The 507,556-nt window shown below is 41.7% G+C and overlaps 6 protein-coding genes across 13 annotated transcripts; 4 read left to right on the top strand and 2 right to left on the bottom strand.

The window, feature by feature from the left end:
• Positions 1–22,993: 22,993 nt before the first annotated feature.
• On the top strand, positions 22,994–61,967 carry ITIH2 (inter-alpha-trypsin inhibitor heavy chain 2). Its single transcript, XM_007167431.2, has 21 exons — positions 22,994–23,221; positions 25,925–25,999; positions 28,908–28,940; positions 30,494–30,663; positions 33,770–33,874; positions 36,144–36,306; positions 38,244–38,351; positions 39,172–39,300; positions 40,697–40,813; positions 43,065–43,233; positions 44,200–44,325; positions 46,037–46,218; positions 47,099–47,284; positions 47,658–47,797; positions 49,619–49,788; positions 51,685–51,822; positions 56,883–56,996; positions 57,438–57,636; positions 58,196–58,368; positions 59,619–59,730; positions 61,661–61,967. Exons 1-21 carry the CDS (start codon positions 23,138–23,140, stop codon positions 61,806–61,808), a joined length of 2,841 nt encoding a protein of 946 aa, XP_007167493.1. The 5' UTR covers positions 22,994–23,137; the 3' UTR covers positions 61,809–61,967.
• A 7,206-nt stretch (positions 61,968–69,173) lies between these two features.
• KIN (Kin17 DNA and RNA binding protein) lies at positions 69,174–104,862 on the bottom strand. The gene is made up of 13 exons (XM_007167427.3): positions 104,692–104,862; positions 100,822–100,916; positions 98,790–98,833; positions 98,583–98,705; positions 97,581–97,762; positions 95,110–95,158; positions 94,097–94,154; positions 82,297–82,426; positions 80,301–80,351; positions 75,743–75,811; positions 74,498–74,597; positions 72,936–73,036; positions 69,174–69,428 (listed from the first exon to the last, which is right to left on the bottom strand). Exons 1-13 carry the CDS (start codon positions 104,803–104,805, stop codon positions 69,366–69,368), a joined length of 1,179 nt encoding a protein of 392 aa, XP_007167489.1. The 5' UTR covers positions 104,806–104,862; the 3' UTR covers positions 69,174–69,365.
• A 144-nt stretch (positions 104,863–105,006) lies between these two features.
• ATP5F1C (ATP synthase F1 subunit gamma) lies at positions 105,007–122,973 on the top strand. 3 transcript variants are annotated; one of them, XM_007167424.3, is made up of 10 exons: positions 105,007–105,135; positions 112,078–112,112; positions 112,625–112,756; positions 115,849–116,053; positions 116,650–116,793; positions 116,918–116,982; positions 118,602–118,757; positions 119,171–119,267; positions 122,030–122,066; positions 122,832–122,973. In XM_007167424.3, exons 1-9 carry the CDS (start codon positions 105,080–105,082, stop codon positions 122,034–122,036), a joined length of 897 nt encoding a protein of 298 aa, XP_007167486.1. In that variant the 5' UTR covers positions 105,007–105,079; the 3' UTR covers positions 122,037–122,066; positions 122,832–122,973. The 3 variants fall into 3 exon arrangements, with proteins under 3 accessions (XP_007167486.1, XP_007167487.1, XP_007167488.1); XM_007167425.3 differs by lacking the exon at positions 122,030–122,066; XM_007167426.3 differs by lacking the exons at positions 122,030–122,066; positions 122,832–122,973 and having other exon boundaries at positions 119,171–119,271.
• Positions 122,974–130,497: 7,524 nt separating this feature from the next.
• Positions 130,498–283,072, top strand: TAF3 (TATA-box binding protein associated factor 3). The gene is made up of 7 exons (XM_007167423.2): positions 130,498–130,859; positions 135,476–135,718; positions 243,462–245,272; positions 256,122–256,204; positions 277,698–277,953; positions 280,921–281,027; positions 281,839–283,072. Exons 1-7 carry the CDS (start codon positions 130,694–130,696, stop codon positions 281,951–281,953), a joined length of 2,781 nt encoding a protein of 926 aa, XP_007167485.1. The 5' UTR covers positions 130,498–130,693; the 3' UTR covers positions 281,954–283,072.
• Positions 283,073–307,512: 24,440 nt separating this feature from the next.
• Positions 307,513–337,768, top strand: GATA3 (GATA binding protein 3). 3 transcript variants are annotated; one of them, XM_007167421.3, is made up of 6 exons: positions 307,513–307,711; positions 317,496–318,126; positions 320,544–321,080; positions 326,183–326,328; positions 331,358–331,483; positions 336,621–337,768. In XM_007167421.3, the coding sequence occupies exons 2-6, from the start codon at positions 317,886–317,888 to the stop codon at positions 336,903–336,905; spliced, it is 1,335 nt and encodes a 444-aa protein (XP_007167483.1). In that variant the 5' UTR covers positions 307,513–307,711; positions 317,496–317,885; the 3' UTR covers positions 336,906–337,768. The 3 variants fall into 3 exon arrangements, with proteins under 3 accessions (XP_007167483.1, XP_057400204.1, XP_057400203.1); XM_057544221.1 differs by lacking the exon at positions 307,513–307,711 and adding an exon at positions 316,805–317,058 and having other exon boundaries at positions 326,186–326,328; XM_057544220.1 differs by lacking the exon at positions 307,513–307,711 and adding an exon at positions 316,805–317,058.
• On the bottom strand, positions 309,311–314,073 carry LOC130707704 (sterile alpha motif domain-containing protein 1-like). 4 transcript variants are annotated; one of them, XM_057544222.1, is made up of 4 exons: positions 313,621–314,073; positions 313,043–313,308; positions 311,006–311,195; positions 309,311–310,774 (listed from the first exon to the last, which is right to left on the bottom strand). In XM_057544222.1, the coding sequence occupies exons 1-4, from the start codon at positions 313,713–313,715 to the stop codon at positions 310,669–310,671; spliced, it is 657 nt and encodes a 218-aa protein (XP_057400205.1). In that variant the 5' UTR covers positions 313,716–314,073; the 3' UTR covers positions 309,311–310,668. The 4 variants fall into 4 exon arrangements, 3 of the variants coding, with proteins under 3 accessions (XP_057400205.1, XP_057400206.1, XP_057400207.1); XM_057544223.1 differs by having other exon boundaries at positions 309,311–310,685; XM_057544224.1 differs by having other exon boundaries at positions 309,311–310,617.
• Positions 337,769–507,556: the final 169,788 nt, after the last annotated feature.

The following is a 507,556-nucleotide window of genomic DNA, read 5'->3' as shown; positions in this document are numbered from 1 at the left end:
CCCCCGCCGTCCAGAGCGCACAGCTCGCACCCCCTCCCTTGTCCCCTTCCCCACCACCCATAAGCCCCGCCCCTCCCTCGGCTTCTTTGCCTCCCTTCTCCATCCAGCCTGTGGCACCTGCCTCCACCTCCAGGCCCCCAACCCTCTCTTCCTCTCCTGCTTCTTCATGGACTGGCTTCATTCCTGTCGCAGGAGAACACGGTAAGGGCCAGCCTGACCCTCGGTACACAGCCCACCCCTTCACCTGCTGTATATACCCCCCCATATATACCACCCTCCCACTGCTAATATATACCACCCCCTCACCTACTGTATGTACCACCACCATTCCCCCACCTGCCAGCCTAAAGGCAACAAGAGACCTTCTGCCTTCTTCCGAGAGAACAGCGCATTCCCCTTGGCATCCAACTCTGACGCTCACAGGCCCAATGAAGGGTGCTAATTTGTAGTCTAATGCAGAATGGCATTAGCAATGTGGTCCCGTTTTATGTGGCTCTGGCATAAGGGAACAGAAAAGAGGAAGCTAGGATTGGCACCATGTCGTAGTATTTCTGATTTTTTGGTTGTTAATCATGAAAGTGAATGTCATTGTTATCACAGTTACAAACTATCGGTGATGTTTCTGTCCTGTCATAGATAGAATAATTATCTGGCAACCACTCACCCACTGACTGGCCTTTTAGAGTCTGGGCTCCATCTTTGTACCTGGTAGACACACAATGAGCTGGAGCTGTTTGTGTCCTCTTCCAAAAGACAGACACCTCAAAGACATTTTTTATGTCTCTGTAAAAATTGCATCTAAGTCAATACACTGAGTAATAGAAGTTGGCATCAATCTCAGTGGCCAAGAACAGGGAAATGGTTAACTCAAATGATGGAACGTCCATCCTGTGGAATATTATGCAGCTATTAAATAATAATAACGAGGTCTATGGAAACGGAAAATGTTTACAGCATAATCTAAAGGAAAAAGATCACATGACGTATCGAGAGTATGAGTGTAATTAGGTAAAAATACATATGCATGGACATCAGAAGCAGGGAAAAATGAAAACAGTCGGTGTGTTAGCTTATGGTGATATCTCTTTTTAAAATATTTTATTTACTCTTGTTGAAATGCTGATTGTTTAAACAAAGACATTAAGAGAGGGGGAAATGTTGCTATGGTAAAATAAATGAAAGGAAAATCATCGTCATTAGCAGTTGAACATTTAATAGCCTAACCACTGACTAATTTTTTTAAATGCCACCAACACGAAGTGACAGTAGCTGGTCCAGCGGGGTTTCTGCAACAAAAACACTGGTAAAGGAGAAGGAAGTCAAAGGATTTTTATTTTTAGTTCTTTACTAACTGTGAGTTACAGATGTATCCCAGGCGCACTTAGAAACTTTGCAGCGTACAAAGCCTGCCTACCCACCTCCTCATTTTAAAACTAAGGAGGAGAGCCCCAAATCTGGAATCAAGGTTTGCCTATTCCCCCCACCACCTCCTCACCGCCAAAGGGAAATACCTACTGGTGAAATGAAAGTTGAATTTGGACAAAGCCGGGTTATTTGAAAGGAAACAATAACAGCTACTGTTATTTCCATCAATCCTCCAACAGGACTGGGACCGGTCTTGGTCTTTCTACCATCCCTGTCCTACTGGACTCTATTTTTGACCTTATATCTGCTCTTTGTCCCAATTTGTCCCAGCTGGTTTCAGCAGAGGTCAAACAGTCAAGAGAAGAGTTTTATTTTCTTCATCTGGTAGGACTCTCCAATTCTACTCTAGGCTGTGGTGCTAGTGCGTTGGTACATTGTTTTGTGGCCCCTTTGACCAAATGGATCCCACCTTCCCTGAGGGCAAGCATCTTCCACAACTTGTAACACTGTGCTGAGGGTATAGTTAGCATTGAAGAAGCATTCCATGAATGGAATTAGGAGACTGGAGGCCTGGGGGTGCCCCCAACCCCTGCCGCCGAGCTGGCTGTGCTGGGGCAGAGGAGGCCTGGGCTGTATTCACTTTCTAGCTATGTGACTTGAGAGAGTTTCTAAACTTCCCAGTATTTGCAGACTGTAGTAGCCTAGGCTTCTGTGTGATGTCAGAGCGTCTGCATGACCAGATAGGGATGATCTTTTAAAACTAGATAGTGTGATACAAATAAAACCCAGTGAGACTTCTCTGGCGGTCCAGTGTTTAAGACTTTACCTTCCAATGCAGGGGGTGCAGGTTAGATCCCTGGTCGGGGAGCTAAGATCCCACATGCCTCGCTGCCAAAAAAACCCACAAAAAAACCCAAAATAACCCTGTGAAAGGTTTATAAAACTCTTGAAAAGCGTAGATAATTATTTATATTGACCTTATAAATATGGATGAAGAAAAATTAACTGTCCTCCCCCAAAAGGGGCTGAGGTATCCCCACGCATGTGTCCTTTGATGCCAGGAGTTGATGACTTTGCAGTTTGAGACCACAAAGCTTCTAGAACCTCAAAGCCAAAACCCTATCCTGACTTTTCCAAGGAGACACGTCAGGGGCTTACCAGGCCCACACTCCAGTTAGGCACAAATCTCCAGCCAGGACCCAGGTGCTCTTTGACAGAATCTGGGTCTAGGGCTCAGCAGCAAGGGCTTCGTAGTGCAAGAACGAAGAGGAGCTGCCGGTCAGAGAGGCCCCCGTGCCGGCTCTTGCCAGGAAATGGCTGCCCTGTGTAACTGAAGAATGGGCCAGGGATTCCAAAATTTTAGAATCAGACTCATTAGGGTTAGGGACTTTCCCCTGGTCCCCCACTTGAGACCACCAATTGATGGGCCCAGCTGGCATAGCCAGGGCAGAGACTGAAGAGAGAAGGCAGGCTGTCCATTTGGTTTCTTTTCTTCTCCCTTGAACTTACCCCCGATGGTCACCCCCTGGTCCCTCTATCCAGCTGCTCTGAGATTCAAGCCCTTCCTCCGGCCCCCACCCTCAGTCCCTCCCTCGCCTGTGCTCCTTTCTGAGTGTTTGCAAGGCCACTGTTCTATTCTGGGCCAGCTCTTTCTCACCTCCTTGGTCTCACCTTTTTATCTACTTACATGGCCTTGTGTTTCTCCTGGACCCCTGACAACTTTGCATAATCCTGACAGTTTCTTACAACTTGCCTTTTTTTTTTTTTTAATCAAAAAGACTGGGGAGGAAACGGATTCCTTTTGGCTTTGGCTCACGGTTTCTCAGGAGCCCTTGATATCTTGGGAGTCTAGTTATACCCACTGTTCACCTAGTTTACAGACAGTGAGTTTTACCCAGACAGAAGATTTGTGAAACTGGAGGCAGAGAATACAGTTTTCCAATTTCTTCTGATTGATGATTTGCTAAATTTATCAACTATTCACAAAGTGTAACACATCATATTTTATTTTAATTATCTGCTTACAGATTTGAGACCCTAATTAGACTTGATTTGCTCATGGGCAAGGATTGTCTCATGCTCATTTTTATATTCCCAGTCTGCCTGGAATAGAGTCGACATGCAGTGTGTTTGATGGATGGTTGAAAGAATGTGTTTCTGTCTTTATGATGCCCTGTGCTAGCTATGTTATAACAGGAGTTTTAGACACGGTCCACAACCTGGAAGAATTTACCATTTAGATATGAAGGTGGAACTAACAGATAGCATAATTTGAGCTCAGTGGTGAGATGCTAAGTGGAGAGGAGGGTGAGATTGTGATTGTGGTCTAGAATAATTAGAAAAGGCTTCGGGGAAGAAGTGGAAATTATTCTTTGCCTGAATCAGATTTGATTCCAGGTGGAGAAGACAGGGCATTAAGGAGACAGGGGAAGGAGAAGGTGCAAGAGTGGAAAAGGCTTTGACATCGGGGAAAAGAACACAGAATGCTGGGGGAAAGGCCCAAGTTTGGGGAGTTACCTGTAGAGTGTTCCTGAGCTAACAGGTGGGAAAGGAGATCGCAGTAGTCCCCAAGGGCAAACCTGCAGACCAGTGCAGGCTTGTGACAATGTTTTGTCCAGCCCCTTGCAAAAGGAGATAAGTAAATGGAGGCATTATGGTATATTTTTTTCATCAAGCTAATTTTTTTTAAAGAACTGTCCTTGACTTCAAGGTTTTTGTCACCCTTATTAGTGATAGTGTCTCACTGGGGGTCCTTGGGGTGGGAGGGTGAGAAGAATATGTCCCTGGGGGTGGTGCGGTGGAGGGGGTGGTGAACCAGAGCCTCAGGAAGGCGTTGGGGGGAAAACATGCCATTTGGGAAATCTCCCAGATGATTCTGAAATCCCGCCCACACCCTCCACAAATGGTACCGTATACCTAGGTGTTATAAAAATTATTACTGTTGCAGTGACCCATGCTTGCTGCCATTATTAATACTATAAAGAGAGTAGTTAAATATATATTTTTTTGCTTTTTTGAATAAACCTTTCATGCTAATGAAACTTTAAAAAATACATTTTTACTTGATAAACATGTGGTCTAACCTTCTCATGTAAGGAAAAAGTACAATTGCAAATCAAATAAACTTGACATTTCAGTACAGCCACGTGAAAGTGAGCAACCAGTTGTAAATCAAGTAAGTTGTTCTTAGTAAACCATTAAAGTTAAATTAAATGGCTCATTGCCACATGCTGTATTGATAGGTTATGTTGTTTAGGAATCTGACAGAGACATTTACACAGCCTCCAAAGCTCTCAGTGTAAATTAGGCTCAATAAACATTTCATGTGATGCATTATGCATTTGAAAGAGCACACATACTTTTTTAAAAATTTATTTTATTGAAGTATAGTTGATTTACAATGTGTTAATTTCTACTGTACAGCAAAGTGAGTCAGTTATACATATATATACATTCTTTTTCATATTCTTTTCCATTATGGTTTATCACAGGATATTGAATATAGTTCCCTGTGCTATACAGTAGGACCTCATTGTTTATCCATTCTGTATGTGACAGTTTGCATCTGCTAATCCCAAACTCCCAATCCACCCCTCCCCCACCCACCCCCTCCTTGGCAACGACAAGTCTTGAGAAGAACACACATGCCTTTTAAGGACACCCATGCTGTGGACTCCCCACCTAGGATTCATCTGGGCTAAGTGACTGTGACGCCAGTCTATAGTAACATATATGTAGAACTCTCTCTAGATTTACGTGGTAGGCCCACTAATGAAAAGCCAAAGAAACGTAACCCTCTGGCAGCAATCTCTACCAGATCTGGACATCCATCTACTCTTTGACCCATCAATCCCACTTTGGGGGATTTATCATACAAATAAACCTGCTCACATATAAAATGGTGTAGGTACAAGGTTATTCATCACAGCATTGTTTGTAATGCCCAGAAATTGGAAAGAATCCAAACGTTCATTAACAGGAGTCTGGTTAAATATAACATGATAGCATGAAGCTGGAAGAAAGGATGAGGCAGCTTTCTCCGTGTTGCTATAGAAAGATACCCAATATATTATAAAATTAAGAAAAAAGAGCAAGTGTAGTGTGTGCCGTCTTTAGTGTTAGAAAGGAAGAAGATAAGAAAGCATATTCATAATCCCTTGTATTTGCACAGAGAAATTCTAGGAAACATAAACATAGAAGAAGTGTGTTTGGGGAAGGCAGAATGGTGAGAGGGTGGGAACAGGTCAGAATCCAGGAGAAGAAGGGAGGAATTTTGTTTTTACACATAATATTTGATTTTTTTACTTTTGAACACTGTGAATATATTACCTGTTCGGACTTAATTAATCAATTAATTTAAAATTGTAGCTGCAACAAAACAACAATAATAATGGAAAAGCTGACTCCTGAGGGTTCTCTCACATCAGACTTGATCTCGCTTGGGCTTGTTGGGTTAATGCTAGCCTCAGTAGCACACATGGGAGGGACCTGTACGCCCCAAAACACAGACACACATACACACACACACACACACCATACTCAATGACTTCTGGTTTCCTATACACGCTCTTGTTCTGTCTTTCTTCCTTGCTTTGCATGGATTCATCTCTTTGCTGGAATGCATTCCACTGACTCATCAGGTTGGTGAGTGCGGTTTACGCCTCTAGTAGAGACCTCATCTCTTTGTTTACACGTCTTTCTTACTAAACCAAGACCCAGTGGAGGGCAGGCTCTGTGTTCTGTTCATCTTCGTATGCTTCGTCAGCCCCCAGCATGTCCTCCAAGCTTGAGAAATATTTCTTGACTCAGTAAGGAAGACTCAGAATGGCCTGCTCTGCATGGTGTGCCTTTCATTGGGAATTTCTACCGCACCAGCCTGCATGGCCATAAGACCTTAGACAAAGTGTTTACCTCTCTGGGGGTGAATATTTTCCAAGAAAAAGCAGAATATTGACTTTCAATGGCTGAAAATGTTTTTAGCCCACAATTATCTCTCTTTATTATTTATTCATCTTTGTGAGAGTTATAATTAAAAGAACAGGGGAAAGACAACTGAATTTGACCCTCAATATAACATTCTATCCGATGTTTAATCTTCTCTGAGAGGATTAGATCCTGATAGGCTTGAGTTCTCATGGTGAGAGAAGCGAGTTCTAATCTGTCACTTTCCCCACTCCTACCTCTATTTTTCTATGCTGGAGACCCTTGCCCCTTCAAGGATCCCCCCAAAAAATCTGCTCTCAGAAATTGCTATCATCTTTCTGCAAACATACAGACTAAGATCATCGCCTTCCCTTGAAAAATTTTAAGGATTATATGTAGTAATATATTTTTATTATTCCCGAGGTCATCAGAAGGCACAACTAGCATGAATTTGGCCTTATTTCCTGAAATGCACACACACACAAAAAATCAAAGCCAGTTCCTCACTCTTCGGTATTAGCTGTGGATGGCTGTCTTTACTTTTCTGCATCTGTGTTAAAGAGTAATTCAAAGCCAGGCAAATCATTCTGAAGAAATACTTGTTCGTTGAGCAATGGTTTATCTCTGTAGAAGTGCTCACTAAACACCGAACAAGCTCAGTGCAAAGTTAGGAATTAATCTTATCTTTTGGAAGGATGCCTAGGGCCCCGAGAGGTGTCCTGGTTTTCTGGGATTTAACCTGGGACCACAGAAGACTTGAAATAGCACAGAGACTTTGCTGATGCTACAACAGGGACGGAGGATCAGTTCAACCTGCCTCAGTGCCCAACGTGAATGCCCCACCAGGCTTTTTCTTTCTCTCTGAGGCACTGAAGATGGAGAAGCCAGCAAAACTTGGAGTTCATCCACAGCGTGAGTTTTCTCCCTGATGACCTGCTGGATCCTTTCCAGACAGATGTTGGGAGATGTCCAGAGAACTTCACTGAAAGCCACAGGTATGTCTTTGGAAGGGTTTTGACTAAAGCAAAACAGTGTTGGGTTTGTGGTTGATGCCAAGAGATAGATCGCACTCTCTGAAATCAAGACTTAACAACAGAGCTGTCATCGAGTTTTTCTTCCGGTGCTCACAGGCTTGCTGCCTGGCTGGTGAAGGAGAAATTCTCTTGTCTCTGGAACACATGCAGCAGGTTTGAATCTCACGGGTGCAGACTCGCTGAACCAAAATATGTAATCCTTTTTCCCCTGTATCTCAAGGTTTTCTCCATGCTGAGTTCCCATCCTCCTGTGTAGAATGAACTTTACACTTGCCTATTCATGATAAACCATCCATATGCATCTTTTAAAAATCAAATTACTGTTTTCTTAGTCAATTTAGTGTTCTTTGCCTTCCTTCCTCTCCGTTGGATGGGTCCTAAGTTCCATCAAGTCATTAGGGAATGGATTGGGGGTATAAGGAAGAGTCCACTGGTCCTCAGTCATCACCTGTGTTATAGACTGAATGTTTGTGTCCACCTAAAATTCGTATGTTGGAGCCCTAACCCCCAATGTGATGGTATTTGGAGGTGGGGCCTTTGGGAGGTGATTAGGGTGAGATGAGGTCATAAGGGTGGGGTCTCCTCCTTATAAGAAGAGGAGGAGACACCAGAGCTCTCTCTCTCTCCACTGTATGAGGACACAGTGAGAAGGTGGCCGTCTTGAAGCCAGAAAGAGAGCTCTCACCAGGAACCAAATTCGCCGGCACCTTGATCTTGGACTTCCAGCCTTCAGAACTTGAGAAATAAATGTCTGTTGTTTAAGCCCCCAGTCTGTGGAACTTTGTTACAGCAGCCTGAGCTGACTAACACACCCATTAATGTTGGCACGTGCATCATCCCATCTGGTTGCCAGGGTCTAGGGATGCAGGGAAGGGCTGAGCGATGGAGGGATTGGGTGTAACTATAAAGGAGTAACAATTCAAGGGACATCTTTGTGGTGATGAAACAGCCCTGTATTGACTGTGGTGGTCATTACACACGTCTACATGCGTGATATAATTGTAAAGAACTAATCCCCCTTCTCTCACACACACACACACACACACACACACGTGTATATAAAACTGGTGAAATCTAAGTCTGTGGATCAGACCAATGACAATTTCCCTGATTTTGATCTTGTACTGTAATTATGTGAGATGTTACCAACAGGGAAGTCGAGTTAAGGGTATGTGGGACTCCACTCCCAGGGTACCCGCCTTAGGATACTGGCATATAGAAAGTATTCAGTAAATGTGCCTTGCTCGACTGGCTGATTAGTTTACAGTAAGTAATTATCCATATCTTCTGTTTTCTAAGTGCAGCTCCTGAATAAGACTTAGAAGTGAATCTCTCTTGGGTATTTATGAGTTTTATGTGTTGTATGTCAGGATCAGTATTTTTTTTTTTTTTTAAGGACACCAATTGTACTTGAACATTTGTTACTTTTTTTAAAAAAATTATTTATTTATTTTTGGCTGTGTTGGGCCTTCGTTTCTGTGCAAGGGCTTTCTCTAGTTGCGGCGAGCGGGGGCCACTCTTCATCGCGGTGCACGGGCCTTTCACTGTCATGACCTCTCTTGTTGCGGGGCACAGGCTCCAGAAGCGCAGGCTCAGTAGTTGTGGCTCACGGGCCTAGTTGCTCTGTGGCATGTGGGATCTTCCCAGACCAGGGCTCGAACCCGTGTCCCCTGCATTGGCAGGCAGATTCTCAACCACTGCGCCACCAGGGAAGCCCAGGATCAATAATTTTAATACATGACGATGCCAGCGTTTTTGGAGGGAACACTGCATGGTTGACTGGTGATATTAAGCGTGTGCTTATGCAGTGCCACTACAGTAGAGCTCCTATGATTATTCTAGAATGACACGGGAGTTCGTTTCCACCCACTGCCTGGTCAATGCTTTACTGTTCTTGGTCTCTATTTTGCCCAAGGGCCTTTGGATCACCTCAAAATAGGTGAGCACCTTGCGCCATCTAGTGGAGACACATATGAAAACATTTCCGGTTATTTACTGGCTGAGATTTGCAGATCCACACCTTCCAAAAGCCACTTTGGTTAGACTTAGGAATCGCGGTAAAAACAGAAACTTCGAATAAAACTAAAATCTTTTCCCCAGTAAGCAGGAGCTCTAAAATCATTCTTCCAGACTCTGCCAGACTGTTCTTCCTGATTTCGCACAGCAGCTTCCTACTGAAAACACCCCCTATGTGTCCTAGAAGAGACCACTTTGCTGATCATTTGACCCCAAAGATTTCTTTCCTTCACAGTGTGGTGAAGGGGCTCCTGGCAAAGTCAGCAGTGCTGCTGGGTGCCCAAGGGCGGGCTGCAGGGTGTGATAGGAAGCGCCAATTCCTGATTCCTGGTCACCCCTTGTCAGCTACTCACCTTTGCTGATTGAATGTGCTGTTCCATGCTTGATGGGAAGTTCAAGGGCCTCCCCAAATTTCTGCAAATTCTGGGCCTTATTCTTAGGTTAGTATCTACTTTTTATTCTGCTGAACCCCCAGTCTCAGTTCTAGCTTTCCTCTGCTGGTAGGCATTATTCTATACCAAAACCCAGCTTCCTTCTACTTCCAGGCATAAGGAAAGACTACAGTTCCCTGCCCCACTGAAATTAAGCCTAGCCATGTGCCTTCCTCTGGCCAGTGAACTATGGATGGAAATGACGTGTGTCACTTCCAGATAGAAACATCTGAACAATGTACTCCTCCTCACTTTTTCATTCTCCCTACCATTCCTCTTTCAGCAGGTTGTCTGAGTGAGGCAACAGGGAGCAGAGCCCTCTGCCCACCTGCAGTGAACAGGTAGTGAGTGTATCCATGAAGCACGCAAGATTTTGTTGCTTTAAGCTACAGAGATTTGGGGCTTGTTTGTTACCAAAACATAGCTTAGCCTATACTGACTAATACACTCCCCAAGCAATTCTCTCTCTTCTTCTCACTCTCTTTCTCTCTCTCTCTCCTTCTCTTCTGTACTGATCTATTCATGGAATATGTCTCCCTCTCTTTTTTAAAATTCACCAAAATGCCACTTATTAAAACCTTCCATGAGTATAGGGAACTTTTTAAAATAAAGCGTTATATATTCTTGTTATTAAGGATTCTGTGTCCACTCTGTGGTGACCTAAATGGGAAGGAAGTCCAAAAAAGAGGGGAGATATGTATACGTATAGCGGATTCATTTTGCTGTACAGTAGAAACTAACACAACATTGTAAAGCAACTATACGCCAGTAAAAATTAATTTTAAAAAGGGAATCAGGAAAAATTTTTTAAAAAAGATTCTGTGTCCACACTCCCATCACTAGAACCATCCTTCCACCTTTTTCTCTTCTCCCCTCAACTCGTGCTGCACACACAGCACTTCAGCAATTCCTGTGTCTGTCTCCTTCTAAACCAATGGTTCTCAACTCTGGCAGATCCAGTATTCTGTCCTTTATAATAAACATTTTTAACACTCCCTTTATTATCTTGAAACAAAATTCATAGCTAATATAGCTTACCTACACACATGATTTTTAAAATTCAATATAAACTCTTCCCTGTAATAGAAGAGAGAAATAATCCATAATAAAATATGATTTTCAGTAAGTTCATGCTCAGAACCAACCACAGGAGAAGGTGTGAGGAAGGAGTCAGATGCTTGCACGCATATTGGTCACTGTGACCTTCACACTACGGAGTCAGGCTGATAAAGATACAGATTCCATAAGCACCATTGTCATCAATGATGCTGTTTTCCAAAATGGTGCAGACTTCTTGGTTCAAAGTACAGTCATTCATTAATTTGCCCAGTAGTTGCATTCCCACAAATTCAATTACATTAAAACATTTTTAAACTATCGCATGAAATAGAATTAGGTTGGAAGACCAAATAATTTTAAACATGCTTTTCACTTACACAAATGTCTGGTGGGGCATTCAAATGCCCTGTGGCCCTCACTGTCCTGTGCAAAGCAGGACACTTGTTATTCTTGACCTCACCCACCAATTGCTAGCAGCACCTTGCAATCATTAAGACAACCAAAAAGTGCCCCCATAAACTCCCAAAGTAGCCCCTGGTGGAGGCCCACTTCATGGTTCTAAAACATTCCAAAGGGGGCCCCATTTTTTACCATAAAGCAAACTATTGTGTACATGTGTATGTGTGTACATATTTATTTTTATTTTCATATTTACACACACAGAGGTGGTCCTCACTTTGCAATGTGAGACCATAAACATGACCCTAGATGCTGATACTGTGCAAACCAATCAATAATAAATGGGAAAAATGATGATTATTCCTTGACCTTTAAAATTTTTTTGTCAAAACATTAAAAACTCTCTTACTGTTGGTTACAAACGCATAGGAAAATTTAAAAAGAGTAAAACTAGTATTTATTGAATACACCATAAGTTCAGACATCAAAAACATTGAGAAAGTGTTTCACTTTTTGGTAAAAACTTACCAATAGTAGTTGAACAGTGCTGGCTTTCTTTTTCCCGCTGTGTAACTTCTGACATTAAGTGAGCATCTTCTCTATGCCTCGGGGAATTGCCCTACCTCTTTCTAAGTTTGGGTTCGCTTCCAAAATTTCTTCCTTTGAGCTTTCAGTGCTGTGAAACACCTCCAAGGGTTTCTTTAAGTGTGTTTTTTTGGCAGTGTCACTTTCTCTAAGAGACATCCTTCTTTCCATCACGACTGCTTTCCTCATTTATGCAATAAATTCACCTTCACAGAATTTCTCTGGCTGCCCAGCTAGAATGTCCACATCCCCCATGTCAGCTTTTCGTTGTGACTCCATTTACGTTCAAATCCAAATTCCGCTCCCAGCATGATTGCTTTTCATTTTCTTCCTGCACTTTCATCTTTTGGGCCAATTCTCTCTTTCGATCATCCATGTTTGTAAAATGTCACATGGGTTTATCACCGGGAGACAAGGAGGAAACACAAGTACATGCTTTGCTGTCTGTGTTTGAACCCAATAACAGACGCTTAGCAGCCAATCACAGAAAGACTGTGAAAGAAGTGACGTGATTGATCATTGATTATGATGCACCTGCTGTTTACAGAGTGGAATTCTTTCCCTTGAATCTGGGGAGCCTGGAGACTCTCTTGACCCAGTAAAATGCAGCGGAAGTGTGACTGTGCAACTTCCATGGACGGGCCTTACGCATCTACAGCTCCCACTGTCACACACCAGGAATACTCCTGTGGAAGCCGCGCAGCCATGCAGGGAGAAGTGCAGGTCACGTGGGGAGGCCACAGAGAAGAGAGTCAAAACGCTCTGGTCAACAGCCCCAGCTAAGCTCCAGCCAGCCGCCAGCGCTGCCTGCCAGCCGTGTGATGATCTGTTGTGGATGTCATAGCCCAGCTGAGCCCCAGTCGACCGCAGCCCCAGCCAACACCGCATGGGGCAGAGTCCGCCCATCAGAGCCCCGTCAACCCACAGACTCAGGAGAAAGGTTAAACCCATGTGCTAAAGCACTGGAACATTCCAGGTTCTGCCCTCTGGGAAGACAGTGATTCATCCATCTCCACAGGGCAGTTAGGTCCAGTTTGCCACCAGCAGAACCTTGTCCTGGCCCAATGAGTCCTGCTGAACGGCGCCTCCAGGGAACGTGCCCACAGGCGCTCAGTGGTCTTGGGGTCAGTTCCAGAATGGCCTAGCTCCATCCACTTGACCCTGCCTCTGCCCACAGCCTCCCTGGGGCAAGGTTGGTCTTGCTCATTCTCCTGCCCCAGAGATCGGCCACCTGCCCAGCTCCTTCCAGTTTGTTAATTCTTTTCCTGGGTTCTGAATTTTTCTCTCCATCTGGCATGGCATCTCCGTAGAACAATAGCCGCATGAATGAACCTCCTCTCTGGCCAGCAGGCTTCAAACTTGGCAGCTGTCATATCCATGCCTTCGCCTCATTTTTGAGCAGCTCTTTTCCTAAATGATGTATAACATCAAGCTCTCTTGTGACACAGTTTTCAAATCTCTAACAATCCTGACTACCTTCCAGTGGTTTACCTTCCAATTTATTAGAATCCCTCATAATATTTCATTCAGAATTGAATGCAATATTCCAGGTAGAGTCTACATTGGTGAATGCACTGAGTCTTCACTGCTTCTGGAATTTATTTTGGCCTATCAAGATGTCTTTGAATTCTCGATCTGTCCTCCAGAATATTAGGCATTCTTTCCAACAACCTGTCATCTGAAATTTTGTCCAGTGTTTCATTCAAGTCTACTTCAAATATATCTTATTTGAACAAGTTCTGTGAGTTTTTTGTTTTTTGTTTTTTGTTATATTTATTTATTTATTTTTGGCTGCGTTGGGTCTTTGTTGCTGCCCACTGGCTTTCTCTAGTTGTAGTGAGCGGGGGCTACTCTTCGTTGCGGTGCGCGGGCTTCTCATTGCGGTGGCTTCTCTTGTTGCAGAGCACGGGCTCTAGGCGCGCGGGCTTCAGTAGTTGTGGCACACGGGCTTAGTTGCTCTGAGGCATGTGGGATCTTCCCGGACCAGGGCTTGAACTTGTGTCCCCTGCATTGGCAGGCAGATTCTTAACCACTGTGCCACGAGGGAAGTCCTTCTGTGAGTTTTAGAATGCTGTTTCTCACCACAAAATCCATTTCTTCAATTTAACATCAATCTCTTCATCAAAGCTCTTCTGCTTGGATATGTTCAAACAACGGGTTCTGTAATTAAGCAGTTGAAAGCTCATTCGTTTTCATTTTCCACCTCATCCATGATAAGCACATTGGAAACCATCTGTGCTTATAAGAAGTCTGGGTCTCTAGCGTAGAAACACTGGGGTTAAAAAAAAGTGAAATTAGTTCAGTCAAGCACTGCATAATCACTGATCCTTTAGGCAGGAAATGGCCCTTTGCCATTCACAAGCTCACAAATCAAGGGGAAGAATTAGGCTATGATGCATGGTACGAGCATGTTAATGGATTATGTGTGTGTGTTACCAGCCCCTGACTCTGCTGACAAATTAGTTTGCATCTCAGTGCTGGACTAGGCTTGGGCCCATGCCTCGGGTCTCAACTCCAGCCAACATCAGCACGCACCTGAAGGTGGCTGGTTCCTCCTGCTTCCTGACCCTTGAGAAGTTCTTTACAGTACTCTTGCACCTTCCCGTGGTTTTCAGACTCCCCTTCTGCCTCCTGGGTGCCCACCTCCCAGGACTTCAGAGCCCAGGCTGTCTTCCTCTGCCATCTCTGGTCCATCTACCCCCAGATCTCACATTGATTCCTCCCACTTTATTCCTGTCCCATAAAATCTAGCGAGCCTTAGTCACCAAACCCCTTCTGCACACATGACTTTGTCAAAATGCTTCCTTTTCAAGAGTTCTCAAACCCTCTTTTGAATGGTTTCATTCATTCATACTTTTTCTAAAAAAAATAAAGTCAACCTCAAGCTCCCCAACCTATAATTTATAGAATCTAAATGGCTTCCTTTTTGGAAATTGAAGGAGCCAAATGAGCATCATTTACAAGCTCTTTCTCCAGAACTTCTTTTGGTTCCCTGGCATGTAATTAGTCTTGGGCCGAAACACGATTAATTTGAATTAGTTCAGTGCAGCCTTATTACCGGTACATTCCTCCTGGGTTTTACCCATTGCTCATGCTACACCTTCCAGTTGATGATCCTGTTCCAAGGAAAAACCAAGCTAAATAAACTCCCAGTTAACATTACCCCTTCTTTCCCCGGCTGTAGGCCTGGTATTGTTCTTCATTGTCCCCCACACGCTCCAAACACAGTTGTTTTTTTGTTTTTGTTTTTGTTTTTTAACATCTTTATTGGAGTATAATTGCTTTACAATGGTGTGTCAGTTTCTGCTTTATAACAAAGTGAATCAGTTATACATATACATATATCCCCATATCTCTTCCCTCTTGCATCTCCCTCCCTCCCACCCTCCCTATCCCACCCCTCTAGGTGGTCACAAAGCACCAAGCTGATCTCCCTGTGCTATGCAGCTGCTTCCCACTAGCTATTCCAAACACAGTTTTAAAGGTGCATTTTGGTGTTGGTATCTCTCACACATCTATTTATTCTTTTAGACTTCCCAGCACTGCTTTCAAAAGTGTGCTGGTCCTCTTGACCCCTTCATTCCACCTCTCCTTCCAAGTTCCTTTCACCTTCCATCTCATTAGAAAAGAGGGTGAGAGTTTATCCTGTTGCCCCGACACCAAACTGCAAGAAGTACGTTAGGGATGAGAGTGAGGGAGGCTCATGAGGCCCCTCCTTGATGCAAGGCTAACAGGACAGCCTTTCTCCTTGGCTGTGTTTATTCCATTTGAAATACCCTTGAGACACCCTTGAGGAGACAAGAGATGTAACATGAAGTGGAAAAAAAGCACCGAGTACTTACCTGGAGATCAGAATTCCTTGGATTAAATGTGCTTTGATATCACTACTAATCATCGCTGACATTAACTGAGCACTTAATGTGTTGCAGGCACTGTTCTAGGCCCTTTATACATGCTCAGAGATGAGTACTATTTCTTATCCCCATTTTTCAGATGAGAACATGGAGGCATGCAGAGAATTGCCCAAAGTCATGAAGACAGCTGGTGAGTTAGCAGGCTAGGGTTGGGGTTGGAAATGAGGAACTAGTCTGCCCAGTTCAGACACCGTTGCCACTACTAGTCTGTTCCCCACCCTATATCACTCCTCTGTCCATGACCAGCTTGTATCACTCTAGCCCCGGACTTAGCTTCTCAAGCCTCACTTTCATCATCTTTTAAATTAGACTCTCAGCTAGATGACTTTGAGCATCCCTTGTGGCTCAGATACCCACATACTCCTTGCCCTATTTACACCTCAGAGGCAACCACAATAACTCATAAGGAGGTGCTTCCCAACCTGGGACAGCAATACCAGCTGTCAGTGTCATAGTGAGAGCAGCTTCCAGATGTGGTCCCTTCCCCGCCATAAACACCCAGATTCCCTGGGAGGGATGCAGGAAGCCGCTACACTGGAATTGACCTATAACGGCTGGTCAGTCCCCAGGCACCCATGGACCCAACTGTCTCCTTTCTGGCAATGGGTTTGAATGCAAACTTCTGAGACAGGGAACACAGAGCGGAAAATAATGGGAACGACTCAACGGCAAAGCCAAGTTTTCGTGGCTCAAGAATTAACGAGGAATAGAAAACCATAATTTGAAAACATCATATGCACCCCAATGTTCATTGCAGCACTATTTACAATAGCCAAGACATGGAAGCAACCTAAAGGTCCATCAACAGATGAATGGATAAAGAAGATGTGGTACATATATACAATGAACTATTACTCAGCCATAAAAAGAGAATGAACTAGGACTTCCCTAGTGGCACAGTGGTTAAGAATCCGCCTGTCAATGCCTGGGACAAGGGTTCGAGCCCTGGTCCGGGAAGACCTCACGTGCCTTGGAGCAACTAAGCCCATGAGCCACAACTACTGAGCCCACGTGCCACAACTACTGAACCCCACGTGCCTAAAGCCCGTGCTCTGCAACAAGAGAAGCCACCGCAATGAGAAGCCCGTGCACCACAACAGAGAGTAGCCCTCGCTCACCGCCAACTAGAGAAAGCCTGCGCACAGCAACAAAGACCCAACGCAGCCAAAAATTTTTTAAAAAAAGAGATAAAATGAAATAATGCCATTTGCAGCAAACATGATGGACCTAGAGATGATCATACGAAGTGAAGTAAGTCAGACAAAGACAAACATCATATGATATCACTTATATATGGAATCTAAAAAAAAATGACATAAGCGAACTTATTTACAAAACGGAAACAGACTCACAGACTTAGAAGACAAACTTATGGTTACCAGAGGGGAAGGGTGGGGGGTAGAGATAAATTAGGAGTTTGGGATTAACATATACACACTACTATATAGAAAATAGATAATCAACAAAGACCTACTGTATAGCACTGAGAACTCTACTCAATACTCTGTAATAACCTATATGGGAAGAGCATCTGAATCTGTATATATACATATATATGTATATATATATATGACTGAATCACTTTGCTGTACACCTGAAACTAACACAGCATTGTAAATCAACTATCCTCCAATATAAAATAAACAATTTTTTAAAAAGAATGAACAAGGAAATCAGCCCCCCACACTCTAACTTTGTGTTTTTGGCTCATGAAACCTCTACCCAATGTCTAACATTTTTCTTCTGAAATCTCTTTGTGTTCTGGTCCCAAATTACAGCAGCCCACACCTACACCTAAGAGAGAGGAAAAAAGATGTGACAGAATAATGGAGTATCATCTTGAGAAATTAAAACAAATAATCTTTGAAGAACCTAAGACAGAACATCTTAACCTGACTACTCGAAGGAAGGTGTGAGAGTTCAAATACGTGTAGACAACAGACCTCCATATCACGCCCCATCTGAACTCGCGAAACAAGCAGGTAAGGGTCAGATACAGCTATTTGTACGTTAGCTCACCTTTGACTTTGGACTTTTAAAAATAGACTCTTTCACAATGGTAGAACTAGAACTGGATTTTGTAAATGTGCGATAGTTACCGCCTCACCGTTATCTAAGCCACCATGCCTTACACCCAGAGCCACAAATCCCAAGGGTATTGATATTCCTGAGAATTCTCATTGGGCACGAAATGAGTTGTTCTTTTATTTAAACATTATGAAGTGTACTGAAATTTTTTTTCTCTTAGATTCCTACTGATTCTCACATCTATGAAAGTGAATATTCTGGCAGCATTTGTGGTAGCGATTTCCATGCTGTAAATCGGGAGAATGTAAGTACCAACCGATACTTTCCATTCACCAGTGACAGCTGCCCAGGGCCAAGGCTGGTGGAAGGGCCCCAGGTGCAGGACCCCGTGACCTGAATACACACCTGCCCTGATAGGGAGCCTGGCGCTTCTGGACAGCAGGAGAGATCAAACGTGGTGGGTTTTTTCCCAAGACCTTGGAGTTTGGAGATAGCCTATCAGCATAAAAAGAGAAGCGTGACCCAGGCTGCCCTTAGCTTGGCTTGTCCTGAGGTCATTCCAAATATCAGATAATAGTCATCAGAGATGAAATGACCAATGGAAGGGGCCAGAATATTGGAAATCATCCTTATATTTGCAAAACATGCCATAAGGTCTTTTTTTTTTTATTAGACCAACAAAAATGTTCCACATTATCCTTGCCCACAGCCAACCACCGCCAACACACTAGAAATCTCAGAAAACAGCAAAATGTGCTAAGTAACTTTCTTTTAGACCATGTTAATTTTACTTTCTCAACTTCAGTATCCACAGTATACTATGGAATTTATTTCAACATTAATAACTGTTAAAGATATCCAGCGAGAGATTATCTTAGACCTCTTAGTTGAGAAAAAAAAAGTTGTGAATGGTTTTGTTCAAATTTTGGAGATTCTGTTTGGTACTCAACCCATAAGGTCTTAATTGTCTTTATCTCAGCAGAGAATGCAAAGCTGTGACAGGGTTTTTCTGTGAGGGCTAGGCTGAGGCACCCACTGGGCTGGGAACTCCCCCAGCTCGTCCTACACAAGGGAGGGGAGGGGTGGTTTTCCCACTTCCGGTATCCAGAAGATACATTTTTCCAGAAGGTATAGCGCTGTGCAATTTCAAAGGCTGAAGGGAAAACTTAGGCAGAAAAATAGAGACAACTCTCAGTTATATGCCCCTTGATTCTGTTTTACATTCCAAGCTGGTTTTCTTTTGCTGTTTAGAACAGTGACAGTAATGATACAAACACAGAACAGCCACTAGATTTGCACCAGGCACCTATCTCGTTCTTCACTTACTCTTCCTCACAGCCGCCCTATGACGTGGATGGTATAGCCCCATCTTACAAGTGAAGAAACTGATTTACAGAGAGATAAAGTAACCTGCTGCAGTCACTAATCTAGTAAGAGGTAGACACTAGATTTTGAAGATGGCATTGAATATTATGTTCCATTATTGGGAGCTAAATAGCTCGATGTGAACATATTTTGAAAAGGACAATGTATGAAAGGAAAGAATTATTACTCTTGGGCCCAGGTCACCTTCCAACAGTGATTCAAGTCACTGTTGATACTTAAGGGCCAGTTGTGTTCAAAGGCACTGTGGTGAGTACTGTCCACAGTGCTGGGCACATTGTAGGCTGTCTATAAAGAGTGGGTTTTTTAGTTTATTTTATTGACGTATAGTTGATTTACAATGTTGTGTTAGTTTCTGATGTACAGCAAAGTGATTCAGTTATACATATATGCATTCTTTTTTAAAATATTCTTTTCCATTATGGTTTATCATAGGATATTGAATATAGTTCCCTGTGCTATACAGTAGGGCCTTGTTGTTTATCCATTCTATATATAATAGTTTGCATCTGCTAATCCCAAACTCTGAATCCTTCTCTCTCCCACCCCCCTCCCCCTTGGCAACCACAAGTATGTTCTCTATGTCTGTGAGTCTGTTTCTGTTTTGTAGATAAGTTCATTTGTGTCATATTTTAGATTCTACACATAAGTGATATCATATGGTATTTGTCTTCCTCTATAAAGAGCGTTGAATGAAGGAGTGTGTGGTCTCTACACTGGAGAAAATGTAGCAAGGCATGGAGGTGTGTGTTGCAATTATGCCCCCAAATGACATGAATGATGAGTGTCAGCCAGAGGAATCTGCAAAATGTTGGTGACGGAAGTCGCAACTAAGACGGGCTTTGAAAGAGGGATGTGGTTTTAATAGAGAGACATTGGAGGAAAAGGTTGGAATTCCAGACAAGGGGAACTGTGTCAGGGAAAGCACTTGGTTGAAAGGTTTGGAGGTGAGCCAGTAATCTGGCTTTGTGGTGTGAAGGCTGGAGCTCAGGCTGAAAAGGTAGAGCACTGACCACCATGAAAATCAGTCTTGGCCGGATCCTCTATAGAAAGAGAGTGAAAACTTTGGAGCAGGGAGTAAGCGCTTCACAGCTGCATTTGGACGCTGCTTCAGCCGTGGTGTGATGGATTCAGAAACAGCAGCCAAGACGTCTCTGGAAAACATCGCTATTATTCCAGAAAAATTCATGAGAGTAGTGACAGTGGAAATGGAGAGAAAGTGCAATCCATATCGGTTGGTATGTCCCCAGAAATGCTTACCACGTTCACTCTTAGCTGAGACCAAGCATTTGGGGGGGGGGGGAGGGGCGTGTAAATTCAGTACCCAAATCATGCAGTACACACTTAACAAAACCAAATCAACGTACATGATCCGAACCCACGTCATCTTCATTCGTAGCAAACGCCGCTCTACCTTCAGCTAATAGATTTATTTGTTTAGCTTAGATCTCTATTCTATTTAAACAAAATTAGGTGGCACGTAAAACAAGGGATTTTCTTTATTCCACCAAGTTTACCTTTATTGCTTGCTGAAAATATTTTTAACTGATTTGAAACTGATTTTTATTTGCTCTTTAAATTGTGTTTAAAATGTTTAGTTATGAAGTATTTCAGAGAAAAGTTTAAAAATACACTTGTTTAACAAACGCAGCCTAAGTGTCCATAGCAGGATGAATGGATAAAGAAAATGTGATATATACGTATGATAGACTATTATATTTAGCCTTAAATAAAGAAGGAAGTCCTGACAGGCGTTAACATGGATCGACCATGAGGACGTTATGCTAAGTGAAATAAGCCAGTCACAAAAGGACAAATACTGGATGATTCCACTTATGTGATGTATGTAAAGTAATCATACTCATAGAAAAAGAAAATAGAATGCTGGTTGCCAGGAGCTGGGGGAAGGCAGAACGGGGAATTATTGTTTAATGGGGAAAGGGTTTTAGTTTTGCAAGATGAACAATTTCTAGAGAGGTACTTCACAGCAATGTGCATACAATTAATAATCTTAGATTTAATTCTCTCTTCTGACTTTCTTTTTACTATTATTTGCTATGACATCTATTTTAACCCGATACCAACTTTGTAACCCCCATTTTCAAGTATTTGAAATAAATAAGATAGATTTTAATGCTATCTCAACTTTCAGTCTGTTTTTGTCTCTTGGAGATAAAGTGTAATTGTTAGAAACAGCATACAGTTGAACACTTTTTAAAAAATCATCAGTAACCTTTCATAATCTTACAGATAAATTTAATCTATTTGCATTTTATATTACATTTGAACCAGCACTTCCAGTTATTTGGGGCATGTGCCTGGATTTAACAAATAAATTTGTAGTTTTTTAAAGATCATTTTGCATATTTTAATGTCAGTTTATCTTTTTTGGCATGGTTTTTGATTTCCTCTTTTCACTTGCATTGTTTCTGAAATAAACTTTAAACCGTGTCCCTTTGACCAAAATCAGAGGGCAATCTCAGAGAAGTGACCTATTTGTCCTGGGTTCACTGTAATCCTCAAGATGAGTGTCTGAGATCCACAGAAACTAGCTGAGTCTGGTCGGCACGGATCTGGTGGAAACAGCCCTACATCACCAGGTTTCAAAGGCCATCGCAGACTTCCTGTTTGCATGTGGGTGCAAGTTCCCCTGTGGGAGTGATCTTTGAGAAAGTAGAGGTTTTTTCAGCAGCAAGACCCGGACCAGGTGATGGATCAGGGAACCTCGGGCAGGAAGCCGTAGTTCCATCCTGGCAAAGGAAACTGCCAGAAAAGACATGGGAGCTGGCCAAATTGGGGTCCACAGTATGGCCCTGTTCAAGCAGATGTCTGGAGTAGAGGCTCAAGAAAAAGTTTCATCAAGTACACTGGCCACCCAGCTTGGGAACTACAGGTAATTGTTAGTCTAAATTCACGCTTGGAACACTGATCCCAGAGATGGACCCCAGGCTGCCTCTCCTGGACGTGGTCATGAACAACAAAGGATTCGAGGTCAGGCTGACCTTGAATTAAGTCTCCACGTGCTAACTATGAAATGCGGAATCAGTGATTGTTACTTAACCTTACTTTCCTCCATTGTGAATGAAGATAAATGTAGTACACGTCTCACATGGCTCTTTTATAGCTGAAAAGAAAACAGGGGGTTAAAGTTAATGTAGGTAAAAGTGCATGACACCACAAAGGGCTCAATACATCCTAGTTAACATTGTTATTAGGATTCATGACCATGAGCGGGAAGGGATTCCAGGCTGGGCTGTCTCTGGTTCTGGGATGGGGAGAACTGATTTTCCACTGACCTGAGTGAGGCTGACCAGGGGCAGTGGGAACAGACTCTGTTCTCTTAATCAAAGAGGTTCCTGAAACTTCCTTGCTGAAGGGGTGCCTAACCTCCCACACTGCTGCTTGCCCAGTTCTCTTATGAAATAGGTTCTCGGTTTTCGAAGGAAGAGGGAGAAACACTGCCAGTGAGTGCTTTGCTCAGAAAACCGTGGGGTTTCTTCTCCCACTTTTCCTAAATTCCTCCTGCTTTCAATCAAACCAAAGGATTTTGTTTCCAGAAGCTTTTCACTTTAGCTTTTTCCTCTCTGACTCGATTTCTCAGTCACGTGCCTCACCTGGTCTTTCAAAGAAGATGATGCTGATCTTTAGGTCTCTCTGATTTTAAGATGAACAGAAATCAGCAAAAGGAAAAAAAAAAAAGCACTGCATATCTGTCCGACCCTGCCTTGCTCTCACAGCCCAGGGACGGCCCCCAGCTCTGCTGTTTGAATAACCTCTGGGTGTGTGATCCACCCCCCCAACCCCAGCTTAAGTTTGAACTCCAGAACAAATATTTGTCCTGTTTTGGAGCAAAGTTTGAGAGCTCTCTTCTTCTCTTTTCTCTCAATTCTCTTTTTGAAAACCAACTGTACGGCTCTGTTGTCCCTCTGATCGTGGCTCAGGGAACAGTGGGCTCCTTCCAGACCCGGTGCTGGAGAGCTGGGCAGAGCAGCCTAGCACAATGAAGGGGCTCATGTGCTTTCTTGTCTGCTTCCTCCTTTCTGAATCACAGGGCTTCGAAATCCCCACCAACGGACTCTCAGAAGTAAGTACTTCCAGAAGACTTCCTTGCTGTCGGCCCCATATGTTAGCTTGGTAAATAACCTGTTACCTGTTGCTATTCAAGGACGGTATTCTGTGTGGAATGGAAATTCATGATAAAATTGATCTGAGTAGACGTGTTCACTATTATAATTACTGGAACCTGTATTTACCCTTTTTCTGATTCAATATTTGTATATATTGGAAAATGACCACCACAATGTCTTTAATATCTCTCACCATACATAGTTACAGTGTTTTCCCCTTGTGATAAGGATTTTTAACTTTTTATTTTATATGGAGTATAGTTGATTACCAGTGTTGTGATAGTTTCAAGCAAACATCAAAGTGATTCAATTATACATGTATCTATTCTTTTCCAAATTCTTTTCCCATTTAGGTTGTTGTATAATATTGAGCAGAGTTCCCTATGCTATACAGTAGGTCCCTGTTGGTTATCTGTTTTAAATATAGCCATGTGTACATGTCAGTCCCAAACTCCCTAACTATCCCTTCCCCCCTCCCTTCCCCCTGGTAACCATAAGTTCTGGAACATATATTTACCCTTTAAAGCATTAACAGGTTTTGCATGAGAACCAAGTTCATAACCCGGCCCCATAGTGTACCGTTTACGAAGTACAGCTGCCCCCTCCTTATCTAAAAAATTGGGGATAATAATTGATCTAACCCAAAGGGTTGTTATAAGAATTAAGTGACATATGTAAACTACCCAGCACAGTGCAACCTGAGGAAGAACTTAATAATAATTAGCTCTCATAACTACTATTCTGAAATATCATTATCACTCTTTTACTTAAGAGTATATAGAAAAGTCATTTTCAAAGCACTTTGTTTGTCATACCTAAGTGAAAATGATTTCCAAATTAAGGACACTTAATATTCCTGTTAAAGGGGAAGATTGGGCAAATGGACGGGCAGAGTGTAGGAATTACTCCTGGGGAGCTCAAGGTCTTCACTTCAGACCCTTGATCATCCCCAACGTATTGAAAGTCTTGGACTGAAAGTCATACAAGAGCTTTTTTTTTTTTTAAATAAATTTATTTATTTATTTTTGGCTGCGTTGGGTCTTTGTTGCTGCACGCGGGCTTTCTCTAGTTGCGGGGAGCGGGAGCTATTCTTCGTTGCGGTACGTGGGCTTCTCATTGCGGTGGCTTCTCTTGTTGCGGAGCACGGGCTCTAGGCATGCGGGCTTCAGTAGTTGTGGCTCGCGGGCTCTAGAGTACAGGCTCAGTATTTGTGGCTCATGGGCTTTGTTGCTCCGCGGGTTGGGTGGGGTCTTCCCGGACCAGGGTTCAAACCCATGTCCCCTGCATTGGCAGGGGGATTCTTAACCACTGCGCCACCAGGGAAGCCCCAAGAGCTATTTTGATGCCAGAAAAGCAGCATGTATTCTGGGAATATCCTAGAAGGCGCAGCGGCTTGTGATACTTACAGAGTGGATTACCTACAAAGATGCCAAAGAACACGATGGCATATTTGCAAGAAAAAAAAAAATCACCCTGTCTGCCTAGAAACCATCATATTTTCTAACACTTAAAAAACTACCAGAGTATGTTGGAAATCTCATTGACGAAGCCAGGAGTTGGAGGCAAGATATCCAAATGTGTTTGTGCTTTTTCAGTCACTTACTGGCATTCCTTTCACATCGCCATTTCTAACTCAATGGATAATGGTCCACATTTACCTAGTAAGACATCTCTGATGCCCCCAAGATCTACCCAGTACTTCTGCCAGGCACCTACCTGATCACTGGGCTACTGTAACCCCTACTTGGATATCCCATCATCTTCAGGCAAACTCAGAAATGAACTCCTGCATCCAGCAAATTTGGAGATACTAACTCTCATTTACTCACCTCTGAGATGTAACTAGCAAACAAATATATTAAAGAAATCATTGTAGGGACCTCCCCTGGTGGCGCAGTGGTTAAGAATCCGCCTGCCAATGCAGGGGACACGGGTTCGAGCCCTGGTCCGGGAAGATCCCACATGCCACGGAGCAACTAAACCCGTGCACCACAACTACTGAGCCTGTGCTCTAGAGCCAGCGAGCCACAACTACTGAGCCCGTGTGCCACAACTACTGAAGCCCGAGTGCTATAGGCCCGCATGCTGCAACTAGTGAGCCCATGTACTGCAACTACTGAAGCCTGCATGCCTAGAGCCTGTGCTCCGCAATAAGAGAAGCCACCGCAATTAGAAGCCCGCACACTGCAATGAAGGGTAGCCCCTGCTCTCCACACTAGAGAGAAAAAAAAAAAAAAGAAATCATTGTAACAGACACAGAAAACAATAGTTCCAAAGGGAAAAGGGGGGAAGGATAAATTAGGGATTTGGGATTAGCAGATACACACTACTATATATAAAATAGATAAATGGCAAGGACCTACTGTATATATAGCACAGGGAACTCTACTCAATACTCTGTAATAACCTGTATGGGAAAAGATAGTGAAAAAGAATAGATTATATGTATATGTATAGCTGAATCACTTTGCTGTACACCTGAAACATTGTAAATCAACTATACTTCAATTTAAAAAAAAGAAATCATTGTATGAAAAAATGAGATTGCCCAGAGATATAGAAAACAAGACAAAATAATATATTGAATACAGTACCTTATGCCTGTCACCAGCTCCCTGTTTTTTGTTGATAGAAATAAACATCCTAAATTCTTTTTTAAGTTTGCAGAATATGGAGACCTTGTGGAACTGGCCCCAGGCAAATTTCAATTTGTGCCAGAGAACCGGAGGTACCAGGTACAGTAAACCTCAGTTGCAAAAGGGAAAATAAGTGAAAGAGATCATGATTGAAGAAATAAGAACAGGATTGAGGTGATTTTTGCTACATGTTCTCAAGAGCATGTTTTTTTAGCAGCAAAGAGTCGGGTGGTTTTACACCCAGGGGAAACACTGTCCAGCTGAAATAAAGGGAAACCTCCACATGGCTGTCTGTTCATCTTCAAACTGTAATGGTCACCTTGGTCCCTTAGAGAATACATGGCTACGTGTTTTCTTCAAAGTTTAAGATTATGGGATAGTTTTACTGCCTTGTATGGAAGAGTTTCCTCTTAGGACACTTCCTATTGGGGCCGCACATGCTCTCCTACCAGTCTGGGTCACTACTGTCTCGGGGAGTTGCTCAGAGAGCACAGGGGACCTGACCATGCTGGCGGTCTCCTCCCGCATGCCAGCAACAGCACAGACAAAATGCTCTAACTCATGGGGTGAGTTCTCCAGGGGGCCAAGAAGGGTTTGGCTTCTCCCATGTAGAGCCCAGGTGCTAAAAAAGGAGGTATTTGTGGAAGCAACTCTAAGCTGACCTATGACATCTTTTGTGCGGGTACGAATTTTTGACCTGCTGCAAGTCCAGGCTTTTTGTAGACTGATAATATTAAAACCCAGTAGGCAAGTCCTCACGTCAGGGTCTTCATCTAAAAGGGAAAACTTCATTGTTGGGAATTGCATTCAAAAAGTCCAAAAGACCCACAGACATAGAAAACAAATTTAGGATTACCAAAGGGGAAAGGGGGAGAGGGATAAATTAGGAAGTTGATTAACAGATACACACTACTATATATAAAACAGATAACCAGGACATCCCTGGTGGTCCGGTGGTTAGTACTGCACGCTTCCACTGCAGGGGGACAGGTTCGATCCCTGGTTGGGGAACTAAGATCGTGCAAGCCGCGCAGCACGGCCAAAAAATAAATAAAATTAAATAGATAACCAACAAGGACTTACTGTATAGCACAGAGAACTATACTCAGTATTTTGTAATAAGCTATAAGGGAAAAGTATCTGAAAAAGAATAGTTATATATGTAGGTATAACCGAATCACTTTGCTGTACACCTGAAACTAAACTACCACTGCTTCCCTGGTGGTGCAGTGGTTAAGAATCCACCTGCCAATGCAGGGGACACAGGTTCGAGCCCTGGTCCCAGAAGATCCCACATACCGCGGAGCAGCTAAGCCCGTGTGCCACAGCTACTGAGCCTGGGCTCTAGAGCCCGTGAGCCACAACTACTGAAACCAGCAAACCACAACTACTGAAACCCGCGCACCTAGAGCCAGTGCTCCGCAACAAGAGAAGCCACCACAATGAGAAGCCTGCGTGCAGCAACGAAGACCCAATGCAGCCAAAAATAAATAAATAAACTATGCTTCAATTAAAAAAAAGTCTAGAAGAAGGCAGTCGTTGGCCTCACTATGTCACATAATACCCCCTAAAATTTCAACTCACCCCAAATCAGGCAAGCTAAGCTAATATCCCACACCTTAATTATTACTTTAAAATCCATCCGACATTAAAGGTTCACCCATCACTCTAAAGCCAGTCAGTTTTCCATGCCCACAGGACAGTCATTCATGTGGATACAGTAAGTCCCCTACATACGAATGAGTTCCGTTCCGAGAGCACGTTGGGCAAGTCCAATTTGTTCGTAAGCGTGACAAAGTTAGCCTAGGTACCCAACTAACACAATCGGCTATAAACCTACTGTAATAGGTTTATAATACTTCTCACACAAATAATGCATAAAAAACAAACACATAAAACTTTTAAAATAATTTTTTTAATTTTAATTTTTTAAATCAATTTATTTATTACTTTTGGCTGCGTTGGGTCTTCATTGTGGTGCGTAGGCTTCTCATTGCCGTGACTTCTCTTGTGGAGCACGGGCTCTAGGTGCGCGGGCTTCAGTAGTTGTGGCACATGGGCTCAGTAGTTGTGGCTCGTGGGCTCTAGAGCACAGGCTCAGTAGTTGTGGCACACGGGCTTAGTTGCTCCACGGCATGTGGGATGCTCCCAGACCAGGGCTTGAACCCATGTCCCCTGCACTGGCAGGCGGACTCCCAACCACTGCACCACCAGGAAGTCCCAAGAAAACATTTTTAATCTTACAGTACAGTACCTTGAAAAGTACAGTAGTACAGTACAACAGCTGGCATACAGGGGATGGCATCGAGTGAACAGGTAAGAAGAGTTACTGCCTGGAGGAGGGAGAGGAGGTGGGAGATGGTAGAGCTGAAGGATCGTCAGAAGTAGGAGACGGAGGGCAAGCTGCGATTTCACTTATGCCTGATGTTGATGGAATGCACGTTCGCATCTTCAGAAGTTCGCAACTTGAAGGTTCGTATGTAGGGGACTTACTGTACTTCTTTAGCATAGCGGTTAGAGTACAGAATTTTCCACCGTGCTTGACTCAGGGGCTACACGAAGGAGGAAATGCATCCAAGTCTCTGCTCCCATGTAGCTTCATCTAGTGGAAGAGACAGACACGCCTTCCCGCTGCCTGGCTTTGAGGAAAGACTCTGCTGCTGAGAAAACAATCAGTCAGACAAATAGGATAAAGGTGATCTGTGCTACTCAGCTTAAGTTTGGTTGAACATTTTCATTTGAAAACATAGGTTTTAGCATTGTATCAAAGGATGATGGGCATGCAACCAAAAAGTGACTGAGACATTTGTTCACAGAAACACACCAGTGGGAAAATAGCATTCAAGAATATTTGATAATTATGTCTTGGTTCCAGTGAATGAGTTATAGCTCAGCACTGAAGGAAAAAAATATCTTTTGAGAAAGTATATTTTGAGAAAACAGTTTTTGCCCTCAAGGTAATAAGCAACACGCTTCTGAAGAATGATTATCCAACTTCCTTTCACAGAGGAGTGTTTCTGGAGAATCTGGAGAAATTATGGTAAGTTTACTTTGATTTTGTTAAAAATTGATGTCTGAATGACTTTTCTGTTACCTATTATCGAGAAATCAATACGGGTGCCTCCTTTGTCTTCATCACTGAGAACGTTTACCTGACTTTCGAAATACCCTCTTGCCCCGTTCTGTTTGGAAGTGTGTCTAAAATTCAGCATGAAAGGGTGCAGTTTGTATGCAGCCGGGAGAGCTGTCCCCAGGAGCTGAAAATGTCCCTTCTCTTTACTTTCGCAAGTTTTGCCAACAGTGTAGGTGTTTTTGGAATAAAAACTGTTGTATTTATTCCAACAGAACAGTTTTGATTTAAAATAGGACACCTAACAGCTTTGGAGGGTAAAGCCGTGAGTGTGGAAAAAGCACTCAAACATGAAATGGCCCCATTCCCTGAGATGTTCGGAGTAGAGCTTCCTGTGGCAAGAAAACATCAAGAGGAAGGGGTTCCCTGGGCTTCCTGCTCTGAACTGACAACAACTGTGAGAAGCTCTGGGTTAAGGGGGAAGAAGGACAAACAATGTAGCCTGGGTTTTATCTCAGCTTGAGGTGGGCTGGATGTTAATGTGTTGAAAGGTTTAATCTTGGATGACAAAGTTTAGGGATATGACACCTAGTATTGAAATAAGCAAAACCTTTCGGAGAAAAAAGCAAAACCTAGTGGGTCACATCACTGCCATAATCCTGACAGTTTAGAGTCACCTCCTAAAAGATGTGCGTTTGCAGTACTTTGTCTTTGAGCATACGGATACTGGAACTGCCTTAAATCAGTAGAGAAGGTTTGGGATTAGGGGTCCAGAGTACTGGACTGCATCAAAACAACCTCTGCAAGATATTCTGTTCTTTGCTCACATCCATCAGCATTCTCATGTTTTGTTTTAATTTGGGAAGGGACAAGAGGACTTCGAGAAGGTGAAATTACAATAGATAAGGTTGAAGAAGGTAGGTGGCACTGTGGGACTTTGGGGACCACATGTGTCTTCCACCCCACCGTACCCCTGGAAGTGCCCAGGTCCCCTTCCAACGCTGCAGTCCTGCATCCTTCCTTCCCTCTGGCCCTGCATTCGAAGTTATTTCCTGCACTTTCGTAGTCCAATCTTGCTTCCCCACAACCATTTTCTCCTCGTATTCTAACCTTTAAAATCATTTTTAATAGACTCATAGCGCTTGAAAGGCACTCAAGATATCTCAGGCCTTTTGTTATTAAATTTTATTTATTTTAATTTCATTTTTCCTCTGACTTTTAAATTTTTATTGTTGTTGATATTTATTTAATTTATGACTTTGCTTTTTTAATCTTTGATCTGTTTGGTTCTGAAAAGGGCACATTAAAGTTTACTAATGACAAAACAAAAAAAAAGATATCTCAGGCTTCTGCCTGAGGGGTATTCCAAGAAGTTGGGAGAATGCTTAGTAATACCTGAGTTATATGCTTAACGATGCCTTAGAATTGTTTGTAATAAAATGGACCAATGTTAGCATTGAATACGTAGTGAAGTTCTGTGTCATTTTTCTCTGAGTACAGTTGTATTTTCTTGCCAATTACAGGAAGATGTTGATCAAGTGACTCTTTATAGCTATAAAGTCCGTTCTACTATCACTTCCCGAATGGCCAACACTGTCATCCAGACCAAAGTGGTGAACCATTCCCCACAGCCTCAGAATGTCGTGTTCGATGTGCAGATTCCCAAAGGAGCCTTCATCTCCAACTTCTCCATGTGAGTAACTCCTGTGCAGAACCAGAAACTGGATATGCTCTGCTCACAGAATCGAACCCCGTCGCAGTTAGGATGGACCTTAATGGCCACCTATTCCAGTGGTTCTCGCTTTCAGAGCTGTGGACCCACTGGACATCAAGAGTCATCTTGGGGTGGGTCCCAGTATTTTGCTTCTGTTCAGAGTAACAGAATTTGTGAAGCATTTGCTTTTCTTTTCTAATAAATTAAAGCATCCTTAAGCTATCTCTGTGGTAACAACCTCCCACTTACTTGGGGAGAGAAAAATATATGGAGTTGCCCTGGGTTACAGGAAACCATATATGAGTGTGTAGGAGGTGGCAGGTCAGCATCATCTATCACATGTTTCTTTATGGGGAAGAAAAAGTGGAGAACCGCTGATTAAATCCAGTCACGTGTCCAGCGCTTGAATTCCTCTGTGTAGCCGCTGACAAGTGAATTATCCAGGCTTGACTTGAATATCTCCTTAATGATAAACTCACTACTTTCCAAGGCAGTTCGCTCAGTGGTTGGCAGCGCTTAGAATTATTTCTGCCACTTAATTGAAATCCATTCCATTTCCTACTCGATGACTCTAGTTCTATTCACAAAAGAATTCTTAAAAAATTCCCTACAAAATGCATACTGAAGTGTTCAAGGATGAGATGGTCAGCTATCTGAGATTGGCTTCAGAATAAATGAGGTGGAAGGAGGGGGTATAGACAATGGAGGTTGGCTGAGTATTGATAATGGTGTAACTCAGTGATGGTTTCATGGAGGTGTCTTACATTATTGTTTTTTTGTTTGCTTAAAGATTGCCATAATAAAAAAATTTTAAACCACCCCAATGTCTTTCAAATAGTGAAGGCCAGTTATTTTGTTCCCACCCTGAGGCTTCATTCATCAAGGGTAAACTTTCCCTGTTCTGCCAATAGAGGAATAAATAAAATAAAAGGTTCAAATACCAAGCACTTTGGCTTCTAAAAATGACAGAGCCATTTTAATTACATTTTCTAAACAAAACAAAGCTTCTAAACAAAACAAAGGTTAGGGGGAAAAAAGGCAATTTGTGACTTGGAATTGGACTTATTGGAATTGGAATTCATGGATTTTGAATCCTTTGAATTGTCTGAGAAATTTATTTCCAAAAAATATTTTTAGTCAGCCTTTTCTAAAAAGCAAATGTAGAAGGAAAAGCTTTTATGTAGTGGTATTATATGACACTGTCTAAAAAATTATATTAAAACTAGTTTAATAAATTCTTATTTTTAAACTCTATGACTAGATATTCCAGGTATCTCATCTTTCCGTTTTCCTTCATTCTTTCAATTCGTCCCCATGTCATTCCTTAGAAGATTTGAGGTGATGAAAGACAGAATTGTGAAATATATGTTTAATTTGATCTCTCTGTACTCCCGGCTGAATGTATAAGATCAGAGAAGATAGCTCCTTACATCACCACAATTTAACATGAACTGCACAGACCTCCATCTCCAGTCAAAAAACTTCTCCTGCCTATTTATCAAGGTTCCGAATATTCCACCATTAGAGATTATTTCCTTTTGTCATCGAACCTTAGCATGATTTGATGGAAATAGTGCCGACCTGGGCACATGGGGTCCAGTTCTAGCTCTGCCTCTGAACAAGTGTGTGACCTCAAGCAAGTCGCTTGTCTCCTTGGCTCTTATTTCTCTCACCTACAGAGGTGAACCAAGCGTGCTCGACAAGCGTGCTGTTGGCATTTGGGACAGGAAACTCTATACCTCACGTTGCAGAATGTCTAGCACTCTTGGGGTCGTCCCATAATGCCAGTAGCCCTTCTCAGTCATCAGAACAGCCAAAAACTTCTCCACGCACTTCTAAATACCTCCTTGGGGAGAGATACTGCCCATTTGAAGGCCAGATGTTCCATTTTGCTTCTAAAATCCTGTCATTCGACTGCTCCAACTAATCATTATTGGGACAGATTAGGTGACGGCCAGCTAAGAGACAGAGGTGACATGAGCACACAGAGGTCCCTGAGGGAGATGTTGGAGAGATAAACACAAACTTTGCAAAGAGATTGACAAGCACCTATCTTCATCTTTCTTTGCTCTTTTCCACCCTCACAGGAGAGCGTAATGCCCCCAGGCCACCCCAGATCCTTAACACACGGGAGAATGATCTTATAAACCAAAAGTCAGCCAGATAACTAGTGACTTATCAGTCACCAATCCTAGGCACATTTGTCATTCCAAAGGGATGCACAAGAGAACAACCCTTAATCTGAAGGGTAAAACTGGAAAATGAAGAAAAAAAAATTTTTATATTGGAGTATAGTTGATTTACAATGTTGTGTTAATTTCAGGTGTACTGCCAAGTGATTCAGTATTCAGAATTTTTCAAATTCTTTTCCCATTTAGGTTATTACAGAATATTGAGTAGAGTTCCCTGTACTATACAGTAGGTCCTTGTTGGTTATCTATTTATATGCAGTAGTGTGTATATGATAATCCCAGTCTCCTAATGTACCTCTCCCCCTTCCACGTTTCCCCTTTGGTAACCATCGGTTTGTTCTTTAAGTCGGTGAGTTTCTTTCTGTTTTGTAAATAAGTTCATTTGTATCATTTTCTTTAAATTCCACATATGAGCGATATCATATGATATTTGTCTTTCTCTGTCCAACTTACTTCACTTAGTATGATCATCTGTAGGTCCACCCATGTTGCTGCAAATGGCATTATTTTATTCTTTTTTTATGCTGAGTAGTATTCCATTGTATATATGTACCGCATCTTGTTGATCCATTCCTCTGTCGATGGACACTTAGGTTGCTTCCATGTCTTGGCCGTTGTAAATAGTGCTGCTATGAACGTTAGGAAGAAACATTTTAAACACTACAATATGCGAGAGGAAGCTTTTAGGACGGGAGCCCACCTCACCTCTCTTAATCACACCATCAGATAAAGGGACTCCTGTGAAATATGCAAACGTCTCCGTGTTTCCTGCAGGTTCAGAATGATAATTCAATAATTCATTAAGTCCACCTGGTTGGGTTGTTGGCTTGTTGTTTGTTTGTTGTGCTAAGACTACTGTTCGGACCAACTGTAGGCCCTGTGTCATTTTTTAGGACTGTGGATGGCACGACATTTACTAGTTCTGTTAAGGAGAAAACGGTGGGCCGGGCCCTCTACTCGCAGGCCAGAGCAAAAGGCAAAATGGCTGGATTGGTGAGGTAAGGGGGGGGGGGGGTCCTCATCCACTGCTGCCCCCGCTCAACCCCAAAACCAGCCTCCAGGAAGGCACAGAACCTCACCCTCAGGGGGCAGAGTTAGGTATCGCCATTCCTGTTTCCCTAAGGCCTCCTGCAACACATGAGTTTTGGATGATCTCACACGTGTTAGCCTTACATAGCTTGCCTTGCATGTAGATGGCTGTCCTGTCACTAAACACTGATTCCCAGCAGAGTACAGAGAGAAACTACAGAAATATTGGTGATCTTGTTACAGCACTGACCACATGCACAGAAAGAAAGGTTTGGAATTTGTCTTAATGATTTCCTTGGCCTATTTTTATGGGGTGGCACCTTTTTCAGCACCAGCTACTTAGTTTAGATTCTGTTTATTTTTTTCCCCTTATGGTCTGAAATAAGACACTGGAAATGCCACGCCACCCTCAAAGAGGCAGCCTCTCCCACCAGAAATGTCAGAGGAACGTTCACTGATCCCACACTGTGTATCTAAGCTGCTCTCAGATCCTGCCATCTTTTTTTCTTCATCTCCTCCTCCTCCTCCTCCATACGCCCAGATTTCCCCTTAGTTGAAGTTCTTTTCATTTCATTCATATGTCCATTCACTCAAAAAAATGCACTGAATGTTAACACTGTACCCAGCTCTGTCAAAGGTGACAGCAGCGCTGCAACAAACACCGTCAGGCCAGTGGAGGAGATGGCCACGGAACCGACAGTGTATAGGTGACTATAACATTTAGGTGACCATAACATATGTAGCATATAGGTGACTATAATATATATATCATACGGGTGACTGTAATATGTATAATATTTAGGTGACTATAATACATATAACATACAGGTGACTATAATATATGTAACAGATGACTGTAATATATATAACAGGCGACTAATATATATAATATATAGGTGACTATAACATATATACCATATAGGTGACTACAGTATATATATTATATAGGTACGTGTAATATATATAATATATAATGGGGTAATATAGAATGGTATAATGCACTAATGTAGAGATGGTACAAAGCCCTATGGGAGTTCCAAGTACCAAGTGAACAGTTCTGCCCGGGGGTCCAGAAGATCATCACAGAAGACTCGATGTTTGAGCTGAGCCCAAAGAGATTAATAGAATTCAGCCAGGAGAAAGGACAGGAGAAATTCCAAGCCAGGGGAACATCTCCAGCATGCATCCAGGTTAATAAGTGCTTTAAGTATCATTTTGCCGTCTTTACCCATCACTTTGACCACATCATCCATCCATTTATTATTTCTTAATTCCACAAATATTTCTTTACAGCAGAAACTCCTCCAGGTACTGCAGATACAGCAGAGAACACGGAGCTCGCATTGTAGCCTGCCCCCCCCCCACCCAGATACATCAGGCCTCTCACCCCACGCTCTACTCCTAAGCTCTGTACCCGGCCGTGCTCGTCTTTTTCTTCAGCTGCCCTGTATCCCAAGCTCACTTCTTCATGGTACTTCCCTGATCCCAAACGATCCGATTATGCATGGTCTCACCTTGCTTATTTAGCTGTTTAATTTTATTTTTAAATCACCCATTGTTTCTCCTAATGCTCAAATCTCCTTCATTTGACAATCCTGCTGTTTTCTCTTTAAAACCATAAACACCTCAAGATTAATGATCACATTGGACTTGGTGGGTATGGGACTAAATAAGGCATTAGTGCTGGAAATACACATTCAATCTGATGAAATAAAAGATGTCTTCTTTCTGAAGACTTTCAAAATATAAAGAATCTCTAGAACGAGTCTCAAAAGCAGTAGAGGAAAGGCGTGCTGTCTTTGGAATCATCTAAACTTGGGTTTGAGTTCCTACCATACAATTGACTCACCGTGTGGTCTGGAGCGTTTACTTACCCTTTGTGAGCCTCATCTGTCATCATTTGATAACTGAGGGTTTTGGGATCCAGCTTGCAGAGCTGCTATAATAGCAATGATATGTGTGTCCAGTTCCTGGCACATAATAGGTGATCAATAACTAGTAGCCCTTTGCAGATGACACTCAAATCTGTAAGAAGCTCTGGAAGAAAAAGATCAGGTAGGAGAGGAGAAGAAAATTCCAGGCTGGTGGAATGAAATTTATCTAGAAGTTGCAGTTACCTCTACTGTACCTACCGTTCATTCTTCCGAACATTGAGCAGGTTGCTAGCTCAGGGAAGCCCGGCTGCCCTCTGCGTAGCTTCTGCCTGTGATGACACACGTGGGGGGTTCGCACCTTTAGGAGCAGAGCCCTTGATATGGAGAACTTCAAAACCGAAGTGAACATCGCCCCCGGAGCAAAGGTGCAGTTTGAACTTCATTACCAGGAAGTGAAGTGGAGGAAGCTGGGGTCCTACGAGCACAGGCTCCACCTGCAGCCGGGACGACTGGCCAAGCACCTGGAGGTGAGCCCATCCTCCTACGGCTCTGTCCCTCATCTGTGCTTTCTGCCTGTCCCCACTCCTTGTGGTGTTCCATGCCACTCGGCACTGCCGGTCAGGGTGGCGTGCAGAAAGGATTCTGGGTTTAGAGTCAAGCAGGCCACTTCCTTGCGGATTTCAGTGCCAGCTCATCTCCTTATTAGCTGTGTCAGCTTCCTGTGGCCTGCTGTAACAAATGACCACACACTGGGTGGCTGAGAGCAACAGAAACGTCTTCTCACACAGTTCTGGAGGACGGAAGTCTGAAATCAACGTGTTGGCAGGGCTACGCGCCTAAAGGCTGCCAGGGAGACTCTGTCCTTGCTTCTCCTGGTATCTGGAAGCTGCTGGCATTCCTTGACTTGTGGCCACATCGCTCTAATCTCTGCCCCCCTGGTCACATCACCAGGGTGTGACCTCTTCTGAGTGTCTCGAGTCTCCCTCTGCCTTGCTCTTATAAGAACACTTGTCGTTGGCTTTAGGGCCCATTGGGTAGTACAGGATGATCTCATCTCAAGATCCTTTATTGCATCTGCAAAGACCCTTTTTCCAAATCAGGTAGTAGTCACAGCTTCCAGGGATTTGATGTAGACATGTCTTTGGGGGGGGGGCTCCATTTAACCCACTACACTGACCTTCCAACATGGGACAAGTTATCCTGAGCCTCAATATTCTCACCTGTGAAAAGGGTACTACAACGTTCTTAGATTCCTTGGTTACAAGTGAGATGAGCTTATGGAAGTAGGTGGCAAATAATAGGAGTCAGTGAAGGTTGAGGTAGTCGTCTTCATCTGCTCCACGTTCCCCACATTGCACCCCAGCTCTCTTCACCTCGAGAGCAATGCCTGTGGCAGGGCATTGGCTACCGATTTGAACTCTCCTCTGCTGTAATCTTCACCTCTTGCCTTGAGAACTGAGCTGCTCTTTTCTTGGCTCGATTCTTATTGACATCACGTGAACACTTGTGTAAGAGGCAGAGCAGAACTGGAAGAAACCCAGGGAAGTGCACAGTTCAACCTGCTCTGCATTTGACGCATAGGAAGGTGAAGCAGACAGGTTGTAATTTGCCCATTGATGTAGAAGATTCAAGGGGATGAATGAATGGATCATGGTAAAATTCTCATTCCATTCTTGTTTCTAAATAAGAATAGAATGGGGATCCCCCTGGTGGTCCAACGGTTAAGACTCTGCGCTCCCAATGCAGGGGGCCCGGGTTCGATCCCTGGTCAGGAAACTAGATCCCACATGCCACAACTAAAAGATCCCGCATGCCGCAACTAAGACCTGGTGCAGCCAAATAAATAAATATTTTTTAAAAAATAAATAAGAGGGCTTCCCTGGTGGCGCAGTGGTTGAGAATCTGCCTGCCGGTGCAGGGCACACGGGTTCGAGCCCTGGTCTGGGAGGATCCCACATGCCGCGGAGCAGCTAGGCCCGTGAGCCACAATTACTGAGCCTGCGCGTCTGGAGCCTGTGCTCTGCAACAAGAGAGGCCGCGATAATGAGAGGCCCGCGCACCACGATGAAGAGTGGCCCCCAAACTTGCCGCAACTAGAGAAAGCCCTCACACAGAAACGAAGACCAAACACAGCCATAAATAAATAAATAAATAAATAAATAAGTTAAAAAAAAAATAAATAAGAATGGAATGGAATAGAGTAGACGAAAGGGAATTAAATCCCAGAGAAATGAAGCAATAGAAGGGGAATACTAGGTTGCCCAAAAGGTCTTCAGCCTACATGGTGAGATGCATTGTGTCACACAGAATTTAAAGAACTTGCAGAAGTGATGGTGGAGCCATGCTGGGTCATCTTTGGGAAATCCTGAGGATGAGAAGAGCAGCAGAGGACTTAGTAAGTGTGCTTCTTGCTCAATCTTTAAAGATATTTTAATGCTTTGAGTAATTTCTTTCCCACCTCTAGGTAGATGTGTGGATTATTGAACCTCAGGGAATGAGATTTCTTCATGTTCTGGACACATTTGATGGGCATTTTGATGGAGTTCCCGTCGTATCTAAAGGACACCAGAAGGTACCGCAAGCGTTGATGTTACAGAGTCTAAGAGGCCACTGGCTCCTGGGTTCTGCTCTCCTCCTCTGCTCTGGGGGATAGAAAAGCCATCAGGTGCTGAGCTGAGGGAAGTATGTGAAGGAACAGTGATCCCTGAGCAAAGTCTAGGGTCTCCCACAGGATATACAGAATAATATTACCGATTGTTTCATTGCATTTTGACCAGAGTCTGTCCCTTTTGGAGGTCCTGTCCCATTTCCCCCAGGTAATTTCACTTGACCAGTAGCTAAAAGACAGTTTTCACAGGGACTTCAAAACCACTGGTCCAGTGGTTAAGACTCTACGCTTCCACTGCAGGGGGCGCGGGTTCGATCCCTGGTTGGGGAACTAAGATCCTGCATGCCGCGCGGCGCAGCCAAAAAAAGACAGTTTTCACATAATACACAGTGGATTTTCATTAATCACAGCAAGAAATACTCAGCCTAATTCTCTCTGCCTTAATGGCCAATAGTAACCACCTTTGGAGGGATCGAAGTCCTCTAAGAACCTTTCACCAACTCTTTCTAGAGCTGGTGGCTGTTTCTTCCTTGGGGGGAAAGGGAGGAATTCTTTGAATCTCTTATGAAGGACTGAAACCAGGCCAACAGCACCGCAGGCTGTTGGATGCCCCCTCACATGCTTTGGCACCATCCCTTCCATCAACAACGAGACCACCGATGCTGCCCGGATGCAGAATGGCCCTGGACCTCCACCTGTGTGCACGAGAAGGTGCAGCTGTCAACTCCTCACCTGGAGAGGGAGGGGGGCCGAGACCGGGCTGTGACACTACTGTTCTTTCCAGGCACACGTCACCTTCAAGCCCACGGTAGCACAGCAAAGAAAATGCTCCAACTGCTCTGAGACTGCGGTCGATGGTGAGCTCGTGGTGATGTACGATGTGAACAGAGAGGAGAAAGTCGGTGAGCTTCAGGTGGGTGAAAACAGACTCTGGGAGACTGGCCCCGCCAAAGCCTAAGAACTGTTTTTTGTTGAATAATCCCCCCTCATCCCCCCCCGGAATAAACCTTGCCAGCCTCTGGTTAGTTCCCAGCTGCCCAGGCGAGTGTCAAGGCTGCAGACAAGGGACTAAAAGCATATTTCTCTAAGTGTTGCTGAGCATTTTATGTCAAGATAACTGAATAAAGGTCATTGGGTCTCATGCCTTTGTACCAGGAAGGTACGTCTAGACCTCGAATGAAGAACCATAGGAAATCACAAAATGGGAATTTTCTATAACCTTCCAAGGCCCTTTGCAATGAGATGATCAAAGAAAGCACAGAGATTATGTTCCTTGTGAGATTTCTTGAGCATTTCCCTTTCCTCTTTTGTCATGTCTTAGATGTGTGTGCATATTTCCCTGTGCTAAAGTAATGAGGCCTTAGTAGCCAAGAGCCTCTCTCTTGGGATGAGAGAAGCACTTGAGCCAAGTGCTTCTCTCCAGGGATGGGGGGGCGGGTTGGGAAGTGTCCACAGCTACACACCTGAGAGCTGGACACTGTAATGTCCTGGGGGAAGCAACCAAAGGGCAGTGGAAAGAGAATGAGGTGAGCCAGTCTTTAGCACCTACAAGAGAAGACAGAGGCGGGGATCAGGAATCCAGCTCCTCCCATTAACTTCTAGAACAACCCAGACTCCCCGGGGTGCACATCAAGGTCATTCATGGTCTGCCCAGTGGGTTCTCTGCCCTAACTCCTTGAATTCATCGTGCTGAACCACTTATAGAGCCCTAAGTGTGCCAAGGGCTACCCTGTCTGGAAGTCTCTTCCCCGGCCTGGCCCCCACCCCCCAGCTCAGTCCAACCCCGACGCTGGCAGCCTAACTGCAAACTCACGAACCCACGTTCAAGTCCAGCGTAGTTGCCCTTTCCCTGGGGAAGACTCCCCTGTCTGACTTAGATGCACCGCCACTGGGGGTGTTCTCGGAGCCTTTTATTTTTCCTGATCACGGACTTAACACCCTGTGCTGCAAATTGCCTCTTTATTTGTCTGGGTCCTTCATCGCCCGCGAGCCTCAGGAGAGCAGGGACTCTTCCTGATCCACCTTCGGTTAGCAGGGTGCCTGGGACGGAGGCTCTCGATGAAGACTGGGTGGGGTGGCAGGAGTGGAGGGAAAGACCCTAGGAGGTGAACTGCTGAGAAGGCTCAGACCTTCGCAGGGAAGGACAGAGTGGGAGCAGGAAGGAGAAAGGAGAAGCAGGTGGACACCAAGCCTCTGTCCTCTCCTGCTCCCTGTGACCACCCTTCTCCTCTCTCAGTCCCCTGACCCTCGTCTTCCTACATTCCGAACATTGGTAATGGTTTGGCTCACAGATGTGTTCTGGTTTCCAGGTGTTTAATGGATATTTTGTCCACTTCTTTGCTCCTGAGAACATGGACCCAATTCCAAAAAACATCCTCTTTGTCATCGACGTTAGTGGCTCAATGTGGGGAATAAAAATGAAACAGGTAAGTACCCATGGTGGGCAATGGTACCCGGGGCTCCCTACCTTTTCTCATCCTCTCCTGATGATGCAATTGTTCGAGGCCCCTTCCCCCCAGGGCTTGTCTCAGCTCAGGCTGCTAACGAAGTCACACAGACTGGGTGGCTTCTGAACAGCAGAGATTTATTCAAAACTCACCTTTTTGAAAACTTTCATCTCAGTGTAACCTCTTCTCTGCTCACTCTTCTGCTTCATATTCTTTTGGTTGTTCTGCATATAACCCTTTAATACCTTGCCATTGTTCATGAATAACTTTGACATCACTATATGCATATATTTTCTAATTATGCTGTAATTCCTTGAGGGTGGCCATCCTGTCTCACGTCTTCCAGTTCAGAGTTCAACATAGGCTTATTCAGGGTTAATGGTATAGATGCAATTCTAAACAAACAAGGAAATTTCTTATTTGATTCATCAATCCATCCAGTCAACCAATTTGAACCACCAACTAACCATTCATTCATTCAACAACCATTTCTGACCACCCAAGTGTTCACTACTGTTCTAGGATCCAAAAGACGGAAAAGACATGGCCCTGCCCGCTGTGCTTCTACCCCGGTACCCGGGTCTCCACAGTGGCGTTTTTGACAGTTTGGGCTGGCTGATCCTTTGCTGTGGGGACCACGCTATATGTTGTAAGATGTTTAGCAGCATCCCTGGCCTCTATCCACTAGATGCCAGTGGCACCCACCCTCCCAGTCATGACAATCGAAAATGTCTTCAGACATTGTCAAATATCCCCTGGGGAGAAAATTACCCTCAGTTGAGAACCACTGCTCTAATACAAGAGTTTTTTCACCCCTCCCTCCCTCCCTTCCTTCCTTCCTTCCCTCATTTAACAAGTATTTATTAAGCACCCACTATGTGTCAGGCACTTAGTTCATCACCGAAGTCTGAGATGACTATTACACACCCAAGTGAACACGTTAAGCAGGCTGTTGGCTCTACAGATCTGGTGCTCAGAGGTGAGATATTGAGATAGACACTTAGGAGCCACGAGTATGTAGAAGGTATTCACCGCCATGAGACCAGGTGAAAACATCAAGGAGTAAGTGTAGATAAGAGAAGAAAACCAAGAGTCAAACTTACACTATTCCAGTAATTAGAATTATCTGAGGAGAAGACGAGGAACCAGCAAAGAAGACTAAGAAAAAGTAGCGAATGAAAGAAGAAGAAAACCAAGAGTGTCCAAGGCTCTGGAAGAAGACGAGGAAGTTATATTAGGAGAGAGATGTGACCAGTTGGTCCAAACGCTGCCCAGATTGAGTCTGATGAGGTGAGAATAGTCCACCGGATTTCACAACAACCTTGACGAGCGACGTTTCAGTGGAGGGATGATGGGGAAAACCTGAATGGAATGTGTTTCAGAAAGAATAGGAAAAGAAGATTTGGAGACAGTATGTTTAGACAGTTCCTTCAAGGAATTTTATTGCAAAGGGAAGTTGAGAAATGGGGCAAGTGGGTACATTATGAGGTTTTTAAAGGAATGAGAAGTGATAGCATGTTACTCTGTTTATTGAAAGGTACCAACAGAGGGAAATTCAAGATGCAGGAGAGGCAAAGAGCAGTTGCTAGAGCCATGTCCTTCAGTAGACGAGAGAGAATGCAATCTAGGTCACAGGTGGATGGATTTGCATTAGGCGGAAATACAACTACTGGTTCTTCTACATTACCAGGCGGGAAGGAAAAGTTTATGGGTACACGTACTGGCAGGTGGGATTTTATAGCGGTGGGAGTTGTGGAAATTTTCTTCTGATTGCCTCCATTTCTCAGTGAAGTAGGAATCCAGGTCATCAGCTGAGACAGGAGAGGCGGGTGTTGGTGGTTTGAAGGGGAAGGAGATGGGAAGCAGTAATTACGTGGTAGTGGATGAGAAGGCTGCGTAGATGCACTTGAGAAATACATTTGATTTTCAGGCACCACAGAGGGGACACCTGAAGCTCATAATCCTCAACTTAAAGTCAAGCTAGTGAGACTGGTCATGCATGACAAAATAAGACAGTAAAAGTTTAAGTATCAAAATACAGACAATACATGTTCAGAATACAGGAGAGGTAGATCTGTGTTGACTCAAGTGGATTTATATGGTTTTCTGGAAAAATTATAGCTTGAGCCAGTACTTGAAAGATGACTAGGATGAATTATTGGTCTTCCTCATTTCATCTTAGGCTTAGAGCTTATGTATTAAGACCCTTCTCTATTCTCTCTCAAAACAGACAGTGGAAGCGATGAAGACCATATTGGATGATCTACGCGCTGAAGACCATTTCTCCATGGTTGATTTCAACCACAATGTTCGAACCTGGAGAAACGATTTAGTCCCAGCTACTAAAACACAGATTGCAGATGCCAAGAATTACATTCACAAAATCCAGCCCAGTGGAGGTGAGTAGGTTTAGCCCACAGCCCAGTGAGAAACTTCCATAGGATTCAAATCTTGGTTCACTTAAGAAATACGATTCCCTACCCCAGTGGTCTTTGCCCAGTCTGCAGTGGTCTGCTTTAAATAATACATTTATTATTAAACAATGAATACTATGGTCGTGGTGAAAGCATAATCCATACCCCATCCCACACACATTTTTAACCATTCCATCCTCAGAAAAGGGTGTCAGTAAGTGATACTAGCCTTCTTATGACTCGCATAGCAAGAGAAAGACAAATACCATATGATATCACTAAGATATGACACAAATGAACTTATCTATGAAACAGAAACAGACTCACAGACATAGAGAACAGGCTTGTGGTTACCAAGGGCGACAGGGACGTGGGGGAGGGATGGATGAGGAGTTTGGGATTAGCAGATGCAAACTATTATATACAGGATGGATAAACAACAAGGTCCTACTGTATAGCACAGGGAACTATATTCAATATCCTGAGATAAACCATCATGGAAAAGAATATAAAAAAGGAATGTATATATATGTATAACTGAATCACTTTGCTGTAAAGCAGAAATTAGCACAACATTGTAAATCAACTAAACTTCAATTAAAAAAAGAGAAAAAAATCACATGTCATAACACATAATTGTTTACAGAACAGTGTCCAAGTATGTCAGCAAGGCTGAATTAGGTGACTTCAGTTTGGTGGTTAACAAAATGACTGTTGCTTTGAAAGGGTTAATTCATCTCTAAGGGAACCATTTACTACAAAGTGAATATTTTATTCCACTGGGGGATCTGGACCAGCCTGGTCAAAATTTGGAAAGCAATCAAATGATTTGGGTACTGAATAAACTATACATGAGTCATCACCAGACAGATGAACCTGAACCCAAGACGTGATTGTTTCTGTGGAAAGTAAGAGTATGTAACAGAACAGCACATTCTATGGCTTTCACAGGGACAAATATCAACGAAGCACTCCTGCGGGCCATCTTTATTTTGAATCAAGCCAATAACTTGGGACTGTTGGACCCCAACGCGGTCTCGCTGATCATTTTGGTGTCTGACGGCGATCCGACAGTAGGCGAGTATCATTTACATTTTTAGTGATAAATATTTTTACTCTCGTTGCTTGGGAACGTGATTTGCTCAAAATGGGAACTCAGGGGCTTCCCTGGTGGCGCAGTGGTTGAGAATCCGCCTGCCAATGCAGGGGACACGGGCTCGAGCCCTGGTCTGGGAAGATCCCACATGCTGCGGAGCGACTGGGCCCGTGAGCCACAACTACTGAGCCTGCGTGCCTGTAGCCTGTGCTCCGCAACGAGAGGCCGCGATAGTGAGAGGCCCGCACACCGCGATGAAGAGTGGCCCCCGCTTGCCGCAACTAGAGAAAGCCCTCGTGCAGAAACGAGGACCCAACACAGCCAAAAATAAATAAATAAATATTAAAAAAAAAAAAAAATGGGAACTCAAATGGCATTTGCCTGAGTGTCTAAACCATTTTAAAGCCATGCTTCCTAAAAGAAGGATTCTTTTGACCCTGAAGCATTCACTCCACTTAAAGCAGTCCCCAGACGTTTGGGGGCAGGATGCTCTTGAATGCCTCAGTTTCCCCTCCACAATGTGGGAAAACTTGCATTCGAATTTGAGTCATATGCTATGAGGATTGCTGATACATACTAGTGTAGTGTGTTTATTTCCTAAGCGTAAGGTGTGTGAGGTGGTGTGTGGAGTGTGTGGGTTGAGGATGTATCCTCTGAGTCTGCAGTGACCTGTTCTCCCACTGTTCTCCAAATTTCCCCCATGTACTCACTGCACCTGGGCAGATTACTTCTCTCTGATGCATCCTGTGTGTTTTCTTATCCACACAATGGCTCGCCATCTCCCTGCTTCTATTACATATGCTGTTATTTTCATTTGCTTCATTTGCATCTTTACACGGACAAGCATCAGTGAGAGTGAATGCTAGATTGCGCTGCAGTCCGTCTTGTAGACAAGGTTGTACCTAACTGTGCCTGACACAGCTCAGTGGAAGGAGGACCAGTGGTGCAATCCTGACAATGTACCAGAGTTCTAGAAAGAGGGAGGGAGAGGCAGAATGGCAGTCGTTGTGTATTTGTCATAGATTCAGTGCTTGGATCAGATGACTTTTAAAATTCAATTTTAGAATAAAATCCTAAGGAAAAAAAGGAAATAAGCTTAAAAAATTGTCAGTTTCTTACTCCTGACCCTCAACCATCCATTTCCTGTCCCGGGAGACAGTCACTGGTTACCAGTTTCTTGTGTATCTTTCCAGAGATATTCTGTGTGTATCTGTATACTGTATATACATGTACACACAAATATATGAAAATACATACACACACACATATATACATGTATACAAATGCATCCTGCATACACTGACCTTCACCTTGTTTTTCTCCCCTTTAAAAATGTGCCTTTGAGATCATTCAGTATAAACACATAAAGAGTTGCCGTGTTCTTTTTTATAACTGCATAGTATTTCACAGTTTGAATATACCATAATTTAACCCATCTCCTTTATCGGTGTACATTTAAGTTGTTTCTAATGTGTTGCTATTCCCAATAACGTTGCTATATACCACTGCCCGTCCTTCATTTCAACATGTATGAGGGCATCTCTAGGGAAAATTCCTAGAAGTTGAGTGACTGAGTCAAAGCATAGGCGCCTTTTGAATTTGGACAAATTTTGCTAAACTGCCCTCCATGGGTTTTCCCAAATCTTGATAGCATTGCCTCCTCACTCCTTTCCTTCCTGTCATCATCTTTAGGGGAATTGAAATTGTCAAAAATTCAGAAAAACGTGAAGCAGAACATACGAGAAAACATCTCCTTGTTCAGTTTGGGGATAGGATTTGATGTTGACTATGATTTTTTGAAGAGACTCTCCAACGAAAACCGTGGGATCGCGCAAAGGATTTATGGAAACCAGGACACTTCTGCCCAGCTCAAGGTAACTTTTTTTTCTGTTCTTTTTTTTTTTTCTTCACTTGAAATCATTCAACTAGCAATATCTGATGCCCAAAAGAATATGGCTGAATTTAAGTAAAAATTGTCATTATGTCAGCTATATTAGGTCACAAGAATCGGGGAAAGTGTTCTATTCCTTTCTCATGCACCCCACCCCCACTTGTACACCTGCAGTAACAGTGAGATGAGAGGCGGTAAGGTGATGGATACCAAGTTCCCTACTCCCTGAACAGGTCTTGGGAGACACCATCACGGCTTCCTGTGTCTCTCCAGTCCCGCTAAGCCGTCAGTCCTCCTAATCGCCATGGGCACTGTTCTCCCTTTAAAGGACATTGGCATCTTGGAAATCAACTTTCTATAATGCAACACAAATCAAACTATAGCCTGTACATTTCCTTAAATATAAAGGATATCAATTACTTGTTTATTTTGACTAAATGGACAAGAAAAAATGAAGGAGAAGAAGAATATACTTTACTCCACCCTCTGTCAGTACCAGGTACCATCTATCAGTAGCAGGCACCATATTCAAACCTGGGGACAGGTAAGAGACAGGTTCTAATTTGGGGATATCCACCCATCTGACTTATTATGAGAGTCCCTGAGCTTTTCATTCTCGTCATAACAGAAAGAAAATATGCTGAACTCTTAAATCAAGAGTAATATTCTTAACAAAGTCCTGATTGTCTCTGTTTCAGTTCATTGAATAACTATGAGAATTTTCCATAGCTTTCCACAGAGCTCCTGGGAGAATAAATTGAGCGATGTCTGCTAAGCACTTGAAGAATCTCAGAGAAAAATGCTTTAGATCTATAAAGTGATATGAAAATAATGATTTCTCTGTTTTTTTCTATGAATTGTAGAAATTCTACAACCAGGTCTCGACTCCCTTGCTCCGGAATGTTCAGTTCAACTATCCCCAAACACCAGTAACAGATGTCACTCAAAACAGTTTCCATAACTATTTTGGAGGCTCAGAGATCGTGGTGGCAGGAAAAGTTGACCCTGATAAATTGGAGCAGTTACAGAGTATTATCACTGCAACTTCGGTACTTCTACTTATCTGCTTATTCTAAAAATACTAGTTGTCCCCTTAGTATACAAGAGACATCTTGCATATTAACAGGCTGATACTCTGAATTCCAAGAATCATGTGGGTAAGATAAAAGCAAAAAGTGAAAGGGAAGGCCTGAGAATATCTGTACCATCTTCCCAACTATTGTGTAAATCCTTACCTTTTTCATCCCAAACTCTAGAGGTTGGCACTTACTTCCTCTTGTGTATTCTTTTGGATTATTTTGCATTCCCCTTCAAGTTGCCTGCTACCCTGATTCACTCACAGTAGATCCTTTGGAAAATGTGAATTGATTAACTACAATTCTGCCCCACTGGTGTCTTTCAACTGAACCTTCCATTGTCCAGGCTAATGCAGAGTTAGTCTTGGAAACCCTGGCCGAGATGGATGGCTTGGAGGATTTTCTATCCAAAGACAAGCATGCAGATCCTGATTTCACCAAGAAACTGTGGGCCTATCTGACCATCAACCAACTTCTGGCTGAACGGTAAGAAGACCGTACACCACAGGGATTTGCAAACGCAAAAGACTTGCCTTGGATACTTGACATAATAGACAAAAAAAAAAAGGGTTTGGAACCAAGAAAGGCAGCAAATTATTACAGGGTTTGGAGTACTCATTTCCACTGGTTTCAGGCAGTTTTAACTCAAGCTGGGTTCACTCTTTTTGTCTTTTTTCTTGACATGTAACATGCATACAATAAAGCATGTGAAGTGCATTCATTTTAAATGTACGGTTTAATGAATTTTTATGCACATCACCCACGTAATCTGCACCCAATCCAGACACGGAACAGTTCTTCCATTTCTGAAGTCTCCTTCATTCTCTTTTCCACTCAACACCCACCTCCCACCTCGAGTAGAAATCACTATTTTGACATCTGTCACTATCAATTAGTTTTGTCTATGATGAAATTTCATATAATGATACAAACTGTATTTTTTGTTTCTGGCTTCTTTCACTCAATGTGATGCCCATGAGATTCATCCATCTCATTGCTATGGGTATCAGGAATTCATTTGCATTTACTCCTGAAAATAGATTATTGTCCAAAGAGAAATTTACGATTATGCAATTCTGATATCACATAAGGAAGGGCTTCCTATAGGTACCTATTTCATCTCTGGCTTCTCAGCTGACTGGTATTTAAATGCTCCAATATAAAAACTATATTTCTAGAGTAATGTATGGTTCTTTGATCATGTGTATCAGAATTACAGGGGGGTGTTTGGATAAGAAAATTACTGTTCCCCAGCCCGCCTCCACCTATTCAATCAGATTCTGAGGAAGAGGGAGCAGGGTGGTGTGCACGGGGCTGGGAAAAATGAAATACGGCTGTATAACTGTGCTCAGAGAGAAAATCCTTAATGTCAGTAAGATTATAAAACAGACACAAGATTGTAAGCTGTGGCTTTAGAGTGAGTGGGAACTGTTCCTGCATCTTTACAGAGGCAACTGGGTGCATGTAAAGGTATATAGCAAATTGCTGCAGACGTTAAATATTGATTTTTAAGAAAGAATCCCTGTAAAGTGGATCAGTGTTTGCCATTGAGCAGTGGGTGGAAAGGATGAACAGGCAGAGCACAGGGCATTTCTCAGGGCAGTGAAACTACTCTGTATGACGCTATAATGATGGATACCTGCCATTATACATTTGTCCAGACCCATAGCATGTACAGCACAAAAGTGAACCCTGGGTGATGGTGATGTGTAGATGTAGGTGTATCGATTGTAACAGATGTACCACTTCTAGTGGGAGATGTCGATAATGGGGGAGGTTGTCGGGTGGGGAAGGGGCAGGGAGTATACGGAAAAGCTCTACTTTCTGCTCAGTTTTGCTGTGAACCTAAAACTGCTCTCAAAAATAACTTGTGTAGACTTGTTGTTTCCAAGGGGGAGGGGGTCGGGGGAGGGGTGGAGTAGGAGGTTGGGGTGAGCAGATGTGAGCTATTACATCTGCTGAACAACAAGGTCCTACTGTAGAGCACAGGGAACTATATTCAGTATCCTGGGATAAACCATCATGGAAAAGAATATGAAAAAGAATGTATATATATGTATAACTGAGTCACTTTGCTGTACAGCAGTAATTAACACACAGAACACTGTAAATCAACTATACTTCAGTTAAAAAATAATAATAATCTGTTTAAAAATTCCTTAGGACTGCATGGATAGACAAAATACTAAGCTCCATGAAGCCAGTTAATTCTGTTTTACCTCGTAGTCCCCAGGGTCCCAGTTGGACCCAGAAGTGGTGGAGTTAAATCTAGTGATGCTGTCCAATGTCTCTGTTTCCTGAGTACAGGAGCCTGGCTCCTACAGCTGCTGTGAAAAGGAAAATTACAAAAACAATCCTGCAGATGTCTCTGGATCACCATATAGTGACCCCCCTCACATCCATGGTGATAGAGAATGACGCCGGGGATGAACGCATGCTGGCAGACTCCCCTCCACAAGACCATTCTTGCTGTTCAGGTGAGTCTGCCTACCTGGTGGAGAAATTTTTCATAAGACGTTACGGAAAAACCCAAATGAACTTTTTGGCCAACCCAATATTTTTTTATAAGCCTAAGTCCTGATAAGCCTTGTTGACATACATAAAAGTAAACAGGAATGGAAAGAACTTGGTTATAGCAGTGGCACTCACTTATCTGAACTTCTTTGCAGTCATATACAAAACTCATATAGAATCTAGTACTCCAAAAAGTATTTTTAATGGTCTATCAGATGACAGGTCAGGCCCTACTCCAATCCTGTTGAAAGCAAAGAATTGAAAACTGTCTGACTTACAAATAGATTTGTTTCCTAGACATTGGAGTTATTCCATTTTGGGGCACTACACCGATTTTCAAATGGACACTTAGTTCCCGGGAGGTTTTTGGTGAGGTAGGCAGGAAAAAGGTGTGCCTTCCATTTCTAAACTAGGAGAAAGGGGTTTTCTTGGGAAAAATATATATGGAAGCTAAGAAGCTCAAAATTGCCATAAAAGCTATCCATGATCTCTGTGTCTTGTGGAATGTCCCAAGGTACACCCAAGGGCATGTGTGCCCACATTTAGAAGAGCTTGGTTTACTCATCTTCTTCCTTCCTCCCTTTCTTAGGGACTGTCTTCCTTCCTCCCTTTCTTAGGGACTGGTCCTGTTATAACAATCTTGAGAATGACCAGCATTCACCGGAGGGATCATTTTCTGCATTTTTTTTTTTTAATTTTTATTTATTTATTTATTTCTTTATTTTTGGCTGTGCTGGGTCTTCGGTTCGTGCGAGGGCTTTCTCTAGTTGCGGCAAGTGGGGGCCACTCTTCATCGCGGTGCGGGGACCGCTCTTCATCGCGGTGCGCGGGCCTTTCACTATCGCGGCCCCTCCCGTTGCGGGGCACAGGCTCCAGACGCGCAGGCTCAGCAGCTGTGGCTCACGGGCCCAGCTGCTCCGTGGCATGTGGGATCTTCCCAGACCAGGGCTCGAACCCGTGTCTCCTGCATTAGCAGGCAGATTCTCAACCACTGCGCCACCAGGGAAGCCCCCTGCATTTTTAATTCTGTTCAAGTGAGATGCCAACTTTATGACAGTGGTCTAGGCTTCAAGAAACTCTTACTTCTGACTTCCAGTTACAATAGCCTGGAGCCTCACAGCTAAATTTATGCAGGGAGAAACTCACGCTAGATGACCTGGCATTTATAGGTGATTTTATATTCCCTGGATAAAATGCCTAGGTGAACTGGCATTTTTTCTCAGAGACAAGGAGCTGACTGCATATCAGAAAGCCAAATGAATTTTTTGCAACCAGTAGGGGATATTGGTTGGTTGGGAAACTAAATCGTTCAGATTGTTTTGTTTTGTTTTCTTTTTTATTGAAGTATAGTTGATTTACAATATGGTGTTAGTTTCAGGTGTATGGCAAAATGATTCCATTTTATATATATATATGTATTTTCAGATTATTTTCCATTATAGGTTATTACAAGATATTGAATATCATGTTATACAGTAAATCCTTGTTGCTTTCTGATTGTCGTTTGGTGAGTAGATAGGAATAGATCCAAGAAGATGCCGTCCAGAGTCTGGCTGGACCTCATCTCCCCAGTTTATGGTGAAGGCACAAGGTCCTTCCCCAACCTCTGAGGGCTGGTTCCTCCTACTACTGACCCTAGCCCGGGACCCAGACTCTGCAGAGAAGCCTACAGCAGGCCCTCACAGCATGATGACAGAAGGAGCTGGAAGATAGAGAACTCAGGAATAAAAATAATGGGAGAAAACCGTAGCTGAGAACCTCTGGGGGTCTGTCTGCATAAAACAGATTCTTGATATTGTAAGCAATGTCCATGGAAAAGTAAACCCGGAAGCTAATGGATATAGTTTTTTTCTATGCAGGTACCCTGTATTATGGCAACAGAGTTGCTCCAAATTCATTCCCACCTTGGGTGAACCCTTCACCGACACAAATGGTCCCAATGCCTGCGGTTGGCGCTCCAGTGCTTGAGACAACCCCTCCTCCACACGTGATGAGAGGTAAGGGAACTTCCACAATGCTTCTACATCCCAGATCTCAATTGGACCATAATGCCATGGAGCATTTGTATACGTTTAAAAAATCCTGGTAAAACTGGGAGCCTTTTATAGGCATCGTTGCCTTCCATGGAAAGAAGATGACCCCGTGTATTAGTCAGCTTGGGCCACCAAAACAAAATACCATAGATGGGGTGGTTTAAGCAACAGAAGTTTATTTCTCACAGTTCTGGAGGCTGGGAAGTCCAAGATCAAGGTGCCAGCAAGGTACATTTCATTTTCTTCGTTTGTAGGCAGCACCTGTCTTCCTGCGTGTTCACATGGCCCCTTTGTGTATGCACTGGAGAGAGAGAGAGAGGGCAGGCTCTCCAGTGTCTCTTTTATAAGGGCGCAAATCCCATCATAAGGGTCCCACCCTCATGACCTTGTCTAACCTTCATCAGCTCCCAAGGCCCCACCTCTAAACACCATCATGTTGGTGGTTACAGCTTCAACATATGAATTTGGGGGGGACAACGCATTCCATAGCACCCCATTTCCAACTGTACGAGGCAAACCCTCTGGGATGGAAGAGATGCACCTCTCGTTTGGGGAGGGCCAATGGGTATCAATGGAAAGGACATCTTCTTTGGAGATTGTTAATGACACTCATTTGAACTTAAGTTACTTAACATTTCTGCACTTCACTTCCTTCATTTTGAAAAGAGGCATCATGATACTTACGTAGCTGTAAGTACGTAAGTATCATGATGTAAGCTACTTACATAGCTGTCAATTAAATGTGTAACCATCTTTAAAGAGCTGGCATGTTATAGTCACTCAATAAATAGGTGTTTTGTTTGTTTGTTTTTGGCCGCACCGTGCAGTATGTGGGATCTTAGTTCCCCCGACCAGGGATCAAACCTGTGCCCCCTCCAGTGAAATCGCAGAGTCTTAACCACTGGGCCACCAGGAAAGTCCCTAAATAAGTGTTATTATCAATTTTATAATCAAAAATACTTGAATGTTGTTTCCTATATAACTGCATTATCATACATTATTTTGTGGGGTTGTTTGTTAATTTGCTTACTTGATTTTAATCAACAGCATATTTGAAAATCCTAGTTTTGCTCAGCATTTAAAAATCTTTCTACCAGTGGTTTCAGTGGCAGGCATGGGTAGCAGATGCAATCGTGTGAAAGCCAGGAAAACGAATTTCCTCGTGAGAGTCCTGCCAGCTGCAGCTGGCTTCCTTGTGCAGATTCTTTCTTTGCCTTCTGGTTGTCAACCTCTGCAGGGTCTTATTTCTCAACCAGAGAGAGGAGCTGCCTGGGGGAAATAGGAAACTATCTTCTCTTCTGTTCCTGGTCTGCACTATGCCTTTCAGTGAAAGGGATTTCCACTGCCTACCCATTGGCTGGTCCCATGTAGAAAGCTTGTGCCCCTTTTCTGCCTTTTACTTAGGAGTAAATTTCAACATTCAAAGAAGGAGCACATCCCTCTCCCTCTTGGAAGTTCCAAAGTACCAGCTTAACTCAGGTGGTTTGCAGTTTAAATATCAGAGTAGCTTCTGGTGTAGCTTCTTAGAAATGTGCTGCTTTTCTAGACTGCTTGGAATGTAAGACTCTTCTATTCAGAAATCCTCAGAACTGATTTCTCAGGACTGTACACCTACCACTCACCCGACATCGAATTATAACAGAGAGAACACAGCAAGGACTTTTGAGTCGATATTTATGATATCTTTAAATATCTTTAATAAGTATCTTGATAGAGATATTTTAAAACATCTCACCTCTACGACTTAGCTCTGAAATTGTTATTTGTAGGCCCAAAGTGATCTTCTTCACGCTTTCATTGGTGGTGATGCTTCAGACAGAGGTCCCTCCACTCCCCTCCCACATCACCTCCAACTATGGAGCTTTGGTGAAGGGCTCTGCACGTGACTCTCAGAAGTGACAGCCTCGTAAAGTGGCACATGAGGAGGGAATCTATGTGTCCAAGGTTGCTGTGCTTGCACAACAGCCATTTTTACTATGTGTTTCCAACGAGCGGCTTCTGAGAGCAAGACCTGATTGCAGTGACAAGTTCATGAGTCACTTAAACTGTTCCTTTGCAAAATAAAACTTTTCGTAGAAACATGTAGAGCCCGAGCCAATTTATTTTGAAGTGTTCTTCTCAGTAAGAATGCAGTGCTTGCTCTGAGTTTCTTGTCTCTGCTGTATGAGGCAACCAAAAAGACAAGGTCTTGAGAGTCAGACAGTTCTGGGGTCAAACTCTGCCCCCATGACCTTGGCCTGGACACTGAAACATCTATAGGTCTCAGCCCACCTTCAAAATGGGGATGATAATAACCTGCAAGGTGGTTCTAAAGTAGGTTCCTGGTTCCTAGGAGAAGCTCAGTAAATGCTGGCTAGTCTTACACCCATTAACCCCAGGTCCTCAATCTCCCTCCAACCTGATCAGAATGGAAGGCTGCACAGACTAACTTCAGTATGATCCTTTGTTTCTGGTAGACGTCTATCAACTCATTACGGCAGTACTGATTCACTGCTGCTCACCAAAAGGTCTGATGGATGGGATTTAGGTTCATCAAAATGGCAAAACCCATCATTATCTTTAATGAAAGCAATTTCCTTCAAGCCAAGTTATCTCAAAACACCCTATTTGTGTAGAGGAAAGAAGAGGCTATCATAATAAAATGATTTTTTTGATTAAAAAAACAAAGAGCTGGGAACCTTTGTTGCGTGTTTTAATGATGCCCTCTCCTGCCCAGCTCCTACACAAAATCAATTAACCAAGTATTTATTGACTACAGAGCATGAGCTCGGTGGTGTGAGGGGTGCAAAGAAGTACAAGATTTTGTTCCAGTTCTGGATGAGTTTATCCTCCATTTCGAGTTCCCAAACACACACTTGAAGGGGCATATCAGGATGGTTGGGAGAATGGGCATGTAATCAGACGGCGTGGCTTTGCGTCATAACTCTGCCACTTATTAACTCTGTGATGTGACCTCGGGCAGGTCACCTGTCCTCTGCAGGACTGCGGTGAGAATTAGTTAATATTTGCAAAGAGCTTTGTGATAGCATCTAGAAAATAGCGACCTCTCACTGGATGGTAGCCCACTCTTCCAATTTTATTCTGGAAAACACAACCACTGCAGGTCTTAAGTCAAACCTTCCTCTTCAGTTTCTTCAATTCTGAGGCTAGAAGCCTGGAAGTGCTAAATGACTCCTCTCCACTCGGTTACCAGATACTGTGGATTCTACCAGATGACTCTTGAATTTCCCCTCTCTCGCCAAACCCATTCACCCACCATGCTGGGTTTTGCATTTAACATTTCTTGCTTGAATTACTGCTGCCTTAGCTGCTAAATGATCTTCCTATGTCTACTTTCTGATCCTTAATTCATACTGCGACCAGTAATTTTCCTAAAATGAGGGTCAAATCATATCACATTTTTCTCCAAAACCTTCAATAGCTCTCCAACAGAATAAAGGTCCGTTCTGTGGCCTGGTGGTCCACGGTTCCCTACGACCTACATTCTTAGTCTTATCTAAGACTTCGCAAAAACCCATCCTCTAGTCATCTTGAGTTACTTTCTTAACAAATCATCAACTTCTCTCCCTCCATGCCTTTCCTCATTCTGTCCACTCAGAATAAAATATCTCTCTCCTGTGTCTTTTATCTACCTGTGTTTTCCTACCTTCAGGACTTAGTTCAAAAGCCAACCCTTTTATAAAGCCTTTCTCCGCTTGCCTGGGTGGAATTGATCATCCTTCCATCTTCATTCCCAGAGTAGTGTGCTTGGGCCATTTTTCAATCATATACTTTAGTCCATCTCACATTAGTGGTTGTGTCTGCCTTCATGAAAGAAAAAATGATATTCTGTTAAAGGAAAAAATTATTCATGACATTTGTTAAAGCACGGTAAGGAACAATTTATTCATGATAGGTGTAGGGACCACTGCATTGGGGTATTGCAGTGCAGGAGGGAGATTAGACTCAACTCTGAACACACCATGGGAAAGTGGGAATTTACAGACAAAAACCAGGCTGGGGTCAGTAAATGGAAGATTACTAAGAGGAAACATCAGTGGAAAGGGGGGGTTCTGGTTAAACGAACCTAACAAGATTCTTGCTGAAGGCAGGCCAGGTAATCAGACCTTACTTGAGGATGGTGGGGGGAGGAGGAACCTGAATAGATATCAAGGGTGATCAGATTTGGAGGGTGGGGGATTCTAGCTAAACCTACTTAGTAGGATTTTTGCTAAAATTAGACAATGCAGAGAGGAACATGGAAGTCCAAAAGTTGAGGTCAAACTTGGAGAGTTCAGGGAAGCCTGAGTAGAGTTAGTCCCAGGAGAGTCTTTGTCACTCCTTCATTAAATTGTTTCTCTCTTGAAGGTAAAGACCATGACTTATTTATAGCTACACCAAGCATTGCCTAATTCAGAGTTTTGCACAGTTTGGGTTTTTTTCTTACCAAATATTTGTTGAATGGGTAAACAAACAAACAAAAAAGATCAGCCGGAATAACGGTGTCTAGTAACAAAGGAGTACTTTCTTGGGAATAGCTTGATCCTTCATTGCTCTTGGAATTGATCAATATTAATCTGTATGCCAAAAGGTAATATTATGTCTTTTTTATTTTTATGCACTGTATATGACTACTTAAAAATACAGGTATTTTACCTATCTATACACACAGTCACTGTATATACACATATGTAGTGCATTTGTAGTATATATTATATATATATAGTGTGTATGCTTGTGTTTCTTATTCCTTATGTCTTTCTTATTCATTTTTTTCTCTCTAGCCTAGAATATATGTGATAGCTACAAAACGAGTATACACTATATTTGTAAGATAACCTAGAACTCTGATGGCAGCTCCATGAGGAAGGGACAGCGCTTGGACCACTGGGTCCCTGGTGCCTAGAACAGTACCTAGCATATAGTAGGAGCACAGTAAACATTTGTTGTTGTGAAATTAAAGATGTTCGGGAATAAAATACTGTTCAAATTAACCTTCCTTTCTATGATTTTGTTTGTTTTCATTTTCTTTGTATATTTTCCAGTTGAAAATGACCCACACTTCATCATCTACCTACCAAAAAGCCAAAAGAATATTTGTTTCAATATTGACTCAGAACCTGGAAAAATCCTCAATCTTGTTTCTGATCCAGAATTAGGTAAAATAAAAAGATATTATATTAGAATTGGACTACTAGATCATGGTCATTCTTCACTGTCACTACCTGGGATTTCTTTCTTTTCTACCTTAATAAAATCTCATATATATATTTCAAACTACTCTTTTCAAACTCTGATAGTGAGAAATGAATAATAAATATATTCCTAACTATTTGAACTATTATAGATAAAATGCTCTGAGTATGAACTAGCAGAACTTGTTGTGATATGATTAATTTAAACCATAATAAAATAGTTATAAAATGAGAATTACAGAGGAAAAAAATGTTATGTAAATCCTGAAGCTAAATAAAAAAATAATTTTCCCATACTGTCAGGTTTTATAAATTTGAATTATGGTGCCCATATGTGCAAAAAAAAAAAAAGAAAGAAAGAAAATGAGCGCACAAGAAAGAAAAAACCATTTTTTTTCCTTGCAGGGATTTTGGTCAATGGACAGCTCATGGGTGCCAAGAAACCCAAGAATGAAAAACTAAGCACCTATTTTGGGAAACTGGGATTTTATTTCCAACGTGAGGGCCTGAAAATAGAAATCAGCACCGAGACCATCTCCCTGAGCAGGGGCTCTCGAACATCCGTCTTGTCCTGGTCCGACACGGCCCACGTCCTTAACCAGAGGCAAGTACAGTTACATCCGAATTCAGGTGTATCCTTGACACGTGACTACATCAACAAATCCAGACATGCGTGACACAAACATAAAATTCAAAATCATCATTTTAAATGTGAAGAAGTCAAGGTTCAGAAAAAATTTTGTTACTTCCTGCCCTGCTCCTGGCAGTAGAGTCTATGTGTTTTGGTCACGGTGTGTCTCAGTGCTAGCCTGGCGCCTGGCATACAGTAAGTACTCAATAAGTACATGTTGGACATGTGAATGAATCCATCAACTGAAATCCAGCCCAGTGTGTCAGAGTGCTCAGAAACACTATGATTTTGTCCTATGAGTAATATCTTCCCATTAGTATCTGTTCATTGTTGATACGGAAATGTATATACATTGACAGAATTTCAGCGCTGGGAGATAAATCAACATTCTGTGGCCAAAATGTTGTAAGGCTCTTAGAAAACTGGGGGGATTGTACGGGGCAGAGTGAAGTCATATTAGGGGTGGGAGAGGAATGACATTCTAAAACGAGTGTGTTCTGGAATCGTTAATTCCTTTTTGACTTCCCACCAGGGTGCTTGTCTCGGTGAAGAAAGAGAAAACTGTGACTATCGCCCTGGATAAAGAGATGTCCTTCTCTGTTTTACTTCATCGCGTTTGGAAGAAGCATCCAATCAATGTCGACTTTTTGGGGATCTACATCCCCCCCACAAACAAGTTTTCTCCTCATGTACACGGGTTGATAGGTAAAGTGTCCGTGGACCATCTGGCAGGTGTGGGACTGACCATCCTAGGTCTTGAGCAACTTTGGCTCAAGGTTAGAACATTTGGTTAGAATGTGGGAAAGTGACAGGTATGGACTCAAGGGTTCAGGGAGGACCCACACTCTGTGCCCTGGTCTTAATTTATGAAGGTGCCTGAGTGGCACACGAAGAGGTCAGTGTCACTGAGAAAGTGTAACATTTACTGTTGCTCACGGTTTCCATAGAAACATGAGACACATCTCACCATGCAGGGCCATGGGGAGGCCAGGTTTGGGTCAGGAACCAGAAGCAGAAGCAAGAGGTAGGCCCAGGCCAGAGCCTTTATTGGGGTTTCTGTGGCAAAGACAGGACAGAGCAGGATAGTTTGGGGTTGGCTAGCTTAATAATTTCAGTGGGCATTGGGCTACAGGGTGGTCGTTCCTTGCCTGGCACCTGGCCCTGGAATGATTCCTTCTGGGGCTCCCAGGCCAGGGAGAGGAGGTCCGGCTCTGGCTTGGTTCGTTTGCAGATCCCCACCATGCTCCCGGCTGAGTCCTTTGCTCTCCTTCAGAATTGGCTTTCCCAGGGAGGCGCAGTCTCTCCCCAGCCAGACGGAGTTTTTAGGATGTCAAAACATCATAATACACAGAGAATAAAAAACATGATTCCTACAACCCAACACAGCAGTGCAGGGCGACTCGTAATGCTGTAGCTGGGACTATTTGCTGCTCCAGACAAAGTTTCCCAGGGCTGGGATTTCATCACATACTGGGCAAATTAAGAGAAGGGATGGATACATTGTAAGTTTTGTGCTGAAGATTTTTTTCTCACTGAAGGGAAGTGAACTGGTTTAGGAAGTCTGTGACAACAAGCAGGGCGTCCAGGTCAGCCTTCCCTCCTTTTTGAAGAACGGTGGCCATTTAAGCCTACTGTATAGCATCACAAACCAAACGTGTTTTCTAGATTTGAGCTGTACTCTCAGGCGCTGACCTTTACCCCCACCATCAGGGTGTTCGATTTTACTTAGGGTCCAGTCGATCAGACTCATATGTCAAATGACATATGAGTGAGCAGCATGGATTTGCCCTCAGGAAGAACCCATCCCCATCTGCATCCTTTTCCTCTCAATACATCTGCCTACCCCAGAAAGTCTAGATGGGGGGACCAAAATGCAGCTTGGATCACATGACCAGGCTGTCCTTCTGTCTTCCTTTGAGTTACATGTAAATAAACGTCTGGACTTTGTTTCATAGGCCAGTTCATGTATGAGCCAAAGATACGTATCTTCAATGAGCGACCAGGAAAGGACCCTGAGAAGCCAGAGGCAAACATGGAAGTGAAGGGACAAAAGCTGATTGTCACCAGGTATGTCTCAGATGCATACTACAGGAACAAAAAGGGCTCCTGTTAGGATTGGACTCACACAGCCAAATAGAAGAACAAGAAAAGTCATTTCAAGCTTTACCTGTGTCACACTAAACAATTCACCAGGAAGAGACACATACATGGCATTGGCGTAAGGACACTGCAGAGAGTTCATCCAAAATGCAAAAAATGACCAGGTACATAAGTACGTACCATCAAATGCCAAGATTAATTAATCTACTATTCTCACCTTCGTACATTAGAAGCCATATGGCCACAAGCTGGATAATTGAAAAAGCAGATCAGAGGAAGAAATCATAAAAATATCTATGCGCCTTAGTGCTAGCGAAAGAATGTGTAGATTTTTACGTAAGCCTAGAGCTTTCTTTTTGAATATTTATCCACTGAATGCATGTTTGTGTTTGAATCTACTGAATACGTCTTGGTGTAGCTTTTCTTACACAAACCGGATCCATATGTTTCATTTTGAAGTGAAAACATAGATACCTGTAAAGCATCCTGAGTGTAAAATTTTTATACGTCTTTTTCATTTTTCCCAGTTTTTTACAGTTGTCTCACCCAGGCCTAATTTGGTATCATATTAAAGAATTCAGGGCCTTTTTAGAGTTTTTACAAAGCAGCCAACTTTGCTCGATGAGAAATGACTCTTTTGGCACACGGATGTCATTGGCTTCCATGAACTTCATTAAACCATAAAATTACAACAATTAAGCCATAGAATTACAACAGTAAAATAAAATTACCACAGAAATAGATTTGTGAACTGAAACAATGGGCTCTTAGTACACTACTCAACTAGTATGGGTTTACCAGAGATCAGTGAGTTACCACTGGGCGTCAGTAAGCATGTTTCGTAGAAGCAACGCAGAGCACAGTTGATCACAGTAATAAGTTATCTGAGGTTGGTAAACACACATCTACTCTACGCTAATGACCAAAGGTGAAGGCTGGGCCCCATTTTCATCTACTGCCAGCACCTCGTGACGCACAGCGGAAACTAACTCGACCCGTGGGCCACGCGCAAAGATGTATGTTTTAAAGCTCATTAATGGCAATATACCGTGTAACTTCTTTACCCTTAAAACAAAAGACATGAATGTCTCAGGAACAGCCGGCGTCGCCCCTAAGTAGAACAGTCACCCCTGCAGTCAAGGTGAGAGGCACCTCAGATTCTTCCTGCAGGGAACCTGCGAGCTGGAGCTTCGTTTCCACCTTCTTTCCATTTCCGCCCCGCAGCCTCCCTGCAGTAGCCTCAGCTCCCCAGAGAGCACGATGGCTGGATCCTCTTCCAGCCTCACCAGATAAACACAAGACACCCAGGAAATTGTGAATTTCAGATACTTGAGACATAACTTCTGCTGAAACATGAGTGGTGTTTATCTGAAATTCAAATTTAACTGGCATCCTGCGTTGTTATCTGCTAAATCTGGCAGCTTCTTCCTTGCTCTGTGCTAATTTGGAGACTATACCAGCCCTAGGCAACCTTGAGGACACAGCCCCCAGCCAGTTCCCACTGCCCCCTTGTCCCTTTCCCCATGTCCAGAAAGAGGACTGCCTCTGAATACATGGGCCTCCCCTCCGCTAAGGCGGCAGGGAAAAAATAGAAAAGGAAAGTTAATTTGCACTCTTTACCTTCTCGGAAAAGTCCATATTGGTCAATCTCTAGACAGGTTATTTGAATTTCTAAGGACACAGTGCTTATTGTCTGTCTTTCTAAACCAAGCCCCAGACTCTGGTGCTTTGTATGACTAGGGGAAGACTTGGGGAATGGGGATGGGGCACGGGGGTGTGCAGATACGGTGCTAGAAGGGGGCAGAAAACAGAGAGGGAGAGTGTGTCTTCTTTCTGGATACACAGGCTGGCCACGCCCCAGTCTGTGTCCTAACCACGCCTATCGTTCTCCTTGCAGAGGCCTGCAGAAGGACTACCGGACAGACAGAGTGTTTGGGACCGACGTCGCTTGTTGGTTTGTGCACAACAGTGGGAAAGGCTTCATCGACGGACATTACAAGGATTACTTTGTGCCTCAGCTCTACAGCTTTCTCAAATGGCCTTGAAAAGTTTATAGTTGGGGAAATTCTATGTATAAATATACATTTTTTTCCTGCCACCTTTGTAGTCATTTTTGAGTTTGAATAATTAAAAACTAACCAGATATCATGGTGGGTTATAAAACCTGTTAACACACCTGAAGAAAATAAATACTTTGCAAAGGAGTTTTAGGATGTTGTTGCGTTTTCAGATGGGAAGGTGTGTTAATCGAGGTCGTGCAGAGGAGGGCTGCATTGGTGAGTGAAGCTGCCGTCCAGACGGAGTCCTGGGTTTGGCATTTACAGTAAGGACTTCACTGTTTTCAGTGTCAGGTCGTCAACCTTGCAACTGAATACATTGTTAGGTTGTCAGTTACATGGGAAATTCAATTATGCGGTTATTTGGTGAACTTGGAATAAGAACAGGGGAAGTCACTTAATTGTTTTGTAGTTATATATATATGTATATAAAGCCCTGTCACCTTCTGTAGGGATAACCTTGCCAAGGTACCTATGATGCCCATGATGCTTTGCCAAAATTCCCTCCTTAGTGTTGGCCTCAGAGACACTTTTTAGTCCAAGAAGCCTGTATTAGTCAGGGTTCTCCTGAGAAAGAGAACTAGTAGGATAGCTATATCATATATACACACATATATAAACGTACACACATATACAGTTGGCCCTTGAACAATGTGGGGCTTAGGGCTGCCAAAATCCCACACAGTCGAAAATCAACAAACTTTTATCTATGTCTCAAAAACAAAGGAATTGATAGATGACTCACCCAAGGGCAGGAAACTGAAACAGTATAGAACAGATCAGGACTCAAACCCTAGTTTTTTTGTTTGTTTGTTTTATAAATTTATTTTTTATTTATATTATTTATTTTTGGCCGTGTTGGGTCTTTGTTGCTGCGCACGGGCTTTCTCTACTTGCGGTGAGCAGGGGCTACTCTTCATTGCGGTGCGCGGACTTCTCATTATGGTGGCTTCTCTTGTTGCAGAGCACAGGCTCTAGGCGCATGGGCTTCAGCAGTTGTGGCACGTGGGCTCAGTAGTTGTGGCTCACAGGCCCTAGAGCACAGGCTCAGTAGTTGTGGTGCATGGGCTTAGTTGCTCTGTGGCATGTGGGATCTTCCTGGACCAGGTCTCAGACCCGTGTCCCCTGCATTGGCACGTGGATTCTTAACCACTGAACCACCAGGGAAGTCCTCAAACCCTAGTTTTTTGATTCCACATACTGTGATCTCTAATTAAACACAAACTTTTCCCCATACTTAATTTTAGAGATCTGTAAAATGAAACAACAGGTGCTGTATTTGTTTTTTAAAAATCCACATACAAGTGGTCCCATGCAGTTCAAACCCACGTTGTTCAGGGGTCAATGGTATGTGTGTGTATATATATATATATATATATATATATATATATATATATATATATATATATGAAGAGATCTATTATAAGGAATTGGCTTACGTGATTATGGAGGCTGGTGCAAGTCTGATCCATTATCATTCTTTGCTTTCTTTTGTTTATAACTTTCCTTTAAATCTATTCTGAAAATGGATATATGTTCAAAGGCCAAAGTGATGAAATTGCACTTAAAAAAATTTTTTAAGGTACATTTTTATGAAGCTTTCTCTCCATAATTTGGTAAAAAACATTTTTCATTTTAGAAAGTAGACAAAACTACCTCTTTTTGGACATACCCAACCAATATTTGAGAAAGCAAGTGATCATCTTTTGATATAATTGCAAAATATTAAACGTGATTATTTCTACAATTTCAAGATAACCTCAGTGCTGAAGAGGTAAATAGCATTGCCTTTTAGTTTCATTCCTCTATAAAAATTCGTCATCTATGGCACCTATGATTTTTTTAAAAATCTATTGCATCTTTTCTATCCCTATTTCAAAAATACTAATCTTAAAATGCTAATATTCAACACAAACTTCAAAAGTGGGTTCTTATACTGGTTACTTTGTAAAAAATTTTGACCTTAAAACTGCTACCTTTAGCTATATGAGGTTAGTTCTATTCCTAGTATTTTACATGTGCTCAGTAGTTTTAAAAATAATGATGAAAATCTTGGGGTGTAAATTTACATGCAGAGTATGGAGCAACATAGTCCTAGCAAAAGAAACTAGATTTAAAATCAAACCCATGTTATTCAAATTATCAAAACTTTTATTAATAGCTGGTGTTTTAAAATTCATTTCCTGTAAAAATAACCTTATTAATACTGTTCACATGTGTCCCTCTTGAGACCAGAAAATTGCCTTCTCTATATAATTAATTTTGAATTATAAGTGAATAATCAATTTTGAATTTCAAATGAAGAAACCAAATTAATGGGAATCATTGGAAAAGAAGGAACTATTCCACTGTCTACCTCTTGATTAGTTCTGAAAGTATTATGCTCTCAGTGATGAAGAAAAACAAGTTGACAATTATCTATGTTTATTCGTTGAAGCACCTTGGAACCCATTGGTAATTGATCAATATTTAATTTCGTATAAAGATGGGGTATTACAGGGCTGGTATTTGTCAAACATATTCCTCTTTAGGGCAAAAGTAGCCTATCGTCAAAGCTTTTTGTAAGTATCAATCTAAACAGTTCCCATTAAACCAATTAGATATGTATGTCTTATTGTCAGAACTGTCAGGAAAATAAGACACTTTGTTTGAGAAACAAGACTGCATTCAGATCATACTTCTGTCCTAAGTTTGTTTGTTTGTGTTTTTAAATACCTGAAAATTAAACAAGGCTTCTTAGAGTTGGAAAATTGGCAATCCAAAGAAATAAGTTAAAAAAAGGGAATTAGAGAGTGTCTCTATGTGTAGTAGAAATGAACTATGAATCAGCAGTTATTTTAGTACCTAATGGTATGAGGTCTTATGCAAATCATTCTACTTGCTTTAAAGGATCACTTAATACCATAAGGAGGAGCATCTTCTCTGCAGCCTTATCCCAATCGAAAGAGATGTAAGACTCCAAAGACCCAGTAAGATGAAAGTAGAAATTACCTGGCTGCCTAGATACATAAAAATGCTTATATGCTGTAATAATTTAGTAGTCTTACTCCTTTCTTAACACTTCTTTTTCAGGGAATTCCCTGGCAGTCCAGTGGTTAGGGCTCAGCAGCCGTGGTCTGGGTTCGAACCCTGGTCAGGAAAGTAAGATCCCGCAAGCGGCAAGCATGAGGCATGGCCAAACAAACAAAAAAACACTTTTTCACACTGGCAAAGTCTACATGGGTGACTTTTTCTGAAATATCCATGTGAGAGAAAGAAAAATCAAGGATGCCTCCTTTTAATGGTACAGTGATTCAATTACCCAGTTAACGTTTCTGGAGTCACTTCAGTCAACCTAATGACGAACTTACAACGAAGGCTGAGCCATATTCTAATCCTGTGATCCCATTTCACCGGAGTGGGAACTGAGGTATATACGGGTAACAGTAAAGGTCTCTCACTGCAGTACGTCAAAATCAGGGCAGGGTTTTTTTTTTTTTTTTGGCTGCACCAGGTCTTAGTTGCGGCATGTGGGATCTAAATTCCTGACCAGGGATGGAACCCGGGCCCCCTGCATTGGGAGCAAAGAGACTTCACCACTGGACCGCCAGGGAAGTCCCAGGGTGGGTTTTTAAGTAGCTACTCCAAATTAGCTAATTTCTCTTTATCGGTTAATCATTTCATTTGAATATCAATTCACTGAACATTTCAATTCCTACACGACACCCATCGTGGGCCTACACCTGCTTCTCACCGTTTTATCTCCAGCACCTCCTGCAATCGTTTACTTATGGGAGGCGCTTTAGTAAATGTTTGTTGAATAAATTCACTCAAACGTGTCAGCAAAAACTGATAGGCAGTTAGAAGTACACAAGGGGAAAAAGAGCAAATAAGGCAATGGGATCTGACGGCATTCCTAATGAAGAAAACTCAAGGAATCTGGTTTCCTAAGATATCAATGCCAATAATTTGATATGACCTCAAGCAAGCTGGTGAAAACGAATAGCTTTCCAAAAACTGAGAAGCCACAGACTGAGAGAAAATATTTGCAAAAGACATTATCTAAGACTATCAATCATCCAAAATATACAAAGAACTCTTAAAACTCAACAGTAAGGAAGTGAATGACCCAATTTAAAAATGGCAAAAGACTTGAATAGGCACGATATACAGATGGCAAATAAACATATGGAAAGATGCTCAACATCATATGTCATTAGGGATTGCAAATTAAGACAAGGAGATACTACTACACACCTAGCAGAATGCCAAAATGAAGACAATACTAAATGCTGGCGAGGATGTGGAGCAACAGGAACTCTCATGCACTGCTTGCAGGAATACAGAAAAGAACAGCCACTTTGGAAGTCAATCTTACCATTCAATCCAGGAACCACGCTCTTTGGTATTTCCCCAAATGAGCTGAACACTTAGGCCTACACAAAAATCTACACACGTAGGTTTATAGCAGCTTTATTCATAGTCGACAAAACTTGGAAGCAACGAAGATGTCCCTCAGTAGGTGAATGGATAAATACACTGTGGTATATACAGATAAGGTGGTATTATTCAGAACTTAAAAAAAAAAAAGAGCCATCAAGCCACGAGAAGACGCGTGGAGGAAACAGATGCATATTACCAAGTAAAAGAAGCCAGTCTGAAAAGGCTACATACTGTATGAGTCCAACTATCAGACATTCTGGGGAAGGCAAAACTATGTAGACAGTAAAAAGATCAGTGGTTGATGGAGGCAGGCAGGGGAGGGGGGCTGAGCAGGTGGACGTTTAGACTGATGAACCTATTTTGCATGACACCATAATGGTGAATATATTTCATTATAAATTAGTCCAAGCCCATAGAACGTACAATCCCAAGAGTGAACCCTGACGTCAGCCACGGACGCTGGGTGAGGATGTGTCCATGCAGGGTCACCAGTTATAACAGATGCACCATCTGGTGGGAATGCTGATGGTAGGGGGGCTGTGGCTCGGGGGGCAGGGGGCACGTGGGAAATCTCTACACGTTCTGCTTAATTTTGCTGTGAACTTAAAATTGCTCTAAAAAATAAAGTATTTTTTTTTTTAAAAAAAGAATAGCTTACAATGCTTTAAAAAGAAAAAAAAAAAAAAAGTCAGGGAATTCCCTGGCGGTCCAGTGGTTAGGCCTCTGCGCTTCTACTGCAGGGGACCCGGGTTCAATCCCTGGTCGGGGAACTAAGATCCTGCAAGCCGTGTGGCTCGGCCAAAAAAATAAAAAGAAAGAAAGAAAAGAAAATAGAGAAAAAAGTCTACATAAGACTTGATTTTAGGTGTCTGCAGTCACTCTGCTTAACATAACCATATTGGCCTCTAAAAACTTACAGGAAAAAAGGTTCTACAGTCTAGCATCATATTTTTGTGCTTCAGACTTTTTCAATTTAAGTTGACCTTCAATAATGCTACTGTATTTTATTCTGTGATAATTTCAGGAAGATGCTGGAGAAAAGAATTAAACGTGGGCGGTAGGGATGAAACATGGTTTTCTAAGAAGAAAACCACTGAGTTGATTCCAAACTTACAGATTTGGGGGAGGCCTATGAAATTTGTCATGTTTCATTTCTCCACTATAATCAGGGAGAACCATTCCCCTTATGGAAATTCCTCAGGTCACAAACGCTCGCCCTCATTTACTGACACTACTGCTTACTTCCGTTTATCAAACACCTACTAAGTGCTGGGCTTTACGTCTGACACCCCACATGCATTTTCTGTAGTTCTCACAACAACCCTGCCGGGACACACTATTTTTGACAATTTATACATTAAAAGCATTGAAATTCAAGAACATTAACTTTCCTGAGATGACTTAGCTAGTGAATAGAACAGCCAAAATTCAACCTAAAGTCTGCCCAACTCCAAAACCCAGCTCCTTTCCCCAGTACGATGCTGTCCAGCTATTTCAGAAACGCTTTAATTCATCCCAGAACATTTTCTGTAAAGCTACTGACATCATCCTATTACTATTTCTTTCGCTGCCTCCTCTGTCTCTGTTCACCAGCAAATATTCTCCCGCCTTCTGATAATAGATTTATCACCCCTCCCCTAAGGGTGGAGTTCAAGAGGGATGGCCCATGGGTTGGAATACAATCCAAGTCTGGCCAGTCGGTAGTATTCCAATCCTTTTACTTGGAATGATCTGTCCCGGTGTGGATCCGTAAGACTCAATCCCAGGTTTTTTGCTGGAACTGTGACAGAAGGGTAAGATGTAAACCTGGAGGCTGGAGACGCTGGCAGTCATCTTGCTGTTCTGAAAAGTACCTGCGAATGAACCCAACACAGAAGCCAGAGATGACAGGGACCCAGCCCTGAATCTGGACTGCTTGCACCCTGAATCTCACTTGAATCGAGGGTCTGCTCCTTTGCAGTAATATGAACTATAAACTTCCTTTTTTTTTTTTCCATAAGCAACTGTGAGGTGGGTTTCCTGTCTTTTGTATCCCTTCATAATATGCTGCCCTACTTATTTAAAAATGGATAGCTCACCATTGCTGGTGGGATTGTAAAATGGTGTGGCCACTTTGGAACACAGCCTGGCAGCTCTTCAAATGTTAAACATGGTATAACATGAGTAAGTTACAGTATGACTCTGACTCCAATCCTAAGATCTGAAAACGTACGTTCACACAAAATCTTGTACACGAATGTTCACAGCAGCATTATTCATAATTGCCTCAAAGCGGAAACAACCCAAATCCAGCAACTGATGAATAGTTTTTTAAAAATGTGGTATACCCATATGATGGATAATTGTTCAATGAAAAGGAATGAGATAGTGATCCGTGCTACAACGTGGATAACCCTTGAAAACATGCTGTATGAAAGAAGCTGGTCATAAAAGACCGCATATCGTATGATTCCATTTATATGAAATGTCCAAAACAGACAAATACACAGAGATGGAAAGTAGATTAGCAGTTGCCAGGGGCTGGGGAGAGAGGGGGAGTTAGGAGTGACTATGGATACAGGGTTACTTTCGGGGGTGATGAAAATGTTTCAAATTAGATAGTGGTGGTGCTTGCACAACTTTGTAAGTATTCTAAAAACCACTGAAATGTCCACTTTAAATGGGTGAAATTGTATGGTGTGTGAATTATATCTCAATAAAGCTGCTATTCTATTTATAGTTTGACTCTTTAAAATGCAATTATATTTACAGTTCAACTTTACTACTTTACTGATGAAAATAGAAATTTAGAGTATATGAAGGATTTCCTCTAACTATATGATTCTAAATTGTCCTATATAAAACACTTTACAATAATGTTCTTTTAATGAAGATAAAAAATCATCAAGGAAATATTACAAAGGAAAAAAAAATAACAAAGACAAAATTACATAATTTTGATACTTCATGAGATATAATTAGATTTTTCTATAAGTTTAGCTAAACAACTATACAGTAATATTTAAATAAATCCTTTTGTTTCATACAAAAGAAACACCCTAACACAGTAGAGTCTTGTAATGCCTTCGTAAACACCAATTTGATGCTTTAAGATTTTAATGTGCTGTTAACAAGTTTTCAAACTCAGGCAAGTTTAGAAATGTCTTCGTATTGAATTCCTTCAACTCTGCGTCCTTTTAAAGGGCCCTACAAATTAAAATAATTGAAGAAGAGGTTAAGAATACACATGTACTTACAAGACAAGAAAAGGACACACACTTCTGGATCCAAATTTGCCTTTTTCACATCCCTAAGATACCATTAAGGTAGCTAACAGTTCCACACATCTGTGAATTTTAAAAGTATTCTAAAGTATTCTACGGCATCCTCATCAAGAACTGGCCATATTTTCTTCAGTGCTATGTGGCATGTGTTATCTCTAGACCCTGTGGCAGAGCCTGGCTAGCTGGTCAGTATCTCCTCTGCTTCCTGGATAAAGTCACACTTCCTGGCTCCTCCTGTGGTCACGTATGGCCGTGAGATGGAGCTCCGGCCCAAGGAAGGGAACAGAAGTGACGCGGGCCACTTCCAGGCCCAGGCCATGCTCCCCTCCACAGGCAACCCGTCACGCTCCCCGCGGCCTGCCTGAAGCACACAGACATGGCAGCTGTCAAAGCCCCGGCTGAAGGTGGTAGAGCCACAAGTCAGAAGGACCCTGGGCTCACAAATCACCCCTAAGAAAAGAGCCATTCCCTGATTCAGAAGACCTGTTCTGGACTTCAAAATGAGAAGTTAATGTCTATCATGTTTGTGCCATTATCAGTTGGCTTTTTTTTAAAATAACAAATATTATTTTAAGCAATACAAATCCTCATACTCAAACATATTTGTCTAGTTTAGCTGTGACAGGCTGGTCTTATTGCAGAAAATGAGTCTAATCTGAAATATATTTTCTTCTTCCCTTCATATCCAACAAAAAGGGAAAGGGGAAAGAAAACTGGATTAATGAAAGATGATACCTGTCATAAAAGCTGATACAGCCTGGGAACACAGAGGCTAAGAATATGAGCTCTGGACCCAGACTGCCCAAGTTCAAACCCCACCCTCAGCAGGTGACAAAACCCCTCAGTGCCCCATTATCCCCTAGTGGGGAACAGTAACAGTACCTACATTACTGGCTTGCTGAGAAATATAAATGAGTTAGTGCATAAAAAGTGCTCAGAATAACATCTGGAACATAATATGCATATGAGCTCAATAACTCTTAACTCTTATTATTAAATCTTTCGGTTAAAGTTTAAAAGTTGCTCGTCTCCACTGCGAAATAGAAAATGACGACGAAGACTCTACCCCTGGGCTGAGATTTCAGCATTTCTTAGATTCCTTTAAAAAATGCTTTTAAAATGTCTTCCTTTTAATGTACTATAATGATTACATATAAAGGAAATAAGTTCCCAGATAAAGCATGACCCAGCTTGACTCTTTCATTATCAAGTTTAAAGGTCGAAGGTCAATCACATTTCTGTGATAAGAAGGCCAAGCAAGGGATAAAGAAGGGGGGCCAGACTTGGGTTAACTAGGCAAGTAGCTAAAAAGCTGCGGCTGGTTTTGAACAATTTGTGAGCTATTTAAAAAATCTGCTTAATAAATGTGTAAATTTCAAATCTTATGATACTGATACTAAAATTTAAGATGCCACAAATAATAAAAAAAGGAGAAACCACTCGAAAAGTTCATGTTTTTCAGGGCATTGACTTGGAGAAAACATGCGGACGTAGAGACAAGCTGACCGACATGCACAAACCAACACAGATATTTTTAATGGAGGCAGGCTGCAAAAGAAGAAAAAAACAAAAAATTTGCATGTGGGTTTCCTCTCCCAAGAGTACACGCTGCTTTGCAATCAACCAGAAAGGCTTCCCCTGCGATCACCTCCGAGGTTCTATCTCGGTCCGGCTCTGAGAGCAATGAAAGCATTAGAGGGGAAGATGGAGCTATGGGTTCACAGCAAGGCCGGGAAGAAAGCAGCTCTCGAAAATCATACAGACTGGAAACCAAAGGTGTGGATGGAACCTAGAATATCCTCAACAGTACTGAGTCGTTCTGTTTCCCGTAGATGAAAACGTGAAGCAAGATCTAAGTTGGATAGTATTAGGAAACTAGAAAGTGGAGGAGATTCAACCTGACAAGGAAATATGAGAGTTTCCACGATCTTATGCTGATTGAATCAGGAAAAAAAAAAAACTGATTTAAAAAAGAGCTTCAATCTGTTCATGTAGTCAGATTAATAAATTCCCTACTGACAGGTGACATTCCCTGTTCCTTTTTTTCCCCTTAGAGTTTATGTTAGTTGGTGATTAGGTTAGTATTTTCAAGGACAGGGAAAAAATGCTTAATTTACTGAAATGTGATTTCTTTCAAATAAGAACCTAAATGGTTTTTCTAGAAAGCTTTCCTGAAACACATATTCTCAAACCAGTTCATAGGTGGGCTCAGGGGACCTAAGAACTCCTTAAAGGGAACACATAAAATTTGGCAGTTTATGTGCAGTTTCTTGCAGAGAGCCCAAAACTTTCATCAGACTCTTCAGGAAGTTGATTATTCTCCCAAACACTAAAACTTCCTGTACTGGAGATGAAAAAGCCTCTCGTTTAGAGATAAAGATACACGGTGCAGTAGCGCAGGGATCTAAAAAGAATCAGGCAGTTAGGAAAAAACATGTTTCAGACCCTTCCTTCTGAAGGCAGCTCAGGTCTCACTCAGCCTCATGCGCAGACCTGTCAGTGGATCATCAGTTCTAAGTCAACGAGCAATTTTACTTAAATGTCAGATTTCTTAAAATTAATTACTTTATTGATCTCTCCTACCTTAAATCCTTTATGAAAGAAAGAAGGACATTAAAAAATATTATTGAACTCTGTGGCTTTTCCCCCATTAACTCTGACTATACATTCCCCACTAATCACACTACTACGGCAGATTGAATTTTATGTTAGATGTGGGGGAAAAAAACTGGGATACAAAACTATGTGTAATATATACAATTTTATAAAATACAAAGACTGAAAAAAACAGACCAAAATATTAATGGAGGTTATCATTTGCCTGGAGGTTTATGGGCAATTTTAAAAATTATTTATATTAAATTGTATTTTTCAGCTTTTATCCAAGAGAGCTGCTAGAGACTGAATGTTTGTGTCCCTGTCAAAATTCATTCAATACATTCAAAATGTGATGGTATTAGGAGGTGGGGTCTTTGGGAAGTGATTAGGTCACGAGGGCAGAGCCCTTGAGAATGGATTAGTGCCCTTAAAAAGGGATCCCAGAGAGCTCTCTTTCCCCTCACACCATGTGAGGACACATTAACCAGGAAACAGGCCTTCAGCAGACACCGAATCTGCCTGGGCCTTGATCTTGGACTTCCAGCCTCCACAAATGTGAGAAGTAAATTTCTGTTGTTTCTAAAGCCACCCCAGTCTATGGTATTTTGTTATAGCAGCCTGAACAGATTAAGACACATAAGGAATTTCTTTTGTAATCAGAAAATAAAATGCTTTAGTAATGTCAGTCATTAGAGAAAATAAGCTTACAGATTTCCAAATAGGAGAGAAGGCAAACAGAAAACCCAAACTTAAAACACCAATCCAATTAAAAAAACCATAGCACATTTTAAAAGCATTTTGAAATTTCTGTCTTTGTGTAAACTATACTTACGGTTTCAATGACTATAGTAGCTGAAAAAGTCTTCTCATTGATGGATTCTAGGGTACCTTCATTTCCTCTGTAGCCTCCATTTAAAACGAGAATTCTTTTTCCTATAACAGAAAAGGGTTAACACTTAATACAAAGAAAATGGCCACTTTCTTCTACTTTCTTACAGCCAAATGCAATTACACTGAATCAACACAGTAGAAAACAAAACTATTCTCTTAGAAGTTCTTAATCATTTAATATCTGTATGATTCTAAAGTGCAGTTTATAGATACTTTGATTACTATAACATTACAAGACTCCTCATTTTTTCTACTTATTTGTCAAGGGATGTTTTAATTTTATACCAAGGAGTATAAGGTTCTTGGAGGAGATGCCCAGAGCCCAGAAGTAATCAGAAAAAATTCAGCTTACTTTTCTCTCTTTTTAAAATCGTAAGATGGTTGCTAGTTTCATAAAAGCGTAAATATATGCCTGCTATTTGGTTGAGCCATTCTATCTCTGAGAATTTTCTCAACAGAAATCATATATCCATACAAAGATCTGTATGTGAATGTTCATATAGCAGTTTTGTTTGTAATGGCCAAGAGCTGTAAACAGCCCCAATGTCCATCAGTAAGTGACTGGATAAAGAAACTGGAACATCCACATAATGAAATACTTGGCAATAAAAAGGAATAAAGTATAGATGCACACAACAACGTGAATGAATCCAAAATGATGCACTTAGTGAAAGAAGCCAGACAGAGACACAGGACACGTGGTATGATTTTATTTATATAAAATTGTAGGAAAATATGAGCTAATCTATAGTCACAGAAAGCAGATTGGTGGTTGCGTGGGGGACACGGGAGACAGAGCAGGGAGCGAAGGATTATAAAGGAAACAGAGGAAACTTTGGGGGGTGATGGACACATTTGCTAACTTGATTGTAAGGATGGTTTTCATGGGAGTATGCATGTGTTGAAAACATCAAATTATATACTTTATACAGATGCAGTTTATGTCAATTACATCTTACTGAAGCTGAAAAAAAAGTCCACAATTTCTAATCCATAAAATGAATTTTATTTTAGGGAGAAAGAATACAGGAGACTAGAGACTAACATTATCACTGTGCCAGCAATGATACCACCATGAAGAGTCTGGGTCAGAGGCAAACAACCTAACTACAGAAGCATTTATACTAAATATGTGTAAGAAATTAAGGAAAAGAAAATGCAAAATAATACTGACTTTTACTCTACCATCTCAAATAGCTAAACAAGTATATTAATAATAATCCTAATATGATTGATTTTATCCAGATATGTCTGTGATTTGCTTCTGGAAAGAAAACAAAGATTCTAGAAAGGGAAAATTTATTTATGCCACAAAATAGCTTTCTCAGAGGACTGGTAAACTACCACCTCACCAAGTCAAACTGGGATCAGTTATACTGGCAATTGCATGTTTCTAAAAAGGAAACTCATACCCAGAACTATCAAGTAACGTCAAAAACTAAGGTTTTAGGAATGGAATCACTTATTTCGATGGTATATTAAATGGTCTGCAAAAAGATTTACCTGGTGCTGGAATTACTGTTTCTAAATGAGTCTGGTCAAGTTTCAGCTTGTCTCCAGAATCAATCATCTTCACAACAGCTGTGTAATTGTCAATTACTTCCTGCCATGTAAAACCAACACTTTTATAACAGAAGAGAGATGTGAACACAAAGTCCAAAGGACAGAAATAAATGTAAACAATGAAATTCTAACCAAAAGGTAAGAGTAACTTGTTTTAAGAGTAACTCCTTGTATCAATGGAGTTTATTTTCTAGATGCCATATATGACCTCAGGTTATGGTTCTTAAAGAATTCAATTCAAAGCTTAGTTAAGGTTTTCATCTGGAAAGAAAAGGCTGGTGATCTTAGAATAAGACTTTAAGAATACAATGAGAGGGATAATTCTGTGTCATTTCAAGTACAGTAGGAGGGCAACTTATACACGCACAAGGCTGGGTGCTAGCATGAAACTATACTTAGGAAAAGCAAAAGAAAGAAAAAGACTGGGACTTCCGTGGTGGCGCAGTGGTTGAGAATCTGCCTGCCAATGCAGGGGACACGGGTTCGAGCCCTGGTCTGGGAAGATCCCACATGCCGTGGAGCAACTAGGCCCACGAGCCACAATTACTGAGCCTGCGCGTCTGGAGCCTGTACTCCGCAACAAGAGAGGCCGCGATAGCCTGTGCTCCGCAACAAGAGAGGCCGCGATAGTGAGAGGCCCACGCACCGCGATGAAGAGTGGCCCCCACTTGCCGCAATTAGAGAGAGCCCTCGCACAGAAACGAAGAGCCAACACAGCCATAAATAAATAAAATTCTTTAAAAAAAAAAAAAAGAAAGAAAGAACAAGACTGGAGCATTGATTTTTAAATTTTAAAATCCTAGAGCAATCAAAAGATAAGTCTCTCAGGCAAACCACAAGGAAGTCCTCCTTGGAACTCTGGGGCACTATCACATTGCTCGTCATTAACAAAGGGAATGTACCTTACTTACTAGCAAGGTGCGCTCACTAAATTTTTTTAAGTGGGATTTCATACATACCATTTGCTCTAGTAAGAAAGTGGACCTAAATTAAGTATAAACTATGGCTGGAAATGAAATATTTCTCCAACCATTGTGAAGTCAGCCTTCCTTTCATGGAACCAGCAAGAACCTTAGACACAATGCTTCTGTTACTAGGACTTGATTTTTAAGGAATATCAAAATGGCTTTACTCAGCCACACACCAGCTCCTTCCCCAAATTCCATCATAACTTCATGTTCTTACCTTAACAATCCCCTTTTTCTTATGATATTTCTCTCCAAGTTTTTTGGTTATAATTTTCACTACAATTTCCTGGAAAATAAGAAAAAAATAAAGATGGAAGGAATGATATAAATTATCTTTCCTCTTTTGATCCTTCATTTTAAACATTTCCACCAAAAATCATAGTAAAATGTTAACTGCTTTGCTAAATAAGACATTCTGGAGTTGGAGGCCTTCCCAACGATGGCAGATCATTTCCTTAGTAATCTTTTCATTCCTTCTGTCTCTTTTTATTCAACACAGTTGGTTACCAAGAGGAAAAAAACGCATATCTCATGGCTGATTTCCATAGTGAAGGTTTCCTGAAATCTAAGACTTTCATCCACCAATCTCAACTCTATTAATCCAGGTCTTTCATAGACAGCTTCTTTCTTTCTCTCCATTCAAGGAAGAAAAAATGCCAAGGATGTTTTATGTTGACGTTCACCGCTGACAAAAAAAACTCAGAGAGCAAGAGTCTCACTGGGAACTGCAAGAAACGGAGGCTTCAAGCTAAAGCACAGCACTTTCCACAATGCTCTTTTCTCACGATGTTGCTCTGGCTTTTTGATAAGACTGGACTCCTCCAGACCAGCTCCAGCTGAAAGCATCGCTCTGCTGAGCATCTAGTTCTCAACGGGAGAGAAATCTGAGTTTATTTCTTATTAATGCATTCTGAGTTTGCTTCTTTATCATTGTTTTCCTGAGTTCGATTAGCTAACGGCTGACGATGAAAATTAAATCACCTGACTTAATTCCAGATTCACTACAGCAATTCTGTATTTGCTACTTCAAGTGGATACAGCAGAAGTACTAGATGGTCACAAGTACTTCAATAAGCCAGGCTAAACATTACATTAACAAAAACCTAGTAAGGACTTTGGGGGAGAATATTTAACAGCAGAAAAATATGTTTAAGAGAAGGCTTGAATGTTCTTATTCTTAAGCCAGTATTCTATTAAGACTTTCTCAATGAAGCCATATAATACCAACAGCTTCTCTGATTTCTGGGCTAAATTTCTCAAGGCCCTCATGGGTACACACACTTATAATTTAAACGTAATTCATTACTTCATTGTACTATTGACACTTGCTCATAGCACATCTGTCAAAATTTTCTTTTCTGAGTTTAAAAACTAAAGCTCTCCAATCCACCTCTGTGGGCTGCTGGTTATTTTAACATACATACTGCCCATTTCAAAATGAGACACACACTGAGTCATTGGATCCCTGTTGGCTGATCTTCACTTTTAATGTAACATTCTGCAAGAGGAACTAGGAAGAAAATCTGAATAATTTACTATACCAGAAGATTATCAAACTGAAAATAAAATTTTATTGAAAGTATTGTCAATGCAGGGACTTCCCTGGCGGCCCAGTGGTTAAAGACTTCGCCTTCCAATGCAGGGGGTGCGGGTTCAATTCCTGGCTGGGGAGGTAAGATCCCACATGCCTTGTGGCCAAAAAACCAGGGCGTAAAACAGAAGCAATACTGTAAGGAGTTCAATAAAGACTTTAAAAATGGTCCACATTAAAAAAAAATCTTAAAAAAAAAAGTATTGTCAATGGGAAGAGAACTTTTGGACTAACTAAAAATGCTTTGCTTTTTTTTTTTTTTTGCTTTTGGTTTGTTTTCTTTTTCCTTTAAACCAATGGTTCTGAACAAACGTGATTCTAAACATGAGAATCACCTAGGCGGTTAGTGAAAATAGCCATTTCACCCCAGGAGACTGGATAGTGGTAGTATTGAAGCATATATATCTTAGAAAGAAATGGTCTAAATTTTTTTGAATTGTGCTCTGTTTAAGAACTACTGCTCTAAGCAAAATTCTTGATTACACATTCATAAACAATATATGAAACTATTAATATCAAATGCTAGCTACTCCGACAGGGAAAGCAAACAAAATAATTCATAGATGGTTGCCTCTCTCTAGGTCCTTCCTTTTCTAATCTTGACCCAAACTTCTACTCAGAGACGGAAGTCAGGGAGACTAATGCATCCCAGGAAGTACTGTTTATCAGGGCAGAGTACAACCTAGTGAATCTGACTGCCAGGGAAATCCTAGCTCACCACTTTCTAAATGGCCTTGGGGGAATTACTCAAATAATCTATACCTCAGTTTTCTCACCTATAAAAAGGGAATAATAACAGTAATTACCTTGTAGGGCTGACACGAGAATCACCTGAAATAATTCATATGAAGCACTTTTTTTTAATATATATATTTTTTAATTGAAGTATAGTTGATTTACAATGTTGTGTTAGTTTCAGGTATATACCACAGTGATTCAGTTATATGTATATCTATTCTTTTTCAGATTCTTTTCCCTTATAGGTTATTAAAAAATATTGAGTATAGTTCCCTGTGCTATACAGTAGGTCCTTGTTGGTTATCTGTTTTATACGTAATAGTGTGTAACTGATAATCCCAAACTCCTAATTTACCCCCTCCCTACCCCCTTCCTTTCCCCTTTGGTAACCATAAGTTTGTTTTTCATGTCAGTGCGTCTATTTCTGTTTTGTAAAGAAGCTCATTTGTATCTTTTTTTTTTTTAGATTCCACATACAAGCGATATCATGTGATATTTGTCTTTCTCTGGCTGGTTTATGAAGTACTTATTTTCTATTTATTACAGCAAGGATTTTCATTTTACATAACTTATTTCATGATCTTTCATGTGATCACCAGGCAAATGTTTCCCATTGTAAAAGGACATAAACTAAGACATGGAAACAAAATTATTTTTAAGCTAGTGAGGGAATAACTATGAAGATTTAAATTAGAACTTTATGCTTTTTGATCTTCCAGATTATTATTAATAATAATAATAAATCAGAAATTTTCAAATCAGAAATTACCCAAATAATTACTTTTCACTCTCGTGTTATTGATCAAGCCAGCTTCTTTAAGGATAACTAAGATACCCTGAAGGTTTTATGAAAACTTCATATTCCAGTAAGTTCAAAATCAAGCAGCAATAAATAAAAAATATTTAAAGTACTGAAATGTTTAAAAATTATCATGCAATTGTTATCTTAAAAGAACAAGAAATAAAGTGAAATAAGTCAGAGAAAGACAAAAACTATGATATCGTTTATATGTGGAATCTAAGAAATATAACAAACTAGTGAATAAAACAAAAAAGAAGCAGACTCACAAATATAGAGAACAAATTAGTGGTTACCAATGGGGATAGGGAAGTGGAGAGGGGCAATAAAGGGATGAGGGGAAAAATAGTTATTACAGGCTTACATGAAATCATGTGTGTGAAACTTTTGAAAACTGGAAAGCACTACAGAATTTAAAGAATCTTTCCTTCAATAAAAAAAAATTTTTAAAGACTTTAGTAAATTAGATTAAGAAAAAATGAAAAAAGAAAGAAGAAGCAATAATAAAAAACAAATCTTTCCTTGAACGTATATAATTAAAACCTGTTTTTAGAAAAGGGAACCCTCTTGCACTGTTGGTGGGAATGTATATTGATAGAGCCACTATGGAGCACAGTATGGAGGTTCCTTAAAAAACTAAAAATAGAACTACCATATGACCCAGCAATCCCACTACTAAGCATATACCCTGAGAAAACCATAATTCAAAAAGAGTCATGTACCACAATGTTCACTGCAGCTCTATTTACAATAGCCAGGACATGGAAGCAACCTAAGTGTCCATCGACAGATGAATGGATAGAGAAGCTGTGGCACTTATATACAATCGAATATTACTCAGCCATAAAAAGAAACGAAATTGAGTTATTTGTAGTGAGGTGGATGGACCTAGAGTGAAGTAAGTCAGAAAGAGAAAAACAAATACCGTATGCTAACACATATATATGGAATCTAAAAAAAAAAAAAAAAAAGGTTATGAAGAACCTAGGGGCAGGATGGGAATAAAGACACAGACCTACTAGAGAATGGACTTAGGGACACGGGGAGGGGGAAGGGTAAGCTGGGACAAAGTGAGAGAGTGGCATGGACATATATACACTACCAAACGTAAAATCGATAGCTAGTGGGAAGCAGCCACATGGCACAGGGAGATCAGCTCGGTGCTTTGTGACCACCTAGAGGGGTGGGATAGGGAGGGAGATGCAAGAGGGAAGAGATATGGGGATATATGTATATGTATAGCTGATTCACTTTGTTATAAAGCAGAAACTAACACACCATTGTAAAGCAGTTATACTCCAATAAAGATGTTAAAGAAAAAAAAAAAAGCTGTTTTTACAACAAAGTACATAACTGGGTATTCTTATAGCAAAAATTGAAAATAATTCCAGGCTTAAATTCAAGGTGTCCATACACAAATCTGGCATTAAACTCAAGAAGCATTACTGGTCCATGAACATGAAGTAACCCTCTAATAACAATACAACCAATACTTACAGAGTAGATGCAAAGGCAAGTCATTAAAGTTATAAATCTATCTATAGAATTTACAGATATTTAAAACATTTAGCCATTTATACCAAATGCTATTTAAATCATTCGCTTAAAAGCACATTTAGAAGTAAGAAGCCCCAGCGGGATACGTACAGGCTGGAGCCAGTAATCTGTTCGGGCAGCTCTTTTCTTCTCCTCTTCAATCTAGAGGACGCATGAGACATTCATAAAATTACCTCTTTAAAATCCTCAATTTATTTCAAATAACATTCCATTTAGCAAAAGAACACCATAAAACACACTTCACAGAAGATCTATATAATTTGCAAGCTCAGATAAACACAAACCTTTTTTGCAATTAGTTTTTGATTGAAAAAAAAAGCAACTTGGATTTAAGAAAATAAGTGATAGGCAAGTCAACTGACCAAGAAGATAAACGCAAACAACCTCTATTGGGTCAATACTGCAATGCCACCTGCCAGCATTACTCTGCCCTATCCCTGCTTCCTCCCCTGGACTGTCATGAGCTGGAAAACAGGCGATGTTTTCAGGGGGTAAAAACATAACTCTTACAGACCAATTTAGCACAGCATAGTTGGGTATACAGTTTGATGGCAAAGAGGAGCTTCCCTGTTTGATAAGGATAATAAAGCTTGTGAATGGAGGGGAAGAAAAACACAACCAGGAGAGAAGTAAATGAAAGGGTGACCAAAAGGAAAACGTGCTGACCAGCCGACCTGGCTGTATCTCACACCTTTTTCTTTCTCACCTGCTCAGTTAACCCTAAGTACCTACTTTCAAAGGGACTGAACAATGTCGCTCTTTGGTTGATTCAAAACCTCATCTTAATTCCTCCAACTTTCCAATATGAACAAAAAGTATTCTAAACTTGGCATGGTTATATTCTAAGCAGGTAGATTTGGCTTTCCATTTTACTTTGAATTAAATTCAAAATGGCTTATAAGACCTCTGTGGTGTTGCCCCTGTTTCTCTCTCCAACCTCAAATGTCACCACTCTTGTGCTTACCATGCTCTAGCCACCTGGATCTTCCCTTTGGATGCTGAACTAGAGACCTCCCCTGCCCTAGCGGGGGAACAAGCTATCTCCCCACTCCCTGCCCTCAGACCTCCTCAGCACATAGCATTTTGTAATTACTTATCCACTGGTTCACTTGGTCATGGAATGCCTCCTTCACTAGGGTGAAAGCTACATGACATGCAGGGACTGTGTTTTTCTCCCTACTCTACACATGCAGGACCTCACATGATGCCCAGCACATAACAGCAACTCAGTATCTGCTGAATGATGGAGTGACTACATCTCACAGCGTACACACGTTATATTATACTTTAAGCTTTTCTAACTGTCCCGCATTGTGTGAGGACTCAGTAACAGGGAAGACCAAACAGTTACCCCCATCCCTTCACAAATGAAGAAAAGGGATGAGGAGACCAGAGGAAATGATGTTACGGGGAAAAACGTTAGCTTCTTGTATCCATTTATTCTTTCTCTTCACCTTTTCTACTTATTTCATAAATTTATTGATAAGGGAAGGTGATGTATTGGAAGGGAGAAAGGAATATTTAGGAATATATTAAGAACCTTCTGCAGAACGGCTCTAGAATTTCAGGTAAATTTAGAGCAAAAGTATAGCCCTAGATCCAGATAATCATAGGTTTTCAATGATTCATCGTATAAACTTGGCCATCAGGTTAAATCAAATTAAAAATATGTCAGAGCTTTCTCGGCCGGCTCGGAGGTGGTAAGTGGAAATCAGAGGCAACACGAGAGCCCAGGTTGGTGGGGGCATCCATGGAGGATGCCAATTTCACGAAGCCACCAAAGGTGAGCAGAGCTTTCATTTCTGGCTTCAATTACCACTGAGGTTCTCCTAAACTAACTCTATTGACCGTAATTTCATGGAGTATTTTGAAGATAGCACTTGAGGCAAGAAAATAAACCTATCTAAGGAGGTTCCAGCTCCATTCAGATGGAACTACATCTAGGCTCTTTTTTCCTAACCTGGTATGAGCACATTTTTCTCACTTTATATTAATCTCATAATTGGTGAAACTATTTAACTTTCCTTGGTTGGAATCACATCATTCCCCTAACAGCTAGAGTTGACAAGCAGTTCATAAAGCGTACCTCCATGATTTCATCGAGTGCAGATTTCTTCTTCTTCTTTTCTTTTGACTGAGCTGAGCTCTGGGAAGATTCCTTCCGTTTCACCGATGCTGCGTTCCCTATTGTCTTCAGAGCACTTGGTCCCAAAGAACTGATGGGAAGAGGAACCGTGCTGTTAACAAAAACTGTGCAAAGACGTAGGCTTTATAATGTGCAAAAGGAACAACAGAGAAGAAATCTGTTATATGGTTAGTTTCCAACAGATTAGTCAAAACTACGAAGGGTGTGTCTATCACTTACAGACTGGCAGCACCATGAGAACATGGAACCCTTTCTGTCCCTCCCACCTTCAGTTAGTGCCACTCTATCAGTGTGGCTGAGTGACGGATGACAGCATTGGCTTCAGGGTTGCCGCCACCAGGGTTTGATCCTACTTCTGCTGGGACCTTGAGCAATTAACTTTTCTAAGCCTCATTTCTTCACATATAAATGGGGATAGTAATGTGACCCAACTGTAGCTCGACCGGCAGGATTAAGTGAGATGTTTGTAAAACACCTGGTAGAAGTCCAGCACATTGTTATCAGTTCTATTTCTTTAAAGCAAAGATCTCAACATTCAATTAGAAATTTTTTTATTGTTCCCAATTGCCTAACGTCATCAGTGTACATTCTAAATTCCTGAGTGCCATGATAAAATTGTCACCACAGGCCCCAGAATGCCATCCCTGATGTATTATGTATACTTGTCATTCTGAACAATTTGCTATTGACTGAGCCATGTCCTGTGCTTCAAGCTTTTGCAAATCTGCACATGCCTCTTTTATACCTAAAATAGTCTCTCCATTTATCTCCATTTGCTGAACTTCTTTAAGATCCATTCTTCATGAGGCTTCTTGGAATTTGTCGTTTTTGAACCGCCATAGCACTTTGGGGCAGGCTTCCCACTCCACCTGGTATATAACCATTTGTATACGTGACTCCTCTCTCACAGTAGGGGAGAGAATATATATAGCCACATATATATATACATATATATATATATATTTTTTTCCCCCTGTAAAGTAGCAGTAACTATCTTGTGACTCAGATAAAATAGATGCTCCATTAATATTTGCTGACTCACTGAATATTATCAGTCTACTTATTTGATTTGTCATACTTGTAAAATACAAAGAACACATATTTGCACAAAGCTACCATGGAAACAAGAAAAAAAGTATGATTAATAGAAAATACAGTAGAGTTAATATTTTCCACTCTTTGGACCTTTTCCTTAAGGCATTTAAAGGCAGCATTAGCTTTATTAGCAGCCAGATGACTGTCAGGACTCCCAGTGGAGCCTGCAGTCAACTGAAATCCCTGCTTCTTATATGGGGAGGCTGCAGGTCAGGACTCCCCCACCCTGTCTTCATGGAAGCCATTCTCTCTTTATCTAACTGGAAGGCTTTAAATTTACCCTTGCAACATTTCACTTACTAGGTTTTGTCCCATAATTCAATCCTCTGACATACTTTTAAGTTCTAAGGTTTGTGACAACTGTAAATAATATACATTGGTTGTGAACAGATTAAGTCCAAATAAAGATAAACTCTTCAATGTGCTACTCAAAATAAATATTCTTTAGATTTAAATGTACTTTGAGCTAGGAATCCACTGAATTTAGCAATAATTCCAGTTCATAAACAACCCCAATATGTCTATATAAATAGGCACTAATAATCCCAGCAGAAGGGCAGTTAGGATTATGTGGCTATTTTGGGGTCTAGTAATTACCTCTTCCTTACATGTTCACAAACCACCTATTTCCTACTATAATCACTAGGAAAACAAAATGTGTCTATATATACAGTGGGGTATTATTATTCAGATTAAAAAGGAACGAAATTCTGATCCATGCCACAACATGGATAAACCCTGAAGAGCTTATGCTAAGTGAAAGAAGCCAGACACAAAAGGACAAACACTGTATGATTCCACTCAAATGAGGTAGTCAAATTCATAAAGACAGAAGAGTAGAACAGAGGTAACCAGGGGCTAAGGGGAAGTGTAGTGGGGAGTTATTTTTTAGTGGGTTCAGAGTTTCAGTTTTGGATGATGAAAAGATTTGGAGATGGATACCGGCGATGGGTGCACAACAATGTGAGTCTACTTAATGCCACTGAATTGTATACTTAAAAATGGTCAAAATGGACCATCTTATGTTATGTATATTTCACCACACAAAAAAATTAAACTGAATAGGAAAAATAAAGTTTTCTATTTAGAAAATGTATTCAGCATTACTAAATGATTAAAATGTGAGAATCATTGGAAATAAAAAGATGAACAGAATAGCCCATCAGGATCTCATGATGTAGTGGGAGAACAGATACGGAGGGCATTCCGGGAGAAAGAGCAGTAGATGAAAGCGAGGGTGAGACCACAGAGTGCTTAGGAGACAAATGGCTTAGCAGAGCTGCGGTGCAGATGGCAGGTGGTACACCTGTAAACATAACTAGAGGTTATCATATAGACGATGGCTTAAATTGCTGATGGTCTTTAACAAGAGAAAGACATGGTAAGATTTGACGTTCAGAAAGATCCTTTCTGCTTGTGATATCAAGAATCTCTTAGAGGGACTTCCCTGGTGGCACAGTGGTTAAGAATCTGCCTGCCAACATAGGGAACACGGGTTTGATCCCTGGTCCGGGAAGATCCCATGTGCTGCGGAACAACTAAGCCCATGCGCCACAACTACTGAGCCGGCATGCCACAACTACGGAAGCCTGTGCACCTAGAGCCCGTGCTACACAACAAGAGAAGCCACCACAATGAGAAGCCCATGCACCACAATGAAGAGTAGCCCCCACGCGCAGCAATGAAGATCCAACACAGCCAAAAATAAATAAATAAATAAATAAAATTTAAAAAAAGAATCTCTTAGAGCTAAAATGAACAAATGAAAAATATAAAGAAAGTTGATGAGACATGATGGACAGTATTCTAAAAGATTAATAAAACATAATAAATTTGAATACCTAGTTGAAAAGAATATTCTAGATAAACAAAAATTATACAAATGATCAAAATTGACACAAGATTAAATTGAAAAACTGTATAAACTAATGACCAAAAAGAAACTGAATCAGTAAAAACTATTCCTTCACCTGCAAAAGACACCAGCACAATATCTTACAGAAAAGTTTTACCTTTCAAGAAGTGATGATCCCGTCTTTAAAACACTATTTAGAGTAGTCAAAAGAGAATATGTATACAAATCATTTTAAGAGTTTACTATCACCAGGAGCACAGAAAAGAAAATTAAACATCAATCTCACTTCTGAATATGAAATTAAAACGCAAAAGAAAATAGCCAATTTGTTTCCAGCTTTGCTTTGTATGATATTTAATCTTACACCAGCTGCTGTAACAATAATGCCCCTCCTCCCCAAAAAAAGATTCTAGTAGAAAGGTGAGAGATTGAGACAGGGTCAAATGAGGTTAAAATCAAGGCAGGAAATGAACAGTAACAGACTGGAAATGGAACGGAAGGCTTCTAGAACAGCCCTAGGATTCTGCTTTCAGTAACTGGAGTGGGCATTTGTGCCAAGCCTTCCTGGAGACGTGGAGGTGTGTGGAGGCCAGGCTGTGTCTAGAGACGGAAAACCAAAGACAGCGTGTGGCTGACAGGGTCTTGATATTCCGGTTGGGTATCAGGTCTGAGCCTCTGAGGTAGGAGAGCCAAGTTCAGGACTTTGGTCCACTAGAGACCTCCCGGCCCCACGTAATATCTATAGTCAAGAGCTCTCCCAGACATCTCTGTCTCAACGCTAAGACCCAGCTCAACTCAACGACCAGCACGCCATGCCAAACAACTAGAAAGACAGGAACACAACCCCACCCATTAGCAGAGAGGCTGCCTAAAATCATACTAAGTTCACAGACACCTCAAAACACACCACCGGATACAGTCCTGCCCACCAAAAGACAAGATCCAGCCTCATCCACCACTACACAGGCACCAGTCGCCTCCACCAGGAAGCCTACACAAGCCACTGAGCCAACCTTACCCACTGCGGGAAGACACCAAAAACAACGGGAACTACGAATCTGCAGCCTGTGAAAAGGACACCCCAAACACAGTAAGTTAAGCAAAATGAGAAGACAGAGAAATATACAGCAGATGAAGGAGCAAAGTAAAAAACCACCAGATGAAACAAATGAATAGGAAATAGGCAGTCTACCTGAAAAACAGTTCAGACTACTGATAGTAAAGATGATCCAAAATCTTGGAAATAGAATGGAGAAAATGCAAGAAACGTTTAACGAGGAACTAGAAGAACTAAAGAGCAAACAAACAATGATGAACAGCACAATAAATGAAATTAAAAATTCTCTAGAAGGAATCAATAGCACAATAACTGAGGCAGAAGAATGGATAACTGACCTGGAAGATAAAATAGTGGAAATAACTACTGCAGAGCAGAATAAAGAAAAAAGAATGAAATGAATTGAGGACAGTCCCAGAGACCTCTGGGACAATATTAAACACACCAACATTCGAATTATAGGGGTCCCAGAAGAAGAAGAGAAAAAGAAAGGGACTGAGAAAATATCAGAAGAGATTATAGTTGAAAACTTCCCTAATATGGGATAGGAAATAGTCAATCAAGTCCAGGAAGTGCAGAGTCCCATACAGGATAAGTCCAAGGAGAAACATGACAAGACACATATTAATCAAACTATCAAAAATTAAATACAAAGAAAAAATATTAAAGGCAGCAAGGGAAAAGCAACAAATAACATACAAGGGAATCCCCATAAGGTTAACAGCTGATTTTTCAGCAGAAACTCTGCAAGCCAGAAGGGAGTGGCAGGACAAGTTTAAAGTGATGAAAGGGAAAAACCTATAACCAAGATTACTCTACCCAGCAAGGATCTCATTTAGATTTGACAGAGAAATTAAAACCTTTACAGACAAGCAAAAGCTAAGAGAATTCAGCACCAACAAACCAGCTTTACAACAAATGCTAAAGAAACTTCTTTAGGCAGGAAACACAAGAGAAGGAAAAGACCTACAAAACAAACCCAAAACAATTAAGAAAATGGTAATAGGAACATACATATTGATAACTACCTTAAATGAAAATGGATTAAATGCTCCCACCAAAAGACATAGACTGGCTGAATGGATACAAAAACAAGACCTATATATATGCTGTCTACAAGAGACCCACTTCAGACCTAGGGACACATACAGACTGAAAGTGAGGGGAGAGAAAAAGATATTCCATGCAAATGGAAATCAAAAGAAAGCTGGAGTAGCGACTCTCATATCAGACAAAATAGACTTTAAAATAAAGACTATTACAAGAGACAAAGAAGGACACTACATAATGATCAAGGGATCAATCCAAGAAGAACATATAACAATTGTAAATATTTATGCACCCAACATAGGAGCACCTCAATACATAAGGGAAATGCTAACAGCCATAAAAGGGGAAATCGACAGTAACACAATCATAGTAGGGGACTTTAACACCCCACTTTCACCAATGGACAGATCATCCAAAATGAAAATAAGAAAGGAAACACAAGCTTTAAATGACACATTAAACAAGATGGACTTAATTGATATTTATAGGACATTCCATCCAAAAACAACAGAATACACTTTCTTCTCAAGTGCTCATGGAACATTCTCCAGGATAGATCATATCTTGGGTCACAAATCAAACCTTGGTAAACTTAAGAAAACTGAAACCATATCAAGTATCTTTTCAAAGCACAATACTATGAGACTAGATATCAATAACAGGAAAAAACCTGTAAAAAATACAAACCCGAGGAGGCTAAACAATATACTATTAAATAACCAAGAGATCACTGAAGAAATCAAAAAATACCTAGAAACAAATGACAATGAAAACACGACATCCCAAAACCATGGGATGCAGCAAAAGCAGTTCTAAGAGGAAAGTTTACAGCAATACAATCCTACCTTAAGAAACAAGAAACGTCGCAAATAAACAACCTAACCTTACACCTAAAGCAATTAGAGAAAGAAAAACAAAAAACCCCCAAAGTTAGCAGAAGGAAAGAAATCATAAAGATCAGATCAGAAATAAATGAAAAAGAAATGAGGGAAACAATAGCAAAGATCAAAAAAACTAAAAGCTGGTTCTTTGAGAAGATACACAAAATTGATAAACCATTAGCCAGATTCATCAAGAAAAAAAGGGAGAAGACTCAAATCAACAGAATTAGAAATGAAAAAGGAGAAGTAACAACTGACACTGCAGAAATGCAAAGGATCATGAGAGCTTACTGCAAGCAACTACATGCCAATAAAATGGACAATCTGGAAGAAATTCCAGAATGGACAAATTCTTAGAAAAGCACAACCTTCTGAGACTGAACCAGGAATAAATAGAAAATATAAACAGACCAATCACAAGCACTGAAATTGATACTGTGATTAAAAATCTTCCAAAAGACAAAAGCCCAGGACCAGATGGCTTCATAGGCAAATTCTATCAAAGACTTAGAGAAGAGCTAACACTTATCCTTCTCAGACTCTTCCAAAATATAGCAGAGGGAGGAACACTGCCAAACTCATTCTATGAGGCCATCACCCTGATACCAAAACCAAAGATGTCACAAAAAAAGAAAACTACAGGCCAATATCACTGATGAATACAGATGCAAAAATCCTCAAGAAAATACTAGCCAACAGAATCCAACAGCACATTAAAAGGATCATACAGCATGATCAAGTGGGGTTTATCCCAGGAATGCAAGGATTCTTCAACATATGCAAGTGAATCAATGTGATAAACCATATTAACAAACTGAAGGAGAAAAACCGTATGATCATCTCAATAGATGCAGAAAAAGCTTTTGACAAAATTCAATACCCATTTATGATAAAAACTCTCCAGAAAGCAGGCACAGAGGGAACTTACCTCAACATAATAAAGGCCATATATGACAAACCCATAGCCAACATCATTCTCAATGGTGAAAAACTGAAACCATTTCCTCTAAGATCAGGAACAAGACAAGGTGGCCCACTCTCACTGCTATTATTCAACTTAGTTTTGGAAGTTTTAGCCACAGCAATCAGAGAAGAAAAAGAAATAAAAGGAATCCAAATGGGAAAAGAAGAAGTAAAACTGTCACTGTTTGCAGAACACATGATAGTATACATAGAGAACCCTAAAGATGCTACCAGAAAACTACTAGCGCTAATCAATGAATTTGGTAAAGTAGCAGGATACAAAATTAATGCACAGAAATCTCTTGCATTCCTATACACTAATGATGAAAAATCTGAAAGAGAAATTAAGGAAACACTCCCGTTTACCACTGAAACAAAAAGAATAAAATACCTAGGAATAAACCTACCTAAGGAGACAAAAGACCTGTATGCAGAAAACTGTAAGACACTGATGAAAGAAATTAAAGATGATACAAACAGATGGAGAGATATACCATGTTCTTGGATTGGAAGAATCAACATTGTGAAAATGACTATACTACCCAAAACAATCTACAAATTCAATGCAATCCCTATCACACTACCAATGGCATTTTTCACAGAACTAGAACAAAAATTTTCACAATTTGTATGGAAACACAAAAGACCCCGAATAGCCAAAGCAATCTTGAGAAAGAAAAACGGAGCTGGAGGAATCAGGCTCCCTGACTTCAGACTATACTACAAAGCTACAGTAATCAAGACAGTATGGTACTGGCACAAAAAACAGAAGTATAGATCAATGGAACAGGATAGAAAGCCCAGAGATAAACCCACACACGTATGGTCACCTTATCTTTGATAAAGGAGGCAAGAATATACAATAGAGAAAAGACAGCCTCTTTAATAAATGGTGCTGGGAAAACTGGACAGCTACATGTGAAAGAATGAAATTAGAACACTCCCTAACACCATACACAAAAATAAACTCAAAATGGATTAAAGGTCTAAATGTAAGGCCAGACACTATAAAACTCTTAGAGGAAAACACTCTTATGACATAAATCACAGCAAGATCCTTTTTGATCCACCTCCTAGAGAAATGGAAATAAAAACAAAAATAAACAAATGGGACCGAATGAAACTTAAATGCTTTTGCACAGCAAGAAAACCATAAACAAGAAGAAAAGACAACCCTCAGAATGGGAGAAAATATTTGCAAGCGAAGCAACTGACAAAGGATTAATCTCCAAAATATACAAGCAGCTCATGCAGCTCAGTATCAAAAAAACAAACAACCCAATCCAAAAATGGGCAGAAGATCTAAATAGACATTTCTCCAAAGAAGATATACAGATTGCCAACAAACACATGAAAGGATGTTCAATATCATTAATCATTAGAGAAATGCAAATCAAAACTACAATGAGGTATCACCTCACACAGGACAGAATGGCCATCATCAAAAAATCTATAAGCAATAAATGCTGGAGAGGGTGTGGAGAAAAGGGAACCCTCTTGCACTGGTTGGTGGGAATGTAAATTGATACAGCCACTATGGAGAACAGTATGGAGGTTCCTTAAAAAACTAAAAATAGAACTACCATATGACACAGCAATCCCACTACTGGGCATATACCCTGAGAAAACCATAATTCAAAAAGAGTCATGTACCACAATGTTCATTGCAGCACTATTTACAATAGCCAGGATATGGAAGCATGCTAAGTGTCCATCGACAGATGAATGGATAAAGAAGATGTGGCACATATATAGCATGGCATATTACTCAGCCATAAAAAGAAACGAAATTGAGATTTGTAGTGAGGTGGATGGACCTAGAGTCTGTCCTACAGAGTGAAGTAGGTCAGAAAGAGAAAAAGAAACACCGTATGCTAACACATATGTATGGAATCTAAAAAAAAAAATGGTTCTGAAAAACCTAGGGGCAGGACAGGAATAAAGACAGAGATATAGAGAATGGACTTGAGGACACAGGGAGGGACAAGGGTAAGCTGGGACAAAGTCAGAGAGTGGCATGGACATATATACACTACCAAATGTAAAATAGATAGTTAGTGGGAAGCAGCCACATAGCACAGGGAGGTCAGCTCGGTGCTTTGTGACTACCTAGAGGGGTGGGATAGGGAGGGTGGGAGGGAGATGCAAGAGGGAGGGGATATGGGGATATATGTATACATACAGCTGATTCACTTTGTTATACAGCAGAAACTAACACAACATTGTAAAGCAGTTATACTCCAATAAAGATGTTTAAAAAAAAAAAAAAAAAAAGACAGGGAAGCCCAAAGGAAAAACAGAAGTGAGAACTGAGTAATCTTTGTTCCAGCAATGGGGAAGCAGGGCTTATCTTTGTGCCTCACACAGCCTAAATTATCCATTTTTGATATCTAGATCACTTAGTTAATTCTGGGTTTTAAATATATAAGAGATATAAATCAACAGTAAAACAAATCCCAACCTCTAAAAAAATACACCATAATTTCAGAAAACGAAAACTTAGATAGTCTCTCCATTGTATTATCTGCGACACTATTTTCACATTATTGTAGACAGTTGAGACTGAAGTCACAGAACTTGGTCAAATAAAACTAATGTTTTTACTAATAAAATCACAGTTTGGCATAGGGATGTAATAGGCTGAATAGCAGACCCCCAAAGCTATCAGGTCCTCATCCTTGGAACCTACAAATGTTACCTTATTTGGAAAAAGGGTCTTTGCAAATGGGATTAAGTTAAAGATTTTAAAATGAGATTATTCTGGATTATCTGGGTGGGCTCTAACTGCAACCACATGCATCCTTTAAGAAGGAAGCAGGGACTTTCCCGGTGGCGCAGTGGTTAAGAATCCGCCTGCCAATGCAGGGGACACGGGTTCGATCCCTGGTCCAGGAAGATCCCACATGCCGTGGAGCAAATAAGCCCGTGTGCCCCAAGAGCCTGCGAGCCACAACTACTGAAGCCCTCACGCCTAAAGCCGAGCTTCGCAACAAGAGAAACCACTGCAATGAGAAGCCCACGCACCGCAACGAATAGTAGCCCCCGCTCGATGCAACTAGAGAAAGCCCACATGCAGCAACAAAGACCCAAAGCAACCAAATAAATAAATAAATAAATAAATAAAAATAAAATTAAAAAAAAAAGAGGGAAGCAGAGGGGGATGACACACAGAGGGGAAGGTGATGTGAAGATGGAGCAGAGATAAATCTGAAGGGATGCAACCAAAAGCCCAGGAATGCCTGCAGCCACCAGAAGCCGGAAGAGGTGAGGAACAGATTCTCCCCAGAGACTCTGGGGGGGAGCACAGGCCTGCAGACACCTTGATTTTGGCTCAAGGATACTGATTTCAGAACTCTGGCCTCCAGAGACAGAATCAATTTCTGTTGTTTCAAGCCACCTAGTTTGTGGTAACGTGTTACAGCAGCCATAGAAAACTAACATAAGGGCGATCAATTTGGGGCCCAGTGGGACCAATCTCAACATTCATCTACACTTAGGAATAACAAATGATAAAGGAAAATAGAAACACATAAGGGTCCAAAACTATATGGCACTTGTTAAGATATACTCCAGCCTGTCTTCCAGGTCATATCACAGCAATATTTTGAAAAGAAATTTTCTTTTCAAATGTTATCATATATAGAGCCCAATTAACCAATTTCTTCATGATATCTAATATAGATGTTACTACTGAAACACTTTGATCGAAGTTAAGACAGTTGGCAAGTCATCCTGAAGCAGTTAGGCATTGCTGACTCAGACTGCCCGTTTCCTTCAATTCTCCTAGACACTTATTTAGTCGTGCAAATAACCACTAGCCTGTAAACTAACCAAAAAAAAAAAAACTCCCACAAACAAAAAACTGAGTTAGGTTAAATAAGCACCATGTAGAATATTAAGTAAAACGGCAAATCACCCAGCTTAAAACTAAATTGCAGTAGATACTGAATATACAGTGCCCTCCTGAATATCCTGTCTGATTTATCTTTTCACCTCCATAACCAAACTGAATGCACTGCACATCACAAGTACTGCACAGATATTTGGTGAAAGAATCTATGAGAACTGCAAGAGAAGAGAACATGAAAAGTAGATATAAATACCTGACTACGTGCCACACCAGGGCTTGAAAAATTGCAGTTGAGGCCAGATCCAGTCTGCTGCTTGTTTGTATAAATAAGATTTTACTGGAACACAGCCAAGCTCATTCACTTATGTATCATCTATGGCTGCATCCTCGCTCTGAGAGCAGAGTTAAGTGATGACAAAGACACAAGGCCAACAAAGTCTAAAATATTTACTACGTGGCTCTTTATAGAAAAGGCTGGTCAAGTCTTGCTCAGTACCACACCATCTAGAAGGGAAGGCAATTATTACTGAGTGTCTACTAATGCACTTATATTCTACCAGGTGCTGAGGAGATAGCTGAATAAGTTAGTCTCTGTTCTCAGAAAATCATAATAGAGCAGGTAAAACAACAAGTGTGTACTCCAGCTAACCAACTTGATAGTGGGCTATGACAGAAAACTGAATAGTATTGCCATAGCACAGAAAGAAACTTTAAGTGGAGAAGCTTTCAGGGAGAAGCAAATGTTTACCACGTGAAGCATTTAATCAAAATGAGCTTTTCCTTAAAAGACAGAATCAGCTCATCATAGGCAAATAAGAGAAAAACCAGTTCCTAAGAAAATAAAACAAAACAATCATTAAACAAAAAAGAAAAAGAGATGAAAATAACAACCAGAAAAAAATAATTCACAGTACTGCACCTTTTAAAATGTAGTAATCAACATTTCATCAAAATTTTCAGGTTCTAAGATACCTGTTCACATAGCTCACCTTGATTTGGAAGATGCTCCTCCTGAACTACATGCTCCTTTATTCAAATTAAATGTAACTGCAAGAAAAGAATTGGTATTCCATATATATTTCAGGAAAATTATAATAAAACAGCAGATATAATAAAACAAAATTATAATAAAAATTATAATAAATATCACAATGCAGCTACGTAGAAATTCATGGACATTCTGAATACATGAGAGCTGGAATGCTCCTACCCAGAGATCATAAACTCCTGTAAAATATACTGGGCTGATGCTTAACAGAGCTGGGAAAGACCATCATATGATGTAGCAGACAGCCTTGGCCACTTCCCCACTCCACTGCCCTTCTCCCCTTGGTAACAAGAATCCAATTTTGTTTGGGTGTCCATACCCCTCACATATGGCTTGGAGGATGCTATGGTCTGAAGGTTTGTGTCCCCTCCCAAATCCAAATGCTGAAAACCTAATGCCCAAGGTGATGGGACTAGGTGGTGGGACCTATGATTAGTAAGGCTCTTTGGTCTAAACCAATCAAAATAATTCCACTCCCTTTCCAAGTGCCTGTTTTTGAGGTGGACATGTGATACAGTCTGGTCAATGACATTCAAAAGGAAGTCTGCTGGTAGGAAGAAGGTCTTCTAGGAAAAGTTTCCTTGCTCACAGGGGACTCCAAAGGAGAGAGATGCTCTCTGTCTTCTTCTGGACAATGCTGGGTCTGCATATGACAGCTGGACTGCCGGCAGCCACCGTGTGTCCAGCTGCTGATAGTGTGGCATCTGGAACCACCCTACCTCTGGGACTCTTGGTATGGCAAGGTATTTCCTTATTGTTTAGGCTCATTTTACTCAGTTTGGTTACTTGTTGCTGTCGGCATTCCATCCAGTTCATTGTTATCACCTTTTCATTTTACTGATGAGAATAATCCAGACAGATAATACCTCTTGCTCCCAAACATGTTGCTAGTTTCTGGCAGAGCCAATACAAAAGCATCCATATTAAAAAAGGAAGAAAGAAAAGTAAAACTACCTTTTTCTTCATCATTTTCTCTGCTTAATTCCGTAAAAACAGGGACTTCCTTTAAAAAAAAAGTTTGAAGGTTTGGTTCACAACTGCATTTACCATCAATATTCAATAGTCCTTAATTATGACTTGCTACCTAAAATGGTTTAAGATACTAATTAAGAAATTATATGTATTGCAAATATTCTCCAATAAAGAATTATTCTACGGGGGGAAAAAAGTAGCTTTTCTGTACCAAACTGCAGAAGTTTACCTACATTTTTATTTCTATTACAATTTAAGCAGGAAACAACAACATAAAGCAATAAACTCTAGGAATCTTAGCTAGAGGATTACTTTAAACAGCAAAACCTTTCTCTTTTGTAGTACGCTTTAGTGTAATGATCAAGGGTCTAAGACTAACTCAAAGACGACTGTGTATAAAATCCACCTCTGCCACCTATGAGCCTTGTCATCTCGGTCAATCTCATCGTCTCCCTGAAGGCTCAATCATTACATCTTTAAAGTAGGGATAACCTACATATTTAGAGTTACGATAAGGGTTAATTAGGATAATATAAATAAAACACTTAGCATAGTGCCTGCTGTAGTGTTTGATAAATGTTAATTGTTGTTACTACTGATAAATAAGAAGGATGACCTTGAGATCTAGCTAAAATATTTTGTTAGGTAATGTCCATATAGGATTTCACAAAGGAACACAAAAGAACATGATCTTACTTTGAAAAAACTGATATGTTTAAAAGTGGAATGAGGAAGCACTCATCAATAGAATTTCCCCTGCTTTTTTGGGTAAAGATACTGTTTACACCTGAAAAGTACAATTAACTTGAAGGTTTTAGCAATATTAAGCTAAAATGTTACAGAGCAATAACGTTACTCCAAAAAGTAAACCTCTTTCCTCAGTACAAGATGTGAATCCTTTGTAATTTCCACGATAGGAAGTTATAATTTTTTCTCTATTGAAAATGAAGATTTAAATTTTTAAAAAGCAAGAGAATAAAAAAGCTTTCAGTCTTAAGGAGTTTAAATTTCACATTTACAGCAGTTTAAGCACTGTTCCTGTTTTAATTTAATGTAGAAAACTCCTAAAAGATTGTGTGACAATACGCATGTTAATGTAAGTAATGTTAACACACACTCACTCTCTCACTTATCAAGAAGTTCAATCAACATGGTACAAAAGTTGATTCACAAAGTGATCCTCACTGATGTCTTAATTCTCATCGCCTGCTACTGCCTGCATCACTCTGTACTCAACGGCTTATACAACATGTGCTCCACAATGATCAGAATAGCTGTACTCATAATAGCTCAAAACTGGAAATGAGCCACATGCTTCTCAACAGGAGAATGGATAAATAAATTGTATTATATTTGTAAAATGAAATACATCAATCAAAAAAAAGAGTGAAGCACTGATAGGAAAGGATGTAGACGAACTACACATACAGAACGTTATACAGAGCTAAGGAAGCCAGACACAGAGAGAACAAACTGGATGATTCCATTCCTATGAAGTTCAAGGGCAGACTAAACTAACCAACAATCAATAGTATATCAGAACAGTGCTTCCTTCTTGGAGGACAAGGAATATTAATTGGGAATGGGCATGAGGGAACCTTCTAGGATACTAGAAATGTTCCATATCTTGATCTGAGTGGTGGCCACAGGGACTACCTATCTATTGATCCATCCATCCATCCATCTAAAGACACATACATATGTGAAAGTTCATCAAGCCGTAACCTTAAGATTAATGCACGTCATCCACTTTACTTCATGTGTGCTACACCACAATAAAAAGTTTTAAAAAATACTAAATGGCTAGTAGTTTCACATACACACTAGGCTGTATTTTCCTGCTCACACACAACTTCTAGTCTGTAAGCTCCTTGAGGGCAGGGATTTTTATCTTTTGTCCACTGGCTGTATCCCCAGTGCCTAGAAGAATGCCCGGCACACAGGAGGTGACCAATAAATGTCTGTTGAAATAACTGCCTTGATCTAGTTATTCTAACACCTGAACCAACTTTATCGTGCTCTCCCTCCCCCATTTACCTGGATTTTACCCATTAATTCCTCAAGACTCCTCAGCCTAGGGGATATATCTACCTCCAAATATTCTAGGTCCTCCCCAGGCTGGAGCAAGTGCCAGCCCTCTGTGTTCTCACACACTGTGTTCATCCCCAGCACTGCATTAATTATAATCAGTTGAAACGCTCTGTTTATGCCTTCGCCACTAGCTACTGACTCTATTTTAGAAATGAGGAAACTGAGGTTTAGAAGATTCCATAATTACACTTGTGAAGTCAGTAAGTCAGGAATGGACCCAGGTTTGTCTCAACTCCACAGCCTGGACTTTTATACCTGGCTATGCTCTTTCTCCTACAAAACTCATTCAAGGCTTAAACAAACAAGCAATTTTGCTTCTTCAGACCTTTGTCTATTGCCTCTCTGGATGATGCCATGCCCACCTGCTCTCTCCCCTCCAGACCTCTTCTCACTTGTTCTTGAATAAATTTGGCAGTTTTTTCTTCATCATCAAGGTCCTGCTTCTTCTTCTTCTCTAGTTCCAGCTGCCGGCGGATCGTCTCAGGGTCCCTATCTATATACTGAATATACCAGCCTTTTGGTGTTTCGTCCACTTTGCACAAGCCTTAAAAAAAGTAACGGACACTATAATTTTGAATACAATCAAAGCTGACAGTACATATAAATGTGGTCTCTCTCTGCAGTATTTACTCATGCATTCAAATACACTCATTCAAACACATTCAAATACACAAATTCATACAGCACGTGAATTCTCCATATTTACAGTTAGTGACATTTAGACTTTAATTGGAATATTTTATCTCTTTAAAGAGAAAAGAAATATTATTTTGATTTTTGACTAGGTTGAGGCAACACATTTAAACAAGGGAAACATAAAAAAAGCATTATCTTGCTTAGTAATTATTCAACTGTCTCTAAGTACTTAACATCCACTGAGTACAGGATATTCTGCTAACTTAACTAAGCAGAAATCTTCCCCAAAATGGAATAAAGAAACACACTGAATAACTAATACCTTGATACAAAAGTTCTTTCTCTGTTCTTTTCCTGAACTTTCCATCCTATTAGAAATGGGAAAAGAGGCAGCAAATTTAAAAACTGCCTTAAGAAGGGGTAACAGAAGTTTCCAAAAGTGCAATGAAGGTAGGGGGAAAAGTGGAAGAGGACGACGGGTACTGATCCTTAACCTAACGAGTGGATGCTTCAGGGATACATCTTTGCACTGTTGACAGAATCACTCCAGACGCTCTTACACACCTGCAGCGCACAAAACCAATCCTGGAAGACTATGCTCCTCTCCACCAGTTTCTAACTACCCTACTCATCCTCTTTTTCATAAATTTACACAGAAAATATGATCATTCTCTCCCTACCTGCAGTGCAGCCAAGTAACAGCTGCTCACATCATGTCTTGCTCTTACCTTCTCTGCCCAGCCACTTAGTAAAATCTGTCAGCGTCTCCCACTGAGTGGCGTTCATGTGGATGTGCTCTCGGTGGCTGATGTACTCATTGTAAACGATGTTGTTGTGAACCCTCTTGGTTCCTAAGAAGCAATTACGACACTGCTGACCCTGAGCAGATTATGAGATTATAAAGTCATTATGTGCACAAGACATAAGATACTTACCAAAGCGTCTCCTGAGAAGTTCTAGAAAGTCATTTCGGAATTCCCTAATAAAGCAGGGAGGGAAAGCATTAAGGTAATTTCTACAAATACATAGCATCACCTTCCTGAAATTTAAGCCATCATATAGTTTGCATGAGCACATGATATATAAAACATCTACGTGAATATCTGTTCCGAACCTTTAAAAACTGAACAAGGGAAGAAATCCTGAAAGATTACAGCTTTCAAGAATTAAAGTTAAAAGTCAAGTTGGAGTTGGAACTTTTTGTCTTGGTAAAGGAGGCACAGCAAAAGCGCCCACACATCTTTGGAGCGGATTCTTCGTGGAGTCTCAGTGCTACTGAATGCGGCATAATCATCCCATTCTACTGATAATAAAACGTGAAGTTGGCACTTCATGTGTCCCTCTGAGCTGAGCACACTGTGTTAAGTGACAGATAAACATCGGTGAATAAGATATACATTCTGACCAAGACGTTTACAGGTGAAGAGAAAGAGAAGGCTGTTCCCATCTGGCACAGAGACATGAAAGCGTCACTTGATATTTGAGAAATGACAGACATATAGACAATAGTTATTTCAAATTAAGTATTCAGTAGATATTTTCTCAAAAATAAACAAAGTGAGCCTGTCACGTCAAGAAAAACAACTGACGGTATTTGTTGCCAATGATAAAATTTGAGCTTTCAAGCAAAAAATGTGAATTCTGGTAAACTAGTATCCGCCACCATGAGTCTGACATACTTCCCAATACTTAAAGATGTTTCTGACAGCACTGAGTTGACATTAGTGAATATGATTTTATGATATTGCATAATAAAATGTATCACCGTTCAGAATTTCAGAATACCTGTGTAACTCAATGAAGCAATATTTTCCAAATGACTGATGTGTGATGTTACAAAACCATGCATGGGTACAAGATCCACTTAAAGTAAAAGATCACATGGATTTTAATGTCATAGAGTACAAAAGGTTTGCTATATGGTCTCTGATTCCACATTGCAACTAATCTTTAAGAAACTACCACGCCATTGTGTTTCAATGTAGTATCACAGAAAAATAGCCAAAATTATGTGAAAAGGCTACTAAAATACTCTCCCCGCTTCCAACTACACATCTGTGTAAAAGCTGGACTTTCTCTATGTATTTCAACCAAGCAACATTTCAGAAGAGAATGAAGGTAGAAGCAGATGTGAGAAATACAACTGTGTTCTATGAAGATAGACACTGAAGAGATTTGCAAAAATGTAAAACAACTCCACTCTAATTTTTTTGTGTGCTTTTTGTGTGTTGGAAAATATAGTTAATTTTCATGTAACAATGTTATTTTAACTGTAATAGGCTTATATTGTGATTTTAAATGAATAAATTTTTTTTAATGTCTCAGTTTTAATCCCTAATTTACAAGCTATAACCCACATAAACAAAAGTCTTTGGGGTTTAAGGCCAAAAGGTCTAAAACCCTGGAAAGAAAGAAAGGGATGGAGGCAAGACTAAATATTAATTGTAATAATAATAATTAACAGCTAATATTAATCGAGTACTGACCACTCCTCTAAACACTTTCAAAGTATTAACTCATTTAATCTTCGCATAAACCCTATGAAGGAAAGACAATACTTGAAAGGTACAAAACCTACAGATGAGGGGACTAAAGCACAGAGAAACTGAATAAGTTCACCCAAAGTCACACAGCTCCTGAGTGGAGAAGCCCGGGTTTAAAGGACTTAAAGACAAGCAGTCTGACTCCAGACCTGTGCTCTTAGCCACAATTGTTTTAGACCGAGAGATGGTTTTTCATATGTTTGAAGTGAATGGAAGAAAGACTGATTTGTGAGACATACTTTTTTAACAATTCCACACAACGATAAACTGTCAAAAGAAAACAAAAACTGATCACAAAGATAATACAGCTATCACATTAATATGTAAGGAATAAACAGAGCTTCCAATATATTAAATATTAAGCATCTATTAAATGTCCAACTGAATAAAGCTTATGATATAAGGATGGCTTTGAGTTACTTACTCTGAAAAATAATCCATAAACTGCTGAGGATTTTCTGAAGCCAGCAATAGTTGTCTCTGATGAGATTCGGACATACAATGACACTTAAAGCCATTCTACAAAAATGTAAAGGTAGTGGTTAAATCTTGATTTAGCTCATTATAATGGGCCCTAAATATAAGTATTTAATTAAATCCTAAAAAGCTGCTCTTTGATGATAAATTGTAAAAAATAATCAAGTCACTGGCTGTAAGCACCCTATCGTTTTAAAAATTTTTTTTTATAAAGTTGAGTTTTGCAGCCCTGCTAATCAAAGAATCCCAGAAGATTAAAGAGACAGAAAAATACTGCTTTGGAAAACAGACATTAGTAAGAAACATTACAGGGCACAGTAACAGAAGAGCGATTTTATTTTTTGACTCAATTTAACAAATTCCTATTGGGCACCTACTTCATACAAAGTGTTATGCAAGCGTTTCGAGGACTGTAACAAAGTAAAATGGGTCATCAGTGAAGTTCCATTAAGGAAACTATTTTCACTCACTTTCCTATACTTTAGCTCATTACCCAAAATACACTTGCATTTTATACATAAACCTTATTTTATCATACTAAATCTGTATCTTCTTCAGATGATTGTAAAAAACATCCAAGTTTTGACTTTGTGTCTATTCTACTTAACATTTGAACCTGATTCTCCACCAGTAAGAGAAATGAAAAATGTGCCTCTCCTCTGTCTCCCCCATCTTGGTGAACAGCACTGTCCTGTACCATCACCCAGGCCAGGACCGAGGACAGCATCCCAGCGTCCTCCACCTCCACTCAGCACTACGTCTACTCCGCCGTCCTAATAACTTACCCAGTCCCTCGGCTCAATCCCATTGCCACTGCCCTGATTTCAACACTCAGTCTTGCTTAGAGCAGTCTCCTAATCTTCAGTCATCCACAGATGCCTACACAATTCTTGCCTCTTCTGTGCCCTACCTATGCATTACTCTTCCTTAACTGCGTCTTAAAAGGAAACTTGATATCAGTCTCATAAACGAAAAGCCAGCACCACTTTCCATAAATTACAAATAAATCAGTAAGATGAAAGCAAAATAATGTTATTAAATTCTAGAAACTCAAGGGAGTGGATGGGCAGGAGGGGAATACTCCGGATCTGACCTTCCTCCCCCACAATCTGCCGGTATTAGAGACAGAGACAGGGGAGGGGGCTTGTAGGGGTCAGCTTCTCCTCCCCCAGGCAGGGAAGGGCAATGAAAAGATGTGAGGGCAAACAGGTCAGAATCACCCCAAGTGTCTTACTCTGAAAAGTAGTAATTAAAAGAGAGAATCAAACGTGTCTTCTCTTTCCCTGAGGAATTCTATTTTAGGATAACATTTGAGGATAACCAAATAACCCTAGTTAATGAGAAAAAGCTCATTGTTACAAAAGAATGGTGGTCAACAATAAATGTAAAAAGAACTAGAAAAATAACCACTTTGCAACTTCTAATGAAATAAGTGACACAAGCAAAGATGTTAAAACATGAGTAAAAGGCTGATGGGAAATTGGAGCTATGGGCACGATTCCACACTCCACTAGTATTTGTTCCTCGTTCCCCCATAGTTACTTGCTCTTGCAAAGGGGAAAATATTACTTTCCAACATTACTTTACAGGCTGTCAACTGTACCCAATTTTCTTAGCACTACCAGACATCATGGGCTTCCTTATTTGATGCAATGTGATATACACAGGGTCACCTATCAAGGATTCTGCTCCCAAATATTTAACCTGAACCTAATCAAGCCCTCAGACCTAAGTTCCAGTTTACAAAAACTACAAGAGTTAGAGAAAGAAGACGAACGACAACCACAAGAAAACGTAATTGTTAAAGGGGGAATCCTCTAGGATCATTACTGGCCTGGCCTCTTCAAGTCAATGTCAAGAAAAACAACTGAGGGGAAGGGAGGGAATTCCATTTTAAATTTAAAATTGAGAGAGAATTAAAAGTCCTAACACCTGACACCACAGAGATTTTTAGGGCAGTGAAACTATTCTGTATGATACTATAATGGTGGATATTTGTCATTATACATTTGTCCAAACCCACAGAATGTTCCACACCGAGAGTGAACCTTAATACAAACTATGGGCTTTGGTGCTAATGATGTGCTCAATGTAGTGTTATTGATCGTAACAAAAGTACCATTCTGCTGCACCAGGCTGATGGTCTGGGAGGCTGTACATATTGAGGGCACAGTGGGTACGAGAAATACTCTGTACCTTCCGCTCGTTTTTGCTCTGAACCTCAAACTGCTCTAAAAAATAGTCTAGTTTTTAAAAAGTTCAAACAACCAAATCCAACTATAGCTTTTGACTGGATCTGGGTTGTTTTGTTTGTTTGTTTTTGTTTTTACTTTATTTTATTCAAGTATAGTTGATTTACAATGTTGTGTTAATTCCTGCTGTACAGCAAAGGAATTCAGTTTTTTATACATATATATACATACATACATGTATAATTCTTTTTCATATTCTTTTCCATTATGGTTTATCACAGGATATTGAATATAGTTCCCCGTGCTAAAAAAACTGTTTTAAAAAAGCATTCATGGGAACAATTGAGAAAATGTGACTATGGAGTATGCACCAGATGATATGAAGAAATATTTATTAATTTTGTTACGTGTGATGACATATATGGTGGCTATATAGAAGAATATCCTAATATTTTAGAGGAGCGTATTTAAATATTTATAGGTGAAATATCCTGATGCTTGTAATTTACTTTACATATTTCACAGAAAAGGAAACATGGCAAAGTACTTAAAATGTTAAGTGAAACTTAAAGCGTTAAATCTGGGTAGTGGATATATGGACGTTCCCTGTACTAGTCTCTAGTTTTCTGTGTGAGAATTTTACCTTGACTAGTAGTAAAGAGAACTAAAGAGAAATGAAAGAGAATAACTGTATCAATGTTATTCAACGTGAGGCCCACCTAAAGTATCTCATCCCTCACTTGCAGAAACACTGGATTAGATTATTCCAAGTGCCCAGTGTTCTTCCTTTCCTACCCAATTCAATCTCCAGAGAAAAACGTGATCCTGTCACTAGCCTGCTCTCAATTTTTCCAGGTGCTTCATCATTCATCTAAATAATGGGGAAAAGTGTAAGCTCCACAGCACAGCATGCAAAGTTTCCTCAAGATCTGCTCAAAGACCCCTTGAGCCACTTTACACATAATACACTCATTTAAAACTCACAACAATCTTACCAGTAGGGACACTTACTATTCTCACTTTTCAGATAAGTAAACACGCAGAGAGAATGTGACTTGTAAGTGGCCACAGCTTGGCTTCCTGACTCTGATTCTGACTCCAGAGGCCACATCTCACTCGCAATAACATCCTGGTCCTGGCACATGGCAGGTGCTCGATAAATGCTTGTTAGGTGACTAGTGTGCAAGAGCTTAGTTCTCCTTTTTCATCTGATCCCGAAAAGAGGTGTACACCCTGATCATGTCTAAGAGCCACGTCAAGTCAGAGACGTCTGTTACTGTCACTCCCGGGAGTCCGGCTCGGCACTGTTCACCCCGCGTTTCTTGACGACTTGAGTGGGGTCACTTCTCCGAGGGCTGCAAAACCTTTTCTTACTTCATTTCTTTTTTGGGGTTAGACTGGGGAACAAGGAGGTGTCAAAGGCCACTGGCTCCCCGCAAGGACGGGGCTGAAGGGAAGGACGGCCCTACTGAGTTGAGTCCTTGACTCACCCTGCGCAGCCCCCACGACTAGGGACGGGAAACCCAGGCCCTCACCCCGGCGTCGGGGACCTCAGCCTGCATCTCCAGCGGGGTCCCTCCGGGGAGAGGAGGGGGTGGGCAGGGGACCGCCCCGGGCCCGCTTACCTCGTCCCGGCACTGCTTCTGGCACATCTGGCAATACCAGCGCAGCTTCTGAAGCCCCTTGGACTTGATCCTGTTGGCGATGGCCTTAGGGGTAAGAAAATCTGATTTCCCCATCGCGCCCTCCGCAGCAACAACTTTCGGGAGCCCAGCGCCGGGTTGACCGGAAGCGGAACAGGGCTGGCGGGGGTGGGTAGGACAAATACCCTCCTCGAAAGGAGGTGGGGCTTCGGAAGCCTGGGCCCCTCCCCAACGCTCGCGAGGCTTCGTTCCATCCTGCGGGAAGAAGCGAGACTGAATGAGACCACGGGGTGGGCGGGGTGCGTGGGGCAGCTTCCGCGCAGGCGCGGTGAGGCCTGGCTGATCGACCTTCAGCAGACCCGGTATCACCATGTTTTCTCCGGCGGGCCTTGCAGGGCTCTCGGCCTGGGCCGTGCAGCCGCAATGGTATGGCAGCTCGCGGTGGGAACGTGAGGGTTGCGACGGACGGAGGGGCTCAGGCACGGGGCAGGGGAAGCGGGTGGAGGCGAGTGGGACGGAACCGGGGTCGCAGGGCCGGCCAGGCCCGGGTCCCTCAGAGGCCCCGGAGCCCGGGCTGCAGAAAGCGCTCGGAACCGGGAAGGGCGCGCCACGTCTCCGGAGGCGGGCTGGGGCGGCGTGAGGGCCACGAGGAGTGCTCATCTGGGACCTCGAGAGTGGGGCCTTGGGCCCAGTTAATTTCAGGGCAGTCGTGGATCCCCTCAGCTACTAAATAAATGCTTAGGGAGCCTCTGCTGCGCGCCAGGCGGCGAGCCTCTGGGAGGCCTTACCCGGGCCCTCAAAGTGGGGGAGGGGAGGGCTCCAGGGAAGGTCCAGCGGAAGGTTAAGGTGTGCTTTTTGTCCTTGGCGCCTTTTGAGGACAAAAGGCGCCAAGCTCCGCTGCAGAGCGCAGTAACCCCCAACGCGAACTAAGCAACGACCTTGCAGCAGGCGCTTTGCTGGGCCCAAGTGAATAAAATAAGTGCCCTCGTGGGTTGCAAAGGGGACTTTAAATATCTGTTGGCGAGGAAGGGGAAGACACCTTGCACTATCTCGAAACCGTTGTGCTGAATCAGTAACCCTGCAAGGTCATGACATCGTCCCAAGGCCCCGAGGAGGAGGAGATAGATGGACTTTTATGCGTCATCTGTTCACTGCCACGCAAGTTTTAGGGATTTTAAACATTGGTTTCCCCCCACCCCCAGAAAAAGCATCTTAGAAGGCCTAGGAATAGGCAGACAAACGTTGGTTTGTATGGTACCCTATAATAGCATGAGATGTGTTGAAGCTAGACAGAGTCTGGAAGAATTTCAGATACAGTGCTAAAGGGTTAGCTATAGACTGTAGCACTTCTCCGGTTTTACAGTAAAGGAGAATTCTAAGGAGCCACCCCACTAAACTAGATTTTTGTGTCCTAATTTATGAGAAGGGACTATAAAGCATTTATTAAAATAGATATGTGTTCATTAAGCAAAAAATTTATAACAATAAAAGATTTTCAGCTTAATGAAGTAACTAAATCTGATGTGAAAAACCTACATACAAATGTTAGTGGATTTGCCTTGGAATTCAGAGTTTCTTTCCCCTAATATTGAAAGAGTATTCATGGGAAGTAAGAAGTCACCTTAGTTGGATTCTCACTGGTATAGGTTGTCCCATTTCTTAATCACTCAGTGCACATTTGTTGGGTGCTTGCCCTGCGCCAAGTTGGCACTGTGGAAAGTGCTAAAATGTGGTGAACAAATTGACGTGGTCCTGGTGAGCTTTGTGGGACAGTTCCTCACATGCAGTGGTGCTCTGCAAACATCAGCTCTCCTTCCTTCCCATCTTCCTGTGCATTAGTGTTATCTGGAAGTATTTTTAGAACTTTAAGTTACCCAAGTTGATCTTTAAAAATGGACAGTTTCTGAAATGAGGACAAAATATATTACATAAAATTGTAAAAATAACTTTTAAAAAACCTGTAAGATCTTCTGAAGATCTTTTAGTTAAGAAGCATTTAAGCGCTCGCTGGGTCTGAGACAACTACTGCGTGGGGTGGGGCTTAAACTGGAACCTCAGTCAGCAAATAAATGTCGAAGTCCTGACCTTACTCCCTTTGGAGTGTTGGTTTTAAATTGTTAGGTTATGAATATTCATCAAACATCAGTTTCCACCTTGGAAAGCATACTCTGTCCTCTTCCTTTTCATATATTCCATCACTCTGGGTGCCTGCTGTCTTTCCTGCCTCTTCTGCCTTTTCCCTTCCACTCCCTATAATTGCCTTTTAAATTCAGAAACTAAAGCCATCTTAATGTTTCACACTCCACAGAATTAATTTGGAAGGGAAATATATTATACTTTTGTCTTTGCAGAACCAGAAAGAGGCATTTCCTTGGTTGTGTTTTGGTTATTGAAAGCTTTTTAAAATGCAATTTGTTGTTATAGTTTTGGTTTCAAGGAGGTTAGCATACCAACATTAACTAAACATTAGGCTTAATTAAACATAGTGAAGTTGTTTTAATTGTTCAGGGTGTCAGTAAAATACCCTGAATTTTTGGAAATTAAACTTTTTTTTAAACTAGTATTTAAGAAAATGGAAATAAGAAATTTGGTATCTCAAATCAGGGGGAAATACATTTCTATTTCCTAGTGTTCCACATTGTCTAAAATGGAACTGTTTTATAATAGGAAACCAGTAGGCCGCAAGTTGAACTATGGACACTGAAAAGGGAGAGAGATGGCATTTCAGGGGAGAGAAGAGAGGCCGTCATCTCAGGCTGAGATAGCAGATATTTACTTTTAAACTTGAGGCAGCAGCCTGTAGTGTACCTGATGGAGTGGTGCCAAACTGCCCGGCTTTGAATCCTGACCACCGCTCACCTGGCAGTGTGGCCTTGGGCAAGTTACTCAGTGTCTCTGTACCATTTCCTCATCTGTTAAATGGGGGTAATGCTAGTACCCCATTCACTGGATTAGTGTGAGGATTAAGTGAGTCAGTATTTGTAAAGAACCGAGGACAGTGGGAAAAATGCTTGTGAGGATCCAGATGTATCAGTTGAAAAATGAAAACGAATTTATACATACACGTTCTACATAAAATGTAATGTGAGAAGGTTAGAAGCCTAACAAGACTGGTTTGTGGGTCATGGTTGGTGATAAAGTTCTGGGGAGTCACTTGGTGGAGAGGCCGGGGTTGGACTTTCACTCAGGCATTCAGTGTTAGAATTAGACATACTTCATAATTTTCTTTTCCTTAGGAATTAGTGGATGCTACTTCTTCCTTAATTTTTATATTATTCAGCATTATGCACTCCTTAAAATTCATTCAAGCTGTCTGTAATTTCTTTGAATGTTACATAGTTCACCCACGAACCTGCTGTGTGATCATAGTAGATCATGGTAATCCGCCATCTATCTGTGCGATTTGCCCTCTGCTGTATTTGACGTGTTTCTAGTTTCTCACATAATCTCCCGAGAATTTTTCAGGACATGATGCAATTTTCCAGAACACGAAACTGACTCAGAACTTCCTTTATCTTCTCATTTGCAAAAACTGTATATTCAGTAGAGCAGTCTGTCGCTAGAGAGAGTTCAGATCAGCTTGTGGTTATTTTGCACTCAAATTGTACTTAAAAAGTAACTTTGTAACACAGATAGACATGTTTAGAATTAAATGAAGTCTAAACATGAGAGTGCTTCAAAATTGGGGAAATTAGGGTGTGTGCACAGCAGAAAGAATCACAAAAGATCCTATATCTTCCTGCATACCTCTCACTTGGGATACGTGTGGAGACCCGAACATTCTGTGTTCATCCAGATATGGCATGCAGTTCAGAATTTGTTCCATATGATGTGCTCTGACTAGAAACCTGTGTCAGTTAAATTGGAGTGCATGCCTGAGACCATGCTGTCCCAGTGTCACTCTTTATAGTCTCTAAATTTAGATGGGCAAAAAAGTTGTTATTCCAAAAAAAGAAAATCATCCCCAAAATATTACTTTTCAAATGCCATGATGAAAAGATGTTCATGGGATGGTCATTATGTCGATAAGTCTGCCCTCTGAACTAGCAGAGCTTGTCAGTGTTTGACAGCTTTTATCTTTGCCTTTGGGGGATCCACTCTTTTTTTTTTTTTTTTTTAATGGCTGTGTTGAGTCTTCATTTCTGTGCGAGGGCTTTCTCTAGTTGCGGCAAGTGGGGGCCACTCTTAATCACGGTGCGCGGGCCTCTCACTATCGCGGCCTCTCTTGTTGCGGAGCACAGGCTCCAGATCTTGTTGCGGAGCACAGGCTCCAGATGCGCAGGCTCAGTAATTGTGGCTCACGGGCCCAGTTGCTCCGCGGCATGTGGGATCTTCCCAGACCAGGGCTCGAACCTGTGTCCCCTGCATTGGCAGGCAGATTCTCAACCACTGCGCCACCAGGGAAGCCCTGGGGGATCCACTCTTAAAACCAAACCTAATATTTTCCAGGTAGTCTTCTTCCTCTTATTTTCTTTATTTTTCTTTTTCCGTGGTTGAGTAATACCAGTAGTAAGATATATAAGTCAAGAGATCTTTTAAAAATAACTGTTCTGGTTATGAACTTTCAGACTTACTTTTGTGCACATAAACACATAGAATCACAAAAGTGGCATCATATCTTATTTCATAGCCTGCATTTTAAAGTTATTATAGACTTTTTTTAGTCTGTTTTTTAGTACAGTTTTAGATTTATAGAAAAATTGAGTAGCACAGAGAGTTGCATATACCCACACCCCGCTCTGGACATTTTCCCCAGTCATCAACATCTTGCATTAGTGTGGAGTGTATACTACAATTAATGAACCCGTGTTAATGCATTATTAACTAAGGTGCATAGTTTCATTAAGGACACTCATTTTGTTGTATACTTCTGTGGGTTTTGACAAATGCATAGTGACCTGTGTCTTCCATTACAGTATCATGCAGAATAGTTTCACTGCCCTAAAAATATCTCCCTAAAATCCTGGCAACCACTGATATTTTTATTGTTGCTATAGTTTTGTCAGTTCTGGAGTCTTATAATTGGAATCATACAGTATGTAACCTTTTCAGACTGGTTTCTTTCACTTAGCATTATGCAGTTAAGGTTCCTCCATGTCTTTTTGTGACTTGATGGCTCATTTATTTTTATTGCTGAATACTGCTCCAGCTGTATGGATGCACCTGTCTGTTCATCCATTCATTCATGTATTGAAGGACATCTTGATTCCTTCCAGTTTTTGGCAATCATGAATAAAGCTGCTATAGGCATGTGAATGCAGGTTGTCATGTAGATATAAGTTTTCAGCTCAATTGGGTAGGTATTTAAGGTTATGATTAGGGGTATGATTGCTGAATCATATGTTTAAACTATGTTTAGATTTGTAAGAAGCTGCCAAACCATCCTCCAAAGTAGCCATACCATTTTGTATAACCACTGGTGATCAGTGAGAGTTCCTGTTACCCCACATCCTTGCCGTCATTGGTATTGCCAGTTTTTGTTTTAATTTTAGCCATTCTTTGGGATTTTCTATATAGTTGATCATGTCATCTATGAACAAAGACAGCTTTATTTCTTCCCTTCTAACCTGTATACATGTTGTTTCCCTTTTTGTCTTATTGCATTAATTGGGACTTCAGTACAGTGTTGAGTAGGGGTGGTGAGACAGGACATCCTTGTCTTGTTCCCGGTCTTAGGCAGAAAGCTCCTAGTTTCTAACCATTAAATCTTAGGGGTTTTTTTGTGGATGTTCTTTATCAGGTTGAGGAAGTTCTCCCCTATTCCTAATTTGCCGAGAGGTTTTTAATCATGAATGGGTATTTGATTTTGTCAGATCCTTTTTCTGCATCTATTGATGATATAATCTTTCTTCTTTAGTGTGTTGATGTGATGGATTATATATTTGAATTTCGAATGATGAACCAGCCTCACATACCTGGAATAAATCCCACTTGGTCGTAGTGTATAATTGTTTTTAATACATGGTTGGATTGCATTTGCTAATATTTTGTTGAGGATTTTTGCATCTATGTTCATGAGAGATATTCTCTAAATTTCATTTCTTATATAATGTCTTTATCTGGTTTTAGTATTAGGGTTATGCTGGTCTTATAGAATTAGGACATATTCCCCCTGCTTCTCGTTCTAATTCTCTTTCTTTTTCTTTTTTTCTTTAATTTTATTTTTTTTTGGCACCAACTACTATGTCTACTGATAGTTACAAATCTGTCTCAAAATTCATTATCTCCAGGGAGATCTCCCCCACCCAGTTTTTCTCTCTTGGTTAAATGACAACACTGTTCATTTAGGTCATTAAATTAGAAACCTTTGGGTCAGCTTGCTCTCACATCTGGTCTCCTGTTGCCTAGCCAACCTCTCAGTCCAGGTGCTTGCCTTCTCTTGTCTGGAAGCCCCTTGTTTGGCCTCCATGTCATCAACATTTGGTATCATTTTATGCTTTTCACTGCCATCCGAGATACCTTACTGAAAAACTAAACTGATTTATGGGCTTAGAAACATTCATCATTTCCCCAGTACCTATAAAATAATATTTAAACTTATTAACCCAAGCTATGTCTCCAGCTTCAAAACTACATCCAGTTCCTAGGAATGCCCTCCTTAGGCCCTCCTTCTTTATGCACAAATTTATCGATTCTTCATTTCTCCCGTGGAGCTTTCCAGGCCAACACAGGTACTTTATGGACTTAAGAGCTAAAAGATAATGTATATTCGATAACATGTCTTCACCAGTAAGAGGAGGATCCTCTCGTAATTTATCTTTCACCAACATTACTTTTAAGTCAAGTCATTTTGACTTTAATGCATTAGCACTTTAAAGACTGTAGAAAATATTTAATGTAAATTTCATGTACATATAAATTTGCATAAATCTTGTTTATGAGATAATAGTATGCTTCTTGTGGTCAGAGACCATGTCCTGGAGCAGAGTAGCTGCTTAGTAAAAAGCTTACTGAATTGAGTTGAAAAAGTTAAGAATTGGTTTAAATAAACTGTACTTTGACACATGTGGCCATGTTAGAATGTGTAGTTGACCCTAAATGTTATTTGAAAAGGTTTCAGTGAACTGAGGAAGTCAGGAACAATATAGGCAAAGACATAGGGGTGGGAATAGAGCATGTGTGAATGCCATTGTGACTTCAGTGGAAGCTTTGTGTTAGATCAAATAGAATGAGACCTTTGATGGTATAGGGTTTGGTATCAGTATTGAGGAATTTATGTATATATATACACACACACACACACACATTCAGAGTCTTATAGATCATTTCTTTATGGAACACTCTTTAAATTAGTTTATCAACTTTGCAAGTTTTTCTTTGAGCTATTTTTCAAAAAACTAAAATGTTTTTTACCACCTTTATTCTCAGGATCCAAGTTCGAAATATGGCAACCTTGAAAGATAGTAAGTACTTTATCACAATATGTGAATTAAGAAAAACTAAATTTTGACAAATAAAAATGTGCTGCTTTAGCCCATTTACGTATTTGGTCAAAATGGACACAGTGAAGCTATGTCATCTGTGTGCAGCATTGAACTTGTTTTGGAAAAGACCCATGTGAGGTCAACAACATGGTTGTTGATTCTGTTGTCTGTAGAATGATAATGATATAACTAGAAAAAACTGTGTGTGTATAAAATGTTATGGAATATGTGGCTAAAGGCCATTTTCAGTACCATTTAGTGTTTTAAATACATAATTTATTGATACTATTATGTTGCCGTTTTGCTTGTCCTGTCCAGGTAGCGCAAGGTCTGAGTTATTGGTACTCTAACATTAAGCCTAGCTTAACAGCTGCTATTAATTGAAGGTCTAACTGCTAATTATTCTACCTTGCAGTTTAGGAAAATATTTCGATAAATTCACAAATGAAATCATAACTCCTTTATCTTAACACAGCACTTCTATTTTTCAGTTACCAGGCGACTAAAATCAATCAAAAACATCCAGAAAATTACCAAGTCTATGAAAATGGTAGCAGCAGCAAAATATTCCCGAGCCGAGAGGGAACTGAAACCAGCCCGAGTGTATGGAATAGGATCCTTGGGTAAGAGGAGAGTACAGTCACAAATTACGAAGTACCGTTTAACCTAGAGATCACTGCTCGTGACTCATCTGTCCTGAGTACTTCCCGGCCCCCATCTATCACAGCAGCCCTGTGCGGGTGGGGACCGTCAGAGCTCCCGCTTTGCAGATAAGAAAAACTGAAGCCCAGTGCAGTCATAACTACACCTCTGTGACTTGGCATCTGAGCTTCTCTATTTGTTGACCACTGTATGTGATCATGTTCACTTTTAAGATATTCTGAAAATTTTCTTAGATTATTAAATCAAAAGAACTTGGAAATTTAGTGCATCAGACTCAAATGCTTGATTTCTTCCTGTTACACTGTGATGTGATCTTTTAGGACTGCAGGGTGGGGAGGGGGTGCCCTGGAGTGGAAGGTGACTGAGTAGTCATGGATATGACTCTGAGTACATGAGCGGAATGTTTAAACATCAACTGTAAAGAGGGAGAAATTTGCTTATTTCCAAATTGAAGAAAAGATGTATCTGTATCATCTATGTGTTAGTACATCTACGTATTACATATAAATTACCTTGTGCAATAGTTTTCTTGTGCTCTTCATATTTTGTAAGCATGCATTTATAGCATGCTCTTTTTAATCAGTGTTTTATTTTTTGGCTGCATTGGGTCTTCGTTGCTGCGCGCGGGCTTTCTTTAGTTGCTGTGAGGGGGGGCTAATCTTCATTGCTGTGCGCGGGCTTCTAATTGCGGTGGCTTCTCTTGTTGGGGAGCATGGGCTCTAAGCACGCAGGCTTCAGTAGTTGTGGCTCGCGGGCTCTAGAGCGCAGACTCAGTAGTTGCGGCGCACGGGCTTAGTTGCTCCGTGGCATGTGGGATCTTCCTGGACCAGGGCTTGAATCCGTGTCCCCCTGCATTGGCAGACAGATTCTTAACCACTGCGCTACCAGGGAAGTCCAGTCAGTTTTTTTACATATAAATTTATTTATTTTATTTATTTTAATTTTTGGCTGCGTTGGGTCTTTGTTGCTGCGTGGGGCTTTCTCTAGTTGCGGTGAGCAGGGTCTACTCTTTGTTGCGGTGCGCGGGCTTCTCATCGCGGTGGCTTCTCTTGTTGTGGAGCACGGGCTCTAGGCGTGCGGGCTTCAGTAGTTGTGGCTTGCGGGCTCTAGAGCACAGGCTCAGTAGTTGTGGCGCTCGGGCTTAGTTGCTCCGCAGCATGTGGGATCTTCCCGAACCAGGGCTCAAACCCATGTCCCCTGCATTGACAGGCGGATTCTTAACCATTGCGCCACCAGGGAAGTCCTAGCATGCTTTTTTAAGCATGCTCTAAAGAAACTTTTGTATGAGAAAACGATAGGGCACTAGGCTTCAGTGGAAATGGCTCCTTGCTTTAAAAATGCCATATTTAGGGAATTCCCTGGCAGTCCAGTGGTTAGGACTTGGCACTCTTACTGCCAGGGCTCGGGTTAGATCCCTGGTTGGGGAACTAAGATCCTGCAGGCTTCGTGGTGCAGCCACAAGAAAAAACAGCCATATTCAGCTTTTCCTAGGAGGCATAATGGAGACTTGCTAGGTTAGGGTTAGCAATCATTAACAGCCCCAGCCGTTTGCTCTCCTGAGTCCTGTTCTCCCACCAGCATAATACTGAGCACCTAGTTAGCAGCCCAGTAGAGGTTGATAAATTACTCTAGCCTATTTCTATGAAAAGGGGAAAGTCATTCACTGTTCACCTTTCATGCTGAAACGAGTAAGTGTAATAAATTTGTTTCCCCTCAAAACTCTATAACCACAAAACTATCGAATAAGGAAATTGGCTCAGATATCTAATTATAATATTTGTGGTGTAATATTAAAAACTCAAGTTAAGGCTGCCATTCAGCTTCTAAGTCCTTCAAACAAAAAATACTATCTGCTAGATATTAAATGGCTAATCATTTAAAATATTTAAGAACTTTAAAAAAAATTTAAAAAAATAAAAATAAAAAATAAAATATTTAAGAACTTTAAATAGACATTTTATGCTGTACAATATAAAACATAAAAAGAGACTGAAAAGGAATATTTTCTCCACTTCCCTAAACTTTAGAGTTGAGTATTTACTTCTCTCTGCTTTTTATGGAGGGTCCTCAGGTATTGAAATTTGAGAATCACTGCTCTATACTGAAAAAGGCAATAGCAGGAATTTTGTTGAAGTGGGGGAATGTGGCAGCCATGAAGATGCACTTTGTAACTAGAGTGAGCACAGCTGCTGAATCGTCCTGTGTTTTTGCACCTAAGCCATGCTTCCCACGGGCTGCTCCTGGCCAGCACCTGAGCACAGGTGGGATACTCAGGTAGGCGTGTTCTTGTGAGACTTGGGGCTCCCTGGCAGCCTCGCTGAACTTTCCCTCAACTGTACAGTGGTCCAGGAAGCTGCCACCCCACCTTTCTTCCCACTGGTCAGACTGGCATCCTGGTGTGATGGCTATTCTGACCTCCTTCCTATTTTCTCTCACATGCATTTCCCCAGTAAAATCAATGTATATTTTGTCCTATTTAAACACCTCTTGCCTTCTGCTTCTTGGAAGACCAACAAAGTGAGGTTGTTAGTAATACCAAAAATAGGGACTTCCCTGGCAGTCCAGTGGTTAGGACTCCGTGCTTCCACTGCACGGGGCACGGGTTTGATCCCTGGTCCCGCAAGCCACGCAGCCCAGCAAAAATAAATAAATAAAAAATAAAATGGCGTCCATCATTTTAATGTCAACAGTTTTCATAAAAGCTTGCTATGTAGATTATATGAGCATTTCAGTAAATATTTGTTTTCTGCTTTTTTGGTTGTACGCTGAAGATTTGTCTTCTTTAGAAATTTGGCAAGTCTAGAGAAATTGGTACTTCTATAAGTCTGGCCTTTTTACAAGTTCTTTAATTGTGCTAGCGATTTCTTTTAGTCAGTATTTAAGATAATTTGGCCCTTAGGAACCTTTGTCTTAATAGAGATTTAAACCTTTATGGTTTTCAGCCTGATCGTAAATGAAATACGTGCACAGACACTTGATTATATTGAGGCATCATTTTGTAAATTAGGGATTATTGCTGTATTTAGTGTAATTACACATACTTTTTTTTTAGCTCTATATGAAAAGGCTGATATTAAGGTGCCTGAAGACAAGAAGAAACATCTCCTTATTGGTGTGTCCTCAGACCGAGGGCTTTGTGGTGCTATTCATTCCTCGATTGCTAAACACTTAAAGAGTGAGGTGGCCAATCTCACAGCAGCTGGGAAAGAAGTTAAGATTGTTGGAGTTGGTGATAAACTCAGAAGTATACTTCACAGGTAATTTAAGTATATATTGTTTATGTTTAAAAGGCTGCAAGAATGAATAAAGGGAAGTTTCTTTGATAGTTTATTTAAGCAAGGTGTCTTTTTTTGGTTACCATTTTATACCCAGAGGTTTTGTTTTGTTTTGAATTTTTTTCCAGAATATAGTAGAATGGATGCATTCCTCTGTTTTCTATTTATCTTTTGTTTTTCCTTCTTCCAGACCATAAATGGAATACAATAGGAATATCAGAAGCTATGGGTTTTTGTTTTGGGGGGCATTTTTTTGTTTTTTTTAATGAGGACTCTAAGGAGCTCTCACAGCCTAGAAATGCCAGAAATGAATGACACTTGATTAGGACTGGAAGGAGAGAAGTAAAGGCAGAGAGAAATGTAAGACAAGAAAGGCCTGATGTTAGTCCTTAGTTCTTGGCAGGTGCTGAAGGAAAGGGACAATCATGATAATGTAGGGGCACCTTAATTCAGTGAACACCCCCCGGCCCCCTCAAAAAAGCTTGATCTGTAGTGAGAGTGTTTTTTCCTTGTTCTCTGTTCTTTCAGCAGAAGTATTCTGTTAAACTATTTTATGTGACCTCTTCATTTTCATGTAGGACTCATTCTAACCAGTTTCTGGTGACATTCAAAGAAGTGGGGAGAAGGCCCCCTACCTTTGGGGATGCGTCGGTCATTGCCCTTGAACTGTTAAATTCTGGATATGAATTTGATGAAGGATCTATCATCTTTAACCGATTCAGGCAAGAAAAATGTTGAAATCCGAGCTTTTTTATGTTTATGTTCAGATTTTTCAATTAAGTAAATGTCTACTTAACAGTTTAAAATTATACTTTTGGAATTTACATTTGCTTTTGCCATTTCTAGGTCTGTCATCTCCTACATGACAGAAGAAAAGCCCATCTTTTCCCTTGATACCATTGCAAATGCTGGTAAGTAGGTTTTGTATGACGAGTATTTTTCCTATAGAAAGGAGAGATTTGTACATGTAGGAAAACAGTGATTGTCAGGGTGGCTTTTTTTCAGCAGTAACAAAAATAACATTGGGCCGTTTCTGTCACCGTCTATTAGTGGCTTCCATGAAATCATAAACATTTATTGTTTGACAACTCTTACTCCATTCTTTCATTAATTGAATAAATAAATAAATATCCATTGAAGGCCATCATTAGATACGATTTCTGTCCTTGGAGATTGAAGAACTTAGCTAGAATGATCTATTGGCTTTGCAATCTGTGTGTGAGAGCCCTCCCTAACCACAAAACAGATGCTCTAGAATAGAGATTTGAACACTATTCACAACTAATATACGTTGAACAACTCAGTTCTCTTGTTTTGCTGTTTAAACAAAGTGATCATTGCTCAGTGATGCATCCTGGAAATAATACTCAGGAACTGATTTTATTTTCCCTTTTTGTATATTAGATTTCTCCTGTTCTAGGTGTATAACTTTGACATTTTTTAAAATAAATTATTTATTTTTTGGCTGCATTGGGTCTTCATTGCTGCGAGTAGGCTTTCTCTAGTTGAGGCAGGCGGCAGCTACACTTCATTGCAGTGTGCAGGCTTCTCATTGCAGTGGCTTCTCTTGTTGCGGAGCACAGGCTCTAGGCGCATGGGCTTTAGTAGTTGTAGTGCATGGGCTCAGTAGCTGTGGCTCATGGGCTCTAGAACGCAGGCTCAGTAGTTGTGGCGCACAGGCTTAGTTGCTCCGTGGCATGTGGGATCTTCCCGGACCAGGGCTCGAACCTGTGTCCCCTGCCTTGGCAGGTGGATTCTTAACCACTGCGCCACCAGGGAAGTCCCTGTAACTTTTACGTTTTAACGTCTTAGAAACTGGGATGCTTCTACCAGTCGATGGCATGTCATTTTTAGTTGGCTATGTTATTTTCTTTCTTCACGGTACATAAAATAGGAGTTATAATCCACCGCATCTTAAGTTTGATGAAATCCAGTACTGTCTCAGCACTTTACACTAATGAATGAATTTTGAAGTCTGCTGCTACATTTCCACTGCCTAATTACTAAAACGCACAGCAGCCTCTTAACTCTTCCTCTCTTCCACATTCTCAGAAAAGCTTTCCCTCCCTTATTTTCCTGACACTTTCAGATTTCCCCAATAATCAAATGGCTGAAATGGGATTTTTATATTACACTATACGAGTCTCAGTTCTTTCCTTAATTTTCTTTATTGAAAAACACAGTCACTGACTGTTGGGTGGCTTCGTGGCCAGCACGCTGCCAGAGACTGTCCAAAGGATTTGTATCCATGAAATGTGGTGCTGTTACTTTAAATGTGGACTTCTTAAGTTTTATGAAGTTAAGCATTTGAAGTAGAATATCAAATGCTTTGTTTACACATCATATTTTGCTGAAAATCTGCTATTATCTGTAGTACGGAAATAGATGAAGCTTTTAGAACTGAATCCTTTAGCCAATCTTACATTGACTTCTCTGTAATTATAAAGAGTTTTTATACTAGGAAGCTGTCTTGATTAAATCAGTCTTTGTGCTGTATCGCTTCAGAGAAATCCATTGCTTGTTTTAACAGAGAGCATGAGTATCTATGATGATATTGATGCTGACGTGCTGCAGAATTACCAAGAATACAACCTGGCCAACATCATCTACTACTCTCTGAAGGAATCCACCACGAGTGAGCAGAGTGCCAGGATGACGGCCATGGACAACGCCAGCAAGAATGCTTGTAAGCGCTGAGCATGTTCCTGAGAGAATTCCCTTGCGGAAAGCAGCGTGAAGACCCTCACGTCAGAAGGCATTAGCGATTCTGGAAGTGGACCAGGAAGCAGGAGAGCTGGGGTCTAGTCCTGGGCTCTGCCACCGATTCTGTGAGGATAGAAAAATTATATTCTCTGCCTTAAAGGAAGTAATATCTTACTTGGTACGCAGTAAGTGTGCAGGTACTTTGAAAAGGTATCTCGTGGAAGAAACAAAAATACCTTCATAAAATTTTTTGAGTGGCCAGTTTGGGTACCCAAAAGGAAACAGAATCTTATTTTTGAATTAAGCAACACACGTCTATAAATGAGTTAGTGAAAAAGGTATTCTTTTCTAGTTTCAGATCTTGTTGTCTAATCTTTTGTTTTGTTTTGTTTGTAGCTGAGATGATTGACAAATTGACTTTGACGTTCAATCGCACCCGCCAAGCTGTCATCACCAAGGAGCTGATTGAAATCATCTCCGGTGCTGCGGCTCTGTAAGTAACCATGCGTCGCCCTCAGACTCCGTGTCTCATCTGTGCCTGCTAGTTTAACCTTTGCATGTTTAAGTTTTCCATTTTGTTTTGTCTGTTAAAGATGAAATGATCCATTGCTTAATCTTGTTTTCTTAATCGTAGAACATAAAGTTTGATGTAAATGAGATCTCTGGTGTATTTTGATTGTTTCAGCTGAAATATTCAGGCTTAGTTTCTTCTTTTTAGAAATTAGTATATTGCTAGCTTTCACTTTCTTCAAGTTTTAGGAATAACGATATGAATAATTCAGTATCATTTATAAAATCTATCTTTGAAACTTAAAATATTATAAATCAAGCTTTCTGAGTTACAGGACTGGTTTGGGGTTTGGTTTTATATAAATCTGCAGATCATTGAATGGTGGTAGGGTCCTGGAATTTTTAAATTAAGTTTTCTGTATCAGTACTGTCTTACAGTAGTTCTTAAAATACCGCTTTCCTCAAGAAAATGTCTTGGTTGTCTAGCTAGATATGTTAATGTTTGTGAAACCAGGGTTACGATAATGGGAATTCTGTTTTAAAAATTATTAAGTTGAACACCCATTATATGCCTCATACAGTGCTAGGCACGGTGTTAAAGGATGTGATCCTTTCTTCCAAGGCATTTACGTGCTAATAGGATAAGAAAAAAATGCAGATAATTGTGCTGAAAGATAAAATGTGTCGTAAGTTATCTTTGACTCATTCTCTCTCACCTCCTGCTAATTGGTCACCAAGTTCTGTAAATTTTACCTTCGAAATATCCCTTGACCCTTTCCCCTTTATGCCCTCTTCACGCAGATCCTTGTCATTTCTCTCCCAAATTAAAAAATATATTTTTTGAGTGGCACATGTTTTTTTCCCTGAAATGCCATCCTTCCGCTACACCCTTGATCCTACATCTGACTCTGTTTATCTTTCCTAACGGAGCTGGGGTAATCCTTTCTTCAGAAGTCCCCCCTTCCTGGTTTGAGTGGGGCAGCCTCCTGTGCTTCCCTTCATCGTAGCACTTACACTGTTTTACTAGGAGTTGCCCTTTTGTTTTTCTGTGTCCTCCTGCGGCTTGGGACGGGGAGGGTCTCCTTCAGTCTCGTAGCCCCATCGCCCGGCACACACTTCCTCAGTCAGTATTTGTAGGGTGAATGAATGGCGTGCCATGAATATATATATATTTTTTAAATTAATTTATTTATTTGTTTTTATTTCTGGCTGTGTTGGGTCTTTGTTGTTGCTGTGCGCGGGCTTTCTCTAGTTGCGGTGAGCGGGGGCTACTCTTCATCGCGGTGCGCGGGCTTCTCATTGTCGTGGCTTCACTTGTTGCAGAACGTGGGCTCTAGAGCGCAGGCTCAGTAGTTGTGGCGCACAGGCTTAGTTGCTCCGCGGCATGTGGGATCTTCCCAGACCAGGGCTCGAACCCCTGTCCCCTGCATTGGCAGGCGGATTGTTAACCACTGCGCTGCCAGGGAAGCCCGCCATGAATATATTAAGACCTGGCAGTTCAGCAGAGAGAGAAGTAACATTTTATCGGGGATGTGAAAACATGAATCCAGGTTTAAGAATCAGGGAAAGGTTTATCACTACGATGACATTTAAGTTGGTCCTTTTGTCTCTGGAGGATAGAAATGGGCAGAATGCCAGAGACACAAATAAACTGGTTGAGACTGTCCTGTAAGTGTTGGTTGGATCCAGCAGCCTTCCTTCTCTTATTTTGCTTTCAAGCGTGAGTTTAAGACTAATCATCTCTCAGCCTGGTCACTCCTGCTCTGTTAACATCAGAGTCCAGTGCAGTGATGAGCGGCCCTGCCATTTGCCAGCTTGATAGACGTGGTTAAGATCCTCTGCCTGCAGCGCAGTTGTTTTCTATGACACGGGGGCTAATACAGGGATTAAATAAGTGTGTTCTTCGCGTCCTCCTGGCTGTACTTCGTACCGCTGGAGCCACGCCGACTTCTTCTCGGCTGGCGTGCGCGCAGAGGCCTGGGGGACAGTTTCGACCGCGCTCTGAAGGTCCGGGAGCTGAGAGGTGTGGAGAGTCAGGGAAAGAGGAATGAATGCTCGGAATAGACGGAGGCTACAGCCTCTGCGGAATTGAGGACCAGGCTCTTTCTTGATTAGCAATGCGGGGACTTGGCTGAAAAGTAGCAAAACCAGAGAAATGAGGAAAGGGAGATTGGGACATGAAGACCAAGAATTTTAAAAAGAACTCAAATAACTGGAAATTGACTAGTTTTCGCTTTCTAGAAAGGCAGTCTAAATCCTTTATTGCAAGTTAGCTGTGCAGCCCCACGGTGGATTATTTATATGAATGGACCTGCATGCTCTGTAACCTGTCAGCTCTTCTGCTTAAAGGCTTTAATACAAACACATTTGGCTCTTTGGTAATAATATAAAAGGCATGAATAAACCATAATTGAGGTACCAAATATTTAGTTGCTAGCCTAAAATTTTTTAATATATTGTATGCTATTTATAGAAAAGTTGTGGTTTACAGTATGCTTTCATAGTCCTGCCTACTTGCATGAACATGGGTTTATTGCTTCTAACCAGATTCAAGTCTATGACCTTTTATAACAATCATTGAATCTGTTTTAAGGGAATATTTTGGTAAGTATTTATGTGATATACTCAAGGTAGTGAGTGAGGAAGTGGGCTTTTTTCGTCAGAAATTGTATGATTAACCAGCATGGATTGTTTCTTGACCTGCTTGTTTTGTGTTTGTCTTTTTCTTCTAATATAATAACCCAGGAACTAATGAAAATCGAGTTTCATCCTCAGACAAGAGGTAAAGTGGTAATATTTCACACACTCTCCCCTACCCCGTCAGAAAAGAAACCCAGTCAGGTAGAATTGAAGGTAATTCAGCAGCAGTGAAACTGATTCCCTGAGAGATGAGATGGCCAGGCCATTGGAGCAGCAGCCAGCTTGTGGGAGTATGTGGGTGATGCTAGTGGGCTTTTTTTTCTTCTTAGATATATTAAATAAACTGTAAGGATAAAGAATTAGCATTCTTAGGACCTCTCTGGTGGTCCAGTGGTTGGGACTCCACGTTTCCACTGCAGGGGACACGGGTTCGATCCCTGGTCAGGGAACTAGGATCCCACATGGCTCGTGGTGCGGCCAAAAAGAAAAAAGAATTAGTATTCTTTTGAGTTATTAAATACAGGCTGGTGAGGAGCAGTGGTTCTCAAACTTCCTGGTCTCAGAACGCTTTGATATCTGACTTCACAGAGGATAGCTCAGTTCTCTCCATTTCTGTATTCATTCTGTTCTGATATTACATGTCACGTAGGCTCTGGAAAACTCCACCGTGTGCACCTGAGAATGAGAATAAAATAGGCAAATAACATTGTTATAAAAATAGTTTCGCCCTCACGGACCCCATGAAAGGGTCCCCAGACCAAAATTTGAGAACCACTGGTGTAGAGTAGTAGCATTTTATTATGTAGAGTCAGTTCTTTAAGTCCCACTGAAATATGTATTATCTCTTGACATCTTTATTTTTCAAAAAAACATTGTTTTTTATTTGTTCTGTACTTTTATCTTTCAGGTAAAGAAGATTCAGCAAGCTGATTTTGTTTTTAGCTTACTGCTGTCCTTGTCAGAAGAAATTGTTGGTCCATTGTTTAAATCAGTAAAGACAGCGAGATATTTGTAAATTATCTTACAATAAATGACTCACCGTAAGAAAATCACTGTCTTTTCTTATTATATAAGAACAGGGCTTCCCTGGTGGCGCAGTGGTTGAGAATCTGCCTGCCAATGCAGGGGACACGGGTTCGAGCCCTGGTCTGGGAAGATCCCACATGCCGCGGAGCAACTAGGCCCGTGAGCCACAGTTGCTGAGCCTGCGCGTCTGGAGCCCGTGCTCCGCAGCAAGAGAGGCCGTGATACTGAGAGGCCCGCGCGGCGATGAAGAGTGACCCCCGCTCGCTGCAACTGGAGAGAGCCCTCGCACAGAAACGAAGACCCAACACAGCCATAAATAAATAAATAAATAAAAAGTTGAACCTTCTTTAAAAAAAAAAAAAAAAGAACAGCACTTTTCCAAATGAGATCTTAAAACACTTAAAAATATTAACATGCTTCTATTAAGAAGATAGTTGAAGAGGCTCCTGTGATTTTCTGGTTGCCTAACAGCCGTGGAAAGCCTGGCCTCCGTGGGGTCAGAGTGGAAGGAGGAGGCATCAGGCCACAACCCCAGCCCAGGCACCCGAGCGCCACACCTTCATAGAACAGCCAGCACAGGGAAGCAAACGCGCTGTCCGGGTCATCTGCTGTTTCTCACGTGCACGGTGTAGAATTTCAGGCATATACTAAATCTAAATAAATTTTTAAATCTTTTCCCAGGACTGAGAAACATTTCAGTAGGATATTTACTCCATATTCGCATTTAGATAACCATTAAGATTGGGCGCGTGAGCTATTCCACACAGCGAGTTGGCCATGCCAAAGTGTCAGGGTTTTTTCCTATTTATTTAAAAGAGGGCTTAGGGGTTTTTATTGCAAAAGTAGTATAGGAATTACAAAAGACTGTAGAACTATAAAAAATACAAAGCCCATTCTCACTTAACACTTTATATTACTCTTTTAAAAAACATTAAGTAAATACATGCATATGCTATTATTTTACCAATAACTATTCATAAAAATGAACAATAAGTAATATAAAAATGGATTAGCAACCACAAACCTGTAAAGAGCAGTGTTGCCACTTTAAGAAGAAGGCTGCCAGGGAAAGATAAACTGAACAGAATCTCAGGATCATTTTCTAGCTTTCCTGAAATGTTACAAGAGGCATTTTGATTTCAGAGCCTTGGTGACATTTGTTTTTCTCTGAAAGCTCATAGCTCTTTACCTGTGTTGCTCTGAAATGTCACAAGGATGATTGTTAATAAGCATCCTTGGGGAAGTCTTTGCACACTTGGACGAGTACTTCTGTGTTCTTAATTTTCGGAAGTGGAATCGATGACTCAGACTATGTACATTTTTTAATTTAATGGACACTGCCAAATGGCTCTCAAAAAGATTGTAAACTTGTGCTAACAGTGTATAAAATTGATTTCCTCTACTCGCTGAGACTTTGTCTTTTAATCTTTAATGATCTGATGGGTGAAAAGATAATAGACTACTCATTCATTGCCCATTTTTTTAAGTGAGTTTTTCTCTTTTTCTCATTGAAACATAAAGAGTTCTTTGCATATGAGTGACATCAGCTCAATTGTGTTGCAAATTAATTTGTTAGAAAGTTTGCACTTCCACTACTTGCAGATGCAGCATGGGGTCTTGAGAAATAAAACTAAGCAAGGATTTAACACAAGTGTTCGATGCATAGAGCAGTGGTTAAGAGCATAAACTTGGGGCAAACTGGGTTGGAATCCCAGTTCAACCCTTACCAGCTGTGTGACATTGGGCAAGTTACTTAATCGTTCAGTTTTATCATCTGTAAAATGACGATTAAAATAGTACTTACCTCATAGTGTTGTTATGAGGACTAAATGAATCAATATTTGCAAAATACTTAGAAACTGATGTGGGACGAATGCTGTGTCTGTGATTAAATGTTGCCTGATCTACGTAAGTGACCATCGGTTCAATATCATGTTTCTGATGTTCTGTGTATTAGCACTCTTAAATTCTGAAGCTACGATGATAATAATTATACTTCCCTATAGGAGCTTACAGTCTGGAGCAAAGGCAAGCAAATAATGAAAAAAAAACGTGGTAAGGTTTTTTGGTAAACTGTTACTGAAGTGTATGTACCAAAGAAGTCATAATTCATAAGTTTATGGCTCAGGAAAATTTGCAAAGTGTAAACACTCATGTATCTACAATCTAGATCAAGATCTAAAAGGTCCTATCATTACAGAAGCCTCCCTTGTGTCCCTGCCCTTTTCGTTATCTCCACAAAAGTACCCACAGTCATGACTTCTATCACCATAGATGTGTTTTGATTGTTTTTGAAATTTAAGTAAACAGAATCATACAGATGAAGCCTTTGGGGTTTGCTTTTCCTTAAAATTCAACATGTCTGGGAGATTTCATTCACATTTGTAGAGCAGCTTTTTTCATTGTTTTATGTTACCACACGTGATAAATATCTTAGAGTTTAGTAATTCTGTTGATGGAGGTTTAGGTTATTTCCATCTTGGAACAATTATAAATGCTTCTCTAGATCTTTTGTGCACCTCTCTTGGTTTAAATTTGAAAGAATTTCTGTTGTGTACATACCTAGCAGCGGGATTGCTTGGCCATAGGTTCTGTAAATGTTCTGCTGCTTTGGCACTGCCAAACACTTTCACAGAGTGGATGTATTGATACCAGTTTATACTCTCTGGCAGTTGTCTACATCCTTGTCAGCACTAGGTATTGTCACCCTTTTTCATTTTGCCATCCTGGTAGGAGTGTAGTGTTATATAATAATACCTTTAACTTGTATTTCTTTGATGGCCAGTGAGTGGGGTTAATCATGCATATTGGTTGTTTGGAACTTAGATATTCTCTTTCCAAAAGTTTCTGAGCACTGTGTGTGTGTGTGTGTGTGTGTGTGTGTGTGTGTGATTTTTGCTTGTTTTCTAATTGAACATTCTATTGAGAGAATTGTAGATTCACATGCAGTTGTATGAAATAATACAGAGCGATCCCTTGTACAGTTGCCTCAACTCCCCTCAATGGGGGCTTCCCTGGCGGTCCAGTGGTTAAGACTGCGCTTCCACTGCAGGTGGAGCGGCCAAAAAAATAAGTAAAAATAAATCCTCCCAATGGTAATATTTTACAAAACTATAACATATCACAACCAGGATATTGACTTGATACAATCCAAAAATCTCATTTAGATGTCCCCAGTTTTACTTATAGTTGAGAATCTGAACTCATAAGGACAACACTTATTTAGATAACCTAGGAAAATGGGAGGGGGGAGAATAGTATCTTAAAATGTTGGGTTGGATTCCCTGAATTTGCTTTTTAAAAAAGAAAGAAAAAAGCCCTAGAATGGCTGAGATAAAGAGATGATTATATCAAATATGGATTGAAGTCCCATACATATACATGCTGAGAGTTTAAATCAGGATAAACACCTTGAAAAACTGGTCGGCAGTATCTACTAAAGTTGAACATTTGTATACTGAATGATCAACGATCTAAAATATATACTCATCAGAAATGCATGCAGTCACATGTACAAGATATTCATAGCAGCACTGTTCTTAGTTCAGATAACCATGCTTTAAAAAAGGGGAAAGAAAGGTTTACTTAAGATGTCATGGTAATTAAGATAGTGTGGTGGTGTTTCAAGGATAGAAAAATAGACAATGGAACACAATAGAAACAAATACGTATATAGCCACCTGATTTATGAGTCACTGTAATTCAATGTGGAAAAGAATATTTCCAGTAAATGCTGCTGGATCCGCTGGATATCTCTATAGGAAAAATCCCTGATCCTTATACCATACACAATTTTAATTTGAGATAGATCATAGATATAAAAGGTATAATAATATAGCTTTTTGAAGAAAATAGGAGAAAGGCTTCATGATATTGGGAATAGCAAAGATTTTTTAAACATGACTCAAAAAGAACTAATCATTTAGGGAATTCCCTGGCGGTCCAGTGGTTAGGACTCAGCGCTTTCACCGCCATGGGGCGGGTTTAATCCCTGGTCGGGGAACTAAGATCCCACAAGCCACACAGTGCGGGCCAAAAAAAAAAACAAAACAAAACTAATCATTTGAAAAACATTGATAATTGGGCTTTATTAAAATTAAATTATCAAACGACTGAGGGAAGATATTTACAATACAAATAAATCTTGTATATAGAGTATGTTTTTTTAAACATCCACAAATCAGTAAGAAGACAGAAAATCCAATTTTAAAAAATGAGCTTGGGACTTCCCTGGTGGTGCAGTGGTTAAGAATCCGCCTGCCAATGCCGGGGACACAGGTTGAGTCCTGGTCCAGGAAGATCCCACGTGCCGCGGAGCAACTAAGCCCGTGCACCACAACTACTAAGCCTGCACTCCAGAGCCCGTGAGCTGCAACTACTGAGTCCCCGTGCCACAACTACTGAGCCCTCGTGCCTAGAGCCCGTGCTCTGCAACAACGGAAGCCACCGCAATGAGAAGCCCGCGCACCACGACAAAGAGTAGCCCCTGCTTGCCACGACTAGAGAAGGCCTGCATGCACCAACACAGCCAAAAATAAATAAATAAACAAATTTTAAAAATGAGTTTGAAGTATTAATAGACACAGTAACAAATGAATTTCCAGGGAATTATGCTGAAAATGTGTTTATGTGCACAAAAGTAAGTCTGAAAGTTTATAACCAGAACAGTTATTTTTAAAAGATCTCTTGACTTATGTATCTTACTACTGGTATTACTCAGCCACGGAGAAAGAAAAATAAAATAAGAGGAAGAAGACTACCTGGAAAATATTAGGTTTGGTTTTAAGAGTGGATCCTCCAGGGCTTCCCTGGTGGCGCAGTGGTTGAGAATCTGCCTGCCAATGCAGGGGACACGGGTTCGAGCCCTGGTCTGGGAGGATCCCACATGCCACGGAGCAACTGGGCCCGTGAGCCACAACTACTGAGCCTGCGCGTCTGGAGCCTGTGCTCCGCAACAAGAGAGGCTGCGACAGTGAGAGGCCCACGCACCGCGATGAAGAGTGGCCCCCGCTTGCCACAACTGGAGAAAGCCCTCGCACAGAAACGAAGACCCAACACAGCCAAAACTAAATTAATTAATTAATTAATTTTTAAAAAATAGTGAAAAAAATTAAAAAATAATTTAAAAAAAAAGCTGTACTGATTTTAAAAAAAAGAGAGAGATCCCACAGAGCTCCCTAGCCCTTCCCACCTTGTGAGGATACAACCTGAGAAATCTGTGCCCCAGGAGAGGGCCCTCACATGACCATGCTGCACCCTGATCTCAGACTTCCAGCCTCCAGAACTGTGAGAAATAAATGTCTGTTGATAAGTTACCCTGTCTGAGTTATGGCAGCCAGAAGGAGCTAAGACAGTATGGACTACCATAACGCACTGCTCAGGATTAAAGGCTTCAGTGTTCTGTGGAATTGCCCCAGCTGCACTCAGCTCCTTTGCCCGAGATCACACACCCTTTCCAGGGAAGCCCTCAGGCAATGACTTACCAACAAGGGAATATAAAGGTCCAGACCCCTTGTCCCAACTCAGGACAGAGGTGATAGGCCATCCCCGAGTTAGAGCTCCCTATGGGATTGCCTGAGGCCCTCCTTGAAAATGCAGTGCAACCCCCTTCCCTTGCACAGGTGTGGATCCCAGTAGCACTCAATAAACCTGCAGGTTGATCTCCACTTCAGAACTGGAGAACTGAATCTGCGACACATGGTTATGTAGGGGAATGTCCTTGTCTGGGGATATACACGCTGAATTGTTTCCGGGTTAGATGTCATGAAGTTTGCAACTTATTTTCAAACTGTTCTGAAAAAAAAAAAAAAACGGTTTGTGTGTGTGTGTGTGTGTGTGTGTGTGTGTGTAAACATAGTAAATGTGGCAAAATAGTCAATATTAACAATTGGTGAATCTAGGTGAAGTGTGTACCTGTGTTTATACTTGTTTCAACTTTTCTGTAGGTTTGAAATTTTCCAAAATAAAAGATTAAGGGGTAAAACACACACACAGAGGCAATATAAGAGATGTAAAAGGAGCCTGCAGAAGTATTGGAACAGAAGAGAGCAGGGTGTTGTAAGATCCAAGGTACTAGAGTTTCAAAATTAAGGTAGTGTTCAACATTCTCAAATGGCTACAAAATGGTCAAGCAAGTCTAGGACTGAAAAGCGTCCCCCAGATTTAGCATCTAGAAGGTCCCTGATAATCTTGGGGACAGAAGTGTCAGTGGAGAAAATATTATAGGCACCCTGCCACCTAGCATCTTGCTCCTTGTCTACAGATTGTCATTTAGCGGAAGAATCATATTTTCCATTCTACTGGGTTTCTGGGACTTCAAAAAAATTGAATATTATGTTCAAAGTTCTGGAATGGTCCCTATAAGGAAAACGTAGAGCCATGCAGCAACTCACAGTTTATTGGAGAGGCATGTAAACTCAAATACTAAATGCACTGTGATAGGTGCAAGAAGAGGGGAACACAGGAGGGAGAGGAGGGGAAGGGAGGAACACTCCAGAAGCTTTCAGAAGAAAAAAGCACAAAAGGATAAACAGACTGAGTAGGTGAGCCACTGCAACCTGGCTACCCATAGGCTGAATCTGGCTTAACCGTGGGATTAGTTTGGCTTGCAAAGTAAAACTTTAAAAATGTATTTCCAATAGTTAAAAATATTGATCGAGCTATTGATCACAAAATCTCGGTGTCCCGCATCTGATTAAGATCTGGCAACACTTGGCTGGAGCGAGGAGAAGACTGGGGCAGGCAACAGTTCTCCATACACAGACTGCTTCGCTGAGTTAAGGACTTTCCGCAGGCAACTGAGTCCTTTCTTCCTTTGACAGGTCCCAGAAGTTGGTGAAGGGCACATCGGCAAACTCTTGCCCACAAGCATGCCACCCGTTTTTTGTAAATAAAGTTTTATTGAAACCAGGGCTGTGATTAGAAAGAAGTGAGTGAGGCCGGAATTCGGGGGCAGTGGTTGGATTTTTAAAAAATTGTATTAAAATATTATTGATCTTGATTACGTTTTCTGCTGCCCCCGTAAATTTTGCCCGGAGGTCAATGCCGCGCTGGCCACACCCTGCACCCCGCCCTATTGTGAAGGGTTTTCAATGGCATGCTTAACAGCTTGGACCTGATTTAATCTATACAATGGTAAACAGCTTTTTTTTTTTTTAGCAGAGACAAGCAGAGGATTAGATCCAAGTCTGGGAGAGTCCTGAAGTTTCCACGCCCCAAATCCCACCCCTGCACTCACAGCCTCTCAGGTTCCCACTCTTCTCTAACACCCGCATTTCAGTTTCATATCCCGGTTCGCTCTTCGGCCCCTGAACCACTGACGTTCCCTCCTCCTTCATCTCCGAGCGAGCACCCCGGGAAGGCCCCAAGCACCTGCCTCCTTGGGCGCATCCTCCACCGGCGCTCTGAGCTGCCATTTCCTGCATCCTTCCAGGCCCGAGAGTCGATACCGGGACCATCGCTCTGCTCCAACGGGGCGGAGCTTCCTCATCGGCGCGCTCCGCACTCGGCTAGTGCTGCCTCCCCCCGGCGACCATCCAGCGGGAGGCGGAGCGAGTCCAAAATGGCGGCTCTCAGGCTGGCGCGCTCCGTGCTGCTGAGGCTTTGAGGTGGTCGCCGGCGGTCGGGGGGGACGATTTCCCCGCCGCGGGGGCCCTAGAGGATGAATCAGGGGCTCTTCTAAGGTTAGGCGGCGGGGGTGGAGAGAAGTGGCAGCAAGGACTGCGGTGGAGTCCACGGAGCGGGATGTGCGAGAGTTACTCCAGGTCGTTGTTGAGGGTCTCGGTGGCGCAGATCTGCCAGGCGCTGGGCTGGGACTCGGTGCAACTGAGCGCCTGCCACCTCCTCACGGACGTGCTGCAGCGCTACCTGCAGCAGCTGGGACGGGGCTGCCACCGGTACTCTGAGCTGTGTGAGTACCGGGCTGGGTGCGGGAGGGCTGCCTCTGGCCAGTCACGGGTGACACCTCCGCGTTCCCCTTCGCTCTCCCGGCGTCCAGGAGGTGTTGGTCCTTCACCCCCACCCCGCGATTGGGTGTCTTCTCGGCCCCTGACGCCCCTCCGCTTCCACTGTCCCTGGAAACTCGAGTCATCCCTTTGGTCCCTCTTCGTGAGCCGCTAACTTATCCCGCCCGTAGCCCGAGCCCTGTCCCCGCTCCCAGCTCCACAGCCTCTGCCCTCCTCTGTGATCTCATCATCGTTCTTAATCATCGTCTACTTGGGCTGCGTGTAGAACCACCTCCAGAATGTCTTACAGCCTCTGTTACTTTGGTCCTTTTCCTCCCTTGCCCGCAAACTACTACAACTAGTTGTCACAGGCGCTCCGTCTACCGGCCGTTTCTTACAAGCCTGGCCATTCTTCAGCTCCTGACAACACATACTCGTTGACAGCTCTGCTCCGTTAGGGACACTGCCTCTTCTTTATGTGCTCGTTTCATAGACAGCATCTCTGCTTACTCCTTCCCAAGGCCGACTTGGTCGGTTTCACTTAGATTAACTGTGGCTTACGTCTCAGCCACCCATTGATTTCCTCCTCTTCTATATTTTTGTGTCAGTGGTTATCAAAGTGTGTTAGAGGGATCTTCGGCAATTTACAAGGCTCCCCAGGTAATCTGGGCTACAGTACATGGTTTTTAAGCGAATGTCTGGTAGTATCTATAGCTGGTGGCATTTACTAAGTAGAAGCAACACATCATCTCATTGATGGAAAGTCTGTGTGTGTGGAGGGGGAACTACCCCTCATTTAAGTTTCGGGGCATTATTTTTCAGGTGTTAAGCTGGAAAACTGGGTGAAGTGTTTCATAGGATATTTTTTGTTAAAGAGGTTGCTCCACTGAAAAGTTGAGACCCATGAATACACTTTACTTCTTAGGCCCTAAATTCCATTCCAGCGCCATAGCGCTGCCAGAATAATCTGTTAATCTCTCCATCATGCAAATCTGGTTGTGTCATTCTTAAAAATATTTCAGTTGGTTACAGGCTGAAAAATCTAAGCTCTCAAGCAGCACACACTTCCCTTTGTGAGCTAGCATTTTTCTTATCTTCTGCCATTCTGTCATCCTAAATCTGCAGCCATGCTGAGCTACCTGCCTTTTCCGAAACACTTTAAGCCATCCGTTCCTGCATGCATGCTGTTTCCTAGCGTGTCCTTCGCCCCCTGGTCCACCAGTAGTACGACTTCTAGTTTGAGATTCACTTATCACTTGCTTTAGCAAACTCGTGATACCTGTTCTCATAATTCTGTGCATATTTCTGCTATGTTATTGAACACCTTGTTTTGTAATCATCTGTGTATATCTCTCACCCTCCCCTCTCCCCTCCCCAGGAGACAAATTTATTATATTTGTATTCTGTAACCTAGTACAGTGCCATAATAGAATAGGCACCCAGGAAGTATTTGTTGAATAAATAAGGGAACTGATAATCCACCACCACAATAACTATTTAGTCATTGCACCTTTTGAGTTTTAAAAATGTGTATTTTTAGACAGCTTGATTTCATGGATACTTCTAATCTGAACTTGGAACTGCTGAGTAGCTCTCATTCATCTTGATCTTAAAAGTACACCACCAGCACACCACTCTCTGCTTTTGCTTCTCTTCCCTCCCTCCTCCCTTCTGGTGCTTGAGTATACTGTTACAGCATGCGCAGTCCAGGTTATATTTTTGCTACCAAGTTCCCTAAATGAGGACAGATGTTCTGTACCTTTAGGTAATCAGAATAACCCTGAATACATAGTTACCGTTCCTGCCTTATACATGGAACCAAACAGGTGCTGGCACTCCAAGCAACCAGGTATTCTAGAGTCTTCGGGTGATCCCTGTTTTGTGTTAATGTGAACCTCGATAATTACCCAATTTCTGTAATGATTTTCTTGCTTTTAGTGAGAATACGATGATCGGGTTCATTATTCTCCATTGTGGTTTGGTGACTTTTTGAAAATGCTAATTCCTGGTATACTTATTAGTCATAGACTTTTTTTTTTTTTAACATCTTTATTGGAACACAATTGCTCCACAGTGGTGTGCTAGCTTCTGCTTCACAACAAAGTGAATCAGTTATACACATACACATGCTCCCATATCTCCTGCCTCCCGCATCTCCCTCCCTCCCTCCCTCCCACCCTCGCCATCCCACCCCTCCAGGTGGTCACAAAACACAGAGCTGATCTCCCTGTGCTATGCGGTTGCCTCCCACCAGCTATCCATTTTACGTTTGGCAGTGTATATATGTCCATGCCACTCTCTCACTTTGTCACATCTCACCCTTCCCCCTCCCCATATCCTCAAGTCTATTCTCCAGTAGGTCTGCGTCTTTACTCCCATCCCACCACTAGGTTCTTCATGACCTTTTTTTTTTTTCCTTTTTAGTCATAGACTTTTAAATATTCTTTTCTCTACACTATTCTTATTTTAAACCAGAATTCTGTAACATCAGGTCACCACTATGCAATCTTGTATTCTGTTTCTTTATTTCCTTTGTCTTTCTGACACATGTTTATTGAGCACCACTTATGATCTGAGTTCTGTGCTACGTGTTGGAGAAATAGGGTTACTTAGGCACAGTCCCTGCCCGTAAGGTGTGTAAAAGGGTGTCGAAATGTCAGTAAAAACAAACTGATGGTATTTGTTCCTTTTTGAAAACACGCTCTAAAGTTAAAGCAAGTATCAGAAGTTACTATCAATTCAACAAATAATGCATTTGAAAAATTCCCTAAGGTAACGATTTGCCAAAGCATTCAGGGGCAGAAGTTTCTGTATGCATTGTATTATACATTAAATAATGTGTGTGTACACTGAAAGCAGTGCACGGTATAGGTATAGGCAGTAAATGCAAAAGGAATACAGTGAAGGAGAGACACATGCACACTCTGGGTTCCAGGGCAGGATTCACTGGAAAGATGAGATTTGAGTTGAGCCGTGAAGCAAGGTTGTATAATGTAGGGAGCGTGCCAGGTAGAGAAAAGCATAACCTGAGATAACCAAGTGGGAGTAAGTGAGGCGGCCAGCTTGGCATATGTAACCAGTTCATTTGGAAGGTGCTAGAGGAAAATGTTAAATGGAGCGAAATCAGCTTAGGGAGGGACTTAACAGAGAAATTACAACGTGGTAGGAAACACTGCATACTCTTACGGAGGGGGATTGCGTGATGAAGGTGAGGCTTCAAGACAATTGTGCTGTCGGTTAAGTGCAAGAGAAGCGCAAGTGGGGAGACTTGAAACTAGGCTGAGACAGTGAGAATAGGAAGAGGGAGAAAGGAAAAATTCTGAAAGCCGGGACCCAAAAGGGTGCAGGGGGAGCACCGGAAGGTCTTGGGTTGAAATTGCAAAAATGTGGAAGAATTCAAGAGGACCACATTTTTAAGATTGAGAAAAGAATATTGCTTTTAATAAGAATCAGAGAGTTGAAATGCCTGTCTGTCATTAAGGGAAAGAATGAGTATTCATTTTATTTATCCTCTCTTTTTTCTACGTCAAAGAAGTAACCCATACTTGTATAAAAATTCAGACTACAAAATCTTTGAAGTTAGAAACGAGTCTCCTGCTTCAACTCTGCCCTTCCCCTGTTCTGCAGCTTTCAGCCCCATAAACTGTTACAGTTGGATGTATATCCTTCCAGAAGTTTCCTTGTGTGGGTGTGAGCCAACATGTGTCTGATTTTTATGAACTTTGGATTATTCTTTTCCATTTTACATCATGATTTAATTTCAGACAAACTGAGTTTGGCATGATCATAGGAGATTATAGTTTAAAAAAATAAGCTATTTATTGGAAATCTGGAACTGGAATTTTCATAGAAGTTTTAAAAGATGTAGAGACCTTAAGTTCTGCTAAGGGCAGGCAGAGGAGAAACTTCCTTTTGTAAAGAGAATCTCACTATATCTAATGTTTTATCATTTTATCTCTACCCATTTTATACGGTGTCTTCTAAATACATTTAAAATTTATATGTAAATTACCTTTATGGTCTAAGCTCTTTCAGCACATTTTCTTGGATTTAAAAAATTGATTCAGTGGTATAATTCATTCAACAGATGTTTATGGAGTGCCAACTATATGCCAACCACTGTTGTAGTTTCCAGAGTTGTATCACTGAGCAGTAGAGAAAATGGAATGGACATTTACCTAGCTCAGCGTTCTATCAATACTTATTTGATAAAATACAATAATAGTAATATTTATCGGGCATTTACTTTGTGTCAGCCACTGTTCCAGGTGCTGTTGACCATCTATCAGTTACTTTTGACATTAGTTCTGTACTGGCTGATTGTTAGTATGAATTGTCTGTGGTGTTCTGGTTGGTTGTCAGATCATATTTAAAATTGACTTTCAGAGTCATCTTTCTAATATTTAAACAATATGATGTTCTACTGAAAATCTATTCAATTTTTTCCAGTAACTGGGTCTTAAGTGTATAGTATATTTGATTCTGAGCTGCATATTTACCTAATAACTTTTTTCTTCATATTCTAAAAAATATTCATGGAATTTGCTTAAAATAATTTGCTTTGCTTTTGACTTTGTTTCAGATGGCCGGACAGACCCAATTTTGGATGATGTTGGTGAAGCTTTCCAACTCATGGGGGTTAGTCTTCATGAACTAGAAGACTACATCCACAACATTGAACCTGTCACTTTCCCACATCAAATTCCTTCATTTCCTGTTAGCAAGAACAACGTACTTCAGTTTCCTCAACCCGGAAGTAAAGATGCAGAGGAAAGAAAAGAATACATCCCTGATTACATGCCACCCATTGTGTCTTCTCAAGAAGGTTTGTGGGGTTTTTTGTTTGTTTCTCGCTCATATATTTGTAACTATTTTAACGGGTTTTTAATCTTCTTAGATTTCCTAACAGAATTACATAAAAAGTTATGCTAACATATAAATTCTAAAAATGCAGTAAAAATATTGTAATACTACTTACAAATTATTCTAACCTTTAAGCCAACAAACTTGCAGCGGGCCTCACCAGGCAGACCCATGGAATCAAGGGTATGTCTGATGAGGCTTTGATTTCCTTTGTAAATATTAAGTAGGGGAGAGCAGAATGTGACCACAGAGAGAAGTCTGTCAAAGATGTATTATGTGAGAATGGGATATTAAGTAAATGAGAAAGCCTTTGAAACATAAAGAAAATTGGGGTAGCTCTCCCCCTTCCCCCCTTATTATAAATGTGAGTTGGATAATACTGGAAACAGTGAGTGAGTGAACATTCACTAATATTATGCAGATTTATCTATTTATCTGTTTCGTTTTGGTTTGGTTTTTTTTTGGCTGCGCTGTGTGGCTTGTGGGATCTTAGTTCCCCAACCAGGGATTGAACCTGGGCCATCAGCAGTGAGAGTGTGCTATCTGCATTTTTATGATGAGTAGAAATGTTTATGTTTGGTCATATAGAATTTTTACTGTAAAATAATACCTAATCAGGCACAGTAGTCAATCCATGCAGAGTTCCTTTTTTCCTGCATGATTTTACATGTTAATCATTTAGGTTCACTAAGATTCTAAAGAGATACATAGTAATTTGTGGTCTTTAACACAGGTACAGAATATTTTTTCTTGTTAAAAAATGGAAAAGCTGAAATTTCTTTCTTTTTTAAAATTCTAAAGCCATAGATGTGCTTCAGGATAATGCCAATGATGGCAGAAATAACTTTCTAACCTTTTTATTGATGTACAGTTCAGTGGTTTTAAGTACATTCACATTGTTACGCTACCAACACCACTGTTCATCTACAGAACTTTTTAACCTCCAACTCTGTAACCATTAAACAATAACTCCTCATCCCCTTAGCCCCTGGCAGCCACCATTCTATTTTCTGTCTATGAATTTGACGACTCTAAGTACTTCATATAAGTGGAATCTTACTTATCTTGTGTCTGGCTTACTTTACTCAGCATAATGTCTTCAAGATTCATCTATGTTGTAGCAGGTGTCAGAATTTCTCTCCTTTTTAAGGCGGAATGATACCTCATTGTACGTATTAAACCACATTTTGTTTATCTATTCACTTGGTGGTGGATACTTGGGTTGTTTCTATCTTTTGGGTGTTGCAAATAATACTGCTATGAACGTTGCAAATACCTGATTCCCTGCTTTTCAGTTCTTTGGGGTCTATACTCAGAAGAGGAATTGCTGTATCATATGGTAATTCTATATTTAATTGTTTGAGGAACAGCTATACTGTTTCCACAGTGGCTGCACCTTTTTTCCTTCCCACCAGCAATTCCCGAGAGTCCCAGTTTCTTGTGGTTCATTTCTTCTAATCTCCAATTGCACTTTAATAGCATTTTGAAGTGTTACTTACTTGTTTAAGAGACTAGCTTTAGACATGAAATAAGTTGTTTTACAGTCTGTGTGTCAGTGTTTCCTCATCTGAAAAACTGGATGAAAACTGGCCCTAAGTTGTAGAGATTTATCCTGGGTTGGTGCGTGGCCATCAGACACTCTGGGTCTCGGGGCAGCAGGCTCTACTGAACAGTGCTGGTGCTGTAATCAAATGTGCTGAGATGAAGTGCTGTATTCGTGCTTGGTGATAGGCACCATGGGTGTGGAAAGAACTCGCTGTAACCTTTTGGAAAGTTGTCATAGCTTTCTGATTTGAGTCCGTTAGAAAAAGACTCTGCTTGACAGCTTAGCACTTTTCTGCTTAAAGTTCTTAGAGATTTAATCCTGACTGAAGGCAGCAATCAGTTTCACCAGTAAATGTGATACAAAGGGTGCCTTCAGTAAATGTTCTTGAACTCAATTCAAGTAAACGTTGTTTATAGGATCTTGGCTGTAGAGGTTCCTTGTTTCTCCTTTTCTGGCCTAATGGTACATGAACAGCAGGACTTGGAAATCTTCACATGCATCTCGGTCATCCCCAGCTTTCCTTAGTAGCTGCTAAAAATCTGTCTCCTCCTCGGCTTTGAATTTATTTGTATTTGTAGCCTTTATTACCTTGGAGGAAATCTTACTGTTTGTAGCTCCCTATGTAAAGTCATCTCTTTAAACCCCTTATTCCCCAATGTCAGTGTTTTTGATCATAGAAACTTATATTTGTTACAGCATCTCTAAGCATATATTTATTTACTTTAAAAATATAACAAATACGTTTCAATATTAAAATTATCAAAGGTGGGTTTCTTGGGCAGAGGCCTGGTAGTAGCTGTATTGAAAAGAACTCCGTTTTCTCGTATAAACAGGTCATGACTATCAAGTAGGCCTGGAATGTCCTTCTTTGCTGTTGTCATTGGATGTGATTTATTCAGCATCCTGGACCTCTTCATGAAAGTAGTGCTAAGTCAGTCCGTGATGTGTCCTCTTGTACTTTAAGAATAATCTTTGTATGGCTCTGAAATTTTTAGCTGAAAGGCCACTTAGAAGTACACAAAATTTGGAATTGTGCTAAGAAAACATGAATGGTAATCAAATGCTGGGGGGAAACTGAAGGCGTTACATAGGAGGAAACTAAAGGAAAGGCACTGTATATAACTGACACATCAGTGATCTCAGAAGGATATGAGTTTTATGTCAGTGGGTTAGACAGTGGTAATGTGTAACGGCCAAGACTTATGTTCGTTATCAGCTGGCGTGTGATTCAGTCGGAACTACTATCTTCCCCATGTAGAAAGTTTTAGTCCATTTTCTCCATGCGCTTTGGAGCTTTCTAAATCTGTTTTGTAGTTTTCATTTCATTCTGTCTCTTGTTACACCTCCTTTTTAATAGTTATGTTGTTTAATTTTTTTCTAGTCTTTTTGAAAATTTGAATTCATATTTGATTAATCTCAGTTCCTGGGTCACGCACAGGTTCATCTCTGGTCCATGCATGGCCTGCATTTATTCATTTAGAGAGTTATTTAATTATTTTTAATAATGTAATAAGCCCTAATGAGCTCATTACTCAAAACCAAGGCTAGGACTTAGATTATAATCTACGCTTAACCCTGTTGTTTCATTTCTATGGCACAGTGAAATTCTCTCCAGGTGATACGGTTATCATGTTCAAATACTGCCAAGGAAATGTAACAGAGATAGTAGATTTATGCTGGGTAGTGAAGGAAGTATGAAAAACAATTCAGTGATTTTAGCTAGTGACTTCTGTCTGAAATTACAGTAGTATATTTTTCAGTTTCTCTTCTGGATTATTTGAAGCAAAAGAAGAATCTTATTTCAAGTTTTCTTCAATAAAAATTGTAAACATTTTAAGAGGAGAATAATCTAAGCCTTGACCACTTCTCTTTTCAGCTAACACTTAGGGATTTTCTAAGGAGCAGAGGTATTGCTGATTCATACGATATGCTTATGGGTCATAAGGATGTAGTAATGATAGGCAGTACAGTAAGATGCTTATCAAAAACTTTTCCCCTTATTCATGGAAAAGGACATAAAATACAGTCCTGTGGTTACCATTTTTTAATATAGCCACACAAGTCAACGTAATAAGTCATTTACAACCTGATGTCTTTTTTTCCACAGGCACAGCATGTTAGAAAGTATCTAGTATTCCGGTTAGTGGTGCGCAGTGTGGTACAGACGTGAACAGCTTTGATAATAACACCTGTTCACCAAGCTTTTTATTTTGTTTTTATTTTCCTAAGAGCCATGGACATGGTCAGACTTTGGTCATAACATTTTGTTCGCAAAGTACTGTCATGGGACTACCCTCTTATCAATCCTTTGACTTGGTTCTCGTCAAAAAAGCGTGTGAACGTCTTCTCCACACACAGCAGTCTGTCATCTGGTGGGGGTGGAAGCATAGAAGGCCTGAAGGAGCAGCGGGCTGTAGTAGAAGAAGCTTGGGCTTCGTGGAGCTGTTCAGACGTGACTCAACTAGTTACTGAGTTTACAGTCTCACCAAGTCACTTTACTTTTCCAAACGTCATATCCATCATCCATAGGATAGGTATAATAATACCTGCCACGTGAGTGATGGTGAGGACTAAGTGAGAGATTTTGTAAGACATTTATATAGAATAGTACGGTGCTGAACGCATAGGACACATAACAATGAATGTCCCATCTCTCTTCTTTTTTTTTTTTTTTTTTTAAAATAAATTTATTTATTTATTTATTTTGGGCTGTGTTGGGTCTTTGTTGCTGTGCACAGGCTTTCTGTAGTTGCAGTGAGCGGGAGCTACTCTTCGTTGCAGTGCGCGGGCTTCTCATTGCAGTAGCTTCTCGTTGCAGAGCACGGGCTCTAGGCATGTGGGCTTCAGTAGGTAGGTGTGGCATGGGGGCTCAGTAGTGTGGCGCATGGGCTTAGTTGCTCCGCGGCATGTGGGATCTTCCTGAACCAGGGCTCGAACCTGTGTCCCCTGCATTGATAGGCGGATTCTTAACCACTGTGCTGCCAGGGAAGTCCTGCTTCCTCACTCTTGAGGAATTTCCTTTTCACTTGAAAGACAATATACATTTGTGAAGTGACTTGACAATAAGAATAAATCTAAAACAATGTTAATCACATGCTTAGGGCTGAGGGAACACAAACTTAACAGCTGGGCTGGGGTGCATGCTTGATGGAGGAGCTCTCTGATTGTCAGCCCTGTGAAGATGGTGTGGGAGGAGATGAAGTAGAAGGCATTCCTGCCCGTTGTATCTGATTAAATGTTTACAAATGAGACCTGTTTGAAGTATTTTATAAATGCACGTCTTGCGTAGACTATTACAGTTCTGATGGCCGGTACCCAGTGTGTTTTACCAAGAACATTCTCCCGCCAGCCTGCCATATGTATTTTCAGATTCACAACAGTAACAAATTTTTCTTCCCTGTTTTGTTGTGCTGAGGAATGCGTGAAAAATAGCATTCTCTGCCAAAGTCATTGTTTGGTTCTCAGAGTGTGTTCAGTAGTGTTCAGGTGGTCTGTTGATCTGTCCATAATATTTGAGAAAGAAAAAATAAATAGAAACCATTTACTCTGCTTTATTTATTGCAGAAACTTACCAACGTCAACCTAGCAAACTTGGTAAAGATACTGTGATGTTGCTACTTTTAGGGTTTTTATTTCTAAAATATTTTAAATTAACTTTATTTTTTAGAATAGTTTTAGGTTTACAGAAAAATTGAGAATATAGTACAGAGGGTCCCCTTATATCCTGTACCCAGTTTCCCATAGTTTTAGTATGTTATATTTAGTATGGGATGTTTGTTATAGTTAATGAACCAATGTCAATACATTATTATTAACTAAAGCCCATTATTTTTAGTTTTTACCTAATATCCTTTTTCTGTTCCAGGATCCCATCCAGGATACTCATTACTTTAGTTGTCCTGTCTTAGGCTCCTGTTGGCTGTGACAGTTTCTCAGACTTTCCCTGTTTCTGATGACCTTGACAGTTTTGAGAAGTATTGGTCAGATATATTATAGATGCCCTTCTGTTGGAATTTGTCTGAGGCTTTTCTCATGATCGGACTGGAGTTACGAGTTTTGGGGGAGGAAGACCACAGAAGTAAAGTGCCATTTTCATCACATCATATTAGGGGAACATCCTATCAACGTGATTGATCAGTATTGATGTTGACCTTGGTCACCTGGCCGAGGTAGTGTTTCTCAGCTTTCTCTACTGTAAAGATACCCTCTTTCCTGCTTCCCACACTGTCATCTTTGGAAAGAATTCCTTATACCTAGCCCACAGTTAAGGAGCAGGGAGTTACACGCCCCCTCTTTGAAGGTGGAGTATTTCCACCTTCAAATTAAACTCTTCTCCAGAAACTATTTGAAATTCTTCTCAATTTGTCTCTTCTCCCCCAGGGCTTATATTATGAAGCTCTTTTATTTATTTGTTTGTTTGTTTATTTATTTATTTATTAAATATTGTTTTGTGTGTAGTTTTTAAAAAAATATTTATTTTTTTATTATTTATATTTTATTTTATTTCGCTGAGTTGGGTCTTCGTTGCTGCGCACAGGTTTTCTCTAGTTGCAGTGATTGGGGCTACTCTTCGTTGCAGAGCTCCAGGCACGCAGGCTTCAGTAGTTGTGACACGGGGGCTCAGTAGTTGTGGCTCACGGGCCCTAGAGCGCAGGCTCAGTAGCTGTGATGCACGGGCTTAGTTGCTCTGCAGCATGTGGGATCTTCTGGGCCGGGGATCGAACCCGTGTCCCCTGCATTGGCAGGCAGATTTTTAACCACTGCGCCACCAGGGAAGTTCTATTTATTTATTTATTTGACTGCACTGGATCTTACTTGCGGCACGCAGGACTTTTTTGTGGCCGCGTGCGGGATTTTAGTTTCGGCATGCGGTATCTAGTTCCCTGACCAGTGATTGAACCGGGTACCCTGCATTGGGAGCATGGAGTCTTAACCACTGAACCATGAGGGAAGTCACTATGAAGCTCTTTTAAAAGGTAAACATTTACAGGTTCAAAATAATTAACAAAAGTAACACAAGCGTGTTGAAAAAAAAAAAGAAATATTGCCTAAGTATATTCAGTATAAAACGAAAGGTCCTCCTCATTTTCCTCGTACTCCCATTCACCATGAATAACCTTGTTTAAAGTATGAATCCTTCTAGATCTTTTAATAGGAAGTGTTTTGACTCCTTAGACTCAAGGATATGTGTCTATTTCAATCCCTACTATTTATTTCTCAAGCTACTGCCATCTGACTTCTCCCTCCATCCTTTTCTTGAAGCAACTCTCACTGAGATCCCAAGTACTGCCTAATTGGTTGACTTAAAGGAAATTTTTATCCTTACTGATCTGTTTTTTTCTGGGGGTGTGGGTATAGCTTAGTGAATTATTATAAAGAAAATACCTTTTAACCATCTCCCAGTTCAATACATAAAACTTTACCAACCACCCCAGAGCCCTCCACATGACCAGCCCCTCTTCCCTCCCTCCACTGTCCTCACTTTATAGCACATACTGCTTTGCTTTTCTTTATAGTTCTGTCAGTCAAACATGTATCTCTAGATACTTTAATTTCTTTTCATAGCCCCTATTTTTACTTCACATGTCTTTTAAAGTTTCTTTTAATCTACAGATCCTCCCTGTAATTCCCTGCCCCCACCAAATACCTCTTTTTCCTTACAATGTATTCGTTGAGGAACCTGGGTGGTTGGACTTATAGGATTTCCCAGTCTGGATTTTGCTGACTGTGTACTCATGGTGCAGCACAATGTGTTTCTTGGAAATTGGCAGCAAGAATCTGAGGATTGATCAGTACCTCTGGCAAGATAGATGAAGGGTCATGTTCCTTCATCAGGAGGCAAATAATGTCTGGTTTTCACTCTTTTTTTTCTTTGGCTGTGTTGGGTCTTCGTTGCTGCACACAGGCTTTCTCTAGTTGCAGCAAGTGGGGGCTACTCTTTGTTGTGGAGCTCGGGCTTCTCATTGCAGTGGCGTCTCTTGTTGCAGAGCATGGGCTCTAGGCATGTGGGCTTCAGCAGTTGTGGCACGCGGGCTCAGTAGCTGTGGCTCACGGGCTCTAGAGTGCAGGCTCAGTAGTTGTGGCGCAGGGGCTTAGTTGCTCCGTGGCATGTGGGATCTTCCCGGACCAGGGATCCATGTGGGATCTTTCTGGACCAGGGATCGAACCTGTGTGCCCTGCATTGGCAGGTGGATTCTTTTTTTTTTTAGCATCTTTATTGGAGTATAATTGCTTTACAATGTTGTGTTAGTTTCCTCTGTATAACAAAGTGACTCAGCTATACATATACATATATCCCCATATCCCCTCCCTCTTGTGTCTCCCTCCCACCCTCCCTATCCCACCCCTCTAGGTGGTCACCACCTAGAGGGGTGGGATTGGCAGGCAGATTCTTAACCACTGTGCCACCAGGGAAGTCCCTGGTTTTCACTCTTTTTGATACTAGGAGTTTCAGTGCTCAGTGCCTAGATCTGTTCATTCGTTGGGGTCACAAGGTACTGATATTCTATCATTTTGCTTTTATCTCATTCTTTAACTGGAATAATTTTATAAAGAAATCCTTTCCTTCATCCACTGTTTAGTTACTTAGTTCATACAGCAAAAGCAGGATAAATGCTTGGTTCTTTCATTTTATCTCCCTAGTCTTTAAGATAATGAATTGGTTCCTTGTCATTCATAGGTGACTAATTGTTTTTTTTTAAATATATCATTATGAACTCATAGATTTAAAGATATTTGTTAGGTTTCTTTCATTACAATTCTTACCCTTATTGCAAACCAGATCTTCCCATCTTTTGGCCAGTGGAGGCTCCTTCTGTCTGGCTTCCGAATCCTTTTGACATGATGCTAGTGGTCTCTGACGGTGCCCTTGCTACCTGGTGTCTTACAGTGTCCTAGCTCATCGTGTATATTCTTGTGCCACACTCGGAATCAGTCACTTTTCCAAGAAAACCTTGGCTTCTTGGGAAATGGCATTTCCAGTTCACAGTCTGGGCAGTTGGGGTGCTTACTACAACTGGGTTGTCACTGTTCCTAGGCAATAACTAAATAAATATCTATATCATGTATATACATACAGATGTGTGTGAATACATAGACAGTTAGACAGACAGATAATAGATAGGTGACCTCAGGAGTTTATGCAGATATTTCCAATTCAAATTCATGACTCTAGGTGTTTTGCTTTTCATGTTACATCAGTAAATACTTTTGTCTCTAACAAGAATTCTGGTTCTCAGGGATAAAAAGAAGATGATAGAATTAGAACATTCCATAATTACTCATTTGCCATATCCTAGATTACACGTACAGTGTTAAAACCGTCATTTATGATTCATGAAACAGGTAAAATTTTTTTTTTTTGCTTATGCTATCCTATTACTCCTCACCCCCAGTTTTCTATGATTGTACCTTGTCAGACCATATAGCTACTTTCTTGAGTTCTGTTACATCTTTTGAGTTTTCCTAATTTTGATTTATGCTCTTTCATGTCTTCTAGACCATCTTCAAATAGAACATTACAGTTTTCATCTGTTTTTTGAGTATGTGTTTCTCATGTACTTCCATTGTCTGTAGGGGTGTTACTTTGGTATTTCATCTCCTTTTTCTTATAGAAATTGTGCAGGTGAGTGTAGGTTTTCTGAACATCTGGAAGGAAGTTGAGGGTGGTTTTTCTAGCTTTACGTGCTCCCTCTTCTGCTGTTGCTGTGTAATGTGCAGACATAGCTTGCTTTCTGAGATTTTCTGTCTCATTTTCTTCCAGCACTTGTATCTGGATCTTCTCTTTCCTTCTTGCCAGCTTGCTTTTCCTTTTCTGCTCAGCTATGACTCCAGGCCCAGCAAGTTTCTTCTCAGTGGGCTCTGTCCTGGGCAGAGGAGCCAAGGGTCAGGTTTGAAAGCTCAGGGGGCTTGACCCTTCCACCCTCTACATCAATCCCCCCCACCCCCGCTTCCCCTGGCCCCTAGAAGTGGTCAGACCTTCCCAGCCTCAGCCCCTCCTCTCATGTGGCCTGCCTGGCTGGCAGTCAGGACCTGCTGGGGTTTTAAGGCTCTCCTTTTTCACGAGAATCTTCTTTCAGTCTCCCCGTTGCTTCTCACCGTTTGCCCTGGCAGATGGGTAGTACTCAGGGCTCGTGGCTCTTGGTGATTGGTCCTCACCCTCTGTGTTTTGGTGTCGAGGGGTGTACTTTGTCACCTCATTATAGTAGTTGCTCTATTTTTATGTGGCAGTTTGGGAAGATCCCCAAACTGCACTGCTGCTAAAGCCACTTTCTCCTAGGATTCCCTTTATTGGGCCTTCTTGCTGCATTGGTCACTGTTGGGCACCCCTTGAAACTCCTTTTCTTCAGTGACATCGTCCTCTCTTAGTTCTTTTTATGTGACTAGTTCACTCTCTGTGCTTCCCATGGGCTCATCTCCCGTGGCTCTTCTACCTCCAGGATGTTGATGCTCCCAAAATTGTATCCTTGACCTGCTGCTTCCCACACTGTACAGCGTTTCAGTGTGTGATCTTCTCTACTCTCCTGGTCTCACCTGTCATCTGGATACTGATGAGTCCCCAAATTGTCCCCTCATACCACAGCTTTGAGAGTCTATAGCCAGGCGTCAAGCGGCCATTTCCGCTTTTCCCATAGGTGCCTCACATTGGCGCGTCAGGGGCTACACACAGTACCTCACCCTTGATGACCTGTGTTACCTGTTTCTGTTGGCGGCGCCATCTGATACCCAGCCGCTCAAGCTAGACGTGTGAGCGTTGTCTTTGGCCCCTCCGCGCACTCTGCTCCTTCAGTCCCATAACCAATTCTGCTAATTTTCTTTCCTAAAAATTTCTAAAACACTACCCCCAATTCCCTTTGTTTAAACCTTTATCTCTCTCCTGAACTGTCCTTATCTTCCACGATAAGCTGCTAAATAAAAGTTAAGTCTATCCCATAGTGTAAAACACCTCATTGGCTCTCCACTGCTTACAGGTACAGTGCGTGCTCCTTGTTTCTCAAGGAAAACCAAAAATGTCTGTGGAGAGCAAGTTCTTTTTTTCATTCAAGATAAATATAGCTTAAAAAAACTTCTTTTATGTAAATGTAATTTGATTCCCACTTGGGCCTCTTATTTTTAAATTAAAAAAAATTACTGTATTGAATTGAACATTTCCACTTTTTTTTTTAATGATTGCTTTTATTTATTTATTTTTGGCTGTGTTGGGTCTTCGTTGCTGCGCACGGGCTTTCTCTAATTGCGGTGAGCGGGGGCTACTCTTCGTTGCAGTGTGCATGCTTCTCATTGCAGTGGCTTCTCTTGTTGCGGAGTACAGGCTCTAGGCGCGTGGGCTTCAGTAGTTGTGTCTTGCAGGCTCTAGAGCGCAGGCTCAGTAGTTGTGACGCACGGGCTTAGCTGCTCCACGGCATATGGGATCTTCCCGGACCAGGGCTCGAACCCATGTCCCCTGCATTAGCAGGCGGATTCTTAACCACTGCGTCACCAGGGAAGTCCCTAATTTAAAAAAAAAATTTTTTTTTGTTTTAAATTTTGGCTGCACTGGGTCAAGATAAATGTAGCTTTAATCATTCTAAAGAAAAGACGTTTATTCTTCCAACTTAGATTACTTACTGACTGAATAGAAGAGCACTAATGAGGAAATTTGCACTGCTTTTAAGTCACTAAAATATCAATATTTGTTTATTTGAAAGTAGAGATATAGAAGCTTGGCATCACATGGCAAATTTATAAATATTATTTCATTTAATCTTGAAACAACCCTAAGGGCAGATGCTATTATCACTTCCACTTTACAGAAGGAGAAATGAAAGTTCAAAAAAAAATGTTTCAGTTACCTTGCCTTGCGTTACATGGTGCATTGGGAGCAGGGCTGGATTCGGGTTTTGGTGATTCCGTTCAGTGCCGCGTGCATGGATGCCCAGTGTCGAGTCCTACACGGGGAAGTGGGATTGACAGTAGAGAGGAGAATGAGGCATCCCCTCTCCCCACTCTCGGCCTTTCCTTCTGTGGTTGTTGGAAGTCTCAGCCTGGGCAGGCCTTCCTGAGTGGAGCAGTACCGTCATCAAGCCCATCTTCTCAGCGGACAGGCTTGCGGAAGGCGTCCTGGCCCCGAGTCCAGCCCAGTGGCCAACCCTTCCCTGGACCCTCTCAGGGTCTTCCCTCCTGACGTCCCAGGGCTGGGGCGCGAAGGTCTGGACAAAGTTTATTCTGTGTATCCTAGGTGGTTACCTGGAGGCATCGTGTTGTTTTTCTTAATCCTACAGCATCTGAGCCTAAAGGTTACATCTGAAGTGATAGGAAGGGTTGATATGTGGTGACTTGTCTACGATGTTAAGGACAAATTTCTGAGCGTGAACCTATAGGGCCCTCATGATGAGACTTCTGTTTGCGTTTTCATATTAGTTTCCTGCCCCTCATTGCTTCAGGCCTTAGTCTCCAGAATCATTAACTTGCTTACATTTCCCCAAATGAACCATGCACCTCCATGTCTTTGCTCAGGTTCATCTGGAGACCCCTCCTCAGCCGGGCTCCTTTAGGCGCCATGTAATGTGCGTCTCCATCATCACCCTCAGTATGTCTTGTTCTAATGATTGGTTTTGTCTCCAGAACTTACACTGGTCTTGCTTCCTTTGCACTCTCTCTCCACTCCTCCTTTTGTGCAAAACCTAAAGCCCTTTTACTCTACCTGAGCGGTCAGTTCGAGACACAGAGAAAGGTACTGACCGCTGTCCTTAGGGCAGTTTGTTCAGAACGCTGGGGAAGCTGTCTCAGGAAGTAGCTTGTCCAGAGTGATACAGCTGCTGAGTGACAGAGCTGGCCCTCGAGGCCCAGAATTGGTCTTAGCCCAGTGTCCTTTGCATCGCTCATCACCCTGCTGTTATTCTCCAAGTCCAGGTGTGAAACAGAGCAGGGTTTATCCTTGGGCTCTTCCAGTGTTCTTCTTTTCCTTTCAGATTGACTCCTTCAGTGCAGTTACTTAAAAAAAAGAAAAAAGAAATCACGTTTGGTAACATCTTATTTGATTCTTTCACTTGTGTGAGTTTCTGCTTATTATTATTGTCCTTTGAAATGGATTTTTACCTACAGCATAAGTTTTTAAATTAGGTTTTTAAAAAATATGTGTATCTCTTGCTTTGCATTCACACTAGCAGAATCAGCCCTTAAGTAGAGGTGTATACATTTCACAATGGACAGTAAAAGTACCAGCACATGCTGATATGATAGACCACAGTTTATAGTGGACCAGGCCAAAATTCTCTTCCTTGTTGAAATTTTTTCCCTTTAATTTGTCTGGATTTATAAAAATAAGAGCACACTTCCAGTGTTATAATAAAATAGTTTGTATGTTTCTAAATCAACAAAGTAATATCAAATGCCTTAGAAAAGTTAAGCATTTTGATATTTTACGTACTACAACCACCAAATTTGTCTGTTTCTCCCTTCCAGGCATCCATGACAGAAAAAAATATTTTGTCAGTTTTTTATCGAATTTTAAAAATTTCAGAAGTTTAACATTTCTAATATCCACAGTTAGATTTCTTGGATTAAATTTCCTGTGTGTGTGTGTGTGTGTGTGTGTGTGTGTGTGTGTAGGGAGGGAGGTTGAGGGGAGTAGGGAGATAGTTGTTACACAGCTGACTTGGGTTAAGACCCCAACGTTAGTGTTTTTGTCGTAGTTAGGATTTATTCTATCTTGCTTTGCTGAATTTGAATCTTATCTGGGACAGTGCAGTAATTGCATTTTATTTAATTATCTGCTATGGTTACATAGAGCTTTTCTGTTTCAGAGAGAATAATATCAAGTTATTTGCTTCAATTTAAAGCGGCTATATATTTATCCTGTACCATTGGTGCTAAAGGCAAATTCAGAATCATTTTTTCATTATTTATCAAATAGCTATGGAGAGCCTACTGTCAGCCAGGCATGCTGCTTATTTATGGAGATACAGGGGTGAACGAAAAAGAAAGCGCCGACTTTGCCTTCCTAGAGCTTCTAATCTATAGGAAAGAAGAAAGATTAGACTAATACTTATAGATGATTTCAAATTATTATTTGAGATATTTACCTAGTGTGCTGTAAGGATGAGGGACTGATGGCTGTTAAGTGGCCGGGATAAGCTGATTCCATGAGTAAATTCTCATGGTGAGGAGGAGGATGGCCTCGAGAGAGAAGACCTTGCAAAGAGCCTGGGTGGAGCTTAGTGTGGTCATGCAAGGGGGAGGTGATGGGGCCTGAATTCTGACTGTGGTGAAGCGATCAGAGGAAGGGCCAGATTGGAGAGGTGCTGAGTGGACAGGATTGGGCGGTGGATAAATTATAGAGAGTGTGTTAGAGAGAGGAGCGGGGCTTCATGCTGGGGAGGCTGGGTGGTCATCTCAACATGTAGGTGTCCTGATCTTAAACAGATTGGCCTGATCTGGAGATTAACCTTAGAATGGACTTTCTATCCCTCAGGCAATGCTCTAGCATAACCTTGTATTTATTTTTTAAAAAGAGGAATCAGGTAGAGTTCAAGATTAAATAATCCGTCATGAACTTGGGACTCGAGCAGACTATGTTGCTTGTTAAGGGCAACAGATGCACTTGCTTTAAAAAAAAAAGTCCGGGTTTGTGTATTGTTATCATTGTCATTTTTACTAGTTTAATTTTAGGGCACCTGCTTTGTGCCAGGCCCTGTGCTCCATGTTGGGGGTGCAAAGGCTCTCCTTTCATTGACCTCATGGTGTAGTGAGGATTTTTGAAGATGGCCCTGTTGGTCATTGTAGGATACTGAATTAATATTCTTTGAGATTTTAGAACAGAAACTGTTCAAAAACACCTCATGTTAGTTTTGTTACAAAAGATTAAACATTAACCTTCAGTTTATTAGTTTAGGGCTTAAAGTTATAGGTAACGCTTGTGCTGTGATGCCTAATGGTTGCTGTAGTCATGTGGTGTTTGACTGCCAAAACTTGTAGATTGGTATTTCATTGGGGTTTGATGATTTAAAGCCTTTCTTTTTTTTTTTTGCTTTCTCCCCAATATTGTTATGTCTACTCTTTCCTCTCCTAAGCTCGTTTCCACATTTGTAGAATGGAAATAGTAGCCTCCATAGGGTTGTTATTATAAGTGAATGAAGGAATTCCCCGGTGGTCCAGTGGTCAGGACTCTATGCTTTCACTGCCATGGGCCCGGATTCAATCCCTGGTCGGGGAACTAAAATCCCACAAGCCACGTGGCGTGGCTGGAGAAAAAAAAAAGTGAATGAGATTAATATCCTCTATTATTGTAAGTCTTCAACTTGGTCTTTGAGAGCAGGACTACATTTACAATTTGTTCCTGAAAATCTCAGCACCAAGTATGATGGTTGTCATACCATTATATCCTGAAGAAACACTTACAGTACCATAAATGTACACGTTGGTAATAACACCCAGGCTAATTCTTTCTGATGTGAAAATTCTGACGGTGTGTGAAGTGCTCGGCCCAGAGTAGGTTCTCATCTGCTGGGGTATTTTACTGCCTTCTGGTTGACGGACTGTCCTGCCTTTCCTGTGTGAGCTGCACTGCCAGCCAGCTCAGGTCCACAGACTCACACCTGAAGACCATAGCGTCACTCAGAATGTTACCTCGCTGGTTGGCTTTGAGAGAAATAAATTGAAGATGTGTATGAATGTGCAAGTTGTTTGGGCCAGATCTTTGCAGCTATCTTTTATATTTCTGCATGTCTCTTTCATTGTTTTTTGGTGATAGACTTTAATTTTACTGATCCACTTTCAATAACTTGTAATCAACTTTTTCTAACCCTTAGACATATTTAAGAATTTTATTTTACATAATACTTAAAGGTAGCTATTTGCATCTAATTTTACCACAGAAAAGAAGCAATACCTTCTCTCTTTCTCTTTTTCTTTGTTGTGAGCCTTGTGATGTTACGTTACAGTGTTGATTAATTGTTGATGTTTTGTGCTAATACACTGCCATGTGCACAATTAACGCATTGATTGATTGTTTTTCCTGCATGTAATCAGACTTGGTTTAAAGTTATTATTCATTTTTATCAGGTATTATGTAGTAAAAATGTAATGTTTAAAATACGCTGCTAGCTCATAATGTTTAATTATCCACTTTACTCTTGCTGGAGACTTCAAATTCTGCAGTCTAAATAGGAATATTGATTTCTTTTTTACCGTGGAAGGGATTACAGTTCAGTAGGTGGCACTCTTTCCTTTTCTGTTAGTGTTAATATCCAATCAAATGCCAAAAAAAGTTTTTAAAGTCTTAAGAACAAGCATACAACTTAACCATAGATGGCTTGTTTTAGAAAGAAAAACAGCAACATTGTTAATAATTTAGTGTCTCTGGAACTTTGCTAGAGCAGTTACATAGGAATATATTTAAAATTTATTTTCCTTAAGGAAACTTTTGCATCTAGACAAGAATTTGCTTTATCATTTAGCAAAGGCCTGTTATCCTTTCTGAAACTCTAGATTTTCTTCTCAAAAATTTGAAATTATTATCCATGAGTATCTACTTTTCCCTCCATGTTTTGGTTTTTAAACATTATCTTCAAAGTCCCATTAGAAAATACTTTAAAAATGAACACATTTTCCCCACTCTAACATAACTGTCTTCCTTATTTTTCAGTGTGCCCATCCCTTTTTCATTTATGAAGAGAATTTTTGGTTAATTGACATAGTTAATACAGTTTTTAAACCCTTTTTAATTTAACAGTATTTATATTCTGCTTTTTTAAAAATAAATTTACTTATTTATTCATTTATTTAATTTTTGTCTGCGTTGGGTCTTCACCACTGCACGCGGGCTTTCTCTAGTTGCAGCGAGCGGGGGCTACTCTTCGCTGCGGTGCGCGGGCTTCTCATTGCCATGGCTTCTCTTGTTGTGGAGCACGGGCTCTAGGCGCGCGGGCTTCAGTAGTTGTGGCACACAGGCTTCAGTAGTTATGGCTCGCGGGCTCTAGAGCAGAAGCTCAGTAGTTGTGGCGCATGGGCTTGGTTGCATGTGGGATCTCCCCGGACCAGGGCTCGAACCCATGTCCCGTGCATTGGCAGGCGGATTCTTAACCACTGCGCCACCAGGGAAGCCCCTATATTCTGCTTTTTTAACTTAACATTTTTGTCATCTCTTTTCCTTGTTCCTGTGTATTTTATATTTACTCTTTTTTTAAAGAATGTACCATAATTTACTTAGCCATTGTCTTATTTTTAGAAACTTTTAATGTTTTTCAGTATTACAATGTTGCATCGAGTATCTTTGTGCACATTTTTCTTTTATATTATTTCTTTATGATAAATTCCCAGGGTAGGAGTTTTTAGGTCAAAGGTATAAACACATGTATGGTTTTTGACATGTATTACACATTGCTTTACAAAAGAATTGTATCATTTTGCGATGCCGTAATAAATTTGTGATTATACCAATATCCTAGAAGTCTCACTGGAATTGAATTTCAAAGTATATATTTACAAACTTAGATTAAATACATTTGAGGGGGCATTTTGTTTTAAATTTTTTAGGTAAAAATTGGGAACTAAAAACAAAAATCTCCCACTGGAACATAAGCACTATTATTACAGTGATGTAGTCCTCAAAGTAAGTGTGTGTGTGCGCCCTGTTAGTCGTGATAGGGTGTGTGTAAACAGCGATGTGTTTGGAGTAGGGTGGGGGTATGGAGGGGCTGCAAGTGTGTTAAAGATTTTGATTTGCGGTACTTACTTAGTGAATATCTATGAGTATATGCCTCATAGCAGTTAGCTGTTCAGCTACAGAATGATGGTTGAGAGGTCTCATCTGAAATAAAAGATGAAGAATATTATTCCATGTTCCTAGATAGTCTTAAAACCATCATTTTATTTTATTTTATTTTTTGGCCATGCCACTCAGCTTGTGGGATTTTCAGTTCCCGATCAGGGATCAAACCCGGGCCCCGGCAGTGACAGCTCAAAGTCCTAAGCACTGGGCCGCCAGGGAAGTCCCTATAACCATCATTTTAAATGACTGTATGATAGGCCATCCCTTAGTCTTGAAGATTTAGGCCTCTTCTAAGTTCTAACTTATATGAATACCACTGCAATATATGCTTTCATTCATGCAGTTTTCTCAATATTTCAGATTATTTCTTATGATTGAATTTTGAAAGTTTAATTACTGAGTTAAAGACTATGGAAGTTAAAAAAATTTTAATGAAATTTCTCTTAAAATATTATATTAGTTTACAGTACTGCTAGGAATAGAGAATACCCATTTTATTCCATCTTTCATTTAAAACAGTGTTTCTAATTTAATAGATGATTTTATTTACATTTAAAATTTTTTAATTTTTTTAATTTTTCTGGTATTAACATTTAAATAATTTGAGAAAAAGTATTCTTAACCTTCGGTGTATTGTTAGAGTTGATTGGCTCTAATTTTGTTTTTGAGTATTGAGCAGTTCTTACTGTCTGAAAGGATTGGCATTTCATGATTTTTATTCTTTCTTAGATGCTGTCAAAGCACAAAGAGAAAATTTATTTAATTTTTTTAATTGAATAAAACTCATTCTGCCTTGCCATTACCATATGGGTCCATTGCACCCTTTTATAAATCTAAGTTACATTATGGGATCTTATGGATCATATTTTCCTGTATCTTGAAACATCTTGCTATTTTATCATCATAGGTATTATTTTATTATGACTCACCATTACTCATCAGTTATTCCCAAATATGCTTTAAAAAAAAAGACTAATAAAATGGAAGGAGGATGAAATCACCTAGATAAGGATGATCCAATAGTGAAATAAATTGTCACCCTTCATTTTACTAATTTTGGGACTATTTTCTAATTCTATATTCTGTTTCAAGAATGTATGTAAGAAGACGGGAAACATCATTGTTCTAGCCTACTTTAGGGTTAATTGAACATATTTGAAAATGCAGAATTTTTCGTTTTCCCCTTGTAATGGAAAAGAGAAAAAACTGACATTTCATAATTATTAGACAAATCACAAATAAATGCAGAGATAGCAACATTTCTAGCCTTGTTTTCACTATCCTTTTATTCATATTTCTGTAAATTATATATAAAAATAGCTTAAAAATATGAAGGTTCCATTGAGCCCAGATGTCAAATGGTAATAGCTATTTTTCCTGATACACTGAGGGTGAAAGTAAAAATTATTTGTTGGATTTAATGGCACTATTACATTTTAACACTTCCTTTTTAGTGTGTAACCCTAATTATGTCTGACAGACACAATTGGGAATAGTTAGAAGGAAACAGTAGTTCTGGACCAATCAGCAATGGAATGGAAAACTCAGGAAGTCCCAGTGCCATGGTAAAGTAGAAAAACTCACTTTTCATTTCCTTTCATGTATGGTATGTTCAGATTAACTTTAAAGGAGACTGAGGTGTAGGTTGGAAGATTTTGTCTGCAATTTTGTGTTACCTGTGTGTGGAGCCCATCTCAGCAGGCATCTCGTCGTCAACTTACAAACCTTGCCAAGTCCCCTGATAGTGGCTGGGTATCCTATTGCAAGTTAAATATGAAACAGGGATACACTTAGTTTTGCATTTAAAGGGTTTCTTAAAGTTCAACTTCAAGTGAAGCTGGTAGTGCATTCATTTTTATTAAAGCTGGCTTTGTTGGGAAGGAAAGGATTGCCAGAACTGTCCTCTGTAGTATTACCAAAAATGCTTTGGGAAAAATTTTTTAAAATGGCATAGAATTCTGTACCTTTACATATCTGTACAGTAGACATTGTAAGTCTTCTTACAAATACTATGCAATTGTCGAACCTGCCAAAGTGGTATTTAACCCACTGTGGCAGTGGAGCCTATCAGTAAACTCGTGTTTATAGTTTAACAGATATTAAATGTTTCAACAAATGTGTCATGGCAGGGGTTTTTTTTTTTTTTTTGAGACTTTATTTTTTCAACCTTTCTAAACTTTAATAGCAAAAAGGTGTAATGCATGGTGAGTTTATATCACACCTTGAAGGACAAGAGACTAAATGCTGGATTTGATGGAACTTGGTGAAAAACAGCAGCACTTAGATGCCCTGACTTAGGTGCCACACACTCTTCTGAGGGCTTTACACATACTAACTCATTTAGTCCTCACCGTAACCCTATGAATTAAGTGCTGTTATTGTCCTTATTCTGTAGACGAGCAAACTGAGGTGTAGGGATGGTAAACTTTTAAGATTACACACTAGTAATTGGGGGGTCCAGGATTTGAATCCAGACAGTCTGACTCCAGAGGACTAGTTTGTTTTTTTTTAAGTTACTTGAGCTTTTTTTTGCTTAAATTGTATTAATGTGATATTTCCATTTATAAGGTTCAAAGATCCATAATGAAGATTTTTGATACTTTATGCCACTGGTTTCATCCTGTAGATCTTGGACTTCTGGGAAGACTTGAGGTTATTGCCTGGGTCGTGTGAACTTATATTGCGTAAAGCATTGTATGTAGGCTGAGTAAAAGCACTTATGCGAACATACATGTAACTATATTTTAAATGAGTATAACAGTTGTGGTTAATAACATACAGTTTCATTTAGTTCATAGCCGTTTGTTATTATGTATTTCCCTAATTAATGTACACTGAAATTACAGCTATATTGTTGTGGGCGTTCATGATATCTTTTGATGTTAAAAAAAGGGGGCATTATTTAGTAGAAACAATTAGGAACCATCAAGTGAAAGATTTCAGGATCCCCATGTCCTGATGAATCCTCTCTGTCTGGGCCAGGGTGAATTGCTCAGCCAACAACAACAACAAAACCCAGTGTTATTTTCTATTCTCAGTGATGTAACTATAGATTAAATGTTTATGGTGTTTTAGTTAAGAAGCACACTTGACGGTTACTACTCTTTTCATCAATTTCATTCATTTCATTTTGGAATTGTAGGGCAACTCTTGCTGTCAATTTGGGGAAGTCACGTGGGAGGCAAAATCCATACCATACCTAAATTTAAAGTTAAAAATGGATATTATTTAAAATATTGGTCTTGTAATACATATTCATTTATTGAAGTCATTCAGCACATACTTACTGATCTCTGGTTATGTGTGCCAAGCTCTATTATGAACACAGAAAATACTTGTGGGCAGAATGGACAATAGTCTTCGTCCTTGTGGATTTTACACTTTAGTGGTTAGAATAGACAGGAAATAAAAATAACAAAAATAAGTAAATTATATAGTATTCGTGGAAGGGGATAAGTACTATGAGAAAAAATAGAGCATTATGAGGGGTAATGAAAACGCTAGAGTTGGGGAAGAAAGTTGCAATTAAAAATGTGGTAGTCAGGTAGATATCATTGAGAAAGGGACATCTGAGCAAAGACGTAAAGGAAGGGAGGGAGTTAGCCATGCAAGACATCTGGGGAAAGAGCCTTCAGCAGAGAAATCTAGTGCAAATCCCCCAAAAGGTCATGTGTCTGGTGTGTTTGACCTGGGGGTGAGCATGACTGGTACAGAGTGATTATAGAGGGGCAGAGTGCTAAGAAAGGAGGTCGGGGTGGGGAACACCAGAAGGGATCATCCTGGGAGGCCTTGTGGTTGGAGTCTGCCTTTTAGTTTTGGTAAGATGAATAGCTATTGAAGTATTTCAATATTTAAACATTTTTTATTATAGAAAAATTTCAAACACACAAAAGTAAACAGACTCCAATAATTAAATTCCATGTATCCATTACCCAGCTTCAATATCTACTCATGACCTGTCTTATTTTATCTATACTCCGATTCATTTCTCCCCCTTCCATATTATTTTTATTTTTAACATCTTTATTGGAGTGTAATTGCTTTACAGTGTTATGTTAGTTTCTGCTGTATAACAAAGTGAATCAGCTGTATGTATACGTATATCCCCATATCCCCTCCCTCTTGAGCCTCTCTCCCACCCTCCCTATCCACCCCTCTAGGTTGTCACAAAACACCTACCTGATCTCCCTGTGCTATGCAGCTGCTTCCCGCTAGCTGTTTTACATTTGGTAGTGTATATATGTCAATGCTACTCTCTCACTTCGTCCCAGCTTACCCTTCCCTCTCCCCATGTTCTCAAGTCCATTCTCTACGTCTGCGTTTTTATTCCTGTCCTGCCCCTAGATTCATCAGAACCATTTTTCTTTTAGATTCCATATATATGTGTTAGTATACGGTATTTGTTTTTCTCTTTCTGACTTACTTCACTCTGTATGATAGACTCTAGGTCCATCCACCTCACTACAAATAACTCAGTCTTCCATATTAATTTGAAGAATATCCTTGACATCCTATTAATTTGCCCATAAATGTTTCAGGATATATCTCTGAAAGATAAGAACTATTTTAAAGCATAACTACAATAGTATTATCACACCCTCAGAAGTAATAATAATTCTGTAATATCAAATAACCAGTCTTTTTTCAAATGTTTGTCTCATAAATGTCATAAATGTTTATTAGATTATTATTTAATTTTTTTTTTGAATCAGGATCCAAATAACACATTGTCATTTGTTGATGTCTCTCTCTCCCTCCCTTTCTTTTATCTTTCTTTCCCTTTCACACTTGTATATTTGTTGAAGAAACTGGGTTGTTTGTCTTATAGAGTTTTTCAGTCTGAATTTTGCTTATAGCATCCTAATGGTTTTGTTTTACATGGTCCTCTCTATATCATATAAATTGGTAGTTGGATCTAAAAGCTGGATCATTGTCAGGTTTGATTGTTTTGGCAACAGTATTTCATAGTTGGGATGTCTAATTCCATCTGGGGACATGTCATTTGTGTGTGTATGTGTGTTTGTGTGTGTGTGTGTGTGATTTAGCAAATATTGAACCTTTAAATCAATAGAAGTTGCAAAATGGTGACAAATTCTATCCCTCTTTCTTCTTTTGTTAGCTGAAGTACTACTATAAGGAAAACTTCTGTTCATCTGTTATTTGTGTACCTAGTGGTACAGTTTATATAGGATAGGCTAAATAAGTGTTTGATCTCTTTTCTTCATTCATCAGTTTTCAAAATAATGACTTGGTTCCCTGGCTTCTTCCAACGGTCACCAACTAGTTGTGCCTGTGTTTTCCTAAGTTCATTGTGAACTTATTGTGAGCTCATGGGTTTAAACAGATGTGATGGGTGTCAGCCCATGGCAGCTGTCATCCTTACTTGTATTCAGATTGTCCAGTCTTTGGCACATAGGGCCAGTGGTAGGCTGGAGCTGGCTCATACCCACCTGCAAGAGCCGATTGTTAAATATTCAGGAAACTTGTGGGTTGGTTGTTTAACATAGCCTTTATTAAAAATAAAATCCTATACACTTACAATTACCTAAATTTTATTAAATGCAAAGGTACTCAAAATTTACCACATCCTGGTGACTTTACTCTCAAGGTTAAGTTTCTTGTATCTGTAGAGTGGAACACTGTATGATTGTGTGCTACTGTATGCGTCCTCCCAGCTGCACATCCACAAACCTCACATTGGTAGTTTGAAATCAGCCATGGCAAGGGTAGTTACATCAAAGTGGTGGTGAAAAGTGTTGAAAATATAAATTCACTTCAAAATGTATACTGCCTGTAACCGTTCCACTGAATGGTACCAAAAAATGAAAACGTATTCTTCCAGTGTTCTAAAACGAGTCTGTATGAATTACCTAAGAAGTTGCTCACATAGTTGACAAACAAGTGAAGTTCTGACGTAAGCCCCAAGCCCCACTGACATACTTAGAGCTCCCAACTGTCTTTTTAGCTCCACTCTTAAACATGAGCAGATCACCAAGGATTCCCAGACAGTGGAGAAAGCTCCTAATGTGAAAGAGAACAAAACAAACAACAGAGCAACCTGGAGGACACAGAATTATGCAAGAGGAAAAGCTGGAAGTTGTTCTGTACTGATATCTTAAGAGAGTTAAAAGAACCTATTGTAATGGTGAAGCAGGAACAGAATACTTTGAAGGAGGAGATGGAGGAGAAGTAGAAGCAGCAGAAGCAGCATTCATTCTGAGACTGGAAGAGTGCTTGGAAATGTAAAATCATGGTATCAGGGAAAGAAAGAAAAACAAACTCAGTGGAGAATTAGAAGATAAAGGTGAGGTAATCCTATAGAAAGCAGAACAAAAAAAGATTTTAAAAGAGAAAAGTTTTTTTTACAAATTACAGGACCAGTCCAGGAGGTCCAATATCCAAATGACAAAAGTTCCAGAAAAGAGGCCATGAAGCCACAACCAGCCCAGTAGCATTGAGCACCACTAGAGCCAGATTGTTGTCTTGAATTTACTTCTCTCTGAAAGCCAGGGCTCCTCAGAAAAATGGTTGTTTCCCAGTCTGGGGTCTTAGTTGCAGTACGCAGGATGTTCCGTTGCGGCACGCAGGCTTCTCTCTAGTTGTGGGGCTCAGGCTCCAGAGTGCGTGGGCTCAGTAGTTGCGGAGCATGGGCTTATTTGCCCTGCAGCATGTGGGATCTTAGTTCCCAGACCAGGGATCGAACCCACGTCCCCTGCATTGGAAGGCAGATTCTTAACCACTGGACCACCAGGGAAGTCCCAAGCATTTATGACTTTTGTTTTTATATACTTTAATCAATTGCAAGCTTATAGGATCTGATTTTAATTAAATTAATTTAATTTTCTCCCTTTTTGTGATAGATGTGTATATCTGAAAAAAATGATGTCACTCAAATTTTTAAAAATAGAATTTAAAATAAAGCCAAAATGCTCCCTACTTAAAGGATACTTGCCCCTAATCCTTTATAAAGTGATGAATCCTTCTGAAAAGCAAGTAGTGATCTCACTTTCAGATTAGCTCTTTGAGGGACATCTATCTATATATATAATTAAGACCCTAAAAACCCAGAGAACTCTCTTAAACTTTTAGCTCCCTGGAAGGAAGATAGATGGTGCTTTGTCTTTAGAATATTATGATAACGATATTACAGTTCCATCACAAAAGACTATGAGGACTAGAAATCCCCCTGTTAATGTTCTAAAATTTCTTTTGAATTTACTTCTTAATGGAATCGAATCCACTTCTCTTTTTGTTTGAGTAACGATCAGTGCAAGTAAGCACTTTGTTTCTAAGGCGATGTTATTTGGGTGGTCATGCTGGTGCCTAAAATAAATAAATGTGAAAGAAAGTAAGGAAGATAAAGGAAAAAACGAGGGTTAATTAAAATGCAGGATCTTCAGCAAGCCACACGAACTCCTTTCTGATGGTGTCTCTCCTATCACAGGTACATCATTTCATCCCATTAGCAAGTTAGAACTGTTTCTCACCACTGCTCTCATAGGCGATCTGTGTAGGGGAAGGTTCTTTGGAATTGGAGGAGAAGCTGGCAGGATGCCTGTGGAATAGCAATGGGTACTCCCAGAGAGTCAGGGACTTGGTGCCGGAAAGTCTTTGGAACATTAAAGTAGACACTGGATAGTGTATTATTTGGGGGACTGTCACAGGACTCTACTCAGACTTGTTCTAAAGTTTTAAAAGGCATTTTGATTTTATGTTGCTTGAATTCTTCATCCTATTTGTGAGTTATTTCATGAAAGGGTAATTGTATTTTGATTTGAGGGAATAATGACTTTTTTCTTTCACACGGGTATAAATATCATCCAAGGAAAGCTCTTAGCTTTCTCGTAGCTTTTTTACATGATTGTTTACCTCAGCATCTTAAGCGACGTTTTGTTAAGGTTAAGAAAGAAAACGTAGGAGAAAATTAGAGAAGTTATGAAACTACTATTAGCTTTCTAAATTCATTAGGGGAATACTCTGATTTTCCACCATACCACACCCCAGGGTCCTTTTCAACATTTCTGAAACATGTTTTTTTTCCTGCCAACCTTAGGGATTTCTCAGAAACTTTATCTACCTGTCAGCTGAATTATTTGGGGGGAGGTGGGAGTAAGGACGAGTGGAATTTGAGGATTTATGGGGTTGACAGATTACGAATAGGTTTAAATGGCCTCAGTAGCATATTAACTGTTGAGCTCTGTTTTATTACAAATGGGGACGTGAGATCCTATAACTCTCCCTTATAGCCTATCCCCTCGTAGAAGAACTACTCTTTGAAAATAGTAACTGACCTGGCTGTTAAAAACGGTCTTTCCCAAGGAATTTTAATGGTAGAATAGTAAGCTTTTCATCTTTATTCTAAAGCCACTAGTTTAAAAATCATCAAAGAAATGAGTGTTATTACAAGGGGTTTCCAGTAATTTTGTATAATTTGGACTTGGATTCTAGTTCCTTCCCTGAATTTTATATTTAGTTTTTTTCCCTGGCACTTGGTGCTTTAGAACCTCCTATATGATGTAATCATTTATGTCAGTGTCAACTGAAAAAAATACACAACCTGAAAGTTGAGAATTATGTTTTATTCGGCGAATTTTCTGAGGACTTAAGCCCGGAAGACAGCTTCTCAGGTCGCTCTGAGGGACTGCTCCTAAGAGGCCAGGGAGGGGCCAGGATATACAGGCATTTTGGGAAAAAAACCAGGGAGTGGGAACATCAAAAGATTACTATTAATTAAAGAAAACCAGACATCTCAAGGTAAGGAATTTAGCACTTTTCTGTGTATGGGAAGATGCAAGAGCCTGTGTCTGGGCTCATGAAATCGTTCCTTTGATAGGCATCTGAACTGTCTGGGGCCAGTCTCCTGCTTTTCTCCAGCCTGAAGGACCCCCTCAGGGTGCACAGGGTGACCGCAGTGGCTGCTGGCCTGCTGGCTGCGGCTTCCTTTGCTTTACTGATACGGCAGGTGGCGTTTTTCATCCACATCAGCCAAGCTACAATGAATATCATTAACAAAGTTGATTTATTCTTGGATACATACTTAACCGGTTTTTCACGAGTTCTGGTCATTCCTGACTAGTTAGGAAGGCTCCAGGCTTTCTTATTCGAGTGTGGTACAGACTGGAACACAGAACTGGGAGTCAGAAAGCTCTAACATTGACTCCTCAATTCCTAGCTGTGTTACGTTGAACAAGTCTTAGGTTGTTGAGTTCTGTCTTTTTGTTTGTTTTGACCCTCAAAGATATATCTGTTGTTAACTAGAAGTTACTGTAGGGTTGTTGTGAGTTTAATGCATATGACACACTTAGAACAGTGCCTGGAACTAGTCAAGCACCCAGGTCATTAATTGTTTTAATGTCAGTATCATCACCATCATCATCAGATCTGCTGGTATATTACAGGTTTTCTTTTTCACTTCTGTTTGTTTGCTTGTTTAGATCATCCAAGGTACTACCTTACTTCATTACTTGCAGGACAAAAAAGTGAGAAAGTGTGTGCAGAGTTGCGCCCCTGGCTCTGCTGCCTGTCTGGAACCTGTTCTCTTCAGGGTGGAGAGAGGTGGAGAACTGGGTGTCCTCAAATAGGAAGGGCTGAGCCCTAAGCAGCCTCTTCCCCTGACTCCCCAGACAATGAAAACAGGCTGCTGTTACTGACTTTACAGAGAAACATTCTACCCCCTGCCTTCCTTGTGGCTTCTGTTGATAATACTGTCTGACCAAAAATGGCCAAGCCCTTCTAGCCCACTTGTTTCAAGAAATATGACAGCAAAATGCCAGCATTCGCACAAACTTTACTTAGTCGCTTATGGGTTGTTGTAATTAGACTTTGACCTGCTGTGCCTTCAGCCAGCACTTGATCTTGAAGGCTTGGTCTATCAGATTTCAGACCAAGGCAGCATCACCCTGTTGCTGCAGCACTTGTGGCGTCTGCTTTGTCAGTGGAGCCGGAAGTGGAGTTTCTGTGTCGACAGTTAGGAACTAGCCAACTTATTCTGAGCATCCACCGTCTGTGCTCGTTGCCTCAAATACATCATCTATTTAATCCTCGTAGCCACACTGTGAGGTAGGTCTTTAATCCTCATTTTAGATGAAAAACTGAGTCCCAGAGAAGTTACATAATTTCTAAGATGGCAGAGCCAAGTTTGTAGGACTCTCCATGTATCTGTTTTTAATTGTTTCTTAATTAATCTTTTATCAAACAAGTGTGAATGATAATTGGGGATGCATAGGGATTCTGAAAGTTATGTTCTTTCTCTCCTGTTTAACTTCAGTGACCTGAGGCTTGTTGGTGGGGATGACACCAGAGCCTTTGCTGTATGTGTGTATATATATGTTCTGTTTTTGTTTTTGTTTTGTCCGCGCAGTGCAGCATGTGGGATCTTAGTTCTTTAACCAGGGATCGAACCTGCGCCTCCTGCAGTGGAAGCGCGGAGTCTTAACCACTGAACCACCAGGAAACTCCCTGTGTGTGTATATGTGTGTATGTGAGTATATGTTTGTGTGTGTGTATGTGAGTGTGTGTGTATGTGACTGTGTGTCCTACTTTACTCCTCGCATCCTTACCTTCTTCAGGTCTTTAGTCACATGTCATGTTATTCTTGAGACCTTTCTGGAGCACGTTGTTGAAAATTGGAATCCTCTTCTATACGTACACATCCTGTCTTCACATCTTACTGTGTGGTTTCTGGGTTCCAGGAGGGCAGCCGTGATTTCTGAAACACCTGACATGGGCTTTTCGTGCAGCCCATTCCAGATTGGGCTGCGAGAATAATGGGGACCCGTACTCCAGCTTCCCCACTTCCTGACACCATGTCCAGGGAGAGACTGTCTGCTGTTTACTGGCCTGGTCTCACCTCATTCATTCCTTCTCCCATGTCTTTGCCCTTGATAGAGACAAGAATTTGAGACCATCCTCAGCTGAGAATGAAGTAAGGAAACAGAAAGGGAGTCACTTGTGTTTTGCTCCATTTTTTTTTTCCTGTGGTGCATTATGGCTGCACTTTACATATTTTACCCATTTAGTTTGTCTGTCTGCCTCTACTAGAATGTAATCCGTAAGAAGGTGTTTTTGTCCCTTGTGTTCACTGTTCCATTCTTAGCGTAGCCCCTGGTTTGTTGAACAAATGGCTGTTTCCTAGAGAATTTATTTCATGACAGTTATTGTATATATTGCCCTAGCATTGTGGTTTTGTGTCTCCCCATCCATCTTATACTAAATATGGTTGATAATGGCAGATACTTAGTCTAAATTCACCCTTTGAAATTTTATTTCAAGAAATGAATTCTTAAGTGTTTGAAGTTTGTTGTTTGAAAAACTGATTTTTAAACATGGTTGGTGCAGTAGGGAGATATGATCCATGATGCAATAAAATACTGCTTTTTAAAAAATTTAATTGATTTATTACCTTTAAAAGTGTATATTAATTCCTATAACTAATTGATAACTAGTAAGAGCAAGTACACAGTGGACTAGTCATACTGTTGGTAGCTCTATGCTCAGGCACCCTGGGTGACACAGTGAGCTCACAGGGGTGTGAGGCGTGCCACAGGGTATTTTAAAGTTTCAAGGGAAAAACAAAGATACTTAATATCTGTGGGACACTTGCAAACTACTAGCTCAAGGTAGTTTATAGTTTTAACGTTAGATGACACTAAATTCTTCTTAATGATGTCATGTATTTACAAAACTAGATTTTTAGTGGTTGCTGTAATTAAAAAGCAAGAACTGTATGAAAACCACTGTAAAGCAGATGAGGGTGGCTGGGTCCAGTCTGCAAGGTTAGAGAAGTTGTACAGGACTGACAGGCACACAACCAGTTAGGAGTGACTGGGTTACTCAAGACTAAAGAGCAAGTTCTAAAAGAATGTATGTTATTTGATTTAAATAGCTACTAGGTTGATAGGATGTAAATACTAACTATTGGTACTTAACAAATGGAATGGTTCTGTACTTCTCTTGGCTCTGGTGGACCGTGAAAAAATTACTGAGACTTGCTAAGGGCACTGTGAACTGAAAAAGTTTGGGTACCTCTGGACTAGTCTGGGAAGAGGTAGTGATGCCATCAGCAGGTTTTTTTTGGTTGTTGCTTTTTGTTTTTGTTTTGTGGGGGAAGCAATGGAGAGATCGTATAAGAAGCTTGAAGAATTTAAACAATGGATTAGATTTAACCAGAGGTCCCTATCAACCTTAGTTTTTGTAATTCTATGAACATTTCATATATACATATAATTTATATATAAATAATATGTTTATATTATATATTATAGTTATTATATTATTGTATTTTAATAATTTGTATTATATATTTTATTTTAAATACATTTAAATATTTACATTATAATATAATATGTGTAATAAATTTATGCATATGAATTTATTAAGCTTTTCTTTAAATCTTAAGTAAATCTTTGGTTTAGTGAACTTGTTCCAAGGAGTTTTACTTTAAAACTGTTCTAGAATCATTTGTAGTTAACAAACATATGGAAGCCATGTAGATCTTTAGGTCACTATTGGATTCCTTCAGCCAGGTTTGTGTTTTTGTCTTTTGGAAAGGTTTTGCTCTGATCAAGCACTCAAATTTCCGTATCCCAGATAAGGCCTTGCTAGTGCTGATGTTTTTAAATGGAAAGCTTCTATCTACCTATTTTGAAAGTAGTCTTAGAGGTTTAGAACTGAGAAATTGAAATGACCTGTTAGGTTATTTTGCCCCATACCAATCACAGCCTCTTTCTCCTTCCAAAGTAATCTCTACATTGATTTTTGATTACACATTGGAATTATTTTATAAGGAGACACTTCCTCTCATACTATTTGGTTACCCAATGGGATGGTATAAAATATAAAATAAAAGTCAGGATAAATGCTTGCTTTTTTTTTTTTTTTTAATATACTCTGTTTTCAAGTTGACAGAGTGATTCATTGTTACCTATGAGGTACCAATTACATTTTATATTATTGTGAGCTCATTGATTTAACCATATATAATGGATTTTAATCCATTCCAGTTCTTATCCTTACTGGAGCCCAGTAGCCCAATCTTTTGCTAGCAGAAGGCTCTTTATATTTGCTACTTATTCCTTCTGACTTATCCTAGTGATTTTTGATAGGTTCCTTGCTGTCTGATATGTTAAAATGTTACAGGCTCTTAGGGTAGGTCTCAATTGACTGCCACTTCTCTTGAGTATGGATCAGATTTTCCTGTTTTTCATACGTCTAATAATTTTTTATTATTTTCTTGACCTTGTTAATGATCCTTTGTAGAGTATGGATTCTGTTATCCTTTGAAGAACGTTGATTTTTTGTTTCAGCAGGAAGTTAACTTGGTTCAACTCAAACTCCAAACTGTGTCTCTCATATGTTGGGCAACAGCTGAAATCTGTTTAGTGTTTGGCTTTTTTTTCCCACTGGATTATTGTCTTAACTTTTTTTCCAGCTTAATTGAGGTATAATTGATGTGCACTAAGCTCCACAAGTTTAAAGTATACATTTTGATAAGTTTTGACCTATGTGTATACTTGTGAAATCACTGTCACAGTCAAAATACTGAACATGTCCATCTCCTCCAAAAGTTGCCTTAAGCGCTTTGTAAACCATCTCTCTTCTGTCCTCCCTAACTCCCTCCCCAGGCAACCAGTGATCTGCTTTCTGTCACTGTAGGGTAACTTTGCATTTTCAAGAATTTTATATAAGTAAAATCATAGTATATACTATTTTTCTGACTTTTTTCACTCAGCATAATTATTTTGAGATTCACCTATTTTTTGGCAAACATTCATAACTTAGTCCTTCTTATTGCTGAGTAGTATTCTATTATGTGGACATATCACAGTTTGTTTACCCATTCACCTATTCATGGACATTTGGGTTGTTTCCTGTTTTGGACTATTTTAAATAAAGTTGCCAGGAGCATTTATGCTTTCGTTTTTCTTGGTTAAATACCAGGAGTGGAATGGCTGTGAGTAATAAACTGTTCTTCATCTCTGAGCCAGGAGTCTGGCGTCATCTACCAAAATCCATGAAACTGTGGCAGACTAACTTTTTAGGCTGAAAGTAGAGTAGCATTTCAGATGCTTTATAGTACTTGAAACTAGATTCTTTACAATTCCATATAAAAGTTAGGAGCAGCCTATAAATTTCTACATGAATGACTGTTGGAATTTATATTGGGACTGCATCCCATCTACAGACCAATTTGGAGAGAATTGAAATCTTAACACTATTGAGTCTTCTGATCAATGGACATGGGATAACTCTCCATTTATTTAGACCTTCTATAATTTTTCTCAGCGATGTTTTATAGTTTTCGGTGTACAGCTCTTACACGTATTTCGTAAACTTGTATTTACAAAAATAAACGAGTATTTCACATATTTGATGCTGTTTTACAATACATGGGATTTAAGAAGAGACTTTATTTTTTAAAATAGTTTTAGGTTCACAGCAAAATTGAGTGGAAAATACAGAGTTCCCAGTTGTTATCTGGGGAAGGCTTGTCTGACATGTGCTGTTCTGCCATTACTGGAAGTTGAACTCCAATCACCAATTTTTCTCTTGGGAAATGGTATTTCAGAACCACAGTCTAAGCTCTGGAATGTTCCTTGCTATTGGGTTAGCCTGTCACTAATGGTCTTTTCCTTTTTAAAATCATTTGTTCTTTTTACTTATATGCTCAAAGGATTTTTTTCTTTTTCCTAAGAAGTCTACAGACTTTATCAAAATATCTTGGCATTGGTTGTTCTGGTTGATGTTCTCAGGTACATTGTGTCCTCTTTCAATATGTAGTTAAAATCTTCAGGAAAATTTTCTTGAAGTATTGCCTTTGTGTTTGCTCTATTCCTTTAGTTTGATTTTCTTTTTCAGGACTTACCGTTAGCTATATGTTGGGGCTTTTTTGCCTTTCACCAATATTTGTCTTTTCTTTTTAATTCTTTCTAATCTTTTAATTTTGATTTATAGAATTTTCCTTTTCACGTTCTGTTTCTCTTCAGGCATTACTGGGTTTATTAGCTCTTTTGCTTTTTCTAGTTCGGTCTTTGTTTCTAAAATGTTTTTTTAAATTTCTAATTTTTTTGCTTCTATCACCTCATTTCTGAATTTTTCTAATTCTCATGTATGCATTTTCCATAGCTTATGTAATTTTCCAAATGTTCCTTAGCTTGTTTTTAAATAGTATGTTTCAGTGCTGAACAATTTATGTTTTTGCCATGTGTTTTTCAGTTTTGCTTTAATTTTTGATGGAGTGTTAATCTGTTTCTCCCTTTTTCACATAGTAACTTAGTTTGGGTTTTGACCTTGATAGTTCTGTGATGCCCTGTTTTTTTTTTGTTAACATCTTCATTGGAGTATAATTGCTTTACAATGGTGTGTTAGTTTCTGCTGTATAACAAAAGTGAATCAGCTATACATATGCACATATACCCATTTTCTCCTCCCTCTTGCTCCCTCCGACCCTCCCTATCCCACCCCTCTAGGTGGACACAGAGCACCGAGCTGATCTCCTTGTGCCATGCGGCTGCTTCCCACTAGCTATCTGTTTTACATTTGATAGTGTATATATGTCCATGCCACTCTCTCACTTCGTCCCAGCTTACCCTTCCCACTCCCCGTGACCTCAAGTCCATTCTCTACATCTGCATCTTTATTCCTGTCCTGCCCCTAGGCTTTTCAGAACCTTTTTTTTTTTTTTTGGATTCCATGTATATGTGTTAGCATACGGTATTTGTTTTTCTCTTTCTGACTTACTTCACTCTGTATGACAGACTCTAGGTCCATCTACCTCACTACAGATAAGTCAGTTTCATTTCTTTTTATGGCTGAGTAATATTCCATGGTATATATGTGCCACATCTTCTTTATCCATTCATCTGTCGATGGACACTTAGGTTGCTTCCATGTCCTGGCTATTGTAAATAGTGCTGCAGTGAACATTGTGGTACATGACTCTTTCTGAATTATGGTTTTCTCAGGGTATATGCCCAGTAGTGGGATTGCTGGGTCATATAGTAGTTCTATTTTTAGGAACCTCCATACTGTTCTCCATAGTGGCTGTATCAATTTACATTCCCACCAACAGTGCAAGAGGGTTCCCTTTTCTCCACACCCTCTCCAGCATTTGTTGTTTGTAGATTTTTTGTTGATGGCCATTCTGACCGGCATGAGGTGATACCTCACTGTAGTTTTGATTTGCATTTCTCTAATGATTAATGATATTGAGCATGTATGTTGGTAATCCATATGTCTTCTTTGGAGAAATGTCTATTTAGATCTTCTGCCCATTTTTGGATTGGGTTGTTTGTTTTTTTGATATTGAGCTGCATGAGCTGCTTGTATGTTTTGGAGATTAATTCTTTGTCAGTTGCTTCGTTTGCAAATATTTTCTCCCATTCTGAGGGTTGTCTTTTCGTCTTGTTTATGGTTTCCTTTGCTGTGCAAAAGCTTTTAAGTTTCATTAGGTCCCATTTGTTTATTTTTGTTTTTATTTCCATTTCTCTAGGAGGTGGGTCAAAAAGGATCTTGCTGTGATTTATGTCAGAGAGTGTTCTGCTGATGTTTTCCTCTAAGAGTTTTATACTGTCTGGCCTTACATTTAGGTCTTTAATCCATTCTGAGTTTATTTTTGTGTATGGTGTTTCGGGAGTGTTCTAATTTCATTCTTTTGCATGTAGCTGTCCAGTTTTCCCAGCACCACTTATTAAAGAGGCTGTCTTTTCTCTATTGTATATTCTTGCCTCCTTTGTCAAAGATAAGGTGACCATACGTGCATAGGTTTATCTCTGGGCTTTCTATCCTGTTCCACTGATCTATATTTCTGTTTTTGTGCTAGTACCATACTGTCTTGATTACTGTAGCTTTGTAGTATAGTCCGAAGTCCGGGAGCCTGATTCCTCCAGCTGTGTTTTTCTTTCTCGAGATTGCTTTGGCTATTCGGGGTCTTCTGTGTTTCCATACAAATTGTGAAATTTTTTGTTCTAGTTCTGTGAAAAATGCCATTGGTAGTTTGATAGGGATTGCATTGAATCTGTAGATTGTTTTGGGTAGTATAGTCACTTTCACAATGTTGACTCTTCCAGTCCAAGAACATGGTATATCTCTCCATCTGTTTGTATCATCTTTAATTTCTTTCATCAGTGTCTTATAGTTTTCTGCATAGAGGTCTTTTGTCTCCTTAGGTAGGTTTATTCCTAGGTATTTTATTCTTTTTGTTCCAATGGTAAATGCGAGTGTTTCCTTAATTTCTCTTTCAGATTTTTCGTCGTTAGTGTATAGGAATGCAAGAGATTTCTGTGCATTAATTTTGTATCCTGCTACTTTACCAAATTCATTGATTAGCTCTAGTAGTTTTCTGGTAGCATCTTTAGGATTCTCTATGTATACTATCATGTGTTCTGCAAACAGTGACAGTTTTACTTCTTCTTTTCCCATTTGGATTCCTTTTATTTCTTTTTCTTCTCTGATTGCTGTGGCTAAAACTTCCAAAACTATGTTGAATAATAGTGGTGAGAGTGGGCAGCCTTGTCTTGTTCCTGATCTTAGAGGAAATGGTTTCAGGTTTTCACCATTGAGAACGATGTTGGCTGTGGGTTTGTCATATATGGCCTTTATTATGTTGAGGTAAGTTCCCTCTATGCCTACTTTCTGGAGGGTTTTTATCATAAATGGGTGTTGAATTTTGTCAAAAGCATTTTCTGCATCTGTTAAGATTATCATATGGTTTTTCTCCTTCAATTTGTTAATATGGTTTATCACATTGATCGATTTGCGTATATTGAAGAATCCTTGCATTCCTGGGATAAACCCCACTTGATCATGCTGTATGATCCTTTTAATGTGCTGTTGGATTCTGTTTGCTAGTATTTTGTTGAGGATATTTGCATCTATGTTCATCAGTGATATTGGCCTGGAGTGTTCTTTTTTTGTGATATCTTTGTCTGGTTTTGGTATCAGCATGATGGTGGCCTCGTAGAATGAGTTTGGGAGTGTTCCTCCCTCTGCTATATTTTGGAGGAGTTTGAGAAGGCTAGGTGTTAGCTCTTCTCTAAATGTTTGATAGAATTTGCCTGTTAAACCATCTGGTCCTGGGCTTTTGTTTGTTGGAAGATTTTTAATCACAGTTTCAATTTCAGTGCTTATGATTGGTCTGTTCATATTTTCTGTTTCTTCCTGCTTCAGTCTCGGAAGGTTGTGCTTTTCTAACAATTTGTGCATTTCTTCCAGGTTGTCCATTTTATTGACATACAGTTGCTTGTAGTAATCTCTCATGATCCTTTGTATTTCTGCAGTGCCAGTTGTTATTTCTTTTTCATTTCTAATTCTGTTGATTTGAGTCTTTTCCCTGTTTTTCTTGATGAGTCTGGCTAATGGTTTATCAACTCAAAGAACCAGCTTTTAGTTTTATTGATCTTTGCTATTGTTTCCTTCATTTCTTTTTCATTTATTTCTGATCTGATCTTTATGATTTCTTTCCTTCTGCTAACTTTGGCGTTTTTTTGTTCTTTCTCTAATTGCTTTAGGTGTAAGGTTAGGTTGTTTATTTGCGACGTTTCTTGTTTCTTGAGGTAGGATTGTATTGCTGTAAACTTCCCTCTTAGAACTGCTTTTCTGTTGCTCATTTTCGTTGAGGTTAGTTTTCTGGAACTTTTAGGAGAGGGCTTGGTTCAGATAGCTTTTGTATCTTCCCAGAGCTCCCTCTTTTGGTCTCTGCATGTAGTGTTAAAATATACTGCAGCTTGATTTCTGAGGTCATCTGCCTGCTTCTCCTCGTGCACTTTGTATGACTTCATCCTTCTTTCATCCCTGTTGTCCCTGTTCTGTTCCAGTTCTGGTACCTGTCCCAGGGGTTTCTCCTGGTTATGGGGCCCTGTTGTGGGAGGGTGCCCTGGCCTTCATCAGCCCCTTCTGACTTCACCCAGGGACTCGTCTGGTTTGGAGCAGCCAGAACCTCTGCAGTTTTAGCCACTGTTCTCAAAGTGGCCCCTGCACTTTCCTGTGAATGTCTGTTGGTTATTATTAAGGTTCTTCTGTTCTCAGGTTAAGTCCATGGCTCTGTTGCTTTCTTCTACTTTTTTCGTAATATCCTGATGATAGACAGGTCTTGTGTCTCTTGTTTTTTTTGTCCACATCTGCTTGTATATTGGACTTGTTGGGGATACCTTATCCCTTAGTTTTGTTGTAAATATTATCCATAGGTTTCTGATTTTGTATCTCATTGTTCTGCTGTTATCATATGGAGATTCAGAGAGATCCAAAAATTATGCTGCTACTGCTTACCACCATTTTCCCAGAATTTTCAAGATAATTTTTAAAAAATGTGAATCATCGCAGTAAGTTTCTTGTGCCCCTTTGTAATCAATTTCCTCCCGTCCCTCCACACTCCACCTTTGCACCCCTCCCCCACAATCGCTGCTCTGTTTTCTATCCCTGTGATTTTTCCTTTCCTAGAGCATCATAAATGGAATTGTTCACTATGTAACTTTTTGAGTCTTCTGTTACTTAGCATAATGCTGTTGAGATTCACTCATTATATAGTCATTCCTTTTTATTGCTGAGTTGTAGTCCATATTATGAATATGCCACAAGTTTTTTATCCATCACCAGTTGATGGACCCTTTAAAAAAAGTTTTCTGCAATTACGAATAGAGCTGTTACATATGTTAACGTGTAGGTTTTTGTGTAGGCATGTGTGTTCATCTGTCCTGAGTAAGTGTCTAGGAGTAGAATGTCGGGGTCACATGGCTTATTTGTCTTTTTATTATTGAGTTCTTTATATTTTCTGATCACCAGTCCTTTATCATATATGCACTTTTTGTTTGGCAAATATTTTCTCTCAGCCTCTGTTTTGTCTTTTCATTTTATTAACAATGTCAAGGAGCAGACATTTTAAATTTTGATGAAGTCCATTTTTTCTTTTTTTTTTTTTTAATACTTTCTGTACTTTTTGTATCTTGTGAAATCCTTGCCTGTCCCAAGATCACAAAGATTTTCTCGTATGTTTCCTTCTAGAAGTTTTTTAGTTTTAGGTTTTACTTTCAGATTTATGATCTATTTTGAGTTAATTTTTGTGTATAGAGTGAGAATAGGTTTGGGTGGTTTTGATTTTTTTGTTTAGTTTCTTTGTGGGGTTGTTGTTGTGTGTGTGTGTGCGTGTGGGTGTCCTGTTGTTCCTGCACCATTTGTTGAAAAGTAACCCATTCTTTATTGAATTGCCTTGAGTCCTTTGTTGAAAATCAGTTGACCATATGTGTGTGGAGAGATGGTCTTTGATAAGACATTTCTCCACTGTTATGGGAGAATCCTGTAGAAATGCAGAGAGATTCCTAGACTTGGTGAGGGGCTGGGAGGGAGTTCCCAGTTGTTGGCTTCTGAGTGAAGCGTGATTCAGGGTGATGAGTGGAGAGTGGTGAGTCAGGAGTGAGCGTCGGAAGGTTGAGGAGAGTGGAGACGGTAGGAACAGTGGTTCAGAGAGAAGGAAAGCAGGCCGACCAGAAGGGCGCAGTGCGATTGTTGAGCTGGGTTGAGGGCCTGCTTTGAGGCTGGCAGTAGTAACAGGCCTGCCTGTGTTGTTTCACTTTTGCTGTCTAGCAGTTTGGTTGCAGGCCCATGGAAAGTGGCAACTGGGCTCATCTAGACTGAGGGGTTTTCACAGGCAAGAGTGAAAGAGAAATAGAAAGGTTAGTAAAGGTATTTGTCTTGAATAGGTGATACTTTCACTTAGCTCGAAAATCAAAACAACATAAGAAAGTACACACTGAGAAGGTTTCTCCCCTGGCTTTCCCTCTCCATTTCATTCCCTTCTGTTCCCTGTAGAGCACTTTTATGTTTCTCTTTGCAGTGTTTATTTATGCAGATAAAAGCAACCGTGACTCTTGTTTTATCCTCCCCCCATCATTTCCTACACAAAGTGCTGCATTCAGGGTACACCGTCCTGCGCCCTGCTTTGCGCTTTGCTTAACAGTATAGCCTCTTGCTCTTTCCCGACTGGTAGTTAAGAACTCGAGTCATCTTCATGATGGATATGCCAAAATATTAATAGCAGTTTTGTTTGGAATATAAAATAATTTTAAAAATGTTTTTTTTGTATTTTCTAAGTTCCTTCAGTGTGCATATGTCACCTTTATGATTAGTAAACTTGGAAAACTAAATTTAGCTCTGTCGACAGATGTCTCCTTCGTGCCATCACCTTTCTGAGCACTGAGGATGTGGCAGCAAATAGAATAGGCAGAGGGTCCTGCTTCCTGGCGCTTGGGTTCTATCTCGTGTGGCCTAATAGTCACCAAAGAAGAAAAGAGGAAATGATGGCACGTGTTATGTGTGTAGAGATTTAAAAGAAGGGGTGTGACTGTGACCCGCCCTGGGATGTCAGGGAAGGCCTCCTTCAAGAGGGGAGCATTTAGGCTGATGTCTCGGTGACCACAAGGAGGTCGTAATCGGGGAAGAAGAGGGTACGGGGCAAGAGCGAGCCGGTGCCAGAGCGTGAAAGTAAGATTGGGATTGTTTTCCAGACCCAGAAACGAGGCCAGTGCCTCTGAGAGGTAGAGGGGTAGAAGATGCAGCAGGGGTCAGTCCTGACCAGGTACTCAGGGAGAAGAAGCAGGATTTTATTTTAAGTGCAACGGGAAACCCTTGAGGAGTTTTAAGAAAGAAAACAGAGCTATAGAAAAAGCTGCAGTTGACAGATGAGTCAGAGGAGAACCTGGAAAGCCCAGTTGGAAGCAACTTTGAAGAAAACCCTGTGGTGTTCAAGGCATCAGGCGGATGCTGAGGTGGAGGGCTGCAAAGAGTTTATTCATTGTTTTTCTGGTGTGCTCTAAAATGTAATCTACCCAAAATGGTAACTCCAGATCTAAGAGATAAATTCAATTTTAGATCAATATACAGTTTAAATTCCAAAGTGAGGAATGCTGTTTTTAAAGATGTGATTTCAAGTATGCATTTAAAAGCTATTTTATATTTTAGAGTAGGGAACTAGTACGTAGTTACTTACTTCTTTGAGAATTATTATGCTGATACTGAGGGTGAAATGCAGTGTTTAAATTGGAGCTCAAAAACAAATATTTCCTGACTCATTAAAAAAAAAAAATCGCTCTGGCTCCAAATTAGCCAGGAAATTTGTGTTTTACTGTTACTAGAACCACAGTGTACAAGAATATATAGAGAGATTCTGAAGAAGGTACATGCTCATTCCATATGGAGGAGATAGGGTGGCTACTAGAAATTTAAAGGAAAGGGATATAGTCTTGCACTGCTCTGAATAGGAAGGAAGATTGGTGTATTTGTTAGTCAAAATGAAGAGTTAGATTTTTATTATATTGTTTGACAAGTGAAATATTCTAAAATAAAATAATAGAAAATCATGGTCCAATAGTAGTAGGAAGAACAACAGTAGCACAGCTAGAGTGACCACTGAGGGATGGAGGCAGTAACACAGTGGTTAAACCCTAAACTTTGTAGGCACACAAGTCTTGGGTTCAAATTCTGGAGTAGCTCTTCGTAGCTGTTTTATTGGATGAGTTGCTTAAATGTTCCAAGTCTCATTTCCTCAGTTGTGAAATATACATCACAAATATACATACCCTACCTCATGGGGTAATGGAGAAGATGAAATGGTAGTCTCGGTAAAGATCTTAGCACCCTGTCTTCTGGCCCCTAGAAAGTGCTGAGTAATCAACAATAATATAATTAATAATCACTATAATTTTGTTATCTGTTTACTCGTAACCCATAAGGAAAGTATTAATACCCTTATTTTTCTGATGAAAAACCCACTTTGAGAACTTTAAGAAATTTTCCTAAGGTCACACACCTAGGAAATGCAGAGGTAGGATTTAAACTTAAGAAGATCTGACTTCAGAATTCATGCTTTTAATCATAACTCCATATCATCTTCTAAAAAGATCCTTTTAAGATTAGAATTCAGATCATTGGATTCAGAGTTGAGAGTATAAACCAACACATCATAGAATGATTCCCCTATCTTGTTTGTTAATCTGAAGATTTCATACTATATTCTCATGTCCTACTTCTATGTTAAAAATAAAAGCTTTATTATATAAGAAAGATATTAATTAAAAAAATTTTTTAAATCCATATAAGAAAAGGAAGACATCACTTACAATCATACTGCGTAATGGGATCCATCCTGATTTCTCCCCCGGGTGTGTGTATGTAGGTATAGTTCTTATTGGTTCCTTTTTTCCAAAATAAGAATACACCATGCATACTATGTTCTGATTTGGTTTCCTTCCCACTCTCTTATTTTATTATTAATGTCTTTCCATGTCTGTAACCTTATCCTAGTGGCAGCTTACATTATTACATCGTTGCATTATATAGGTGTGCCGGAATTCATTTACCTGACTCCTTGTTGTAATCTTTAGGTTGTTTAGAATTTTTCACCATCTTAACAATGCTTTCATGAACACCTTTGTCCACATATCGATTTGCACTTTCTAATAATTTCCTTAAGAGAAATTCCTAGTAATAGCATCGCTGGATTGATTAAAGGGTTGCCACATTTTTAAAAAATAAATTTATTTATTTTATTTATGTATTTTTGGCTGTGTTGGGTCTTCGTTGCGGTGCGCGGGCTTCTCATTGCGGTGGCTTCTCTTGCTGTGGACCACGGGCTCTAGGCGCGTGGGATCCAGAGCACAGGCTCAGCAGTCGTGGCACACGGGCTTAGTTGCTCTGCGGCATGTAGGATCTTCCCGGACCAGGGCTCCCTGCATTGGTAGGCGGACTCCCAACCACTGCACCACCAGGAAAGCCTGGGTTGCCACATTTTTAAGGATACATGTTCCAAATTGCCCTCCAGAAAGGTCACACCAGTGTGCTCTCCTGTGGCAGCATGAGACTGCTTCTTCCCCGACACTCATCTCTATCCTGGGGCTTATTTTTGATCTTTGCCAGCCTGGTGAAAAAGGGCTATATCTTATGCCTTTGATTACCAGTAGATGTGTTTATGAACTATTTGTTTTCTTTTCATTGTAAATTGCCTCTTTTTATCCTTTGCCCATTTTATCATGCCTGACTTCTGAGTTTTGATTGGTCCAAATAAACAATTTTCAGGAGTTTAAATTTTTGGGTGGACTGTATTTGATTTCACTTTACAAATATTTAAATTTAGGGACTTACAGGTGCACTTCACTTTTTTTTTTTTAAAGATCATGAGGAGAAATGACAGATGGTCTATAGTAAGTAATATATGTATCAGAAAAGGCCAAACAACTTGCTCTAAGGATTTGTCTTCTTCCCTCCTACATCTTAAACAGAGACATAACTCTGAACTCATTCTTATGAGTAGGAACTTTAAAAACTCTGATCCCAAGAATGATTCATTGGATCCTTTCCTTTTTGTAATCCATAACTCCCTCTTTAATTTTGAAGATCTTCCAGTCATCGTTGTACTGTCGTGCTTTAAAGTACATACCAATTCTGACTCTTTCAGAAAAAAATCCTCAGATCCATCAGGGTATACTCACTCCATTTTCACATCTAATGTAATTCTCTGCTGCTTACATAATTATTTCTGTTTCTTCTCTTCCAGGGGTCAGTTTGCATACAGTTTCTTTCCTAATTGAAGATATTTTCTGGTGGTTCACTATAAAAGCAGTGTTCATAATGTAAATTGTATTTTTCTGTTGACATCCATTATAAAATTGAAAATTAACTGCTACTGAGAAATGGGGGTCTTTTGTTGAAGAAGAGTCCAGTGGTAACTGGTTAAACCATCAGCTGAACCCTTCTCACTTGAAAGTTTTAGCCCTTGCCCAGCAGCACAACTGGAGACATTTCTGCCTCTTCCTCTTTTTCTCAAAGTCTGTTCCTTGGACCTCTCAACAACCCTCCCCCTGCCCCCACCAGAGACTTTACCCTCTTGCCTGACAGTTTCCTGCTTGTGGCTTCCTTGTTCTCTATCCCTTCCTCTACCCCGTTCTCCCTCCCACCTGGATTTAAGTTGCTGAAAGACTATATTCTGGGCATCACCTTTCTTGAGTTTCATGTTATATAAAACAAATTGGTTTCCTACACAGTTATGAAGTTCTTGTACTGCTTTTTAAATTACAGTTTCTGTAACTTAGATTGTATATATCTGTGATAGAAATAAACTGTTTATAAGGAAAAACAACAGGAGAGTTTCTTCAGCTCTAGATATAAGGAATAGTTTATTTTTGCTAGATTAAAAATCGTAATACATTGAGGTCAGTTGATGTACTTGTTCTTTTTTTTTTTTTTAAATATCTTATTTTATTATTTATTTATTTATTTAAATTTTATTTATTTATTTATTTATGGCTGTGTTGGGTCTTCGTTTCTGTGTGAGGGCTTTCTCTAGTTGCGGCAAGTGGGGGCCACTCTTCATCGCGGTGCGCAGGCCTCTCACTATCGTGGCCTCTCCCGTTGCGGAGCACAGGCTCCAGACACGCAGGCTCAGCAATTGTGGCTCACGGGCCTAGTCGCTCCGCGGCATGTGGGATCCTCCCAGACCAGGGCTCGAACCCGTGTCCCCTGCATTGGCAGGCAGACTCCCAACCACTGCGCCACCAGGGAAGCCCCGATGTACTTGTTCTTAAGTTCTATTTTTTAAAGTTTTCGATCTTACAGTGTAAGATTCAAAGATTTTAAAGTACATGTAACTTTAAGTCTCATACTGTGATTTCTTGTAAATCAGATTTCATGTGTGGCCAAGTTTTTTACTTCAAATGCAAGAACTATAATAGTAAGGATGGTTGTTTTGTTATTGAGATCCATATGCTAAAAGTAAGCATAGATTGTTAATTGTTGCTGAAACCAAGGGTATTCTTACAGAAACACTTACTAGTTTAAGAAATACTAGCTGGTTAAAAGAAATAAGTACGAGAAATAAATTTTCTCTGAATCTAAGTTGATTACAAATAACTATTGTTATCTTGATATTATGACATTTTATGCATGATGGACAGAATTAGGTAAAAATTCATAGTTTAATGAGTGAAAATTTAGTTTCTTGCACTAAATATGCAAATTTTAGATTAAGAAATATTATTTACAAATTATCTAAATATTTCTAATATTTATTATTAAAAAAAAATTGTCTTTTACCCAGATGGTATGGTTGTAAGCCGTATTTCTTAAATTTAGTTATTTCAAAACTCTAAATTTCATTAAGAAGCTTTTCAAATATAAAGGTAAATATTGATTTGGGTTTAAAGTGACACAAGTTGAATTTGATTATTTATATTAAAAGAAGGCAGCAAAATTTTCAGTAATTAAAGTTCTCTCCGGCTTTAGTTTCTGAGTAAAATGTTTTTCTCTGCAAAGTTTGACACTTACCAGTAGAGGGCACTGTTGTAACACGGTAGATGTGTTTTATTGATTCACTAACTCCCCCATCTGCTTTTGCAGTTTGGAAAGTGTTTTTAAAAGCAGTGTTCTCTGTGTAATTAAAATCAGTTCCCTATATAATTAGCAATGGAGCCTTATTCTTTGTGGCAGAGTTTGTGGATGGTGGTTTTTTTTTTTTAGCCTGTACTCTTCTGTAGCCAATGCCAAAAACTGTCACCTATTAAAATACAGAAAGTTATATTGTGGTTTATCAGCACTATATTGTAGATAGAAATATATAAAATCACAGTATGTTTTATTTAGGTGCTCTGAGCACATTATTTGATAGGAAACGTTTAAAATTCCTGGTTCTATCTTGAGAAATAGCAGAGTTAATGTGCCATAGTAGTAATGTCTTGTGTTCAGGTGCCCTGAATAATAATAGAGGACAAGGAATTCTTGCAGGGTTTTAAAAAATGTATCAGCATTAGTGTGCTGCTGTAAGAAACCACTGATCTACTTAGCAAATTCTCTATGTAATTTCTTTTTCGTGCCTTTTTAAAATCAAACTACTGATGTAGATATTTAGCTACTGAAATAGTGAATATTAAAGCACAATTAAAGTTAAACCTCTCTTTCTGAAAGGAACATAAATGTTACATAAAACGACAGTAAATGTGCATTCACTGCCTGGCTGCCTTGGGAAATGTGGGGGGGGGCGGGGAGCGGCAGGGAGGTTAGAGAAAATCCAAGCCTGAATTTGAAGTTGTCAGGGCTGTGATTCATAAAGTCATAATTTATCCATAAATCCCAAAGTAGCTTAAAACACACAGGAATCTTATTTGAAATCAAATTATAGATTACTAGTGATATAATTTTCAGGAACTTAAAAAATTAAGTAATAATTTAATGTGTTTGAAATTAATTTCATCCTATGCTTTAATATTTGTAAAAGAAAAGTATTTGAGAGTTAAGAATCTTAATGGTTTAGTTTATTTTTAAATCTTTAATTGGCAGCCATGTGAAATTCTGGAATTAACTAGCATTTTCTTCAAGTTTTGGTGTTTTTTTTTAACTTTATGTAATACTCTAGTTAAGGGTCTAATCGACTGTTGAAATTGTGTTTATCTCAAAACAGGCCTTTATTTTAAAAGGTGAAGAAGGACTTGTGTTGGCCTACTTTATGTATCACAGACTTTGAAAAGCTGAATAGATGATTTAATGTTGATTTAGCCATTCACTCTGACAATAAAAATGCGGGGTAAAACTTGAGAGAGGAATAAGATGGTTGAGGGGAGCTACCAATGTAATTATTTTAAAAAAAGCATTTAGAAATATCTTTTATGTATTTTATGGTCACTATATGTATATTTTTAGAATATTTTAGAGGAATTGGAACAAAGCGTGAGCTGAAGATTGGAATGCGCCTTAAGAAAGCTCTGTCATTTCCCCCTAAATTCCCCTGACGTTACAGATGTCGGAAGACCTTCTAGTTTTCTCCCCTTCCTCCCATCAGTCCCACACTCTCTGTGCTTTAGGTGCATCATGAGACAGATGAGACCAGGTGTTTTGAAGAAGCAGCCACATGACAGAGGATATATAGAAACTGTACTAGATTCTTGTTAGGCAACTAAAATATGTTAGGTCGATTAAATAAAGTAACTTAATGCTATTTATCCATAGATATAAAGCTATTGTCTTCTCATTGCTTATGACCACAGTGAGAGTAAAACAAGTTTTCATTTTGTGGAAGCCTTTGTATCGAGTGCTTACTGTTCCTGTATCATCTTGGTAATGATTATTTCTGTGTTTTCCCCCTGGAGAGGCCATCACAGGTTTTAGTTGAGGCTGTTTGTATTCAGCAAGGTCAAGATAAGTTTTATCTCTCCAGATAAGTCAAGTGCATTAGGATCAATAAGTAATTGTAAAATGCACTGAAAATATTATTGCCATGCTCTTAACGAATTTGTAAAGCTGTAAGCTTGTCATATAAAATATACCTCTTACTGTTTTTATTTATTTGTATGGAGCTCATGAGTGCAATTAATTTTACAAGCATTTTAAAGAAGAGAAAAACTGAGGAACAGATTAATGTTTTTAGAAGTCCTTAATTGTACATTTAAACCTGTACTGCCGAAGTTTTAGAGGCTAATTTTTTTAAAGAAATGCAAAAGAATAAATATTACAAGGCGTTTATAAATTACACATATTAATTGAGTTTACTTGTTAAGATAATCATTTTTATGAAGTTACATATATCTTTACCTCTGAACTTTCCTGCAAAAATCAGATTTCTGCTTCCTTGGTTGGGGGATGGTGGTAGGAAAAAAAGACCTTATACTTATCAAGAGATGATGGTGAGTATTGCATTATTTTGGCACTTCTTTTCTAACCCAAAGATATAAATAAGCTCTACACGTTTAAAGACAAAAAGGATTTTTTGTTGTTTTTTGTTTTCTTTCTTACTCAGAGGAATACTTTTATGACATATGTTCATGAATATATTAGAAAACGTAGGCTCTAAAATGTTACGTTTCATCTTAATATTTTTTTCAGTTAATTTTCTGTGGGAAACAGGACTACGGTGTTAGGAGAAGTGTCAATTGAAGTAATTTTCTCTCAAGGTGCAGATTACTTGGAAGAATTTTCCCCAGATTACTTGCTTACAAATATCACATAACTATCGAGAACACGTACACTAAAGAAGTTACATACTGAACTCGAGTTCCTTTTCCTCTTCAGTAGTCTTATTAAAAAGAAAGCCTTTCTGAACTTCGTGGGTTTATAGTTTGGAATCACGCTGCCCCTGCTTGCGTTCATATTTCTTAATTCTCCAAAATGCACTGTTTTTCCTTTAGCACTCAATTAAAGGTACCAGTTTGTAAGTTTTCCTTGTTTTAAATGAAGCTTGCTTATCTGAGCCATTAATTGAAATAAGGACTGAAAGCAGCCTTCATGTTGATTTTAGGTATTATTTATCAGTCGGTATTTATATGGTAGTAAATAAAAAACGCTATTGCTGTCATAATTGTCCCTTCTTACTTTTTCCCCCTCTCTCCATACTTCACACATTGTTTATTTATTTAACCATTTAAATTGAAGGTAATGTAAACATCTGGCACCGTTTCTGGAAATTGTAACCGTTTTCTTTGAAAGTTCCTATAAATGATGGTCTCTGAGCCTCACATTTATTAATCTTTCTAATATGGGCCTACATTTCTACCTACTTAGCCATTTCTCTTTCTGGCTGAAGAATGACACTTTTCCCTCAACGTTAGGTCGATTTGTTTTATTACTGGATTGGCTAGGTTGTGTCATAACAAAGAGAAAATCCAGAGGTGTGGAGGAAGGTATGGCCAACGCCACTGAGAGCAGACAGGCTGTATTGTAGGGTGAGTGGGACCAGGACAGCGGCTGGCCTCAAGGGGAAAAGCAGTTTGAAATAGAAGTTGACTGTTTCTTCAAAAGTTATCTTTGTATGGTGGTCGTAATGCAATATTAAGAAAATTAGAGCCTTAAAAATAGAACAATGGTCCTTTTTAAATATATCTAATTTAGTAAATTTGCCCCCCATCTCTGGTGTCTGATTACTCCAAACAGAAGAGAAAAAGGAGAAATCCTATCTACCGACAGAAAAGTGCGTTGCAAAAAGTGGCACGTTTTTACTTCTTTTCGTGGAGAACATTTTAATTGTACTTTAATCCAGAGGGCAATAATAGCAAACTTGGTTTCAAAAGCAAATAAATTTTTTTGCCCTCAGAGAACTGTTTTACTGACAGAATATAGTCAAACTCCAAAGAAGTGATAGTAATCTCATATTACTCTTAAACTTTAAAATTTATATTTACAAAAAAAAAAGTTTTTTTTTTTCTTCCTTCTTACTTACGGTTTGTCTCTTCTGTATAATGAAGGGAGACACCTAATGACCAAAAGGTAAATGTTACATGTGTATAAATTAGTTGGTGAAGTGATTGGTATTTTTCTTTTCTTTGTTCTTGAATAGTCAAAACAGAGAAAATTTCAACAAGGGAAAGATGAGACTGTTGCTTAGGGTTAATTTCCTAAAATAGTGTAAAGTGCTTTTTTTTCTTTTTTTTTAATTTAAAAAGATTGTTACTGGAAAACAGTGCTTTACCCGCAATGTTCAGGAATCTCCATATTCCTGATTGTGGGCCTTGTCATCTCTAAATTTAATCATGAACAGTCAACAGTATTTTAAAGCAGATTGCTTTCGAAAAGTTTTCCTGTTGGTTGTGTAAGAATTAAGTTTGAAGGAACGACTTATTTATTGTCACAGTAGCTACTGAAATGCTGCTGTCGGAAATGCGTTTATCGTACACGTGGGAGGGAGAAGCCAGTGAGAGCCTCACATGTTCATGAATGTGGGAGCTGTGCACAAGGTCATGGGTATTAATTGTTACGTCACGTTTTGTGCATTTAGTTTTAATTAGCTTATTTGAAAATATAAATGTATTGTCCTAAAAGTCGTAAAAGCTCTTTGGTTACTTTCTTTACCTTTGGAGTATAGCCAAAATCAGTTATTTTACTGAAATCTTTATCTACACTTTAACTTTTCTGCCACCTATTAAAACTATTTTTTCACCTCCCCCAACAGATTGCTTGAACGTTGAAAGTGCATGATTCTTCCTCCAGACTATTTCCTTGTACTGGAAATAGTACGGTGCTAAACCCATCACTTTTACTTTGATTTGCTTCCTTTATCTTTAGCAAATCTAAATAAAACTGTCATCCTGATTTTCAGATCTCTCTTTGAACTTCCTTTACCCAAATTGCTCACTTTCCTATCGGCTCACTACTTTTTTTTAAAAATGGAGATTCCACATCCGATGTTTATTTTTTCCTGTTACTATCCTTTTTTTTTTTTTATTTTTAAAAATACTTTTACTTTATAACTTACTACTTGTTACTCCCTTTTTGTAACTACAAACTTTGTTGAGAATCTTACAGAAAAATGAGAAAATTATCAGCCTCTGAGTCTTTAGGAGTAATTAATACTGACTTTATAAATGTTTTAACGATACCTGAATTTGTAGCCTTAGAACTCATTGGTAGGGACTGAGGAGGTGGTAAGGGTGTGGATACCTAGTAGGGTTTTTTTCCCCCACATTTGAATGTTTTTTACGTGATTAATTTCTTGGTATTTTAAAAACTTTCAGTAAAGTAGGTATCCACACTTATTAGCCCAGAATAGTCAACAAAAGTTTTTTATTTTTAAGTTGGAATTTCTTGCTCAGTTCTTAAGACACACAGAAAAAAATTAAACTACCTGTTTACTTAGTTCCTAAATATTCAGAATATGAATGAGAATATAATGAGAATATAGCATAATATATTATTAGAATTTTCAAATACTCTTTTAATAAAAAGTAGAAATACTTTTCTTTTATCATTATTATCTTACAGTAAGAGAGTCTAAGAATCATAGAACTGGAGAGACGTCTGAGATTACAACCCTTCAAGGTAAAAAATAAGGTGGTTCAGGCTCATAGTGATAAAGTGACCTGACTAAAGTCTTAAAAGCTAGTTAGTGACAGATGGAGATAGAATGAGGTTTCTTGGTTCTTACTCCACTTTGTAAAACTGCATGATAAATTCAGCGTCCCTCTTTCCCCTTCAAATGCCCCTTATACACCACGTATGTTGTTTTGAGAAGGGCCTGGCTAGAGAGGTAGTTCCCATAGTGTGATGACAATTCAAATGTGAAAAACATTTGAGCTAATGTTTCTGTCGTCTTACCTGTCACGGTTTCCTTTCGATGACTTTTACTGTACTTTCCAATTTGGCATTTATTCAGTAGACATTTATGAGTACATACCATATGCCACTTTACTGCAAAACGATAGGTCACAGATAGTGTGCCTCTGACCTTCCCAGGCTATTCGTTGTTCTAAAACATGCCTTTAAAAAGAATACAAGACTGTCCTATGGATATACCCAGGAGCAGATCTTGGTTTTGTGAGACTTAAAGCTTATACAACTCTGGGAGCCTTCTTTAAGAAAGTAATATAAAATAACAAATACAAAAAAGCAGATTCAAATTCCTATTGATGGTGGAATATATATATATACACACACACACACACACACATATATACAGTGTGGAATATTATATGACAATGAAAAATGATCTCCAACTACAGAAAATATAGAAAAATCTCTCAAACATAGAGTCAGTGAAAGAAGCCAGACCAAACACAGCACTGCTTCTGCTCTTAAAAGAGCATGTGGTGGTGACCTTGTGGAGGGTAGGGGCGACTGGAAGCCTAGGCTGCTGGTCATGCCCTTCTCTCGATCTGAGCGAAAGTTCATCAAGCCGTATGCTGTAATATACGTACTTTTCGTATACTTATTATATTTTAATAAGAAATTTTTAAAAATTAGATATACAGCCTTAGGGGAATCCAAAGGCTGTTAGCTTCATGGTAAACCCCCCTCTAGATGCATTGTAATACAGTCAACCAATTTACTATTTTCAGACATTTAGGCTGCTTCCAATACAGATATCCTTGTGAAGTTAAAAGATTAAACATGTATAATTTTATGAAATGTTAAATATGTCCATGTTTGGGTTTTTTGTTTAAGTACTGTTTCCAAATAGCAGAATAACAAGGAACTTTTATTTCCTTTCTCCATTTTCATCCTTTTTATTTTAAGAAGTTATACCTTTGGCATAAAATTACCTTGACCAATTTTAAACATTAAAATGTACAGTAGATAACTACTTGCAAACTTGTCTATGAAAGATTTTTGGAATTATATGCTATTAATGAAATGCAACCTTGCATTTCACTTGGTTACATACTAATACATATTTGATTATATATATTTATCTTGTATAGTTTGGAGTCAGAACTACTTTCAGTTTATATTAAATGAAATGATGATGCTCACCCTCATCTTTGTCACAAGATTAAGATGAACAACAACAAGGAACTGTTTTATTTGGAAAATGGCACAGTTATTATTTTAGATGATATTTAGAAATTTATTGTAGTAACGAGTCACCAAATGGACTCCTAAAAGAAATACAGCATGTAACCACGGGCTTTTAAAAAGTAAGATAATTCAGACAGCATTCGAAATAATGGGAGATGTTTTCAGGATATTTACTTTTCTACCTCTACCTGTTAGGCAACTTGCTTTGTCCATCTAATGGACCATAGTTATTTACCTTTCTGGGTTTATGTGTGGCTTTTCAACTATTGTTTTAATTCTGGTTTTGTTTCTTAGTTTTAGTCTTATCAACGTGTATCATTACAGATAAAAAGGCATGTAAAGAAAAATACATACTTGGATTTTAAAAATTTATTCCTTCTACTTTTGGGGAAAATAAAACCTCAATTTCAGATAGTGCTTTCATTTGAAACATTTTTGCACATCTGAAAACAAAAAATATTTTCTAGTTAGTGTGATCATCTGTATATAAGGTCCAGTGAGGATCTGGAGGGAATTAGTGGATGTGAGAAATCAAAAATATACAGTTATTCCAACCAATACCCCTAGCACTATAAAACAATGCTTAAGAGAACTTAAGTAAACAGTTGAGTAACAGAAGCTATGTGAGAATTTTCCTATATTGCCCCCCCTCTTGGATTGTATGATAGGTATCATCTTGCTGCCATTAGTTTCCTTTGAGAGCAATTTCTTATAAATGCATTCATGTTTCTAGAACAAGCTGTTCTACACAGAACAAATTGTTTCTTCCTGTGCTTTAAGTCCCTCTTCTGTATGCATTTTCTGAATGGTTTCTGTTCCTGCTAGCAAGGTTACCAGAAGCAACTCCTTACTACTCATCACCGAGCTATTTACATTGTAATTTGGCAAACATCATTGTTGATGGTGAGTAATATAGAATGTCTAACGTTTCAACTGTATAACCCATTCATATTAACTTATCTACATTTCTGCAAATCCAGCATATCAGTGTTCAGAGGGACAAAGAGATAAATTAGGGCGAAATTATTCACCTCACCAAAGGATTCCCTTAAAAAGTTAGGTCTTTGAAGACATGATTTTCCCACCATGTATTGCAATACTGTGGCGTACCTTAAAAATCTTCAGTTATATTTTAATACCCTGGGTCCCTAACCTTTAAGAGTTGCCTTTAATTAGTACCTCTGTGTCAGCAGTATATAAAAATTCCAGAATTCCCTTTTAAAGAACCATATGTTTTATAAAACAGGGTGATCTAATAATTAAATTAGGAAGGAGATAAACAAAAGACTCTTGTCTCTGAAACATATAAAAGGGACAAAAAAAAAAAGAATAAAATGGACGGTGGGTTTAATGCAAAATTTAGCAATGAAGCATGAACTTTATAAATAATTTGTTTTTTATATCAAATATGTTTATATATGTTTTACAAATAAAGAGAGCAAGACACGCCATTTCTAGAGAGGTCGTCAAAACATGATAGAGTAACAATTGTGTGTTTAAATGTAATGAAAAAATTATCCTCAAGGAAGCATTCTAGGATCAAGTTGGCAGAGTGATAGGATACAGTAGAAAGAGCTCTGACCAGGAGTGGAGGGGAGTGGGGGGGTGGTTAGGCTTGAGTTCTAGTTCCAGCTTTAAATCTAATTCACTGTGTAACTCTGGATGAGTTACTTACCTCCTCTGCCCTAGTGGACTTTTTTTTTTTTTTAATTACAGAACTGCATTTTGTGATTCTTAAGCAGAGATACTATCACTAGGGACTGTTTATATTAGATGTTGATCGGCTTCCATAGGAGTTGTTCCTGTAACTTCACAGGTGTGTCATAGGATGAATAATGGAAAGAAATAGTAAAGTCAGTTAAACAGCTGTCGATTGGGTACTTACAGTGGGTTCAAAACTATAAATCAAGCAGGTTTGATTTAACCACAAGTCTTCACAAAAACAGCTATTTCCTAAAGTGGTGGGTGCATTATATATTTTACTGGATTGCAGGGAAACAAAAATTTATTCAGATTTTGGAAAATTAGATATAGCGTGTGGCATTGCGCAGAGATCCGCTTACTGGAGAATATCAAAGAAACATTGGTCTTAGCATGTTGGATTTGGAGGTTTGGTGAGTCCAACACGTGCATTCAGATATACCATGTGTCAGCGGCAGGCATACAGATACTCCACAGTCCTTGCCTCTGAGAAATTCACAGTCTTGTGCTAGGATCTGAGAGGCCATCGAGTCCACCTACTTCATTTTATAGTGGAGGAAATAATACTATTAAGAGGCTGAGAAAAGAAATCTTCAAAAGCAAGAAAATGAGAGCAAGAAGTTTGGTCTCAGAAAAAAAAGAACATGTTACCATTAAACCTAAAGTTGGTAGAAAGCCTTTAAAAGGATTTAGGGAAATAAGACTGTAACCACAGGAAAAGGCACGTAGGTTTGATAGGTGAAAAATACACAGGGCATAGATTGAGACTCAGTATAAGGAAGAACTGTCTAACAGTTACAGCTGTCTGAAGATGCAGTGGTTCATATCGGAAGGGGGTCGAAGGAGTGAGCAAGTCACCGGTGGGCTTCAGGAACTGCCCAAGAGAGCACTTGAGGTTCTTGCAAAAATATTAAGCAATAGCTGGTTTAATACACTGGATGGTTTTGTTTTACTTTCTACTTGGAGATAATCTCGGACTTACAGAAAAATTGTAAGACTAGCACAAAGAATCCCCCATATATTCTTTATTTATATTCCCTAAACATTAACATCTTACTTCATTTGCTCTGTCATTCTATTTCTGTATATATATATATATATATATATATATATATATATATATATATACGCGCTTTCTTTTGTCTTTTCCTGAACCGTTTGAAAGTTGCCGACAAGATGCCCTTTTACCCTTAAATATTTCAGTGTGTATTCTCTAAAAACAAGAAATTTCTCATATGTAACCCCAATACAGTCATCAGAATCAGGAAATTAACATTGATATAATGGCATTATCTAATTTACAGACCATATTCAAATTACATCAGTTGTCCCAATAATATCCTCTACAGCAAAAGAAAACAAAAATGTTTCTGGTCCAGCATCCAATTAGGAATCACATGTTGCCTTTAGTTGTCACGTCTCTTTAATTTCTTTAATTTAGAACAGTTACTCAGTCTGTTTTTGCCTTTCAGTGACCTTGCTGTTTTTGAAGAGAATAAGCTGCTTATTTTGTAAAATGTCCCTCGATTTGGGTTTGTCAGATATTTCCTCATGAGATTCAAGTTATGTGATTTTGTCCGGAATCCCACAGAGTAGTGGTGGTGTGTTCTTCTCGTGGGCCGTGTGAAGAGCCCAGTGGTGTTGATTTCACGTTGACTTTCCTTGGTTAAGGCAGTGTCTGCCAGGCTTCTCCACTGTCAGGTTATTATTTTTCTCTTTGTCATGGCTAACTTTCTTGTGGGGAGATGCTTTAAGGTGATGTAAACATTCTGTTTTTCACCCAGTTTTATCCACCACTTTTAGCATCCACTGATGATTTTCACCTGGACCAGTTATTACCATTATAGTTGCTGGATGGTAAATTTCTAATTCTGTCCTTCCTTCTACATTTATTAGTTGGCATTCTACTCTAAGGGAGCTTTTTCCTTCTTTCTCACTTATTTATTCATGTATTTATATCAGTGTACACTTGTGGATTTTTTTTTTACAGCTGTGTTTTATTTAATTAATTAATTAATTAATTAATTATTATTATTTGGCTACATTGGGTCTTTGTTGTGTTGCACGGGCTTCTCATTGCAGTGGCTTCTCTCATTGTGGAGCACAGGCTCTAGGCGTGCGGGCTTTGGTAGTTGCAGCGCGTGGGCTCAGTAGTTGTGGCACATGGGCTCTAGGGCACGCGGGCTTCAGTAGTTGTGGCTTGCGGGCTCTAGAGTGCAGGCTCAGTAGTTGTGGCTCACAGGCTTAGTTGCTCCATGGCATGTGGGATCTTCCCGGACCAGGGATCGAACCCGTGTCCCCTGCATTGGCGGGCGGATTCTTAACCACTGCGCCACCAGGGAAGTCCCCACTTGTGGATTTTTATTTTAGTCAGTGGTTATACTCCATGACTGTCATCATTTATTTTGGTATTTAAATTGTCCCTGATTTGGCCCACGCAAGCCCCTCAAGTTGCCTTGGTGTTCTTTGACATGTTTCCATCGTTCTAGGAGCACTTCGTTACTCTGTGGCCCAACAAGATGATCCATCTCTTCTTGTACTTCCCAGCTCTAGCCCAGGAGCCAGCGATTTCTCCAGCGCCCTGGCTCCTTTTTTGGAAGAATGGAATTTAGAACCCAGGATCTGGGCACTAGGACTGACCACTGCTGCTACCGTGTCCTTGCTATTAGGTGCTCTTAGCAGACAGAGCTAGGAAATACATTCATGTGTGCGCACAGACATCTGTATCTGTTTCCATAATTCTCTCTTCAGAGTAGTAAGAGCAGGAGTTTATACTGCCAGCTCCAAATTGGATCCAAAAGCACAGAGTTTATTCTCTTATTTGCTTAACTCTAGAGTATGCGGAAAGGAGCTTCAGAATTGCTAACCCATAGCAGTGTGGGAAACAATCCTACTAACTAGATTTCAGTTTTTGTTCAGTTATTTTATTTTTTTAATCTTTAGTTTGAAGGTATGTAGTCAAAATTTTGTGTTAAAAGTTACTGGAAGGGCTAGAGAGTTATTGCTTATTTACCAGCTCTAGAGTTTCTGTTTGGGGTGATGGAAAAGTTTTGGAAATTGATAGTGGTAGTGGCTGCACAGCATTGTAAATGTAATTCATGCCACTGAACTGTACACTTAAAAATAGTGCAAGTGGACTTCCTTGCTGACGCAGTGGTTACGAATCCACCTGCCAATGCAGGGGACATGGGTTCGAGCCCTGGTCTGGGAAGATCCCACATGCCACGGAGCAGCTAAGCCCGTGCGCCACAACTACTGAGCCTGCACTCTAGAGCCCGTGAGCCACAACTACTGAGCCCACGTGCCACCACTACTGAAGCCCGTGCGCCTAGAGCCCGTGCTCCACAGCAAGAGAAGCCACCGCAATGAGAAGCCCGCGCACCGCAACAAAGAGTAGCCCCCGCTCGCCGCAACTAGAGAAAAGCCCACGCGCAGCAGCAAAGACCCAACACAGCCAAAAATTAATTAATTAAAAAAATAAAGTACCTCATATAAGTGAAATCATACTTTAAAAAAAAAAATAGTGCAAGTAGCAAATTTTATGTTATATATATTTTACCACACACACACACACACACACACACACACACACACACGTCGCTTGGATTGGTCCCCTTTTCTCCTGTCGACAGTATAGGTATGTGTGTTATTCATTGGAAATAGAGTTAGGTTCATTTGTTTCTATTTATATTCCTTTTTAGGCTTTTCCCCCATTCTTGAGGTTTTTTCCTTATGTAAAATATTAACATGGCTCCAACAAATTGGAAGTGTCCTCAGAGAAGTGTCGCTCCCTCATTTTATCTGCCCCACTGCCCCACCCCCCCATCCTTTCCTCTTGTTGCCACCACCCCGTAGGTGACACTGGTCACTCATCCCATTGGTGACCATTCTCATGAGCTTCTGGCTTACCCTTCATGTCTCCTGTATATTCACTTTCTCCTTTGTGTCTCTTATTTGATTACAAGCGTTTTTAATTCAAATACCTCTGTGCCTTTGCTCTTGTTCCTCTCAGTGCTGTATCCACTCTCCCCCAGATGACCAACCTTTCCTCCCCATGAGGACAAGCGCACCTGTGTTCTCTCCCATCAACAGGCGCCCCACCTTTTCTCCACGGGAGCCTCTTCGAGCTGAGCGCTCTCGTGGGCACTGCCCCAGTGATGATTTCTCATCACCTGTCCTCGGGTTTTGAGTTTGAAGAACCCCATCTAGGCCAGGTCTTCCCTGTGTTGGTGCTTTTGGACGAATCGGCAACATTCAACGTGACCAGCTGCCCCTCCCCTCCTGCCGCTGCCCCCTCCCTCCCCAAGTGCTGGCATCACCTGGAGCTCCAGTCCCTCTTCTGTTTCTCAAGCAGTTTCTTTGCTTTCTCCTGCCTCTTTCCTTTATTACTGTCCTTCCATATAAACCTTTTAATTTTTTTCTCCCAAATATGTAACTATTCCTGTTTTCTTTCCTCACCGTATATAATAACCGAAGAAAAGTGTGGGCTTTGCACTCCTAGACCTGGCCGAGAATTCTGGCCTGGCCCCTCAATAGCTGTATGGTTCTCTGAGCCCCTGTGAACTCAAGCTTCCTTATCAGCAAAATGAGGATAATCATATCTCACAGAGTTGTCGTAAAAGTTAAATGAGATAACGTATACATCATAGCACATAGCAGACATTCAATAAGTGTTCATCTCCTTCCCAGTTCCCCATCTTAACACTAATATTCACTTTACTTGCAGCACTTATAACCTGATCTCTGCTCTCGAGTAACTTCTGTCAGTCTTATTTAGGAAGTGAAACTTGCACTCATGACATGAATAGGAAAATAATATAGACCGGAGTAATCACATACTGAAATTATTCTAAATATGTTCTTTAAGAGTATCTTTAAATTTTGTTTGACATGTTCTCTTTTATGAAAGGGATACAAGCTGGTGGAGGAAATGATTAGGGAAACAGAATCTAAAGCAGTTTCTGGACGGATACCATTGTTAAAGGGTCGCTAAGGAAAGTGAAGTTACACCGGGACTTGCTGTCTTACGTAAAATAGTGTAGCTCTGTGGCTGGCATGAAATGCTGCTTACAAAATTGTTGCGAGTGTGGAGAGAACTTTTTGTGATCGCACAGTCAAGAAAGGCTTTATCTTCACAGTGAAAAGACTCCGTGTGTAGCTCTTCTCTCTTTTCCTCTCTCTCTTTCTCTTCTTTTTTCTTTCCCCACTTCTGTTGCTTATAGGGAGAGGAAGCAGGAGATCAGAGAGCAGAGTAGATGAAAATGCAACATAAGACTTTTCCCGGTGATAACTGTGAACTATTTAGGAAGATGAATTGACTGCCTGGGACTGAAACAGATAAGAACCCCAGGAGTGTTTTGATGCTGAATCATCTGAAGTCTGAGAACAAACCTCAAGAAAGGCTTTTCAATCCACGCTAGAATTGGGGGTGATAAAGACAAAGTTAAGGATTAGAGAGGAAGATACCTGATTGTACCCTTAGGTTATTAAAATTCTTTATAATTTTAATTGGCCATTTAAAACGGAACGCCGGAGGAAATTATAGAGTTGAAAAGTGAAGCATTTAAGTCTTAGATACCAAATCCTCCATGTGAGCTCTTGGTCAGTGGTTCCAGCTCCATTCCACAGGGCAGTAATAGAGTAACTTGGGAGGCCTTTTTATTTTTTATTTTTATTTATTTATTCATTGAATTTTTAATTAATTAATTAAGTAATTATTTTTTGGCTGCATTTGGATCTGCGTTGCTGCGCGCAGGCCTTCTCTAGTTGTGGTGAGCGGGGGCTTCTCTTGTTGCATAGCACGGGCTCTAGGCTTTCGGGCTTCAGTAGTTGTGGTGCACGGGCTTGGTTGCTCTGCGACATGTGGCATCTTCTCGGACCAGGGCTCAAACCCCTGTCCCCTGCATTGGCAGGCGGATTCTTAACCCCTGCACCACCAGGGAAGTCCCTATTCATTAAATTTTAAAATTCAACATCTGTTATGGAAAATTGTTATGAAAAGCTAAATAGACTTAACCACATTTCGAAATCAGATTCATCTCATACATCTCAGTACTAGACAGGCCTGTAAACTTTCAACCTTTAAATTTGTGCTAGTTTGGGGGACTTTTTTAAATAGAGATTTCTAGGCCCTCGAATCCACCTTTTAGAATACCGCTGCCGTTGTGGTGAACTGACTCACCTGGCCAGCGTCCGGTCCATTGCTCTGCATCCTATCACCTCTCGTTTCCAACTCTTTCTCTCCATCCCCCCTTCCCCAGCCTGCAGACACGCTCAGATCTCTCCCATCTTAAGAAAAACGTTTAAAGCCCTTCTTCAGCTGTCTTCCTCTAGGCTGAGAGCCATGCCCCTTCCCTCTGGGTCTCCCCCATGTCCATGCTTGTTCAAGGGCCCCCATCATCCATCTCATTCCCATGGTAGAAGCCCGTGGGGTCCTCTGACATCTTCTCTTTCGCACTCTTCTAATCAGCTCTCTCTCGAATTCTTGTCAATTCTACCTCCTAGACATGAAATCCATATTCTTTTCCGACCCCAAGGGCCCAGTTCTAATTTCACAGCTACCCTTCTCTGTCCACCATACTGGGCTAGAGCAGTATTTCTGAAATAGAGATCTGGTTACTGCTCTACTTGAAGTTCTTCAAATTATTCTGCCTTCCTGATAAAAATCAAAGCCTTGGCCGTGGCAGGTAGGATGAGCCTCACCTTCCATCACCCCCCTTTGCCCTTTACTCACAAGCCTGCAATACACCGCCCGCCTTTGTTTTCTCTGCTTCAGAGACCACTTCTTCTTATCTGCCTGCTGAACTTCTATATCCTTTTTAGGATTTAACCCCTTTCAAGTTCTCTTTGACCTCTCCTTGCTAGCCAGGCCTGGCTGGGTGCTCCAAGCATCCTGTTCCTGTGCCTGTGCTGGTGCCTTATCACTCATGAGTGAGCTCCTGCATCTGTGCTCCAGGTCCCAGCTGAGTCCATAGAAGCTCTTATCAGACCTCAGCTGGTCAGTTCATCACAGAAAAGAAGTTAAAGCGGAGAATTGTTTAAAGAAAAGATTCATACATGAAAACCGTAACACTCGATACTCAGTTGAGACATATAAATGTCCCTCCACCTGGCTCTCTCAATGGGGTCAAGGCTCAGTGAGTGTTGGTTGTCTGGTTGGAATTTAACATGACTTTTCTTGCATCAGACACCCTCTGGTACATCATCTGTGATCTCCAGTTTTACTTTCTTTAAATTGAAGTTAGAACTTTAAAACCTTGCAAAGTAATCAGTGCAGGATCCTTCTAGATTTTAACTTCTAATGCTTCTAGTTTGTTTTTTAAATCCTTGCCCACACTTATATCAACAGACATTTTCCCCCCAGTGATGGGTCTATATTGAGTCTTCCCAAAGCATTCAATTTAGTTTTTGTAAGAAACAAGACACTTTTTGCACTCATATCTCCTTGGTTAATATTCAGTTAAGCAACATAGCTGCAGTAACAAGTACAACTGGCAAGAACTAGTTTGAGAACAGCACAGCTGATTTTTGGTAAACACAGAGCTCAACTAGTGGAGGCCAATATTTATGGGACTGATGGAGAGTTGCTCCAGGCTTTATTAGCTGCCTGCTTTCTGCAGACTGGGAGTGTCAGCAGATCAGTTTTAGAGGAAAATATAAGAGCATTAGTTAATCTAGTGAGTCACTTAAATGAAGGTTGCAGGCTTTTGATATAGATGAAGTTACCTTTCTTTGGTTGGTTACTGGTCATAATTTGTTTTTTTAGCTGCTTTTATGGTTTTACCCATTTTGATACGTGGGAGTAATTTTGTGAATGAGCTTTAATCTTTCATCTTTTATTTATTTATTATTTGTACCACTAATTACTTTCAGCAAAGACTTGAAGATGCTTATTGTAAAAGACACAGATACAAATTACATTTTGTACATGCAACTGTTTAAAAAAAAAGCCCAGCAAATTATATCAGTTTCAAAAAACTTAATATAAATTTAGTTATTTCTGATTATTTGTGTGCTAACTGGTAATGCTGTGAACTAACCAGTAATGTATTGAAAGGCATGGTTGATTCTTATGGTGTACTACTTACAGAAGAAGTTACAAAAACATGTTTTTTTCCCTAAAAATATCAGTAAGTTTAAAAAAATATTTTCTTTCCCCTCTTTTTTCTCTTTACCCTCTTCTCTATATTCTTGTTAAAAAGTTTTTCCCTTAAGATATTTGATTATGGTATAAGGCAGCTAATTTAAGCATCTGTTTATCACTGCCTGGCTAGACTGAATGTAAAATTTCAATTGAATTACCTCCCAAGAGGGCTTTGAGCTCTTAGGGTAAAACACATCATTTTCTCTTTTCTCTCCCGGGATTGTCAGCAGAAAGAATTCATCTAAATAGTTTACATGCATTTTGAAAATGTTGTATCTACTGGACTTAGCTCTGTTGTTTGCGGAACATTGCCAACATAAATGGAATAGCTGCTTTGCTTGTTAACTCAAGCACAATGGTGTTATGTGGTCTTACAATATGCGTATAAATTGTAGCAGTGAATGACTTTTGCTGATAGTTAACTTGTAGCCAGTTTTCATATTAACAAAGAAGAGATTTTCCTCTTTTAACAATTTGTTTTCAAAACCGGGATGTTTTGAAACATCAGTCATTCATTCAGTCATTAAATATTTATTGAGCAATTTCCATGTATACAACTTTATATATTACAAAATTCAGATATACATTGTAAATGCTTATTTTGCCACTTTTCTCTGAAAGTTTTGGGTTTTCTGTGCACTTTCATCTGTTTCGTAAGGGCTTGGTTAAGAACTAATTGATTGAACTGAACTAAACATATCAATAAACAAATTCAGTGTGTTCTGTCTGTCAGCAACTATAGCACAGACAGGTATGTCAGCTCCTGAGCTTTCAACTTGGAGGACTCTTCATTCCTTTTTTCATATACTACTTTCATAAGAAAGCACCGTAATTTTCTTCTCTTTATTCTACTTGATTGCAAAAATTTTGCAAATATAAAAAAAGCAGATGAAAACTCGATTGCTCCAGTTTTTCTTCTTTTACAATAAAAATGATTACTTTAAAAAGCAGCACATAATATTCCAAAAATTTAAAAACTGTGTTAAAATATTAAATCTTAACATGGTAAAATAGACTATATTGTCAGATTAGTAAAACAAAAATATTTGTTATCCCTAATCATTAGTTCTGCTATGAAGTTTAGGTTGATTTTTGAAACACATTGGGTTTTGTTTGTTTGTTTGTTTGTTTGTTTTTACAAAATTCCAACAGCATATGTATCTGTTGGTTGATCCTTCAGTTGGTCAGTTATCCATCTTTGAAATGTCAAAGAATCTAAAATGGAAATCAGTCTTTATTATTTCAATATATTAAAATTTATTTTATAAGTAGGCTTTAAAATACACTCTTGAGTATTTGAGATGTATATTGAGAAAGTTGCTAATTATTTTGTGAACTCTCTATCTTTTAAGAGAATAATGTCAAGGCCTAAATTACTGAAAGAAAGCTTTGTTATTTAACAATGAATTAGTATAGGCCTTACGGGAAGGAATGTTTTGTCTTTGGTTTTGAATTTATCATTTGAAATGTATGTGTCCTTTAAGATGAGATAAACATGTAAGAAGTAGGGAGGAGCCATTCAGTGTGTAAGTTTCTGCAAGTTGTCCTGTGAGGTGACCCAGCAGAATCCCTACAGAGCCAGGAGTTCGTTTTACTGGACCAAACTTTCATCTTCTCAGGTGTTTTCCTCTGTGCTCTGTGTATCTCATCTGGCTTTTGTGCCTTAGGTGCTTGTTTCCCTTCATATTGTTGACTGTATTTGTCACTTCTTTTCACTCCTGTAGCCAGATCTTTCCTGGTCGTCTTCTGCTCTGACTGCTTCCCCTTCCTTCTCATTGATCCCCTTGCTCTCAGCACTGTCCTAGCCTATCTGATGTGAGTTTACCACAGTTATCTCCTTCTGCCCGTCCAGCTTCAGCTGCTTACCTCTCTTTTGCCCATATCAACTTTTATCAGATATTCTCAATCCTTATTCGGAGCTTTCTTATATAAATTCACCCTCATAATTAAAATACCACCTCTTTTAATATTTCTGTATACCCCATGTCTATTTAATCATCCTTCTCAAAAGAACTCTTGAAGAAAAACAGAAAGAAACAGGGTCAGTTGTCTTCTATCTTTAACTGAATGTTTTGCCCAGCAGAGTAGGTACAAAGGTCAAAATACATTTCTTCTTTCCTACTGTAATCGTCTGCCCTATATCACCAAAGGAATCGCACATTTTATTTTATTTTTATTAGGGCTAAATCCTTACCCTTTTCCATTTTTATGTTGTCTTGAAGTAAGCTCTCAGTTGACAATTAGCTGTTCTAATGGAAGCAATGGAATGTAATCCAAAGTTGTAGTTACAACTATATTTGCCTTGGGAATGTTGCACATTTTAAAAACTTTCCCTTTCCCTAACCAGTACACACTGTTCAATGTCATAAATACTGTACCTACTGTCAGCAGGGGGTCTTAGCCTTCAAGGTTCATAAGAGCAAATAAGAAGAAAATGACCATATAAGGTAGAAAATAGTAAGAGAGAAAAACAAAAACAACCAGGTAATTGTTGCCGGCCTCATATCTCAATGCTGTCTGGTTTCAAATGTAGGAGAGGGGGTATCTGGTCATCCTGGCAAGTGCGGTGTGGTGTGTGAGTGAGCTCCTTGGTTCCTGTACATTGAACTGTTGAAAGTGGAAACATGATTTTCTGTTGGTCAGTGTTTTAAATTGGAGTTCATTTCCTGGAAACCTCTTTTCTATTCATTTATTCAGTCACTTAATGTTTATTGAGCACTTACTATAAAAATGTCAAAATCATCTATGAACATTTTATATATGTTTATTGAATATATAAAATCAAATATTTAATATGGAACTATTTTAGTGTATTTTTCTCTTAGAGAATTTTTCTTGATGGGCTGGGATATAAGCTAAGACTATTTAAATATGAGCCTGATGATGTTTTGATCAAAAATACCTTCCTCTTTTGCTCTATATAGGAAGCCTTCATTGCTCCAGTAACCTTCAAACTGTATTCAAAGTAAGGTCTTTTGCTCTTGAAACATTTCATATTTTCTTTGATGTACTTTTAAGCTCCTACCTTTCTTCACATGGTAAATCCTAAACAAGGGGCGGCTTCCTTGGTGACTGCTTCAGTGAGCCCTTGCTCCCTGTTCTATCGGCCCATTAGATATCTGCCTAGAATATTTGTGTCTTCCTTTTCAGCTATGTCAGCTGTTTTGGAAAGTTCTTGATATATCTGTAATGGCTTCAGTTTCCCACTAAAGTTAGAGTTTGTGACAATTATTTCTCTCCTGAAGCTAGCAGACAATTCTTACTTGTTTCTTAGACATTTCACAGCTCTGCCTTAAGCATTTTGAAGAGATGCTTAAGACAGATACTTTTCTTAAAATCAGTGCATCACATTTCTTATTGATCATTGACCTGTCAGCAGTCATTACTTTAGGAGTCTTATTTACAATAAAAAGGAAAAGAGGATAAAAGCATAGGGTTCCTGGTTGAGTCTTGGTAAATTGGGCCATGATTCTAATTGGGGAAAAAAAACAAATGGGCTTCGGAGTGAGATTTTCCAGTGCATACATTCTTTCACTAATTGTGTGGCCTGCACATTGTATAGGACCTGTGCTTTCTCATCTACAAGATGAGGATGACAATACCTCCTTCGTAGGGTTGAGGGGAAGATGAAATGAGATGATTCGCACAGGTTTCCTGGCATATGGTGGAGATTCACAGCGTTGGTGCTGCGGTCACAAGACAGGGACCGACAGTGCCTTCAGTGAGTGTGGGGCTGACTGTGTGAAGGTGGGAATATCCAGTTGGGCTAGTGACTGGACTAGTAAAGGAGTCGAGACTTGACTTGGGCGTGGCGGGCATGGAAAGCAGAACAGGAGCGTCGGGGCAAGAAAAGAAGAGGCGTGAGGTTGCTGATGGCAGCTGAAAGCAGGTCCCAACTGTTGCTGCTGCCTGGTCCTCGCGCTCAGTTTACCCACCCCTGGAACCCAATATGGAACCTTGCTCTGTTCCATGATGTTATAGTATAAAGCTGTACAGCTAGGTAAAAAGCAAGTCTGTTTCAACCTTCCGACTCTCTAAGAAAGTAGTAACCCTGCTCTCTATTGTTTCTCCCAGATCTTTTAATGTTGTGCTTTGGTGAATGGGGGTGGGGGTGAAGATCAAAGCCAATTCTTGCTGAACCCAGCCTCATCCTGGGTATGGGGCTAAGCTCTCATGCCATTCTGTGACTGTTCCCAAGGAGGGGCTCCTAATACCAGGGCGCGGGCAAAGAGGGGGCTCATACAACATTGCATCTTAGACAGTTTCTCTTCATTTCTCACAGTTTCTGTAGGTCAGAAGTCAGCTGGGTTTTCTCCTCAAGCTCTTACAAGGCCAAAGTCAAGATGTCAGCCAGCCTGAGCTTGGGGCCCCTTTTCCAGTTTTTCTGCGCTGGCAGATTTCTGTTCCTTGCAGCTGTAGGACTGGGGTCCCAGTTCCTAGCTGGCTGTACTTGAGGCTGCCCACGTTCCTTGTTCCCTCCCCTCCATCCTCCGACCAGCAAGGCCCCATCAGATCCTTCTCATGCTTTGAATCCCTGGCTTTCTTTTCTGCTACCAGCCAGAGAAAACTCTCCTTTTAAAGGATTCGTGTCATTGGATTAGGCCTACCTGGCTCCTCTCAGTTCTGCATAATTGTAAGAGCGGAGATCTCCTCATACTCCCGGTTTCACTCACACTCAAAGGGGAGGGCATTGTACACAAGCGAGAGTCACCTTCAGAATTCCGCTTACCACAGGTCGTTTGGTTGAATAAAAAGTTCTAAACTGGTATTTATTTTCCTATAGAATTTTGGACAAATGACTCCATTATCTTAGCGTTTAAAAATATAGTCGAGAAATCCTGTGCCATTGGGAATCCCAGTCATGCATGTCCTGTCAGCATTCTCTCTCTAGCAAATTTAGATTTTAGAATTTCACTCGCATTTGCCTCCGTGGGGCTCTCTTTTTTTGCTTTCATTGTACTGCTGGGCACTTGGTGGACTCCTTTAACCCCGTTCTCTGATGAGAAACCTCACGTCTTCTGCCAGAGTGAAGAAGGAGTAGGTGCCTGGACGCTTACATTGGGAAGGCCATCTGGGGGCTGACTTGTAACCCATTCAACCAGCCCCCCTCTGGTAGCCCCCTGCCCGTCCTCCAAGGGGCCTGGTGCCTCTGATTCCCCAGCTTTTCCCTGTCTGTCCTGGGAAGCAGTGTGTTTACTCATTTGCATTTGCAAGTACTTGAAATATCAGCTTGTCCTTTCCCTTCACCCAGCCACCCCTTCTCCATTTGCTGAAAACAGCGACATCTCCACCTGTTATTTTCTCTTCTCCTGCTTGCTTTAGCATTGTAGGTTTAACACCGTTTTAAGTTTCTTTAATAACTTTTTTGGGGGGAGGGCAGGAGAATTGGATAAGAACAGAAATGAATCCCTCTTTCATTCTACCATCTTGCTTCAGAAATTCTGCCTTTGATTGTTTAATCATGATTATTTATCTTGCTTTCACTATAAAATTCAGTTTTGTGACACAGAGGACCAGGTTACAACATAGTTCTTTTTAAACTCAACATGTAAATGTATATTCCGTGTGCAACAGTGGACTAATAAATGTTGGGAAACCAGCCAAGAAAGGCAGTCTGTGGTCTCAGGACGCTTCCAGTCCTGTTGATGTTGAAGAACACAAAGGAACACAGAGGAAAAAAAATGGAGGGAAAACCTAAATGCCCAGCAGTGGGAACATGCTCTGGACTATAATGTTAAGTGAAAATGGGATATAAACTGTTTAGTATGATTTCATTTATACAGGAAAAAAATAGAAATGTGTGTAGAAAAAATTAAGATAAAATGAAAACCCTAATTATATTAACAGTGATTTTTATCCTCCTAGATTGTGGGATTTCGGTAATTTTAAAAGAAAAGTACCTATAATTAGGATTCCCTTTTCGCCTTATTTTCTTCAATTGCCATATTAACTAGCATCTACTTATGTTAATGCTTCTTTGTTTGCCTCCCCATTAATTGTCTACTAGAATATTTTGGAGAGGAGTAGGTATTTGTATGATGGTGTAAAACTTAGGCCAGAGTAAAACCACTGACTGGATAACTTGACTAATTATCCCTGCACTCTTGCCTTTACCGAACGGTTTCAACACCAGAAATTTAGCCACTGCTTCCCATTTTCCCCGTTACTTCTTATTGCCAAAGTAAGTCTTCTATTCTTTAAAAAAGCCAAGAAATGATGAAGAGTACAATAGTCTTAAATACATGTTAGAGGCATTTGTCTCAAAATCATGTTAATGGACAAATAACTAGAATACTGTATCATTTCTTGGGATTTTCATTGATTTGGGGAGCTAGAATGTTGCTGGTAAAATGCATGACTATTTTATATGTAACTACTTGGAAGGCTGAGCGGGGAGCCAGTGAGCCAGCTACTATTGTGTAACTCTGCCAGGAACCAGGAAACAAGCACAAACATTGTATAATGCTGGTGTCATTGAAAACCTGTGCCATGTGGACTGTGAGATCCAGTCTCGGAAAATAGAGTAGAAAGTTATGAAATGGTTCAGATTCTTTGAATTACTACAGCAGAAAAACTTTTTATGGAAATTGTCACACATAGGATGTATTTAAGAAGCAATTTTCCCGATTTTCAGAGAGATTTCATAAGGAAGGTGTTACACAAGGGAGGCACACCTACTTATAGGGTCTTGTTTGTTTTTAACTTATTCTGATTTACAGAATTTTTTTCTCTTTAGGATTCATATTAACAAAGATTTTGATTGGGAGCATGTGAATTTTATCCTAAGTTAGCAAGAAATCATAATTTTTAAAATCATAGCAAATTCATCACAAAATAATTCACATTTAGGATGCCATATTAATCTTTAAAATTATTTCTTAAAGTCGTGCTTCATAAAGTAGTAGTGTATATAAATATTTATAATTTCTTTCAGCAGGCTTATGGAAACTTTCCATATGTTCAGTTTCTGTTTTTTTTAAACCCAGACCAATCATCCCAAAACAAATTTTTAGCTTGCACATTTAAAGTTACTAAGATCCATTGCATTTGATTATAATTTACTTAAGAATGCTTCATATTATAAAACCTATTTTCTTTATGAGGATTTACTTAGACGTATAATGTCAATGATATTATTAAAGGTATTTGTAATGGAGTTTAAATACTGTAACACTTAATGTATATCCTTAAGGTAAAGAAAAAAAAATACTAGAAGAAGCAAAATTTTAAAACAAATAAAAACATTCTTGGAGTGTTTCCAAACCTAAGCATAGTCCATGCCACAAAAGTAAGAAGTCTTTTTGAATGAAGTTAATTACCCACAGGGTGCATGTTGGTCACTCTTTAAAATTCTTATAAAAACAAAGAAATTAATTATCCAGTATAAAAACGAGTCATACTCTTTCTGGCAAACATTCAATTAACTTTTTAGTGCTTGCTACTTAATGTTGTTTTTGACCAACCAACCATTGAAAACTACTTTCCTTTGAAATTGGGCTTGAGTGGAAAACAGTGTTGCATGTAGCTGTTTAGATGGCCGGTTCCATTGGATCGTCAGCTTCTTTCCCATGATCTGTGAATTCAGTGGGTCGTTATATTTTAGACTCACTGTGAGGCTTGCATGGAGCCCAGTTATTTTGTGTGTTTAGTGTTTAACAGAGTTAACCTCTATAATCTATTGGGAATAATCAGGAAAATTCCTAAATTAGTATTTCATATTAGAACATTCCAAAAATGTCATAGCATTAAAAAATTTTCCATCTGATCAACTAAAGCTGGTAACAGTTACATTTATTTTTTTTTCCAGATAATAAGTGCTTGCATTGCTTTTCTTTTTGATATTTTGAGTGATAAATACCTTTTGTTTTTAAAAGCTATATTGCAAATTTGATAATTTTAACAATTTGCCACATTGGCTTTTTTCTTTGAACACACAGACAGGTACGTGTGCACACATACACACTCACACACACACACACAGAGCCAGGCTTTATTTTCTGAACCATTTGAGAGTGATTGCAGATATTATGACACTCATCCCCTGTATATTGACACTTCAGCATGTTTTTCCTAAGAACAAAGACATTTCTCCTACATAACCACAAATTAACACACTTAGGAATTTAACATTGATGCAATATTATTGTCCAATATTCTGTTTTCCCAATAATGTTATTTGTAGCTATCTTTTTTACCCCTCAATTCAGGATCCAGTCAGAGATCACACACTGTATTTAAGTTCTATCTTTTTAGTCTCTGACAATCTCTTAGCCTTTTTTCCTCTTAAATCTTTTACTGTAGTGATATTATTGAAGAGTCCAGGCCAATGTGGATTGTTTCCTCATGATTAAATTCAGATGGAAACATTTTGGCAAGGATACTTCATAGATGATGTTGATTCCTTTTCAGTGTGTTACATCAGAAGATGTATAATGTCTGTTTATCCAGTTTGGGGTTTTTTGGTAATGATGCCGGATGCTCTTCATTGTAAAGGTAACTTTCCACTGATGAGTGTTAGGAGGAAGAGTCTAAGACTGTGTGAATATTCTGTTCCTCAGCATTCATTTAGCATTCATTGATGATTATTGCTTAATCAGTTATTATAATAGTGGTTGTAAGGGTTGATTTTCTGTTGTTTTCATTTCTTCTGCATTGGAATTCTGTCCCTCTCGCACTTTTATCTCCCTTTAAGTTATAAGGCAGGACACAGGATTCTTTTTTTATTCGATGTGTAATAATCTGTTCCTGTCATTATAGCTCTATGCAGTCGGTCCTCCGTATCTGCGGGATCCACATGCGGGGATCCAACCAACCAAAGATTGAAAATACTTGGGGAAAATTTTTTCAGAAAGTCCGAAAAAAACAAAATTTGAATTAGCTGTACACTGGCATCTATTTACATAGCATTTACATCGCGCTAGGTAATGTCAGTAATCGGAGATGTTGTAAAGCATAGGAGGAGGCAGGTTATGCGCAAGTACTGTGCCATTTTATATAAGGGACTTGAGCATCTGCAGATTTTGGAGATGGGGGACGGGAGGTGGTTCTGGAACCAGTTCCCCTCAGGTACCAAGAGATGACTGTATATCTTCTTCCCCTGTGAGCGTTAGAGTTTGAGGCCCCTGAGGTAGACAGTCCAGAGCTGACACCTGTCAGGTGAGGTGATAGTCGGGAAGAGGAAACGGTGACAAGTGCGCCCTCAGAGAAGTGGGAGAGTCGAGAGAAGCGTGTGGTTTGGGGGGAGCCAGTGATTTTGGTAGAGTTTTCCCTAATTTTAACTCAAAGCATTGATTATTTTCTCTCTTTTAGACAGAATCTGTTTATCTTCATATACAATGAAAATATAAGTATCCCTTATGGTCCAAATTCATTCACATTTTGAGTTTTGTTAGAAAGAGTTCATATAGCTAGAGATGCTTGTGTTGCAGTCTATTTTTGAATGTTTTTATGAAGTTTACAGCTCAAGGGGTAAAAATATTGCAAGGCAATAACACTACTTTAGAAACTTAAAATTACGCAAAGATTCTGCCTTATAGAGTTTGTACTTTTAAAAATTGTGGTAAATGCTCCAATTTTAGGCAGAAAGTTATATTCCAAAAGTTTTTTGGCAACCGCTAATCAGGCAAAAGGGAATTTAATAGGATGGCGTTTAGTGAACTACATCACAGGTCATTAAAGATGCTCCCAGCATAGGAGCTGATGCTCTGAAGAGACTCTTCTTTGGCCGCTTGCGTGCTTTAGAGTATATACGTTATGCTGCTTCTCTGGTTGTCTAATTCTTTTCCCCCAGCTCTCCTTTAATTTTTCCTGCTGAAGTTATTGTTTCATGGTGTCTTGTCTTTAATTTGAATATCAGATGGTAACATTCCTCTCCATTGCTGGCACATAACCAAGAAGTAGAAAAAAGCAAGATATCTGATAACGCCCGTGTTTAAATAGAGCAGGGTTGGATTCGTCGGTACCCCTTCTGACAGAGCTAGCAGAGACAGGTGGTAACCACAGCTACGCGATTCTTATTCAAAGCAGAAACCTTATGTTTGCCGATTAAGATTACCATTCTGAAGTTCTCTTCTCCTTTCAGAGGTAAACTTTGAAAAAAACCAGTAAAATTTGGAAGGATTTAGGAAGGTGGCTGTTTTGGGAAAACTTAAAGATTTCTGCTGAGTTGCGTTTAATTTGCCCTATGGACCCAGGATGGCACCAACAAAAACATGGTGTTCTTTTGTGGCTTTCTTGTAGCTGTTGACACCCCTAACCTAATAGCATCTTTCGTATCTGACACTGCACACGTGAAGTCTAGCCTTTCTGACACTCTGGACTTTCTCCCGTGCATCTTGGGCTGGAATTTAGGTGACTGTCCTTGGGCAAACAGTGTTCATTGGGCCAACTGGCTTAGCCTCCTGTAGACTCAAATAGCTTGAATAACCGTTAGCAATCTTTGTGCTCTGAACCCCAGGCTCTGGCACACGCAGGGCACCACCAGTGCACACGGAAGCTCTGGGGTTAAAGCCGAGGTACATCCACATCTCCGGTCGGTCGTGGTGGTGTTGCCTTAGCACTCGGAGCATCGGGAGACCCAGCGGTCCTTCAGGAGGTCTGGCACTGAGACCTGACTTAGAGCACAGAATTATCATGCTCGTGAGATGGATCTAAATCCAGCGTTTCCCAAAGTGTGAGGTGCACATCCCTGCTGGCAAACAAGGTGATGTTAGGTGACAAATTAGCGTTTAAGTTTATTTTTTGTATTTTAACGTATACTACAAAAACATAATTAACACAAGGATCTGGTGATTTCACAGGTATTATTGTTTAGAACAAGGGTAAAGTGGGATATAAGTTAAAAATTAGCTGAATTTTAAGAGAAATAAAGGGATAATAATCCACACTTTATGCCAATATTGCAAAAAAAATGGTAAAGGTAATATACAAATGCCAGAAGTTTGGGAAATACTGCCTCTGTTGAACCACAGAAAGAAAAATGAAAAGTGAAATGTCTTTCCCAAAGTTAGGTGGATGATTTGTAGTATAGCCTTGTAGTGTCTTATCTTTTGTATTGCCTTTTATTTGCTAATTATACCTCAGGAGAAAATATACAGTACGTTACTAGTACTGCCTGTTTTTTCAGAGTGCTGCTGTTTCAGACAGCCTGTCAGGTTTCTGTCTGTCTCTCTTCATAAAGGGAATACTAGTTTTCTGTTCCCCACACTTTATACATGTTGTTGTGTTCTGCTTGCTGTACTGTTTAAATTAGAAAATGGATTGCAATCAGCCTGACCCCTGGTTGAATATCTTCTTAATACCAACTCCTTTTCTTTTTCCAGAATATTCAGCATGTTAATTATTTTTTGTTAGTTTGGGTATATGGGTGGTTGTTTTAGTTTTTTGTTACTTTGGGGAGAATAGGATTTTCTTAGAACTTAGTACGTTTAGTTTATCACTGGCTTGCTTTCTAAAAGGGTTATAAGTCTACATTAGAAAAAAAATAAAACACAAATCAAACTGTATTAATTAAAGATAAGGTTAAGCTGCAGTCATAAAAAGGCCAAATAAACAGTGGCTTCAATAAGACAGGAGTTCAGTCCTGCAGCTACCAATGTGGCTGGTCTAGGCTTGCAAGACAGCTGTCTTCCCCGAAGTCCTTCAGGGACTTGGGTTTTGCCATCGCGTTGCTGAGCTGTCCCCTAGGAGAATTGTCCCAGTCTACCTGGGGGAAGCAGAGTTACTGCCAGCTGGGTGCCCCCGAATCCAGCGAGGCTGTTCTGACTTGGAGATGACCCACAGTAACATGCTGCCATTCATACCCACTCGGCTCTCCTCTGGCACACGCCATACCTGGGTTCGAGGGAGGCTGCGAAATGGCATCTCTAGCTGGACCACCCGGGAAGAAGGGGAGAACTAAATTGTAAGGGACAGTTAGAGCAGTTTCCATGTTCATCTTTTTAATACATTTATCTCCCAGGTAAGCTTTTTCATTAAAGAGGAGGTTCTGTGTCTTAGTTTGAAAGCTGCTATTATAATAATGTGGAACCGTGAAAGGTTTTTGGCAAGAAGGCAGAATGATTAGATTTGTATTTTAGAAAGAACATTCTTAAGGCAGTGTGGAGGTTGGACTGAAGCTGGAAAAGACTGCAGGGAGGGAACTAGTGCAGTGAGTTCTGCAATAATCAGCAAAAGTAGGTGGAGACTTAAACTAAGTCAGTGGCAACAGGAATAGACAGAAGGCGATCGGTTCAAGAGATGCTTAGGAGTTAGAAATACTAATGATGCACAGTCATCTCTAGGGTTTGCCCTGTGCCCACACGTGTTGATGATTCCCCTTCAAAGCCTTTATTCCCGTTTCCAACCTGGCTTTAATTCCATTGTTCCCTTTCTTCCCCGTCCCCATCCCCTCTGTATATAAATAGACATATACTTTTTTTTTTTTTTTTCAAAGCAGGTGCCACAAATTCATGCCTTCCAGTACCAGGAATTAATGAAAATGATGAAAGAGCCTGGGGGTCGGGGCGGAACCTTTGAACTGGAGGGCACCTTTCCTGTCGCAAGTGGGTGGCCTGGGCGGCTGCTGCTTATTAGCCCAGCTGATTATCCTCAGGCAGGAATGCAAGCTCTACGTTACCAGGTTTTTCAGTTTTAAAAGCAGAAACCTGAAATGTCCTGATTTTTAGATGTTGGTAACTTTAAATACTCTAAATTCTAACAATAGCTATTTCATGGGGTGGCCACAAAGATGAAATGGGTTCATAAATAAAAAGATCTTAGAATAGCACCTAACACCTTGTAAGTGTCACCTGGACATCATCACTGTCTGCATCCCCATCTTCACGTCCCCCTTCTCTCCTACTTCTGCGGTACTGAGAGCTGCTAAAAAAAAGTAACAGTAAAGCATCCAGGCTACTCCATGCTTCCAGAGTCACAGAGCACATAATGAGACAGAAGGGACTATCAGACATTTTTCAAGCCACGGAACCCTTTCTTCGACAAATGCTTACATGGAAACCTGGTATGTAAGAAGGATTAATTTGGATGTGCTCTGTTTGAAGTGTTTATGGGGAACTGAATAGAGCAGTGGTTCTTCAACTTTAGTTTAGGTCAGAATCACTTAGAAGGCTTATTATAGCACAGATTTCTGGGCCCTAACCCCAGAGTTTCTGAGCCGGCGGGTCTGGGATGGGCCCAAGAATGTTCTCTTCTAACAAGTTCCCAAGAGACGGTGCTGTTGCTCGTGGTGTTGGAGGGGGACCACACTGAGAAGTACGCTTAGAGGGTGCGTGCGGTACCTCAGGAGACTTGCTTTGAAAGGAAAAGAATCTGAGGAGGCGTGTTACTTCTCAGCCAGGGCTGCGGCCGTCCCCTCTTCCTTGGATGCCTGTTGTCCAGAATGTGTTCAGTGGTCTTGACAAAGCCTGGTCCACTGGCCAGCAGCATCAGCATCACCTGGAGCTTTTTAGAAATTCAAGTTCAAGGGCACCATTCCAGACCTGCTGAACCAGAATCTCTTGGGAGCCCAGGGTCTGTGTTTTTTAAAAGCTTTCTGGTTGATTCTTTTACATGCCGAAGTTTGAGAACTGCTGGCCCTACTCAGGAGTGGGGAACAGCTTATAAAACGCCCGTGGGTAGAACTCTGTTCACCACTTCCACGACTTGGCCTCCACCACGGTCTACCCCTCAGAGCAGCGCTTGTGTTAAATGAACGGCCCTGACTCCCCCGGGAGCTTCCGTGGCCTTCACTGTTCTGGTGTCATTGGCTAAACTGCTGCATCGGCTCACAACTTAATTTCAAAAAATGACTCAAATTGTAGGAAATGAGATGGGATGACAAGCCAGTTATGTAGAAAGGGTGATGAATTAAATTTTAGAAATATTATTTGTGGTTGATGGCTGCAAATTTAGGGCAAAAGGAAACTAACATCGTTTATTAGTCTAACATATGCCAGATGCTTTACTAGCCCCATTTAATTCTCATTAACAGCGAAGAAAATTAACCACTGCAAAGCAGGTAAGGGTATCTTCATTTGCAAGAAGAGGAATCAACTAGGAATTGGCAGAGGCAGGATTTGAACCCAGGTATTTATGGCACTAAAACCTATGCTCTCGGCACTCTGAGCTCCCAGAGCCCTTAATCTCCTCCTTATGCTGAGCACTTACAGTTTGTAACCACAGAATTTTTCCTGCTTTATTTGGCAGGACCTATCTAATAAAAATCTAATGTATAGTACGATGTGTTGCAAATAGGCAGCACTAACTACTGCCGCAAAAACATTCCTAAATATCAGGCCTTTTGAAATTACTTCTATATTTTATAAATTTTAAACATGTTTCTGAGTATAATAATTCAGTTAAAATTACTTTTCAGGAACATTAACCTAACTGCCAACCAAAAGCTAGGAATAATTTGGTGGATTCTGACCTGAATTTAAATATCTGTTTGTATATGGACTCCTGAGCCGGGCCAGAATTTTAAAAATATATAGCAATAAGTTCAAACCAGGAATAATGCATATTTTCTTATGTGGGACATAATTTTCATTCATCCTGCAGATATGTGTTGTTGGACTTACACAGTGTACTTAAAATCTTTCCTTTTGTTGCCAACATTTTTAATTTGGATAAGTTTTCCACACCAAATAACTGGTTTTTAGATCTTTCCTTAAAATTTGGAAGATTTGGGAACACTGAGCTTCCGTCCCTAATGGCCCCAATGACCTGGAGCAGAGACTCCCCTCTCTAGTATGCTCTGCGGCGCCTTCATGTGGTATATCCGGCTTGCTTTACTTGTAGACCACACTTTCCTGGCCCCTCAAACATCTGGCTTTGGGACCCCTACTTTAAACAATGCCTAGGCTATTACAAGGAATCACATTCACTCTAATAATTTTGTCATCCAGAATTCTGAAATCAGAATTATTAGTGATTTACGTATTCTTTTTATGTACATTTGTTTCGGGAGCGCTTCCTTATATGTGATAGGAAAGATATTGTGCTCATTACCTCATCATTCAGGAAACGTGTGTCTTTGAGGAATTGAAATGGAAAAATAAAGAGCCCGTAGATGCAATAAAATTTGAACTTGAGTTTATCTATGAGAACCAAGTACAATTAGGAGAAAAATTCTTAAATGGTAATTTTTATGAGTAAGAAACAACATGGTGTAGTGGAAGAAAGGAACAACAATTTGGGATACTTTTGTTCTGGGACTCATTAGTTTTATAAGTTTAGTAACTTTAGTAGATCCTGATTTCATCTGTAAATTAAGACTGAATGACCTAACCCTTCCACATATGGAAGTTACGGTTTTCTTAAATTTGGAAATACATGGTCATTCTGAGGGAAAAATCTACCTTCGGCTATCTTTGGGTATTAGCAGGTACACCAGTCAGAAACTTGAGCAGACAGTGGAGTTAATACAAGTAGATGAGCTAACATTTTCCCCCCAATCCAAATCCCATCCAGCAGTTACTTGCCAGTGGCTTGATCTGTCAGCCCAGGTCCTCTGACCTGAACAAATACTCATTGGGGAGTGAACTGCATCCAGGTGCTTTTCTGTTTCTTTCTGAATTGGACCTCAGGATGCCCTCTGCTAGTTACTTTCACCTATTGGGTTTTTAGATAGAAATGAAATAAGAGTAAATAAGGGGTTTCTTTTAAATGCGGGTTAAAGGTGAGAATGTCACACAGCACTACTTAAGCTATTTGTCCCTGCTGCTCCAGGCAATACCTGGCATCCTTTTTCTACCTCTTTCTCTCAGAAATAATAGAAAGAGAGAAATCAGAAGCACTTCCCACTTCTAAAAGCTTGCTAACCCAGTTATGCCATAGGTTTTAAGATTAGTGTTTAAAATCCTTTTCAGTGAGGAACTCACCACCCAATTTTCAAACCTATGTGTATAAATGCATCTTCTCCATCTTCATCTTCCAAAGAGTCTTCCTTGCCTCTTACTTTCAATTCCTCAACAACACACGGTTGACCCTATGCCAGGGACACTCTTCCTCCCTCTCTTCAAATCATCCCAGTGACGAATTGTGACAATACTAAAAGTGGGGCAACCAGACTTATGTGCCTCTAGTGTGACGCAACAGGAAGCACACTGCATCACCCATGAAGGGCTCTTGCCAAGCAAATTGAACTTGAATGTAATTAAGACTTTAGATCCAGCTACATGCTTATCGGAAAAACAGAGGGTAGAGGAACAAGTGAAACAGTACCATGAGGAGGGAAGCAGCTGAGCCCAGAGTGGGACATTCTGCCAAACAAGCGACCCAGCAAATGAACAGCATGAAAAGGAGAGGAAGGCGAACTGTTATTGCTCAAAAGAGACTTACGGGTCATAGCAGCTAATTGCAATGCATGGTCCTGTTTTAGATGCTGATCAAAGAAACCAACTACAAAAACACGTTTGCAATTTTTGAGGAAATTTGAATATGAACCATGCATTTAAATTCTTATTAATTTTGCTAGGTGTGATAATGGCAGTGTGGTTATACATACTTTTTAAATGTCTTTTCTATTAGAGATACATATGGAAGTATCAATATTTACTGGTGAAGTAACATAATGTCCGAGATTTTCATTAAAATACACAGGGGAGAAGGGAGGTAAAATACACTGGTCAGTTCCTCGTCCTTTAGGTCTTGGCTTAACGTTACCTCCTTGGGCATCCTTGGCCAGAGCGGGTGTTTGCCCCATCCCATTATTTTTGATCATGTTGTTATTTCACAGCATTTATCATAAGCGGTAATTAAGAGTTTGTGTTTATTTACTTATTGTCCTTCTTGCCCCCAGACTATAGACTCCAGAAGGACAGGGACCATCTCTGGTTCACCACTGTATACCCAGAAACTAGCACACTGTGTGGCACTTGGTAGGCAGTCAGTGAGTATATATCAAAAGAATAAATGAAAGAAAATCTGATTTCATACAATGTTTGCATTTGAGTGTTTCCAAATTTGGACTTGCACTGTAGTTTGTTATAGTCTATTGTAAATGTCTAAAGCCTCTTTGCTTACCTTTTTTTGGTGAGGGTGGGGAGAGACAGTAAGTGCTGCCTAAGCTTTTGTACTTAAGAACTCAAATATGAGATAAATATGGACATTTTAAGTAGAGTCTCTTTAATAGTGGGCACCTTGTCGTTAGCATTGAAGGTGGAGCAAAAACTTTATTGTTAAATCATTGACCCATTAGTCCTTTCCATATATATGATAAACATGTCTTTGCAACACGTACCTATCGTAGCTGTGTATCTCACGCTTTCCCCACTCCTTGGCGCTTTCACGAGAAGAACCCTGTTGCTCTTCCCTTTGCTCTCACTTTCCTACAGGAGGGTGAATTCCTGTTAGAGTTTAGGAAGAGGACTTTTTAGGCTCCTAAAGAACTATGTCATCCTGAGTTTAACACGATGTAGCTTTTAAAGCCCCAGTCTCGTTAAGAGTCTAAAGGGTCTGCTGTATCTGTTGTATCTAAATGAGTGACCGGTTTGTAAATTGTTTCAGTGTAGTTCTTTCACTTAACCCCAAAGTGTTTAGTTTGGATCCTACCCAGTAGTTACTTGTTAAAGTACTACACAGAATAGAAACCTTGTTTTCAGCCAGGTAGCTAGTTTCCTTTGTTAATGGATTATTACATTATGTCTTTGTCTTCAGGTAATTAATGTAGGTATTCCAATTTTGACCGTCTTTTTAAGTTGCATATACACAGAAACTAAGTGTGGAATATCCAAAAAAATTTTAAAGGTTTTTTGTTATGGAAAATTTCAACCGTATACAAAAGTAGAATAGTGTAATTAATTAATTTCATGTAACCATCACTCAGCTTCAACTCCCATCAGCTTCATATGTGGATCTTAGCTATAAAATGTGATAAATATAAGAAGTTAATTAATTTTAAGAATATAAGAACTGGATTAATTCTAAAAATGTCAGTGTATCTGTTGTTAATATCTACATGTATCTCAATTTTAGTAGAGTTTGTTTTAATCACGAACACCACATCTATTATGTAATTTTCTATTTAGCATAACCTCCCAGCTAGCTGAGCTTGTAAAAGGCATGTCTTTCCTATCAGGTGAGATTTTAAAGTATGCAGATTTAATCTGTAAATCCCAGTTTAACTGCAATTAAAGGAATCTTTTAAAAACTCAGTTTTATTTTTGTGTTTATAAATTTGAACTGTCATGTATCTTGTTGCTTTAAACCAACCCAAGAGTGTATATAGTTCTCTTTTTTTCAATACTGGTGCCTTATCTATTTTGTTTACTATTTGAGGTATATCCTTTATCTTAAAGTATAATGAATAATTTTGAAGTAAGTTAATGGACTGACAAAAAGTAACTGAATTGGGCTTATACTTATTTAGCTAATTTTCTTGAGAAATATAGGCAGTATGTTGTATCTTATTAATTTATTTATTTATTTTATTTTTTTTTGGCTGTGTTGGGTCTTCGTTTCTGTGCGAGGGCTGTCTCTAGTTGCGGCGAGCGGGGACCACTCTTCATCGCGGTGCGCGGGCCTCTCACTGTCGCGGCCTCTCTTGTTGCGGAGCACAAGCTCCAGACACGCAGGCTCAGTAGTTGTGGCTCACGGGCCCAGTTGCTCCGCGGCATGTAGGATCTTCCCAGGCCAGGGCTCGAACCCGTGTCCCCTGCATCGGCAGGCAGATTCTCAACCACTGCGCCACCAGGGAAGCCCCAGTATGTTGTATCTTAGAAAGAACTTAGGCTTCAGAATGATAGGGACCTGGTTTTGAAGCCTCTCCGCTACTTACTAGGTTCATTCATTCAACAGATATTCATTGCATACCTCCTATGTGCTCTACACACATAAGCTCATTTTTTGACATGGGAAGTATATACATCAATATATATACATCAGTGCACAAAACAAACAGGGTAAATCCTCTAGTTGTGCCCGCATTTTAGTTGGGGAGACAGACAATATAAAAATAACTGAATAAACATTTGACAAAATTTCAGATAGTAGTAAGTACTGTGAAAAAAATAAAGCAAGGAAGGAAAGAGAGTGAGGATGGGGAATCAGGAGAGGCGGTACTTTGGGTGGAGCAGTCAGGGTGGCATCAGAGCAAACCTGATAAAAAAAAATCTAGGTGGATGTTCCCCCCACCAACCTTGTGTATATTTTAGGTAAAACTATTTCAAGCAGAGGGTGCAGCAAGTACACATGCTCTCACACAGAAGCAGGCTTCACATTTTCTAGGAATAACAAGGTAGTCTGTGGCAGCACAGGGCCTGGAGAAGATGGTAGGAAATGAGCGTGGAGAGGTACGGGGATTTGAGAGGCTGGTAGGCCTTGGTATAGAAGAGTTTGGATTTGTTCTAATCTAAAGGCAGTTTTCATCAAGGGAGGGGCATGATCTAATTTGTGCTTTGACAAGCTCCCTATGGCTGCTCTTTGGAAGACTAGCAGGTAGGGGTCGGGCTAGGAGCCTGTTACCAGGCAGTGGGAGAGTTGGTTTGCGTTACAGAGGTGGCGCTGGCACAGGGACTCGATAATGGATGGGGTGTGGGGTGTGGGGAGAGGAGAAGGCGCAGATGCCAGTGAGGAAAAAGGCAGTTAAGAAGGAAATACTTTTGAGAAGTTACATAAGATGAAAACTGAAAATGGCCCAGTGGATTTGGCAGGATAGAGGCCGCTGTTGGCCTCGACGAGAGCAGTTTCGGGGGAGGGTTGGGGATGAAAGTCTGACTGGAGGGGGTTGCAGAACAGACGAGAGGTGAGCAGTGGAGACAGCGAGCAGGGCAGTGTCAAAGCGTGTAGACAGGACGGAGCAGACACGTGGGAGAGTGGAGGGGCCAAGGAAGGGTCTTGGGTTAGTCTAGTTTTGCTTTTCAGATTGGAGATGGCATGGTGTCTGCTACTAGGAAGGATCCGCTTGAGAGGAGTCAGCTGACGGGTACAAGGGAGCCTCAGTGCAGGAGCGGAGTCCCTGAGTAAACCGGCCGGCAGAGGAGCAGCAGGCAGTGCCGGTTGCTTCCACTGGAGACACAAGCAAAGTAAGAGGCCGTTAAGGGCCGAGAGGGAGAGGGGGAGAAGGGGGACGTTGGCAATTTGATTAGAGAGGAGAAGGCATGAAACAGTCTCCAAGAAAGAGAGGAGAGAGAATTATCTAGAGAAGTGTAGGATTGCCAGGCAGTGCTCTGGGCCCCTTTGAAATGAATGTTTCTGTGTTCAGAGAGTCCAGATTTAGCCAGTTGGGTAGAGACTTAGGGTAAGTGAAGAGCTGGATTTCACCAGGACTGGGATTTGGCCAGGTCTGTACCATGATGGGAGAGAGGGGCAAGATTGCCGAGAGACTGCAGCGTGATTTAGGTTTGGTCTGAGGTGTGCAGCCTGGGAAAAGAGGGGGCTGAGAGCACGGGGGGTGTTGGGTGCCGAATCTGTAGTGGGTCAGGCTCTGTGATTGTCCTCCTGCTACAGACAAGGCTCTGGTGGTCAGGCAACATGCCCGCCAGGAAGGGGTGCACGGAGTTCAGCTCTTGGCTTTCAGCCTTTGAAACCACTACACTGATATTGTTTGGGTCACTTGGGTAGAGGTGGAGAGAACAGGAAACTGGGGACTAGAATCTTCCAAAAACGAAGAGGACTAACTCCTTGGGCCAAAGATGAGCACTACAAGGAGTAAGTGGTAGCGATGGTACCTGATGGTGTGCGCGTCACAGGGAGCGTGGCAGAGGGGGAGGATGGTCGAGAAGCAAAATGAGGAGCAAAAAGGGACTAACGCCACCTCGGGACAGCTTGGCATGTGGTACATGGGAGAGAAAATGGCGCCAGTGGAGGGGCTGTCATGGAAGTAGTATCCTCTGAGGTTTCACAGACGGTGAAAGGAAGCCTTTGCAGAAGACCCTGGACGCACAGGTTGTGAGTTTCGGAGGCAGAGAGTCTGGGCAGATGGGGCTGGAGAGCCACGCGGGAGTGAGGAGCCTGGTGATGGTGGCTGGGCAGCCTGGGGGGCTTAGCTTCTGCGACAAGAGGAGACTGGGGTACTCGGGGATGTCCAGTGAGGTATCAGCCTTGCTTTCCTCTGAGCAGTCATGGCTGCTCTGTGATAGGCCCCTCCTGGGGTTTGCCTTTTCTGCACCTTGCGGCAGCGAGGTAGGCAGTATTGAGCCTGGGAGGGGCGGCCCCACCAAGAACTCAGGGGTCCTTGCTTCCCTCTCGCAGAGTGCGCGGTCCTGCGGTTACTTGGATTAACTGTACGCGTGAGCAAGTCATATGGCCTTCCCAAGCCTCTGTGTTGTCACCTGTAAAACGGAGATATGTCCAGGCTTGCAGGTATTTAAGATTTAGAGATAATGTATATGTAGAACCCCAGTAGGGTCTGGGGATATAGCAGATGCTTCATGACATTTCCCCCCAATATGTACATAGAAAGGTATATATATATAAAATGCTTGGGTCATTTGTTGGGTTTTCTCCCCCACTAGATGAATGCTGTGGGAATTGTGTGATCCCAATCTCTGTTTATAATGTTGAGGTTTTCATGCTGTCCATTTTGTTCTGAGATATAAATGATAAAATGTATTTCTAGCGGTCTTATCCACAGTAAAGTCATATTGATTTTTGTGTAGCATATAATGAAATAGAAAATAATCTCCTGGTGTCTATTCTGTATTATTCATAGAAACAATTTTTAAAGAACAAGTCTGCATTTGTACAATATAAATGCCTTATCTTGTTTACTTGACATAAACTGGCATTTTTGAATTCAGAACAGAGGTAAAAAATCGCAGTTAATTGTTGTCCTTCTTTAACATAATATGGCTCAACCTGAAAAGCTTTTTGATTTGCAGGTAAAACATTTCTGAAATAAAGCTTATATTTTTCCCACTTTAAGGAAACTTGGTAGCACTGAAATAGAGTGAAACTGTTTTTGTCAGTTTAGAAAGTTAATAATTTTGTTAACAGTGATTTATACTGTAGCTAAAAAGCTCTTGGTAGTTTCCCAAATCTTAAAGCTAACTGACCTTGCATTTGAACCCAGCTGTAATGTAAACATTTTCTTGAGATGGTGAGGGCTAGGGCCAGACAATCTGGAGGATATTAGTGGTATTCTGTTTGAGGGAAGTTGGAATCCCCAGATAATTCTCAGGAGCCCTTTTTTAGGTCAGAAGCTGTCTTAGACATTATATATTTCTTAATTCTTTCTTGGTCTTGTTAATAATGCATACTGTTCCTCTTGGAAATCTAATTAGTAAAAGACATACCTTACATTGAAGTAGGACGGTAAATGTAGTTTTATTTGGTAGTTTTTCTATCCTTTCCACATAATTTAGTTGCTAAAAAAATATAGTATTCAGGCTACCGAGCTTGAGGTTACTGCCCTACTACCTTTAAAAATTCTTCTTAGTATTCGGTTACTTATCCAAAATATTTTGTTCAAAACTAAAACCTACATCAACTCCCTTTGACAGCTCCCCCCTTTTATATATAAAAAAAAAGATTTCCAAGATGTACTGAGCAGTGTTTTTCCAACTTCAGGTCATGACTCATTAATGATTGTTAAATCAGGTTAGTGGGCTGAGAACAGCATTAAAGTTTTTTTAAATAGAATTCATCACTCATAGAGAGGTTAGGTATTGTCTCATGACGCTTTTGTTGTACTTACACATAGATGTGTATGTCCGTGTAGAAGTATGAAAATGTAAAGTATTTTTTACTGTGGGCTGCTGTCAAAGTCTGGAAACATACTACAGAGAATATTTCAGGTAAAGGTTTTATAGTCTTTCTATGCAAGTTTACATTTTAAAATCTTGAGTTTTCAGCTAAATGGTCGATACTGTTGTTAGTTGAATATTTTAGAAGTTTAAAAGACAGCAAAGTTTTCTATTTTTTAAAAGTGATTTTTATTTTCTAATTCTGACATTATCATATGATCAGAAGCTGAAATTCCAGAGCTAAGCAAAAACCATGCTTCTCTTAATTCAAGAAACATTTAAGGATCTCATGCCAGGTAATAGACATATTTGAACTATATAAGGTACAGTTTTCCATCTCCAAGAAATCACAATCAACTTTTTGTCAAGCCTATGTTGAAATATATATGTGTTCATATTTGTTTTATTTTTTCTCTTTAAAAATGGTGACCTCTTAATAAATTCAACTCTTCAGCATTCAAACTCAAAGGAATTTTTAAAAGGACTATTTGCCCCTGGAACCTTGTCAGATTTCTCCAGGCTCTAATTGAGTACTTCTTCCTGCTTGAATTTTTTTCTGCTTATTAAATAAACTATCATTGAACTAATGTTAATTGTTAAATGGTTTGGACTAGGTTTGTATTGGGGTCCTAATATGGTGGATATCTTTATTGCTTTTTCTGGAATCAGGGGAGGACCGATTTGTGAGTTTTAAACTTGTGCGATTTTTCCATTGTGATATTTGTACTATCTAATCTCATCCCTTAATTTCTCCAGACGTCTCTTTCCTCTTCAGTAGACTGTAAATGATAATCAAGTTGTACTCCAAATATCAAGCAGATGCCTCAATATCTAATTTAAAATAATCTAATACTCAAATCCCCAAGACATTACAAATGACAGTGTGCTGATTAGTAAGAGGGGGGCTTGGTGTTTTTATGTCAAGTACCTTTTGGATAAAAGTACAACATAACTGAGATAATAACTGAGCCAGGCAATTAAGACTTGATTGTTGACTCAAAACAATTGTACTCTGTCCTCAAATAATCGCTTTTTAAAGCAGATGGCTAGCAATCCCTTGATCATGGTTTATTACTTAGTTATTCATGTTTCAATGTGTATTTTGACTACTTACTGCCAGTTTTATGTACTGGAACTTATAAAAGGTATTCTATTTTAAAGCAGTGTTACAGAATAATAATGCTACTCCTTGAAACATTAAGAAACCACTAGGAGTTCATTTTATCTCAGCCATATATCACTTTAGAGAAAACAAAAGCAGATTACAGTTCATAATTGGAGCACTGTATTGGTCTGCCATAAATAATAGGTTTATTAGAAAACTTGTGTCTCCTAGCTTATACATTTAAACCACTTAGTAACATTAGGTTCTTTTAATATGTATAATCTTCTATATAAGGTTTCTGGTCAGCCTACCAAACAGTTAATTTCCCCATACTATCTTTATTAAAAGTTTTTTCTTTCTATGTGAGTAAACCCAAATCATTAAAATGAGCAGCTATGTTTAAATCCTATTATGATTATGACAGAAATCTCCAATAGCAAAAGAGTTCAAGTCGAAGGCTGACATTTTATATCCGTGATTCATGGTGTGTGAACAAAAATAGAGAGTCACAGGAGCAGAGTATGAGATATAATTGAAAATTGCTTTGTGTCACATCTTAAGTAATAATATATGGTTTATATGTCTGTTTATTAACCTTTTTGTCATGGGTTTTGTGTGTATATGTCATGAAAATGGACCCCTGTGTACTTTGGAGGAGGGCTTTGTTTATTATCTGTAATCTGTAATGTTACTTGCATGAAAACTAATGCTAATTTTAATTTTTCCAGTGTTTACCACATCTTTATGTTGAAAGCAGTCAAAAGGAGTTTAATTATTTTCTTCTGACTTTATTTTTGAAGTTAATAATTACTGTGTTTGCTGTATAGTAAAAACAAGTCTTTTCTTTTTTTCCTTCCACCTCTAGTTGTCACATTAGTCCCCAGTTGTCTTGATGTTCATCCTGAATTAAGTACCGTAGTTGATGCATGATGACACTTTTTTTTTTCTTTTTAGTGAAAGGGCTACTTGATTGATTGATTAACTGATTTTTAATTTATTTATTTATTTTTGGCTGCGTCGTTGCTGTGTGCGGGCTTTCTCTAGTTGCGGCAAGCGGGGGCTACTCTTCGTTGCAGTGCACAGGCTTCTCATTGCAGTGGTTTCTCTTGTTGCGGAGCATGGGTTCTAGGTGTGTGGGCTTAAGCAGTTGTGGCTCACGGGCTCTAGAGCACAGGCTCAATAGTTGTGGCGCACGAACTTAGTTGCTCCGCAGCATGTGGGATCTTCCTGGACCAGGGCTCGAACCCGTGTCCCTTGCACTGGCAGGCGGATTCTTAACCACTGCGCCACCGGGGAAGTCCGATACATATTTTTTAAGGAGTACCTTCCTGCTTTAAATATAAACAAAACATGGACTCTGTTCCCCAGGTTTTGGAGTCACTGTACAAATACTGCTGTAGTTGACAGTCCAATGAATTTGAATAAATGGGAAAAGAATTAAATTTTTGCACACATGATTGACTCTTTATACAAAAACCAAGGTTAGATATCTTGAAGAAGAAATTTATAGAGCTAACATTTGAAGTGAAGTAATAGCGAAACTTTATTTTCATTTTGAAAATAAGGGACCATTCCAAGGTATAAAGTATATTTCATACTTCAATTTTATGAAATTTGATAGAAACATTAAAACTAGGACAGTTGAACTATGCAGTTCACAATATTTAGGCTATAATTTTATTTAAAAAATTCTTTTTGAGCAGCCTCATACCGTTAAAAAGAGAACGTTCAGCCCTTTCCCTGTCAACGTGAGTAAGTATGAGTATCTCACCCTTAGACAGTGTTTATGACTTACTGTTTTGTACCTGCTGCCAGGATGTTTGAGAGGCAAGGAGAAATGGAGAGCCAAAGCTGATTTTTTTTGTACACGAAGTTTGTCTCATTTTGTGCTGACTTGATGAGAAAATATATTGGTATAAAAACATTGAAGACAGTGACAGTTCTCTGCTAGTGTGTTCTGATTTTAAAGTACATCTGAGCAGTCTGAGCGTTTTGTCCTGTCAGGAAGCCGGTGTGACTTAGTGTCTGTGCTTCGTTTATCATTGAGGAGTTTGAAATTTCCTGCCTATCAAACCATAACAAACACAGAAGTCAAGCATGTAGGTCATTCACACGGCTTCATGGGACTGCATCTTCCCTTTTCTCTTTAACCTTTCTCAACACCAAACTTGTTTCTTTTGGTGGAAGTTAAGAGTTCACTCTCTTGGTGGTGACCTTATAAGTGATCAAGTGTTCTTTAAAAATCTATTCAGGTTTTTTTTTTTCTTTTTAAATATGCACGACGTTAAAGAAAAATTGGAAAGTAGAAAAGAAAAACACCCATAACCTCACTACCCCAGTGCACTATCTATGCTTTTGGTGGGGCAAGGGGGGCAGATGAGGGAAATCACTTTTAAAACTGAGGAAAAGTCCGAGTTCTCTAGTTGTCACATTAGTTTCCTTCTATCAAAGGACACAAATATGTCCAAATCTCACTTAAAAGATATGTTACTCAGAAATCATAGGTTGCTAAATAGTCTGCTTTTTGAGTAATCATGTCAGTTTACTTTCCTGATACTTTATCTTACTACTGTTTCACTCAAACTATATAAATAATTTTCTCAAAATTCGTCTGTTTGAATGTGTAGGGCATCCAGTTTTACCCCGAGGAGACCACTGAGGTATTAACTAATACTGGCAAACTAGCAGGCTTCCTGTGAACCTTGGGGTAAAGCACCTCTTATTTTTGATTCATTTTAAACTTCATAAATGTATAATTAATTGCCTAGAATTGTAGTTCTTTATTGATCTTTGGACGAATTGTGTTCCTTATACGTTTGCTCTTATAAGGTTGAACAGGAAGGTCTGTGTTTGCTCACGTGTGTGACCCTGTGGGTTGCAGGCCAGGAGAGCCTCCACATGTGTCCTCGGCTTCTTCACCGTTGTGTCCCCAACACCTAGAACAACAGTGCCCGGTATGCAGGAAGCGCTCAAGTGGTTGTCGAATGAGCTAATTAAAATAGTTACACTACAACAGAATTACCCTTGCCCTACATGTTTAGGTAACTGGGGGAGTTCCATAAATGGATTTTCTATGAAATTTTACCTTTTGAGTCAAAAACACCATTTTAATGCATTATGGACATTTTCAAATTGTATCATCAATTTTATTAATTTCTTAACTGGAGTACTCCAAACATACTTCATCTACTGACATCTACAAGGATGTCATTATGAATAATAATTGCTGTAATTCCTATGTGGGCAAGTGAAGCTTGTGGGACTGCCTTTGTGTTAATAACCGTGAGCTATTGTGCTGGTGATTTAGAACAGATAAAAACTAATATTCTAATGGCTTTTGTAGTCCTGCCTACCTACAGTTATCTAGGTAATAGCCTAAGACTGGCTCCCTTTCTCTTATCAAGAAATGCAAATGATCTTTTTGGCAGATAGTTATTATTTAGTAGCTTTTGTTTTCAGGTTCAGAGAACTGTCTGGAAAATCTAGAATATCAAGGTTTTTTTGATGCCTGACCTCTAGAGAAGTAGGCATGTTATAAACTAGGTTACACCATGTAGTTGAGGGCATGTGCTTATGATAAAATTCTCATCTTCAAAGCAGAATTGTTCTTTAGTGTTTCCCATTTGTTTGCACTGTTTGAAATGGTTAGTTATCATAAACAATCTTTAGTTACCATAAGCAAAATTCTCATAAACTTGAATTTAATGTAATAACAATATTTGTTCTGCAATGCATAGTTGTGTTTTAAGGGAGGTTTTTTGCCTTTCAGATTGTTCTCTTTCTGCATTTTATTCCACTCAGAAGGATTTAATTTCTAAACGTTAGAAAACGTTTTATACAGAGACAGGTCTTCCTATAACTAGAACTACAAGAATCTCTTCATTTTCATTAAGTGAGAGATGTAAATTTTTTCTCTGTTTTTGATAGCAGTCTTCCACAGTCTTTATTACTGTCGTCAATTCAGTGCTTTCCAGTTAAGGACGATTGTGCAGATTCAGATGAGGACGAGGAAGCGGCTCCTCCGGGAGCTGGGTTACGTGTGGCGTCTTGTTTTGCTTTGTTTTGCTGTGATGTTCCACATTGCTTCTCTGTGTTCTCTACTTTTTAAAAATAATAACCCTATATTATTTAAACAGCATTACCAATAAATAAGAAGAGTGTAGAATACTATTTATGTTCATTTAAGAGTTGGGCTTTACTCCAATTTTATAGTGGTTCTGAAGTAGTAAGATGCAAAAACAAAAACAAAAACCAGAAATGACAAGAAAAGGGAAAAATAAGTCAGAGTGATAAACCCAAGTAAGAAATTAAATTTCTGTGTAAATATAAAGGACACAGCTTAAGAGAGATCCTAATAGGCAAGATAGATTTTTAAGTAGGAGGTGGGTAGGTAGAAAAGGAGAAGACAGGCAAATATATACTTATCTGAAGAGATACTTAAGGTAAATATTTTATTATCAAATATATTTTTAATACATTTGCTCTAATTAGACTTCATTGGCGTATTTATAAGCTCACCTCTGGTAGTTCAGGGATTGTTTTCAGCTGAAAATTATAATACTTTTTTTCCCAGCCAGAAACTTTTTTTTTTTTTTTTTTAATTATTTATTTATTTATTTATTTACGGCTGTGTTGGGTCTTCGTTTCTGTGCGAGGGCTTTCTCCAGTTGCGGCAAGTGGGGGCCACTCATCATCGCGGTGCGCAGGCCTCTCACTATCGCGGCCTCTCTTGTTGTGGAGCACAGGCTCCAGACGCGCAGGCTCAGTAATTGTGGCTCACGGGCCCAGTTGCTCCACGGCATGTGGGATCTTCCCAGACCAGGGCTCGAACCCGTGTCCCCTGCATTGGCAGGCAGACTCTCAACCACTGCGCCACCAGGGAAGCCCCAGAAACATTTTTGAATGTACTTATGTATTTGTATGATACTGCTTCATGTCGGCAACAGCACCGTAAGACGTTCTTGTTGATGCGCCTATAAAACCGTAAGCTCTGCCTTTCTTTAGTTAAACCAAGCTCCAGAGAAAGCTTTAGGGAATCTAACCAGATCCTAGGTCATCACCGACTGAGAAGATCCTGGGGTAGGTCTGTTTCAGACTTTGCAGTGAGGGTTGCAGACACAGATCCCGAGAGGAGCTGGGGGACATGGTGACAGTGAAGTGGCCCCCCCTCCTGTGGGCAGCCTCACTCTGCCCCAGTGGGTTATGGCCTCGTGGGAAGGTGGCTGTGGAATTTTACATCTTCTGATGTTTTTTAGTAAAGGCAGAAATTTTAGATTTTTATTTTCTGACATTTCTGGATTCTTAAATCCTGGCAGTTAACTAAAAATGTTGAAAAACATTATGCACCACCTCCTGTCTACTGTGCCCCTCAAAAGACACTTCTAAGCCTTGGATCGCCGGTTGGAATCTTCTGCTCTTAACAGGAATTTGACCACCTCTCATGGTCTCCCCTGCCTGGTCCAGGCCCCAGACACCTCTCCCCTGGGCCACTGCAGTCGCCTCCCATCTTCTCTCTGTGCCCCTGTTTGCTCCCCGAAAGTCTGTTCTCAACCCGGCAGATCTTGGGATTCTGCTGAGATCACATGTAAGTCAGGTCTTATCCTTCCTTTTTGCCTGCACTCAGGCTCTGGGCCACGGCTTTTGCAGGCTCAGATGTCAGGCTCACCTCTTGGTTCTTCTTCTGGATCGCGCTCCTACAGTGCAAGGCTTCCTGGTGGCTCTCTGATGCCTTCAGAGAGATGGAGAGAGCCAGAGAGGCGAGGCGGGAGATGGAGGAGGCAGGGAGCCAGTGCTCAGGTCTTCTCGTCATTGTCTGCACGGGCTCACCTGCAGCAGCCTCCGCAGCCCGTGCCCGAAGCAGGCCTCCTCCCTCGGGTCCAGTTGTGGTCCAAGGTCACTTCCAGAGCCTAGAGACTTCCTAAAGGGGAGAAAAACTGGAAGGAATGTATATAAGAAACATCCAAATAAAATGTTGACTAGACGGAAGGTATGATAATGAAGGTAAAGAAAAGGTGGAGAGAATTCAAATGTCCTCCCTCAAAAAAAAGGAGAGAAAGAAAGACTGAAAAGAGTCCCAGGATGAAAAGCCTTAAATGCGAAAACTGTATTGCCACACACAGAAGCTGCCACTTAATGTCCCTTCTAGAGTGTCTAAATGAACCATCTTGAAGGTATCGCTTACTCAGCAAGTAAGGCCTCCCTGATGACTTAACATTTATTGCCTGCCTAGAAATACAGAAAAGACACTTCCCCGCCTGTGGGCCTGCCATGTGACACAGGCAGCTGGAAGGAGGAGAAGGCAATAAAGTTGGCTGAAAATTGATGGACTACTTTGCTTTCTCCTATTTCTTTCTCTCCCTCTCTCTCCCTCTCTCCTGCTCTCTCTCTCTCTCTCTTTTTTTTCCTCTCTCTCTTTTTCTCTCTTTCTCTCTCTCTCTGTCTCAGCTGAATTCCCTACTCTACTGTTTAGCCACAGCAGTATTCAGAATATAAAATCCATTTGGTAATGATTTTAAAAATATTTATAATCAAAAGTATTTATGATAAAATGACAGGAAGACAGATATTTAAAAACTAATTCTCTTTAGTGCACCACGTTAGGTCTTACAATGAAGGCTAAACTCTAGGAGAATTCTGTTAGCACAGGGTGTCTGGATTCCCATTCTGCATTACTATCTAATTATTAAAACACCTGAATACAGGTGTCCAACACATACACATGGTCTCTGCTGTACGTGGATGAAAACACCCTTGTCACCTCTTCCCCATTTACAGCACCACGCCTCATCACTCTGTCCCTTTATCCTGCCTTTTTAAAAAAATACCATGTATATTTGAGTTTTTTGCTTTCTATCCCAGTGAAGGCAGGAACTCTTTCCCAGTGCCAAGAGGAGTGCCAGGCATACAGTAGGCATTCACATGGTTGTTGAGTAAATGATTGTTGTAATGTAATAATTTTATTGAGAGGTAATTCACACATCAGGCAATTCACCCATTTCAAGTGTACACAATTCACTGGTTTTTAATATACTCATAGAGTTGTGCAACCATCACCACAATCAATTTTAGAACATTTTCACCTTCCCCCCAAATAAACCCCATTCCCATTAACAGCCACTCCCCATTTCCCCCCAGCTCCTGCCAGTCCTAGGCAACTGGTAATCTACTTTCTGTCTCTCTAGATTTGCCTATTCTGGACATTTCATATAAATGGAATCATATAATATGTGATCTTTTGTGACCGTCTTCTTTCGCTTAGCATAATGTTCAAGGTTCATCCATATTGTAGGATATATCAGAACTTCATTCCTTTTTGTTGCTGAATAATATTCCATTGTATGGACATACCACATTTTATTTATCCAAGAATGAATGAATTTTTAGTAGCAGGTAGAGCATTCCAAGTTGATGTCTCCTACTACAGAGCATATATCTGACCAGTGCACCCACCCTCAATTGCCATATAGTGAAATCTCAGCAAAGACAAGTAATTTTCATATTCATCTGGAATAAACATTATTATACTTTGCACATCCTGGAAAAGTGTGATTCATTTTAATTCAACAAAGATTTGTTGAAGCTGATGCCTGTCATGTCTCAGGTACTGCAATCCCATTATGTGGCTCACATTTTATTTCTATTGGATGGTGCTGCTCTTACTATTTGTTTCTGAGAGCCTTAGCACTCTGCCCTTTTTTTTTTTTTTGGCAGTGCCGTGCCCGGCTTGTGGGATATTAGTTCCCTGACCAGGGATCGAACCCAGGCCCCCAGCAATGAAAGTGCAGAGTCTTAACCACTGAACTGCCAGGGAATTCCATCTGCTTATTTTTTATTATTGCAAACTACCTCATTTTTTAAAATAAATTTATTTATTTTTGGCTCCGTTGGGTCTTCGTTGCTGTGCGTGGGCTTTCTCCAGTTGTGGCGAACAGGGGCTACTCTTCATTGCGGTGTGCAGGCTTCTAACTGCCGTAGCTTCTCTTGTTGTGGAGCACGGGCTTTAGGCGTGCGGGCTTCAGTAGTTGTGGCACATGGGCTCAGTAGTTGTGGCTCGCGGGCTCTAGAGCACAGGCTCGGTAGTTGTGGCGCACGAACTTAGTTGCTCCGCAGCATGTGGGATCTTCCTGGACCAGGGCTCGAACCCGTGTCCCCTGCATTGGCAGGTGGATTCTTAACCCCTGCGCCACCAGGGAAGCCCCAAACTACCTCATTTTAAGTGATACATGTGTTTCTCAATTTGTAACTTTCCCATAGGTGAGCATTTTGAGGGTCTTTTACTTATTTGAGTCCTTAGCTCCTGGTGCCCAGCACATAGTAGGTGCACAACAAACACTGTTGAATGGAAGCCCCCCTTTTGTCGACCTTCTCCACATAGCTTCCAAGCCTTACTCTAATCTTCAGTGTCCCTGCCAACACCCTGCTCGCTGCCAGGGGTGTCTGTGAGCCACCAAAATTAGACGCTGCCAGACTCAAGCTTAATATGGCCACGAAGATTAAATACTTCCCAGTTTTCTCTGAGGTCAAAGCTTGCAGATGGTAGGTGCTCAGTAAATATTAAACGCACGATTTGTGTCTCTTGGTTTTTTCTTTCTGGTGCCAGTTAGAGTTCTAGAAGGAGCTAAAGGTAAGCAAAAATTAGCTCTGTGGGTTTTCAGCTTTCTTTCTTTAGGATGCATTCCAAAGCAAGTTCTGGTGAATTTGGAATCACTGTCTCTGTCATTTCCATTTATTAGCAAGGGAAGTCAAGAATTGAGGTAACTGGTTTGCCTTACTTGGAGGATAAGCAATTAAAAAAGAAAACACATTCCCCCTTTGTAGACTGTGTTTGAGCAGCTGACTGTCCTAGGGTCCTTTGTACTTTGAAAATGGGATGGGTTTTCTTGTTTTGTCTGCAACTGATATTAAGGGGAGAACACAAAACTATGAATCCATTCATGAAATGTGCTTTTAAAATTATTCATTCCTTTTTTTTTTTATGTTGGGGGGTGTGTGTGTGTGTGTGTGTGTGTGTGTGTGTGTGAGAGAGAGAGAGAGAGAGAGAGAGAGAGAGAGAGAAGACAGAGAGGTAAAGAGAGAAACTAACTTATTTAGGCATGATTGTTAATTTTCTTTTATTTTCTGTCTACTTATTGCTTTGGATAAACATACTGGAATACTGCCAAAAATTCAGGTGGCTGAATACTAATTTTGCTGAAATTGGCAGGAATCCCCTGCCAATTTTCTGTCTAAATTATTCAGAAATCTGACTCTTGCAAGACGTAAGTCTGGTCAAAAATAGAGTCCTAATTTTCTAGTTAGTAAGACCTTCAACTGACTAATTCTTCTTGTTTCAGCTTTTACTTTTCAGGTAGGAAAAGAAATCCAAGAAAAAATGAAATGCAGTGAAAGTTACTGGCCATTTTTCTCATGTGACCCAAATGTAGATTTACAGTGTTAAAGAACATGACATTCACAACTTGTCGGGTGGAAAGCAGGTGTGAGCCTCAGAAAACAATTAGTGCATCTTTCAGATGTACGGTAGTTATTGAATAATTACTCAAATAATGGTCAGTAATGGAATACAAAGGGTTATCTCTTAGCTAATCCTCAAGTAATGGAATTGGTGTATCTCTGATTTTTCTGTTAGCCTTCCAAGGTTTAGAAGAATGAGACAGAAGTGATTGTGGGAACTAGTGGAGCCACTGGAGGCCAGCAACGAAAAGGAGACCTTATCTTAAGCAATTAATCAAGAAACTCATATTGTGGGACAATTATTCAGAGCTAATTCTAAAAGAGCTTTAGAGCCCCAGGTCTTCAGATATTTTTTCCAGAATTTTGTCAAGGTCATTTCGAGCATGGGGACAATCCTACATTAGAATAAAGGTTTGGTTAAAAGTACGTGTACTCTGTACCTAGAAGTCTGTGCAATGTAAAAATCAATCAACTTAAATGTAGTTGTAGTTTTTTACTTTATTTTTATTTTTGTGGTAGCAAACTGCGCAAAATAGAATAAAGTATTATCCCAAAGACAAATGTCCTATCTTGATCCACTTTAAGTGCGTTGCCCTCTGGCACGTGTCTGCTTCACTGTGTAAAAGTGGGAGAGCAGTGCCAATATGCATGCTCAGTGACTTTTTATATGTGTGTAATTTCATATAATAATTGATTTCCTATTGGTGTGGTTGTGTTAAATGCAGCCAGTCCTTTAATTTCTTTCCCCATGAGTAGACTAAAGAACTGTTATTTTCTGGTTCTTTTGTTCGCCTTTCCTAATAGCTGGTCTTGTTCATCCGTCTGCACAGTGAGCATTTTGAGACCTCTCTGTAGCGATCTTTCCTACCTTCCTCCGTCATTTCCACTCTTCTGATCACTGAGCTTCCCGTTGAGCTCAGACACACTCCTCCACGTGCTTCACCTCCAGCCAGCCTGCCTTTCCTCCTGTTCCCACGGCATGGCCTCGCCCTTGCCCTCTCTTCCCTGAGATGCTTGTTCACAAGATCACCCCATGCCTCTAGCTTTCTCACAAACCTGGTCTCAGCTGAAACATCACTTCCTCAGTGAACGTTCTATCTAAATTAATAGCCCTTTCCCTCCCCAGGCACGCAATCTTGTTTTATTATCTTCCTAGCACTTAATCACTATTAATTATCTTTTGTATATATCTGTTGCCTGTCCGCCCTACCAGCGTGTAAAGTCCATGAGAAGGGAAACCTTGTTTTTTGTTTACTTAATCTGTACGGCCTGTTGTATATAGATCGTAATAAATATTTGGTGGGTGAATGGATGGATGGATGGATGGATGGATGGATGAATGAATGAGGCGGTCTTTACTTCGTGATACTTTCCTTACCCTACCGCCTTCCAGCTTTTGCTTCCACCACTACTAAAGCTGTTTACTCAGCTCACCAATAACCTGACTAGTATTCTTTACACAGCTGCTGGAATAATCTTTTTCAAGACAGATCAAACTATTTTAAAACTATCACTGACGTCCCATCAACCTTTCAGTAAAGCCCTGTCTGCCTCTCCAGCCCATCCCATTCCGTCTTCCCCTCCCTGACTCACTCTCACCACACAGGCTTCCTGCAGAGACCCCAGCACGAAACCACGGCTGCTCCCCGGGCTGTTCCCTGCGCCCAGAGTGCTTTCCCCCGGCCTGCTTCTGACTGGCTGTGCTAACTATTCACACCTCTGTTTAATTAATCAGTGTTTAGATAGTTTCTCCATTCCGTCTAAGGAGGCAGCATTGTACCTTACACTACCTCCCTGGTTGCTATTTTCTATTACTTTATCCTATTTAATTATTTCATAGCTCTTGTCATGGATCATAGTAATACTTTTCTTTTGGCTTATTTGATACTTTTCTGATCTTTGGCACAATTGAATACTCCCTACTCGTTAAAAATTCTTATACTTGCTTATACATTCTCCTCTTCCGACTTATTGGCTAATTCCAGCCCATTCTCCTTCTGCCACTACTTTACATTTTGCTGTGTCTCAGAATGTCAGTTCTCTGCTCTTCTCAGTCTGTGTGTTTCCCTGTCGGCCTTTCTTAAACCCATGGCCTCAGCCACCACTGCAGGCAGGATAGCGTGCTCATTAAGAGCTTTTGCTCAGCAAACATTAAGGGCCTCCTCTGGGTTAGCTGCTGTTTTAGACACTGGGAATATAGTCCAGAAGATACAGTTCCTGCCCTCAGAAAGCTTACATTTTAGTGGGTGAGACAAAAAAATAGCTAAGCAAATAAATAAGACGATGTTAGGTAGGACTGAGTGCAGTGGAGCTAAAGCAGGGCGTGGCAGTGTTGGGGGACAGGCAGGCCGCAGGGGGCTGGGATCAGAGCAGACCTCCCTGCCAAGGGGACATTGGAGGTGTGAGTAAACTGAGAAGAGAAGCAGAGAGAAGACCTGGAGGAGGAACATTCCAGGGGATCAGCTTGGCAAGTTTGAGGAACACTGAAAGACCAGTGTGGTTTGAGAAGAGGAATGGTGAGTGAGGGCAGGGGGAGATGGTGTGAGACCTGATGGGCCACAGCGAGGGTGGGATTTTACTCTAATTGTGATGGGACAGGACACCATCGGAGGCCCTCGAGCAGGGAAGGCTCTGGTTTAGCATTTGGAGTTGGAGAGAGTCAGTTCCAGCCTCACCCGACCCGTGGCCTTGATAGAACAGACAGCTGTCATATTTAGCCTTTTCTTAGTCAAAACTATTTCTTTGCGAAGTCACACAAGTGCAGTATTGTAATGACATTCATCCCTGAGGCGTTGGGACTTCCTGACACGCCTTTTACCAAAGAAAATTTAAATGAAGTTCCAAGTCATTTCAGTGTTAAAAATCAGTACCTTTTGCTTTTGCTTTTTAAGAATTTTTTAATCCGTATCTCACGTGTGTGGTAACTTTCTCTTACTCATAGACTGGTTAACCTCCGTGCTCCTCCCCCTCCTCCCTGTCCATGCCAGGAAAGAGTTGATTGTAATTTCATAGCATTTTCTAGTAATTTTTATGCTGTTGTGAATTGCTTGTTTTGTGGCTTGTATGAGGATGGATTCTTAGGGTGTTTTTTTGTTTATTTTGAGTCACCAAAGTTTGAGAGGCCAGCAGCAGATTTTACAGGCTGTCTTGTAAATACGAGGATCTTTGGAGTTAATAGAGTGAGGCAAGGATAGACACATAAAAATCCGAAGCTTAAATACTGAATTTCTTTCCCCCTATTAAATTTACCATTTGGTACTGAACTAATGTTTCTCTTACCATTTCAAACGAGAGTCATCCGAAATTTGGTCTTCTTTCTAATCTTGCTTTGATAACAGCCATTGTGTAATTATACCGAGCTTTCTTTTGAAATGATTTTGCTAAGATCTCTAGGATTATACGTGCGTAGTTGGGGGAAGCTCACTGCTGGAGCAGCTCCTCTGGGGGACGGGCTCGGCGGCCAGGGTGGGCGGGGCTGCTGGTTGGGTGGAGGACGGTGGCAACGGAGGGTCTCGGCTGCTGCTGCCGCCTCTGACACCAACTTCTGTCTGAACAGTTTTCAAAATGATTTCACGTTGAGCTCGTGCTGACTGCGCACGATAACCCTGGGGAGTAGGTGGGGCTGGCATTATTTTGTGTGTGTGCGGATAAAGAATCTCGTGCGCATCGTCGCAAAGGAACGTGGAACCAGGGTCGTCTCGCAGTCCATTGCTGTTCACGCTGTAATGAAACGCTGCCTCAGTAATAATGTGTGGCTTGGAGTAGAGCCTGCTCCTAAACACTGTCCCCAACGCAGAGGTCACAGGGCAAGTTAGTCTCATAGAAAGGACTGTACGCACGATCTAGTTGATGGGGGGCAGGTCTTATGTAAGTGGGCACAAGAAGGGGAGGAAAATGGAGAGCCCTGGGCGACGGCCAACCTACCACTTACCTGAGCCATTCCCTCTGAGTCGCAGTTTGCAAGTTCTCGTGGGTCTTCGTGGACCCTTGGATTTCAGGTGTGTCCAGTTTAATGTTACTTTAATAACTAAAACAATTTCTCTGTATTATATAGTAAGGAGCATAGTAAACATTTAATAATAATTTGGAACGGCTATCATATTTCACTGGTCTTAAGACACCATCAATCATAAGAAGCACCATTCTTTTATGTACCACTAGGGAAAAAAAAAACATGCTGCCAATTAGTCTTATCATACAGATGTTTCTTTTTTTTTTTCTTTTTTTTTTTTTTATTTTATTTTTGGCTGTGTTGGGTCTTCGGTTCGTGCGAGGGCTTTCTCTAGTTGCGGCAAGTGGGGGCCACTCTTCATCGCGGTGCGGGGACCGCTCTTCATCGCCGTGCGCGGGCCTTTCACTATCGCAGCCCCTCCTGTTGCGGGGCACAGGCTCCAGACGCGCAGGCTCAGTAGTTGTGGCTCACGGGCCCAGCCGCTCCGCGGCATGTGGGATCTTCCCAGACCAGGGCTCAAACCCGTGTCCCCTGCATTAGCAGGCAGATTCTCAACCACTGCGCCACCAGGGAAGCCCACAGATGTTTCTTTTTAACTGCATAGAACTGAAGAAGAATATTTCTTCTTCAATTTTTTAAATTGTTTGTTGAGTGAAACACCGGTGTCCAGTCAGTCATGCTACCAGGAATGACGGTCAGGTTCACCCATGGGCAGGCAGTGACTTCTCCATCACTACTGTCCCTCATCCAATAGAGACAAGAAGATGCTACTGATTATTCTAAAAATAGCAATTCAGAGATATACACTTATTCATATTTTGACAACTTAGAATCAGAAAAAATATGGTAAAATAGTTTTTCTTACTTTTCTAATAGTAATGCTGCTGAAGGAAATATTGATTATTAGCCATGGATGATTGCTTTGCAGCCCAGGGAAAACATGGTTAGTGAAGCTTAGTTGGGGAAATAGATTTTAAAAATGCACTAACAATCAAGCAGTTACAAATTGCAACTCATGTTGGAGATAAGGCGTGACCAGGGGATACTTCTTTGAGAAGTGCTTAAGCTTAAGACTTAAAGGGTGAGAGACCAGCATGGAAGTAACAAAGGGAAGAGTGTTGCTAGTGGAGAGGAGCGGAATATGTGGGTAGAAAGACCCTGAGAAGGGAAGGAACTGGGTATGTTCCAGAAAGTCGAAGAATGATCATGTGGCTTGAGCAGAATGTTCTGCACATAGCTGCTTCTTTGAATTTAAACTAAAATACGTCCCAGTTTGGATTTGGGAAACTGTCTTGCCAGGTATAATCACAGTGTTATAGTTCATAAGGCACTTTTCATCTTCTTATTAAATACCTTCTGAGGACTGGAATTACTTTTCAAGTAAAATCTTTTCTTTTAAATCAGTTGTTCATAAAAATATTTGACGTTGACGGGTTTGTGTCCATTTAATTATATGTAGCCGACCCTCATTATGCGCTGATTCTGTGTTTGTGATTCCGCCTGCTGGCTGGAATGTACTTGTAACCCCCAGATCAGTGCACACACGGTGCTTCCACAGTCATTCACGGACAGGCGCAGGGGGGCAGGAAATTTGAGTTGTGCACATTTCTAGCTGAGTCTAAACAAAGTGACACTCTGCCTTCTTATTTCAGCTCAGACTGTCGACAGGTGTATTTTCAGTCTATTTGTTGCCATGCTTTTTGCATTTTTTGCCTTTTTGGGTGATTCTGCTATCTAAAGTGCCCCCCAAGCGTGACGCTGGCTGGTGTTCCCAGGTGCGAGAGGGCTTGATGTGCCTTAATGGAAAGAATAGAGCAGCTCCGTGCAGTACTGTTGGCCGTGAGTTCACTGTGAATGAATCAACAGTATATATTAAATGAGATGTCTTTAAACAGAAACACACATAAAACAAGATTCTGTATTGATCTGCTGACGAAAATGTTGTGACCAAAGCCTCATAGGAACCTAACCTTGTATTTCCTTTGGGAGCAGCGGTTTTCACTGACTGAGTGTTTGCAGCCCCTTTGTAGAACATAATCACCCCAAATAACATGAATCCACTGTACCTGTACATGTGAACACATGGTTAACATGTTGCTGTGTAGCAAGCCACCCCAAAGATTAGTAGCTTAAAACAGCAACTGTTTACTGGCTCATAATCCTGGGAGTTGGCATTTGGGGTTGGCTCAGCGGTGCAGTCCTTTTGCTGGGTCTGGCTGGGCTCGGTTGGACATTTGCCATCAGCTAGTAATCGATGGCGTCACTCATACGTCTGACGGTCTGACTGGGGCTCTGAGCCACGCATTTCTCATCACCCAGGAGGCTAACCCGGGCACTGGGGTGGTTGCAAGTCTCCCATGAGCAGCAGGAGGGCAAGCCCCAGTCTGCACGTGGTTTTCCATCCTGTGCTTGTGTCGCATTTGCCAACTCTGACCCATCAGCCAAAGCAGGTTACCTGGCCACCCAAATCAAGTAGGCTCCACCTCTTGCCGAGATCTGGTGGAAAGGGCATCGATGCAGGGAGGAAAAGGATTCCTCTTACTGTTACTCAAAAGCCAGAGAGGTAGTACTAGCTGTTAACCCGAATGGGCATAAAAGAAAGGAAAGTTCAGAAAGATTAAGCAACCACACAGCCAGTAATTGGCAAAGGCGGGTCACACATGTCTGCATGATGGCAAAGTTTTTATTCTTTCTCTACTGCTTTGCCTTCTGATAGACGAATGGCTAATTTGCCTAGTTTGTCTAGTTCTGGGGAGGAAAAAACAGCAGTAAGATTAGTCTCATCAATACAAGAGAGAAACAACTGTCATTGTCTGTCTTGGAAAAGAAACCGTATCCTATGTGCAGTCTTACTGCTGTGGTGAGTTTAAGAACATCATGGTGGTAGTGATTTGTGAATGTGTGGGGCTCGATCATGAATCTGATTTGCACAAAGGGCTTACATCCTGGATATGGAATCTTAGCTGTAATAGAATTTATTCTGAAAGACTTAAAGGAAGATGATTAAAATATTAGAGATACTGACATTGTCTGAAGAGATCTCCTTGTATTTATTTCTTTTAAAAAATCCACAATATTACCATAGCCAGACCCTATTATGCTATTGTAATCATAGTTGAACTAAGAAGGGTGATTAACGATAGCAATTTATTGTATCTGAGGAGGAGAGAAAATAGGAGATGTTGTTGTTATCATAAATCATATCGTAAATAACCAAAAAGAAGCACTCAGAATGCTCGTGTAGTGTCAGCAGCCAGCCCTTTCAGGCACGCCAGCCCAGGATGTAGCCATAGAAACCCCAAAGTCATACTGTTATCTTAGCCTTGCTGCAGTTATGTGATACAACAGTATTAACATATAGATTAGGCCATTTATAATACTAGGTGTCATTTCAGGTTGGCTTGCTTATATAGCATTTTAGTTTTTTATTGTGCAGAATGTTAGTGAAATAGTGCTTTTCTGCAGGTCAGTGTATATATAGGTATTTATAACACATCAGCTTCACTCTGCTATTAATTTATTGTGTTATTGATTGGTTGTACTGTATGAATTGTCAGTGCCTAATTGTCTAGTCTTTGCTCGTCATTTCATTTTTTTAAGTAAATAGGTTTGTTTAGAAAATACCTACCCACTTATACATGTTGAGTTGTGTTTCAAGGGTCTAATTTCAGTCCCATTATAGACAGGACAATTTTTAAAATATTTTATGAGGGCATGTAGATGGGATTCGAAAAAAATTTTTGGCCTCATTTGGAACTAAGAGATAAAATGTTGGAATGGGCTGTTTTAATATTGCTGCTCTTCCTGCATTTCCCAGGCATCCAGTGTCTGCCTGTCATGCTCCAGCTGCCCTAGACACGCCCCCCAACAGCAGCAGCCCACCAGAACCTCCCCCTCTTGGCAGCACCCTGGGTTCCAGACCCTCTCCATCCTCAGCATTCTGTCAAGTTACTTCACTGAAGTACCATTTACTCAAAGTCTCCTTCCCTCAAAAAGTAAGATAGAATCATTCATGTGTCAGCTTTACAGTCTTAAAAATATTTTGGCAGCAACATCTTAAAGATACTGCCCTTATCCAAGACATAAATCAAGTGGTCGGAATGCCAAGCACTGTAGCATGTGGTCAGTGAGATATTTAGGGGCAGAAAGAACTCTGTCCTGCCCTTTAGGTCATCGCCCTGCATGTGGAGATGGCCCTAATATTAGAGACCTTCAGTTCTTCGAAGCAGGAGTCAGATGTCAATACTTGTGTGTGTGTGTGTGTTTGTGTGTGTGTGTATTTTTTTTTTACTTTTATTTTTTATATTTTTTATTGGAGTATAGTTGATTTACAATGTTGTGTTAGTTTTAGGTGTACAGCAAAGTGATTCAGTTATACATATACATATATCTACTCATTTTTTTGTTTTTTAGATTCTTTTCCCATATAGGCCATTACAGAGTATTGAGTAGAGTTCCCTGCACTATACAGCAGGGTCTTAGCAGTTATTTATTTTCTATATAGTAGTGTGTATATGTCAGTCCCAATCTCCCAGTTTGTCCTTTCCCACCCTCCCATCCCCCAGTACTTCTATTTTGCAGATGGGAAAACTTAGGTCTGAGAGAGTAAATGGGCCGTGCTAGGTCGAACTGTGGCTCTGGTAACAGACCCCGGATATAGTTTCCATCCTCTTCCTCTCTAGTTGACCTTGGGATTTCTGTCCTCGTATCCCTGGATGTGGCTACGTATGTACTTCGTACCGATCCTTGCCACAGCACCTGAACTGATGGCCACAAACTGTAGTTGATTCTTCAGGATAGGAAGTCATGTCTTATTTGACTGTACGTTCCTAGGATCTAACGTGGTGCTGCCTGCACTGGTGTTCACAAGGCACTCGGTAGGTGAACGAATGCTTGAATGATGAGTAAGGAGTGAATGAATGAATGTAAGTAGTATGGAGTCACTTCAAGCAACTGGTTGTAATAAACATACCTAAATATAGAAAGATGTTTTTTGAAAAATGTGCATTTTAAATGAATCCTTTCATCTCTGTTATAAAAACATCAGTGTGCATAAACTAATAAGACAGTAGGAAAGTTCATGTCATCGTTGCTAGAAATTAATTTCTGCATGTGTATTTCCAAAAAATTACAGGAAATCTAGTTTTAAATACATTTAATTTTTGGTGAAATATATGCAGATAGCATTTTATTGTCCGTACAGAGTTCAGTAGCACAAGTATATTTTCTGCTTAAGATCATGAATCTGTGTAGTTAATGAGATAAAAAGCTTTCATGCCTTTGCAATCTCCTTTTTTTCCTAATGTCCATGAGCTTTTTAGATTATAGTGTTTCTTTAAAGGCATTTATTATTCTAGTTAAAAAGATTTTTTTAAAAGATATTTTATTCTAAGTCAATATTTATAGTAGCTCAGAACTAACCCCTAAAAATCCTTTTGGTGTGTTCAGACCATATTGCCTTGTTTCGGTTTTGTTCGATAAGTTTGGTAAAGAAGTGTGTTTTGCTCATTACTCCTCCGGGAAATGTAGGGAGTGTGGATTATTTATTTGTGTCATTAATGAAGGAAAATTGGAATGGGGTTTGTATTGTCTCCCCCCACTCCTCTCAGTATTTGTGAAGTTTTAAAAAAAGATGGACCTGGGACTTCCCTGGCAGTCCAGTGGTTAAGACTTTGCCTTCCAGTGCAGTGGGGGGAGGTTCAGTCCCTGGTCGGGGAGCTAAGATCCCACATGCCTCGCGGCCAAAACACCAAAACATAAACCAGAAGCAATATTGTAACAAATTCAATAAAAACTTTAAAATTGGTACACATCAAAAAAAAAATCTTAAAAAAAATAAACATATTTAAACAGTAGAAAATAAGTTCTTAGTTCTCTGGAAATAAAAAAAATCTTTAAAATACTCCTCATATCGTAACATCACTCTTTTGACTTTCGAGCACAGCTTTTACTTTTGTGTCTGTATTTGTGTTAAATTAGAAAGAGCTTGTGACTCAAAAAAATTTTTATACTATTTTTTTACACCTTTATATAATAACATGTCAAAAGATCAAGTATCTTGTAATATTAAACTTCTGTTAACCAAATTTTATGCTATTTTATAGTAAAACTGTTTTCATGGATAAGTATAGGAAAATGCTAAAAACCATTTTTAGGATATTTTACAGATATTTGGTGAATCATGCTCATTATACACATACACACAAGGAATACTTCATTGCTGTTCACCTGTAATCAAACTGAGATTAACCTTCAGGTGGGGGTTTGGGTGATGGTAAAGAATAAACCATTCAGTAGCCATCACATATTTATCTTACTCCAAACTCTTAGAACACAGAATTAAAATAACTCATGTAATAGAAAGCCAGACACTCGTTATGCAAAATCACCAATTAAGTCTGTGTTTGAGCAAGCATAAGCTAGATCAGTTGTATTCATTTGTTTGCATTTTGTAATATTTTAAAAATAAAATATATTCACTCAAGTGGAAAACTTTAATACTGCGGAGAATGGATTAATAAGCGTGGTACATTTTTACAACAGGAAATGAATGCACTACAGCTACCTGAATGGACATAGGTGATGCTCAGAAACATAATGTTAGGGGCAAAAAAGCTGAAGAACATTATAGTGTGATACCACGTGTATGAAGTTCAAAAACAAGTCACTACATACAAATGTGGTAAAACTGTACAGGACACAAAGAAAGGACAGATATAAAAAGATGAGTAGTTACCTGGGGTTGGGGGTGGGAGTGGAGAGAGGAGAGGATGAATCAGAAAGGAACCAAGGGGAGGTGTGATGATGATGCTAATGCTGTCTTCCGGAAGTCGACAGCTGTTCTACAGGCATCCATTCATTATTATGCTTTATGCCTTACATGCACATCACTTCTGCGCTCTGCAATGTACCAGATAATTTCTAATTCAGAAAATTGTTTTAAATATTTTCACACTTTAAACATTTCACACCTGTTCTTATTAAAGCTTAAGGCTTTCTCTTCCAGCAAAATTCCCTTTTCATTTTGATTAATTTTGATGCTGCAATTGAAGCTTTCTTATAAAATCTTTAAGCATAAAAAAATTGTAAATTAAAAATAAACATTTGTGTATTTAAGTATTCCTAAAATCAGCTCTTGTAATAGTTTATTTTTATAATTCATTTATATTCCTCTAAACCACATAAAGCTTCTAGAGGCATACAAGTTAACAGCAGGGACTTGAAATAAACAAACAAACAAAAAGAAACCATAAAAATAAAATAACAGAAATGGAGTAATCCCTCCTAGCTTGTGGAGACCGCTTTGAATTAAGCTTTATGTTAAATTTTTCTCACTTAAATGTAAGCAACAACCATTAATTTTTAAAATATTTTTCTGAGGTACTTGAGCTCCAAATTCTAAATGAACCAGTCTGTTTTCTAAAGTATTTGCTGGAAAAACAGTCCAGTTTTCCATAGCCCAGTGTGACACACATCCTGCAGTTCAAATGCCTATGTGGTAGTCATCTTGCCAGTTCCAATTTGATAGAATTACACACTGGCAAAGTAGTACAGTCTTTAACACGATGCGTAGAAACCCAGTGCTGAGTTGAGCTAACAGTAGCGATGGGGAAAACACATGAAAGGAAACAGAATAGAAAACAGTTCACAATTCTGATCTGGAGAAAGAGGGGAAAGTACAATAGCAGCCTGGAGTGATGTTTCTCACTTAGGTGACTGGATGGATGACAGTATTATTCTCGAGTAATGGTAGCAATAATTGTGTCTCCAGTTTGTCTTGTCCTCTGTAGTTTACAAAGCGCTTTCACGAACATTACGTCTTCCCCCCTTAGTGCTCCTGTTGGAGGGACTTAAGCTGTGAGCCTTTGTTCTCGCTGCCCTCATAAGCATTTGACTTTGTTCCTGAGTCCTCCCCTTGAAAACTGTTACCCCCTTGATCTCTTTGACATCTCCTGATTTCTCTAGTGCCTCCTCTTCTCTTTATCCTTAGAATATCTAAACCTGACTACCCTGATTGCTCCCTTGCTGACATTATCCATTATTGTGATTTCATTGAGCACAGCAAAGATTTCTCTAACACCCTGTCCGGTTTTCTGAACTTCAGTGTATCTCAAGGATTGAGCTAATTCATAATCATCTTCCTTCTCTATTTCTTTACTTCCTGTTTATATGAATGACTGCATTTCTCACTCACCAGGGCTCAAAGCCTCAAACCTGTGTTTGAATCCTTCCTCCACTCTTATACCTAATCACTTATCAGATTCTGTTCATTCTGTCTTCAGAATATCATCTGCCTCTTACTTGATACCGCTCTTCTAGTTCAGACCCTTCTTGTCACTTCCCTACATCATTTCATAACCCCTAACCTGTCACCTCTCCATTAGGATCCATTGCCTCCCATCCGTCATGTATGTTCCTGCCAGGGTAATTTTGCTAACATACACTCCAGTCATTTTTGTCCCTTGTCTAAAAATCTTTACAAGGTCTAAACTACCACTAGGATAAAGATCATGTTTGTTTTTCTGGAATTCAAAACTTCTAGGATCTGGATGTAAGCTTGCTAAACTTACTTTCTCCTATTTCCCATCTTGCACCCTACCTTCCAGACAAATTATTCCCTGGTTCTTATACAACTTCTTATGTGCACCCCTCCATCTCTGTGTCACCTGTTCCTACATCCTGTACTTCACCATTATCAATCTCCAAATATCCAAAATGCTACCTGAGTAGTCAAGTCTGTCCCAGATCTTTGACATTGAGGTATTCTGTTTCTCCTTTGAACTGCTATGGCACTTTATCTCTCTTATGGTACTAATCACTTTCTATGTGCTAGACATCTACACGGCGACTCCTGCTGAACTGTAAGCTCTTTTAGGTCGTGGTTTATTTCTGACTTATTCTGTAGCTCTTTCAGCCTTTATCATCGTGCATTACACATGGTAGATGCTTAGTTAATATGTGTGGAGAGAAATAATCTGACCCCACAGCAACTCAGTCAAGTGGGCAGGGCAAGTAACGTTAGCCCCTTTTGAGAGGTCAGAAGACAGCCTCAAGAAGGTTAAGAGATTGCCTTAGGCCTGTTGCTTTGTGATGCCTGAACGCCTGCTGAAACACCGTCTTTCTAATGCCAAGCCAAGCCGATGTGTCCTTCATGTCACCACACTGCTTCTCAAAGTGGCTGTCCTCAAGCCAGCGGAATAGAAGACATAAATAGCGTATGAATTGTGTCCAGGTTGGAGATTTACATTTTCCAAACTCCAAGAATTAAAATATGTTATGAAGGTTCTTTTAAAAAGTATTCTTTTCTGTCATTTCTGAGGAAAGTAGTCATATAATAACCCATCTCTTGATTCTTTAAAATACTTATTTTTTAAATTTATTTATTTATTTTCCTTATTTTTTTGGCTGCGTCAGGTCTTACGGCACACGGGATCTTCGTTGAGGCATGCAGGATCTTTCATTACGGCGTGTGGTCTCTTTGTTGCAGCACACGGGCGTCTCTCTGGTTGTGGTGTGAGGGTTTTCTCTCTCTAGTTGAGGAGTGTGGGCTCCAGCGCGCATGGGCTCTGTAGTTTGCAGCACGTGGGCTCTCTCACTGAGACACGCGAGCTCAGTAATAGTGGCGCGTGGGCTTAGTTGCTGTGCGGCGTGTGGATCTTAGTTCCCTGACCAGGGATCGAACCCGCATCCCCTGCATTGGAAGGTGGATTCTATACCACTAGACCACCGGGGAAGTCCCCCATCTCTTGGTTTTTAGAGGTAGGTGTGGGTGTGTGTGTGTGTACACACGTGTACGTAAGAGGAGGGGGAAAACAGAAAGGCAGTATTTAGTCAAGTTAGGAAAAGAATTAATTAAGGAAGCAGAGGGCAAACAGGAAATCCTTAGCAAACTCCAGATCCTGCATTTAGGGCCACACCACTAGAAAGGAAAACGGTTTGTATATCTCCTGTCACTGGTTGTCACTCTTCAAAGCACGACAACATGCAAGTTTGGAAGGTTCTAGAAAACTTACCACTTTACTCTCTAACAACTGTCAATAATTTCCTTTCTTTCTTAGAAATCATGTTTGAAGCATTGTTTTTATTTCTTAGGTTTTATATATATGTATATTCTAATAACACTTCATTTTTCTGCCTTTACCAGAAGAAGAAGAAGAGCAGGTGCCCACCGATGGGGGCACATCAGCAGAAGCCATGCAGGTTCCCTTGGAAGAAGATGATGAACTGGAAGAGGAGGAAATTATCAATGATGAGAACTTCTTGGGTAAGAGACCGCTGGACAGTCCAGAAGCTGAAGAAATGCCCACGATGAAGCGGCCACGCCTGCTAAGCACTAAAGGGGATGCCCTGGACGTGGTGTTACTGGAGGCTCGAGAGCCACTCAGCTCAATAAACCCACAGAAGATCCCACCAATGCTGTCCCCCGTCCACGTCCAGGACAGCACGGACCTAGCTCCGCCGTCACCAGAGCCGCCAATGTTAGCTCCAGTGGCAAAATCACAGCTGCCAACTGCAAAACCGTTGGAAGCAAGGTCGTTTACACCTAAAACAAAGACTAAAACCAGTTCTCCAGGGCAGAAGACTAAATCACCCAAAATGACTCCGTCACCAGCAATGGTCGGAAGTCCTATTCGGTCTCCAAAAACCATATCCAAAGAAAAGAAGTCTCCTGGACGTTCGAAGAGCCCCAAAAGCCCCAAGAGTCCCAAGGTCATCACTCACATTCCCCAAGTACCCATTAGACCCGACACCCCTAACAGGACTCCTTCAGCTACAATAAGTGAAAAAATTAGTAAAGAGACCATTCAGGTGAAACAAATACAAACAGCCCCCGATGCTGGGAAACTGAACCATGAGAATCAGCCGAAAAAGGCCGTCGTGACTGATAAGACCATCGACGACTCTATTGATGCCGTGATTGCACGGGCTTGTGCCGAACGGGAGCCAGACCCTTTTGAGTTTTCTTCTGGATCCGAGTCAGAAGGAGACATTTTTACCAGTCCTAAGAGGATTTCAGGTTCAGAATGTGCTACCCCAAAAGCTTCCACTTCCTCCAGCAACTTCCCCAAGTCCGGGTCCACCCCTCTCCCTCTTTCAGGCGGAACTTCAAGTTCTGACAATTCCTGGACGATGGATGCATCCATCGACGAGGTGGTCCGGAAAGCCAAGATGGGGACCCCTCCCAGCGTACCCCCCAGCTTCCCTTACATCTCCTCCCCTTCAGTCTCTCCTCCCACCCCTGAGCCGCTGCACAAGGTATATGAGGAGAAACCCAAAGTGCCAGCCTCCACAGACGTCAAAAAGAAGCTGAAAAAGGAAATGAAGACGAAGATGAAAAAGAAAGAGAAGCAGAGAGATAAGGAGAGGGACAGGGACAAAAGCAAGGAGAGAAGCAAAGAGAAGGAGAAAGGGAAGGAGACCAGCAGGGAAGCCAAGTATCCCTGGAAGGACTTTCTCAAAGACGGAGAGGCAGATCCCTACAAGTTTAAGATAAAAGAGTTTGAAGATGTGGATCCAAAAGCAAGATTGAAAGATGGAATGGTGAGAAAGGAAAAGGAGAAGCACAAAGACAAGAAGAAAGATAGAGAAAAAGGCAAAAAGGATAAAGAGAAGCGGGACAAAGAGAAAGCGAAAGAGAAAGGCCGAGAAGAGAAGCTGAAGGCTGCCCCAGCCCCCCTGGTCCTGCCCCCCAAGGACATGGCGCTGCCCCTGTTCAGCCCCGCGGCGGCCATGAGGATCCCAGCCATGCTGCCCTCCTTGACACCCATGCTTCCCGAGAAGCTGTTCGAAGAGAAAGAGAAGCCCAAGGAGAAAGACAGGAAAAAGGACAAAAAGGAGAAGAAGAAAAAGAAAGAGAGAGAGAAGGAGAAGGAGAAGAAGGAGAAGGAGAGGGAGAAGGAGAAGCGAGAGAGAGAGAAGAGGGAGAAAGAGAAGGAGAAACACAAGCATGAGAAAGTAAGCACTTTATCCTTGGGGGCCCTGTCTGATCCAAGTTCTGTTGAAAGTGCAGGTGAACAAAGCCAGCAATTGTCTGTCTTTTTCGGATGTAAATCACCCACAGCTTAACTGGAAACACGTTTGTAATGCGTTTACAAAATTTAATTTTAATTCTCAAACCCATAAACTTGCCATCAACCCCCCAATACACTGGAAAACGTTAAAAATTCATAGGCCAAGAGCAATCTAATCACAGACCATCAACTCTCTGTTAACCACACTAATCTCTGGCAGTTTGAAAAGATCTGTAATCTTCAACTGTGAATAATATTTTTGTAATTATCAAGTCTGCAGCATACTAATTTGTACCCAAATATTAGATACCCGGAAAAGGCAGCACCCAGTTTTCTAAGAGCAGGTAAAACCTTGGCGCTGTCCTAAGAGGACCGCAAGGCCCCTGGAGTCCTTGCTCACTGACTCAGTTTTGTTTGGTGAGCCATTTTTGCAAGTATTTAAGGTTATGCCTGTCTTCTACTTTCTGTTGCATCTCTTATCCTTCTATTTTCTGCTTTATTTTTTTTTTTACAGGATTTTTAAAAATTTATTTATTTATTTATTTATTTTATTTGCGCCTGCACGCGGGCTTTCTCTAGTTGCTGCAAGCGGGGGCTACTCTTCGTTGCAGTGCGCGGGCTTCTCATTGCAGTGGCTTCTCTTGTTGCGGAGCACGGGGTCTAGGCATGCGGACTTCAGTAGTTGTGGAACGCGGGCTCAGGAGTTGTGGCTCACAGGCTCTAGAGCGCAGGCTCAGTAGTTGTGGCACACAGGCTTAGTTGCTCCGCGGCATGTGGGATCTTCCCAGACCAGGGATCGAACCCGTGTCCCCTACGTTGGCAGGCGGATTCTTAACCACTGCACCACCAGGGAAGTCCCTCTTTTCTGCTTTAATAAGATTAGGACATGTCTCTGAGTATCTGGCTCATCTGGCAGCCTAGTTGGTGGGTAGAAACTAATTCGAAGTGTTTTCCCATGTAAGTAAATCCGGCTTCCATAGAATATAGCCAAAGAAACTGATGTGCATCACGCACTTTGTAGCAGCCAAGACTTCGATCCTTTGGGCACAAGATGCGACCTCTGCTGTTATAGCTTTGCTCTCTGTCCACAGTTCTTTGGGTTATAGTGGTTGACTTGTTGATGGAGAAATTTCTTTTAAGCTCTCTTAAGCAGTGTCTAAGTGTCTGGCGCTGTACGTACAGAGCCTCAGGCAGCCTCTCCCTGCCCTCTGGGAGCATTCCTCTTTGAGGGTGGCTACGAGATCATACCTGGTAACTTTTCCACATGATAGAATTTGCTGTATTTGACCTACAGCAGCTCCATTATCCATACTTTTGCAACGTTTTCCATTTCAGACTTAACTGGGAAGATTAGTTTAGCTGACGAGCTAACTACCCTCTCACATTTTTCTGCCTAACTTTTTTCTTTCTCTGTCCCCCTTGGCTATTATTCTAAAATATAAGGCAGTAGAATGGAAATTCTGATATTAATAACTGAACATCAGCAAGTTAACAAGACACAGAAATCCAACTCTTTTTTCCATTTTTGAAATCACTTTATCATTATGTTATTTTTCCGTGGTACCGGGAAGATTTTAAAGCACTTCCACGTACCTTAGTTTCTCCCCCGACACACCCGTCACACAGGTCCAGCAGGTATTATTATCAACCTTTGTGGATGAGAAACAGCCTGAGTGACTTGTCCAAGATCAAGCTCACACAACCAGCAAGAGCCAGGTCATTTACACACAGACTTACTTCCCGTTTTGAAATGTTCATGGCTGGTGATCCTGCCCGGCAGCGATTAGCCGCTTACCCATCGGGTACCTAATAACTTGCCAAATGAGCCCTCAGCACATCAGAGTACTGTTGCTTTCATCACCATCTCACCTCTGGAAAGTCAGTAGAGGTGTTTCAGAGGCCACTGTGAGCTTCAGTAAAGCCCATCAGGTTAGCTGGTAACAGCGGCCCATGCTTTTTCTCGGCACCTACCTGACTTTGGGAAGGACATGTCTCTCAGACCATCTTGGCTAGAGGCAAAGGGTCAGTTATGAGTCACACAGATTTCACCTAACAGAGGAATACAAGTACTTGTATCAGTTTTGATGGTTATGGATCAGTTTTTAAAGATAAAAACTTAACAAAAGTCAGCCATCAGGGCTTTAAAAATAATAAACATAATTGTCTCTGGAGTTAAACCTGAGTTCCCATCCTGACTTTTTCAGCCCTGTGAACTTGGGCAAGTGGCTTAGGTGAGGATTAAATGAGATAACATCTGAGACCTGCTTAGTACCATTTCTGGCACATAAGTAAATGCTGAATAAGTGGAGAAGGCGGTGATGGTGATGGCGAGTGTTACTATTCCATTTTGAATCAACCACTAAAACCCAGAAACCTGAATGGAGGCGGCTGCTTCATTGGACCCTGGTGACTGACCTGTGTGTGACAGGGTGGGTCGGCTGTGGTCCCAGTGTTGAACAATTATGTCTGCCTCCTGGGCATTCTTTTCCATTTGAGCCCTTTGCACAGCTAGGAAAGGGTAAATCTAGTGTAACCCGTGGGATGCCATTGACAAGGAGTAGAAATTGAGATATTAACTTAAACATTAGGACTTCTCTTTTTCCAACCCCACTTAATCCCCCTAAGTATCAAGCCATATGAGTAAATGAAAATAGACCTGAAATTGGGTTGCCTATGATCTAAGAATTTTCTTACATACGCACAGAAGACAACAAGAGTAAATCAAAACAAGGCGTACATAAGCTGCCCCAAGAAAAAGTCCGCAGTCAGAAGGCCGAGGGCCGTAGTTTCCTTCCTCCTGCTCCTCCTCACCAGCTCACAGAAGCAACGGTCATGGACATTGACCTGGATCAGCAAGCAAGGGCATTGTTTTTTTGTTGTTGTTGTTTTTTAATTTATTTTATTTTTGGCTGTGTTGGGTCTTCGTTTCTATGCGAGGGCTTTCTCTAGTTCCGGCACGCGGGGGCCACTCTTCATCGCGGTGCGCGGGCCTTTCAGTATCGCGGCCTCTCTTGTTGCGGAGCACAGGCTCCAGACGTGCAGGCTCAGTAGTTGTGGCTCACGGGCCTAGTTGCTCCACGGCATGTGGGATCTTCCCAGACCAGGGCTCGAACCCGTGTCCCCTGCATTGGCAGGCAGATTCTCAACCACTGCGCCACCAGGGAAGCCCCATTGTTTTTTAATTAAAAGGAAAACCTCCCCATATTTACTTTACCTGCCTATAAAGTTTTTACCAGTCATACCCACTTTTATCAATACAAGAACCAATAAAGATCCCATTAATTAAACGGGAATCTGCATGGTAGATAGAAGGAGCCTTGGACTTTGGAATCAGGCAGATCTGAGGCAGGTGTTTTAGTTCCTTAATCCATAGGCATTTCATCTTTATTTTTCATTTTATTTTATTTTATCTTTTTGGCCGCACCGTGCGGCATGCGCGATGTGCCCCGACCAGGGATCGAACCCGCACCCCCTGCAGAGGAAGCATGGAGTCTTAACCACTGGACCGCCAAGGAATTTCCCGGCATTTTGTCTTTAAAGTGGGATATGATAATAACACTTTTTAAAAAACTGCAGACAGTAATAGTTAACATTTATTGAGTATTTACTGTATGCTAAGCACCATATACAAGTTTAGTTCCTTATCACAACTCTATCAGGTAGATACTGTAATTATTGTCACTTTAAGATAAGAATCTGAGGCTTAGAGAGATGAATAAACTTGCCCAGGATCACACACCCAATAAGTGGTTGAACGGGAACTGTAATTTCAACCCAGGCCATCAGCTGCTATAACTAATGTTCTTAACCACACTCCTTTCCTACAGTTAAATTAAAAATGGATTAAGTGAAATAATTTATGGTACCTGGTTCAGTGATGCACCCTCAGAAGGAAAAATCGTTTTTCTAGTAGTGGTAATAATCCAGAGTATGGCGATTTATGCACAGTCTTCTAAATTCCCCTTTATGGGCAGTAATATGCATCAGTCAGGGTTAGGAGTCTGGTCTTTCATCTGTTTCAAGTAGAACCCAAGTAACTTTTTGTGGAAAACATACGAAGAGCAACGTGCTAAACGGTCACAAACTTGACCATAATAGCTTTAGCTGTGATAAACCTAATAGAAAATTTCAGAGCAGTTTAAATTTTTATTATAATTTTGTGTTTGTGTTTGTGTCAGTGTATGTATTACATGACTTTATTTCAAACCATGGCTCTTTTTACTTGTGGTATTTTCAGTAAAAATATAAGTAAGAAAATGTCTCGTTTATGTTAGTGGAATTGAAGGTTCATATAACCTTGTATAGAAGACAAGCCAAAATCCATCTGTCGAACTTGGAAATATGTCTTTATGCTCTTATTGGAGTATGATCTGAGAAGACCTGGTAGAGTTTCACCCCAAAATGATGACATCACAGACTGTAGATAAAAAGGCCCAATACTGGGCCTTGAAGAGCCTGGGCTTTGGCAGTCAGACTGACCTGGTTTTTGGTCTCAGCTCTGCCACTTCTTAGTTACTCACCAGCCTCTCCTAACCTCTGACCCTCTGCTTCCTTCCCTCTCTACCTCCTCCCATTCGACACCGGGAAGAGACCGCATCATTATAAAGTATGCTTTCCCTGTGTTTAAAAACAATAGTTTTGGGCTTCCCTGGTGGCGCAGTGGTTGAGAATCTGCCTGCTAATGCAGGAGACACGGGTTCGAGCCCTGGTCTGGGAAGATCCCACATGCCACGGAGCGGCTGGGCCCGTGAGCCACAGCTGCTGAGCCTGCGCGTCTGGAGCCTGTGCCCCGCAACGGGAGGGGCCGCGATAGTGAAAGGCCCGCGCACCGCGATGAAGAGCGGTCCCCGCACCGCGATGAAGAGTGGCCCCCACTTGCCGCAACTAGAGAAAGCCCTCGCACGAACCGAAGACCCAGCACAGCCAAAAATAAATAAATAAATAAATAAATAAATAAATAAATAAATAAATAAATAAATAAAATTAAAAAAAAAATCATTAAAAAAAAAAAAAAACAATAGTTTTATACGTGCTCTAAGAATATTTTGGCTTAAAAGGCTTTCTCTTCTGCCTTCTCATAGGAAACACTGAGTGAAGACTAGTTTGTGTCATTTAAGATACATGGACTCGGACAATCCAGTTTCTTTACAATAACCAATAATGCTGATAATCAACCCAGAGATAATTGGGATCTGTTTATAATGGAAAGCTCATACTTCTATAATGGAGCGCCCCACCCCACCCCCGTTTTTCTCCTGTTGGCTGATGAGTTGTTTTATTTGAGCTAACATTGGCGATTGAGTGAACTAACCCAGATGGTAAATGACATCAGCACACACTTGGTATTTAATGAGTGAGTACGCTTGGTCCTTGCCAGGCCTGGCCGACAGCTCTGAGGCGGGGAGACCGTCGCTCCTGTTCCTCAGTTGAGAAAACTGCGCAGGGAGGTACGGTGACTTGTGGACAAGCTATGACATGACCCAGGCCTGTCTGCTTGAAGCCCGTGGGCTTCTCAGGCCCACGATGGAAGCTGGTGAGGGGGATGAGAATGGCTCACAGTCTAGAGTAAAGGGCCATCGTGATTTTTAGAAAACTTTAGTCCCTGATCAGCCCATAGTGAGCTCCCGTTCAGCTGCCATATTTTAAAGGACAGGCAGTGGCGGTCCTCAAAGCTTGAATGATTTCAGTCATCAGAGCAATTAAAATGTCTCGTGTGTCTCCAGTCTATCCCCAAATCCCTTAGCATCTGCCCCGAAGTAATCTTTTATTGAACTTAAACAGTTTGTTTTTTAGAGAATGGGAAGTGGTCTTCCCGGTTTGTGCCTTTGACAGAAGGTCTCCATCGTCTTTCCTTTCTATGTAAAGTACTGTTGACTCGTTTCCAGCCTTTTCTCATCAGCTTTCATGATTAACTAGTGAAATGAAGGGTTTTCAGTAAATAAAATAACCCCAGGAAGAAGGGGGAAATATTCCCTCCTGTTTCTTACAACTATTTGTTCCAAGGGGAAGCCAGTAACTTAATGTTTAAGTGAGTATGTTTGAATTTATCGAAGTTTCCTGAAGTCCATCCCCAAGGCTTCAGAGGAATGAACTGAACACTTACTGAAAGCCCGAGTCCTGTTTCATTGTCCTCGCGGGATCCCACTTGTTTTACTTCACCACAACCGTAGATCTTCTGTCTGTTGAATATTTTAAACAGTCTATCAGTGTTAGACTATGTTTCTGAATGGAAATAATGTACAGACCTTCATCGTTAAGAAAGACAACAGGATGGTTACCATTTGTCATAGTTCAGCATCTAAAATATTCGGTTTTTAAATTCAGCTTTTCACCAGTAGTATTTCTGGGTGTTTTTCTGACATATTAGCATAGATAGACATCTGAACTAGTGCTGGCTGAACTTGCTGCCACCCTACCTAGCACACATACATAGGTTTTTGTTTTTGTTTTTGTTTTTTTAATGAAAGAAGTTTAACATTTAAAAAAATAGAAAGTAAAACTTGGCCAGATTATATTGACAAAGCTGCCCATTACCTTTGCAGAAAGTCCCTGTCAGAAGATAAACTTTAAAGCTGGAATGCATGAAAGAGTTCCAAGATAGAATTTAAATTTAAACTGATTCCTTATAGATAAGCTTTTTAAAAATCCACCTCTTTGCTTCAAGTCAGGATTTTAAAAATAAATTTCCCCTTTAAATCTCTTGAGCGATTTTCATTTTTTGCAAGGCCGCACTGCTGGTGTCCCGGAAAAATGGAGAGTTAGAGCTTTATCAGTTGGTGCCCTGAGGTATGTGGCAAAGAAGCTAAATCCTTGAAGATTAGCAAAAAAAATGCAGCACATGGCAATAAGGGGCTTATATGACTACTAGTATTAGTTCAGGTGAAAGAAGTATTGCTTATACATAAAACTGGACAAATCCACTGACAATGTATTTTTAGTTAGCTACAAAGGAGTCTTATATTACTGGACTTTGCCTCTTTGGTGAATTGGGAAGCTTAGTAATCCACTGTAAATGCTGTTCTGCGTGCCCCAATTCTCAGCATCGCTCTAAAGTACTGTTCTTTTATTTTAACCCTTACAAGCTCGTGTTTCCCCCAGATTTTCGTTTCATGCCATTAAAAGATGGCGGTAAGTAATTGAAGTCATTGTCATCTAGTTTGTTGATTGCTGGGATGGACACATGAGAAATTATTTCGTGATTGTAGGAAACATCCCTGTGTTTTTATTTGGGTGGGCACTCAGATAAAGTTAACAAACAAAAGTCTGGTGAGAAATTTTTATTTAGAAACTGTCCTTTCTGTATCTACATTGTTAGCATCCTTATTAGTCTTTTTCCGTGCTTGCTTGAATTTTATCTTTAAGTTAAATCTGCTTTAACTTCTTTAAGAATGAAATTTAACTATTAAATTTAACTATTAAGTATTTAACTATTTTTAGGTAGGGTTGCAATATGTCCTGGTTTGCCTGGGACAGTCCAGTTTACACCTGTTACATGGTGTAAATAACATAGAGAAAAAAATATATTTTACAGTGTACCCTAGACATCTCACAAGTATATGTCATTCATCATAAAAGACATTGACAAAGAAACTAAATAGCTCCATGCGAGACATCAGCATTACCAGAAAAAAGGACTCAGAAATGTCTGGCAAAGAGTCACGAATAGTATGGTAGAACAGAGGATGAATTTGGTGCCAGGAGAACTGGATTTCAGTCATTTACTTACTAACTTTGTAACTGGCCAAACCACTTAATCTTTCTGAGCCCTTAGTACATGTGAGTAATAATAGCTTCCACACCTACCTTATAGAGTTGTGAAGATCAAATTGGATTATGTATATGGGACACACATTGTGAAGTGCTATACAGGTAAGTTATAGTTATTGTGTAGTGTGGTAATAGCAGTGGACCAAAATACAATGTGAAGCATAATAATAGTGAAGAAGATTTTTTGAAAGGTAGGGCAAACAGCTTTATTTTTTAATAAAGCTTAAGAAAGTGTTATTTAAGTGCTTCAATAATAGTATTGTGGGTTGAAGGAACATGGAATATTACTCCCAATACTCAGGTCAATTAGGAGTGTGTGACCCTAAAATCTTTTAGAATTGAAGAAATACAGGAACTTTATATAATTTTTTATTCTCTGAATAAAAAAAATTGTATTCAGTCCTAGTTTTGCTATTTTTGTGACCTTAAAACAGAAAAGGAAAAAGAAACAGGAAAGAAAGGAAAAATGGTTGCTTCATGTATGATCAGTTTCTCTGTAAAATGGAAACCATACCCCAACCGGTTTGTTAAAGAACCTAAATGAGAACATCTGGAAAATAACCAAACACAATGCCTGGCAAACATTAAGTGTTTTATAAATGTTTGTTTTGTATATATTTGTTTATTTTCCCACAGATAACAGAATGGTGAGAAAAATATAGAAGTCTTAGTAGTTTACAAAATAGGCTAGACCACTGATTTTCAGATTTGTTTAGATATGGAACCCTGTGTTCAAAAAAAAAGATGAGAGGAGAGGACTTTGCTAGGGACAGGGAAGGAGTGTGATGAAGACCTCAGTGAAGAAACAGACGGGGCATTTGGAAAGATTGTCTAGAAGGAGTGGTTTAGTGGTGTGGTTGGGCCAGAAAGTAGAGTGGAGTTGGGTGAGGAATGAAGGAGAAATGGAGAAATGCAGACGATGAAGTGAAGACTAGAAAGTGTGAGAGGTTGTCAGCGAGAGGTTGAAGGGGAGGTAAGTTTTTTAAAGGATAGAGTTGAGCGCATTTGAAAGCTAGATGAAAATAATGAGTGGAACTGAGAAGCTGAAGATGCTACAAATAAGGAGGAAGTCTTTCGAAGACTGGAGGAGATGGACTCTAGTGTAATTGTGAGTGCAGAGAAGTTTGTAGGGAATTGAAGGAATTCTGCTTAGTGGCCTCAGTATTTTTTCCTGTGGGGTTTGAAGGGCAAAAGAGGAAGGAAATCATGGGATGGGTCTTAAAAGCTGTAAATAATCACTTCCGATTAATTTTTAAGATTTCTTTAGTGATTGATTGATTGATTGATTGCTATGTTGGGTCTTCGTTTCTGTGCTAGGGCTTTCTCCAGTTGTGGCAAGTGGGGGCCACTCCTCATCGCGGTGCGCGGGCCTCTCACTATTGTGGCCTCTCTTGTTGCGGAGCACAGGCTCCAGACGCGCAGGCTCAGTAGTTGTGGCTCACGGGCCCAGTTGCTCCACGGCATGTGGGATCTTCCCAGACAAGGGCTCGAACCCGTGTTTCCTGCATTAGCAGGCAGATTCTAAACCACTGCGCCACCAGGGAAGCCCCCGATTAATTTTTAAAATATATCTTAAGCACTTATGTGTCAGACCCTACGATAGGATCTGGGAAATAGCAACAAACAGAACAGGCATGGTCTCTGCTCTTAACTAGTTTAACTGGGAATCCAAATAAGCAGATAGTATTAAAGGCACAGATGAAATTGGAGTTTTGATGGCAGAAGTTTGTACAGTTTTAAATATTTTCTTTGGAATTACTCAGTGCCCTAGAGAATGATTTTAGATTGGTCCTGGATGAATGGTGAAATGACCAAGAGGCAAGGGAGTTGAGGGTGCTTGCAAGATAAGTGGTTCATTCAACAGACATTGGTTGAGTACCTCCTGCGTACCATGCACTGTTCAAGAGAATGATCGAAGTCATAGAGCTTGATGTGACGGGATTAAAAAAAAAAAACAACTCAAGAAGGGGACAGGTAAAAACATGAAAAAAATGATAGATTTGATCAATGTGCAATATATTGATTGTATGATATACTATACTGAGCACTACGTTATAAATTCCTTCCCCTTTAGAACCACTGCACTGTTCTGTTATGATTTAACTCTTGAGCTTGAAATATATAAGTCAGTGGTTTGCACTAGTTGTCACAGTGACTAGCAGTGTCCTACTGGCATGTAGTTGTACCCGAGCCAGGGATGTTAAACATCTGGCCGTGCCTGGGACCACCAAGGAACCGTCCCACCAAAAATGCCGGAATACTCTGATGTAGATAATAATTTGAACTGCACATCTCTTTTTCATTTTGTTCATTCAAAATGTCAATTGTTCTATATAGGATCTTCAAGCCAGAAATTGTGGAGAATCCCTTTAACACCATACTTAATTTGTGTATTCCCTTTCTGATTATTAGCTCAGATATTTGTGAGATCTTCAACTTATTCAGCAGTTATTGCCTTCACCATAAATCCTTTCTAAATATGCTTTGTCTCGTACAGTATTTTAGATCATTTTTCTACTAGCCAAAAAATGGAAGAGTTCAGTGTTGTAGTTACACTTCGTATGTCGGTTTTCTTTAATAACATTGTAAACATAAGATGAGTTTAATGTTTTTCAAGACCCATAAATAGATGCATTTTATCTTGTAGTGAAGCTATCACTGCATTTTTTTCTGTTTTTGTTAAGTCTGGCAGTTACTTAAACGTTCCACTGAATGACCCAGGTAACAGTTTCTGTTTAAAAATTCTAACAATAAAATCCAAGAAATTAGTCAAAACTAAGAAAATGCAGAAATAACTCCCATATTTACTAAAGTGTTTAAAGTTTGTGGAATTTCCCATGTTGCCTGGTAGCCTTCAGTTGGGGAGCGAAAACAAAATAGCCCAGTTTATATTTACATCTAGCATTTTAGACACATTTGAAACTTAAAGGCTTATCAAGTTTGTGGAGATGAGGAAGTAGGAGAAAAGGGAGGAGGTACTTTTGTTGAAAAAAATGTATTTGACTCTAACGTAATATCTTCAACAGATAAAAGTGGAGCCGGTGGTCCCAGCCCCAAGCCCCGTGATCCCCAGATTGACTCTCAGAGTTGGAGCTGGCCAAGACAAAATGTAAGTACAGACATTTCCAGTTAGGGTGCAATAGATGGAACTTAACCTTCACTGCTCCTTCCTAGTGGATTTGATTCTATAGACCTTTTCCCAGTGTGAATATGTAGTAGGGTCAAGCTGTATTTTGAGAAGTCTTCATTTTCAAATTTTTATTGGTTTCTTCCTCAGAGTTAATGCTTATTGCTTTATTCAACATATAGGATCCTTTGATTTTTGGGGGTTTTTTTTCTGGCACTTTTTCTCTTTTATAAAGACTAGCACAGGACATTGTTTCTGCATAGTTTGTAAGGCTCTGGTTATCTGAAAAATAAGAAACTATGTATTGAATGGACTGACTACCATGTTACACACAGGTGGATGTAATGTTAAACCTTTTCAAGTGTGTGTTCTCTGTCACCAGGACAAAGAATGAAGATTCTCTTCTTGCTCAGATGGCACATGGTTTTATTCTGTGCATATAAAACAAGGATACTGCCAAAGGCTTGGTGAAACAGTATATAGTAGTAACAACTGAAGTCTGAATTGTCTGCTCTTTTTTTTTTTTTTTAAAGAGAGAACTGGAAATGTAAACCCCATGTTTGCTGTTTATTTTCTTAATTTTCACGGAATCATCACATCCACCCACCCTGCTTCAAAGTAAATTAGTTGGCTATGTTTCTTTTATTCATTTTGAGGGTATGAATTAAGGTCTACAGTGCTATTGTATGATCCTAATAGGATAATGAAGCATTGATTTTTTTTTTTGTAAATCATGTTGAAAATCATTCTTCTAAAAATCATATTATACATCGTTTAAATGAATTTTACAAGCTCAAAGTACAAGTTTACAACCTTATTTTTTACCAGTAAGCCTGAAAATGGATTAGTTTACCTTGCAAACAAATATTATGTAGAAAATAGGCTTACAAGGCATTTAACTTTCATTCAATTTTTAGCCATAAAAATGAAAGTAGTAGCCATGAACTTATTTATTTAGTAGGTAGAGTAGACAACAGGAAATTTGCTTTGCATTCTCATGGTTCGTTCCATCTTAAAGTTTGTGTGTAGCGTGTATTTTATGCAGCCACTGCTTCTGTTAGTTCTAAGTGTAATACAACGAAAAATCCCAGCATCATTCTCATGAATGGTGGTGTAGGGCAAACGTGGCCTTCTAGGAGAGTGTATATTCTTCTGAAAGAAGAAAATCCGAATAGTTTGTGCTTTTCTTACCTAAATTATCTGTGTAATTTCCACGTTACTCGTTTTGGTTGTGCCAGTAGAGACCTAGACAGTAGGTGGTAGTATTGCTGACAAGCTTAGAAAACGTAACAAAAATACTGTAGATTGAGCTCTTTTTAAACCAAATATTGGTGCTGGTGCCCTCTATCTTACCTACAAAAATTTTAGTAACATCCTTCTCCCTCAACCATCAGAGGACAGAGGGCTAGTTAACAAAGAGACCCAACCAAAATAACTGTACCTACCATCTCCTTGGAAATCCTGTACTTGGGTTCACTACTCTAAAGGGAAGATGTTCTTATTTATCATTGGACAACTACTTTTCTCCTACCCGTTCATATTTATTCCATTTTTCTCATAACTCACCATTACTTCATCTTTCCTTTCACACAGAAGTTTGGCTTGCTTATTCCTTTAGAAAAATAAGGTTTGTAAAAAGGCGCTGATAATAATATTCATCTCATCTACCCTTAAGCGTCTTTCAGTTATTCTGTTGAGTAATTTCTTTTCCTCTCGATAAATCACTCATATACCTAAGATATTGGAAGATGTGAGAAATAGATCCTATGACTCTGGAACAAAATGTTCAGTATTACGGAAATTATAGTACCCAGACATTCTAGATAAATTGTCCTTGAAAGTATAACTTTATGTAACCTGTAAACTTTCTGACATTTAGGTAAATAACTCCCATATCATATGAATAATTAATCACTTGACCAAAGTCAGACACAAGGAAATACTTATAATGAACAAAGGAATAACTTAAGTGAAATATATTACATTTTAAACTTAAAAAGAGAGAGAAGAAGAGGCCCAAGTCACATAGCAATAGGATTTTATATAAAATATAAGTTAATGAGTAAGGGTTTTTTTTTAACTTATTTGTTTTCTGTTTTTTTGTTTTAAATCTAAATCAGGGGTCAGCAAACTATGGCCATGGCCAGTCCATCCCACTCTCTGTTTTTTACGACTCACAAGCCAAGAATGGTTGAAAAAAAATTAAAAGAAGGATAACATTTTATGAACATGAAAATTATATGAAATTAAAAGTAATCTTTTATTGTCATAGCATAAGGATACATGACTTATTCCTTGGCAGTAATAATGGAAAAGAGATGGTAGATACATATAAATGTGCCTTTACTTAGTTTGTATACAGCCAGGGGGTGTAATGATGCTCTTTTGAAGTGGAATTAATGAGCAGACTAGCATTCAAATGGGGGAGTTTGAATAGTCTAGGAGGAGGGGTTGTTTACTGCTAAAGAACAGGCAGAGAATAGAGTCTTTTGAAACTACAGGAAAAAGAAAAAGCTTTACAGGGTTCAAATTATACACTCTCTTTGGAAGATCTTTAAGACAATATTTAGTTTCTAAATCTTATAAAGAAATTATGCCTTTGACCCGTGATCCAGGAAGGTACTTCGAGGTTAGATTATTTCCTCTATTCTCTATTATTGTCCTTTGAAGCCAGACAGAGGGCCCTTGTTTTCCCCTTAATTTAACGTGCCTGGAAACTGGATTCTAAAGGGTCTGTGGTCAGTCCAGTACCTCCTTCTGATAGTGTTAAAATTCAGGGTGACTTTACAAGGACCTCAAATTCCTTTAATAGGTCTCTCAGTAATGGGGACCCAGAGTTCCTGTTAGTCTGTATTGAAGATGAAACTAAAATACTAACCCTGAAGTTACAATCTCAACATCCATAGTTCGTGGGGGTGATATGAATGGGGAGAAACAACACATTCAAATAAATCATTAAGTAACTGAGTCTGGCCCAACAGTCAAGTTTTGCCTTGATGCCGAGAAAGCAGGTGGGTTTCAGCTTGCCCAGGAGCAGCACCTGGAGCCATATTGCTCAGGATTTTGAAGGTCCCGCTGGACTTGGTGACAGAGAGTACAGTGCGTGTGATGCAGCACAGTCGCCATGTCATTTGTTATCCCAGTCTTACCATCCCTTTATTTTGAGCAAGTGTCGGGAAATTGGGCTAACTTTCGGCATTCGTTCATTTATTCATTTCTATGAAGGATATAAATAGAGCAGAGTAACGTGAGGAAGGGAGTACCTTAGGGGTGGGACTGTTTAGATAGGATTGTTGGGAAAGACATGGCAGAACATTAAATGTGTGGTTATATTTATAAAGCTCAAAATTCTGTTAAAGGAGCTTCTCATTAAAAAAGATAACTTTAGGTATTGGTAAAGTATTAAGAAAAAAGGTCAAGGTTTGTAAAGATTTGGGGGTGAATAATGGTGGTGCTTAGGGGGTTAAGCGTTCTTTCCCCCTCACATTTCTCAAATGTATCTTGAATGCTGTCATCTCCCTGGTACTGGGGAGGCAGCTCTGTCCTTTTCTCCGTCTGTTCCTTGGCTCTCCCGAGGGCAGAGTGGCTCTCCCACCAGGGAGCTTTGGTCTGGTCGGTAGGGTTACTGTACTGGAGAAGTTGGGAGCTGGTCCTGCTCTCAGGACATTGCTGCCCGTATTCAATGAGCTCACCAGGGAGGGGGTAATGAATTGGGCCCCACCAAAAATCCAGTAAGGCTCAGTTATTGTTCCAGTTAGATACTGTATTTGATCAAGTGACACAGAATCATTTATGATACCTTTCATGAAAACAATATCATTATCATTAATAATCCTAAATTTTCTTTTGGCTGAGAGGTCACAATAAGTATTCTCTTTCACAAGTTTAATCCTTTTCCCAAAATATGCAAATTACGCTGAGATATTTTTCAATGACCACTTTACTGCTGGAAATTACAGTTTTCTTTCTGCTAACATTTTATCACCACAGCTATGAGTATTATAATACTCACGGTATTATGTATTTCTTATAATTCAGGAAATTCTTTCATTAATCAGACCTCTCTTAGCAGAGGTGCTGAAAATTGGACGCTTTTTTTTTTCATGTAAGTAATTCAGTTTTTTTATTGCACTTTATAGAGTTTAGTTTATGGCTGGGAGGAGGCTTCTTAACACTTGTAATTTCTAAATTATTTATATATGCTGTAAAAATGAGAGCTAAAACTTTGCTCATTAATCTTGAAAAATAATGTTCAACCTTTAAAAATGTAAAATATGTACAGATATTTGTTGTCTTTTTTTTTTTTTTCTTCAATTTATTTTATTTATTTATTTTTGGCCGTGTTGGGTCTTCGTTGTTGCGCACAGGCTTTCTGTAGTTGCGGAGTGGTGGCTTTTCTTGTTGCAGAGCGCGGGCTCTAGGTGCGCGGGCTCAGTAGTTGTGGCTCGTGGGCTCTAGAGCTCAGGCTCAGTAGTTGTGGTGCACGGGCTTAGTTGCTCCACGGTGTGTGGGATCTTCCCAGACCAGGGATGGAACCCGTGTCCCCTGCTTTGGCAGGCCGATTCTCAACCACTGCGCCACCAGGGAAGCCTTGTTGTCTTTTTTGTGGTCCAAACTTTTCTGATTAACTATTTTTGATAGGACAGCCAGCAATAGAGGATAACCATGGGCAATTACAAAAATAACCATTTAAAATATTTTTAAAGAAAGTAAGTGTTTTATATTTTTATGTAGCCAGATTTCACTGAAAGACATATAATAGGTGAAACGTGTATAGTGGTGTTTTAGTGACAAGTTCTTTAGAAAAATAATAGCAATGATTTTTATCTCACTTTCTACATTTTGTCCTACACTTAAAATGTCATTTATTCATATGTAGATTTTTTTCCAGTCTAAAATTTAAGGGTGACTTAAAGAGAGAACATAAAGATACTAGAAAATACTAGGAAACCAAGGCCAAGGAGAGGAAAAAGAAGCAAATGACTGCACATCAAATATGATTATGGCTTCCTAGCAATAAGTACAGAGTGAAATGCAGTTTTAAAAAGGAAGGTACCTCCTGGTTTCTCAGGAGAGACAAAGTTTTTGAAGACACTAAATTTGAAATTTTATTTCCATAAGGAACCAGATGGCAAGAACACCTTTTTTTTATTTGACTGTTTCTTACACCAACCCCTGATCCAAGGATGTAACATAGACACACACTCAGTGAAGGTGCCTCTGTAAGGAGTCTTCCTTTCCCTAGTTGAAACACTCACTTTCTCTATGTATTAGTCAGGACTGTTGGTTGCAAGTAGGAGAAACCCTAATCAAACTAGCTCAAAGAAACTGGCTTTAGGCAAAGTGGTAACAAGGGTTCAAAAACTGTCATTAAGACTCTGTTCACTTTCTTTTTCTCCGTCTAACCTCTGTGTGGTGGCAAAGATGGTGCAAGTTGCTCTTGGCTGGTGTGGTTCTTAGTGCTCACAGGCTGAACTGCCCGCTCCCCCTTTCACAGCATCTGCTGTGGGTTCCCATCCAGCCCCAGTGGGAGGGGGAGAGCCCTGTTAGAAGGGGAAATGTTAGGTTCCAGAAGGAAAGAAGGACTCTCCTACCAGAATAAGGGATGAGGGGCAGGCAAAAACAATTGATATGTTTTTATTTTATTTAGGGAATGGCAATCAGATTCATATTTTTATAAAAGTATACTGAGGAGGCAGAGCAAGGAAGCTTATTGGTTAAAAAAAAAAGATCCTTTAGAAATAAAGTTTAAGAACATTTCAGACCATCATCCTGTCAGATTTGGAAGGTCTTTTGTTCTTCTATTTTTAATTTGTTTCCCTTCTGATGAAACTGTCTGCTTTGATTTAAAAAAAAAAAAAAGAGAGAGAGAGAGAGAGATTGAAAAGTATTGATAGTTTTCTTTGTTTTGCCCTGGTTAACTTTCCACTGATACTGAAACATTTCATAGGTTATTTTGCCTATATTAGAAGCTAACTAACACGAACAGTGACCCACCCCCCCCCCCCAAAAAAAATAAATAAGAATAAAACTCTTGAGTGACTGTATTTAAAATTTATGGCAAATGACTTATTTTTAACGCTAGTGAAAGATGGTAACATTACAAATGAAACTTCCTAGCAGCTGAACAATGAGAACACAAATTGTGGGTGGTATACATTATTCTTGCTACCTTTTATACTTATAAATTCAGCAGACCCAAACCCATATATCTCAGTTATAATTCCAAGAGGAAGCAGGTGGTTAAAATTTTTCTTACTCGGGTCTTCAGCCCTTTTCTGATTTTTCCAGACTAGGATATCTTAACCTCCGTATATCACTCCCTCATTTTTACTGAGCTAAAGTTATGATGGAATCCCCAAGTTTAATTTCTTCCTCTGGCACATGATAGTTTGTTGATTAACACCAAAGATGCAGTGTATTCAAGAGAAGAAAATAGTATGCTGTCAGAAAAACTGGCTTTAGGTTTTGGGAAATGTTTTTACTACCCAGTAAAACAACTGGAAAGATTATAATCAAAGCATTTCCATCTTACTTGTAAACAATTACAGCAGTCCTTACACGGATGCCACATTACAAGACTGGGGAAAATTTACTGGATTCCATTCTAATGCAATTAGAGCTAATTTTGTTCTTTAAATGAATAAAAGGTCAGCTAGTAAATCTAGCTTATCTTGAGTCCAGACTTCAATAAATTGTTTCATTTAATTTGTTGTAAAAGATCTTATCCTTAATGGGTCTAGGTCTTATTAGTTCACTTAGGTTTTAAAATATTTATGACCACCTTTTTAGATATGATTTGAATGATAGTTGGAAAGTTTCTCCCTGCAGTGTTATCAAGGCCCAAGATCACTAATTGAGTGAATATAGGAAGGTACTTAAGATTTGTTATCTAGACAAAGCTGATGCGGACTTCCAGAATTTAAATGTTCTTCAACCTGTGACAGGCAGAGGTAATTTAGCTATATCATGGTAACCTTTTGGATACTATCTGACTATAATTTCCCCTAAAGATCAAACTACTCACACTTCTAGTGTTTAAAGAGAATGTATACCTACTGATGAGAACACTCTTACTATTACTGACAGCAACATAGAAAATTTAAATTCTTTGCATTCTGTTGTTCCCTGTTTTTTTAGGGGCTATGACATTAAAATACTTACATAGAGACTTTAGAGGCGTTGTGTGATGCTTCTTCCTTCCTGTTCCCACTCCAGCCTTCGTAGCTCGTGAGATGGAAATTTGTGTCACTGCCCAGCCTCTGTGATTTAGAACAGGGGTCCCCAATCCCCAGGCCGCGGACCGGTACCAGGCCATGGCCTGTTAGGAAATGGGCCGCACAGCAGGAGGTGAGCGGCAGGCGAGCGAGTGACGCTCCATCTGCCGCCCCCCATCGCTTGAACCAACGCCCCCACCTGCCCCCCAGCCCCCGGTCTGTGGAAAAATTGTGTTCCACGAAACCAGTCCCTGGTGCCAAAAAGGTTGGGAACCGCTCATTTAGAATATTGCAGCCTTTTAAAAATGTGGCTGCCGTAGTCTCAACACATGGGTTGGGTTGAGGGACACGTCACCGTGGGGACTGACTAGACGCGTCACCCCGTTTGGATTTACTCTTCTGGGTTCCAGAACTGCATCTGTCCTCACGGCTTGTCCTCCAGGGTCCAGCAAGGAGCCCAGCATCCCTCCTGATCTTCAGGACCAGCTCCTTCTCCATCTCCGCCTTTCCTGACCCCGCCCTCCCCCCCTCACCCCTGAAGTTCTTTCCCTTCGTTATCTCTTCTCCTCTGTATCTTTCTCTCCTTCCTCTGGTATCTTCCCTTCAGCCTTGGGTTCTACCATCCTAAACCTTCCCACCTTCACCAGCCTCCCCCTCTAGATGAGGGAAAGGCCATGTAACTTCCTCTTCTCATTCTCGCTTCTCAAAGCATATTCCTTGTATGTACTTTCTTCCCATTTTTTTTTTCCAGTTTTATTCCTAAACTCCCTACGCTCTGGTTTCTGCCCTGGAAACTTTTCTGAAGCTTCTCACTAAGATGATTAAATGCGTCCCCGGGCGGTGCTGCAGGCCTGTGACTTCATCCTTCCTGCTTTTCAGATACCGTTGTTCCCACCACGCCCTGTATGAGACTCTCTAGTCCTTGTTTTTCTTGGTACTACGTGCATCTGATTCTCTTTCTCCATCATTGCTTCTATCTTTCTTTGATCACTTTTTCTTTCTCTTCTTGCCCTTGGCCTACTACTCTGTTCTTTCTCCCTAAAGTTTCTTTTTCACTTTTCAAAATTAGGTGATGATGATTCCCAAATCTTTACTTCCAGCTCAGATTTCTCCCCAAAATGCAGACTAGTCTGCCCAGTTACCTGCTAGAAAGTCTGGAAAGACCAGAGGCATCTCAAACATGGCCTTTCCAAATTGAATACACCATTATTTCCCCAACCTTGTACTCCTTATGCTTTTTATTTGTTGATGATGAGATCAGAGCCTCCATTTTCAAGCTGTCTTAGTTTCTAGAGTAACTTGAAATTAGACAAACACACTCTGACTGGGAGAATTGAGAGATTTTATTTATGTCATATCACCAGACGGGACATCTGAAAATTAAGACGTGAATGTCCCCCAGCTCCAAAAGTGTTGTTTTGAACAAAACTTAAGGAAAGAGAAAGACCCTTTCCTGTGAGGTCTCCTTTGAATGTCACCTGAACTCTTGTACCTCCCAGTCACCATCTTCAAATTTGGGTCTTTCCTCCTTGTCTAGACACAAGTAGTCATCAGCACCAGAGGAGGAAAGATGTTGATGCCTATTCACAGGCCTCTGGAACTGCCCCCCACCCTCCAAGCAAAGATGCCTTCGGCTCGGAAACACAAATGCCCTTAGCTACCCTCGGAGCTATTTTGCCTCCTTGAGAGAATAACAGATTTTTCAGTTTTCCACTTTTCAAATCAAGTACCCAGCACTGATCACCCTACACCCATCTGAGCTCTAAGCTCTACCCTCTAACTGTAAAAGCTCCAGCATCACAGAAACCCAAGGCAGGGGGATGCCTCCCTCCCTTACTCCCAACCCCTCACCCACCCGACAACCAACCAGTCCCCAGCCCCTCCCCGCCTGACCGACAATATTTGTCAATTCCTTACCCTCTTCTCCTTTCCTGCTGCCTCTCAGAACTGTTCTCCATACTTAGTCCCTCCAGAGCAGTCTGTCTAGAACGCTTATGCTTTATATGTTGTGGCGCTTCCAAACTGCTTGCGGTTTCCCATGCAGAACAGGATGCTTTGCATCTTTATTCCTTTTCTCAGGTTGTCCCATCTGCCTCAAATGCCTCCACCCCCTTGCCTCTTCATCGGAGTCACTCGTATTCATCTTTTAAAACTGTCACTTTTCATTAGGGAAAGTGATCACAGCCTACCTTCCCACCCCTACCCCAGGCTAGCCATCCTTCTGCCAAGTGCCCAGAATACACTGTTTTCATCCAAATTATTCCACTTCGTATGCTTTATCGATCTACTACCCTTATGTGACTGTCTTCCCCCCCAGCCGTTTCTTGGAAATTGAGGGTGTGCCCCATTCACCTTGAACCCAGCCACCCAAGGGTAGGAGACAGTAGTAGACGGGCGATAAATATTTGTTGAGATGGATTCACGGACTGAAACAGCCTCTCATCTGTTGAACCATAGCACTGATTTTCACTCTGTTTGAACAAGCTTTCATAGATTTGAAGTGGTATCAAAATAAAGTTTAATTGAGTTACTTTTCCAGAATGGCTGTAACATTAGGAGTTGGTTTTATCAAGTAAAAACTCCTTAAGTAAGAGGGCTGAAGGGGATAGAGGAAGCTTACTCTTAGCCCTGGAGTACAATGGGAAGGCTACGTTTGGTCTTGAAATCTTCTGTCAGAGATTGCTTTTCCTTCCTAAACTCTGACTCCTGGTATTCTGCCTAGCTTTAGAGGTCCTTTGAATAATAAGAGGATGCTGAAAATAAGTTGCTTAAAGGAATTGGAAGATCCTACAGGTGGAGTGACTAAGTTTCCAAATGTGTTTTATTAAATAATGTAAAGTCAGTCATTCTGTAGTCTATGTAAAAGGGAAATGTGGATTTTTTTAAAGACTTGCATTATCTATCTAGTAACAGATGCACCTCTCATATACTCTGGATAGATGAAAAATGACACCCCTCAATTTGAATCTGCTTTTTTTTAAATCTGGGAGTAGCTTTTCTCCCAGAGCACACTCACTGATTGCCCGTCTTTGGCTCTCTATGCCGCATGTACTTAGGATTTTAATCAATTACTTCTGCTTCTTTAGTCCACAAAGGTGAAAAAAACATATATGTGTGTGTATACATCTCTATATATATCACATGCTATAAATATATATATATGATATTTTTTCCATGCTATTTACTGAGGAAGATAAAAATTCATGTAAAGTATGGTGATTTTTGGTGAAGACACAGCAGCTATTATCAAATTTTAATATATTTTAAAGTAGTGTTGGGTTTTCCAAGCATGACTTCAGTAATAACTGAATATTATAACACTACAGTGAGATACAAATCTTAATCACAATCCTGTTCATTTTTCAGGTTCACTGAATATCATCTTACTGCTTTTAATGTTTTCAAATAACTGGGATGTTATTTAATCCTAAAATGAATGAATGAATGAGTGAAGGTTTATCTTTTATGGTTAACTTGCAACTTTAGCATATGTTCATGTAAAAGCATCTCATCCTCCTCTGTAGACTCCAGGCTCAGAGAGTATTAAAAGTGAAGTTTCATCAATGTTGAATGTTCAGTGTCATTTGGTTTTGCTTTTTCTTACTAAATGTACCCTTTCTTTGCTGGAGAGAAGCAGAAGCTTTTCTAAAATCACAAAATCTTTTAGAAGTTCTGACTCCAGGGAATTTGGTTTTTGAAAAGAACCCTGACAGTGCCCTAGACAACACCCTCATGGTTTTACATTTTTTACAAATTGTTTTGCATTTGAAAAATACTAATTTTGATTATATACATAGTAAAACTGTGTCGAAGGAGATACACTTGTGCAAATGGTAAATTTGAATCAGATGTTGGTTCTTCTCTCAGGAATGTAGATGTAAACAATCATAATAGAGGTGGAAAGTGTTAAAGTCTATAAGAGATACATCTCAAATGATACAGAAGTTCAAGGTGATTGCTTCCAGCAAGGAAGGATCAGAAAAGACTTGGGTGGAGCAGAATCTGAGGAGGGTCCAAAGTGCTGACCTCCTGAAGTCACCTGAAATAATTCTGTGTGTGTGGTTGTGTCACCAACAAGATACGCATTGAGGTTCATTCCTTTCCGTTTATTTTTGACTTGTAGGCAATTTTATAAATTTAATTTTCTGAATATGTAAGACATTTACTTGCCCCCAAAGTTGAAACTATGTAATATGTTCAGAGATGTCTTGCTTTCCGCCCTTTCCCTCTACCTTTATCCTCCTCGACCTATAGGTTACCATCTTTATTTCTTTTTTTAAATTATCCTTTTGTATATCTGTTTGCAAATATGAGGAAATATGCATTATTTATTATTTATCTAAGTATTCATGCCCTTTTTAGGGTATTTTACAGATTTTGAACATTTGACAATAGAAGTCTAATCATTTGGGTATCTTCTTTGGAAATGAAGATTCTACAGTGGCTATATTTTCCTCTAATTACTTCATGCAATCTGTTTCATTTTTCAAATAGGTCATGCCTGAATTAAAAGACAAAATGTTTGCTACTTGGTATGTACTTGGGCTATGACAAGATAAGATGATGTAAATATTCAAGAGGCAAGCCATGAGCTTGAGGAATTAAATCCATTTACAGTTATGTGCTAATTATATGAATGCTAAAAGTCGAGCTGTGAGGATCAAGAAGAATAAGGATAATGATTGATTTGAAGAATCAACATAGCACTGATTCTCATAATTGTCTTTTGTTATTTGTTCCTTTTGATCACATGTGAAATATGGAAATGACTGTGTTACACTTTGGCATTTTAAGTACCGATGCTCTAAAATATAATTTCTCCTGAATTCTGAATATTCGTTTATGTACCTAAATGCGATAAATTAAATACTTGGTATATTAATTTTCTATTCCCACATATAACAAATGACCCCAAAACTTAGTTAGCAGCTAAAGCAATAAACGTGTTACTCCCTAGTTTCCCGTGGGTCAGGAATTCGGGTGGTTCTGACTGCAGTCTCCGTCAAGCTGTTGCCCAGGGCGTCAGTCACTGGAAGGCCTCACCAGGGATGGAGAATGCACTGCGGGCTCACACAGGCTGTTGGCAGGAGGCCTCAGTTACTGGTCACATGGGCCTCGTCCTAAGGCAGCTTCAGTGTCCTCATGACTTAGCCTCTGGCTTCCGCAGAGCAACTGATCCAAAAGAGAGCAAGGCAGAAGCTGCAGTGTCTCTTATGACCTACCTCGGATGTCACACACAGTTGTTTTCACGATATCCTGTTAGCTGTCCAAGTCAGAGCCCACCCAGGCTGCGAGAACACTCCACCAGGGTGGGAGGGGGCTGCCTGCCACGCTTGGGCTTAGTATTTCTGGGACTTTTACAAGAAAAGTAAGAGAGCAAAACTGTGATGTTTTAGATAACCACAGACACAATGATCTGGTTTTATAGTAATATATAGTGAAATCTTAGTTTACGATGCAACATGGGAATCTGTTTCATGTGTATCTCAAAAGGTGCATGGTATTTCTGAGATTGATCAAAGTTCTAAATCTGAAGAAGAAAATCAAGTTGTGGCTTGAATATGTGTGTGTGTGTGTGTGTGTGTGTGTGTGTGTGTGTGTGTGTATGTATATATTTTTTAATCAAAGTGGGTTTTCTCCCAGACATCAAAGAACTTCCCTGTTGAGAAGTTTATATAACATTCATGGAGGTGCTTATTACAGTAGTCTTTACCTATGGCATCGTTTTGTCACCATTTAAAAATGGCTGTTGGCTTTTGAGGCAAGTAAGTGAGCCATGTGAGGGAACTTTTGAACTTTGTGCAGTTCAGTAGCCAGTCATACGGACTTTGATAACTTTGATGGCCAGCTTCACAGTGTTTGCACACAATCGCTGACTAATGAGGATCATTAAACTCCCCATGTAGACGTATCCAAATGGTGTTTGCCTCTAACCTCCGAGCCTCTGTGTGGCTGGAGAGGTGAGGACAGGCCCTTTGTTGACTTGTCAAGCTGTTGAGTTTGCATTACAGGCCAGGCAGCGCATGACCCACTCTATTTATTTCACTGTTTTGTGCTGGGGAAACAGGTAAAGAAATCCTGCCAAAACTCCTCCTTCTGCATGTTTTTATGAATAACACCAGTGTTTATAGCAGCTAGAGCCCTCTGATCAAATCCTCCAAAAGATGTAATGTTAGCAGCGTGGAGCCATTGTGGGACCTAGCTGTGGGCGGTGTTGGTTACTCTGAAGACATTGCTTATTCAACAGAGAGCTCTGGAGGAGAGCTTACTATGCAGTTAAAGAGGAGGGAAAGTGCCACTAAAGGGAAGAAGTACAGAGAAAGTGCTGTTTAGAAGTAGGAAACAATAAAGATCGGCGGTGGAGGCCAATAGGAATCCAAAATTATTTTTACAGTGATCATGTTAGGTTGAGTAATGATAGTTTATCTCACAAGTGATGAGAAATTATATCATGTGATACTGTTTATGTATTTTTTCTGTAATGTTCTGTAAATTAAAGAGATAATAAAAGAATTGTTCTCAAAACTGTGCCTCCAGTTACCACAAAAGTAACTGAGCAGCTAGAATCAAAAATAACTTTCAAACTCTGTGAATTTTCTGGTGAAATTCAAAAGAGTTGGGAAAGACAAGTCACTTTAGAACCTATATAATACCAGTCTAATCTCTTGGAAGCAGAAAATTAGGACGTGTTTTGTCTCATCAACACTGAGTACCCACTTTTATTTTTTTTCCTTTTGCTACTCAGAAAATTTGAATGGGAAATATAAATATATATATATATTCAACACATACCAAATTTAAAGGGGAAATTTAATTGAACTGGAGGAATATTTGGCATTTTGGAAGGATTATCTTTATTATGAGTTATTTTCATTAAAAGACCATTTCTCTGAATTGAAAAATAAAATTTGTACAAGTAGGTATTTCTGAGATTTCAGGTACTGCCCCATAAATTGATCAACAGTCTGTTTACATCCATTGGCTGCACTGCTATTGCTAAACCATTCTCATGGGCACCATTCACAGGCCTTGTAGGAAAGGGAGAAATCTAAGAAAAATAGAAAGAGATGAAAGGAGATTGAGACAGAGTCAGGCAAGGCAAATCATATTCATTACGGGTTTGGTATAGCTTAAAACAATTTAAAAGCATTTCAGATAAAAGAATGAAACCTTCATGATGTGTTTGTACCTTGCATTGGTGTCGTGATCATTCTTGGTCTAAGAATGAATAGAAAGATGAGGAATTAGAATCCATGTTGGCACATAGAAATCTCAGTGGTCTTGGGACTCATTAAGTAGTGTGGAAGGAAGGTAGGCAGGAAGGAAAGAATAGAGGAAACTGACCTATTTTTAAATATTTTAAACAGGCAAAAAATACTCAAAAGTAAAATAATTATTCTATAGGAGCATTCTCCCTGTAATATTAGGCATTAAACATATTAAAGTTGATGAACATGTATCAAGACACTGTGTTTAATACTGCAGATAATTCAAAGACAAATAAGATAGTACATACCTTACTCCTGAGGAATATACCACTTAATGTGAGTGATAAAGACAGATATGCACACAATTAGGATACAAAGCAGCCATGGATGTTGTTTTTTGTGGTTTTTTTTGTTTGTTTTTATTTATTTTTGGCTGTGTTGGGTCTTCGTTTCTGTGCGAGGGCTTTCTGTAGTTGCGGCAAGCGGGGGCCACTCTTCATCGCGGTGCGCGAGCCTCTCACTATCGCAGCCTCTCTTGTTGTGGAGCACAGGCTCCAGACGCGCGTGCTCAGTAGTTGTGGCTCACGGGCCACGGAGCTCCGCGGCATGTGGGATCTTCCCAAACCAGGGCTCGAACCCGTGTTCCCTACACTGGCAGGCAGATTCTCAACCACTGCGCCACCAGGGAATCCCGGATGTTGTATTTTTTTTGAGAAGGCCCAAGACTGTTATTTCAAAGAAAATACCTGAGAGCATTTGTTATAGATAATAAAATTAAAGCTTTTATGTGAAAGTTAGAATTTTGGAAGACATATCATTACAAATTGACAGCTCCTCAACAATTTAAGAAATTTTTGATGAGATGGATGGCAACACCAACAAATATGATTTTTTAAAATATTATATAATGTATAAATATTTGAAAGATCTGCATAATTCAGTGAACCAATATTCCAGATCACCAGTGCATGATGTTATAAAATCATGCATTGGTAAAATATCTATTCAAAGTGCCAGACAGGTCAATGGACTTTAATATAACAGAATATGAAAAGCTTATTGATATGGTTTTAGATTGCACATTGCAACTAACTTGTAGGAAACTGCCCCTTGCTTTTCATTAAAAAAATGCTACCTGTTAACGTGTAATGGGTTTGTTATTGTTATCTTTAAACGAACTCTCTAATTATTTTTAAATTTCTCAGTTTCAATTTTTAATATGGTACGTATTGGCAGATATAATGCACATAAACAAAAGTTCTTTATGTTTCTCACTAATTTTAAGATTGTAAAGGGATCCTAGGACCAAAAAATTTGGGAATTGCTACTTTAGAATTTCTTTTAGTAAGGGTCCACTGGTGGCAAATTCTCAGATTTTGCTTGCCAGAAAATGTCTTTATTTCATCCTATTCTTGAAAGGTGTTTTTGAAGACAAAATTTATTTGCCTTTAGCATATTGAAGATGTTACTCCACTGTCTTCTAGATTTTAGCATTGCTGTTGAGAAGTCAGCTGTCACCTGTTTTTTCTTTGAAAGTAATTGTCCTTTTTTCCTTTGGGCTCTTTTTAGACTTTTTTCCTTGCCTGTGATATTTTATCTTTTCACTCTGATGTGTGTATGTATAGATTTCTTTTTATTTATCTTGCCTGGGATTTGTTGGGCTTCTTACGTCTGTGGATTAGTATCTTTCATCAGTTCTGTAAAAGTCAGATATTCTTTGTTAACATTTTACCTCTGTTTCATTCTCTTTCTAGAATTTAGATTAAACAGTACTAATTAGACCTTTTTATTGTATTTTCTTTGCCTCTCCAGGCTACATTCTACATAATTTCTTCTGTTCTATTCAGTTTAGTTCTCCCATCCAGTGAGTTTTAAATTTCAGTTACTGTACTTTCCATTTCCATAAGGTCTGTTTGGATCTTTTCAAATCTGCTAGATAACTCTGTGTAACCGCCTATTACCCGCAGATAATTTCCAGTTTTGCCTTTTATTTTTTTAAACACTGTAAGCAGAGTTGTATTGTAGTTGATAATTGCAGTGTCTGTGGTCTTTATGGGTCTCTTTATACTGTCTGTTATTTCTTCTGGTTCTCCCTGTTGCAGCCTTGCTTCCTTATATGTTTATCTTTGATTCTGTGCTGCTTTTTTTCTTAAATAATTGTCTGTATTAATAATATGAAGCCTAGATTTTAAGTTACTTCCTTTCAAGATGATTCGTGCTGGGTACCTAGGTGCATTACAAGTGCAAATTACTTTAAATGTGTTGTCCTGGACCACCAGAGTTGAGAATTCATGAGATCTGATTCATTCTTACCTAATTGGTATAGCCTGTTGGGAGTCGTTAATGTGGGGAGGGAGTTCTATTAGACTTTCCACTTTGACAGGCCCTGGGCTTTGAAACCCGTCCTCTGTATCAAAACCAAAGATCAGATTCACCTTATACACAAATGTCCTCAGAGTGAAGCATCTGTGTTCTACTTACCTCTCTGGGTTCCTGCTTTTCCTTTAGTTTTGGTTCCAGCACCCTTATTTTATTTTATTTTTAATATCTTTATTGGAGTATAATTGCTTTACAATGTTATGTTAGTTTCTGTTGTACAACAAAGTGAATCAGCTATCAGTATACATATATCCCCATATCCACTCCCTCTTGAGCTTCCCACCCTCCCTCCCTATCCCACCCCTCCAGATCATCACAAAGCATCGAGCTGATCTCCCTGTGCTATGCAGCAGCTTCCCACTAGCCATCCATTTTACATTTGGTAGTGTATATATGTCCATGCTGCTCTCTCACTTCGTCCCAGCTTCCCCTTCCCTGCCTGTGTCCTCAAGTCCATTCTATACATCTGCATCTTTATTCCTTCCCTGCCACTAGGTTCATCAGTACCATTTTTTCAGATTCCATATATGTGCATTAGCATACGCCAGCACCCATATTTTAAACCATTATGGGAAACTGCCTCCCAGAACAGTGTTTTTAAATTTTAGTCTAACCATAAGAATAAGGAGTGCTTGCCCTATGGATATAAATTCCATAGTAATAACTTGGACCTCTCATCTTACATGTAAGGCAAACCTCACTCAGTAAGCACTGAGAGACAGCAGAGTGTAGTTGTTAAGATCGCGGGTTCTGAAATCAGGCTGCCTGGGTTTAAATCCTGGCTCTGCCACATAGTAGTCTGTGAACTTGCGTAAGGTACTTAATCTCTGTGCCTTGGTTTCTTCCTCTACAAAAGGAGGATAATATCAGCACTTGTTACCTCATTTGGTTGTTATGAGGGTTGAGATAGGCAAGTAAACATTCAGCAGGTGCCGGCATGCACTTGGCTTTCCAGCACTCACAACAGCTGGGAACTTGGTTAGTGCTGGATAAATATTCACTATGAATTACATTAAGCAGCTATTGAGTGTCTCCTGGACAAACAGCCCATGTTAAATTCTCTTGGTCTTTGGCTGCATTCGAGTTAGGAGGGTGATCACACTCACATGAAACAAGTGGAGAGCAAGTAACAGCACTGTTTATTTGCTTGTATAATGATGGAATTTTTGAAATACTGTTTTATAGTCTTCTGACCAGAATAGCAAAGAATCAGTGCTTTGTAGGGGAGGTGTTTTTCCAAACAAGGACTTTGAGAAAGAGGCCCTGTGTGGATTGGTCATGACAATGCTGGGGATGACATGAGCAATGCCCATGACACTTCACATTTGTACATAGTTCTTGACGGGTTCCTCCCTATTCAGGTTCTCACCATAGCCCTCACAGACAGCTATCTTTATTTATACTTTGTTGATTAGAAAAGCAAGGTCTGGGAAGGTCAGTGCGGGATCGTAGGAAGAGGTAGGTCAGTGCAGCCTATTTTAGAGAGCAGCTCCGGATTCCTAATAAAGATGAAACTTTATGTCTAGGAATATAGCCCAGGGAGATTCATCACCATATTTACAAGTTAACATGTAACATTTACAAGGTAATACGTTGTACAGTCAGTAGGACAATGGGCAAAAACCCTTTGACTTATTCATACTATGGAATACTATATAGCAATTAAAATAAGTAATATATATCGATAAATCAAGAGCATAAAACTAAGCGGGCAACTAGTAAACAAATAAGTTCTAAGGATCTGATACACAGCATGGAGATTATAGTCAACAATACTGTATTACAAATGTCAAGGTTGCAAGAGACTAGATCCGAACACTTCCCTTCAAAAAAAAGAAATGATAATTACGTGGTGTGATAAAGGTATTAGCTAATAAGGCCACTGCAGTAATCATTTTGCAGTTTACAAATGTGTCAAGCTGACACACTGTGCAAACTTACACAATGTTGACTATATCTCAGTTACAAAAAAAAACTAGGTGAGGAAAGCTAGTTGCAAACGATAAATATAGTGTGAATTGTTTATATACTTGAAACACATAAAACAGTGGTATGGTATGCATTGTTTATGGGTATCTGCAAAGGCAGAAAAAGTTCAAAGAACAAAAATTTAGAAACACACCTCCTGGCTGGAGGACAGTGGTTCCTTCTGGAGGAGGGAGGGAGGGACACCAGAAGCAAATATGTTTTCTCTAAACTTGAGATGATATACTTATTTCCCCTCAAATAAAGGCACTTTGTAAAAAGAAAAGAAGAGTTTTAGAATCAAATAGACCTCTGTTCTAAGCTTGCCACCCATTAACCCAAATTCCTTTCTCTCTCTAATCCTGTTTCCTCGTCTATAAAGCGGTGTCACTATAACTTCTTTGAAGTTGTTGTGAGGGTTAGATGAGGTGATGCGTGGGAAGCCCCTAGTACAGCACCAGCTGCTTAGAGACGCACAGGAACTAGTACTTCTACTGTTGTGTTTTTTATTTTTGTTAACAACTTTATTGGAGTATAATTGCTTTACAATGGTGTGTTAGTTTCTGCTGTATAACAAAGTGAATCAGCTATACATATACATATATCCCCATATCTCTTCCCTCTTGCGTCTTTCTGCCTCCCACCCTCCCTGTCCCATCCCTCTAGGTGGTCACAAAGCACTGAGCTGATCTCCCTGTGCTATGCGGCTGCTTCCCACCAGCTATCTGTTTTACATTTGGTAGTGTATATATGTCCATGCCACTCTCTCACTTTGTCCCAGCTTACCCTTCCCCCTCCCCGTATCCTCAAGTCCATTCTCTAGTAGGCCTGTGTCTTTATTTCCATTTTGCCCCTAGGTTCTTCATGACCTTTTTTTTTTTTTTTTTAGATTCTGTATATATGTGTTAGCATACGGTATTTGTTTTTCTCTTTCTGACTTACTTCACTCTGTATGACAGACTCTAGGTCCATCCACCTCACTACAAATAACTCAATTTCGTTTCTTTTTATGGCTGAGTAATATTCCATTGTATATATGAGCCACATCTTCTTTATCCATTCATCTGTTGATGGGCACTTAGGTTGCTTCCATGTCCTGGCTATTGTAAATAGAGCTGCAGTGAACATTGTGGTACATGACTCTTTTTGAATTATGGTTTTCTCAGGGTATATGTCCAGTAGTGGGATCACTGGGTCGTATGGTAGTTCTATTTTTAGTTTTTTAAGGAACCTCCATACTGTTCTCCATAGTGGCTGTATCAATTTACATTCCCACCAACAGTGCAAGAGGGTTCCCTTTTCTCCACACCCTCTCCAGCATTTATTGTTTGTAGATTTTTTTGATGATGGCCATTCTGACTGGTGTGAGATGATATCTCAATGTAGTTTTGATTTGCATTTCTCTAATGATTAATGATGTTGAGCAATCTTTCATGTGTTTGTTGGCAATCTGTATATCTTCTTTGGAGAAATGTCTGTTTAGGTCTTCTGCCCATTTTTGGATTGGGTTGTTTGTTTTTTTGATATTTGAGCTGCATGAGCTGCTTGTAAATTTTGGAGATTAATCCTTTGTCAGTTGTTTCATTTGCAAATATTTTCTCCCATTCTGAGGGTTGTCTTTTCATCTTGTTTATGGTTTCCTTTGCTGTGCAAAAGCTTTTAAGTTTAATTAGGTCCCGTTTGTTTATTTTTGTTTTTATTTCCATTTCTCTAGGAGGTGGGTAAAAAAGGATCTTGCTGTGATTTATGTCAGAGAGTGTCCTGCCTATGTTTTCCTCTAAGAGTGTGATAGTGTCTGGCCTTACATTTAGGTCTTTAATCCATTTGGAGTTTATTTTTGTGTATGGTGTTAGGGAGTGCTCTAATTTCATTCTTTTACATGTAGCTGTCCAGTTTTCCCAGCACCACTTATTGAAGAGGCTGTCTTTTCTCCATTGTATATTCTTGCCTCCTTTAACTTTTACTTTTAAACGACTTACCCCAGGTCACGTGCCAGCCTGTGGAAGATGTAGGGTTTGAACTCAGATATCCTGGCTCTGAGCCTAGTTCTTCTTCCCTGGCATGGGTTCTGTGGGTAAGACAGTGTTAATGAAGAGACAGACCTACTAGAGAATGGACTTGAGGATATGGGGAGGGAGAAGGGTAAGCTGTGACAAAGTGAGAGAGTGGCATGGACATATATACACTACCAAACGTAAAATAGATAGCTAGTGGGAAGCAGCCGCATAGCACAGGGAGATCAGCTCGGTGCTTTGTGACCACCTAGAGGGGTGGGATAGGGAGGGTGGGAGGGAGGGAGATGCAAGAGGGAAGAGATATGGAAACATATGTATATGTATAACTGATTCACTTTGTTATAAAGCAGAAACTAACACACCATTGTAAAGCAATTATACTCCAATAAAGTTGTTAAAAAAAAAAAAAAAGAGACAGAGCAGCATGCAGCTCTAATCACGACTCGGCGACATCACCAGGGAAAGAGCTGGAGCCTCACCCCCGCTGCCTGACATCTCGGCCAGCCGTGACCGAGTAAGGGGAGAAGCAGGTTGGGGAAGGGCCTTTAACCCTGAGCTCCGTTGCTCTCTGGACTCCCCAAAAAGTCGTTTGCTGCTAGAAGAACCAAGTGATTGTGCGATCATGTTTTTAGCTACCTGGCTTGACTCAACTATGTGTTTTGACTTTTCCTTTTCTCTCTTTTGTTGACAGTGTCATCAGCAAAGTGGTCCCAGCCCCCGAGGCTAAGCCAGCGCCTTCTCTGAACAGACCCAAGACGCCGCCGCCCACGCCGGCCCCCGCCCCTGTCCCCGTGCACGTCACCCCCGCTCCCGTGCCTTTGCCCCTTATGGCCCCGGCCAGCGCGCCCCTCACCGGGATGCCCGCTCCGGCCCCCGCCGCCTCGGGAGCTGCCAGTTCCAAAGCCCCCGTCCGGAGTGTGGTCACGGAGACGGTCAGCACTTACGTGGTGCGCTACTTTCTATTTTTGGAGTATTTAAGAAACAGCCACTTAAGAGCTCTCTCTTTCCTCATGAAAATGTTTTCAATTAAAAATGCAGTGTCAGATGAATCATTATTGAATTTCAGAGGCAATTCTTTATGACTGGAAAGGCATTTTCATTGCACTTTCAAGCTTTCAGCTGTATAGTATTGTTAGGATGTTTGCATATTTAGTCTCCATAAATAATGTCAGAGCATTGTTTTTCTTTATTCGGCATTGTTTTGGAAGATGACTATATACCTATACACAGCACAATCAGTGTATAAATATAGAGGTGAATAGTGATAGTTAAACCCCTCATTGACTTTCTTGATCAAGCAGTGATTCACTTAAGAGTATAATTTGTGTGATATACACACGTCTGATGGGCCAGCTGCTCTTTCTGAGCAGCAGCACTAGTTATAGTAACTCACTGGCTAAGGTGCAGAACATAGCAGGGCCTGCAGAGTGAACGGAAATGAACTTCCAGACACAGCGCTTCCTGGGTCCAAGCCGGTCTTCAGGTGGAAAAACTCACCTTGATGAATAAGTTCGCACGGTTGTCATGGAACCGTTTTTACGTGTTCTCCCCATACTTAATAGTATCAGATCTTACTCAAGCCCTGAATTCAATCAAGTAATAAAGCACTTACATAAATATGTCCTTTGAGCTCTGTAGAGTGACACATAAACAGACGACAAAAAGATATCAGGCACATGGAGGTCCTAGCTGAGCTGACACAGCCGAGATCACCAAGTACGTAGACTGAGATCTGTCAGCCTAGTGGTGGTTCGGGTCTTTCTGAATAGATGGGGCTGGAGGGTGGCAGGGTCAGACTCCTGCTGTTGTTGTTATAAATTGTGCAAGTATTACATCTCTATAAAGGCATTTGGGAAGGAAATTTCAATGAATCATTAAGTATTTGAGGCACTATAATGATACGAAGGATAAGAAAATCTCAAAAATCTTCAGAGAGGATATAAAGGCATGAAATATTAACAGGAAGAAAGAAATTGGCCATTCAAGACAAAAATAGAAGACATGATACAAAAATCTGTGATCATCAAATCAGTCCATTCAAGGACCAGTTGCTACAGGTGTTTAATTGAGGCCGCATCACCCCAAGATTGGTTAATTGGGGAGGATTTTACACTTAATCTCCTCGGCCTCCATTTCTTCAGGTGTAATTAGGGGGTTGATAGACTAGGTGGTCGCTGATTTCTGATTCTCCAGTGGGTTTCTGAGTTAACTCCCTGGAGATGGATCAGATTTGCATAGACAACATGGATGAAAAGCCTTCTGTCTCCTCAGAGACACTTTGTAGACAGAAGACAAAATGTGTGAATTGAAGGAAGGACACAGGCTATACAGCAAAAAGGCTGATTTTGTCACTGCCCAATCTGTGACATTGGAACTGTCACTGATATTCCCTTAGCTCCAGTCTCCCCATTTCTAACCTATCCAAGCATTGTTTTAGGATGATGAAACCAAGTAAGACATTTGAAAGAACTTAGTAAACCGTGAAGGGCTGGGCGTTAGTTATTATGGGTGCTGTGGCAGATTTCCCATGTCACAGGGTCACGGCCTCCTAATTTCAAGAAAGGTCAGCCAGCAGCAGGACTGGCCATGCATGGCAGCTTCAGGGCCCAGGGCGCTGGGCCAGCCTTCGCCCCAGACAGCTGGCACGTGCTAACTGGTGGTCTCTCCCCTTGAAACTAGAGAGGACCGAGTCAGGGATGTAGCTGCCCACAGATTTGTTTAGGAAGCCTTCACATCAGCATCCTCTGCCTCTGTAGAGACTGTTTTGAGAATGGTCAGCCTTAAAATAGCGCATCAGTGGAATGAAACATCTCTGCCCCCCGTACACCCATCACACACAGAGAAAGCCATTTCTCTCCTGCACATCTAGTCAGTGTTGTATTTTAAAGTACCAGAAGAGACTATAGCTTGCAAAATAAACTGAATGAAATTATATGCTGTGTAATTGGAAAAACTTTAGAAAATTATCATTCCTGGTTTTGAATGCCCGTCATAGAATTGTTTCTTCCAAATCGGTCTTGTTCGTGTGGAATTTGAGGAAGTTGTTCAGTTAGGGATGCTTCTTATTTGGAACTGCTAAGTTAAGTAAAGCAAAGTTCAGAGCACAGCATTATTTGTTGCAAAATAACATGAAAATGTGTGGCTCTTTGGCCTCCCGCGTCCCTTATTTCATTTGCCCTTTAGTTGATTGTACTTTACTGAAAATGTCATAAAGGGAATGGAAAGTTACTTAGTAACAACTCTTTTATATCCTTGATCTTATCAGCTAGTTCAGGAGAAGGGTTTGGCTAATAAGTAATAAGGCAATACATGCACATTGGCCGTATTTATTAATTCCAGGCCTGTGAATGCGATGGAGGAAACAACATAGAGTTAAGCTCAATAGCTTTCAAAAATATTCATCGTTACTTCCATGAAAACCCTAGTCATTCAGCATGTGTGTGTTTACAGGATTTCTTTAGATAAAAGTGGCAGTAGGTCATATTGCTCACAGAAATGATTATAAAATGCTTTGTTTTTATGACTTACAAAAGAGTTTAAAATATTCATTAGAAATGTCTTGGGAGTTCCCTGGTGGCCTAGTGGTTAGGATTCTGGGCCTTCACTGCCGGGCCCTGGGTTCAATCCCTGGTCGGGAACTGAGATCCTGCAAGCCGAGGGGCAAAAAACAGAAAAAGAAATGTCTTATCATTGAACACTTAGTAGCCATTTGCTTTTTCAGGTGATCCCAGGATAGTGGTGACCATGATCACAGCTTTACTAAATTGTTAACTACTGGGTTTTTTGGTTTTGTTTTTAGTTTAATCTGTCGGTGTATTAGCTTCTCAGTGTGAAGTAATGATCCTTATTGTGCCCTTTTTTGGGTTCTTCTTTCTCAAAGCATCTCTGTTTTGCTCCCTCCCCTGCAACCCCAGATCCGAGACGAATGGGGGAACCAGATCTGGATCTGTCCCGGCTGCAACAAGCCCGATGACGGGAGCCCCATGATTGGCTGTGACGATTGTGACGACTGGTACCACTGGTGAGTCCCCATCGTGGCCCTGGGGGGAGGGGCTCTGCACGCAGGATGTGGGGGTGCCTCTGGCCTGTCCTGGCTTTTCTCCCAGGGCAGTTCCTCTCCGGAGAGCGGTGTACGGAGCAGAATCACTGCCAAGAGAAAGGCGTTCATGTGCATTGCAAAAATCACGAGTCTTTGGACTATCATTATTCAGCCTAAATTCCAAATGTATTGCTTGGCTTATGTATCCTCCTGCTTTAACAAAGGAAAAGGAGCTAGAGGGGGTTCCCTTTCCTTTCTTGCCAGTCGTTTTCTGTAGCAGCTGCAGTGCTTGACGGCAACGCTAAGGGAACCCCCCGTAAACGTGTCACAAAGTACAGAAGTGAAGGGACAGCTTGTGTGGTTTCTGCACCTCTTCAGCGCCCCCCCCAAAACCGAAGAAACACCATCAAAATGCATGCAGTCTTCCTGTTTTATCTTGAAAATATCAGATATAAAAAGATAGGAGTCCACTTAGTCACGTGCTATATGATATCACTGAGATAAAAACAAAGCCGTGGCTCAGAAGCATTAGACTATTTCTGGCTGAAAGGATGAATGAGCTAATTAATTTCTCCAGCGGGGCCTGGAGAGGGGCTTTGTGTAAGGTGATCACCCACACGCCCAGCAGTAGCGCAGCATCCGTCAGAGCTATGTGACTTGGATTTCTGGTAAATACATCACAGACTTAGGACATTATTTAATGACTTGAAATTCTTTAAAAACACAGGAAAAGAATGTGTGGATAAATAAAGCTTGTTTGTCTGAAGCCTTTTCTTCCTTGGTAACCATGCAGGCCCTGCGTCGGGATAATGGCCGCGCCCCCGGAAGAGATGCAGTGGTTCTGTCCCAAGTGTGCCAACAAAAAGAAGGATAAAAAGCACAAAAAGAGGAAGCACCGGGCGCACTGACGCCCCGGGGGCCCCTGTCCTGATGCCTCGGGGGAGGTGCCGTGACCCCGCCTCCGTGTCACCTCCCACCATGTTCCTGCAGGTTATGAACCTCGCAAGACTGAGGACAGAAACACACCACCCGCAGGGATTTTCCTTCCGGAACACCCCGGCCTGGGGCCACGTGGTCGTGACCGAAGGAAAACTCACGTGGAGGCGGGGCACTGGGGCCACCTCACCTCCGTTTTCTATTACCAGTGACAAGTATTACTAATAAAAAGACCATAATCTTCCCTTTCGATTTTCTTGATTCTCTCCAGGGCCTTTTCCTTAAGGTGTTAGATGAGGAGATGGCGTGTGGCCTGCCTTGACCGTGACTGAGGGTGACGTTGGTAGTCTGTCTGCGCCTCCAGCCTCCTTCCCTCCCTAGTGAGATAATCATAATCACATAAAAGAAAACTCCAGGTGGAGTGTCGGTAAATATTTTTGTGATGAAAAATATATGAAGCTTCCCCTCCCTCCCTGTTTTTAGTACTAACATGTAAAATGTTCAGGCTTTTTGTGAAATACCTTATATTTTTTAAGAAAAAGGTTTCTATCATGTCCTGTTGGCTTTTGTGCAAATTATTTTTGTTGACTCTCACCTATTTTCTGTCTCTGTTGCCTCCCGACTTTGCCCATTTCTCTAAACTGCTGGTGTTCTTCTCACAGCTTATCCATTTCATCAACTTGTATAAAAACTCTTCAGACCAGGAGATCTCCCCTAATGTAAATAATAAATATTTATGAAGTAGTTATTTTTAAAAATTTTTTATCATGTTTAAATCTGGCTTTCTCTGAAATCTGCTGTGATTTCAGCCATGTCTGTAATTACTGCTGTACATAAGCAAAGAAGGCTAGAAAAAAAGAGCCATGCGTAGTTCAAAGTTACCTACCTTGAGCTGAACCCATGCAGTACCCAAAACTCTGGGGGAAAGGACCCGAGCAGTTGGAAGGAAAACAAGGCAATTTAAATCTATGGTTTATGATTTGAAATTGTTTTGTTATCTCTTGTTTCTGTAAATTTCTTTGACTTCCTTTTGTTTCAAAGGACATGTAGATTCCCTGAAAGTTAAAAAAAAAAAAGGAAATATATATATATATATATATATATACTGTAGCATTTTGTGTTTATATTGTTTTATTTCTGCAAATCTGTTCATTGATATTGTGGTTTAAGGCTGAAATGAAGTATATTATGAAATTTTTTTTTTAAAGAAAACTCATCAAATTTCAGGGTATCACAAAACTTTATTATATTACTATACTGCCCACTATTTATTATATGTTATAGATGTCTGAGAGAGAAACCAAATATTTTATTTTTAATGTAAAACATCAAATTTAATTTTATTAGCATATTTTAGCAACTTTGGAATAAATATGGACTTTTACTTGATTTTGAAGTAATCCCAACTTGGGCCAGTGTAATGGATATCTTGAATACTAGAATATGGGCTTTGAACCTAATACAAATATATTAATAGAAATTGTGATTTTTTTAAATGCCAAGTAAATTGATACTAGTGTATGAATCATATTTTAAAACATATTATGTGGTTAGAGAAATGAGGCTTTCTGCCATGGATGTTAAATTGCAAATCAGTGGAAATGGAGTCACCCTTTCAAGATTGCAGTATTTCATTGCCCTCCTTGTTCTAGAAGTCAAAGTTTTTCTATCCCTACAAAGAAACAAAGCATCTATGTTGAGACACGTGTTTTTTGTCCTATTAATTTGAGATCATCCTAAATACTTTATACAATATTTTCACATGCACAAATCTACCCATTTAGTGCTTTTTGGAGAGGGATGGGGGTGGGGAAGTGCAAAATAAAGATTATTGGCTATTTCATAGTTTGCTTTTCCATTTTCTTTATTTAGGATTTAGTTCCTCGAGGCATGGTAAGTGTATCTGACGTTGCCATGTCTAAGTGACCTGGTCATGCCACTGAAATAAGAATGGAGGTGCCAATATATAACCTTCCCCCAATCCTACTGTCTGAGAGACTTCAGCCCAAATGACATTGAAGGAATTTCAATCAGTTTGTTGTCCCTTGCTATTTCATGGTTGCTTTCCTAAATCCAGTTCATGATTTTATAAATGGCCTTTGCAATAATAAAACCAAAGAATCATTTTCAGGGGGCTGGAGAGCTCAAGGGATTAGTAATGGAATACAGAGCCTTTCACCTCTAGGTCAGTGAGTTGAATCCAGTTCAGGTCACCAGAGACCCAAAGTTGTTACCGTCTTCTGACTGTTCAGTGGCCTGTGTGAAACGGGCTGGTGGTCTCAGTCTCTACTGGATGCCTGTCTGTACACCAACCAAAGGAAGTCCAAGAAACTGCAAAAGGAAATGTGGATTAGAAAATGAAACCCTGGTGTTCCAAAGCAGAGTTAGGAAGTTGGGCAGAACCATCCTCCATAAAGTCACACTGAAGAAAAAGAGAGTAACCACAAGTGCCACAGACGTCACAAAGAGACTGGAGGTTAATTCACTTGCCCTAATGAAGTTGAACTAAACAGGGAAAGGAAAAACCTGTATTGGACCAGAGGGGAGAGGGTTACATTGGGAAAGATGACAGTTTACTTGGGAGAAAACCTTGAGGGGACCCACGCAAGAAGAAGAAAGTGGGTTTTGACTTTTGAGGGAGAAGGAAATCAGAGAGCAGCAGACATTTGAGGAACTACCGGAACTGAGAAAATTCGATGCAAAGGCACCAGGAGGGTATTTCCCTAGGGAGCATGAGAAGTCTCCCAGCGGTCAGGAAGCTGGTGGACCATCGTCATTTATGCCAGCACTACCATCTGACCTCAGCACTGATGATGCTTCGTGAAGAGAAGTAGTCTGGAAAAAAATTGGCCGGGCTAGTGATTTAATTGGAGGGGTTGGTATTGAGAGAGAGAGAGAGAGAGAGACCCCTCCCTCCCAGGAACCCCATTCCTCGGGTGAGCTGATCTGCCCGCGGAGTGCTGAGGAGCTGGCCAAGCGCGATTTCTGTGACTGGCACACTGTTTGTCTTCTAAAGGTGTCTGCACTGAAGCACAGTGAGGAGCTCTATCCTCTAGCTGATTTGTGGCTCCAAATATCCTGCAGAAAATCAGAGGGCATCAGAGCACTCTGGCTCTGTCGGGCTTTTTGCAAAGATAAAATATAGTGCCTTGCCCTACTGTATCACCTAAACCTCCTTTGTTCTCCTTTGAATAGGACGATTCAACAAAGACCTGGTAACCAAACTAAAGTATAAAATGAACACAGATATGGAAACCTGGCCAGTGAGAATGCTAATGAATTAAGTTCACTAAAGGCACACGGGCTAAGTTTTCAATACAAATAGTTTTATGGCCAATCTCTTCAGATCATAGCAGTTTTCTTTAGAAGTTCAAGTCTAGAAGTAGATAGTCGCCCCCCAACTGAAGAATGAAACAGATAATGTTCTGAATAACGTTCTCTCCACAATAGTATCAGTCATTCTCTTAGGAAACCGTTTCTTTGAGAACCTTGCATTCGTTGTGGCCTAAAAAGTCTAAAGTAACTATTAATCCCCACGTGCCGGCCAGTGGTGACACTGGAAATGAGATATTTAGGTGGACAGCTGAACGTTTTCTTCTTCCTATCAGGGAAACATAACATTTAGTTTATGTGCGAAGTATTAAAACAACTGCTGGTTACCTTTTTCATCCCGGACAACTCAGCTTTTAGTTTAGTTTATAGAAGGACAGTTTTAAACACTTTGGTTCGTTCATTCAACGTTGGCTAGACACACTTCATGAAAATGGCAAAAGTGCATTAGCTCCACGTTGAGTTTTCCTGCAGTCTGGCCTCCACCATTTTGTACTTGTTTCCACCATATTCTGGTATTAATGTGCATTTCATCAAATCCTAAGCCCCTTCCTTACTAGTTTTTTCTCCACATCATCTTTCTATCCACCTTAGACTGCAGTGGTTTTTAATGTGGATATAGCTGTATATAGTTGAAGGGTTTATATTTACAACAAAATATTGAAAAGCTTAGCGAACAGTTACATTAACTATCCTGGGAACTAGCAGAGTTGACAATATAAGAAAAAATGCATTTATACGTAAACAGAAGGATGCCACGAGACGTAAATGTGCTGGGCTTTCAGAACAGAAGTATATTGGGACTTCCCTGGTGGCCCAATGGTTAAGACTCCGTGCTTCCACTGCAGGGGGCACAGGTTCGATCTCTGGTCAGGGAGCTAAGATCCCACATCCTGCATGCCGCACGGCATGGCCAAAAAAACCAAAAAACAAAAAAAACAGAAGCATATTTTAGGTACTCTGCCCTAAGCAAGCATCTCCTACTGTATCCTTGGAACCTAGTCAGGATTTTGTTCACCTTCTGAAGTTTTGTGGGAGTTTTTTTTTCTTTGTGGTTTTTTTTGGCTTGGTCTTGTATTTGATTAGTGAAACGCTTAGGATGGGATCATCTTAAGCAAAACAACACAAAACTGAAGATTGTCATTGTTACTGTTCTTCATGAGTTAACTATTGCCAAGTTCAGTGGTTTGAAGCAAATGTCTCTGCTGCTTCTAGGATCTCATTTAAACCTCTAATAAAAGTAGTCATCACAGGGAGTTCAAATCATCCAAAAATATCATCAGGTTATATTCTGATTATTTCTTTTCCTATACTGTTTGGAATGTTGACTAAGCTTTTTTGGCTAGCTTTTAGAAAGTGAATTCTCTAGAAGGTTTCTAAATGAGCAATTCCTCTTCTCTCCTTCATTCTATTACTTTTTGATGTGGCTATTTACAACATTCACAAAAACAAAGAAGAGGCCCAGAATGTTCTGCACTTAACCACATCCACGTGCTTCCCAAAAAAACCATTAGGCATCTTCCCAGGCTACGGGGATGCAAAGATGACCTGAGACACGTCCCCAGTGTCACAGAGAGATGACAGAGAATGACATGAGAGACGTGGTCCACATTTCAAAAATGGATCCAAGCCAGAGTGCATGGAAAGATGATCAGTTCTGACTCCTGTCTGACCAGTTTTCAATTTTAGGTCCATGAGACCAAGGGACAGCTTACCACAAAACGCTGTAAACCAATCCAGACATCAGAATATGTGTAGTTTGAGTCCTTGTATATAAAGTCCCAAAAGGGCAAAACTACACCGCGTGTTTCAGGATGCACACAAAGGTGGGAAAGCAAGGAGGGACCCTCATAAAAGTAAGGATGGCGGCTTCCTCTGTGGGGAGAGAGGGGAGTGTGGATGTGGAAGAGGCGGCATAAGCAAGCTCGGGCTGTTTCCAGGTACAGGCAAAGTCTGATTTCCTGACCTGGGAGGTGGTTATACAGACACCACTTTATAGTCATTTGTTTAAACTGTATATATAAGTTTTAGCTATTTTTGTGCTTGTTCTTTTCTACAATTAAAAAAATCTTAATTAAAAAAAAAAAAAACAGCAGTAAGTTGACAAAATTATAACATTCCCAGGAAGAAAGATTGGATCTGAAACTGAATAAAATCAAAAAATTGAACCTTTCTAGAAAGATCAATCTACTGAAATAAATGTATCCTGATGCAATAGGTGTAAATCAAATTTTTGTTAATCCTGTCATGTTAAATGCCAGAGGAGAGTTTTGCTTAAAGGAAAAATATGGTGAATTCTCACTAAGGAAGTAAGGTAAGAGGGGAAAAAGCATTTATAAACACCTGTATGTTTTTTTAAAAAGTATGAGGAAAAAATTTATTTTACTCTGAAGGCTCAGTGAGACCATCAGAGCTTCCCAGGAAGGCTGCTGTGGAATGCAACCTTCTAGAAGCTCAGCTGACACCCTCTCAAATGTCATTTTCCACAAAGACCCCACATGGAAATAGGCCTGTGGGTGAGGTTGCTTTGTTGTTTGGTTTCATTTTGGGGAGAGCGCAGCACAGGGCTGTAAAAATTTTGAATCTGAAAACCTTTAGGCAGACCACACGGTGGCCTTCCTTGTGACACGGGTGGGTTACCCGCCTGACTCCTAGGGTCGCTGTGCCCAGGAATCACACCCACTTCCAGTAAGTGCGCGTCCAGCCAAATATTGTTTGAAGTGTGATAAAAATATTTTTGGCTTACCATATTTTCACTGATTTTTAAAAAATTGAATTGGCCAGACCTAGGCCCCCATTAAAGTGCATACAGGCTGTTTGATGAGCTTCATGCATTAAATTGATATTTTCTGCTTTATAGGTCTTCTTTTCACATTGCATTTAGATCTTTAACTAAATTTTAAGGAATCTAGACAGCAAGATAGTAGCCAAGAGCACACTTTTTTCTTAGTCAGAACCTGGATCTGAATCCTGACTGTGTTGCTCAACTGCTGAATGAACTTCAATAAAGAATTTAATTTCTCGGGGCTTCCCTGGTGGTGCAGTGGTTGAGAATCTGCCTGCCAATGCAGGGGACACGGGTTAGAGCCCTGGTCTGGGAAGATCCCACATGCCGCGGAGCAACTAGGCCCGTGAGCCACAATTACTGAGCCTGTGCGTCTGGAGCTTGTGCTCCGCAACAAGAGAGGCCGCGATAGTGAGAGGCCTGCGCACCACGATGAAGAGTGGCCCCCACTTGCCGCAACTAGAGAAAGCCCTCGCACAGAAACGAAGACCCAACACACCCAAAAATAAATTAATTAATTAATTTAAAAATAAAATTTAATTTCTCTAAATCTCAGCTTCCTTCTCTGTAAAAGGAGAATAGGACTGTCTTCTTTGGGTAATTATAAAAATTGAATAAGATCATATGTAAAGCATTTAACACATGGTAGGAGCTCAACAAGTGGGAGCTATAGTATCTATTGTGGGTTTTGTTTTGTTTTTTTTTAGTTTTATTTGTTAATAGGTACTACCTTGCTCTTCCAATAAATTTTCAGTGCTCTATAAATTCTGAATTTTCTATGAGACTCAGATTCCGGATTTCGACACCCCATCAAAACAGCGATCTTACAAAAAAAACAAAAAACAAAAAAAAACAGCGATCTTGGCCAGCAATCCCCCTCCTGGGTATATATCCTAAAAAGTTGAAGGCTCTCATTCAAAAAGATACATGCACCCCAGTGTTCATAGCAGCACTATTTACAACAGCCAAGACATGGAAGCAACCTAAATGTCCACTGACAGATGAAGAAGATGTATATATACGATGGAATACTACTCAGCCATAAAAAAGGAATGAAATAATGCCATTTGCAGCAACATAGATGGACCTAGAGATTATCATACTATATGAAGTAAGTCAGAGAAAGATAAATATATGATATCACTTATATGTGGAATCTAAAAAATAGTACAAATGAACTTGTTTATAAAACAAACAGACAAACATAGAAAACAAATTTATGGTTACCAAAGGAGAGGGGAGGGGAGGACTAAAATAGGAATTTGAGAGTAACATATACACACTACTATATATAAAATAAACAACAAGGACCTACTGTATAGCACAGGGAACTCTACTCAATATCTTGTAATAAACTACAATGGAAAGAATTGAAAAAAAGAATTTAGATAGATACATGTATATGTATAACTGAATCACTTTGCTGTACACCTGAAACTAACACGATATTGTAAATCAACTATACTTCAATTAAAGAAATTTTTTTTTCATTTAAAAAAGAGCAATGCTCTTTTGATGCTACAGTCGAGGCTGGAAAGGTGGACAAGACATTAGCCAGGCGATTTTATTATCAAGCTATTTGATTACTGGACACACAAGGCCATCAGGAGAAAGACTTCCTCCCAGTGCCCATTTTCTCCAGCTCAATTTTACACCCATCTGTATGGTACCCAATGGTGGAGAGCGGAGGGAGAGGTATGCTGCTGTCAGCAGGCCTGGATGACCGATGTTGATATGCAGCAAGTCAAAGTGCAATGGATTTGGCATTGGCACTTTCTGATTCTTATGCTGAACAATCTCAGAGAACTAGACGAAACAGTAAATCATGGAGGACGAGGCCTTGCTGGGCTTCACGCACATTCAGCAGGCACATGGTTGCCTGTGCATTCCTGAACAACCTGAGGCCTCAGTGCAGGAAAGGGATCAGATAAAGGAAGGAAACCTAACTTACACTTAAAACGAGAAATTTCTCAAAGCCTTCTGAATGTAGTCCGGCTGGAGGGATGCACTGGAGTCTAGAGCACCCCCTAGTGGAGGAGCTGCCACTGCACCTCCCCCCCCCACCCCCAACTTCCCTATGTGCTTAGGAATCCCTTCCACGCACAAGCATTTGTGTTCTGGAGTCACTGCATTCATCTCTGGGCTCAGGCCATGAGGATGGAAATGTCCCGTCACTTCTGCTCCGGCCAATACCGGGGCCACGGCCACATGGACTATGGAGCACTTGAGATGCGGCTACTGCAGCTAAGAAGCTGAATTTTTTTTTTTTTTAAACATCTTTATTGAAGTATAATTGCCTTACAATAGTGTGTTAGCATCTGCTTTATAACAAAGTGAATCAGTTATACATATACAATATGTTCCCATTTCTCTTCCCTCTTGCATCTCCCTCCCTCCCACCCTCCCCATCCCACCCCTCTAGGTGGTCACAAAGCACCGAGCTGATCTCCCTGTGCTATGTGGCTGCTTCCCACTAGCTATCTATTTTTCATTTGGTAGTGTATATATGTCCATGACACTCTCTTACCCTGTCACATCTCACCCCACCCCCTCCCCATATCCTCAAGTCCATTCTCTAGTAGGTCTGTGTCTTTATTCCCGTCTTGCCACTAGGTTCTTCATGGCCTTTTTTTTTTTTCCCCCTTAGATTCCATATATATGTGTTAGCATACTGTATTTGTTTTTCTCTTTCTGACTTACTTCACTCTGTATGACAGACTCTAACTCCATCCACCTCACTACAAATAACTCAGTTTCGTTTCTTTTTATGGCTGAGTAATATTCCATTGTATATATGTGCCACATCTTCTTTATCCATTCATCTGTCGATGGACATTTAGGTTGAAGAAGCTGAATTTTTAATTTTGTTTAATTTTAACTAATTGAAAAAAAAATTTAAATAGTAATTTAAACTAATTGAAAATTTTAAAAATGATAATTTTAACTAATTGAAATGTAAATATCCACAGGTGGCTAGTAACTAGCACATCATTGCAGTTCTAGGACAGACACAACCGCAGATGTTCTTTGCTCCTTTGCTGTAGCTCTGACCAGGAAGCACTGACACTGACATCACAGTCTCACTTCCTAACTGTCTGCCCAACTCTCCCAAGGGCCTCAGCCCCTCCATTTTGAAACAAAGAGGTCCCATGAGGTCTACATGCTCCTTGTAGCTCTCACATTCTGTGCTCGAGACTTCAAACGTTATAAATAAATTAGTTCCGTTTCAGAGGTAGTGAAACGTCAAATCTATCCGATGCCTGTTAGGATGTCAGGTCCATAGGGGAAGGGATATGTGTGTGTCGTGTGAAAGGAACCCAATCAGAAATGACTCACCCTCAACATTTTTAAAGTGTGGATTTCATTGAAAATAACGTTAAAAAATAGGCTTAAAGTTAAAAAACTGAAATAAAATCAGGATACGAAAAGTAGGCACATACTTTTCCGGTTGTTTACCTCTTGTAAGAGCACATTTTTAGGAAGAACAGCAGAAAGGCATCTCTCCACCAGGTACAATGGCTGTAGCAGTGGTGGGGTGGCCGAGAGCTGCTGACGGGGTGGATACATTCCCTAACATTTCCTGCATGGGAGGGTATCTTTAACAGCATAGAGTTATTTATATTGCCTTATTGTCAACAGATGGAAGAAGGCAAGAAAACACAGAGTTTAATGTTTTCAACTTACTAACAGTTTTTCATTAAGTCCACATTTTGTATATCCAGGAGTCTGCCCCTATCAGTTATCAGTGGTTTGTATGAGATTGTAGTGAATTTTTCTACTGCACTGATTCAACCATTAATAGGAACACACGATGTACTTGTTCATATACATACACTGAATCTATGGACTTGGGAACCACTTCCATGCCCTTTCTAGCATCTTGGATATAATATAAACCCTTTCAACATCTGCTTCATTTCTTGGATGGTTAGTTATTTGTTCAAATGTTTTTATGGACAAATCATTGTCACTGAACTTTGTTTCAAATCACTAAAAACAACACAGGAGCTCTGCTTATTGATTACAGAATACCAAGCCCTTACTGGAGGGCTTCAAATTACCAGACCGCCCAAACTAAGCTAGCCCACGTTTCAGTTTGTAGTCACAGACAATACAGCAATTTAATGCAGCAGAAATCCTGACCGAATTCAAAAGATGGTATTTCTGCCATAAGAAGTGTATTTACCTCCTTTCCCAAGCAACTGGTTAACGCTGACATTTGACAGTGGCCCACTTTGTCTCTGAGAAGTTTGTGGACACAGATTCAGCTGAAGGATGTTTATATAAAAATACATGGTGTAATTAAGACCTACAGCTCACAGCATTCCCTAAGTATATGTTCATGTATAATTTTTATAATTATGCAGTTTACAGACACAAAAGTCACATCACATGGCTATCATTTTTAATATGTATCATGCACTTAGAAACAAGAATCTGGCTTCATTTAAGCTGTTAATCATGTTTCACTGGTGCTCAAAGATCAGAAGGAAAACAGAAGGTTTGGAGAAATCGTAAGGCAGGGCCCAGGTGAGCTGCCTCTGCCCCAGTCACTGCTCAGGTGTGATGACAGCCCACGTCGCTAAAACAAACCTCAACCCTGCCATTCGATGGTCTTGGCTGGCATTGTCTGAATTTTTTTTTTTTTCCCCACAAGAAAAGCTGGTCTTTCATATTAAGTGGAGTCATGTCAGAAATTGGACAAACAGTATATTCAGAGCTCAAGTGGAGACAGTGCCCTTTATGTAAAGAAGCGGCGCAAGGTTTAAAAAGTGTGCTAGGGTTTCAGTAACTTGATTGTTTAGACTCAGGTGAGGGCACCAACGCTTTGAGCCAAAAAAAAAAAAAAAAAAAAAGGAAAGAAAGAAAGATTAATCACGTTGTACCTAAGCCAATCCACTAATCACGAATACAAAATATGGTGCTAAGATATGAAGGCGCTACAGACATGCCACCAAAAGCTGGATGTGAAAGTAAACATTCCAAATTCCCTACCCCCCTCTCACAGCTAATCTGACGGGGCCACCCAATGGCTTTCCACCAGGGTAAAGGGAGCCGGCTGCCTCTGAGTCCAGGCAGGCTTTGAAATGGCCTTCCATTAGAAACCTGGTAGAAGCATCTCCTGGGATTGCTGCCGTGCTCCGTTGCCGCCTGTCAGGTGGCCGCAGCGACCCCGCAGCAAACCCCATGGAGATGGAAAGCACCACGTGACTGCCCAGGTCCACCCCGTCTCTGTTTTCAAGGTCTTTCCTGAAAGTTGGCCACACAGATAACCTGGTTTCCATGCTATTTATTGCCCAGGAAGGAGGAAGGGTTGAGCCCAACCCCTTGGGGATGTGAACTTGCGGTTCCAGGGAGTCTAGGGGATCAAATCTGATGCTTTCAGGGCTGAGCTGCCCCAGAGAGTGAATCCAACCGCAGCTTTCTCTCAGAACCAAAAGGGGAACCGAACTACAATGGCTCTTTCTTATTTGTGACACATGGTGGGGGTGGGGGGGAAGAAAAGAAAAGAAAAGAAAGCTTTCGCTAGTACTTTAGGACATATGTAACCCGTGGCTTTTGCAAATAGTCGTTTTTCTACATGGAGAATGAATTCCCCTTAATATTCTTTTTATTAACTGAAACATCATTTTACCCGAGATCCCCATTTACTGGTGGCAAATCTGGGTCACTTTAGAGACCCAGGATCACTTCTCCCATCAAAATTACTTAGTCTGCAAGTTAGGGAAGATTCTATGCTTGGGTCAAACTCCTGCCCTCCTTCTTAGAGTTTTAGCAAAGATAAAATTCAGATGGTGTTTCTAGTAAAAAATGATTGCCTTCTTGTAAAAGATTGAACTAAAGACAACAGCGGAATGATCATTTTTTTTTCCAGCAGCACACAAATTTGGTCTTTGGAAATGGATTTATGAAACAGCTGCCTTTGATGTACTTTGAGGCTTTCGTTTTGGGTGAGTTCTGGACATAGCCTGACTTGGGGACCCATCTAGGTAGAGGATGATGTATCTCACCAGGCAAGACATTGTTAAAGACAGTGAAAAACTAACCTCCTCAGCTTTGAAAAATAAATGTTTATTCAGCCATCAGTTTTGGATAAGACTCTGCAACTTCCAGCATGTTGACGGGTTGGTCATCTCTGGCCACCATATTCCCCACAAGTATTGAAAAGCACATTTTTACCTGTTTGTAGCTGCTCAAAAGATGTTTGTGTTGATTTCCCAACGTTCTGCCACTCTTTTGAAGACTAGATTTCACTCTGTAAAATCCAGTTCCTCAGACCTGCTCGGCTTTTGTGTGGTTGGAACAGCACACCCTGAAAAAGTATCAAGGGTCAACTTGGTTCAGAGGTCCGGCTGACGGTTTAAAGTTATTTAGAGAAAATCAGGCGCTGATGTACTATGACATAGATGTACTCACACACAGAAAATACCTCCTCCTCATTCAAAGGAGCTAAACATGTAGGTCCCATTTCTGGCTCGTTAAATAAAGTTCCCTGTTGCAGGATTATTTATCATGGTTAGCGGTTGCCATCAGTCATGAAAAGTTAACGAAGACCTATTGGGTTTATCTATAGGCAGCTAAACAAACATATCTTGCTCTTCTGTTATCTTCTTGTTAACAAAGCCCTATCAGGGTGTTCTCAACATCAGCATTTACTGCACAGGGGCCCTTTATCTGGGATGATATATAGGGAGACCATCAATTAGTGTGAGAGTTTGTAGATACCTGCCATATATTCATGAGGGCGAGCGGCTTCCCCGTCTCTTGCTGTCACAGACACGGTGCAGCGCGGTTTTCTAGGTGGTGTCACTGCTCACCTTCTGGGCTTTGGCTGATTTCTGTCACGGCCATGAAACTGTCAGAGTGCCTTTGGTCCAGGCAGAGCTGTGACTGCAGCAGAGCCAGCGACCAGGGCTGCTGTTCTCAACACACTTACACAAGCCCAGAGGACCAAGGTCCCACGAAGCGATAGTGAGAAAACACACAGAGAAACAGGAGCCTTGGTGTAAGTGTTGCTTTTGCCTAAGCATTTTTTTAAAAATTGTTATTACCCAGTCGCTTTATACAGTTTGGAAGTATTGAAGCAGACACTTTAGTTGTGGGTGTGTAGCTGAGGGAAAAGGGGAGACTGGTCACCGGAATGGCATCTAGAATCTCCAACTTCACTCATTCTGATCCCGCTGTTCGTCTGCATAAAGACCATCGCTGGTTCCCCAGTGCCCACAGGACAAGGCCACGTAGCTTGACTCTGTGACACTTCACTGCCCTGTGTCCCTACCTCTCCCACTCCTCCCCTGCTCGGGGAACTGCCTTTCTCATCCTTTATCAAACTCTCCGGACCCTTTCCCCACCCCAGTGCCATCGAACCTGCCTGTTCACTTCTGGAATACCTCTTGCCCCCTGCACCACTCTGTGAGCTCATAAGCATCCGGAGAGTCAGATCAAGCTTCACAATCTGGTAAACATTCGAAGACACTCCCAAGCATTCTGTCCTCTGGGCTCACACAGCAGGCATTTCACAGAGTGTTTATTGCATCTCGAATGATTTACTTGTTTGTCCTTCTCCCCACTCTACCTGTACACAGAGACAGCTTCCTGCTTTGTGGTCTCAGAGCTTAGCAGGGTACCCATTATGGGGACACAGTGTTAAAGGAAGGAAGGAGGGATGAATGAAGAAATAGAAAGGCCGGTAACCCCACTGATAATCCGCAGCGCACACTGAGGTCTCCTGGAAGGAAAGAAGTCCCAGGAGCAGGGATGAGGGCTGGTCACGGCCAGACAGTATGCGCCACCTGTAAAACAGGGATAAACCTATCTTACAGGGTGTTCTGAGTTTAATGAGCATTATCCTGTAACTGACATATTTTATGATGGATGCAGTCACTGTTATAATATAACCAGGTTGTTATTGTTATGGCCTTTGCTGTAAGTGCCCCAGCTTCCTATAACCTGGACGGTCCTTTCCTTAGAACAGAGTTTCAGCAGTTTGGTTTCCCCAAGATAACTCAGCTGCCTGGTGAGTTGTGTGACACGTGGTGCCCTACAACACACGGATGGCAGATTGTCACACCTAAAGCTGACCCTAGCAGAGACTCCCAGGGCCACCGAGTGTGCTAGCACTATTGTCACCTCCACTTCCCAGCCCGACTGCACACGGGAGCAGGCCCCTGAGGCCCGCTGCGGCCTTTCTCCTCCCATTCCTCGGATGCCCCGAAACCACACTCAGCCCCCCACCCCGAGCCAGGTGTGTTCCCAAGGCGGCAGGCCGTGTCACCTCCGTGTCTGAGCAAAGCACCCCTCACTCCGGGGGCAGGAAGGAGCTGGGGTCACCCGTGCAAACGGCATCCCCTCTGGCCTTCAGTATCGCCGGTGGGGTCGTGACAGGCCGTGGGCAATTCCGGGCTCGGGGAGGGAAGTTGACCCCTCGCAGCCCCCTGGAGCACCTACACCTGCTGACCTAAGAGCCCCCGACTTTTGCCCCGCCGCTGCACGGCTCTGTGTCCCCGCTGGCGTCTTCAGAGCAGCGAGCCATCTCCGAGGCCTGGTCCTGATGGGAGGGGGGCGGAAGGGGGGGCCGCGACAGGCCGCAGTGGGGGCGACCCTGGCTGTGGGTGAGGCAAGTGCGTCCCCGGGGGACCCCAGGGTGTGCGGGTTCAGGGGCTGCGAAGGCAGTGCCTGGGGCCTGGGGCTGGTGGAGGCCAGGTATTCCTGGGTCAAGGTCACAGAGACCGCTCTGGAGCCCGAGACTCACTCCCGGAGGCCCCAGTGGGTCCTCCCGTGAAAAACAAAGACTGGGAGGGGCGAAAGGGAAGAAAAAGTCAGGAAGGAAGGAAGGGAGGGAGGAAGGGAGGGAGGGAGGAACTGGGAGAAGATGGGAAATAGAGGCCGTGCCGTCCTAGGCCCTCACCACCGCCCTTTGGCTTTGGAGGCCTTGCAGGCTGGGAAGACAGATGTTTGCCGTGCTTGCTTTAACGGAGACCGTTCTTGGGGTCGTGTTCTTGACTGACCGCCCCAGAAGGTCCGGTTCTTCCACTCCCCACCTGCCAGCCCCAGCCCCAGGCCGCCGCAGCCGGAAGCCTGGGGACCAAATCTATCCATCTCCGAGCCTGCGCCCCCCTCTGGCCCTTTTCCTGGCCAAACTGGGAACAGAAACCTAAGACCCGTGCGCTCCTGGCAGGTGGCTTCTCGGGAGCCAGGGTGGCCAGCGCGCCCGGAGGGGCTGGCGGGCGCAGGTCCCCAGGAGGGGAGGAGAAAAGGGGTGTCGCCGAGGGAACACTCCGAGAGAGGGAACAGCGGGTGACTAAACATAGGAGGGTAGACAACGAAGGGGCCTGGAAAGCCGGTTCCCGTCTGCATTTAGATGCTGCCCCCTCTTCTTATCCCCGAGGTCCCAGAGGTAGCGTCACAGAAGACCTCAAAGGGCAGATGGGGAAGTGGGGGCACCTCTGGCCCCCGCGCGACGGTGGCAGGTGAGGAGTGTCCGCGTGGGGCCCACGCACCTGAGAGCAGTTAGTGCCAACACGGAGCAGGCCAACAATGCCCCCCCCCCCCGCCGTACAAGTGCAAACTAGTTTCTGTGTTGGGGAAAAAGAGAGAATAAAAGTTTAATAAACGTGTGCTGTGTTGTGAACGACTTTGTGACGACCTCTGTTGCCAATGGCCTATGCACGCGGAATAATGGTCTCCTTGCAGAGAGGGAAATAGCTTAGCGCTATCATCGTTGCCTCGGTAACCATCAGAGTCCCCATCTAGCAAGAGAGAAATGAGTTATGAAAAGGCTTGAGTGAAGAAGGGATTAACACATGATCCCAGGGACAGTATGTCAATCAAAATCAACTGAGAAATTACACTGCTCTATTTGAGAATTTCTCCGGAACCCGAACGGCAGTGGAGTTGGGTGCGTATTTTCTCTCTCTTTTTTTTTAATTTGAGAAAGAAGGGGGAAAGTAGCATCGTGATTAGTCTTCGTGACTATCGCTGAGAATTACACTGAGGAGAGGGAAAAACTCACCAAAAGGAGGGTTAAATAGACCCCCCCCAGCCCACCCGGCACGTCCGGGCACCTCGCTCTTGTGTTCCGGCCCCCGCGCTCCTCCTGTCCGCGGCACTCACCCCCCACTCCGCAGGCTAGAAGCCCGGGGGCCAGGCGCTCGGCCTCGGACGTACCCCGAGCTGCGCCCGAGGAGGCGGAGGTGGGGAGCGGGGCACTGGGAGGGGCAGGGCAGGAAAGACAGTGCGGACCTGGCTCACGGTCCTGGAGCCTGAGCGGCAGCCTCCGAAGCAACCTCTTGCCGGCTGCCGACTGGCTCGACTTGATTTTCGACTCAGCGTTCGGCGAAATGAATCGTCGAGTCTGGTGCACACACCCCTCCCCCCCCCCCCACCGACCCGCCCGGTAGCCGCCAGCCATCAGCTCCCACCCCCAACCCCCCCCCCCCCAGATCCTGAGGCTGGCGGCTGAGACGCCCACGCACGCAGATCAGCGCGCGTGCAAACACAACCCCCCACCTTGCTTGCGCACAGAGACCTGGGTCTCAAAAATTAAAAAAAAAAAAAAGACACCGTGAAGTCCTAAGGAGCGACCTTGGGTTAATCGGTATCTAACCCCGCGCGCGGTGCGCCTGCAGCTCCGCTTTGCGCCCAAAGGCTGAGTCCGCTTGGGCTTCCGCTCTGGCTCTGGAGTCGGGAATTTTGAAAGAAACCTCAATCCGCACCCCCTCCCCTCCCAAAAAGAGGATGCTCTCTTTGGGAAACACTTGAGAGGCACAAGACTGCGGGAGAGAGAGCGCCTAACGAGTCTGGGTGGGCTGGAGCAGGGCACGCGGGACTTCCCTAGACGGCGACCCCCAGAATAATCGAGAATAACCGCCGTTGCTCCTGGAGGCGGAGCCCAGGGCGGGGCAGGGGTGGGGTGGGGGGGAGAACCCTGCAGGCTGGACTGGAGGAGTTTGAAGCTCTCGCTGCTGGAAGTCTGGCCAGCGCCTGTGGCCGAGACGCGGGGGGGGGGGGTGGGTACCGGGGTCCCCAGGGCGCATGGGGGCTGCAGACCTGGTCAACTCGGGGACGCCCCCCTCCTGATTAACCGCTCTGGGCCTGCAGCCTGCTTTTTCCGCACGAAGAAGGGACCTTGGCCATCCTCTGGTCCTACCCCCTCAATTAGCAGGTGGGGAAACTGAAGCCTTGAGGCAATACAATGACAAAAGGTACCCGTTGAAGCGCTGGAGAAGCGCCCAATTTCTTAACTTCGCTTTAGAAAATTGGCCTCATTATATAAAAATAAAAGTTTTAAGGAACTTTCCTTCAACTGAGAGCCTTGCTTTGCCCTGCGGGGCGAGGAGGTGCGTGGAGGCGCTCTCAGCCCACGTGTGTCTGGGTGTTCATTCCTCATTCATTCATTCACGCATCATTCATTCACTGGCCTTCCCTCCGCCCGCCTTACTCCCCCGCGAGTCCCACACAAGTTTCAAGTCCCGAGCGCCCTGCGCGGTTAACTAAATCGCCTTGACCCCGGCGCTATTTGATATTTGCCTCTTTGACACTCATTTAGGGGCTTGGAGCAGCGACGCAGACATTGGACAACTCCAGCCTGAAACCGAAGCCTTATGGAAGGGGGGGACGGGGAGAACCTGATAGCTGGAAACTCGTTTTCTCCAAAGGCTTTCGGGACATTTTAGCCCGGCTCCAGGTCCTCGGAGCGCCAGGGCGCCGCCAGTGCGGGTGTAAACGTTAAATGTTAGCTATTTGTTCCGATGATTGGCATGGAAATCGACTCTTTCTTGTCTTCTTTTTTTCCTCCTTCTGCCTCTTTCCTTTCCTTTCTCTCTCTCCCCTCCGGATTCCCACAAATACTAATTCAACCAGTGGCTCCTCTAATCCGCCTTCCCTCCCGGCCCCGCCGCCACCCAAGTCAGAAGACTCCCGATTTGGGGAAAACTAACACAACAATAACAAGCCAGGCGAGGCAAGGGGCCACTTTTCTGGTTTCGCTCCACTTCTGGAGGCGACACTATTCAGTGCGACGGACTCCTCGTCTCCTTTTTCTTAGTCCCTTGTATCTTTTTTCTTTTCCTTTTAAAAAAAAATTTTTTTTTGACCTTTCATTTCTTTTAAACAGCGCTGGAGGGAATAAAGTGTTGGTGGCATATTAGAAATTCAGGAGGGCTGTGGTCTCTATTAACAGAGACAAACAGATGACCAGATAAGGGAGTCGCCTGGTTTCAAAACTTGCAGTTTCTGCTTGAAGGGAGCAACCCAACAGAGCATCTTACCCGGACCCTGACCCGGCAATGACCGGCTGCCCAGAAAGGGAGGAAGGGCCACACAGTTAAGGCTGGGTGCCAACGGCACTCCCCCAGCCCATCCATGTTCCAGATCTCAGCCCAATCCCCCCTACCCCACTCCCTAATTCTCTAAATAAACCCATTCATTCCAGACTCCCCATTTCCGAAGGCTCATCCTACCCCTCCCACCCCCTCCCCATCATAATTCTCCATTTCTCTTATTTGTCCTGTCACTACCTATACCTTCTGCCATCATAACCTTTTCAAACTCTGATTAGTGAGGCTTTATTCGCCTCACTCACCCTTTCCCCCGCACCCCTCTCTCCCCTTCTCCCTCCTTCTTAAAAGATTTTGGAGCTGAGAAGATAAGATATGCAATCCTCTATCGGGAATCCTGTAATATTAAAGATCAAACGTGGCATCAATGGAAGACCAAATGCAGAGAGAAACAAAAGGGGGAGGCTAGGAGATGCTCATCAGCTAATTACAGCTGCAAATATTATGCAAATTTATCTTGGCACAGAAATGGAGAAAGCGAGTTTAAGTGTGGAGATAATGCCGGAAAATTGAATGTTCATCTGGGCATGGGAATTGGCCCAGCAGGCTCCATTGGTCTGTTTCATCTAGGGAAGCACCGTTTTTATACTCCTATCAGATCATCTGCTCTTCACCGGTTGGGGCTGAGAAATTAATATTACTTATAATTGATACTTGAAATTCTTGGAGTGATGTGTCCTGAAGAGCAGGGAAAAGAGAGGAAAAGGGAGAGGGGGAAGGGATGAAAAGGAGGCGGGAAGGGAGAGAAAGAGAGGGGAAGGAGAGGCAAGTCCTACAATATTGGACCCAGAATTGGAACTAGACGTCTTTTAAGTCCACTGAACTAAGGCCAAAGTGAACAGAAAGAGAAAATATCCCAGAAAATCAGGTCTCTCTCTCTCGACCACCCCCTAAAACCTGAAATAGCTTTATAATCAAGATTCAAGCTTTTAAAATCTATAATGATTTGGCTGCCTACTTGGCTTGAGAGAGTGGGGGCAGGATCAGGAGTGGAGACTTGAACTCCAGATAGCTGGGAACCTACGGTGGTCTCAGGAGAGGCTGCAAGATGGGTAGAAGTGACCAAGTGGGACTCTTTGCAGATCTAAGCAGAGGGAGGAGAGTAGATCTGGCTCTATAGACCCTCACCCTTACTCCCGCCCCAAATGTTCCCCCATTTCCTCCATCTTTACCGGCCTGTATTCAACTTTCTTCAACTTACTCAAAAACTGCCTGGGAAATTATATTCCCAGGAAACAAACTCCATATCCTTACACGTCATAAGTTAATGTTCTTAAGCGTAGGGGAGGAAGGGAGATAATAGAAACTACAGTGAACAGAAAAGAATTCTTAAAAAAAGGATCAAGTCCTCCTTCCCCCTCCCAGTACAAAGTGTACTACAACCTAGAGCAAACGTAGAGAATGTCAGATGAGCATTATTCGGGTGCAAGCCATCCAATTACCAAGAAATTATGATCTGACGTCAGGAGGGACAATTGGAGAGCGAATATGTATGAATCGCCTTTCACTGGTTTGCATATTTGCAACGATTGTTTAATCCAAGCAACAAGAAAGTAATCAACAGGCACAAAAAGCTTAAAGAGCAAATTACCAGTGACTCCTGCCCCTTCTACTTCCTGAAGCCAGGAGGCGGCTAGTGCTGTCAGGGGTAGGGAGGGGACTACGGGTGTAGCCTTGGATTCTGAAATCCATCTTGAAAGAGGCAGAGAGGAAAGCCTGTTGCGTTTAGATGACTTTTGTTCCATGGTCTTTAGGGCAAAAGACAAAAGAAACAAAAATGCCAATTATTGTAACTAATTAACCATTAAATGAGATGTGTGTCCTCTTCTCTCTAACTCTAAAGGAGGGAAGCGATGAGGGTAGGTGGGTGGGGGCTCTGCGAGAACAGGCGGATCCACCCACCACTCTGCTCTGGGGGAGGGAAACCTGTACAATTCTGCATGTGTTAATAGACAAAGCCAGAGGAGCTGAATATATATAAAAATATATACACTTTAAAAAAGAGAGCAATGAATACCAAAGAGGAACCTGGAATTGATTTTTTTTTTTCTTGTGTACTTGGAATGGGGCTGGAGTGGGCAGCGGGCAGGGTGGGAGCTGTGTTGGGGCAGGAGATGGTGAGGAGAGAAGAAATCTCAGAAAAATTAACATTATTGGTATCTTTCTATATAAAGATGCAAATGGCATTTTATCTCAACTTGGCTCTGTGCTTTCGTCAGTGTTTATGATTAATTATCTCTTTTTTCATAAAAATAAATCATGTTAAAAATTGGGATCTTGGTGCTGGGGAGAAACTAAGCGCTGGTTTCAGGTCGATCTTGTTAATTTCAGCCTGAAATTGACACACTAATTAAAGAGCAGAGCGGTAAAGCACGAGCAGGCAAGATTATACCCAGCTTTTTTTTTTTTATCAGATCTACCTTATATTTTCCCAATTAAAAACTGCAAAAAGCAGTTTCATTGCCCCGGGATAAAAAATAAGGGCCCCCTTTCACAACGTTGGCCATCACTTTCTACCATCAGATTCATTGTGATGTATTAGATGCAATAAATTATCCCATGTAACAAAACATTGGGAGCTGAAAGGCAGATAATCTGGAAAGCGGAGATAAGGATTCATTATTCCAAATCATTATGAATACAACGTTGCCTCTGACTTCTTTCTTAATCAGCTCCTCTGATCCTGGATATGTGAGCAGTACAGATAAGGAAAGAGTCGTTTATAATTCTCCACCTCGTCTAATATTTTAAAATAAAGTCAGAGGCAAGAAAACGCCATAAAACACTGGTGAGCAGGCAAGCACCGAATGAAAAATCACTTCCATGTTATTATATCCACAGTAAGATTTAATTAAAATTCTCCACGTCCACGTGCTTTATTTTCAGATAGGATTTTTTCCCATCACGTAATAATTGATAGGAATTTGCAAACGGGGCTACTTATTTAGGGCGCCTGGGTGGAATAGGTCTGATTTTTTTTTTTTAATTTCCAGTCATTGCTTTGTGAAACTTTCATTTGAGACATCCATGGTTCCACACCACCCAGCGCCCCCCCCGCCCCCCCGCCCGGCAGTTTTGGTTAGAGAAACACAGGCAAAGTGCCAGACCAGAAACTTGAGTTTAATAAAAATGTTCTGTTAAAAAGAAAAAAAGAAAAAGAAAAATGAAAGAACTAGTGAACGACCCTAGAGGGCCGTTTACTCCCTCTCAACACCCCACCCACCCTGCACATTTCTAATAAAATAAATCTCAGTGAGTGTGCTTGAAAGATTGGAACTTTTAAACCAAGGCTAATCTGAGTGTGTGTTTTCGTCTGGCAGAGAGTGAACTTAGACGAACTAAGCCAATCTGAGGGTATATAAAGGACGGTAGAAAAATGGACAAGAGGAATGACACTGTAGACCAATGCACAGGAGAAAAAAATATTACCTGTGTTTTACGGAAAACAAATGGGATGTGGGAAACCCGGAAGAATAAATACATGGTCCCCCCACCCCGCCCCGAGCCCTGCTTAGAACAACTCTAAGTGGCGGCACATTCTTAGTAAGATTGGAGATTCTGCCAGCGATTATTTCTTCCTACGGGGTCTCCTTTTTCTTTATCCAACAGGTGAAGTTCCTATCTGCGCGGCCATCGCAGAGATCCAGGGACACAGTGTTTCTATTATTATCTGTTAGTCATTTACTGATCCATCTTCTACCTCACATGCCCAGCGACTTCCCTTTATAGTTAAAATCCAATCAAATGCCTTAGCTTGTGGGACTGAGGTCCGACGCACCACGGGATTGAAAGCAGTCGATGCTGGTGCCAATTAGGATGGCGTGATTCCCTCCAGGAAGAACCCAAACCCAGCTCAGTCCCCAGGCCCTGGAGCCTCAGAACAGTTCTCTCCATGGTTCAGCCTCTGAATCCAACCCGGGGAAGGAGGATCGCCTGTCCAGGGTGAAGGGATTAAAAGTCCGGTGGTTGGTGCTGGGGGCGGGGATGGGGAGAGTCAGGGGTGCAGGAACAGGTGAGCCGCACCTGAGTGTCCTCTATATGTGGTGGGGAGCTGGGTCCCTGCCTTCTGGCACTGGCGCTCCAGGCGCTTACCAAGCAAGGATTCCTCAATGAAAAGGCTCACTGGAGAGTCCTGAAACCTTGGGGGTGAAGTCACCCTCTCCCCCTCGGACTTGTTAGGACGGGGCAGCTCTGATCACCCTGGAATCCGTGGCCCCTCAGCGTTTAACATAGTCGCCCCCGAATAAGAGAGGGTCTTTTTTTGCTGTCTCTCACGCGCAAGTACACACACGCACACACACGCGCAGAGACCTGAACCACGAATCAGCGAGCCAGGGTGGTAGCTTTTAAAATTCAGAAAGCGACTTGTAGCTTCATAAAAGCAACGTCTTTACCGTGTGCATGGGCCGGTGTCCGCGAATCGAATAAATCTTTGGCCCGTCTGGCTAAGCGACCAGCGTCTTTCCTTCACTTTGTTTACTTCTCAGGACAAATTCTCTCCTTTCTTCACCCCCCTTCCCACCCACCGCCCCCCAGCAAATCTCCCCCAACCCTCCTGGAATAATTCGCTCCTGGACCCTAATTAGCAGCACTTTCCACCACTAAGTCCATCAAGATAACAAGAAATGCCCAGCTGGCATTTCTTCTCTGAATCTTGCCCCTGTCTGGCCATTAAATTCAAAATCAGTTATATTTTAATTAAGTCCTTTGGATTTTTTTTTTTTAAGCCCGAGTGTCTTTGGCAGTCGAATTTCCTTAAACTAAGCCTTCCTTTACTGAAGGTAGAATTGGGCGATGGGGGAGCGGTGTGCACGCGATCAGATTTCTCAGTCCTTTAACCAAAGAGTCACTTTAGACCCAGAGACAAGCAAGTGCCCGCGTCAGCAGAAAAGGAACGGGGACAGGGGCCGCCAGACCCGCCGGAACCGGGCGGAGGGTCGCGGGCGCGCGCTGGGGACAGAGTGGCGAGGGTGGGGGTGGGAGGGGTGGCGGAGAAGGAGCCGGCCTGGGGTTCCAGGGGGTGCAGGGCAGGATCCTGATTCTACGGGTAAAGGCTTTCAGGTTGGAGGTGACTCTGTGGTGGGGGAGGGAGGAGGGGGGAGGGATGGGAATCTCCAAAGGGCCCAGAAGCCGGAGGGCAGCTGGAGAAAGAGGCAAATGGCCCCACGGGCCTGGTGGACCGCGAGGCGGGGGTACTGCTAATATCCAGTTTAAGGAGACAGCTACCGCCATCTGGGTGATGGATGACCCCTCCTGGGCCCCGGGGTCCTACTCTCCACGAGGCAGCGAGCGAGGAGGAGCGAGGTGGCCTAGGGACCCCGAAGGGCCCGGAATCCCCGCGGCCCAACCCTTGGCGACCCTCCCGGCACAGCCCACAGCTCCCCGAGATGCGCCAGGGCAACAGGTTGGGGGAAGACTGTAAAAAGAGTGACCTCCTCCCCAGCGATCTCGAAACGCGCGGCCCTGCGGACTCTGCGCCCTGGCGCCGAAGAACTTGGCTCTGCCACTTGGTGGCGGAAGGCGGGGGCAGAGGGCAGCAGGGCAGAGGAGGGGCTGAGTCGGGACGCGAGGTGGACTTTGGGGCCTCCTCAGGGGCAGGGAGACCCCCTTTCCTCTCCTGGCCAGGTCGGCAAACGATATAAGCCCCTTTCTCCAGCGGCTCTCGGCTTAAACCTGGACCCGGAGGATGCCGAGCGGGGCGCAAAGCCGTCGGTGCTGTGTCTGAGTTCAGGGGCCTTGAGCGGCTGCAGGCAGGCGGGGCTCCAGGGCGGGGGCAGCAGCCCATCCCCGATCGGGATGCCCGCCACCTGGGCAGCGCTGGGTACCTGCTCTCCTCGACCCTCCCCCACTTCCCTCCGCGTCGCCGCCCCACCTCTGCCCTCTCACTCTGACCCTGCTGACCAATGGCCTCGTCCTCCCCCCAAGGGACAACCACCCCTGAACGCTTGGCACCGTCAAATTGGGCCACTCCTTCCTACCGAACTGGTTCCAGCACAAGAAACTTGTTGACTTCCTGGCCCAGCGTTGGACACATTTTATTTCTCCCCGAAGATTGATTTATTTTTAAAGTCAGTCTCCATATTCTTATTGTATAAATATTGTGAAGGGAAAACTCTACCTGTCAAAACAAATGGATGCTGACCTTTCTACCCCAATGTTTATGGAGTTTCATTTTACTCTTGCCAAATTTATTCATGGCAGAGTCCCTCCTTGAATTATTTTGACCTCCCACCAGCAGAAGTAGGGATGGTACAGGAGAGGGGGGTTTCGAAGGGGAGGGCTGGAGTTTGTTGGGTCCAGTGGGTAGACTAATACGATCATTTTCTTTCTGACATTTTATCTTCAGAGTGACCTCTGATTCTTGCTCCCTTATCTCGCTCTCCTAGAAGGTTAATTTCCCCTAGAAGTCTTCTTGAAAGAGCTTGGGAACCCTAGAGAGCCCATCCCCAAACCTCTACTTAGTGGGTGCACAGGTATCGCTACCTCCAAATGTTTTTATGGTGACCATGAGGAGAGCCAAAGAGTAGCAAGCAAGCCCAGAGCTGTCACTGGCCACCCTACTTTTCCTTTCACTGGCCAGCTGTGGCTGCAAGTACCGGAAGGTAGCGTGTATTCATTTTTGAAGCGTCAGCATATACAGAAACGGGTGGAACAGTCAGATGGGGGGGAGGACCTGAGGGGCAGAGACCCTGCTAATGGTGGCCGAGAGTTTTACTTCTAGATGCTCCCACTGGGTCCCCACTTCCTCCCAAAATGGGAGGGAAACTCTGCAAAAGCTTTTATATCTATGGTAGCTAATGACCCAGTCAACATTACTGGTGACATTTATAGTGTTAATTCCAGCCCTGCTAGAGACAGTGGACTTTGTAGGTGCCACGGGGCTTGGTCACATTTCAGGCAGTCTTTCCCCATCCCTCAACTCTGCCAGTGCCACACACTCCTGATGTGCGGTTTGCCTGTTTGCAAAAAGGGGTGAAATTCATTCCTCCCTCAGTCTTCCTCCCTCCCTCCCTCCCTCCCTTTCCCTCTTCGCAACCCGGAAGAGCTCCGTTCTCTACAGTGTGCAGAAGGCGGGGGAGGGTGTTCCTAGGAAGGATGCACATCACCCAGGTTTTACTTCTCGCTGGAAGCCCGCGTGAGATGCCGTAAGCAGCTGGGGCGGTGAGGACCGCAGCGGCGACAACAGTGGCGAAATCTGCCTGTCATTTCTGCCTTCAGACCTCCAGCAAGTCAGGAAAAAATAAAAAACAGCTGGCCGCCGAGAGCAGGCTACCCAGGTCAGTGAATATCACTATCGTCTGTCTCTAACTCTGCAATGGCTTTCCCTGCTCCACGTGGAGAGAATTAAGAGGAGGTCTCCACTCCAGAGAGACAGCTGCCCCTGGAAGAAAGTGAACTAGACCCCAGTCCTTATTGTTCTTTCTGGTCCCTGGAAATCTTTGGCTTTCTGCAATGACCTTGGGCGCGCGTGGTGTGTGCATGTGTGTGTGTCCTTGTTTGGAGGAAAGAGCCAGTAGAACTAGGCATGCAAAGAAAAACTAAACAGAAAAATAAGAGATGGTGGGAATGCTTGGGAAGGGCTGGACATACATTTTCCACTTCAGGGAGAGCAGAGGGTTGGGGAATAGAACCAGTTTGAAGGAGCATCTCAGCCTTCTCCCCAAGGTGGCTGCAGGGTCCAGTGTCAATTTCATGTTTATTTCCCTCTGCCTACAAGTGACTGTTTAGGCTCATTGTCTCTGCATATAATTAAAGAAACAGCTGTGCACTGTGGGTTGAAAGTTGGAGCCCAGATGTGTGGGCATCTGGCATCCCTTGGGGAGCTGGTGGCTGGCAGGCGCCTTTGCTTCCAGGAGCACCCTGAGGTGGGTGAGAAAACCACAGCCTGGGAGGGAGGGTGTCCAGGGTCCTGGGGAGTGGGAGGGGGAGAGGAAACAAGAACTCTACTTTCTCCCGGGACATTGGACCAACAGACCTCCAAGAAGTCACTCAATCAGAAGCAGTTCCCAACAAAGACAGATAACGTTAAAATGCAAGGGAAGTTGAGTGACTCTGAGTAGGAGAGTTGTTTTTATTCACCTTTCCTTCCTCTCAGACACCGTAGGGTGCTTTGAGGAAGTGGACACGGGTGAGTCTGTCCAGGGCAGGGGACGCAAAGGAGTCTAACCTGGAGGATCTCTCCTCTGCTTGAGTTCCCAGTTCACCTGTGCTTTTCTCTTCCTCTGTCACCCACATTCACCAGGGCACTGGGGTTGTGGGGGGAGAATGAAGTTTAAAGGGACAGATAATAATAAAGTAACATTTGCAGCCCTCCCATCCCTTAGCGGCTGTGGTAGAAAAGGGGTGCGTGTGTGGAGGGGGGCTGTTGGTTGTGTGACAGGCTTGGGGCAGGGGGTCCCAGTCAGGCTGGTAGAGTCAATCGAGATGGAGTCCTGGATAGGAGATGCTTGCAGGGCCCCAGTGGCTGGTTGTGAGGAGGGGGCTTACCATTAAACCTTTAAAATGTGTGATTCTGAGGGAAGGACTTGCTGCCCATTTGAATCTGGGGTGGGATACGGCATCCAGGTCAGACAAACCAAGACCCAGGTGGGTGCAGACCCAGGGTCTTAGGGGCTCCCATATCGACTTTGCCTGGGACTGGGCAGGAGGCCCAGCTCCCAGCAGTTGCCCTGCCAGGCCTCAAGTTCCTGGCTGGAGAAGGCAGCTGGGGTCTGAGGAGCCGGGTGAGTGGTGCACCCTACACAAGCCCCGCACCCCACGGCCCCCCTCCCTTCTACACAGAATCTCCACCCACCCCGCCCTCCCCCCCACCCCCACGAATCAGGATCAGGGTTGGTCTTCCCTGCCAAAAGCCCGGAGACAGAGGAAGCTGCATTTTGCTTTATTTGTTATGTTCATCCTGCCTTTTTGCCAAGGATACAGGAGGTGGGGGTGAGTCGGGGGATGCAGTGAAGGGGTGGGAGTGGGCACCCCTGGGTGGACGCCCAGCAGCGCAGGGCCACCCTGAGAGGCCTGGGAAAAGAGCAGGTACGCGGGAGCCGGGTGGCTGAGGACCCCTCTTCTGGAGGTTAAGGCAGTTTGCGCCAGGAACCGCGGGAGGTAGCAGGGAATGAGAGATGCAGATGAGGTAGTGGGGGCAGAGTCCGAAGGCCCAGTGCTCTCCGGCAGCCGGTTATTCTAACCATTTCGGCTGCGCTCAGGTGTGGTCTCCTTCTCGGTGTTCCAGCCCTTTCGCACAGAAAAGTGCATTCCTTTTGTGGTGTGTCTTTGTGTGCGGACCAAATATTTCCGATCACCTCTTTTTCTTAATGGTGGGAGTAACCAAGTGAGCGGGCCAAGAAAGCCCCGGATCTGGAGTACGAACCCCACTTTTTGTTCCTGGCCGCTGGGCAGCCGGGACTAGAGGTGGTGAGGGGGTGCGGCGGTTGGAAGGAGGAGAAAGAAACGTGGCCCAGGGCGCTCGAGCGGAGCACTCCCTGGGTGTCCGTCGCTGCGGGTGTGCAGACACACGTGTGTGGTTGTTGTTTGGTTTTATATAACAAATTGCTCCGGGTCCGCGAGGTGGCAGGCGGCGGAGAGCCGAGCGCGAGCCGGGGCCGCCGGGGAGAGGCGGCGGCCGGGCGCAGTCCTGGCGAGAGGGAAGGGCGGAGGGTGGGCGCCTCGGAGCCGGGCAGATCTACAGATTTTACCGCGCTCTCCGGCGTGTCCAGAGGAAGACACGAACACTTCGCGCCTCTGCTGTCTGCTGGTCGGAACGTAATTACCTCCCCCCATTTCCCTCTCCCGGTCGTGAAGTCCCCTGCCCTCGAAGCTGTCATTGTCCAGCAATCGACACCCCAATTTTTCAGGCTAGAGAAGTAAAAACACAGTAGCCCCAAAAGAAAGCCCTCCTTCTCCTGAAATGCCAAAATGAAGTGGCCGGCAGAGAGTCGGCCGCGGCGAGCGCTGGGGCTCGGGGCTGGCCAGGGGCCTCTAGAGATGCGCGGCGGTGAGGCGGCGGGCGACAAACCGGGGGCGCTGGGAGGCTAGGGGAGAGTGGAACCGGTGCCCCACGTGCACCCCTTCTGCCCCCAAAACGCGAGGGCCTGTTGTTCACGTGGGTGAATCCCGCACTGCTGACTCCTTTCCTGGCTGCGGTGGCCGCTCCCTTCCCTGGGCGTCCCGGAGGCTTCAGCGGTGCGGCCTGAGGCACCCCCAGGACGAGAGACTGGGGTGAGGCGCCGCTAGCCGCTTCCTACGACAGTGGTGCCGCTGGGGCGGGACAGACGGCCTGTGGCCGCGGAGACGCCGCGGGGACCCGCTGGAGCACCTCCATCCCTTCCCTTCTCTCGCGGCTCCACCTGTCCCCCAGGCCCCCAAAACCAGGAGGGAGGGAGAGCTCGGAGGGGCCCCCTTCCTCCAGGGTGACTCGCATTCCTTTCAACTGGCCCTCAAGGGGAAATCTTTCTCCCCTATCCAACCCCGGGGCTCCCCCCATGGCCAACCCTCTGACATGTGCATTGTTAAACTCGAAAACAGAAATCCCCTGTCGTCTCCCTCCCCCTCCCCCTTTCCGCTACACCCTTACCTACCCAGTTTTTATCTCGCTACCATCAGGGTTTTTCTCTACGGGGGAGAAAAGGGTATCGGCAGAGGGAGGGCCAGGATCCCTTGAAGCTGGAGGGCCCGGCCGGGCGGTAGGGGCAGATTGGGAGGGGGTAATCTCCGAGGGCATCTCCTCTCCGACGTCTCTCGCTGCTCCTCCTGGCCCGAGCGGGTTTCCTTCCGAGTTTTAACCGGTGATAGATGAATAAGCGGAAAAAAAAAAAAAAAAGTAAATCAAACCACATACCACCCCCAAAGTGCTGGCTCATTTTCCAGGGCAGGTAGACCCTGGGCCTGGGCGGGTGGGCGTGGGAGCCGGGAGGGTCTGGGCGCGTGCCGAGAGCGCTTTTCGCCCGAGTTCCCGCGGGTTTCCCCCTTGTCGTTTCCACCTATAGCATCTTCCCTTTGCCTGTGAATTTTGGGGTCCCCTTTATTCTGCGTCCCCCCCCCCAAGTTCCCTGCTCGCTGTATTTCCTTTGAACAGAACAGTCAGCACTGCCCACTTCTCTCTCCTCAGCTTGTGATTCCGCTCTCCACTTTCTGCATTTCAGCTCATGCGGGAAAGAGAAAGGGGGCTTGGGTGGGAACTGCAGAGATAGCGTAGAATGTGCGTGTAGCCTGCGCTGTCCCAGGACGCCGCGCCCGAGCGGGCTCCCCCGCCGTTTCGCTCGCGCAGCCGGGGCCTGGCGGTGGCGCCTCCGGCCGTGTCCCCGGCGTAACCCTCTCGCCCGGCTGCCGGCGAGCTGTTTATACAGCTTTACCTGTGCTATTCTCGTATCCAGTAAAAATCCTCGCCCGGCCACGGTAACATAATCCGAGGGCCGAGGCAGAGGAGGGGGTAGCGAGGCTGGCTCGGTGGAGAGGGAGGTGTGTACGCGCCAGAAGGGGGTTCTCTCCTTTGCCCCTCCTCCCCCAATGGGAAAGGAAATTGGGACAGTTCGGGTGATCGAGGTGGGGGACCCAGGGCTAAGGAGGAAGGAGGCCGGTTTCCACGTCCCTGTTCTCTCTGCTTTTCTTCCTCTAACAGGCACTGGGGACCCGCGCGGTGGCCGCAGCTCGGACGCGTGCTGCCTGCAGGCGCGGCGGTTCCGGGGGCGCCCCTCAGGGCTAGCGAGGCCCAGGACGGGTTTCCCCCCGTCCAGGACCAGGACCAGGACCAGGACCAGGACCTGGTTGCCCTCACCCCGCTTTCAGCTTGCCTCTTGAGACCTCCCACACCTAAGACAAAACCGGCAAGGCAGGGATCCGACACTTAACCAGGTCTTCCTTTCCGGGCCAGCCACTTCTTCCAGAGCGCCCTAGTCCCGGCCGCAGCCGGCGCATGGAATCGAATTAAACGCCTCTTGGCGCTTATTGTCTCTCGCTAATTGCTCCAACAATGGCCACTATAAAAATGGAGACATCCAATTAAAGGCCCCGCCGGGCCGCGCTCGGCTCCCGGAGAGGAACTGGCTGCCGGCCTGAGGCTTGCAGACCGCCCGCGCGCGAACCGGGCTGGTGCGGGGCGCCGGCGCCGGCCTCGGCACCTCTGGCCTCCACTTCCTCCCCAGACGCACAGCGACCGCGACCGGTTCACACCATTTTTATTGACCGATCGCAGCCAAGGAAGATTGATCGGGCTGGAATGGGAAGGGACTTCTCCTCCTCCAGCCCCAGCTCGCCAGAGCCTCGGGGCCGCGCTCCAATTTCTGGCCTTTGCTGTGGCTCTGCGCCCTCCCCGCCCCCAGCCCCGCAGGTCCCTGGCTTCACTTCTGTCTGTAACTGCGCGGCCGGGTCCGCCCAGGCCGGCGCCGCGGCTCCGGTGGGAGGGACGCGGCGGCGCGGCCCGGCTCCGCTTCTTTCTCCCGCCTGCAAATATTTGCTGCCTCTCTGGAAATCCGACTATTTCGCGCGCGCTCCGCTTGCAAAGTCCTTAAGTAAACACGCTCAAATGACCGCCCCAGGCGGCCGAGGCACGCTCTCTCCCCCTGCGCGGGATTAGTAACTTTATGACTTCGACCCCGAGGTTCGGCTTTTCTGGTTACCCTCGGCGGGCAGCGCGCGGGCGCCCGGGGCCGCTCTCCCGGCACCTCGGCCCCGCGGAGCTCGCCTGGACGCGCCTGTCGCCAGGCTCGGGTGGGTGACGCTGGCCGCGTGGATCTCCGCTCTCTGGGTCCTGAGACCCCAGGGGTGAGCCTGGGGGTACGCTCCTCCCCTCTGCACCGCGGGCTCCGGTTCCTTTGCGGGACTGGGTTCCCCACTTGCATCCGAAGAGAGCTTCTGAGCTCCGGGGAGGGCGGGTGGGAGGGACCTGAACAGGGGGGCATGTGTTTGGGGTGTGTGTGTGTGGGTCCCAGCTTACCCCAACCCAGGAGAGAAAGTAAGGCTCCATTTCTTACCCTTTCCCCAAGAGGGCACACACACCCCGCTCAACGTGACGCCTGAAGCAGCCACCTCGAGGCCTGGCGTTTCAGATAGGCCAACCCGCTCCCGCCGCCCCACGCACAGCCCAGGTACCAGCTCCGGGCGGCGGGGGATGGGCGGTGGCTGCGCTGTCGCCTGCTCGGCTCCGGGATGCTTGCCCCCAGGGTCCCAGGCATCCAGACCTCGGCCAGCCCCTTACCCTGGTGAGGGAGGCCTCGCGCTCTGCAGGAGCCCGGGGCCCTGCAGCGGTGGTGGTGGTGGTGGCGGCGGCGGCGGCGGCGGCGGCGGCAGCATCCTCCCAGGTCTCCACCTCTCTTCCTCCACCGGAGCTCCGCCGTCCGCTCTCGGGGAGAAGAGGGGACTCGCTAGACCAGGCCCGGCCCGGGGTCCTGGCTAGGGGTGCCTTCAGGTCTGTAGGAGGGCGCTGAGGCATCTCCACAGGAGGCCAGGATTAGCTTTGCGAGCTAAGGCTGAGGGGGGCTCAGGACCACCTTTCCCCCCTTTCGCCGGGCCTCGAGCCCCCTCCCCTCCCCCGCCCTCCTTCGGAGGAGGAAGCCCGGCCTGCATTCGCCGGCGAGGCGGGTCAGGCCGGCGCCTGGCCTGGCCCAGACCCCCGCAGCCAGGCTCTCCGCCTCAGGCCACGCGCCGCAGCCTCTCTCCGGCCTGGCTCCCTTCCCCCTTCCTTCCCCCTGGGTCCCGGGGCCGACCTCGGCCCTCCCTCCCCAGTATCCCCCTCCTCTCCTTTTCCCTCCCCCCCTGCTCTGTGCTCCTGGCTCTGGGGCTGGGCCCGTGACGTCAAACCCAGTGTGGCGTCGGCGAGACTGGCCGGCGCGGGCCATCAAAAGAGCAACGTCCTCTTTCCCAATTACCCACTGTCAGTCCGGGAACAGGGGCGGACCGGCTGGGAATTAAATGTTAAATACCCCCTACAGGCTGGCTCTATTACACGGGGCATCTAGCCACAGCCCCCCCACGCTTCCCTGCCACTTCCAAACCACCCAGACCAAGAGGGGCTTCAAGATCTTTTATTTTTCCAAGGGTTGGGGGTGAATCTTGAGCTTACTGCAGCCTGACTCGGCGCTTGCGATTTAATTAAAATGAATAATGCCCCCCCCCCAAAAAAGTTTTGTCTGTTATCAGAGAGGCGCCGCTACACCGGGAGGCCTCCTTCTCATAGATATTTTTCTCTTTGTCTTTTAAAATCGGTCTTAGCCTCGGGAGTTAACATTTTCAAGTCCTGGCGTCAGCAGTTTCTCTCTCGGAGGATGGGTCCCTTTTACTTCCCGGGCTTTCAGTTCTCGGCGTAGAGGACCAAAGAGCTACGTTTGGGATTTTCCGCGTGGCTTTGAACTGGGGTCCGGCTAGTGTTGCCTGGTCTTAGACCGACGCGCAAAGATGCTCTTTTCATTTATTTCGCCTCTGCTGCCATCCTTAATCTTAATCTCGGGGATTTTAGCAAAAATGTGTATGCGTTCGTCTGTCCTTGTTTATGGAGCGGTTTCCGGTGAATGTTAGAAACTAAATAATTAAAAGGTTTGCAGAGCGCCGTGAGCAGGAGGAGAGGCTGGCAGCTTGACTGGCCCTAGAGAGACGTGGTCGGAATGAAGGAAAATCGATGCTCTTTTACTGGGCCGCCCTAATAAACAAGGACTAAATGGGCTCAGGAGAAACATGGGGGAGGGGGGTTAATTTAGGGATTTTCTTCCTGTTCCGTATCTAGAAATTCAACCCTGGTTTCTAACGAACATAAGATTTAAGAAGACGGAGACTCAAGAGAAGCTCCAATTCCAAGTTGGGAAAACCCACGTTTCCACCATTTATTCCAAATAAAATTTACTAGTCTTTCTACGAGAATTGTATATTAAAGCAGGACACACACCCCACACCAAGTAAGGCTGAGTGTTGATGTTTTTCCTTCACCGCACGAAAAGAATCCTCCAGAACTTACTTTTAGGAACGGTCTCTTCTATGTCGACTTTTTTGTGTGTGTATTTGTAGGGAATTTTTATGGGGCAGAGAAGCGAAGAGGGAATAATGCCTTCAAATAAAACCCCAAATCAAGCTCTTAGTACCGTCCGTGGGAAAGCCTGCGGGAGAACCCACACTCTGTCCTCGCACACATTGCCCTGGGGTGAGCCACGGGTGGAACCTGAGTCTTCGCTTCCCGCCTATCTCTTGCACACCCGGGCCGCGTTCAGGGGCCAGCCGGCTGCAGGAGCCTGAGCGCCGCTAGGGGATGCAGTGGCTCAAAGCACCGAGAGAGGCCGGGGAGGTTGGAGCCCGCGGGGCCGACCAATCGCGGCCCGGCCGCAGCCTCGCGCGCTGATTGGCCCCTTCCCGGCCACGCCCCGTACGCCCCGCCCCCCCTCGCGGGCCGTGTCTGAGACCCGCTCCCTCCGCTCAGGGCTGCGGGGTCTGACCCGGCCAGTCCCGCGTTCTGCGGGACCCGGGAGAGGCCGCCGCTGCCCTGCCCGGCGGCCGGGGTGGGGGTCGGAGGAGGGGGCTGGGGAAAAACGCCGGGAGCGGGAGTTAAGTAGGGCCCTGGGCGGGGAGAAGGGAAAAAGTTGGGTAACCGGAGTGAAGACCCGAGCGCTTTTCTCCCCACCCGCTCTCTCTGTGCTGGGGGAGACAGAGCCTCTCGCCCCCTCTCCTTTTCATCCATCACTATTGTCACTCAAGTCAAAAAGCACACATTGATTACAAATATTAGGTCTGGAAAGGACAGCTGCAACAGCTGAAACATTCGAGAGGCTTATTAACGCAAGAGGCTGGGAGAATGTTGACCACGACCACCAAAGTATCACCGACATTTCAATCAAAGACAGATTTTTTTTTTTTTTTTTGCCCAATTTCTCAATCCCTTAGGTGAGAGAGGCACATCTCCAAGTACTATGACATTACATTTTTTTTTCCTGATCACTTTTACTTGCACAGAGACCCCACATCAATAAACTACCCCATACCCTGGATTGAATGCAAAAAATGTTTGCTCATTTTTAAAGTCTGAAAAAGAAAGGCCGCCTGTAGAAATAAACTTTATGAATGGGGCAGGCCGGTTTCCTCGGCACGGAATAACCTACCGAGCCGGAATGAATTGGCAGGAGCTGGAGCCACATTTAAAGGGCCAGAGCGCGAATTCCCTCCGGCCCGCCCCCTCCGCCCCGAACCCGGGTGCGCCTCGCCCACCCGCCCCGCCGCCCCTCCGCCCTGGCCGCCCTCCGCGGCGCCCCTTTCCGGTCAGTGGAGGGGCGGGAGGAGAGGCGGGGGTGGGGGGGGCGGTGAAGTCCTGAGCGGGTTTGGGTTGCAGTTTCCTTGTGCTGGTGATCCTGTCCCCTCCTCGCCAGAGCCAGGCTCCTCCCCCGTCGGCGCGGATGACACTAGAACCTCCTTAAGTTCCGTCGCGCCACAGCTGTCTGCGAACACTGAGCTGCCTGGCGCCGTCTTGATACTTTCAGAAAGAATGCATTCCCTGTAAAAAAAAAAAAAATACTGAGAGAGGGAGAGAGAGAGAGAGAGAGGAAAAAAGAGAGAGACGGAGAGAGCGCGAGACAGAGCGAGCCACGCAATCTGACCGGGCAGTTTCTGCTCTCCCAGGTCACACGCCTCCTCCTCCTCCTCTCTGCTCCTCGCTACCCAGGTTGGTACTGGCGACTTTTTTTTTTTTTTTTTTAAGTTTGATTTGTTTTCTCTCTCCATTTGGGAGGACTTTAAAACATTGAAAACTCAACCCTCCTCTTTTGGAGAGTTTCTGGAGGCTGGAAAGTAGGTCCTGGGACCTGGGTCCCTGGAGGGAGGGAGTTGTCGTCCAAGTTGGAACCGCTCAGTCAGTCCCGGGTTCCCGGGAGAGCCGGGCTGCTGGGGATGTATTTGGGAGTCATTCAGTCCCCCGCTGCCTCCCGGTTTTCCGACCTCCGGAGGGGGCGTGCACGTGTGCGCGCGTGTGTGCGTCGTGTGTGCGTGTCCCGGGGGCGCGGGCGCGGGGCCGGGCGGCTCGGGGGGAGGTGGTGCCACTTCATAAACTCAGGTGCTAAGTACTTAGGACCTCATCCAGGTCTCCCCTTCTCTCCTTTGCAGGTGACCCGGGAGAGACTCAGTCTTGGAGCCGCCGAGTAGCCCCCGGTGCAGAGGAGCCTCACTTGCAGAATTCCAGCCAGTCTTCGCCCCCCTTTTACAATTTGGTCCCCCTTTATACTCCCATACGTAATTTTTGGAATTTCTTTTTTCTTTCTCTTCTTTTCGCTAAACTACCCCGCAAAGATTAAAAAAAAAAAAATCTCATTTGCTCACTTTTCCTTCCTAGCTTTCCCATTTCCCAACTAAAAACAAATCTTTAAACGACCCCCACCCCTCCGACGGCAGGAGCACCTGCAGAGCCTCGTAGCCCCCGACCTCCCAGCCCGACCGCCCTCCCTCTCAGCACGCGGGTTCCGGGCCCGGCGAGAGGGCGAGAGCGCAGCCGGGGCCATGGAGGTGACGGCGGACCAGCCGCGCTGGGTGAGCCACCACCACCCCGCGGTCCTCAACGGGCAGCATCCGGACACGCACCACCCGGGCCTCGGCCACTCCTACATGGACCCGGCGCAGTACCCCCTGCCGGAGGAGGTGGATGTACTTTTTAACATTGACGGTCAAGGCAACCACGTCCCGTCCTACTATGGAAACTCGGTGAGGGCCACCGTGCAGAGGTACCCTCCGACCCACCACGGTGAGTCCGCCCCGGGTGCGGGGACCTCCGTCCGACTGTCCCGGCTCTCTCGGGTCGGAGAGGCAGGGAGGGACCAGGGGGTGGGGATACCCGGCCAAAGCCCCCAAGTGCCGTTGCTGCTTCATTAAAAACAACAACAACAACAAAAAAAACTGGGGCCCGGAAATGGGCGAGGAAGGCGTCTCGATCGTCGCGAGAGTCTGTTTTTCAAAACAGTCGCAGCAGGCGCCTCTGCGCCACTGCGGTCCCCGGGGCCTGGCGCTCACCTGGCGGGCGCCGCGCTGCAGCCCTCTCTCCCCGCGCGGCCGCTGGTTCGGGGGCCTCGGAGATCCCGGGCGCCGGGAGCCGAGCCTCTGCCTCCACCGGCCACCGCTCCCCCGACCGGGCATCCGGTGCCGGCCAAACCTGGCTGGGGCTGGGTTCTTTCTAGGGGCTTCGCTCCTCCGGTTATCCCGTGGTTCTCTCTCTGGGGCTTCTGCCGGCGTGCCTCGGTATGTTTCTCCGGCACATTTCCAGAAAGGCCCGAGAAACGTATTTATTCCCACCGCTGTGTTTCGGCCTTTCCCCAAAGCTAGTGCATTTGGTTTTTAGGTACATCTCCTACCTCTAGGCTCTGAGGAAGGGAAGTCTGGTGCTTGACCGGGTTTTGGTGGAAAGACTCCCGTCTTAAGTTTGAGACATTTGGGGTTTCCTAGATTCCCGGCTGCACGGAATTTTCCTCCCTCTACACTTTTTGGTTGTCTCATTGCCTGCTCCCTGCAACTCTTGCCTTGCTCTCTCCTTCGGCCCTACAACAGACCCATTAGGCTCCCAAAGATCTGGGATCCATCAGGGTTTCCTTTTATGGAGGAGCGATTCCAGTTGCTTTTTCTTTTCTTTCTTTCTTTCTTTCTTTTTTTTTTTTCTTTCTCTTTCACCTTGAGGAGTTCAGGAGAGTTCTGAAATGGTAGAGAGAAACCCAGCTCTATGTAGTTGGGGGGAAAAAGCTCTTAAGGCTTTCCATCTGTAAGCGTGTTCCCAAAGAAGAAATTGCAACATTTCAGGCGGAGGAACTGTGAGGCGATCTCAGTTGAGGTCTGCCCTGGTTCCCCGACTTAGATCCCGGGGTTGGGGCCGATGACAGAGCCCCTAGGGCAGCAGGCGTTCTCCTCCCTGCTGTCACCAGGTTTCAAACAATTGTTTCTGCGGATGGGGCGCTCTTTGCCCTTGTTCTGTGCAGATCAGCAGTTAAGTGGAAATGCGGTAGATGCAGCCTTAATATTATTTACTATACTACTTCCTGCATAATGTGAAGCTTGACCCTTGGTGTTCGGAGAGCTCTCCTTCCCCCTCGACTCCCCTCCCCTTCCTTTCTCTTAAGATTTTAGTTTCGGTATTGTTCTTAATGGTTAAATAGAATGTCAAATGCTGAGACAGGTACTGGATTAAAAGATCAATAAGTGTGTGGATTTGTACTTGCCGTTTAAACTTACCCTTCTCAGAGCCTCTTCTGGTCTGAGTTACAGCTGCCTTAAAACTCTGCATTTCAAACGACAGCTCTATTTACTCTGTGTGTGAGTGAAATAGACACAGAAACTGGAATTTTGTGTCTCAGGGGCTCAGGTGAAAATTCACATATTGCACTGGTGGAATCATAACTCTGGGGGCATATGGGCCTGTTTTATTTTTTTCCAGTAGGATTTGGGAGGGTGAGAACGGCAGATAAAAGTGCCATCCTAGAGTCCAGCCTTGGAAACTTTCTCCGACAGCCTGAGCAGTTCACTTCCCTGCAAATCCCATTCCAGGCCTGGCCAAATACGAGCAAGCATTGAAGTGGGCTTACGTGCAAGTAACCCTAAAATGCTCCCTCTCCTCTCTTCCAAGCCCTCTCCCTGCTCTGGGCGTGGGGAGCTGGCTCTGCAACTGGGCCTCTCTTAGGGTCCGTGTGTTCTCCTGGTTTTGAGCGGTTGTATGGCTGGGCTCACCCCTTCAGGCCTCATCCTTCCCAGCCCACCCTCTTATCAGGCTGCCTGGGATTAGGTCTGGGCTGGGGGCCGCTGGGCCATTGAAGGAAACCAATAAATCAAGTCAGGTTCCAGAGAGGGACCTCAGGGCTGTGATTCAGAAAGTGTATCTGGAGAGGCCAAGGAAGCCAGGGCCCTTCTCGCTCCATGACAGCACCTCTTGGGTGTCAGACACAGGCCCTTAATTCCCTGGATTTGATGGGACATTGGTGGGGAGAGAGGGGTGAAGGGGGTGTGCTGGCCCAGGTACTGCTGGGGCCCCCAGGATCAGGGAGTGTGAGGTCCGGTGTGTGTGGGGATTGTCTTGCCAGGGAGGCTGGGGTGGAGGGCGAGGATGCCCAGGTGCCTGAAGGCCTCCGGGGGCTACTCTCACTCGCCTGTCTCTCTCCCGGGCCTTCCCCTTTACCCACGCAGGGAGCCAGGTGTGCCGGCCGCCTCTGCTGCACGGATCCCTGCCCTGGCTGGACGGCGGCAAGGCGCTGGGCGGCCACCACACCGCTTCGCCCTGGAACCTCAGCCCCTTCTCCAAGACGTCCATCCACCACGGCTCCCCGGGGCCCCTGTCGGTGTACCCCCCAGCCTCGTCCTCGTCCCTGTCGGCGGGCCACTCCAGCCCGCACCTCTTCACCTTTCCGCCCACCCCGCCGAAGGACGTCTCCCCGGACCCGTCCCTGTCCACCCCGGGCTCAGCCGGCTCGGGCCGCCAGGACGAGAAGGAGTGCATCAAGTACCAGGTGCCTCTGCCCGACAGCATGAAGCTCGAGTCGGCGCATCCCCGCAGCAGCATGACCACCCTGGGAGGGGCGGCGGCCTCAGCCCACCACCCCATCACCACCTACCCACCCTACGTTCCCGAGTACAGCTCCGGACTCTTCCCACCCAGCAGCCTGCTCGGGGGCTCCCCCACCGGCTTCGGATGCAAGTCGAGGCCCAAGGCCAGATCCAGCACAGGTAGGAACCTTCTCTCCCCTCGAGACCTTTCCCCTCGTCCCCTTCCCTGCTCCAAAATCCGGGACAGGGACTAGAGCGTGCCCTCCGGCCCCTCCCGGGAGCTGGGTGGCCGTTCAGACCCTTCGAGATTTAATATCTTCCCATTCTTCCAGCGGGGAAAGAATGAGGTGTGTCCTATCTCATTCCTGTCTTCAGAGCAGAGGGCAAGTGAGATCTGATTGAAAAGCCAACCCCAAGAGCTGGGGAAGGAAAAAGACAAACAAAAACAGACCCCCATCTCCTGCCTGTCCTGCCAAGGAACTTCTGGGTGCTGGCAGTAACCTTTAGTCAGTTTTCAAGCGCAAATGGAAGGGGAGGGAATAAATCTTTAGTGTTTAATGCTAAAACGAAACCTCCTGAAACCCAAACAAACACAGGTCCCTCCTCTGACCCCCCTGGCCTCTGTGTCCTGACTGTTCCCCTCCGCTCAGCTCAGAGGGGGTCATACAGTCACCAGAGGACAGCCCTTTACACAGACATGTACAAATAAAGCGTGTGTATATTTTTCGCTGGGGGCGGGACCGTGGCAAAGATAGGACACACATTCTCTGCGTGGAAAAGAAGTCTCCCATCCTGACTTCTGGGTAGAGAGGTGGGCTCTGCCCTGGGGAGGCAGTTCTATGGAAGTCAGAAGGGCTAGTTACCTGCAGTATCTTCTAGTGCTGGGAGCTCAGGCAGGGGAAGGAAGTCATCTTACGACCTACTTCCCGACTGATCTGAAGCTAGAGGGGTTAGGAAGGATGGAAAAAGATTCCCCAGGTGTGTCTCTGCTTCCTCTGCCCATCCTCTCTTAGAAAAGCACACCCCGGCTAAAAGCGAGCAGCATTTTTATTCTCTTGGTGTAGAGGCTGGCATGAAAAGAAACAGTAAAGCCCACACAAAGTATTTATGCTTTAAAAATAAAATAACCACCACCAATGTCGAAGCAGCTGAATCAGAGTCGGGGAGTCTCTGAGATGAGATTTCACTGTATTTTTTGAGGTGGTTTGGGGAAGATTGTCATGTTTCCTTGGGGGTGTCCATTTCAGGGTGGGCGTCTCCGTCCTGGTCTGTCTCAACTGGCTACCCTCTGCCCTTTCTCTGTAGAGACTCTGTATACACAGAAGTGGTGGAAATCACTTGTCTTTGCTGGATGAGACAACCAGTCTTGAAACAGAGCCTGCAAAACCCGGGTTTAGAAAACTTCCGAGGGAGGGCTCTGGGTGCCCAGTGACCATGAGATCAGTTTCCAGGGTTTTTTTCCAGGGTGACATTCACTCCGACTGCTTGGGCAGGACTGTCTCTATTTAGTTGATATGTTTTAGCTAATCCAATTATTTTCAGACTGCTGCACGCGACAGTTGCATTGTTTATCCCGAGCCAGGAACTTTAATAGAGCCCGGATGCGGTTAGGCTGACAGAAAACTCAGACCTGCGTGTTCAATACATGAAAGTCGGCAGAGGGAGAGGGAGGTAGGCTCGCTGGTGGAGCCGAAGAGAAAGCAAGGGGAAGGGAGAACAGGGCAGGAAAGTGGCCTCGCTGCCTCGGCGGGCGAGCGGAGGGTCCCCGGGAAGCGGGGTACAGATCTGCTCACAAAAGCGGGGGTGGGGTGCATGGGGCTCGATCCAGGCTCCGAGGCTGATGGCAGTAAGAGAACAACCTGTCCATTTTGAAGTCGGGGTGGGATTTTTTTGGGGAAGTTCTCTTTTCTGGTAGGGCTGAAAAGTTGGGGGCCAGATTGTGGTCTCTGAGGCTGGGGTGCTGGTTTGTGTAGGGAGGGGACAGAGTGACTTTTCCATCTCGTCCTCTGCCCTCATTTCCGCATTTGATCTCTCCCCCTCCGTCCACACCTTCTGCCTTCGGGTTTGTCTGGCTTTTCTGTCTCTTCCCTGGAGACTGGGACATTTGGGGAGGGGTGAGGGCGAGGGCTGCGGTTTCCCTAAACCAGAACCAGGGGTACCTATATACCTATTTTCTTTTATTTTTTTGGAGAGGAGAGGAGCCAGTTTAAATTTGGGTCTTGACTTCCTCCTCCTTATTCCTTTCTCACAGTCAAAAAAACCCAGAGCAGCACACCTGGGCGGCGAGGGAGCTGGGACTTTCGGGACCGTGGAGCGTTTGGGGCAAGTGTCGAGGCTCTGTGAAGAGGGTGGAAGGAGTGGGAATTCCTGAGAAGGGGATTCTCTTGGTTTTAGTGGTTGCTGGTTGCTTTTCTTTTTTTTTTTCTTTAACCTCTTCTTTGCTATCGTCTGAAGGAGGAGCCCAGAGAAGGGAGGGTTGTCGCATTTTGGAGAAACGGTTGAGCTGTGGTTTAGAGCACCTATTGCTTTTTTAACGCCCGGGCTGTCCGGGCTGAGATGTGTCTTTGCAAACAAGACACCAAGCCTTTTGTGTGTGTGTGGGGGGGACCATTTCTTAGCTCCCCCCTCCCTCCGCGGTGGGCATCCAGCTCCCCCTTTTTCTCTGCAGCCTCCCCTACTCCTTCAGTCCAGCCTCAGTTTCAGGATTTCAGTCGGAGGCCAAGGGGTGTTTGAAAATGGCTGTTGAGGGTTAGGAGGCCTCCCGGCGCTGTGGTTGTCACCTAAGAGCGAGGTGTCTGTCTGAGCAGCTCACAGCAGGCGGTGAGCGAGGAGAAAGAAAGGAGACAGTCAGGGCCTCCATTAGGAAAACTGGTTGTTTGCTGAAGTCACAGATGAGAGGCAACAAGGAGAGGAAAAAAATAAAATAAAATAAGAAAAAGCCACGCAAGGCAATCGCAAACTTGCCGAGTGAATCAAGACAGAAAATTGCTCTAATGTGCAATTGCTGGAGAGGCAACTGTTGCTGGCTTTCAAGGTCCCTCGGAAAAGGAAGCTGTTATCCTCCCCACTGGCTGACAAAGGAAAGGAAATCAGACTAATCGTGTCAGGCAGGGAGATCCCCTGGCCCAGGTGCCCAGGAGCGGGGCAGTCCAGCCCGAGCTGCTGGGGATGGAGGGGATTTGGAGCCCGAGAAACCCCCCAGAGGTCTGGGACAAAACGGCTGGGAGCCCGAGGCCCCTGTCTGCGCAGGATGGGGAGCGTGCCAGGCCAGACCAGTGTCCCCAGAAGAGGCTGACGCAGCGCCCACCGGGGGCACAAGGACTGCAGGGCCCTGGCTATGCCTGCGGCCACACCTCCTCACCCACTCACCCTCTCCTCCTCCCCGTGCCTCTCCCACCTTCAGCAGCCCCATCCCGAAGGCTTTTGACCCCAAAGGAGAGGAATCTGGATGTGATTCAGCCCAGAGCCTACTCAGAGCTGCAGGGTGCCTAGCAAATGCTCCTGGCCCATGAGGGCCACGTTTCTGTGGATAATCTCAGGGGTTCTTGGAAGGCTCTCTGTAGACCCCGGGTTAAGAACCTTTCGGAATTTGGAGCAAGAAATTGAAATCTCTCAACTCCTTAACATTTTTTTTTTTTTTTTTTTTTTTGAGAGCCTGTCCCTGGGGAAAAGCCCAGGCTCAGGGGTGTAAATTCCCTGCCACCCTCATACTTGGTCTGGGGGTTTCCTAAATCTGAGCAGGTCCCCGGGCCCTGGGCTGGCCTTGCCTTCCTCGTGGGGAGTCAAGATTCCCAAGCGTCCTGCCTGCGGGTTCCCTTCCTCCACCCTTCCTCCCTTCTTCCTGGTAGTTTGGGGTCAGCTGATTAACCTCTTAAAACAACTGGTAGGGGCTCATCTTTCTCTCCTACCATCCCCAAGGCCCTTCCCTGCACCCTAAAGACCCTTTCCTGACTCTTCTTCTTGGGGGCACCAGCTCTGGTGAAGGCACTGGCCCTGCAGGGTCGGGGGCTCCTCCTGGGTCCCTCTCGGTTGGCAGTGAAGCTGGTGCGTCCTTGCCAGGAGAACGAAGCCCCCCAGGAGCGGGGCAAGTTCTCCCAGCAACCGTCCTGCTCTTCTTCCTCCCGAGGAAGTTGAGAAGAACTCTGTGAGCGAACTCCCCTCCTCCTAAAATGGTATCTGGAGGGATTCTCTCCCAGGGCTTTCCCTCTGGAGGTGGGTCCTTGTCACTCTCCAGCCCCTGGAGTGAGTGCTGTTTCAACCCGGCCTGGCCGGTTTTTTGTTGATTTTGTTTGTTTGTTTTTTTTGGAAAAAGAGCAACTGCAGGCAAGTCTTGGTTAATGAGCCAACCCAAGGGCCTCCCCACTGCCCTCCCCCCATAAACCGGCCTCTTCTCCTGATCTTCTCCTCCCTCTGCCCCTCCCAACACGCCCCCTCGCTCTGTTTCCCTCCCTCCCCATCTCCAGCTTCCTTGCCTTCAGGATTGCTCTGCGTTTCCCTCCAACCTTCAGACTGGGGTCTCAGTGGCTGGAAAACCACAGAAAACCTTGGTTTTTTTCTAGAGAGTAAAAAAGATGATGGGGGACTGAATGAGTGGACCCTGCTGGGTCTTCATCTATTCCTTGCCCGCCAGGGACATTTACAGTTTTATTGGAAGTAAAATCTAAGGCCCTCGGTGCTAAAATCAATCAGCCGATTGATCCATCTGTTCATCTGTTGATTATCTGTTTCTCTATCTACCTATCGATGAATCTCTCCTTTGGCCCCATCCTAATCTTCATTATTTAATCAATCCGCATAGACAGACCTGGTGACGATAATGGGTCATCTTTGTTTTCCTCTGAGGGAAGCGAATGGAATGTTGTGCTTTCGCCATCGTCTGGGGCTCAGGGTTTTCTCAGGGAACTGTTTCAAGTTGAAATTCGCCTTCCTCCTTGGCTCTGCCTGACCTTCCCCATCAAGTCAGGCAGGCCCAGGACGAGGTTCTGCTGCTACTGATTCCTATGCTGTTTCTTGGGCTGGGAGCCGCGTGTGTGTGTGTGTGTGTGTGTGTGTGTTTGTGTGTGCGCGCGCGCGCGCACGGGGAATGGTTAGGCCATGAAAGGGTCACACAGTAACTCTTTTCAACTCAGGAGCCACCTTCAAGGGAGCTGGGAAAGTTCCCCAAAAGAGGAAAAAAGAGATAGAGAAAAAGTTCTCCATTTAACTTTCATTCCCTAATTCTGCTGGCAGCTTTTCTGTGTGTTTTCCTTCCATAAGTGACTTATGTGTGATCTTGTTTCCAGAAGGCAGGGAGTGTGTGAACTGTGGAGCAACGTCTACCCCACTGTGGCGTCGAGATGGAACAGGGCATTACCTGTGCAATGCCTGTGGGCTCTACCACAAGATGAACGGACAGAACCGGCCCCTCATCAAACCCAAGCGCAGGCTGGTGAGTTGTCCTTGGGAAGCACTGGCCCAACACTCTCCATTTTGTGTCTTTAACTTCCTCTCTTCAGGAAGAAGAGCTTTCTGCTGGAAATTGGCAGGACGGCTCAAAATCAGCTTGCTTGGGATAGTTTTTTTTTCTTCTTCTTTGTTTTCTTTTTTTCAAATTAGATATACAGAAAGGTCCACCCCCACCACCCCCGCCGCCTTTCTCCCCCTCCATGGTTCTTAAGTCACTTATCACATTTTTAAGGATGCTGATTTCTGGGTTATCAAGTCTTAAATGTCTTCACTGATAGAATGATTGCTTTAACAGGACCAGGGTGACTGATTTAAGATGCATTGATAGTCACGGTTTCACAGAGGAATTTAGTACGGGGATGGAGTGTCCCAGGTGCCACCCAGAACTTGTTTCTGAAGTCATACAAGTGGGCTCCTAAGAAGTAATTACAGTCTCAGGGTTGCCTTAGTGCCACGGATGAGATCTCATGTGCCAGGGCTAATTAACTGAATTTCACGAACAGCAGCCATTGGACTTAGTGGAGTTTTTCTTCTTCCTTGGTCTGAAGAATTGAGGAATTGCCACAGGTAATTCCTGTGGGGAAAACTGTGTGATTCCTATCCTGCTTCTTGGTTTCCCCTAGTGTCTGGTCTTATTTTCCCTTTGAACTCCTGCCTGTCGGGTGATAGTTTCCTCTCTCCCCCCTCTTTGTCCCCTTCTTAAACCTCTTGACCCCTAGGAATACTTGAGAAAACCTGGCACTGGCAAGCATTTATAAGGAAAACTAGCCTGAGAGGTTCATTTGCAAACTTGTCTTTGGAATCTCAGGCCAGATTGAATAGCAAGTGTATGTAACAGACAAATAAAAGCAGGCTTGGCAAATGATAACTGTAACCACAGTCAAGAGATCAAAATGCTTTTTGTGGTGATTCACCAAGTAGAGAGGGGAGGAGGGGAATTTCCCCATGCAAATTAATGGATGAAGCAGCATCCCTCAGATTCTAAGGTGGACCCTTCCCAAATCCTCTGCATTCCTTTTAAAGAATTATTTGTCTTCTCCATCAGATTTTAGTGCAAATCAACACCTTTCACATCCTCTTCAGAAGAAGGAAAATCTTTCTAGGGATGGCAGTGCCCACATGACTTTAATTTTTGGCAATCCTAGGTCTCTAGGCTTTATTCTTTCTCATCTTTGCCTCCTTCTCCAGCTCTCTCAACCTTCCCCCGACTTGTCCCCATGCTCTTTGGTACTTTTTTTTTTTTTCCTTTCTCATGTGCAAAGCTAACTTCCTAGGAAAAAGCTGCCGGATATCTGAGCTCTGGAGATAACTCATAAACAACAACTCAGCTTCCCCAACCTAAACATCAAGATGTTTGAACGTATCAGAACAAGACGTGTTTGAAAAAAAAAAATGGCTGGAGGTGTTAGCACAGAATGAATATGATCGCACCACAAAAGAATGTTCTGAATCACTCAAAACCTGGTCTTAGGAAAAAAAAAAAAGAGAAAAAAAGAAAAGAAAAGAAAAACAAAAGAAAGAAAACTAACAACAAAAAACTTCTTGTTAAAATAAGTCATGGTACCATTATAATTGGACTTTTTTTTTTTTTTTTTTTTAAGGTAAAAGTAAAGAAGGAAAAAGAGAGCAGTAAAGTGTCAGACCCCGTAGTTGTCTGGTTGATGAGCAAGAATACATTTGACATTTTCTTGGGGTTTCTTCTGTCTGGGTAGATTGTACAGGAGGGCTGGACTTGCATTTTACATAATTTTGTCTTCATTCACCTTTCGTAAGAAATCTCTAGAACTCTGAGTAATAATTACTTTTAATTCTAGAGTTCCTTTGCTGTCACATGTGAAGCTGCCTTCTCTTTCTTACTCACCTCTTCTGGGTGTTTTTTTATTTTGAGTTCCATAGAATTCACATGCTCCAGAGAAACACTCGGGGCCCATTCAGGATATATATACTTATATTTTTAGCCCATAGATGTATTTGACTTCTGAATACCTAGAACTTTCTTTTTGTTCTTTCCTATATTTCCTGTCCCTCCTTCCCTGCTCTGTCTCTCCAGTTTGCTGCTTTTGCTCTGCACATTTGCAGACTTGCTGAAGACCACCCCGCCCGCCCCCTCTGTGTAGTTAGCTCTTCTATAGATGCATATCTAACACTGAATAAACTCGTGCAGGAAATAGAAGGGAAGACCCATAGACTTTTTTTCCTAGTGTTGCAAGATTTTCATAAGTCTCACAACTAGCTTGCTTTATTAATATACTTTGTCTTCTGCTAGTGACCCGAGCAGTGTGACTTTTAGAGGTTCTGTATAAATTCTCATAAAGTCTAAGCCTGTTTGGATTCATGTTACCTTCAATACACTGCAAAGGGCTGCACCATGAGCATGGTTATTTGGAACTCTTATTTTATCGGTTGGTATTATGCACTTGTACCATCCCTTCCCAGTTGTTGGGCTGGGAAATCCGGTACTTGAGTAGATATTAGTCTATTATATCCAAGTGTTTCTTTTAAAGGGGGAAAACCAGTCCAGGACTATAATAATAATCACATGATAATGTAATTGTCAAAATCCTTAAGCACCGATTTCATATATCATTTTCCTCCCAAGAGTACACAAGAGCAACGGTTAAGTCTTAAATTATCATGTTTCATAAAGGCAGGTGGACCAGAGGCATATGGGATAAGAGACAGCACTCTTGGACTGCGGTGAATTATTTTCCAAATGGACAACTCAAAAGTAGAACCTTCTCAGTTATGAGGGAGAAGGGCTGTTTTTCCTTTCTAGTTCCTCAGAACACAGAAACTAAGAATTACTAAAAACAAACAAACAAACGGAAAAAGCCACAGCTCTGCTATTTAAACCTGTGGGAAGGGGCAGCATCTCTGCGGAACAATTGAGTAGCTTTGAAAGGAAAGGAATCAGCTTGGTTCGTTCAGAATTGCCACTGGGTTTTCAATATCTGACCTCTTCGGGTGTTAGGCCCAACTTCTTGCTGGATAAAATACTGATGGAAAAGCACGCCCTGATCCCTGTTCTTTTGTTCCGTGCTTTCATAACCATGCCAGAATTTTCTTTTTTTTTTTTTAATTTTTATTTATTTATTTATTTATTTATTTATTTATTTATTTATTTATTTATTTTGGCTGCGTTGGGTCTTCGTTGCTGTGCAAGGGCTTTCTCCAGTTGCGATGAGCGGGGGCCACTCTTCATCGCGGTGCACGGGCCTCTCACTATCGTGGCCTCTCTTGTTGCAGAGCACAGGCTCCAGCTGCGCAGGCTCAGTAGTTGTGGCTCACGGGCCCAGTTGCTCTGCAGCATGTGGGATCTTCCCAGACCAGGGCTCGAACCCGTGTCCCCTGCATTGGCAGGCAGACTCTCAACCACTGCGCCACCAGGGAAACCCCAGAATTTTCTTGATCACAGATAAAGACCAGCTGAATTCTTACTCCTTCTCTTGTCTTCGATAATATTTTTAAGTCCCAGGGACCGAAATAACTTTGCAGTTGAAATTTTCTTTTTATGTTGCAAGGGGATGTGAGGAGATGAGAGATACATGGTTACAAGTGACCCAACCTCATTTCCTTTCAAAAGTTTCTGAGCTGAAGTTTTCTTTTTTAACGTATGGACATAGGAAACAGTCCCCTTATACATTTAAGTGTGTCGAAAAGCGAAAGAAAAATCAATCTCCCTTTTAAATGAAATGAAGGCAGTGACACAATCAAATAATGAAAATTCAGCTTGGGGCTGACACCTGACCTGTAACCATTTTGCTCTGTGATCAGCAGATAGGAAGCACCTACTTTCAAGAGGGTGAAATGAAATGAAGTTAGGAGCGGGGCCAGTGTTCCCGGTGGATTGCAAAATTCCTTGTTCCTCTCAGTTCGTCTCACTAACTGAAAGCCACCTAAAGGGGATGAAGATGGCTGTCCCCACGAGTGATCAAATCTGAAAACGTGGGCCGTGCACATTTAGGATGCCTGCAGATTGGCTGGGGTCTTGTTTCCTTAGGATGTCTGGCTTGGTGCTTTCTCCGTGGCCCATCCCGTGTGTGCCAGCCACACATGCGCAGACGTTCTCTCATTCTGTCAGCACTCTGCCCTCCTTATCATCCAGCGTTTCTTTTTTTTTTTCCCTAATGTAAGGGCTTGGGTGCTCTTATAGCTACTTTATTTATTTATTTATTTTATTTTTGACTGTGTTGGGTCTTCGGTTCGTGCGAGGGCTTTCTCTAGTTGCGGCAAGCGGGGGCCACTCTTCATCGCGGTGCGGGGACCGCTCTTCGTCGCGGTGCGCGGGCCTCTCACTATCGCGGCCCCTCCCGTTGCGGGGCACAGGCTCCAGACGCGCAGGCTCAGTAGTTGTGGCTCACGGGCCCAGCTGCTCCGTGGCACGTGGGATCTTCCCAGACCAGGGCTCGAACCCGTGTCCCCTGCATTGGCAGGCAGATTCTCAACCACTGCGCCACCAGGGAAGCCCCCAGCGTTTCTTTATTTGGGATCTAGAAAGCGCTTTTGATGCTTGGGTTTGTTCTTCCTTGGCTGTTGGTCTATTGTGATGACCAGTATCCTTGTTGAGAACTGCTTTTCTGGGCAGTTGCTCTTGAAAAAGACCTCCTGTAGGCCTGGCGAAGGAAGCCACTGAGAGCCTGGTACCCAAACCAGTCTGGTTAATTCAAAATTGCTACCCATAAAAATGAAACATCTGGCAAACTTTGTGGGGGAGGGAGGGGGCTCGTTATGTCGGTGAGGTGGTGTCTGCTTTCTCATCCTCCCGAATCCTTCCCCAGGGGACAGCGGGCTCTGTGCTGACCACCGGACTATGGTCTGACCTGCTCCTATGCCAGTGGATTGGCTGTATTTTTCTTCTTGATGCAGCTTCTGGGGATCTTTATTACTTTCATGTGGGCCACTTGCTAGTTTTGATTTCAATGATAATTTTTTTTAAGTCGGTCTCCGTAGTTCTGCAAACCCATTTAACATTTGTTTTGATTTTTATCCTCCCCTCTCTTCCCGCTCCCCAGTCAGCAGCAAGAAGGGCAGGTACGTCCTGTGCAAACTGTCAAACCACAACTACGACTCTCTGGAGAAGAAATGCCAATGGAGACCCTGTCTGCAATGCCTGCGGGCTGTACTACAAGCTGCACAATGTAAGTGTCCCGGGCACCACCCCCGCCCCGACCCCGAATGGCCCCCTTCGGATGATGCCCTGTGCACAGCTTCCCCCTTCCCTGGTCCCCTTTCTGATTTTTAAAAGAAAAGTTTTATTGGAGTATAGTTGATTTACAATGTTGTGTTAGTTTCAGGTGTACAGCAAAAGTTCAGTTATACATATATTATATCTATTCTTTTTCAGATTCTTTATCCATCTAGGTTATTACAGAATACTGAGTAGAGTTCCCTGTGCTCTACAGTAGGTCCTTGTTGGTTATCCATTTGAATCGCCCAATGACAAGGCTCAGAAAAGGCATTGCAATAGGACCCAGTGTAGGAAAGGACTCGGCACAGCGGCACAGCGTAGCCTTCCTGAGATTGAAGGCTTTAAAGCAGATGACCCAGCCCCTTAGTTTGTATTGGAAACAGTACGCGTGGTGGGCCCTGGTCTGGGTTTTTAAGGGGAGAAAAATCTTTCTCTTGGAAAAACCAAAGTCACCAGTCATATTTTGATGTTTCCTTGACTTTTAAACATTTTGCAAAAAAAAAAAAAAAAAAAAAATAGAGAATGAGCCAGAGAGTGAAGAGAAAGGTAAATAGGATTGTAATGCACCGCGCAAGAGTTCAGGGCGATTCAGTTACTGAGGGGTAAAGAGGCTTGGTGAATTTTAAAAGGATTCTCTGAATAAAAGATACGAGATGAAATGGCTGAGAGATTTCATCTGCTGACTTTGTCCTCACCAGGAGAACTCTTGCAAAGCAGCCGACGGAGGTTATCCTTACCAGGGAAAAGAATGCTTTTCTCCTTCTAGATCACATTAGCAGAATGATAATTGTCAGTCAGTCACATGGGTTTGGCTGTGTCATTTTTAATCTTTCAATTTGGGGGTCCTCCCATTTTGCAATATGTTTACCTTTAAAAAAAAATTTCAGCTACTTTTTTTTTTTTTTTCCCTGCAGCAACTCTGGCTGACAGGCCATGACCCTTATGAGGCCAGAAGTTTATGTTGATCCCAGAGAAAGAATTTTCTCTCTGTCTGTATGTCTCTGTCTGTCTTTCCCTGTCTCTCTCACATCATCTCTCTGGCTCTGTCTGGTTCTCCTGAAGTCTCTTGACCGGTCTGGTTTTGGTAATGTCTGGGAGCGAATGGGGAAAGGCGGAGGGCTTTGCTCAGAACCATTCTGGCAGTCAACGCATCTTACCCAGAAACACCTGGGAATTAGGGAGGAAGCTTTTTTGGTTAGAGTTTTTGAATCACAGGAGAACTTCCCAGGGTGACCCCAGCAATCTAGTCCTTTTGTGCTTCTTGGGAATGAGTTGATTTGTTTCCCGGGGACCCCCGTAACACTAACCTCCCTGCCCGTATGCCGTCTGCTCTCGAGAGGAGGGGCCCGGCGCTGACGGAACTGGGGTCTTACTACAATCCATCGCTTCTCTCCCACACATCCTCAGACTGTGGTCTGTGTACATTCATCAGCAATGAAACCCCAGACCCGTTTTCACTTTGGGGAGTTTTCTTGCTCACTGCCGTGGAGAGAAGCAGATTTGTGATTAAAATCTGGACGATTTGGGGCCTTAGGGTTTATGAGCTACCCAGTGGTTGGTACAGCTGATAAAATGATTTTGGGGTTGTAATGTATGGTTTTGCAAAGAACTTTCATGTTACTTGATTACATTTGAGCCTCAAAGAGTCCCATGATGTAGACAGGGCAGAAATTATTTTGATTTCCCTTTTACTTTAAGAAATGATGACTCAGAGAAGTAAGGAACATGGCTGATGAAGGAGAAGGGCCAGGATGGATTTCTGAATTGCGAAAGGCCTTGCAGGGAGATCAATAACCTCAGGACTAATAGGGAGGAGAGGAGAGTAAGCACCTTCTCATTTTAGAATATACCGAAGTTCTGTTCAAAGTAATGAATTGCGTGTGTATATATACTTCTTTCCTGTTTCCACAGAAGTATAGGAATTATGAGAAATGAACCAGCTGTAAATTTCTTTGACTACCCAGCCACAGTGAGATAGGCTGTCAATTGTGTCCAATCTAAAAAAATATCTATTTCTGAAGAATACGAATTTCTCATTAAATCAAAGACAGGTCAAGGAACCTTCTTCACTCCTCACTCCCACCCTATTCTTTTATTTATTTATTTATTTATTTATTTATTTATTTTTGACTGTGTTGGGTCTTTGTTTCTGTGCGAGGGCTTTCTCCAGTTGCGGCAAGCAGGGGCCAGTCTTCATCGCGGTGCGCGGGCCTCTCACTGTCGCGGCCCCTCCTGTTGCGGAGCACAGGCTCCAGACGCGCAGGCTCAGTAATTGTGGCTCACGGGCCTAGTTGCTCTGCGGCATGTGGGATCCTCCCAGACCAGGGCTCGAACCCGTGTCTCCTGCATTGGCAGGCAGATTCTCAACCACTGCGCCACCAGGGAAGCCCCCACCCTATTCTTTTTTTTTTTTTTTTTAATATTTATTTATTTATTTTTGGCTGCAATGGGTCTTCGTTGCTGCGCACAGGCTCTCTCCAGTTGTGGGAATAGGGGGCTACTATTCACTGTGGTGCGCGGGCCTCTCACTGCGGTGGCCCCTCTTGTTGCGGAGCACGGGCTCCAGGCGCGCGGGCTTGAGTAGTTGTGGCACTCAGGCTTGGTATTTGTGGCTCACAGGCTCTAGAGTGCAAGCCCAGCAGCTGTGGCGCACGGGCCCAGCCGCTCCGCGGCACGTGGGATCCTCCCAGACCAGGGCTCGAACCCGTGTCCCCTGCACTGGCAGGCAGACTTAACCACTGCGCCACCAGGGAAGCCCCCACCCTATTCTTAATTAGCTCCCGACTTCACGGTCGGGCCCCAGTGGCTGGGAGGTAGAAGCGTGCTCATCCACCAGAGTGGTTCTTCTGCCTTCTCTGGTTTAGTAAGAATTCACAGAAGGAGGCGGATTTGTTGTGTATTTAACAATAAGAGATAATAATCTATTAACATTCTCCTCTTGTTGTGTTTTGTTCTGCCCATCGAGATACCATGCACGACCTAAGTTAGTTCCTGTCTTCTTATCTAGGTGTGTAGATAACTACCTATCTCAGTATCAGTGTTGGGACTAGTTATCTGGCTTTGTGTGGCTATCTGTGTAACTAGATATTATATTTAGATACCTCGCTCTGTATATCTAGATATCAGCGTAAAGAGCCGTGTGTCTAGGCAGTATCTTGGGGGAGATTCGATGTGACAGTAGATTCCTATCGCCTCTGTAGCTGCACCTTTATCTTGATTATGACTTTGAGGAAGGAACCCTGAGATGTTCTTTGGGCAACGACCTTTTAGGTCCTCTATCGTCACTCACGTGGCCTTCCTGCACAAGGGGGAAAGCAGGTGTCAGTCCCACGGAGTGGTTCTGTACCCGTCTCCAGGTGACCAGCTCAGGCCCAGGAAGCTGTGGGTTTGCTGCTCCCAGTAGCGTTGTCGGAGCCTGGCCTTCTTGGCTGCTAGATTCTCTCTTCCTTAACTATCTCCTTCTAGCTTTTGGAGCAAACAGGCAGATCCTAGAACCGTGAAATCTCCTCTTCCTCCTCCCTTGAGGACCCTGGAAGAAGGAGTTGTTTGTTCCCCAAGGAGTCAGGAGCGACTGAGACCCTGACCTTCCCTCATTGAGTCCCTTTGCCCATTTCCCCAGAAACATGGCCAGATGTGCCGTTGGTTTGCTCTGCGGGGCAGATAGCTGCTATTGAGGTCAATCTGATTCTGACTCCTCGTGGGGAATGATCTCAGTTTGCTTTGTCAAGTCCCCTCTCTTGATTCTTCTCCCCACCCCCCTAAAACAAATGTGTATTCAAAACAAAACACATGAGGCTTATCAGAAAGAGAGCGATGGTCTGCTGCCCCGGAGACGGAAGACTAGCGCTTGCCTCTGTCTCTTTACTCAACTTCAGGCCTGGTCTTTGATTTTTAGGAGGAGAGTACTTTCAGGCTAGCACAGGGCTTTGTACCCCATAAGTGGATATTAAATTCTTGTGGATTGGTTGTTTCGCTGTTTGTCTAATAAAAAGTGGATAGTCAGGACCAGGTAGAAATTGCAACTTTCAATCATCACAGTTGCTGTGGCCTGGGCAGGAGCTTATGTTTTGGAAAGACACTTTGTATTAAATTATGACCCCAGAACTTACACATTTCAGGGGAAGATTTTACAGCACCTCTTGTTTCGAAAAGTTCGTTAGAAGAGAGACAACCAGACATTACTTTGAAGAGGGAAGCAGTCCTAGCTTCTCAAGGCAGAGACAAACACTTAAGATCGATTGCCTTGCAGTACTTGCAAAGTCCTAACACAGATTTTGGACCAGTAGACAAGATATTATTTCCCCCTTGAAAATCCCTCTGTTGCCTCCATGCTCATGAAATAGTCTAAGGTCATTCTAATGGAAGAAGACAAGTTATTATATTATATTTTATTTTATTTTTAAAATTTATTTATTTATTTATTTATTTTTGGCTGTGTTGGGTCTTTGTTTCTGTGCGAGGACTTTCTCTAGTTGTGGCAAGCAGGGGCCACTCTTCATCGCGGTGCGCGGGCCTCTCACTATCGCGGCCTCTCTTGTTGCGGAGCACATGCTCCAGACGCGCAGGCTCAGTAGTTGTGGCTTATGGGCCTAGTTGCTCCGCGGCATGTGGGATCTTACCAGACCAGGGCTCGAACCCGTGTCCCCTGCATTAGCAGGCAGATTCTCAACCACTGCGCCACCAGGGAAGCCCAAGTTATTATATTTTAGTTAGCAGAGAAATACAACCATCTTGGGTGGGTCTCTAGAATATGGTCCTTGGAGACAGAAAGTTCCCTGAGGCAAACTTTCCCCCAAATGATTGGTGCAGATGAACATAATGAATAAGCCCTGCTTGGAACACCTTACCTGTGGCCTCTTGGTTTCTGAAATTGATAGAGGCTGACAGACCCCCACTGCAGAACCCTAGCCTGCAGGACCCTGGGTCCCTGGGAAGGAGGCAGGAAGGTGGGGAGGAAGGGGCCCCCTGAAAGCAAATCCCTGATCTGGGGCAGTCAGAGGAACCCGGGTTGGGGTGTGAAAGTCTGCACTATTTCAGAGCCAGCCAAATAAAGTAAAAAAAAAAAAAAAAAATTGATCTCTGTTTAGATTAACAGACCCCTGACTATGAAGAAGGAAGGCATCCAGACCAGAAACCGAAAAATGTCTAGCAAATCCAAAAAGTGCAAAAAGGTGCATGACACGCTGGAGGACTTCCCCAAGAGCAGCTCGTTCAACCCCGCCGCCCTCTCCAGACACATGTCTTCCCTCAGTCACATCTCACCCTTCAGCCACTCCAGCCACATGCTGACCACACCCACGCCGATGCACCCGCCCTCCAGCCTCTCCTTCGGACCTCACCACCCTTCCAGTATGGTCACCGCCATGGGTTAGGGTCCCTGCTCGATGCTCAAAGATCTCCAGGCGAGAGTCCCTCCAGCCCCTTCTACGTGCATTTTCGCAGGAGCAGTATCATGAAACCGAAACCCGATGGATCTATATGTTTTTGCAGGCAGAAAGCAACACGATGTTTGCCACTTGGACAGAGGAACCCACTGTGGTGTCTGTGTTCTCACTCCCTGAATCTGGATACCATTTGTGAATAAGCCATTCAGACTCATATTCCCTATTGAACAGGGTCTCTCTAGTGCTGTGAAAAAAAAAAAAAATCGCTAAACGTTGCATATAACTTATATTGTAAGAAATACTGTACATTGGAAGAAGAAGACTTTATTGCCTCTGTCAGGAAGGCACGAAGGACGCCATGCATTTTAAGGACGATGGGAGAAAATAAAGTGTGGAAATTAAGAAGAAACTTAGTTCTGATATCCAAATGGACAAACTGCCAGTTTTGTTTCCTTTTCCTGGTCACAGTTTGATGCATTAAAAGAAAAAAAAAAAAAAAGGAAAAAAAAAAAGAAAAATGTTGTAGGCGAATCATTCGTTCAAAGCTGTGGGCCTCTGCGTAGGAAATTCTATCACTCCGGGCAACGCGTTACACTCCCAGATTGCCATGGAGGGTTCAGTTAGACTTTCCTAGGCCTCCATGCTTTGTGAACAAGTCCCTGTAATTGTCGTTTGTATGTATAATTGAAAGCACCAAAATAAGAGAAGTTGTAGATTTATTTCATCATATTATACAGACTGAATTGTTGTACAAATTTATTTCCTGCTAGTGTTAAGAACTGCTTTTTTTTTGTGTTTCCTTCTCTCTCAATTTTTGGTTGAATAAACTAGATGACGTTCAGTTGACCTAACGCGGTTTTGCTCCACAGGGCTGATTTTGTTTTTCCTTTATGTTTCTCAATGATATTTATTAAATAGCTTCTAAGGGTACAAGAGCATCTGTCCTTTGTCACTTCTCCTGCAGCCTGTGCTATGAGGGTAGCAATGTATGAGCTACCCGCGTGCATGTCAGCGGCTCAGGCCCGCCAGCCCGGGTTCTGAGAGCAACCTGGCTGAATGTTAGCACCTGTTGTGTTCTGTGTTAGTGATCACTGCCTTTCATGCAGTCTGTTGGAATAATAATATAAAAAGATAATAAAAGATTTAAAAACAACCACATAACATGGTATCAAGAGTGGTGGCCAAGCTCTTCTAAAATCTGGTAGCTCTAGCTAATTGAAGCAAAAGGAGTTTAAACAAAACAAAACAAAATAACAAAGCCCAAACTTGTTCAGTTACTCACTAGGAGATACGGCAAACCCCAGATAGTCAACATCAATTCATTTGGGAAACTGGGGATCTTTGGGGCTCATGGGATGCAGCCCAGAGGAAGCCATCCCCAGGCTGGAGTAGGTTCTGTGGTCCTCTCTGAGCCGCCGTTCCCTCCTCCTTGTCTAGCCTCAAGGAGACGATCTTCTAGCAGGAGAAACAGGAAGATTTCCTCGTTGGGATTCTTGGGTATATTTGCAGTTGATGGATCTCTGCAAGATGGAAAGGAGCTGGCTTCACGTCTGTTTTGCTTTTCTACTGTTGAATAACACCACAGTGAAGGGTTGATTGGAATGTTTGCGAAACATGAAATAACCATTTTGTAACCTACGCTGTATAGTTTCCTTTTTCTCTGTTGACAGAATGTGTAACACTGGCACACATTTGAAAAATCTCTGTTAATCGCCTCTCTGCTTTCTTAGCAAATATTTCAAGCCTAAAGCTCAATGTTGAAATAAAGAAGTAGAGGATTACTGAGATGCAAATGAAGATCTGACTGGCTCCTAATTCGGATGTGGTTTCCGGTTACTGGTGAAACACCCAAGGCAGTGGTCGTCTGTTGCCATCTTAAACTTGGGCGCTGTCATTGGAGAGTTCCAATGTTTCGGGATTTGCCACTTTTTTCCTTCATACAGATTTGAGTGAATGCCCTTTCACCTTAAGAACAGGAGTTCAAATTCTTGACATTCTTGGGGGTAGGAGAAGGGCGGGCAGGGGTGGGGGGCACACGTAGCAAAATCCCAAACTCAACACTCCAGCTACATTTTGTTTTAGGTGCTATAGCGATAGTGGCACATTTGATTCTATTCCTGCCTCAGACAAATGTCATTTTATCATTCTGTACATGGATTTTACATTCTAAGATATTTTTGGAAGATGATGCAAAAGATTTTAAAAAACTATGTAACTATTCTCCAGTTTCTCCTTTCGAATGTTATCATGTGTTTTCATGGCTTCAATAGTTTTGTTCTTTCTTTTTTTCTTCACTTAAAAAAGACACTAGGACAGCGACACGAGAGAGGGTATCCTCTAGAAAAACAGAACAAGATTGTAGATCTAAAATGCTGCTCCAATAATCTTGAGTAAATTGTACTCCTAATTAATTTTCCATCTCTTCTGCCTCGCTTTTGAAATAGCTGCATTTAGCATGTCCACGGGAATATATGTGAAGATTTGGATTATTTCTTAAAAACATTTTAAAAGCCAACATAATAGAAAAAAAACAAACTGCATAGTTGTTGAACAGTTTTGCCATTTATGAACTCCTCTTATATCTAACTGGATGTTCATGATGTAAAAATTCTGAATGAAAACACTTCTTTTATTGATTCGACAAATACCTGTTGAGGATCTAGGTTGAAGTCCATTTAAAAACTTTTTTTTTTTAATTAAAAAAAAACAGATTAGGAAATAGAGAAACCAAGGTTCCAGTGTCTCAGTCTGGTGACATTTACAGGTTATTCCCCTTTGAAAAGAACGACGTGAACTTTGGTGAGGTTGGGCCCCTGGGTTGGTCTCCATGCAGGCAGAAGGTGTGACACAAGTGGGGACACTCAGAACCTGCCTTCTGAGAGCAATGTCTATTTTCTAAACCTTTTTAAGAGTTTAGAATTATTTTTAAAGCTGACTCCTCATCACAGGACATCATTTTAGTATTTCCTAAGTCTAGAAACTGTGTGAAAGGAGCAAATTCTTCCCAGGTAATGCATGTTGGATCCGAGTTCAGTAAAACACCTGTTCACAAGATTCAAACTCAGAAACTCAAATGCCATCCATTTCCCACATCTGATATGTTCTTCACAATGGTGAATTGTCCCCCTGACCTTTCAAAGATTTAGAAGCATTGTGATTCCACGTTCTCCTGTGTACTATCCCCCTGTCCTCAACCCCAAATCCACCCCAAATCCTAAAACCATTTTTGTGATCCTTCCTGGACAGCAGGCATTACTGACTCCTCTGTAGAGAAATTCCCTTCCATTTCCAAGGTAAGCAGAGATTAAAGAATTTTTTTTTAATTAAAAATTTAAAAATCACAAAAAGGTTCAAAGAAAACATTTGAACGATACCATTTTATCGTTTTATCCACAGAGCATAAATTTTAACCATGATCCAAAATAGCTGAGTAATACACCAACCCCTTTTGGCACTTTCAAATGAAATGAACTTCTGAAAAACATTTTCATTTTCGCTTATTCCATCTTGCTCATATTGGTGTGAACACACCCTCAGACTGGGACTTGTCTGCACTTCTTTGCAAAAACCCAATAAAGGGAAAACCCCAGAATTCAGAGAAATTCACTGATCATCTGAAATGTCTGACCACCACTGTCTTAGGAGTCTGGGAACTTGGGTTTTTATTCCTGGCTGTGCCACTAACAAACAGGGTTATCTGAGGATTTTTGTTTGATTTCTCTGGGGGTGGGCTCTTTACATCATTAGAAGACATGTTGTCTAAGACCCATGTGAGAAGAAAAATGCCATGATTCCATTGGATTTTTAAACTTTTTTTGGAGAACATCCTTTATTAGGAAAGACGTCCTCACACCCCTGGTTAGAATCTTGAGCAGGCTCTAATAAGATTCCGGATGGGCTGGGGTCATTCCACTCTCATCTGCCCTTAGTACTATCTTGCAAAACACAAATTAACTTGTATTTTGTGACTGTCACCCTGGGACAGGAGTTAGTGTCCCAGCCTGCAGATTCCCTGCTCTTTCCGAAATGTGTCCGGGCCCCTCTTGAGCAGAACACACAGGACTTGCTTGTCCTGCTGATGGTGGCAGTGTGATTCATATTTCACTCATCCATTGTGTAAAGAAACTCTGCCTGAATTGCTTATAGCCTATTCTAGGGAGGTAGCCAGCGTCCAGCCTTTCTTTTTCCTTGTGCTCTCTCTCTCTCTCTCTCAGGAGAAGAGGGTCAGCAGAGGAAATAGATCAATGCTCCCCCAAAGCTGTTCCTTTTGGGGTGCTCTGTCCGGATTCTGGTTTCTCTGGGCTGTTCCTCCGTCACCCTTGACCTTCTTTGCAGGGGATCCTGGTACATTAGACACATTGTTTGCGGTGCGTTTTTACAATCCCCTGTCATGTCTGTGTGCACAGTTTGGAGTGGGGATTTGGAGAGCGGGCCCCCTCCCCGTCCACCCCCCTACCCACCCAGTCTCAGGCTAAACAAAAGACGTGCAGTACAAAGCACTCCGCCATGCTGCCGGGGCCCAGCAGCAGTCCCAAGGCCTGCAAACACCTGGAGGGGAGCTGCTGGTTCCTAGGGAAGCAGCTGTGGGCCCAGCCTTGTGCAAATGAGGGATGTAGTGTGGTGACAGGGCAACTAGCCCCTGCACCGGCTCCTAATTCAGTGCATTGACCTGATGGGGACCCCACTGCAGAAGGATCCGGATGGGGTTGGCTCGATGCCCAGACTACCAGGTAGTTGACCAAGACATCAGCCAATCTGGTCTAACTTTTTTGGAGGAGAGGCCAGTGGACATTTCCAGAAAATGAAAGTTTTGCTTTTTTCTTTGGTTTTTTGTTTGTTTGCTTTTTTCTGATTATAGAATTAGTTAATACTTCTTAACCAAACTTGTAAAATACCCCTCAAATTTTTAAAGTTAAATTTTACTTTTTTCCCCTTTTTTTTTTTTTTAAAGAAGCAGAAGAAACAAGATTTGGGGGGATGCTGTTGAATGGGCCATGTGTGGTCTGGTCTTTTGAATAGTTGGTCTGGAATTGTTTTTTGAATCTGGTGGTCCCAGGTGTGGGGCTGGTGGGGCGGGGGCTTGGGTACAGCATGTGCTTTTTGAGGGTCCTTACAACTCCATCTTATGAATTGGGAGGGGTCGTTAGGTAAAATCCACCCAGTAAATGCGGCCACCCTCTCCTTCTTGGTATTGGGAGGTTTTCTCCCCCCTTTATCGGGCTGGCCTCTCACAGCCGGGCAGGACAGGTGCTGGGCATCTTGTAAAACAGGCGTCTCTGAACACAGCTGCCTCCTCGGCCACAGCCCCGTCCACGGTCACTGCCGACTCTGAGCTGAAGCTGCCTGGACCCCTCGTTGACAGCCTGTGACACTGAGTCAGAAATCCTGCCAAGTTCTCCACGGCAGGCCCAGAGCAGACCTGTCTTCTGTGAACTTGAGAGCTGAGTGCACGAAGCCCCCTGTCCTTCACCTGGAACTTTTCGGGGCTCCCTGGCGGCCTTAAGCTCAGCCTCCTTCAGAGAATTCCCAACTTCCCAGCGGTCAACCCATTGCGTTCACTCTTCTGAAGACCCGAGGACCACTGACAACGGCCTGGAACCATGGGGGCCTCCCAGAAGGACAGGGGCTGGTCATTTGTTCTGTCTGGCCCTCGGGACTCACGTGGACTGGACCCTGAGAGGAATGAGGGTGAGAATGTGGCCTGGAGGCTATAGCGCTCATCGGCTCCCCACCAAGGCCCAGGGCCCGCCAAACCACAGAGAAATGAGAGCTGCCTTTGTATTGCATACACGCTGTATGGAAGGCACGGGGCTCAGTGCTTCCAAAGCCCGGTTCCCAGAAAAGCCATGTCCAGCGAGAAGAGTCTCCTCCTCACTTTATGGAGGAGAAAAAGGTAGGGTGGAGAGGCTGAGGAACGCCCAAGGTCACACGTCTGGTGAGGGGCTTTGCTGAGACGGAACCCCCTGGGTGCACAGCTGGCCCCTGGATGGGGTCTTAGCCCCGTGAGGGACAGTCAACCCCTTGTGCTCAGCTCGGTGCCGGGCATGTAAGACACAAGCAACACATTTCGTTTGATTCACAAACGGCTGTGTAATGCTGCTTTGAACCTAGATCGGTCCCTTTCTCAGAGGAGAAATTGAAATCCCTCACTGGACACAGTGGCCTCCAATCTGACCGAGTTCTGGGTGGGGAGCAGGGGTTGGGGGTGTTTGAGGCCGACAGGATGCGTTTGAAGTTCCTCCAAGGCCTGGTAACAGGTCCGCAGCAACAGCGACACAGCTTTGTCTCCCAGGCAAATTCTTGGGGAACCTCAGGTCCGGTGCCTCTAGGAAGCCAACATCTGTATCATTTTCTTCCTGCTGCTGTAACAAACTACTGCAGGCTTGCTGGTTTACGACTCACTTCTGGAGGTCAGAAGTCTGAAGTCAGTTTCACTGGCTTAAGTTACAGGATCACGGGGTCACGGGGTCACGGGGTCAGGGGGTGGGCTCCTTGTTGGGGCTCTAGGGGAGGATCTGTTCTCTTGCCTTTTTGAGCTTCAAGAGGCCTCCTGCCTTCCTTGGCTCATGGCCCCTTCCTTGTTTCACTCCAACCCCTTGTTTTCATCATCACGTCTCCTTCTCCTCTTTTGTCAAAAAATAGTAGCCGTCTGTCCCCCTGGAGAAGGATACGGCTTGGAGGGGGGGAAGGGTCCCGTCCCCTCCTTCTCCAGGGTTAGCCGTGCTATGTGAAACTGGGGTCTCTGATCTTGTCTTTATCGGCATCAGGCCTTAATCGACTGCGTTTGGCCTCACTGGCTGCTGCGCACTCTGATACCTGGGTACTGATGAAAGAAAGAAGGCAATGAAGAAATTCTTTACCCGAGCCCAGGGCAGTCTTAGACACGGCTCCTAATCTCACAGGGTGACTTGGATTTCTTGGACTCCAAGGCGCGGTGGGAGTGAGTTTCTCACTTTACGATGCATGTATTGAGACAGGTGGACGACATGGCTTCCTGTGAGCAGGGCAGGGACAGAGCCCTTTTTCCATCTTCTTGCTCCTTAGGACCTTTCTGTGATGGTGGAGTGTAAGGCAATGATGGAGACCCTGTGAGTCTCCCCTTGTAAATTGGGTATAAATGAGGGCATTTCCAGGACAGCATTTTACCCATGTGACAGTGTTTTGGAATGGAATTTCAGAGACTCTAGCTGGTGAGTAGCGGGATATATCTGGGTGAGAAACAGCCCCCTCTCAGCTTCCCCCAAATTATACCAAGCAAGTGAGCATCTAATCCAACTATAAGTGAAGTCAACCCTTCCCTTAAGCGGTTTGCAGCCTCTCTGGGGAGATGAGAGGTGCCTGAGAACAACTAAATTGGGAATGCAGATCTGGTTCACTGGTAGAACAGGTTCTGAGGCTCAATCCTCTGCTTGTAACCAGGAGAAGAGAGGACCTTGCTGTCTTAATTGGATCGGGGCCTGGAGCTGCCACCCGGGCTCCTGACCTGTGATGGGTGGTGATGTTAAGGCATGGAACTTGGAGCTTAATTCACTGCACCCCCGATTCCATCCGAGGTTGACTCTCCAGTTTGGGGATTAGACTTTCTGCAATGTTTCTTTAGAGATTCCAGAGCCAGCCCGCTCCTCTGTTCCTTAGCTCACCCGTTCAAAGATGGGGAAGGGAAAGCAAAACATCTCTGCCAGCCTGCTGGACTCATCACCAGCAGCTCTGTTGAAGGTACAGGTTTTCAACGGCAGCAGAGTCTAAGATGAGGGTTGGGGATTAGGTGTCTGCTCTCCATTACGGCAGATAGAAGAGCTGGCAGGATGTCCACTCTCATAGCCAGCTGGCTGGACCGAGGTGAAAGGAGAGGAGGAAAGAAAGAGGCATGTATCAATCCACTTTTTCCATCTCCGAGGTCCTCGGAGGTACATAGCCGGCCCGTGTTTCCTCACTGTCACGACCTGGGAAACAGAAGATGGAGGGGGCATATCTGAGTTACCCAAAGACACAGAGAAGCTTGTCCCCAAGGGCCTGTCCTAGACCGTGTGAGTGCTGGCGTATCTGTTCTCAGCCTTGACAGTAAAAGACAGAAAAGCCTACACTGTAAGTCTTAACACGTAAGGGAAATGCTGCTTTGGTTTACTTACTGCTGAGAAAACAATGTTTGATATCTAGAAAAAGATACCTCTGATGGAAGATGTCACCTTGATTTCACATCTTAAACAAAAAGTCCCATTCCTGTCCATGGATGTCTTAGCACCATGCTTTGCTCGCATCAGCCGCTGAATTTAATGTCTGTGACATGTGACAAAGAGAGAGTCCTGGCTTGACCCTTTGAGTCTCCGTGGAGCCTCACGGAAGACAGACAGCCGGAGTTTAGTGAGAAAAGATGCTCACTGTGGGCTGAAGTTTGCAAATCAATACAATGTGTTGGCTTGCTCGGAACTTCCCCATTTTGTTAAGGATTACGTTTCTACATGGTTTGCAGACTAGATGTTAATCAGTGGCTGTTGGCCAGAGAGGGCCAACCCCACCAGCAAATAAATACATTTAAGATGTTGAGAGTGATCGACCGAGGAATATGTACGCGGAGACCCGGAGAATATGAAACCAGTTAAGAACTCAAAGGTCATTTTGTTCAGGGCAAAATTCTTGTGCATGGTGCTGACAGTTTGCCCTCTGGGTGTTTTCGGAGCTTAAAGGATCAAACTCGTCCACATGAAATATGGAATGTCTAATACAGAAGCCTCATGCACGCCTTCAGCCCAACCTTTTGGCCCTGTAATTAACATGGCTCCAGCTTCCTGGTGAATACCACCCTGCCTAGAGCTCTAGGTAGGCATGGCCTCGCTGAACTCATGGGCTGGTACCTCCAGAGGATGTTTAAAGTAGGCTTAGGTCATACAACAACATGGCAAACTGCACCGTCCACAGCTTCCTTTAGGCTCTGTGCAGGAGGGGGATGGGGAGGGGGTCCTTTCTCCATGTCTGAGATCAGTTTCCAGCAATCAAGGAGCTTCTTTGCAGAGGTCCCACCTAGGCTGGCCTGAGAATGTCACTGTCAAATGGACTTCTATGCTAAGAGAGGGATGAACAGTGAGTTCCCTGACTCCACTCTTTCCTTTTCTTTTAAAATTTTTTTTCCAGCTTTTTTGAGGTGTAATTGACACAGAACAATTGTACGTATGTAGGGTGTACAACGTAATGATTTAATATACATAGACATTGTGAGATGATTACCGCAATCAAGTTAATTAACAAAGCCATCACTTTATATAGATGCCTTTTTTTGTGTGTGTGGTGAGACATTTAAGATCTATTCTCTCAGCAGATTTCAAGTATACAATATAGTATTATCAACAATAGTCACTATGCTGCACATTAGATCCTCGGAACTTACTCATCTTAAAACTGGAAGTTTGTAACCTTTGACCAGCATCTCCCCATCTCCCCCACCCCCAGCCCTTGGCAACCACTGTTCTGGTTCTATGCTAACTTCACCCTTTTGAGCTAAGGATGTTGATGAGCCCTAATGGCTTAAACTTACCCTTCTTTGCTGTGCTTTCCATGTCAAAGAAGCCTTTCCTGCCTTACAATTTAAACCAAGCACAAGAGTCCCATGGGAATTCTAGGCCCCAGGGACCATAGGATAGCTTTGGGCAAAGGAACTTTTTTGGTGTCTTTCAACACCTAGGACAGTGCTATCTGTTGAACAGTCATATCAGCTAATGCATAAAATGGGCACCAAATGTGGAAACGTAGCAATTATTTTAGCATGTAAGGAGATCACTGTCAATAAACCAATGATGTATTCCCTCATGTTTTTAGACTTGGGGGCCACCCTGAATATTGAGCACTTACTAGGTGCTTTACATACGCTTCTCATTTAATTATCCCAACGGTCCTGGGCTATAGGTATTACTCTTAATCATCCCTGGTTCACATAGGAGGACAAAGCTTAAAGAAGCTAAATCAGTCATGAACGTAGGCTCCGGAGCTGTGTTGCAGTTGTGTTGCTGGGTTTTTCTCTCTCGTCTGAGAGCTCCTCCTCAGCAACAGAACCCAGGAGCTGAAGAAAGGACGCTGTGCTCCCATGTTCTCAGGCTTTTGGATCTTGGGGGGAAGCATTTTCCATTGATTCTTTAGGCTGAGTGATTCGTCTTGCAGTTTCTCCCTTAAAATGCAGCCTAACCATTTAACCCTCTCTCCCAAGAGGTTAAGTTACTTGCCCAACATCTCATGGCAGGCAAAGGTCAAAACTGGGGTGAAAACTCACAGGCAGAGCTCAGGGCTGGTGTCCCGTGGGAATGCTCTTAGCAGAGGCAGGTTATGTTTAAATTCGATTGCTTGCTGGTCACCGGCGGTCTTCGCGGGAGTTCAGCATAATCTCAGTGTGGAAGGTCTGGTTTTAAAATCCCTTTCTGAAAAGGAAAACTCACCACAGTGTTCATAGCAGCATATTTACATAGTCAAGACATGGAAGGAACCTAAATGTCCATTGACAGATGAATGGATAAAAAAGATGAGGTATATATAAATATACAATGGAATACTACTCAGCCATTAAAAAGAAAATGAAATAAGGCCATTTGCAGCAATGTGGATGGACCTAGAGATTATCATACTAAGTTAAGTCAGACAGAGGCAGACAAATATTGTATGATATTACTTATATGTGGAATCTAAAAAATAATACAAGTGAACTTATTTATAAAATAGAAACAGACTCACAGACATAGAAAACAAAATTATGGTTACCAAAAGGGAAAAGGGGGGAATAAATGAGGAATATGGGATTAACAGATGCACACTATTATATATAAAGTAGATAAACAGAAAGAATTTACTGTATAGCACAGGGAACTATATTCAATATCTTGTAATAACCTATAATGGAAAAGAATCTGAAAAAGAATATATCTATGTCTATGTCTATATCTATATCTGAATCACTTTGTTGTACCCCTGAAACTAACACAATATTGTCAATCAACTATACTTCAATTTAAAAAAATCCCCTTCCAAGACTGAAAAAGGATGCAATTTTCCATTGCTCGACATGTAAAGCGTGGTCATTGCCTTCCAAATTGCTGGCTTGCCTGCACACTGGATAGCAGGGTTTCAGTCCCCACTTGGAGACCTGCCTCCCTTAATTATGTCTTGGCTGGTAAAATGCAACCAAACTAATCACAAAACACTTAGTGCAATAAAAGAATCCATTTTTTATAATGGAGAGATTAACCAGTGTTGAGCAGTAGGGGTTAAGGAAACTGTCGTAAAATATAATTATAATTATAATAATAATATGAAGAGTGGTACACGGTCCATGGCCTTCTGCCTTTCATCCCAGATCTGATACTGACTGGCTAATGCTAATTAATATGACTTGCCCATCAGAACTATGTGTGGGTCTAGAGAGGAAGCAGGGATTTGTTCGTTTGTTTGCTTTCATAAATTGTGCCGCTTGTCTTGGCCAAAATGAAGAATGAGATGCAACACTGGAGCTTTTGTCCGGGGACTTGAGCGCCTTCTAAAGTCTTGTATTGAAGCTTCTAGGACTGCGATTCCAGACTCCCTGAAATTGTCAGGTCTTCTGTCATGGAATTCCTGTGACACTTGGGTCCAGTCTTGTCTTCTTTTGAGGAAGAGGGTGGGCTTAACATGGTTCCCTCCCCATTTGGGGTTTGAACAGAATTACTACCAGCACAGAATTTTATTTTATTTTTGGCCGCACAATGTGGCTTGTGGGATCTTAGTTCCCTGACCAGGGATTGAACCTGAGCCTTTGGGATTGAAAGTGTGGAGTCCTAACCACTGGACCACCGGGGAACTCCTTAGGGCAGAATATTAGAAGCCTGTTTTCAACCTAGGGTACTGTGTACTTCACCTCTGGGTGTATTTGGTTTCTATCCCCAGGTTTGCTGGGCTTGGCCAAGAAGCAGGTTTGGTTAGTGATTGAAATGGGCTCCCGAGGACCCAGATCACTGATACTGTTGCTTTGGAAGAAGGAATGAAGGGGACGGGGAGGACCCAGCATGTGCGGCAAACTCTCCAAAGCTGGTGTGTCAGTTGTGCATTTCTTTATTCCCCGTGAGTTTGGGGTGGAATCGTGGCGGCCAGAGGGACACACTCTCCCGAGCCACCCATCGGATGGAAGATTTGGGAAGAGATGGGGATAGGAGGGTCCAGGCAGATTCCTGGACCTGCGAACTGGGCTGCCAAGATCAGGGTCAGCCCTGAAACAGGCAGCCATTTGTCTGTTCACCTTGCAGCTGTAGTAGAGTGGTAAAGAGCACAGATTCTGGAGCCAGGTATCCTGGATGCAAACTCTGGCTCTCTAGGCGTCAGTTGCTTCATCTGTAGTAAGGGGATATTCTATGCATTTAGTCATTGTGGGGATTAAGTGAAACACTATATACCTTAGAACTATGTTGGACACCAATTCAGCCTATAACGGTGAAGGGTTATCATTATCCCTTCAACTACTGAAGTCTTTCCAGAGTTTAGTTACCAACAGACTGCCTGGCAAGGATTAGTTAACGGCAGGGTCACAGGAGAGGTATCCTGGATGGGAAAGGATCACTTGTACAGGGTGAGTGAGATGGCTACAAAGATATATTCACCTTGTTCTATCTCTGCCATTTGCAATTCTGTGCGAGACCCTCCAATGAGCTCTGGACTTGAAACTGCTGCTCTAGCACATTTGTGGGCAAAGGTGGGAGCAGGGTGGATGAGACACTAAGTGATCCAAAACCCAGTGCCTTAGAAAACAATTCCAAATAATGTATTCAGGACAAACATCTCAGATTGGGAGAACTTCTACAGGCAGCACGGAGGATGGAATCACAGAGGATGGGTGGATGTGATGCTGAAAGGAAGGCTTAAGGCACCAGCATTGGGACAGAGCCATTGGGGAAGACTGGTTTAGTGCATTTCTGTCTCTCGGCATGTTTAAAACCACAAGAGTAATATAAAAACCTCATCTGAAGACTGGTCTTGCATCCCAGGGAGGTCAACCATTATACATTTTAGGGGTGGTGAAGGCAACCAGTTGCTATCTGTGATATCCAAGATAAGCCTGGATATTATGATTCATTCTTGCGATTACTCTGAAAACCAGAGCACCCCCGAAACCAAACAGTTCCATGTTGTGTTGAATGGATGGCTCCACACCAGCATGCCATGAATGATATCCAGCAAAGGGATGGTGGAACAAATAGAAGCATTCAAACAGACCCAGACTAGATAAGAGTCAAAATGACTGGCCTTCCAAGGGGTGGCTACTGGCCTTTTACAGAGGCAGTTATTGAACAATGACAGAATCTGCTGTCCCAAGGCAATGATAGGAATACGGAGGCTGCCACTCGCCAGGGATTGGCCAACAAAGTCAATTTTCTAAATGTCTGTCTGAAACTCCTTTTTAAAATTTAAAATTTATTTATTTTTTACTTTTTAATTTTTAAAAATATTTTATTGGAGTATAGTTTGCCTGAAACTCTTTTACAAAATTCCCTAGAATTCTAAGGATTGGTATAGCAATGGTAAGTACAGTTTAGGTTTTCGTTTGTACTTTTCTCTGTCAGTGTTGTAAAAAGGCAAGAACTAACATCATCCGTATGAAGAGAAGTGAATATCCACCAAGGATTGGATTTGATCTTTCAACTTCTCTTTTCTTCCTCTTGGAACCATTTGGTTCATGACTGAAAGTGATGAAAAATGTCCAGAATGGTAGAGATTCTCAGTCTTTGTCATAACTTTCACTTGTTACGTGAGACCGGACAAGGGGCTTACTTTCCTTGTGCTACAGTTTCCTCATTTCAAGACCATGGAATATTACGGAAATTACAGCTTGTGGGTCCTTTGGTGAAGGGTGTATCAATAGGAAAGTGTTGGCAACTCCATCGTGGCCTGTTTTGTTTCCCCCAAGGGTTGTTAGTTTAGCCGAGGGTGAGGCCAAGTTGTTGGACAATACTGAAAAATGTTGGACTACAGTGTGCTATTTAACCCGATGTATAAAATACTCTTGGCATCTGGAGTACGATATTGGCAGCATGGATATCAGCCTGGACATCAGCCTCACACGTGTTCAGGGAGATCCTCAGAAAAATAAAAACTTAATAAAACTCAATATGATCAAGACGTTGGCTTCCAATAATAGGATCAGATTCAAGTCGTTATTTATTGAGGATGGTCACAAATGTAGGTGTTTGTGTCTGAGAGTGTGTGTGTCTACATGTTTGTTTGGATGGACAGGTGTTTGCATGTTTGTGTGTTTCTCTTGACATTCCCAATCCAAATATAAATTAGTTTAGGTTTATTCATGATCTTGAAATGCCCGTGTCTTTTTCCTCTTCCATCAGAGAAGATAGCAGAAGCGCAATATATGGGTAGGAAAGAGAATGTTTTTCAGGGTTGCCTTCTCTTTTTTTTTTTTTTTTTTTTTTTTTTTTGCTGCATGGTGCGTCATGTGGGATCTTAGTTCCCCGACCAGGGATCGAACCTGTGCCCCCCTGCAGTGGAAGCGCGGATTCTTAACTACTGGACCGCCAGGGAAGTCCCAGGGTTGCCTTCTCTTTAACGTAGGTCTAAATTTTCTGGAGGAGAATCACTCTGATTCTCTGACGTTTGGATGGGGGACCGACCTAGCAAGAGCTCTAAGACCCGGTTCTTCCTCGGGGAGACAGGCATCAGTAAGCAGGCTCTGCTCTGGGTGTAGTTGCTGGCCTCGAGCTCCAGTGATGCTTCCCATGGACTCTTATGGACTCCTTTAAGGGTTAACCAATGATCTGAACTCTTATCTAAAGCAGTTTCCTAAAGCATTCGGGTAAGGACTGCAGTCAGCTCTCACGTAGACTCAGGTCTCTAACTCTCCCCAATCTGGAAGCATCTTAGAGCCCTAGAGGGGACAAGGAGTCACCTTTCTCCTTTGCATGATTAGAAGATGTGTTGTCATTTTGGCAAGGCAAACTTGTCTGATTACATATTATAGCTGGGCATGCACAGTAATTCAATTACATCCTAAAGAAAAAAAAATTTCAGTAAAAGTATGAAGTACCCACTGTGTCGTAAACATTGGGCTATGCCTTTCATGGTGATCTGATGGTTTGAAAGATGCATAAAACTTCAAAACCGAAAAAAGAAATGATTCAGACACATTAAGACAAACAGGTTTGACTGCTTCTCCTGCCTCTGGTGTCAGATTGACTCGTGGCTGGAGCTGATTAATAGCAATGGCAAGTTCCATATGAGTGGCTCTTCATAAAGAGAATTAGTGGCTGCACAAACTCAGGTATTCTGAAAAATAGGCACTGAGGCTAAGTTCCAGGTCTCTCCCCAGGCTCCCAGAGCTTAAGTAGAGCTCACAGGGGCAGAATAACTGACTCATGCATTTTTTCGATTGTAGAAAATGTATTTTCTCATCAGTAAAATGGGCGTTTCTATGAAGATGATGAGATAACACAGGTAGAACATTTAGCCTAGTGCATAGCTATTCAGCAGATGATGACTGTTCTTAGTATTATTAGAAAGGCTCAATCATCCATATGTTTAATACTTTGAAAATGATGTTAAAGATAACATGTGTCAGTGAGGAGGTGGAGAAATTAGAAACTTTGTACATCAAAAAATTAAAAATAGAACGGCCATCTGATCCACTCCACTTCTGGGTATTTATCCAAAAGAACTAAAATCAAGATCTTAAAGGGATATTGCCTCTACTATGTCCATCACAGCACTACTCACAATAGCTGAGATGTGGAACAACCTGCATGTCCATCAACAGATGAATGGATAAAGAAAATGTGCTCTATACTTACAGTGGAATACTATTCAGCCTTAAAAAATACTGCATGATTCTACTTTTATAAAGGATCTACAGTAGTCAAATTCATAGAATCAAAAAGTAGAATGGTGGTTGCCAGGGCCAGGGAAGGGGAGAAGAGGAGTTACTAATCAATGGGAATAAAGTTTCAGTTAATCGAGATGAATAAACTCTAGAGATTGTACCTAGATTGTACATTGTACCTGAATCCATAATAATATGCTGTACACTTAAAAATGTGTTGAGGGTAGATCTCACGTTAAGTGTTCTTACCGCAATAAGATAAAAATGAAAAAAAATCAGTGAGGATAGAGAAGACAATTAACAAAAAGAAAAAGAAAATGATGCTGATACTGCTATGTAGCTGTCTGTCAAAACGAAGATGTCTGTGACCAAGACGTTTGGGTCAAGAACTCTATAGATTCAATGAATGATCAGAACATTTTCCAGCTGTAGAATTGACAAATGCATCCTGAGAGCTGGCACAAGGCAAGACAATACCAGGCCCAGGGAGGGATGTTAAGAACTAATAACCATTGGCATTACCCTTCAGAATCTTAGAATCTAGGAGGGAAGATGAATCATGTCATGAACAACCACACTTTTAAGTCTGATTAGGAAGGTGCAAATGAAAAGGAAGATGACAAGGAGTAGACCAAGGAAGGTTGTGGAGAGTGAGTATCATTTGATATGAGTTTGAGGGGTAGTAGGATTTTACTAGGCAGCTTGGTATGGAGGGCAGAGGCACTGCCTGCAGAGGAAAGTGTGTGAGCTACATATGGAGGCAGGGAAGGAGGAGGCTCTTACCTGGAGCTGCCCAGGTTTCTAAGACTACAGAGGACACATAAAAGCTAAAAGGAGCCGTCGGGGCCAGATTATGAGTGGCAGGTCAGAGAGCTGGGAGTTTCTTCACTCCTCAATATGGAGGTGTGAAAGGTCTTTCAGCAGAGGAGTGGTCCAGTCACAGCTGTATGTGTGATAATGGGAATAGGATGGGTTGGGGGCAGAAAGATGGAAGAAGAGACACCAGCCAAGAGGCCATGGCAGGCACCCAAGTAGAAGGTAATAAATGGCATCTAATTCAGGGTAACAGCTTGAGGAGGTGGGGACAGATGGGAGAGATCTCCTGAAGGAAAACTCAGTAGAACCTGGAAACTGGTTAGATGACATGGGCTGAGGTAGAGTGGGCGTCTACACTGGATGACAGTGAAAATGACTACCATTCTCATCTGCTCTGCCTTCCAAAACACCCAGGTCCCTCCTAGAAGTGCACGTCGAGTCTCAAGGTGGCAGTGAATCCAGATAGGACGATAAACCAAGCCTCAGACATATTGAGTTGTTGGTGGGGTATCTTGATCAAATTGTCCAACAGGTGGGGAGATATATGAACGTGGAGTTTGGAAGAGATGAACTTTTGGGGGTGGTCTAGGTAGAGTTATGCTTAAGGCCATGGTAAGGCTATGAGGTCACAGAGAGAGAGCTTGAGGGTAGAGATTATGGATTCATGAATGGGAACATAACTTTGAAGATCACCCCATGTAAGAGGTAGAAGGCAGGGGACTTCCCTGGCGGTCCAGTGGTTAGGACTCTGTGCTTCCACTGTAGGGGACACAGGTTCGATCCCTGGTTGGGGAATTAAGATCCTGCATGCCACGCAGTGCAGCCAAAAAAGAAAAAAAAAGAAAAATTAAAAGAAAAAAAAAAAGAGGTGGAAGACAGGAAGCACAGGAGCTGGCAAGGCTAATGCGGAAGACTGTCTGAGAGACGAGGACGGAACCAGGGAAGGGCTACCTCCTGGAAGCCGGGAGAGGAGCCACTTCAAGAAGTAAAGTCAAGTGTTGCAGAAATCAAGGGTTCAAGATGGAGGGAAGACCACTAGCTTTTGGAGTTTGGCAGCTATTTTGACCTGGAAAAAGAGTTCCGGGTAGATGGCCACGGTGGCTGCAGGATTGTTACGAGTAAAAGGAGGAGTTGGTGGTGAGGAAGAAGAGGCTCAAGACATGTAGACCCTGCTCTGGGGAATCTCTGCCAGAGGATAGGTGGGGGGATTCAGTTCAGGGGCTGAGAGGACCACCATGGAATCAGGTGGGTGAGCAGAAGGGAAGGAGTAGTTGGAAAGAAGGCAAGACTCAAGGTGCAAGACAGATGGGGCCGAGTGGAGAGAACCCCATAGAGAGGGGTCGGGAGCAAAGGCCTTGGAAAAAGGAAGTAGCATCAGTCTTCTCCTGAGAAAAAAGAAGAAGAGATGGAAAAAGATTCAGAAGTTGAGGGGGCCAGAGGAAAGTGTGTCACCACACAGACGTCACACCTCTATGGTTTGGGGCTATGGTGGGAACTCGAGAGATGTCATGCTAAGACCATATTCTCAATAAGGCGGGTGGCCAGGCTGTCTGCAGGGAGGCCAGGGGGGCCAGGCAGGGTGTGGAGGCCATGCTCGAGGGTGGGCCTGGGTGAAGGTAGGTACTTTCTGTAGCTATGCCCAGAAGTCCGGGACCAGAGTGGGGAAAGGAGACTGAGATTGTACTCTGAGCTGTCTCAAGACTGAGTCAATCCCACCATCAAGGGTGACATGTGATGCACGTGAGTGGTACAGACAATAAGAAGTCACAGGAAATAAAATTCCTTTCTGCTTCTTAGCCTGAGGTAGGAACATGGGCAGCTCATGTATTGGGTGGGCCTCTGTGTCCAGACAACCTCTCCTGACGCCTGCCCTCCTCTGGGCCACCTTTAGGTTACTCTGCCAGATTCTCATTGTGGGATTTTTTTTTTCTCTGGAAGATGAGAGAGTGACTCCCCTGAGAGAGAGGAAAATCTGGCCCATTGCTTGTTCTCTGCTCTACTCATCTGTGCAGGATGCCTGGCTTCCTTATGCTCCTGTAACAGGGGATGTTTAATCACCACTGTCAGGCATTGAGGGGCAGGCTTCAGCAGCGATGGCCTGACGGCTGTTTATAGTCCCTGGGTTGTATGTCCCAGAGTGACTTTCAAGGCTGCAATCCTATAAGGACAAGAAGCAGTGGCGGTGACAACAACGCGAACCAAGATGGATGGGAATCTGCCAGTAATCTTGCATCAACCTGGCAGAGCTGATCACGTGATGGGTGAAGGCACTCAAGTTAGGATTTAAAGCCGTGTTCGGCATCGGGTGGTCTTCTGAGTTATCCTCAGGAAGTTCAGCTGAAGCTTTGAGGGACCCTGTAAGAGAGAGAAAAAAGGGACTGGTGACTGTGGGTCGAGAGCATAGGGGTTGGACTCTGAAGACCTGGGTTCAAATCTGAGAACATCTACCCAGCGGCCTCAGGACCTCAGCCTCACCATGTGTAAAATGGGTACAGTAATAGCTAGCTTGCGGCATCACTGGGGAGATGTATGAGATAGTGTGCAAAAGGATGATTATAACATGCACCTCACAGATGTTATCATGCGATGCCACAGCTGTGTGTTTTTAACATTTGTCTCCCCCACCGGATGATGACTTCCTTGAAGGCAGAAACCACGTGTCCTCAGAGGACATGTTATCAATAAATGGCTGTTGAATGAATGCGTTGCTGGACAGAAGCAACCAGCACTCACTAAGGGTTCACGTACCAGGTTCAGTGCATGCGTTACCCTAATGAATCTTCACCACAACTCAGTGGGGGAAATACTATTATTATTTTACAGAGGAGGGTGCTGCGGCCGAGGGAGGGTCAATGACGAACAGCTGGTTGGTGGTCGAGTGACCTCTTAGCCACTGTTCTGAGCTGTCTCAGGAGAGAAACCCAGGTGCAGGAAAAGGCTTCCTCCAAGGAGCTGAATCTCAGGGGCGTATCCGCCACTGGGAACCCAAGACGGGAAGATACCCGGTCGGGAGCATCCCTCTGATGGTCTTCAAACTGCGTCTCCCGTGGAACGTGGAAAGACATGAGGCCACTCGGCCTGCCGCCCACTCATGTATGAGGTCAAAAACATCCATCAGGGTGGACCCAGTGGAAGGCGACTCCTGCCAGGGAATGGAGAGTCGTAGTTGGGCCGGGAGGGCCCTGAGCCTTGGACGGCCTGCCTCGCTGTTTCCTGCTCCCAGGCTGTTACTCTCATGATGAATGGGGCAGTGGAAAATTCCTCGCTTGGTTTATTTTTTTTCCCTGAACTGAAAACTCGATTTAGGAGCAGTCAGTGCCCCCGGGTGATGCTTTCCCATTTGTCAGGACGCGGAGCGGTCCACCCTCACCTGGATGGGTGTCTGGCGTTGCAGACGGGCCAGGCAGGGGCTGGACCTGGCGGCGGCTCCCCAGGCTAGGGCTCACTTGCTGGGGTTGTAGGGGGGGGGGAAAGAGGCCCTGGGGATGTGCAGCTGTGATAGTCCAGATCCCTAGCTCCATAGAACGCAGTCTTACATGGCAGGAACCAGAGCATAGCACCACAGCTTCCTTGGTGTGGAATTAAAATGTCCTGCCCTGGAGTTGCCCTCCTGTGCAGCGTTTCAGAAAGCAAGAATGACCTCTGCCTTTAAAGAGCTCCAGAAATATGCCCCCAAGTTAACAGAAGTTACCGGGATTATAGGTGCCCCTACTTCTTCATACTTAACTTTCCACATTTCCCACAACGATTCATGAATTGCTTTAATAATCAGAGAACACAAGGAAAACTCTAGCAGAATGTTAGCCTTCCTTTGAGCTCTCCCTGATTCCTCACTGTCTTTTTTTTTGGCGCGGATGGTGGGGGTAGAAGAAACTGGCCACCCCTTTCCTCTGAATGGACTCTACCTCGGTTTACCCTTGAAGCAATCCCTGGTCCTTTGATTTTTCTTTATAGCTTCATTACAAAAAACTCCAACCAATAATAGAGCTAAAAATATTAAGTAGACTTCTGGGATGGGTTTCATCTCTTAATCAATTTCCGACTTTCTCTTCCTCTTTTCTTCATCAATCTAGGACCCTCCTTCTTGTGTCTTCCCACTGGAATAATGCTGCTGAGAATTAGTGAATATTTGCCTTTTGATACCATTTATTCTTCACCGTAAGACAGGCTTCCTTGTCCATCCTATTAATAATTATTTTTCTTTCACAAAATTCCTCAGAAACCTTTCTTTGTGGGCATGAAGGTCAGGGCTTTGCTCTGGTGAGAAGGGGAAGAATTAGGAAAGAAGTGAATCTTTCTGACTTGTCTTCCAGATCCACTTCTCCCCAGATGCTTTCTTCCCAAGCTGCTCCCAAAATATTGTCCTTTATGGAATCTGAGCTGTGCATGGAGTAATGTGGAGATCAGCTTTCAGGACAGACAACACACTTCAGTTTAAGTAAAACTGATTAAGGAACATCGGGGGGAATTATTTGCTTTGCAAAAAGATGCTTTGCTAATAGAAAGGATTCACCATAGGATTACTTTCCACAGCCACCTCCCCAGTCCATTCAAAGGCTACCACTACAAAAACTCAATATAAATACAATAGGGCAGAATTTGCTGGAAGTAAGGCATACCCGCAATTTTCTGAATTATGATGAACCCCAATGTCATGGTTCTCTCTTTTTTCGAGGCTCTGGGAGGACGTTTTATCCCAAAGATGATACTGTTGACAGTATAACTCGTACTATGGTTAGCAGTGAGGTAACTCATAAGCACCATGCTCACAGCAATGTTCTGTATATAGGCTAGGAGAGAGGGCCTCACTCATTATAATACTGTTAATTTCTTCTTAAGTTGTAATGCCAATTTAGTCAATTCCTAGTGTGTGCTCTTGAACAAGTCATATGGTCCTTGGACACCTCATTGTTCATCTAATCGGAGTATGAATCGGCCTGGCTAGTCTCTGTAGGTCCTTCTAGATGTAGTCTTTGAACACATTCAGCTGTGTGGATGGGCAGCTAGGACTCTCTTTGGGAGTTACGCATGCCATTTTGGAATTCCCTCTTATCTGGTTGTAGTCTTATTGCTTTTAAGGAATTTCACGGGAGACAAGAAACAACCTTTCTAGAAGATGGTGGTGTTGTTGTTACATCCTTTTAGGAAGGACGCTAGAAGCTCAGCCTGGATTGACCCAACATTAGATATTCCCCTTCTCCCAGCAGGAATGACAAGGCCACTGATGTTCTCCTCCCCTGTGCACTGGGCTCTAGAGACTCCTGGTCATACGAGGGCTGCTGGAGATGGGGGTCTTCTTTGCTGGGGTGCCCACCTCCCTAAGTGCCTCAGTTTCCCCATCTATAAAATGGTGTATTGGTGTTCTCAGCTTGACTTATGGAAGCTTCGCGAGAAGACTGATTATCAAGGCTGCTGGGCTGAGAAAAGTGGGTCAGACGAAGAGGAAGACCAAGGATATTCCACCTCCATAATGTAGGAATTCTCACTGCTTCACTGGCAGGTCTCAGAAGAAGGGATTCAGCCTGGGGCTTAATAATGAGAGGTCATCATCAAGAGGAACCCCCAAACCCTAGTTGATTGCTTCTGGGAAAATGTCCCTTTTGCCCAAACATCTAGTGACTATATTTTCAGCAGAAAGGAGCTGGGGGCCTTCTGGCATTTCAGCTCAAGTTCAGACTAGATGCGTAGGGTCTGAGCTTGTCCACGTCCAGGAGAAAAGGGACGTGGGCCCTGAGAGGGACCCCAGGCACAAAGGACAGCATCTTGGCCGCATCTCCTGCATGATGTCTGTTTCCCTTTCCCTTCTCCGTCACGCTTTCAGCCCAATCCCATCCTGTCCCTGCTTGTTGTTGCCTTTTCTGCTTCTCCGACTTTCCTTCTCCCCCAAATTAGAACCATTTTTGGTCTTTCAAAAATTTTAATTATTTTTAAACCTTGGTACCGTCTTTTGGGTGGATTTTATAGGCGAGGCCACTTTTGTCATCACTCTCGACCACGTCAACCTTCCTGTTCCCCTTCTTCCAGCCACACGTCACTGCCAGCCTCCAGGGGGGACCTTCCTTGGACCACTTTCTCCGCCATGTTTGCCTTTTCCCTGTGGGATTCCTTCTGGAAGGCCCATGTGGGAGGTTTTAGAGCTTCTGGGTTTCCTTAGAACACGGCTTCCCTGAACTGCTCCCTACCAGGGAATCACGACCCTTCCTGGGTCACGAAGAAGTGTCCCTTCTCCGGAGCAGCTGGGATGGATTGGAGGTGGTGAATCGTCCTGTGATGGGTTGACCTCAGTCTGTCTGGGATTCCTCTTGGCAGCCCTGAACGCACGGGGACAGGAGGCAGGGGTCCATCGACATGCATGGTGGCCGTTTCCAGGAAGGGCCCTCGGTGTGTCATTCATTCTCCTGACGTTACCCTTTCCAGCTTAGCCTTACACATCAATTCTGGACCTGAGGTTCTCCTTGAAGAACTTCTAGAAAAGACCTGATGTCCATCCTTCACCCTCCACCTTCATGACCTTGAAGAATCCTCTTTCCCGTCTCCTTCCCAGTGAGGGCACCAAAAATGGGGGAGAAGAGGTATGCTCTCCAGAGTCCTGTTCTGTCCAGGGTCAGATAAGATTCAGAAGCAGGGACTCAAAGATCAAACCAGAGCTTCAGGGGGTGCTGTAAGCCTAACTAACCGAATTGTGAGCTCTTGGACCTGTCAGCTCCTCGAGGACGGGGCTGCCTCCTGCAGGGTGGCCCCAGCCCGGACGCTGGCTGGGGGCAGACTTGAGGAAGAGGCTTGGGTCGTGGAGGAAGCAGACCTTACGGGGAGTCCTAAAGCTCCTTGGAGGTGGTGGGACTGGTGGGAAAGGAGTGAGGGAGGGCGAGGTTTGGGTCCCCAGGCTTCTGCTCTGAGGAAAGCGTTGGTAGGAAAGGGCCCTCTCTAGGCCTCCAGCCCTGGGGAGCCAGAGGGAGTGACTGGGACACCTCTCCAGCCGCCCACTCCCACTGGGAGGAAAGAAGGAGTGGCAGGAGGCACCTGTGTTTGCTTCTTGCCCCAGGAGAAAAGGCGAGGCCCAGGCACCTGCTGGGACGGGGCCCCACCTGCTCCCTCCCTTTCCCGGGCAGAGGGAAGGCAGCTGCGTGCGCCCTACCTTGAGCTGCTGCTTGCCCGCCGGAGGGCGGAGGTAGCTGGGAGTCGGGAGGTATTTGCAAGGTTTAAAGGAATAGAGATCTCAGGGTGGTGGGTGTCCCCTCGTCCAGAATTTTTTAGGCCTCTGGAGTCGTCCCTACTTTAGAAGGTGCGGAATCTGGAAGAATGAGGTTCTGGAAGGAGGAAGCAGGCGCAGAAGAATCCTATCATCCCAGATGTTGGATTCAGACCTGCTGGAATTTGCCCCATGGTCCAGCTCTTCTCTCTCCCCACCCCCTCCACCTTCTTGGTCCATCTCACCTTCCTGACCTTTCCCAAGGCAGTGACCTACTTCCTGGGGGAAACCGAGTCACTAGATGGATGAGTTCTGTTGGGAGCCCAGCCCCTGGTTCTGTTGGGAGCCCAGCCCGGAGCTGCACGGTGGCCTCTGAGCTGGTGTTCGATGCTCCATTCCTGCAATTAACCCCACCTGGGCTCCCAGACCCTGTGATCTGATCTTGTTTACATCTGCAAGCTATCAATTGTTCTGAGGGGTGTGTGTGTGTGTGTGTGTGTGTGTGTGTGTGTGTGTGTGAATTTGACTAATGCGAGCACTTTTTTTTCTGGTCCAGACCTTGAGCACTTGGGATAAACCCCTTCCCATCCCACAGTAACAATGGGGCCGCTGACCATTCTCAGACGCCAGTCAGGGGAGCTCCCGGAAGTCTGTTTCCTTCTTACAGTTCCCAACTCAGCTGGACACTTTGGGGATTTTCAGTGACTCAGCAAGTGAGGTGACACGTCAGTAGGCGCCACTCCCTGACCCGGGGCTCAGCCCCACCAGCCGCTAGCTTCCTTCCCAGGATGGGTAAGCCAACCCTCACTTACCTGCCTGAGAGGGAAATGGAGACCTCCATGCTGGTGGCTTATAAACATTTGTGATTGAATATGAAATAGGGTATTGAGTTTACTCCCTAAGCTACGCCACACCCAGCTAGTCAGTGAGACCCACACAGAAATTCTGTTCAATGGCAGAGAAGAGTCGGGACCTGCAGAGTGTCTACAGGCCAGAATCTTCACAATATTCTGTCCCTTTGGCTTCTTGAAACAATGGACTCCTATTGGGTGGCTAAAGACTTATATCCTTAGTGTGAAAAAAGAGAAGGCCTTGCCTGATGTTTGTTTTTTTAAAAATGGCACTAGTAACTTCCATGCAGACCCTGGCAAATAGGTTGCAGGATGGGAGTCATTCTTAAGAGCTGCAAGAAAGTCAAAACTGAGTCAGGCCAGGAGCCCGAAGTCACCTCCCTTATCCTCAGGAGAATCTCAGACATCAAAGAGAACTGCCATTAGGAGGGAATCAGATCCCTACTGGGATGAAATACTGGAGGAGGCTCGGGCCCAGGGAGCTGAAACTTATCATCTTCACCGTTATCTGATGCTGCAGAGGGGAGCCCGCTGGCTTCCCTGAGAATGACCAGGGGGCATTCCCCACCTGTTCTGGGCAGTTACAACCCTGCTGAATGTGCAGCTGGGCTTTCAGCAAATAATAATCATAACGATGAACCATGTAGCCCACCACTGCCCCTGTTATAGGGTTCTTTCTCTCTCCCACCCTGAATCTGGACCAATGAGGAGGAAGGTAGCAGAATTTTGACGATTCCCCAAAACTCAGATCTGGGGAGATAACTGCATCGTGTTGGGGTGTGGCTTGAAGGGAATCAAAGCTGAGAAGAAAGGTGTTAATTTGAGTGGCAGCTTTTAGATGTCAGCGTTGTCTTGGGCTGCCCTAGGTTTGTTTGCTCTAGAAGCATAAGCTTGAAAAGTCCCAGGCACAGAAAAGCTCTCCAGTGATGGTTGTAACTTCTCTCCCAGCCCCTTCACTCTCAAGTGGGAAACAAACAGGCACATGGGATGTTGTACCTTCTTGGGGATGTTTTCCAAAAATTCCAGGCTTTCAAGAGGCCCATGACAAAGCATCTCTTGGGGGACACTTAGATTCCTTTATCCATTGCAGGAGGCACTCTGGGTGGAAGCCCAGAGGGGGTACGCTCTCTTCCTGGGTGGGGTCATTGTGAAAACTGTGAGACAAAGCACCAGGATCCCAGGCCATCAGAACCCCGATGACAGTGGGAGATGGAGAAGGCAGAAGATGTTCCAAGGTCATTCTCATGGCACCCATGGGCATGAGGAGCTTCAGCTCCCTGAGTTCTAATCGGGGCTGTTGCCAGAATCTCGCACCCAGCATCACACCTGGGAGGTGATGGACCATGTTGGTTGAGTGCAGGGGATTGCGGTCCGACAGGTGTTGGGATTCAATCCCAGCTCCACCACTTGCCAGCTAGGTGGTCTCTGGCAGGTCACTTGACCTCCAATGGCCTTGATTCTTCATCTGAAAGTGACAATAACAATATCTTGTAGGGTGGCCGTGAAGATGAAAGGTGATAATGGGCTCTAGTTCTTCCTGCAGTGCTTGGCATTTAGTAAGAGCTCAGTCATTAGCAGCTAAATTCTTAATCCCCACTCTCGTCACAGCAAAAACCCGCCTGTCTCCTACTGACTTGGTCTGCAAGCTTTGAGCGCTACCGTGCTGGGGGTTCTTTGGCCTGGAGGCCGGCATTCACCTGCCCACAGAACTGGGAAAGAGTGGGAGGCAGATGACTTTCTCTGTCTCTCTTTTTATTTCAATTTTTTTTTACCTTTTCCTCATATGCCCTTGAAACTTGTCATACCAGTTTCTTTTTTTTTTTTTTTTGATGAGGAAAAATGAGTTAAAATAAAATTAATGATGGCCATTTCTTTTTCTTCCAATTTTATTTTATTTATTTATTTTTTCATTTTTATTTTATATTGGAATATAGTTGATTAACAATGCTGTGTTAGTTTCAGGTGTATGGTAAAAGGACTCAGTTATACCTATACATGTATCTATTCTTTTTAAAATTCTTTTACCATTTAGGTTATTAGAGGTCATTTCTTTATTTAAAAGAAATTTTAATTTTTGTCAAATTTATGTAAGTACATAGATGAAAAATTCAAATGCTACTGTAGAGGCTTAAGAAAAATGGCAGTTCAAACTTTCCTCACCCTCAATTTCTGTCTCCCAGAGGAAACTGCTTAAACTGTTTTAGCTATTTTTGTGTTTCTTTTATATCTCTAAACAATGTGCTTATATTACTCTTCTCCGATTTTTCACTTTTGTACGTTGCAAAAAACTTTTTGCTGTGATTGTGGTTGCCAGATTTAGCAAATAAAATTATAGCATGCCCACATAAAGGTGAATTTCAGATCAATGAAGAGTACTACGTTAAAGTATGTCCCATCAATAGTTGGGATATACTTATCCCAAATGATTATTGGTTGCTTACCTGAAATTAAAGTTTAACTGGGTGTTCTGTATTTTATCTGGCAATCCTAGGTGTGGGGATAAAATTTTAACTCTTCCACCGCCAGTGGACCTCTCATGCTATGCCTCACAGCCACTTTCTGTAGGAGAGAATCCCAGGAACATACGATTCTTGTATATTGCTCTCTGTTACGGCCTCCCAAATTTCTGATCTCATCCCCTTTTGTCTCTATTCAGGGGCTTTGGGATGAGAAAGGCTGAGCACAGATGCCATAAGCATATATTTGTGTCCGGTGCTCTTTGGGCTTGAGAAAGGCTAAATCTTTCTCTGTTTCAAGTCACACAGCATTTATTTCTTAGCTCCTTTCACCTCTGCAAGAAACGAAACAGAGTTCAAGGCCAAATATCCGTGGGATCTGAAATCTACCTTGAGTTTACTCAGTTCAAACCTGGGCTATTATAATAATCAAGAACGGTTAGGCTAATAGCATTTAATTACTTTAATTCCAATGGTTAATTCCATAAAACAAAACAAACCAAAAAACCCCCTTCAATTCTGTATTCGGCGTGAACTCACCTCTCATGTATGCCTAAAGAGGGAATTTGTGACTTAAATATTAAGGATTTCATTTGTTTCCTGGCATTTGTTTGGGGAACCGCGTTGTACTGACCCCTAAGAGGAAGATCTTAATTTTGTCCTAAAATATGTTCTCTGTTCCGAGTTTTCAGCCATGTTGCTAATGAGCATGGGATGAATTTGGCTGGACATCTCAGGGAGTTATAAACGGAAATGTTTTTAAGCTGCAAATCTTAAGGGCTGTGCCCGCTTTTAAGAGTTTCCTGCAGCACAGAAAGAATTTTCTCTTTTTTGGAACATAAGAAATATGTACTTCACAGGCTTTAGGTGGGGAAGGCCTGTTGTTATCTTCAACTCCCCCTCCCTCCAGGAAACTGCGTTATGTGGGTTACTGTGATTTAGAACAACAGAATACTGTCTTATTTAAAAGTCAATAAACATCCTTTTCTTCAGCTCGCGTCCTTTCTTTTGGTCAGGTCCCCTGACTCTTCCCTCCTCATTTCTGTGACTTTATGTGTGCTAAGTGTGGCATGTCCTCAGCACACCCTCTCAATGACCCCAACCCTCTGGTCCCTACAGATTCTGGGCAGGCCGGGCCCTCCAGAAGGGGTCCTTCAGGACCCCACCAAATCTCTCCTGTACTCTGGATGCCCTTGACTGTGGCATTTAGTCTTTTCATAGACCAGAAGGCCCAGACAGAGGTACTTCGCTTTTATAAGAATCTCAAATATTTGTTTCCAGTCCTGGTATTAATAAAAAACCCCAAACACGCTATGTTGGAAGAGGTGCCCGGTTTCATTTTGTGCTAATTGCTGGAGTCTGCACTCAGACATTCAGAGTCTTGGGTTTTCTTTTGGATAGTTTGAGTCATTTAGTTTTCTGCCAAACAAATCAATCAAAATTTCCTACTTAGCATCTTAACCTCTAAGACAAGAAGTATTAATCCTCCTGGTCATTTGCTACGTTATGTCACGTGGCTGTGAGCAGCTATTATCATTTCTCTCACCAACTGAGGATTCCCAGAGCTTTAAGTTTTGTTACATCTCCTTTCTCTTTCTCTCTCTTACATCTTTTCTTGCTAGGAGGAAGCCGCTGAGTGGCCAGAAGTAGGTAACAATATTTAATTTGCTCTAAACTGCCATGTGCATTTCACATATGCTCAGAAAGTATGTAGAGTAGAAAATAAAAACCCATGGCAAACCCATTTTTTTTTTTCTTTTTGTTTGTTTGTTTATCATTCCCTTTGGAAGCTGAACTCAACTTCAGCCCGGAGAATGACAAAAAGTTCTGAATGAAGAATTACACTCATCCCTCAAAAACTGTAGGCACAGTTCTTGTGTGGAGGCCTGACCACCCACTTACTCAGGAACCATTTATTTAGAATAAGATAGGTGTGGGGTACAGCAGCTTCAACCCAGAAGTCAGTATCCGCAACTTCTAACTCTGGCTCGAAAGCGGACTCTGGCCTACAGCAGCTCACCTAAAATCTGCCTCAGTTTCCCCATCTGTAAAGTGGGAATTATAACTGTAGTCACTAGGGCAGGGCTGTGCCTTAATTGGTTAATGATCATAAAAGGCTTTGAAGGGGCTCGTAGAAGCAGCAGTTTAAGCTTTAAGTATTATTATTAAGTGGACCACACCATCCGGTAGCCAGCCCCGGGGTGACTAACCATAGGTTTGGAGTCACCTCTTGGCATTCACAGAGGTTGTGCTCCCAAACACCAAAGCCCTGGGGAAGTGACAGGTGATGGCCTCTGCTTAGACAGAGATCAGCAAAATGCATCTCCGTCTCTGTCTCTAGAACAGCAAGAAATAGTGCTGCACCCCGGCAGGTGCAAAGGACGCCAGGGGAAAAGGGGGCGAGGGAAATGGCAGGGGACAGACAGGGAACATTCATCATTTAACAGACGTTGATGAAATCCCTTTCTATGTGCTAAATGCCAAGTGTGGTTAAAAGAGGAACAAGACCCAGTTTCTGTCCTCAGGAATTTACAGTCTGGTTTGATGTCACAAGCACAAATATCTATCCCAAAAAAACAAACAAACAAACAAAAATAGAGAAGATAAGTTTTAGAGGCAGAAAATTCCTGAGGGTGTTTAAAAAAAAAAGCCTTGGGATTGTTTTGCAAATGCCCCAAGCTCTGGAGGGCTTTCAAGAAGTCAGGGGTGGGGGACAAGCTGACCATAATAAAGCCATAGAGACTGTCCCTCATCTGATGGGCAGTCCTGGTTCTGGACTTGTCTTTGCTATGAATACTGTGGTTTGACTTTGAATCTGAAGAAGAATCAAATTTGGTTTGGCAGCCAGAGGTTTAAAATTGTTTTAAAAGTAAGCTTGTTTCTTTAAAAAAAATTCTTTTTTTATTGAAGTATATCAGATTTACAATGTTGTAGTTTGTTTCTTATTATAAGAGTAATACAGGTTTAATTTCACCCATTTAAAAAATATACAGAATATATGAAAATCACCCGTAATTCTACTACTCTGCTATCATGATCGTCAAGATTTATTGCCCTTCGGTTTGCTTTTTCCCCGTTAGATTCTAAGTGTTGAGTGTAAATAGATTTCTCCTCCCTGGCTTCAGGACCATCTGCCCCCCTGGGGCTGCTTTTCTCTCCAGTCCTGAGGAGAGACTGTGGTTTGTGGTAAAACACACCTAACATAAAATTTACCATAGTAACCATTTTTAAGCGGTATTAAATGCATTCATAATGTACAACCATCATCCATCTCCAGAACTCTTTTCCTCTTGTACAAGTGAAACCCTACACCCATGAAACAATAACTCCCCTCTCCCTCTCCCTGGGGAGTGGTTTTGATCTCATCTTACTCTGCACCCCTTTGGCCCTGGATGGCTGAGTCTCTGGGTGCCCTTCTCTCTCTCCTCCTGTGCCCCAAGAACATCCACCGACAGCCGTATCCTGGCCTAGGAGGGGCCCGTACCAGCCTGCGCTGCCCATGGCTGGGGATGCTGGTCCATCCCTGCTCCCTTCCTGGAGCCTGAAGAAGGACTCAGGTTGCTCTTAGGATGGGACTCCAGGCGGCCGCTGCCCATCCTCCGGAGCTGGTCCTGGAGATGAAGTCTATCCACTATCCTGTTGACTGGCGTGCGTTTCCCACCCCAGCCAGGTAGACACACTCACCTTCTTTTATCTCCTGCTGCCATTTTACTGCCTCAATTCCCTTCACCTTGCTCAGATTCTTCTCTCTCTTCTCTTCTATTTCTTTCCCTCCTTGTCTTTTCAAGCCGGCACCACGTGGCCCCAAGCCCTACAATCCCTGCCTTTCTTAGACACCTCGCTCTGACGCGTTAATCCCTGTACAAATTCTGACCTACTTATTCGAGGTCCCACTATGTGTCAGATGCCCAGATAGGATCTTTCCTATAACTATTCATGTTGATTTTTTTCCTTTAGGGCATCGCAGCTATTACTAGTTAAGAATGAATTCGTATAAAGAAAGGTATCGACCCAAGTCACACAGGTGCACAAACCTACCTTATTCCTTTAATGGAGATTTATTTCTACCAAATGGGCTCATTTTAGTTCCATTTACTGTTTGAAAACCCATCGAAGACAGGGACCCTCTCTCCTTTCTCCCACCTTGGTGCTCACACGCAATGCTTGGTGCATTAACTTATTGAATGTCCCCCAGATCCTATGAGGTAGATCTTTTTGTTATCTCATTTTATAGACGATTGCCAAGGTCATACAGCTGTTAAGGGACAGAGCCAGGACTTGATCAGATTCAGGTCTAGGACTCTATAGCCCATGACCTTGGCCACCACTAACTCTGGGATCTAAGGAGTTGTTTTAGTCCAGCCTTCACGTTGTCAGGTGAGCCAACCAGGGCCCCAAGAAATGAATGGTTTTTTCAAGTTTCATGGCAAATTTTCAACCTAGCTGGAGCCCAGGCCTCTTGACTCCTGCTCTGGTACATTTGATGACAAAATAATCCATTTTGTTTGCCGGCCTCTGGTCTGTCTGACACCCTATAACATAGCATAGGGTCACCCATAATATGTCTGCAACAGGGACTTCCCTGGCGGTCCAGTGGTTAAGACTTCGCCTTCCAATGCAGGGGGTGCGGGTTCGATCCCTGGTCGGGGAGCTAAGATCCCACATGCCTCATGGCCAAAAAAAAAAAAACCAAAACATAAAACAGAAGCAATATTGTAACAAATTCAATAAAGACTTTAAAAATGGTCCACATCAAAAAAAAAGTCTTAAAAAAAAAAAAAGTCATTGCATGATGGACTTGCTGTTCATTTAAAAAAAAAAAAAAAAAAAAAAAAATATGTCTGCAACAGCTGAGTCCCCAGCTAATTACCTTTAGTCGTTGCTCTTTGTTCCAAGGATTCTCTTTAAAGTGAGATGGTGTACCAAATAATGACCTCTCTTTTCAACTTAATGATATGATCCTTTAATCCATTATCTTTAAAAATAGACTGTCACACAGAGACAAGGCAGCATCAAAATATAGGGAACATTTGCTTTTCTGGCTTTTCTTTCTTTTGGGTTCCCCACCAAAAGGTGAAGCCCCTGAAAGCCTAGAGGGATGAGTCTTCAGCGTGACCCTGTCTTGACATCCTGGATACTCAACAGGAGGACAGTGGACATGGACCTTCCTTTCTGGATTTTTCTCCTCTCCTTTGGGTGCTGCTTGACCTGAGATGGAATCTGTTATGTTTATGGAGGTTGACACTCTTAATGAAAGCACCCTTTCTGGTTTGGGGATTTGAAGGTGGCAGTTCAAGCATAGGCCAATATGGTGCTGACAGTCCCAAGATCAGTTTTCAGTGTGTTTTCTTTTTCCATTCTGCTTCCACTTAGGTAGGAAGGCAAATCAATGCCTATGGAGGGAAGTAGGGGCCCCTGTGTCCTACAGCTGGTCTGCCCCATCTCGTATAGATGGTGATCCTCGGTATTCTTTAAACCTTACATCTATGCGCTTCTCCCCCACCTCCCTGTTGTTATTAGCACAGAGAAACTGCAGTGTCACTTCATGAGTTGATTCCCTTCATTCCTAAAGTTCTTCTGGGGCCATCCCTTCCCTCCAGCCAGAAGGAACGAGTCAGTTTCGACCCTTGACAAAGAGAATCTTGCCCCCTTCTATTTCTTAATCTCCCCTGAGGAGTAGAAATTCCTTCCTACCCTCATAAAAAGGAGGCCTGTGAGATAAGTTGGACCCATCTTTCCGGCCAGTGCAAGCTGGTTTCCCGTCAACCTTTTCTAAGGATTTGCATAAACCACTCCAGAGACCCCCAAGCCACTCACTGAAATATTAATATTCACAATGTGTTGAGTATCTAGTACATACAAGGCATGGTGTGTGGCACTTTATATATTATTTCATTCAATCTCCATCATCATTCTAAAGGTGGTCATCAGGATCTACAAAAGGAAGCTCAGAGGCAGAGATCAAGTCATTTCACCATAAATGAAACACAAGGCCTCAAAAGCCAGACTTCTGGCTTCAGAGCCAAGGTGTCTCCCATCACATGGTTTCGCTGTGACATTGTGTGATGGGGCTGACAGGAAGCCCTGCCTGATCTGGGTTTGTGGGGAGGCCCTTATTTTGGCGAGCAGGGGCTCACATCTGGATGTCCTGGGGGCAGCGTCAAGCTCTGGCTCGTTCCCGGCTCCTGTTCCATTTGCTTTGCTCCAGCACGCAGAGTCTTGGCTTCAAACAAAGAGGCTAAGGCCAAGTTTTGACTCGGGGCTCCCTTTACATCCAAAATGGAGAGAATTCACGGACGCACGTGAGCTTGGATGTCCCAGTTTGAATGTCAGGAGTTTTCCAAAAAAATTTGCACTGGATTGACCTAAAACTAACTTCCTTTTCCAGGGGATTCAGCCGCGGTGAGTTATTTAAGGTCTTCAGATGGTCTGGATGGCCAGGGCAACATCCATTTGGAGGCTCGTGGAGGAGGAGCTCAAGTAAAACGTCTTTTCTCTTGAAGGTGTGTGGAGAATCCTAGCTTGGGAGGGGCTTTAGGGATCCCTTGCTCTAATATGTTCATTTCACAGATGAGAAAATTAAGAGCCGAGGAAGTGACCTGACTTGCTCAAGACCATAAGAGTAATAATTGGTAAAGACAGGAGAGCCATGTGGGCACCCAGGAGGCTGAGCTTTCTATCCCTCTCTGCTGCTTTCTGAGGCTCATTTTTCCCATTTTTGTGCCTTTGAGCGTCTACCACTGGAAGATTATTTAATAAAAAGTCAACCCCGTTTTTGGTAGTAAAATCAACCCCAAAGTATTAGAGTAAAAAAACCACCCAAAACAAAAAACCGAACAACATCTTCACCCTGGTAACCAGCTAAAACTGACTAGACTAGATCAGCGAGAACCCACAGGGCAGGTTGGCTAGAAAGTGGCCCCTATGATTCCTGCTGCTTTTGGGCAAACAAAGTGAACTCTCCATCTCTCTAGACTGCAAATGGCGACTTGCACACAAACCAGATACACTTTCTTTCATTTCTAAATGGGAGAGACGGAGAAGAGATAAGAGGCAAAGCTCCCGGGGCGATGCGAATCCAGCCTTAGCTAACCAGAAGATCTGGCTGACCAGCACCCACTCCCCATGCTGGTCCGATAACAAAGCTTTTACTGTCACGGGCAAACTTTATAACAGATGATCATTGCTCTGCCCTTCATTTAATTTTATTTTAAAAAATCTGATTTCACGATGGAGCTGTATTTGCTTGGATTCCTCAAACAGCCTCACGCTGCCTCTGCTGTGTTGTGTGTGCACGCCCAGCCTGAACAGTGCTCTATACTGGTTCTGATATCCCCCTCCAACTCACCTCCAGTTTGGGATAAAACTCTTATCTTGAGCCAAATTCCAGCTCAAGATTCAGGCCAGCTGTAGAGGGAGTGCAGTGCCCGGGGAAAGGCATGGTGTGCACTGACCCCCCTCCACCAAATATCAAGATCCCTGCATCTTTTAAAAAAATTTTATTGAAGTATAGTTGATTTACAATGTTGTGTTTATTTCTTCTGTATAGCCACCCAATAGAATGAAATCATGCCTTTTGCAGCAACGTGGATGGACCTAGAGATTATCATACTAAGCAACGTAAGTCAGACAGAGAAAGACAAATACAATATGATATAACTTATATGTGGAATCTAAAATACTATACAAATTAACATATCTATGAAACAAATCTTTTTAAAAGGCAAAATCATGTTTAAAAGACCCTGAAGGGAGCTTTGAAGGGGATAAGCTTAACAGAGGCAAGACCCAAAGGATGTGCTTTCTGGGTCGGAGGCGGGGTTGTGGAGCTGGAGGCTATGTGTATGAAAGGACCTCAGATGGTTTTCAACACATCAGGCAAACCTTTGTCCCCGTTTCCTGTATTCTTGAATCTTCGTAATCAAGGAAGCACCATGGGCTTCATAAAAGCCCAGGGCCCCCCAGCTGGAAACAAGGTGACTGGCCCTTTTGCTTTAATTTAGAGATGTGTCCACCATGAACCCAAACTCAAACTCAGCTGTTTTCTTTTGAGACTGATAGCGACATGACAGATAAAGTCATGAATTTCCCAGAGACATTTCCTGAAGTCCAATCTCTTTCGAAATGGTCAACTCTAGTAGGAGAGCCAGACTAAGGTTTGGCTGGTGAAATTAGATTTGGAAAGATCTGTATAATGGTGGCCAAATTCCATTCTTTATTGAGTGTCTCTGCTTCTTTTTTTTTTTTAATTTTTATTTATTTATTTATTTATTTATGGCTGTGTTGGGTCTTCGTTTCTGTGTGAGGGCTTTCTCTAGTTGTGGCAAGCGGGGGCCACTCTTCATCGCGGTGCACGGGCCTCTCACTATCGCGGCCTCTCTTGTTGCGGAGCACAGGCTCCAGACGCGCAAGCTCAGTAATTGTGGCTCACGGGCCCAGCTGCTCCGCGGCATGTGGGATCTTCCCAGACCAGGGCTCAAACCCGTGTCCCCTGCATTGGCAGGCAGATTCTCAACCACTGCACCACCAGGGAAGCCCTGTCTCTGCTTCTTTAGTCGTTGACACTATGAAGGATATCTGGAAAGATGTAATGTTTAATCTATAATTACTACTGTCCTTTAATTTTTATCTGCTGATGTGGGAACTTAAGTCTCTGGTTCAACTGAGGATGTGGTGGGTTTGAGCTCATCATCTTCTTTGGTCCTAAATACTAGTATGAACTGTTATGGAGAAAAGGAAGGATGGAGAAGGAAGATTGTTAGGTTGCTTGGGACTGGGAAAAGCAAGTCATCAGAGAAGGAGTCAGTTCTTCTCTATTTAGATTTGAGGCATGTTGCTTTAGTGGCCAGGTCTGCCATAACACTGAATTTACTTTCTAACCTGGATGCATAGACATTTGACCAAATGGGGCAATGAGTTAGGTGCTGGTGGATAAATTATTGCTAAATTAAAAGTGAAATAGTGCCTGTCTTGGGACTTGAATGAACCGACTTGATTCTCCCTTGAGCCTCTGGATTATGAAAACAACTTATTGGGAAATGAAGCCAAACCAAATATACACTTTGACATCCAGATGTTTGATCACCTGTTTATTTCCAATGTACAAGAAAAACAAGACTATTTCAGCGCTGCTTAAAAATAGACTGGAAAGTAAATCATTTAGCCCTTTGAAGGCTTGGGTTTATTTATTTGTTTATCTATGTATTTGATTTTCTTCCAAAGAAATGGAATTAAATGGTTGTTTTGGCTGTAAATAGACTCAGCCTAAAGAAATTACAGCACCTGAAGTCAATATTCTTCCTGAGCAGGGATAATCACTACTGAATGTGAAATTGCCACGTCTGAAATTACTGATGAAAAAAAAATGTTGGTAGAAGACTACACTTGAGACTCTTCAATCCTATGTCCTTCTTAAAAGCTTTGGGACGAGAGTTCATTTACGTGGAGAAAAGTCCTTTAGTGAAACACTCAAAATAGCAAACATCAATTAGAGGCTGTGCTCCTAGGATGTCTTTCATCTTCAGACCTGGGAGTGCTCTACAAACACTCATTAATCCTTCCCAACGCTGCTGCCAGCCAGGTCCAAGCATCTTCCTTCCCAGTGAGAAGAATGTGACGGTTTCAGGGGAAACATTTCTTTTCCCCAAATCTTTCACCTTTGGGTGGGGTGTGGTCATCGTTTCAAGTGTACAATTCCCAAACCAGAATATCCGAGATGGATGTAGACATTTTAACAAAATGAATTCAGATTGAGCCAGAATTCCTTAGCATAATAAAAATGGGTGAGGGATTTCCCTGGTGGTCCAGCGGTTGAGACTGTGCTTCCACTGCAGGGGGCACGGGTTCGATCCCTGGTTGGGGAACTGAGATCCTGCATGCCACGCAGTGCGGTCAATAAATAAATAAATAAATAAATAAATAAATAAACGTCTATACACGATGGAGACTTAAATTTAAAAAAAAAACAAAACAAAACTGATGAGCGGGAACCTTCAAAGAGTTTGTACTCTCAAATAGCACCAACCTTTCTCAGTGAGATATGCTGTATTTTCTAAGACATATACAGTTTTCCATTGAATGAATTTATTTCATGGCCTGTTTTCTGTTAATTATATACACCCTGCCTGGATACCTAATGGAAAGACGCACATTTGGCTTTATTTTGGCAAAGACATTAGTGAGTTTGAAATCCAACCTCTGGAAGCATTGGAATCCTCACAATGAGGGCAAACGTCTCCATAGGAAAGCCTTTCTTCGGTCATAGGGTTTCATACGGCTTCTGCTAATGTACCTTGATGACAGTTTGGTGGGTTGGTTGATTTACGCCCAGGTTTATGCCTCTCCCAATTAGAACTTCTTCCTGGTTCTCACCTTTGGAAGAAAGAAGGTGTAGGTCCAAATTGTCTGCACAGAGTGGACCGGCCTCAGCCACTGAGGGCAGAATTTCCCGGTGACTGGCTGAAGCTTTGAGAAATGGGATCATCTAGAGGTCAGAAGGAGCCACAGGCAGAAGGAAGGAACTGGATTTCCTTATTTTGGCGAATGGTACTGTGAGCCACCCTGCCACCCAAACCAGAAGCCTGGCAGCCGTCCGCGATTCGTCCTCATTCACCTCTAATTGGTCATAAAACCCTGTTGCTATTACCTGAAGATGGTTCTTCGTGGCACTTGTTCAAATCCTCCTCATTTTTTTTTTTAACCTGGATTTTTCCAACAGCGTCCTGACAAGTCTCCCTGTCTCTCATCTCCGTCCACTTCAATTATCTCCAAATTGCCGCCAGAGTGAGCTTTCTACAGAGCAAATATGAGTATGGTCCTCCCCTGTTAAACTTTTACCAGGTCCCCATTGTCTCCACGATTGCATCCCCACTTCACAGGATGCCGTGGCAAAGGATGTTATCTAGTCTGGGCTAATGGCCTCAGCCCCGACGGTCACCACTCAGCCTGTGGGCCATGTTTCAGCTCTTCAAGCTGCCTGTCATTGTCTTTTTTTTTTTTTATTAATTTATTTATTTTTGGCTGTGTTGGGTCTTCGTTTCTGTGCGAGGGCTCTCTCTAGTTGTGGCAAGTGGGGACCACTCTTCATTGCGGTGCGCGGGCCTCTCACTGTCGCGGCCTCTCTTGTTGCGGAGCACAGGCTCCAGACGCGCAGGCTCAGTAATCATGGCTCACGGGCCCAGCCGCTCCGCGGCATGTGGGATCCTCCCAGACCAGGGCTCGAACCCGTGTCCCCTGCATTGGCAGGCAGATTCTCAACCACTGCGCCACCAGGGAAGCCCCTGTCATTGTCTTTGATGGCTCTGCTGACCCCTTTGCTTGATTCAGGTGTCCTCTCATCCGGAAAACCTTCCCTGCAACTCCTCCCTCCACCCAGATCTGGATGGAGACTCCTTTTACCGGCTCCAGCAGCACCTTATGTTTACCTGTGTCAAAGCGTTTATCAAGTCCAGTGATTGCTTCTTTGCCTTCCCCATTAGACTGTGACCTCTTTGAGGGCAAAGAATGTCTTTCCTCCCTAAAGCCCCACCTAGATCAAGGAATAGAAGAGCACTGAATGAAAGCTTGCAAAAGGAGTCAATGAAGAGTTTAGGATTCTACTTCATAGTTTGCTGAAAAACATTCAGAAATCTTCTCTTTTTTTGCACTTTTCTGAATTTGTTTAATTTTTTTTTCTTCTTTAAATCTTTTTTAAAAAATTAAAAAAAATTTTATTTTATATTGGAGTAGAGTTGATTAGCAATGTTGGGTTAGTTTCAGGTGTCCAACAAAGTGATTCAGTTATACCTATACATGTATCTATTCTTTTTCAAATTCTTTTCCCGTTTAGGTTATTACAGAATATTGAGCAGAGTTCCCTGTGCTATACAGTAGGACCTTGTTATCTATTTTAAATATGGCAGCGTGTACATGTCAATCCCAAAGTCCCAATCTATCCCTCCCCTGCACCCCTCCTCCCTATAAGTTCGTTCTCTACATCTGTTCGTCTGTTTCAGAAATTACTCTAATGTCATATTTTGGTGAGTGATATATATATATTTTTTAATATTTATTATTTATTTATTTATTTATTTATGGCTGTGTTGGGTCTTCGTTTCTGTGCGAGGGCTTTCTCTAGTTGTGGCAAGCGGGGGCCACTCTTCATCGCGGTGCGCGGGCCTCTCACTATCGTGGCCTCTCTTGTTGCGGAGCACAGGCTCCAGATGCGCAGGCTCAGTAATTGTGGCTCACGGGCCTAGTTGCTCCGTGGCATGTGGGATCCTCCCAGACCAGGGCTCGAACCCGTGTCCCCTGCATTGGCAGGCGGATTCTCAACCACTGCGCCACCAGGGAAGCCCGGTGAGTGATATTTTGACACATATATTAGTGTAGAACGTAGCATTTCTTTCTTTTTTTTTTTTAAAGATTTTTTTTTTTTGATGTGGACCATTTTTAAAGTCTTTATTGAATTTGTTACAATATTGCTTCTATTTTTCTATTTTGGTTTTTTGGCCGTGAGGCATGTGGGATCTTAGCTCCCTGACCAGGGGTCGAACCTGCACCCCCGGCATTGGAAGGCCAAGTCTTAACCACTGGACCGCCAGGGAAATCCCGAGCGTAACATTTCTAAACACATTTCTATCTGCTGTTTTGTTGGGTTGCACAGCTTCTGATTGTGGGACTCCTAAAGAGCAAAGCTTTATTTCTACCTTGAATTGGTATCCACAGAGGTTGGAGAAGAGAAAAATGACTTAAAAAGGATCCACGAGACTTCCCTTGGAAACTCCAAAAAAGAAAATAAAATCCTGCATTGCATTTGGGATCAGCATGATTTGAATGGACTCCTTCATTTCGGTTGAAATGATTCTCCTGCTGTCCCTTCTCTACACGCTTCTAAGTGTGCCTGGTTTATATCGCCCACATCTCAGAAAGAACTCATCGGAATCCATCTCCACTTGACTCTTTTCCTCCTCTGGGTAATAGGCAGAGAAATGGGCTCTCTTTTCTTTCCTAGGGGCTGTGCCACAGATGAAAACACTCCCTTCAGCCCAGGTCCCACTGTTAGTCCCTGCTCTTAGTAATATTTTTGTGGTTACTTACTGAGATTTTTAAATAGTGAAAAGGTCTCCAGAGGCAAATGCTATTAGGAAGCCAATGAAAGTTATTAAATCATTGCATGAAAAACATGCTTTTTTAATGGAAACGATGTGTTTGGATGGTGTTTGCATGCTGTTTGAGGTTGTTCTAGGATGTAGTGGTGGGCTCCCCGTTCCAGATCACCCTTTGCCTTCCTGCCTTTCAGCTGGCTCTGGCCTCTGGGTTGCGAGTACTGTTCGCAAGCAGATTGCTTTTCTCTGCAGTGCTCTGCAGTAAGAACATTTACTAAGGGGGTAGTTCAAGCATCACTTGCTCATGTTTCCATAGGCATGAGACCAGCTGGGTCACATGTACAGAAAGTATGCATTTTTCTATGCCACATCTGTCCCCCCGAGGCTTTAAAACAAAGCTGAGGGGCAGCTAACAGGTTTGCTTTCAAAGTTCCTGCCAGTGAGAGACTACTTGGATGAAGGTGGAGCTAAGACTCCCAAAGAAAATCTTCAGGAAAATTCCATTTTGCTCCTAGGTTCTTTCCTACCGTGAAATCCAGATACACAAAAAAAACGCTACACTTCAAGAAAGGAAGACAACATCTCATCTCGTTTTTGTTTTTCTGTAGGTGCTGCCTAACATATGTGTAAGCAGGTGAAGGTGAGGTTTAGTCTATTGCCCCATCTACACAGACCAACGCAGGGAACATTGGAAGTTAATTCAGCTTAATTACCAATATATGGCTCTATTGTGTTTCAGTCTGTGTCTTGGTTATTTAAGCTGTTTTAGTGATTGAATCAAATGAGCCCGTGTGATAGGATTGTTTGATCGCTGGTCAGCCTGGAAATTGTCAATTTTGCAGTGCATTAGGGAGACATACAGATATTTATAGGAGCTGTGCTAAGAGACAAACCAAATCGAAACAATATTTCAAAAAAGGAGTTTGGGTATTGCAAAACAATTTTTCACAAGATCCATTGAGGAATGTTATACACCAATTTTAAAAAACTGCTTTAAAGTGGACACAGAACCAAACATAAATATTTATTTGCCTAAAATGCAAACTCTCTTCTATATTAAACAAGAGAGAGGCTATGAGGTTTTCCAAGGAACCAAAGAAGAAACATGCATAAGAGTTTGAGTTTTTATATTATGGAAAACATTAGAGTTTATTCTATTTGATTTGGGATTTTGGTATAATAGTCTTGCTAAAACTTTCTATTTATTATGCTTTCTTATAATAAGGCTGGCACTACAGATATAAAAGGAAAGAAACTAACTACTTGGAACTCAAAGAAATCTACTCTACCTCCCAGCTTCCATTTTCTGAATATTGTAATATTTCAGACAAATTTATTGTATTTTTAAAGTTTCAGCTAATTGCCTCAATTTCTTTAGCTTATAGGTACAGGGAAAAAATAGCTAGGTGATGATTGAATAATATATTTGTTACATAAGTCAAGGAATAGAGTCATTTTTTTGGAGAAAATGATTGTTTTCAAATCCTACCCTCAATGACTTCTCTGACTTAGATTTTCTCCTTCAAATCATTAACAGTCCCCACTCCTGGGACCACAAGGACCCAAGCTTGAAAAGCATAGCTCTAGAGTCCTGAGCTGACACTGGCATCCTGTAATCTCTGTAGAGTCCTTTCGTCAGAGCAAGCACACTTGAAAGCTGCCCAGTTTATGAATGGCAATTGGATCTTTTGGATGGCAAAATTCTATGGGAATACAGAGCAGGGAGAGCCCAAGAGAAATGTGAATAGGCAGAAAAGCAGCATCTGTCCTTCTGTGTGGGCAAGAGAAAGTTAATTAACCGGGGAAAACAATCCAAGACAAACTGACAGAAACTTGACATTGAGCTGTCACTTCCCAGCCTGGGAAGTGACCTAGGAGTATTGCTGGAGTCGTGAATCACCAGATAATCAATCCACAGTATACTTATTGAGTAACCAGGAGATGTTCAAGTGTTGAGACTTTCCAGGCTCCACTGGAAGAGTCTTGAGAACAAAATAGATACCACTGTCCACATTCTTTTTCTTGAAAACTTTGTATGATTCCGGTTATCCTAAAATTAAAGACGGTCCAGAGATGGACAAATACAAGTACGGAGGTGTAATTTCAGTTATATTTGCCCCACTAATCATGGGGATATATTGTTGATATTTGGGACATCAACACTACAGCATTTCGGTTGTGTTTGGGATAGTTCTGATGTGATTGTGCAGATATATTGCTATTTTATCTTTTAACAGATGAATTGGGAAATATATTGTCATTTAAAAGGAATATAGAACTAGTAAGATCATAATTAGGGTCAAATTGTGCATCGCTTATCTGTCCCTCTTACTTGTTCTGCTAACTTCTTTCAGGTACGTGTTAGGTGCTCAGTATATGCTGGTCAAGTAAATTAATGAATGAGCCATGTTGGTAAAAAAGATTTTGTTTGAACATGATATTTACCTGAAAATATTAGAAAATGACAACATTGGAAAGGAGCTATATAAAGGAAAAGCAGAAAATGGCAGAAATATATGTAAGATATGTGTCAAAGAAACTGAAATTTTAAAAATAAAAGCATTCCTATTAAGTCTAAGTTCAGAGGAATGTGCAAATTGTATAATAGTGAGTTCTGGATGATACCCCAGAACAGACAGTGTAGACATGTGGGCAATTTGCTAGCTTTTCTCCAAGTTTTTCCTAGAGGAGTTGGGATTTTAGGAGCTTCTTGAATAAACATCCAGTTCGCCTTATTTTCACTTCTGATCTATTGACTGATTTCCAAGAACTGGGTCAGGATGTCCTGAAATCGACTCTTCTCCTTGGATACACACGTTTCTCTTCTGTCACTGGGCTCTCTTCTGTTGGTCAGATGGAAGTTCTCCTTTTTCACTCGAATCATGTAGCTTGGATTTCCGCTCTCCTCGTGCTGTATCCTGTTCTATTTTCACCCTATGATGACCAGTATTTTATTGCTCAGATTTCACATGTGCTAAAACGTAGTAATAACAACACTTGAAATTTACATAGTACCCTATCTCAGAGGAGATCAAGGTATTTTTACAGACAGTATCTTGCTACTCTTCCATACATCATGGCAGGGTAAATAGGACACAGCTCTCATGATCCCTATTTTACACACGAGGAAAGGGAAGCTCAAGGAAGTGAAATGATTGGCTTCTTTTCACGAGCTGGTGGAGGGAGCTATGGGTATTCTTGGTTCAATCGTTAGGCTCTTTCTAGATGGATAGTCTTTTTTTGGGTAAAGCTATGGAGAGGGACAGGAACAGAGTTTGTTTTGCCTTCCCCCTCCCATTAGATTTATAATAAATGTTTTGTAGTATTTGGCCTATTGCCTTAGGTGGTGTTTATTTTTCAGCAGAGTTGTTTATAGTCTGGGCTTGGGCTTGAATGCTGTTGAGACTTGAGTAAGTCACATGTTGGAAGAGACTGAATAGTGCAGGCTTCTGGATTTGGGCGATCTCTGAGAAAAGAGCAACGCTTAATTAGAGAGTGATTCAATCCAGAGGCAGAGATGAATGGGATCGTGTCCTATGGTTTCTTGAATCTTCATGCTTCTTGGACTGATAGTAGCAATTTGGGTGGGGGGTGGTGGTAGTGGATTTCACTAGGTAAATACCCACATGGCTGAGATATTTAATGGAAAACTGTGTTCCTGGGATTTCAGTTGGCAGTAGGCTATAGCTTATCAAACCACTAGCTTGTTTGCTACGGTTGCTAAATTATAGTTTTGGAGAAATTCAGAACCTTCTTTGCCTGAGGACTTTTAAAACAGTGCTCAAAGTTGAAGGAGCTTTATCTTGAAGTGTTTTATTGGTCGTTCTGAAACTCCCTTGTGCAAGAATGATGAAGCCCAGGTATGTGTGTGCAGCACAAGGTGTGGTCTCCATACAGTTGCCAAGCGAGACTTGCTTTTTTTTTTTTTTTTTAAGTTTTGTTGAGACTTGGGCAATCTCAATATGGATTTTTTTTCCAGGCTGATCTACAATGTGCTACCTCAATAATTTTGTAGGCTCTTGGGGCTGTGTAGCTTCGCTTGGGTTGTGCAGACCCCACAAGACCTTCAGACTGAGTCTTCTTTTCAAGTTAACAGGGAGTAATGGTGCGCCCCCAAGATGTCTGTGGGGATGGTACTCACTGCTTTCCATTCCTACCACGAAGCTGAATTTTCCAAACCTTGCATGAGCTGTTTGGAGGCTGCTGCTACAAATTTGAGTTTCTTTCAAATGGATTTCAGATAGCTGGACTGGTGATTGAGTAACAGATAACGTGTGAACTCAAGCTGGGGAGAGAGTGAGGGTATTAAGTTGGCGCTATGGCCAGCTGTGTAAGGCTATCAAAAAATGAAAAAAGATATAGAGTGGATAAACAACAAGGTCCTACTATATAGCACATATTCAATAACCTGTGATAAACCAGAATGGAAAAGAATATGAAAAAAAATGTACATGTATACGTATAACTGAATCACTTTGCGGTACCTCAGAAATTAACACAACATTGTAAATCAACTATACTTCAATAAAATAAATTTTAAAAAGTAAATAAATTTTAAAAAATGGAAAAAGCACAGTGGCTCTGCTCCTGTCCTTGGCAAGCTGCCTGGGTTCCAAGGCCAGAGTTTCTTCTTTCATAAAATGAGGATCCCTGTCTTATTTATTGCACAGGAATGTGAGGATGAAGAGGGTAGAGTGGATGTGAAAGTTCTTTGTAAACTGGTAAAAGCTCTCTGGAAATTCTGGAAGATATCTGTAAAATAGGGGTAAAGATACCCAGTTTGTAGGATTGTCTCAAAGACTAAGAGAGATGACTTATGCAAGGCTCCCAGCACACTGCTTTACACACGGCAATAAACAAAATGTAGGTTTCCTCCCCACGCCTCCACTTGTTTCCTACCCAAGACTCTGATGTTATTCTTCTCATTCTCATTTCCCCCACCTTCTGACCCATGAGAGAAGTTAGAATTTGTGGAACCCTGTCTTGGGTTGTTCCCTATGTGGGTCCACTTCTTTGGTTGCCCACATTGGATTAGGCCTTGGCTGTCTACGGATCTTCATGCCTTCGTTCCCCTGCTCTCGACTCTCCTATCCTAGAGTTTCCTGATCAGACACCGACCTCTCCTTGTGGTTCTTCCCCAGAACTCACTGTTGGGATCATTCACTCTCCTATGATCCCGTACAGGGGTTTTAGAACTCTCTACTTAGCCCTTTAAAAAAAATCCTGCCCAATTTTATTTAGGTCTCCTTTTATATTGCAAAAGCCAGGATGGCAGGGACCACATTTATTTATTTTTGAACACCATATAGCATCAGCCTGTGGCATGCAGTAGGCATGCAGTGAAAGCAAATGAGTAAGTGCACGAGTGACTAAAACTGACATGTATCTACTGCTTCTCTGCAGGTAGATACCACTTTCCAGGATGTTCTGCTAAAACCAGTTGTACATTTGATTTACGGTTTTCAGTAAATGGGTCAACAGCGAAGCGAGGGTCCAATGACGGTGATCTCTTGAAACAGTAATATTCTGGTCACCTGCCATTTTGAATGCTGTCCTATAACTTCTATTCCCATGACTCGCTCTGACTGTCGCTGCAGTGCCAAAAAAGTGAGCCTATGTAGTTTCACGAGTTGAAAAAATATTAGTCCATTCGACTGACTCAGGTGAGTCAAACTAGTTGTCCGGAGGTAGGAAGATGAAGCCAACTGGTTGATTGTGTTTTCCAGGTTTGAGCTGGCTTTTTTCTATCACTGCAGAGGCTCTGTGAAGTCACCATGTGACTTCAAGTGGCATCAGAAAGGCTAACCCTGGCTGGCGGTCAAGAGGTGGGATTAGCACGAAGCTGTGAGGACAAGTGAATTTCACATCCAACTCAGTCCCTGTGTGGCCTTGGGCAAGTTACGCAAATTTCCCTGTCAGCTATTTCCTGAAATGAAAAAGGGAACTAGTGGATGGGATAGCAGCAGTAATTCTGAGAATCTGTGCCCCAGTGTGGGTATAACGTGTACCTGTCACTCAGGGAGACAGTAAAATACCTTGAAATGCTCTAGTGCTGTGGGAGTGAACAGTCTTCTGTTTATTACATCTTTTCTCCTGGATGTGCATTTGCCTCTTCCTTCCCAGCCGTCTTTTCCACTGAGTTCCTGCACTGAGATTGTAATGCACTTAGATATATATTTTATTGGAAAGATAATAGATGCAACAGAGTGGAATTAGGCCTTTATTAAAAAAAAAAAACTAAAGAAAAGTCATTATTTGAAAGCTCCCCCTCTGTCTTATTGAGAAATAATCGATATGCATCAGTATTTAAGGCATACAGCTTGATGGTTTGATTTACGTGTATTGTGAAACGATGACCACAATTGGTTCAGCTAACATCCGTCTTCTCATAGAGATACAATAAGAAGAAAAGAAAGAAGAAAAGAAACAAGGAAAAAAGATTTCCCTTGTCATGAGAATTCTTAGGATTTACTCTCTTAATGACTTTGGTGTATATCATACAGTAGTGTTACCTGAAGTCATGAGGTATGTAACAGCCCTAGTACTTATTATCCTGTAACTGGAAGTTTGTACCTTGGGCCAATTCCTTCTTCCTCCACCCTCGCCTCTGGTAACCACAGGTCTGATCTGTTTTTCTATGAGTTTTTTTGTTTTTGTTTGTTTGTTTTTTAGATTCCACATATAAGTGAGATCGTACAGTATTTGTCTGTATGACTTATTTCACTTAGCCTAGTGCCTTCAAGGTCCAAAAATGGTAGAAGTTTCGTGGGTTTTGTTAATGGCTGAATAATAATCCATTATCTCTCTCTCTCTCTATCTATCTATCTATCTCACAACTGCTTTATCCATTAATCCATTGATGGACTCAGGTTGTTTCCATGTCTTGACTATTGTAAATAGCTATGAATATAAGGGTGCAGATATCTTTTTGAGTTAGTGTTTTAATTTCCTTTGGACATATTTCCAGAAGTGGAATTGCTGGATCATATGGTAATCCTATTTTTAATTTTTTGAGGATCTTCCGTATTGTATTGAAAGCTTTTATTTTCAAATATGCCACCATTATAACAAGGGCATCAGGACACTGTGCACATAAAACATAGTTTCACATAATCTTATTGCTGATAAAAAGCCCATTTTGAATGTTCAGATATTTACTTAATAAACCAATGTTCACAGATGACTGTCATTTAAAAGTTCATACTTAGGAGATAGATTGAGGAGGAAAAGAAGAAAGGGAAGCAGAAATTAAGGTAAAACAAAGCTCTGGTTCTTTGGAGACTTGGGCTCTGGGCTTCTGTTTCTGAGAATAAGTCACTTTGGGGTTTCCCTCCAGCTTTCCTTTTCCCCTCTCTTCCTTTTTTCCTTCCATTCTGTTTCATCTCTTCATTATTCTACTCTGCTCTCTTTTCTCTTCCCTCCTCTTGGGGGTAACTGGAGAGGGAGGATGTGGTCAGAATTGATGAGGTGAGAACCATTCCAGTTCCCTTTTTCCTTCACCTCAAACCCTTCGCAGATGTGCAGCTTAATCAGATCATCACTGCCCAGACCACGAATGGAAACTCCAGAAACCTCAGCCTAGGATCAGGCCACAACCACACTCTCAGTGGCAGAATCATTCTAGAAAGCGTTCTGACCATGCATGTCAGTCACACTGGTTAGAAACTCATCTACATGGCGATGAAGAAGTCACCGCGAGAATTTGCTAGTGTTTTCGGATCACATCAGCGTGTGAGTGAACCATCCTGATTTGATAGGGGAGCAGTCCGAGGCCAGCATCTTTGCATGCAGTTGAATCCTTACCGCTGACCTTCACTCCTGTCCCTCCACGCAGAGTGCTGTTGTTTGTGTGATGTGTTCCAGGGGGCAGTTATATGCTGGAACGTGCATTTGTCTTATACATAATGGATATTCTGTAGCTCATCATAACTTGGGTGGTATCTTAGATCTTATAAGCTTGAAGAAGATGATTATTAATATTATTGCATCCAATTCTATCGTTAACTAAAAGACAAGAAGATGACAAGGATAGGAAGCTGTGAGATGCTAGCCATGTAATATACTAGATTGTGATTGAATTTGAGTCCATCTTCACCTCTTTTGCTCTGTGGAAATTTATACTGGTTTCCAAGAGCAGGAGTTTTTTTTTCCTAGAGGTACTTAAAATTTTTTTCAATTGAAATATAGTTGATTTACAATGTTGTGTTAGTTGCAGGTGTACAGCAAAGTGATTCAGTTATATTATATATATATATATATATATATATATAATATTTTTTAGGTTCTTTTCCATTATAGGTTATTACAAAATATTGAGTATAGTTCCTTGTGCTATACAGTATGTCCTTGTTGGTTATCTATTTTATTTATTTATTTTTTATTGAAGTATAGTTGATTTATAATGTTGTGCCACTGGTTATCTATTTTATATATAGTTGTGTATATATTTTAATCCCAAAAGGAGTTTAAAATTTTTTTTTATTGAATGAAAGATTCTTTAAATTCTATAGTGCTTTACAATTTTGAAAAGTTTCACACACATGATTTCATACAATTCCATAATAACCCTTTTTAACCCTTTTTAAAATCCCCTCTCCCTATGTTGCCCCTCCCCTCTTCCCTCTCTCCCCTGGTAACCACTTGTTTGTTCTCTGTATCTGTGAGTCTGCCAAGCTTAGGAGCTTTCACACTCATTTCCAAGAGGGAAAACTGTTTCCAATGTCACCATTTCTAAAATCAAGACATTGGTATCATAAACTTTCTCACGGAAGCTCAGCTGTTGGAACACTCATTTTGGTATTGGCTGATTCGGGCATCGAAAATGTGTGGATCTGGCTCAGAGAACGGAAGTGTAATTCATTTCTGGAGATGCCGCAGGTGATGGAGAAACAATCTCTTCCAAGGATGTTCTTTAGAACGACTTGCCTTTTGCCCCGGAAGGCAACCGAGTTTGACGGTAAGGCTCCTAATTTTGTAAGATGAGGAGTTTGCAATAGATCAGATTCTTTCCAACTGTGGTTAGTGAATTCAGTGCAAGGCAGCCAGCATTAAAGTACTGGAATCGCATAGAATACAAAACATCAGAACATACTGTGTTTTCCTACTCTTTCTTGAAAATTTTTTCTGTCACATGTATACCTATACGTGTGTATGGGGTTGACATAAACTTTCTTACTATGGAAAAAGGTTGCAGCCACTGCAATAGATGATGGATTTAGTCTTACTCAGATCACCAGGGCCGTGATGAAGATAATTTCAGTTAGAGGAGGATACTTTGTCTTTGATTTATTTAGTACAATATGTTCCCTTCTGTAGGAGGAAAGAGGCAGCATTTTAAAATAAATTTCTTTCCTTTTTTCCAAAAAAAAGCATGCTTATTTTAGAAACCATAGAGAATATAGATAAGCACAAAGAAAAATAAATTGAAATTTGTTCTCACTACCTAGAGATAACTACTCAATATTTTGATGTATGTACCTTTTCAATTTTTAGGATAAGTGTGTAAGTGTGCAGGATGTGTGTGTATGTGTTAAATGGGATTGTTACTACATATAATTTTGTAACTTGGTCTTTTCAAATAACCATAGCCAGATATTATGTGTGTGTTAACTATTTTTGTAAAATATCATTAAAATGGCAGAATTGCATTCAATTTAAGCACTTTAAAAAATCAAATTGACAAGTGGAGAGATGAAGGTTGGATTGTGAAAGCCAGCATCAACCATCATGGAACCGGGGATTTGGGAACAAAAAAGTTAAGACAGGTCTAAAGAGGAAGAAGAGCACTGACGTGGGTGCTCTTGGTGAAGGGGAAATGTACTGGGAAAGTGAAAATTCGAGACAGTCATTGGACTGAAAGAAAGAACTCTTATCGTCAAAATTTGATGTGGAAGAACCCAGGGGTGTCAAGAAGTGCTAAGAAATTGATTTTCATTCAGGCTGGACCCCAAGTGGACTCTCGGATATTAACAATTTACTTCAAATGGGGTAAAAAGTTGTACTGTTTCTTGAGAACTTTACTAGGTTATTCACTACACGTCCATGTCCCACAGGGGTTTATCATTTTTCAAAGCTCCTTTCCATAAATGGCCTCCTCTAATGAGAGCCCTGTATGCAGAAGTAGGGTCGTCACTGTGGTCTCTATTTTACAGATGAGGAGACAGATTGGTGGGACTAAGTGGTTCGAGGATTAAGGTCCTAGTTGTTGGGAAGGCAGTCTCGAGCATGGAACTTTTCACCCCCACTAGGTCACGTGACAAGGGGCCTTGGGTCTGAACACTTCCTTACTGAGAGATGTAGGGTCCTCACAGCCGGTGCTGGACTTGCCACCTTGTGTGGGAATATCTTTCTCTGTTTCAGATTCCACGTGAGCTCTGTTGTTCTGCTTTGGCGTGTGCATCACAAGGCATCTGTCCAACCCCACCGCTACATCTTTCCCCTGGGAGGAGGGGATGGAGTCCTTCTGCAGCAGCACAAGAAGGGAGGGATCCGTGGCCATGGAGAGCTGACCCCACTCCTGACCTTGATTCTGTCTCTTCTCTAAGTGGAAGCGTGGCTCGATCCTGTGCCTGACTGCCGGTGCATTTTCCTTGGTGACTCTGATACCAGATGCCGTGAACGGAAGTGCTCTCTGACTGCTAATCCCGATAATAGGCAGCAGGAGACACGTGCTTGGCCGTAGCGATGCTGCTAAAGTAACTGAACCTAGAAGCCACGGCTTCTGGTTCCTGGAGTCGTTTCCTTCATCTGGCACCATTAGACTCATTTTCACCCTCATCTGTGACTGTCACGTGGGTCTGTATTATTAGGTTTGACCCCTAGTGGGGATCAAAGGGGGTATAGTTGGATGAGACCACAACTTCTTATTTCTAGGAGCATCTAATCCCAGACAAAGAGATGTTGTGATTATGTAGAGAATGCCCGTGAAGGGATTCTTAGACAGCTTTTCAAACTGAGTGGAGAGCAACTAAAACATGAATGAAATTGCCTGATGAAACTGTGGAGTTTGTCTGCTTTTAGGTTGAAACATCCTTATACTGATGAGTGCTGAATCACTCCCATTGGGAGATTCAGGCTGGATGTATCTTCTGGAGAGTGTCACTTTCTAAAGAACAGAGGGTGTTTCCACCATGACAGTTTCGGTCTCATGAGTAGACTCTTCCACCCGTATAAGGGCCTTCCTTAGCACACCTATAGAAATGAACAGAATATTGAAACCCCAGCAGAGGATTAACCTCACTTTTCTCATGCTTACAGGGTGCTGACTTGCTTTTCTTGGTTCTCAAATGGTGCAATCTGACAGTTCAGCAGCTTCCTGTTTGAGGGTTAATTATTTTTTTATGCCTATATTTAAGACGTTTAAATTTGTGATTCATCCCTTATAATTAGCTCTAATGCTTAGAATATATCCATGTCTATAGCATTCATGTTTCTCCTTTGAAGACTATTATTTTCCCCTCTGAGCAATTGCCAGTGGGCTCAGATCGTGAAAATATGATGATAAAGGCGACCCTAAATCTGCAAGCTCCATGGCCATGAGTCAAGAGAGGCCCAGTTCTGCCCCTGCAGAAAACCAACGCCCCCCCAAGATTGGAACGGGTGAGGGAGCCCCCAGTGTATGTACACCCTGGGGTTTGAACCAGGGCTTGTGCCCCGCCTTGCTGTCTTCTCTGCCCCTTGAGAGCGAAACCAAGAAATGACTTAGAGAGTGGGAGAGCTGTCAGCAAGAGGGTGGAGGGCGGAAAATCAGACCTCATGATGGGAGGGAAGGGTGGGGAATGGTTTGATGTTCATTTGAGGTGGCAAAAACGATCTTCCCCCATCACCCTTCCTTGGCTCTGTTTAAATAAATAGAAGCTTCAGCAAATTCTCAGAACCCAGCCCATTTCTCTTCCATCAGGGCTTCTTGCTCAAGAAGAAATGCTCGACTGAAATGGAGGAGGTGGCCTTTTCTCTTCCCCAGATGAGGGAAGGAATAAAGCAAAGAAAGGGAAAGAGGTGTGAGCTGGGAGGAGGAAAGATGAGGAAGCAAGACAGAGAGGGAAGGAAGGAGCCAGAGGAGGAAGAGAGGCAGCCTGACTCCAAAGGAACAGCTTGCTTGCTCAGCTTTGCCAGCAGCTTAATGGCTGTCACTCTAGCACCTGGGACTTCCTCTTTCTGCAGACACACCGAGCTGGTGTTTCACTGGTAACAATAAGTTAATTGAACAGCCTGTCGACAGATGGGCATGCTGTGGCTCTGAGCTTCACACTCTTTTGTTATATTTCTATGTGAGAGAGCCTGAAATAGCACCCATCTTTTAAAAGAAAACATGCACACACACACACACACACACACACACACACACACACACACCCCATCTTTCATCAAGCACCTCCCCTGCATCTCCTAAACCTAGTTTTCCCACAATTCAGCCTTTTAAATGATTTCAGAAGTAATCGAGTACAGTTGCTGTTTAGTATCCACAGGAGATTCGTTCTAGGACCCCTCAGGAGACCAAAAGCCTTGGATGCTCAAATCCCCATATAAAACGGTGTAGTATTTGCATATAAACTCTGCACATGTCTCTGTATACTTTGAGTCCTCTCCAGATGACTTATGATACCTAATACTATGTAAATGCTGTGTAAATTGTTGCCGGTGTGGCAAATTCAAGTTTTGATTTTTAGAACTTTCTGGAATTTTTTTCCCGAATATTTTTGACATTTTGGTTGAATTAGTGGATGTGAAAGCTGTGGATGCAGAGGGCTGACTATATTTCTCTCTGGAGGTATTTGGGCTAGTAGCCTCCTACAGCAGGGACAAAGACTCAGAACTTTGTGCCAAAGAAGATCTGGTTATAGAAGAGAGAAATATATGTACTCTATCACAAGGCTAAAGGGAATGAATTAGATCTCTTTTCACATATTTTCATATATTTGTCCACTGGGCAGAGCTACACTGGAAACCTGTTTCCCTTTTGGGTATATGCTGTGTCTCTTGTGCCACTTCCTTCCATTTTCATCACATAACATTTTCAGGCAAGTTCTACTCCTTTTCAGGAGGATAGATGATGGCAACTTGGAGTTATGAGTAGCAGAGATCACTACACTCTGTCCTCACCTCTTTCTTTTATCCTGATGGCTTGTCACAAAGCAGCTTCTCCTGGGCTAGGTCTGTGTGTGCATGACCACTTTGACTGATTTCACTGAGTCAACGAGTCAACTGCTCTTTGGTTTAATCAAAATGAACCAAATGAACTGTCCCACAAAAACCTGACAATCAAATAGACTGCTAACCCTGAATAAACTAATTTATGTCCTACAGCCCTTGCCCTGACCCAGAAGACAGCACCCATAGGGTCCAGCATGCTGTGCTTTTCACACACCTGCGGGGCTCGTCTCACCTGAGCGAGGGTCGGGGACTCCACGATCCTCTTGCTGAGGCCTCAGGTCAATAACAAATGGGAAATGTGATAGAAGATGGTTCGCCACTTGCCAATGCGTGACCAACTTATAAAGGCTGGACTGATGATCAAAGAGGCTTCATGGTCCAGGCAGGGTCAGGCAAGGTGATCTCACGTCAGTTGTTAGTAGGCGGGCCACCGATGTGCACAGATGTCTACAGTTGCTGAGGGACTTAAAACCACTTCCACACATATTCCTCCTTTAATCAAAAGTCAACTTTCCCTCCCACCTAGAAAGGTCTTAAAGAAGTTAAAATGGAGTTGAACTGATGGCCCAGTAACTCCAATGTGCAGGAGACTCACCTGGGAAGCTTGTTAAAAGATGCAGCGTCCCAGGATCCACCCCCAACATTCTGAGTCAGCAGGTATGGAAGGGGCTGGAGAATCTGCATTTTCAGCAAGGACTGTAGGAGATTCTGCTGCAGGTGGATGCAACACCTCCTTCTGGGAAACACTGGAAAGAGAATTCACTCTCAGAGCCTGTATCTCCCTAATGTGTCCCTTAGAAGGTCAACAGACCCACCAGGCAACGAGCCTCAACCGTGAGCTACACGTTGTGTTAGGTCTTGGGGAGAGAAAGGCAAAGAAATAAGAAGGCTACTCTTTGTTCTCTGGGGGTTGGCCACTTTATTTTTATTTTTTAAAAATAATTATTTGTTTTTATTTTTGGCTGTGTTGGGTCTTCGTTGCTGCACGTGGGATTCCTCTAGTTGTGGCGAGCAGGGGCTACTCTTCTTTGCAGTGCACAGGCCTCTCAGTGTGGTGGCTTCTCTTGTTTCAGAGCACAGGGTCTAGGCATGCGGGCTTCAGTAGTTGTGGCTCACGGGCTCTAGAGCGCAGGCTCAGTAGTTGTGGCGCACAGGCTTAGTTGCTCCGTGGCATGTGGGATCTTCCCGGACCAGGGCTCGAACCCGTGTCCCTTGCATTGGCAGGCAGATTCTCAACCACTGTGCCACCAGGGAAGCCCCTTCCCTGCGGTCTTTGTAAGCAACAGCGGCACTGGCTTCATCTCACCTGGAGCCTGCTAAAAAAGGATGGAGGGCATCACACCAAGTTTCCAGGCACAGATCGCTTTTCCACCTACCTGGATGAAGCGAGGGCCTCCTTTCTTAAAGAAACAGACGCAAACTAGGTCAGTTTCAGGGATGGAGTGTTGCAGTGCTTTTAGGGAGAAGCAAATGGATGTTGCAACTAGGGATGGGCAGACAAGCTCTGAATAAATGCCCCCTGCTCCCACCCCCACTCTGCTTAACTTTCTCTTGTTTCGCATCAGAGCTAAGTGATGGTTCCAAAAAAAATTTTTTTTTGGTCATTAATATTTTTCTTAATGAGTGAGAACTATTTCCCCCCGTTCACTGCTTTCCATTTGGTTCCCAATAGTAGTTTGGATTGACCAGCAATGATAGCCAAGCTCTGTGGACTCTTAGGCCTGCAGGGCTCTTCGGATGGTAACTTAAGAGTGTTCCTTTGATTTAAAAGATTGGCGCTGAAAGGGAACTCTGAGATCCCGCTTAACTGATGGTGAAGCTGAGATGGGGGTGTGCCCACAGTCTGAGAACAAAATTTTGGTCTCTCTAAGAAGCCATGACAGAAAGATTATTACAGACATCTTCTGAAAAACCTCTGAGAAACAGATTCCGTCATTTTCTTTGACATCATTTGGTGTCACCATTTCTGAGGCTCAGGAATTGTGTTTTATTAATCATATTTGTATTTTACTTATTATTTTGCAGAATGGGGGTCTGGGTAAGGGGTATGTTGTTCCAGTGTAATTTGGGGGAGATTTGATGTTACCATCTTTTCAACTAGGGAGGTGGGGCCTGAGAAGTGCACTTAAAGGCGAGGCTATGATCTTCCAGAAACTTCCTGTTCCATTTGAGTTTGAATCTAGAAAGACTCCAAGCTGGTCATAAATCAAACTTGTAAATAAGCTTTAAAAACACCTCTAAGCTTGTAGACGTGTTCACCAGACATGTCCATCAGTGATGGACGAACTTCATTTTGGAGCTTGGGATTCTCTATCATCGCTATTTAGCTTCTTTCAAATCTCTTAGCACAGAAAATATAAGAAAAATTTAAAAATATATAAATGAATGGGTAACATTTTCTTTTGAGACTTTGTTTTCAGAGGGAATGTTGCAAAAAATTATGTTAACAGGTGATCCTCCAGACTGTGTATCAAGAAGAGAGTCATAATTCTAGTCTAAATCAGGTACCGACTTACGGAAGATTTGCCCCTCCCCCTGCCCACTGAAGGCTGCCCCAAATGTGTGGCCTGGAGGGGCTGTAATGATAGGAAGTTGGTATGGAGTTTCACGTGGCTGATGAATTTGGTCCCCTTTGAGGCATATTCCCATGGGATGTGCTCATGCCTTGATCCAGAGAATGAGCCGATTGGCATCTTAGGTCTGAAATCTACTCGGGCTCCGAGGGAAGTATGACCTGTCACCAACTCCTCGCCACCTCTGTCCTTCTGATACCTGATTATAAGCCATAAAGTCAGCACGGGAATCTGTTCCTCTTTCCTTTCAGGAAGAGGAATTAGAATTTGACCAGAGGAAGTGAACTCTTTTTGAGTTTACAAGCAGCCTCTCACCAGAGTCCAAATTCAAACATGCATCCCAGGTCTAGGTCTTCATTTTTTAATGAATACATGGGCCACCTTGTATGGCCTTTCACAATGTTGCCCATCAGCCTGGGGCCAGGAGTCAAAGCGTCAGGTTGCCAGCAAACAGGTCCCAGAGGAGCACACGCTGTTGAAAACATTCAGACTAGCTTCCGAGCCTGTGCTTTCGATTTCTGGGGTCTGAGCTGGTACGAACAGGCTTTGGACACGGCTCTTCATGGACCACACTGGCCCTTCCTTGTCATGGCCTCCACAGCATATTACCTGTTGGCTTGTTTGTTTTGGGTGGGGAGGTCGGACCAGAAAGGGCAGTTCGGGGAAAATGAAGAGCAAGAAGACAATTCCCCTTCAATTCCTAATGCTATAATGAATTATTTGGGCTGAACTGATGTGGAGAAATACCAAATATTCTAAAATCCTAAAGCAATAGGGATTATTGAAGAATCATCTTATTCACCTCTATTCTGCTGCAAAGAAAGGGATTATGAAGAAATGCCTATTTGTGTTCTTTCACAGGCTGAGCCACGTTTAGGAGTTACTTGAGGTTGTGTGGAGGTTATGCATGTAGCAAAGCACAGCCTCAACAAGTGTTTTCTGCTAGGGGCGTCCGGCTGAGATCCCAGTTCTGTGTTTTTGAAAGTTTTTTCCATTGGTTGACAGTTCTATCCTGCTTAAAACCCAGGAGAGGGGGAAGCAGCCCAATTCCTTTTTGTAGCAAAACGCTAGTCATTACTGTTATTGTTATTCCTATTCACGCGGTGCCCTGCCGATTCTGGATCAAGTGCCACGGGCACCAGGCGTGGTTCCGTCCACAGATCTAAGTGCTTGCGAACATTTCCACATCAGATCCCCACACCATCCTGGCCAGCTAGAGAGATGGGGAAAACATATCAGAAACAGAAGTTATTTTGTTCATTGACAGAAATGGGAATGTCTGTGAAACTTGATTCTCAAATACAAGATTATAGAGGCACTTTTCCTTCCTCTTAGGTGCCCTTTTTACAAAAGAGAGCATTTTCTTTAGCAGAGCTGAGGAAGGGAATAAAGTCAGCAGAATACACTGAGCTGTTTTCTCGGACGGGAACTGGATTTACTCTCAAGGGGCCCCGTCTTCTGTCATCCAATCCTCCTCTCTCCTCCTCCAAGAACAAGGAAAGCTGATAAATATTTGTCAGGTTCCGGACTGTACATAGACACGTGCTGTGTAAAGGCACAGCTGGGGACAAAAGGGAGGCGAGAGCACAGTCTGAACTCCCAGGTGCCTCTTGAGGGGCGAGTTAAACAGGCAAAAGTGGTACTGAGAACCGAGTGGACGGCACAGACAGACGCTGCTGTCCAAGTTCAGCGAGGACAAGAATTGTGGTCCTCCAGGACTTACTGTCCCAGAAGCCTTGCTGAGGAGGACAGAAGTTCACCATTTAGCTCATTAGAGCTGGAGGGGCAATCTTCTCTCTCCATTCCTCCCCCTTCTCCTCTTTGCGTTCCTGAGCATAGATGGAGATGTTGCCTGTCACTCTGCCTTCACTAGTGGTGCCTGCTGGAAAAGGAAGCAATTTACCCAGACCACTCTTGAGTAATTGTAGTATTATTTATTTATTTATTTATTTATTTATTATTTTTTAAAATTTTTGGCTGCGTTGGGTCTTCATTGCTGCACATGGGCTTTCTCTAGTTGTGGTTAGCAGGGGCTACTCTTTGTTGTGGTGCGCGGGCTTCTCACTGCAGTGGCTTCTCTTGTTGCAGAGCACGGGCTCTAGGCTCGTGGACTCAGTAGCTGTGGCTCACGGGCTCTAGAGCGCAGGCTCAGTAGTTGTGGCGCACGGGCTTAGTTGCTCCATGGCATGTGGGATCTTCCCGGACCACGGATTGAACCCGTGTCCCCTGCATTGGCAGGCGGATTCTTAACCACTGTGCCACAGGGGAAGCCTAGTAAATGCAGTCTTAACGACAAAATAGGCATTTTCCCCCCCAGGATTGCTAAAGAGAGGGTCTGCAATTGCACGTGGAAATCAGTGTTCTCACGTGTGGAGGTCGGTTTGAGGGGTTCGTGAGGATAGAACATTGAGCCCACAGCCTTCCTTCCACTGCTGTCTGTCACTTCCTGGCAGTTTAATTTAAAGCAAATTGAATCATCTAAATTTAAACAATTAAATTCTTATCTGACTTCACTTTTCTTTTTATTGAAATGTAGTTGACTTATAATATTGTGTTAGTTTCAGGTGTACAGTGTAGTGATTCAGTGTTTTTGCAGATTATATTCCATTATAGGTTATTCCAAGATAATGGGTATAATTCCCTGTGCTATACAGTAGGTCCTTGTTGCTTATCTATTTTATATATAGTAGTGTGTATCTGTTAATCTCGTACCCTTAATGTGTCCCTCCCCCCTTCCCTCTCCCGTTGGTAACCACAAGTTTGTTTTCTATATCTGTGAGTCTTAAACAATTAAATTTGTAATGATTAATTCAAACATTTATATTAAAGTTAAGCAAAAAACTATCTCTTAACAGTAGCAACAACATCAAATCAATAAAATAATACCTGTTGACTGTTGTGAGGATTAAAGCACTGCAATCCTTATCCTCAAAGAACAACTTCTGGATTCTTTCCTGTTGGATTCTCCACTTTGAACCGTCATTTTTTTCATCAGTCGTTTCTGTTTGTAAAAGGCAGAGGGTTTTGGAACGAGAGAGCTCAGGCTTGTATCCTGGCTCTGCCATGTAATGACCGCACAGACATAGGGGAGTTTCTCTTATCCTCTGGGAACCTCACTTTCCCCATCTGGACATGGCAGTGATAATACCCACTTCTTGGGATTGCTGGAAGATTAAAGGAGATATTGCTTGTGAAATGCTTCGCAGAGCCCTGGCACGTGTTAAGGACTCAATCAGTAGGGTTAAGGATCTGGTTCTTGTTTGCGGGGTTCACACAGGAGGTCCGCTCTTTATGAGGAGAGGTGGCAACATCTTTCCCGCATCTCTGCAAGGTTGTGGCAGGGTTGGCTTGCGATAGGGGGTGGGGTTAGTTTCCTTCCACTTTAGATCCGTCGCTCACCAGCTGTACCATCATGAGTTCGTTATCTGACTGCTCTGTGCCTCAATCTTCTCATCTTTAAAATGAGACACATCGTACTTACTTTACAAGGTTGCTGTGAGGATGGAAGGACCTCATACACACAAAGCAATAAACAGCTCCTTGCACATGGAAAGCACTCAATACATGTTAACTCTTTTAATTTATTATACCACTCACTTAACACATTTGAGTGGAATTACGGTCTCAGTTACCAGGGGAAGGCAGTTTCTTTTCTGCCCCTTTGGCCTTTGGTTATTACAAATTTTAATAAGATACAAACCCTGCTGTTGTAGTAGGCTTTTTTTTTTGATGTCATTACAGCTTCCTGCCACTGACACATCATTGCTGACATTAGTAGGTGTAGGAAAAATGTTGTGGTCTGGTCTATGTAGCAAAAATATTTGTGGGAGGCCCCTTTGATTGGCTTTATTATTGTATTTAATGCACTGCACATGGGCAGTCAAACATGTTTGGAAAGAGGTCATATTGGTTTGAAAGACAGATGATCTAAAACTAGCTTTCATTCTATTGTGGATTAGAGGAATTCCAGCTAAGGTTTTGAAGAGCTGCCACCAAATATTTGCTGATATCCTCCCTGTGACTCCAAGGGTTCTTTTTATTCTCTCCGCACCCTCATCCTGCCCTGGGACTCTGATGTGGATATAAAATAATATATCTGAGTTTTCATAGTTTAGATTTTATTCATATCAAATTTACACACGCACATAATTTAAAGAGTCAGATGACAAGATTTATTACGACAAATCACAGTCTTTTGCCCAATACCCCCTGCTATGGTCTGAATGTTGAAGTCCCCACCAAATTCGTATGTTTAAATGCCAAGGCCCAATGGGATGGTGTTAGGAGGTGGGACTTTTGGCAGGTGATTCGGTCATGAAGGTGGAACCCTCCCAAATGGGATTAGTGCTTTCATAAAAGAGACCCCACAGAGGTCCCCAGACACCTTCACTATGTGAGGACACAATGAAAAGTCTGTGACCCTGAAGAGGGCCTCAGTTTCAGACGTTCTGCCTCCAGAAATGTGAGAAATAAATATCTGTTGTTTATAAGCCACCTAGTCTGTAGTATTTTGTAATAGCAGCCCAAACAGACTAAGATACCCTCTTACATTTTCTTGATCCCCAGAGGAAATCGCCGTCAACTATTCTTTTTGATATTAACCTCCATTATCTCTAAATAACACGTTTTTAAATGCTCTTTCTTTATTTTTTAGTATTAGGTATTTTCTATTTTCTTTCCGCTCTTTAAGAGGAAACTTTCTTTCTCTTTCACCAAACCTGCACCTCACCTCCTTTCCAACACCTTTTCAATATTTACTGCCCATCTCCCTCATTCTCCCAGTGAATTATGTAGTAAGTGTAGTTATGTTATTCTGACCATCTAAATGCTAATCACACCTGGGACATTTGTTATACTATGATTACCTTGCTTTCTTACATAACTTTTTGATTTTCCTGGAGTTAATAATTGTCTTCTTTTTACTTAGTTTTTGGTTTGGTTTTTTATGATCCCTGATCCCCCAAACTTCCTTTTACTTGTTTTAATCTCCTCTCAATATATTCAAATCCATCAGGTGTGCTCTTAACTCATTGTTTTGAAAGTTCTCTCCTGATCGTCAGTCTGGTAATTGCTTTCTAGCCTTGAAATCTCCCTTCACTTCGTCCAAGGGATTCCCTTTCCCCTTTGTGGGGTTGGAACCCTGTTTCCTGGTCCCTAGTTTTCCATGTCTTCCCCTTTCTTTCCTCACTTCATTTGTTGGAGAGCCTTCTGTAGCAGCTTCCTTACCAGGTGTGCATGGGAGATGAATTTTGAGGTCTCAGTGTCTGAAAATGTCTTTAGTCTATCCTCAAACTTAATTAACAGGCTTAGTGTTGATATTCTCAGTTGTAAATAATCTTTCCTAAGCATTTTCAAGGCTTTACCCCATTGTATTCTAGCTCTCAGCCTTGACATTGAGATGCCTCAGTCTATTCTGATTTTTGATCCTTTGTATATTTCTTTTCCTCTTCTCAATATTTTAGGATTTTTTTTTTTTTTGGTCTCCAACGATTGAGACTTCACAAAGATGTGCCTTAGTCTGGGTTTCTTTTCATTTACACTGCTGGGCACTCATTTACTTTAATCTGGAAACTCACATTCCTCAATTCTGGGAAATTTTCTTGAATAATTTCTTTGAATTTCACCCTTACCTTCCTTTCCTCTTTTCTTTCTTTGTGGAATTCCAGAACAGATCTCTTATTTTCTTTGTTTTTCCTTCTATCTTTCATCATTATGTGCTATGTTTTGGGGCATTTTCTGATCTTAACTTGTAACCCTCTTATTGAGATTTTAATTTTTGATATTATCTTTGTGGATTATTTACTCCTTAAAATAAATCTCTTCACTGTTATTTTTATTGGGGTTTCAGGAGAGAATAGAGACAATTGCGTGTTTTCAACCCTTTTATAACTGGAAACGATAATTGAGGATTTTTTTTGGGAACAAACTCTGGAATGTTGACACATGGGTGAGTATTGTATTATTTTAAGTGATTGCATTGTTGGGATATACGCTTATTTTAACTTAACTGCCAGTGACCAGCACAGTTTTCTGGATCTTTTTTTGGAATTGCCTTCACAGACCATGCTGTATTCCTTTCAACTTATGCAAAGGTAGGAAATTTTATATTTTGATTGCTTTGATTTTTAGAAGCACCAAAATGCCACTTGGAAACTAGGCTTGTAAAAAAAGCCAATGATAAACTTTAGCTTTCATTTCAGAATGATCTTGCTGATCCTGTAATGGCCACAACAAATCCAAAACTTATTGTTTTTGAGAGTGGTATAGAGTGGGGATGACATTTTTCAGTGGCTTGAGAATGAAGTTTTGACTAGTGTTTTGAGCAGGGATATTATTCTTGAAATAATTCATAGTCTTCTAATGACAGCATTAACTTGTGTTCATAAGTACAGGTTTCTTTTTTCTTTTTCTTTTTTTCAAGGATTAGTTTTGTAACTTGGTAGTCCTATCTCATGGTTATTCAGCTAGATTACATTCCACCCATTAGAATGTCATGGATTATGTTTAAAAATTTAAACAAAAATTTCTACTTAGAGGTGTAAGACTTTCTTTTTAAAGCCTGGACCAACATTACACCATTGCCTTTATGGGTCTGGGTTTATATTTTTAGCTACTTAGAGCCCAGCATCCCATTCCTACTCAAGAGTAACTTTAAAAAAGGGGTCTGATCTAAATCATCTTAGTTGATGGTTAATTGGACTGGATGTAATTCTGTGCTACCTTCCACACCTTTATATGATGATAGCCCTTGTGTGTCCCTTGAGTGTTAAACATGGTTACTATATTAGCCCTCTCTGCACGTTGACTGATCGTCATGGGATGAACATACAGCATGCGGTCGAGGGAAGGAAATGATCACTTCACCCCTTACCCAATCTATCAATTCAAGCTCCTGCTAATTCAACACATAGTTGGGAGACTGCTGGGCTCCTAGATGGTGATTTTCTCTATAAAATACCCATATTGGCTAAACCTCTTCAACCTTTAAAAGATAATACTGAAAATCAGTGTTCAGCTTAGAATCTCAGAGCTGGAAGCATTTGTAGAGATGGTTCAATTCTCATTTACAGATGAAGATACAGAAACCAAAGCTGGGAATTGACTTGCCCAAGTTCACACACCAGAACCAAAGATGTTGATTTTAGCCACACGTGAAAGCAAAACAGTCTTACTTATTCTAAAGGAGAGTTTGGCTGAGAGTTCATTGTTCCAGGTCTTTATGAAAAAAGTGTATAGGCCTTTATTGCTCTCTTTCTGCAGCTGGGGAGGTGGAAGACTGTTTATTTTTGTCAATGGAAAAGGGCAAAGATGTGAACAGGACACAAAATCATATATAAAAATGGAATCCAATTTTGTAACAAAGGAAAAATACATAGGAAAACATGACAAGAGAAATAAACATTATCAGAGAATGAGAGAGAGAGAGTGAGAGAGAAGGAGAGACCTCCTTTTCTAGCTGATCTCTGGGAAGCAGACGTTGAAGTTCCTGGGGCTGCAGTTGTGTTCAGGACCATGTATAGCAGTAGCCCAGATCTGATGAGCAGAAAGAAGAGCCTTGATCAAAAATTAATTATTTTTAAATGAAAACCATTCCTGGCTTCTTTCAGATTCAGCCGGATGACATAGCATGGTCTCTGATGTCGAGGAGGGAGAAAAACCAGCATTGGTCTCCTTCTCAAGCTGCAGAGGAAACTGTGTGAGGGCATCTTTCCTCTGGGGGCTTTGGATTCTCTTGCCTCCTACCTGGGAGGCAGAGAACAGGCTGAAGGACAAAAAGGAACATTAACAGGCAAACTCACATCGGGTCTGAAGTCATCCACAGCCTCACAAGTATGACAAATGCACAACCTTTGGTTGAAAAGACTCAGGAAGTTGGTTGGCCAGATAATCCATTTGGTTGGGAAAAAGAAGCTGAGTTTGACCTGACCGGTTCGGAAAATGCACCATTTCTGGTCTCTCTAGTTGCACTTACTAGCAGGGATTGCTTTGATTTGCATCATATAAGAAAAAAGAAACTCAATAAAATGCATTTGGTTCTTTGTCACTACATGAGCCGTTAACAAATTAGCACAGGGGAAGCTTTTGCAAATGAGAGATTAAATTTCCTTGTTTATGTTGGAAATCTCCCTCGGTCTCTGTCAGCAAATGTGCAATAACATTCTTTCCGTGTTGGGCTGGCTTTCAGTTGGTTTGTTATTTTTGTTTCTTTTGTTCTTGCTATGGGCCTTCAGAGTGACCGTCTCTCTCAGGGAAGATAGAAACTCTTGCCTGGGGTTAAGGGAGACTTCCTGGGGCAGGGGTGGGAGTGGCGTGGAGGGAGGGTTGCCAGACAGAATACAGGATGCCCAGTTAGGTTTGAATTTCAGATAAACAATGAGTTTTTAAAAATAGTATAAGTATGTCCCAAATATTGCATGGGACATACTTATACTAAAAGACATTCCTTGTGTATCTGAAATGCACATTGCATTGGGCGTCCTGTATTTTTATTTGTTAAATTTGGGCAGCTGCAGTCTCCTTTGATGTGGGGAGGAAGTTTCTATGCCTGAGACATCCCAGGGCTGTAGGAAAAGGCTGCTTTCCCCACCCTCTTCCTTTTTGGCTGGACCTGACTAGATTTTAACCTGCACCTGAGACTCGGTTTCCCTTAGGGTTGGGACCGGGGCGAGGAGAATGAAGCACTTGCCTTGGGCACAAACCCAGGAATTGAGATAAAGAATTAGTGCATTATGGAAAAAAAAATTAAAAAAGAAATGATCCTGTATTAAAATGTTTCATATTTTAACATCATAAATATTATGATTTTTGTCATAAATATTTTGGTTAAAATATTTTATTAAAATTGTTCTTTATCTTAATTACTGAGGTTTTGTTTTTGGTTTTTTTTGCACCCTTTTAAGTTTTGCTCCAGAAGTGGTGGGGTGGCAGGAGTGTTAAATGCAAGCTTGTGGTCCTACAAAGAGCAATGCCAGAATTCTTCATTTAGAATTAAAATATGAGTTTTTCTACTTTATTTGACCTCTGTTTACATACAGATTTGGAGATGCCTGTAGTCTTCCCTTATCAGTTTTAACATGATGGTTACTTTGAACTTGAGTGAAATTTCTCACTTCCATTGCCCCAACCTTTGTCTAGGAAGATACTTTTTTGGTCCCAATTTTCTTCTTTCAAAGCAATGGAGATTCCGGTCTCTTTTACTGTTTTAGACGTGAGGATAACATCTGAGGATAAGACCCTGGCTTTGTCCAGTGGCAGAATCTTCCAGAATAAGCTTGGAGAGCCTGTTGGGCTTGGATGTATGGGAGCAGGACTGGTCATTACTGACTTAATGACTATTTAATATCATCTCATTGAATATTTAAAGTGACATTTGTGTGTTACTATTCAAAAAATGTTCCAACATTATATTTAGTTGATTGTTGTATATGTATGAAATAAATGCTGTTTAGCAATGCAAATAATTGGCATCCTCGTTTTGTTGGTATTTGTACTCTGTGGTGTCTAGGAATTCTTGATAACCATCGTTATACAATCCATGATGAGTGTATATAAACCCAGTGTTTCAGACTCGCCAAATGGGATAAATGTAGTTAATGCTAATAAGTTACATCACCCATTGGACTAAGGAAGGCGTAGGATGTTCACACAATAGTCACTTGTGCCTGTGCATGCACACATGCACACACATGTACTCTATCTTTCTTTTTCTCTCCAATGCGTAAACATTTAAAAGCAGAGATTATTAGAAGATTAAAAGATACAGAACAGAAAAAGGCTTGGGCACCACTGACATGGGTTTAAGGAGTGAGTGAATGAGCTAACAAAGACGTGGCTTTTGGTTTTGCATCATTTAATATCTTCTCAGTATTCTTAAAATTTTTTTAAATTTATTTTTTATATTGAAACATAGCTGATGTACAATATCCTATGTTATAGGTGTACAATATAGTGATTCATAATTTTTAAAAGTTATATTCCATTTACAGTTATTATAAAAATTTGACTATATTCCCCATACTGTACAATATATGCTTATAGCTTATTTTATACCTAATAGTTTGTACCTCTTACTCCCCTACCCCTATCTTGCCACTCCTCCCGTTCCCTCTCCCCACTGGTAACCACTGGTTTGTTCTCTGTATCTGTGAGTCTGTTTCTTTTTTGTTATATTCACTAGTTTGTTGTATTTTTTTGGTTCCATGTATAAGTGACAACATACAGTATTTGTCTTTCTCTGTCTGACTTGTTTCACTTATCATAGTGCCCTCCAAGTCCATGCATATTGTTGCAAATGGCAAAATTTCATTCTTTCTTTTTTTTTTTTGGCTGAGCAGTATTCCACTGTATTATCTTCTCAGTATTCTGAAGAAGAGTGAATCAATTTGCCTATTTAGAAAACAGAAATGATCTCAAAAATAAATCTGATGTATGGTATTTTAAGAGATGTTGTGTATTACTGAACTTAAGAGTTTTTAAATGAGCCACAAGGGTGAAGTTAAACTCTTTGACTGGACAATTTTACCTTCACGGGTTTATCCTAAGAAACTTGAATTTGAGCAAACAGCAGTTGACAATAATATTCACTACTGAGCTGTTTATAACAATAAAAAATTGCGAACTGCCTATGTACAACAATAGAGGAATTGTTAAGGAAACGATGGAACAATTGTATGATGAAATTGTGTGCAGTCATTTAAAAATCATGTAAAAGAGTATTTAACAACATGGGGAATGTCCATTTCATTATATTGCTAGATTAATAATATTACAAAAGAGTAAATGGTATTATCACATTAAAAATCTATTTATTGGGACTTCCCTGGTGGCACAGTGATTAAGAATTTGCCTACCAATGCAGAGGACATGGGTTTGAGCCCTGGTCCGGGAAGATCCCACATGCCGCGGAGCAACTAAGCCTGTGCGCCACAACTACTGAGCCTGCGCTCTAGAGCCCATGAGCCACAACTACTGAGCCCACGTGCCACAACTACTGAAGCCCGTGCGCCTAGAGCCCATGCTCCACAACAACAGAAGCCACCGCAATGAGAAGCCTGTGCACGGCAATGAAGAGTAGCCCCCGCTCGCTGCAACTAGGGAAAGCCCACGTGCAGCAACGAAGACCCAATGCAACCAAGATAAATAAATAAATTAAAAAAAAATCTATTTATCTATCTAACTCTCTATCTATCTATCTATCTTAGATAAATGGATGAGTCCATTTATCTATCGATTATCTATGCATCTATGTATCTACCATCTATCTATGTAGTCTAATCTACTTATATCAAAAGAGGGAGAGAAACCTAGGTGCTACCACAAAATGTTGACGGCAGCATCTTTTATTTGGTGGTGGGATTGTAGATGGTTTTATTTTTCTTCTTTACAGTTTTCACTATTTTTGTTTTTATAAGCATTTATTACTTTTATAATTATAAAAAATTAAAGTTTTAAAATTTAAAATGTAAAATTTTAAATAAAAAGTTAAAAAATATTTATTTTTAAAGAGAAAAAATACGGATTATAAAAGTTATGAGGAAATTGATCTGGATATGTGTGTGCGTGTATGTGTATGTCATACACAGAATATAGATTGTAAAGATATAACCAAGATGTATACCTTTTCTATGTGTGATAAAATTTCATAAGGTTAAAGTAATCTTTGATATCTTATACATTTTCCATAATAAACATGTATTATTTTTGAAATTGGGAAGCGAGGTACAATAGAAATGAATCCATGCATAACAGTGAAAAAAGAAATGTATTTAAATTATATGTAATAATATTCTTTCTCTCCATATCGTCTCATGAAAGACTTTTAAGACAACAATTTTGTAAGGAAGTTACATATAAAAGACAGTGCAAACTTTCAGTTATGCTTACACCTGGATCACTTCACAGACTTCTGTCTACTTTCCTTTCATGAGGATTTTCTCTATCCCATAGATAGTGGCTACAAAACATTTCTAAAGCACACAGATCTGATCATGTTCAATCCCTGTTCAAAAACCTATACATTCCTAAAAAATTATAAAAATTTCCATAAATTCCTATTATAATCAGAATAAAATCCACCTGTTTTTGCCCTGTTTCAAGCTCTTTACTGTCTTGTAGAAATCTAGTTTTCTCCTTTCAGACTCTGACAAAATTCATTTATTTATCAACAAATATTTAGTGAGTTCTTACTTTGTGTGGGACACCGTGCTGGGTGTTGACACAAGTAGTCTGTTCTAGTCAGACTAGACAATGCAGCTTTCTCATCTATGACCTGTGATTACTCATCACTGTGTTTTCTCTGAGGTCTCTTTCTTTTTATGGGTGTTTTTTTCTACATTTCTGCTCTTGAAATCCTACCCATCCTTCCGTTCCAACCCTAGATGCCACCTACTAGTTCCAGTTGAGGATGGTCCTGTTTTCAGAATAATTCCCTACATTTCTTATAGCTCTTATTATACATTGCCTTTCACACGAGCTGGTACAGACTTTCTGTGTCACAGCGATTATCACGCTGGGGCTGGGATGGGGGTGGGGCTTGGCAGGGTAGAGGTGGTGGATGCTCCCGAGAAGGGTGGGTATATTAGAATCGCTGCTGGACCAGGCCTGCGGTTGTTCAAAATAGCGTATTAAAAATAGCCATCACTTCATTTTATTTTTATTTGTGGTATGAAATTTGTTTGGACTTTTAAAATCGGAGTATCAAAAGGGGCATGAATTAAATATGATGAGCCACACTGCCTTATGAGATTGTATGGTTGTCTTCATAGCTGTTGAATGAATGAAAGTGAAAGAATGAATTAAGAACTACTTTTCCCCCAGAGTTTACATCAGGGTTCACTCTTGGTGTTGTACATTCTATGGGTTTTGACAACTGTATAATGACATGTGTCCACAATTATAATATCTTAGAGTCGTTTCACTTCCCTAAAAGTCTTCTGTGCTCCAACTGTTCACCCCACTCTCCCCCCAACCCCTGACAACCATTGATCATTTTACTGTCTCTGTAGTTTTGCTATTTCTAGAATGTCATAGGGTTGGAATCATATGGTATGTAGCCTTTTCGGACTGACTTTTTTTACCTAGTAATATGCACTTAAGTTTCCTCCATGTCTTTTTGTGACTTGATAGTTCATTTCTTTTTAGTGCTGGATAATATTCCATTGTCTGGATGTATCACAGTTTGTTTACCTATTCACCAATTGAAGGACATTTTGGTTGCTTCCAAGTTTTGGCAATTAGGAGTAAAGCTGCCATAAACATCCACATGTAGGTTTTTGTGTAGACATAAATGTTCAACTCCTTTGGGTAAATGTCAAGGAGTGTGATTGCTGGATTGTATGGTAAGAGTATGTTTAGTTTTGTTAGACACTGCCAATTTGTCTTCCGAAGTGGCTGTACCATTTTGCATTCCTACCAGCAATGAGTGAGAGTTCCCATTGCTCCACATCCTTGTCAGTGTTTGGTGTTGTCAGTGTTCCAGATTTTGGCCATTCTGATAAGTATATAGTGGTATTTCATTGTTGTTTTCATTTGCATCTCTTTGATGACATATGACGTTGAACATCTTCCCATAAGCTTATTTTCCATCTGTATGTCTTCTTGGATGAGGTGCCTGTGCAGATCTATTGCTCATTTTAAAAATTGGGTTATTTGTTTTCTTATTTAAGAACCACTTTTGATCTCAGAGTGCCCTTGTGTGTGATGGGCAACAAGTTCCAATGCTTCCAAGTTCCAGTGACCTAAAGATGACACTGCCCATCACTGTTCTAGGTAAAGGTGACACTGTCCATCACCAATTTGCTGAAAATGACAACTTCTTGCCAAGCAGGGTTTTTAGGAAGAACTTAATGCTAATTTTTGGTTTTCCACTGCAACCTGACTTTCTTTTCCCTGCTTGTCCTCTGTGTGACCTTGTGAGTGGAAACCCAAAGGCTAATTATAACCCAAAGATGTCTGTATTGAGCTACTTGAAATCCAGGACTCTCTTATGTCCAAGCTTCTGTACATGCCGCCCACTGGCCTGGACATTCTCCTTCCTTTCGTCCATCCCAGGAGCCTTCCTGTCCTGTGCTTTGCTGGCTAAGTCAGGCTCATCCTCTAGGGTGTCCTTCCAGATACTCTCTTCCCAAAACCAGAGTAAGGACTTCTTCTAAACTCTCTACCACATCCTTCCTCTGTCAAAGCACCTATCACAGGTACCATCATTGCTGTCCTTCCTGGCAGACCTGGGTCAGTAGCTGCCGAGAGCAGGTTGAATTCTGGCTGTCTTGTTACTTTTATATCCTTGATGTCTAATAGACATGAAGTAAATATGAGTTCAACAAATTCATTCGTTCAACAGATGCTTATTGAGCACCTACTCTGTGCTAAGGTCTATTTTATTTGCTTTGGCTGCCTCCACGAACAAAATGGAAAGAGATTCCTTCCCACTAGCAACTTACATTCTCATGAGAATGAATGACTATTTGAACAGATGAGTGTCCATGAAAGTTCCAGAGGGATAGAAGGATCCTGATGTTCACTTGTTCACAATGTTACTACGAATTTGTAAGACTGAAAATGTGCCCACCTCTCCATGTCTTCTGTGGCTAATTTCTTTTTAACCCTAAGATTATTTCCCACGTTATGGGTTCTGTCTCTCCAAGATAGAGTCAGAAGTTGTCGTCTTGGCTCCCTTTTTGGCTTGGCTTTCTTCAGTCAGACACAGCCCAACGGGAGACTAAGATTTAGAAGAGAACCTCTGGGGGCTGGAGATGCAGCACAGAACCCATTTTGGGGGGGCACTGGGTGGTGGAGACAGTGGGTCCCCAGAGGCCGAGCCGATGATGGGAAGCTGGCCTCCGTGGAGGTCCCAGTGTCCTGGGAGTGTTCCGGCAGCATTTGGGGACGGCTCTTGGCTGGATAGCTTTCATGCCTGGTTCTCTGGGCTTCCGGAGCTTCCGTGAACTACCTAACAGCTTTTAATACATTTTCTGCCCAGACCAGTTAGAGTGGGTCTGTAGCTCGCAACAAAGGGTGCTGGCAGGTGCAGACCTCTCTCCGGGGCAGCCTATTCCTTCCCACCCAGGCTGTGTTTAATCAGGTCTGACTGCAAAGATGACTTCAACAAGCCTCAGGTCCTGCCAGCACTGTCTCTCGATTGGGAATTAAAGATCTCCCAGCCCTTGAAGGGCAGCAGCTGCAGTAAGAAGGGTAAACTTATACATTGGGCTGAAATCCAAATTTTTATGCATGTAATTATGCCAGAATTCAGGTCAACCTCTAATAATATTCCGGCTGGGTTGACTCATAGCTCATGATATATAAGAAGGAAAACAGCATCTGAACTGCTGTGGTGGCATTTTTTTCTTGTACTTTTGAAACGTTGTCTAATTATTTGTCCTCTTCTATGTGACTGCAAACTACTCTGTTCTTCCAAGTATCACGCTTTACCTGCTTGAAAAATAAATACCCCAAACGACTAGGAGCGAAAGACTATAATTAAATTATGGAATGCTGTGACGGGCACTTTAAGAATGGTCGGGAGTTGGTGCTTGTCCAAAACACACTCAAAGTTTCAAACTATTAAAAAGTTTTGAAGTGGCCAAATTTGTCTACTCTGTCTCAAAATCATCCAACAAGATGATTTTCTGGCTAAGCTACATCCTAGTCAGACAAACACTGACTTCAAGTATTTTTGTTGCTTCTATGTTTTCAATGTCGAAAACCTCCCTGCCCTGTCCCCTTTCTTTTCCCAGTGACTTTGGGTCTATCTGAGGTACGGGATGGTGCGGCTTACTCAATTCTCTTGTTAGTTGCCCTGTTAGAAACACTTACTGGGGGAGAAAGAAAAGGAATGCAAAATTAATATAAAGTCAGGAAATGACCCATGGAAGCCAAAATTCCCTCTGCCAGCCCAATGCCCCTTTTCCCTTGGTTATCTCGCTCATGGTGGGCGAAGATGCAGGAAGCGTGTTGGGTTAGCTTTTCTACTCCCTGGTCTCTGCAGCGGGCAATTAAATTTCTGGGCCTCACTGTCTTTAGTTATTCTCACTTTTATTCCTTCCAAATCGCACAGTGCTTTGCCCATCACTGGCATTCAGGGCTCCCTAGGGAACTTTGAGAACTTGAACTCGCACTTTATAACTTAAAGGGGAAAGAGGGAGACCATCAGAGCTAAATTTTTCATGACACCATCTTTTACTCACCTGTCTTTGGTCCCTTGGAGTCCTTCTCCGTCAATCAAACGTAACTATTTAGTGAATAATATTCCGTTGTCTGGACGCACCATTGTTTATTTATCCATTCACCTACCGAAGGACATCTTGGTTGCCTCCAAGTATTGGCAATTATGAATAAAGCTGCTGTTATATTCATGTGCAGGTTTTGTGTGGACGTAAGTTTTCAACTCCTTTGGGTAAATACCAAGGAACATAATTGCTGGATCATAAGGTAAGAGTACGTTTAGTTATGTAAGAGACTGCCTAAGCGTCTCCCAAAGTGACTGCACCATTTTTCATTCCTACCAGCAATGAATCAGAGTTTCTGTTATTCTACACCCTCGCCAGCACTTGGTGTTGTCTGTGTTCCAGATTTTGGCTGTTCTAAAGGCGTGTGATGGTATCTCATTGTTTTAATTTGCATTTCCCTGATAACATCCAGTGTGGAGCACCTTTTCATATGTTTATTTGTATCTTCTTTGGTGAGGTGTCTGTTAAGGTCTTTGTCTCATTTTTTAAAATTAGGTTGTTTGTTGTTTACTGTTAATTTTAAGAGTTTTTGGCAAATATTTTCTCCCAGTCTGTGGCTTGTCTTCTCATTTGCTTAAAGATTTTTTTTTTTTTAAAGAGAAAGACACTGTGTTTTTGATATATTTTATCTGTCAGCTCTGTTCGACTAGATATTGTAAGATACTCAATTAGAAAAGGTAAAATTATTATGTATGATATAAAATCTAAGACTTTGGTCACTCTTCCTGTGAGTAGAGTTGCTATAACCTATAATCTTATGATTGGGCACCTTCAGACCAATCAAACCATAAACAAATCCAACCAATAGGAACACGGGAGTGTCTTAATTGTTAGCGTCAGTCAGAAGATTGTTTATGCATCTCTCAGGACACAGTAAACAAATTGTAGAGCCGTGATGTGGTTTGATATCAACACCACGTATTAGTGTTTTCTTAGGGCTCTTGCTGTTGACTTTCAATGACCCTCTTTTTTTTTTTTTTTTTGGCCATGCTGCGCGGATTTCAGGATCTTAGTTCCCCAACAGGGGATTGAACCCGGGGCCACTGGCAGTGAAAGCGCCGAGTCCTAACCACTGGACCACCAGGAAACTCCCTCAATGACCCTCTTATCATGTCATTGGTAACTCATCCTTCCCCACCAATGTTCCTATCCCATAGCTTTGTTTTGTTGTCGTCCACCTTCTAAACTGTAGGATAGGGTGTATAAGCCAAAAGGGTTACCCAAATGTTAAAGGGAATTGATTACCAATTAGTAATAGTATAAAACAACACCGTGCCTACTGTAAAAATCCAGGAGGTCATGGGCAATGGGGTAAAAGAGGTGACTTGAATAAATGTCACTTCCTTCTTGCAGGTCTTTTGCTTGGAGCCTTGCCAGCTCTTTATCTGCTCCAGTGGTGTTTTCTTTCCTTCCTGACCTCCAAAGGGTGCTGCTTCATGCTCTGGACAAGAAAGAGGGAAGCATTAGGGTGAATGTCAGAGAAAGCCAGAAAGGAGTAGGGGAGCCCTTTCAAGTAAACACATAATGGGCTTACACACAAAGGAAATCAAGGCTCCCCAGGACCATTAAAAGGATTATTTCACACCGCGTTTAACCACCAAAGGAGCCCACGTAAAAGCTGGTATTGAGGCAGTTCTGAGTTCGTTCTGCTTTTATTTACATGAATTCTACCTTTTTCCAAATCCTGCTTCGAATTCTTTCCTCCAGAGTCCAGGGTCAGCAGTCAGGATTCTGCTGCGTGGATGACCTTCACGTTGCTCTCAGTGAAAAGTGTTTCTGTTTTTGACATTTTCTTTGAAGCAGCGGGGTTGCCAGTGTTGAAAACACAAATCAATAACAGTTGGTCTCTGCCTGTTCGTTTTTCATTATTGTCTATCAAGAATTCTTTTGGAAAATAACAGATTTAAATGTTTTCTTGGAGGGGACTCTACATGAGTTTTTCTGTTTACATTTTCAGCACTTAGTGCATTATTAGTGCTGTTAAGTATCTTTAGCTATTTCTTAACACGTTATTTGTCACCCATCTCTTTCCCACCTCTATTATTATTCCATAACCTCGATTTTTTATTTCACCCTCTAAACTTCAGGACGGCCAAGGGGGTTATCCCAAGGTGTCAGCTTACCATCTTTTCGTCTGTTTTTTAAAGGAGTATCCTTGCAATCAACTAACAAACCCACTGCCTGACCAAAGGACAGATAAGTGCCAGGTGGCACAGAAAGGGAGCTGAATATTCAAAATGTTCCTGTCAATCTAGTGGCCGGACAGGACGAGTGGGTGCCTCTGTTTGCCAGGCTTACAGAACTGTCCCCAGTGTAGCCACTGGGAGTGTACTTGAGAGGATTTTAAGTAAATACCATCATGGGGCCAGTGTGCACAAACTGTCAATTTGTATTTATATGATGTGTGACCGTGCTGAAGCAGGCATCATGAATCATTCGGGATTACCCTTACGGAGAGCCTCTAATTCTGCCTGAAGGATTAGGGAAACAGGGTTCAAATGCTATTCATCAGCTCTGTCTTTCAGGGAGCACCAGTGAAGTCATCCAGTGCCTGACCTATCGTTGAAACACTCCATTTCCAAGTCTCAGAGAAAGGTCACCTAAAGGTAATGAAATATTTTTGTCAAGGTGGTAGAACCATGCTCCTTAAGCTGGGTTGGGAAAAGACTTTCTGGGGATAGGAGAGAAGGAAGGAGGAGAAACTCATAGAGCATGAAAGGAGGGAGACGGTTCAATGCCCAGGGCATTTCTCAAAAATCTCTTCTTGGATGATAGATATTAATGTCACTTTGAAGAATAATCCTACTGAAATGCATGGTAATGTCTTCCCAAAGGAGAGTCAGTTCACCATCAAGTGGTTGCTCACCACGTAAGCAAAGGAAATTTTTCAACAAGTGGCTTGGAACTCCCATGCTTTTCCGCCTTCTCACGTCAGAGTCTGAATAATATCTGGATCTTTTCGGTGCCTGGCAACCTTATCTTTATTCTCTGTTAATCACTCTGGGTGTTTGGGTTGATACTGAACACATTTAAATATTGAACCAAACGTTTACAGGGAGAGGACTTCATTGAATCACCAAGAGTAAGAATGGGAATAAGGAAGTTCAACATCAAGTATAAAATAGCCTAGATTTAGGCTTTTAGATGCGATGGTTGGCTTCAGTCACTTGTACCAACTAGTCTGCAGCTGTTGTGAGATATTTTTGTCACTGCTGAGCTATCAACAGCTTTTGACACAGTGGGTGGCTCCTTGAAATGCATTTTTCATGTCTTTTTTTTTTTTTGGCCACTCGGCATGTGGGATCTTAGTTCCCCGAGCAGGGATCAAACCCCTGCACCCTGCCTTGCAAGCAGAGTCTTAACCACTGGACTGCCCGGGAAGTCCCAATTTTTTCATGTCTTACATGGTTTACACCTTTGGTTTTCCTCCTACCATGAGCTGCTCATTCCTAGTTTCTTTGACTGCTTTTTCCTCATCTACCCGACTTCCTGATGGCAGGTGCCGGAAGGTTCCTTCCTTGGACCTCTGTGTTCTCTATCTGCGTCTTTAGTGATGCCATCTTGTCTCATGGGCTTAAACATCATCTGTGTACCGACAATTCCCAAACTGATGAGTGCTCCAGACCGGACCTCTCTTTTGAGTTCCAAACTCACATTGCAGCCTGCCTACTCAAGATTTCCACTTGGTTTCTCGAATTTAGCACGGCTAAAACTGAATTCTAAATTGTCACCTCTCCAATCCTACTCCACTGTAGCCTTCCCCATCTCAGTTCATGCTAACTCTATCATTTTTGTTTCTTGGGCCAAAAATTATTTATACTCCAACACAGATCTGGGTGGTGTGGAGTGAACTTCCAAATATGGTTTGAGGTTGTCTGATTAAATCCTGGCTAGTGTCCCTCATCCCCAGGCGTATGTAGGGAGACAGTAAGCTTCTCAGAGAAGAAGCTGGTGGTGGGCATGGCTCCATGTCCTAACGGCATGGGAACCGTTGAATAAAATCTGAGGCTCTATCCTTTATGGGTGAGGTGGTCAAATAATTTTTGAGAGGAATATTATAATTTACAACAAGACACCCTTGATACAAAGTGCCTTCTTGTATTACAGATTGTTTCACGGTGAGTCAAATTGGCTTTCCAATACATATAATGAGGTAAGGTCCATGGATCCCACCATTACACTGGAAACCTATGATACCGTTCCAAATCGGCATTAAAGTAGGATTGATGTTTTAGGTGGTCTCATATGCATGAGATTACATACATAATATAATATACATAATATATATGATACATAATCCCATGGGAAACATGTAAAGAGTTAAAAAATATATTTCTTTCCCCGCTACATGGAGAATCTTTTTCAAAATCCTTTTGCTGTTGTTGTTATTATGACTTATGCCTTGACGGTCCTCTTTGTGCATAAATCTTGGTTTGTATTTCAGATTGTTACTTTAGGATAGATTCCTTGTATTGAAAATACTGGATGAAAACACTTTTAAGAGCATTTTAAGGTACTTGACACACATTGTCAAACTGTGTTCTAATTTGCATTCTCTCTAGTTGCTATGATTTAGAGCAAACAGAACTATGTAGTTATGCCAAAAATGGGAGGTGGCCTTTCAAGACCCATAACTAAAGAGCCAAGGACATTGAGGAAGGTGAACCTGGTGAATTCTCACAAGTGTTTGCATGAGTGGAACATGGACGAAGCTTAAATTGGGGACAGGAAAGTAAAGCAGGATGTAGTTAATGTTGAAAAGAATAGGTTTTGAAGTTCAAGGGTAGAAGAATCCATAACTGCACATAACAGAGAACTGCGTATGTGCTATTATTTCCATTTTTATAGATGAGGAAAGAGGTTTAAGTTATGCTCAAGGTCACATAGCCCATTAGCGAGAGAGCCTGGATTCCAATCTTTGTTCTCTGTTCCTGTTCTATATTACCTCTCAATGTTGATGTATCTTGTTTCCACTACTTAAAGAGTTAAAGGCATCACACGTTAGCTAAGCAAGATGATATGGGGTGGAATAGACTCTCTTCTAGCACATTCAGCTATAGAACAACTGGACAAGACCAACCTTGCTTTGATTCTGAAGACAATTAGAAAGCTCACGTAATTATTTGATCAGCATACTAAGACCTGTGGGTAAATCCATCCCATTGCCTGTTTTTGTACCACCTGTGGGCTAAGATGGATTTATATATATATATATATATATATATATATATATATATTTAATTTATTTACTTTATTTACTTATTTAATTTTTTTGTTAAAAAATTTTTCTTGATCAACATTTTTTTTAACATCTTTATTGGAGTATAATTGCTTTACAATGGTGTGTTAGTTTCTGCTGTATAACAAAGTGAATCAGCTATACATATACATATATCCCCATTTCTCCTCCCTCTGGCGTCTCCCTCCCACCCTCCCTATCCCACCCCTCTAGGTGGACACAAAGCACCGAGCTGATCTCCCTGTGCGATGCGACTGCTTCCTACTAGCTATCTATTTTACATTTGGCAGTGTATACACGTCAATGCTACTCTCTTACTTTGTCCCAGCTTACCCTTCCCCCTCCCCATGTCCTCAAGTCCATTCTCTACATCTGCGTCTTTATTCCTGTCCTGCCCCTAGGTTCTTCCAAACCATATATATATATATATATATATATATATATATTTTTTTTAGATTCCATATATATGTGTTAGCATACAGTATTTGTTTTTCTCTTTCTGACTTACTTCACTCTGTGTGACAGACTCTAGGTCCATCCACCTCACTACAAATAACTCAATTTCATTTCTTTTTATGACTGAGTAATATTCCATTGTCTATATGTGCCACATCTTCTTTATCCATTCATCTGTCGATGGACACTTAAGTTGCTTCCATGTCCTGGCTATTGTAAATAGAGCTGCAGTGAACATTGTGGTACATGATTCTTTTTGAATTATGGTTTTCTCAGGGTATATGCCCAGTAGTGGGATTGCTGGGTCATATGGTAGTGCTATTTTTAGTTTTTTAAGGAACCGCTGTACTGTTCTCTGTAGTGGCTGTATCAATTAACATTCCCACCAACAGTGCAAGAGGGTTCCCTTTTCTCCACACCCTCTCCAGCATTTATTATTTGTAGATTTTTTGATGATGGCCATTCTGACTGGTGTGAAGTGATACCTCGTTGTAGTTTTGATTTACATTTCTCTAATGATTAGTGATGTTGAGCATTCTTTCATGTGCTTGTTGGCAATCTGTATATCTTCTCTGGAGAAATGTCTATTTAGGTCTTCTGCCCATTTTTGAATTGGGTTGTTTGTTTTTTTGATATTGAACTGCATGAGCTGCTTGTATATTTTGGAGATTAATCCTTTATCAGTTGCTTCGCTTGCAAATATTTTCTCCCATTCTGAGGGTTGTCTTTTCATCTTGTTTATGGTTTCTTTAGCTGTGCAAAAGCTTTTAAGTTTCATTAGGTCCCATTTGTTTATTTTTGTTTTTATTTTCATTACTCTAGGAGGTGGGTCAAAAAAGATCCTGCTGTGATTTACATCAAAGATTGTTCTGCCCATGTTTTCCTCTAAGAGTTTTTATAGTGTCTGGCCTTACATTAAGGTCTTTAATCCATTTTGAGTTTATTTTTGTGTATGGTGTTAGGGAGTGTTCTAATTTCATATTTTTACATGTAGCTGTCCAGTTTTCCCAGCACCACTTATTGAAGAGGCTGTCTTTCCCCCATTGTATATTCTTGCCTCCTTTGTCATAGATTAGGTTACCATATGTGCATGGGTTTATCTCTGGGCTTTCCATCCTGTTCTGGTCTTCTCACTCTTTATGGTGTCTTCCATGACACGGAGGTCTTGATTTTAGTGTGTTTGAATTTAACAATCATTTTCTTTATGGCTTGCCTTTACATGTCTTATTTTAAAAAAATATTCTCTAGCTTGAAATCTTTAAGATATTTTCCTTCCTTCTTTTGTTTGCTTTCGTTTTTTGTTCTTTAGAATCCACATATAAGTGAGGTTCCCTATCTTCTTTTTTTTCTTAAAGCTCAGGGCAAAGAAAAAATATATACATATGTATAAACTGAGATAGATATGCAAATAAATATTTTAAAAATAATAGAATAAAGTCTTCAGGAGAGGTATGATGTCCTATAATTGCCACTATTCAAAAACAAAATGGTGCACACTCTGGAAACTTTGTGTGCTAGTCTCATAACAATGACACTTCCACTGAAAACAACTAAAATTCTGGGTAAAAAGAAATGTAATCTCCTTAAAAGCATCAATGAGATGGCAAAAATTTCAACAATAACCAGGCCAGGGACTGAATGAAGTAGGGAACCACAGAGAGGGAAGTGGAACAATGGGTCTGGCTTTTGCCCTAAGGGTATATGCCAAACTGAGTGAACTTGAACTTCAGTTTTGTTTTTTTTTAAAGTGATGTAATAGTTCTATATAAAACTCAACATTTACAAAATGCTAGAAATTATAATCTTTGCATCCATGGAACATTACAACATGAAATTTCGAATATTAACTTTAAAATGTGTGAAGGAGTATGTCATTTTTGCAAATCCTTTTGGGGGTTATGCAGATAAAACTATGAAAACCCTGGGGAAGATAAGAACAAACACAGGACCTGCTTTTTAGTGTTGTGAACTTCTAATTGGTAAGGTATGCACCCTGCCTTCTCTGGAGAGCTAGTAGATATTGATCAGAGGATTGTATATGCAGAAGCCAGCCTTCACGATGGTCCCTGATGGTCCCTAACCCCTGGCAGTCACACCCGTGTGGAATCCCCCCTTCACCCACATTGTCTAAGGGTTGGTCAGTGTGACCAGCAGTGTTTGGCAGAAGTGATAGGCCACTTCTGAGATCAGGTTATAAAAGGTTACAGCTCCTGTCTCGGGCCCTCTTGCACTCATTGTGTTTTTTGTTTTTTTAAAAATTTTATTGACGTATTGTTGTTTTACAACGTTGTGTTAATTTCTGCTGTACAGCAAGGTGATTCAGTTATACACATATATACATTCTTTTCCATTTATCATAGGATACTGAATATAGTTCCCTACTGTGCTATACAGTAGGACCCTATTGCATTCACTGGTTTTGTCTCTCCTGGACCACTAGTTTCGGGGGAAGCAAGCTGCCACATTCTCAGCAGCTGTATGGAGAGATCTTTCTGGTGGGGAACTGAGGCCTCCAACCAATAGCCAGAAAGGAACTCAGACCTCCTGGCAACTATGTGGGTGAGCTTGGCAGTCTCTTATCAAATGACTGTGGTCCCAGTTGACAGCTTGATCGCAGCTTCATGAATGACTCAGCTAAGCCATTCCTGGATTCTGCACTCACAGAGAAAATGTCTGTTGAGAGAAGCATATTTATTATTTTAAATCGCTAAGTTTTGAGTAATTCATCATACATCAGTCGATAACTAATAAATGCCTCGGCATTCAGCAAATGCCTGGGACGTTGGAATATGCAAAATGCAAGGAGGGAGCAGGGTATGAGCACTTTATTACTCTCTAGGGAAGACTGGTACATCTCAGGGGAAAAAGAGGACGTAATCAAATGGGGTGGGGCTTATGAGAAGAGAAAGAGGAGAGAGTTGGGAATGAATGTTCTCTGATACCCTAGAGAACATTTGAGTGAGACGCCTAAAAAAAAAAAGCTAAGGAAGAGAAGCTGTACCCTTCATGTCATACAAAGGAACGAAGGAGCCTGACCAGGTGTATGGTGTCCTCTGGCAGCCCCCCGCCCCCCCCATCATAACACACACACACACACACACACACACACACACACACACACAAACATGCATACACATGCACACACTTTTGGACAATCATTCAGGGCTTCCACTTGCCTGTACTGAACCTTCGTGTGGACATCTGTGTGTGCCACCTGTGGACATCCTCAGGTCTATGGGCACATGGCTTAGCAAGCAGACCGTGCCTTTGTGTGAAGGAAAAGGCACCTCTTCTTCCACATGGACACAAGCCAGTGCCAGGGCTCCGGCTTTGGCAAGTGTAGCCTAAGCTGGACCTTGGCGCTCCTTCCCCGGCTCAGCCGCCTTGTGCCATGTGCAAACCGCACAACTGTCCTGGTGCTTGCCGTTAACTGAACCCTTCTGGACAAAGCTGCTTAAACATTTATGTGCCTTTGGTTCAGGGGAGGCAGGAGGGCTGGAAGTCTTCAGAATCAGTCAGGAAAGGGCAATTCCATGTCATGGGGCGGTGACTTGTCATGGACGCTGGGCAGCGAGCAACATCTACACACGGATAATTGCCCGTTTGGAGCAGCAATGTCTGCTCCCCTTATTTCCCCTCCCCTGAGGATGGAAAGCCAGGCCTGCCACCCTAGGTATATGTACATAGTAGCAAAAGATTCACTCCAATGCTGCTCCTTTCCTTGAAGAAATCCAAGGTTCCTTTCATTTTTGTTTTTTTAATCAAAAAACCAATTTTCTGCTTTTACTTCTCCTACGAGTTTCTTTTTTTTTGTAATGCTTAGACTATGGAGCTCTATAGTTTAAAACGAAACCAACCTACCCACAATACAGGGGCCAAAGATCATCATAAGATGACCCTGAGTCACTCAAAGGTCAAGTGTCGGGTTTGTGGTCACATAACATCAGGGGCTGCTGTGGGACCGTAATCTGAGACCCCTGGCTTCACCCACCCGGCGAGGACCACGGCCGATCACGTGGTTTGCTTAGTGGTGAAGATAGATGAATAAAATAGATTCTTCTCATTTCAAGTCCTATTACAGAGAAGTTTTCTACTGTGTCTTGGCCATTAGAAAAACACGACAGGTCAAAAATAATTCTTCTTTTAAAGAGTAAACTTCTCGTGTATTTGGAATCCTTTGACAGCTCGTATCTGGGTCAAGGCCAGCTATAAGTAAGATGAACAATACGGGAAATGTATTAAAAGGAGTTCATGCAGATTTCACTTGGTAGTGATGGTAACAGAAAAAATATATATAAATAGCAGTAAAAAGCTTGGGGCTCATATCCTATTTTTAGAGTTTTTTGAGTTAATCTACAGATAAGTGATTTGAGCCAGTATGTAACACGGGACCAGGTGGCAGCACAATACAAATATTGGCTCTGAGGACAAAGGAGACTCAAGGCCTTACACAGAGGAGGAGCTCCAGCAAACTTGAATCACTTTGAGAATTCTGTGGGGAAATGTAAAGTTGTGGTCCCGAGGATAGGATTAAAGGTAATAATTCTAAAATTCGTGGAAGAGGCAACAGCAAAAATAGAACCTCGGCAGGGTAGACTGATTTCATGTTGTGTGCACATCAGATGAAGTGATATTTAGAAGCCAGGAAAAACTGATGACATGTCTTGGGAGGAGACATGTAATAATCCCCCAAATCAACAGCAAATTATTTTGTTCTATAGATTTGATGCACCAGGAAAACTGGATGAGAATTGGGGTAGCTCCTGTTGAGATTGTGCAGAATGTGTGGGCAGCTGGAAAGCAGAGCTTCTTCCCATGAGAATCAGGGGCATTGGGTTACTGTCTGGGCTGGATGACTCCAGGGCCTGCGTTCTCGGCTGGGGCTTGTGGGCCGGGTAGGAAGAAGTCGGTGGCAAGGTGGTCTTTGGGTTTACCTGGCGGATAGTTTATATCTCGTTATAGTGAGAAAATGCTCTGTCTCTCTCGTGCTGATTCATTATTTGCACTTTAAAATTTGGTAATCTTAAGGACAAAAACTCTGACCTTTATTTTGGTCACTTCTAAAAAAATTAAGGTAATTTCAGTATTTGGGGGAGCTTTTGCCTATGCCAAAATTTATCGGTCCACCAAAGTGCAGAAATGTTTTCGGTCCTGGGCTCCTGCTTTATGGAGATTCTCCTGGTGGCTCTAAGATCTGGGATATTTGACATTTCACGATACAATTTCTGTTCCTACTTAAAAAAATACATGTACACAGAATGGATAACAACTGTGTAAAACAAGCTTTTGAAGAGAACAAAAGGTCTAGTTTTTCTCATCCATCACAAAATGTTATCAATTATGGTTTAATCTCATCTTCAGACTCGACAAGAACAATTCTTTCCCTCTCAACTCTGAAATCTTTTTCTGGAAATGGATGTTGGCAGGCAAACCTGGTGTCCAAAGCTCCACGGGGATTTGTCTTCTGCTTTCCAGCATTCATCCGCCTCAGGCTCAGACTCTCCTTTGCTTTGGCTATTCCACCTAATTAAGCTAATCTTTGTTAGCTTGACTTTGGTGTATGTTCACCAGGGATAAAAGTCTGCCTTCTTTTGATCTTCCAGTGTCTTCTCTCTAGATGCATCTGAAGGAGAAAGGCTGAGATTCTATATAAAGCCAATTTTGGACTCCTTCCTGTAACCTCCTCTTGACTAATGTTCTCCAATCAGAACGTTTCTTGGCCAGATTGAATCTATGCCACTTCAATTTTCTTTCCACGATACTCAGTGGATTATGGAGAGAGCAGGTACTGATGCCATCATTTAAAAACTGTAGAATTGAGCTATGGAGATGATAATCAAAATATAAATGTGCTCCCTGCTACCCCATAGTGACATTTTGAGGAAAAAGAGACTAGAACTTGCTTCTTTTTATTCCTTGAAAACATAAAAAATCAAACAAACTGTATTCTTTTAATATGGCATCTTCTAGACCAGTGGTTCTCAGCACTGACTATACATTAGCATTTACTTGGGAAACTTTAAAAAATATCGATGCTTAAGTTTTACCCCAGAAGAATTAAACCAGGTGTAACTTTGAAAATATTTATCCTTGGAATTTGCTGAGCCTTGTGAATCTATGGGTTGGTATCTTTCATCAGTTTTAGAAAATTCTCAGCCATGACTTGTTCAAATATTGCTTCTTTCCCATCCTCTCCTCTCCTTCTGGGATTGCAATTATACATTTGTTAGATTGTTTGACTGTGTTTCATGTGTCTTTTTTGTCCTGTTCTTTTTTTCCTCTGTGTATTTTGTTTTGGATATTTTAAAGTTTTCCTGTTTTTGAGTTTGCTAATCCTGGCTTCTGACTTGCCAGTCTGATGTTAAACCCATCTGATGCATTCTTACTTTCAGATATTTTACTTTTCAGTTCTAGAGTGATTCTTTTTCATAGATTTCAATTCTCTATTGAAATGCTCCATATTTTAATAGTTGGTCCACCTTTCTCTTTATTTTCTTTAACATATTAATAACAGTTATTTAAAGAACTTGTCTGCTAATTTCAACATGTAGGTCATCTCTCTGCTTCAAATGGCTTCCCTGCCCCCCATGTATTGTAATTTAAGATTTTATGCTGGACACTGTGTATAAAAGAACACAATGAGACTGTATAGAGACTGAAGTTTATATTACTTTGACTCAGAAAGGATTTGCTCTTTGATGATTTAATCAGGGATGGGGATTTAGTCAAATTTAACCTATCACTGGTTTCAAATGTGTCAGAGTTGAGAAGAACCTGTGAATTTTGACAGCTAGCCCATCAGGTCTCTGCCTCTTCCATTTCCACCTACAGAGACCACAAGTCAGTTGATATGACTTTCGGCAGTTTTGAACTTTGCCCTCTAGTCTCCAGGCCCTAAATTGGGCAAATATCTTAAGGAGGAGACTGGCTGTGTGTTTACAGCAGGTGCTCCTCCAGGAGATAGATTTTGTCTCTCCACTACTGTGAGATTACAGCATATTTCAGTCTGCTATTTTAGAGAAGCTCCTTAACCTTCCCAGCGCCCCTTGACTCAGTAAATGAACCACAGGGGGGAAATGGCCTTTGTGCATTTAGGGCTTTGGAAGTTTTCAGATTGTCATTCCAGCTCCATACAACCTTCAAAAGCTTTGGTAGTGTCCCTTTCTCACAGTAACGTCCTTGTATTCAGGCCAAACTCGAGCCTCATCTTGCACTTGGAATTGGCACACATTCCCAGGGTAGAAAGCATCCAGTGGCCGCCTACTCATCTTGGAAGGGCTCTGCTGTCTTTGGTTGAGTTCATTTAGTCCTGTTTGCTTCCCTAATTTTCTGATGTCTTGGATAATATAATTTTAGCGATTCAGTTGGCTTTTTAAAGTTGTTGCAGCTGGAGCAGGGTTCTGTTGCTTCCTACTCCATTTTACCTGGAACCACAGTTCAATTAAACCATACTCTCTGATGGCAAGCATGGAGGAGGGAACACAAGAAATAAATCAAAAGCGCTATGATTTAGGGAGTATGATATTTGAAAGAATAAGCTCTTCTATTGTAAAGTCTTAACTTTTTTTTTTTATAGCATTTTTACCACTGGGGACTTCTATCTTATTTATTTATTTATTATTATTATTATTTTTATATTTATTTTTGGCTGTGTCGGGTCTTCGTTTCTGTGCGAGGGCTTCCTCTAGTTGTGGCAAGCGGGGGCCACTCTTCATCGCGGTGCGCCGGGCCTCTTCACTATCGCGGCCTCTCTTGTTGCGGAGCACAGGCTCCAGACGCGCAGGCTCAGTAGTTGTGGCTCACGGGCTTAGTTGCTCTGCGGCATGTGGGATCTTCCCAGACCAGGGCTCGAACCCGTGTCCCCTGCATCGGCAGGCAGACTCCCAACCACCGCGCCACCAGGGAAGCCCAAGTCATTCTCTTTTGAATAAAAGGATGTCACTTTTATCTGTTTGTGGGTGAATGGGTATAAAGGTATGTGAAAAGATCTAGTGCATGATTTGAAGACTATCAATTTTTTAAAAATTTATTTTATTGAAGTATAGTTGATTTACAATGTGTTAATTTCTACTGTACAGCAAAGTGAGTCAGTTATACATATATATACATTCTTTTTCATATTCTTTTCCATTATGGTTTATCACAGGATATTGAATATATTTCCCTGTACTATACAGTAAGACCTTGTTTATCCATTCTGTATATAACAGTTTGCATCCGCTAATCCCAAACTCCTAATCCATCCCTCCCACACCCCACTCCCCCTGGCAACCACAAGTCTGTTCTCTGTGTCTGTGAGTCTGTTTCTGTATTGTAGATAGCTTCATTTGTGTCATGTTTTAGATTCTACATATAAGTGACATCATATGGTATTTGTCAGATTATCAGTTCATTTGTGATTGACTGGAGGATCCATCTTCTTTGGCTATTAGAGTGTAAAAGGGAGCTTTCTACTATGCTAATGTGTGTATTTCTTTTCTCACTTTCTCTCTATAATATTAAGCAGTTATCTAGTGTAGACAGAACAAACTGAGGAGTCTATATGTGACTGTAGATCATTAAGGCAGAGTGTGGATAATACATGAAGAAAAATATTATCAAACCTCAGAATATATTGACTCCTAGGATATCTGATTACACTCTGTAGATTAACATGTCAAATGTACATTTTTTCCTGCTTTAATGAATCATTTCTCTTTTTTAAAAAATTTATTTATTTATTTATTTTTGGCTGTGTTGGGTCTTCGTATCTGTGCGAGGGCTTTCTCCAGTTGCGGCGAGCAGGGGCCACTCTTCATCGCGGTGCGCGGGCCTCTCACTATCGCGGCCTCTCGTTGCGGAGCACAGGCTCCAGTCGCACAGGCTCAGTAGTTGTGGCTCACGGGCCCACCTGCTCCGCAGCATGTGGGATCCTCCCAGACCAGGGCTCGAACCCGTGCCCCGTGCATTAGCAGGCAGATTCTCAACCACTGCGCCACCAGGGAAGCCCGAATCATTTCTCTTTTGATCAGAATTTTTGGGGACCATCTGAAGTCATTAATTAAAGAGGGCAACTCCCTCTCAGATGGGCACACCCTAAGTCATTCTTTTGTGGGTCATTTAGGTTTACATCATTTCTTGGAGTTATCCTGATGTTGACTCTTCTGCTTCCTGGGCAGGAATGCGGTTGTTCTACTTCAGTTAGTAACTGGCAGTTGGTAGGTACCTTGCTGACACTGGGTGGTCTCAGTGAATGTTACAGAGTCCCAGTGTTGAGATAATGGAACTTTCTCACTGACGGATATTGAAACAGACTCCGTGATGTCAAGCAAGTCTCTCAGTGCCCCCAACTCGTTGGCAGCTAAGTCAAGCTTCGAACCAGGGTCTTGGTGTTCTGGCTGTGCTATATTTCTTCCATTTTTGCTCTACAACTTCACGACGTTGACTAAGTTTTGCTTTCTGATGTTGAATATACCGATGCTGATGCAATTATTAAAGCAGTGAATTACGGAAAATCTTGGGCACGTGGTTCATAAAAAAATAAGCACCTTCTCTGAAGAAGAAGATCACTCTTCACATGTAATCAGAACAGTGGGGACAAGTCCTTCAAAAATTTTCTCCCAGAGACTTTCCAGAGGGTAAATGACACTTTCCCAGTTTCTGTTGCTTTAAACTGTTGTGCTAAAATCTTCACCTGTGAACATATTACATATCAAGGGACTAGAAACAGAGCAAGGGGGGAATCAGCCTTATTGCATTTTCTGTTAGGAGAACATCCTTATATCATATCGAATTCTTGCCTTATAAAACACCACATCGCTCTCTTGCTTTAGTGGCCACTGCTTTACCATGCAGGCTACTTGGAAAGTAATTACATTGAACAGACACTGCCCTTGATTTAAAGTCAGAGGGGGAAGCAGTTAACTGAATAGAAATGACAGTTCTTCTTCTTTTTTTAAAGGCTAAGCCAACCTTAGAGGCAACGTAAATATTAAAGGGAAACTGCCCTAAACAATCAAGATGAATCATTTGCTTGGTGAGGACAATTTATTTTATTTCACTTGATAAGCAAAGGAAACATTGGACTCCTTTGTGTTTCTCTAGGCACCCTTTCTCTCCAAATAACAGTTGGACTTTGTGATTCTTTGTCACCTTGGTGCGGAGCCTTTCAAACCATTTCTCATTGGATTTTTCTGGTCTGTTTTCAGGTTAAAGGGGCGTGTGTGTGACAGAAGCTGGGAAATAAAAGATGGGATTGTTTTCTTGTCATCCTCTACCCTTGCCACCTGGCGACTGTGATTCTGATGAGTGGACATACATAATGGCCATCTCAAGGCAACATGCTCCTTTATTTCCTGGGGGTCAGGCACCAGGAGGACCAGGAGGGCATAAGATCTGTTGAAACGTGACCCTCTTTGGAGCAGGGGTAAGAGTCCCTCGGCATGGAGAGGGATGAAGGAAATGACTTCAAGGGAAAGTTCATAGAGTTCTGAAATCAATAGCCAAAAGTTAAAAATGCTCATTTTCAAGAACAAAGTATAATTAAAATGCCCCCAGGGGTGAACGAACAGAAGGAGCTTCCTTATCAAGTAATAGATATAAAATAAAAATCCAAGTGAAAAAAACCTTCAGGTTTCAACTCGAAATTTTGCTGCCATAGAGAGAGAGAGAGAGAGCTGGAGCTCTTAGGACATTTATATTGGAAGTCTTTATAGCTTGCCCTGATTAATTATATTTTCCTTTTCATGATTTCCTTTTCCTCTTCAGCCAAATTCTTAATCTTCTGCACATGCTAGGAGAGACCCCCTGGAGCCCGTTGGGTCCAGGTCAAAGAGAAGACAGAGCTGGGACACAGGTGAAGAAACAAGTGTTCCTCCAGGTTCCCAGGGACTCTCCTGGAACTGTTAAGAGTGGAAATCTTTTCACCTTTGCACTTAGAATAAAGCAACCCAGCATTCACAATAAGTTGGTTTCTGCGTGCTCTTTGGTAAGCAAGGGCTTCTGCCGCTGACCCCAGTTTTCTAGTTTGAAGGTCAGGGAGAAGGCTTGCATAAACCCAGGGAAGGTAAGTGCAGGGATGGAGGGATGAGAGGCAGCCAGGAGAGACTTGGGTGAAATTCTGGCTTTGCTGCTATTTCACTGTCCCTTAGGGATGATGCCATTTTCCTTCTTTAGGCCACAGTTCCCTTATGGCTGCAGAAAGAAAAGACCAGATGACACATCTCTAAACTTCTTTTAGCTCTGGTATGACTATATGCCAACGCATCCCCCTCCTCCCCAGGGCATTTAAATGGTGGCATCACGTATAAGTTCAGTCAACCAGGCACCCCTGGATCAAACTGCATGAGTAGAGATGGGCCCGAATGTAGCCTGGAAACATGTGCATCCAACACAGGCAAGGTATTTTTTAGCAGCGCCTATATTTTAGGAATGGGTCCATGGAATGAGAGGATTCTTTCTGCAGAAAGGAATTGAATTGCAATTTACAAAGAATAAGACAACGTTGATATTTTTTGCTTGGGGCAGGGTTTATAATGTTCTCATTTAAAACTTTTTTTCTTCCAGTTTTACTGAGATCTAATTAACATACAGCACTATATAAATTTAAGGTGTACAGCATAATGATCTGACTTACAGACGTCATGAAATGATGACCACAGTAAGTTTACTGAACATCCATCTTCTCATGTAGATACAGAATTAAGTTGAAAGAAAAAAAATCTTTTTTGTGATGAGAACTCAGGATTTACTCTCTTAACAGACAGCAGTGTTAATTATATTTATCATGTTGTACATCACATTCCTACAGCTTATTAATCTTATAACTGGAAGTTTGTACCTTTTGACCACCTTCATCCAATTCCCCCTCCCCTCACCCATTCAAAACTTTTGCAAGTTCGTGTCTTTCTAGATTCCTCAGGTATAACACGAAGACATTGGACTGGTGATCTCAAGCACAATCTCCCACTGCGTCTTTCCCAGAAAAAGAATATTTTTTCCCCCTGTATTTTATTTATTTATTTATTTATTAAACATCTTTATTGGAGTATAATTGCTTCACAATGGTGTGTTAGTTTCTGCTTTATAACAAAGTGAATCAGCTATACATATACATATATCCCCATATCTCCTCCCTCTTACGTCTCCCTCCCACCCTCCCTATCCCACCCCTCTAGGTGGTCACAAAGCACCGAGCTGATCTCCCTGTGCTATGCAGCTGCTTCCCACTTGCTATCTATTTTACATTTGGTAGTGTATATATGTCCATGCCACTCTCTCACTTTGTCCCAGCTTACCCTTCACCCTCCCTGTGTCCTCAAGTCCATTCTCTATGTCTGCGTCTTTATTCCTGTCCTGCCCCTAGGTTCTTCAGAATTATTATTTTTTCTTTAGATTCCATATATATGTGTTAGCATACGGTATTTGTTTTCCTCTTTCTGACTTACTTCACTCAGTATGACAGTCTCTAGGTCCATCCACCTCACTACAAATAACTCAGTTTCGTTTCTTTTTATGGCTGAGTAATATTCCATTGTATATATGTGTCACATCTTCTTTATCCATTCATCTGTCGATGGACACTTAGGTTGCTTCATGTCCTGGCTATTGTAAATAGAGCTGCAATGAACACTGTGGTACATGACTCTTTTCGAATTATTGTTTTCTCAGGGTATATGCCCAGTAGTGGGATTGCTGTGTCGTATGGTAGTTCTATTTTTAGTTTTTTAAGGAACCACCATACTGTTCTCTGTAGTGGCTGTATAAATTAACATTCCCACCAACAGTGCAAGAGGGTTCCCTTTTCTCCACACCCTCTCCAGCATTTACAGTTTGTAGATTTTTTGACGATGGCCATTCTGACTGGTGTGAGGTGATACGTCATTGTAGTTTTGATTTGCATTTCTCTAATGATTAGTGATGTTGAGCATTCTTCCACGTGTTTGTTGGCAATCTGTGTATCTTCTCTGGAGAAATGTCTGTTTAGGTCTTCTGCCCATTTTTGGATTGGGTTGTTTGTTTTTTTGATATTGAGCTGCATGAGCTGCTTGTATATTTTGGAGATTAATCGTTTGTCAGTTGCTTCACTTGCAAATATTTTCTCCCATTCTGAGGGTTGTCTTTTCATCTTGTTTATGGTTTCCTTTGCTGTGCAAAAGCTCTTAAGTTTCATTAGGTCCCATTTATTTATTTTTGTTTTTATTTCCATTTCTCTAGGAGGTGGGTCATAAAGGATCTTGCTGTGATTTATGTCATAGAGTGTTCTGCCTATGTTTTCCTCTGAGAGTTTTATAGTGTCTGGCCTTACATTTAGGTCTTTAATCTATTTTGAGTTAATTTTTGTGTATGGTGTTAGGGAGTGTTCTAATTTCATTCTTTTACATGTAGCTGTCCAGTTTTCCCAGCACCACTTATTGAAGAGGCTGTCTTTTCCCCATTGTATACTTTTGCCTCCTTTATCAAAAATAAGGTGACCATATGTGCGGGGTTTATCTCTCAGCTTTCTATCCTGTTCCATTGATGTATATTTCTGTTTCTGTGCCAGTACCATACTGTCTTGATTACTGTAGCCTTGTAGTATAGTTTGAAGTCAGGGAGCCTGATTCCTCCAGCTCCATTTTTCTTTCTCAAGATTGCTTTGGCTATTCGGGGTCTTTTGTGTTTCCACACAAATTGTGCAATTTTTTGTTCTAGTTCTGTGAAAAATGCCATTGGTAGTTTGATAGGAATTGCACTGAATCTGTAGATTGCTTTGGGTAGTATAGTCATTTTCAGAATGTTGATTCTTCCAGTCCAAGAACATGGTATATCTCTCCATCTGTTTGTATCATCTTTAATTTCTTTCATCAGTGTCTTATAGTTTTCTGCATACAGGTCTTTTGTCTCCTTAGGTAGGTTTATTCCTAGGTACTTTATTCTTTTTGTTCCAATGGTAAATGGCAGTGTTTCCTTAATTTCTCGTTCAGATTTTTCATCATTAGTGTATAGGAATGCAAGAGATTTCTGTGCATTAATTGTATATCCTGCTACTTTACCAAATTCATTGATTAGCTCTAGTAGTTTTCTGGTAGCATCTTTGAGAGTCTCTACATATAGTATCATGTCATCTGCAAACAGTGACAGTTTTACTTCTTCTTTTCTGATTTGGATTCCTTTTATTTCTTTTTCTTCTCTGATTGCTGTGGCTAAAACTTCCAAAACTATGTTGAATAGTGGTAAGAGTGGGCAAACTTGTCTTGTTCCTGATCTTAGAGGAAATGGTTTCAGTTTTTCTCCATTGAGAACGATGTTGGCTGTGGGCTTGTCATATATGCCCTTTATTATGTTGAGGTAGGTTCCCTCTATGCCTACTTTCTGAAGGGTTTTTATCATAAATGGGTGTTGAATTTTGTTGAAAGCTTTTTCTTCATCTATTGAGAGGATCATATGGTTTTTCTCCTTCAATTTGTTAATATGTTCTATCACATTGATTGATTTGCATATATTGAAGAATCCTGCCATTCCTGGGATAAACCCCACTTGATCATGGTGTATGATCCCCTTAATGTGCTGTTGAATTCTGTTTGCTAGTATTTTGTTGAGGATTTTTGCATCTATGTTCATCAGTGATATTGGTCTGTAGTGTTCTTTTTTTGTGACATCTTTGTCTGGTTTTGGTATAGGGTGATGGTGGCCTCATAGAATGAGTTTGGGAGTGTTCCTCCCTCTGCTATATGGGCATGTGAATTCCAGCTCCACCAGCACCAGTTTGGAAGAGTTTGAGAAGGATAGGTGTTAGCTCTTCTCTAAATTTTTGATAGAATTTGCCTGTGAAGCCATCTGGTCCTGGGCTTTTGTTTGTTGGAAAATTTTTAATCACAGTCTCAATTTCAGTGCTTGTGATTGGTCTGTTTATATTTTCTATTTCTTCCTGCTTCAGTCTCGGAAGGTTGTGCTTTTGTAAGAATTTGTCCATTTCTTCCAGCTTGTCCATTTTATTGGCATAGAGTTGCCTGTAGTAATCTCTCATGATGCTTTGTATTTCTGCCGTGTCAGTTGTTACTTCTCCTTTTTCATTTCTAATTCTGTTGATTTGAGTCTTCTCCCTTTTTTTCTTGATGGGCCTGGCTAGTGGTTTATCAATTTTTTTTATCTTCTCAAAGAACCAGCTTTTAGTTTTATTGACCTTAGCTATTGTTTCCTTCAATTCTTTTTCATTTATTTCAGATCTGATCTTTATGATATCTTTCCTTCTCCTAACTTTGGTGTTTTTTTTTCTTCTTCTTTCTCTAATTGCTTTAGGTGTAAGGTTAGGTTGTTTATTTGAGATTTTTCTTGTTTCTTGAGGTAGGATTGTATTGCCATAAACTTCCCTCTTAGAATTGCTTTTGCTGCATTCCATAGGTTTTGGGTCGTCGTGTTTTCATTATCATTTGTTTCTAGGTATGTTTTGATTTCCTGTTTGATTTCTTCAGTGATCTCTTGATTATTTAGTAGCTTATTGTTTAGCCTCCATGTGTTTGTATTTTTCACAGATTTTTTCCTGTAATTGATATCTAGTCTCATAGTGTTGTGGTCAGAAAAGACACTTGATACGAATTCAGTTTTCTTAAATTTACCAAGGCTTAATTTGTGATCCAAGATATGATCTATCCTGGAGAATGTTCCATGAGCACTTGAGAAGATAATGTATTCCGTTGTTTTTGGATGGAATGTCCTATATATATCAATTATGTCCATCTTGTTTAATGTATCTTTTAAAGCTTGTGTTTCCTTATTTATTTTCATTTTGGATGATCTGTCCATTGGTGAAAGTGGGCTGTTAAAGTCCCCTACTATGATTGTGTTACTGTCAATTTCCCCTTTTATGGCTGTTAGCATTTGCCTTAAGTATCGAGGTTCTCCTATGTTGAGTGCATAAATATTTACAATTGTTATATCTTCTTCTTGGATTGATCCCTTGATCATTATGTAGTGTCCTTCTTTGTCTCTTGTAATAGTCTTTTTTTTTAAATCTATTTTGTCTGATATGAGAATTGTTACTCCAGATTTCTTTTGATTTCCATTTGCATGGAATATCTTTGTCCATCCCCTCTCTTTCAGTCTGTATGTGTCCCTATGTCTGAAGTGGGTCTCTTGTAGACAGCATATATACAGGTCTTGTTTTTGTATCCATTCAGCCAGTCTATGTCTTTTGATTGGAGCATTTAATCCATTTACATTTAAGGTAATTATCGATATGTATGTTCCTATTACCATTTTCTTAATTGTTTTGGGTTTGTATTTGTAGGTCTTTTCCTTCTCTTGTGTTTCCTGCCTAGAGAAGTTCCTTTAGCATTTGTTGCAAAGCTGGTTTGGTGGTGCTGAATTCTCTTAGCTTTTGCTTGTCTGTAAGGGTTTTAATTTCTCCTTCGAATCTGAATGAGATACTTGCTGGGTAGAGTAATCTTGGTTGTAGGTTTTCCCCTTTCATCACTTTAAATATGTCCTGCCACTCCCTTCTGGCTTGCCCTTTCAGAGTTTCTGCTGACAGATCAGCTGTTAACCTTATAGGGATTCTCTTGTATATTATTTGTTGCTTTTCCCTTGCTGCTTTTAATATTTTTCTTTTTCTATTTAATTTTTGATAGTTTGATTAATATGTGTCTTGGCATGTTTCTCCTTGGATTTATCCTGTATGGGACTCTGTGCTTCCTGGACTTGATTGACTATTTCCTTTCCCATATTAGGGAAGTTTTCAACTATAATCTCTTCAAATATTTTCTCAGTCCCTTTCTTTTTCTCTTCTTCTTCTGGGACCCCTATAATTCAAATGGTGGTGCATTTAATGTTGTCCCAGAGGTCTCTGAGACTGCCCTCAATTCTTTTCATTCTTTTTTCTTTATTCTGCTCTGCAGTAGTTGTTTCCACTATTTTATCTTCCAGGTCACTTATGCATTCTTCTGCCTCAGTTATTCTGCTATTGATTTCTTCTAGAGAATTTTAAATTTCATTTATTTTGTTGTTCATCATTTTTTGTTTGCTCTTTAGTTCTTCTAGGTCCTTGTTAAACATTTCTTGTATTTTCTCCATTTTATTTCCAAGATTTTGGATCATCTTTACTATCATTACTCTGAATTCTTTTTCAGGTAGACTGCCTATTCCCTTTCATTTGTTTGGTCTGGTGGGTTTTTACCTTGCTCCTTCATCTGCTGTGTATTTCTCTGTCTTCCCACATTTGTGTAACTTACTGTGTTTGGGGTCTCCTTTCTGCAGGCTGCAGGTTCGTAGTTCCAGTTATTTTTGGTGTCTGCCCCCAGTGGGTAAGGTTGGTTCAGTGGGTTGTGTAGGCTTCCTGGTGGAGGGGACTGGTGCCTGTGTTCTGGTGGATGAGGCTGGATCATGTCTTTCTGGTGGGCAGGACCGCATCCAGTGGTGTGTTTTTGGGTGTCTGTGAACGTATTATGATTTTAGGCAGCCTCTCTGCTAATCGGTGGGGTTGTGTTCCTGTTTTGCTAGTTGTTTGGAATAAAGTGTCTAGCACTGTAACTTGCTGGTCGTTGAGTGGAGCTGGGTCTTAGCGTTGAGATGGAGATCTTTGAGAGAGTTTCTGCCATTTGCTATTACATGGGGCTGGGAGGTCTCTGATGCACCAATGTCCTGAACTTGGCTCTCCCATCTCAGAGGCTCAGGCCTGACACCCGGCTGGAGCATGAAGACTCTGTCAGCCACCCGGCCAGGTACATGTGGAGTTTCTTGCCTTTTGGGAAGTCTGATGTCTTCTGCCAGCGTTCAGTAGGTGTTCTGTAGGAGCTGTTCCACACGTAGATGTATTTTTGATGTATTTGTGGGGAGGAAGGTGATATCCACATCTTACTCCTCTGCCATCTTGAAGCTATCCCCCCTCCCAGAAAAATTTTAAGAACTAATAACAAATGTTTGGGCAGGGGGGAAAAGACTCTGCTTAAAAACTAAACAGGCATCATTACTACTGGACTTCTTAAATTTTTAAATATGCTAAGAAAACATTTTGAACTTTTAAGGTGGGGATATGGTATACAGTTTTTACTAAACTTGTTTAATTACAGAATTCATCCCTCTCCCAATAATAATAATCATTATTTTTTAGTGTTATTTTTATTATCTTAAGCAACTAGTGTTCTGGGGAGGACAATTTGGGGAACTTTTCTATAAGAAGTAAATGCTTCCAATGCCCACTTACTTTCCAGGTGAGAGTTCCCATTTATATGTGAGCAAGGTGGATTCAAGTTAGAAGTTGGAAGAACTTTCCATGTGAAACAGAACTGAATAGGAACTGAAGATTATGAGATTTTCCCATCCAGACTACTCCATTGGTCCATGGACCATTGCTTGTGTGCCCATTCAATCAGGGCTTTCATGAGGGTTTTTGTCAAGCACTCCACTCTGCAAATGAAAAAAACATTGGCCTTTAAAATGAAGAACTAATAATTAGAAAAAAAAACTGAATGAACACTTGTGAAGATCGATCGCAGTTTTATGTAACGATTGGGAGGAATATTTTGAAGTTGGGAGTAATATTTTGTGTGGGATCCCTTCCCTTTTCTTTTACCTTGTGACCAGGAACTCAACATTAGCATTTACATGAAATCTGTGGGTGGTGTTGCTTATCTCGACTGTTATGCAATCTTTATTACTCATTAGGATGTGGTGTTTTGCTGTGTAGCCTCCAACATGTCTCAGGCAGCATAATTGTACACGAGATCAAGTAGGACAGCACTCAAACTTACTCAAAAGTTTTCACATTTGCACACTTTTTAGTAAAGTAGATGCTGCTTTAGGTGAATTGTGTTCAACTTTTTTTTTCCTGTTCTTATAGGTTTCAGTTTGAAAAGAACTTAATTGTTTGAAAAATGTAGGTTACGTGCCACCTAGGAAAGTCCCTCTCTGAAGCTTGGTAGACGGCAGAGCAGGAAGTCAAAGGTGGCCAGCTGAGATTTCTGTCACCAGCTTCTCATCACTGGCCCCGCATCTGCATCTTTCCTGATTGGTGTGAAAAACAAAGTGAATAATAAGCAAAGACAAGTGGTCCTGCTGATGTTCATGTGGGGTTTCTAGATCAGGATAGTTTTGATTAGGACCATCGTTTGCCATTGCCCACTTCTTTATATGTTTTTGCCATTGCCTGTTTTTGATAAGTACAGTTTTGCATTACCCCAGGATCATAATTCTAGGCACAGAGGTGGTGCCCAATACTGATTCGGGAATGAATGAATGGATTATACAAAGCTGGATACAGTGAAAAGATGGGCATGTGAATTCCAGCTCCACCAGCACCCAGCTGCCTGACCCAGAGAGCACAGCTTTTCTTGGCTGTGGTTTCTTCCCTGACTGAGATTAGGGCTCCTCACCTCGTAAAGTAGGCCCTATTTCTAGTAGAACACATTCTTCCAGAAGAGTTATAAGTCAGTTTTATGCCATTTCTTGTCCCTTTCCTTCCCCTGGATGTGTCAGAATTTCCAGCAGAAAGGGGAATGAAATGTAATTTGGCATCTTCTTTATAGTTCAAACAGAATCTTTAATCCTAATTCCAATCCTTTTTTTGGCTACCATGGACCTCACCCCAGCCATGAAAAGATCTCAACTTCCAGTTATAAGATAGATAAATCCTGGAGATGGAACGTACCACATGATGACAACAGTGAACAACACTATATTGTATATTTGAAAGTTGCTAAAAGAGTAGATCTTAAAAGTTCTCATCACAAGAAAAAGACTGTAACTCTGTGTGTGTTGGATGTTAACTAGACTTATCGTGGTGATCATTTCATAATATATACATACATGATATCGTTACATTGCACACCTTAAACCAATACAATCTTATAGACAATTATATCTCAATAAAACTGGAAAAAATATCTCAGATAATAGAAAGAGAAAGGTAATAATAAAACAATAAAGATAAATAATAAAGATAATAATCATTCGTTAAAAGCATACTACATTCCAAGTCATTTTCACGCCCGATTTTATTTAATCTGTACAATAATTGTGTTGGAATCATTATATTCCCTTTCTAGAAATGAGATAATGAGGCTAAAGGGGGTTATCATTTATGCAAAGTGATACAATTAGCAAGTGTCAGAGCTGAGATGTGAACCCAAGGCTCTTTGTCTCCAAAGCCTGTGCTATCCCCCTACAAAAATGGTGAGGACCTTGGACCACGTCACTTCTACAGCTCCTTGTAGCTCTGTGATTCTCTGAGTCTCCATCACCATCATCTTTTCTATCTAGTACCTCATTCCTTGTGCTTCAGATATTCTAATTTTACAGCCACAATAACAATAGCGATGATTGGCTCTGGTGTGGCAAATATTGAGAAGTTTATTCGTTAAGTCTGGATTTGAGTCGGGTATCACCATGGGGTTTGGGTGACCTCCTTCAAGGGGGGCTGTGTTTAACTTATCTTTTCATATCTAGGATAACTCAAGAGGTCAGTTTTATTATTATTGCCCTTTTACAAGCAAAGAAATTAAAACAAAGAGAGGCTGCACAGCTATTAAGTAATAAAGCCAGACTTCAAGGCCGGCCTTTTGTCTAGAAGTCAGGCACGATTTCCAGTCAATGCTGGGACATAATAGGCACTTCATAAAAATTCGTCAAATGAATGGATGATAGCATCGTATCTCGATTAGTTTCCTGTGCTCTTAAAACACAAGATGTCCAGTGGTTCATGTGCAAACCCCCTGTGGATCTGCTGTATCAAGCGGCCCATATGTTTGCAAGAGAATCCAGGGCAGAGCAAAAGAACACAAATGATGCTCAGTGAAAGATTCAAAATGGGTGGAAGGGGAGAGAGGGATTGAATACGGCCTCTAGGTTTCCAGCTTTAGCAACTAGACAGAGTGTTTTGCTCTTCACTGAGACAGGGAAGAAAACCGAGTCTCAGGAGGATAATTTGGCATTTTTTTGTGTGGGGAGGTGATGAATCTTGGAAACATTGAAGTTGAGGGGTGTAATAGGCAGTTTGATGTATGGGTCTAGAACTTAGAGAAGGGGTCTGGGCTGGGGATGGAATTTGGGGAGTCACTGATCTATTGATAACTCAGCTGGGTAAACACCCCGCTGGCTTAGGAAAAGAGCTGAGGATGAGAAAAGAGCCTTCAGGTGAACCTTCCAGAATCTCTACCCTTTAATCACCCGGTAGAGTGGGATAAGCTGGCCAGGGACGGTGACAAGATGCCAGCACAGAGAAGAGAGAGCAGGAGAGGATAGAGTAGCTGAGGGACAAGATGAGGGTTAAACCATAGCCAAGGGATTTATTATTATTATTTTAAAATTTTCTTTTATATTAGAGTATAGTTGATTTTCAATGTTGTGTTAGTTTCAGGTGTACAGCAAAGTGATTCATTTATACATACACATATATCCATTCTTTTTCAGATTCTTTTCCCATACAGGTTATTACGGAGTATTGAGCAGAGTTCCCTGTGCTATACAGTAGGTCTTTGTTGGTTCTCTATTTTATATACAGTAGTGTGTATATGTTAATCCCAAACTCCTAATTTATCCCTCCCCCTCTCTTTCCCCTTTGGTAACCATAAATTTGTTTTCTGTGTCTGTGAGTCTCTTTCTGTTTTGTAAATAAGTTTATTTGTATCATTTTTTTAGATTCCGCATATAAGTGATATCACATGATATTTGTCTTTCTCCGTCTGACTTACTTCAGTTAGTATGATAATCTCTAGGTCCATCCATGTTGCTGCAAATGGCATTATTTCATTCTTTTTGATAACTGAGTAATATTCCATTGTATACATGTACCACATCTTCTTTATCCGTTCCTCTGTCGATGGACATCTAGGTCCAAGGGATTTTGTAACATGAGATCCACGTTGGAAACCACTGAGAGACATTTCAGGGGAGGAATGAGGATGGAAGCCAGTTTGGAAGGGGCTGAGGGTGAGTAGGGATGAATGAGGGGCATGAATCTGGACTCTCATTAAGATAACCAGCAGATCATTTGCTGCGTATGACTTTGGGGCAGAATCAGGGTTTTGCAAGTAAACTGGCACTAAATCTCAATTGTTCAACCAACATTTCACTCACATCCATTAAGCACTTACTGTGTGCCTAGTGTGTCAGCAATGGTGCTGCAAAGATGAGTACGATTCAAGACCTCAAAGCTAGTAAGAGAGGTCTGCCCAGAGATGGTCACGGCCGACGGGGCTGAGAGCTGTGTGTCTCAGTGCTTAGCTTAGCAGGGTCTGCTGAGACTCATGGGTTCCAGGCCCTTCTTCCCCATGACTCACCTCCTAACCCGAAACAAATTCTGCCAACTTTCTGTGCCTCAGTTGCTTCACTTATAAAATGAGGATAATCACAGTGGTTTACCAGAGGGGTGTAGTGAGAAAAATCTAATAAAAAGACTGAACAGTAAATGTCAAAGGGTTTATTACCAATTAGTGCTACCTGAATGCTGAATTATGAACTAGAATTCCTTCTGCATCAAAGGCAACAGCCGGTTGGGCAACGTTCAAGTGTTTAATCACGGAACAATTGCTTACCTTCCAGATTTCCCTCGGATGGAAGCTTTCCCCCTTAAAAATAGGAGCCTGTACTGGAAGGGTGCTTAGTCAAAAGCTGAAAAGGAAGAGTTATCTAATCCTTCTGGTATTCTTACACTTAGGTGTTCCAGGTGGGTAAGAATCTTTCTGTTTCTTAAAGATATTGAGGAAAGCGAGGAGAATGTCCAATTTTCCTCATTTATTTATTCACTCATTAATTCATCAAGTATTACTTGTCGAACTGACAAAGCTTCACAAATCTCTGATGGTTCTTAGGAATTGTCAGCCATTGATACTTCAGCTTTCAGTTTTTATGAGTGAGAAATAGACCTCTTTTTTAAAAATTGAAGTAGAGTTGATTGACAGTGTTGTGCTAGTTTCAGGTGTACAGAAAAGTGATTCAGTTATATATATATATATATATATATATATATACACACACACACACACATATATATATTCTTTTTCAGATTCTTTTCCATTATAGTTTATTACAAGATATTGAATATTGTTCTGTGACCTATACAGTAGGTCCTTGTTGTTTATCTATTTTATATATAGTAGTGTGTATCTGTTAATCCCAGGTTCCTAATTAATCCTCCCCGCAACCCGCTTTCCCCTTTGGTAACCATAAGTTTGTTTTATATGTCTGTGAGTTTTTTTTTTTATTAAAGCATTGTTTGTACATCTCAGAAAGAGAATAATGAGTCTTAAACTAAGTTTACGTATCCCATTAGTTAATTAAAGCTGATACATCTGTTTGGTCATACAAATATTAGTAACTAAGTATTTATACATTATAAACAAATATGAGAGATCAACAGCTATTTTTAAAAATTGAAGTATAGCTGATGTACAATAATACATTAGTTACATGGGTACCATATAGTGATTCACAATTTTTAAAGGCTATACTCCATTTATAGTTATTATAAAATATTGGCTATACTCCCTGTGTTGTACAATATACCCTTGTAGCTTATGATAAATGGCTATTTTTGAGTGCTGACTTGCCCCAGGCCCTGTAACTTTATGCATCTAATCTCATTTAGCCCTCCTAGTAACTCTTTTAGATAGTCAACAGTATCCCCACTTTTCAGATAACAGAACTGAGCCTTTTAGAGATTAAGAAATTAGCACATTCAATGAGGAAAAAAAAAAACCCAGCTATAGACCCAACTCTGGTTCCAGAATTCTTTCTCCTTCTTTGATTCTTTACTGCCTCTCAAAAAGTAAGAATCTGGGCTTCCCCCCGAGCCCTCCTTACAAACAAAATATTGGTGGATATTTATATAAATGTTCAGTAAGTATTTGTTCAATGAATAAAGCAATGAAACTATATTTATCAAATTGTAGTAGCATGGACTAGTTCTAAAGCAAAGGATAATTTATGGAACTTTTATGAATCTATTTATATTAAAGAATTGTTATATTTTTATGAGTGATAATGGTACTGTGGTTATGCTTAAAAAAAAAAGAGTCCTTATCTTTTGGAGAGACACTCTGAAATGTTTACAGATGAAATGACATAATGTGTGATATCTACTTCAAAAAAAGTGAGGTGGAAGAGGTGAGTTTAGATGCAACAACATTGGTCATGGATTGGTAAGTGATGACACCGGATATGTATATGGGGTTCATTTTATTAATTTCTCTCATTTTTGTACACATTTAAACATTTTCATAATAAATGTTTTAATAATTAATTAGGTTTCAGTAAGAAATAAGGGGGGAGAGGAGTAAAAGTCCATTGCAGGGTCGTCTACTCTAGTTTTTTTGTTTTTAATGGTAATTTTCTGATTTTCACCATAATTAAAAAATGCATTTCTCTAACAGGGTTACAATGGGGAAGGGCATTTTCTATATCATATACCTTGTAAAAGTTCACTTTCTTAATGCAGACTTAAGGGATGATTTCCCTAATTTACTGTGTGAAACACAGTTAGTCTGAGTCTTTGTACGTAGGTTTCTCATCTGGAAATGAGAGAATCAGTCTAGACAATATATGGAATTCTTTCCATTTCTAAACTTCTAGAATTCGGACTAGCCAGCAAAACATTATAGGTGTCACTGCTTTGCTATGTAATTGTCAGCAACCATGTTCATGGATCAAAACCCGTAAGAGTCCTGGCACATCCTGAACTCAGGAAGTAAGACTACTAAATGTAACACATCCTTTGGGGCTGAGTACACTCCTAGGTACTTCTCTAGTGTGTAGCCAGGGCCTTTTACTTAGGGCAGCAGACTTAGTACACAAAGAACTGGTTATCTTGTAGAAGGCTTCTACTTCCTGAGAGCAGAATTAAACCAGGACACAACCGAGATAAAGCCCTTCCTCCAGAACAGCGAACGGCCAGTGGATATTGTAGATGATCCTTAGGGAGTCTCTTCTAGTAGTTAAATCTCAATCAGAATGACTTAGTCATAACAGCCTTTTAGTAGCTCCAAGTGTTGAGAGTTGATAGACCTCTTCTACAAGATACAATCCAATGAAAGCCAAACCTGACTGAAGGAAAATTCAAACATAGGTGTTGAGCAATAATGTTCTCATGCAAATTCATTAGCTAACCGACCCACCTATTAGTTGATGTGATTTGACGAGCCATGTCTTTAAATGTACTTTGTGCCTGTATCACCCTATGAATCCAACCATATAGGAGCTCCAAGGGCCTGAAAAGACTCATCAAAGAAAATTTTAATAAATTTAAAAAAATGCTTAAAATACTGTCATGTAGCATCAAAGAAACTTGTATCCCGAGCTTGTATTAGTAGAATCAGGATTTCAGATAATTCTATACTTCAGATCTATTTGGAGGAGTGGGTCTTACTGTTATTACAATCTACCATATATCCAGTATTAAAAATAATATGAGTTATAATCTTTATAGAGCAGATCTTTTCCAACCTAGTTTCTTTTCCTGTGTCCTTGCTGTAATACTGACCTTTAGTTCACTGCAAATTAGAGATAAAAAAAAAACACTTTTCTAAAACCTGTAGAAACCTCCTTTATTGAGTGAATTATTTTAATTCACACAGTGTTCTTCAGAGATGAAGCTACTTGGCTCCAAGGAATGACTTTAATTGGCTCTTAAATGTGAATTTGTTTTCAAGTCCCCTGCCTTCTGGCTCAGAAGAGTGGAGCCAGAGGTAAGAGGGGGTCACACTTTGATTAAAAAGAGAGGCCAACTAAGTGAATGGACTCTTGCAGAGTGTTCATTTTGCTCATCTCATTTCTGAAGTTTAGTTGAAGGAAAAGGGTTACGTTAGCAAGGGCACTTTCGGGTCCTTTTGACTTTCAAACTATATCAGGAAGAAAAGAGTTGAAGACAAGAAGAAAAGGAGAACATAAAAGTACCTGAAGGTAAGGAGGAGAGAGAGGCTTGTAGCTGGGTGGAGAGAAGGAAGTAGCAAACTAAGTCATGAGAAAGGACTCTTCTTTTAGAGGGAGGATGGAGATGGTAGTTCCAGGAGAAGATGGAAGCTCTGAGCTATTCCCTGTTGGCCGTGATTTGCCACACTGAGAACACCTAAGTGGTGGGCAGTTATGTGAGGGAAGAGATGAGTTGTCCCTATGATGTCAAGCCATGAAGTGGAGGATTAGAAACGCAGAAGAGCTAGAAACCCCTTATTTCTGTTTGTGGATTGTATATCCATCTGGGAAACAGTCCCTGTCTCTGCAACTTGGGTGATGCTAATCATCATGGCGCCCTAGACCAAACGAGATGTCTTAACTTTCTAAGATGTAATTAAAAAGAAAAATACTTAAAAATATATTCTTACAAGTTTATAGTATAAAAATTTAGAAACAACAGTTGCGTTAATGGAGGGTTAAAAAATCTGTAATTCTCCTATGGAGAAATAACCCTTGGGTATGCATTGTGTGTGTAATATATTATAGAATTCATGTTATGGTCTCTAGAGAACTAACATTGAAATATCAGTCAATTTACCTAAAGCTCCAGGAATGTTACCTAGCATATAATAGATTCTCAACAAATTTATTTCTTTTCTCTTTTACTTTTCAGGTTTTCTTTCTCAACCTTAATCCCACGAAGTTTTCTTACTCACTCTAACCTCCTAGTCCATTGCTATACCATATATAGTAGCTAATCTACTTCAAGAAAACTTGTTTGTCACATTTTTTTTGTGACTCTAAAACCTTACAAGTAGAGAGTATTTCTTTCTTTTTTTTTAAATTGAAATATAGTTGATTTACAATGTCGTGTTAGTTTCAGGTGTACAGCACAGTGATTCAGTTTCGTAGTATATATATTCTTTTTCAGATTCTTTTCCCTTATAGGTTATTACAAAATATTTAGTAGAGTTCCCTGTGCTATACAGTAGGTACTTCTTGATTACCTATTTTATGTATAGTAGTGTGTATATGTTAATCCCATCCTCCTGATTTATCCCTTCCCCCCTTCCCCTTAGGTAACCATAAGTTTGTTTTCTAAGTCTGTTGGTCTATTTCTGTTTTGCAAATAAGTTCATTTGTATCTTTTTTTTTTCAAATTCCACATATAAGTGATATCATATATTTATCTTTCTCTGTCTGGCTTACTTCACTTAGTATGATCATCTCTAAGTCCATTCATGTTGCAAGAGGGTGTTTCTATTGGATATACGGTCAACCTCTGTTTTTTATACTTGAAAACCGAGAATGACAACAAAGGGATTGGTAAATACTCATTAAAATGGTAATGGTGGACCTTCTTCAACGTAGGGAAAATAAAGAGCTTTCTTAGGGTTAACTTGGATGGCACTTATGAAGACACAAATTTCTTATTTAACAACTAGGGCAGTGGATTATAGAAGGAGAACTTCCACAAGTGACAGTAAGCACCTGTTAGCAGCGGGAATAGGAAACTCTGGCAGTGATTGAAGGGAGCAGGAGATGTAAGGGGTGCATGTTTCAAGAAATGCAATGAAACTTATGGGGATTCATGATTTTAGCCACATATAAAATGTAATCCACCTGGAAATGAATGAGCAAATTGTAATAATGCAAATGAAGGATATCACTGTAATGACGAGAGTTTGAAAGCAATAATATTACCATTACTGTTCACTATTAAATTCTTATATTAGCAGTGTTCCTCCTCTGATGTTAGCATATAGGGTATTTATGAAACAAGCATAAAAGATACCTCTCAAAGGGTCAGCATAACCCTCATAAAATCATCTCTAATAAAATTTTAAAAGAGCACATGATCCTAAGGATGAATTTGGACTTATATGAAGATAATAAAAGGTAATGTTTTACCAAATCCCTTTTGCAGCAATTCTCATGTGATTGATACAGATCTCTATCTCTATCTGTATCTTTATAATCTATATTCTTGTTTACATATACGTATCTGTAATATAAATTTAACTATTTACAATCTGAAGTTGTAAGATCTAAATTTTCTGATCTTAATGAATATATATATTCTTTCTATGCATCTTTCTCATAAGCAAAATTACAATTCTCCCACATGATTTTCCCATTTTAAGCTTTTGATTATCTTCTTTGGAGGTGTGTTAGCTCTAAAATACCTTCAATCATTTAGTTATCTCAACATCTGTAGTAATCGAATGAATATAAATTGAAATAAAAATGTGATAGCATTGTAGCCCTACAAAATTGGCACAACTTAAAGAAATAATAACACTATGTTGACAAGGATGTGGAAATTAAGCATTTTCATTTGCTACTGGCAGGAGTGTAAATTTATACAACTTTTCTGTAAAGCAAGTTGGCTGTCACTGATTCAAAAGTCTTAAAAGTGTTCATAAACACAAACCTAGCGATTCTGCTTCTAAGAATTTATCCTTAGGAAACTGAGATGGTAAAAGAATAAGTATACAAAATAGACGTTTATAATTGTGAAGACCTAGAAACAATCTAAATGTCTAACAAAAATACTGATGAAATAAATTCTGGTGTAAGCATACCAAATAGTGGAAATAATTTTGTGAGAGAATATTTCCTACAGAAAAAAGATTCATGATATGCTTTTGAGTGGATATAGCCAATTACAATATAGTATTTAGTATATGATTATAATTTTATACCAAGATTTATAGAAAAATGGAAAATATTGACTGTTTCTGGTTAAAGTATCACAAGTGATTTTTCTTTTCTTTCTTTTCTATATTTTCCAAAACTTCTCCAATAAAGAGATATTTTAAAGTAAGGAAAACACAATACATATTATAGAGGTAAAAATTTATCTGAAATTGAAATTTATCATTCTTTTTATAAACTTCATTGATTATATTAATCTTTGGGTATATGATTAACATGTGACATGTGTTAACAGTAAGTAAGGCTTACTGTTGGTATAATTATATAGTTACTAATATTATATATAGACATTATATGTATGATACTTTAATGTCTTATAGCTTATAAAGTGACTTTCCAGAGATGATCTTATTTTGCTCTTAGAGACTGTGTATAAAAGGTATTATCTCCATTTTATGGGAGCAAAAAGAAAGGCTGGAAAATTTTGATAATCTGTTCAACGTCTCTGAGCTGGTCAGGCCCCCTGATTTCTGCAGCCTCAGGGCTGTTTCCATGTTGCCCAGTTGGATTTGCTCTATAAGGTCGTGTTGGGAATATCACAATCTGTCATATATCCTGCCGTGAAAGTATTCTAAGATATCACAATTGAGCCTTTTTTCAGACAGAACGTGAAGTAGGACAGTCCTTCCCTTTGGTTAAAGTTAACTACAGGATAATCAGCTGCTCTGCAATTTTCATTGTACTTTCTTTTCTATTTTTCTTCATTTTTAAACCTTTGTTCTTCTTTGAATTTAGAGGAGTCTTTGAAAATCATAGCCTGTGCCAACGAAACTAGTGGAAATGAGAAAATACCCAACCTCCTCCTTAGCCACTGGCTTGAGTTTTAAAAGAAAATGAGTGTGATAGCAGTGGGTCAGAGTGATAGAATCCCAAGGACAAGGTTAAAGTCAGGGGAAAGTGTATAGGGTCCTTTCATCGGCTGCATGTCCCCACCATGGGATTTTTCTGGTCAAAGATGAAGCCCAAATTTTGGTGGGCGTTTGAATCATGTGGAGGGCTTGTCAAAATCCACTTTGCTGTTCCTTCCTCACTCACTCCCGCCCAATCCCCCACCAGGATTACTGATTCTAGTAGGTTCAGGGTAGAGCCTGGAAATTTGCATTTCTAGTAAATTCCCAGGTAATATCAGATGAATCAGGTGCTGTTGCTGGTCCCGGGACCCCACCTTGTGAACCAGTGTTGTAGAGGTTTCAGGGGCTATTTTTCTTACACGGGATTAGGATACAAAAGTGAATAAGAGGGGCTTCCCTGGTGGCGCAGTGGTTGGGAATCTGCCTGCTAATGCAGGGGACACGGGTTCGAGCCCTGGTCTGGGAAGATCCCACATGCCGCGTAGCGACTGGGCCCGTGAGCCACGGCTGCTGAGCCTGCGCGTCTGAAGCCTGTGCTCGGCAGCAAGAGAGGCCGCGATGGTGAGAGGCCCGCGCACCGCGATGAAGAGTGGCCCCCACTTGCCACAACTGGAGAAAGCCCTCGCACAGAAACGAAGATCCAACACAGCCATAAATAAATAAATAAATAAATAAATAAATAAATAAATAAATAAGTGAATAAGAGACCATAACGTGGAAGGAGGCAGGGTACCAAACAGTTATGAAGCTGTGTGGTAAGGACTGTAATAAATATGTATGCTCAGAGGAGTTTGTAATTAATGCTTTCTTGGGGAATATAAGAATACGCTCTGAAGCAATATTTGAGTCGCATTTGAAGGGAGAGCATGGCGCTCACTAGGTGGGAAAGGGAATTCCAAGGAGAGAAAACAGGAGCAAAGACACAACTTGAAAAAACAGTATGTTATGTTCAGCGTTAAATACCTCACATGATTTAGGAAGGATTATCTAGGATGACCCTTGTGTTTGCTGAAAATTTTCAGCCATCAAATTTACCCAAGACTGTTGATCTGCTTCTCTTCACACAACTTTATCATCTTTTTTTCACCCTATTTTAATCTCCAGTTGTTCTTCCTGGAAAGCAGAAGAAAAGTTATGAGCAAAAAAGGCCTTGATCCCAAGCCTGCAATGATTAATTATAATCTTTAATATGCATTACACATTCTACGTAAAACTAGCATGTGCCTAAATGCTACCTAAATAACGAATTGAAAAGTTCAATGAATTCAGTCTTTTGGCAGCATGTAATTGAAAAAAAAAAAGTCTACTTTCAAAATTGTCTCTTTCTTTTTATGCTGAATTTAGTCAAACTGAGACAAAACTGTGCCATTTGCTTTTTTTTTTTTTTATGACTTCCCAAGCACTGAGGTGTTTAGAATAAATACTCTCTACAGGAAAAAGAAATTATTGTTGGGACTTCCCTGGTGGCCCAGTGGTTAAGAACCTGCCTTCCAATGCAGGGGATGCGGGTTCGATCCCTGGTCGGGGAACTAAGATCCCACATGTCACGGGGCAACTAAGCCGGCACGCCACAACTACAGAGCCGGCACACTGCAACTAGAGAAAAGCCCACGCACCACAACTAAGAGCCCACATGCTGCAACTAAGACCCAACGCAGCCAAAATAAAACAAAAAAATTTAAAAAATATATTGTGATATGAATGCTGAAGCAATGCCTAGAAGTATATATTCTTTATGTCATCTATTTCTGTGATATAAACGTCACACTCATACTTTAGCTTCATTTATAATAATAATTAAATATGCAGTCACCTATCTTTTCCATGTTCCAAGTTAATTACCTGATTAAGAAAACTGATTTTAGTTGGTTTCTTGTTTAGTCAAGTGATAGAGAGAGTTGATGTCTTTCTGAGGAACAGCACCAGGTGGGATGGGAGCTGGAGATTTTGGCGGAACGCTGCTCGGAAAGGGTGAGCCTGGCTGCCAAGAAAATCCAATATGAGTAATTCGATCCGTGCTTCCTGGCTAATGAGTTTATGTACAAACTTTAAAATATGGGATTCGAGGACTGTCTACTTTGCCCTGAGTAGAAACGCACTTGTGAGCTATTTCCACAGGTCAGTTATAATTGATTTTATAATTGCAAAATGGCATTTATGAAAGTATGGTAGCGTCATCTGTGAAAATAATTAGGTAACTTTCCCTTGTTGAAAGAGTGCGGACTACATGCCATTTAAGGTCCATTTTAACTCTAAGATATTTATCATTTTATGACTAATAAATCATTCTGAATTTAAAGAATTATTTGTTTTAAAAAAACCCCAACAGTGATTTTAACAAAGAAACAATGAACTACTGGCAAGAACTGAGTGTTCGTATTGTATCGACCATTCCGTTTAATAGCACGCAGGACACATAGTAAATGCTTAAGTAAGTATTTAATGTTGGTTGATTGATACAGGAGTTAATTTTTCTTTATAGCTTCCGTATGATGTTGATGTTTCTGAAGACTTTAAAAACGAACATTTCAGAGAAGCTCCTACATGAGCAAACAAAGAACTGAATCCTTCATTTAAGTAATTTGGAAAGTAAACTATTTTGGCACGTTATATCCAGAGAGTTCGAGCCCTAAAGTAAATTTTCTTTCGGAACCCTTTATGAGATTTCTTCAATTCTCCTTTCGGTGAAAAAGTTTCAGAAAAGTAAGCTGGAGATGTAAGCTATAGATAAGTTTCCTTTAGGGATTGGTCGGTGCTGCACACTTATTACATAAGTTTATTATGCTAGTGAGTGAGTGGAAGAGAGGTCAACCTAATGACTTTTTTTTTTTCAGATTTAATCCCAGGGTTTCACTTGCCTCCATTCAAATGGTTTAAATAGCTCTGCTGATTTTTGCCTATGAAATTGCACCAGTGAGCTTTCATAAATCTGAGAGAGAAATCTCAACCTTTTGAGACATGAGGCAAAGCTCTCGAACAATGGAAAGTTTGTGCTGTCCTGATTGGCTCAGCCACACATAATCCCGCCTTCTGCTGGTGTCCCAGAGCTGAACATCCTCTTTCCAAAAGCCTTTCAAGGCATCGGCCATCAATGATGTGAGATATTTATGATGGCAACCTAAGGTCAAAAAGTTGCAAGGAACGTTTTGTTGGACATAGTAAGTGATTTTTGCTTATGTGCCCATCTTTGGCCAAGATGAAATCTAAACGAACTCTTGGGGTTTATCCTCCCACTGTAAAGGTGGTGCAGGAACCAATTTCCAACCAGGTAAGCACATGGAAGAGCTTGTAAGTTTTATAATGAGACAAAAGCACTCATCAATGTTATTAATTGTGAATATAGGAGAAGAGACTATATAAAGAAGAAGAAAGAGCAAAGAAAGAAGAAAAGGAAGATGAGGAAAAGAAGGGGAAGAAGAGGGGAATTCCATTTTCTCCCATATTCTCAAGATTGAAAACTATCTCCATGGAAAACTGCCTTAAATAATGAGTCACCTTGTCCAGAAGATATAAAAGGGGCTTTTCATCTGAATAATTGTGGCATTAAATTTCAGATAATGAACAAAGTAGTCACCAATAAATTCTTACCACCAAGCCAAGTATTGCACTTCATATGCTAAAGAATTTATCACCTAATGAATTTTGTTTATTAAGCAGTTATATTTAATGAACATCAATTCATTTTCACATGAAAAATCAAGAGTCATAATCTACTGCATTTTCCTTAGTTCTATTCAAAACAAACTATCTGAAATGATTTCAAATGGTGTAATTATTTTAGAGTGCTGTGCCGTCTTCAGAAAATATTGATAGACTATTTCTTTAATAAAATGAAATACACAACAAATCCATAAAAAAGTATGGTCAGAACTTACTTCTCTAATACTGTAAAATAAAATGGCAATTACAACCAACTGGTCAAAACTTACTAATTGTCCATAATTTGTTTATAAAAAGATCAACCGTCTCTTTGTACATTTAAAAGACTTGTAGGGTATACTGGTACAAAGGCTTTCTGGACAATAGTCACCTAACGCAATATTTTTGCTGTCATGTTAATGAATCAGCAAATACAGACTGTGTTTTAGTTGGATTATTTGAAATCCCCTAAACCAGACCTGAGTGAGACATAATCCTATAGACATTTGACAAAACAGTTTAAAGACCCAGTGATGAAATTTTGTTCCCAGAGTGTTATTTCCTGCATTTCCTGTTTGTTTTATGCATTGTTACTTTCTGCTCTTCCTAATATCCTTGAACTAAGACAACTGGTCACTCCTATCTTTAAGCAAACGTGCAAGCATAAAGTCACAAACCATTTGCAATGGCCAAGTCTGCATGAAGTGTGTTAATATTATTCGAAATTAGAAATCAGTGTTTTAACTTGTCATGTTGTGATAACATGACATACTGTAGATTTACTGTAGCCCAAATATCTTCAGGAAAGGATTGATATACGGGACATCTATCTTGGTCTCTTTGTACCTACACAGCACTTTGCACATAGTGGGTTTTTAATCATTGTTCATTTGTTATGACTTAATCTACTTCATTAGTGAGATTCGTAAATAGGTTTACTATTCAGTGAACTGATGAAAGATAAAATCAAGAAGAAAGAAAATAAGCTTAAGAAACATCAGAGTATGTGGAGCAATACTGAAAAACTTAATTAAAATACATGTATCATTAGGTCTCAGATATTTTGGTGTCAGGACTCCTTGACCCTCTTAAAACTTACTAAGGGTCCCCCACAAAATTACTAAGGACCCCAAGTGCTTTTGTTTATGTGTTTTACCTGCGATATTTACTCTATTAGAAGTTAAACATGGGACATTTAAAATATTTATCTGAACTATTTTAAAATATTTAAATTTAAAATATTTATTTTAAAAATCATTAATTTTATTTATTTAATAAAAATCTTAAATAAGAAAATGTTTATTTTAAAATTCACTTAAAAATAATGACAATACATCTAAATTACATGTTGACCAACCATATGTCTATGAAAATAATTATATTTTCCAAAACAAAACAAAATTAGTGAGAACAGTGGTCTTATTTTACAATTTTACACATTTCTATCAAGAAAGTAGCTGGATTCTCGTGTCTGCTTCTGAGTTCCGTCCATGTAGCCTCACATATATGTGTGGTGGGAAAAGGGAGGGTCTCTGATCCCCAGAAAAGGATCTCATGACCTCCAGAGTTTATCAGACCATACTTTGAGAGCTGCTGGCATATAGACAAGAGAATTACGATAATGAAAACTCTATTGAGAAATCATTCAAAACTTGACCTGCTGGTCTACAGGCTTGTTATTGCTTGCATAGGAAAATAGAATTTTTTTACAATTTTATGATCATGATTCTCCTGCGTAGGAGGAAGATTTTCAGACTTCTGCTATTGCCTTGAAATGGAAGCATCAAAAAAAAAAAAAAAAAAAAGTCAGTTGACCTTGTGGATTAAAAATCTTAGTGCTCGTTGTGGATCACACAAGTTGCAAATCTTAGGATTTTGTCAACATTTACTGATGCAAATTATTTTCCATAATTTGCCTACTTCTCAGCTTCTGAAACCTTCTGGAAGGTTTTTCTTTACCCATAGTTGCAGTCATACAACTTAGGTTAATTTCACCAACCAGCTAAAGAAACAGGATGATCCTTAGAAGATATCACTATCTGTCTTTATCATTGTGTTCATAATCACTATGCAATATCCAGAAATGTTTGCTGGTCTGTCATTTAAAAAAAAGGACACAATTATGTTGGTTCCCTAGCGTTTTTCTCCTAAGATGGACACAACAGCCCTGGTGAAATAGTCCAGATTTGTTTCACTTCTCACCTAGTGATAGATAATGATGAGTGGGCTGATAAGTAGGTGAATCTGGCTACATGTGATCAGCATAGTGAAATCCTGGAGATAACTATCTGGTTTATAGACAGGTTTATGAAGATGCTTTTCAGACTTCTGCTATTCCCTTGAAATGGAAGCATAAAAAAAAGCCGGTTGTGCTTGTGGATTAAAAATCTTAGCGCTCATCGTGGATTGCACAAGTTGCAAATCGTAGGATTTTGTCAACATTTACTGATGCAAATTATTTTCCATAATTTGCCTACTTCGCAGCTTCTGATAATGCCAAAGACCCTAGAGAATATACATGTGTACAGTTTTCACAGTATTGGAGATTCTAAAAGGATTTGGAAAACCTAAAAGCATAAAAGAAAGAGAATAGAAATGCTAGTCTGCATAGATCACATTTTCTAAACCCAATTTCCTTCCTTTATCCAGTGGCATTAGGAACTGAGCCCAATTTTGTTTGTTTGTTTGTTTTTTCCTACTGGCCTGCTATGTTCACTTTTTAAAGTTTTTTAAAAGAATTTTAAAATTTTTATACAAATTTTAAAGGTTACTTTCCATTTACAGCTATTACAAAATATTGGCCATATTCCCCGTGTTGTACAATACATCCTTGAGCCTGTCTTACACCAATAGTTTGTGCCTCCCACTCCCTCACCCCTATGTTGCCCCTCTCCCCCTCCACCCCCGCCACTGGTAACCACTAGTTTGTTCTCTGTATCTGTGAGTCTGCTTCTTTTATGTTATATTCACTAGTTTGTTGTATTTTTAGATTCCACATATAAGTGATTCCATATAGTATTCATCTTTCTTTGTCTGACTTATTTCACTGAGCATAATGCCCTCCAAGTCCATCTATGTTGCTGCAAATGGCAAAATTTTGCTAATTTTTTATGGCTGAGTAGTATTCCATTGCATATATAGAGCACATCTTCTTTATCCATTCATCTGTTAATGGACACTTAGGTTGTTTCCGTGTCTTGGCTAGTGTAAATAATGCTGCTATGAACATTGGGGTGCATGTATCCTTTCAAATTAGTGTTTCTGTTTTTTTTTTTTTTCCGGATATATATCCAGGAGTGGAATTGCTCTGTCATATGGTAGTTCTATTTTTAGCTTTTTGAGAAACCTCCACACTGTTTTCACAGTGGCTTCACCAACCAATTTACATTCCCACCAGCAGTGTACAAGGACTCCCTTTGAACTGAGCCTGATTTTGAATGGCTGACATAAAGTGACAATATGCCTTTTGAGTTTATGGAGTTTCATCTTAAGTACTCAGCATATATTTGTTGAACAAATGAATCCGTTGATTAATTAATTAGCTATAAAGTGAGATTTGCTTGTTCTACCGAGCCCACAAAGGTGGACATAAAACTGGTCCCTAACGTGTATAGTTCACCAGGGATATGTCTGTGTTTAGGCTATCATTCTAAACCAGAAGATATTTAGTGGCGATTCTATAGAGAACTATTTCTGTCTCTCAATGTTTTATAATGACCGTTTCTTTGGCTTTCGTGTAACAAACATTATTCGGCTGACCTCTACTGAGCATCTATCTTACCTCTCATGTGCCAGGCACTGCTTTGGACATAGCAATGTAAGGATGGAGAGTCCAGTTCCCTGCCCTCTAGACTCTACAGGTTCATGATCTAATGGGAAAGACCAACAATGAGAGAGAAAAGGGATGTGAAAGAGACAGACATGAGGCAATCTGGGAAAACAGGAGACTATGCTCATCTTCCTTGGAAGGCCAAGGGAGGCTTTCTAGGGGAGGAAACATGGTGACTGAATCTTGGCTGAGAGGAGTTAGGCAGGTAGTCTGGCTGTAAGTGCCAGAGTAAACCGTAGAGCTTACAGTGAAGAAACATACTTGGAGCAGCCATCAGAACTCATTTGATTGTAAGTGACAGAAACCCAACACTACTTAGTTCAAACAAAAAGAGAAATGCATTGGCTCACAGAGTGGGAAGTCTGGGTTCAGGAACAACTTTATTCAGAGACTCATGTAAGATCATCAGCTTGTTTCTTTCTTTCTTTCTTTTTCTTTCTTTCTTTCTTTCTTTCTTTCTTTCTTTCTTTCTCTCTCTCTCTTTCTTTCTTCTTTCCTTCTTTCTTTTCTTTCTTTCTTTCTTCTTTCTTTCCTTGTAACTCCAAGTTGCCTTTATTCTCTTCTATTTCAGATAGGTTTTCTGCTCATAATTGAGAAGATAGCCACCAGCAGTCTCCAATTCATATCTATCTACCTTTTGACTCAAGAGGTTTCAGTTCAAACAATCTGAGTGATAGACCCCTACTGTCTTTGGTCTGTTCCTGTGGTGAGGGCTTTAAGTATTTGATTGGCAGCTTGACCAGAGTTAAATCAGAGCAGAGGAGGAGCAGGACCCTGAAGAAATGGCTGGGGCATACGTGGTGTGGAGGAGGCTGGATGGCTAAACACACAGAAAGAGTAATTGTCCACAACAGTAGACAAATTTGATTCAATTGCCATGAATTTGACAAAGGTATTTCTTAGCATTAACATTGTTTTTTTCTAAAGTTCATTTAGGCATTTACCTAAAATAGTTTTATACTTTTCCAGATTTTTAAAGAGGCTTTTATCTTATTTCGGGAAGTATAGCTTCTCAAGGAAGGTAACAGCTAAGGACTTTCTACAAATCATGGTTTGCGCTTTCTAACTCTTAAACATTTTTATGCAGCTAAGGTTTGGTCAAGCAAACACCAAGAGGAAAAGAAATCCCAGCAGGGCAGAGTATGTGAAAAGGGGAGATAGTGGTGCTACCTCTTTTGCCTTGGTGATGCTGGTGAGAGGGGTTACTGTGGATCTTTGAGGATCAGATGTTGGAATCACTTCTTCCCTCATCAGTAACTGTCCTGTTTCAAACAAAACCCAGAATGTGGGCCATAACTCAGGTGGTGGAAATGTTCAGAGAGAGATCAAGGAGCAGGTGGGGTTCAGCACCCAACTAACAGAGGAAGTTTATCACTAGAAATGTGATTGAGCTGGAGACAACTGTATTTTCTAGAACTCTTCTCTGGGGGAGTACGATCTTGGTTGGAAGACTTAGATGGTGCCTAAACTGGCTTCAAGGTGAGGGTCTGCCTAACTGTACAGATTTGCTTTTGCTGATTGGGTATATGAGTTTGGAGGCAGAAGGTTTCACAGTGCTCAGTTTCTCACTGAAATAAACACTGAACAAATGTTTACAGAAGATTGCTTTAGGGCACCAGGTCATTAACCTTTCTGGAGCACGCACACGGCTTACGCAGACCACGTACAGTTCCGGTCCAGGGCCACTTCCTGTGTGGGTGCCATTTGTAAAGTGATCAGTACCAGGGCCGGTGATGGAGCTCTTGTTGACTGTACGTTCATTCCTATGGCAGATTCCGGAATTGTGTCTACCATTATCAGGCATTTTCATTAAACGTTCCTGACAATGTTCTTTAACGTGTGACTTTAGAAAACAACAAAAGTAATTACCTGCAAATAATAAAAACAACACAGTGTCGTAACTGTTAATTTAGGCACATAAACACAGCTAATTGCATGTGACTTTTGCAAGCATCGTCTTGTTGAACTGCTGATACTTTTCCCTCTAGGGTGGCACCTCTCATAAGTGGCTGGTCTGAATCAGTCTTCCTGCTTTGCTGAAGTCTTTTCAGATTGGTCTCTTCCCTTCTTATCTACCACTTGTCCCTTGTCCCTTGTTCTCCAGTGTCACATCATCTCCAAAGGACCATGAATTAAGATAATTATGACAGGATAAAAATAGGCCACCCTTTTTACCAATAGTCATTCGTTATTGCTACTCCTGTGGCTTTCTACATGCTCCACTGGTCTAGAGGTTGCCTTGCTCTGCATTTGGCTTCAATTTTTGAAGCTTGTTTCTTGTTTTGGTTCTTGGGCTGTTTTTAAGACTCTATTTTCTTTTTGGTGACCTATGCTGATGGTGGCTCTTAGGTGTTCTGAAACTGCTAAGACAGTGGCTTTTCGAACTTTCTTGAGCACAAGCCACAGAAAGAAATTCCCTTTACATTGTGCCCAGTGCACACATGCATATATAACCAAAACAAGTTTCTTAGAACAATACCACCCTTATTGCCAACGGTGCATTTCTATTCTGTTCTGTTTTATTCTATTCTATTCCATTCAGTTCTATCCCATCCCATTCCATTCTACTCCATATCCCATTTCGAAGGACACATTTCATAATCCCCCAAAATGAATGACTGGCTGGGAGATGTCATTTCCTCTTGGTAGGCTGACAATATCTCTGGTCTCTCTGTGATTCAACTGACTCCTTTCTAATCACCAGACTGGAAGGGATTATTTATATATTCCTTGGGGGAAAATGGTTAAATTAGAGACACCATTTGGAAGACAGTATTCACAGAAAATGAGGACTCAAATAAATTCTTTCTCTTTAGTCTCTTCTCTTCCAAATTGTTTTCCTCACCATTGAACTCCTAGATGAATTTTATAGTCAAATAATATTTGTTTAATATTATTCTGATTATTATTAGAGCAGCTCATTATTTTTCAAATACAGTTATTACAAAAACATCATTATCAACAAAATTGATTTCTAGTGATCCGTCAGCAAACAGTTCTCCATCCAATTTGCCTCTAGTCAGATTTATAAATGTGATAGCTTCTTGAGAGTTTGTAGGCTTTTCTTCTTCAGCTTTTTCAAACTTGTCAAAGGTCAATGTTATCAGTTGTTTGAGTTTCATTATGTCTAAGTTGATTTGAGAAACTCTCCAGATCCCCCTATGGCAGGGACTGCTAATACCCACCCAAAGTGCATCCCCTTTTCCTCAGTAAAAGAATCCTGATGTTGTTTAGAGTAGCAATGAGACCAGCTAAAAACACTCGCTTCTTCGCCCTCCCTTGTATCTGGTCATGTGACGTAGTTCTGACCAGTGAGACACCAAACTGAGGGTTTCTGGGAAGGCTTTTGTTTTTCCGAAACAGGAACTACTGCTTCATGCTCTTCCTGCCAGAAACAGGGAAATACCTGGATGTTTAGCAGCTATCTCACAGCCAGAAGGTAATGAATATGAGGATGAAGATCTACCAGCTATATGTCCTTGAGCAGACATATAGAAAGAGCCTGGATCCCTGACAGCAGCACAGGGCAATTACACCAGCTATGCAGAGCCCACTTGTAGATTTCTGGTTATGTGAGGAAAACATTAAGCCCCTGACTTTTTTCTGGTTTATAGATATACCATATATAATATATTCATTTATATAGTAAAAAATTTTGGTATATATATTTTAGATATTATTATTATTATTTTAAATAGTTACTGTTTTTTAAAATTAATCAATCAATTAATTAATTTTTGGCTGCATTGGGTCTTCATTGCTGCGCGCAGGCTTTCTCTAGTTGTGCTGAGCTGGGGGCTACTCTTCGTTGCGGTGCGTGAGTTTATTGTGGTGGCTTCTTTTGTTGCGGAGCACGGGCTCTAGGTGTGCAGGCTTCAGTAGTTGTGGCTCGCGGGCTCTAGAGCACAGGCTCAGTAGTTGTGGCACACGGGCTTAGTTGCTCCGCGGTACGTGGGATCTTCCCGGACCAGGGCTCGAACCCATGTCCCCTGCATTGGCAGGCGGATTCTTAACCACTGCACCAGCAGAGAAGCCCCTAGACAATATTTTATTGAGCAGTTTTAGGTTCACAGCGATTTCTCAGATGCCCCACCTCCCCCACTGTCAACATCCCCACCAGATGGTACGTTTGTTACAATTGATGAACCTACATGGACACGTCATCATCAGCCAGAGTCCGTAGTTTACATTAGGGGTCACTCTTGGTGTTGTACATTCTGTGGCTTTTAACAAATTTATAATGACATGTATCTACCATTATAGTATCATATATAGTAGTTTCACTGCCCTAATCCCCTATACTTTTTATGCCAGATTTTTCTGTGACTTGTAATCAAGCAAATATGTAACTGATTCCCTTTCCGATTTTTAGACTTCTGTGTCTGTCTTATTCTTTGATGGAAACCTGATTGCTACAAATTACTGTGATGACCATTTCCAATGTCATTCATTAGAACCAAAGCTATATTACAGAGTAATTATAATGAAAGTGCCTTGATGTCCTTCTATATGACATCCGAGTGAGAAAAGCTCCTTTCTCAAACTATCCCAGCAGGGTTAAAATGCCTTGAGAATTATTATTCTGTCATCTTTCCACATGGTCCAAAGATTAAATAGCAATGGCCCCATGGGGAATAGGGTTTAGTTAAGTGATAACTTGATCTAGAAATGGCATTTTCAAAATTTAATGGTTCATTTTAGATTGTCTCTTCACCATCAAGTTCAGATAGTTGTTGGAATGTTCTGGATCTGTAAATGTAAGATAGAAATTCTGTAACAGGTGAGCTTGTCTCAAGATTTGGAGTGTCTTTCTGATTTTATTCAGAATGAGAGAAACCATTTCAACAATAACTTTCCTTAGAGTGTTTAAGAGGCTGTTTCTACTTGGTAGGAAGAAAAAGCCTGAATGAACGTGAACTAAAAATCCTTAATCAAACTTTTGTTTTCCATTTGCCCTTTGGGACTTCTCAGTAAAGATTGAATTTTTCAGTGAAATGTATCTATTTTCTACACCTCAGATGTATTTTTTTTTTAAGATGGGTAAGGATAAGCCAAATTACACAGTCTATAGAGTGAAGTCCAATAGAATTATAGTGTGAGCAGATATGTAATTTAAATTTCTAGTAGTCACATTAAAAAAGTGAAATGAAATAAGTGAATCTTAAGAATATATTTTCTTTAACACAACATAATGGATACATCATTTAAACATGTAATGTAATCAATATAAATTTATTAATAGGTATTTGCATTCTTCTTTTCTGATATAAATCCTGTGTGCGGTTTACAGTTATAGCCTGTCTCACTTTGGACTTACCATATAGCAAACACTCCAACACATGTGGCCAGTGGCTGCCATATTGGACAAGGCGTAACTTTCCCCATCTATCTGTTTTCCACAAGGTCCATCACCATTAAACTGTCTGTGTGTCTCTTTCTGCTCTCCTTGCCCATTCCAACCCTGTATCCACCCTCAGAAGAAGACGTGCTCTTAGTAACTGACTCCTCTGCTTGCATCTAGAGCTGGGTCCAGCGGCAGAAGTTATTTCAACACAATATCAAGATGTTCTGAAGATCTATTTAGATAGCTCTTTTCCTGTACTGCTTCCGTTCTTTTGTTTTTATCTGTATCAGAGAGATTACAGTGAGAACGGGAGATGCTGTGAACCAGATGCTGAAAAAGTCCCGGTGGAAAGAATCAGGAAGGGCACAAAGTCTTGAAGAACGTAGAGTATATCCCACCACACTTACAAATGTAAGAGAAAATAAAGGCAATAAGGACACCTATAAAGTGACAACCACTCAACTGAGAAATGTCATTTTTCCAAAAAGGAAAAAATTCCAACTAAAGCCATAGGAGTGGCTGAGCATGTCGGGGAGTTCTGACTTGTGAAGATAATTATTGTACCTTAGCAGTTCCTGTTGCTTAATGTGTTTCTGTGACAGATTGGCTTATGGAACACAGCAGTTTCTTCCTGTTCCTGTAACACTATCTTTATTTTCTTTGCAGTACAATTAAGATTGTGTCTATTGGGCTTCCTCAAATTAATGAGATGCTCCCTTTACTTCCTTGATTAGATACGAATCTTTCCCTGGACAATCATTCTGTGGGCAGATGAAAGAGCAAGTCGCTTCCCCCCAACCCCTTAAAAAGAAATGAAATAATTTTTGAGCACATGACAATGGCTATCGTATTTACTCTCACAGATGAAAGAGTAGATGTTTGAAAGTCAAGTAATACCCACTGCCTATTAAAATCCACATAGTTAAGGCAGAAACACGATTTTATTTTTATATTTTTTATTTTAATTTTTAAATTTTACTGAAGTACAGTTGATTTACAACGTTGTGTTAATTTCTGCTGTACAGCAAAGTGATTCAGTTATACATATATACACATTCTTTTTCATATTCTTCTCCATCATGGTTTATCACAAGGTATTGAATATAGTTCCCTGTGCTATACAGTAGGACCTTGTTGAGAAACATGATTTAAGTATTTTCCTCCTGTTTGCACCATACAAAAACTTGAAAGAAACTCAAAGCTCTTTTTCTGGAGGGGAAAAAGCAATTTTATTTTTTAATTTCGTGCTTCAAATTCATGTACATACGTTAAGTACTATATAAACTTGTCTTTAGGATATCATTATTTGACTTGGGCAATATGCTTTCATCTGAATTTATTTGGAGAAATACAACTTAGCCATTCGGCTTAAAAATATCAAAAAAGCTGCCAAATTAGAAAATAGGGCACCTACAATCAAATTTTAAGTAGCTTTTAATTTACTATTGTGTTAGCTGTTATAATTAGTATTTGTCTTTAAGGCAGGCAAAACATGTTATCAAGGTATTATGCAAGAAATTACATCTTTTGAAATAAGTGGTCCCCTGGGTTGCACCTGTAACAAAAGAAAATGACATCATACACTATACTCATAGGTCACACAAATTGTTGAAAGACAAAATGAATCTTTAAGGTTGGAGAGACCCCTGGATAGCTCATCTTTGGGCTTAAGAAAGAAAAATTAAAATAATCCCAGACTGCATTTCACATCTCTCGAAAGAAAGAAACTCAAAACTCTTTACACATATCATATAGCTGATAACTGCTGTGGGCCTGAAATAAATTCAGAGCAAAAGCATTACCCAGGTCTCGTGCAGAAGAAATTTCCATTGTGTTGAATCCTTATTAAGTTCCCATCAAATTCTTGGCGCTGACTAGATGTGAAAGTTTTCCATTAGTGAAAGGCAGAGAAAAATCCCTCCACTTGGAGAGCAGGGAGGTGTAATGTTATAGAATAGAATGAACAGAGTTCTTAGTGAAGGAAGACCTCAGTTTTAACTCCAGTTCTGGCTTTCGAGCTGTGTGACTTTAAGGCAAGTCCCTTAACCTCCTTCCCATACATGGATAGATTGATATGCCGTCTGCCACAAGGGTGAACCGTAAACCCTTTGAGGATAGAGACCACTTTCTTTTCACCATCTCCAGTGCCTTGCACTAGACCTTGAACTGCAGTAATCAAGTGGGTCCTTTCTGAATGAATCTATCAAGTGAAATGATTTATGTGCAATTACTTGTAAACTTCATAATGTTATAGTATTGCAAAATATTTTTCTTATTCTGTTTCTCACTAAATTATCCCTATGCTGCAAGTTGAAAACTACAAATAGATTTTCTCCTCCGAAGAAAGAACAAAACTTTAAGGGAGAAACATAGAACAAAGTAAAATGGTTTTGAACTTGGGGTTATTTGATGACCGAAGCCTTTGGTAGCAGTAGTGTGGAGAGAAATCTGGGGTAAGGAATACGGTGAATGGTCATATTTCACAGAAATGGTTTGCCTTTTTGGTGGACGTGTGCTTTTATTTAAAACTACATGAAAAAGAGACTTATTGGAATAAATGCCTTTTTATAACGTTCACATAACAACCAAATTAGTAACCCAACATAAACTGGCAATAAGGACTATTAGAAATCCTTGGGGGGACCCACGTTAATGAGTAGATAAGAGTGATTTGTTGTTAGTACATTATTGTTTCCATTCTACACTGGACATCAGTCATTTGGTCCATTTTTCAAAGACCCACTTGAATTGTCTGAACCTATGAACTTCCTGAAAGTCTAGCCACCAAACTCCATTAGGAGAGTCAATGACTGCTCAACTAAAGGGTATTTATTTTATTCCTTCCCTCCATGCAAATCTCTCCACACCAAGGCTAACACATGTATTTCCTTTCAAGAGGCCACGAATAAGGAAATTTCATGCCATCGTGAGATAATTATTCTAATTGGTTAAAATCACTTTGGAACTTGCTTGTCTTCTTATTAGTACAGAGACCAGACTTGGGGCTTCACTAAGAAAAAAATGTGTTAAAATTCAGACAGGCATCGGGATGAACTGTGTCTTTGTGTAGAAAACTCTGGATAGATAAGGCAAATCAACAGTGTCAATGAGAAGACAAAGCTTGTTTCAAGGACCTAAAGCATCATGAAAGTGGACCCAATATAGAGAGTCGCAATGAACAGATTAACTACAAATCTTTCCCATTTATTGATTAAAACAGGCTCCCCAAGGACTTGTAACAGAAATCATCCCAGCTTAGCTTTATTGCCTTGTGAACTTGAAATTAATAAAACTGCACTTCAAAAAAATCATCCATAGGATACACCCATTATTAATGAATATTTCTTGACATTCTACAGAATTTATCCAAATTAATGCTTTATTGAGATCTTTTAGTTGCAAAGTGCCAGAGGTATAGACCAGAGATAAAGAGACCATTGTAACATATCTGTGTACAGAGATCTATTCAACAAAGTTTGCCAACAGAGGTTTCTCACTGTGTAGGCAGAGCTGCTGGTCAGTGGCTATTTTTGTCCCGCTGGACAGTTTTCTTGGTATTTTGTGTGTGTGAGGAGGATGAAGGTGATAGTTGCCATTTATTGAGTATATTTCAAGAATCAGTATCTCGCTGAATGCTGCAGGAGTCATTTAAGGTAGAAACTGTTGTTCCTGTTTTACAGATGAGGAAAGAAGGAAACTGCGCTGCCCAAGATCAAAATCTAGTAAATGGTAGAACTGGAATTTGCATCAAGGTGAACTCTAGGGCTAGCTATTACCATGCAGAGCTGTCACACCAGAACTCACAAGGTAAGTTTCATTCTTTTCCTGAATCAAACTTAGTATATAATTTAGATGTAACCACAATTCTTCATCTCATTCTTATTTTGAAATGACCTGGAGTTTAACTGGAAAATAATCCTGCATTTACTGTAATATGCAGTGGTCTAAACAATGCCTAACGCAGAGTAAATGCACAAGAAATATTTGTTAAAGGAATATTCTGCCCTTTTTGGGGATAGCGGCCACCCTTGGCGGGCAGAATGTGGATTGGAGACACAATTTTGAAACAAGTATCAAAATTAAGAGTAAACTTTTTTCATTATTTTAAATAATACATTGCATTTCTTGGGGAAGACCTGCTTAAGCAAGGGGCAAATTGCAAAGATCATTAGAAAATTGTTCATAGAAAGCAAAGGAATATACTTAAGCAATGAGCACGGCTGTGTGTTTTCCCATTTGGTGACAGACAAAATCAGTGTTTAGGCTTCTCATTTAGAATTCTCTGAAATGAAAACATAATCCCAGTTAATTACTATTCCCTAAGGTATCTGGTTGCACAGTGTTTCATAAAATTAAAACCTGTTAAGCGCCTAGGAAAGAAAAAAAAATTACCTTAGATGCAAAACATTTTTTTTAAATGAAAAGAAAATGAAGAAGAAAAAAGGAAACAAGCAAAATTCAGTTAGTACCTTCAATTCTTGTTATGTGTGTCTGAAAAACCTGGCACAACAGAACTCATGAGAGTTTTGGGCTGTTAAAATTTTTCTTGGGATTAAATTGAACTGGAAGATCCAAAGAACTAACGCTCTGAGAGTGAGTGTATCATTTTGACTCTTTTGCTCATCTTCAGGCTGATTTTATAATTAGGAAGAGGCTGACAAAGAGGCGCCGTTGTCATTTCAATCTGAGGAGACTGAAGCTTCTAGGGCTTCTGATTTCATGGTTATTTCTTTGAGGAATGAAAATATGAGTTTTGGATTCATTAGTGAGAATTGGTTTAACAATCCTAACAGGAATGACCTTCTAACCCTCAGGAAGCCAAACATAGAGTTCAGCCTTTCTGGACAACGCGGGTGTCCACACAGCAATCTTTCTTATTTTTGTTCAGTCCATGTCAAGATGTACTCACAGAGAAATGAGCAAAGACTTGGGATGGGATGGCTGATCTATGTCTTGTCTGAATGTTTCAGAAACCGGTTGATCGGATTCATTTAGTCAAGAACAACTCAATTCAGTTGAAGAAACATCCACAGGACTGGATGGGACTGGATTTTTTCCACATCTCAGTTGGACGTGCTGGCATCTTGAAGATACACCACATTGTGTTTGGTCCAGCTGATGTTGGTCCTAAGAGGTAGCAGAGTTGTTGTGTCCAAAAGCCGAGATTTGTGCTTCCATTGCGCATATCACTAACTGGCTTTGTGACCTTGGATAAGTCACTTCTCTAATGTCCGTTTCCTTATTGGCAGAGGCCATGGGATTGGATGAGCCCCAGGACCACTTTCCATTTTCACATATAAGGACTCTAGATTGCTGATATTCCATGAAAAAACTGGAAACTTGATAGGATGCATGTGGTTCATGAAACGAAGTGATTCACCAGTGAAAAATGAAGACAGTAAAGCTACGATATTCTCCGATGTACCTCCTCTGGGATGACTTTTGTATTTTGTTTATTTGTGTATTTTCACTTGCAGGACTGTCATAAGAAAAGAAACCACCGTTGATTCAAGGAAACATAGCTTTGGGCATATGTCTTCACCCAAAATTTTTAATGACTAGACATTGTACTTAAGTTACCGTTTTACATATGTGAATTTAATAAAACTAAAACACCATATATTCACCAACTTCAGGGCCAGCAGTAATACACTGTCATCATAAAACAGATGCAAGATCACAGCTTCTTTATGTTCATCCTGGCATTTGAAGACTCCCCATGAATGGTCCCTCTTCCCATGAGATGTGGAGGAACATTCCAAGGTTTTGTAGCCAGAAAACTTATGTTTTTTCTCATTTAAAATATGCATTTGGATGCCCAACAGGTTAAGTATGAGGACTAAGTGAAATAATGTATGTAAACTACCTGTCAAATGGGAGAGGGTGAACATACTTTAGTTCTTCTGCCTTCATCTCCTCACTCAGGGCTCTTCCTTTCACCATCGGCCAGTCTTCATGAATTTTCAGCAGGGATCCTCTGTCTGTCCTGGTTGAGCAAACCTGCTTTCTGACGTCTAGATGTGACATAATATACCTTCTTATCCCACACAAGATGCTTTCCACACTCTTCTCTGTGACTCTCACAGGGTATATTTGATCACAACTCTTCTGGGAAGACGCCTCTGGTTTGAATCCCTTGGTACCATTTGGTCCAATATTTGTAGCTTTTACCATACTGGTTGGCATTTGATGATGTATTACTTTGTAATGCTTTTGAAGTATTTTTACCTATGTGTGTTCTATATTCCAGACAACTTTGCAAGAAAAGGCTCTGCTTTGTTTTAGCCAGACTGAACAGGGAATGTTGAATTAGTTCAGAACACTTTAATGGAGAGAAATATACACATTGGAGTGCATGAAAAGGAGACCAGCTAGGATCATGAGGGAACTTGAAATGATTTCCATATGAGAAATGGTTGAAGAACTTGGACCATTTATCCTGGAGAAAACAAAGGTTGATGGGAATTTAAGATAAATTGTCTTTTCTACAAACCGTTAAAGAGTTACCAGGAGGAAGCAGTATCGACATTTTTCCAAATTAAGGCTCACAATACAAAGCTATAAGCAAGAACTTTCTAACAGACACAACCGTCCAGAGATGAGTTCTCTGGCTTTGCAAGTATTCATATGTGGGCTGAAAAGGCCTTGTTTGGAATATTGTATAAAATTTTGAAGCACCGGATAGATAATGAGACAGGAGGAACCTTGAAGTTCCTTCTAACTCTGGTTTTGTTTTTCATTCCAGACAGAAAGTGCTTCTCAACTACATTGTGTTTGTTGAACGGATAAATGAATGTTTCTCACACAGTGAGGTCTTGGCAGATGTACTCCAGCTGACATGTTGTAGGAGCCTTCAATAAATACTCAATACTGTTAAAGATACTTAAAAAAAAATCCCTCTTGTATATGTGTAATAAGCCATACTCAATTGCTTTGTGAACAGGACTTTCCGTGAATAATTATGGATGTACTCAAGTGAGACTATTTACGTTCCTGAGAATAGACTGGGAAGAAATTATACCAAAATCCAACATCAACTTTCTCAGCAAAGTAAAAACATGAAGTAGATGAAATAGAAATAAGTGAGGCAAAAGAAGACGAGATTGGTTGCATTTGAATCCTCGTTTCCCCTTAAAATCTGCGTGACCCTCAGGAAGTTACTTATTCACACGAACTCCAGTTTTTTCATTTGTAAATACTAAGACAATAATAACAGCACTCTGGAAAGGTCATTCAGGGCACAGACCAATCAGAAATGATGTCTGGCCAATTGAACCGGATGCCAGCCAGTTGTATGTTGTATTGGAGCAGACCAGCTGAATGTCAGCTCTGGTTGTAGGGATTAAATACAAGTAAAAAAAGCCTGCACAGTGTTTAGCACATAGGAGATCCCGAATAAATGTTAATTTCCTCCCACCATTGAGAAGCTGAGATGGCCGTGATATGTGATAGGAATTATCTACAACTTCCCGTGGGATTCAGAATCAGTTTGAATAGCTATGAAAATATTATTCCTAGTCCTATTAGTTTAGGTTCATTTGGTCTTAAATTGTTTCTCCGAAGACATGTTTATTTCCCTACAGTGCTTTTTCGGCTTTCAGTGTATAGGACAAAAAAGAACGTACAAATCTGAAACCATCCTGATAAAAATAGGCAAATATTTTCCTTTATGGTCTTGATTCTTCAGATGAATCTGCTGAGCTAAATGAAGATGAAATCATTCATTTTAAGGGTGAAAATTGCACTGAGTCCCTTGAGAAGAACATTTAGAAGGGATTGCTTTATTACAGCTCTTTCCTGAAGAAAATTTTTTGTGTGTTTTGTTCCACTGTTTATACTTTATTATTTTTTAATTGAATTTTTATTTTATATTGGAATATAGTTGATTTACAATGTTGTGTTACTTTCAGGTGTACAGCAAAGTGATTCAGTTATACCTGTACACATATCCATTCTTTTCCAGATTCTTTTCCCATATATGATTTTTATGTTGAAGGTCATTGTTGAGTGTGACCCCTTCCACCCTCACCTGATTACTACTGATGACACACCTACTTTCCACACTACACCTGATGGGAATCAATATCTGTATTAGAACTAGTTTGGGGGTATTTGTACTCCCAGGGTGCTATCACATTTTATTTTTCTTCATTTCATTATCTGAGTAGCTTTGTTTCCTTCAAAGAAAGCTAATCAATTTAAAATAAAAATACATTCAGTGTTCTGTGATGCTATTATCACCCAGGTTAGGATTTCCTTTAGGAATCAAATCCATGATTTGCTTTCAGAGGAGGGTAAAGTGGAGGGAAAAGATGGCAGGACCAGGAAATCGACATGCTGTGATTGGGAATTTCACTCTTTTCTGCTTGAGAAGAACTAATATTTCCTGCTTTCCATCAGCCCCAGTGAAATCCCGGCATTTTCAAATGTTCCTTTTAAGTTGTACCTCCTCCATTACAAAAATGTTTTAACCTATTAGATTTGTAAAAGTGAGAAATTGAGATCTTTTCTCAACAAATGCAAAGTTAGAGGGAGAAATCTTACAAAAGCCAGAAAGTTGCTTTACGAATAAACAGATGAAGTCTAGTCCCAAATAGTTTTGCTGTGGTCTGCCTAGAAATATGACCCAGGTAGTAGTATTAAGAAAATCATCATTATTTTCTACAAGCTGGCATATATCTTGCTTCTCCAAAAGAACAGGAGAGAAATGATTTCCAATGCTTTTTTAACCTTTAGCTATAAAAGATTTCAGAGATGCCCTCAGTCTTTCTGAGTTAGGCTATCTTCCAGGGGTCTGGGAGCTAAGACTGGAGAACTCTTTTCTGCGACTATAATTCTTGTGGAATTTATCTTCAAGGATGTGCAAAGGCTCTTTTGAATGTTTGCAAAACTCTGATGGAACTGCTGAGAGATATAATCAGTTGCCTTTCTCTTATGACCCTAAAATTCATGTGATTGGTTACTCTAATTTTTATAGGTCCATTGCCCCATTCCTTCTGTGTGTGAAATCAGGGTCCTGGCATAAGAACCATTGGAAAAATTACCTCTGCTCTAAAGATATTAGTGGAGAATTTGCTCGCAGGAAAAGTGGCTGGTGCTGAAACTTTCACTAAAGACACACACACACACACACACACGCACACACACACACACACACACTCCCCTCCTTTCTTCTAGCTTTCCAAACACTGCACAGAGAGAACCTTTAATAAATCAATGTTTTAGGGCCAAATTCCTCAAAGGCCTTCGTAAGAGCTTTGACCCTGCTTGTTGTGATAGTGTGTGAATGGTCTGGATAGAATCAATGGTATCTAGTCCACAAATCATGTCATCTCACAAGTGTTTGGTGGCTTAAGCCAGAGGAATTGGTTTTTTATCATCTGCACTAATGGCCATTCACATAGAAAAGCATGCAGCATTGTCAATGAGTTAGCAGATATTCCGACTGTGGGTCCGTAAAGGGATTTCTGTAAGGAGAGTTAAGATACAACAAGAGGGCACAGGCTAAACATGGAGCAGGCAGAATTTCGACCAAGTACACAACACTCCCTCAGGCTTGCTAGATAAAAGAAGGCTCTGGAGCCCCTCCTTCTGTGTTACAGATGCCCTGACTAAGCACCCATCTTTGAGGCCAACTCATTTGCAATTTCAAATCCAGGTGGAGAGCTGCGAAGGGCTGCTGAGCCCTTTCTAGCCCTGGCATTTGGTTGTTCACTCTCCTTAACTTGAGTGTAGGAGCAACTGGTGACAGAGGGAGAGCAGAAAGCAAAGGCAGACAGAGGGATGGTTCCCTTAGCCAGGCAGAGGTCATAGGTGGTGGCCTTCAGAGGAACCACCATAAGATGTTATGAAATCCTTGGTGTTCAGGGCAAGTGTGGCCTGGCCTTCAGCTCATTTGCAGACTGCAGCTAAAGCAGAAGAAGTTCACTGGAGGCAGTAGACCTCTTGGGATTCACTACAAGCTGGTTCACTTGGGTTCCCATTTTTCTGTTCACTTGGCCTTTCTGATTACAGTTGAAAAAATATCAGAAGGTTTGTGTGCTGATGAATCACGTAGGCTGCAATAAGGTGTCTACTCCCTTCAAAGGGTTTTCTCTGATGAAATGTCTGTGATGACAGACTGTTTACCGTATCCTGTTTTCCGTCATCTTGACTTCCTTGCAAGATCATTTAGCTATTAATTTTTTGTATCTGTCTATTTATCATTTATCCTTCAGGCTATCTATCTGTTTCCAAAGAGCCTATCACATAGGACCTAGCACTCTGAACCGGTGCCCAGCAGGCATGCTAGAACTTGTCCTGGCCTGAGAGACTTAGTTCTTGATCTGGTTTTATTGAAAGCAATTAGCATAAAGGGAACAGGTTTATAGGTAGCACTCAAACTTTAAAATGTTTCATATGCATGATAATCAAGCTCTTAAAAAAACCAACTCTGGAGGAACCTGGTTCAATCTCTCCTCTCTTCTTCGCAGCCTCCTCATATGCGAAGTAGGAGGAGACACTTTCTCTGGTAAAATTAGATCCTTCGCTTAATGGTATATGGACCACTCTCCCATTTAACCATTTGTTCTTTTTTCCAGAAACCGTGGGTGTGTGCCAGATGGACAGGTGGTGTGATTTTTTAAGCCGCAGCAGTAATGTAGTTGCAGCAGGTGTTTTCCTGGGGCTGGTCCAGTTCCACACATTGCGTTTCTGGTATCTGCTGAAGCTAGTGAGCAGAAGAAAAGGGAACGGGCATGAAAGGGAGTCCGGACTGGACCAAACAGGATGGCGAGGGCCAACTTTCCAAGTAGGACAGAGCATGTTTGCTGCTACAAAAGCAAACAAGTGAATTTCACTCACGGTCACCCATGCTGCGTTCTCTGGGAGAATACTCATCATCGAATGAGGGAACACCGTCGGGAAAGGCTCGTTTGAATGTGGCACTCGGAAGAGGTGGCTCTATAGTATTTGGATGCTTGTCTGCATCTTAAAATACAATCCAACTGTGCATTCCCCACTTCCCCTCGGTCCCCGGCGCCTATTCTGGATCACCCAGACACTCGCACAGCTTTATTCTCATTGCCTCTTTGCTTCTCTCAACCCCATCCTTTTTTTATGGCCTCACTGAGGTCACCCACCCTCCAAGAATTCTTCAAAGAGACCTTTTCCTTGCTCTGAATTCCCTTAGCAGTGACATGCCCCTATTCAGTTGTTTTTCCATTCTTTCATTCGTTCAACTCCACGTAACTGTTTTACATGTGGCTTTCAGAATAGCCTCAAGTTGGTTCATAAAATCTTTGATCTTGTCTTTCTACAACCTGGTATCTAATTTGAGGCAGGGACCACATGTTCTGGGTCTTCATGGCTTGATCATAGGGTTTTGTTCCAGTAGGGACAAGCTAATGTGACTGATTTAAATTTTACTATCATTTTCTTTTTTTTTAACATCTTTATTGGAGTATAATTGCTTTACAATGGTGTGTTAGTTTCTGCTGTATAACAAAGTGAATCAGCTATACATATACATATATCCCCATATCTCCTCCTTCTTGCGTCTCCCTCCCACCCTCCCTATCCCACCCCTCTAGGTGGACACAAAGCACCGAGCTGATCTCCCTGTGCTACGCAGCTGCTTCCCACTAGCTATCGATTTTACATTTGGTGGTGTATATATGTCCTTGCCACTCTCTCACTTCGTCCCAGCTTACCCTTCCCCCTCCCCATGTCCTCAAGTCCATTCTCTACATCTGCATCTTTATTCCTGTCCTGCCCTTATGTTCTTCAGAACGATTTTTTTTTTTAAATTTTTAGATTCCATATATATGTGTTAGCATAAGGTATTTGTTTTTCTCTTTATGACTTACTTCACTCTGTATGACAGACTCTAGGTCCATCCACCTCACTACAAATAACTCAATCTCGTTTCTTTTTATGGCTGAGTAATATTCCATTGTCTATATGTGCCACATCTTTATCCATTCATCTGTCGATGGACACTTAGGTTGCTTCCATGTCCTGGCTATTGTAAATAGAGCTGCAATGAACATTGTGGTACATGTCTCTTTTTGAATTATGGTTTTCTCAGGGTATATGCCCAGTAGTGGGATTGCTGGGTCATATGGTAGTTCTATGTTTAGTTTTGTGAGGAACCTCCATACTGTTCTCCATAGTGGCTGTATCAATTTACATTCCCACCAACAGTGCAGGAGGGTTCCCTTTTCTCCATACCCTCTCCAGCATTTATTGTTTGTAGATTTTTTGGTGATGGCCATTTTGACTGTTGTACTATCATTTTCTAAAGGCTAACGACAACCAAAATTTCACTTTGTGTCTCTTGTCTTCCTCTTGAGATTCTGAATGCCCATGGGCCATTATTTTTATTATTTTTAATTTTATTGAAGTATAGTTGATTTACAATGTTGTGCTAATTTCTGCTGTACAGCAAAGTGACTCAGTGTATATATGTGTGTGTGTGTGTGTGTGTGTGTGTGTGTGTGTGTGTATTCTTTTCCACTATGGTTTATCGCAGGATACTGAATATAGTTCCCTGTGCAGCAGGACCCCATTGTTTATCCATCCTATATATAATAGTTTGCATATGCTAATCATGGACCATTAATTATTAAACAAGGATGAGCCTGGAGTTGGTTGGAGAGGAGAAATGTTTATTGTTATGGTCAAGTAATCTATTCTGTTGTGGGGAAGCAAGGGGTCTAGACAACATTTCCTTTTCATGCTGTCTCTCTCTGGTTGTTGAGGATTAGAAGCCTGGGATTGGTACCTGTAGATTTCTTCCTCCTTCCCCTTTAGACTTTTCTCATTCTAAACCAGACTTGAAAACCACTTTTTAAATATCTTTCCCTTTTTATGAACTATTTCAGATTAATCTTCAGAGATCTAAATGAAAAGTCATACTTTCACTGTTTAAACCCTTTAACATGAAGTTGGAATAAAACCCTGTTATCTTATTATGATGTTTTGGCAATAGATCCTAGTGTTACATTAATGGACTTATAATAACCAGGGGAGATTGAGACAAGACTAGGAGATGCTATTTTATGACCCAGTAAATCACCTGTTAGGCCTGGTCATAATGGTTGAACTTCTACCACTGAATAAAATTATTACTTTAGTTTAGGAGATTGCTACTGTCGTTCTGGCAGAAGAAATGAACAAGACAGTACAGGCTGGAAGTAATTTTTGACACAGAGGTTAATTTTATCATGTGCTTTATATATTTTTAATAAAATATATAGGTAATTAAAAATTGAACTGTGGTGCTTTTTTGGATTTATATTAATTAGCACATACATTCCACTTTGTGTTTTCAAAAGCTTTACACGTCTTTAATTAACCACCTCATGCTACACGAGCAAGGTAGTGAGTATGATTATACCCATTTTACAGATGAACAAGCTGAACTGTGGGGTGCTTAAATTAATTGCCTAAAGGCTCCCAGCAAATCAGGGCAGAAGATGGGTTGAACTGTGGCGCCTGTGGCACTGGTCCTGGCCTTGTCTCTCCCGTAGCCATTAATAGCTCTGCTGTACCTTTGCTCACAAGTAGCAGAGGGATGTCATAATGAAATCCTTTCTTCTTTTTTCCATCTTGGGGATTTTTAGTAACACTTTGTTTTAAAACAAGGACCTCAACGTTCTTAATTAAATTGGGCAGCCACATCCCTGGGGGAAGATAAAGTATGTATTACTTCGTATCGTTCATAGGTGGGTAAATTGACACATAGAGAGGCAGCGCAAGATCTCAGTGCATCAGTGGCCTCTGGTCTTCTTACTCCCATCCTCCCTTTATCAGACTTCTGTGGGCCACAGGAAGGTTTAAAATTGTGTATAATGACAGCACCGAAAGGGAACCCAGCCAATGTTTACTTCCTTGACCTTTGAGAGCAGGTACCTTTCAGTTTCAACACCCTACAGAGCACCACCATGAAGCCGTCTGAAATGCAAAGATAATCACAATCCTACCCATCATTCTTCCTTTGCCAAGATTAATTAAGAAACATTCCCTTCTCTTGATGACAAATTCCACTCACCGCCCCCCCCAAAATAGGAGCCACTGAATATGCAAGTTTTGTTCTCTTTTTAAACACAACATATCCAGAAAATATTTAATCCTCCCCTTTGCTTTGAGTGTTCAACAAAGACCAAGAATTAATTTTCATAGAAACCACATTTTTCTATGCTTATTCTTCAGGTGTGGATACCAAGTTGTAGAATTAAACAGTAGATAACTAACTATTCCATAGGCCAATAGTCAACTTCCTCAGCTTCCAGAAAATGGATTGAGTTGTAGGCAGAATTCTAGAGAGCGAAGTTATAAGCATGAACATTTGAGCCTTGTTCATTGTGGGTGGTCTTATCTGTTCCCTGGAAGGTGGAACCACAATTTTAGAGGAATCAGCCCAAGGGTGATGTTTCCACTGACAGAAGGCTAGGGGGCTCCTTTCACTTTAAACTTTAAAAACAGAGAAAGCAGCCCCTTATATGCTGTTTTCTCATTGAGGAGGTAGTCTTTGATTGGATTTAGAGAACCCCATAACTTTTAAGGTGAAACTGAAAGGGCTCAGTGGTAAACAAGTGGCGTGGAAGGCCAGTCTTATACTGTGGAATAAGTAGGCAGTCATGAGGGGAAATGAGATTGTAGAAGAAATAATTACATTGTGAAAACAGGGAGAGGAATTCTTGCCCCTTCTCTCTGCCATAGGCTATGGGGATAAAGCAATCTGCACATCAGCAGAGATTTGAGCTGCTGATCTAAAGAATGCAATGATGGGGTGTGGTGGGGTGGGTGATGGGGATACACAGAGCTGGAGGAGCAGCTGCAGAAAGCATCTAAACTGAACATGTGCTTGTGGGAGAAAAGAGTCACTTAGTCTTTCCTTCTGCTTTGCTGGAAAGCACAGGGGCTTGTATGGATTTGACAAAAGGCTGATCCTGTCCAACTTGGAAAGCTTCTTGACCAAGAGCAAAACGTGAGAGGGTCATGAAAGAGGAGGGTCATGAAAGAGGAGGACCACACCTCTGTAGCTGGACAGAGAGCTGGACTCTCTCTGGCAATAAATAGGATGACACTTACACTCTTTAAGTGTCATTTTTTTTTCATGCAAAAGATCATACTTGATATTTGGGGAAACATACTGTGCTATCAGTGTTAATTTACTTGATAAGCCTAAATAAAAAATAACTGAAAATGAAGTAACAAATAAAATTAAAAGTAAATGACACTTATATGCCTAGTGCTTTCTATGTATCAGTTCATTTCATCCTTGCAAGATCTCCAGGAGGCATGCACCATTATCTCATTTTTTTAGATAAGGGAACAGAGACTTAGAGGTTAATTGCCCAACATCACCTACTTGCTAAGTGAAAGAACCTTACCTGGATTTCTAGTTTATTTGATTCTGATTCTTTTATTACTTAATGTTGCAAAGTTTTGTGGGAGTGGATGAAATCAGACAACCCACATTACACTTACCATAGTGTGTGGCACTTAGTAAATGCTCAATCATTATTAGTTATTATTCGTAGCAATTGTTGACTGCTACTGGAGTTGGCTACATCGATTTAAGCCAATACTATCATAGGATCACGTGATCCCAACTTTTTCTACTCTTAGGGCTGCCACCCTGAATATGATCCATCCATGCATGCCAGTGGACTCTTCTCTAATCATTTCTGCCATATCCAGAGGTTGTGATTCCACACACCCACAGGCCCATTTAACCATCCCTGTGTCCACCAACTATCTTGAATCAACAACACAAGAAGGAATTGGGCAGTTCTGTTTCATGCCAACATTTCCAACTTCTCCATCAAGATTTCCTCAAGTTTTTGGGAGGAGGGTTTAGTTGGGGCAGGTGACACGGGCAACATTTGTCGCTAATACACCTTGTTCTTCATTCCCCAAGGCAGACTGGACCAAATGACAGAAGCAATGTAATTCTAAATTAGTCATTTTGGAAATGCATATGCAAACAAACAGATATTTTCACCTTCCCCTGGGAGACAAGAACATGGAGATTCATGTTGCTTTTGATTTTATCAGTCATTTATCAGATTGAGAAAATTAGTGGGACTTCTTGAGCAATAGATGAGGAAAGATGGAGCTGTGCTCTTTGTTCTTGCCTGTGCTGGTAAATCATTTCATATCTTTCTGCTTAATTTTTCATATCTGTAGAGCTAGCCTGCCTTAGGTCATAACTCAATGGGACTTCTTTTGTGTACTTTCCAGGTATAATACAGCGGGATTAAGAGAATCCTGGTTTAGGACTAAGTGAAAGGTGGACTGTTAAACTTTGCACTAGTTTTGTTTGAGGTCCTTCGTAAGCTGACAGTGATAGTTCTGCTGCTTTCTACTTTTTAGGATCTTAAGCCAGTGGGTGGGAAACTTTAGGGAAAAACCACCCAGGTATATCCACTGAATAGCCTTTTTGTTGCCACAGTTTGTCTGTCAAAAGCCATTCCCCAAAACTCACCTTAGAGGAAGCAGCCTCTTGTAGATTCCCAGTATTTCAAAAAATATGGTACTCCTATTTCAGCCAGTTCACTGCACCGATTCAGCTTCTGGAGATAATCTCTATGGACTGTGAATTATCTCTGGAAACTCGTTTCAGATGCGGCTGCAAGGATTTTTCATCCTTAAAGGTCATCTCTGCACGAAGGTGGAAGCATAATTTGTGTCTTGGAAGTGGCCGTTTTTCAATGACTGATATGCATTTATTCAGTGAAAGGTTGTACAAATGCAAGGTTCGGCTCGTTCTACTGTATTGTGGCTTCTACTAATTGATGTGCAGATAGATAATAATGTAGGTTTAAAATCCCTCGTCTGGCTCCAAAATTCAGGTCCCAAATTGCTATGTGGAAACTAGCTAACCGTTACATGGAGACCCATCTCCTAGGATACAAATTGAGAAGAAAACACATGAAAAAAGAAAGAGTGCTAAGAAGATAAATAAGGGTGATATGACATGCTTTCCTGGGCATAGTATAGGTGCTTGGCTTCTTTAAGGTATAAAGTCTCAATTTGTGTGTGATTTTGAGCATATGTCATCCAACCCATGGGGGATTGTTTCCTCGTGGTCAGTGGCCCACTCTGTCATGGGGTCAATTAATCAGCAGTGGCAGAGATGTATGCCTCACAGACGTAGTAAATGAAGACACCTTTCTTGAGACTCCTACCACTTACCTTGAGTATTTGGATGGGGCTTCAAGGAAAACAAACTCTGTTAGGAGCCTAATCATTGGAAAACGTGATTGCAGCATCAGACGAAGAATTCAAAACAACAGCAAGGACTCAGAATTTAGAAATGCAGCCTCCATGCTTTTGGCTGAGCTTCTGGACTCTCTATTTTGAGCCAAACACTGCATCACTAGCACCGTATAGCTTTTTTCTTTTCCTGCATCGAAAGGCATAGGAAGCGTTGAGGATGGAAACACCTCTCCACTGCACTGGTTGGAGGATACCATAAAAAAAAAAAGTGAAAAATTAATTGTACTGGTTGAAGAGATTGCGCTGTGTCAGCATAAACATTGTGTGTTTCAGTGTAGGTGTTGGCAAGAGTCCTGTGAACCATTAATTAATATCATGCATTAGCTGTCAGCAGGTCAACATGGGCGCTCTATTTCTTGATGGCTCTGTGAAGTTACATTATGGATTTAAACCATGTCCCTAATGAAGGTCATTACTATGTGTCTTTCCATTGGGGGCACATAGCTCTCCAGGTTATATTGATGTGTAGGCTGTTTCTCTAACTTTGAACAAATCTCAGTTTCCGTCCTGAAGAGTCCTGGGTTTTGCTCTCTCCTTAAGCTGTCAACTTGCTGGGACTTTATTGAGGTTCCCCAAGGCTCATATCCTTTAGTTTCTGGGGCTCAACTCATTGTCTCCTACCTTTGAAGGCTGTTTTAAGGCTTGTTTGAATCATCTGTGCCAAGTATGTTGGGAAATCAGCAATTTCTTTTCATATAAGTCGCTTGAAATCATCCTCTGGTGGAAAACGACTTCACAATTTTTTTTCCCTAGGGAATTTCAAAGTCAAAGCACGCAAATCCCTTTTAACTGCCAGGTGCAGAAAATGGAGGTAATTTTAGATTTGGGGAAAATAAGGGTCTACCTCATTAAATGTTACCACTGAAATCTCTATTGTCTCCTCCAGCTCTCCCGTTTATGAGGCTGACATCACCCAGAGATGAGAGAGAAGCTTTTGTGGCCCTGTTTCCAGAGCCAAGCACCTCTGCCTTAGTCACAAAGTTAATCACAACACAGGAACTGTTAAAAACGAACCAAGCTCGCTGGAACTGGAATTACAACAGAGTAACTTCTTGCTGTGCCCAGGGGGGAAAGCTGAACAAACAAGCACTTGTGCTTGAATCAGGAATGGGTGGGAGGGTGTCTTTGACAGCTGAGAAGGGCTTCACCATCAGGAGACCTGGCGTGGCCAGTAGATAGGATGGCAAAGATTAAAACCTTCTTTTTCACCTCCTTGCCAATCCCTTCTCTCTGCTTATCATTGGCTTGGCTTGTCAGGATGGCACGGGACATTCTTTTTACCACCAGCTTTGGAATGATCACTTTCTTTTTTATTTTCTCCGTTATCTACATCTGGGCGAATGGCGAAAGTTCTGCCTGCTGTCAGGCTGGAAGCTAAGCCATAAAAAAGTGCGATTTATTTTCAACCCATACCTTTGCCATCCTCACCCCTAATCACAAACTTCTTTTCTCCCCTCCTATGGTCAATTTATAGTATTTATCTGTGTCTTGAGTCAATTTTGCACACATACATAAGATACATAAAATAAAAAGTTGAAGACAATCTTACTTTGACTGTTAACATTTCAAAAAGTCATTTTATTTAGACTCTGTAACTGGCTCCTTTCTGGAGCAGTTGCTCTAAAAATCTGAGATTATATTTTATGTTTTTGCAGCTGTATGGCTTTAATACAGGCTCCAAATCATTTATTGGCATTTCTGACGGGACTTTTTGTTTTTATAGGTGTGTAAATGTGTTATCGAAGATATTTTGGCATTGACCGAAGACTCAAGTTTGTAACTTCAGTTAAAGAGACCTGCTACTTCCCCCGCCCTTCTGCTTTCTTGAAAGAAGAGAAACGGGTTTACTTGACAGGTATTCTGGATCTCTGTACTAAGTCTTCGACTAAATTTATTTTCCTTGAGGTTGTTTGTGCTAAAAAGCTAAAATTCCAGCACCCCTGATGAGATTTGTTTCCCCTTTGCCCTCCCCTCCTGGCCAGTGGCATGTCTAGTGTTTTATGCGAATGTAACTATTTTGTCCCTATTTCTCCTGAAGCATCATTTTTACATTGTGTCAGATTTCTCTGACCAGACTTAAGCAATAATTCCAAAACCTGGTGGATGGATCCAAGTTGTGTGGGGGAAGGTTTTTAAAATCTCTGTGCAAGGACCTAGGAATCTGAATTTTAAAATCTCACTGGATGATCTTGGTGATCAGCTGATTTGGGAGCATCTGATGCAGAGAGTAAGTGGGGATGGGGCAGGGGGTCTTGGTAATGTCCCTCTCAGTACAAGGCAAGGTCTAATCAATTGTTCAGTTATGCTTACATTTAATGAACATTTACTGAGTACCTGCTACGGGCGGGTACAATGCCAGGTGTTAGGATGCCATAATGAATAAGACACCGTTTTACCCGAGACAATCTCATTGTCCAGTGAATGAGACAGACAAACGCTTTCCCTTTAATGCAGTTCTGTTAAGGCAGGGTTATAATGTGGTGTGTATGCATACACACACACACACACACACACACACACACACACACACACACACACATATATATACAATGGAATATTACTCAGTCATCAAAAAGAATGAAATGATTCCATTTGCAACAACATGGGTGGACCTAGAGATTATCATATTAAGTGAAATAACTCAGAAAGAGAAAGACAAATACCATATGATATCACTTATATGTGGAATCTAAAATACGACACAAATGAACATATCTATGAAACAGAAACAGAGTCACAGACATAGAGAACAGATTTGTGGTTGCCAAGAAGGTTGGGGGAGGGATGGATTGGGAGTTTGAAATTAACAGGGGCAAACTATTATATATAGGATGGATCAACAACAAGGTCTTACTGTATAGCGCAGGGAACTATATTCAATATCCCGTGACAAACCATAATGGAAAAGAATATGAAAAAGAACATATATATATTATATATATATATAATATATATATAGCTAAGTCACTTTGCTGTACAGAAGAAATTAACACAACATTGTAAATCAACTATACTTCAATAAAATAAACAAAAAGGCAGAGTTATGCATGGTGTGCAAGGGGGAGACAGTTAGTTGAGCTCAGGGGTGAAGAGAAAGCCTCCTGAAGAAGAATACACCTAAGAGGAAGCTGGAAAGGCATCAGGACTCCATCAGTGGGAGTGGGAAAGTGACAGTTGGATCTGCATGGTGTGTGAGGGCAGCGGGGAAGGATGGGGGTGTGAGGCTGGGGGGCCAGCTCACCAGGGCCATTTGAAATCCATGATCACCATGGCAAATCAGGCCTTCCCAGGGTATTCCCCTTTGGAGAATGGGAAATAATCCCCCATATTGCCAGAGACTTGGAGCAATAGACAACTTCAGTGCAGGAGAGGAAACCAAAGAAATTTTGCTCTTTGCGTCTTCTAACTGGCACGTTTCAAAGAATGATTCACTCACCAGAAATCTCTGAAACTTGTTACCTTTTCTTTGGGAACTCTAAGAGATACTTGGATCTTGTGAGAGAAAATAGAAATAATTTTATGAAAACCAAAGGAAAATAAAAACCATCAGTTTTCATGGGGCACTACCATAACCCCATACAGAGTGAATGAGGTCCATCTAGTCCGATATATATTTTTAAACTTAAAAAAATCGTACATTGTAACAGAGATAAAGAAAACTGCATAAAATGTGTAAGTTAGTGATAAATGAATTATAATGTTAACACTCTTGTCACCACACCCGGGTTATGAAAGAGAACTTTGCTGGTTGCTCCAGAAACCGTTCCTATGCCCTTCTCACCCCTCTTCCCCACCTTAAAAAGTAACTGTTACTTGGCTTTGTATGGTAACCGCTTCCATGCTTTGTAGTTTTTAGCACCCAAATGGGTGTCCCAAATCACTAAAGTTTAACTTTGTTTAAAAAAGTTTGTAAAAAAAAAAAAAAAAAAGTTTGTAGCAGCCATTATGGAAAAGAGCATAGAGTTTCCTTAAAAAACTAAAAATAGAGCTACCATATGATCCAGGAATTCCACTCCTGGGCATATATCTGGAAAAGATGAAAACTCTAATTCGAAAAAATACTTGCACCCCAATGTTGATAGCAGCACTGTTTACAATAGCCAAGACACGGAAGCAACCTAAGTGTCCATCAGCAGATGAATGAATAAAGAAGATGTGGCACATATATACACAATGGAATATTACTCAGCCATAAAAAAGAATGAAATAATGCCATTTGCAGCAACATGCATGGACCTAGAGATTATCATACTAAGTAAAGTAAGTCAGAAAGAGAAATACAAATATATGATATCACTTAAATGTGGAATCTAAAAAATAGTACAAATGCACTTATTTACAAAACAGAAACAGACTCACAGACATAGAAGACAAACTTATGGTTACCAAGGGGGAAAGGGGAGAGATAAATTAGGAGTATGAGATTAACAGGTACACACTTCTATATATAAAATAAATAAACAACCAGGTCCTACTGTATAGCACAGGGAACTATATTCAATATCTTGTAATAAACTATAATGGAAAAGAATTTTTAAAAAGAATATAAATATATACATATATATGTATAACAGAATCACTTCACTGTACACCTGAAACTAACACAATATAGTAAATCAACTATACTTCAATAAAAAAGAAAATGAAAACAATTTTTTTAATATATGTCTTTTAAACTGTGTGGGGTTTTAAAAGCTCATGGAGTCAACTTTCGCACGAGCCCACGGAGGACAGAAAAACACTAGTAAACAGGTGGGCGGTGCTGACGTGGTTCGTGCATTACCACGAGGTAAAGCAGGGAATGTAGACTCAAGGGAGGATCTGGGGCTGGGGCAGGTGTCTTCCCCCCAGGCAGGAGGCACTGCCCCACTGCTGTCACCTCCGTCTCCCCTGCCGTCCTCTGTCTGCCACGAGCAATGGAAAGAAGAGAAAAGTCTCTGGGGAATCTCCCCTGCTCACCACTGCAAGGGTGGGTGCAGGAAGATGGCCCTGGCAGCCCGTGGAGACCTTTGCTACGGGCTCCAAAGACACCTGTGGATGCCTGTCACATGGTGACACTTTCGGTCTGTCGCAGACCTTTAACTCACAACCACAGGGCCCTTCAACTGGGGAAGAGGGAGGCTTAGAAAGTGCCAGCCCTCATACTCAGCCAGTTATCTTTCCTGTTGAAGAAAAGATCTGAAAACAGAAGGGAGATTGAAAGACAATTAGGTAAAATACAAGAACCCCCCCCCCCCTCAAAAACCAAAACCAGAGGCGCTTTTGTGGTGGGGCTGGAGCTCTGAGAAAAGTTCAGGAAATGGAGGGGAGAATCGGAATTGTCAAAGGGCAGTTAAGACCACAGTCCGCTCTTTTGGCTGAACCTGCAGAGTTTGGATGTTCATTTTCTTTCCTTTTTTAAAAAACTTTCTGGCTGTAGCTGAGCTACATGGCACAGAAGCGGAACGGCTACAAATAGAAGAGAAAAAAGAAAAGCATGGGTCCAAATACAAGGCCTGTATTCTCTCTGTGGGGACAGAAGGTTTTATAATTATTTTTTGTATTTTACACATCATTAAAATGCTTCAGCATTTCCCCCAAGTCAGCATGCTTTTAAAAAGTTAATGAGGAAGGGAAATGCTAAAGAAAAATAAAATTCTGCTTATTTGGAGCAAGGTGCTATGGAAAGCAGGGACCCGGCTTTCTCTGTCAATCCTTTTATTTGAGAGATGGTTCCTTCCAGAAACTTTATTTTCCCCAGGAGTGAGATCTCTCCAGCGTAGAATCAAAAGTCAGAGAGGGCCCATGATTCTGAGAGCCTGTCCTTTCTGTGGCCTTGGACAAGGTGCTTCAGCTTTGGGTGCCTCAGTTTCCCCCTCTGTAAAATGGGGGATACTTAATTACTTAATTACTTATACTTAAGTAATACTTAATTACTTCACCATGTTTAGGTAAGGATTCATTAGCTGATGTTTGTAAATGGCTTTGAAGCCAGAAAACACTACGACAGAGCTAAACATGATTATTAATAATACATTTCAACTGAGTTCATAATTACATTTGCCATCTCAAATTTCCCTGGCAGTTACAGCTGGTGACTTTATTTTTCAGCTTCACTCATTAAAAAGAAACCAAAAGGAGCGCTGCTGGCAGAAATAGCTCTAGTCTTCAAGGCAAAGATGGACACTTACCTGCCACGGGTAAAATAATATCTGTTCCATAGGCATTCAATAGGAGATTCTGGAAAATACCAAGTGCTGTGAAAAGGGCTACCATGGCCAGGCAGTTTTATTTTTTTTATTTAAAAAAATTTTTTGGTCTTCTTTACTTTATCTTTTTTTAAAAAAAATTATTTTATATTGGAGCATAGTTGATTAAAAATGTTGTGTTCGTTTCAGGTGTACAGCCAAGGGATTCAGTTATACATATACATGTATCTATTCTTTTTCAAATTCTTTTCCCATTTAGATGATTACAGAATATTGAGCAGTGTTCTCTGTGCTATACAGTAGGACCTTGTCGGCGGTTTTAAAAATGAAGAAAATGCTAGTTAAAAAAAGTGCAAGATGAGAAGCAGATCTGGGAGGGTACCACTTTCCAGAATTGATTCTATCCCTATGCTTTGGACCTAACCACAAAGTAGTTGATCTGTTGTCTGCCTGGGGTTGTTTTTTCTCTTTGGTCCCTTTTTCTGGCCTCCGCCCTCTTCCTGTGCTGGGTCACTTTGGGGTGTATTGGCGTGTGTGGTGTGTGTGTGTGTGTGTGTGTGTGTGTGTGTGTGTGTGTGGTGTGTGTGTGTGCTTAAAATCTCTTGTTTGATCCCCGTCTATCTGCTGCTTTCCTTTGTGTCAACTGAAAGAAGTATTTTTGCATCATTTAACGCTGACCTTGCAAATTGAGATGACAATGTCGGGGAGATGATGTCACCGCAAGTCCCCTGGTGCATGGCAGGGGTTCAACAAATATTTGTTTCATGGAGCCAGGCCTTGGAGTCTTCCCGAGCCCCTGATGTTGAACGCCTAGTAAAACGACATCATAATGGCACGGGCCATGATGCCCAGCACTCCCCAACGCAGGGGCTCCTGACCAGCCTCGGTTGGGTGTGCGTTTGACATATTTTCCCAAAAGAGATGTGTGTTTGCTCCAGTGTAGCCATACTCTCGTTCAGTGATTCTCTAAATGAATCTCTCACACCAGCAACATCGGCATCACCTGGGAATTGGTTAGAAATGCAGATTCTCAGGCCCCAGCCCCACTGTAGGCCCAGCAATGTGTGTCACCAAGCCCTTCACTGGCTCTGATGCACTCTCGTCTGAGAACCAAGGGTCGGCTTTGGTCCCCTCTGGATGGGAAACAAGCTCCAGGCAGCCTGGGCTGCTGTCTGGAGCTACGCAGCCGGGCAAGGGACCACAGAACCCATGCCAGAACTCAGGGCCTTTACAGCTGAGGTAAAATTTTGCCTGGAAAACCAGAATGATTGCCTTGCAATTGGTAGGGAAGTGAGAAGGGAAGCCTAGGCTGCTTTTGTAGCATAGCCTTTCAGAACTCGTACCTGTGCTTCCAGACCCTATGAAGTCCCACCTTATCCAGGTCCTTTCCTCTGAGTGTCTTGAGCCCTTATCAGCTCTGCCACTGACACGGACACTTCCGCATACACGGCACTGTGACTTCGCTGTAATTTGATGCTGGCCTTGACTCCTTGGGTCAGTTGGTCGGTCCATAATGTGGATACCATGCCTTGTGTTTCAGCTCTTCATGGTAACTTTCTCAGTGCTGATTTATGGAACCTGTGCTCAGCGGGGTTTCGTAGGTGGATTCCTCCAGACCTGTGAACTTGAGGCTGCTGTCATTTCCAGATAGAGAGACACTCGGTATCAGGAAACTGTGATGAGAGGTAAAGAGAGGATTGCCCTCGTTTTAGGCAAATATATTTGTGTGTCGAACATCAGGTTTTCAGCTGCTTGGCAAGAACTTTGTGAGAAACTGTCACAACTTTGTAGTCATCCGGCAGATTTTTGGATTATAAACTTATTTTTTCTTACAGGGCAGTGCTGGCTCTATGTGCAGCATTGGAGTGATTTTGAAAATATGTGTAATCCTCATGGCAACTATGAAATGTAGGTATTAATATCCCCAACTCTGTGACACATTTTATGTGAATTATGCATCAAGCAGGCTATCAACAAAGGTTTTTTTTTTTTTTAAATTCAAGTAAAACTGATTTACATTGTGTTAGTTTCAGGTGTACAGCAAAGTGATTCAGTTGTACATATATATGTGTCTATTCTTTTTCAAATTCTTTTCCCATTTAGGTTGTTACGTAGTATTGAGCAGAGTTGCCTGCGCTATACAGTAGGTCCTTGTTGGTTATCTATTTTATATATAGTAGCGTGCACATGTCAATCCCAAATGCCTAATTTATCCCTCCCCCCCTTTTCCCCTTTGGTAACTGCAAGTTTGTTTTCTATGTCTGTGGGTCTATTTCTGTTATGTAAATAAGTTCATTTGTGTCATTTTTTAGATTCCAAATAGAAGAGATATCATATGGTATTTGTCTTTGTCTGGTTTCCTTCACTTAGTGTGATAATCTCTAGGTCCATCCGTGTTGCTGCAAATGGCATTATTTTATTATTTTTTATGGATGAGTAGTATTCCATTGTATATATGTACCCCATCTTTACCCATTCATCTGTCCATGGGCAGGTTGCTTCTATATCTTGACTATTGTAAATAGTGCTGCTATGAACAATGGGGTGCATGTATCTTTTCAAATTAGAGTTTTCATCTTTTCTGGGTATATGCTCAAGGAGTGGGATTGCTGGATCATATGGTAATTCTATTTTTAGTTTTATAAGGAACCTCCGTACTGTTTTCCATAGCGTCTGTACCAATTTACATTCCTACCAACAGTGTAGGAGGATTCCATTTTCTCCATGCCCTCTCCAGCATTTATTATTTGTAGACTTTTTGATGATGGCCATTCTGACTGGTGTGAGGTAACACATTATTGTAGTTTTGATTTACATTTCTCTAATAATTAGTAATCTTGAGTGTCTTTTCATGTGCCTGGTGGCAACAAAGATTTTTTGAATGCTCACCACATGCTAAGGTTTTCTGAATCTTGTTTGCTGGCACCTGGAAAGCCCTCTACCCAAGTCCTTGACTTTGGGAAAGGCTGTGGTTTAATTGTGAGAACCCTTGGTTTCCTTCAGCAGATTCTAAAGTTGATTTGAGTAATTCAAGCCTAAGGGCCTGATACTGCCCTCTGAGAAGGATCAAGAGTAACCACAGTGACAGGACTGGCTGCATTTGCTCAGTCTCTCCTGACGGCAGGGGTCCCAGGTGCTGTGCAGTCTTGAGCTGATAGATGGGGGATAACAGTAATTAGAGTCTTCAAAGTACTTGGCAAACATTCATTAGCAGCTCTAAGGGAGGAAGACAGGGAGAAGAGGAGTAAATGACAGGATCATCCCATTTTGCAGACATGGGAAATCAAGGAAGAAAAATGAGATGCTTTGCCTAACACCACATTCTGAGGACTGTTTAAAATAGAGGTGGCTTACAAAAAAGAATGAAATGATGCTACTTGCAGCAACATAGATGGACCTAGAGATTATCATACTGAGTGAAGTCAGAGAAAGACAAATACCATATGATATCACTTATATGTGGAATCTAAAGAAAAATGATACAAATGAAGTTATTTACAAAACAGAAACAGACTCACAGACATAGAAAACAAATTTACGGTTACCAAAGGGGGAACGTGGGTGCGGGGAGAGATAAATTAGGAGGTTGGTATTAACATATACACACTACTATATATAAAATAGGTAATCAACCAGGACCTACTGTATAGCACAGGGAACTCTACTCAATATTCCATAATAACCTACATGGGAAAAGACTCTGAAAAAGAATGATATATGTATAACTGAATCATTTTGCTGTACACCTGACACTAACACAACATTGTAAATCAACTATACTCCAATATAAAATAAAAATTAAATTAAAAAAATAATTCAAGCTATCACAGAGGTTACCAGTTTGCATGAATCAGTTTCATAAGCAAAGTTTTTCTACTATTTAAATGCTAATGTTATTTTTATAAACAGCATGACTGAAACAGGAATACCTGCAATCAGCATTGTTAGTCATCTGTGTTTTAGGCAACTAATATTTTAAGAGAAGAAAAGAAAATAATCAATTTAAATAGTCAAAAAGAAAAAAAATAAATTCAATAGAGGTAGGGTACTTTCCCATACATTTGGCAAGTGCCCAGAAAGACACAAGTTTTCATTGACTATCAGGGTTTCTCAACCTCTGTACCCCTGACCCTTCGGGGCAGATGATTTTTGGTGTGTATGTGGTGGGGGTGGGAGGGGAGGGCTGTTCTGTAATTGTAGGATGTTTAGCCGGAACCTGACCTCTACCCACGAGATGCCAGCAGCATCTCCCACCCCCAGACATTGGCAAATGTCCCCCCTGGGGGTGCGGGGCAAAATCACTCCAGGTGTGAACTACGCCTTTATACTAAATATGTGAAATTAGCATTCTGTGTGGTAAGACCACATATGGTCATTGTAATCTTCTGAGCATTGGCTCATGATACACAAATAACAGCATCACTTGTATGGAGAGCTCACTTCTTTAGTGATGTTCAAACACACACGAGATGGATGGGAGAACGTTTTAAAGAGAAAAGTCTACGGTCTCCAGCGGTTGTACTTAGATGTAGGACTGAAACTCATACACCCTCCTATTCTCCGTTGGAAAGCAGCGCCGTGATGTTAGAGACCTCTGTACAGATGAGAGATGTCAGGAATCTTTGAACTTTGGGCATCATTCCACTCCACCAACCCTGGGGCTGTTTTGGGAAAGTGGTATTCCAAGAAGCCTAACCCTCGTGGAGGGCCAGAAGCATCTTTACACCCTTCATCTCGGATAGGACCTGTATCAAAAACCCATCTTGTGATATCCCAGGTCCAGAAATAAGCTACCTGGGCTTGTCTGGGGCTCACCTGGGATAGGAGCCATAGCACAACAAGAGGTGAAGGGCAGGAGGGTATGGCTGGAAGCACACATGGGCTGGGAGGACTATTTAGCTTGCAGATGGGAGAGTTAACTCAGAGGCTGTTAGAACACACAGTGTTTGTCGTTGCTGGAGAGCCCCATAGCTGGGTGTGTAAACTGAGTAAATGTGTACTTATCACAAAGTGGCATTTTTCTGATGAGTGTCTGTCTGCGGGTGCAGGACAGCTTTGAGAAGCCGGGGGGGCTTTCCGATGAGGTCAGGAAGGACAAGAGTCTTCCCCAGGAGGGGAAACAGTCCCCTTGGGGGACTGTTTCTACCCAGGTGTTTTTCCCATCTCTTCCTCTGGTGTCAGGTCTAGACTAAACCCGCTCAGAAGGCTCTGTTACTCAGTTCAAGGTGAATTCCTGTGAAGAATTGGTTTCCGTGGTGTGCACGGGGTCGGGCATTTCTGCATCTTGACCTTGGGTTTGTCTTCTTCTTTGACTTCACAGATTTGCCCTTGTCATCTCCTGGAGAGATATCAGAGGAGTCTGAAACCGGAAACACAGATGCTGTGTTCTCCCAGAACTGGGCTTGGAGTGGGGATGGGGATTCAGAGTGAGAGGGACCAGATTTCTCAGCATAAAAGGATTCCTAGGAGTAAAAGTGATATCTCACCAGGCTTCTCAAAGCACTTAGTGAACGTACCATACATTTCCAGTTTGCAGCATATTAATTTCACCAGTGAAAATAAGACAGGAATCACACCATAAAAAGAAACAGTGTTATGAAAGTGTAACTGACATGCAATAAACAGGTCACCTTTACAGTGTACAGTTTGATACGCTTTGCCATACGTGTACACCCATGAAACCATCAATGAAAAGAGTGAACATTCCCTGCCTCCCCGAACTTTCCTCATGTCCCTTTGTAATCCTCCCTCCTTCCACCCCCATCCTCAGACAACCAGTGATCTGCTTTCTGTCACTATAGACTAGTTTGCAATTTCTGGAGTTTTATGTAAATGGAATCATACAGAATTGTACCCTTTTGTCTGGCTCTTTTCACTCAGTGTAATGATTTTGAGATTCACCTGTGTGGGTGTGTCAATAGTCCACTTCTTTTTATGACTGAGTGGTGTCCCACTGTATGGATATATCACAATTTGTTTATCCATTCACTTGCTGATGGCTATTTGAGTTGTTTCCAGTTTTTGGCTATTATAAATAAAGTTGCTATGAATGGACAAGTCTTTGTGTGGATTTATATGCTTTCATTTGGGTAAATATTTTTTATTTGGATAAACACCTAGGGGTGGAATAGATAGACCAAAATATAGGTGTATGTTTAACTTTGTAAGAAACCGCCAAACCGCTTTCCATAGTGATTGCACCATCTCACAGTCCGGAACTGCATCTTAATCTTTGGAGAGAAGCACCTAACTCTGATGTCTACATACAAGGTAGTAAAAGATGCTTGTTGAACTGGAGTGCAAGTACACATTCTTGACATCTATGTGGAAATTTCTAGATAAGGGCTGTTTGTAACAATAAGATCCCTAGCCAGCCTTCCTGCTCGTTTCTCCTTTTGGAGGGAATGCATTTCTTGGTACCTATTTCTGCAAGAAGAAATGGTTACAGTAATTAGCAAATATCCCTAAAACTTCTCTAGAGCAAACATCCCTCCTAAAAAGGCAGATTTGGAAAAAACCAAATAATTTGATGATCATTTCCTTATTTGAGACTTGGAAGTTGACCTAATTGGATTAATCAAACCCTGGTTCAGATATTGTTTAACTCCCCTGATTTCATATAGAGGATAAGAACTCTGACACAAGAAAAAAATAATAGGCAAATCGCAACTAAAATAGAAGCAAATTTTCTCAAGTGATACAAGTATGGCTCTCTTCACATCCCCAGGTGAGCAGATAATTGCAAAACCTTGATTTGTCTTTGTTTTGGGTACATCAGGCCTAAAAGTAAAATGACATGACGCTCCTGGTTGTGCCTCATTGTTTTCTAGCTGAGTTTGACTAACACGCAGCGTCTTAGAAGTGCATTGTGACCAGGATTGGGTCTGAATGCAAAACACGGACTCACCCCTCACTAGTCAGCATTTGTAGGAGAGATTCCAGGTGACACAAGGGCCAAGCAAGGTCAGCTTGGACGGGTGGGCAAGGCTGGAGTGAGGCCCGGGGCTTCACAGGCGGGAATGGAGGACGGATTTTCTTTCTTCTTTTTTTATGCGTAAAGAGAAGGTGGGAGATTCAGATCTGTCTGTGTTTTTCAAGGAAAGAAGAAATAGAATTCTTCCGCCAACCGTGAACCAACATTTTGGCTTAGCTCTTGGTTCTGCGTGGCACAGGAACCAGATTTTAGATAAAGAAGAGACGTTTCTGTTACCTTGCAGGGCAGGAAATGGGTTTTTGGTCCTGGGATTCCTCTTCTGAGTGTGTGGGCGTCACCATTTCCTGTTTCTTTTTTCTTTCTCTCTTTCTTTTTTTCTGTAAGCTTTTACATTTAGAAAATATATTTAAGGCCCTGAATTTTTTTTTTTTTCGTAAATTCTTATATGTAAATCAAAATTCGACTTTACTTTCTGGATCTCGGAAAGACCATTTTGAATCTGCTCTTTGTTTAGCCTGTCAAGTATACGACGCAAAATGCTTTTTCCTTAGAGGAGATTAACACAGTCAGGCTGTTCAGCCCAGAGGACGGTGCTAACTGGCTGCTGAAGTAAATATGCATTGATGGCTGTGGTTTTCTACTAATTCCGAAAAGAGAGATAAATGATAGCGTTCAAACCATATTATTATTATTATTATTAAACACCTCCACTTTTCATTCTAAACAAGGGACACTGGATCATGCCTTTTAAAAACCCCCCTCCTTTTATATGGAAGTATAGTTGATGTACAATGTTGTGTTAGTTTCTGGTGTTCAGCAAAGTGCTTCAGTTATACATATATATATATACATATGAATATATATATGAATATATATATTCATATTCTTTTTCATTATAGGGTATTACAAGATATTGAATCTAGTTCCCTGTGCTATACAGTGGGACATTGTGTTTATCTATTTTATATATAGTAGTTTGTATCTGGTAATCTCAAACTCCTAATTTATCCCTCCCCTCCTTTTCCCCTTTGGTAACCATAAGTTTCTTTTCTATGTCTGTGAGTCTGTTTTTGTTTTGTAAATAAGTTCATTTGTATCATATTTTAGATTCCACATATAAGCGATATCATATGATATTTGTCTTTCTCTGTCTGACTTACTTCACTTAGTATGATCATCTCGAGGTCCATCCATGTTGCTGTAAATGGCATTATTTCAGTCTTTTATATGCTGAGTAGTATTCCATTGTATATATGTGCCACATCTTCTTTATCCATTCATCTTTGATGGACATTTAGGCTGTTTCCATGTCTTGGCTATTGTAAATAGTGCTGCTATGAACACTGGGGTGCATGTATCTTTTCGAATTAGAGTTTTCTCCAGATATATGCCCAGGAGTGGGATTGCTGGGTCATAGGGCAACTCTAAAAAATGCCCCCTTTTTGAAGGCACTATTTTGGTCTGACTTTTTTTTTTTTTTCTTTAAAGAGTAAAACCATTCTTACCTAGTCTTCAATGTGAGACTGTAAGTTGGGAGAGTAATACTATGGTTCCCATTAGTGTGTGCAGGGCTGGTTAAAACATGGATTGCTGGGTTCCACACCAATGATTTCTGATTTAGTAGATCTGGGGTGGGAGATGATAATGTGCATTTCTAACCAGTTCTCAGGTGATGTTACTGCTGCTGGTCCGGGGACCACCCTTTGAGAACCACTAGTCTAAATGTAAAGACGGTCATACTGGGGGGGCAGGGGTTCTAGGTTCTAGAGTCCTGGGTTGTGAAATTTTAACACTTGATGATTTCTTAGAGATTGTTGAGCCTGGGGTCAGCAGGTAAACTTTTACAGTAAAGAGCCAGGTAATAAATATTATAAGCTTTTCGGGCCATACTATCTTTGTCTCAACTACTCAAGTCTGCTGTTGTAGCAGGAAAGCCGCTAGAGACATAAGTGAACAAATGAGCATGGCGGTGTTCCAATAAAACTTTATTTACACAATCAGCGAGCCAGATTTGGCCCATGTATTTTGCCATCCCTGTTCTAGTCTGAGCTTTCACTTTATAGATGAGGAGACTGAAGTCCAGAGAGGCTGGCTGACAATGACAAGCACACATGTGGTCCAATGCTCAACTAACCAGCTAGTTGACTTGAGATGCTTTACCTTGCCACCTATAAAAAAAGGAAGGTGTGCTAATTATCTATATTAATTTGCAAATCTCGGGAGTGGCATTCCATTATTTTTGCCATTTTCTGTTTGTTAGAAGCAGATACAAGCCTAGCCCTCACTCAAAGGTGGGGATTGCACAAGGGTGTGATAACCATCAGGACCACTGAGACCAGCATAGTGACTCCTTCTGGAGAAATCCAGACACCTGATCTCTCATGCTTCCCTAGTCTTAAAATTCTCAAATGTTATTTCTTACATTTGAGAAATAAAGATTTTCTTTATTTCTTTAAAGAATGTAACATTCTTACATTACATTACCAGCCCTGTGCTTACTTTTCTCTTTATTGGTCTTTTTTGGGCTATTTTTGATTAAGTTTAGAGAACTTCCTTTATTCACAATATCTGAAGAGCCCATGGAAAACAGAGAACGTTTTGGGTAGTTCTGAAGATTTGGCAATTATGGATTTGTGGCTCTCATCAATTCGGATATAAATTTGAATGAACTTTAACGTTTAAATGTCTCTGTAAGTAGGATTTAGCTAGATCAACTATTTTTAAGAGAAGGCCTTATTTACATGTACACAATGTATTTGTTAATGACAGAGGTACTTATGAAAGCAGATCCCTTTAACTCTAGTTGGCTACACCTGCTTAATCTTGCAGGGATCCCAGTATGGTTTTTAAAGTTAAGAACTTCATTTATTCAAAAATTCTGTAATTCAATATTTCTGCTAGTTTAGAATGAACTTTTGATCAGGCTAGATTTGCATGATTTGACTATAATTTTAAAAAAATGAGAACCAAAGGAGCAAGTATTCCTGGTTTTGCTCTTGCTTTATCTTTGGTAGAAATTTATAGTCAGTGAATGAGGTTGGTTTGGGGGATAACACTGAAGCCGTATTTGTACTCACCATATGCACAACAATTTTCCATCAGTTTCTAAAATTATCTGGGGGCTTCCCTGGTGGTGCAGTGGTTAAGAATCCGCCTGCCAATGCAGGGGACACGGGTTCGAGCCCTGGTCCAGGAAGATCCCACATGCCGCGGAGCAACTAAGCCCGTGCGCCACAACTACTAAGCCTGCACTCTGGAGCCCGCGAGCCACAACTACTGAGCCCGCGTGCCACAACTAATGAAGCCTGCTTGCCTTGAGCCCGTGCTCCACAACAAGAGAAGACACCGCAATGAGAAGCCCGCACACCACAACGAAGAGTAGCCCCTGCTCACAGCAACTAAAGCCCGTGTGCAGCGACGAAGACCCAATGCAGCCAAAAATAAATAAATTAAAAATAAATAAATAAAATGATCTGGGAAAGGCTGTTTTATTCTTTGTTCACATAATTGAAAAGCTAGTTTTGCTTATTCATTTAGAGCACTAGTTCTCAAGTAAGGGTGGTTTTGTGCCCCACCAGGCATTTGGCAACATCTGGAGACATTTTTGGTTGTCACAGCTGGGACGGGAAGGGGCACTGTGACTGACGTCTAGTGGGTGGAGGCCAGAGACATACAGCACAGTCTCAACAACATAAAATTATCCAACCCAAAATGTCAGTGACACTGAGGTTGAGAAACCCTGGTTTAGAGACGTGTACCCCCAAAGTGTTTTCAGCTGATAGATGCTACAAAATGGGGCTCCACTGCCAAATAAGTTGGACTGATAATGTCTTAACAACAATGTTTCAGAGCCTTAAAAATGTTCACTTGTGTACTGTTACCCTCAGGGATAAGATCTAGGAGGCAAAGGTTTTCAAACATGGATCATAGAGACTTTTTTTCCAGGATTTTTGAACACCAAGTATTTCCTAAATCAGAACCTTCTTTGAGAAGGCTAGCTTTGAGCAAATATGATGAATGAGATACACTCCTGGGTAAGTGGATCTTGGGAACCCAAATTTTCAAGTTCTATAGGAAAATGTATTGCATGCCCATCCCATCCACCCCCTCCCCACCAAATATACTATAGAGAAATGATTATGAGAGTGAAGCATGCTAATTGTTGAAATTTTGGAAAACTGATGGAAAAAATAAATAAGTTGTTCTCAGATCACTCAAGGATAATTGCTCTTCACATGTGGTGTATTTACTGTCAGTATTTTTTCCATGTGTGGCAGAGTGTATTCCAAAGATGGCCATGTCAATATTTATTCCATCCTACAGGCCCTTTTTGCAAGGTTGCATTGACACTCTTCCAGTGAGAAATCTTTGCTACCTCCTCTTGCATCAGGGCAGACCTGGGTGAGGTTGAGGCTGTGTGACCTACAAGGTTAGGTTAGAGACTGTAATTCAGCTTCTTCCTGGCTTTCTCTCTCTTAGGATGCTTGCCCTTCCATCCAGCCACTGTGCCACCATGTTGTGAGGAAGTCCAAGTGAAACTTTATAGAAAGACTAAATGGAGAGAGAGTCTTGGAAAGGAAATGAGACTTCCAGCCTACAGCCAGCATCAGCCACCAGACAGGTGACTGAACAAGCCTTCAGGTGATTCCACATTCAGCCTTCAACTGCCCCGCAGTCAACATTGAGTGAAGGAGAGAGGAGCTGCTCTCACTGAGCCCTGACCAAAGGAGCAAAATAAATGTGTAGTAGTTTTAAGTTACTACATTTTAGAGATGTTTGTTACACAGCATTAGGTAACTGGAGCACAATGCACACATACTTTCACATTGTTATACAACTGGAATCACATAGCTTTTCTTGATGTCATGATATATTACAGAGATTTTTCCATGACATTAAATGTCTTCCAAATCTTGATTTTTTAATCATAATGTCACTTTTTTTTCATTTATATCAGCTTGTGTTGCCAAATATCTAATAAAGTAATCATATGAAGTAATGTCAAGCATAATCCAGAGTCTTAGTGCAATTGGTAATGGCAGCATTTTTCTCCTTATTTGCTTCAAGGACCCCCTTGAAAATTTGGACAGTTGTGCACATTGTAGGGTGGGCAGCCCTACTCCAGCAGCTGGTTAGCCCTACTCCAGCAGCTGGTTAACTTCTACTTGCTTTATTTTAAATTTGGCCAAACTCACATAGTTCTTTGAGCAGTGATGCTTTATTCCTGGAAATGTAAATCAGCCCCAATATTTCATCTGGAGTTGGTTAATTTGATTCTCTCTCTCTCCCGTGGTCATTTAAGGAAAAATTCACATTGAGCTAGAAGGTGAAAAGTCCCACGGGCTCCTGAAACTCATGACAAGGGATAGCAGTTATGTCAGTGGTAAGCAAATGTGAATTTTAAAGCAGATCTGAAAGAAAGAGAGAAATTACTTCACCTGCTTGGAGACCTTCTACTTCTTTCTTAATAAGGCCATTGACTTTCAGATCAATGAGGTGTGGTCTCTTGTTATCACTCCACAGAGCCAATGCCAGCAATTACCCTGTTTTTATAAATACTGCAGCCTTCAGGGAGGTGCTGTGCTCTGTGTCTATGACACACTCATAAGATTAGTACTCTTATTCAGGGTTGCTTTGAAGATCTACATAGAGCCACTCATGGGGCACACACGGCTTTCCTGAGAGTCTATTGCCAGGCATTGCTACACACTGTGGATGAAAATGAATCACACATATTTCCTGTCTTCAAAGAGTTCAAGCTTTTCAGGGGATCATGGTTCTCTTGGGATTCTTGTATATTTCCCACAATCCGCTTATTACATGATTCCGCAGATCAGTTCCAATACATCTAATTTCTTTCAGGAGACTATGGTTTTTCATGTGTAATGTCTCTGTTGATAGAAAAGCAATCCAGTTTATAAATTGATTCCGGATTTTAGACAATTTAAGTGATAGTTACTAATACTTGCCTTCAGGATGGTAGCATTCCTATCTAATGGCCCCCTTAAGAGGATGATGGAATTGAAAAAGGAAGGAAATCTAGAGTATAGTTCTGGCTTCATCATTTCTTAACTGTGCCATTTTGGGCAAGTTACTTTGGCCTCTAATTTCTCATCTGTATAATGAGGCTGTTGAAAGAAACATTTCTATCTCAAGATTTTATGTTTCTAGGTCTGCTATCTGAAAAATAATCCACGGTACTGGGGATTGAATGGTACTGGAATAGTATATGAATAGAGTCAATGTAATACTCCTATGACAAACATCAACCTGCCACCAAGAATGGTCTCCAATCATTTGGTATGTAACCTTTTTGTCCGATATGAGAACAGTTTTCTGCTGGGTTATACGCCACCATCACTGGAAATCTGAATCTTGTGGAAGTTGGAACCATGCTTGGCAGGGAGGGGATTTATTGCTGACCACAGAATATAAACCTATTCATCAGGGAGAGATGTAATGTAGCTCTTAAGTAAGTGGCAGTGTACTAGTGAAGACATGTGTGATTGCCAACTCAGATATTAAATTATTCTTAGTTCAAAGCGGTTGAGATGAAAAAATAATTTATTGGTCTTCCGCTTCAGATGCCACCCATAGGAGTCATCAGTGATTACTTCGGTGTCAGAACTCAGTATTTCTTCCAAATCTCTCATGTTCCTTGATCTGTCAAGGTTGACTTTGGAACACAACCACTCAAAACACTTTGTGGAAATATTTTAGGTATAATCTGTAGGATGATATTCCAAATAAGGCAGTTTAGACAAAACAATTCCTCTTTGCTTTGATAGCTCTTAGTAGAGAGTATGGCATTTTTCACATTATTATTTTAATTCACTGTTGGCTTGCCTCTCTTGTGTACTGAGTTCCAGGCTTCTCTGACTGGAAATGATTGCTTCCTCATTATTGTTTTCTCAGTGGCGCTTAGTACATAATAAGTACTCAGCCATATATATTGGCTAAATGAATTAACAAACATTTCTATTATAATTATTCACTTTTTACTGTCTGTTGAAAAACAAAGTGTAACGAACAAATATTTATTGAATATTGACTATATTTAGGATACTGCAAAGAATGTACATAAGCTGCAGTTAACGATCATGGTATGCCGTTTCATCTGAAATCAATGTCACAGTATCATCAATAGTGGTAAATAAATAAAAATCATGACTATTTGCTCCCTTACTTAAAAAAAAAGGTTAAATGCACTTGCAGGTTAAATGTATGTGATGCAACTTTCTGGCAGTGGTGTGCTGCTTTTTCCCAGAGCCATCTTGCTTTTTTGAAAGCAGGGAGTGTCTGTGATTTATGTTCTGCTCCCTTCCCTTGTCTATGTGGAGCACTAGGTAATACGTCAGTGGTTCTTTAAGGGACTGGCTTTCTCTTGATTTCAAAATAGGAGACTGGTGGGACTTGGCAGGGGAAACCTGTTACTTTTCAGTTATTTAAGAGATTTAGCTATCTTTTTTCTGTTTTTAAAATCGCAGCTCTAAAGTATCGTTATAGATTTTGGAAACCATTTTGGAGTTAACATCTTTGGCATTTAAAAATTATATTTAAATGATATGACAATACATCAAGAATGGTAGCAGATAGAATAAGGCTGATCCTAGAATATTTAAATTGTTCACTAGTCAATTGTCTGTTATTTTCTCTATAACTTTATGTAGGTAAAGATGCTACAAGGAATCAAAAAATTATATTAGGATAGGGCTTTTTACCTGTGATGGTTAATTTTATTTGCAGACTTGGCTGTGCCATGAGGTGCCCAGATACTTGGTCACACATTATTTCGGGTATTTCTTTGAGTGTGCTTGGTTAAGATTAACATTTAAATCAGTGGAATTTGAGTAAAGCAGATTGCCCTCCATAATGTGGGTAGGTCTCATCTAATCAGTTGAAGACACAAAAGGCTGGTCTCCCCAGAAAAAGAGAGATTTTTCCACAGACAGCCTTGGGTTTCATCTACAACATCAGCCCTTCCTGGTTCTACAGAAGATGGCCTTTGGACCTGAACTGGAACCTTCACTTTTCTGGATCTCCAGCCAGCTGGCCCACTCTGAAGATTTGGACTTGCCAGCCTCCATAACAGTGTAAGTTAACTCCTTAATATATATATATATATATATATATATATATATATAATTTATGCGTATTTATATAATAAATGTTTATATCTAATTTATATCTATACCTCTATCTATCTATCTATCCATCTGTATATCTATCTATCTATCCCTATTGGTTCTGTTTCTCTGGAGAACCCTGAATAATACATTACCTTACCTCGTCTGACTTCAAAAGTCAAGAGATTGTTTCCACGAGTTTCTAATACCTCTTATGTGGAAAGCCAGCAGGAATATAGGGAATAACAGAGAAATTAAGGAGATTCCATCTACAAAGTGGATTGGAGGTTAGGAGTAGGGTAAAAAGGGATCCTGAAACATCGAGGCAAGGAAAGTATCTTATAAAGAACAGACAGCATCAACCAAACTGAATTTCATTCAACCATTTCCTCCTCTTGTTATTTTGTTGAGTTAAAAAAATCTCTGACCAAGAGTATTTCCATAATATAAGACTTAAAGACATTTCTATCCCCCTTACTTTGCAAATGGTTTAGGTGCCCATCCTCAGCACTTACAATAATACAAAGATGACCTGTCTGCTTTGTCTTAGTACCCCACCCCCCCAATTCCCTGATGCACAGTGCTTGTCACTTAGAGGGAACTCAATAAATGTGTGTTAAATAAAAAATAAATGAATCAATGCACGTAGATTTTGACCTTAATCAAGCCATCTTCCAGCTTGAGGATATAAGGAAATCCTGCAAAGTCTATCCTATGATCACATCAAAAGACCATTGCAAATATGGTAGTGTTGTCCATTTATCCAAGACAAATGTCAAATGGAGAGCTTAAAATAAATTGCTGGTAGTTGACTCTTTATGAATTGACCGAGGGAAGGATAATGGAGATTAGTAAAGGTTTTGAATGTTTATTTTTAAGAACTTATGATAAAGGGTTATTTTCCTGACCTCAGAAGCATCATGACATCAATGTTCCCATTGAGTTTCAGTATCGTTCTGGCCCTGGATAAACCCACTGAGAGAAGATAGAAGAGAGAAATGGAGGAAGAAGCTGATGCAGAAGAGTAGCTGGGTGTTTGCATAGTTGGCTTGTCTTCTCCTAAAGCCATGAATCACATTCTGCTTTTCATTATTTTCTTTTCAGTTTTATTGATTGTGTTGCCTTCTAATGTAACATCATGAATATATATATATATACACACACACACATAGAGAGAGAGAGAGAGTGAGAGAGGGAGAGAGAGAGACAGAGACACAGAGACAGAGACACAGAGAGACAGAGGGAGGGGAAGCTTTGGTCATAGAGGCAGCTTGCTCTTACTGACTTGACATTTCTCATGTCCCAGAGGAGGAGTTTGCCAAATATTCTGAGATGGAGTCACATTTAATAGTAATAATTTCCACCTGCTGTCATGTCATCTCAGAATTTGCATACAGGTGGTGGTTTTATTTTTTTTCCATCCAAGAATCTTCAGGCACCCTAGAGACATTGATTAGGCTCTGGACCGCTTTGAAGTTAATCCTCTACCCATATACACATGATGAAATGCAGAAGGGGAGAAATTATTTGAGTAAGGCCAAGACCACACAGAAATTCCATGAAAGAGCCAGGAAGGTGATGGCTTTCCAGTCTGGGGCAAAACCAAGGAAACACTGAGAAGAGATGCCTGTTTGCCAGTTGCTTTAAATTCACCTGGAATTTGAATCTCCCATTCATTTAAAAGTCAGCTACCCTCTTTCCCCTTTCCTTCAACGCCCAACACAAAGAAAACCTAAAGAGCTACAAAGTAATTACCATCACTTTCAGGGCGTCTTACCCCGCAGTCTACAGAACGGAGATGTTCTCTTCGAAGTGCATGTTCTCTGTTCTCTGTAATGGTATACCCGACTTTCAGTTCTCGGCCTCGTTAGAACTGCTGTTTCCTTCTCTCTTTCAGTTATCTTCCCATGATTAAATCCAGGTAAGAGAATATAAAATTCACTCAAAGTACTCAAGGCAAGGGTTTCACCTTCCTCCCACTTAAATTGTGTAGAGATTAGTCACCCCGAGAAGGTAAAAACACTAGGTGAAGAGAACAAGAAATGGAGAGTTTAGAAATAAGAAACTTTGATGAACACGATGAAAGGAACTCAGTAAAAAAATATCTTCTATATCCTTGAATTTCTAGTCAACTTTTAAGTAACGTCTCTTTCCTCCAAACTGTTCTGAGAGCGTCACTGAAGGAGGGACTTGGGAAGGAAATTTCTTTGCATCAACCTGGCCACCCCCTTCAGCTCCTTCTGGAAGGGAGTTTTTTTTTTCTTTTTTTGGACCTTAATCAGAAGTTGTGTAAGTGAGGCTTTTGAGGCATGCCTGTGACAAAACCCGAACACTAAGAGGGGAGAACAGAACTACCCATAAAAGATAGGAAACTCAAATAAGTACTTGTTGGAAGAGTTACTATTCAAAGCCACAGGTTTGTGAACACTGAGAAGGAAGCAGCCTGGATTGGTACACGTGGGAGCCCGGAGAGGCTCAGGTACATAGCCCTGGGATGCCACAGGAGAGCGAGGTTGCAGACTGGGTGGGGACAATGAAAACCAAGCTGTAGCAAATCATTTTTAGAGTGAGGAAAGGTTTACACGAATCCATAACCGGAAAGTAAAATGAAAGAAAGCAGACTAGACTGAGAACAAAGACACGAAAGAATTACTTCTTTTAAATGGAGCAGGAGAAAAACGTACCATAAGCAGATGAAAAGATTTCCTCCTTAAAGAAAAGCCCTCGGTGATACGGGTACCAGATTTCCTGGCAAGAGCACAACTCATACGCATTGGAAGACTGATTTTGATGAGAGGGACCGACAAAGACCCTGCAATAGGTCAGGCTTAGAGCTGGTGGATCCCTGGGGGCTCCTCTTGCCACAAGACGAACCATCCTTTCTCCCGGGAGTTGAAAGCAGCCTCCCAGGGAGACGCTGCCTGTCCGAGGCTCCACACGTCAGACCTTCTCCGCACACAAAGGAAGGCGAGGGCTCTGCCTGAAGCCACACAGCCACACAGCTGCTCTGGGGAGGGACACAATGCCATTTTGGCTAGGACTGGAAGAAGTGGCTGCCAATTTCCTCCAAGTTTGCCCTCTCTTTCAAAATTCAGAATAACAGCACACAATCTCAGGTCTTCCTGGCTGCGTTCCCTTTCTGGAGTAATTAGTTGAAATGCACATTATGTTCTCACCTCATTCCGAGTTTCCATGGAGTCGTGGCCACTTCCCATAAGCAGAAACTGCTGGGGGCTGTGTGCAAGGGCCCGGCTCCTTGCCCCCCGAGGGCAGCGCTGGGTGGTCTTGGGGAGCTGGTGGAGGATGGGAATGGCCATTTGTTTCCAGTTTGGATCCACCAAAGGCTTTGACCTGGCCAACTCTCTCTGGGCTGCTCTCAGTCCTCTTGGCTATAAAATAAGACAATGTTTCGTTCCTCAACTCTCTTCCTAGGCGTGGCCGGAGGAGTGATGGCTTGATGTGGGTAGGAGAGAGAGCAGGCAAATATGGAGAGCCTGGAAAGCCCCACAGAGGGGTTTGGAATTAATCTAATCAACACTAGGAAGCAGGAATGGTTTTGAAGCAGAAGTAGGACATGGGGAAAGCAAAATTAATTAGGTGGGAGGTGGGTAGGGGGATCAGTAAGTTAGGGCTGGAGACAGGTGGCCATCTAGGAAGGCGCCATGATAGCCCAGGCATGTGGTCATGGGTGCTGGACTTTGGTTAAGGATCTGGCAATGGAGGAGAAGGAATAGTTATCAGAGGTTGGTCCAGCGAATAATGTAGACTAGTGTTCTCAAAGTGGGGTCCCTTGGCCCAACCCTGGACCTACTGACTCAGAAACTCTAGTTGGGGCCCAGCCATCTGTTTTAACAAGCCCTCCAGATGATTCCAATACAAGCTAAAATTTGAGAACCACTGTGGATTACTACTGGGCAGACAGGTCATAAACATGGGGGTTGGGAGACCATGGGTTCTCTTCTGATTCTGAAGAAAGAGTTGAATCGCATTAAATAATATGTCACTTAACCTTCAAGGATCTTAGGCTCTTCTCTCTAAAGTATAGGGCATCAGCTATGAGTTACGTTTTGCTGAGTATAAAATAAAACCCCAAATTAACAGTGGGAAACACCGAAGGCATTGCTCTTTCCCATTAAAGGATCTAGAGTTTGGTCACCCAGGGTCACCTAAGTCGTCAGGGACACAGGCCCCTTCTTTCTCTTTGCTCTGCTATCCTCAGCGCTGGTGTACTAGTTTCCTACCGCGGCTGCTGTAACAGATGACCACAAACTTTGTAGCTTGAAACAATGTAAATTTATTCATCGTGGAGCTCTGGAGGTCAGGATTCTGAAATGTGTCTCACTGGGCTACCATGAAGCCGTCGGCAGGTCTGCGTTCCTTGTGGAAGCTCTAAGGGAGATTGTTTCCTTGCCTTTTGCAGATTCTTAGAGGCTGCCGGCATTCCTGGGCTCATGGCCCCTTCCTCCATCTTCAGAGCCAGCAACATCAGGCTGAGTCCTTCTCACTTGGCCACCTCTCTGGTTTTCTTCTGTCTCCCTTCTCCCCTTTTAAGGACCCTTGTTATTATTTTGGACCCACTGGGTGATCCAGGATAATTTCCGTATTGTAAGGTCAGCTGATTAGTAATGTTTACTCCATCTGGAAGCTTGATTTCCCTTTGCCATTCCAGGGATTTGCACGTGGACATCTTTGGCAGGTGGGGGTGGAGGCATTATTCCATCCTCCATCCTCAAGGCCAACTCATGGTCCTTCATACCTACTATAGTTTCTACTGTCGTGTCATATTTCCAGGCAGCAGGAAAGAGGAGGTGGGGAAGGATGAAAAAACACACTTGCCAGCTAAGCTGGATCCCACACAACATCTCTGCCAACCTCTCCTTGGCCAGTACTTACTCATATGGCCATACCTACCTTTGAGGGAGAATGAGAAATGTGGTCTTTTTTTTCCTAGTGGGAAAGTGCTCCACTAAAATGAAGATTCTGTTTCTATGGACAAAGAAAGAATGGATATTGGGTAGGCAACCAGCAGCTTCTGCCATATTTAGGCAGAGAGAAAGGGTCTTGATTTTCTCCTAAGTTCCTTTATCTAATGATTCTGAGACCCTACAGAATGAGGAATTATAGTATTAAGTTGACAAATGAGATACTAGAGCAGAAGAAAGAAGGGAGTCTTTTGTTTCCCATTTTCTTCTTTTCTTCTGGGCCAATTTCCTTCATTTGTACACAACTGAGTGCCTTAAAGGAACCAGACATAGTACCTACATTTGTCTTCACATGTGCGCCATGCAAAAAAGGGCCTTGGGTGGCTCATTTCTCTGTTAGCCCTATGAAAAATGTTTTTATTGTTGAACAAATAAATTGCCATTTCTAACTGCAACTAAAGGGGGGGACTAGAGAGCAGCATAGGGACTGTGTTATCCCTGCCTCTTCATTTGTCAGTGTCCTACCCTCCGGACCAGACCATGTGCAGTGACTGACACGTTATCCTTTAATAACCATCTTCTTGAGGATGGCGACCCTGTCTTATTCAATGAACATTGTTTGGTATAGGCCTATGCATAGGAGATAAGCAATACTTTTTAAAAAATTATTTATTTATTTAGGCTGCGTTGGGTCTTCATTGCTGTGCGCGGGCTTTCTCTAGTTGTGACGAGCGGGGGCTACTTTTCGTTGCTGTTCGCAGGCTTCACATTGCAGTGGCTTCTCTTGTTGCAGAGCACGGGCTCTTAGGTGCGTGGGCTTCTGTAGTTATGGTGTGCGGGCTCAGCAGTTGTGGCACAGGAGCTTAGCTGCTCCACGGCATGTGGGATCTTCCTGGACCAGGGATCGAACCTGTGTCCCCTGCATTGGCAGATGGATTCTTAACCGCTGCACCACAAGGGAAGTCCTGCAATACTTTTAAAAATTAATTAATTTATTTATTTATTCGTTAATTAATTAATTAATTAGGCTGCACTGGGTCTTAGTTGTGGCACTCGAGATCTTCAGTTGCCACATGTGGGATCTAGTTCCCTGACCAGGGATTGAACCCAGGCCCCCTGCATTGGGAGCTCAGAGTCTTAACCACTGGACCGCCAGGGAAGTCCCACAATACTTTTATTTTTAAAAAAATGAATTAAGGAATGTTCAATAGCAATCCATTGATCTGTTGTCTTTATGTGGCTTTGATTTTGAACAAGCTATTCTGTGAGCCTTATTTAAACATTAATCAAGTTTTCTCTATTTATTTTGGGATTATATCTACCGATCTGCCTGCAGGATCTCTATTTTGGAAGATATTTACACTGTCAATATGTTTTCCATTTGGGGCAGGACATTGCTTACCTTTTGGCTGTGTCCTGAGGGTTTAGCTGAGAGTATGGGGCCTTGGGCAGCCGCTGACAGTGAGCCTGCTTGCACTTTCTTTCTTAAAGTGAGGATTCCTGCCCGATGTGACTGCTCCTGGCACTGGTGTGGTGGGCTGTTCATTAGGGAAACAGTTGTACTTTATGATGGGAACGCAGTGGATCTGCAGAGAGGGAAGATTTCCACAAGAATGGTCTAATATAAACAACAATAACCATAATCATAATCTGGGCTTTTATGGGAGCTTTCATCCAGGAACCAAAAACACATTACGAGCATTAACTCATTAATCTTCATAGCGCCCCTGTGAGGGAGAATTAAGTGTAAGTAATCATAATTATTACTGTCATTATTCTTCAAACAATTCCCAGATGTGCTGTGGCTGAAGTGGCATACTTTGGGGATTTTTTTTTTTTTTTTAATAGAGACTCTAGATTTTTGGCAGGAGTTCACATCTCTCTCTCTTTCTTTCCTTACTCCCTCCGACTTACTAAATAAATATGGAATTTAAAAATTCGTGGGGTCCCTGGAAGAGACGGGTGGGAAATCATTTCCAGTTCACAGTGATGCCCTTCGCTTTGGTCTTGCCGCTGTTGGAAAGGTTAGGTGGGTGCAGCGGGTCCCAACCTAGGTCCCTGGAGCTGATTACAGATTTCATTTTTAAACTCTGTGTGATGTTTATGATTTCAGCCTTATCTCTTCGGGTAAGAACTTGAGGAGTTTCACTCTACATGTAGCATCCTGTTTACTCTGATACCATTTAAATTAGAACAGTGTCCTGAGCACCGAGCAGGGGCGTCTCAGTACAACCGTCTGCATCCTCAGCGTGTAAGTACAAGCCCTGTGTCGGTCCCACAGGTGTAATCCTACCTGGGTTTCGTTCTTGGGGAAACAGCTCTCACCTCGGGGTTCCAGAATAATCACAAGGAAAATAGGAGGCTTCAGAGAAAGAGCACTTGGTTTAATAGTGAAAAACAGCTACATCAGCTGATGAGAAGCGCCAAACATAGTTTTGTATCTTCTGTATGTTTTTAAATTGTGCATTTGTTTTATTATGACCTAAGTGGTGTGCATGATGGAAAATTCAGAAAATGTTGGCAAGTATAAAGAAAAAAGTTAAAGTCACCTATAAGCCCAGTAGTGAGAGTTTAGTATTGTACCATTTTGGTGTATTTCCTTTTATTCTTTTGGTGTCGACATGAAAGAAGACGATGGCAGGAGGAAACAGACGTTTTGTTGCAGTAGCTGGTGATGACAGGGAAAAGGACATGCCTTGTTCTTCGGTTTCTGGAACTGGATAAAACATGGGATGTATTCATGGAAGCTGGGATACTCAGCTTTGAAATCCAAAATATACCAGGTTTAGAGCGGGGAGGGCTGACCTCAGTAAACACATGGCCGTGGAGCTGTAATCCCGTCCAAGCCCGCATGTGGTATGCAGTCTGGCGCCGCCTCCCTCCTGGCCATCACCTCCTCCTCTCCTGAAGGGTTACTATGCCCTGGCACTTCTGGCCATCCTTTTGTCCCTTGAATAAACTAAGTTTGTTCCTGCCACAGGGACTTGGAATTTGCTCTTCCTACTTTCTGGAATACTCTTCCTCCGAGTCCTATCATGGGCTTTCTGTTCACATGGCTGACTCTGTTCTCGGCTGACCTATTCAGGTCTCGACTTTAATGTCACTCCTTCAGATATGTCACCCCTGCCCACAATGTCACACTATCTGAAGTGACTGTCCTCTTCTCTGGTCACTTTCTATAACATTACCCAGTTTGATTTCCTTCTTGGAACGTGTAACATTCTTTAATTATTAATCTGATTTTACTTGTATACTTTTTAAAAACTGGAGTATAGTTGATTTACAATATTGTGTTAGTTTCAGGTGTACAGCAAAGTGAATCAGTTATACATATACATATATCCACTTTTTTAAAGATTCTTTTTCCATATAGGTCATTACAGAGTATTGAGTAGAGTTCCCTGTGCTGATTTTACTTGTATACTTTTTATTGCCTCTCTATTCCCACTTGCAAGCTCCTTGAGGGTGGGGATCTTGACTGTTTTCCTTTTTTCTCTAGCCTCTGAGCCTAGAAGAGTGTCTGACACATATTAGGTGCTCAATAAAAAGTGTATTTGAATGAAGAGAAGGCACATGAAGATGAAGAACTAGGAGAGATTTGAAAGAGCTCTCCAAAGGTATCCGTGAACATTTGCAGCTTGAGGGTAAAAACTGCATGAGTACATGCAAATTAAGGACTTAATTATAAAATACTAATATCAACCTCAGAAGGTGGGCACTCTATCCCATTTTAAGGGAGACAAATAAAAGTAGTGAAGGCACAATATTTTTGTAGGAGCTTGTCCGTGAGGCTAAAAGGAAGAGACAAAATGTTGAAAACACAGATTGGAGTAAGAGGAGCTTCATTTGGGATTGGATGAAGACCGCTTCTGAAAGCTGGGAATGGAGGTGTAATAAGAGCAGCAAAATACAGATGAGCACAGGAAAAATAACAGAGATCATTACTGAACGACCTTGACGGGAATGAAATGGTACAGTTAGTGCTTTAGATGTTTAGCTCTTTGAGGGAGGTACGGGGCAAGGAAGAGAAGGATATTGGTTAGGAGAAAAGCAAGGGAGGGTGGGAACTCTTGCCACAAAGCAACCATTTTCCCTCTAAAGATACTGACAAGATCTTGGGTAAAGATGGAGAAGACCGGAAGTGTATAAGGGAGACATGTAAGGTCTACAGCGGAGAGAGTCATCTTGGGTTGTAGGCGTAGGGTTCCATCAGAGAGGCTATTTAGCAAGGAGAATGGCAGAATTAAAGAGAGAAGTTCACTGAGGTTTAGTAATTATAGTACAAACAGGAGAAGATAAATATCTTCTCCATATATTACATCATTGTTAAACCTCAATAATTTAAAATATAATTAGCCTCTAATAATGCCTTAGATTTAATAATATAGTTGTTGCATGGGAATTGTCTACAAACCATTATAAATCCATTTGTTTAGGTTTACCATCCCACTAATAAAATGGAAGCATGCAGCTCACGTGGTGTGGTGCAGAGTACAGGGTGTGCTGATGGAGTATCTTACTCAGTGTAATTGATTGTAAAATCCACTTCAAATCACAGCAAATAAAGAGCATTTTACAGCTAGTTAAAATGAAGATTTCTCTTTCAGTTATCATTTCCCAGTTTTTCTTCTTCTACCCTCTCAAAGCGTTAGGGGACTTTCCCCCCCTCTAACCTTTACTACTTTAGGAATTATAAAATGTGATTTGTTTTAGTAAACCTGTTTTGTCTCTAGAACCCAGAGTACTGGGTCATAGTTTATCAAGGAGACAAAAAATGTTCATCTTAAAGGAAAAAGAGGTCATTTTCTTGGTTCCTAGCTTTTTTAGGGACTGGAAGGGGGCTCCCCAAATATTAAAATTGTTCTCTTTCCTAAATATGTTTTTGACCCAAACACCGGCATACTCAAAAAAGTATATTTAGGTGTCAATACAAATAAGTCTAAACTCTTATTTTCTGTTGCCAATTATTCTATCTAAAAAAACCCCATATCTTTTCCCCTTTATAATGGGTCAAGATGTTTTTAAATTTACCGCACAAACAAAATGCCCAAGCAGAGAGATGTTTAAAGATTGAAAGAGGATGAAAACTGCATTGAAATACACCTTTAAGTAATTTTAAATTTAATTAAAAATTTTAAACCAATTTCTCTTCAGAAGGCTTTGATTTATTATTACAAGCATTAAATGTAAAGACTGAACAATAAAATCTTACTATCCATGACTTAGATGGAATGGCAAGAATTACATTCTTATTCCAATATCATGTTCGGGAAAGAACAAGAACAAAATTCATGTCAATGCCCAGTTTTTTGTTTTCTCCAAGCTGTAAGAGTTTGCATTTGCCCAGTTCTCAGGAATGGCATAGGACATAGGTTTTCTATAAACCAGATTCTAAATGTGCATATGAGTGGCCCCCTTGACTCTTGCCTTATTATCAGACACTTAGTAGATCGCCAGTGATCTGGCGCCTTAGTTTGAAAATGTGAGGCAGGCAGCCACATGAGGCGATTATTTTGGTGGCCCTTACTGTGTTTTCTATATATTGGAAAAATTTTGGAGCAATGTAGATCTTAGCATATGCAGTTTGAATATGAATATGATCTCAGCCGACTGAATGAATATGTGGTCTATTCAATCTTACGTTCCCAGAGCCGAGAAATAAGACTTGGTGTATTGTGGGTGTTGTATAAGTTTTAAAGAATCAATGAATCCATAACAATCGTCTTATGATTTGCTTTGTGACCCATGGAAGCAAAGCGTAATAACTTGTCTGAGAGATTCTTCCCATCAACAAACACGTACTGAACAACACACAAAAAGCTTGAGTGATTTCTCTCCTTTTCTCTGTCTCTCTTAATCACACATATAGTAAAATTTCAAGGTAGCCCAACAACAAAAATAGCTCTGAATGCTTACGACAGTCCACGGTCCATTCTCCTGTTCTCCTAGCCTGTTTCATGTCTCTCCTTTCCTCCAACACCCCAGTCATTCACCTTCCTTCCTCACTCTCAGTGGATAATGGTTTTCAGTCCTTCACTGAAGAGAATGTCCACAGACTCTAACCACCTCCTCGTTAACCACCATCCTCAGTCTTGTGCTTTCCTTTCATGTCTGTTAGGAGTTCTCACAGGGAGCCCAGGACCCTTGGGATCTCTGAGACTCTTTTAGGGTGTCTATGAAGTCAAAATTATCTTTGTGATAAAGCTGAAACATTTTCATCTTTCATTCTTTTTCTCTGATGGTGCAGAGTGGAAGTTTCCAGAAACTATAAAATGCGTGATGGTGTCATCTCCCTGGTGGCTAAGGCAAAGTGTGTCTGTGTATTCTTGGGTTTTAAAAATTCCCCAGTTAATAATCTCTAAGACAGTAATGTTGGTAAATGTTGATAAATGTAACTCATATAATCCAAGGTGCATTGGGGTCTTCAATACATTTAAGAGTGTAAGGGGTCCCAAGACCAGAAGTTTGGAGCATTGTTGCTGTATATGAATGAGCTTTGCTTTTGCCCAAACAGAGCCCCCTTTGGGTCCCTTTCTTTGGCTCCATCCTTCGGCAAAAACTGCTCTTGTCAAGATGACCCACGACCTCCATTCCTGACCCACAGCTGGACCACATTCCCTGGTTTTCCTCCTGCCTCACTGCTCACTCCTTCTCACTCTCCCTGGATGGTTTCTCCTCTTCACCCCGAACTTATATCGTTGGTGTTAAAAGGGATCGTTCCTTAGTTCCTTTTTCTTCTCTGTCAACACTCCCTCCATATAAATCTCACACAGTCGCATGGTTTTAAACGTAAACATGCTGATGACTCCCACATTGATATTGTCCACACAGAAATCTCTTCTGAACTTCAGGCTCAGAGGTCAACTGCCAGTCTGATTTCTACCCTTGGGTGCAGAGACATATCAAATACCACATAACCCGAGCTAAGCTTCTAATGATTTCCCCAAACTCCACCTAAATGGAATCTTCTCAACACGACAGCTTAGTGGTCCTTCCAGTTGCTCAAGTCAAAAACATGGATTTATTCTTGGTTCCTCTCTTTCTTCACACACAATAATTGACATGTTAGACTGTCCTACCATTAAAGCACATCGGAATCCATGTTTGTCTCACAA

The sequence above is a fragment of the Balaenoptera acutorostrata genome, chromosome 3, assembly GCF_949987535.1.
Source record: "Balaenoptera acutorostrata chromosome 3, mBalAcu1.1, whole genome shotgun sequence".
NCBI lineage: Eukaryota > Metazoa > Chordata > Mammalia > Artiodactyla > Balaenopteridae > Balaenoptera > Balaenoptera acutorostrata.
Note: the sequence above shows the minus strand (reverse complement) of the source record. Positions and strands in the feature narration are given on the sequence as shown.

What these genes read in the sequence shown, in the direction of transcription:
- KIN (XM_007167427.3), bottom strand. Translation starts at nt 104,805, where the DNA reads ATGGGGAAATCAGATTTTCTTACCCCTAAGGCCATCGCCAACAGGATC. An exon ending in AGAAAATGATGAAGAAAAAG is followed by an intron (nt 94,155 to 95,109) that starts GTAGTTTTACTT and finishes CTTTTCTTGCAG; the next exon opens with TTACATTTAATTTGAATAAA. An exon ending in GGAGCATCTTCCAAATCAAG is followed by an intron (nt 82,427 to 94,096) that starts GTGAGCTATGTG and finishes TCTTCCCATCAG; the next exon opens with TTCTTTGGGACCAAGTGCTC.
- TAF3 (XM_007167423.2), top strand. Translation starts at nt 130,694, where the DNA reads ATGTGCGAGAGTTACTCCAGGTCGTTGTTGAGGGTCTCGGTGGCGCAG. An exon ending in AGAAACACAAGCATGAGAAA is followed by an intron (nt 245,273 to 256,121) that starts GTAAGCACTTTA and finishes TATCTTCAACAG; the next exon opens with ATAAAAGTGGAGCCGGTGGT. An exon ending in TGTGACGACTGGTACCACTG is followed by an intron (nt 281,028 to 281,838) that starts GTGAGTCCCCAT and finishes GTAACCATGCAG; the next exon opens with GCCCTGCGTCGGGATAATGG.
- ITIH2 (XM_007167431.2), top strand. Translation starts at nt 23,138, where the DNA reads ATGAAGGGGCTCATGTGCTTTCTTGTCTGCTTCCTCCTTTCTGAATCA. An exon ending in GCCCACGTCCTTAACCAGAG is followed by an intron (nt 57,637 to 58,195) that starts GCAAGTACAGTT and finishes ACTTCCCACCAG; the next exon opens with GGTGCTTGTCTCGGTGAAGA. An exon ending in TCATGTACACGGGTTGATAG is followed by an intron (nt 58,369 to 59,618) that starts GTAAAGTGTCCG and finishes TTTGTTTCATAG; the next exon opens with GCCAGTTCATGTATGAGCCA.
- GATA3 (XM_007167421.3), top strand. Translation starts at nt 317,886, where the DNA reads ATGGAGGTGACGGCGGACCAGCCGCGCTGGGTGAGCCACCACCACCCC. An exon ending in TCAAACCCAAGCGCAGGCTG is followed by an intron (nt 326,329 to 331,357) that starts GTGAGTTGTCCT and finishes CCCGCTCCCCAG; the next exon opens with TCAGCAGCAAGAAGGGCAGG. An exon ending in TGTACTACAAGCTGCACAAT is followed by an intron (nt 331,484 to 336,620) that starts GTAAGTGTCCCG and finishes ATCTCTGTTTAG; the next exon opens with ATTAACAGACCCCTGACTAT.
- ATP5F1C (XM_007167424.3), top strand. Translation starts at nt 105,080, where the DNA reads ATGTTTTCTCCGGCGGGCCTTGCAGGGCTCTCGGCCTGGGCCGTGCAG. An exon ending in CTCAGAAGTATACTTCACAG is followed by an intron (nt 116,054 to 116,649) that starts GTAATTTAAGTA and finishes ATTTTCATGTAG; the next exon opens with GACTCATTCTAACCAGTTTC. An exon ending in CAACGCCAGCAAGAATGCTT is followed by an intron (nt 118,758 to 119,170) that starts GTAAGCGCTGAG and finishes TTTTGTTTGTAG; the next exon opens with CTGAGATGATTGACAAATTG.
- LOC130707704 (XM_057544222.1), bottom strand. Translation starts at nt 313,715, where the DNA reads ATGCTGCCGCCGCCGCCGCCGCCGCCGCCGCCACCACCACCACCACCG. An exon ending in GCGAGGCCTCCCTCACCAGG is followed by an intron (nt 313,309 to 313,620) that starts GTAAGGGGCTGG and finishes CCCCCTGTTCAG; the next exon opens with GTCCCTCCCACCCGCCCTCC. An exon ending in CCGCGCGCTGCCCGCCGAGG is followed by an intron (nt 311,196 to 313,042) that starts GTAACCAGAAAA and finishes AAAACTCGGAAG; the next exon opens with GAAACCCGCTCGGGCCAGGA.